Raw genomic sequence first — 552249 nt, forward strand, 5'->3', positions numbered from 1 at the left:
GTGTAGGAGTCCTGGATGAAGCTCCTGGATCCTGGCTTCAGCTTGACACAGTCCTGGCTGTTGCAGCCATCTGGGGAGTGAACCAGCGGTTGGAAGATCCTTACCTCTCTCTCTCTCCCTGTAACTCTGACTTCCAAAATAAACAAATAAAACTTTTAAAAATATGTATTTATTTGAAAGTCAGAGCTACACAGAGAGAGAAGGAGAGACAGAGAGAGAGAGAGAGAGGTCTTCCATTTGCTGGTTCACTCCCCAGTTGGCCACAATGACTGGAGCTGTGCTGATCCAAAACCAGGAGCCAGGAGCTTCTTCTGGGTCTCCCACGCAGGTGCAGGGGCCCAAGGACTTGGGCCATCTTCCACTGCTTTCCCAGGCCATAGCAGAGAGCTGGATTGGAAGTGGAGCAGCTGGGACTTGAACCAGAGCCCATGTGTGATGCTGGCACCACACATGGTGGCTTTACTCAGTACACCACAGCGCTGGCCCCACAAATAAATCTTTAGAAGAAGGGGGGGGATAGGAATGGTAATGGATGTTCTGGAAGTTTCCACAAAGCAGTGTAGGCCTTAAGGGTCCTGGAGTCAAATCAGTTTTTTTCCTAGGAGGCTGATACCAAAAAACACCTATGCTAGGCTATACCTCCTGGGCTGCTGAACGTCATCTATTTCATTGGGTTTCATCCGTTCTCAAATGCCTCACAGTTTTGAGAATATGAAAAACTCACTCATGTACTTGGACAGAGACAGACCTCGGGATTAAGCTTTTAATCTATTCATTACAGGGGGAAAAAAATCCCTTCCATTGCTTCAAATCTTCTTAGGCTTTGTGATTGCTTTTAGAAAAAGATAATCCTATTTGAAGAAATACAGAGTTTATAAAACAATATTGGGTTACATTTGACCTAAAGATAGTCAGAGTTTATTATTGTTAGTCTAAGAACAGGCTATAGGTAATGCACATTTATTTTCAAATGTCTTACATGTATCCTCCCATCTGTGGAAGATAGCTACAATTTTAATAAGACTCTGTAGCTCCTTCATTTCTGCTTTTAATTTTGCATTGAATTATACCACCTTTTAGCATCTCTTATATTCTTGTAGCACTAATTAGCCCTTGAATTATGTACATATATCCTGTCTTCCCAGGAGTCCATAAATTAGTGAAGTCGATGGTTGTGCTTCCTGGTCCTTGGTCCACAGAACAGTTTTACAGGTAGAGGACAGCCAAAGTGTACGAGCCCAGAGTGGTCAGAAAAAGAAACACCGGCCTCAGTTTCCCAATCTGTCCAAGCGCAAGTAAAGAATTTAGCAAGTGCCAGGTGCATGGCGGCAACTTGGGAATTAGTAAACGGGCAATAGTAATAACAACAACAATAGTGGAGCTTCACCACAAGGTTCTTTAGTGGCCTCAAGGGCTGGCTGGCAAGGTTTTCACCCACTATGTGACTTCCCAGTAACTGATGACAAACGCGTCCCAAGTAGAAAGGATCCAAACACTTCTGCACTTTGTCGCTAATCACCACTCAGACCCAGTGCGAGGAGCGCTCTGAAGTCCCTTCTTTCTAGTCCCGTCTCTCCTCTTTCCCTCCTCATTCCCTTTACTCTTTTTTACCTTTTGTGTCTCTAACTCCATAAGACAAGCCAGCCTTTCTCTCCCCAATACTGATTACCCTTTGTAGCAGGACTTCAAGTCCTTATGTGGAACAATCTCCTCCCCACGGGGGGAACCGGTGGAGATGAGAAGACAGAGTTGTCCAAACAACCAAAGGTCACCACTGCCATTCTCATTCTCATTCTCCCTAGAGCCCAAAGGGGGAAGGGGTCAGAGAGGGGGAAGGAAGGAAGAGGAGTAAACTGAGATCCTGTTCCTGGACCAGGGAGAAGGAAGAGGGAAGAAGGAGGAAAGAAGGAGGTAAAAATGAGAAGGAGGGGGCTGGCACTGTGGCTCAGTGGGTTAACGCCCTGGCCTGAAGTGCCAGCATCCCATATGGGCACTGGGTTCTAGTCCCGGTTGCTCCTCTTCCAATCCAGCTCTCTGCTGTGGCCCGGGAGGGCAGTAGAAGATGGCCCAGGTCCTTGAGCCCCTGCACCTGCATGGGAGACCTGGAATAAGCTCCTGGCTCCTGGCTTCGGATCGGTGCAGTTCCCACCATTGTGGTCAATTGGGGAGTGAGCCAGTGGATGGAAGACCTCTCTCTCTGTCTCTCTCTCTCTGCCTCTCTCTCTGTATAACTCTGACTTTCAAATAAACAAATAAATATTATTTTTAAAAATGAGAAGGAGAAGAATGTGGAAGAGGAAGAGACCACAGCCTTGGGTTGGGGCAGGCATTAAGATGTGGGTAGAGGCCGGCGCCGTGGCTCAACAGGCTAATCCTCTGCCTTGCGGCGCCGGCATACCGGGTTCTAGTCCCAGTCGGGGTGCCGGATTCTGTCCCAGTTGCCCCTCTTCCAGGCCAGCTCTCTGCTGTGGCCAGGGAGTGCAGTGGAGGATGGCCCAAGTGCTTGGGCCCTGCACCCGCATGGGAGACCAGGAGGAAGCACCTGGCTCCTGCCATCGGATCGGTGCGGTGCGCCGGCCACAGTGTGCCGGCCGCGGCGGCCATTGGAGGGTGAACCAACTGCAAAGGAAGACCTTTCTCTCTGTCTCTCTCTCTCTCACTGTCCACTCTGCCTATCCAAAAAAAAATATGTGGGTAGAGAAATGCCATTGTAGAAAGCACCAAGACATAGAAACAGAAGATGACCACACGATGTAGTCTGCCAGTCAAATGACTCTTCCGGCGCCATTTAAACTGGACCACCCTGTCCCCAGAAAGAGGAGGAGATGCTAGCTCCCTTCAGTTCCAGAACCTGATTTCAGGCCAGGCACTGTGCTGAGCTGGATGGCAGCAAGGAGGCTGTCTCACTATCAGAACCTCAGCTCCTCGTCTATAAAAGCAAGTGGGCATGGTGCCTACCTCCTAGATTGGTTGTAAGGACTAAGCAGTGGATGCCCGCAAAACAGCACAGTTCCTAGCACAATGAAGCCTTTCAGTAATGCCAGCTCTTGGAATCAAACATGGAGCTGCCTCTTGCAGAAGCTATGGATGGGGCATGCAAAGAAACTTGTGTAGGGGCTAGCATGGTGGCACACTAGGTTAATCCTCTGTCTGCAGCGCCGGCATCCCACGTGGGTGCTGGGTTCTAGTCCCGGTTGCTCCTCTTCCAGTCCTGCTCTCTGCTGTGGCCTGGGAGGGCAGTGGAGGATGACCCAAGTACTTGGGTCCCTGCACTCGCATGGGAGACCAGGAAGAAGCACCTGGCTCCTGGCTTCGGATCAGCATAGCACCGGCCATCATGGCCATCTGTGGGGTGAACCAACGGAAGGAAGACCTTTCTCTCTGTCTCTCTCTCTCACTGTCTAACTCTATCAAATAAAAAAAAAGAAAGAAAGAAAGAAACCTGTGTAGTGTGTGCATCTAGCGGTTTAGGCTCATTAGGGCTGACCTAATGCAAAGAGGGATGTGTTCAACATCTTTCTCCTGATGCTGCCCCTACATCATGTATGAGGCATGGGCTGGGGCAGGGCCATTGCCCACGCTAGTTAAATATCTGCTTCCCAAATATGCATGTTCATTCAAAGCACTCCAGAGTCAGATGGGCTGGGTGGGCCTGAGAGTCTACATTTCCAAGAGGCTTCAAGGACATATCAACACTGCCAACCAACACGCTATGCTTTGAGGAGCCAAGAGCTACAGATAGCTCAGGTGTGACAGAGACAGTCACAACGCCAAAGCAAAGCAGAGGAAGTGAGAGGCAGGACCACCATTTCACTTCCCAGGGCTCAGTCTGTTGATTGTGGGGGCGAGGGCCCATCTGCATGAGCGGGAATCTTAAATAAGGAAACTTAACAACAAAACAAGAACATTGAAGAAGGGGAGAAATGAAGGGAAATGAAATAAAAGAGCCACTTCCAAACCAAATAGAGACTGGCACTACTGAAGCTGCTTGAACAAATATGAAAGGCCTTTTATTTTTTGGACAGGCAGAGTTAGACAGTGAGAGAGAGAGAGACAGAGAGAAAGGTCTTCCTTTTACCATTGGTTCACCCCCCAAGTGGCCACTACGGCTAGTGCACTGTGGCCAGTGCGCTGCACTGAGCCGAAGCCAGGAGCCAGGTGCTTCCTCCTGGTCTCCCATGCGGGTGCAGGGCCCAAGCACCTGGGCCATCCTCCACTGCTCCCTCCACCCCGGGCCACAGCAGAGAGCTGGACTGGAAGAGGAGCAACCGGGACAGAATCCGGCACCCCAACCGGGACTAGAACCCGGTGTGCCGGTGCTGCAGGCGGAGGATTAGCCAAGTGAGCCGCGGCGCCGGCGAAAGGCCTTTTTAAAGGTTCATGGAAGGGGCCAGTGTTGTGGCTCAGCAGGTAAATGTTCATGGAAAATGCGTGCTACATGTGAAAAGGCAACATACACATTTTAAATTATTTGGCACCAAAATAAACTCATCTTTTCATTTCATTCTTCATGAACTTTTAGGAGTACCCTGATACATTTAAGCCATTTGAAATGAGTCAACTGCTCATTAAACAGAGGCTGTGTAAGTGCTTGGAAGATAATTTTTTAAACAGTACTTAAATATCTCTCCACCGGGATCTTGTTTTCATACTAAATTTGCTTAGTATATCCAAAGGCAAGGCTAATCCCAATTAAAATAACTGCATTTCCCCCTAAATGGAACTAACCACATGTGAACAATTCAATTCAACCCATCCAACAGTATCAGAACATCCCGTGCAGTACCAACTACTCTCTTTTTCTTTTTTTACTTCTTTTTTTTTTTTTTTTTTTTTTTGCACAGGCAGAGTGGACAGTGAGAGAGAGAGACAGAGAGAAAGGTCTTCCTTTTCTGTTGGTTCACCCTCCAATGGCCGCCACGGCCGGTGCATCATGCTGATCCGAAGCCAGGAGCCAGGTGCTTCTTCTGGTCTCCCATGCAGGTGCAGGGCCCAAGGACGTGGGCCATCCTCCACTGCACTCCCTGGCCACAGCAGAGAGCTGGCCTGGAAGAGGGGCAACCGGGACAGAATCCGGCACCCCGACTGGGACTAGAACCCAGTGTGCCGGTGCCGCAGGTGGAGGATTAGCCCAGTGAGCTGCGGTGCTGGCCAACCAACTACGCTCTTCAGTGCTGGGGACTAAGAGATTAAAGACACTGGACGCACTCTCTCAGGGGCTCAGGGACTACTGGCAGAAACAGATAATCGAGTGCCCCAATCTGTGATGATGGCAACATTGGCACTGTGGGACACCGGGGAGGGACACTTCTGTCAGCCAGCAGGTACAGCGGAGGTCATGTGGAGTAGGGATCCTTCAGGAAGGCATCCTGGAGGAGGTGTTTTAGTGCCATCTTGCTTCTATGAAAGCAAAGCATCCTGGGAAGATGGGTAGCTTGTGGCCATAAAAGCAGTGTCTGGGGTAGGCGCTGTGGTGCAGTGGGTTAACATCCAGGATTGAAGTTCTGACACCCCATATGGGCACCGGTTCGAGACCCAGCTGCTCCACTTTTGAGCCCGCTCTCTGCTATGGCCTGGGAAAGCAGTAGAAGATGGACCAAGTCCTTGGGCCCCTGCTTCTGTGTGGGAAACCCAGAAGAAGATCCTGGCTTCGGATTGGCCAGCTGGGGAGTGAACCATCAGATGAAAGACCTCTCTCTCTCTCTGCCTCTCCTCTCTCTTATAACTCTGACTTTCAAATAAATAAATAAATCTTAAAAAATTAAAAAGCAGTGTCTGGAGTCCTGTGGCCTCAACAGTCATGAAGAGGAGGAAGTGGCTGAGACGTGTCCACTTCCTCACCTCCCTTGCCCTGGCAGTAAGGGACAGAGGCGATGACCCTATGCACACGAAGTCTCCAGGAATTGCATTGACATTGCACCGATCATGTGTTAGTGCCTCCTTAGCATTCAGTGCCAGCAGAGTGTGTACATAATTCATTAGTTAACTCTAGAATCAGATCAAGCGCCCAGACTCCCCCACAGAAGGTCCCAGCCCCGGAAGCTGGGGGAGGCTGCAGCAAGAACCAGCTCCCAGCCAGGGAAGTCTTCGTTTATGGGCTACAAGGCTGTTCTGGGAACAGAGGACAAAGCAGGCGTCACTTTCCTCGTTTCTCCTATAAAGGAGACCCTCAGAAACAAGGAAACCAACCAGGGTGAGCCACTTTCAAGACGGAATCAAGTTTCAATGTCAAGAAACTCACACTAAGCCAGCACTGCCTTCTCCAAGGCACCAGATGTGCTGCTGAGAGAGAGACCTGGGTTAGGAGAGGTTCTGCAGGTCAAAGACCCTGCAGGAGCATCAACTGACAAAGGCTTCCTTCAAACGTAATTAATCCTGGAAACATTAAAAAAAAAATAGCTGAAGACTTACTAGCATTTCATCAAAAACTAGTGTTCCGTGGAGTTGGCTCTGGGCAATGCTGCCCTAGCTACCAGTATTAGTCAGGCTCTTCCAGAAAAGAGAACCGAGGAGTGGTTGATTTTAAGGAATTGGCTCATACGATCATAGAGGCTTGGTAAGTCCATAGTCCCACAGTTTTCAGAGCAAGCAGGCAAGCCAGAGACCCAAGGAAGAGTTGCAGTTCAAGTTCAAAGGTGGTGTGCAAGAATTCTCTCTTCTTTCACTACTAACGCCTCCAACTGGTCGGGCAAGGCCCATGCATATCATAGAGTTAACTTGTTTTATTTACAGTCCATTGATTTCAATGTGAGTCACAAACAAACAAAAATACCTTGACAGAAACATCCAGAATGATGTTTAGTGCCATCTGGGCACCATGGCCCAGCCAAGTTAACACAGAGTTCCCTACCTTGTGTCCTGTCGCTCCACACATTGCTAGCTAAGAAGCTCAGCTGGCCTGGAGGAGCTGGATCTTGCCAGTGGCTCACTCACATGGCTGGCTAGTTAGTGCTTCGAGGGCTGGGAGCCCCACTGGCCTGTTGGGGTAGAGATAGGGAGCCCAGTTTCTCTGTAGGTGAGATTCTTCATGGGGCTGCCTGGGCTTGATCCAGCAAGGACACTGGACTTCAAAAGCAGTCGTTCTATGACATATTGCAATCCCCTCCCCCTGACTTCAAATGATTTACAGTTCTTCCACATGCAAAATACACTCAACTTCCTCTGCTCCCTCCCCCTCGCTAATGCTCAACCCTTTGTCACATCAGGCTTGGGGACCAGGATCTCCTCATCTAAAAAAGGCCCTGGGGCTGTTGAGGCCACTGAGATGCGTTCAAGGATGGCCACAAAATGTTCCATTGCAAGGTGGGGTCTAGGCCGTGCCCCTTTGGATCTGGGGAGGAACTCTGTTGGCCGTGTTGACACACAGAAGGGAGCAGGCTGACTCTGCCAGCCCCCAGGCCCAGGTGTTAAGAGATCGGTGTCTTTTGGGACGCTTGTCCTGGGCTGGAGACACCATGAAGTCCAACCCTGAGACTACCATGCTGCAGAGGTCACATAGAGAGGTTCCAGACAACAGTCACAGCCGAGCCCAGCCAGTCACACCCAACGAGGCACCAGACCAGCCTGGACACCACCGAATAACCTTGGTCAGCACCATGAGGAGTAGACCTGCCCCAGGGAGCCCTGCCCAAATGCCTAACCCCTAAAGGATAGGATCTATTAAATTGGCTGTTTTGGGCACCATAGCAATAGATAACAGGAACAAACGACATCCCCACATCTTTTAGCTCAGTAGCTTGTCATTCTTCGCTCTCTGTTTAAAGTAAAAACCTCCTTTCCAATAAAATTTCACATGGAACCCCAATATATAAAAAGCTCCAAGGGAGTGATGTTGCCTGCGGTCAGGATGGGGGACCTGAACTCCCCCAAACTTCCTATCTCTGCCCCATGGGGAAGGCACCTCTGAAAAAAATGTAGTTCTCCAAACACAATGGAAGACAACCAATCTAACTCCACTCCTCAATTTTACAAAAAATATACTTGAGGCCCAGGGCTTAAATGACTTGCTTTATGAGTGTGTGTGAGTGTGTGTGAGTGTGTGTGTGTGTGTGGTCCTGAGTGTGGACCAGCAGAATCAATACCTTCTGGAAAGTTGTTAGAAATGCAAATTCTCGGCCGGCGCCGTGGCTCAACAGGCTAATCCTCCGCCTTGCGGCGCCGGCACACCGGGTTCTAGTCCCGGTCGGGGCACCGATCCTGTCCCGGTTGCCCCTCTTCCAGGCCAGCTCTCTGCTGTGGCTAGGGAGTGCAGTGGAGGATGGCCCAAGTCCTTGTGTCCTGCACCCCATGGGAGACCAGGAGAAGCACCTGGCTCCTGCCATCGGAACAGCGCGGTGCGCCGGCCGCAGCGCGCTACCGCGGCGGCCATTGGAGGGTGAACCAACGGCAAAAGGAAGACCTTTCTCTCTGTCTCTCTCTCTTGCTGTCCACTCTGCCTGTCAAAAAAAAAAAAAAAAAAAAAAAAAAAAAAAGAAATGCAAATTCTCCATCCAAACCCCTAAGCTATCCAATCAAAAATTCTGGGTGTGGGGCCCAACAAGCCCCCAAGGGATTCTAAGGCAAGCTAGTTTGAGGACTGCTGCTCTGTCTCAGAGTGAAATCATTCCCCAAAAAATACTTTGAACTGATCAGACCCGGGTTTGAATTCTGACTACTTCTTGGTTTTGTGACCTTAGCCAAGTGACTTAATATCCCATTGGAGGGGCCGGCGTTGTGGCTCAGCGGGTTAACGCCCTGGCCTGAAGCAGCACATCCTATGTGGATGCTGGTTCAAGTCCCGGCTGTTCCACTTCTGATCCAGCTCTCTGTTATGGCCTGGGAAAGCAGTAGAAGATGGCCCACGTCCTTGGGCCCCTGCATCCATGTGGGAGACTCAGAAGAAGCTCCTGGCTCCTGGCTTCGGCACAGCTCCAGCTGTTGCGGCCAGTTGGGGAGTGAACCACTGGATTGAAAACCTCTCTCTCTCTCTCTCTCTCTCTCTCTCTGCCTCTCCTCTCTCTGTGTAACTCTGACTTTCAAATGAATAAATAAATATATATTTTTAAAAAATCCCACGATCTTCCCCTAAGATGAAACAAGCCAGACCATAGCTGGTTCCACCTCCAGTTACTGTTTTCTTCATTTGTCCATTTTTCCTTCTTTCTTGCTACAGTCTCAACACCAGCAAGAGGAGGTTGTCAGGGCAACCAGAGTAGAGGCGGGATATCCATGTTTCACGGAAACCAGAACCCTATTTGGTCAAACACCCACTGGGTTCTCAGCTACCCTCCGTTGCCTGGCAGTGAGAACGTAAAAACTGGACATTTTCTGTTTTTCTTCCTCTACTAGTATCTTCCCACTCCCTGCCTCCCTCTGCAAAGTTAGCCTGGCCTGTGCACCAGTTTCGGGGACTGCTAACTGACCTAACTCCTGTCAGTTCTGCAGCTGTTCCACCCACGCCACCCTCCCCCACGTGGCTCCCGTGGCTGGGAAAGGCCGTGCACAGGAGGTCTGAGAGAATGGGGTCCTGACTTGGAACCAGGGCTGGTGAAAATTTGAGCAACAATTGATGATAGTAATGGATTATAACTCATAGAATAAAACAAATATTCATGAGCTTATAGTGATATAAATACATACTTAAATAAAAATTAGAAGAATCAGCTCTTTTTTACAATAGAATTCCAATTAAAAATTAAATTCAGGGGCTGGTGTTGTGGCACAGCAGGTGAACGCCCTAGCCTGAAGTGCTGGCATCCCATTTGGGCACCGGGTTCTTTCTAGTCCCAGCTGCTCCACTTCCAATCTACCTCTCTGCTATGCCTTGGAAGGCAGTAGCAGATGGCCCAAGCCCATTGGGCCCCTGCACCCACGTGGGAGACCCAGAGGAAGCTCCTGGATCCTGGCTTCAGATCGGCACAGCTCTGGCCGTTGCAGCCATCTGGGGAGTGAACCATCGGATGGAAGACCTTTCTCTCTCTCTCTCTCTCTCTCTCTCTCTCTCTCTCTCTCTGCCTCTCCTCTCTCTGTGTAACTCTTTCAAATAAATAAATATTTAAAAAGAATATTGATCATGATTTTAAAAATTAAATTTAAAACCCAATTTTTAAAAGGTAGGGGGCAGGCATTTAGCCTAGTACCTAAGACAATAGTTAGGATGCTCACATACCATATTCTAGGACCTGGGTTCGATACCTGGCTCTGCTTCCTGATTCCAGTATCCTACTGATATGGATGTTGGGAGGCAGTGGTGATGGCTCAAGTAATTGGGTTCCTGCTACCTACATGGGCGATCTGGATTGAAATCCAGCTCCTAGCTTTGGTCTTGCTGAACCATTGCAGGCATTTGAGGAGTGAGACAGCAGATGGGAGCTCTCTTTGTGTGTCAGTCTCCTAACTAAATATTTTTTTTTTATTTGACAGGTAGAGTTATAGACAGTGAGAAAGAGAGACAGAGAGAAAGGTCTTCCTTCCGTTGGTTCACCCCCCAAATGACCTCCACAGCCAGCGCTGTGCCGATCCGAAGCCAGGAGCCAGGTGCCTCTCCTGGTCTCCCATGTGGGTGCAGGACCCAAGCACTTGGACCATCCTCCACTGCCTTCCCGGGCCACAGCAGAGAGCTGGACTGGAAGAGGAACAACCGGACTAGAAACCGGCGCCCATGTGGGATGCCAGCGCCACAGGTGGAGGATTAACCAAGTGATCCATGGTGCCAGCCCCCATCCTAACTAAATGTTTTTAAAATATAGAGGGCATGATAGAAACAGGAAACCAGTGTTAGGTAAACAGCACAGTAGTGACTATTGTCAGAAAGTATCATCAATGGATGCTGTATTAGTCCCCCCTTTATTTTTAGCTAAAATGAAATATTTGAAGCAGGATACTTTATAAGGAAAGATGTTTCTTTTTTCCTTTTTTTTTTTTTTTTTTTTGACAGGCAGAGTGGACCATGAGAGAGAGACACAGAGAGAAAGGTCTTCCTTTTCTGTTGGTTCACCCTCCAATGGCAGCTGCGGCCGGCTCATCGCACTGATCCGAAGCCAGGAGCCAGGTGCTTCTCCTGGTCTCCCATGCGGGGGCAGGGCCCAAGGACGTGGGCCATCCTCCACTGCACTCCTGGGCCATAGCAGAGAGCTGGCCTGGAAGAGGGGCAACCAGGACAGAATCCAGCACCCCGACTGGGACTAGAACCCAGTGTGCCTGCACCGCAAGGCGGAGGATTAGCCTATTGAGCCGGCACCGGCCAGGAAAGATGTTTCTTTTGGCTCACAGTTATGGAAGCGCAAGGTCCAAGGAGCACTATGCAGGCTCTGGTGAGGGGCATCTTTGGCTGCCTCTCATCATGGTAGAAGCTTGTATATATCCCCATGTGGGCTCTGTCTTTCTCCTTATCAAGCCACCAGGATTCCTATCATGGGGGCTCTAACCTAATGACCTAATATCATCCAGTCACTTTCTTACACCATAGCTGCATTAGGTTTCCACTCTCTCCACACCATTAGGATGAGACTTTATGGATTAAACTACCTGAGTCTGGAGGGACAAATCTTATTCACCCTGTAGCAGATGCCAAAATTAGTGGGCAAAAGAATGCTAAGAAATAGTATATTTTCATAGTCAAAGTATATTCCCGCAAGGTACTTACTAATTAAAAAATGAAAAACAGAAACTGAGCAGATCCCACCTTAGCCAAGTCATTAAAGTCAACCTCACCAGTGGTAAGACAAGCTGACATCACGCTTCCCCGGTATGGCTCACAACGTCACTATGGTTGCATTCTTGTCCAAAATGCATGACTTCGATCTCGTCGTGAGCAGTCTTTTTTGGACGTGACCAGGTCAGAAAAGACAAGGTAAGGCTGAGGAGCTGTCCCAGGATGAAGGAGGCTAAGGAGACATGACAACTAAATGCAGTGAGGACCCCAGAGTGGATCCTGAACTAGTAAAAGGACAATTATAGAAAAACTAAGGATGTTTCCACTGGGATTCTCAGTTCTTAAACAATATTAGCAAATTCTGGCTAAACATTTATGAGAAAAGCATCAGGACTGGGAGCAGGATACAGGATTTGAACATAAGCAGTACAGCTCTGGAGACCCAGTTCCTAACTGTTACATTTTCCTTGCTGTGACAAACAAATAAGCATTCGTGGAGACTTCCTGTATTCTAGGCACTGGAAATCCAAATCTGAGCAAAGACTTGGTTCCTGAGCTCAATTACTCAAAAGTATGTTGGTATTCCCAGTCCCGAGCAGAGTGCCAGGCTCCTGTCAGAAGTTTAATAAATAGCAGTTAAGTAAGTCAGTGAACCAAGATGGCCTCCAAGATGGCCCTTGGTGATCTCTACTTCCTGTATTCACCTCCTTGGCGAATTCCTTCCTATATGGACTCCTGTAGGACTTGTGGAAGTGATGGTGTATGATCGCCGAAGCCAGGTCGTAAGAGATATCATGGCTTCAATCTTCTTCCCGCGGATCACTTGCTCTGGAAGTCAATCTCCATATCACAGGGGCACAAATTACCCATGTCTACAGGGTGAGAAACTCGAGCCTGTTCCTGACAGCCGCATGAGGGGGCCGTTTGGGGAGCAGGACCTGGAGTCCCAGTCGAGCTTTCTGATGGCTGCAGCCCCTGGCTGGTGCTGTGATTCCACATCGTGAGAAGCCCCAAGCCAGAACCACCTCCCCAAAACCCAGTGACACTGTGAGAAATGAGATCCACTGTTTTTACGTAGCTAAGTGTTGGCGTGATTTATTACACAGCAGTAAATAACTAATACAATCGATGAGGGAATATGAAGGTCATGTCCTTTCTGCCCTTCTTCTATCACAGCTCAGTCATGGTCATGTTTGATTGTTCACATGCCTACATCCCCTAAGGTCAGAGATAGTCTTTTATCTCTGGGTTCCCAGAGTCTAGTGCCACGCTCGGCATATGCAAGTACTCAATAACTACTTGTTGAATGCTTGAGTGCAGAGAGAGTAGAGTCCTAATCTGTCTTTATACAGAGTTACCAAAAAATCCTACAAAATGGGGGCAAAGAAAAGGAACGATTTTTATTTATAATCCTGAAATCAGAAAGGCTTTTTTCCCTCCTAACTGCCAATTATCAGTGCTTTCCAAAGGAACCTGAAAGAGGGGAAGAAGTGTGTAGTAAGGAGATCAACAGGCTCTCAGCACCCACTTGGAGAGGGAGTATGGCACTTCCCTCCAAGCCACAGGTCATCTCATGGGCTGACTTGTCGCTGATGTGCAAATAACACAGTATGTACAAATCAGTTGAAACATGCTTCTCTCCATCTACTTAGGAAATGAACAACCAGCCATTAAAAATTATGAGAACTGGGGTTCAGTATTGTGGCACATTTTGTTAAGCAGCTGCTTGCCATGCAAGAATCCCGTATTATAGTGCTGGTTCAAGTTCCGGTACTCTGCTTCCCATCTGGCTTTCTGTTGATATGCCTGGGGAGCCAACAGATGACGGCCCAAGTGCTTGGGGCCCATGGGGAGACCCAGATGGGGTCCTAGGCTCCTGGTTTCAGCCTGGTCCAGACCTGGCTATTGCCACTATTTGGGGAGTGAACCAGAGAAGATCTCTCTCTCTCTCTCTTTCTCTCCATCTCTGTCTTCCTTTCCCTCTTTCCATCACTCTTTCTTTCAAATAAATCTTTTTTTTTTTTTTTTTTTTTTGGACAGGCAGAGTGGACAGTGAGAGAGAGAGAGAGACAGAGAGAAAGGTCTTCCTTTTCTGTTGGTTCACCCTCCAATGGCCGCTGTGGCCGGTGCACCGCGCTGATCCGAAGCCAGGAGCCAGGTGCTTCTCCTGGTCTCCCATGTGGGTGCAGGGCCTAAGCACTTGGGCCATCCTCCACTGCCTTCCCGGGCCACAGCAGAGAGCTGGCCTGGAAGAGGAGCAACCAGGACAGAACCGGTGCCCCAACCGGGACTAGAACCTGGGGTGCTGGCTCCGCAGGTGGAGGATTAACCTATTAAGCCACGGCGCCGGCCTCAAATAAATCTTCAAAAAATTGTGAAAAATATTGATCAATATGAAAGTATATGGTGTTCAATGGGAAAAGTAGGGATAAAATTACACCTCTAAAATGATGACCGTGTTGGACACCTCTTCAGGTCCTCTTGGCCCCCCCGTCCTCTAGTTTAGCCTCCACTGGGTGACCAGTTCTAGATCAGTTCTAGCTCCTGACAGGTGCAATTTGATGTATATACCCCATACTTTTTGCCTCTCATCGGGGGCTTCTCTGTTGACGCCACTGCTGGGGGCATGGAGGAAACCCACCTAGCACCCAGGCAGGGGCAGCAGCTCAGGAGTGTTGGGCGTTAACACCCTGTGGGGAAAGGCTTTGGCCAATGAGGACTGGAAGACAATGGGAAATTGCTTCTTTTTTTCCTCTCCCTACCTATGGAAGGTCTTCAAAGGCCTCCTCTGATGGTTCCAGGTCCAGCGCCAAATTGCACTCAGCTGTGACTGCGTCCATACCACATCCTAGTCTGCTGCTTTCTCTCACCCTTCCTTCCTGCTGAATGGAAACACATTTCCCAGTAAAATGCTTGCCCAGAAACCTCTGTCTCAGTATCTGCTTCCTGGGGACACCAGGCCAAGGCAAACATCATGAGGTTAGCACCAGTCTGTCTGAAGGGGCAGCGTCTGCAGGGCAGGTCCCCACAGGATGACAGCGACTGTGATTGGCTTTTCCTTTTCCCTATTTAAATCTTTTTCTTAAACAAAGCTTTACTTTTTTTTTTTTTTTTAAGATTTATTTATTTATCTGAAAGGTAGAGTTCCAGAGAAAGAGGGAGAGGAAGAGACAAAAAGAGGTCTTCCATTTGCTGATTTACTCTCCAAATGGCTGCAACAGCTGGAGCTGGGCTGATCCAAAGCCAGGAGCCAGGAACTTATTCCGGATCTCCCACGTGGGTGCAGGGGACCAAGCACTTGGGCCATTTTCCACTGCTTTCCTAGGCTATTAGCAGGGAGCTGGATAGGAAGAGGAACAGCCAAGACTCAAGCTGGCAGCCGTACAGGATGCTAGTGCCACAATGGGTAGCCTTACCTGCTATGCCATAGCACCAGCCCCAAAATTTTATATTTTTTTAAAAAGATTTATTTATTTGAAAGTCAAAGTTATGGGGCCGGGGGTGGGGGTGGGGGAGAGATCTTCCATCTACTGGTTCACTCACCTAAAGACTCCAACAAAAGGGGCTGTCGCTGTGGCACGATGGGTTAACACCCTGGCCTGAAGTGCTGGCATCCCATATGGGCGCCGGTTTGAGTCCCAGCTGCTCCACTTCCCATCCAGTTCTCTGCTGTGGCCTGGGAAGGTAGTAGAAGATGGCCCAAGTCCTTGGGCCCCTGCACCCGCATGGGAGACCTGGAAGAAGTTCCTGGCTCCTGTCTTTGGATCGGCGCAGCTCTGGCTGTTGTGGCCAATTGGGGAGTGAACCATCAGATGGAAGACTTCTCTGTCTCTCTCTCTCTCTCTCACTGTCTGTAACTCTACCTGTCAAATAAATAAATAAATAAATAATCTTTTAAAAAAAAAGTCTATTAATAATACAGAGATAGTTGTAGTTAAACATCCCAGGAACCTCTGAGGCCCTTCTTCCAGAGAGGCTCGTCAGCTCCGTTGACATCTCCCTGTCCCACCTAAACCGTGGTCAGGGCTGGGGGAGGAGCTGCACTCCCCTGGAAGACTACCTGTGGGTTTCTCGTAAGAACAATCAACATTACATCATTTGCGTAGGAAAAGAAACCTTGGCGACCAGAGGGGAACTGGGGCCACAGAAGGCAGGTGAGGAGCAGGGTGGGAAGGGGAGGCATGGCTGTCCCCTTTGGGCAGGCCTGGAGTCTCAGCGCCCTCCATGTCCAGACTGGCCTCCATAGGCAGAGCAGGTTTCAAATGCAAGGGACGGGGCGAGTGTTGTGGTGCAGCTGGTTAAGCCGACTTGTGTTGCTGGCAACCCATCTCGGATTGCAGGGTCAAGTTCCTGCTGTTCTGCTTCTGGCCCAGCTTCCTGCTAAGGCACCCGGGAAGCAGCAGGTGATGGTAATTGGGTCCCTGGTACCCTCTTGGGAGACCTGGATGGAGTTTCTGGCTCCTGACTTTAGTCTGGTCCAGCCCTGGCTGTTGTGACTATTTGGGGAGTGAACCTCTTTCTGTGTCTTTCAAATAAATAAATAGATGTCTTTTTCTTTTCCTTTCTTTACAGATAGAGTTAGACAGTGAGACAGATAGACAGAGAGAAAGGTCTTCCTTCTGTTGGTTCACCCCCCAAATGGCCGCCACGGCCGGAGCTACGCTGATCCGAAGCCAGGAGCCAGGTGCTTCTTCCTAGTCTCCAACGCAGGTGCAGGCGCCCAAGGACTTGGGCCATCCTCCACTGCCCTCCCAGGCCACAGCAGAGAGCTGGCCTGGAAGAGGAGCAACAGTGAATAGAACTCAGTGCCCATATGGGATGCCGGCGCCTCAGGCGGAGGATTAACCAAGTGAGCCACGGCACGAGCCCCTAGATAGGTCTTAAATAAAAAAGAAGCAAGGGACACACTCGAGGCTGTCACCTCTAGTAAGAGAAGAGAAGCAGAGATCTGGAAATCCCCTGGATGCCTGCATTTTCTAGCAATGTTCCCAGAGTCCCCGGGAGCTGCTAGTTTTGCCTCTTGTGCATTGATTTGGGAACTGACCATGCAAAACCCCTGGCATTGCAGAAGCCAGATAGCAGGCTTGGTCTAGCACGGACATTTCTGAGGGCCTCTAAAGTGGAAGAGCGTGCTTTGGGAGGAGTGGGCTGCCACAGAACAAAGGCACCAAAGGGAGGTGATGAGGTCCCAGGGAGGGAACAGCAACCAGGCAAACAGCCTCATACAAACGTGTACCAGTTCCGTGGCGTCCAAGACAGTGCACAGCAATCGGCTCTCTGGAAGTGGGGTGGAGGGATACGTGGCTGACTTGGTTGCCAATTTCCAGGATGTAAATGTACTCCCACCACAGCCAATTTCCAGAGACCAAGGGTTTACCACCGATTTGCAAAATCCCTAAATACTGAACAACCGGCTCTCGGGAACGCATGCGAATGGACTCCCACGCTCTGCCTGTGCCAGCCATGCCAGCAGCGCTGATCTGGCCCCTTAGGGAGCCAGCAATGTGCTAACTGAAACAACCACCCTTAGTGGGCTTTTACTCATTGCATGATGCTACGTGCAGACATTAGGGCTCAGAGCAGTCCAGTGATTTTCCTAGGGTCACACTGCTGGAGAGAAAAAGTGAGAACTCAGATTTCAGTCTCTAGACCTGCACTGTCCTGTGCAGAAGTCAAGAGCCACACAGTGAGGGTGACTTGAGGCGTGACTGGTCCAAACTGAGCTGTGGCTCTCCATGTGCTGCACACACGCGACTCCCAAGACTCAGTAAGGAAACAAAAGAATACAAAGCATCTCATTTATGTATTTTCATACTGGTGATATGACGACAGGCTAATATGTTGGCTTAAAACAAAGTACAATTTTGAAATTAATTTTGTGTGTGCACCTATTTCTAATGTAGCTACTAGAACGTTCTATGGCTAGCTCACACTCTATTTCTGGTTGTGGGACTCTCAGCTCTTGGCTAAGGCTGTCTCTCCAAGCTGTCAGGCATTTCCTACATTCAGGGACACACAAATCCCGACAGGCTCCCACACGCAAGGACGCACACACACACACACACACACGGCCACACCTGCACACGGGATCACGCCCATCCTCTGCTCTGTGTCTCTGCACACTTACCCCTCACCACACGGAGACTCAGAGAAAGAGACCCCCCCCACCCCCAGACCTGGCCACAGAGTCCTTCCTGGGGGCCTGGAGCTCTTCCACCATCTTTGAGGGCAAGTCCAGTTTGGGACCACCTGCTAGGGCTGCCTTTACCCACAGCCCAGTGGTGCTCTGTCTGATTGAGGGGTGGGCACGTGACAAGTGGCACCTTTCACATCAGCACAACCCTCTTGGAAGAGTTCTTCTGAGGGAAGGGCGTTTGCCTTGGCGCTGAAATATTACTGCTTGTGAGTTTGAGTTCAACGTCTGGCTCTTAGGGGACAACTGCAGTAGCTCCAATGTCCAAGACAGAAATAGCTTCTATGGGATCCTGTCTCTTCCCAAGACAGCTTCTTTCTGAATTTTCCAGGCTGACCTTTTCCCGACAGCAACCCCTGTGACAGCTGCTGCTGGTTCTCACGAATGCGAACTCCTTTGTGCACGAGTGAGCACGCAGGGAATGCAGGAAAATCCACACATTTTCCTGCAGGCTCCTTCCCACCCCATTGACAAGCACACTTACTGGGAATCTTCTGACCTTGACCATGGGGCCGGGCCCGGCTTCACTATACTGGCTCACTAACTGCTAGCAGGCAGGCTCTGTCCAAGTTCACAGTCACAGGACATCACCAAAGGACTTTTTTCTCCCCTGAAGCTAAAAAGCAACAGCCCTCCTGGCCCAGGTGACATGAATCTGACAGTCACACGAAAGTGATTTATCCAAATGCAGACTCTGCATTCTATAAACAGCGAAAGCCACAGCCCCAATGGGGACCCAGCAGCACCCTGCTCCCAGGGGGCCTGGCAGCCCCCAGCATCTGCCGTAACAACCAGTGAGGTTTTGTAGAGGCTCATCCCACATCACAGGTAGACTCCCGAGGCGCAGCCTTCCTGCTCCTAATTGCTTAATTTGGCAGAACACTGCTTGCTGGATTCAAGTCAGATGAGCGGTAGACAGAGCTGACTACAGAAGGGACAGGGTTGGAGATGCGGGCAAGTTCAATGACCCAGGAGATTCTAGAAGCAGCGATGTGACAGGAGAGCAGAGGCAAGTCTCTTGTCTCACACTGGTGCTAGTTAACTGTGCGACCTGGACAGCCAGAGGTCCCCCTGGGCCGTCGCTCTGTAGATCCTCCCTCAGTGAAATGAGATGGTTGAGTCAGCCTCCCTTAAGTTCCTGTGTTGCCAGGGCTGCAAGCTGCTGAACACTCCAAACCAACTCATCATTTCACAGAACAAGAGACAGAGGAGGCTGCGCCTCAGGCCACTGCGGTCAGCCGAGGCCCAGGTTCCTTCTCTGCTGACCATTCCCCTGGGTGACACCTTCGGTGTTCAGACATCAAGGGGGCCCATCTCACCTGCAGCCTCCTTGTGGGGAGAAGGAAGACTTTCCCAGGGGCTCCGCCCACGGACCTCCCCTCACATCTTATTGGAGGAAGCTGGTCACATGCTTTCTCCTGAGCCAATCACTGGTAAGGGGCATGAGCCCACCGTGATTAGAGCTAATCTGGGTTTAACTCTGAGTCATCGGGTAACAATGGCACCTGCGAAACACTGAGGTTCTGTTAATAAGAGAGAAGGGGGCAGGGTGGCCGTTAAGCGGGCAACCAGCAGTGTCCGTCCTACGTGCCACTTACATTTAAGTAGAAAATAGGACCTGAGTGGTCCTGTTCCCAACCCCCCATTTCTCTCTCCTCTTATTCTTTGTTACCCTTTTGTCCTATAATACTTGCTGGGAAAATAAACAAAATCAAGTAGGCTTAGGAAATTTAAAAAATAAAGGGACTTATTGACTCATGGAACTGAAAAGTTGAGGGGGAGCTTTGGTGCAACGTGATCCAGAGGTCTGACTGCTGTCATCAAGGAGATTGTCTTTCTATTCTCCTCTGCATTGCCAGCTTATTTCTCAGGCCAGCTCTCTCTCGCTCTCTCTCTCTCTCTCTCTCTCTCTCTCTCTCCTTTGGCAAATCAAGGCTTGCACAGTCCTCAGTACCCAAGCTCTGGAAGGAGGATATTCTGGTGATCAGTTGCTGCAAACACAATAGACTGAGTTGCATCCCTCCCCCCGCACACACACACACCTCCACTGACTGCCAAGTTGAAGTTCTACGTTGAAGCCCTAATGCCTCAACGTGATGGTATGTAGCTATGCAGCCTTCGGGAGTTGATTAGGGTTGCATGGGTTCATGAGAGTGGTGTCCTCATGGTAAGATCCGTGGCTTTGTAAGAAGAGGTCCCAGGGAGCTTACTCTGTCCATACGAGCAGAGGAAAGGCCATGGGAGGACATGGGGAGAAGGCGGCAGTCTGCAGGCCAGGAGGAGAGCCCTCACCAGGAATCAAATCAATCCACACCTTAAACTTGGACTTTCAGCCTCCAGACCTGTGAGAAAACAGATTTCTGTACTTTGAGCCACTGTCTGTGTTATTTTACTATAGCAACCTGAGCGAACACAACCAAATTACCCTGAAGCTTAGTAGCACAGAATGTCAGCTGTTTATTCCCCTTGGGGATTCTATGGATCAAGAATTTAGGTAGGGCGTAGTGGGGATGGCTGGTCTTGGCTCCATGATTTTTGGCGCTTCAGCTAGTGTCTTGGTCCATGGAAATTCAAGGTCAGTCAAGGCCTGGCCCCAATTAACCCCTCTGACTGTATCTTCTGGAGCTTCCCCACCTGTGGTCAGGCAGGAGAACTTACCTGGTGGTACCCTGGCTTCACCCGTGTTACCCCTCTCTGTCTTTCTGCTCACCTGTGCCTGAGCCGGCCTTCCAGGTACAGCTCCAGCTCAACCCCACTTCAATACCAGTCCCGATCACCCCGGACTTTGGAAATTTCCTCCGTCCTGAACAAATGTGCTACAAGCATCCCATCTCCAACAGGTCTCACCTACACTCCCCAGAAGGATGCTCCCCCAAAGGGAGGGATTTCAGGAAATCCAAGGATTCAGTATTAAGTTTCTCTGCTGTTCTTTCAGTTCTAAAATGGTTCTTGTGCCCTGTAATAGTAATGGCACCCAGCACTTCCAAGCATACGCACTTTGCATGTAGTATCACATTAAATAATAAAGACAGCACGAGGACTTCTCCCCATGTTACCAGGCATAGAGAAGGTAGGTAACCAGTCCCCCTCCAAGAGGACACAGACTCCACCTGTGCAACCTTTTGGAAGAGCATGGAGGACCAGACATAGCATGGCAGCCATTTTTAGAAAATGCGATCTGTTCCAATATAGGAAAGTTATAAACATGGCACCTTAATTACCTTAACACTAAGGCAGAAATCTGGCCATGAATTAAGGGTGGAAACTTTGATTTTAAGCCAATGAAAGACATCGTGGAGTCAACTTCCTGAGCCGAGGCAGAGCTGGGATCACCTCGCCTATGGCACAGCCCCTCACCCAGCCCTTCTGTCGTTGGCTTCTCACATCACCACAGCGGTCATTACGTCTCCTCAGTGCCCTCCACCCTGTACAGTTTCCAGGCCTTTCCTTATTGGTCAGGGCCATGACTCTGGAGGAAGTCTGGGTCAGGTGTCCACTCTCAGTTTGGTAAGCACACAGATCCCACACTGGCTGTAATAATGTGTTCAATTCAGAAAGCAAGGGAAACTTGGACATCTGCTGCTGCTTTCCCAGGCTCATTAGCAGGGAGCTAGATTGGAAATGGAACAGCCAGGAGTTGAACCAGTGCTCATATGGGATGCTGGTATTGTAGGCAGTGGCTTAACCCACTATACAACACCAGACCGAGGCTTGCTTTCTTTTATGGAAAATCATACATAGGCCAACTTGAGCTTCAGTCTGCACATCTGATGATAAAGGGACCGTGGAGGGGCAGAGTTGTGGTGCAGTGGGTTGGACCACTCACTGCTTGCGACACTGGCATCCCATATTGGAATGATGGTTTGAGCCCTAGGTGCTCTGCTTCTGATCCAGCTCCCTGCTAGTGCACTTGCTTGGGCCCCTGCTACGCATGTGGGAGACCAGGTTGGAGTTCCAGGCTCCTGACTTCAGCACGGCCCAGCCCTGGCTATTGTGATCATTGGGGAGTAAACTGGTGGATGGAAGTACTCTCTCTGTCTGTTGCAGGTAAAGAGATGAAATAAATCTTAGGAGAAAAAAGGAAAGATAAAGGGGCTTTGGGGTGGGTTAGATGATCTCCAAGTTGGGCTTCAGCTCTGGAAGTTGATTCCATAAAGTGTTTCATTGGCTTAAAATCAGATTCTTGATCCTTAATTCTTGGCCAAACTTCCACCTCAATGTTAAGATAACTAAACACTATGGCATCCATGAATTTAAGGTCTGAAACTGAAATTTTCTGTGTCTCTGAGCATCCCTCTCGCTCTCTATTTCACCCCAACAGACTAATGGCTCTGTGAGGGCAGGGATGGCTCCCAGGAGCCTCATCCGCCAGCACTCAGCGGCGAGTTCAGTTTTCCCAAGAATTCAGAACATTTTTGATAAATGAATGAAGTCACTTGCAGACACACGGTCCCATCTCCCTCCATGGTGCTCTGTTCCCATTAACACACATAGCTTCCATGTACATTCACACACATCACATCACATCCCAAATTACAGTCAAGCCCTCCAGGGCAGTGGCCTGGCGTACTGTTTCCTTTGCTTTCCATGTTGTACCTACTGCGGCTGCCTTAGTGAACAGGAGAGGAGTGGCTACAATGATGCCCTCCCTTCCTCAGCATCAGCTCTGCAGTGAAGAGGACCTGTCATTCATTCATTCAACAAGCATTTACTGGACGCCTACTACATGCCTGCTCTGTGCTCCTGGGGACACGCTGGCCTCTCAGAAAAGATATCTGGACCCTGCTCTGAAAGATTCCCGCCAACTGATGACTGAATGTATTGGAAAGATAAACTCAAACATACATGATATTGAAGCGTTGTATGTCTGGGCTTAAACTGCAACAACAGGATGTCTTCGGTTTGTTAGCCTTCTGGGTTTGCCAGTTGGTTGTGGGCTGTCTTGTCTGGGTTTGACTCCAGTGACCTATTCATGAGGAGGAGCCTGGGCCTCAAGGGCAGCCCGGAGGGGTAACAGTAAAACAAGGCGTGAGGGCTTAGATTCCACCTGCTCGTACAGCAAGGCAATTAAGCAAAGGGATGAAAGGCAGGGCTGGGTAGCTCACCCCGGGGCCAGTTTTGATGAACTGCACACAGCGCTGCCTTCCTTGAAACCAAAGGATGTGATTCACAAGTCACTGGGCATTGGGAGACTCCGAGCACTTCTGGAATCCTCACGCGCTCCCAGCCCTGCAGCCCCTGCTCGTGCAACCTGCTAACCCCCTCCTGAGACAGCCCACCCTCTCAGGGTCGGCGTGCATGGGGATGAGCCACCCTTCTGAATTCTTTTTTTTTCAAATCTACATTTGTACTTTTAATTATTTGAAAGGCAGAAGGGAGAAAGGAGGGGAGTTGGGGTGGGGAGAGATTAGCCCTCTCATGCACTGGTTCACTCCCCCAAATGCCTACAATGACCCTGGCCTGGGTCAAACTGAAGCCAGGAGCCAGGAACTCAACCTGGGTCCCCCACGTGGGTGGCAGGGACCCCATTACTTGAGCTGAGCCTTCATTTGCTTCCTCCCAGGATGTGCGTTATCAGGAAGCTGTAATTGGAGGCAGAGCCAGATTCAAACCCAGCACTCTGATGGGGGATGCAGGCGTCCCAAGTGGTGTCTTAACCACTGTGCCAAATACCCGGCCTCCTAAATTCTTCATGCGAGAGGGAGGCTCATTTTACTTGTCTCTGAAACCTCTTCCCTTTCAAATGGGATCCAATGTTTAAGGTGGGGTGGGAGGAAGGGGGATCTATTGAACTTAGACTTGTCATTTGATCCCTTGGTAAGGTGGATTTATCAAACCAAGGGATTTGCTTGTTCAGTAAGATCAGAGATTGATTCTTCTTTCTCCTTCTGTCCTTCTGTAATCCCTAAGAGACACTCATTGCCAAGTGTCATTAGCCCCACCCACTGCCCCAGCAGGGTGCCAGCTCTCCTATGTGCAGACCTCAAGCCAAGTTAACAGAGGGACTGCTGCCCGGGAGTTCATCTTAGAGTGCTGGGTTTCAGCCGCTGTCACACACTGCAGCAGGTGCCATGGACACCATGATCCCCGAAGGCTGTGTTCCACAGGGAAGAGAGGCCCCTCCTTCCATGAGGTCCTGCCTTCAGATTGCTGTGTGACCTGGAGCGGGTCTTGAACCTCTGGGACCTGCATTGCAGTCACAGGGTGCAAGCCGAGCCGGATCAGCCCCTTGTTGGGTAGGAGCGTGCACGGGCTCCTTTGGCTTCCGACTCACCAAGCAGCCCCTGTGCTACGGTCCCATCTTGACCAAACTCCATTGCTTTCCCTCTCACAAGCCCTGGGAAGCAGGAAACTTTCCTTTCTTCTTTCTTTTTTTGTTTTTATGGCAATAGCCACAAAAATGATATTTTTGCATTGAAAACAGAAGGGCTAGCTGAGAACGAATGTCCTGGGGGAGGGACCACAGGAGAAAGATGCATTTGCAAGTGTCCTAAAGGGTGGAGAGGGCTGACACACATACCTGTGCTGTCTGCTCTCACTGTCAGGTTCTCCTTTGGGGAACCCCACCCTTGTCCTCTCGAGATGCAGGGAGAGTGGTCAAGGATCCCCCCAATGCCTTGTGAGACAAGGACCCAGCAAGAGTCCCAGGTGAGGCTGGTCTATCTCTGCTTCCCAGGAAGGGGGACAGTGAACCTGCTGCCAAGCAGGGGAGCAGGCTGGCAGGGCCCCACTTTAGGGCACTGTTGCTCCAACGAGGCTCTTCATGCATTCCTGCTCACGTTCAACCTGAGACCACAATGCTCAGCTTTACCTTCAGTTCTGTGTTAGCCATGTCCCTCAATGACACAGAAAGAGAATGAGAGACCTTCCATTCACTGATTCACTTCCCAAATACCCATTAACAGCTGCAACTGGGCCAAAGCCAGGAGCCAGGCACTCCTGGGTGGCAGGTACCCAACACCAGAGCCATCACCTGGCTCCCAGGAGCAGACCTGCAAAGTCCCAGGCACTCCAACATGAGATACAGGCATCCCAAGTGGCAGCCTAACCTGCCCTGCCACAACACCACCCCTCCACCAGGTCCTAGTTCTCATGGAAGTTACTCAGACCCTGTTGCTTGAAATCCAAGAAGTCTAACTCTAATGGCTGTTTTAATTCGCCAATCCCTCTCTTCCAACCTTTTCTGAAAAAGACAAACGCAGGTTGGAAAGGAAGAAAAGTGGGCAGAAGGAGGCAGAAGGAAGGAAAGGAGACCACAGTGTGTTTAAATTTTACTGTAGCCATGCAGCCATCTCCCCTGTTGTTTGATTGGATGACACGTGCCGGACGAAAGCAGAGCTCCTTGTTGGAAGGGGTGGTCTGGGCCCCTCTGGAGAAAGCCTTCTCCTGCCTGCTCCTTTTCCATTTCCTGCAGGCTGTAACCCACTGCTGCCTATGAGATTCCGACTCATGAAAAGCAATCAGGTATATTAGGCACATTTCCCATGGGGCCTAATGCAGTGATACCCAGGATCTGTCACTCCGCTTGCGTGGAGTTGAGAAAGCTCAGCCACCACTCCTCCATGAATCCTCACTGGGAGAGAGCTACCTTTCCCTTGGGGGGTGGGGTGGGGGAGTCACAGCTGCATTTATGGACCATTGCCGGTCTCTGGGCACAGCTGGAGCTTCATACACGGCTGTTTTCATGCATAGTCATACAACAAACGTGCAAGTGGCTTCCATCGTCGTCTTCATTTGCAGGTCAGGAAGTTCAGAAGTCAAGCAAGCGGCTTCCAGTCACCGCACAGAAATCAGCAGCAGATCCCAGGTCTTTGGTGATGTAACACAGAGAGAAGCTCACCCTTTGGGCTCTGTTCTGGTGTGGGCAATGCGCCTCCCCTGTCCCTGCATGTCCACACCACCAGCAATCCCTGCTCCCTGCCATTGCATTGTCTTTCGTGGATGCTTTGTTTCCTTCACTTCAACCCACATCCTTCTGTTTCCACCAACACAGGCCTTCTCTATAGTGTCGAATGAAAGAACAAGGAACATAAGGAAGTAGCACAGTTCAAAGGTTAAAAGTAGAGGGTCGGGGCCGGCACTGTGGTGCAGTGGGTTAAAGCCTTGGCCTGAAGCGCCGGCATCCCATATGGGTGCTGGTTCAAGACCTGGCTGCTCCACTTCCAATCCAGCTCTCTGCTATGGCCTGGGAAAGCAGTAGAAGATGGCCCAAGTCCTTGGGCTCCTACACCTGCATCGGGGACATGGAGGAAGGTCCTGGCTCCTGGCTTCAGATCGGCACAGCTCCTTCTGTTGCAGCCATCTGGGGAGTGAACCAGAGGATGGAAGACCTCTCTCTCTCTCTCTTTGCCTCTGTGTCTCTCTATAACTCTTTCAACTAAATAAAATAAATCTTAAAAAAAAAAAAGCATAGCGTCTGGCATCAGAATTCCACTGCTCACCTGCTACATGCCCTTGGGCAAGCCACACAACCTTTCTGTGCCTCCTTTGCCTCACTTGGAAAACAGGCAATGATAACATGACCTAGCCCAAAGCCGTGCACGTCTGAATCCCCTACGTCTTGGAATGTGGGGATGTGTTACACCACACGGCAAAGAGGAACCATGGTTGCTTCTCCGCTGGCTTTAAGATAAGAGGACCATCCCGAATTGTTTGGGTGAGCCCAATGTAATCACAAGGGTCCCTCCGTGTTTGTGGAAGAGGAAGGCGGGAGAGTGAGGAAGACTGCCTGGCCTTGGCCTGCAAAGCCATGAGTGAAGCCACGTGGGCAGCCTCTGGGAGCTGGGCAGGGCAAGACGAGGGATTCTCCCCAAGCGTCCCCAGAGGAGCTTCCCTACCGCCTCCCTGACTTGAGCCCACTGAGGCTCCTGGTGGTCCTCTGGTGTTCAAGACACGCAGAAAACCGAAGTGCATTAAGTCACCACGTTTGTGGTGCTGCGCTGCAGCACCCAGGGTTGTGTCGACCCTGCGGCACATGCTGTAGGGGTGCAGTGAGGCTGGCTGTCCTACTCGGCCGGCGTGCAGAGGTGGGAGCTGACAGTGGTGGCCGACCCTGGCCCTGTTTTTCCTGGCCACTCCCACCCACCGCCCACCCCTAGGTACGGAGCCTTTACCTTCCTGCCTTCATTACTCTGGAACACTTCTTTACGATCACGCGCTGGGTGACTCCCTTCATCACCGAACGCTGGACTGCACGTGGAGTGGCTGTGCAAGGCTGGTCCTCTGATTAGTTTCTTTCTGTGCTCCAAAATGAGGCTAATCAGAACAGAGGACAGATCTCACCATGTGCTCGGAGAAAAGAGAGACCAGGGGCTCTCTCCCTTGCAATTGTCTAATACGACTTAAGAACCATTAAAAAAAAAAAAAAAAAAAGCAGGCTCTTCTCCCCCGTCAGGCCGGGGGCCAGCCTCTCTCTCCCAGCCCTGCACAAACTCCAAGCTGTCAGACTGCCACTGCCTTTAGCGTCTCCTTCACCCTGGGCCGCTCCTCCTCGGAGACCATGCCTGGTCTCCGAGATCAGGAGAGGGATCGTAACCCAGCTGTTTGTGGTTGCTCTCCAGCCTGTAGCAGCGAGATAGGTGGAAGTCCAACACCCCTTCCAAAGTTTCTGAAGCTCTCCGGTGGTCCCCTCTGCACAGAGGAAGGTTTCTAGGGAAGCCCACGACGCCTAAACTCCAGGGCTGCTCCCTTAGAGGAAGGCCCCACAGGCGCTCACACGACTGGGTTGCTTCGTACACTTTTGCAAAAGGGAGTGTGAGCTTCCAGTTCCTCAAAATTCAGCTCTGCCCTTGCCTCCAGGCCCCACCTCTACTCCAAAGCACTCACCGGGCATGAGGCTCGGCTCTTGGCGTCAGACCAAAAGCCTGGATGGGATTACTAAGTGTGGTCCCTTCTCTAATGTGGTGTGTGTGTGCACATGTCTGAGTGTGTGTGCATGCACAAGAGTATGTATGTGTGTGTTGGGAGAGTGACGGTGGTGGGGAGGGGAGGAAGTTTCCAACCCACCTGGGCATCTTCATTCTACACACCCCCTTTGGCCACCAGCTTGGTCATTTCTGCCACCTTCATCCCACGGACGCACCCTCTTGGTACCCCCCGCCCCTTCTCTTCCCACTTCTTCCCCTAGTCTTCACCTCCTCCCTACTCCCGTCTTCCTCTCAGGAGCACAACAAAGTCCTTTTGCTGCCTCGTTTTCCACCGTCACCTTTGGGTCATGCTCGTGACCTCTCTGCTCTGCCCTCAAGTGGGTCGTCCTGGTATTTGCCCAGGCCAGCTTCCCCAAGCGGACTTCAGGGACCTGCTGTGAACAGGGCGAGCTTTTACATCGCGATAGCTTGCCCAGGAGGGGCTGAGCTCTGCTTCCCGCAGTTGGGGCGAGAAGATCCGGGGGCCTGGGGTGACACACTAACGGAGGAGGTGGGGCACCTGCAGACGCAGAGGTGGCTGGGAAAGGGGGGGGGGTGGCTGACAGCTTTGGTCAGGAGAAGGGTCTTCAAAAGGGCCGTGGAAAAATGTGCATTGTGAGAAACTGTGCATACTTTTCAGAATTTTTTTTGCATTAAAATAAAATATAAAAAACTTATCTATATATTTTTATTTACTTGAAAGGCAGAGATAGAGAGAGAGAGAGGGAGAGAGAGAGAGGGAGAGAGAGAGAGGGAGAGAGAGTATTTCCACCCATGGTTTACTCCCCGAATGTCTGTAGCACTCAGGGGCTGGGCTAGAGCAAAGCCAGGAGCCATAAACTCCATTTGGGTCTCCCACGTAGGTGGCAGGGGCCCAACTATTTGAGCCATCACCTTTTGCCTTCCAGGGTGAGCATTAGCCAGAAGCTGAAATTAGAAGAGGAGCTGGGACTCAAACCCAGGCCCTCTGATATGGGATGCAGGCCTCCCAAGAAGCATCGTTAACCACTGTGCTTCAAAATAACCCTATACTTAAAATTCCTTGAAATACCTTGTATTTCTCGCCCTCATCTCCTCCCTGCCTCCGCTCCCATCATCTCTCTCCTTGCCAACCTCCTTCTCCTCTCCTTCTCTCATCCTTCGGCTCTTTTTCTTATTATACAGATCACCGTGGCCACCGGCTTCCTCAGTTTCATATATCTATTCACCCTTCATCCAAGTCTAATTTTAGTCTTTCCTGTTTACTCGTTTCCTGGATTCTATAAGGCAAAGCTTTTGCATCCAAAAACCCCAAATCCTCCCTCCTCTGAGAAGGAAGGGGGCCGCCAGCTCTTTCCATGTAAAGTCCTTTCTTTCACACACGCTTGTCAAGGAGGAAGAAGACAGCAGAAAAGAGAGGAATGCTGAGAAGGAGCCCTGGGGAGAAGGCACAGCAGTGAGAGCCGCAGAGGGAGCACCCCCAGTGGAGTCCCAGGACCCCGTGGCAGGGCTAGGCTTGCACCTGCTCCCCCTCCAATGGCTGGAGAGCGTCAGGGCTTTGGGGCCCAGCCTTGGTGGCATAGCACACAGGACGAGGCTGATGGGAAGATGCCAGGGAGGGAAGGCAGATGGAGGGTGACGTTCAGAGGCTTCAGAACAACCCCCGGAGAGTGCACTGCACAGCCACGCCTCGGGCTGCTCTGCGTCCTTTATCTGAGGGCTGATTAGAGTCCTGGCTCCCCTGCTTCCCATGCAGCTTGCAGCGAGTGCGGCCTGGGAAGCAGCAGGTGTCAGTTCCAGTGGTTGGATCCCTGTCAGCCACGAGGGAGACCCAGATAGAGTTCTGAGCCCCTGGCCTCCAACTCCCACTGTTGTGGGCATTTGGAGAGTGAACCAGAGTTTGGAAGATTCTCTCTCTCTTTCTCTCTCTCTCTCTCTCTCTCTCTCTTTCACTCTGCCTTTCAAGTAGATGAAAAAAATAAGTACCTAGTATTTTTTTTTTTACAAAAGAAGAACACCACCCATGAGATTCACAACGTGCAGCAGGTTTGCAGGCTACCTTGAGTTCCGTTGGACATGTGTCGTTGACTTTATGATCAGCTGCAAATGCTGCTCAAATCAAAAAGCCACCTGCAAACCTAGATTTCAGTTGTGGGAAAGAATAAAAAAAGTACTAATGTTTTTGAAAATAACATTTTAAATTAAGAAGGTGATGCATTTCCTCGTTGTTTATGATGAATTCCTTTTGGCTTTAAAAATCCTCACTCTTGAGAATTCCCAAGGGCATAAAGACCCACCTACTGCTCCCGATGACCAACACGTGTCTCCTTCAAGAATGGTTACCCTGCTTATGTTCTAGTACATAAAGAGACTTCCAAAAGTTTATGGAAAATAGAATAAAATGCTAAGTTGATTTTGGTGCAAGAAAGTGTTGAAATTTATGCATTTGCATTACACATTTTCCACAAAGTCTTGGAAGACCCCTGGAAAGAGATGTAGCAGTCTATAAAGCGACAAAGGCCACCTTGGAAAATAGCCACTCACCGGTGTGGACGGTGGAGCTGGCAATGACCTCGAGGGTCACGCAGTCCATCCCTCTGCCTCTGGGAAGAACTCTGCCATGTGACGCTGAGGATTGTTTAATTCCACCTCAGAAAAGCGCTGCAGAATCTGGAGTTCACACTGGCTGGTTTTCAGGACCTAATCATCATTCCCACCAAACGTTCTTTCCAGAGAACTTGATTTTCTCCAGCTGTAACTCCGGAAAGCAGCCAGGAACAATCCGAGCGGTTCTGAAGAGCCCGTGTCCACAGCTTAGCATCTCTGCCCTGCTGATCATTCCCTTCTCTCTCTCCACATCCACTCTCCACCTGCCCTGTTCTCCAGGCCGCCCATCCTGAGATGCACCCCCAGGGTTCCGGGACTCTGCTGGGGTTAGCTCGCTGGGGCCCTGGGGGAAGAGAGACAGCGGGGAGGACAGGGAACTCACAGAGGCCCCCGCTCAGGCCACAGTGATAGCTCCGGGAACACAGCTCCCGGGGATGGCCCCTCCCCTCAGCTCACTCTACCAGGGCCCCAAGGAAACCTTACTCTCCTTTTTGAGCCTTCAGGTCCCGGAGTGTCAAAAGCGCCCTGCTCTGGCAGTCTTTGGGTTTCCATAACCTGTGTACCACGACCGAGGTCTCTTGTACCAGGAGGGCTAGATCCTGTTTCCGGTCAGGACTCCGCCTGATGAGCCAGGGACAGGCTGTCCAGCCTATCACTGTTGTTTTGCAGTGCAGCACTCCATCTGCTAGCACGCCTATCCCATTTCCTCCCTGGATCCGAGGGTCTGGGTTCCTCCCCTGGTTCCCACCCTGGCCAGTGGGACCTCTGTATGTCGTGAACAAGTCATGCTGTGCCCACCATGGAGAAGGTTCTGGAATGGGAGCCTTGTATCAAATGGGCTCTTCCACAGTCTGGGGCCAGCAAGAAACCAGCAAAGTGAAGGGCACTGACCGCCCCCCACCATGCACCCCATGAGGAATGAGGACAGCTACAGCATGAGCTGGGGCAGTGGAGACCACCTCCTACCGCAGCCCCCAGACCCAATCCCTTCTCAGAGCCACGTCCTCCCTCTCCCACTCTGCACGGCCCTTCTTCTGGGCCTCTCCCCCAAAATAAAACAAGACAGCCACAGGGGCCAACGGCATGAGCCTAAAACACACCCCCAAGAATACTCCATATGACCTCCCCACAGCTCTTATCACCCATCAGGTGTGACCTTCCTTCTACCCCCACCCCGGGGGCCTGAGTTTCCCCTCTGTGTTCTCCCCCCAACCCTGCGGGGGGCTCTCAGAGCCTTTAGCACAATACACACGAGGCACTTGGAAAACTGCTTTCGTGCCACTGGGTCTTGTCTGTTTCTCCGACACCCGCATCCAAGTCACCAGGAAATCCTGCAAACTTGACCTTCAACATATCCCTAGCATCCAGCGCTCAGCCAACAACAGCCTCCTGCACTTCGGTCCCTGCCCCTGAGTCTGTTTTCCTCCCAGCCGGCAAAGGAATGCTTTAAAAACATAAAATACATAAAATATATTAAAAACATAAGCCAAATGCCTCCTTCAAAGGCTCCCCAGCTCTGGTGGGCAAAAGCCAAAGTCACGGACAAGGCCCTAGGGATCTGCTCCTCCCCCAGCTGCGGCTCTGGCCTCTCCACCCGATTCTCTCGCTTGGCCACCTGCCCTCCGGTGAGCCTGGTTTGCTGAGCACACTGCCACTCCAGGGCTTTGCCTCCTTCTGCCTGGAGCTCAACAACTGGCTCCCTTGACGCTTTGGGTTTGCGTGCAAATGTCATCTTTGCAGCAAGACCTCCATGCTCCCCACAGCACGCCTCAGCACTCTCAATCCCATCCCCCGACTTTCGTGTTGTTTGGGGGCACCGCCTTCCTAATGCACACTGTGTGCTCACTCGGCCCCTTGCCTCCTCCAGGCTCCCTGTGCAGAGAGAAGAGTTTTTGTCTGAGAACTCCTTACTGAATCCCCACAGCAGTGCCAGAGCACAGTGGAAACTCGGCAGATATCTGGTGAATGAATGCTTGGGGCTGAGTTCTATTGCCAGTGCTTTGGCTGAGGAGCCTTTGTCCCCAGGCAGGGCCTGGGTGCGGTTTTGGAGATCTCTCTAGGAAGGCAGCGTATCATACAGAATGAGCTCATGCCACAGGCTCGGGGAGGGCGCGTATAAAAGTGCAATGGTTAAACGAACGTATACAAATTATGTTCAGAAATGCACAGTCTTACTCAACAGAAGGCACTAGGAATGAAATACGTTTCGTGCTAATTTTATTCAGCAAGCATCATTCCCGAAGTGTAGCATCTTTGTGCCTTCCTACCCTCTGTGACAATACAGTAGCTTGGGTGCCAGTTCTTCATGAGAAAGAAACGGCAGTGATCGCAGGGCAACGTGGCGGGGGGGGGGGGGGGGGGGGAGGATATGCGCGGGGGAGGGGGGACGGGCCCGTCTGGAGGGCGCCCCATACCTCCGACAGGCGTACCAGGAGTCCTGTGGAGGAGAAAGCCACTGCCTGCTGGGAGTTTTGTGCAGGAGGGTGAACCCGGGTTGGACCTTGGGGATGCGGGTAGGAGGTGCGTGGCTGCGGGAAGGACAGCATCAGCAAAGGTGAGGAGGTGGGACGTGGGCAGGTGCAGGCGACTTCACTGGAACAGGGGCTGGGAGCTGAACACGCAGGCTGAGACCTGAGAATGTGCTTTGCTGCAGGATCAGGAGTTCTGCCTGTGCCTGCACTGAGTGCATGCTGATGGGGCCCTGGGCGGGCGGCAGGTGCTGGGCTAGGAACCACAGGTACAGCACGGGCAGGGCAGGGCTCCAGCCCCTGGAGCTCTCCTTGGAGCCACCAGTGAGGATTCAGCGAGAGGGAATGCTGGCACCTGGGCTCTGGGACTGATGGAGACAGAACCACCTGCCACCTCTCCTGCTGCCATTTCCCCAGACCCGGGAATCCCGGGGTCCCAAAGGATCCCAGATGCTTCTAAGTTCCGGTTTGTTTCCAGGCCGAAGGGAGTGCCATACGTCACAGGGACACAGTCACAGAATACAGCCAAGGGGGTGACTTGTGATCAGACAGCTCCTAGTGTGAATCCAGGTTCTGCTACTCAGGACCTGGGCTGGCTCAGAGCCTGTCTTCTCTAAGGCTCATTTCCTGGTCCTCACCAGACTAGAACCAACCTCCTGCTGTGTGGATTCAGTCAGCCACCCACCCCACGGCCTGCCCAGCAGAACAATGGTGCGGGGGATGCTTCCTTGGCACCAACGCTTCCTAACAAGAGCAGGGGACAGCTCTGTCACCAAACTGGAGTGAGGCAGACTCCACTGTCAAGAGCTGTGTGTGGAAGAAAATGCCTATGTGTTCCCAAGGCAAGGTGCACCTGCAGGCACCCATCTCTGCCAGCTGCTGTCAGCTGGCCTCGTGTTTCACATTTCGCACATCCAGACAGCTGCACAGCTTCCGGGGGGGGAGGTGGGATTCCTATTGTTCCCTCATGGGACTGGTGAAAGATGGAGGCACCACAGCGGCCGCCCAGCCTGCCCAGGGCATCCCTTGGCCATGAACCCTGTGCAGCGTGGCTGTGGTCAAGGCTGGCAGTGTGGTAGAGGCTGAAAGCCTGGCATTGCCTGCCCTTAGCATCCTTGTCACCCACACAGAGCTCGGCCTTCCAGAGCCCGCACTGTATGGACTCAGCTGGGGCCAGGAACCCTGTCTCTCCCCTGCTCCTCCTGGGGCTGGAGATGGGCCCTGACTTCTGGCTGGGGCTTGCCCTCCCTGCGTCTGTTTCTTCTGGCTGAGGGGGCGGGAGGAACAGGTGCACTCTCACTCGCTGGTCCCCGCCCACTGTCTGGGTACCATGGTGACAGATGTGCTTCTCAGGACCGTGGTACTTCTGCCATCTGATTTCAAATTCCACTCCTGTCCTGACGAGGATGTCGATCCCACAAGGGACCACAGCAGTTCAGAGCAAGCATCTGTTTCAGACACGGAAAGCCGGGCTGTAGCATCCTTCCTGGTGACACCAACAGCAGGACCCCACTCCCTCTGCTGCCTCTAGGACGCACCCTAGCAGTCCTCCCAGGAATCCCCTGCTATGCTTACCACCAAGAAAGCAAGGCCATACTTTAGGAAAATGACGTCTGTCTCCGTATTACTTTGAGATTCTTGCCATCCGAACCCTGTCTTTTTTTATATTTGCAGCCACAGCCCCTTCCACATAGCAAGCGCTCAGAAAAGGTTCTCACAGGTGCCTTGGTGCCGGGCCTGAACCTGCTGTGATGGGAAAGACCAAGGGCTTACTGTCAGGAGCTCCCTCCTGGGGAGCCAGCCCTGGCAATCAGATGCCAGCTGAGTATGGGTGTGGGGCTGGGCTGCCAGGGTTCGGATCTTGACTCTATGGTGGCGTTAGCTAATGACTCTAAGCAAGTTGTTCAGCAACTCTGTGCCTCAGTTTCCTTATTGTAAAAATGCAAGACACAAAAATGTCTTCCCTGTAGTACTTGGAAGGATTAAATGAAATAAAGCCAGTGGGGTATTAAAAATTCTCCCTGCTACATAGCTAATGTTCTTGTGTAGTCACTGGAATCATTTAACCTAAACCAGGCAACCTAAAGTAAAAAGAGAGTTTAAAAAAAAAAACAGAATATTTGGTGTGAGCCATTAATACATCAACTGAAAGCAGGTGGAAATAGATACTCAGACGTTTCAATAAGGGTTATCTGTGCTTATGAGATTTGGGATGACTTTGGTTTCTTTTATGTATCTTTTCTGTAATTCCCAACTTTTCCACAGTGAGCATGTACAAAATGACTGTTAAAGTGGGACAGAGGGTGCTTCAAAAATTAAGAAAAAAAATGGAATTGAAAGATCAGTGTGTTAATTTCAGGCTCCTGGCTTCAGCCTGGTCCAACCTTGGCCATAGCAACTATTTGGGGAGTGAACCAACAGATGGACGATCTCTTTCTCTCTCTGTCTCTCCCTCTCTTCTATCAGTCTACTTTGAAATAAATACTAAAAAGGGATCCCTGAATAAGGGAATAAGAGAGGGAGGAGATGTACAGTTTGGGACATGCTCAATCGGACTTGCCCCAAATGGTAGAGTTAGAAACGTGCCAGGGGATTCCAATTCAATCCCATCAAGGTGGCATGTACCAATGCCATCTCACTAGTCCAAGTGATCAATTTCAGTTCACAATTGATCATAATGATAGGATTAAGAGTCAAAGGGATCACAAAAACAAGATTAGTGTCTGCTACTACTAACTGATAGAATTAAAAAGGAGAGAACGATCCTACATGGGAAGCGGGATACACAGCAGACCCATAGAATGGCAGATGCCCTAAACAGCACTCTGGCCTCAGAATCAGCCCTTAAGGCATTCGGATCTGGCTGAAGAGCCCATGAGAGTATTTTAGGCATAGAAAGCCAAGTCACTCTGGCAAAAAACAAAACACCGAAATGAAAGATCTCTGCGAGTGAGATTCCAGTGGAAAGAACGGGCCATCAAAGAAGAAGGTACCTTTCTCTGAAGGGAGGAGAGAACTTCCACTTTGACTATGACCTTGTCTAAGTAAGATCGGAGTTGGTGAACTCAAAAGGCTTCCATAGCCTTGGCAACTCATGACAACAGCCTAGGGAGATTACTGACGCCATAAACAACAGTGTTAATTTATTAAGTCAACAGCAGGAGTCACTGTGCACTTACTCCCCTTGTAGGATCTCTGTCCTTAATGTGTTGTACAATGTGAATTAATGCTATAACTAGTACTCAAACAGTACTTTATACTTTGTGTTTCTGTGTGGAGGCAAACTGTTGAAATCTTTACTTAGTATATACTAAATTGATCTGTATATAAAGATAATTGAAAATGAAAAAAAGTGGTATTTTCATCATCTTCACAATTTTTGAAGAACTCTTATTTTTAATCTAACAGAATTTTATTCCCATAATCTTTAAATTATACATATAATATTCTCCAAATTGCATGTGCTCCTCAGCTTTAAGAGATTTTTTTCGCATGTTTAAATGTTTAGTTGCTATTCAAACTCAATTCTATTGAATTCCCAGAATTAACATATATTGTTTTCCTTCCCTTATCATTTAAGCATTATCTTATTCATAAATGGAAAATATATAATATATAATGTAAACGCAGAACACAATATGAAGAAATTTAAGCTCTCGAATAAAGAACAACAGCCTGACCAGAAAAAAAAAAGAAATACTAAAAATAAATCACTTTTTAAAAAGTCCACGTCCATTATTTTCCTAACCATAAACAATATAAAAAAACCCTTCTCAATGCGGCTGTCTTCCATCGCTAAAGCCAACTCCCATCTCCTAAACAAAGAGCCACAATCAGACCAGATAGCGTGAAGAGCTTAGATGCTTCTCGTCAGAGATTGTCTCAACACGCCTACCTTTACTCTTGGCCCCTAGAGATCTATAGCATGCACCAGTTAGCCCTGTGCCTGTTTCCAGATGGAGCCTGCGGCCAACAACGACCCTGTACCCAGTTTCCAAATGCAACAAGCATTGAGGCTGCACTAACCAACGAGGCAAACAGAGGAAAGGCAAAGATCTGTGTTCTGTCAGCTAATTCCAGAAAGAAGTGTAAAAGGCCCTGAGCGAGGAGAGAAGCAGGGACTCCAAACAGACGATGCTCTCGCCCTGGGACCAGGAGGAACAGGTGTGAAAGAAGGGAGTGTGGCAGGATCCTGGGCAGCTGTGACCCCTGGGTCCTACAGTCCGGCGTGAAGGCTGGAGCTAGGAGAGCGGGGCACACTGGGGAGGGCCGGCAGCCCCTTTAGCACTCGGGCCTTCAGAGCTGGCTGCTGCTTTACCTCTGCTTCTCAGATCTCGCGTACGTCAGTGTTGGCCAACTCAGACTCGGAACTACACGGGGAAGCGGATTTTGGACGACGTATGCAGCCCTCAGAGCTCAAAGGGTGGCAACAGAATAATCCAGCGCGGGTGGCAAACCCGGCCGGGGTGAGGCACACCACGGATGTCAGCTCTGCAAGAGCTGGAGGGCGCTGCATCTGGAGGTCAGAGAGAGGCGGACAGCAGGCCAGGCCCCTCTGGAGTCCTCCTCCCTGCAGCTGGGTTTCCACTACAGCTCGCCCTGGTTTCTGTAGGAGAATCTTCTCCTTCTTCAAAAAATTTATTTTACTTATTTGAAGGGCAGAGTGACAAAGACAAATCTTCCATCCACTAGTTCACTCCCCAAATGCCTACAACAGCCCAGGCTGGGCTAGACCAATGCCAGGAACTTAACCCATTGCACTGCAACCCCTGCCCCCCCACCCCACCGGACAAAAGGGACTGACTACAGGGAACCAAGTGCTGGTAAAAGTCCCGGAAAGACTTGGGGAAGTGGAGTATGGGGGCCACCACCAGACCAGAGGCCTCCAGACCCAGGGCCAGGGTGTTACTGGCACACAGCCATGATGGCAGTGGACGCCAAGTTGGCCATTACAACACTGCATACCCCCCAGGGCCCAGCCCTCAGCCACCTCTGCCTCCTACCCACCTCCCTGGACCAGTGGCCTCAAACACACATGGACTGTCTCACGGTTCTGGAGGCCAGAAGTCTGAAATGAAGGTATCAGCAGGACCATGACCCTCGGGGGAGACTCCAGATGGGATCCTCCCAGGCCTCTTCCCAGCTTCTGATGGGGACCACAGGTGCACAACTCCAGACTGCCCCTGTGGCTGTCTTCACCTGCCAGTTTCCTCGTCTTCTAAGGATAGCAGTCATAGTGGACTGGGGGCTAGTCCAGTGACCTCCTCTTAGGTTGACTACATCTGCAAAGAACCCATTTCTAAATGGGGTCACGTTCACAAGTACTCTATATAAGGACTTCACCCTCTTGTTTGGGGGTTGTGTGGGGGAGATACGATTAAGCCCCTAACACTTTCTATCCTTGTGTGGCAGCCTCTTGCTAGCAGACCCTCATTCACAGCCAGATCCCCCGGGAGACCTTCTGGAAAATGCACTGTTAGCTTTCCTATCTCCAAATGCAAAGGCAGATGGGGGTGCAGAGCCTGCCCCCGTGTGCCATGCAGGAGGCTACAGAGCTGGGAGCACAGTGCAGTGGCTGTGTAAGTGTCTTGATTGCAGGGTACACAGAATGAGAGACGGGGCCGCAGAGCCACTGGCAGCGTTGGTCTGCTCCTGCCAGCTGTGAGCCGGGAGCTGGGTCAGTGACTTCTCTGTCACCCTCTGCTCCCGCAGCTGTCGGTGGGGATTGTAACAGAAGGTATGTCTCAGGCTTTATGTGCGGATTAAAATGAAACAATGAACTCAACGTCCCTAGGGCCAAGCACAGAGTAGGCAACCTGCAGATGGCGATTTTCATTCAATCACCAAATGTAGTAGGGTTATGCTGTGTCCCGTCACGGTAGGGAATGAGGTGAGGCAGCGAAGCAGGAACGAAGTGTGTATCAGAGTCCCCTGGAATATTTAGGACCTGATATTAACATGGGAAACTCTGGGAATTCGAGCCAGGTGTAAATTTCCTGGTGTGAAAATGTTCTGACTTTGAGCAATGACTCCCTAGAGTCCCAAGACGCAGAGGGATTTCTCTCTGGGCTTAGATTTCGCCAAGCGATCCGTGAGGACCTAATGTTAGTTGGGATAGGAAGAGAAAAAGCAGTTGCCAGTCTATGGGTGGGTGTTTCCCCACACAAGCATGGTCACAATGTTTATGGCCTTGAAAAGGAGAAGCAGAGGCCATGCTCACCACTTTTGGGGTTCAGATCACAAATAGGCAAAAGTAAAAATGCACAGTTGATCAGACTTGGATGCAGGCAAATTTTGGATTTTATTCTCGCTAAATGTCTGTAAGATAAAGCAGATAAGATGGAAATAGACTGTGTATTCTTTAGATTGAGCCCTAGGGGAAAATTCAACCGACAAAAATTCAGCATTCAATAACAAAAAGACAATGCAACACACGAACAAGCCAAGAGTTGAATAGGTATTTCACTAATGAAGATACACAAATGACAAATACAAACACGCACAGGTGCTCAGCATCACTAGGGAAACGCACAGCCAGGCCACAAGGATGCACCACAACACCACTATGCGAATGGCCAAAGCAAACAAACAAAACCAACTGGCTGACCACAGGCTGACGAGGCTGGGAGCAACTGGGCTCACCTACACTGGGAATGCACAGTCGTTCAGCCACTCTGGAAAACAGCATGGCAGGCTCTTCCAACATTAAACATGAACTCGGTCATTCTGCTCCAACATGATCACTTCCAATGCACGAACACAGGTGTCAGCACCAAGACACAGACGTTGCAAGTCAGAGTGGTTTTATTCCTAGTCATCTGAAACTCAGAGTAACCCAAGTGTCCACCAATATGGTGAATGGCTAAACACCTGGTGGAGCACACACATTCTAGAATACAACGGAACACTATTCATCAAAAAGAGGAACAATGTAACAGCACGTGGAACAACGCAGATGAATCTCGAAAACTATGCCAACACAAAAATATGATAAAGGACGCATTTGTGTGAAATTCTAGAAAGCAAAACTGTAATGTCTGAGGCAGGTGGGGGTGGGGGGGACAATCTGTACCGGGGTGGGGGTAGGGTTTCTCAGGGTGAGGGGCATGGATTGTGATGGTGGGTGAGTTACTGAGCCCTATTCCATTCCCTGGAGGGCTCCCTTGGGGCCGGGAGCGAGAAAAAAGATTGGATGAGGAGTGCCATTGGCTATGTGTTCTCTCTGTCTGCAACAGGTTTCTAATAGCACTGTTTTCTTTTAAAAACGTTTAGTGTAAGGAGCGCTTCAATGATTTAGCACATGCAGGTGGCTGGGGAGAATGAGATTAGAGTGTGTGAACCGTGCCAGCTAATCGGGAGCCCTCTCCAAAGCCCCTCCTTGCCTGCTTCAAATCTCATTTCCTGTCCCTGGTGTCCAGGGAGGCGAGGTGGCCTGCCCAGGCCCAGCCTTCAGTGCAGACTCCTTCCAGCTGTTCCCCTCTCTCCTTCCAAGCTGCAGTGAATCCACGACCAGAGGAGCTGATGCGACTCAGGATGTGGGCGGATGAAAGCCCCAGAGCAGCTGCAGGGAGAGAGAGTCCCTGGGCCTCGTCCTGGGCATCGTGCCACAGCCCACAGATGGGGACCCAGCCATCGGGGGCTGGGCACTGGTGTCCAAAGGGGCCTAAGACGAGCAACCTGTGGGTTCCTTGATCCTCCTTGGAGTTCACCTCTCTACTTCAGCCTTGTACAAGTCCTTCCAGTAACTTCTGTGCACCAGACCCCTCACCGGGCACTGGGGCCCCCAAGTCTCCCTCCCCCAGGCCCTCACAGTCTGGTTGGAGAGGACAGACAAGGGGTGGTGACTGTGATTTGGAAAACTCAGAGGAAGGCTTCAGAGAAGCCACTCTGGGAACATAAAGGAAAAAAGCTCTCTCTGCATGCTATTTTTTTAAAAAGAAAATTACTTTTCATCTACTTCCTGTTACATAACTTTAAAAAAATAGCAACTTGATGGGGCACCAAATAATTGGCCTGCCCAGAACGTCCTCGTGTCCTGGGCCAGCCTGGGCCAGGCTCCCTTTGTACCTGCCCAGCTCCTACCCTCCGCAGCTTCAGAGGCACCACTGACCTCAGCCTGCCCCCTTTACTGGGTTTTCTCTTGATGCGTCCAAGACTCAGAGGCTTCCCATGTGGATTCCTCATTTTCTTCCGGAACCCTTCCCGCCCCGTGTGCTAACAATAGGCTCCGGCCACAAAGCCCTGTTCCTATCTTCTAAAAGTTCCTGTTTTCTTAAAAGCGTGGCTTAGACTCAGTCACATGGATGCTGAGAGAACATAGAGACGGAATCTGCAAGTCAGGCACAGAAGGAAAACACTTCACACAGAACCAAAGGGACCAGAGTGTAACTAGTCTGAGTGCCCGAGCCCTTTGGGAAACAGGGCGGGGGGGGGGGGTCCTCTGAGCATGAAGTTCCAGTGCTGGGGGGGTCCCTCTGATTAAATTTGCCTATAAACCCCCCTGGTTCTCCCCGCCCAGTGCCCCACACTCCTCCAATCAGAACTCGTGTAGCCAGCATTTCCCACTTCCCGACCTAACCCGTGCCACGTGCCACAGAGCTGGGAGACAGATTTGAGCCGCGCCTCCCATCTCCTTACTGTTTGGCCACACATAGCCTTTCTTTTGCCCAAAGACCGGTGGCGCAGGTTGGATTCTGTACACACTGGACAGCAAGCCTACCTCATGGGGTCACCATCCTCGAAGCAGGCATCGAACACTGACCTGGACTCCGGGGTGGGTGGGTCAGGCCAGTGCAGGCTGGGCAGCACATCTGGACAGCGGCTGAGAAACAGCTGGGAGAGAGGAATGAATGCGTGGGAGGCGGAGGCGAGGCCAGCAGTTCTGTGTTTGGTCAGAACTGTGGTTCTGGGGGATACAGGCCCTGAGGGATTACTGACATGGCCTGCAGGGTGGGGGTGGGGGTCACCTGCGCTGAGTACCTCCCAGGAACCATGCACTGTGCCAGGCAGTCCACTCGAAAGCAAATCTGGGATTGCTTCTCACTTTGCAGCATAGCTGAATACAGGATTACTCTTCTTATATAAAGGACTCCACAAGCCATCCAAGAAAAAATGTAAGTTAAATTAAGAATACACCAAATAAACATATGGGAATGTGCTCACCACCTTTAAATAGGTATGAAAACCAAATTAGATATTATTTTATGTTTTCATCTATCAAAAAAAATTTTTTTTTTAATTCTAGGTTGATGAAATTTTGGCAGAATGGGCAGGCTCAGACCACAGCATTTCCTGGACGTATATCAAATGCCTAATGCATAGTGCTGGTCTAGTAATTCTGTTTATGAAGAAATATACAAAGATTTGTGTCCATGGATGTTTGTCATGCATTTAAAGAACAAAAACTGGAATTTACCCTGATGCCTACCAACAGGGACTATGAGCACAGAGTGGATGGGTCGTGAGTGCACACGGACACACACACACACATTACAGAGAGATTTTGTTCTTAAGAGGAATATGTGTATTTTCTCACATTGTCTACTTTTATTTACACACAGACAACAAAAGTCTGGGAAGAAACGTACCAAAATAATTGACCTGGGGATGTAGGATTATGGACTATTTTTTTCCTCTTCATTTTTCTACAATGAACTAAAATGTTACCAGAAAAAAAAAAGATTATTAAAAATTGTAAAATGTTCTTGCCAAAAACAAATGTAATTGTGATCTGGGTCCTAACTTACACTTTGCATGAAAGAGAGGGAAAAACAAGTTGAAAGACACCACGAAGAATGGTCTGACAAAATCCAGGAGGTGGAGCAGCCAGTACAGAAGCTGCCCATGTGTGAAAGCCAACAGAGTAAGGGACAGAAGGTGGAGGACGCGTTCTAGGTTCAAGTAGACCCAAGAGCACGGCAATCCATGCAGTGCCCATACCTCTGCGGGATCCCAATGCAGGACCTGAAAGGCCTGGAGGGCAGCTGGGGAAATTTGACTACGGATTTGTGTCTTGATTTTCCCTTGTCAAGCTGCAGGTGTGCAGTTCAGCTTGCAACTACCTGGGATCCAACCCTGGGATCGTGATCTGTGTGGGACACACCCAGAGAAGCCACCAGGGCCTATTCCTCCATCTCAAAGGTATTCTGCATAGTTTCTAAATAGCACATCTTCCTTCTCTATTTTTCATACATCACCTATCCACTAGTGGAGTTTAGCTCCACTACTTTTCAGTTTCTTGGACCACTGTGTGGGTCCCTCTTCCCATGGTGAGGCTCTGCAGGTGGACCAGGAGAGGACAAAGGAGATGATCCTGGATGAAGCAACACCATCCAAGTCAGTGCTGAACCCAAGGGAAGCTGGGAGTTTGTCTGTTTCTAATTAACAAAAGAAACTCTTGGTTGAGGGCCCAGAATGTCTCTGTTAAGTGGCCAATTTCGCCTCACTAAATTCTGTTATTTGATTCAAAAGCTTCTGTTTGAGGGTGGAGGAACAAAAATATCTAGCTGGTAATGATTGTCCCCAGGGTTTAGGCGGCAGCCTACCATTTACAGGATTATTTTTACAGACATATTGCACTGTAAGAGGCTGCAAAGCTCCCCGGTGGGCAACTGCTCCTTTCAGTCTCAGGCTGTTTCCTGGCCCAAGAGAATTTTCTCTACTGTTGCTTTTTCTCTTTGGTGCAGCTATGGGGATGAAGCGGAGGATCCCACAGATCTGCGGGCTGGGTGACAAAGAAAGTGCATCCCCACTGTATGGACTTTATGAGATGAAACTGTAAAATATTTATATGTAACATATAAAATAGGGAGCATGTATATATATTTCTACAGATATATAAAATAAAAAGACAAAACACGAGAGAACTTCACGAAGTTCGTGGAGAATGGTATTAAAAGATTAGGGGTGGGCCTGTGATCTAGCAGCTAAGATGCCCGCGTCTCCTGTTGGAGGGCCTGGGGTCAAGTCCAGCTGGAGCGCACCCTGGGAGGTGGCAACAATGGCTCAAGTGCTTGGGTCCCTGCCACCCACATGGGAGACCTGGATGGTGCTCCTGACTCCAGGCTTTGGTCTGACCTAGCCCTGGATATTGGGAGAATTTGGGGAGGAAACCAGCAGAAGGGAGCTCTGTCTCTCAGATAATAAAAAATAAAAGATAAGTTCATTTTTGGGCAAGAAACTTTTGAAATGTATACACAGTTTTTTCCATATTAAGCAGTGTGCACAAGCTTTTCGAAGACCCCTCATATAGGAGACTGACACCCTTCAGGGTGTTGATTGACAGGGCCCAGAAAAAATATCTCTTCTGAATCCGGGGAGCCAGCAAAGCTCTGCTCATTGCTTTCTGCTGCATCACAAGAGGTAGCTCAAGGATAAAGCCTGGGGATCTGATTTAAGGCAGGTCTTCAATGGGGCGCTGCTGATTGGGACTGGACTAAGGTCTCAAAGAGAAGACTTTGCATGAACCTTAAGAATAAAGAATCCGGCTGGCGCCGTGGCTCACTTGGCTACTCCTCCGCCTGCAGTGCCGGCACCCCAGGTTCTAGTCCCAGATGGGGCACCAGATTCTGTCCCGGTTGCTCCTCTTCCAGTCCAGCTCTCTGCTGTGGCCCGGGAGTGCAGTGGAGGATGGCCCAAGTGCCTGGGCCCCTGCACCCGCATGGGAGACCAGGAGGAGGCACCTGGCTCCTGGCTTCGGATCAGTGAGATGCGCCGGCCGCAGTGCGCCGGCCGTAGCAGCCATCTGGGGGGTGAACCAAGGGAAGGAAGACCTTTCTCTCTGTCTCTCTCTCTCTCTCTCACTAACTCTGCCTGTCAAAAAAAAAAAAAAAAAAAAAGAATAAAGAATCCTTAGATAAATCCAGCTAAGTGATTTATTGGTCTGAGAAAGGGGCTTTTCCCCCAGATGAAGCCGAGCTGAGTGATAAATCAAAATTCAGATAAATGATTTTCAGGAAGTTTGTGAAACAAATAATAAACCTATTTGTAACTCCAACTTCCTGGACAGGAACTTCCTGCAGAGAAAGCAGGGGTAATTCTAAGCTGGAAAGTCTAACTACCCAATCCCATTAAGGCAGGGGACTGCAGGCAGATTCCTTCCCAGAGGAATCACAGAGGGTCACAACCTGCCCAAGGTCCCTCCATGGGAAGTGAGGGGCACAGGAGCTTCACCCAAGTCTCCAGGATCCAGGTCCCCTCCCCTTCCGTCATCAGCAATGCCAGTCTTCAGTGGTGTGGGGCTAGGCTCACTCTGCCCAGGCCTTGCCGCGAGACCCCTCTGGCAGAGTTCAACCCGGGACCGTGGGGTCTTTGTAGACGTGAATTGTTAAGAGGAAGTCACCCTGGTGGCCCTAAGCTTAATGACAGATGTCCCGCAAAGGCCGTGAGAACACACACACACAGAGACGGCCACATGACGACGGAGCCAGAGGTTGCAAGGATGCAGCCACAAACCAAAGGAGGCCCAGGGGTGCCCGCCACCAGAGGAGAAGCGAGGGAGGATTCTCCCCCAGGGCTTCAGGAGAAGCTTGGCCACCTTGATGTTAGATTTGTAGCCTCCTTCAAACTTCTGCTGTTTGAAGCCCCCAGTTGGGGGTACTCTGTGATGGCAGCCGAGGAAGCTAACCCGGATGCTGAGTGAGCAGCTCTGCCACCTGTAGCACACAGCCTGGTCTCATCGTCCCCCAAGTGGGACCCAGGGTGGGAGGTGCAGCCTCTCAAGGGCTGTGAAGGGGTGGAGCAATCTAACGAAGGCAGACAGACAGTAACTGTGTCCTACCTTTGGCTAGCAGTCTTTTGCAAACATTCCTGAATGGACTCTAAAAAATAAAGTCTCCCAACCAAATCTATTCTGGAAAAGTTGCAAAACGCAGCACGGATCCCTGTGTGCCTCCCAGGTGTCCCCTCCGGAGGGGACAGCCTCATGCCCCATCAGTGCTGCAGGGGACAGGACTAGTGTTGGTGCCGAGGACAGGGCTCACGTCCTCCCCGCTTGCGGGAGGACATGGTCACATGTCCTGGGCTGCTTCTGAAACCTCCCAGCAGGAGGCAGTGGCTGATCCAGAGCCTGCACTGTGCTCCCAGTTAACCCAGAGATACCCCGTCTGGAGAACAGCTTGGTCCTTTTCCTCCTTGAGAAATAAGCTTCAATAAGAACTGGTTTGGCAAACAATAGCCGGGCATTTCCGTGAGAACACGCAGGGACTCCTCTAACCCAATCAAAAGATGAAGGAGAGGAAGTCCCACCCTCCAGGGAGCTGCCATGGATAAACAGATTCGCCAGTGAGTTCCAGAGCTGAGCTTGTGCCCATCCTCTTACCCCTCCCCACCCCCGCCTCCCCTGCTCCCACTGCTGATGAGGGCCTGGGGCTCAGAGAGACTGAGAGACTTCCCCTGGCCCGGAGGCCACAGCAGGTCTCCCAGAGCACAGAGCCAGGGCCCACCATCCTTCCTCCATTCCTACGAGCATTCGGGGAAGGAGGGAAGAGGGACAGGCAGCTGAACTCCAGGGTGAAAGTTCCAAACTGCTCCCTGGGCAGGCAAGAGAGGAGCCCACTGAACGTCTTGCCACAGCAGTAAGGGGTAGATCCGAGGGCACCCAGCACCCGTGCGGGGGGGAGGAGGGCGGACGTGGAAATGGGGAGCAGAGCTGTCTTCTGCCCCCATCTCCAAAAACAGGACCGTGATGATGGCGAGACCCACTTGCCGTCACTTTACAGTCGCCTTTCCACCTGCTACCCCGGGGAGCCCTGGAGGCCAAGTCCCAGCCCCAGAGTCTGACTTCGCTCTGCGTGCAGTGAGGGGCCACAGTGTGGAGCTCCTTCTGGGTTTGGAGATCTCTGTGATTCTAGGCTGGCATGTCTTTCTCCTTCTTGCTTTAGAAAAATCAGGCAAGGAGGCCGGCGCCATGGCTCACTTGGCTAATCCTCCACCTGCGGCATCGGCACCCCGGGATCTAGTCCCGGTTGCTCCTCTTCCAGTCCAGCTCTCTGCTGTGGCCCAGGAGTGCAGTGGAGGATGGCCCAAGTGCTTGGGCGCTCATCTGCATGGGAGACCAGGAGGAAGCACCTGGCTCCTGGCTTCTACGGATCAGCGCAGCGCTCCAGCTGCAGCAGCCATTTGGGGGGTGAACCAACGGAAGGAAGACCTTTCTCTCTGTCTCTCTCTCTCACTGTCTAACTCTATCTGTAAAAAAAAAAAAAAAAGAAGAAAAAAAAGAAAAGAAAAGAGAAAAAAGAAAAGAAAATCAGGCAAGGAACCTGAGGAGCTGTGGCCAGGGTACGGGGTCAACCTCAGACCACAGGGAGGCCTACCAAGCACTGGAGGGGAGGGGAGGTAGAGGGCTTCAAGGACCCTGTGCATGTGTTTTGCGTGTGGTTAAAATGAGGAATCATTTACGTACAAAGCAGTGGGCACCTTGACATTGACAGTGGTGAGGGTTGACAGGTGCAATGGTCACACCATCACGTGACCAGCCCCACAACCAAGAACAGGAACAGTTCCTAATGCAATCCTGGGGTCATGGTTTGGGGTCCATACCACTCCCCACCCCCAACTCCACCCCATCAGACAAGCCGCTGTTGTGCCTATTTCTGGCCCGGGCAGCTTTCCCGAGGTTGGAAGCAACGATTCCCCTGGCCACCCGGGCTCTGGCAGAGCGGCTGCTGAAGGAGCCAGGATGCTGATGCTGCTGTTCTGGCCCCTCCTGAGACCAATTTTCTGGGCCTGAGCAGCACCCACAGTCAATACCTCCTAAGCTCGCTGAAGCGACTTCCATGGGAGGAAAAAAAAATATCACCTGTTTCCCAAACCAATCACAAACGTGAGCTCCACACGGCTGTTCCCAGCTCCTAAGAAATTGCTTAATTGGTTTGGTGGTCACAGGATCCTCTTCCAATTAGGGTCCCATCATAGCAGCTGCCACCTGCACTGGGGACAATCAGCCGAGATTCTGCAGGACACACAGGCCCGCTCTGAGCAGGGACATCAGGCCCGCAGCAAGCCTCCGGAACCTTCCAAGAGGCACTGAACCAACCGTGCCTTCCCTCATCTTCACCTCTGGGTCAGCGCTGGGGGGGGGGGGGGGTTGTCAGAGCAGAGTGGATGGAGCAGGGATTTCTCCGCTCGGCCTCTCTCCCTTTGCCAGAGCAGCCACTGTAAGCCAGAACGGAGCTGGCTGGGCTGGGTGAGGCCTTCCAGGTGTCACCTGTCAGCCTCCGAGAAAGCAGAGCTGCCCACGCCACTTCCCTTCCCCTCGCCTCCCCACGATGTTCATACCTCACTGTTGCTGCCCCCAGATCCGTGGCCAGGAAGGGGACCCGGTGACTGGCTAAGTGGCAGGAACTCCAAGCACAGCCCAGGGAGCGTCGCATGTGCGGGAGTGTATTCAACAGAACAAGTGGGCAAAAATAGGGCCCTGCGTGGGGCGGAGCGGAGGAGTTTGGGCAAGCGGCCAAGTCCGTGAAACCCCTGCCAAGGATTTTTCCTCCATAAATCCCACCTCTGGAATTGCGCCCCCTAGGGGCAGAAGTGATGTCTGCGGGGCCTCCCCACCCTGAGGTTGCCCCCTCAGGGCAACTCCAGTCCTAGCAAAGCCCCAGACTGGTCTCAGCAAGCTGAGCAGCTAACCAGCACCGGACAGGATTGCCAGGACCCCTGCCTGCCCCACTATCGCACTTATCTTCCATCTGGGGACGGTGGGGGAGCCACTGCAGCCCCTTCCCCTGCGGGGACCCGGCCCAGCCCCGGTCAATGGCAGAAACTTGTGGGTATTGCAGCCTGGCGGACCATGCTCCTCACAGACAAAATCTGCAATGTGGGGCGACCCAGCAGACGCCAGGCCAGAGGCCTTCCTGGGGCGTCTGTGGGGAAGGCAAGGCAGCCGGGGAGCGGCCGCTGTGGATGGTTCTGGCTGGCGCTGGGACGTGGGGGCTGTGTCGAGTAGTCTGGAACCTGGTACTGTGTAGATTCAGGGCAGGAGCCCTTTCTTCTCTCTCGGTATTGGCTGTCCTGGGAGGGGCAGTCTCTCCCCGCTCAGTGAGAACAGCGATGCCACAGCCTCAAGAATGCAGGACTAAGGGAGCAGTCAGTGCAGTCGGCCTTGTGCTGGACACATCCCAAAACGTCCAGAAGACACAGTCTCAGCCCAGGTCCCTGTCACTCCCCTCTGCCTCCCCACCTGGGCCCCCACACTCAGGACGCTCCCATGCAGCTCTGGCCCTCCCACCAGAGCCATGGCGTGGGTTAGGCCAGTGCTTTCCCAGCCTCCGATCTGGTCCAGGGCTGGGCTGCTTTCCCTGGGCTGCTGTCCACTCCTGCCGGTCCACCCTGCCAGGGCTCCTGAGCAGCTGAGGGCTCCAACTCCTCGGAAAAGGCTGACCAAGAAGCCGCAGGGACTGCACTCTGCCCAGAGCCCGCTGGGCAGCCCCTGGCGCTGCCTCGTTCTTGCTCCCTGCACCTGGCTCACACCTGGCCTCGATTCACACCCCTTGATGCCATGGCTCATGACAGTCCATCACCTGCATCTCCTCCCAGCTCCATCACAGTAGTCTGCAAGCACCACCCACCAGGGCTGGACCCTGCCCAGAGCTGGTGGTTCTGGGTACACCAGCCCACCCAGCCTTGAGGCCAGGTCTTCCCTGGTAAAAGTCAGCACCACAGCCTGCTCTCCAAAGACCCTCTCCCAAAATCCCCACAGTACAGCAACCTCATCCTATCCACAGATGCACTCGAGTTTCTTTCTTCCCTGTTGGATGCTTTTGGGCAAGACCCTAGTTCTCTCTGGCCCTCTGGCCTCTCATCCGGGAAACAGAGACAACACTATGAATCTCAGAGGCCCGGGCATCTCCACAAGCTGTAGACAAAGTGCTGGATCCGTGCTTCCCCCACTACGCAGAGAAAACTGCCTTCTCCGTCCCCGTGCCCAGCTCCCCACGCAGGGCCACGCTCTGTGGACCCTCAAGGTCCAGAGGGAAAGCCATCCCCCCCTGTAGCCGTCTCAGAGAGCCCAGGCTGGAAGCCATCCCTTCTTCCGCACTGCTTCACTCTTTGGTTTCTGTGCTCGTGGCCGCTGTGTTCCGTGCCATGGCTGTGCTTGGACCCAAGCCCTCAGGGAGGAGGAATATTGGCCTGTATCGCCCTGGCAACGTCTCAAGTACCTAAGATGCAGTGGCCCTGAGGTTCCCACCCTTTAATGAGCAGAAAATCGCTCCCGGAGATCACCAGACTTGTAGCCACCCGGCCCATTGCCAGAGATCCCGATCCATTTATTCTGGGGTGGATCCCAGAGAGAGGATGGTATGGGAGCTACGCCGTGACCTACCCACCCATCTTGCAGCAGGGCGGGGCCTACGGAGCTAACACGGAAGGACTTTGAGACCCCGCAGAGTCAAGTCGCTTGTGCAAGGTCACACAGCTGGAGAGTGCTAAAGCCAGGCTGAGACCCAGTTCCAGACAGCTGTGCGCCTCCCCTGTGCATGTGCTCTGGGTGAGGGAGGACACAGCACCCAGGCACGTGCGCAGGGCCAGGCTCTGCATTCTGTACAGGAGACAAACGGGCTCAAGAGCAAGTGCCCGCGTGCACACACTCAAACAGCTGTCTCCCCGGGAATCCCAGCAGGCAGCCCTCCTGTACCCAGCCTACTTCTCTGCCGCTCCGGGAAAGCGTCGGACTGACTGCCAGATGTTGGCAGCATCCCCTCTGCCGAAGAGCCTGAGACTCGGGGCGAGTCTGTCTTCCTGCTCTACAGGTCCCCAGCAAGCTAGCTTCGACGAGGACCCAGATGGGGGCCAGGTGTGGGAACGAATGAAGCCCTGACCCCCACAACGGAGAAACAGGAGGGCTGTCCCTTCAGAGCTTGCCTCAAAGGCAGGCAGGGGAGTGGCAAAGCTTGTGGGTGGAGAGAGGCAAGGAAGGCTTCCTGTATGCCCCCACTGGAGGCATCGGCGTGGGGGAAAGGCGCGAGCAGGCTGCTTCGAAGCCAGGCATCCCACGTGATTGGTTAGGGGAGTGGGTTTGGGAAGGGGGACACAGAGCAGCGAAGATGGCCGTTATCGATTACACCCCAGCTGTGTGGGGCCCAGAGTGCCAGGGGATGCAGTTTGGCTTTGTCGTCTGTGGGTCCATGTTCGGGCTTCACGTTTAGTCCAGCCGCGTTACCCATATGTCCTTTCGATCTCAAAGCGGACTCCATTCCCAGCACACGTCTCCTTGGCTGTTCAGCCCTGTCCTTGCTGCCTGCAGAACAACCCAATGTCACGGCTGCCATGGAGTGTGAAATGCGCCCTCCACACTGCCCCCAGCTCCCACGCCCGGCGGGAGACAGCTGAGCGGAGCCTGAGCAAAGCTGCCTCTTCTTGGGGACTCTGGGAGGCAGCTCTGTTCAAACTGTCATCAGAGACATCTGTGGACATCTTCTGTGTCCCCGAGACCCCGTGTCACCTGCGCCTCACCCCATTTTCTCCAATACCGTCAGACGCCCCAACAGTCACTGACCTCGCTGTTTCATTCATGGGCATCAGAGCAGGGAGGTTTTGCAGGAAGGGCCTCCCGACACCACCGACAGCAGAATCAACGGGTTCCGATGGCCTTTCTGCCCTCCCAGTTCTTTTCACAGGCTGTGTTGTTCATCTAAAGAACCAGAAATCATCCTTAAACTGCCCACTTCCCGCCCGTGTTCAGTTCCATTTTCCCCTAAGTCCTGTCGATTCTGCCTCTAAGATCTTTGTTGATCCAGTCCAACTCCCAGTTCTTTCTACTCACCACCCCACCCTGATCCCAGCCTGCAGTGTCTCTCACCTGACTGCAAAACCTCCCTGCAGTCTCTCAGTCAGTTTAAATACATCCAAAGCCACCAAAGGTTGCTTAAATAAGAATTACCAGGGGTGCGGTTTTTTCTTTTTTGAAGATTTATTTATTTATTTATTTGAAGGCAGGGGGTGGAGAGAGAGAGAGGAGAGAGAGACCGGTCTTCCATCCACTGGCTCACTCCCCAGATGGCCAAATCGTCTTGTGAGTCACAGCACCTGCCTGGGGGGACCCGTGGCTTGTTGAAGACGCAACCCTTCTGCGGGTGAGGAGGTTCTGCACCTGCCATCCTGGCATCTCCAGCTGACCTTCTTGTCCCTGCCTGCCTGCCATTAACCATGTACAAGCCCCACTGGTCTTCCTTCAGATCCCAGAACCCCCGTGTTCCTTTCTCCTCCTCCACCCATCCCACGGCCCGAAACACCATCTCCCATACCTGGCCTGCTGTTCACCTGTTAGGTTTCATCTTAAACAGTGTTCTCTGAGTACCTAGCCTCAAAAACAAACCCAAAGAACATCTTTCTCTTACACCCTTTCAAAGCACTCTAAACTTTCCTTGTATGCTTTTATTGCTTATCACAATTTATAATACTTATTTTTGCTGCTCCATTTAATAGCTGTGTCCCTTTGAGCAGCACTGATTTTTTTTCAACACTGTATCATCACTTAAGTCACACTTAATAAAAATACTAACAGTTAACATTTACTACATACTTGCAGTGTATAATGAATACTGAATGCTACAAGGTTTTATCATCAACATTTAACAGATATTTACAGAGCAATGAATTCGTGCCAGGAATGACAACAGGTGCTGGGGACAGATCAGTGAACAAAGTCACCACTTCAGTGGACTTGACATTGTCATGAGGGAGACAGACAATGAACAAGATAAAGAAGTAAATTATATGGTACACTGTAAGGTGCTAAGTGCTAAGAAGAAAGATAATACAAGGACAGGGGTAGAGCAGATTTTCCCTATTTTCAGAGATGAGGAAACTAAAATAGAAGAAACTAACCCGTTCCAAACTGGATACCTTGGTCACTTAGTGGCAGCTCCAAGATTTAAACCAGGTTCTGACACCACGTGCCTAACCATTAAGCCATCCTGCTCCCAAGATAAAATAAGATCTGATGGAGCAAGGAATGAAAGAATGAATCCAGGGTGACCTGTTCTATTCAGAGACCTTATCATTCACATTTCAAGGAATCTGAGAGAGAAACAGAGGGACAGAGATATCTTCCATCCATTGGTGTAACAGCTGGGATGGGGCCAGGCCAAAGTCAGAAACCTGGAACTCCATCCAAGTCTCCCACGTGGGTGGCAGAGATTCAAGTACTTGGGCCATCATCTGCTGCCTCCTAGGATGGATTAGCAAGAAACAGAGCAACCAGGACGTGGACTGACACTGTGATAGGGGACATGGCCATGCCAATCAGCAACTTAGCCCACTGTGCCACACGCCTGTCCCAATCACTTAACCACTGTGGTTTAGACAACTGGTTCTCCAAGTCTGCTTCAGAGAAACCTGAGGTCCACAGGGACCCTTTCGGGGTCACCCTAGGAAAGTAGGAGCTGGCAGCCAAGGACACAGGGCTGCCAGTTCTCCTGCCTCCAGCCAGAACAGCTTTCCATCTATCTGTCTAATATTTTAGGATCCTAGGTGATGTGTCTATTTAAGAAAATGTAAATAACTTTGAAAATTTCTGTCCTAGACAAACTACAATAGAGGCAATTAGCATGGCCAGCAATGGCAAACGTAGCTCTTTTGACCCCCTTGTTCCACCGAGGTGGGAACTGAGATTGAACACAGTGACACGACTTACCCAAAGTCACACGGCCAGGGGCAGGCACCCTTTCATCTGCGCCACCACTGCTGACAGTCAATCAGACGAGAAAGTGGAGAGCAGGGCTGGCACTGACTCCATGGGGGCCTCTGTGAAGCTGGCATGGTCAGGGTGGCATTGGTTAATGATCATGGCTTCTACTTCCTCTTCGTCTGGTCATGGGTTGGGCTTTATTTCCCAATGCTCTTGGCATTTATAGTTCCCAGAATCCTTTGAGATTAGGTATGACCTTGTGATTGAGTCCTTTTCTTGTTTTTGTTTTTTTTTTTTTTTCCATTTATTTGAGGCGCAGAGAGAGAAAGAGTTCTCCTCTTCTGATTCATGTCCCAGATGCCCACAATGTCCATGCCTCAGCCAATCCTAAACCAGGAGCCAGAAAGTCAACCCAGGACGCCCACGTGAGTGGAAGGAAGCAAATCACTTGAGCTATCACTGCCGCCTCCCAGGGTGCAGGTTAGTAGGAAGCTGGAATCAGGAGCCGGAGCCAGGAATGAAACCGGGTGCTCCAGGATGGGACACAGGCTTGGCGTCGTAACCACAAGGCCACATACTGCTCTGAGTTCTTGCTGCTAGAATGTGATAGCCGGTGCCGCAGCTCACTAGGCTAATCCTCCGCCTGTGGTGCCGGCACCCCAGGTTCTAGTCCTGGTTGGGGCGCCAGATTCTGTCCCGGTTGCTCCTCTTCCAGGCCAGCTCTCTGCTGTGGCCCGGGAGTGCAGTGGAGGATGGCCCAAGTCCTTGGGCCCTGCACCCGCATGGGAGACCAGGAGGAAGCACCTGGCTCTTGGCTTCGGATCGGCGCAGTGCGCTGGCTGTGGCAGCCATCTGGGGGGTGAACCAATGGAAAGGAAGATCTTTCTCTCTGTCTCTCTCTGAGTGGAGGTGAAGAGCATCTTGTGCAGACCAGAAAGATCTCTTCAAAATGATGGGTTGTGATTGCATCAGAGCCTAGCAGGGGAAAAAAAGAAAAACAGTGAAAATATACTGGCTGAAGGTCAGCCTTTAGAATCAGAACTAAATTTCAGTGCCTGCTTTACCACTCAAAAAAAGTGACTCTGAAAAGTCTTTTAACACATTAATTTTCCTCACACAGACACTAACGAACCCCACAGAGAGGGAATCCGTTATATTAATGAAGACTTGCATACAGACAACAGAATCTATTCTAGCTAAGGAATTCATTACGGAGAACAGAAAACTTACAGAAATTGCATCTGAGCTGGACTTCCTGGAACAACTGCCAAACCCGCCCTGCACAATGGGGCCACCTGGGGAGCTGTTCTTCTGCTCAATCAGGAAACCGCGGGGTCAGGAAGCTGCCACTGCCATTGCCAACTCCAGTCCGCGCCTCCTGCATGCTGTGCCAGGAAAACAAATGCCTTGCACTCAGCCTCTGATAACTCAGTTCCAAATCAAAGTCTCACACGAGGTCATCTGGTGCGTGGAACCTGTATCCCATCTGGGAACCAGCTGTTACGGGTTTGAAAAAATGTGTAGCTTTCCAGTCTTTGCCTTACAGGAAGGTACCTTAGAAAGAGGTTGCGAGGCAAGCTCTTAGCCTAGTGGTTACCACGTCAGAAAACCTGAGTTTGGTTTTGTGGCTCTGGTTCCTGATTCCAGCTTCCTGCTCCTGCACATCCTGGAAAGCAGTGATGACGCTCAAGGAGTCGGGTACCTGCCACCCACGTGAGAGACCTGCACTGAGCTTCTGCCTCTTGGCTCCAGCCCTGGCCTGGCCCCAGCCACTGCAGGCATTTGGAGAATAAACCAGCAGATGGGAGTTCTCCGTCTATCTTTCTGCCTCTCAAAATATAATTAAAAGAGAGAGAGAGAGAGAGATTGGAAAGTGTCAAGTGAGACAATATCTCTATGGAAAACACAGATTTCAGTCTCCAGCACATATGTTTTCACTGGAGTTAGCATAGCTTAGCTTAGCTGTTACTTCCCGAAATTCTAGGTTCAAACTCCTGGTCTACCACTATTAACTGTGTTACCCTAGCAAACTACATTTTAGCCTCCATACCATACAGTGAGACTTGTTTCCGCTTACCTTTCAATCAAAAGGCTGATTACAATAGGTCTTATACCTCAGGGGCTTGCTGGGAGTAAATAAATAATGCCCTCAGAGAAACGCCTGGTGGTGGAACTTCGGTGCTATAGCTGCTTCCAGCCCACTTGTCCTGGCTGCCATGCCTCCAGGCAGTGAGTGCAGCTACTAGGGGCCTCTGTAACAGGTGGGCATGCAAACTGCACGCTCTGCAGTCAGCTCTGTCTCTTGTTGGGCATCCTCCGAGTCAAAGAGCCTGAACACGAGACGTTGCTTTGCCCATGGCATTGCATTAGTTCTCACAATGTCCCTTGGAGATTTTTGTGACTATCCCCAATGTACATGTTAGGAAACCGAGACTTGGGGATGTTAAGCGAATTGCCAAGGGCCATGTGGCTTGTTAATGTCAGCTTTGCGACTTGAAGGCAGCTCTCTGCTCATGACTGTAACTTAACTTGCTGCACCACAGTGCCAGCTCCTGCTCATTTTTCTGGATTCTTTTTTTCCCTCTGATCTTCAGATTGTATAAACTCTATCCATCTATATTTATGAATTCATTATCCTTTCTAGCTGAAATCTACTGCTGATACCTGCTAGTGAATTGTTTCATTTAGATAAGAGTACTTCTCCATTCTAAAGATTCTATCTGATTCCTTTTTAAGTTATTTCTGGGGCCGGCATTGTGTCACAGTGGATTAAAGCACAGCCAGCAATACCAGTATCCCATTTGAGCAGTGGTTCGAGTTCTGGCAGCTCCATTTCCTATCAAGCTCCCTGAAAATTCACCTGGGAAAGCAGCAGAAGATGGCCCAGTACTTGAGCCCCTGCCACCCACATGGAAGACCTGGATGAATCTCTCCTGGCTTCTGGCTTCTACCTGGACCAACTCTGGTTATTGTGACCAATTGGGGAGTGAATCAGTAGATTTAAGATGTGTGTGTGTGTGTGTGAATGTAACTCTGCCTTTCAAACAAATGAATCACTTTTTTAAAAAAAAAAATTATTTCTATCTCATTCTTGACTACTTTTTGAGAAGTCACCATCATCAAACTGCCTCTTAATTTTTTAAACATTATTTCCTTTACATCTAGGCGTGTATTTCTAATAACTACTTAAAAGTCTTTATCTGGCTGGCGCCGCAGCTCACTAGGCTAATCCTCCGCCTTGCGGCGCCGGCACACCAGGTTCTAGTCCCGGTCGGGGCACCGATCCTGTCCCAGTTGCCCCTCTTCCAGGCCAGCTCTCTGCTGTGGCCAGGGAGTGCAGTGGAGGATGGCCCAAGTGCTTGGGCCCTGCACCCCATGGGAGACCAGGAGAAGCACCTGGCTCCTGGCTTCGGATCAGCACAGTGCACCGGCCGCAGCGCGCCTACCGCGGTGGCCACTGGAGGGTGAATCAACGGCAAAAAGGAAAACCTTTCTCTCTGTCTCTCTCTCTCACTATCCACTCTGCCTGTCAAAAAAAATAAATAAATAAAAATTAAAAAATTAAAAAAAAAAGTCTTTATCTGGGCCGGCGCCGTGGCTCAATAGGCTAATCTTCTGCCTTGCGGCACCGGCACACCGGGTTCTAGTCCCGGTCGGGGCACCGGATTCTGTCCTGGTTGCCCCTCTTCCAGGCCAGCTCTCTGCTGTGGCCAGGGAGTGCAATGGAGGATGGCCCAAGTCCTTGGGCCCTGCACCGCATGGGAGACCAGGAGAAGCACCTGGCTCCTGGCTTCGGATCAGCGCGGTGTACCGGCCGCAGCGCGCCTACCGCGGCGGCCACTGGAGGGTGAATCAACGGCAAAAAGGAAGTCCTTTCTCTCTGTCTCTCTGTCTCACTATCCACTCTGCCTGTCAAAAAAAAAAAAAAAAAAAAGTCTTTATCTGCTAAACCCAACATCTAGGCCCCCACAAAGGCGTTCCAGGGCCTACTTTCCAGGGCCTCATATATGGTCACACTTCCCTATTTCTTTGAATGTCTAATAATTGAGCATTTAAAGCTGGACATTTAGGAAAATATGACAATTCAGGGTTCTGATTTCCCTCTCTCCTTCAGGACTTGTTTGCTTATTTACTTGTATTTGATTGTTGAGGTGGTTGGGTTGGTCCAGTGAAGTACAGTCTCTGGTGTTGCTCTTTAAAAAGAACAATCTTAAGAATGCTGCATCTTGGGGCTGGTACTGTGGTGCAGCAGGTCAAAGCCCCAGTCTGCAGCACCAGCACCCCATATGGGCTATTTTGAGTCCTGGCTGCTCCACTTCCATTCCAGCTCCCTGGTAATACAGCTGGGAAAGCAGCAGAGGATAGCCCAAGTCCTTGGGCCCCTGCACCCACATGGGACACCTGGAAGAAGCCCCTGGCTCCTGGCTTTGGATTGGCTCAGCTACAGCTACTGCAGCCATTTGGGTAGTGAACCAGAGGATGGAAGACCTCTCTGTCTCTATCTCTCTCTGTAACTCTTTCAAATAAATTAATTAAATCTTAAAAAAAAAAAAAAGAATGCTACACCTTGATCACCAGAAATAGCTGTGGTTTTATCTGGGCTCTCTCTTTCCCTGACCTCCCTGTTAAACACATGGTTAGTCTGTATCCATTGGTGTCACTCTCAGTTTTTGGCCTCCACAAATTGCTAGCTGATTGTTCTATTCTGAAACATAAAACATTTTAGTATGATTTAATTGAAGTTAAGATTCTTGGCAGGAGCACACCAGGTTCTAGTCCCGGTCGGGGCACCGGATTCTGTCCCGGTTGCCCCTCTTCCAGGCCAGCTCTCTGCTGTGGCCCGGGAGTGCAGTGGAGGATGGCCCAAGTGCTTGGGTCCTGCACCCCATGGGAGACCAGGAGAAGCACCTGGCTCCTGCTATCGGATCAGCACGGTGTGCCAGCCGCAGCACGCCGGCCACAGTGGCCATTGGAGGGTGAACCAACGGCAAAAGGAAGACCTTTCTCTCTGTCTCTCTCTCTCTCACTGTCCACTCAGCCTGTCAAAAATTTAAAAAAAAATTAAAATTAAAAAAAAAAAAGAAAGAATTGCCAGTAATCACCAGAGTCTAGGAGAATGGATTTCTGCCCAGAACTTTTGGAAAGAATCACCTGGTCAATAATTTAATTTGGACTCTGGCCTTTAAAACTATGAAAAATAAATCTTCATTGCTTTTATAAAATAAATAAATAAATGTATATGCACCTAATTACCAGGCACCAGGCTATTTAAAACAAATGTTAAGACATGTAAAAAGAGACACAGACGCCAATACAATAGCAATGAGGGATTTCAATACCCCAGCAATGGGCAGAATAACCATACAGAAAATCAGCAAGGAAACAGCAGAGTTAATCGCTATTATAGACCAAATGAACCTAACAGATATTTGCAAAACTTTTCATCCTACAGTTGTGGAATATACATTCTTCTCACATGTGCATGGAACCTATCTAGAATTGAACAAATGCTAGGCCACAAAATAAGTCTCAGCAAATTCAAAGAAATAGAAATCATACCATGCATCTTTTTGGACCACAATGTAATCACTGTGCTGGAAATCAGCAACTCAGGAATCTCTACAACGTATGCAAACACATGGAGACTGAACAACATGCTCCTGAATGAACAGTGAGTCAATCAAAAGAGAAATAAAAAAATTTATGGAAACAAATGAAGATGACAATACAACATATCAAAACTTATGGGATACAGCAAAAGTAATGTTAGGAGGAAAGCTTATAGCAATTGGTGCTTACATCAAGAAATTGGAAAGGCACCAAATAAATGAGCTCTCAGTGCATCTCAAGGATCTAGAAAAACAACAGCAAACCAAAACAGAAATTAGTAGGATGAAAGATATAATAAAATTAAAGAAGAAATCAACAAAATTGAAATAAAAAACAATATAACAGAGAACCTAAAAGGAAACCTGCAGAAGTGAAACTGACATTATGAGAAGCATTGACTTGATCAGCCCTTGTCCTGACTGTCAAGAAATCAATAGTTTCTTTAGGGGAAAAAGATTAAGAGCAAGAATAGGATTGGCCGGCGCCGTGGCTCAACAGGCTAATCCTCCGCCTTGCGGCGCCGGCACACCAGGTTCTAGTCCCGGTCGGGGCACCGATCCTGTCCCGGTTGCCCCTCTTCCAGGCCAGCTCTCTGCTGTGGCCAGGGAGTGCAGTGGAGGATGGCCCAAGTGCTTGGGCTCTGCACCCCATGGGAGACCAGGGGAAGCACCTGGCTCCTGCCATCGGAACAGCGCGGTGCGCCGGCCGCAGCGCGCTACCGCGGCGGCCATTGGAGGGTGAACCAACGGCAAAAGGAAGACCTTTCTCTCTGTCTCTCTCTCTCTCTCACTGTCCACTCTGCCTGTCCAAAAAAAAAAAAAAAGAATAGGAGAGAGAGAGAGGAGGAAGAAGGTTGGGAGGGAGGGTGGGATGGGAAATATCACTATGTTCATAAATGTGTATATATGAAATACATGAAACTTGTGTACCTAAAGTAAAAATTAAAAAAAAAAAAAAAGACTCTTGGCAGGGGCGAGATGCTGCCAGTCTTTGAAGCTTGCTTCATTCCTCCACTGAGAAGAACCGCTGCCCTACGGAGTTGGGGGTGGAATGGGAGTTAAAGAACTCCGTCTTCACCAGATGCCTCGGCTTGATCCTGCCTGTGGTGCAGCAGTAGTGGGGTACTGCCATCCAGCTGCTGCCCCCACTGAATATGAATCTTCTATGGCTGAGAGCCAGGGAGGGTGAGATGTTCCAGTGTTCACTGGCTTCCAGATCTACTCAGAAGAGAGCTCTGTCTGAGGACGCTGTGTGCGTGTGCGTGTGCGTGTGCGTGTGCGTGTGCGTGTGTGTGTGTGTGTGTTACCACTTGGCTTCTGAGTTGCCCGGAACAACTCTCGTACAGCACAGCTAACGTGATAAAATGGGGAGCAGAGTCTTCACCAGCTGCCCCCCTTAGATCCTTCCCTATGTAGCAGGAGCTGGGGCAATACCCAGCTGCCACTAGTCACTCAACATCAGCGTTCCACAGCCCAGAACTGTGGAAAATGAGATATGTTGATGTGAACCAGCTGCAGAAACCACTTGGAGCAGCTCTTCCATCCCAGGGAGCTAGGAGGGAGGGCAACTGCCAGTTGGATGCAGACCTTGGTGAAAAGGGTCATCTGCAAGACAGAGTTCTCGGGGTATGGATGCAGTCCTAGCTAGAATGTTCTGGACTCCTACCATTCTTATTGAGTTTCAATGCATTTTGTTAAATAAATGTTTCTTAATTTACTGTAAGCTCTATGATCAGTCTCTAAGAATTTTGAGTGATTGTCTTTAGTAATTTTGGCCAGATTAATAGAGATCTCTTGGCCGGCGCCACGGCTCAATAGGCTAATCCTCTGCCTGCGGCATCGGCACACCAGGTTCTAGTTCTGGTCGAGGCACCGGATTCTGTCCCAGTTGCCCCTCTTCCAGGCCAGCTCTCTGCTGTAGCTCGGGAGTGCAATGGAGGATGGCCCAAGTGCTTGGGCCCTGCCCCCGCATGGGAGACCAGGAGGAAGCACCTGGCTCCTGGTTTCGGATCAGTGCGGTGCGCCAGCCACAGCGGCCATTGGCAGGTGAACCAACGGCAAAGGAAGACCTTTCTATCTCTCTCTCTCTCTCACTGTCCACACACACACACATACATACATACATACATAGAGATCTCTTGAGGAGAGAGATTTTCTCAAGCTCTTGATACACCATTATAGAGTGTCCCCTAAAATGTTTTATTATCTGATGGTGCAAACTTCTCACATTTTCTTTTAAACTATGTTCACCTTTATAAATTCCAAAGAATTTTAGGACCACTTTATCAAAAGGGAGAACATTCTATGTGCGAAAACAATGAAAACCCATGAAGCAAAAGACTAATACAGTGGACTGCATTACAATTTTGCCTTTTGGGGCTGGCATTGTACAGTGAGTCAAGAGGCTGCCTACAATGCCAGCATCTCATATGGGCACCAATTCGTGTCCCAGCTGCTCCACTTTCAATACAGCTCTCTGCTAACTGCCTGGGAAGGCAATGGAAGATGGCCCCAGTGCATGGGTCCCTGCCACCCACGTAGGAGACCCAGATGAAGCTCCTGGCTCCTGGATTCAGCCTGGCCCAGTCCTGTTGCAACCATTTGAAGAGTGAACTAGCAGATGGAAGATACCCGCCCCCGTGTGTGTGTGTGTGTGTGTGTCTTTCCCTCTCCCTAACTCTGCCTTTCAAATAAATAAAACTTTAAAATTCTTTTGACTTTTATATGTCAAAGCATGTAAACAAAATTAAAAGGTAAGTGACAAAGTGAGATAGTTATTTGTATGATATTCAAATAAAAATGTGTTTAATATTTACAGTACTTTAAGAAATCAGTAAGAAACACTAATAGTGCAGAAGAATAATGAATGGAATAAATCAAGGTCATGAACAGGCAAGTTGCAACAGAATGATGATGATGGTGAGCATATGAAGACATAAACTGCAATACAAACAAGGAAATACAAATGGAAAAACATGAAGATACCACTTCTGCCTACGACACTGACAAAGATGCCTTTCCAAGTTAATATCCATGCTGGCAATGATGTAGTAAGCTGACCCTATTCTGCTGGGCCAAGTAGACCTCAACAAGTAGGCGGAGTGAGGACACAAGAGGCCCCGGAGTTAGGACACAACCTAGGTGTGACTCCTGCCTCATGTACCTTCGGTCATGCATCTTAACTCCTGAAATACCCAGGCTTGACATCTGTAATAGGGATGGCAAATGCAAAATGGGATAACAGTGTGCACTACTGTGGAGAGTGAGATGGACCTGCGAACCTCATGGCCACATGTCTAGCACACAAACAAGACTCAATGACACCGGGCTACAGGCTGACGGGACTGAAGGAGCCTTCCAACATTCCGAAGGCAGGTGTCTCACAGCAGCTCATCTCCCCGTCTTGAAACTGGCTTTCAAAATTCTGTCGCATCAGTCCACCGCCCCTGGGGCTCTCTCTGTCTGCTCTCTAAGCCCAAGGCTACTTGTTGTTGTCTCTGTTCTCTCTCTCCGTTCTCCCTCTCCCATTAATTCTCCTCTCCAGTTTGTCATTAGGCTTGATGTCAAGAGGAGACATGAGAATCATGAGGATTGTGCTGCTCCAACAGTAGCTGGCAGAGTCCTCCTCAGATGTGTTGACAGCATTTTTATCACCTAGACATCTGCTGAAAGACGAGCACGCCTCGCTTTCCATTGCTTTGTTCACCCACGCAGAAGCTGTTAGTGGCATTAATCGGGGCTGGGTAGTACTTTCTGATCGCAGCTCCTGGCAGAGATGAGGAGGGGAGACTTCAAACTTCTCATTCATCTCTGCTGGGAACTTCTCGTGACAAGCCCCAAAGTGCTCCACCACTCCCAGGTTACAAGAGACGGACCAAGTCCACAAGGAAAAGGTCAAATCCCAAAGACGAGGTCAGAAACAAAGAGCAGAGCGGGCAGAAATTAAGAGAGAGGTGACAGGGCAGGAGGGATAGGTAGCTACTGGTGTCAGTGTCAATGTCGCCTAACCTGCCAGTGTTGAAAGGGACAGGTATGAACCTTGTGCGTCTCTTGTGCATCAACCATTGTGTCAGAATGAACTGGACTCAAGAAGGCTCTAATCCAGGCTGGTAATGCTCAGGACAATTGCAGATACTTTGGCATCTCTTGTAAGGGCAGAAAAAGCCAAATGCTTCTTGCCACAGTTTTATCTGGGGGACACCGGCAGTAAGTCTTTCCTCTTATTGTGGCTGGATTGACCTCTGGGGAAACAAGTCCCATGGTTGCCTTGGTAAAATTGCCTGCTTTGTGGATAGCAGCAACTCTCATGAGTGGGGAGATTGGGATCTGACAGGAGAATCCATCGTCCCTGCTACTCAGGGGACCAGAGAACAGCAGCTCACGTGGAGTCAAAGCCTGACGTTCCCACATTTACAAAACGCAGTGGCTGAAGGCTGCACCGCCTGCTCGCTTCCTGGGTGCGGGCATTTGCACGTGACTCGGCATGGCCATCAGACCTGAGCCAGGCCAGCCACAGAGCCAGCCCCAGGAATGTTGTCAGGACGACTGTGACAGAGCCCTGGTGCAGCTGGCATTTCGTGCTGACAATCATTGCCACCAAAGAGAAGAGCCTAGATGATGCCATTTGAGGTACCCATCCTGTCATGTGAGTTCCTTGCTGTGTGAGCCAGTCAAGAGTCCTCGGCTATGCCTAAGACGGTGTAAGCTGTGTTTCTCCCACCTGCGCCTAAAAGGCTGCCAGGGTAGATGCCAACACCAGGCAATCACTGGTGGCAGCCTAAAGCTCTGTGTTAAGTGCTATGATTAATTAGCGATGTCTGCCTTAGACAGGGGATGGGGAAGTGGGCGCATGTGTGCTGTATATATGCCCTTCCTGCATGAATAATGCTGGTATTTCTGGAATCACTATCAGGAGGTACATCTAGACTCACTTGCAGGGAGCGGGTTATGGCCCCACTCACCATTCATATGTTGAAGCCCTAACCCTAATGAGCTTCTATTTGGGGACTCTAAGAAAGTGAGTAAGGATAAATGAAGTCCTAAGGATCAAGCTCTAATCCGGTAGGGTTAGCATCCTTAAAACAAGAGCCCTACCCACTGCTCACTCCAGTGCGCAAACTAAGCAAAGGTTATGTGGCAACATAGCAGGAAGGTGCCCTCTGTAATCAGTGTCCTGTGATCTGACTTTGTGATGCAAACAGCCAGGACCTGTGCCAAAGGCTGAGCCATTGCAACTGGGACAGCCATGCTAAGAACTGCCTGCCCCTTGGAGTAATCGACCACACAGATCAGGGGACCTGCACCGGAAAGCAGGATCTCCAATGATGTGACCACGACAGCGGGGAGCCTGCCAGCACAAGTCTTTTGAGCAAAAGTTTTAATTCTCTAGTCCTGAAGGTTTTGAGTGTACGAACCTGAGCATCTAGACAGGGTGACACTCTTCCATGTCCTGCACCCCATAGACTGAATAAGGCTCTTCAACGTATCCGAGAAAACTCCTAAGCACAGACACGAGCCACTCTGGAACTTTCTACCTACAGAGACCTTTGGACACCTTCCCAGCTTCCCTCGGTGGCTTCCTTCTTTCTCTCCCTTGGTCCACAGCCCAACCTCCACTGGCACTGGGTTGCTCTGAACATGCAGATTTGGAAGAATCATGGGGTTCCCCTCTACAGAGTGAGATGCTCCATGGCAGAAACAAGGAGGTCAGAAGGAACATCAGATCAGGCTAGAAAAAACCGTAAATGCTGACTGTGGAATAACTAATCTTTCATTAGGAAAAGGAGTTTCTGAAGTGGGACCCTTAGAACCGAAAGTGGTCATAAGTCCCGCGTACAACACTCACAGAACAGTTCCCGAAGCCTCAGGAGCAACGCATGAAGGCACTGTAAAATGTTCATGGAAGATGGAATGAAGAGGTGAGTTATTTTGGCACCAATTTTTTTTTAGATTTCCTTTTTTTTTTTTTTTTTTTTTTGACAGGCAGAGTGGACAGTGAGAGAGAGAGAGACAGAGAGAAAGGTCTTCCTTTTGCCGTTGGTTCACCCTCCAATGGCCGCCGCGGTAGCGCGCTGCGGCTGGTGCACCACGCTGATCCGATGGCAGGAGCCAGGTGCTTCTCCTGGTCTCCCATGGGGTGCAGGGCCCAAGCACTTGGGCCATCCTCCACTGCACTCCCTGGCCATAGCAGAGAGCTGGCCTGGAAGAGGGGCAACCGGGACAGAATCCGGCGCCCCGACCAGGACTAGAACCCGGTGTGCCAGCGCCGCAAGGCAGAGGATTAGCCTAGTGAGCTGCGGCGCCGGCCCAAAATTTTTTATTTAAATGCAAACAAGAGGTCTTCAAAAAGTTCATGAAAAATGTATGTTGGGAAAAAAAATAGGTATACATTTCAAAAATTTTTGCACCAAAATAAACTCACCTTTTAATGCCATTTGCCAAGCACTTTGTGAAGCCTCCTTGTATTTTGATAGTAAACAGCTTATCGTCATCATTTTTAGCTGTGAGCTTGGGGTGTTTCATAAACAGTTTCTATGTCTGTCCTCCGACTGCCCAGTCCCTTCTGAACACCATTATAACTTTGGGAAATCATCAACCGCGTTGATGGGTTAGGAGTCAACTTGGCCGGGTTATAGTAACCCAGGGATTGGGTTGAACACTGCTGTAGGTGTTGCCATGGGGGTATAAGGTAGACATTCACACCTGCAAACAGCTGATGTTAAATAAAAAATAGTACCTCTGATAGCATGAGGGAGTCTCGTCCAATCTGTTAAAAAAAAAAAAAAAAACCTTAAGAGCAAAACTGAAGTTTCCCTGAGAAGAAAAACCTCTGTCTGAAGACTTCTGCTGGAGCCAATGTTCCCACATGAGCGCTGGTTCAGGTCCTGGTTGCTCCACTTCCAAGCCAGCTCCCTACTAATGTGCTTGGGGAATCAGCACAAGAAATCAGGAAATCAGCCAGGTCCTTGGGCCCCTGCACCCATGTGGGAGACCTGGCAGAAGCTCCTGGCTCCTGGCTTTGGTCTGGCCCAGCCCTGACTACTGCAGCCATTTGGGGAGTGAACCAGTGGATTGGAGGATCTCTCTCTCTCTCTCTCTCTCTCTCTCTGGAAAAAAAAGGATTTCAGCTGCTGGAAGGTGTCAACTTGCGGATTGCCTTAATGACTTCCGGCTGCCAGCCCCCACAATTGCATCAGCGATTCCCTGAGATCTATCTCACACACCAGGCCTCTCAATCCCACCTGTCTCAGGCAGAGTCCCCAGAACTCACTGCTCCAGCCTCTTCGCTGCTGGGCTACTGACATACACAAGGGATTTCAAAATATTTGTGGGACATGGAATTAAAAGATAAATTTATTTTTGGTGTGAAAATATTTAAATCCATGCATAGTGTTCCATAATACACATTTTCATGAATTTCTGAAGACCCCTCATAGGCATAGATTATAATTTTTGGTACCAAAATAAGCTTATTTTAAAATTTTTCCATGAACTTACTGATGTACCTTATATGATCTATGTACTGATTCTCAGATTTTTCTCTGAGATTTTAAAAAAATTTTAATTTCCTTATTTTATTAGAGAAAAAGAGAGGACACTCCCACGCACTCATTCACTCTCCAAACACCTTCGACAGCTGGGGTTGGGCCGAGCTGAAGCTGGGAGCTGGGAGCTCAACACGGGTCTCCTATGTGGGTGGCAGGGACCCAATTACTTGAGCCATCACAACTGCCTCCCAGGCTGTGCAGTAACAGGAAGCTGGAATCAGGAGCAGAGTTGGGACTTGAACCCAGGCACCATGAGGGATGCAAGTGTCCCAGTGGAGCTGTAACCCTCAATCAAACACCCAACCTTATCTGAATGAGTGTTCATTTCATGAACAGACAGCTCAGAGGAGGCTGACCCAGAGCCTTCCGAACTGTGCTGGCCAACGCATTGGCATTCTGACTCAGCAGCAGGTGCATGGTCACTTCCTGTGGGAGGGGCAGCCCTGGGGGGGGGGGGCGGGTCTCCCCTAGAACTGGAAGTGGCAGTGTCCTCCTCAGGGTAGCTCTGCAGTGGGATTCTGGAAGCCTTGCCTTAGCCTCCAGCTCTCGTGCACTCCTGTGAGCTTGGGCAACATGCTCCCAGGAGACGCCTTCCCACCTTGTCGGACTCCCGGCATCCAGAAATTGGAACCAGAAATCATTGCCAACCAACCACAGAGCCGTGGGGAGGAATGAGAGATGGTTCTCTGACCCAGCTGGAAGAACAGTATGAAGATCCGGCTAGCGCTAAGCAAGGCCCTGGCAGTGCGGGGTGTGGCCCTGAAGCCTGAATCAGCTATTTCCTAGGGTCACCTGGGGGTGAAGAGCCCCCTGGAGGCAAAGCTCAGGGGCTCTAATGATGATGGTGAGAGAAGGGCGAGGAATTCAAGGCCTGTGGGGGATAAACTGGAAGCCCTGGCTACACTGGGTGGCTTAGCAAGAGGCAGCAAGCCCCACCAATCCACTTCCATCAGAACGGTACCTGCTCCTTCCTTGTCCACAGAGGCTGTGCCTGCCTCGCCTGGGGCCCTGGAAGTACCCCACCCACAGCGGTTACTTTTCTGAGGAAGCCAAATCTCTTTGAGTTCCCCCACCTCCGCTAGCACCATCATTGATCGTCTGGTGTCCTGTAAGGTGAATCGAACACAGCCGTCACAGGGGACCAAGTACAAAGTCAAACCAGAGAGGAAAAGGCATCTGTATGAAAGGGAACGGCAAGAACTTGCTAATTTGTGCCAGACAGAAACACGGAGGTGTGTATGGGAATTGATTGTGGAGACGCTAGACCAAGGAGCAAGGAACGTAATGTAGTTAGGGCTGAATTTATCAATAGAGGAGCTCTGGCCAGACAGGCCATGTCTAATCATCCCTGTGGAGCATGTGGTCGAGGTTGTAATTACTCTTTCTAATTGATTGGTTGACTTAATCCTGGATTCAATGGCAACCAACATAAAACGAAGCTGCAGAAATTCTAGGGCGTAAAGGCAAGTAGAATCACAGCTCTCAAACCAGGCCACGGGTTAGAATCACCCAGGCGTTTCCTCAAACCATTAATGCCAAGGCCCCTACCTGAGGCCCACTGAGTCAGAATATCTGTGGACGGGACCTGGGAGTTGACATTTTTTCAAAATTTCTCCAATGATTATAATGTGTGCATAAGGTTATGAAGGTGATATGAGTGTTGGGTTGGATTAATTGTGACAGCTACTCACTCATTCTATAATCATGTCCCTAGAAAGGACCCTAAAGACACTCTTTGCCAAAATATGGAGAATCATATTGACAGAGAAAGAATCAGAATCTTTGTAGCTCCTACGTATAAGTTGCATGTGCTAGTGCGTGACCCTGCGTTAAAATGAGTTCCCAGGGCCGGTGCTGTGGCCAGTAAAGCCGCCGCCTGCAGTTTCAGCATCCTATATGGGCGCCAGTTTGAGACTCAGCTGTTCTACTTCTGATCCAGCTTTCTCCTATGGCTTGGGAAAGCAGTGGAAGATGGCCCAAGCCTTTGGGAGACCTGGAGGAAACCCCTGGCTCCGGGCTTCTGATCGGCGCAGCTCCGGCCGTTGTGGCCAACTGGGGAGTGAACCAGCAAATGGAAGGCCTCTCTCTCTCTCTCTTTCTGCCTCTCCTTCTTCTCTCTCTCTGTGTAGCTGACTTTCAAATAAATAAATTAAAAAAAAAAAAAAGTTTCCTCATACCAGTGTGTGTGTGCAGGAACACAGACGTGGCTGAAGCCAAGGGGTGGCACCAGCTTCCTGAAGAAGCTTCAGGGCTACAGCAGTCAACAGAGAGGCTGGAGTGGCTCTCACAACAGCCGGACCCACTGAGCATTGTGGAGCCGCCGAATGATCAAGGCGTCCTTAGGACTGCCATAGACAGGCAGCCGACTGTAGTTCTACTTGATCCTTAATAACCAAAGACCTCTAATTTCAGCTGGAGCTGAAATGGAGTCATCTGAGCAATTCCCAGAGCTGAGTTACTTAAAAGAGCCAGGGAGAAGCAGCCAAGCAGCTTATGCGGAAGGACTCAGCCCACTAAGGGCCCTGAGAAACACCCAGGAGGAGGCCCATCACACTCGGTTCCCAAGAGGGAGCTGAGCAGTCTGTTCTCCGAGGTTCCTCCCAGCGAGGCCCCGGGAAGCAGACAAGCGCTCCACTTACCCACCTTCAGCCCCGGGAAGCGGCTGTGAAGGGGAGGTTGGCCCCCAGGGGCTCTGAGCAGTCAGTCACGGAGCTTTCCAATACTGACAGGTGCCCCGTGTTCACAGCGTGGCCTGGTCCCTTCGCAGGTCTTACCCTGTGCTGCTATAGGCACATAATGCTGCACCCACCCAGGCCCACTGGGGTGACCCTGCCACCCGACATGTGTAGAAATAGATGGGTGCTCCACACCACAGGCAGATGCACCACTTAAGAGAGCTGCATCTCAGCCGGCAGCGCAATCCCACAAGAGCTAAAGCCTAGGCCACTAAGTTACCCAGACACGGCCAAGGCTGATGGTAGCTGCAGAAGTTATACAATTGCTACACTAAACTCCCCACCTGGAACCCAATGCCTATAAAATGAACACCCAGGGCACATCACCAGCAGAAGGACTTCTACTATGATAGCTACCCTTAAAACTGGCAGAGAATTGACCCGCTAGGTGCATGAATACTAATTAGGGACACAAGTATGAAAAAGCTAGGTAATGTGATGCTTCCAAAGGAACTCAACTCTCTAGCCACAGACCCAAAGAAAAGGAAATTGACTAATTGCCTGAAAAAGTGTTCATAATAATTATTTTGAGGAAACGTAATGAGATAGAAGAGAATGCAGACAGATAATTCATGAAATTAGAAAGACAATCCATGATATGAATGAGAAATTCAGCAAAGAGAGATTAAAAAGAACAAAACAGGAATCTTGGAACTAAAGAACTCATTAAGCAAAATTTAAAAATACAGTCTAGGGGCAAGTGTTTGGCATGGTAGTTAAGACGCTGGTTAAGACTCCTGAATCCCGTATCAGAATGCCTTGGTTCAAGTCTTGACTCTGCTCTTTTTTATTTTTATTTAAGATCCATTTTATTTATTTGGGAGACAGAGTTACACAGAGAGATAGAGAGAGAGAGGTCTTTCATCCACTGGTTCACTCCCCAGATGGCCGCAATGGCCAGAGCTGTACCTATCCAAAGCCAGGAGCTTCTTCCGATCTCCCACGCGGGTGCAGGGGCCCAGGGACCTGTGCCACCTCCTACTGCTTTCCCAGGCCATAGCAGAGAACTGGATGGGAAGAGGAGCAGCTGGGACTCAAACCGGCACCCATATGGGATGCCGGTACTTCAGGCCAGAGCTTTAACCCGCTGCGCCACAGCGCCGGCCTCAGGACTCTGCTCTTGATTCCAGCTTCCTGCTAACACACACCCTGTGATGCAGCTAGTAATGGCCTAAAGACCTGAGTCCCTGGCCCCAATCGAGTTCCCAGCTCTCAGCTTCAGCCTGGGCCAACCTGGACCACGGCAGGCATCTGGGGAGTAAACCAACAGAAGGGAGCATATTCTCTCTCTCTCTCTCTCTCTCTCTCTCTCTCTCTCTCTCCTCCTCCTCCTCCTCCTCCTCCTCCTTCTCCTCCTTCTCCTCCTTCTCCTCCTTCTCTTCCTCCCCTAAATAAACAAACAAAAAATTTTAAGACAGTTGAGAGCCACAATAGCAGATAGAAGAGAACGTTTCTGAGCTTAAAGACAGATTTTTTTTAAAATAAACCAGACAAAAAAATTCTGGAAAGAATGAAGAAATCCATCTAGACTTATGAGACACCATTAAGCAAGTAAATAGTTGCAGTATGGGTATTACATAAGGAGAAGAGAAGGAAAGGCACAGAAAATGTGTTTAATGAAATAATGGCTGAGAACCTTCCAAGTCTGGGGACATCCGGGTCCAGGAAGCTCAAAGGACCTCCAATAGATTCAACCCAAAGAGATCCTCTCTGGGGAATATTATAGTCCAACTGTTAAAAGTAAAAGAGAATTCTAAAAACAGCAAGAGCAAAGCATCAGGCCACTTGCAGGAGAATCCTCATTAAACTCGCAGCAAACTTTTCAGTGGAGACCTTACAGGGCAGCAGGGCAGGAGAGAATGGTATGGTATATTCAAAGTCTTAAAAGAAAAAAAATGGCCAACCAAGAATACTGTACTCAGAAAAAACTAATCTTTGAAAATGATGCAGAAACAAAGTCTTTTTAAGATAAGCAAAAACGGAGGTCGTTCATCACCACCAGAATGGCACTATAAGAAATGCTTAAGGGATGGGACCAGTACTGTGGCGTAGCAGATAAAGCTACAACCTGCAGTGCCAGCAACCCACATGGATGCTGGTTCAAGTCCCAGCTGCTCCACTTCCAATCCAGCTCTCTGCTGTGGCCTGGGAAAGCAGTGGAAGATGGCCCAAGTCCTTGTGGGAGACCTAGAAGAAGCTTCTGGCTCCTGGCTTCAGATCAGCCCAGCTGAGGCCATTTGGAGAGTGAGCCAGTGGATAGAAGACTTCCCCCCCCCCCAATCCCTGCGCCTCTGCCTTTCTGTAGCTCCGCCATTCAAATAAAGGAATAGATCTTAAAAAAAAAAAAGATCGATAAATAGATAGAAATGCTTCGAGGAGGTCTATACCAGGCATGAAGGAATGATAGTCATTATCACAAAAGCACGTAGCAGTACAAAACTCAACAGCACAGCAGATACACAAAAGAGAAGGAGAATCTGATCCTATCAGTGAGAAAACCCCCAACTACAAATGAACAAGAGAGGAAAAACGGGACAAAGATTACCAACCAACCTGAAAAAAATTACAGAAGAACAGCAATATGTCTTGACTTCCTTGAATGTAAGTGAATTAAATTGCCCAAATAAAAGATATAGACTGGCCAAAATGATTTTTAAAAAACAAAAAGCCATTGTAACCCATAAGCTGTACTTTGGAAATTTATATTCATTAAATAAAAGTTTAATAAATGAAAAAAAAAACAAAACCAAGACCCAGTGATATGCTGCCTGTAAGACCCCTGTCACCAGGTGTCCTACAGAGCGACCCCCAGAAACACAGACTCCACTCCAATCGATGCAAAAAGCAAGAGGGAAGTTTATTTCATTTGCAAATGGGCCGTCTCAGCAGCAGCACCCTCTGGTAAAGTACAGAGGGAGAGAGAGCGGCCACAAACAATAGCTTACAGAGTATTTAAAGCTTAAAACCACAGTATTAGCATACTTAATTGTGTTACAATTCTATTGGGCAAGCTACAGGTTACTAGCATTTTATTGGGTAAGTTAATGGTTGCTAGGTAAGGGGCTTGGGATGGGGGGTCGCGGGCAGTTTCTTCTTATCAGCTAAAGCAAGCAAGGACGAGGATGGCAGTAGAACAGTGAAACCTTAGTATGTCACAAGATAAGGGGTTGGAGACTCTCCGTTCTTTTTTGTTCTCTAAAAATAACACATGTTTTACAAGCTTAGCCATTATACAGAAGCAAACCTTAGTTCCCCCATCTTGTCTCTTGATTAGCCTTTCAGTCACAGAACCTTATTGTAACTCTTTTCCGGACTCCTGCAAGTGTTATCGCGTGAGACCGTTACACAGACACAGAGCAGCTTCACAAGGCAGTTTCCCAAGGTTATTCTGCAGGCAGGTGGAGACACAGTTATCTTAAGGAATGGCTACTGTCAGCAGCCAAACTTTTTAACCCTTGCTAGAATTATTTTAATATTTACTTTCAGCAGGGGTCTTATACTGCCTACAAGAAATTAACTTGTTCAGTAAAGACACACGCAGACCAAAGGTAAAGGGATGGAAAAATATATACTATGCAAATGGAAACCTTAAGCAAGCCATATAAAACATAAAATACACTTTAAGTCATAAACTGTAAAACGGACAAGGAAACTCACCATCTACAACATGTATCTCCTCTGACCACATAGAATAAGATGAAAAATCAACAACAGGAAGTATAAACATTGTACAAATACATGGAAATTAAAGAGCATCCTTGTAATGACCAATGGGTCAGCGAGGAAACCAAGAGGAAAACTTTAAAGTTCTTGAAGCAAATGGAACTTAAAATGAAAACACTACATACCAAAACTATGAGATACAGCAAAAACAGTAGTAAGAGGAGAGTTTGTAGCAATATCAAACACATATCAGAAACACAAAGATTTTAGAAAATCAAGAACAAATCATACCCAAAATTAGTAGAAGGGAAGCAATAACGAAGATCAGAGCTGGAGACAAAACAATTAAGAGAGATGAATGAAACAAAAGTTGGGATAAAGAAAATTGGGTCCGGTGCTGTGGCGTATCTGGTAAAGCCACAGCCTGTGGCACTGGCATCCCATATGAGCACTGGTTCAAGTCCCAGATGCTCCACTTCTGATCCAGCTCTCTGCTATGACCTGGGAAAGTAGTAGAAGATGGCCCAAGTGCTTGGGCCCCTGTACTCATGTGGGAGATCTGTAAGAAGCTCCTGGATCCTGGCTTTGAACTGGCCCATCTCCAGATTGTGGCCATCTGGGGAGTGAACCAGTGGATGCAAAACCTTTCTCTCTGTCTCTCCCTCTCTCTGTAACTCTACTTCTCAAACAAATCATTAAATACACCTTTAAAGAAAAAAATTTTAAGATTCATTTATTTGTTTGAAAGGCAGAGTTACAGAGAGGCAGAGGCAGAGAGACAGAGAGGTCTTCCATCTAATAGTTCACTCCCCAAATGGCCGCAGCTGTGCCGATCCGAAGCCAGGAGCTTCTTCCAGGTCTTCCACGTGGGTCCAGCGGCCCAGGCACTTAGGCCATCTTCTACTGCTTTCCCAGGCCATATCAGAGAGCTGAATTGGAAATGGAGCTTCCAGGACTTGAACTATGGCCAATATGAGATGCCGGCACTTCAGGTGGCAGCTTTACCTGATACACCATAGTGCCAATTCCAAGAAAATTAACAAACCTTTAATGAGGCTAACAAAAAAAAATAAGAGAGGACCCAAATAAATGAAATCAGAAATGAAAATGGATATATTAAAACCAATAGCATAGAAATAAAAAAGATCATTAGAGTGTAGCATAAACAACTATATACCAACAAATTGTAAAACCTAGAGTGAATGTATACATTTCTGAATACATATAATTACCAAAATTAAACATGAAGACGTAGAAAATCTGAAAAGACCAATAACAAGTAGTGAGATTTAATCAGTCATACAAAAATCTCCCAATAAAGAATAGCCTAGAACCGAATGGCTTCACTATTGCATTTTACAAAAACTTTAAAAGAATAAGTAACATCAATTCTTTTCAAACTGTTTCAAAGCATTGAAAGGGACACAGACTTATTCTATCAGGCTAGTATTACCCTGATACAAAAACCAGACAAGTATATAACAAAAAAAGAAAGCTATACACCAATAACCACAAGAAGCACAGATGCAAAAAATGCAACAAAATATTAACAAATGGAATCCAACAGCACATAAAAGAGTATATACCACAAATGGAACTTATCCCAGGAATGCAAGGATGGCTCAACATACACAAGTCAGTAAATGTAATATATCATATCAACAGAATGAAGAATAAAAACCATATGACCATCTCTATAGATGCATAAAAAGCATTCAATAAGAATTCAACATCCCTACATGATTAAAATTTTCAAAAAGCTAGATGTAAAAGGAACATACCTCACATAATACAGGCTCTATAGGAAAATCTCATGGCTGATTATATCATAGCTAATGAAGAAAAGCTGAAATAACTTCCTCTAAGATCAGGAACAAGACAAGGAAGTCCACTTTCACTACTCATACTCAATGTATTATTAGATGAGTTAGCCAGAGCAGTAGGACAAGAGAAACAAATAGGAGAGGAGGCGGTTTAGTGCAGCCTTTCCTGGGCTGCACCGACAACTCGGAAAGACACCAGACAAGTGTGCTGCTTCAGAAAGCGTCCCTCCGCTCTTTCTGAAAGGATTCTTCCTGTTTTGCTTGAGGTCTCCCAGTGATTTCACCCAAAAAGTAACTCGGTTGGGGAAATCCAAACCTCCTCAGGCTCCCCTAGCCACCCGCTGTCGCCACCTTTGCAAAGGGACTTGTGGCCATTCGCAGGGCAACTATGGAGGAAAGGAAAATGCTCAGCTCGCTTGGGGAGAACTGGACATCTACCCTGAGGGACTCCTGGCTCCACAAAGACCCAGTGCACCGCAGTCAGCCCACTGATACCTTAAATGCCGACATCCCGGCACACAGTGGCTCATTTCCCAGTTCCTGAGTATACAGTTGACATGGACACACTCAGTGACCCTCTGACCCATGATTCACAGATATCAAAGGCAGCTAGAGGGGCAAGGGCCATGAGAGAGGCCCTGGAGCTATGCTTCCAAAACTGTAAACCAAACACCGATTCTGCACCCACGAGAGAAGTTCTGAAACTAATTAGCAGTAATGCACAGGAATTAAAAACTCACATTGAAGTCACTCAAGTGTGTGGACGGTGTAGTTGTAGGGGTGTTGAATTCTAGCTTGTTCCCTACTGTCAGCCCATTCAGGCTGCTGTAACAAACCCCATCAGTTGGGTGGCTGACAAACGACAGAGGCTTGCTCTCCACTGCACTGGAGGCTGTGGCCAAGGTGCAGGTAGACCTGGTGTCCGACAAGGGCTTGCATTCCGGCTCATAGACGGTACCTCCTTTCTGCGTCCATCCTGGTGGAAGCGACAAGGCAGCTCTCTGGGGATTCTTTCATAAGGCCACAAAACCCACTCATGATCTAACCACCTGTCAAAGGCCATATCCCCAGTTCCACCCCAGTGACCAGGTTTCCAACATAAGGATTTCGAGTGGACACAAACGTTCAGATGACAGCATTCACTTGGCTCACCGACTTAACCCGTGAAGAATGTTTTTAAGGGGTCTTTGGTAATGACAACAAGACATCTCCTCAACGAGGAGAGGGTTCCAACTGCAGCTACTGTTCAAGCGTGGATCCTTAGCTTCAGCCAGTAAACACAGCCCCTGGAACTTCACCCATCTGGAAAACCATCTCTGTCCTACTATGCACAGACAGACCGGAAGCTCGTTGCTTGGCAGGAACAGCAACATTTTGCCTCGGGGCTTTGTCAGCTCTACCTTGATGACACCAAGCTTCTAGAAGCCAAACGGCAGGAATTTGGGAGCCTCGGTAAGACACACAGATACCAGAGACAAGAAAGGAAACCCATGAAAATACGATGTCCTGACACCTTGATAAAGTTTCTGGGAACACTGTAATCTGGGAAATAATGTACTCACTTCTTTAACGTGGCAGACAAGTAGCTGGCCCCACTACTAAGAAAAGGGTACATAGGCATTCTTTGCACTTAGCAGGAAATACATGCTACAATTTGATGTGCTGCTCTAACTTACCAAGTAAGTTACTCAAAAGGCTACCAGCTTTGAGTAGGGTCCAAGGTTAAGAAGCAACTCTCCTGCTAGCCCAGGTTGTGGTTCTAGAAGTTAAGGACCCAGAAGATCCAATGGTGTTCACGCTCTCACATGGAAGGCTGGGATGCCATGGCAAATACAGAGCAGTCACCAGTGGGAGAATTACGGTGCAAGTCTACTGGCTTAAGAGAAGAACCGAGTCTTCTTTGCAAATCACTGTTTGCCTTTTGAAAAACCATTCTTGGCTTGCTGTGTGCTTTAGTGGAAACTGAAGGCACACCAAATGACACAGCCATCAAATCAGGGAAGCACGAGTGGATGTCGTACCTGTGTGACGAGTGGGAGCTGTCCTGGAGCCGCTGAGTAGGATGCACATACTCTCCAGGGTTCCCTCTCTGCTTGAACTGCCACGCCTTCTTCAACCCACCCCGAGACCTCAGAGGGAGCTCCTGTGGCCCTCGACTGAGGAGAAAGAGGGTCAAGTGCAGCCTGCAGACAGCCTCCGGTTTCTTGAAATCCTACAGACCATTCGCAAGTGGCTTTGAAAGATGGTAAGAAGGGGAAGCCTCAGGGAGCGCCCATATGGGATACTGGCACTGCAGGCGGCAGCTTTACCCACTATGCCCCAGCACCAGCCCCAGCTGCTACGCTTCTGATCCAGCTCCCTGCTAATGCACCTTGGGAAAGCAGTAGAAGACGGCCCAAGTTCTTGGGCCCCTGCAGCCACATGGGAGACCCAGAAGAAGCTCCTGTCTCCTGGCTTCGGATCGGCCCAGTTCTAGCCATTGCCAGCCATTTGTGGAGTGAACCAGCGGATGGAAGATCTTGCTCTCTGATGGCGCCCAGGCCGGGCATACCACACTCCTGGTTTAGAATAAGAATTGCACAAACACCAGCAACGGCGATGTGAGTGTGGTGGGCAGAGAGGAAGGCCGAAGGTGCTCTCTGCATTTTCTACCATGTGTACACTTCGCTTGTTTTATTTCCTTTGCCCTTTTCCCTGCTGTTTTTGTGATTTATTCCATTCATCAGAATGGGACTGTGCAGGGCTCAAAGGAGGAACACCATGAGGGGGACTTTTAAAAAGTTTTTGGAAAAATGCAATTAAAAGGGAAGTTTATTTTGCTGCAAAATTTTTTGAAATTCATGCATAGCTTTTTCATAGCACACACTCCCATGAAATTTATGAAGTCCCTTGTGTTGCCCAGGGGTAACCTGGCTTTGGATCCAATGCAGGGGTTAACAGTAGTTAGAATTGACCGTCTGACTTCCAGAATCCTGGCTGGGCAGAAGATGATTCTCATTTTTTAGGTCACCTGCAGCTCACAGTTACTGACCCCCAGCTGCGTCTGAATGGATGTGCTCCCCCCCGCCCTGTGTGTTCCGCTAAGCAAAGGTGGTAAGGACCACCTAGGACAGGGTTCGCACACGGGCTCTGTCTCAGGTGATCCTTACTGGTGTGAGGTCAGTCTGTGGGGAAGGCAGCAGAGGTTGTGGTGCTCAGACGTCATGGAGGGGACATCCAGGGACGAACCTGGCCAGGGCTAGTGTTCAGCCGGGCCTGGGGAAAGGCCACGCTGATGGGCGGACCTCGGATTACAGCCAAGGCAAGACGAGGGCCAGAGCCCCTGCGTGTGGGACAAGTGAGTGATCCTGAGCACCACCGTGGGGAGAGGGGTGTGGAGAGTGGGAGCCCAGCATGCAGGCGGCAAGCAGTCCATGCTGTCCATGCATTTGCACGGATGGCCCCCTGCGTGCAAACATCAGTGGGAAAGCAAGATGAAGGAGCTGGTTCCATATTTGCTTTGCCCCACCCTTGGGACAGATGCAAAATAACCTTGCTGTGAACAAGTGGCTCGACCTCAGAGGCTCCGGAAGTTCTATAACTCGGGAACCACAGTAAGTACGGTCGCTGTCCCACCCAGCTCCTCCTTCCCCGGCCACGGCACCCACGCCCTGGCTGCGATGAGGCTTGGCCCTAACAGCTCCAAGCTTTTCCTTTCCCGTGGGCTTGCCTTTAGGGAAGGGAGCCACTTCCGGGCCATGCCCTACCCAGGGCAGCCACAGCCAGGGATGACTGACATGGGGGGGGGCTGTCCTCCAGCAGAAAACTGTGCACTCTTAGCCTCCCATGGGGCCTGACCGAGCCTACTTCTTCCCTGCCACAATCGGGTTCCCTCAGCCCCTGCCATGTTCCACCTGGGAGCACCCCCAACCCCTGGTAAATCCTTGCTGCAGGCTGCGAGTCTCTGGGGCTGTCTGCAGGAAGGGGACTCTGCCCCACAGAGCCCTGGGATGGGGCTGACGCCTGCTGCTCCGAGTGCTTTGCCGCACTCCCCCGTGTTTCTGCCTGGCAGGCTCCATGGGAGGCTGGGAAGACATTGGTGACTTTCAGTAGGACATCGAGGCCTGAGGCCCAGCCGGGACTCACCCCCTCACTCCTACAAGCCTCTGAGGGAGCAAGGGAGCTCATTAAACCCATCTGGGCCACCTTCTAGCCCAGCGGGTATTTTTAACTACATGGCACCTCCTAGATCCCTGGGCACCTCAAGTGAGGGTCGATGAGTCACCTGTAAGACAGGCAAGATGTGCCAAAGGGCATGCTTGTTAGAGGTGGCTGCGGCTGTTTTGCAAAGATTTAGGGTTGGAAAGGGAAAAGGTAGGTTTCTTGGTTACAGCTTGAATAGGAAACTGAGCCTAAAACCCGGGGCTGGGGTAGCCCAGATGGGGTTGTTTCAGTTCTCCAGCTGGCTCCCCTGGAGGACCTGGGCCAACACCAGGCACGTGGTGGGGTAAGGCTGAGCAGGTCAGTGGTGAGTCCCAAGGGGCTGTGGTGACTCTCAGAGTGTGGGGAGTTCCCCTAGTGTCATCATAGCACATCGTGGGTGTAAGGGCGGAGGGGGCCGGTGACAATCACTTGGGTTGTTACCCGAGTTACCCTGAGCTGCATACCCTCCCTTTCCACCTGCTGCTCCCTTCCTGTATCTGGAGAAGGCGTTGTGCACTGCTCAAGAGCTGTCAGCGCAGCCGTGGGACTTTCCTTTTGGTGTGGGCAACTTCTTGCTTGTGCAGGATGAGTTGCAAGTGATCTATGTTTTTTGTTTGTTTGTTTTTTAGATTTTATTTATTTATTTGACAGAGTTACAGACAGTGAGAGAGAGACAGAGACAGAGAGAAAGGTCTTCCTTCCGCTGGTTCACCCCCAAAATGGCCACAACGGCCAGAACCGCACCAATCCGAAGCCAGGAGCCAGAAGCCAGGTGCTTCCTCCTGGTCTCCCATGCGGGTGCAGGGCCCAAGCACTTGGGCCATCCTCCACTGTACTCCTGGGCCACAGCAGAGAGCTGGGCTGGAAGAGGAGCAGCCAGGACTAGAACTGGCACCCATATGGGATGCCAGCTCTGCAGGCGGAGAATTAACCTAGTGCGCCATGGCGCTGGCCCTTTTTTTTTTTTTTTTTTTTTTTAAATTACTTCTTTGAGAGGCAGACACACACACACACACACACACACGGGGGGGCGGGGAGCAGGAGCCAGGAGCTGGAATGTAATCCAGTTCTCCCATGGGAGTGACAGGGATGTCTCTCAGGATCTATATTAGCAGGAAGCTGGAGTCTGGAGCCAGAGCTGGGTACTGACCCTTGGCACTCGATGTGAGACACAGGCGTTTAGACCACTAGGGCAATGCTCGCTCCTTGATCTATGTTGCCATCACAGAAGGGATTAACCGTGGGCCTGTTCTGCTGTTGGGATCCCCTTGTGTGACCATAGAGTCACACACACACTGCATCCAGCAGAGTCCGGGTGCTACCCCAGGTCTGCAGCAAAGGAGAGCGGCTGCTCCAGGGCACATACTTCTTAGCTGTGGCCTCTCTATGTTTAAGCGGCAAATGGAAACCCGTTTGCATTTCCCAAGTCCTGTGAGCCATGCTAAGGGAGATAACTCGAGCAACCCTTCCTTTTGCCGAGCTCCCAACGAAAAGGTCTTTGTTTTGGTAGCAAGCACTTGCTCAGCCTCTTCTGGACAGACAACCTCATGCTAGGAACCGCAGGTAGGGGTTAAATAGGTGGCCGCACTCAGTTCATGGCTTACAGTCCACGAGGGCAAAAGCACTGAACTTGGAATGAAAGGACTCTGGCCAAGGGACTTAGCCTGTGTGGGACTCCACTTCTTTCAAAGCGAGGATTCACAAGGATGAAATACACACGAAGGGCACTGCACTGTCAGAGTTTTAAAGCTGGGATGTAGCTTTTTTTTTTTTTTTTTTTTTTTTTTTTTTTTTTTTTTTTTACAGGCAGAGTTGGACAGTGAGAGAGAGACAGAGACGGAGAGAAAGGTCCTCCTTTTCTGTTGGTTCACCCCCTAAATTGCACCAATCCAAAGCAAGGAGCCAGAAGCCAGGTGCTTCTCCTGGTCTCCCATGTAGGTGCAGGCACCAAGCACTTGGGCCATCCTCCACTGCCTTCCCGGGCCAAAGCAGAGAGCTGGCCTGGAAGAGGAGCAACCGGAACAGAATCCGGTGCCCCAAATGGGACTAGAACCCGGAGGGCCCGCGCTACAGGTGGAGGATTAGCCAAGTGAGCCATGGTGCCGGCCAAGCTGGGCTGTAGCTCAGCACTCACTTTGACAATGGACAAGCTGGACTCTGAGCAGATAAGACCGGCACGTTTCTTTGCATCCAGGGCCTGTGATGGTGTGCGGCGCAGAGCAAGCGTGCAGGGAAGCTTTGTTGAATGAGTAAAGTGAATGAATGAATAAACGGATGACCAGAGATCAGGAAACCTGGCTCCAGGCCACAGAGCGGGTGAGCAAGGTTGTTCCCAAGAGAGGACTCTTCTCACGCGTTCCAGAGATTTTTACTAAGACCTTTCGTATCACGAGATGGAAACGTTACTAACGAAGCACAACCTGGGAGCAACCACCAAGCAGAGCATCTTAGCTCCCTGCTCCCTGTGTGCCAGCCTAGTCAATACATCCCGAGGGGCGCATCCTGCTAAGTACTCTAGGAAATGTGATGACTTAAAAGGGGAAAATACTCTTTGCACATCATGTATTTCAGGTTGGATTTGTAGCAGCAAATGACAATTCCCTCCCCATAAAAAAAAGAAAAAAAAAAGAAAAAAGAAAAACCTCCTAGCAACAAAGATGGCTTCTGAGAAATAAGACATGTATCTTGATTTCCTGGTAACCAAAGAAAAGAAGGCATCAGATTAGAGTGACACAGTGACCAGAAGGCAGATTCTCTTAGCCCTAAGAGGGATTTGTCCTGTCTGTATAAGGATACTGGACACCAGCACAGAGGGCTCTTCCAGACAGTGCTGATACGTTTCTCCCATGATCCTCTGATATCTCCACCCTTGAAAAAGCCAACAAGCCTTTGAGTCCAAGTTGGAGACCACGTCCCCACTCCATCCCCCTCACATCTCACGGCAAAGACAGACAAGAGCTGTGTGTGTCTGTGTTGCGTGTTTAAGGAATTAAAGTCTCAAGCGCTGGGAAACAAGACCAGCAGTCTGTGGCAAACAGAAGGCTGGAGAGAATTCTGGAATGACAGAAAACCATGACTCTCGATTGAATTGGCAAAGAGAAATAGGACTGCAGACGCTTCATCCCCCAACTCCTAAGGAAATGACAAAAATAGCAAAAAAATAAATAAACAAAACCGAAAAATCTAGCAGTGGGAGCCAGACTGTGGTGCCATCTGATGACAAGAGAACTCAAGAAGTGGTGGCAGGGGAAAAAATAACTCAGAAGAGTGTGGAGCACGGCACAGGTGCCTCCTACACGTGGCTCTGGGGAGTGAGCAGAATCTACAGAACTTGACCCAGAGCCCCCTTCTGGAGAGAGGTGGGTGGCCTGCTCCTCTCTTTCTGTTTGAGTGGGAAGTGAGAGAGAGACTTAGAGATAGCTGCCCGGTCACCAAGAAGATAAGGGTAAAACTGGGGCGACAGTTCGTCAGATAAATGCAAGAGCCATGGGCTCCCAGGGAGAATCAGAATGGGAGTCCCTGCCCAGGCTGTCGGGTGACAGAGAAGTAGCTGGAACCAGAAACTTGGGTAGAGGAGTGCACCGCCTATCTGTGATTTGGTGGTATTGCGGCATCCACTTTACACTGGACTTTCTCACACCAGAGTGGAGCTCAGCCCCCCTGGACACAGTCCCCGGTTCTACACCTTCCTCTCCATCCCCAGGTCTGCAAGGAGCCCGTCCAGACATCTGCCTCCCGGATCTCCTTCCTGGTGGCCACTTCCCTAGGAAATGACCAGACCCACAATACGTGACTGGCCCCAGTGGCCAACCCCAGCAGGCACGGGCTGTGCCGTCACCGCCTCCCCATCACTGTGTGGCCCTGCATCTCATGTCTGCTGTGCCACACCCACCCGGGAACCCCGCCCCGGGAAACCTCTGCACAACACTCCCATGGGCCTCTCTCCTCACCTGCACTCTGTGTCCTCTGTGTGTGGCCCCCAGCTGTGCTGTGGCCCTCCAGGACCTGTAAGTAATATTTGCAAAGGTCATAAAATACGTCCACATTATATCTTCCTTCCTCCCTGGAAGAGTGCTCTCCGTCCAAATTAAAATGAGAGAGTTCCTCACAGAACATGGATCGAGTAGATTCCGTTATCTACCGTCAACACGGCCCAATCAACAGCCAGCACGGTAACTATGAAAACGTACTATACCACGCAAAAAGAACCATCAGAACAAAACATGCACAAGACAGCAGAGGATCACGGTACAGAAGAGAATCCTCAAAGAACAGAAGAAAACTCCTTGTGGGCGCTGTTTCTCATGAGGCCCTGAATCCAAAGCTGAAAGGTGAGCTGATGAATCAGTAAAGTGAAATTAAAACAGACCTTTCAGAACTAAGGAAGCAAACTGAGAAGCAAAACAATGCCACTAAATAATCAAATTAAAAAACTACAAGCGCTAAGAACACAGAAGGCCCCAAACCAAGCCGCTGTCATAAAAGAAGAGCATAATAACCATGATGACACAAAGGAAAAACAGAAAGATGTTAATGTCAACACAAAGAAGACTCTGTGTGCGAAGAGAAGCCAACAAGAAGAAAGCTAGCAGGCCTGAGAAAAGAAATCAACAGTTTGAACGTCCTGAAAGCATTCAGCTAAAAAAAAAATTTCTTTAATGGCCACAATAATAACCTTGAAGATTATTTAAAATAAAAAATAAAGCATATCCTCCTTAACAAGACTTGTTTGATCAACGGTGGCTTCCTCACACAGCAGGTTACTATGTACACTGGGTAAGGGAAGGCAAGGTCGGTGCTGTGGCATAGTGGGTAGGGCCGCTGCCTGCAGTGCTGGCATCTCATATGGGTGTTGGTTCAATTCCTGGATGCTCCACTTCTGATCCAGCTCTCTGCTATGGTCTGGAAAAGCAGAAGAAGATGGCCTAAGAGCTTGGGCCCCTGCACCTGCATGGGAGAACCTGAAGAAGCTCCTGGCTTTGGATCAGTGCACCTCTAGCCAATTGGGGAGTGAGCCAGTGGATGGAAGATTCTCCCCCGCCCCCCACCTCTCCTTCTCTCTCTGTGTAACTCTGACTTTCAAATAAATAAATCATTATAAAAAAGAAAGAAAGGGAAGGTGATCTGTACAGAAATGGAAAGAGGCCACTGATGCTGCGGAGTGAAAGCATTTTAAAAATCAAGTCAATGACTAGCTCAGATGTTATTGTGCCAATTGTGTTTTTAAATTCTTTCTTTATTTTATTTTAAAAACGGAGAAAGACAAAGGGACCCAGAGATCTCCCACCCATTGCTTCACTCCCCCTGAATGCCTGCAATAGCTAGGGGTGAGCCAGGAGGAACCTAGGAGCCAGGAACTCAACCCAGGTTGCGCAGGCGGGTGGCAGGGACCACACTGTGATTTTTAAATCTCTGTGAAGCGGTACATCATCTGACTCTGATCTGTTTTTTGCAGCAAGTGTCAGAGATTCAGCCTCTAAGCAAAAAGGGGAATGATTGGGCCCCTACAGCTACAAGGGCCGGGGGCAGGTCTGGAGCTTCAGCCACAGCTTGCTTCAAGGACACGAGCTGTTCCAGGCTCAATCCTCTAGCTTAGCCCTGCCAGGACACACAGCATCTCCATCCCCAGAGGACCCCAGCAGGCCTGGGATAGAGAAGATGGCCCAGCTTATGTGTGTGTCAAGGCGGGGAGGATGTGCTGTTATTGGCACTGGCAGGCCTGCGTCACATCCCAGCCCTTGTTCCAGGCAGTAGCCTCAGGCCCCCCTTGACTGAGCATCACATGTGAACTAAAATTGGGAGCTGGGTAGTGGTGGTACCCACCAGAAGTTTGAGCCAGCTTAATCAGCTTCCCCCGCAGACACACATGTGATGGGGTTCTACATGGCCAAAGAAAGATCTGGAAGGAAACATTCATATTTGAGGCCACTGGGGAAGGAGAATTGCCACTTAAAAAAAGAGGGGGCTGGCACTGTGGTGTAGTAGGCTAAGCCTCCACCTGTGGTGGTTGTATCCCATATGGTCTGGTTAAAGTCTTGTCTGCTCAACTTCCAATCAAGCTCTCTACTATGGCCTAGAAACACAGTGGAAGATGGCCCAAGTGGGAGACCTGGAAGAAGCTCCAGGCTCCTGGCTTTGGATCAGCCCAGCTCTGGCCATTGTGGCCACTTGGGGAGTGAACCAGTAGATGGAAGACCTCTCTCTCTGTCTCTTCCTCTCTCTGTATAACTCTGCCTCTAAAGTAAATAAATAAATATTTACTTAAAAATTGATGCATTTATTAATGTGAAAGGCAGAATGATCTTCATCCACTGGTTCACTCCCCAAATGCCTGCAATAGCAGAGGCTGAGCCAAGCCAAAGCCAGGAGCATGGAACTTCACCCAGGTCACCCTCGTGGGTGGCAGGGGCCCAAGGACTCGAGCCATCATCTGCTGCCTCCCAGGTACATCAGCAGGAAGCTGGATTGGAAGTGGAGTAGCCGGGACTTGAACCAGGCACTCTGATTCGGGATGCATCCAAAGCTACAGCTTAATTCACTGCACCACACGCCCACTCCAATTCACTTACACCAACCAGAAATGACTTGTTCCCATGGCCTGGAGGCAGTGTCTCTGCAGGGTCACTTGTCAGACGGGTACAACTCTATGCTAGGCAAACGCGATTGATGCAGGTGGCAAAAATCCACTCAAGTGGGCAGGAGGGAGGAGGAGGTGTGAAAAGAACCCAAGGGTCTCACAAAGTGAGAATGCACCAGTCACACCGACTGAGATGGCTGGCGGAGTCGGTAACCGCTCCCACCCACAACCCTCCGCCATGCTTTCCTGTATTTTTTTCTAAACCACCTCTCGGGAGCCATCGTTTACACACTGTGAAATGCACACATTTTTAGCTTATGGGCTGACCATTCTGAGAGTGTGTCCACTCCTACCATCCCCATCCCTCAACATTCCTGCACGCCCTTTGCTGTCCAACCCTCCCCGCATCTGGCTCCAGGAGGCCACTAGCTCTGGCCAGAAAGGCAGGGCTCAGAGTGGACACAGGAGGTCACAGGACCCACATGTGTGTGTGTGTGTGTGTGTGGAAAGGGGTGTGGGGGTCTCAGAGAGGGTGGGCAGGTTCTAACGGAGTCCTGCACACAGGAAGTTGCATCTTAGGAAGAACCTGGTGGGCAGGCCTCCTCTCCTGCTGGCCGGAAAGGGGATCTGAGGCTGGACTCAGCAAGAGCGTTTGGTGGAGAAGCTGAAGTTAAGAGCCTGAAGCATCTTCCTGGGCAGCACTTGGGCCCCTTTACCAGAAAGCCACCAGCTGCTGGCCAGCGCCTGGCACAGGCTAACTCCTTACGTGTCCTCCCAGGCGGTGAGATAACAATGTTACTTTGCTTATTATGTGCTAAAGAGGGGTCCAGAGCAAGCCCCCTGCTACTCACAGTGATTCTTTGCTAGGGAGCAGGTCATAGGAGCACCCATGAGCAATCTTCAAGCTTCGCTCGAAAAAAAAAAAAAACAAAACAAAACAAAGAAAGGCCTGAATCTGCTCGCGTAAATAAATGGTACTTGAGAGCATCCTGGACCCATGGCTGTGGACAGAGGGCCCAGGGCCGGGAACATTTGGAGGCAGAGATTCTCATCATCTGCCTCTGCAGGGGAAGCCTTCTCCATGGTTGGGTTCACCTTGACCGTGCAGTGGCCCACGGGGACTGTGGGAAGGAACCAGCCAAGGAATGAACCTGTTAACACATTGACTGCTTTCTGTTTCAATCCTCCGACGCCAAGCAGGGTCTGCCGGAAGCCACGAGGGGAGGTGGGCTGAACCGCCACGGGCTGCTGGTGGGCAGCCGACGGAACCGCGTTCCCCTGAGCTCAAGTCCCACGGCTCCCTCTGGAACATGGCTGAACCTTGGTTTGTTCTGCAGGAAGGGACACACTTGCCACGGTGGGACGGCAGGTGTCTAATTCGGCGTCTCTGCTGCCACTCACCCAAAATGAGACACAGAACATCTTCACCATCCAGGAAGTTCCCTAGCATTCCTCCTGGTCACCTTCCCCACCCCCAGCACACCTTACCAGTACATGGACTGCTCTTGGCTTACACAGAATGAATCTGCACTCTCGTATCTGGCTGGTTTCCGGCGGCCTCATGCCTGTGAGAAGCACTCATCCGACTGCATAGACTATTAGTTCGTCCTTTTAAATTGCTGGAAGTAGATTTCATTATGTGGAAATTTTATTCATCCTTTCTCCAGTAGATGGACATCTGGGTTGTTTCCAGCTTGAGGCTATTATGAATTAAGTTGCTGTGAACATCCATACACAAATTGCTTTGTGGGAATGTGTTTTCATTTCTCTTGGGTGAATATCTAAGAATGGAGTTATTGGATCACAGGGTAGATGTACATACGCTTAATTTCATAAGTGCTGTCAAGGGAGCTGGCATTTGGCACAGCAGTTAAAAAGACACTTGGGAGACACGCATCCTGTATCTGAGTGCCTGGGTTCCAGTCCCAGCTCTGCTGCCAATGCCAGCTTCCCTGCGAGGCAGCAGTGGATGGCTCAAGTAACAGGGTCCCTGCCACTCCCTTGGGAGACCCGGATTGAGTTCCTGGCTCCTGGCTTTGGCCTGGCCAGCGTCAGATGTTGCAGGCATTCGGGGAGTGAAACAGCAAAAAGGAGTTCTCTCTCTTGATCTCTTTCAATAAATAATTTGTTTAAATGACAAAGCCAGTGCCCAACAGTGGTGATGCCATTTTTCATCTGCAGCAGCAGTATCTCTTCATCTTCCCCAGCGTGGGTGGGGGTCCTTCTGATTTTAGCATCGCGGTGGCATGAAATGGTATTTCACTGCAGTTTTAATTTTCATTTCCCTCATGACTGAATATGCTGAGACGGGTTTCGAGGTCTCTCGGGCGGCTGCTTTTGTTCTGTGGCCCCGCGTGCTGGCACAGGATATTACAACAGCAGCATCCTTAGGGGACAATGGTTGGGACGTGCCTCTGTGGACCGGGATCTGGCTTCCATAGCAAGCTCAGCTCCTTGTCATTTGGTTGCTGCGGAATCTGTCAGTCCCCACGTCTGCCTGGGACCCGTCCCTCTAGTAACCAAGTGTTCCTTCCTCCTGCAGCCTGGCCCCTGGAGCCCCCAGCCCCAGGACCTCCCTCTTACTCCACCCTGAAGAGCCTCTCTCTGGCGTTCTACTCCACATCCTGCTCCACGCTCCTGGCGGCCCTGCCCCTCACAGCGAGTGCCTGTTGCTTGGTTACCACCTCACAGGCGCAGCTTTGGCTGGTCCAGCCCTGCATCACCCCCCAGCTCCCCTACCTCCAGAGCCAGCATCTGCAAGTGTCTGCTCGTGGGTTCAGTGCTATTGATTCAACACCCACTCATCACAGTTGCTAAAGAGACAGGGTGAGCCAGTGGTCGGCTGTCAGGCGTAGGCTTTTTGGTTTGTTTTTTGGTTTGTGTGTGTGTGTATGTGTGTGTGTGTTTGCCTGAGTTAAGTACTTTGTTGGTACTTTTTTCCTAAAGGGAGAAAAAAAAAGCAAACTATTTGTCACGACTCTAAATGGAAAAGAAAATTCTGGTAACCCCAGCAGACAGAGAGGCGTCTTCTCTTCTCACAGAGACCTGTTTTGTCTTTGCATTCCACTGCCACTTTCCCAACCCTCTCCCTGTGCCTAATTTCTTCATTAAGGTTATTATTTTCATGGTGGAAAGGCCTTAATGATGGGACTGGAGCCTGCATCTTGCTGGCTGTGCCTCACCGTGAGACGTTAATGGCACCATCTCCCACCGGGTGCCTCACAGCAAATGAATAAAAATAGGTCAACGACCAGAGCTCTTCCTGCTGTGGGCTCAGAAGCCTGGCATGTCCAGGCTGGAGACACGGCAGATGTAGCTGCTGGAGAACCAAGGACCGAAGCCAGGAGGTTTGCTGCAAATGTTCTTGGCAACCTATCACGGGGCTGCACGGGGCTTTGCAGCCCAGGCCCTGGGTCAGCCAACTCGCGAGCTCACGACCACCCACGCTGACTCCTACTCAGCCCCACCCTGGTTTTGTCTGATATGGGAAACAAGGGTGCCTACCTTGCCCACGATGGAAGGGGAGATTCACTCTGTATGTAAATGGATTGAGCTCTGTGCCAGCGCTGGGGGTTGCTTTGTTTTTAAGGTTTCGGGAGAATTCAGAGATTTTTTTTTTTTAATTTTTTGACAGGCAGAGTGGACAGTGAGAGAGAGAGACAGAGAGAAAGGTCTTCCTTTGCCGTTGGTTCACCCTCCAATGGCCACCGCGGCTGGCGCACTGCGGCCGGCGCACCGCGCTGATCCGATGGCAGGAGCCAGGTGCTTCTCCTGGTCTCCCATGGGGTGCAGGGCCCAAGCACTTGGGCCATCCTCCACTGCACTCCCTGGCCACAGCAGAGAGCTGGCCTGGAAGAGGGGCAACCGGGACAGAATCCGGAGCCCCGACCGGGACTAGAACCCGGTGTGCCGGCGCCGCAAGGCGGAGGATTAGCCTAGAGATTTTACTTATTTTTTGTTTTAATCTGAGAGGGAAAGATAGAGATCTTCCATCTACTGGTTCACTCCTTGAAGGCCCACAGTAGCTAGGGCTGGGTCAGGTCAAAGCCAAGAACCAGGATCTCAACCTAGGTGTCCCACATGGGTGCCAGGGACCTAAGTGTTTGAGCCTTCATCTGCTGCCTCCTGGGTGCAAATGAGCAGGAAGCTAGATTGCAAGTGGAGGAGCCGGGACTCCAGCCAGGCACTCCAATATGGGACACTGGCATCCCAAGGGGTGACTTAACCTCTGTGCCAAATGCCCGCCCCAGGGGCCACTCCTAAACCATCATTGAGGGTGATGGACTCGGGAGTTCCCCAGGAAGCTGCAAATAAAATCAGAGTCACGTGAGGCAGAAGTAGAAATGGAAACAAAAGCAAGGTCTTGTTAAAGTGGCGGAGGGAAGAAAAGAAAGTCCTATCCTGTGACATATCTGTTAAATAGGGACAAGAGTAGCCCAGAGGTCACAAACAGCACTTGATGATCTATTAGTCTTGCAGAATACAAAAGCTAGGAGATGGGGACCGGCGCCGTGGCTCAGTAGGTTCATCCTCCGCCTGCGGTGCCAGCATCCCATATGGGCGCTGGTTCTAGTCCCGGTTGCTCCTCTTCCAGTCCAGCTCTCTGCTGTGGCCCAGGAGGGCAGTGGAGGATGGCCCAAGTGCTTGGGCCCCTGCACCCACGTGGGAGACCAGGAAGAAGCTCCTGGCTCCTGGCTTCGGATCAGCACAGCTCCATATGTTGTGGCCATTTGGGGAGTGAACCAATGGAAGGAAGACCTTTCTCTCTGTCTCTCTCTCTCTCTCACTGGTAATTCTATCTGTCAAATAAAAAAAAAAATCTAGGAGATGGGAGTATAGTGGCATAGTGGGCTAAGCCTCTACCTGCAGCATCAGCATCCCATATGGGCACCGGTTTGTGTCCCAGCTGCTCCTCTTCCAATTTGGCTCTCTGCTAATGGCCTGGGAAAGCAGTGGAAGATGGCCCAAGTGCTTGGGCCCCTGCACCCATGTGGGAGACCCAGAAGAAGCTCCTGGTTCCTAGCTTTGGATTAGCTCAGCTCTGGCCGTTGTGGCCATTTGGTGAGTTAACCAGCAGATGGAAGACCTCTCTCTCTGTCTCTCCCTCTGTCTGACTCTGCCTCTCAAATAAGTAAATCTTTTCAAAAATTTTAAATTAAATAAAAATATAAAAGCAGATGATGGGGCCAGCACTGTGGCACAGTAGGTCAATGCGCTGGCCTGAAGTGCCAGCATCCCATATGGGCACCGGTTCTAGTCCCGGCTGTTCCTCTTCTGATCCAGCTCTCTGCTATGGCCTGGGAAAGCAGTAGAAGGTGGCCTAAGTCCTTGGGCCCATGCACCCAGGTGGGAGACCCGGAAGAAGCTCCTGGCTCCAGATCGGCGCAGCTCCGGCCTTTGCAGCCAATTGGAGAGTGAACTATCGGATGGAAGACCTCTCTCTCTCTCTGCCTCTCTTCCGCTGTGTAACGCTCTGACTTTTGAATAAGTAAACAAAATCTTTAAAAATAAATAAATAAAAGCTAGATGAACAATGACAGGCTTAAGGAAACTGGGACATCATCCAGCTGATATTGGACAAGCCTGCAATTTGAGTTTAAATTTCCCTTTCACATTACAGCCTGCAATGGGAATGGGCGACACTGGCTCCCCTAGTTGGTACCTCCATCCTTGATCCACCTTACCCAGATCTCATCAAAACCCAAAATTAAAATTAGAGTGCTTGGAGCTGTGCCTATTTTATTTTAAAAATTTATTTATTTGTTATTTGAAAGGAAAGATACAAAAAGAGATCTATTTATTGGTTTACTCCCCAAATATCCACAATCGCCAGGGCTAAGCAGGCTGAAGCCAGGAACCAGGAACACCACCTGGGTCTCCCACATGGATGGCAGGGACCCAAGCACTTGGACCATCTTTCAGTGCTTTCCCAGGCATGGATCAGAAGCAGAGCATCTGGGACTTGAACTGGTCTGCATGTGGGATGCCAGGGCTGCAGGCAGTAGCACTGTTGTACCACAATGCCCTGGAACTACGACTATCGAAATTTTCAACTGGAGGGAAGTTTTTCTTTTTCTTTTCACAGTTCTACAAAAATCCTGGGTTCTGGCTCAGATCCACTGCACTTTTTCATGGTGACGGGCAAGAATTGTTATTTTTCTTTAGAACAATTCCCTCTTCTATCTGCAAGCCTCAGGAAGCTAGCACAGGGTCGTTCGCCACTTTGTCCAGGTGGACCTAGACCTGTCTTGCAGGTAGCCACACCTGGAGGTCCTGTGGGTCCCAAGGATGCATCTTCATGATTGTGGAGCCTGCGGGGTCTGGAGCCATTTCTAGGAATGACAGGCTCGTCTGGTTCCGAGACCGCTGGGTGCTGCTACTTCTCGGGCTGTGCTTAAACCTGCACATTTTAATTGCACATCGTGAAAGTTACAAACCTCCTTCTGTGACAGCTTTTAATGATGGTGATGATAATGATGGTGACATATTACTGTGCACTCACACTGTGCCCATGGGCCATCCCAGATGGCCTGGGTGTTTCACCCATTCAATCTTATTGGCTCGGTATTATTTTTATTCCCATTTTATAGATCAAAAAACCAAGGCTTACAGATATTCAACAGCTTTCCCAGTGCCACACAGTCTTCTTTAGTTGTCCCTCCTCCTCGTCCTCCTCACTCCGGTCATGCACTGGAACAACGCACAAGTGCAGGCAAAGCCCATCTTGGCTGGGTTACCCCGGTGGGGGAGGGGCTGGAAGGAGGCCGGCCGCATTCTGTTCACGTGGCTCCCGCTGTGTGGCTGGCTTGGAGAACGTGAGCTGTAATCCGAAGCTTCAGCACTGCGCCAGCTGTGCAAGTCACAGGGCTCTGTGTCTCCCTCTCGAGCTTGGGGGATGCTCCCTGTCTGCCTCCACGGGGCAGGTGACAAGGGGGAAAGATGCAGGTGCCCCAGCAGGCATCTCGTGGGTCCAGGCCGACTGTGGGCTCAGATGTGCGTCAGAGGCGCCCACCTCCGCCCTGGTGTCCGTTCCTCTTGCCGCAGCCAGGGCAGGCTTCTTCAGGGAAGGTGGAGAGTCCCAAACCCTTGTCAACGCTTCCTGGGGTAGAAAGGCCTAGTGCCTGCGTGATACATGTCACCCAGCTGAGCAGGCAGGAATTCAAACACATGCACAAGCACAGAGACACAGAGACACACATGCAAACAGACACGCAGCACACACATATATGTGTGTGTGTTTCCCACACATGTGCACACACATACATGCATTCCTTCATCCGTGCCTCCTCCCTTGGCCCACACAAGCAGAATATTCTACTCAGCCCGTCCCTCCTTGCTGCACTCCTCACGACTCCAGAACACAGCAAGTGACAAAAACCTCTCCTTTTAACATGGTAAGGGATTGCCACAAGCAGCTTCCCAGCACCGTTTGTTCGACTGCCCTCTCAGGAGCCACTAGCAACAGAAGCGGCGGAACGCAGCCCTCCCTCTCTTGAACTGAGCCAGAGTGAAGGCCAAAGCTGCCTTCCCACGGTCTGGACCCGCCCAGCTTCTCACCAAAGGACACTGACCCCCAACAAACCCAGGGCATGCTCCCCGACCTTGCACCTTGCGCTGCTGGTTTCCAACACAGCCCGGGGCAGCGACCGGAAGGGTGCCCCACCCCCGAGGGCGGCGGTGATGGGTTACGCTCTAGGGATAAGCTTGGGGGTCAGCGTCCTTCTCATCAGCACTGTGTCCTGGGCCAGGTGGCTCTCCACGCCTCTGCTTCCTCACCTATGGACAGGAAAGGAAAACAGCTCCTGTGGCTGTTTGGAACCAGGCAGTTACCCCACAGCTGGGGCGTGCGGGGCATGGTTCTTCGTGGTGAGTGCTCTCTTAATTAACCGGCAGCCGTGAGATGCCTTAAGGCAGAGTGGAAACCCACAGGCCCGGGGCTGCTCTCCAGCTGTGACTGCGATCAGGTGACCAAACCGCTCGGAACTTGGTGAGCTTGCTGGCAAAGCATGGGTGCACCTACGTGGCAGATCCACACCAGGGAAGAGGATAAGCTGAGCTCAGACGCTGCCCAGACACCCTCCTGTGGCTTCCGCTGCTCCTCAGCGCCCCTCCCGCCTTCCACAGGGTTTTGCTTCCGGGGCCTCACCTGCCTCTCCACTGTGGGAGCCCACTCTCAAGCCACAGAGCTTTCGCTGACCTACACTGAGCCTTGCAAGCACCTGCCCCGAGCTTACGGTGGACAGGAGTGGGAGGTGGAATGCTCAGGCTCTGGCCTCCAGGGACTTGCACCCCTGAGCCCTTCCATAAGACTCCGCCTGAGGTGCCGCTCTGCTTGGCTGAACCTCCCAACCCCCAACTCCTTTATAGGTTTCTCCTGGAAGCACTTCCATCATGAAATACTTGCATTTAACGAAAATATTTACTTCTGGACAGCTTGACCCAGGCAGTGCCCAGCACCCGGGGTGCCCCACAGTGCCACACACATCCAAGACAGAGTTGTCCCCCTCTCGCCTGTTTCTGCTGGGACCCCATCAGTCCCCATCCCCCATCCCACTGATCGCACAGGGCCCCTCTCTCATCCTCATCCTCCTCTGTGGGCTCATCGTCAAGTCCTACAGCCACACGGTATTACATAATCTTCCCTTTGACCCCACTTCTTGTCTCGCCCATCACTGGCCAGCCTCAGCCCCCTCACTGGTCCCTGTGCTCCATCTGGACCCGCTCCAGTCTACACCCCATGCTGCAGCCTGAGAACTTCCAGAAACATCTCTTTATCTCATTCCTCTTCCACGTAAGCCCTGACTTTTCCAGATAAAGCTCCACTTTCCTAGCTCGGGGTTGGAAGACTCCCTGATGACCCAGCTCCTGAACCTCACCAGGCCCCGTTCCCTTCGTCCCCCACCCTGCTCTGCGCCTCTCCCTGAACCTTGCTGAGTCAGCCAGGCGGCCTGAAGCACCCCCCACCCCAACCTTGTACTAGGTACCGCCCATCATACTCCAACTGCAGCTGATGCATCACTGCCTCCAGGAAGCCTCCTGGATGCTCTGGTCTGACACTGGTGGCTGGCCCGTGCGTGCCCCCCAGCACCCTAGACGGGTCACTCTCATGGCCTCTGTGAGTTCCAGGAAGGGGCATGCACTGCTTCTCACTTGTCTCACTATTTCCCTTCCTGCGTCAGGCACATGGCCATCACTCAGTAAGTGGCAGGAGAGCAAATGACAGGTGCAAAAACGCCCTGGCATGCACATGAAGGTCAAGAACCCACTGTCCTCCTCTCTGGCCCTGTGGCCCCCACACCCTGCAGGCACTCTACCAGTGATCCGAGAGCCACATGGAAGCGGATGCACTCCAAGGTACTGTCACGCGTGCTACTTGCATACGATTTGCCTGAAGTGTGCGTGTAATTGGATTATGCCTGCAGGAGCCAGTCTCTGCCTACTTGAGTTTAATGCTAAAGCCCCATCATCGAGACATGCGGGAGAGGATGCTCCCTCCCTCCACGGATCTTGGTCCTGCCCCTTCCCACCCAGAAGTCTGGGCACCAGCAGTGTTTCCCCGATGGCCAAGGTCTCGGGGGTCTCTGCGGGGCGAGCAGATGCTGGAGGAGGAGAGGAATGGGCTGTGGGATCTGCATCTGTAGCACAGGAGCAGCGTGAGGGTGTTCTTGTGAGGTCCCACTTCTGCTACCCAAAGCCTTCAGCCAGTGGTACTCGGTGGTAAGAAGAGATCGGGGTGGTGAGACACTGTTGGAGAACACGAGGGGCGCTGAGCAGAGCCTGGGGGTCCAGTGGCAGCAGGGATCGGGGCCAGAGGCAGTCAAGAGGGATGTGAGTGCCCTCAGAGAACCCAGACATACCTGAGGGACATAGGGACACATTCTCAGGTGATTTTATTAAAACCCTAAAGGACAAGCATATTGAAGCTGGAACTGTGAGTTACAGAGAATGCCCCAAGCTATGAATTCCCATGGAGCCCCTTCTTCCTGGTGATCTCCCTTGTGCCCCCTGGGACCACCCAGCACCTCCCTCTCCCACCTTGGTCAGCCTCCAGGGGCCGGGCAGACCACCTGGGGCGAGCGGGCCATTTGGACCAGCCCATCTAGGCCCACACAACTGGAGCTCATGCACAAGAGACAGAGTCGTGTTTGAGCAAGTCACACCCAGACAGCACGATGTCCCAAGGAGTGCTCGCTTCACTCCAAACACGAAATGCCACAAGCGGATTCACACATTGGCTCGCCAGCCAGCATGGTGCCAGACAGATTCTTGCACAACACTAAAGTCGGGCACCTTGTGCCCAAACTTCCCTCTCCTTGGCTTACACTTCCTGTCTGGCGTCTAAGAAAGATGTCTTGCAAACCCTCTTGGAGGCGGCCCTGCAGAGACCTAAGGGGACATCTTGAAACAGCTTTGAATAGGAAAAGAGAAAAGCTCGCAACAAAGTATTTTCGGCTTCCTGCAGTCCCAAACACCTGTACGGATCCCACAGGGATCGCCCTGGCAGCTGTTTAAGAACACAGGTGCCAGAGATCCTGATTCCGTGTGTCTTGCGTGGCTCCTGGCACTCTGTTACTCGGAAGCATTGAAGGTGGTTCTGATAGGCAGCAAGCAGTGAAAGCCAACATCTGCAAGACAGAGACCTGCATTTGTTCAGTCTGCTGAGCTCTGTACGCAGGGTTCCCACAAGGAAAGGGGCCAGTGGGTCCAAGCAGCAGGCAGCTTTGCCCTGATGCACCAACGGCCGCTGGGAAAGCTGCAGTAGCGGTTTCTTGCATTGGGGAGCAAGGGGACATTTGGCCTCTTGTGACACAACCATTTGTTCCCTTCCTTCCCGGATGATTTTAGATGGAAGGAAAGTTCATCCCCCAATCCCGTCTCAGCCCAGCGACTCGGGCATTTGGTTTGCAGCTTTATCAGCTCATTAGCATTTATGAATAAAATTGATAACGAAGTCTGCCGTGCAGAATGATTAATGTTATGTGTGTGTGTGTGTGTGTGATTTGCTTGTTTACTGTTTCCAAAACAGGTACACACTAGACATTTGAAGACCTAGGATTTAGGGAAAAACCCTTATTAAAGTAGAGGGAGGGTGTCTGCACTGTGGAGCAGCAGTTAAAGCTGCCGCCTACGTACCAGCATCCCACATGGGTGCCAGTTCGAGTCCCAGCTGCTTCACTACCTATCTAGCTCCCTGCTGACACACCTGGGAAGACTGCAGAGGGTGGCTCAAGTCCTTGAGTCCTTGCCACCCAGATGGGAAACCAGGATGGAGTTCCAGGACCCCGACTTCAGCCTGGCCAAGCCCTGGCCATGCAGCTATTTGAGGGACAAACCAGCAAATGGAAGACACCTTTCCCTCCCTCCTTTCTTCCCTCCCTCCTTCTCTCTCTCTCTCTCTGTCACTCCCTCTTTGTCACTCTGCCTTTCAAATAGATAAATAAATCATGGGAAAAAAAGTTGAAGAGGAAAAATAAAATCTAGAACTGTCAGGCCCCCCTGGCCATTGCACGCTTGTCACTGTGCTTGATTGGAAGGTGACCTGTGCCGGCTGCTGCTCGGGGTTTAATTAGCAGCTACCCTTTCTTCCCCAGCATCCCTTTAAATGGGCTACTCTCTGCTGGATAAGCTTTTACACCTGTCGCAGCAATTCTGGGAGGGAGCTTTGAAGTGCCTTTTCCAAATCCCCCATTAATGACCTGGTAATTATTGTGGTGACTTTTCAATAAGGTGTGAAGAGCTCAGCTTGCTATCAGCCAAGAGGCTCCCCAGGCACCAGGCAAGAGGGACACAGCCAAGGAGAAAAGAGGGGGGAGATCCTGAGCTGGGGCTTGGAAGGGGTCCTGCCCCAGGCCTGCACAGCCACCAAGAGCCCCTGCTGCTGGCAGATGAGGTCTCTCCAAAGTCCCTGATCTCATCTGATTACAGACCCTGGGGGAGCTGCATAATGACCCCCAAACTCCCACCAGCACCACAGGAGGCCAGGCCAAATCCCATGCTGGCTCAGGGAGGGGCTGCACTCCTGTGCAAAGGACTGCAATGCTGTTCCCAGTCCCCTCCCAATGGAGCCTCTCCCTTTGCCTTCACAGTCCACGGCCCTTCCAGATGGTCAGAGCTGTCACACACAGAGAGGCATGGGCCAGAGCTACTGACGCTCTCCACCCGACACTTTTGCATTTGGAGCCACCACGCTGCCCCTGGGGTCAAAGACAGTCCGCTGTGCCGGGCACCCCTGCTGTCTGGTAGCCAAGTGCACCACCCATCTCCACCCCTGTGCTCCCCAGAACCCTGCTTCCACTTGTTAAACAGAGGCAGCCCCAGGGACAAGCACAGGTGCTGGGTCTCCAACAGTCTGGTCACCCCTTGTCACAAAGGAGGCTGCAGATGCACCTGTACATCATGACTGGCCCGGGTTCCAACAGTGCTTCCGAGGGTCCTCCCTTCCCTGCCCCCAGCCCCAGAACACAATTCTAGAGCATGGGCCATCACCAATGCAGTCCCCATGTGTTAACAATGAGTCACCTCCAGAAAGGTGACACGAGGCGCTCAAGATCAAAGCATCAACAACTAACATCCGGTGTGGGACAGGAACCACCACTTGTGGCTTTTCCACCGGCCCCCAGCACGAGTCCACAGTGTCATCATGTTTGCACGTGCTGCCTTGGCCTGGTCTCCGCGACAGAGAGCAAGGCCCCTGAGAGCAGAGACAGTGAGGCCAGCTGTGCCCTTGGCCACCTGAAGTGCCCTGGTGCACTGGAACCAACTACAGCTGCCATCAAGCTGCCTGCCCTACCTCCCTGACCTGGCTTCTGGGGCTCTGGTCCCCACCTGCTCCAGTCTCTGGCACTCTGTCTGGCTTGGAGACCATAGGCATTGCCCTGCTTGCCTGAAGCAAATTCTCTTTCCAAGCTTGCAGTCCCAGTCTGGTTCTCTGTAATTAAACAAACTCACAAGGTGGGCAGTCTGGGATCCCTGTCTCTGTCTTGAGAAACTGGGAAGCAGACACCCCAGGCACGAGCGTTTCTATGAAGTCATTTCCGCCTGAGAAATTAACGGTAATACTATGTGACAAGGCGGGGAACTCACTGCTCACTGGAGTTCCTCCGGGGGACAGTCTTCTTCATGTTCAGAAGAAGTGCTCCTAGCCAGAGGTCCTCAGAATGCGGTCCCCAGACCAGCGGCAACAGCATCACCCAGAATCCCCTGGGATGGGGTCGTGTTAAAGATGCCAATTCTCAGGCGCTGCCCACCTCGCTGAATCCACAATGACCCCTCCAGGGGGCTCTGGTGCAGTGCAGTCCTCAGGCAGCCCTGCTGAGGGACCTCAAAGGAGGCTCTCGCAGCAAAAACCAGGCTCAGCCGCCTATGGGGACAAAGTGTCCGATTACCTGCACGGCTCTGGTTGGAGAAGTCCCAGGACGAATCAGAAAGTAGCAGCCAGAGAGAAGAGGACTGCTCTTGGTGACAGCAAGGACAGGCAAGGCTTTGGAGATCCCTAGAGCAAATCAGGAGAGGAGGAGAGTGATGGCAGAGAGACTGGGAGATGCGTGGGAAGTGACAAGAGAGACTGAAACCCATCGCAGGGCTCCTGCAGGGCACCTGGACACCCAGAGGGCATATCGAGACACTGTCAGTGCAATCGAATGCTTTGTGCAGTCTGGCTTCTCCCACACTGCAGAAAGTGTTAGTTAAAAAATCACACCAACACTCACACAGGCTCATCGGTTCCCCGGTCCTCCGGGACTCTGCAAGCGACAGGCTCACCGGTCCTCCAGGACTCCGCAAGTGACAGGCTCAGCTCTGCGTGGTGGTTTCAATGCCAGGCTAAACACAAGGGCTCTACAGATGCAGTTGCAATGGCTGCCTGTTGTTTCCTAATGGGAACCCAGGGAGACTGAGCAGGGGGAGGAAGTGCTACCCAGAGCATTTGGGACTATGAACAAGGAGAGAGGAAAGTTTCTTTCTTGAGTTTAAAGAATTATAGGGGTTCTAGGAGTAGATCCAGACAGCCTCGGGGAGTGAAGGGGCCTCCTGGTCAAGGTCAAAGCTGTGCTGGAGCTGAGGGGGTTCTGAGTGACAGCAGAGGGTTGCAGGTGGCTGCTGTTGCACATATTTGGTTGCAGACACAGAAAACCCAGTTCAAGCAAGCTTAGGTGAAACTGCGGGGGTTTTTGTTTGTTTGTTTGTTACAGGTAGAGTTATAGACAGTGAGAGAGAGAAACAGAGAAAGGTCTTCCTTCTGTTGGTTCACTCCCCAAATGGCTGCCACGGCCGGCGCTGCGCCAATCTGAAGCCAGAAGCCAGGAGCTTCTTCCTGGTCTCCCACGCAGGTGCAGGAGCCCAACCACCTGGGCCATCCTCCACTGCCCTCCCGGGCCACAGCAGAGAGCTGGACTGGAAGGGGAGCAACCAGGACCAAAACCCGGCACCCATATGAGATGCTGGCACCGCAGGCAGAGGATTAACCAAGTGAGCCACGGTGCCGACCCCTGAAACTGTGTTTTTAAGCTCACAATCTGATTGCAAGTGGAGAAGCCTTCCTGTTTAGCTGGATCTAGGGTCTCTGGCGACAGTGCCAGGCCCCTCTTCATGTCTCAGCTCTGCTGTTGGCCTATTCTTTCTTCAAACAGGTGGATGGAGGGGTAGACAGAGCTGCAGACAGCTCCGGTCTCACTTCACACAGCTGGTGATTCCAAAGTGAGGAGCAGCCTGCTCTCTTCCAGCTGCACATGGAGGAAGACCTCTGATTGGCTGGCTTGGGTCACATGGATGCTCCCTGGCAAATCATTACAGCTATGTGGTGAGGGCAATATGACTGGCTGGGCCTGAGTCACCTGTCCATCACTGAACCACGGGGCGGGTACTTTCATTGGTAGCCCTGCTAGAACCATATGGAATTAGTAAGAAGCAGGTACCCAAGAGGAAGGAGTATCCTTCCCAGGGAAAGCAGAGAAGGGACAGGGGCAGACGAGGCCACAGATGCTCCCCCGCAGGCTGCATTCCTTGCACCCCAGCATCTGCCATTGATCCACAATACCCTTTTCTTCCTCAGCCCAGACAAAGCCCTGGGATCTGTCTTTGATAGCCTGATTGAGGGGTAACTGTCATACAAATAACTGTGTATTCTTATGTATTTATTTATTTTTATTTTTTATTTTTGACAGGCAGAGTGGACAGAGAGAGAGAGAGACACAGAGAAAGGTCTTCCTTTGCCGCTCGTTCACTCTCCAATGGCCGCTGCGGCCGGTGCGCTGCGGCCGGTGCATCGCGCTGATCCGATGGCAGGAGCCAGGTGCTTCTCCTGGTCTCCCATGGGGTGCAGGACCCAAGCACTTGGGCCATCCTCCACTGCACTCCCTGGCCACAGCAGAGAGCTGGCCTGGAAGAGGGGCAGCCGGGACAGAATCCAGTGCCCCGACCGGGACTAGAACCCGGTGTGCCGGCACTGCTAGGCGGAGGATTAGCCTGTTGAGCCACAGCGCCGGCCAATAACTGTGTATTCTAAGGTACAGTCTGATGAGCATGCATATACCCATGATACCATCACCACAAGCAAGCTAACATCTAGTCCCTCCAAAAGATTCCTTGAGCTCTACCCTCTTAACACATTTCTAAGTGCACGATACAACACTGTCAATGTGTGTGTATGTGTGTGTTTTAAAGATTTCTGTTTGAAAGGAAGAGTTACAGAGAGAGGGAGAGACAAAGAGTGAGAGTGAGAGAGAGAGAAAGAGAGAGAGAGAGAGGTCTTCCACCTGCTGGTTCACTCCCCAGATGGCCACAACAGCCAGGAGCAGGCCAGGCTGAAGCCAGGAGCCTGAAACTCCAGCCAGGTCTCCTACATGGGTGGCACGGACCCAAGGACTTGGGCCATCTTCTGCTGCCTTCCCAGGTACATTAGGGAGCTGGATCAGAAGTAAAGCAGCCAAGACTCAAACCTGCGCCCATGTGGGATGTAGGCATTGTAGGTATCGAAGGCATCACAAGCAATGGCTTAACCTGCTGTGACATGGCGTGGGTCGCCACAATCCCACTTGGCTGCCATAGGCTCTGTGTCACACGGCAGAGCTCTAGGACTTGTCCACCTGACAAACTGCAACTTTACACCCATCCAACACCAGCTCCTCATGCCCCCCCAGCCCCGAGCGACCACCATTCAATTTTCTGCATCTATGAGTTTGGCTATTTTAGAGATCTTGTGTAAGTGAAATCACACAGTGTTCAACCTGCTTGTCATGCCTTCCAAGGTCCGCCCACGCCATCACAGGTGACAAGGGTTCTGTGTGTGTATAAGGCTGCGTAAAGCTCCATTTTATGTATGTAACTTCAGTTTCTTTACCCATTCATCCATTGGTGGACATCTGGCTTCCTCCATCTTTGCTCAACCAGGAACAACGCCTCATCTCTTCACAATCTTGATTTCCATTCCACCAATAATGTACAAGTGTTCTGATTTCTCTGAATAGTTCTTAAAAAAAAAAAAAAAAAAAAAAAAAAGATCCGGCACTGTGGCATAGTGGGTAAAGCCACTGCCTGCAGTGCCAGCATCTCATATGGGTGCTGGATTGAGTCCTGGCTGCTCCACTTCTGTTACAGCTCTCTGCTATGGCCTGAGAAAGGAAAACAAGGTCCAAGTCCTTGGGCCCCCGCACTCACATGGGAGACCCGGAAGAAGCTCCTGGCTCTGCATCAGTCCAACTCTGGCCGTTGTGGTCATTTGGGGAGTGAACCAGTAGATGGAAGATCTCTCTCTCTCTCTCTCTCTCTCTCTCTCTCTCTCTGCCTCTCTAATAAATAGACATTTTTTAAAAAAATATTATTTGAGAAGCAGTTACAGGAGGGGGGGGGTCTTCCATCTACTGGTTCACTCCCCAGGTTGCCGCAACAGCTGGAGCTGTGCCGATCCGAAGCCAGGAGCTTCTTCTGGGTCACCCACATAGGTGCAGGGGCCCAAGGACCTGGGCCATCTTCTACCACTTTCTCAGGCCACAGCACACAGCTAGACTGGAAGAGGAGCAGCTGGGACATGAACCGATACCCACATAGGACGCCAACACCGAATGTGAAGGCTTAGCCTACTATGTATGCCACGGTGCACACCCAGCTCTGAATCCTTAACACAGCACTCGGACAACCGCTGCAGCAGATCCAAATGAGCCTCAAGGTAAAAGCCACTTGCAACTTCGGAGCTGACAGCAGTGTGGAGAGGCGCACGATAAACATCATCCATCTGCAGAGGGCAGAGCAGGCACAGTGGGGATGGAGTCTGCCACCCAGGGGCCCAGCCTGGGAGGCAGAGACAGGGCGCAGCAGGCCCTGGGTGGTCCTGGCCCTCAGCTCCAAGCAGGGGGCCACCTTGCAGACTCTGATGCTGTGAGAGCAACTGCGGGCTGAGCCAGCAGCCCAGGGAGCAGGAAGTGTGGCCCAGATTGCACCAAAGTGATGTCAAGAGCAGGCAGAGGGGGCAGAGAAAAGGGCCCTGAGCCACACCCCTGCTGGGCAGGGTGTGAAACAGGCTCAGTGCCACGGGGGGAGGAGCATGAGCAAGCGGCCAGGGCTTCGTCCAGGTGGCCAGAGGCAGACATCCCCAGCCTGAGATGTCTCTGAGCTACCGGGCACAAGGCTAACTTCTTTACTAAATGCTCTGTGCCTGCTCTGTGTGGGTATAGGTCCATGTTCTTAAAAACTATTAACTCATTCCATCCTCACGACAACCCTGTGAGGCAGGTACCCTGCTACCAACCCCTTTTTACAGACAAGAAAACCAAGGCTCAGCGTGGTAAGCACCGCGCCCAAGGCCACACAGCTTACTAGTGATTTAAACCCTGAGACAACTTGGTATCCTTCCAGACCTGGCCCTGGGTAGGACAGTCGGGAAAAGTACCACCCACAGATAACTTAGAATCTTCTGGAATCTGTAGTTGAAGACCCGTGTAGTTAGAGCTCACTAATTAGCTTAGTAATGGCCCCAAGGGCTACACTTGGACAGGGGCTCCAAGTCCTTACCTATTCCCCCAAGGGCTTCTCTTGTGAACCTGAGGCCAGGACTGGTGCAGCTAGAGCTTCCATTACACATCTGGGTCTGCGGGGGGCTTGACCAGGCCCTCAGCAGAGCTGGAGGGAACAAGGCCTAATTGCATCAGGACCGAAGCCGGCCGAGGGCACCAACACCCTCTGCCCATGCAATCAATCGTCCACCCTGCAAATCGAGTTAGCAGTGTGATTCCAGCAATTGCGGAGCCCAGGGTTTTCCTTCACGCCCCTAAATGAATGAGACAGGCTCTGTGCTCTCACTTTGCAACCGCACCTCATTTTCACAGTGCAGCTGCAAGCGTCCTGCAGAGCGCTGCCCTTGGAGAGGTGCTGGGCCTGCTGCCCAGCTGGCCGGGGGGCTTGGCGTCCAGCCACATATGAGCCTTCGCAAGGTCACTGCCCATCTCTGGGCCTCAGCTTCCATGTGTAGGAGTTTGTTCTCGGGGGCTTCTGGGGTCCCTTCTGGCTCTCACAGCCACCGTATTCCAGGTCCACTTAAGCACCAGAGATGGCTCCATGAGAATGGCATTGATTCTTTTCGGTGAAAATACACCGACCCCCATAGCAGTGGAAGGAACGGAGGAGCCACTTGTCTGCATTCCATAAAAGTGGTTTTTTTTTTTTTTTTTTTTTTGACAGGCAGAGTGGATAGTGAGAGAGAGAGAGAGACAGAGAGAAAGGTCTTCCTTTTTGCCACTGGTTCACCCTCCAATGGCCGCTGCAGCCGGCGCATCTTGCTGATCCGAGGCCAGGAGCCAGGTGCTTCTCCTGGTCTCCCATGCGGGTGCAGGGCCCAAGGACTTGGGCCATCCTCCACTGCCTTCCTGGGCCATAGCAGAGAGCTGGCCTGGAAGAGGGGCAACTGGGATAGAATCCGGTGCCCAAACTGGGACTAGAACCCAGTGTGCCAGCGCCACAAGGCAGAGGATTAGCCTGTTAAGCCACGGCACCGGCCCATAAAAGTGTTTTCTAGAATGAAAAGCATCTCACTTGCTGAGCACTTAACCTGTACAGGCACCGACCTCATTGTTCTACAACCAACACCTTACCGAACATTCACAATACAGCAGCTATTAAGCCCATTGTACAGACAAGAAAACAGAGACACAGCAAGGCAGTACATCCAAGCCAGGTTTGCGGGGCTCCAAAGGCCACGCTCATAGTCACGACTCTCAGATCCCAGAATCCAGGGCCTGCAGGAGAAAGACAGAAAGCACAGAACCAAGAGACAGCCTCAACATGAAGGGAATGCCACGCGGGACAGTTGGTTGGCTGTGCGTGCCCAAGCAGGTCACGCGGACGGCCCACACGCGTGCACGGGCTGCAGGAGGAAGGCATGAAAAGCCTTGATAAACGGGTTCCCATGGCACTGCTCTCTCAAAATGGGTGTCTGCTTCCTCTCTCTCTTCTGCCCCTCTGCAAAGGGAATGCCAATTATTGCATTTGAAGGCAGTGTTGGGGCTGTGTAGCAGCAGCCAGCCTGAACGTGGGTGATGCCCGCTGGGGGCTGATGGGGAACACTCCATTGTCCTGGTTTTGATAACCCAGCCACGCCTCCTGGGTCGTCTGCACTGAAACCCTCAGAATTTAAAATTACACACACCAGATGACAAATCTGTTATAAGGGGGATACAAAACCCACCGACAGAAATGCACATATCATTAAAAAAGCAACCACCGTTAGAGAGAGAGATTCCACTAGGATCCTCTGGTAGACACTGACCCTGGAAGGAAGTGTTACACAGCAGCTGCCTCCCAGAAACCGCGCTCCTGTCCTGAGCAGTGTGGGTTAGCCAACGTCCCAACTCTTCTTTCTCTGTTCAACGCTTCTCCATATGATTTATAAATAAATTATTTTAAAATCCAGCTATGTCACACCTGAAGCTCCCTGAGTAGACTGGGAACCCCAGGCTGGAGCTGGCCGAGCTGAGCATTCTCCACGGAGCCCAGGCTCCCCACCAACACTTAGCATCTTCTCTAACCAGGTGCCAAGTGGACCCTGAAGGCAGAGCCCCGGACAGAGCCCCGGCCCTTCTGGGAAAGGCGGCGCAGTCCACAGCTGCCCCTCAAGCATGCTTCAGACTGCGACATCTCCTGTTGGAATTTAGGACTCAGGGCCGAGTCTGGGGCCTGCAGGCAACGCAGCCCTTGCCCGAGGCCAGCCATCCTGCCCCTGCTTCCTCGTCCTAAAATGGGAGGCAGCTTACAGTGTTATGAGAGATGGTGCAGGCCATTTAGAAGAGCTGCAGTTAAGAACGAGGCTGTCAGACATGCCTGAATCTTGGTCCTCCCCCCAACCGTATGACTTTACAAGAGACCAAACTCCTCTGACCCTCAGTGTACCTCATCTGTAAAATGGCCACAGTCATGAGACTGTGCAGTGAGGATATACTCCAAGCACTCGGCGCAGGGCCTGGTACACAAGTGTTGGGTAAGGGGCAGCTTCCAGTGGTGCAGGCACCACCACCAGGCCACGCCCACAAGAGATGTCTGTTTGGGAGGCATTTTTCTCTCCTCCGTGGTCTCTCCCACACAGGGGCGCCAGACTCCTCCCGCTTCTCTGCAGACATGCCCCATCTCTCCAGACTCACAGATTCTCCTTTCCTCCCACGTCTCTGCTGAAATCCTATCAGCCGTCCCGCAGGAATCTAACAGCCCAGAAACACAAGCAGCGGCCCCTGCCCACCGTGTGCACGGGGCAGCCACAGGCAAAGGCGCGCAGCACCCGACGGCAGGAAGCCTGTGCAACCGCGGACGCCGGCTTCGGGGGCCTCGTCCCAGGGAGGCCTGCGGCTCACTATGGGCAGCCTGTCACGGCTGCCAGCATCCAAGGGGACAATAGTGACGAGGGGTCCCTTGTGACCACAGTGCCCAGGAAGGACGCATGCCCACACTCTGGAGCACTGGTTGGGCCCCTGTAGGGGCCTGCTGGGCTGCGTGGAAGCAGCAATGACCAGAGACCATCAGGGACTGAATCAGCCAAGCCCAACGGCTTCAGACCACCGCCCCAGTGCCGCCGTGCACACGTGCAGCTTCTCAGCTGTCCCCACGGCCAGCCTGCAGGTTGCCCATGTCAGAAACAGAGTTCCCCAGAGAGACAGGTGTGCAAAGCACTCTTCCCTGTCTCCCGGTCCTCCCTCCTAACACACACCCCCTACGAGACCCACAGCCTCTGCCGGGGACTCTGATGTAGCTCAGCCCCTCATTTCTCGCCCCATCTTGTCTCTGTCCTACTTATAAGGCACTCATGGTGCCTGCATGTCTGTCAGCCTGCGCTGTGTGGTAATAATATCTTAATTCCACCCACATCCTAAGAGAACGAAGGAACGGCTGCACCTGCGGCACTCGGAGGTCGACGGATGAAAGGCATTCACATAAACCAGAGAGAGCATTTCTTTAAAAGTCACTACTTCCATGGGCAGCACACGGCAAAATTAAAGAACACCGAGGAGGGACACAGGACACATGGAGCACAAAATGACCGTGCGTGATTAGTAAGCGCTTTCCTGGAAGTCCTCTGGTAGTGGTTTCTAACAATCCCATGTAGAAAAGTTCATGGGCCTTATTTTACGGACAAAACGGAGACTCACCAACATTTTCCAATCATTTTATTAAAACAGAAAGATCTGGGGAAATGGGCGGGGGGGAGGGGGTTTGGGTGCCTTTTTCCCCTACCGCGAAGGGACACCCAGGCGGGTCTGAAGGCTCCACTCCTTGCATCCTGCCTGCTGCCATGGCCCAGTCTGATAGACTCACTCCATTCACTCCGCAACCACTGGTGGAGCCCGCTACTGTGTGCCACGGGCATTTCCACAGAACAATATGTATCACATCCCGCTTTGGGAGAGCCGATCCTCCAATATAGAGGGAAAGGAGAAAAACACACCGGCGGCCTTCAGAAAGTGTGCAGAGGTTGGAGCCAAGAGACAACATTTGGGTGCACAAAGATTTGAAGCCCAGGCAGAGTTTCTCCACAATCAGCATCTTCCAGGAGCTATTTGAACACCACACCCCCGCCCCCGCCAGCGTGTCAGCTGACAGTAACTCCAGGCAGCAGAAGAGCCCCACAGGAGAACGGAACCGAACCGTGGGGACAGCTGCTATTTATAGAGGATCGGCAAAGGCCTCCCTGGGGAGCTGACGCCTGAGCAGAGACAAAAGGACGCTAGAGAGCAAGGCAGGACCACGGTCGCCCCGGGGCCGCAGAAGCAGCACGAGCAAAGGCCTGGAGTCTGCTCCTGGAACAGAGCAGTGTGCCTGGAACAGAGCAGGCGAAGCCGCTGGCCGTGGAACAGGAGGTGGCTGGGAGTCACAGCTTACGAACAGGGCTGAGCCAGGAGTTCCACCTCCAGCCAGCTGAGCTGAAGGGATGATCCCAAAGCGGCCACAGTCAGAAAAGTGATGGGACTTTATTTATTTATTTTTCTTACAGAAGTAACATTTGCACATTGTGCAAATGGAGGGAAAGAACAAGGATGAAGACACGAGGTAGCTGGACTGGAATCCTTACCCCCCCTCCCCTCAATGCTCCAACCTTTATATAATGCTGTTCTGACACAGGCATGGCTCGCACAAGACGCCCAGCTGAAAGTCATCTTCTCCAACTCAGAGGGAATCCCACCTTTTACTCATCGAGCTCACGTGCCGCCAATCCCCCTAAGACGAGATGCTTCTACTTCCCCAAAGAACACACATTTTTGAGGTCTAACAGACGGGCTACTTAACCACCTCAGTTTCTCACGGTGAAACCAGTCCCACACCAACCAGATGTTGTGACGGTCAGAGACGACCTTTGTCAAACAACTGGCTTGACGGCTATGCAGAGAAAAGGGTAATGAGAGCGGGTAACACGTCGGCCATTCGTTACTGAGCCTCCTCCCTGTGCTACATAGTTCTCCTCTTGCTGCTAACAGGAGTAAACCCCACAGCACATATCTTAATTGGTATCTGCCACGCTCAAATTCCAGTGGTCCAAAAAGACAGAAAATCCATCTAAGATTGGGAGTTGTGTCGCTGCCTGGATGACACTGTCGCTGTGAATGAGGACTTGGTAGAGGGTGTCCTTGCACGTGCTGGACAAGGGGCAGCCTGTCACGGCTGCCAGCATCCAAGGGGACAATAGTGACGAGGGGTCACTGCTGGGCTGGCACGGGTCCTGGGGGCACCGCTTTGCAGGAAACTGCCTGTCCGGCCCTTCGCTGTTGCACAGACCAAGCCCATGGAGGCCCAGGACAGCTCCAGCTGGAATCCCAGAGAACGCCACCTGCCGTCCTGGACAGTGGCCTGCCTCAAAACGCACGCCTGGATGACCAGGCCTGGCACGGCCCCGGGGACTCGCCAGCCACTCGGCTCCGAGGAAAGACAGCTCTGCCACATCGGACAGCGGGTTCCTAATGCGCACAGCTGGAAGGAGCTGTCATTTTTACGAAACACAGGAAAATGCCCATCATCCTCCCTGGAGACATACACAAAAGGGGAGTCCCTCTCTGTGGAAACCAAGAAGCATTCCAGAAAGCCAACTTGGGCTGGATGGGCAGTAACCCCATCACAGCGGCCACCACTGGGCACCGGGCAGGACAGATGCAGAGACCCAGGGCAGCAGCACACCTGTGAGGTGACCGCAACCAAGTCCTAAGACAGAGGTGCCTCGCCAGCAAGCCGTGGGGGTGCGTGAGGACCTGCACCTCCCCAGGCTGTATTACAGCCTTCAGTCCCCTTGTTCTTATCGTCAGAAAGCAAGGGACCAGTTTCCAGAAGGGCCTCGTTACTGGCCATTCCCTTAGGGCTCAGCGAAGGTTGCTTCCTTACTAGCAACGTGCTGTTTTTAAATCCAACTCTGATGTCGACGCATCGCCGTCGGCCTCATACCCTCCCCACCACATCCCAGCCGGGCCAGCCCGCGTAGGGATTCTCACCGACCTCCCCCAAACACGCACTCCCCGCACCTGCCAGGGGCCGGCGGTTACCTGGGAGGGGAGCTTCTAGCAGGGCCCCCGGAGCCGCACAGCCTCAAGTCCGTCCCGCCAGGCCCTCTCCACCCCAGACTCCGCAGAGTTCTTGGAATCCGCCTTGGGGTTCGCTGGCTCTGAGAGTAGGACCATGCCAGGGTAGCAGTTCTGAGCGACTGCAGAACTGCAGAGAGAGCTGGTGGCACGGAATTCTGCTTCTGGCCGCTGAAGTGGCCAGTGGAGGCCCGCGTCCTGCCTCAGTATCCCCTTCCGTGAATCGGGCGGGTGGAGGCGACTCTCGGGCCGACGGGACCGAAGCACCATCTGGTGGCCCTCAATCCTGCCCTCTGCGGACGCGGCTCTCCCAACGCGCGGGGGCGCCGGGCCCCGCCTGCGCCCAGCCCGCGACTGCCCCGGGCCCCCGCGCGGCCAGCCCCGCCCGCCGGGCGCGTGGAACCCCGCCCTCCCCCCGCCCGAGTCCCCGCGCCCCGCGCGCGGAGGGCGGGGAGGGGCGGGGCGCACGGGAGGCGGAGCCGAGCCGGGGAATCCTGCTCCGCGCGAGCGCCGGGCCGCTAGAGCAGCGCGGCCGTCCGAGGGCCCCAGCGGCGGGGCCGGCGGGGAAGCCCCGACGCGGCCGAGTCCGGAGGGATCCCCGCGCCCGGCGCGCCGCCTTCCCCGCCTCCGCGCGGGCTGGCAGGTGCCCGGCGCGCCCGCGCTCCACCCGGCCGCCGGCGCCCGCGGCCCCCGCCGTCCGCTCGCCATGCAGCCGCCGCCGGTCCCGCGCGCGTAGGCGCCAGCCGCAGGCCATGCTGCCCCTGCTCGCCGCGCTCCTGGCCGCCGCCTGCCCGCTGCCGCCCGCCCGCGGCGGCGCCACGGACGCGCCGGGCCTCCTCGGGGCGCCCGCCAACGCCTCGACCAACGCGTCGTCCGCCGGGGAGCCCGCCGCCCCGCGCCTTCTTGCCTCGGCGGCCCCCGGGCACCCGGAGCGCGCAGGTCCGGAGGAGGCGCCGGCGGCCGCGCCGTGCAACATCAGCGTACAGCGGCAGATGCTGAGCTCGCTGCTCGTGCGCTGGGGCCGCCCGCGGGGCCTCCAGTGCGACCTGCTGCTCTTCTCCACCAACGCGCACGGCCGCGCCTTCTTCGCCGCCGCCTTCCACCGCGTCGGGCCGCCGCTGCTCATCGAGCACCTGGGGCTGGCGGCCGGCGGCGCGCAGCAGGACCTGCGCCTCTGCGTGGGCTGCGGCTGGGTGCGCGGCCGCCGGCCCGGCCGCCTCCGGCCCGCCGCGCCCGGTCCCGGCCCCAGCGCCGGGACGCCCTCCGCGCTGCCAGCCTACCCCGCGGCCGAGCCGCCGCCGGGGCCGCTGTGGCTGCAGGGCGAGCCGCTGCATTTCTGCTGCCTGGACTTCAGCCTGGAGGAGCTGCAGGGCGAGTCGGGCTGGCGGCTGAACCGCAAGCCCATTGAGTCCACGCTGGTGGCCTGCTTCATGACCCTGGTCATCGTCGTGTGGAGCGTGGCCGCCCTCATCTGGCCGGTGCCCATCATCGCCGGCTTCCTGCCCAACGGCATGGAGCAGCGCCGGACGGCCGCCAGCGCGCCCGCCGCCGCCCCCGCCGCCGTGCCCGCGGGCACCACCGCCGCGGCCGCCGCCGCTGCTGCCGCCGCCGCCGCCGCGGCCGTCACCTCGGGGGCGGCGACCAAGTGACCGCCGCGGCCGCGCGCCGGCCGGGGACTCCGTGCCGTAGTTGTCCTTCGTTCTTCTTCCCGGGAGGGGGCCGCCGGGGAGGCCCCCGCGCGGTGGGAAAGCGCGGATTGTGTGGGGCTGCTCGCTCCTACCGAAAAGCAGGTGCGAGCCGCGAGGCGCGAGGGCGGGATCCGCGACTCCCGGGGCTGAGCGCAGAGAAGCGGGGGCCCTGCCCCCTCCCAGTGTCGCACCCCCTGCCCGCCTCCACGCGCTCCCTGATTCCTGGCAGAAAATGACCAAATCCTGTGTATTTGTTTTATATATTTAATAACTGTTTTAAATGAAAGTTTTAGTAAAAAAAAATCACAAAACAAAAAGATTATATCACTATTGCTGTAGTACAGGAGCTCTTTGTATCCGGACGCGGTTGTATTTGAGGTTTGTTGTTTTCTAATTTATTTTAAGGGGAGGGGGCGGGGCGTGGGAAGGATTTCACGTCGCTGCAAACGGACTCAGAAACCTTCCAAGCCGCTCTCCAGTGACGTGGCCTGCTGGGCGTTTCTTCTTGTACTTCTGTGGATTTTTTGGCTTTTAATACAGACGTTTTCCTCCAGAGATGCCTATCTAGCTGCTTCTTTATTTCATGTAGGAAAAGGAATCCTGCGGGGAGGGGGCCTGGCCGGGAGGCGGAAACCCTGGCCCTCGCCCTACCAGCCCTGGTCTTGTGTCCCACCACCCTGGACCCGGCCTGTCACAGGGGCCAGCAGGGCTCTGGGGGACTGCGCTTTCCGCTCGCTGCGCGGAGCTCTGCCCCACATCCAGTCAAAGTGGTAAAATCAAGAGCCACTCTGAGCGAGCTGTCTTCACCGCGATGACTCTGCTCAAGGCGTGTGCATTTCATTTTCGTCCCAGTAAACTTTACCAGCTGAGCTCCTTTCAAAGGCTGGTTCGGAAACCTGGGGACACACGTGGGCATTAGTGAGGTTTCCCGGAGATGCAGACCCGTGGAGGGGGAACGGTTAACAACCTGCAGGCTGCCTCTCCTCCGGTGTACCCCGCACAATGTCGGCATCACAGCGGGTTGGAACTCGCCAGGGTTTATCAGAAGAGTAAAGTCCTTCATATAAAAACAATTTTTAAAGGACTTTGCAGCGACTGGAAAGGCTGCTGCTCTGTCTTGCTCTGTCCCCTCCCTGCATTTGAGAAATGCTGATGGTTCTGGAGCTGCTGATCTCAGAGTGTGGGCCGGTCCAGCCTGGGAACTTGTTAGCAATGCACATTCCCAGGCCCGCCCCACTCCTGCTCGGTCCTGGAGGAGGAGGGCCCGGGGATCTGTGCCTCCACAAACCCTTCTCGGGGCCACTGGTGTGAGAACCACTGTGTGTGAGATGTTACGGTAGTCTGTGCGAAGGAGAGGCTGCGGCAGCGCCTCAGCTTCAGCTGTCCCTCTGGCTCGAGGCGGGCCAGAGGTGGCCTCCCTCTTTCTCGGCGGAGACGCTGACGGAGTTATCGTAATGCAAGGCTGGGGCCTGGCCAGTTTGCAGATCACGGCACACATCACAGCAAGGGAGGCAGACACCCTGGCTGGTTTCCAAGCCTCGATCAGTCTTCCTGTCATCTCAGCCCCACCCTCGCGGAAGGCACGATAGATGCTCGCAGTCCAACACAAGACGCACAGCCACCTGCCTCGGTTTTGTTTTTGTTTCTGTTTCCTAAGATGGACACTAAGGCAGTCTCACCCACAACCACACAGCAACGCGAGGCAGAGCTGATGCTAACCCCAGGGCTTCTGCCTCCCTGCATGGCATTCCCATCCCTAGGAACTTCCTTCCCAAGGACAATTAGGAGCTAGCCGCTCAAGGTCTGCTTACTGTCAGATTCCATGTGCCTAAAAACCCAGAGGAGCTGGAGAGGGTTCATGCTAAAGGAGACACTCAAGTACTTAACAGAACTTTAAATATCCACCTCTGTCCCTGTCACATGGAGCCTACCCAGGACCTTTTTATGGTGGGTTTGGAGTATCAATGCCTAGTGCTGCTGCAGCTCACCTTCCTGAAGGGAGTGTCCGGAACTGCCAGGAGCCCGTGTGTGTGTGCGTGTGTGTGTGCATGATGGATGGCCTGGGTGGCTCTAGGGAGCAAGGACAGGGTATATAAATCCTTCCCGTCTCTAAGTTAGGATCAGCCACAGGTGAATCAAGTCAGGCCTGGCAAGCTGAGCTGGCGGGGATCCGGGGAGGTCCGTGCCCTCTTGCCAATTTGATTTGCATCATCTCAGTCGTGATGCATGGCCACGTGTGTGTTTGAGGATCAGTGAGCCATTTTTCTTGGCCAGGAGGGGACGTGTGCAGCAGTAGCCTGTGCACACAGCAGCCCCAGATGCCAGCCCATTCATAAAGACTCCTGGGGACAGGTTCAGCTGCAAATAATGTCGCTAACTCCCCGGGATCAGTCACCCTTTTCAGTTACTCTCCTGGGAAGATGCGGGCCAGAGGTAATACTAAATAATATTGAAGTGTACCCCTCTCCAATATTCAGCCACTGCTGCAGGTGGCTCTACTACTGAGCCTTCTACAGGCATCGGGGCGGCCTCCCAGCCCTGACCTGAACACCCTGGTCTCCTCCGGAGCTTGTCTCAGCTACAAAGCCTCCACCTGCTGGGGTGCCACAGCCCGGGACTCATCACCTTGGGACCATCAGACCCCAGGCCTCTGGCCACAGTGCCGCACAGCTCTGCAGGGACTGAGCCCACGGGACAGGCAGAGGCTTCCACGGAGGCAGCCTCTTCTGTAGCTCCTCCCACTCCTTCATTTCCCCGGCCCAAATCCAGGGCTCTCCCTGAGCGGCCAGCGCGCTGATGGATGGCTGCCTCACAGCTGCGGGAAGCCAACCCCCACAGGCAGGTCCCCTAAGGAGAGGCGAGACTTGTTCCAGCCATGAGGTCTCCAGGTGCTGAGCAGGAACACAGGCGGAGACGCTCTGGCTCTGCATTTGCATTCGTTCTGCACGGCTCTCACATCTTCTGTCTTGTTTTTGTTTTCTTTCTCCCATCTGATAGTTCTCTCCTCACTGCAGTCAGTGCTGACATGGGAAAGGCTACCCAGTGGCATTCTCTGTGGACTCATCACTCTCACAGGCATCCGTACCAAAAGGAGGTGGCCTTGTTTCTCCCCCTTCCCGTCACCTGATCAGTCAGGATACGCTGAGGTATGCTGCAGAAAGAGGGAACCCCAACCCCTCAGTGGCTTAGCACAAGGAAGGATGGCTCCGTGCTCATGCCACCCACGCAAAGTTGGCAGGGTTCTGCGCTTTGAATCACTCGGGGACTTCAAGGTGACTTCAACTTGACAATGTGGCCACTGCCATCCAGAAGGAGGTAGGGAACCCTGCAAGGGCTCACATAAGTCAGGTTTTTTTTGTTTTTTTTTTTTTTTTAATTATTTTATTTATTTGAAAGAGAGTTACAGAGAGGTAGAGCCAGAGAGAGAGAGAGAGAGAGAGAGAGAGAGGTGTTTTCCATCTGCTGGTTTGCTCCCCAATTGGCCGCAACAGCCGGAGCTGTGCTGATCTGAAGCCAAGAGCCAGGAGCTTCTTCCAGGCCTCTCACGCAGCAGCAGGGCCCAAGGACTTGGGCCATCTTCTACTGCTTTCCCAGGCCATAGCAGAGAGCTGGATTGGAAGTGGAGCAGTGAGGACTCAAATCAGCACCCATATGGGATGCTGGTGCTGCAGGCCGCAGCTTTACCCGCTGTGCCAGTTTTTCAGTGTTCTAGCTGTGAAGTCAAACCCTTTCTGCTCATTAATCAGAACTCAGCATGCAGAACCACCCAAGGAGTTCATATTACCAGGCACCCAGAGAGGAGACACGTCTTCCCAAGCACATCAGCAGGAAGCTGGATCAGAAGCAGAGGTGGCACTCAATCCCAGGCACTCTGATGTGGGATGCAGGGCTCCCAAGTGGCAACTTAACCGGCAGCGACACAACGCCTGCCTCCTGCTGTGCCTCTTCTGGGCCATCTCTCCCAGTGCAAGTCAGCCGTCAGTTGCTTAGTGAATGGGACAGGCTCTGAAAGCGGCGGCGGCGCACACTTATACAAGCTGAGACAGCTGGGACATCTCCAGGGGAGAGACCCTCCTGGCATCACTGTTGCACTCTCGGTCCACAGCTGACCACAATAGTCCTTACATGGCACACAACAGTACTTGGCTTATTCTGTGCTGAGAGGGCCAAACCCTTTTCCCCTTGTGGGGATGGCTTGGGGAACAAACAGTAAAGCAATTGCTTTAATAATTATTTTTTAAAAGATTGTTTTATTTGAAAGGCAGAATTAAGGACAGAGAGGGAAAGAGAAAACTTCTGTCTGCTGGTTTAGTCCTCAAATGCCTGCAACAGCCAGGGCTGAGCCAGGGTGAAGCCAGGAGCCTGGAACTCCATCGGGGTCTCCCACGTAGGGATAGGGGCCTAAGGACTGCTTTCCCGGGTGCTTTAGCAGGGAGCTGGATGGGAAGTGGAGCAGCTGGGACTGGAGCCAGCACCGTACGGGATGCTGGCATTGCAGGTTGCAGCTTAACCCACTGTGCCACAATGCCAGCCCGTTTTCATACTTCGTTATGGGCAGGCATTTGGCCTAGCAGCTAAGACACCAGCTGGGACACTTGCCCCCACAACAGAGCGTCTGGGTCTGAGTTCTGGCTCTGCTCCTTACTCCCGCTTCCTGCCAACATGCGCCCTGACAGGCAGTGGTGCTGGCTCATGGACTTAGCTCCCTACTACCCACGGGGGAGACCTAGATTGAGTTTTTGGCTTCTGGTTTTGTCAGCCCCAGCAGTTCGAGGCATTTGGGGAGTGAATCAGTGGACGAGAATTCTGCCTCTTTCCCTTGCAAATAACTTTAATTTTAAATAATAACCTCATCTGGAAGAAAGTTCTGGAACACAGGCTTCCTAATGCACTCAGGGTAGACAGGCCACTGCAGAAATCACCTCCCTCTGTGGTTCTTCCTTGCTGGGTCTTTGGATTTAGGACAAAACTGTGCCATGCAGCCTCCTCGCACTGGGCGTCAGTCTTCTGCTGGCCAAGTTGCCATCCTCGGGGCTTCTTGCTCGCTCAGTCTCCTTCTCCTAGGGTTCTCATCCCAGGGGCCGGTAATCCTCCTGGTCGGCAGCTCACAGACATTTGCAAGGCCTACAACCCCTCATGAGCTCCAAGTAGCTCTTTATACTGACAGCCTCTTTCCTGCCTCCACCACCCCCGCCAGCCCTGGGCCACTCTGTCCCTGGACAGCTCCTTCTGTCTTCTCCAAGGCCAAGCAAGGCCTCTGCAGTAGGCAGGCCCTGACCTTGTACAGCCTTCAGTCTTGGCTAGTCGTTCTCACTCCCTAGTTCCATGAGCAAGGTCACACAGGCCCATCCCAGCGCCCTCCCCTCTCCCAGCCCCAGCATCCTCTGACCCTGTGCTGACGTGTGGGTGATTTCTGCCCCCCTCGGGACAGGCCAAGGTCCTCAAGTATTTGGAGGAGATGGCAATTCCTGGGATCCTTCAAGGACTGGTGGCATGGCAGCTTGCTCATGAGCCAAGGCCTCACTGCCCTCACTCCTATCTCGCCCCCAGCATCTTCCTGGTGTTCTCACAGCCAGAGCTGCCCACCTTGGTGCCAGGGCGGGGTGGGGGTGGGATGGTAAGCTCTAGTGTCACCCTAAACCTGTTCTTGTGTGTGCTTTCATTATATTGCTAATAAAAATAATTGGCATCTTGCTACCATCAGCAGCCTCCATCCCACTGCGCACAGCTCACACCTAGCAAGCTCCTCAGGAAATGACCGACCTCCTGGCAGCCAGCCGGGCCCCACTGGGCTCTGGTACTGCAGTCCTCACTGGGCTCCTGGGAAGTCCCCGCAGATTTCCTGAGGGTCCGTGGACCTAGGAGGGTGCTCGCTGACCACATCTCTCTCAGCCCTCCCCAAATCCCACGAGTTTGACCCTGAGGTTGCAGGTTCGAGGAACTGCTCCTGCTTCCTAGCCTCTCCGAGCCGCCACGGCTCAGCGCCTCACAGGGATGCCCTTCTTTGCTGGCCGAGGAGCTGCTGGGATTCCAGCCCGCCTCTAGGGCCTGCTTCTGCGCTGGCTGCTCTGGACTGAAATCATGACTCACGCTGTGTAACGATCCAAAGCTGGGCGTTCGTTACTGCAGTACCCAGGAACCTCAGTGCAGAATACTTTATGATCATCAGTTCCCTGGCTCCAGTTAATGTCGTATACCACCTGCTCAGCTGGCAAGACAGATGCTGACTTCTCACCACAGACTTAAACATTGCCCCTACCTTGCCTCTTCTGTTTCTAGATAATTCTGCAGTAGCTGAGGGAAGGCTAAACCAGAAAATAGCAACAGAAACAATAATAATGATGAGCTATCGTTATAATAAATGTGGTTATTGACCATGCTGTTTTGGACTGGAGGGGCAAAGAGAAGCAGAAGTAGAAGGAAAAATAACAACCAAGAGGAGAGATGAGAAAGTGAATTGAAAACTTCATCTTTAAGAAGGTGAGGGGTCAGCACTGTGGCAAAACAGGTAAAGCTGCTGCCTGCAGTACCAGCACCCCATATGGGTACCAGTTTGAGTCCTGGTTGTTCCATTTCCGATCCAGATTTCTGCTATGGCCTGGGAAAGCAGTAGAAGATGGCCCAAGTGCTTGGGCCCCTGCCCCAACATGAGAGACTGAGAAGAAGCTCCTGGATCCTGGCTTTGGATTGGCTCAGCTCCAGCCATTGTGGCCATCTGGGGAGTAAACCAGAAGATAGAAGATTCTTTCTCTGCTTCTCTGTAACTCTTTCAAATTAATAAATTTTTTTATATAAAAAGGTGACCCCCTATTTCATCCCACCCAGACACACAAAGAAGCAAGGATGCAGAGGCACATGGGGGAAATGGATTAGATGACCTAGAGCCCTGGCCTGAGGCAGGAGATGGAGAGTAGAGGTGCATGGATGACCTTGGGCTGCCGGCAGGTCTGGCTCCCACCCACCCCCAGCACTACCGTGAAGGAACAAATTCCACACCTCTCTTCCACCACCACCAAACAGACCAGTCCTTCAACTCTGGGAGGGTTGGGTCACTGAGTTCCAAAGTACGCCTCCCTCGGCCTGAGACGCATCCACCGGGCCAGCTCAGGGCTGTCACCTCGGCCCAAGTGAACGCTGCAGGCCCCAGAGGCTGAGCGGGGACACCTGGAGCACCTGGGTGAACACTGTTGAGGTATGTCCCCTGTGGAAGCTGTGGAACACCTTGCAAACAAAAAAGAAGGAAAAGAGCACCCACCTTTCTACTGCCCACAGTGAAATGTTGCAAGTATTCTGGTGCCTCTACTTCCAGTCTTGTGTTACGCATGTGTGTCCGTAAGAATGTATATGAAAAAATGGAACTGTGTGGTACACAACTGTTTTCACATTTCTTTATGTTCATTTTATTTCAAAGGCAGAGAGAAAGATGGAGAGAGGTCTTCTATCCATTAGTTTATTCTCTGAATGCCTGCAACATCTGGGGTTAGGCTAGACCAAAACTAAGAGCCAGAGTCAACCCAGGTCTCCCAAATGGGTGGCAGGGACCCAAGTACTTGGGCCTTCATCTGCTGCCTCCCAGGGTAAGCAGGAAGATGGAACTAGAAGTGGTGCAGGAACTCAGACCCAAGCACTCTGATAGGAGACAGAGATGTCCCAAGTGACATCTTTTTTTTTTTTTGACAGGCAGAGTGGATAGTGAGAGAGAGAGAGACAGAGAGAAAGGTCTTCATTCTCCGTTGGTTCACCCCCCTCAATGGCCACTGTGGCCGGCACACTGCACTGATCCGAAGCCAGGAGCCAGGTGCCTCTCCTGGTCTCCCATGTGGGGGCAGGGCCCAAGGACTTGGGCCATCCTCCACTGCACTCCCGGGCCACAGCAGAGAGCTGGCCTGGAAGAGGAGCAACCGGGACAGAATCCGGCGCCCCGACCGAGACTAGAACTTGGTGTGCCGGCGCCGCTAGGCAGAGGATTAGCCTATTGAGCTGCGGCGCAGGCCCAAGTGACATCTTAACCATGGTGCCAAATGCTTGCTCCCTCATATCTGCTTTTAAAACGTTTACTTCTTTATGACACCAGCTGTAACATAAAAAACTTAGAATATACCCTTCATGAAGTAAAGGAATCACTATCATCCACATACCTAAGAGACCATGGCTTATACTGCCGGCTATTCCAGTGCATGTGTTACACAGATATGAACCCCAGGAGGCACCTGCTTCTCAGCGCCCTGCTGTCCCCACTCCCTCTGCAGAAAGCAAGAGAGGACTTCTCATCACTGGCAGGGTACAAAGGCTGTCTTTCCGACCTGTGGGTCAGACATCAGCGGCACAGGATATTGAAACCTATGGAGGGCCAAGACCCCAGTGGAGACGGAGGTAGAGGCTATGCGATCATCATCCTGCGCCCTTCATCTGCAGACACATATCAAAGACAGACCTCACTTCCCACCCGCCTGGCAGAAACATCTCTGCTTTTTTGTCCGAGCTCTCCGACGGGGCTGATAAGAAACAGGACACAATTTTAGAGAGTGAGTGATGTGATTCATCTCCTAAAGCCGTAACCACGGAGCTGCCTGGCATTGTCTGGGTTTATTTGATGTCCTCAGTACAAAAATGAGTTCTGAGACTTGATAAGCAGGAAGGATACTGCTCCTGTGTAACGCTGCCCAAAGAGCTGCCACGGCTCCGCACAGCCCAGGGAAAGCTACCCTCGGGTACCCATGATGCTGAACGTGGGTGCTAAGGATGCTAATATGCATCCAGAGGCTCGCTCCAGACAGGAAGGAGATGGGGCTGGAGGGAAGGGCCAAGGACAGGAACTGTCAGTGAGGTCACAAGTCGTCAGCGCTGCTCAGGGTTAGTGGGCCAGGTCAAGGTGTTCTCATGTGGATCTTGTCTTGGATTGGGTTCCCCAGAAGCACAAGCTGGTATGGACAGCGTCAGACAGTAATGTGCTGAGGGCTGCTCTTGGAGAAGAGGAGGGAGAGAAGCAGGCTGGGTGAGGGAAGGAGCAAAAAAAGGACGTGGGCTCAGCTGGAGCGGGTTTAAGCCTGCCGGGAACCTCTGCAGTGTGAAGGCCTGGCCTTGTGTATTCTCACTTCAGTCAGCACCGAAATTCTGGGCGGAGGGCGCTGCCCAGGCTCCCTGGCAGCTTCCATGTAGCTGGGCCCAGCTCCGCAGAGAACGAGGCAGCTGCCAGAGCGACGTTAGCAGCCTCGACTCACGTAATCAGGACAGGGTGTCCGCGGCACTCACCACACACCTCACTCGCTCCTGAGTCCCTTCTCCAACAGAGGTGGGGTGGGGAATACCCAGACAGCATGATGCTCCCACATGCCCCCGGAAGTTTAAACTTCCTACGCAGCCAGAATGCTGGCCCCTGGGCCTTCGCTGGTCTCAGGTGAGGTCTGGCCGGAAGTCTTAACTCCAGGTGTCCTGCACTGGGGCGCACTGAGATGCAGCTGGCTCCGGCATGGTGGCCCTCCCTGAGGAAGCCACAAGTCCTAGCTTTTTGCCTCTGCAGCAAAGCCCTGGCTCCTCAGTCTGTGCATTATCAGGAAAATGCCACAGTCTTAGGGAACTTGCTGAGGCCACCAGCAAGGCCAGCAAGGACACCTGCTTACAGTACCCGCCTTGCCATCATGGAGCTGTGTGGCCATGGACAGCGCTCTCATCCTGAGCCTGGTTTCCTCACCTGCAGTATGAGGGAGCTGCACCAGGAGAGGCTCCATCCCCCTAGCGACTGCACTTCCATGTTCCAGCTCCCCCTCCTCAGTGTGGCCCAGTGTGGCCCCATCAGACCACACCAACTATGAATAAACACCCTCAAGTGTTTCTCCAGTGGGAAGATAGAAACAAATGCCAAAACCACCTATTTTTCTAGACAATTTGGAGGGAAAATGTACAAAGAGAAGAGGATTTTTAAGACACCAGGATGGGGAGGTTAGCCACTGCCACCTGTAATGCCAGCACCTCATATGGGTGCTGGTTCGAGGCCTGGCTGCTCCACTTCCCATACAGCTCCCTGCTAATGTGCCTGGGAAAGGAGTGGAGGATGGCCCAATTACTTGGGCCCCTGCACCCACGTGGGAGACCCAGAAGCTTCTGGCCATTGCAGCCATTTAGGGAGTGAACCAGTAGGCAGAAGACCTCTCTGTCTAACTCTGCCTTTCAAATAAATAAAACAAATCCATTTTTTTTTAAAAAGATACCAGATGGGTTTTGCCTCTGGACTGTCTAAATTGGCTGCTTGTGTGGTTCAAATAATCTACAAAAGGATTAAGATGTTTGCATCCCTTTGTTCAAATGGCCAGAGCCATGGGATACAGTTGCTTCCAAGCCAACAATGCGAACTAGAAATGAGGAATGTTTCACACTTTAAAAATAACTATCAGGGGCCGGCGCTGTGACGCAGTGAATAAAGCTTCTGCCTGCAGTGCTGGCATCCCAAACGGGCGCTGGCTCGAGACCCAGTTGCTCCACTTCCAATCCAGCTCTCTGCTATGGCCTGGGAAAGCAGTGGAAGATGGCCCAAGTCCTTGGGCCCCTGCATCCGTGTGGGAGACCCGGAAGAAGCTCCTGGCTTCAGATCAGCCAGTTGGGGAGTGAACCAGCGGATGGAAGACCTCTCTCTCACTCTCTCTAATTCTTTCAAATAATTAAATAAATCTTTAAAAAAAAAAAAAACAACTACAGTTACTTCTGGACATGATACCTTAAGGAATGGCCTATGTAAGGTGGGGGAAGAGAAGAGATACAGGTTGTAGACATAGTGTATGTCCAGAAGCTGCCATTTTCCCCACTTCAATGACTGATGACCAGACTTGGGCTCAGAAGGCTGACACAGGCACCCACATTTGCATAGCTCTGTCACAGAGGAGTCGTCAGCAGCCAGTTCCCTGCCTGCGAAGCCGGACTGCCTCACTGAGGTTTACACAGGGCAAGATGCAGGTGAAGCTTACTATAAAAACAGCAAACATGAATTCACGTGACATCCTTTGTCTTTCATTCCATCCTAAGTGAACCAGACCTAGATCTAACTAAGCCTCTTTCACTGAGGGTAACTACGCATGTACATCAAGTGCAGTTAATACACTGGGATAAATTTAATAAAAAGTAAACCACTGTCCAGAGAAACTGTCTCCTTTTTTCTTTTTAATCAGAGTGAACACCCATGTTCCACAGACCTAAGGCCATTCTTGCATGCGCCATGGAAGTTCTCTGAGCTCAGGAGTGTGCTAAGTGCTGACTGCCAAGAATCTGTAGTTCCAGGGAGCAGTGAGGCCCAGTCCGGGCTCCCGGCAAGGCCACGGGGAGTGGATTTTGCCTGGGGAGGAGAGCCTTTCACCCGGACAGCTTGCCTTGGAGACTGCTCCCCAGTCACCCATCTCCCTATGGAGTCCCTGCAGGCTCCAGACAAGGCTCTGCTCTACACCAGGGGTTGGCAGACTCTTTAGGTAAAGGGCCAGGGAGTAAATACTTTCGGTGTGTGGGCCATGTGGTCTCTGTCACACCACTCATCACTGCCGCTGTCCCTCGAAAGCTGCCATAAATAATGCACAAGTGAATGAGTGGGGCTGTGTTCTAGTAAAACTTTATTTATGGTCTTGGAAGTTGGAATTTCATATAAATTTCACAAGTCATGAATTATTCCTCTTTTGTTTCACTCATTAAATATGTGGAAATTATTCTCACCACTCAGGTGGTACCAAAGCAGGCCTATGGGCCACTGGCTGTGGTTTGCTGACCCTTGACCTCCACTGTGTCCAAGGTCTAGATGATGGAAGAGTTATGTCAATAAGCAAGGAGTTGGAAGCCGGGGAGGGGTGGAGGGCTGTTTGCATCCAGCTTTTTGATAAGCAATAAAGGTCATGGGAAAACTCCTTCAGATCCTTTCCCAAAATGTTCATCTCGGGGATATGAAAAGAAGGGGGGGTGTGTGTGTGTGCCGCTGTGGCGCAGTGGGTTAACGCCCTGGCCTGAAGCACCGGCATCCCATATGGGCACTGGTTCTAGTCCTGGCTGCTCCTCTTCCGATCCAGCTCTCTGCTTTGGCCTGGGAAAGCAGTAGAAGATGGCCCAAGGCCTTGGGCCCCTGCACTCACGTGGGAGATCCGGAGGATCTGGCTTCGGATCAGCGCAGCTCCAGCTGTTGCGGCCATCCAGGAAATGAACCAGTAGATGGAAGACCTGTCTCTACATCTCTCTGTAACTCTGTCATTCAAATAAATAAAATAAATCTTTAAAAAAAGTTAAGAATCAGGGATCAGTGCGCATTTGGCCTAGTGGCTAAAACGCTGGTGAAGACACCCTAGTCTCACATCAGAGCCCCTGGATTCGGTTCTGGCTCTGGTTCCTAATTCTAGGTTCCTGCTGATGCAGACCCAGAGAGGCAGTGGTGATGGCTCAAGTAATTGGCTTCCTGCCACCGTCGTGGGAGGCCTGGACTGAGTTCCAGGCTCACCAGCTGGGGGCGTGGTGGTCATTTGGAGAGTGAACCAGCACATGGAAGCTTTCTTGCTGTCTCTCTGCCTGCCAAATTGATTATTTTTTTTAAGATTTTTATTTATTTATTTGACAGATAGAGTTACAGACAGTGACAGAGAGAGACAGAGAGAAAGGTCTTCCTTCCACTGGTTCACTCCCCAAATGGCCACAATGGCCAGCACCACACCAATCCGAAGCCAGGAGCCAGGTGCTTCCTCCTGGTCTCCCATGCGGGTACAGGGGCCCAAGGACCCGGGCCATCCTCCACTGCCTTCCAAGGGCACAGCAGAGAGCTGGACTGGAAGAGGAGCAACTGGGCCTAGAACCCAGCGCCCATTTGGGATGCCGGCACCGAAGGCGGAAGATTAACCAAGTGAGCCACAGCGCCGGCCCCGATTAATTAATTTTTAAAAACAGAATCAGAGCTCTGGTTCTCTGAGCTGTTAGGCCCCACAACATGCTGGGGAAAGTGGTGGAGCTTCCTGCGGCACGTTTAGAAGCCATATGTCCTTTTCTGTCCACCGAGAAGGCAACTACGAGAATGAGGTAGCTGAGCCACAGCCCCCACCACCATCCCAAGGCCAAACACCAGGCCTCTCTAGTGGAGCTGACCCTCAGTATCCAAACAGAGTCTGCTTGCTCCATGCAGACCCAAAGAGGCAAGACCTACAGCCAGACACACTCATGTTTCCCAGTGATTTAAAGGAGAAACAATGCTGTAGACTCACTCTTCCCCTAAATTCTCCCTGGCCACAGTGGAGAAGGGAAGAATGGGCCTGGAGAACTAGAGATTCTTACTTAACTCTGACTCTTACAAAGCAAGTTTAAAAAAAAAAAAAGATTTATGTATTTAAATTCAGAGAGAGAATGAGAGAGAGAGAGAGAAAGAGAGATCTTCCATTTGCTGCTTTACTTCCTCAAATGACTACAACATCAGGGTTGGGCGAGGCCAAAGCCAGGAACCAGGAGCTTCTTCTAGGTCTCCCATGTGGGTGCACAGGCCCAAGCTCTTGGACCATCTTCTGCTGCTTACCCAGATGCATTAGCAGGAGCTGGATTGGAAGCAGAGCAGCCAGGACCCTTATGGGACACAGGCATTGCAGACAGTGGCTTAACCAGCTGCATCATAGCACCAGCCCTGTGATTTATATTTTAATGTAATCTTTCATTTTAAAAATTCAGCCTTGTGGTGCAGTGGGTTCAACAGCAGCCTGAGACCCTGGCATCCCATAGGAGTACTTGTTCAGGTACCGGATGCTCCACTTCCATCCAGCTCCCAGGGGGGCACCTGGGTAAACAGCAGAGGATGGTCCAAGTGCTTGGGCCACTATCACCCACCCAGATGAAGTTCCAGGTTTCTGGCTTCAGCCTGGCCCACCCCAGGACACTGCAACCACTTGGTGTATAGACTAGGAGATGGGAGATTCTCTCTCTTTTTCAAACAAATAAATCTCTTTTTTTTAATTCCTGCAAAATGTGTTCACTACATCATAGCCTATTTGTTTCCATAAACTTTAATTACTTAAATGGATTTCCCAAGAGTGAGAACATCTTGGCACATCCCCTGGCACCTCCTAGTGTACCTGGGAAAGCAGTGGAGGATGTCCCAAATTCTTGGGCCTCTGCACCCATGTGGGAGACCTGGAAGAAGCTCCTGGTTCCTGGCCTCAATCTAGCCCAGCCCTGACCATTTTGGCCATTTGGGGAGTAAACCAGAGGATGGAAGACCTAACTGTGCCTTTCAAATAAATAAAATATCTTTTAAAAAAAAAATCTGCTGGAAAAATTCACATACATGGGGTCTGTGCCGTGGCTCAACAGGCTCATCCTCCACCTGTGGCGCCGGCACACCGGGTTCTAGTCCTGGTCGGGGCGCCGGATTCTGTCCCGGTTGCTCCTCTTCCAGTCCAGCTCTCTGCTGTGGCCCGGGAGTGCAGTGGAGGATGGCCCAAGTGCTTGGGCTTTGCACCCCATGGGAGACCAGGAGAAGCACCTGGCTTCTGCCTTTGTTTTTTTTTTTTTGTTGTTGTTGTTGTTGTTGTTGTTGTTTTTTAATTTTTGACACGCAGAGTGGATAGAGAGAGAGACAGAGAGAAAGGTCTTCCTTTGCCGTTGGTTCACCCTCCAATGGCCGCCACGGCTGGCGCACCGCGCTGATCCAATGGCAGGAGCCAGGGGCTTCTCCTGGTCTCCCATGTGGGTGCAGGGCCCAAAGACTTGGGCCATCCTCCACTGCACTCCCTGGCCACAGCAAAGAGCTGGCCTGGAAGAGGGGCAACCGGGACAGAATCCGGTGCCTAGACAGGGACTAGAACCTGGTGTGCCAGTGCCGCTAGGCGGAGGATTAGCCTATTGAGCCGCGGCACCGGCCCCTGGCTTCTGCCTTTGGATCAGTGCGGTGCACTGGCCACAGCGCGCCAGCCGCGGCAGCCATTGGAGGGTGAACCAACGGTAAAAGGAAGACCTTTCTCTCTGTCTCTCTCTCTCACTGTCCACTCTGCCTGTCAAAAAACAAAAAAAAAAAAGAAAGAACGAAAGAAAGAAAGAAAAATTTCATATACATGGATGTATGTTTTCATTTTTCTTGGGCGAATACCTAGAAGTAGAATTAGAAGTCACAGTGTAGATATATATGTTTCTCTTCATAAGAATACCATTGTTCTCTAATTTTTGCATATCTTTACACTCCCAGCAGCAATGTGCCAGTTTGGGTGGCTATATTTGATGTGATTGGTCTTCTTTTTATAAAAAAAATTATTTATTTGAAAGGCAGAGAGACACAAAGAGAGACAGACAGACAGACAGACTGGGAGAGATCTTCCACCTGCTGGTTCACTGCTCAAATGCCCACAACAGCTGGTGCTGGTCAGGTCAAAACAAGAGCCCAGAACTCCCTTCTGGTCTCTCATGTGGATGGCTACTAAGAGCTCCAGGAGCTTGAGCCATCACTTGCTGTCTCCCAGGGTGTGCTTTAACAGGAGGTTGGAGTGGGCGTGGAGCTGGGACTTGAATTCAGGACCTCCAATACGGGATGTTATCGCAAGCAGCATCTTAACTGCACCAAAGCCCTCCCCTCGTCTTCTTAGTTTTAGCTGTGCTAGGGATGTATAACAGTTTTTTACTAAAGTTTTAACTTACGGTTCCTTGATGACTTACTGAGCACTTTTTCATGAGGTTACAGACGGTTCATACATATTCCTTTTGAAGTCTCTTGTCCACATTCAAAACCTGCTCTGCCTTCTTTTAGCCTTCTGTTCCCAAAATTTATTTATTTTCATTTGTTTGAAAGGCAGAGAGACATAGGGATCTTCCATCCATTGGTTTACTGTCTAAACCCCCACAACAGCGGGAGCTGGACCAGGCTGAAGTTAGGAGCCCAGAACTTAATCTGGGTCTCCAACATGGAAAGCAGGAACCAAAGTATATGAGCCGTTACCTGCTCCCTCTCCCAGGGTGCACATTAGCAGGAAGCTGGAATCAGAAGCAATGCCAGGACCAAAACCCAGGCACTATGATGTGGGATGCAGGATTCCTGGGCAGCATCTTGCCACCAAGTATCTGTCCTTCCTCCTAGTTGTCAAAGCCAGTCCAAGGGTCTGACATTTTCTGAGGACAGAGAACCATGCATAGCCTAGGGCTGACACTGTGGCCATCACACCTGAATATCTCTGCCATACCACTGCTTAAAGTCACCTGAAAGGGTTTTTGGTGACCTTCTGATTGGAATTGATGCCCTCATCAAAACAGAAGATGTTGAGAATATAGGATCTTCTAACAGCATCGACTGTAAGTGTGAGGCACTGAGAAGTGGAACGGTTGGGCAACATCTGGGGGCCAAACAGCTCTGACTGCTTGGGAGAGTCCTGTGACACTGGGTACACTGACCCAGCACCAAAGGGCTGAAGGAGGATCTCTCAGGACCCCCTTGGAGGTAGTGGAGGCCCACACAGAACGGGCATCTAGCAGGAGACGTGAGATGCATGCAATCCTGGCTAGAGCTGGCAGAGAGGATGCAGATGGAGGAGGCGAGTTATTCCTGGCAAGCCAACGACTCCCACAGCCTGAATGTCTGGGGCGGAAACAGACTAGTGCTCACCTAAGAAGGCAGTAAGGGTGAGGCTCTTGAGCCACAAAGTTAAGAACAAGGCAGAGGTAGAGTGAGGAGGGCTTGGGGCTCCTGAGGCACCTCGGGCTGGGACCAGTGAAGTGACACCTTGACTGCAGGGATTCCATTTTAGAGCACCCGAGATGCCATCTATTTTTTTTTTAACTTGTACTTTATTTACTTATTTATTTTTTCAAGATTTATCTGTTTATTTGAAAGGAGAGTTATAAAGAGGCAGAAGAAGAGAGAGAGAAAGAGCTCCTCCATCCGCTAGTTCACTCCCCAAATGGCTGCAATGGCTGGAGCTGGGCTGATCTGAAGCCTGGAGCCAGGAGCCTCCTGGTCTCCCACTGTTTTCCCAGGCCACAGCAGAGAGCTGGATCAGAAGTAGAGTAGCGAGACTCAAACCTTTGCCCATATGGGATACTGGCACTACAGACAGAGGCCACAGCACCAGCCCCAAGGGACTCCATCTTGAGAATGGAACCCCTCCTCCCCCCATATCATGAGACTCTGGTCTGAAACTAACTACGGTCTAATAGTCAAACAATAACATAACACTGAATCCCATTTGGCAAAACACAGAAACTCCCTAGCATGATCGCTCAAGATTAAAATAGACATGCTGTACCTGGATTAATGTTAAGATTGTAATCTATTGTCAAGACTGTAACTGATATTAGTTTCCCCCAGGCCCTAGGTCAGCCTGACCCTAGTAACCACCTATTCCCTCTCCCCTCCTTGTGGTTTTTGCCTTTATAAACACTGTTGCTTTGAGTTTCAGGCTTGAAAGTTCTTCAGGGCATAAGCTCACTCTCCACCACTGGCAATAAAGCACTGTCAAAATTTATGCACGTGTGGTGCCCCTCTGTTTGCACTCAGCGCAGGTACAACACCAGGCATTCAACAACCCACCTGCTGCAATCACTTCCTTCCCAGGACCTGGGCAGTGGCGGCCTCCAAGGCAGGGCCCGGGCACTGCTCACACTCTCTTCCCTGTAGACCAGCTGGCGTGCAACAGCTGGTCTTCCTTCTGACAGCTGAGCCTTCCACACAGCACCTGCTGGGCTCGGCAGCCAAGCAGTGCTAACTACTTTATGCTCATTCAGCTTCACCATAACCCTGTGGGAGAACTACAGTTGTTATCTGGGGGCTGCACACGAGGAAACCGAGGCACAGTGTGCATCTGAGTTTGCCACATTTAGCAAATAAAGATTTGACATCCGACAGAATGTGAATTCCAGACAAGTGTTGGATCATTTCTTAGTATATCCTGCACAATATTGCTTTCAAAGTTCATGAAATCTATAATTAAAAGTTTATCTTAGGCCAGCACCACGGCTCACTAGGCTAATCCTCCGCCTGCGGCACCGGCACCCCTGGTTCTAGTCCTGGTTGGGGCGCCGGATTCTGTCCCGGTGGCACCTCTTCCAGTCCAGCTCTCTGCTGTGGCCTGGGAGCAATGGAGGATGGCTCAAGTGCGTGGGCCCTGCACCCGCATGGGAGTCTAGGAGGAAGCAGCTGGCTCCTGGCTTCGGATTGGTGTGACACACCGGCCGCAGCGCAGCAGCCATAGTGGCCTTTTTGGGGGTGAACCAACGGAAGAAGACCTTTCTCTCTTTCTCTCTCTCACTGTCTAACTCTGCCTGTCAAAAAAAAAAAAAAAAAAAAAGATTATCTTAGTACAAAGAATTTTTAAAATTCATGCATATGACAGGTCTCCAGAAAGTTAGTAGAAAATGTAATTATGGGCCGGCGCCGCAGCTCACTAGGCTAATCCTCCGCCTTGCGGCGCAGGCACACCGGGTTCTAGTCCCGGTCGGGGCGCCGGATTCTGTCCTGGTTGCCCCTCTTCCAGGCCAGCTCTCTGCGGTGGCCCGGGAGTGCAGTGGAGGATGGCCCAAGTGCTTGGGCTCTGCACCCCATGGGAGACCAGGAGAAGCACCTGGCTCCTGCCATCGGATCAGCGTGGTGCGCCGGCCGCGGCGGCCATTGGAGGGTGAACCAACAGCAAAAAGGAAGACCTTTCTCTCTGTCTCTCTCTCTCACTGTCCACTCTGCCTGTCAAAATAAATAAATAAATAAAATATAAATAAATAAATAAATAAATAAATTTAAAAAATAAAGAAAATATGTGAAATCTGCATACCTTAAATTAAATTTAAAAAAAAAAAGAAAATGTAATTATGAAAAATCTATGTATAGATTTTCAAATTTCTTGCTCCAAAATAAACTTATTTAACCCATTAAGTCTCAAGTTTTCAATTCTGTGAATATTTCAATGACATTTATTTCAAAGTTTTAAGTGGTACATTTATTGTTCAATTTAAGTTTTTTATAAAGATTTAATATTTTATTTATTTATTTGAGAGATACAGTTACAGACAGTAAGATGGAGAGACGGAGAGAGGTCTTCCATCCACTGGTTAACTCCCCAAATGGCTGCAACAGCCAGAGCTGCGCCAATCCTAAGCCAGGAGCCAGGAGTTTCTTCCGCATCTCCCACAGAGGTGCATGGGCCACGCATTTGGTCCATCTTTTATTTCTGTCTTTTTTTTTTTTTTTTTTTTAGCATCTGGGTCATCTTATACTGCTTTCCCAAGCCATAGTAGAGAGCAGATTGGAAGAGGGGCAGCCAGGACTAGAATCAGCACCCATATGGGATGTCAGCACCACAGGCAGAGGATTAACCTACAGAGCAACAGCGCCCACAGATTTATTTATTTAATTTGAAAGGCAGAGTAACAGAGAGGTGGGGGAGAGGGTTATCTTCCATTCGCTGGTCCACTCCCCAAATGGCCACAATGGCTGGAGCTGGGCCAACCCAAAACCAGGAACTTGGAGCTTCTTCTGGATCTCCCACATGGGAGCAGGGTCCAAGGACTTGGGCCATCCTCCACTGCACTCCCTGGCCACAGCAGAGAGCTGGCCTGGAAGAGGGGCAACCGGGACAGGATCGGTGCCCCGACCGGGACTAGAACCCGGTGTGCCGGCACCGCAAGGCGGAGGATTAGCCTAGTGAGCTGAGGCGCTGGCCTTGGGCCATCTTCCACTGCTTTCCCAGGCCACAGCAGAGAGCTAGATCGGAAGTGGAGCAGCTGGGACTCAAACTGACACCCATATGGGATGCCAGCACTGCAGGCAGCAGCTTTATCCACTATGCCACATTGTCGGGCCCTCAACTTAAGTCTTTATATAGGACATATATATGACATAATGGATTAGTTCCATTTTTCCACATAATTTTAAAGTATCCTCTTACTTACATTAGAATGTTTATTTGGTATTTTACCTGAAAATCAAACGTAATTGCACCCTAGGGTTAGCCCCACCTCCCCATGCCTTGGTTTCTCATCTGTAGGCCCCAGAAAACAACTGGCGCTCCCTTCTGCCCATCTGACAGGTCAAGAAGGGGAGGCTTTGGGCCAGTGCCGCAGCTCAATAGGCTAATCCTCCACCTAGTGGCGCCGGCACACCGGGTTCTAGTCCCGGTCGGGGCACCGGATTCTGTCCCGGTTGCCCCTCTTCCAGGCCAGCTCTCTGCTATGGCCCGGGAGTGCAGTGGAGGATGGCCCAAGTGCTTGGGCCCTGCACCCCATGGGAGACCAGGAGAAGCACCTGGCTTCTGCCTGGATCAGTGCGGTGCGCTGGCTGCAGCACGCCTACCGCAGCGGCCATTGGAGGGTGAACCAACGGCAAAGGAAGACCTTTCTCTCTGTCTGTCTCTCTCACTGTCCACTCTGCCTGTAAAAATAAATAAATAATAAAATAAATAAAAATAAAAAAAAAAGAAGGGGAGGCTCTGACACTTTACATCCCTGGCTCAAGGCTACTCAGCTGGTGAGAAGCTGATCCAGGATGAAGGCCAGGTGAGTGGCTCGGAAGCCCACAGCAGCGATGGGTACATGAGCTCTCTGGGTGGAGGAAGGACCTGGAACTTTGCCATGGAAGCGGCCCAGAGACAAGCCCTCAGCAGGTACCGAGAACTCTGCTGAGTCGAGTCATGAGCAGGAGTTGTATGTTCCTGTGGTTTGTCTCCAAGCGCCTTTCGTCTTGGGCTGCGGAAATCATTGTTAGAGGCACAGATAGCGTCAGGATTCTCTAAGAGCTCTTGACCACTCTGTGGGAAAGGGCATTCCCATGGTCAACCGATGCCATCCCCCCCAAGTAGGTACGTGCAAGGGAACAGCAGCTGCCCTGGCCATGCTGTGAAGCCTCACCTCAGTTTAGGGCACCGGGGGGCAACACAGGTGTGCCTCCCAGACCAGTTGCCCAAGAGCCAACCCAGACAAGCAGCCGCTCCAGACAGCTGTGGGCAGTGCCCAGAGGAGCCCCTCCCTGCTGCCTGTCACCCATGATGCCACAGAGCCTGCCCCCATCCTGCACATATACCCCCACCGGCACCACCATGCAGGTGGAAACAGCTGTTCTCTGAAACACCTGGCTTTGGCCTGGCCCAGCCCCAGCTGCTGTGGGCATTTGGAGAATCAACCAGCAGACAGCAAACCTCTCTCTGTCCTCAGTCTTTGTCTCTGCCGTTCAGAATAAAGAAAATCAATAAAATTTTGGAAGCATCTAAAGAGCCTTCAGGGCACTCCTTGGCACAAGGGAAGGGCTCAGTGAGTGACACAGGTTGAGTCACTTGGGACCAGAAGTGTCTCAGACTTGGGCGATTTGGGGATATCTGCATATGCTAAGTTATCTTGGGGATGGGACCGCAGCTAACCATGGAATTCACTGTGCTTCACACACTGCTTGTGCACGTACTGTTATAAAGTATTTTTAGATGCCTGCATTTTGACTGATGCTCGTCACATAAGACCAGCTAGAGAATCTTCCACATGTGCTGTGCCCAGCCTATGCTGGTATTTGAAAATACCCAATGGCGGTCACTCTTGGCCTTTGGAAAGAGCCCCTCTCCTACTGCTGGGGCCTGGTTCACCCTGGGGTGCTGGGGACCCACTGAAACGGAGGGTCCCAGCACGGTGGAGGGCTTGGGGGTTGCTGGCTCTGCCACTGTGGTAGGCCAAGTGTCTGCCCTGGTTCTTGCTCTTGCAGTGTGGGAAGGCGGCTCCGTGGTCTCCACGTTCTCAGCCCTTCAAACACCCTCTCTTCCTCCTCACAGCATGGGGTGCTCAGGAGCGGCTTCACCACTCCAGGAATGCCCAGCCCCAATTCCCAGTCCCTGCCTGCTGGCTGGCGTCAACGGCGCCCAGGTCCATGATGACTCACACCTGCCTCACTCTGGGCCCGGACCACACTTAATCAGCCAGACGAGATGGCACCTCCCTGCAGGCTCCCCGCAGCCAGATCACCCGTGGTTGGCATGTGAGCTCACGGAGAGATTCCGGCAGGTTGGAGTGAGAAGTGGGCAGCGTGGTGCCCAGTGAGGCCAGGCTGGATACTGGCCCTAACACCAGCTTTCTAGACCTCAGTTTCCCTGGCTGTAAAATGGGAATTACAACCATGCCTCTGCTCTAAGCATTGCTGTTAAGACATTTAAAGGTGGTGCCCGTGCTGTGGTATAGCAGGTAAGGCCGCCACTGTCTCAAGTAACAGGAAAGTTTTGAAAATGGAGAGCATTGGCCGGCGCTGTGGCTTAACAGGCTAATCCTCCGCCTTGCGGCGCCGGCACACCGGGTTCTGGTCCCGGTTGGGGCGCCGGATTCTATCCCGGATGCCCCTCTTCCAGGCCAGCTCTCTGCTATGGCCCGGGAGTGCAGTGGAGGATGGCCCAAGTGCTTGGGCCCTGCACCCCATGGGAGACCAGGAGAAGCACCTGGCTCCTGCCTTCGGATCAGCGAGATGCGCCGGCCGCAGTGGCCATTGGAGAGTGAACCAACAGCAAAAAAGAAGACCTTTTTCTCTGTCTCTCTCTCTATCCACTCTGCCTGTCAAAAAAAAAAAAAAAAAAAAGAAAATGGAGAGCATTGAGCACCTCAAAATTCAACATGTAAAACAGCCTGAAGTTTAGAACATACAGAATTTTATGGGGACCGGTACTGTGGCCTAGCAGGTTAAGCCGCTGCCTGCAGGGCTGGCATCCCATATTGGTGCCAGTTTGAGACCTGGCTGCTTCACTTCCAATCCAGCTCTCTAATGCTCCTGGGAAGGCAATGGAAGATGGCCCAAGTACTTGGGCCCATGCCACCCACATGGGTGACCTGTATGGAATTTCTGGCTCCTGGATTCAGCCTGGTCCAGCCCCAGCCATCGTGGCCATTTGGGGAGTGAGCCAGTGGATGGAAGATCTCTCTCTCTCTTTCTGTGTGTGTGTGTGTGTGTGTCTCCTCCTCTCTCTGTAACTCTGCCTTTCAAATAAAATAAAAAATTTTTTTAAAAATAGAATTTTATGCATTTATATCTCGTAAAACAGTATTTTTAAATGGTAAGAACAAGAGGAACATATTTTTTTAAGTGTTTTAAAAATGATAATAAGGAGAAGGATGACCTGGCTCCAACCGAGAACTGAGCACAGGCCATCAGATACGGGTTTTGACCTGGTGGAGTGACCCGGAAACAGCTCCTTGCCTGTCACACTCCTGGGCATCTCTCCTGCTCCTGCTGCACCACAGCCTAGGCTGGCATGAAGCAGGGAGCTGGGGCTTCTCTTCAGTCACCAGCACTGACAGGTGCAGCTGTGGCACTCAGGAAAGAATGGGAACTCAGCACACTGCTCTCCTGACCCTGAGGCAGGCAACAGGAAGCAGACCCGGCAGAGGCCTGGAACCTCCTCCAGTTTCTCCTGTTCTCCTGGGTCCGAGCTGCACAGGAAGAGGGATGAAAACATCCCCTCAGTCTCTCCTGCCGCTGAGAATTCTTCCTTTTGTTCCAAGTCTCGGTGGCCCGAGGCAGCTACAGGGCTTGGACGGAGTACAGCACTGGGCACAGACCCAGGGCAGGACATAAAGATTCAGCCTTGACATTTTACAGATGGAAATGTGCTTCTGCACAGTCATGGATGGGCCCGGAGGCAGCACATTTTATTTCAGGCCCTGTTACAGTCCTGGTGCCCGTAGGGGTAACAGCACTGCCCACAGCACCAACGCCACCTGACCTTGGCCTTCCATGCGGCTCTCCCACTGTGGGAGCTTCGGGGAGGCTGAGGTTGCCTAACACTCTGGGACCACACAGCCTATCTGTTCCCACTTCTGCTTTATCAGCTTGTCACACCTGGGTGGGGCAGGGTGGGCTTACCTGCAACACTGTCGTGTGCTCTTGTGGAGACATGGCTAGTGCACCACTGTGCTGTAAGAATTTTAAAGATTTATTTGAAAGGCAGAAAAACAGGCAGAGAGAATTAACCATCCACTGGTTCACTCCCCAGATAGCCACAACAATCAGGGCCAAGGCTGGGCCACGCCAAAGTCAGGAACCTGGAACTCCATCTGGGTCTCTCATACAGGTGCAGGGGCCCAGGCACTTGGGTTATCCTCTGCTGCCTTCCCAGGCTCATTAGCAGGGAGCTGGATAGGAAGTGGAGCAGCTGGCACTCCCACCACTGCTCTTTATGGGATTCTGGCGTTGCAGGGGGCAGCTTAACCTGCTGCACCATGACATCAGCCCCTATTCTGAGGATTTTGAATGATGCACATGGAAGAGTTTGGTGTTGCCCCAGCCCTACTCCCTCCCCACTCACCATTTCTGCATCCTTGGCCCCATTTCCAAATCTATCTGAGGTCCCTCTGGGCTACGATACCCAGGTCCCAAACAAGCCATAGTCCTAAGGAGCTGGGGCACCCCAGAGTGGGCTCCACTCAGTGCCTGATGGGGACTGGTAGATAAACACTCAGGTTTCCCTGCCCCTCAGTCAAGGTGCCACTCAGAGGGACAGGGACAGAGCTCCAGGTGCCCCAGGGACAGCACTCTCACTAGACAACTCGCCCTTGTTTCTCCCCTCTTCCTTTCCCAGATCACATCCCACGTGAACCATGTGGCTCTGAGTCTCTCGGGGTCTGCTTAAAAGGGACGCGATCTCGGTTGACCCCAGAGAACCAGGGAGGGTGGCACTAGGGGCTCTCTTCAGCAGACCGGAAACAGATAGGCTCAGAGATGCTTTATCAACTTCTCCAAGGCTGTATAACACACCCGGAGGAGCACCTGGGAATTCTGACACCGCCCAGCCGCTGTGGTGTCCATGGCAACGGGAAACTGCAGGCATAAGCCCCTCCCTCCCCTCTACGCTCCGCCCCCCACACTTGCCAAGGAATGGGGCTGAGAAGGGGAGCACATGCCGCACCCACAGCCTGCCCACTGCCAGGGTGCGTCCTTGCCAGAGGCACAGGCCGGCTCTGAGACAGGTCGGACGCAGCCACAGGAACCCAGGAGTCGCATCCGGCCTCAGTGCAGAGGTTGGAGCCCCCGCAGGACGACGTCAGCCACGACCTTTCTCAAAGCTTTCAGGTTTCTGAGCTGTTAACGTGGCACACACACACGCACTTCCCCAGATGGTAGCACTGGGAGGCAGGCAGCCACAGCAGGTAGAGGATTATAGAAACCCTCACTGTGTCTACCCAGCCCCCTGCACCCGGGACACAGGGCGCCCTCTCCCTTGGAGCATGGAGCTCACGTGGGGCTGTCATTTCGGGGAAGCTGTGGCCTGTGCCTGGCAGCAGGGAGGAAGCAGAACGGTTCTAGAACCCTGATCTCCCTGGGGGATCCCTTGGGATCCGGCACCAGTGTCCCCAGGACATGTAGGGTGAGCCACGGTCACCTCCTGGCTTCCTGCTGTTCGGGTTCCGACTTTGGACTGTGGTGGGGGTAAGGATTTGGATTTATTTGACTTAACAAGCTGTGAAAACCAGCTCTGGATTCCTGAATACACCCACAGAGCCCTTTCGGGTTTTCAGATTTATCTTAACATTGAAGTATGTGTCTCAGACCGTCTTAGGTCATGCCCCCGGAGCGGGGAGACACGCAGCAAGCAGGAGGGAGGATGCGCTCTCAGGCAGAGTCCCTCCCTGGAGGGTGGCTTCAGTCTAGCATACAGGGACCTGTGGTTTAAGGCGCGTCTCAAGCGTCTCTCTCCCCTTTGCTCCCAGCCAAAACTCATTCAGTTGGTACTTGCTGACAGGACTGCCCCCAGCGATGGAAACTCAACTCAGGCAAGACCATCTCCAGAGGAATGGCAGGGGGATCAGCAAGGGGTCCCAGCAGGGCATCCACCTTATCTTGTAAGCCTGCCCATCCCATTCAGAATTCAGGATGAAAACTATTCAGCATAAAAGGACAAAAATGACTAATTGGACATTCAGGCAATGAGGAAACAGATTAAAAAGCAAATATTCCTGGAAGGAAACTTGGAACACTAAAATGTTTCTAGATAAGGATTATAGTGAGCTTCCCAGCAGCTAAGATAAAGAGACAAAAGGAACTGAATGCAAGAATTATGATGCTGGGGCCGGCACAGTGGCATAGGTTAAGCCTCTGCCTGCTGCCCCAGCATCCCATATGGATTCCAGTCCATGTCCTGGCTGCTCTTCTTCCTATCCAGCTCTCTGCTTATGGCCTGGGGAAAGCAGCAGAGGATGCCCCAACTGCTTGGGCCCCTGCCATCCACATGGGAGACCTGGAAGAAGCTGCTGGCTCCTGGCTTCCGCCTGGCCTACCCCTGGCCATTGCAACCATCTGGGAAGTGACCCAGCAGATGGAAGAGCTCTCTCTCTTTCTCGCCATCTCTCTATGTAACCCTTTCAAATAAATAAATAAATAAATCTTTAATAAATAAAATTGTAATATATTACATTTAACTCCATATATTAAAATATAATATTGAAACATGTGATGAATATAAAATGTTTACTGAGGAAGTAGTTTACATTTTTTCACACTAAGTCTTTTAAATCCAGTATATATGCTGCTTATAGCACATCTCAGTTGGTATGAAAAATTTCCACCACAAATACTGATCTGTATTTTTCATAAAACTAGAAAAAACTAATTTGCATATGTGTTCCAGCTACAGATTTCCTTTTTTTTTTTTTCTTTCTTTCTTTCTTTTTTTTTTTTTTTCTTGACAAGTAGAGTGGACAGTGAGAGAGACAGAGAGAAAGGTCTTCCTTTGCCGTTGGTTCACCCTCCAATGGCTGCCGCGGCTGGCGTGCTGCGGCTGGCGCACCACGCTGATCCGAAGGCAGGAGCCAGGTGCTTCTCCTGGTCTCCCATGGGGTGCAGGGCCCAAGCACTTGGGCCATCCTCCACTGCACTCCCGGGCCATAGCAGAGAGCTGGCCTGGAAGAGGGGCAACCAGGACAGAATCCGGCGCCCCAACCGGGACCAGAACCCGGTGTGCCGGCGCCGCAAGGCGGAGGATTCGTCTCCAGCTACAGATTTCCAATAACTGATATTTTCAAACATAAATTTTATAAATTTAAATAAAACACCTTACTCCTCAGCCACATTAGCTCCACTGTCCCATGAGGCAGGTGCCTGCCATAAAGGCCTATCTGAGCATGAAGAGCTCATGGTGGCAGCTGCCTGCCATTTAGGACATGTGGGAGTGAACAGTGAATCCCAGGTTCCAGCTTCTTTGGAGCAGTCTCGGTTCTTGGAATCATCTCGTTCTTTCTCACTGTGCCTGAAGTGTGCCTGGACTTGTCAAGCTAGGTCTGAATTGTTGCTTTGAAAACCACTCCCAGCAAATATTCAGTGGCCCAGGCTGTGTGGAGAATCCCAGCACAGCCCCTCCTCCACCAGAGCCTCTCCCCTGGTAATCCTGAGAGAGTAATGCCTTTCCCCCCTCAGTGTGACCACACAGATGGTGATGCCAAGAGAACTGCCTTACAAGGCAATTTGTTGTTGTGTGTGTGAAGCCTCAAATATCTTCACAACCCATGACCTAAGCAAATCCCTTCTCTGAGTTAACTCCAGAAATTGGAAAGGCACGTTGAGATTCACGAACAAGTGGCATTCGAACAGAGACCGGTACAGTGGAAAACAAACTGGACATAACATAAATACCCAATGCTTAAACAAATAGCAGGGCATTCCCTCCTAGCAAACGTCATGCAGCCCTAAAAATAATGGTGAAGAAAATGCAAACATTCACAAAATTCCCATGAGGTATTATTAAGAAGGAAATAGAGTGATACCATTTTTTTAAAAGATTTATTAATTTATTTGAAAGGCAGAGTTACTGATAGGCAGAGGTAGAGAGAGTGACAGCGAGAGAGGTCTTCCATCTGCTGGTTCACTCCCTAGATGGCTGCAATGGCTGGAGCTGCACCAATTCGAAACCAGGAGCCAGGAGCTTCCTCCAGGTCTCCCATGTGGGTGCAGGGTCCCAAGAACTTGGGCTATCTTCTACTGGCTTCCTAGGCCGCAGCAGAGAGCTGGATCAGAAGTAGAACAGCCGGGACTCAACCCAGTGCCCATATGGAATGCCGGCACCACAGGTGGCAGCTTTACCCACTCTGCCACAGCGCCCGCCCCTAGAGTGGTAACATTTTATAGGCTGACACAGTCATGAGAAACAAAGGCTGTGGTTCAGTGTGAATTTTTTTCTACATCATAACAGCCCTCCTTCCCCTAGGACAACTAAGAAGCAAGACCATAGCAGATTGGGCTACAGTGTGGAAAACATCTAGAACAAGTGTCAATTAGGAAGAGAGGAGGACAAAAAATCAACTCGTATCTGAGTAGGCAAAGCCAGTGTCATCTGAGCAATGGACTGTCAGTGGAGCTCTCCAGGCTAAGAAGCCAGGCCCCTGGGCAGCAAGACAACAACAGAAGGAGATGATGGGGCAGGCACTTGGCCCAGCAGTTAAGATGCCCACGTCCCATACTCGAGTGTCTGCGTTCCCATCCAGCTCTGCTGCCGATTCCAGCTTCCTGCTAATGTGGATCTTGGGAAGCAGCAGGTGATGGCTCAACTAACTGGTTTCCTGCCACTCACATGGGAGAGCTGAGTTTCCAGCTCCTGGCTCCTGACACTGGTGGCATAAGAAGAGTGAACCAGTAGATGGGAGCTGTCTCTCTGCTTCATAAATAAATAAATGAATAAATAAATAAATGTCTTTAAAAGATAAATAAGAAGAAGGAGATGATGAAGACATGATGTCAATCCAAGGTCTTAGCACCTTTGTGACTGTGTTAGTGTAAGAGCTGCTCAGTTTAGAAATCATTGTGGGGCTGGTGCTGTGGCATAGCGGGTAAAACCACCACCCACAGCACTGGCATCCCATATGGGTGCCAGTTCAAGTCCTGGCTGTGTTGTGTTCCGTATCACCCAGATAGAAAGAACCAGCAAGACTCACCGTAATGCAAAGAACAAAGGGACTTTACTACGGGTCCAGCATGCTGGAGCCTGGCCTCCCGTAAAGCACAGTGCTGAAAGACCAAGACCCCCTTTCTTTGTTCCTGGGGTTTTTATAGTTCCCGGGCAAACAAGTATTACATCCGTATTCCTTCTTTCCCATATGGCCATACATGGAGGCCCCCTACCTTGGTTGCCCCCACCTGGCCCTGCCGGACCAAGGAGAGCCCACCTCATTGGTTGCCCCAAACTGGCCCTGCTGGACCAAGGACGGCCCAGTGTCAGGTTTCGTCTTCCCCCAACAGGTGCATCCTGGGCCTAGTCAGTTTCTTTGTCTTGTGAGAAGCCTGTCATAGCGTGGCTCTGGCCTCTCACAGCTGCTCCACTTCCAATCTAGCTCTCCGTTATGGCCTGGGAAAGCAGTAGAAGATGGCCCAACTCCTTGGGCCCATGTACCTACGTGGGAGACAAGAAGGAAGCTTCCTGGCTTTTGGCTTCAAATTAGCCAGCTCAGCTCTGGCCATTGCAGCCATTTGGGGAATGAACCAGCAAGTGCAAGGCCTCTCTCTCTCTCTCTCTCTCTGTAACTATGCCTCTCAAATGGAAGGGAGGGAGGGAGGGAGGGAGGGAGGGAGGGAGGGAGGGAGGAAGGAAGGAAGGAAGGAAGGAAGGAAGGAAATGTCCTCTTCTGGGCACCTCTGTCTCCATTCTCAGGCATTTGAAGCACATGAGAGAATCTAAAACATTAGAGAATTTTAAAAGAATATTTAGGGAAGTTTAATTAATCACACTTCATTCAGTGTTTAAACATTTGGAGAAATATAATCAGTTAACTTATTTTAGTTTTAATTTAATAACTAAGCATATTTTGGGTTGCTATTTAAAGAACAAAGGATACAGGGATGGTACTGTGGTGCAGTGGGTTAAGCTGCACTTGCCATGCTAGCATCCCATACCGGAACATGGCTTCTAGTCACCACGTTGCTTCCAATCCAGATCCTTGTTAATGCATCTGGAAAGGCAGTGGCTGATGGCCCAAGAACTTGGGCCCTTGACACCCACATGGGAAATCAGGATGGAGTTCCTGGCTCCTGGTTTTCCCGTGGCCCAACCCTGGCTGTTGTGGCCACTTGGGGAGTGAACAAGAGGACTGGTCAAAACTCTCTCTCTCTGCCTGGGTTACCAAATAAATAAATAAGTAAATTTTAAGAAAAAAAGAACAAAGTATACAAAGTGGTGAGCATTCACACATAAATATGCTCCCCACACATATGTGCCTTAATAAATCTTGTCAACAAACAAGATGCAGAAACCATCATAATAATACTCCCACTTACATAGAAAAAAGATTGGAAGAAAGTAAACCAAGATATTAACAGTGGTTACCTATGGTTTGTGAAACAGCAGAGTCATTATTATTTTTTTCTTCATAGTACTTCCCCTCAACTTTTCTACCAGAACATCATGTCACCATCATGATGGGAAAGAATACACTGCACTACCAGAGAAGTCAGGAGTCCTGAGGCTAGAGCTGCTCGGCCGTGCACATCCTACCGCCGGCACAACCCCAGGCAGCTCTGGAGGCCCCACATCCACTGAAGGCAAGAGAAGGCATCATCTTGCCATTACAGCACCTCCGTCTTTTTCTGCTTTTAAATCACCTTATTTCGGATGACACTGTCTGGGGGGTCTCCCCACCACAGCAAGGGTTTTCCTTCCCTTCCTCTTTCCAAGATGGCAGTTGGGTGCAGGGGCAGCTTCCAAAGCTTCACATCTGGACTTTATGGGACAATGACATGTTGAATGTGAGGCTGGAGACTCTACCATGCTGCCTTGGCATCCCCTGGTTCTCACGAAGGCTCCTGATCCCCAAGGCCTGTATGAGGGGGTGAGGGGGTGAGGCAGGGGAGAGGATGAGGGGGTGGGGGTGTTGGGGAGTGGGAAGCCCTTTGACTCCTGGCTTGAAACATTCACCCTATGGTTCTCTGTTGCTAATTCCTTTGCCTTCTGCCATGTTGACGTCCTGGTGAACTCACCAGCAAGCCCCTTGGCTACCTTTCAGGGACCCCAGTGGCACAGAGGAACTTCTGAAGCCCTTTCATGTAATGTAATGGATGCAGTCCACCCATTACAAATCAGGGGTGTGATCCCAAACCCAGCCCATGGGAGCCCCTCCATGGCTTGGTTGCCATGTTGGATGTCATGTCCAGCGCACCCAAAGGCTCCTCTGAAAGATGTGAGAATTCCTGGGCTCTACCCAGAGAAGGGGGCACCAGCCCTGAAGCTCTTGGGAGTCCTTGAAACTGCCTGGGTTTCTAGCCTCCCAACATCTGGGGCTTTGCTCCTGATGGGTAGGATAGGAAGAACTAGCACACTCACCACTGACCCTGGCCTGCCTTTTCCTGTCCTGTCTCAGCTCCTTCCCCAAGTCTCAAAAATAGCTGCTCTCCTTCCTGTAGGGCAGAAATTCCCTGGGGTCATATCTGCCACCTTCCCTCCTCTATGATTCACTGGAGAATCACTCATTTTCTCTGGGCTTGGAGTTTTTTGATATGCAAAATCTCTAGCCTTGGGAATTTTAAAGAAAGCTCTTTCTCTGGGCAGTCTCCATTTGAAGACCATTGTCTTGCTATGAGATTTCAAACTCCAAGCAGGGCAATGGCACCTTTGATTCAGGCTGTAGCCGCCTGCTCTTCCTTGGAGAGCTTTGCCTCTGCTTCCTGGTCTGGGCTTAATGGCACAGGGGCTATAAGGGGTTGGAATTCCCCTTTAAAGGAAGTCTTGTTTGAGGAACCGGCTCTGATGGGCATGTTTCCCTTGTTGAGGGCGTTAACCCCTAGGAACCTGCATGGGCCACCTGGCGAATTTGCTGAATAAAGTTAACAGAAGCACAGGAAGTAGGGGCCGGCAGTTGGGTCCCCAGGGAAACAAGAGCTAAGGCTCACTCAGGACTCTTCTCCTACTCCCCTTTTGTCTCCGGCTCCCAGTGTCACCCTGCTTCCTCACACCTGCCTCTTCCATAAGGAATCCAGAGAATGCCAGTCTCTGTGAGGCATAGAGAAGGGTGAGGAAGTGCTAATGACAGTAGCTGAGGGGTGGGGAATGGACAGGGGGTGCATGTAGGTCTCACAGGCTCCACAGATGCTTGGGAGCTCAGATGAAGATCAGGGCTGCCATGGACTGTTGTGTACGTTATGTACTGCACAACCCTAGGGGTACCATATGCTGGTGAGGGCTGAACCAATCTCTCCATAAAAAATTACAGTGCATTGCCCATGCTGAGACAACTGACCACAGGTGACACAAGCCACAGAGAGGGGTAGTGAACACAACGAGAACAGCCAATACCCAGACATGGGTCAGACAAGCAATGGGAGCCTGAAGAGGCTGTATATCCTTCCTGGAGGCCTCCCCAGCTGTTCAAAACATCTTCAAGAGAATAAAGAGTCCCATTAGGGAATGTGTATCTAAATCAGCTGAAGGGCGAAGCTATGTAAAGGTTTGTTTTGTAAACTTTATCAGAGGATCAGAAAAGTACACAAATCACCAGTGTCTGATTTGTTGCCTTTTCACAATAGATTACACACAGCCATCAGGCCAACAGGCAGATCCCAACCTCCCCAGCAGCATTGCCTCTGCTCAACTGTTTGCTTTCCTGTATGCGTGATGTGCCTCAATAAAAGCTCCAAGTGGCATGGACTGTTTTTGAACTTTATGCCACAATACCACACACTTGGTATTCTCCCGTGGCTGGTGCCGTCACTCCCTACTATGGCTGTGAAATGTGCCTGTGCTGTGGTGCTCCATCACGGTTCCAGAATCCTCTCTGCCATGTGGCATCTCCGAGAGAGTGGGGCTGTTGTCCTATGGGTGAGGTACATGGGTGGTTTCTATTCTGCAGCAATTACAAATAGGGCTACACTACATGTTCTACTGTGTACTACTTCTGGCGCGCATGTGTGCGCGCACACACACACACAGGTTTTGTGTGTTCCTGGGAGTGCATGTCTGAGTCACAGTGCATTTGTTCATAGCAGACAAAGCCAGGTACTCTTTTACTTTACTCTCCTATCAACCATGGAGGAGGGCTAGGCTTGTTCCACATCCCCTCCCTTTTTTTTTTTTTTTTTTTTTTTTTTTTTTTTTTTTTTTTTTTTTTTGATAGGCAGAGTGGACAGTGAGAGAGAGAGACAGAGAGAAAGGTCTTCCTTTGCCATTGGTTCACCCTCCAATGGCCGCCATGGCCGGCATGCTGCGGTCGGCGCACCGCGCTGATCCAAACGCAGGAGCCAGATGCTTCTCCTGGTCTCCCATGGGGTGCAGGGCCCAAGCACTTGGGCCATCCTCCACTGCCTTCCCGGGCCATAGCAGAGAGCTGGCCTGGAAGAGGGGCAACCGGACAGAATCCAGCGCCCCGACTGCGACTAGAACCCGGTGTGCTGGTGCCACAAGGCGGAGGATTAGCCTGTTGAGCCACGGCACCGGCCTACATCCCCTCCAACACCTGCAATTGTCAGTCTTTTAACTTTAGCCATCCTAGTAGATATACAGTGATATTTCACTGCAGTTTTCAGTTGAGCCTCTTTTCATATTTTTACTGACCTTTTAAATGGTCCTCTGTGAAGTGCCAGTTCAAGTCACTTACCTAATTCTCTGTCAAGCTATCGGCATTACCTATCCATATTCAAGAATTCTTGGGGCTGACACTGTGGTGTAGCAGGTAAAGCTGCAGCCTGCAGTGCTGGTATCCCATATAGGCACTGGTTCAAGTCCTGGCTGCTCCACTTCCAATCCAGCTCCCTGCTGATGGCCTGGGAAAGCAGAGATGGCCAAAGTCCTAGGCCCTTGCACCAACGTAGAAGACTCAGAAGAAGCTCCTGGCTCCAGGCTTTGGATCAGCACAGCTTCACCAGTCGCTGCCATGTGGGGAGTGAACCAGCAGATAGAAGACCTCTCTCTCTCTCTCTGTGCTTCTCTATAACTCTTTCAAGTAAATAACTAAATATTTTCTTTAAAAAAAGTGCTTTATGTATTTCGAATCCTCTATGGGATATATTTACCACAAATATCCTCTCTTAGGCTGCGACTTTGTTTTCACAATCTTGTCTTCTGATGATCAGAAGTTCTTAATTTTAATGTAACCTAATTTATCAAAATTTCCTCTTATAGTTAGTGCTTTTGTGTTATACTCAAGAATTCTTTGCCTGCTCCAGATCCATTTTTAAAGCAATTTCAAGTTGAAAGAAATGAAAGTTCAAAGTAGGATGAATCACTTAAGAGAAAAAATTTTAGGCAATATTTTTATGTAGGTCTGAGTTGTAATGTAAAAATTTCAGCTCCAAACATGTATTTTAGATTTAACTGGATTCTGAAAATAAAGTTTAGTGAATAGGCTTTTTAAAAAACTAATCATTGGGGCCAGCGTTGTGGCGTAGCAAGTAAAGCCCCTGAAGCCATGTGGGAGACCCAGAATAAACTCCTGACTCCTGGCTTTCGCCTGGCCCAGCCATGGCCATTGTAGCCATTTGGGGAGTGAACCAACAGAGGGAGGATCTCTCTATCTCTTCTTCTATCTGTGTAACTTTTTCAAATAAGTAAATAAATATTTTAAAAAATTAACCATGGAATATCAGGGTTGCAAGAGTCTGAAAAGTCTCACCTTTGATCGGACAGATTCAGGCCAAGAAATACTCACTTAGTACCTCCTGTGCCACTCTCTCTCCCGGGAATCAGTCACATGAAGACAATGAGAACTGACCCCATAGCCTGGGGCCTCGTGAAGAAGAGAGTGGTGTGCTCTGGCTCCCTCCCGACCAAAGCTGAGGGCAAGGTGCTGGGAGGGAGGTGGGCCCCAGGTGCTGAATGGTCCCAAGGGAGAAGGGTATACCTGTTTGAGAGGGAAGGGCAGTAACAGAAGACAGATCCCTCAAAACTGGGTCTGAAATTGCTACAGGTGAGTCTCCAAGGTGGACAAGGTGTGTGTTTCACTCAGGGAGAGGAAGGAGGTGACCTGTGTGTGTTAAGAAGGGGCTGGCCTTGAAGCAGAACTCTCAGAGCCTGCTCTACAAGGTTTCCATGGGCTTCATGGGCCCAGACCCCATAGCAAAACCCTCAAGCATCCTCTTTTCAAACCTGGGGTGGCAGCAGGTGGCCAGGTGGGAAATTCTGGAGTCAAGGACCAGCACCAGGATGTGGGTGAGCCGTGTCCCCCTCACTCAGCAGCATATTGGTACCTGTACCTGCTCTTGCGGGAGCTAGTGGTTTCTGAACTCCCTAGGAAAACATTTCCTTACAAGAAAATTGATTGGAAGGGCCATGACAGGATAAGGAAGCTGTGAGAAGGATGTCTTCCGTGGCTGAATCCCCAAGGGTGACAATTACCGTGCACTGTCACCCCCTCTGACAACCCTGTTTTGATTTTAAATGCCTTGCTTTCTGAGATGATGCATGCCTGGCCAAGACACAAATCTGAGACTGGCTGCAGAAGAGAAAAAGGTGCTCAGTGGATGGTTAAGCCGGGATGGAAGAGAGCAGCCCTGATTAAGCTCTAGCGGTGTCTGAGGAAGGGCTAATCGTTTTACTCACAGCACCTCATTTTATCCAGACACAAGGGTAGAGAATAACAATCCCCACTTCAGTTTTCCTGAGCCAGCCAAGCTGCAGAAAGTTTGAGTGACTTGCCCAAAGCTGTGCAGCACAAGTGGCTGCTGCTAAGAGTTCGGGTTCACGCTTGGCCTAGAGGCCAAAACCTTTTGGTCAGGACACCTGCACCAAGAATCCGGTGTGCATGACAGACATGGGGCTCTGTAGCTGCCTGCCACACACAAAAGGACAAACAGCCCAGGCTGGAGGGGTTGTATGCCAATGAGATGACGAGATGCCCCGGAGGGCTGCAAACAATGCAGCAGCCACACCTGCAAGTCTCTCCTGGATGGAACCCCTGGGCTCCCCGACCAACCTCCCCTAGCCAGCAGGTATACCCCTTCCCCCATCTCTGCTCTCCTGCCTTGAAATGTTCCCATCCTGCCTTTCCTCAGATCATTCTCCAGGCTTCTAAATAGATGCTCTTTTCTGTTGACTTTTTTTTAATGTTAAGGTTTGAGTTTAAGCCCGTTGCATACAGTTTTCCTTAACCAGGCAGCATGACGACAGGTGATGATTCACTTACTGAGGATTTGGGAATGTCCTTCCACGCCCTCAGGCAGGGAAAATACTCCCAGAGAGCCTTTCCTTGTCTTAATGTCCATTGATCTTCCTGCATTCACCCCCAACCTTCCACTCCCTAATCCTCCGGGTCAGCCCAACCTCCATGTACTTAAGGATCTCACTGGGTACACAGAGAGCCCTGGGGTGTTGCAGCAGTCAGCCGCCCTGCGTGGGCCTCGGGGCCCCAGCAGGCTTCCACACTCCCTGACCCTGAGCTCAGGGTCTCTTTAGGGAAGGACCGCCTTGCAGGAGAGGCTCTGAGCATAATAAACAGCCTTCAGGAAGAGTGTAGCGCTGGGGTGGGGCAGGGTGGAAATCGAAGCTAGCAGCAAAGGAGGCTGAAGGCCGAACAGGAGGAAACAGAGGCACCGAGTGAGGCCACCTCAGGAGAAGTCAGCCTTGGAAGGAGGCTTGGGAGAAATGATTTTGTCCTGCATGGAAGAGGCAGCTGTGGTTGTACAAGGGAGTTTCAAAAAGTCCATGGGAAGTGGAACTAAAAGATAAGCTGTTTTTGGGGTCAGCACTGTGGCATAGCTGGTAACTCCACCACTTGTGATGCCGACATCCCATATGGGCACCAGCTGGTGTCCTGGCTGCTCCATTTCCCATTTGGCTAGCCCTGATAATGGTTTTGGAAAAGCAGCAGATGGCCCAAGTGTTTGTGCCCCTGCTATCCAGGTGGGAGACCTGGTTGAAGCTCCTGGCTTCTGGTTTTGGCCTGGCCCAGTCCTGGCCATTGGGGCCATCTGGGGAGTGAACCAGTGGATTGAAGATTCCTTCCCTCCCTCCCTCCCTCCCTCTCTCTCGCTCCAACTCTTTCAACATCAATAAATTTTTTTATATTACTTATTTTAAAAGTGGACTTATAGAGAGAGGGAGGGAGGGAGGGAAGGAGGGAGAGAGGGAGAGAGGGAGAGAGGGAGAGAGGGACAAAGAGAGCTTCCATTTGCTGGTTCACTTCCTAAAGGGCTACAATGCCCAGAGCTGGACTGATCCGAAGACAGGAGCCTGGAGCTTCTTCCAGTACTCCCACGTGGGTGCAGGTGCCCAAGAACTTGGGTCATCTTCTACTGCTTTCCCAGGCCATCAGCAGAGAGCTGGATCGTGGGTGATCTTGTACCTGGTGGACAGTCTGCTGAACCCCCTGCATGGGCTAGGCAGGCAAATTGCCTGCCAGGAACAAGATCGCCCACACTGGATCAGAAGTGGAGCAGCGAGGACTCAAAACAGCACCCAAATGGGATGCCAGCACTGCAGGCGGCATCTTCACCTGCTATACCACAGCAATAGCCCCTAAATCTTTTTTTTTTAAAATAAGATGTTATTTTTACTGGGAAAAAAATGAAAATCCAAGCAGATTGGGGGGCAGGAGTCATTAAAATGTTGGTAGAAAAATGATTATTAAAAAAAAACTATGCATGATGCCAAAAGATGTTTGCACCAAAATAAATTTATCTTTAAATTCCATTTTTCAATGAGTTTTTTTGAAGCACCCTCATATTTTCCAAAGATGGATGTGACACCACTTCCCACTTCATTCTCTTATACAACCTAACCACTTCCTCAAGCAGAGGTGAAGTCTACGCCCCACCCCTGAACAGTGGGCAGGCTTTTGTGACTTTCTCTTAATAGAGTGCATCGCAGTGAGGCTACTTAAGGTGATCCATGTTCCAGCTTGCTCCCTGCACCCTTCCTCTTGAAGCCTTGGCCCCCATGTGAAATGTCTGATGGCCCTGAGGCCACCAGTCCGTGACAAAGCCTAAACCAAGGCCTCACATAAAAGCCCTGAAACCAAAGGGAAGACAAGATGACTGCCTCACCTGTTTTAAGAAAGGATAATGAATTAGAATGTGTAGGCTGGCGCTGAGGCTCGCTAGGCTAATCCTCCGCCTGTGGCGCCGGCACTCCGGGTTCTAGTCCCGGCTGGGATGCCAGATTCTGTCCCAGTTGCACCTCTTCCAGCCCAGCTCTCTGCTGTGGCCCGGGAAGGCCGTGGAGGATGGCCCAAGTCCTTGGGCCCTGCATCCACATGGAAGACCAAGAAGAAGCACCTGGCTCCTGGCTTCTGATCAGCTCAGTGTGCCAGCCGTGGTGGCCATTTGGGGGGGTGATCCAATGGAAGGAATACCTTTCTGTCTTTCTCTCTCACTGACTCTGCCTGTCTGAAAAAAAAAAAAAAAAAAAAAAAAAGAAGAACCTGAGCCATCTGGGGCCAGTGCTGTGGTGCAGTGGGTTAACGCCCTGGCCTGAATGGGCACTGGTTCTAGTCCTGGCTGCTCCACTTCCGATCCAGCTCTCTGCTATGGCCTGGGAAAGCAGTAGAAGATGGCCCAAGTCCTTGGGCCCCTGCATCCGCATGGGAGACCCGGAAGAGGCTCCTGGCTTCGGAATGGCACAGATCCAGCCGTTGCGGCCATCTGGGGAGTGAACCAGCAGATGGAAGACCTCTCTCTCTGAGTCTCTACCTCTCTCTATAACTCTGTCTTTCAAATAAATAAAATAAATCCTTAAAAAAAAAAAGAAAGAAAGAAAGAAAGAAAAAAAGAATCTGCACCATCACCTGCTGCCTCCTGGAATGGGGTAGCAAAACCAGGACTCAAACCACACACTGGGATATGGGATAAGGGTGTCCCAAATGGCAGCAAACCAACCCCCGCACCCCTCCCTAGTTGAAAAGCCCTTGATAAAGTTCTATCGGGCTACGCTGCTACCTGTCTAAGCTCCACGTTGCTGGGGAGAGGAAGGAAGACCCACGTGCAGATGCCTGCATGGCACAGCAGAGAGCAGGAGGAGGCACTAAGGAGATACAGGCTGTGCTCCAGCGCTCAGAAGAGGAGATTTCCAACCTGGAGGATCTGGGAAGACTCCATGGAGGAAGGAAGGGCCCAGAGAGACTTCAGAGCTAGAGTGGGGCTTTCATGCACAGAGGAAGAACAAAGGGTATTTGTTCCAGATGGGTTTTTTTTTTTTTTTTTTTTTGGTAGCAAAAGGGGGGAAAAATCAACTCAAGACTACTTGATCGGAAGGTTTTCTGACTGGGAAATACATGGATTAAACTAAAAACCAGAGACAGAACCTGAGACAATGCCAGGGGCCTTCCCTGCCCTCCACAAATGCACCCTTCTCTTTGCAGGGTTTTCTCTACTCTCCTCCCTATTGACTCCATCACTGAGCTCCACCTCTCTCCTTTAATGTAGAATGCAGACCACAGACCATGTCTCAGGTCCTGTTCTAAGGGCCCTAAACAGTACTGACAAGCCTTGAGGTAGATGGTCATTGTCAATCCCCACTTTATAAATGGGAAATGGATAGCAGGAAGGAGATGGAGCCTGCCGGGGATGAGGCCAGGATCCAACACCAGGCAATCGCATTCCACACCTCCTGGATTCCACTGCCATGGTCCAATGATATCATGGTCCAATGATAGCCAATGGCCAGGCTGCACAACAGCCCAGTCTATGGTCTGATGGAAAATCTCTTCTCAGCACCAACAGTGATCAGTTGGGTTGACCAGATTTCCCAGATTCCTCACACGAACAGGCAAGTCCAGTTGATGGAGAGAGGGGAGGAGGGCAGGCCTAAAGCAAGTACTCAGCTGTAGAGTGTCTCCAGCTCCTAGAGGTACTTTATACTGATTCTGGCCTTGGTGCACCAGGTCCTGTGGTTTTTCCAGAAATGGGCCTTCCAAAGGCTTCTGTGGCTTCCTAGATTGTGGATCTTTGCAATAACTGGATGCAAGCAAATAACTTTTATTTGAGATAGTTTGACAGAGTTTATGTTTCTTGGAATCCAGACAGCCCCACTGCCCCTCCCTACACAATAAGGCCCAGAGAAGCACCATCAGCCCTGGCCTGGTTATCAGCCACTAGGTAAATGAGGTGAGTCACTTCCTCTTTCTGTCTGCCTGGTTCACTGCAGCTATACAAACACAAAGGCGGCCATGTGTGGTGACCTGGAGAGGGACACAGGTGGGAAGGGACAGCCTGGCTGTCTCTGGCATGTGAAGATCACAAGGGGAGACAGGGTAACGTAACGACCGTGGACTGTGGGATACGGGGGCTGCTGCTGACAGCCATTCATGCTTCAGAGAGAGAAAGTAACAGGCTGAGGGCAAGGCACCATCAATTCAAAATGGGAGAGCCAGAGCGCCTCCTTGGCAGTGTGGCAGTGTTAATTCAAGAAACCCTCGTCTCTTTAGCCGACCAGCAAACTGAGTTGAGAAGAGATTCAGGATCTAAATCCCAGAGTAGCAGACCTTGGAGAACGGGTTTCTCAGCTCAGTCAGAATTCCAGCAGTGTCAGAATTCCATCCGAGGCCTGGGATGGGAAGGAACATGAGGACAGATGCACTGGGGAAACTTCACACCTGGGTCCCCTGAAGGAGCAGCTCACGACCCCTCATCAGAGGAAGCACCATCTCCTTGCCTAATGACAAAGCAAAGCCTTGGCTGAGCCAGCAAAGACCTAGCCCGTGCTAGGCACTCTTCAGCCATCACACACAGTGTCTACGACACTGATAGCATCAGACGAATTGGACCAGAGGTACAAGTGGCAGGTACCCTGCATCCTCAGGACTTCAAAGCTTGGGCCTTAAACACTACAAAGATTCAGCAGCCCATGATTCGGAGACATATGGAGATAACCCATTCAAAGTACAACACACGTTTGGCCCTTGGCTTGTCCACCTCTATGACAGGAGCACAACACTACGTGTGCCTCTTTGTGTTTTGCAAGTAGCAACACAAAATGCTTCTCCAAACCATTGTGTTCTGGGGCAACACAAAAGGCCACAGAGCAAGGAAAGGAAGCCTAGGGACTTCAGAAAGGTTGTAGAAAGTGGAATTCAAAGTTAATTTCACTCTGGTACAAAAAATTTTGAAATCCAAAACTCTGCGGGAGAGGAAGAGGAGCTATGGAGGGGCAGGAGCAGACGCTGCCTGCACAGCATCGCCATGTGAGTCACTGGCATGACCTCTTGGAAACGCCCAACTTCCCCACCGACCGCCTGCATCTACTCCCACCTGGCACCAACTCTGCTCAGACCCCGCACTGACCTCCCAGCCCCCACTCCCGCCCAGTTCCAGTCCTACTGGCCCACCAATCCGCCAGAAGACACAGTGAAGAAGTGAACAGGTCCTGGCACATTTAACCAAAAGGTGACAGTGGATACCAAAGCTACCCAGCATCTTTGGGCAGCCACTGAGATTAGAAGGAACCAGGGTGCCAACACTGGCCGTATTACAAAGCATGCGTCTTGCAACCACAGTATACATCCAGGAAGAGACCACCTGTCAGCTGAGCTTAGCTGCAAAACATGGTCTGATGCAAGCCATGTTAGGGGAACAACCTTCATTTACTACTGTCTTACACTGAAGTAATATAGCTATACTCTTTTTCTCTGACTGAAGGGATTAAGAAACTTGGGGGGCTGGCGCAGTGGCATAACGGGTAAAGCTGCCACCTGCAGTGCCAGCATCCCATATGGGCGCCGGCTGCCCCCCTTCTGATCCAGCTCTTTGCTATAGCCTGGGAAAGCAGCAGAAGATGGCCCAAGTGCTTGGGCTCCTGCACCCACATGGGAGATCCAGATGAAGCTCCTGGCTCCTGGGTTTGGATCAGCGCAACTTTGGCCATTGCGGCCATCTGGGAAGCGAACCAGCGGTTGGAAGAACTCTCTCTCTGTCTCTCTGTAACTATGTCTTTCAAAATAAATAAATAAAATAAACAAACAAATAAATATTTTTTAAAAAGAAACTTATGGCCGGTGCCGTGGCTCAACAGGCTAATCCTCCGCCTTGCAGCGCCGGCACACCGGGTTCTAGTCCCGGTCGGGGCACCGATCCTGTCCCGGTTGCCCCTCTTCCAGGCCAGCTCTCTGCTGTGGCCAGGGAGTGCAGTGGAGGATGGCCCAAGTGTTTGGGCTCTGCACCCCATGGGAGACCAGGAGAAGCACCTGGCTCCTGCCATCGGAACAGCGCGGTGCGCCGGCCGCAGCGCGCTACCGCGGCGGCCATTGGAGGGTGAATCAACGGCAAAAGGAAGACCTTTCTCTCTGTCTCTCTCTCACTGTCCACTCTGCCTGTCAAAAATAAAAAAAAAAAAAAAAAAGAAAAGAAACTTATAAAATGATTCAAAATTGAGCCGGCGCCATGGCTTAACAGGCGAATCCTCCGCCTTGCGGCACCGGCACACCGGGTTCTAGTCCCGGTTGGGGCACCAGATTCTATCCCGGTTGCCCCTCTTCCAGGCCAGCTCTCTGCTATGGCCTAGGAAGGCAGTGGAGGATGGCCCAAGTCCTTGGGCCCTGCACCTGCATGGGAGACCAGGAGAAGCACCTGGCTTCTGGCTTCGGATCAGCACAGTGCGCCGTCTGCAGCGGCCATTGGAGGGTGAACCAACGGAAAAAGGAAGACCTTTCTCTCTGTCTCTCTCTCTCACTATCCACTCTGCCTGTCAAAAAAAAAAAAAAAAAGATTCAAAATTGTTCTTAATTTCCCCGTAGGCTCTTTTAGCCCACCAAAACATTTTATATTTTTCTACATGACATATAATATACAAAATCAGTAATGCAGCAAAATGACCAGAAACATGGTCTACTGGGTTTTGTTGTAATTTGTAGTAGTATGTTAGCAAACTGATTAACAACTCTCTGTAATGGTAAAGACAATTAAGAAGTAGAGGCTGGCATTGTGATGTAGTGGGTGATGGCTTAGTGAGTGATGGCTCCAGACCCAGCTGCTCCACTTCTGATTCAGTTCCCTGCTAATGTGCCAGGGAAACCAGCAGAAGATGGTTGAGTGCTTGGGCCCCTGCCACCCACACAGGAGGCCAGGATGAAGCGGCTGGTTTCAGCCCGGCCCAGCCGTTGCATCCATTTGGGGAGCGAACCAGTGGATGGAATATCTGTCTATCTCCTCTCTGTAACTCTGCCTTTTAATAAATAAATTTTTAAAAAAACTTTAAAAATCTGAAATCCATGCATACTTTTTTCATAACACATTTTCCGTTATGTTTTCTATGAACACGCTTTTGAAGACTCCCTGTATACATAGAATTTATTTTGCACCAAAATAAGCACCTTTTAATTTCATTTTCCACAAACATTTTGAAGTACCTCTGTATGTCCATATTATATTTTTAAATGAATTTATTTGAGAGACAGAGAACCCCCATCTGCTGGTTCATTCCCCCAAATACCCACAATGGCGGAGCTGGGGACTCAATCCAGGGTAGGTGACAGGACCTGTCACTTGGCCATCCCTGCTCGCTCTCGGGGTCTGCCTTGCAAGCAGCTTAAGTCAAGAGTCCAGCCCGGGTCTCCTGCGCTCCCAGGAAAACCAAGCGCACACCAGTGAGAGGTCAGAGCCCCAGGGACCCGTCCTCACCCCGCAGGCCCCGAGAAGCCCCTTCCCACTTCCGCCCACGCCCGCCCCTGCGCGGGCAACATGGCGCCAGGCCCCGGCGTTACCTGTGGCGCTGCCCGCAGACCACAGCGCGCCTGCTACCGGGGCTCTCGCCGCCTCCACTTTCTGCGTGAGGACAGGAAACGACTGCACCCCGGGGGTGGGCCGGGTCCGGACGAAGGCCACCACTGCGGAGCCAGGGGTCCTTTCATCCCTCAGTGTCCGGAAATGGCCGCTTCTGAAGAACGCTCCGCGTCGCCACGACTCGCTTTCCCAAGATGCACCGCGCAGACCCACAGCGCCTCAGCCGCTGCTCCCCGGCTCGTGGCAGTTCTGAGATGCCGGTCCTCGTTCTGCGGCAAGGCGCCGGGGAGCTGCCGGGAGCGGCAGCCGCGGTGTCCAGGGCCGGCATGCTCACCCCGGTGTCCCCGGACCTCAGAACGACTCCAGGGCGGCCCCAACAAGCCCCGTCACGGAAGGCTCCAAGATGGCGCGCGGCCTGTCCACTAGCCGCCTGGTGGCCCTGCCACGTGTGCCCAGGGAGCCGCGGGCCCAGGTTCTGTCAGCCGTGCCTTCTGGGCCCCAGCCCTGGCAGCGGCTTTGTTCCTCGTGGGCCTCCTGTTCCCTGGGTTGGGGGTGTCTTTGTTTTTCTGTGGGTGAATCCCCACCTGGGCCCCTGCCTTCCCAGCCCCAAGCTTTAGAACTGGAGCTCTGCTTAGCAGGAAAACTACTCATCCACGGGGCTGATGGGAAAACGGGGTTAGGTGTTCCTGTGAGGAGGGGTGGGAGCGTGGTGCACAACAGGTAATCCAGGGCAGGTGGGGGTCTCGCCTGCCCCGCACCTGGGGAGTTAACCCATTCTGGAGGCTGCTGCAAGCCAGCAGCCCCAGGCTGGGCACGTGGAGACCCTCCCCACTCCCAACCGGGCTTCGACCCCTACAGGGTCGATGGGCCTGTCCGGGGGAGAAGAACTGACACCAACACCCCGGAGGGAAGTTCCAGGATTCAGAGCCCCACCCTCCACCCCAACCCCATTGGCCCTGGTGCAGATGGAGTAGCTGAGGCGACACAGCTGCGGCTTGAAGCCCCTGGGAGAACAGCAGGAGGGAAGCCCAAATGAAGGATTTGGCAGCTTGAATCGGGTGATGGGTACCTTGACGGCTCTGAATCCCATTAGTGATTTGTGGTTGGTGGTGGAACGCAGGGATGAGAGAGGCCTTGACCTTCCGGGACTGGGGCTCCGGTTCTCACAGGCTTGTTATTCAAGCTCCGTTGTCTTTTCCTTTCCAGATTAGCCAGCCCTGGAGGGTAGCCCACTACCAGGGGCCAGTCAGCACATTCCTTCCCTGCCGAGTCACCCCAGCACCTGGGGATCAGGATCAGCCAACACCCATTCCAAAGACACTGGCTGCACTGCCCCACCCCTACCCAGCTCCGGTTTGCAGGGCAGCTCTTGGCCTGCGGTCTGCAGGGTCCCCGCCTAATTTCACACAGACTAAGGAGGCAGGGGAGGGCTGATCTGTGCTCTGTGTCCTACAAAGAATCAGAGAGACAGGCCAGCCTCAGAGCCTGGAATGAAAGAATCACAAAAATGTACCAAAGTCCATGTGCTTTGCTTGGTACCTGGCAGGTGTTAGCAATCTGTATTTAATAAACACTCCTGAAATTTCTGAAATTTATGCAAAAGTTTTGCACTGGGCTTCTAGCAGGAGAGGGGGGGGAAAGTGACTTATTCTGCCCCATTATCAAATAAAACAAGGCGTAGAGCATGGAACTCCATCTAGGTCTTCGACGTGGGTGGTAGGGGCCTGGGCACCTGGTCTTTCTTCTGCTTCTTTCCCAGACACAATAGCAGGGAGCGGGACCACAAGTGGAACAGCCATGACTCAAAGCAGTGCTCCTATATAGGCTGCTGGCATCCCAGGCAGTGGCTTAACCCACTCTGCCACAATGCCAGCCTCTGTTGATTAGATTAATTTTAAGGGTGTTTCTGGAAATGGAGAAGGAATGTGTTGATAAAGAAAGGAATGTTCAAGGTTGTGCCAGGTGGCTATAAGGGCACACCACCCAAGTCAGATAAACCTATGGATGAGATGAACAGCTTGTCTGGATGCTCCTCAGACAGGACTCAGCAGGTGTTTCTGGAATGTTTTGCAGGCATTTTGGGGGCAGTTTGTTCTCAGTGTGGAAGGGACGAAGGAAAACAAACTCTTTCCTACTAAGCTCTAAGGATTATCCAGAGGCAGCACCAGATAAACCCAGGCAGTGACATTCATGGAAAGTTTTACAAACCATGCAGAGTTGTTTTCCCTAAGAGTTTCACAATCATCTATGGAGCCTGCAGAAATGCAAATTGCCGATCCCATCCACAGACCTGTGGAAATAGGAGCAGGGGGGACACCCAGGAATCTGCATTTCCCTTTGTATCGCCCATGGACTTCCTGGGAACCCTAAATTGGAGAACCAGAATGAGAACTTTCTTACTCTTGGAGCTGCATTCCAGGTTGGAACCTCAGATGTGGGTCTCTTTTGCTTCCCTGCCCTGCCACTGGGACTCTGAGCAGCACTGGAGGCCATGACCCTACCAGCTCTAAAGACCCTAGAGGTTTGCAAGCCCGACCTGCTCACATCACACTCCCCCACCTCCTGCTGTGCTTGTCCAGGTTCTCTGAGAAGTATGAGGGTACTTCAAAAAGGTCACTGGAAATGTAATTAAAAGATACATTTATTGGGGTCACTGTTGTGGCTCTGTCTGTGGGTTAAGCTGCCACTTGAGATACTAGCATCCCATATCAGAATGCTGATTAGAGTATGACTGCTCCACTTCCAGTTCAGCTCTGTTAAGGAATCTGGAAGAGCAGCAGATGATGGCTAGAGTACTTGGGTACCTGCCATCTATGTGTGAGACCCAGCCTAGATGGAGTTCTGGGCTCCTGGCTTCAGCCTGGCCCAGCCCTGGCTGTTGTAGCCATTTGATAAGTAAACCAGCATATAGATCTTTCTCCTTCTCTAACTTTGCCTTCAGATAAATCATTTTTTTTTAAAAGATAAGTTTATTTTGGTGCAAAAAGCACTTCAAAATCCATGTGTAGTTTTTTCATAATGTGCATTTTTCATGAATTTTTTTTTTTTGACAGGCAGAGTGGATAGTGAGAGAGACAGAGAGAAAGGTCTTCCTTTATGCCTTTGGTTCACCCTCCAATGGCCACTGCGGCCGGCGCATCGCGCTGATCCGAAGCCAGGAGCCAGGTGCTTCTCCTGGTCTCCCATGCAGGTGCAGGGCCCAAGCACTTGGGCCATCCTCCACTGCCTTCCCGGGCCATACCAGAGAGCTGGCCTGGAAGAGGGGCAACCGGGATAGAATACGGCGCCCCGACCGGGACTAGAACCGGTGTGCCGGCGCCGCTAGGTGGAGGATTAGCCTGTTAAGCCATGGCGCTGGCCTCATGAACTTTTTTTTAAAAGTTAAAGATTCAGGCCGGCACCGCAGCTCACTAGGCTAATCCTCCGCCTGCGGCACCAGTACCCCAGGTTCTAGTCCCGGTTGGGGCACCGGATTCTGTCCTGGTTGCTCCTCTTCCAGTCCAGCTCTCTGCTGTGGCCTGGGAGGACAGTGGAAGATGGCCCAAGTGCTTGGGCCCTGCACCCGCATGGGAGACCAGGAGGAAGCACCTGGCTCCTGGCTTCAGATGCAACCATTTGGGGGTGAACCAACAGAAAAGGAAGACCGTTCTCTCTGTCTCTCTCTCTCTCACTGTCTAACTCTGCCTTTCAAAAAAAAAAAAAAAAAAAGATTCATTTACTTGAGAGGCAGAGTTACAGATAGAGGGAGAGACAAGAAAGGGCAGTCTTCCACCCACTGATTTACTCATAAATGGCTGCAACAGCCGGAGCTGGGCCAATCCAGAGCCAGGAGCCTCCTCCAGGTCTCCATGTGGGTGCAGGGCCCAAGCACTTAGGCCATCCTCTGCTGCCTTCCCAGGCTACCAGCAGGAAGCAGGATTGGCAGTGGAGCAGCTGGGACTCAAACCGGTATCCATATGGGATGCTGGCGCCACAGGTGGAGGCCTAACCTACAAAGCCACAGTGCTGGTCCCTTTTTGTGAACTTTTTAAAGACCCTCTGAATGCACAGATTTCAAAGTTCATTTGCACCAAACTAATCTTTTACTTCTACTTTCCATGAACATTTCGGAGTCTCCTCACAGATGCTGAGAAGAAATTAAACATGCAAAATTTACATTAGAGGAAAAGGAGAGACAGAGCAGAGCGGGCTGTGAGGTGAGTCTGGGTCCAGATAGGATTGCCAGACTTTGAAAAATAAACAGCCATGGCACCCAGGTGAACAGGAATTTCAGATATGCAACAAATACTTTTTTATTATGTTCCATGCAGTATTTGGGATATACTTGTACAAGAATTGTTTGTTTTCTATCTGGTATCTTGGGTTTAATCCTCACTGTATCTCCAGGAGAGGGAGAAAGGTAGGTGCAGTGTTGTCAGGGGGTACTCAGCAAGGCCCCCAAGGAGTCCTTGAACCAAAGGTGGGAGACATCCAAGGATCCCCTGTCTCCCAGGAGTGGGCTGGCCTTATAATTCCCCCTGGACTGGGGCTGGTGCTGTGATGCAGCAGGTGAAGCTGCTACCTACAGAGCTGCCATCCCATGTAGTTCAAGTCCCAGCTGCTCTACTTCCCATCCAGCTCTCTTTTATGGCCTAGGAAAGCAGTAAAAGATGGTCAAAGTCTTTGGGCATCTGCACCCACATGGGAGACCCAAAAGAAGCACCTGGCTCCTGGTTTCAAGTCAGCACAGCTCTAGGCAGTGCGGCCATCTGGGCAGTGAACCAGTGGCTGGAAGACTTTCTCTTTCTCTCTGGTTTTGCCTCTCTGTAAGTCTGCCTTTCAAACAAATAAATAAATCTTAAAAAAAAAAAAGATGCTGCTATGACACCCACATCCCACACTGGAGTGCCTAGGTTCAAGTCCCTGCTCTGCTCCTGACTCCAGCTTCCTGCCAGTGTGCATCCTGGGAGGCATCAGCTGATGGCTCAAGTAGTTTGCTCCCTGACACCATGTGGGAGACCTGGAATGATTTTCTGACTCCTGGCTTCATCCTGGTCCAGCTTCGGCTATTGTGGGTGTTTAGGAAGTGAACCAGTGGGCAGGAGATCACACTCTTCCCCTTTCAAATAAATTAGATACATAATTTTCTTTAAAGATAAGTTTAGGGGCCAGCGCTGTGGCTCACTTGGTTAATCCTCTGCCTGTGGCTCCGGCATCCCATATGAGTATCGGGTTCTAGTCCCAGTTGCTCCTCTTCCAGTCTAGCTCTCTGCCGTGGCCCAGGAGGGCAGTGGAGGATGGCCCAGGTGCTTGGGCCCCTGAACCCATGTGGGAGACCTGGAAGAAGCTCCTGGCTCCTGGCTTCGGATCGGCACAGCTCCGGCTGTTGCGGCCATTTGGGGAGTGAACCAATGGAAGGAAGATCTTTCTCTCTGTCTCTCTCACTGTCTATAACTCTGTCAAATAAATTTTAAAAAATAAAAAATATGTTTATTTTGGTATTTTAAAAAATGGAACTCATACACAGTTTTTCAGAAAACACATTCCGTGAACTTTTTGAAGATGCTCCTATACTCATGGATTTTAATTTTTGGGGTGCAAAGCAAATATATCTTCATTTTCCCATGAACTTATTGAAGTACCCCCATCCTCCAACGGGTCACACCAAGAGGTACCTGATGGGCCCCAGATCACGTGTAGGGCTTTGCCCTCTGCCTCCAGAGCCAGCTGTCATTGGGGTCTTGTGTGCACGGCCACAGCTGGAGAACCTGTGTAGTGGAGGCTGAGACACCAGCCCGAGCCCACAGCAGAGGGAACCTGGCACAGAGGGCCTGTCTTTGCCCCACCTCACCCCAGGGGCGCAGTGTGCTTCACCACTTCCTGGATCCAGCCTAGCTGAGAGATGTCTCCACTTGTTTGTTTTTTTAACCTAGAAACACAGAGCCACAGATCTGGTCACCCTGCAACCAGATCCATTTTGAAAAAGAGGCAGGCACGCTGCAGCCACGCCCACTGTTTTGGCTGATGGATGGTGTCAGCCTGAACGGAGGCCGGCAGGCTGGAGAGGCACATGTTCCAACAAAGCTGCAGTAGTAGCTTGCACACTCTCCAGGAAGCGGCCCTGAGCCAGAGGCGGCACCCAGAGAGGCACTGGGAATGGCAGAGAGCTGGGGGAGCTGAACCCTCCCGCCTTCCCTGGCTCCGCTCAGGTAGGCTTGCTCCGCATGTTCTCACCTCCACCACTGCCAGTGCAACCTGTGCTCCAGCCACCCTGACGGTACAGCGGCTTTGCCCATCCAGGCCTCTGCTGGGGCTGTCCCCATGCCCACGGTGCCCTCCCCGTGCATCAGCGTGTACACATTTCTGGAACCATTTCTATGTGCCTGAGCATGCTGTCTAGTGCTCTGAGGCCTGGGGTCAGGCTGTGAACTCCTGGCTCCAACCCAGGCTCTACTGCCAAACAAATGTGTGAGCGTGGCCAAGTTATTCAAGCTCTCCTTGTTGTTTTTGTCTGTGAAATGGAGCCAGGACACCTCAGAAAGCTGTTAGGAAGATTAAATCACATATATCTTATGTCAAGCATTTAGCAGACAGAATGAACAATTTATTTGCCTGCCTATCTGCCTATCTATCATCATCTTGGCTCTCATCATACAAGTCTAGGGGCCAGGCACCACTCTGGGCTCTGGAGACTCTGGGGTAGATATGACACAGCTAGGCCACTAGACATACAGTGTAGAATCTTGAAGGTTTACTTATTTTATTTATTTTTAATTTCTCTATCAGAGAGACAGATAGAGAGATCTCCCATTTTCTGGTTCATTCCTCCAAATGCCCGCTGGACCAAGTCAAATCCCATAATGGGAATTTTAATCCAGATCTCACATCTAGGTGGCAAGGACCCAACTACTTGAGCCATCGCCTGCTGCCTCCGAGGGTACACATGAGCAAGAAGCTGGAGTCAGGAGCCAAAGCCAGGAATCCATCCCAGGCAGTCCAGTGAGGGATGCAGGTGACCCAATCCGCATCCTAACCACCAGGCCAAAAGCCTGCCTGATGTTTTAGTCTACATTGATGAGGTCTGACTTGCTAGTACCTCATTAGAGGCAGTAAAATGTGGTTTTCAAGACTGCGTAGCGGTGTCTGGGTTAAGAACTCGGACTACCTCTAGCTAAGAGCTCCTCCACAGGGCATGTTGGGTTCCACTCCCAACTTTTTCCTTTCCAGCTAAGTGGTTCTGCAGCAGATCTCCAGTTTACTTCCCAAGCTTGCTGGCAAGAGCAAAAAGTGCTTTGGACAAGACAAAGTAAGTGCCGTATCAACAGACACTGGTGACAAACAGGGACTTTCTGGAGATGAAAAAGATACAAAGGAATGACTTTCTAATGGCAGCATTTCAAGTCCACACAGAACCAACGAAGAGCAGCATTGGGAGGTAGGGGATCCACCCAGAGAGCTGGAAAATCAAGTCCCAGAGAACCCACCTTTGACAGTCTCAAATAAAGCTGATTCTGGGCACGGCCAAAGCACCACCTGTCCCAATGACAAAGAAGCCTTCAGAGGAAGCCAGTGAGGGGTTCTGGCTAAAATAAAGCTTCCCTTCAAGAAAAGCTGTGTCTGGAATGCTGCCAGGTGTGTGTCCGATGGCAGCTTATTTACACCTGTGACAACTCTGCAGAGCAGGGGTCATTCACCTGCTTTATGGACGGGGAAGCTCCAGCTCAGAGGCACGCTAACCTGACTGGGACACACACAGCTTGGTAATGGCAGTGCCAGGATTCCAGCCCAGACTCACCAGCTCCAAAGTCCGGGGCCTCCCTCTGCGGGGCATTCTCCTTCCCTGGGATCTCCTGGACAACATTTCTTTTTTTCCACCACAGCCTAGAGCAGCAGGAAGAGTGGTCACAAAGGTGTCTGTGCTGAGTCTTCGGGCTGCCTCTGTGCCTGTGTTCCTTCTTGGCTTGAGCTATGGCTCTTTCAGGCATAGTTCCTGTCTACAGAGCTGCTCGTCCTCAGTCCACGGTCACTAAGCTCTCACCCCACAGGAATCGCGATCCTGAGAACACCCCAGCCTCTCGTCTGGCACCCGGCATGAAGCAGGTGCTCCATCAATGATTGTTGAATGAGCAAGTAAGAAATCAAAGCTGCCACACACGGCAGGTGACAAATCTTCCGCCCCTGAATTATCTTATTGGACCTGGAGAACAACCTCTGGCAGGGAACAAACGGATCCCTGCCCCAGGTCCAGCTCACAATGGGCCCATGTGCGAAACAGATGGGTGGTCTCTTCCCCAGGCCCCAAATGTGCAATGAAAATGGATGCACCTGGGGACAAAATCTTCGGTGGTTCCTTGGCTTGAAGGGGCCAAGTGGAAGTCCATGAGGCTACCCTTGACCCCTGTACATGTCACACCCCTGAGAGAAGGACAGATACCAGTGCCACTCTGACATCCTAAAAGGTGCAAGGATAGTGGTCCCTTACAAAATCCAGAGCCAAGGGCCGGCGCCGCGGCTCAATAGGCTAATCCTCCGCCTTGTGGCGCCGGAACACCGGGTTCTAGTCCCGGTCGGGGCACCGATCCTGTCCCGGTTGCCCCTCTTCCAGGCCAGCTCTCTGCTATGGCCCGGGAAGGCAGTGGAGGATGGCCCAAGTGCTTGGGCTCTGCACTCCATGGGAGACCAGGAGAAGCACCTGGCTCCTGGCTTCGGATCAGCGCAGTGTGCCAACCGCGGCGGCCATTGGAGGGTGAACCAACAGCAAAAAGGAAGACCTTTCTCTCTGTTTCTCTCTCTCACTGTCCACTCTGCCTGTCAAAAAAAAAAAAAAAAATCCAGAGCCTGGAAAAATGACAGTAAACTACTACAAGATGAACCAAGCTGGTCTGCTGCCATACCCCAGCAAACAAATCTTCTTTGTTTCCATCCTCATCAAAAAGAGGGAGCAGAGACCGTTCCCTTGTACTTGGTACCAGCAACAGTACACACTGATGGGCCTGCTTCAGGGCTGGGCTAGCTCCCCTGCCTGTGCCTGGCAAGCTCCTGGGTCCTGGCAGAGATGCAGTGCCTGCCCATGGGACTTAGACTGACTTCACAGCTGACTGGCCACTTTTAGCTAAAGACACTTGAAGAATAACAGGTGCAGGAAGATTACTGTGACCTTGATTTTGTTTCTTCTGAGCAGGAAATGAAATTCCCCCATGAAAGAGAAGGCAAGTAAGAGGCTGGCCATCCAGGAGGGAAGCTGAGACCAAGAGGAATCTATAGAGACCATAAAACAGCTGATCTTCCTCCAGCCTCCCTGGGAAATCTACGCCTTTTTCTGTGTTCACTGTAGCATGTGGATGTGTGATTCTGAATTTGCTTTGGGTCTTCATTTCCTTATGAAGCCCATGCCCCATAAAATGTATATGAAATAAGTCTGTGTGCTTTTCTCCTGTTGATCTGGCTTAGGTCAGTGTAATTCTCAGGCCCGGCCAAGAAGCCCTGGGAGGGCAGAGGTAGAATTCTGCGGCCCCTACATAGCCAAAGCTGTCACTGGGAGCTGGTTCTGTCACAGCTGCCAAGGCCTAAGGTGAGGCCCAGCAGGAAGCCATCCAAGGTAGAAGAGCCTCTCCAAGATGGCCCGAACAGGGCCAGGGGGCACCAGCAGATGGCCCAGACCCCATGTCCCCTGCCCACTCTGGCACCAGGACCCCTCCCCCATCTCACATGAACAGCCTCAGTGAGACAAAAAGGCTGCAGTGGGCTCACAGATGGCGCAGCCTAGTTTGTGGGTGGGAGCCAAAAAATGACCATAGCCCCATGCAGGGGCAACTCTGAAAAGCAGTAGTGATGGAAAACTGCCCTTAAAAAGAGGACTGGCACTGTGGTGTAGTAGATAAAGCAGCCGACTGAGATACTGGCATCCCATTTGGACGTTTGTGTACTGGCTGCTCCAATTTCAGATCCAGCTCCCTGCTAATGGCCTGGGAAAGCAGTAGAAGATGGCCCAAGTGCTTGGGCCCCTGTACCCACAATGGAGACCCAGATGAAGCTCCTGGCTCCTGGCTCCTGGCTTTGGCCAAGCCCGTCCCGGCTCTTATGGACACTTGGGGAATGAACCAACAGATAGATCTGTCTCTCTGTCTCTGTCTCTGTCTTTCTCTCTCTCCTCTCTTTGTAATTCTTTCAAGTTAAAAAACAAAGAATACATGCAGACTCTCGGTGTGAGTGGTGAACTGCTTCTTCAAGGGCCCAGGAGAGAGACACTGGATGGAGAAGGGTGTGGTGAAGGTGAGAGGGAGGCCCTGTGAGCTGGGTGTTGAAGACGGGACAGCAATTGGGAAGGGGAAAAGCCAGAAAGCTAGGCAGGGAAGCCTTCTGAGCAAAGGCCCCAGGCAGGACTGGACCATCCCTGCTGGGAACCAACGAGGGCATCTGCCTGCTAGCCTGTAGGGCTGAGGCTAAGGAGCAGCGGGGCAAGTCCGGGTAGGGAAACCAGGGATGTAATAAGGCCAGCAGTCCTGAGATGCCCCAATGCCAAGGGTAGGGGGAGGGTGACTGGAGGCAGTGGTTGAGTGACATTCAATGGAAGGGAGCAGGCTTCTGCCAAACCCATCCTCTGCACCCAGACCTGCTCCAATCCAGAAGGCGATCAACTGCCCCCAACCAGCACTATTGCCTCCTATTTCCTGAAGGCTCTTTGTTAGGCACAAGGAGGAGGGGACACAACAAAGGCCAACGACGGTGGTTGCAAAACAGTGCTGCAGCTTCCCTGACATACTGCAGTCAACTGGGAGAGTCCAATTCCCCTCTCCTGGAATACAGAGCCCCTTTAGTGGTTCCATCCTAACCGGTAAGACACAGTTGGAATGACACTGTGTGACCTGAAGCACATTCACAGAAGGCAATAAAAGCTCCCTCCCCTCACCCTCTCTCTGCAGTGATAACGAGTAAGCCCAGACCATAGATGGAAGAGCACATAGGTTCCAGCCAACCAGAGTCCCAGCTAACATCCCTGGCACCAGTTGTGCGGGAGACCCAGTCTTCAGGTGCTTCTGCCCCAGCCTTCTGACACCCTTGAGGAGAACAAAACAAGGGTGTCAGTGTTCCAGCCCCTATGTTTTGGGATGTTTCTTGTGCAGCAATAGGTCCCTGGGATGTGGGATGGGTAGGCATCTAGTTAAGTCTATGGAGAGGGAAGCCCCAACCCCTACCTGTCAGTCAAGGCATCCCATATTGTACCTGTTACATCCTGACCTGAGCGCAGAGATGAAAGGAGGGGGAAGGTGGAGGGTGGGAGGGGGCTCTCTTAGCAGGTGCTGCACTGGCTTCTTGGGCGCTCATTGGCTGTTTCCCTTGTCTTTCAGCCTGTATGAGAATATAACATTTTCCCTTGGCTGCCCCCCTCTGTGCACAGATCCTCCCTCTTGCAGGCACTGCTCTGTTTCCCTTCCTCCCTAGTCTCTGGGTTGTTCCTTGGCCCCCTCAGCTGGATTTCTGTGTGTTGGGCGGCCCACACTCACGGCCGAACACATGTTTGTTCCTGCACTGACAAATAAACCGTTCTGGTTTGCACACAACCCCTCTCTCCACTTAGTATTTCCACCTCCGCAGGAAATGAGAACCTGGGTGAAAAATGGATCACTTCCCTGAACATAACAGCTAAGCATTTTCCATTTTATTTTAAGCATCCCAGATATCAAATCTAAGGAATGCAAAATTTGCCGTTGAGTAGCTATGTTCTCATTACTTACTCATTATCCTATTAGGGGACACTTACAGTGATCCCAAATTTTTGCTTTAAAAAGATTTGCCGTGAATAAATTTCCAAATTATGACTTAAAATGCAATTTGTAAGTTGGGTAAATAGAGAAATTATGAAAATTCATAAAAGAAGAGTTGACTAATTGGTCTTGATTGTGGGAAAGGCTAAGTTAGAAACTGTCCTAGACTCGCAAATGGAATCTATATCACCAAGCATCCGCTGTGCTGTTTCAAGTTTTGACCATCAACACAAATGCCATAAAAGAATACTGGCCTGGTGCCCCAGCTCCCTGGAGGCTTTGCAGCCTGCTCTGTGACCTAGGGGGCCTGGATAAGCCCTTGGACTGCACGGTGCTGGCCCTGGTGCTGCAGGCTCCCTGGCTGTTTCCTCTCACCGCCCACTTGGCTGTGAACTGTGCCTTCACTGTGGGTGTGGTTTGGTGGCCGCCTTTCGGTCGCCACCTGCTTTCTGCCCCACCCTGACCCACACAGTCCTGCAGTCTGCGGGCCTGAGCCAGCTAGCAATGCACAGCAGGCCAGCCAGGGTGTTCCATGCACACAACCTGAAAACTGGCAATGTTGTTTTCTGTGTGCACACACGGAAAGGTCATCAAGAAGCTCAGTAGGACGGAAAACAAGACAACGGAAAAGCCAACCCTGGGGCAGAACCAGGGTGTACTATGCTATCCTCTGTGTAAACATGCAACGCAGGGGCTGGCATGGTGGCAGAGTCGGTTAAACCACTGCCTAGAATGCCCACAGCCCATATCATAGTGCCTGGGTTCGAGTCCCACCCCAGCTTCCAATCCAGCTCCCAGCTAATGCACACTCTGGGAGGTAGCAGATTATGGCCCAAGTACTTGGGTCCCTGTCATCCATGTGAGAGACCCCGATGGAGTTTCTGGCTCCTGACACTGGCCTGGCCCAACCCTGGCTATTTCAGTCATTTGGAGGGGGGGGGGTGAACCAGTGAATAGAAGATCGATCTCTCTCTCTGCCTTCAAAATAAATAAAAATACATAATCATTTTAAAAATTAAAAAAATAAAATAAAATAGCCAGACAGTCACATATCTAGATAGATAGATGCAGAGACAAATGAAGAACTCAGGACTCCAAAAGCAACAAATGCTCCCAGCTACCCCTGCGGTCACCAAGTATCCACAACTTATTGTTCCCCAGGAAGTGCTCTATTTTACGCATGGGTAGCAATTTTGTTCCCTGCAGAGATCAGCTGGAAAATGGCACATACGGGGGTGCAAGGAGTAAAGCCATTTCCCCAAATGCTTTCTTAGTCCCCAGGCTGACCTGCAGCTGAGACATCCATTGCTGTGGACTGGCGCTGAGCAGGACAGGTCCTGAGACCCCGAGTTGTCCTGGCCTCCGGTCTCCGGTCAACACAGAGCAAGTGACCACAGCTCATGACTGTGGCTGGGACCAGCCAGCTCAGGCAGGGCCTCGGCACAGGAGCTCCCAGGAGCTCACTCAGCAAAGTGGAGCTCTGCAGCTCCTTGCCCAGGCCGTGCAGCAGAGCCACCGAAACCCCAGAGGCCCTGGAGGGAAGGTGAAAAGTGACAGAGTGGAGATTTTCCAGATGTCTCCTTTGTACCTGTCAGGATTCAGCTTTGATGACAGAGCCATTAAGCTAGACAGAACACGTGTCCTGACTATTAAAGAGAGGCAGTGAAAATTGTGGGGAGGACACAGAGTGGACAGAAAGCCCTGCCCGAGGGCCACACTGGACAGGAGGCAGGGGGGACTTGAAGGCAAGCCCATCTCTGGAGGCCGGACCGCCACTTGCTCTGGATCTGCCAGACACCTGCTCCCCACCGGTCACCAGGCTGCTGGAAGGGCACCCTTCTGCTTTCTCCTCCCTGCCTTCCAGCTGGGGTTTGTAACCATTAGGGAGTGAGCTGGGCAGGGTCTCCATGAAATTACCTTAGGACACAGGACACCGAGACAAAACGAGCCTTTGCTACCAACAGCTGGCGCCTCAGAGCCGTCACCAGGAGCCAGTCACCGGGCTCCATGCGTTACGCGCCACAGCCCCTTCCAGCTGGCGGCCATCACCAAGCCTGTTTCCAGGTGACACTGAGGCGCAGTGAGGCTGAGGCTGACGCAGCAGGCCGGGTCTGAAGCCGCACAGTCTGTGCGTGCTCCCAGGACAGCAACGCGGCCCAGTATTTCCTTGCAGCCATGCTGCCAGTGGGCAGGGAGCAGGGCCCTGAGCACTCTTTACCCAGGAGAGACACCTGCACCCCAGGGGAGCACAGCCGGGGGGGAGGGGTCTCCCCCTGCCTTGGTGTTGGGGTCACTAAGGGACGTTTTATATCCTTCTAGTGCCCAGATCCCTAACCCTCCCCCGACCCCAGCTCCTGGCTCCTGGCTCCTGGCTTCAGATCAGCTCAGCTCTGGCTGCTGCGGCCATTTGGGGAGCGAACCAGCGGATGGAAGACCTCTCTTTCTCTGGCTGTACCTCTCTCTGTAACTCTGTCTTTCAAATAAATAAAATAAATCTTAATAAAAAAAAAAAGATGACTGCAGCTTAAAAAAAAAAGTCACACAGGGGACTGAGCCAAAACCCAGGCCATACTTCACCTGCAAGAGAAAACCACTAAACACGCATGGGAAGAAAGACCTCAGGGAGCCGGCTTTTGGAGAAAACAGACGAGAGGGCCAGGGCAGGGAGAAGAGATGGAGAGGAACACAGGCAGCTAATCCTTACAGGGCAACCTAGCTACCTGCAGTGAAGTCTGGTGGGCCAGCCCAGTGCGGGCCCCTCCCAGTTCTGAACCAGCCCTGGCCCTGGCAAAGGCAGGCAGGCGAGAAGTCCCCCAGTCTCAGTCCTTGGTCACCTTCTATCCCATCCGTCCTTTTCCTGAGGCCATCTTCCTGTCACCGGCCTCTACACCGGGGTGAGCAAGGGACAGGGCTTGGGCCATTCTGGGGAGAAAAGCTTCAGCAGTGTTGCGGTGAAAGCCACAGAGGCCGGGGTGGTGGGGGGTGTGGGTAGGATGGCAGAAGGCGGGAGAGGGTGTGGGGGTGCTGGCCAGCCCAATGCACTGGCAGAGATGGGACCTGGCTATCTCAGGAATGGGAGCACGTGGACTACTGGATGGACATTGTGCTTGTCGTCCGAAGGTCCTCTGCTATGACACCTGACTTTGTCACCTTCCCCAGGCCTGCATCCATCAGGAAAGTAACAACCAGATGAGCCCCAAGGCCCCCAGCTCAAACATGGTTCAATGCTCTCTCTAGAGTGAGAAAATCCCGAAAGGCACTGCAAAAGCTGCTTTCCTCCCAAACCACAGGGAAAAACAGAAAAGTGAGAAGCAAGGCTGGCAGGCAGGGGCTGCAGTGGCCATGGGTCATAGCCGGAGGCGGGGCAGTATGCAGGATGGCAACTAAGGCTCTGGACTCTGCAGCCAGGGCCTTACAGACAGCTGGATGTACAAGCCCGAGAAAGGCGTAGAAGGCCGGCGCCATGGCTCACTTGGCTAATCCTCCGCCTGTGGCGCAAGCACCCCAGGTTCCAGTCCCGGTTGGGGTGCCGGGTACTAGTCCAGGTTGCTCCTTTTCCAGGCCAGCTCTCTGCTGTGGCCCAGAAAGGCAGTGGAGGATTGCCCAGGTCCTTGGGCCCTGCACCCACATGGGAGACCAGGAAGAAGTACCCGGCTCCTGGCTTTGGATTGGCCCAGCGCCAGCCGTAGCGGCCATTAGGGGAGTGAACCAAAGGAAGGAAGACCTTTCTCTCTGTCTCTCTCTCTCACTATCTAACTCTGCCTGGCAAAAAATAAAAAATAAAAAAAAAAAGAGAGAGAGAGAGAGAGAAAGGCGTAGAGACAGCTTTGTCTCCAGCGCTGCTTTTTGTCCCCCTGACACTTTCCCTTGGCCTCTCACGTGGTGCAATTTGGGGAGGTGATGCAGCGCGGATCCCCCGGGGTTCAGGTCACTTTGGGGTGACCCCAGGACGTTCTCCACCTCCTGTTCCCGAGGTCCTGAGTCATGCAGAACTCTGTCCCCTCAGCCCCCAGGCCAGGGCAACATGGCTAGCTGCTGTACGAGAATGTTCCTTAGTGATTAACTCATCAAAACCCAGGGCTACCCCTCAGACAACTGACTTGGCAAAGTCAGTCATTCCCAAGACACACTTGTCTCATCCTAAACCAGGGCAAACTCCTGTTTCAAGGCTCACAAGCCACGACTGGGCGCTTTTCTCCCTCTACCAGTGCTTGGCATTTGTGTGACATAAAATGCTAATTTGTGCACTGAAATAATCTCAATTTTGTTAGCTTGCCTAATCACCTGGAAAGTAAAGCCTCCAAGCAGCTGTCTGATGCCAACAGATGTTCTTTTTTTTTTTTTTTTTTAAACAGGCAGAGTTACACAGTGAGAGAGAGAGAGACAGAGAGAAAGGTCTTCCTTTTTCCATTGGTTCACCCCCCAAATGGTCACCACGGCTGGCGTGCCGTGCCAATCTGAAGCCAGGAGCCAGGTGCTTCTTCCTGGTCTCCCATGCAGGTGCAGGGGCCCAAGCACTTGGGCCATCCTCCACTGCCTTCCCGAGCCACAGCAGAGAGCTGGACTGGAAGAGGAGCAACCGGGACAGAATCCGGCGCCCCAACCAGGACTAGAACCCGGTGTGCGGGCGCCGCCGGTGGAGGATTAACCTAGTGAGCCACGACACTGGCCCCAACAGATGTTCTTTCTACTCTTTGTTCAAACTGGACAAAGCCCTGGTCCAGCCAACTAAGATCAATCCCACAAGACCAGGGTCACTATCTGGAGTGGGCCACTCTGGGCTCGTTCTGGAAGCCAAAGACCCTACCTTTAAAAAGTGAACTGTGGGGGCCATCATTGAAGTGCAGTGGGTTAAGTTGCTGCCTGCAATGCCCACATCCCTTGAGCATGGGTTTGAGTCCCAGCTGTTCCACTTCTGATCTAGTTCCCTGCTAATGCGCCTGGGAAAGCAATAGAAGATGGTCCAAGTACTTGGGCCCCTGCCACCCACACAGGAGACTTGGACAGAGTTCTAGGCTTCTGCCTGGCCCAGACCTAGCTGCTGCAGCCACTTGGGAAGTGAACCAGTGGGTGAAAGATCTCTCTTTCTGGCTCTCCTTCTAATTCTGCCTTCCAAGTAAAATAAAGTGAACCACGTATGCATGCTCCCAGGGTCACGTGTTTCAGAGAGCTCCGCGGGCTCCGCGGGCTCCACAGGCCCAGTTAGCAGCCCATGCACTGCTCGGCTGGGTGAGCTCCTTCACTCTCCAGCTCTCTGTTGTGCACTGACTGCATACCAAGCCCCGTGCTCAGAAATGTCAAGATGAGGAAAACAGAGACGACTGCCCACTTCGGGGAGCTGAATGAGACCGCAAAGGAGTTTATCTCCAGACTTTCTTTCCAGAACTCTCCCCTCTACCTCCCTGCCTTCCATCCCTTCCATGCTGACCCCCACGCAAAGGCAATCGGCAATCGGCAATCGGCTAACCGTAATGTGCATTTACTCTGTGGCAAGCACCAGCTAAAGATGCCGCGTGGCCCATGAACCTTCAGACCGGTCTATGAAGCATAGCCTCTCACAGCCCCAGTTCCTGGGTCAGGAGAGTGTGGCACAGACAGGGGATGGTGGCTGCACAAGCCGGGAAGGCACAGAGAAAATAAAAGTGAGTCCAGGACCTCCGACAGCAGAATCCACACCTGCAGCTGCTGACCGGCTCCACCTTGTCCATTTAGGTCTCGTTCCTTTTCTGCAGAGAACCGCTGGGGTTCTGCTCCCCCTCCCACACCACACAACACCAACAGCCTTTTCCGTGCTTGCCCGAGGGTGGGGTTTGGCTCCCTCCAAAAATTAAATAGAAGCCAGGGCTGCACTGTAGACTGATGCTGTGGCTTGAGCTTTGGACCACATCCCAGGCCTTCCAGGCTGTTCCAGGCGACCCTGGCCCAGCCTCCAACTACCCATAGCTACAGGTAGCCTCAGGGGCTATGGAGTAATTTTGGCAGATCTCTGGTCTGCTAGCTAAGAGCTACCGAACCATCGGCCACCTCTCGCTGTGGCTCTGTGACCCTGAACTTGGCCTGTGGCCTACAGGGTGGGAGGAGAAGCCACAGGCAGGTGACACACAGGTGACACACATTCCACTTGGGTGCCCCACACCCACAGACACGTGCGGCCCACTCACTACAGGGAGGGCCCGTAGGACCCCATTCACAACGCAATGAAGGGGCCCTGCCAGGAGGCAGGCCTGTTTCGGCTTCTTCTCTTAGCCCTTTCCAGTCTCGCATTAAGCTCACATGAACTCCCGCATTCATTCCTCAATCAACAAAGCAACTCTGTGGAAAACCTACCCTGCGCTGTCAGGTCCTGCCTCTCTCTCCGTCACTAACTGGCCGGGCCACTTGCGCCAGGTTGCGTAACTCAGCAGTCTCAGCCCTACTTGGAAGGGTTGTGGCGCGCAACAGAAATCCTGCAGGTACCGGCTTTGGCTCACGGGCGCCAGACACAGGTGAGGCAGCCGGGGCTGGGGTGACCCACAAGTAAGAATCCCCTCCCAAAAGGGGTGCACCGTGACCTCTACAAGCTAGAGAAGGCGGGAGGCTTCTCCCAAGGGCGACCTAGGCGCCTCTGGGCTAAGCCCAGGGAGACAGGGATGAGCCAGTCCCATAGTCTCAATAGACGGCCCAGGGAAGTCAGCCACAGGGCCCCGGGCACTCAGGCCCCTGGGCGGGAGAGGCGGTCGCTGAGGTAGGAAGGGGAGGAGAAGAGGGAGGAGGGAAGGACCAGGTCAGCCCAACTCCGACTGCGCAGGGCGGAGCCTGGGCGCGTCCACCCGCGCGCAGGTGAACCAGCCGGGGCGGAGCGCAGCGCAGCCGGTGCCAGGGCTCGGGCGCCCCGGGCCGCCGCTCCGAGCCGCGGGCCTCGACGCTTTTCCCCCACCGAGGCCGAGGCGCCCCGGAGCCATGGCCGGCCTGAACTTCGGGGTCGCAGGCGCACTGCTGGGCTTCCTGCTGCTGGGCGCGGCGCGCCTGCCGCCCGGAGCCGGTGAGTGCGGGGAGCGGGGCGCGGGAGGGAGGCTTTGGGTGTGGGGAGGGCCCGGCCACGCGCGCCTGCCGACCACCGTGCCGGGGGCTCCGGCAGTTCCCGCGTCGGGCGCGGCGGCCGGTGCGCTCCCGGTTTCGGGCGACCTCGCCGCGGGCAGGGGCTGCCGCACGTGGAAGAGTCCCGGCGCCGGGATCTCGCGGTCCAGGGAAGCAGGGAGAAGCAGTGCGCGCAGCCCGAGCCTGGGACGGGGCCGCCGCGCTCGCCTCGCGCCCGCGGGCCGGGGCTTTGCCGGGATTCCTGGGACACCCCCGGCGGGACGTGCGGAGAGGGCGCTCCTGTCCACACCCACCCCCCACTTCCTCAGAACTGCGGTGGGAGGTCCCGGCGCTCACGTCCACGCGGCCCACTTGCCCGCTCCGTTCCGAGTTGGAAGCGGCGGGAGGCGGCGGCGTGGCTTGGGGGCCTCGCGCCATGGCCTGGTGGACTTTGACCGCTGGCCCCGGGGTGGTTCCGGCTGGGGGAGGGGCCGCTCGTCGCTGCCCCGCGCCGGCACAGAGGGGAAGGGGGAAGGGGTGTGGGGGTCCTGGAGGGTTAGGATGCCGGGGATGACCTGCCTGGACACGCAGGACCTTGGGAGCCGGCCTTTGCACGGGTCTGTGTTTGTCACGAGTTATCCAGGAGTCTCGGGCCTTGGCTGCCCCTCGGGGCGGGGGCTGTGCGTTTGTGTTAAGCGGTTGGGTAAAAGAAGGAGGGAAATTCAGCGGGTGAAGCTGAGCTTGGGTGTCGTGGTGACAGCGTGTGACATTGCAGGTATGACGCGGGCCGGCTTCCAGGCGCGTTTGTATACTGTGGGGTACAGTGTGACTTTTGCTGTGCAATGCATATATTTTGAGGCCTCACTTAAGAGTACACTTGTTTGCTGTTCCTTCCTCAGGAGTGAATTTTCGGGATGCCCCAGGTGGGAGGAGGAGGCCGGTTGAAGAACAAGAAAGTGGTGTTGTAGGGGGTGCACGCATGTGTGTAGGTGTGTGAGAGAAAAATGGCTGCCTGCCACTCCTGGGGCACCGTGGTGACTCTCGGATGGCCGGCGCTGTTTCTGGTTTTCCGCGCTAAGGGTCAGGAGCTTTTCCAGTAAGAACGTGGTGAAGACCAAGGCATCCTACTGAGAAAAATGACAGCCTGGCCACACCTGGCTCCCTGCCTGTGTCCCCTCTGTCTGGGCAGGTCCCATGGAGTAGCTTCCTTACAGGAAGTTGTTGGCTGGCTGGTCCTGCCTCACGGTATAGTGTATAAATACCAGGAAGCCTAGGTGTTTCCCATTTCACTTTCTTTTTTTAAAGATTTTATTGATTTATTTATTTGAGAGGTAGAGTTACAGACAGAGAGAGAGAGACAGAGAGAGAGGTCCTCCATCTGCTGGTTCACTCCCCAGATGGCTGCCACGGCCGGATCTGGGCTGATCCGAAGCCAGGACCATTTTACTTTCTTAAGTTTAAGGAACTGGCCCTGGGCAGCCCTGGGGGCCCGGTGGAGGGAGCGCTTGGGGTTGGTGCAGTTTGCTGAGGGCAGCTGGTGGGCCTGGAGTCTTGGGGTGGATCTACCTGGTGGACCTCTTTGTGTCTGGCCCAGTGACTTTATTTGATAAATCTGTGAACCTGTTTAGTGAACGTGGGGTCTCCGCGGAGCTGAAGAGGGAGGGAAAGTCTGTGTGGTGGTGTGTATTGGCCCCCACATTTCCAGCAGGGAAGCACTGGTGAAGTTGGAACCATAGCCTTCTTAAAACCTCACCCGCGTTGCTTTCCAAGAACCGCTGGGATACTTGCCGATAGCGTGTTTTCCAGAAACGTGAGCGGACGGATTAAGTCATGTGTGTGCTCACCCCGTGAGTGTGTGTGTGTGCATCCTTCTTCAGAGTGAAATGGGACTGGCAGGACTGGTGGCTCCCCTGCCCCCTCTTTTGCACCCCCGCCCCCTCCTCTGCACTCCCACACAGTAGTCCTCTGGGGACCCTCCCTGGCTATCAGTATGGGAGAGGAAGTCAAAAACAACACTTAAAGTGTTTTTGTTTTTTTTGATAGGCAAAGTGGACAGTGAGAGAGAGAGACAGAGAGAAAGGTCTTCCTTTTTCCGTTGGTTCAACCCCCAATGGCCGCTGCGGCTGGCGCACCGCGCTGATCCGAAGCCAGGAGCCAGGTGCTTCTCCTGGTCTCCCATGCGGGTGCAGGGCCTAAGGATTTGGGCCATCCTCCACTGCACTCCCGGGCCACAGCAGAGAGCTGGACAGGAAGAGGAGCGACCGGGACAGAATCCGGCACCCCGACCGGGACTAGAACCCGGTGTGCTGACGCCGCAGGCGGAGGATTAGCCTAGTGAGCCACGGCGCCAGCCCAACACTTAAAGTGTTTTGAGTAGCATCGCATTATTCGAAAAATCGGTGATACCCATAACCAGTATAGGGAAAAGAAATTGATGAATAGACCGGCCTTGTTCTTTCTGGTCCCTGGTCCCATGTGTGAGTGTGTAAACCAAAACTGAGACCATCTCATTGTACGGCTTTAACTCATCCCCTGTGGTTGGATGTGTAGGTTGCTTACAGTTTTTCCAGTGTCAAATAGAACCTGGCCAATAGCAGGGGAGAGCTTATATTGATTTCCACAGGGAAAAGGCGAGGGTGGGCACTGGGGGATAACAAGACCCTGGCGTGGAGACCCTTGTCTGAGGCCCTCTGCCTCGGTGACCAGTACCCTTTCGTTACAAATTCTGCCACAAGATGGTGTGATGAGGTGAGCCAGTGCTGTCCTGTTGTCGAGGTTCTAAGGTCGTGTCATGGGCTCATCCCGTCTCTACAGATCCGAGCGTACGTTCTCCTGGTTGTGCTGCTCTGCGCCTTCCTGACTGTTTCATGCGCCTGAGATTCTCCAAGGAGTTCTGGGATGCACAGGAGAGAGGGGCCTGCGGCCTCCGGTGTGTCATTTCCCTGCTGCCTGTGCAGACCGGGCACTGCCGTCCCGGTGCACGTTGCAGCCTGTGCCGCACACTCTCCAGGCGCTCATGGCCATTGTGTCACCAGCATCCATGCAGGAAGCCTTTTCCTCCCTCTAGGTCAGTCTACGAGTCAGACGGCGCTGGTGGATGCCCCGCCCGGCAGCCACCCTCGCTGGATGCTGCCTGTAGCCCAGGGGTGTTTTTTCATCAAGAGAAAGCAGAACTCAGTCCCTTGGCTTATAACACAAACCCCATTGTGTGTGAGCCCAGCAGTGCAGACTTGGGTTTGGATGGCAGAGGGCGAGAAGAGGGTGGGGGTTAGGGCTGGGGAGAGCGGCATTCACTGGTCAGGGTGGGGCACTGGGGCATAACAACACCCCTGGTACAGCAACCCCATGTCTGAGGCTCTCTGCCTCGGTTTTTAAGAAAAGTTAATACCCTTTAATTATCCTCCTAAATTGTAAAAATTATCCTGCAATCAAATTATTTCAAACCACTTCCCACAACCTTGTAATTAGCCCATCACCTTCTCTGGGGCAGCTGGCAGCGTTCTAGACAACCAGGGAAGAAGAACCAAGTGCTCACCTCTTGTTAACCTTGGACTTGTGTTTGGTCCATCTGTTTTTAAAATGACTAATTACTGGCCGGCGCCGCGGCTCAATAGGCTAATCCTCCGCCTGCGGCGTCGGCACACCGGGTTCTAGTCCCGGTCGGGGTGCCGGATTCTGTCCCGGTTGCCCCTCTTCCAGGCCAGCTCTCTGCTATGGCCCGGGAATGCAGTGGAGGATGGCCCAAGTGCTTGGGCCCTGCACCCCATGGGAGACCAGGATAAGCACCTGGCTCCTGCCTTCGGATCAGCACAGTGTGCCGGCCGCAGCACGCCAGCCGCGGCGGCCATTGGAGGGTGAACCAACGGCAAAGGAAGACCTTTCTCTGTCTTTCTCTCTCTCTGTCCACTCTGCCTGTCAAAAATAAAAAAATAAAATCAAATGACTAATTACTACTGCCCCTGTAGAAGCCAGTGCACGCTGGACATTCAACACGCCAGCCATTCTGCTGGGAATTTTGTACGTAGGCATCTCCCGCTTACCCTCAGTCACCCACTCCTGAAAACCAGACACGGTGCAGGAAAACACTGATGCTGTACACCTCATTATTTTCTGGAGCAGAAATTATAATAACCCATTGCAAAGGAATGCAAAACCCTGAGTGGTTTCTCAATGCATAGGGAAACACGGAAGCATACCCATATACAGCTAACAGCAGTCCTGCTCGATGCCAAATGCCTAAGACATCACTCAAAGAATGCCACAGCAGCCTTCCACTTTGCTGTGTGTGCGGTGACTCATTGCGCCTCCCTTTCTGACACTCAGGATATCCCCACTTGATTCCGATGTTCTTATTGGAGTTGGGAGTGTAAGTGCAGGCTCCCTGCACGACATGGTGCTTACAGTGTTGTGTTGTATTTGGAGATGTGTGTGTGTGTGTGTGTGTGGCTTCCAAAATAGACATTGGCCACAAATGCCCTTTGGTGGATAAAATAGAGATTCCACATGTTTGAGTAACACAAGTGAAGCTGTTGGGAGCAGGTGTTTAGCCTAGTGGTTAAGATACCCGTATGCTGCGTCAGAGCGCCCAGGTTGCATTCCTGGCTCTGGCCCCTGACTCCACCAGTGCAGACCCTGGGAGGCCGTGGTGATGACTCAAGTAACTGAGTCCCTGCTACCCACATGGGAGACCTGGATTTGAGTTCCAAGCTCCTGGCTTTGGCGTGGCTCAGCCACAGCCTTTGCAGGCATTCGGGCAGTAAACCAGCAGATGGGATCTCTGGCTCTTGCTATCTGTCTCTGCCTCTCAAATAAATAAATAGGAGAAGTTCTTTAGAAACAAGAAGCCTCTTCCTGCGGAGGAAATAGAAGCGAGTCGGTGTTCTTGAGTAGACCTGCGCGTCAGCTAGCTCTGTCCTCAACAGATACCTACTCTGACTCATTGCCCTGAAGTTGGCACAGAGAGGTCAAGTGAGTTTCCCAGGGCCCCTCAGCTGGTGTGGGGTGCCGCTGAGACGGCAGCCCAGAACCCAGCTCCCAGCACCTGTATGCTGTGCGCCCACGCGTGGTGCAACTCCAGATGGCATTGCTGTGTCTTCTTAAAGATCATGTCTGTGCTCCTGACTTGGTTTCTTTCCTTGGAGAAAAAAAAAAAAATCAACCAACACTTAGTGCTGTGCTCATGTGTGTTTTAGATATAGGTGTGTGTGTGTGTGTGTGTGTGTGTTGATAGGCAGAGTTAGTGAGAGAGACAGAGAGAAAGGTCTTCCTTTACCATTGGTTCACCCTCCAGTGGCCGCTGCAGCTGGCACGCTGCGGCTGGTGCACCACGCCGATCCGAAGCCAGGAGCCAGGTGTTTCTCCTGGTCTCCCATGGGGTGCAGGGCCCAAGCACTTGGGCCATCCTCCACTGCACTCCCGGGCCACAGCAGAGAGCTGGCCTGGAAGAGGGGCAACCAGGACAGAACCCGGGGTGCCGGCGCCGCAGGTGGAGGATTAGCCAAGTGAGCCGCGGCGCGGGCTGCTGTGTCTTCTTTAAGATCACGTCTGTGCTCCTGACTTGGTTTCTCTCCTTGGAGAAAAAAAAAATCAACCAACACTTAGTGCTGTGCTCATATGTGTTCTAGATATAGGTGTGTGTTTTTAATATTCAAACAATTTAGCAACTGTGTTTAGAAAAAGAATTAACGTATAAATGGGCACCACATAACAGCATCTAACGATGGGCCACATAGTCACTGGTGGTCCTGTTAGATTGTAGTGGAGCTCAAACATCCCTCCTGCCAGTGACCGCGCCCCGGCACTTCGAGCCGTGCATTCTTCGTGTGTTTGTGGTGATGCTGGTTGTATACAAGGCCCCGGTGCTGCTTGTCACATAATAGTGTAGCACATCCATTATGTACATACAGTACATAATCCCTGATAGTGGTACTACGTGACAGTGATCCTGGCTGTGTGCTTGCTATACTGGACTCTGTCATTTCAGAGGGTACTCCTTCTACTTTTTTAAAAACCCAGTGTTGGCTGGGAAACAGTGTCTCATGTGACACCAGCAGCCACGTCCTGTGTTTTGTGTTTATTCTACCCCTTGATTCCATCCAGACGCTGCACTGAAAACAAAGGAGGCCACATTGAATGATTGATCTGTAACCATCGAGGTTTACATGCCTGGTGACACGTACACTGTACGCACTGTACACACTGGTGACTTGTACAGTGTACCGGACTCGCTAACAGAACGCGTCTCCGTTGTTAGCTGATGCATAGCACCGAGTGGTGTGCTAGGGGAAGCCGAGAGCATGTTCCCTTCTACCTCTGATTTCAGACTTCTTCCCAAAGGGAGCCATGGTTTCTTGCACATTGTTTCAGAACTGTTTGTATGTAGGTACACAATTGCTGGTAGACGTACCTGCCCTTTGCATTCAAACAGGAGCGTACTGTAGCATAGAGCGTAGGAGGTGCACTATGTACACCTTTGTCTTTCTACCAAGCGGTCTGGTTTTTTTTTTTTTTTGGTGTCTGTTCCATATCAGAACATGGAAAAGTGCCCTTGCTTTTTACAGCTGCGTAATACTCCTTCACACAGGCACGCCTCTTGGTGTGATGGATTGTACCAGGTTTTTGTTACCATACACAGAGCCTGAGTCCCAGTCATCCTTGCCGTCAACACCGTTGGGTGTATGGACAAGTTTATCTATAGGCAGAGTTCCCAGGGGAGCAATGAGTGGATCCAAGAGTTTGTACAGGTTGTCTCCAAGGACAAATGGAGGATGGCAAACAACAAAGACGTGCAGCCACTGCCACGGTCACGGCCAAGCACATGTGCCCTCTTGCGTCCGGTCAGCCTCCTTCCAGAAGCCTCTTCACCACTCCATGGTGCTGTCCATTACTTCCTTTCTTCTTTCCAGTTAAAACCACAAACGTGAGGGGAGGCAATGATTTGAATTGCCTTTCAGATGTTTCACCTCTGCCCTGAATCTCTGTCTGTCCCCCCCTTTCTTGGGATGTCGACGCCTCTCTCTAGATGCTGCTCAAATGATGTTCCCTGCCTGACTGTTTGGCTTTCCCCAATAAATTTCCCCCTTTCATGAAAAACATGTGTGGACCCGGGACCAGCACTGTGGCGTAGCAGGTAAAGCCACCGCCTGCAGTACCGGTGTCCCATATGGGCACCAGTTCTAGTCCCGGCTGCTCCACTTCAGATCCAGCTCTCTGCTATGGCCTGAGAAAGCAGTAGAAGATGGCCCAAGTGCTTGGGGCCCTGCATCTGTGTGGGAGTCCTGGAAGAAGCTCCTGGGCCCTGGCTTCAGATCGGCACAGCTCCAGCCGTTGCAGTCAACTGGGGAGTGAACCAGCAGATGGAAGATCTCTCTTTCTGCCTCTCATTCTCTCTCTGTGTAACTCTTTCAAGTAAAATAAATAAATCTTAAAAAAAAAAAAAAAAAAAAAAAGACGTGTGGGCTCCATGGCTCTGTGTGTTTACCCCTATATCTCCCTCCTGTGACAGCATCCAGGGAGGGCCATGCTGGCTTGCGGTCATCACTCGTTCACTTCCTCTGCTTTGTCCTTCGCCGGGGCTGTGGGGAATGACCTCTTGTAAAATCCCAGGACCATTTCTTGGTCCTTGTCTTCCTGGCCCACTTCTGGAGGCCCTGAATGCTGTACCAAGAAGACTGGACAGGCCTGGGCTCTGATGGCTCTCCCTGTTGACCCTGGTGATCGATAGCTCCTACCCACTGCTTGCCGTTGAGTCCAGCAGTTAATGTGTCACCTGTCTTAGGCTGTGCTGACACACAAACCTGGAGGTGTATAATGCCTCACTCAGCATCAGTGTTGATTTCTTGCTTTTCTAAGATCCAGAACAGGGGGCTTCCTCCAGGCAGGGGTGGGGGAGCCAGACTCCTTCCACTTTGTAGCTCCAGCATCTTCAACACTGGGCTCTGTGTTCATCTGCATCAGACTGATAGAAGGGAAAAGCAAGAGACTTAACGTGGGCGGTTTTCACGGGCCAGCAGTGGGAGTTGCATGCTGCTGAGGTGTCACTGCTGCGGCCATCCCATTGGCTGCCACCCTGGGGCATGGCCTTGCCCAACCAGAAGGGAGGCTGCAGTGTGTCGGGTGGTTCTGGACCCAGCAGGAGGCTGACAGTGTCCAGGTCACAAGGTGGGCGGAGTGGTCAGACCTGGCGGTCAGGCTGCCTGGTTCTAACCTCAGGTGTTGTCAGCGTGGGGCTTGATGACCAGGAAGAGTTGCTTCATGTCTCTGGGCCTCTGTTTTCCCGACTTTGAGTTGAGGGCTTCGACCATGCAGAGGAACCTGCAGCCCTAATGTTTTCTGAGCTGATTTAAATCAGAGCCTGTCTGTGCACATCAGGTCTGATGGGCCAGCTCTGGTGGCTTCAGATCCCACTGCTGAGAGTTAAGAGGGTAGAACTATGCCCAGGACACGGCAAGCACTTTATCTGCAGAATAAACAAATGGGTACCCAGATCACCCCTCATAGTAGCCTTTCTAGGGGCAGCAATGAGCTTAGAGAAGTTAGCTGACTTCTTCAGGTCACACTGGTAGCAGGTGACAAGGGCGGGAAGTTCTAAGACAGCCTGGCTCCTCTTTTCGCCAAATCTGATGAAAACCAGACAGAAGAGGAGGAGCTGGGAGAGCAGACCGTGTGGAAGCAGCAGTGTGAAAGCAGCAGGTGTCCAGTGGGACTCCGGTCGTGTTCTTTGCTGTCTTCCTGGTGAACTTAGGGAAAAGACTGGGGGAAGCAGCAAAACCAAAAGCGTTGTGGGGCCTTGCGATGGGGCTCAGCAGCACCCTGGTGTGTGAAGACAGGCTATGGGTGGCGGTGACAACAAGGAGGACTTTGTGTGGCCCTGCCTGTCCCCTCCTCTGAACGGCACTGCGGCTCCATGCCCCACCTCTGTTGCTCTGATTTTCTCTATGGAGTGGAGCCGAATGTGACAGCGTACAGTAGAAAATCAGAATTTGACCAGTGTACAGTCACGGGACAAATTTTATGAAAGTGAAAGTTCTTTCTTCGGTGGCTATGTCTGAAAAATAGTCTGCACTTTCCAGTTCTCTCCCAAGTGGCCCCGATCCAAGGGGGGACCTCTGGCGGCCTCACTCCTCTGGCTGTGTAGAGTGGACAGGCATGGGAGACGGCCGTCCCCCCTGTGACAACCCTGCGTTCTACCAGACCAGGGCTGGGGGACCCATTTTCTGCCAAGGGACATGTGGCTATCTATATCGTCATTCAAAACACAAAATTATTGACTTAAAAAGTAGCCTGCTCCCGATGGATTGAATTTTGGGATCCGCCTGTAGTTACCTTGGCAGGGCCAGACAAGATGATTTCGTGGGGCTTATGGAGCCCCAGGCCGCCTGTGCCCCACCCCTGTGCTGGACAGAAGCCCAGGTCAGCGATATGATGGAAGGGCCAGTAAACAACTCAGCTTGGCGTGTGAACAGCCTTAAATCATCCTTGTGGGGGTGTCTCGGGAAAGCAGACCAGAGCCGCTCCACAAGCACGGGTGGTGTAACTTGCTTTAAGTTGTTCATGCATTGCAAGCACTCCCACCCTCGTTCTGGGTGAAATGGGCGCTTTCTGCAGAAATGTCCCAGGTGACAGCCTGGGATGATGAACGCAGCCTCCAGGAAAAATGAAGTTTTGCCGACTTTCTGAGTCCAAAGATTGACGGAGGGCAAGTCGGCTGTGGCCCTTGTCTCTGGGCGTGCCTGCAAGGCTGGTCAGCTGCCATGGCGCAGACCACGTGGCACTAGGGGAAGGCTTCCGCATGGTCCAGGGCGGGGCTGAGCTGGGACAGGTACATGCAGGCTCCTGCTGTACTGTGTGTGCATCCATTCAGATGCCTATCTTCTGCTGCAGACCTGGAGGCGGGAACAGCAGGCTACTGTTTGACTAGCAGATCTTGGGCCATCACAGAGGACGGACGGGTGGGGAGAGGAACCCCTGCTGAGTCTGAAGGTCTCAGGCCATCTCCTGGACTGCTGTGCAGCTGGCCAGCCACAGTTGAGGGGTTCAGGCCAGGGGAGAGCAGCGGGGAGGGGCGAGCCGGTGGGGAAGGGCTGTGCTCACTGGCACCTGCACCTGCCCTGCCAACAGAGCTTGCTGGAGTTAGGCCTGAACACATCTCCAGGGACGCAAACACTCAGCCTCTCTCCGTCACTTTGCTAATCTGGATTCTTGCCCATTGCTGCCTTTCCCGTGTCCTCAGACCATGCATCCCAAAGCACCCAGATTCCCGACTGGAAGAGGGTAGAGGGAGAGGAAGCTGAGAAATGGGAGGATGGGGCCCCAAGACCTCACTGGAATCAGCGTTCCTCAGACGAGCTTTGTGGGCAAAGCTTTGTTCTCATCCTGACTCCACTGCTTATAAACCGGCTGAGTGGGGCGAGTGACTTAACCTGCCCGAGATTCAGCGTCCCGAGTCACAGAGTAGGAACTGGCCGGGCCACATCTGGCCTGGGGCACACTCCTTGGTTACTAGAATTGTTACGACTTTTCATTATTTGAGATGGGCCCAAGAAGAACATTAAGATTTTTAAAATTAGTTATTTTATTTGCACAGCAGGATTAGAGAGAGAGAGACAGAGAGACCTTCCATCCACTGGTTCATTCTCAAAATGGTCGTGATAGTTTGTGCTGGGCCAGGCTAAAGCCACGAGCCAGGAACTGTATCCGGTCTCTCATGTGGGTATGGGGTCCCAGGTACTTGAGCCATCTTCTGCTGCTTTCCTGGGCTTGTTCGCAGGGAGCTGGATCATAGGTGGAGCAGGTGGGATTTGATTTGGTGGTAGAATCTCAAGTGGTTGGGTCCCTGCCAGCCCCCTGGCAGACTTGGATTTGAGTTCCTATTCCTGGCTTCAGCCCTGCTCAGCCTGGCCTTTGTGGGCATTTGGGGAGTGGACCAGCAGATGGGAACTAGCTCTGCCTCTCTCTCTCTCTCTCTCTCTCTCTCTCAAATTTAAAAAAAAAAAAAAAAAAAAACTTTAAAAAGCTGCAAGAAACTGTTTGCAGTGACACTAGAACAAGTGCGAGCAAGCGCCTGCATGCATGGATTTCCTGCTTGCTGGGGACTGACCAGACCGGTTCTGTACAAGTGGAACACCGTGCCCAGCTGCACGCGAGGCCTGCAGGCAGACAGCCAGCAGGCTTCCGAGAATTGCAGCTGCCCTTGTGACCAAGTGTCAGAAACCCAGACCAGGCCGCAGGGTGTCGGCGCAGGGATCGCCCGCGGCGGGGAGCCAGGCAGGGCCCTGGCCTCTGATCCCTGCTGAGAGATGGACACTGGCTCCAGACTGGCCTGGCAGCTGCTGGCAGTCTTCCCTGGCGCTTCAGCCTGCAGCTAACTCCGTCCCGGGTAAGATTTTCTTTTTGGCAGAATGTAGAAGACCTTCTCTAGATGGTGAACAGTGCTTGGGGTGGTGTTGCACAAGCAGTACCCCAGTGTAGCAGCCTGCCCCACAGAGAACACCTCCTAGCCTTTCTGGCCTCTGCCTCTGTGGGGAGCCTGGGACTCTGGGGCAGGTGTGTCCCGCTGGCACCTTCCCACACTGGGTAAACTCAGATTCCACCTTGCCCTGCCCTGGTCACTAGGGACTGGAAACAGGCCAGATGTCCATCTTTGGAAACTAGTAACATAAATTACGCAACGTCCAAACAATGAACTGCTAGGCAGCCGGTTGAAAGAATGAGCTATTTCTCTGTAAACTGGTGAGGAGCCACCCCCAAGATCCACAAGGGGAATTCCAGGAGTTCATGGACAACGAAATGAAAGAGAAATTGATTTTGGTGCAACACGTTTAGAAATCCTTCACCAGTTTTGGCAGGGTGGTGGCGAGCAACCTTTTGGCAAAATAAAATGAAATAAGGTAAAGTGAGTGTTGTGTGTAGAAACACACTTTCATTCATAGGTTACCTCTGAAAGAACATGGGGAATTGGTGACAGTGGTTGCGTGTGGGAGCAGAACCAAGTTCTAGGGTAAGAGAAAGACTCTTTTACTGTTCCAGTCTTACTTTGTGCTTTATGTATTTGTGTGTGTGAATGGACAGTCTTCCATTGTGGTGAGGTATAATGTAATTCTGTCGTCTTCCCCAGGGCAGGGTATAGCTCGGTGATGTAACATTTGCATCACCTCTCAAAGTTCTTCCAATCACCTGTAGCCAACCCCTACCCCTGGCAATCACTGATTTACCTTCTGTCACTTTTGCCTTTAGGATATTTTTAAGATAAATTCAAAGTCTCTTTATGATTTAGCAGTTAGTAATTCTGTTGCCTTAAAACAAATTCCTGAAGTATAAAGAAAGAAAGCCTCTCTAAAGAAGAATTGGAATCGCAGTGTGAAATCACTAGAAGAGGAGCTGATGGCAAAGCTGCCTTCTCCATTTTGTTTTATTTTTCTTCATTTTGTTTTGTTTTTCCTGTATATGCTTTTTTGGGGGCCTAGCACGGAGCAGGCCTAGAGAATTCGGTTTCATCTAGAATGTCCTGAAAAGATCTACCCTAATCTTAGATCATTGAGGTTAAAAAAAAAAAAAAGGAAGAAATTCCTATTCATCCCACATATGTTGGATACCTCTTGTGCATCTAGCTTCAAGAACTCACTGGCTACACGGATTTCACACGTGTGGCCTTGGAATGAATTGGTGGCCTTTGGTACCTGGTTTAGTTCTGTTTCATGTGTTTTTAGAAAAGCTAAATTAAAAAGTTCTTGGAAGGGCATGCACCTTGTGATTCAGCAAGGACCCGTTTCCCTAGGTTGCCTCTTCTGTTTGAATTGTGACACTGTCCAGTGTGATAAATACAGCAGATCTACGTAGAGGAATTGCAGTGGACGTCACAATGAAGCTTCTGTAGGCAGAAAAAGAGAAGGGGAAAGATAAGAGGTTCTTCATGTGTGAGGTCTTTGGGACATCATAACAGTGAGACTGGCCCTGGATCAGAAGTGTGGCTCTGTTATTAATGACCAATAATCCCACGGTATCGTTTTGATATTTAAAAAGGTGCCTTGGAGCCAGTGTTGTGGCTAAGGGGTTAAGCTACCACTTCAAACACCAGAATCCCATATCAGAGCAGCGTTTGCGTTCCGGCTGCTCCGCTTCTGATCCAGCTCCCTGCTCATGTGCCTGGGGAAGCAGTGGCTGATAACGCCAGTCCATGGGCTCCTGCTACCCTTGGGGGAGACCTGGATGGAAGGCCAGGCTCCTGGCTTCAGCCTGGCCAAGCCCTGCCTGCTGTTGGCGGCCATTTGTAGAGTGAACCCGTGGATGGGAGATTTCTTTCTCTGTCTCTTCCTCTCTCTAACGCTGCCTTTTAAATAAATAAATAAACCTTACAAAAATAAATAAAAAGGCATTTGCTGCCATATCTGAGCTGACAACATGCTAAATAATCTACCTTATGGGAAAATGTAATTTGGGGTGACTCCTTCCCTGTCTGATGTATCACTGGAGACCAGCTAGCTGTAAGGGCAAAGCGGAAGGCGGCTGGCTGAGGATTCGGCGGCCGCATTTTGTTCCCGTCCTCCTCTTCCTTCCTCGACAGTAGCACCTAGCATAGGACAAGCTGCTTCTGCACAGAAGGAATATGATGTTTGAAAGGAAAGTGCCCCGACCCATAGTCCCTCTCCCTCTCAGCAGTAACCACCTGCTGTTTCTCCTCCACCCTCCCCCTCCCCCATGAAACAGTGCGTTTTGGAATCAGTTTTCTCCATTCAGCATCCTTGGTCCCTCGACTTACGTTTTTACCTCCCTGAATTTTTGGCGTAATCTTCTTAAGCGCACGGCCTGGTCCCGGCACTGTCACTGGCCCCATGCCTGTAATGGACATGTTAGTTGATACATGTTAACGACTACCCTTGTTGATAACTTCTTTCATGATGACTGAACACCTTGCAAAATAACTCTCCTCACTGACTTAACAACTTTCACGCCAACACCTTCTGCAACAGCTGTTGTCGTGTATGTGTCTTCCTTAATGACTACCCTTGTTGAGATAGTTATCTACCATAATGGCCTTGCTTGTGGACTTAACTCTGTCCATAATAACCAGCTTTGAAGAAACAGGTGCCGTTGTGGCCATCCCCGCTGGCACACCGCCTCCTGGGACTGCCCATCTCCTCTAGGTGAGCACAGTGTGTGCCTGCCTGGCCCAGAAGATCTCGTGGATGGCACCGCCCTCCTTTGCCCACCTCCTCCCCCTGAGCTCATTGATTTGCCTGAGGACTCATGTGATTGACCTGGCCCATGCTCATTGCAGGGGCATCATTTGAAAATTCCTTCCTCATCCCAGGCTGTGTGGGTTGCTTTCCTCCCACCCCTACGTTAGGATTTCTGGACACAACAATGGAAAGGTGGTGTCCCTGGTTCCTAAAGCAGGAGGTGTAAACTGGAGGATGTATTCCTGGGTGGCTGTCCTGGCCCCTGGGATGGGGACACCCCATGCTTCCCGGCTGTGTCTCCCTGAGTGATTAAGACACTGAGCCTCTGCAGCTGACAAACAGACCTAAGGTCCCCAAAGGGTGTTTCAGCCCCCTGCACACCCTGCCACTTGCATCCTTCAGCCTCAATGGTGTTCTGACCAATGGGGCCTATCTGATCTTGGACTGTGCACCTCCACAACTGTGGAACAAAATAAATCTCCTTCCTTTGTAAATAACCTTCTCTCAGGTTGTAGGGACAGAAAGCTGCCTAATACACGCCCCAGCACCTTCCAGCATACAGACATCCAAGTTCTACAGTGAGTAGAGGGTTTTAGATATCCTTGTTGATGTCGCACTTCTGAAAAGGCTGTCTCCATTTATGTAACAGCAGCCCAGCTCAGAAGGGGAGGCTCAGCATCCCAAATCATACTTGGCGCTTGTCCAAACTTCTCTCCATGGGCAGCTCTGCAGGTCTTAGAAAAGCTTCCCTGTCTTCCCTGAACCCTGTCTGGCTGTGAGTCCTGTGTCGATTTCCCACTGCTGCACACATAGAGGTTTCCAGCATCACCCATTTCTTAGCTCACGGTCTGTTGGTCAGATGAGTATGCACCGTGTGGGTGGGCTCCCTGCTCAGGGTCTCACAAAGGGTCAACATGAACATGCTGGCCACGTTCTGATCTGCAGCTGGTGGCTCTCTAAGCACAGCGGTTATGGCAGCGTCAGTCCCTCGGGCTGCAGGTCGGTGGGCCGCATTTCCTCCTGGGCTTCCACCACGGCCATGTTCAGCTCCCAGAGGCCACTGGCATCCCTTGGCATGTGGGCTGCTCCATCTTCAGAACCAGCTGCAGAGACTCTCCATCACACCGGATCCCTTTCTCTTTCTCTCTTTTTTTTTTTAAGATTTATTTATTTATTTGAAAGAGAGAGAAGGAGAGGCAGAGAGAGAGAAAGGTCTTCCATCTGCTGGTTCATTCCCCAGTTGGCCTGAATGGCTACAGCTGTGCTGATCCGAAGCCAGGAGCTTCTTCTGGGTCTCCCACGTGGGTGCAGGGGCCCAAAGACTTGGGCCATCTTCTACTGCTTTCCGAGGCCTTAGCAGAGAGCTGGATCGGAAGTGGAGCAGCCAGGACTCGAACCAGTGCCTATATGGGATGCCGGCGCTGCAGGCGGCGGCTTTACCCGCTATGCCACAGTGTCAGCCTCCCCTTTTATTTTCTTTCTCCAGGAAAAGCCCAAGTCTTATGACAAATTTGGCTGATGAGGCCACACTCACCCAGAAAGTCAGCTGTGCCTCGGAGCATCAGCTGTCAGGTGAGGGACAGTGCTTCCTATCCTGTGTCCCTCCCACACAAGGGAGGGTCTGCCAGGGGAGTTCTGTCCTCCAGGGTGTGGTGGCTTTGGGGGCTTTGTCCTCTGTAAGGCTTGATGATAGTGACCTTTAGTAGTCGGGAACCTGCCACGTGCCCAGCCCACTTTGCAAAGATGGTCTCATTCAAATACCCGAAAAAGCCCTGCACGGGTGGCCCAATGTTACAGAGGGAAACCTGCAGTCCACAGCAGTGTCTTGTCCAAAGTTGCCCAGCCGGGCATGGGCCCAGCCAGGGACTGGAATAGCTGGCGAAGGAGGCGGGGAGTGTGACACATCCGCTGAGGGACAGGGGCCCCAGAACTTTATCTCCTTCCCCTCCTCCCTCGTGAGAAGGTTTCCCAAGCTGTGTGCTGAACGAAAACCAAAAGTGGATGTTTTGGTCATGAAGCGTCTCCCTGGCACCGCCCCCACCCCGTCTCGAGCATTAGCCTTTGATGGATGACGAATAAGGTAGGCAGGGGTTGATAGAACCTTCTGGAAAAGCCCATTTTAGACGGGGCTTGTTTTGAGTGTAACCAGCTCAGGATTGTGTTCAGGGAAGTAAGTAAGGGGTTTTCTTGTTTTTATTTTTGACAGGCAGAGTGGACAGTAAGAGAGAGACAGAGAGAAAGGTCTTCCTTATGCCGTTGGTTCACCCTCCAATGGCTGCCATGGTAGCACGCTGCGGCCGGCGCACCGCGCTGATCCAATGGCAGGAGCCAGGTGCTTCTCCTGGTCTCCCATGGGGTGCAGGGCCCAAGCACTTGGGCTATCCTCCACTGCACTCCCTGGCCACAGCAGAGAGCTGGCCTGGAAGAGAGGCAACCGGGACAGGATCGGTGGGTGCCCTGACCAGGACTAGAACCCAGTGTGCCGGCGCCGCAAGGCAGAGGATTAGCCTAGTGAGCCGCGGCGCTGGCCGGTTTTCTTGTTTTGTTAATTTTCCTGATTGCTGGCCGGCGCCGTGGCTCAACAGGCTAATCCTCCGCCTTGCGGCGCCGGCACACCGGGTTCTAGTCCCGGTCGGGGCACCGATCCTGTCCCGGTTGCCCCTCTTCCAGGCCAGCTCTCTGCTGTGGCCAGGGAGTGCAGTGGAGGATAGCCCAAGTGTTTGGGCTCTGCACCCCATGGGAGACCAGGATAAGCACCTGGCGCCTGCCATCGGAACAGCGCGGTGCGCCGGCCGCAGCGCGCTACCGCGGCGGCCATTGGAGGGTGAACCAACGGCAAAAGGAAGACCTTTCTCTCTGTCTCTCTCTCTCTCACTGTCCACTCTGCCTGTCAAAAATAAAAAAAAAAAAAATAATAATTTTCCTGATTGCTGAAGAATGCAGACCCATCAGACCATTGCTCACAGGCTGGCCCCCAGCGTGATCCCTTGTGCAGTCTGTACAGAGACAGCAGGGAAGGTCTCTGAGGGCAGGTAACTTAACAGTGCAGACACGTGGCCAGGTGGCCACTTACCTGGGAAATGCTCCCTGTTGTTTTGCAAAAACTTCACCATCCTTTCAGTTTTCTAGTTATTAACAGTTGGTTTTTGGGTTTTTTGGTTTTTTAAACGATTGATTTATTTATTTGAAAGGCAAAATTACAGAGATGGGAAGGGAGAAAGAGACAGAGAGGCTTTGTCTGCAATAGCCAGGGCTGAGCCAGGCTGAAACCAGGAGTTGCTTCTGGGTCTCCCACGTGGGTGCAGGAGCCCAGACACTTGGGCCATCTTCTACTGCTTTCCCAGGCCTTTAGCAAGGAGCTGAAGTGGAGCAGCCGGGAACTTAAACGGCGCCTGGTGGGTAAGACATGCCTCCCCCCAGGCTTCTCTTCTCAGGGACAGCCCCCGTGAGCCTCCCCGCCCCCCAGAACCCACTCCCTGCACCCAGAGCTCAGACCACCAGGAAAGATCGCTTCATCAGAAGCCAGCAGGTTTTTCTCCTCCGTCTTCAGAGTTGTATAGGAATCAGTTCAGTGTGGCAGGAGCTGTGAGGCTCTGAGAACCTAGAAGCCTGAGGGCAGAGACCCCTGATTTGTGGAGGGAGGGGACCCCACACCAGCACAGAGGGAGCTCAGAAGGGCCTGGGGTGTGCCGGGAGGACGGGGGCAGAGTTGAGCTTCTCAGTCACTGGAGAAAGCTTCAGGTGGTCGTGGTTTAGATCTTTTTCCAAAGTAGATAGATGACACAGAACTATCCAAACCCTCTGCTGCTCTCTTTCCTTGTAGGTTCAAAGACACGTGGCACGTGAGAAATGATTTTTCTGCATCTTTTATTGAGCGCACAGCTTGATAATGTGGTCCCTAACAACAGGGACATAGTCTGAGAACCGTGTTGCTGGGTGATTTTGTCACTGGGCAAACATCATAGACCGTGCTCACACAGACTAGGATGGCTGCAACATCGCTGGCAACATCCATGATCGTATGGGGCCGCCATTGTGTATGTGATCATTCTCCACAACATTGTTATGCAGCTTAGGACTCTTTGTATGTGTATATGGTATATTGTGTGTGGTATGTGCATGGTATCGGGTATGTGTGTGTGTGTGCATGGTATCGGGTATGTGTGTGTGCATGGTATCGGGTATGTGTGTGTGTGTGCATGGTATTGGGTATGTGTGTGTGTGGTGTGTGTTTGGTGTGTGCATGGTATCCGGTAAGTGTGTGTGTGTGGTGTGTGCATGGTATTGGGTATGTATGTGTGTGTGTGGTATGTGTGTAGTGTGTGGATGGTATCGGATATGTATGTGTGTGTGTGGTATGTGTGTGGTGTGTGCATGGTATCGGGTATGTGTGTGTGTGTAGTGTGTAGGTGTGTGCATGGTATCGGGTAAGTGTGTGTGTGTGGTATGTGTGTGTGTGTGGTATGTGTGTAGTGTGTGTGGTGTGTGCATGGTATCGGGTAAGTATGTGTGTGTGTGTAGTGTGTGTGGTGTGTGCATGGTATTGGGTATGTATGTGTGTGTAGTGTGTGTGGTGTGTGCATGGTATCGGGTATGTATGTGTGTGTGGGGGGGTGTGTACATGGTATTGGGTATGTATGTGTGTGTGTGTAGTGTGTGGGTGTGTGCATGGTATTGGGTATGTATGTGTGTTTGTGTGTGTGGTATGTGTGTGGTGTGTGCATGGTATCGGGTAAGTGTGTGTGTGTGTGTGGTATGTGTGTGTGTGTGTGGTATGTGTGTAGTGTGTGTGGTTTGTGCATAGTATTGGATATGTATGTGTGTGTGTAATGGTGTGTGTATGTGTTGTGTGTGTGTACTGTGTGTGTTTCCTGTAACCATCACCCAGGTCAAGATTTGGAACTTTCCAGTGCTGCAGAAGTGTTTCTCTTTCTTTTTTTTAAAGATTTATTTTATTTATTTGAAAGACGGAGTTACAGAGAGAGGTAGAGCCAGAGAGAGAGAGACAGAGAGAGAGAGAGAGGGAGAGAAGTCTTCCATCTGCTGATTTACTCCCCAAATGGCCACAACGGCCAGAGCTGAGCTGATCCATAGCCAGGAACTTCTTCGGGGTCTCCTACACAGGTTCAGGGGCCCAAGGACTTGGGCCACCTTCTACTGCTTTCCCAGGCCATAGCAGAGAGCTGGATTGGAAGTGGAGCAGCCGGGACTTGAACCGGTGCTCATATGGGATGCCAGCACTGCAGGCCGGGGCTTTAACCCACTGCACCATGGCGCCGGCCCCAGAAGTCTTTCTCTTGACGATTCCCAGCCTACCCCTGCCTCCCAGAGGTTCCCTCTGCTGATTTATGCAAGCATGGATTCAACTTCTGGAATTTTATGCAAATGGACTCATACTACGTTGACTTAACCATCCCCCTGCTGGCTTTTTATCAGAAGTTCTTGAACAACTGGTTAAGAAGGACTCTGGGACTCTGCGGTGAGGGGAGCATTGAAGAAGCCAGAAACTGCGTAACTGCTAACCTTGGAGCAGGGGATGAAGGGGGCTGTGGAGCGTCCGCGTGAGTCCCAGGCGCGGGGACAGATGGGCTGTTCAGTGCACCCCCGCAGTCCTCCCCCACTCCTCGTGATCCTCGGCGACTGTGGTTGTCATGGCTCATGCGTCAAGGGTGGACAAAGCGCATCTTTTAACATTTCACCAACTGTTGCTGGATTTAAGGTGGCCCTGTGCGAGCTAGCGTATCGTCATGAGTCATTTGCAGTGCTCATACTCGGAGTTAGGTTTGTTCAGTCTGCGGTTCCTGTGTCCAGCGTCTGTGGTCGCTATCTTGGAAGCCCTTTCTCCACCCAGTGTGGTCTCACTGCCAGGAGTTACAAGTCCAAGTCCTCATCCTGGGGTGGTCAGGAGTTTTAAAACGGCCATGATCCCAGCCAAGTTCCCCCATGGCCGTGTCCGTGCTGCAGAGTGTTACCCGGTGGCTGGGGAGGTGGGTTCTCTAACATTCCTCCCTAACATGGCTTGGGGTTTTGACTGAACAGGGGCAGATACAACAGGAGGGTGTCAGTGGCCCCATGCAGATCCTTCACCGCTTTGGAAGGTGACTGAGACCACAGACGCTGCAGACAGGTGGCCACGGGCACTCCTTTGGGAGGATGGTTCTGTTACTCTAAGGACAAATGACTTGCATTGTTGCATACAATCTTCCTTCCTCACAAGTTTGGAACTTGAGTGTGGATGATGCACCCACAGCCTCTTGTCTCGATTAAACTCTTCCAACAAGGTGGGCTGAGCGTGAGAGCGTGGAGTTCCTTTGAATTTGCCATCAGAACTTGGTTTTTCACTGTCTGCTGTGATTGCTCTGAGAGATCTGGAAATAGCCAGCATTTTAAGAGCACTGAGGGTCCCTGGATGGGACTCTGAAAGTCGGACTGGCCTTGCTCATCTTTGTATGTTGGTAGTCAGCCTGGCTGGCAGCTTCAGCAGAATGACCTTGAGTGATGCGGGTGGGCAGCCTTCATGAGCTTTTCCACACCAGGCTGTCTCTGGGTTTTGCACTGTGCACGTCCTTGTCCGGTTCCTTTGGGCCGTTTCCACTGCCCTGACTGCCCACTGCAGTGCTGTGTCCAGCCCCACCCCCAGTGGGAGGTCCCACAAGATCACTCCCCAGGCCCTGTATGCAGAAGTGAGGGCAATGCCCAGTCCTTCCTGGATGTGCGCTGCGCATTGCAGTGTTTTGTCTGGAGATTGAAAAAGTGGCCCTTTCCTTTGGAGAGCTCTGGGGCTGCAGGTGTGGGATGGCTTCCGCTGGGAAGTGCTCCTGCTATGGGTGTTGGGGAATAGATGGTCACCTCCCTTGCCATCCTCCCCTTCCTGCAGACCTCAGTGGAAGCCCCAAGCTTACCTTGGCTTGGCCCAGCTGCCATACTGCACCCCATCCCTCCTGGTGGGTGGCCATCAGCCCACAACCCTGTACTTCTGAGGTGGGCGATGAGAGATTTGCCATGTTGGTGTCCCAGCAGGCCTCCTTGCTCCAAGCCAGCCTGGGAATCGGGCTGCTGGAGTGGGAGCCAGGGTGATTGGCAGGTCTTGTTGGATCCTGGCTGACCTCCAAACGGATGAACGCGTGGCTTCCCAGCTAAGGCACCTAGAAGGACAGGTGGGGGACTGTCACCCTTGGGTCCGTGTCAGCCCTCAAGTCTCACTGGAGAGGTGATGCTTTGCTGCCGAGACCCAGCACCAGGCTTTTGTCCCCTGTGCTTTGTTCTGGAATCCTTCCTGCTTTGCTTTTGCAACCAACTCAGCCCCCTTAGCCTCTGTTGCGCCACCACCCCTCAGGCAGACCTCACGAAACTGTGGTACCATCAGCCACTGAACCATTCCCACTTCCCTTCCTAGAACCTTATAACTGGACACTGCCCAACACAGCCATGGCCCCAACACTTCACATCTGAAGTTTAAGTTCAAACCACGCTCCCATTGATTGTGAGATGGAGAGGTTTGCCTTGACGCCGCATGCCCACTGGGCCACTCTGAGCAAACATCTTGCCCTTCTGATGACCTGGGGAGCCAGCAGCGTGGCGATGTTTCACTCAGTCTTATCGGACTGCATTGGTGAGAACAGACCATGCTGGCTGTGTGTGGGGATCCAGGGGCAGGATTTGCTCAGTGAAATGGTCATTTCCTGGGCCCCGGGGCTCCAGTCCTGCATCTCAGGCTAATTCACCTGCCTGGGCCCCACTCTGTGTGGTGGTGGTGGGACCTAGCAGTGCGGGTCAGGTGCAAGTGTGCAGAGCACACAGCAAGCACTCGTGCAGTGTCCGTTGTTGTCCAGGCAGGCCTGGGGTCTGGACTCCAAAGGCTGCCCCTCCCATGGAGACGAACTAGGCTCTAAAACTAGTGTTCCAGTTGTTTCTTTCATGACCGTGGAGGTGAACTATTTCCACATAGGCAGAGCTGTGTCTTCCTTTCATTGGTGAGACTTACACCTTAGTTTATGGTCTCTAAGAGATGTGGCCCTGGGGCCGGCACTGTGGTGCAGTAGGTTAATGCTCTGGCCTTAAGCACTGGCATCCCATATGGGTGCCAGTTTGAGATCCAGCTCTCTGCTATGGCCTGGGAAAGCAGTAGAAGATGGCCCAAGGCCGGCGCTGCAGCTCACTAGGCTAATCCTCCGCCTTGCGGCGCCGGCACACCGGGTTCTAGTCCCGGTTGGGGCACCGATTCTGTCCCGGTTGCCCCTCTTCCAGGCCAGCTCTCTGCTGTGGCCAGGGAGTGCAGTGGAGGATGGCCCAAGTCCTTGGGCCCTGCACCCCATGGGAGTCCAGGATAAAGCACCTGGCTCCTGCCATCGGATCAGCGCGGCACGCCGGCCGCAGCGTGCCAGCCGTGGCGGCCATTGGAGGATGAACCAACGGCAAAGGAAGACCTTTCTCTCTGTCTCTCTCTCTCACTGTCCACTCTGCCTGTCAAAAAATAAAATAAAATAAAAATAAAAAAAAGAAGATGGCCCAAGTCTTTGGGGCCCTGCACCTGCGTGGGAGACCTAGAATAAGCTCCTAGCTCCTGGCTTCAGATCGGCACAGCTCTGGCCATTACAGCCAATTGCGGAGAGAACCATCGGATGGAAGTCCTTTATCTCTCTATATATATGCCTCTCCTTCTCTGTGTAATTCTGACTTTCAAATAAATAAATAAATCTTAAAAAGAAAAGAAAAGAAAAAGAGATGTGGCCCAAGTCCCTTACAGATGGATGTACACTGTGTAAACCAGGTATCCCTGGCCTGCCTTTGCCTTACTGGATTAGGAAGACTCCCAAGTTTGGGGAGGGGACAGCACTCCCTCTCCCCAGCAGGCCCTGTGACCTCGGCTCTGGTAGGGCATTTCACGTGAGAGGAGCAGCACTGTTGCATCTCTTGCACGGTGTCAGGACCAGGCTTGGCAGCTTCCCTGAAGCTCCCAAGGGAGTTGGAAAGGTTGAGGGGAGGTGGGGCCAGAACGTCCCTGCTGCCTCCTGGGCTCGGCGGACTTGGGGAAGTGAGGTCACCTCACTGGGCCTCCCTGGGGTGCTGGAGTTGCATGAGTCAGCAGGTGTAGAAACATGAGTCAGCAGGTGTAGAAGCATGAGTCAGCAAGTGTAGAAGGGCCTTGGTAGTGAGCGAACGGGGCAGGGCCAGGGCTGGGGTGGGGCAGGTAAGGGCGCAGACCTGAAGGAGGCCTGTGAACCCTTGCACAACCCCGGTGTGGCAGGAAGGGGAGGCAGGGAGAGGGTGCCTCCTTACAGCCGGCCCTGCAGGTGCCTTACCTGCCTCGCTTGCTTTCTGCACTCCCCATCCAACCAGCTGGGACTCAGGACTTTCGACTCAGAGCCATGCTGGTGCTAGACCTCCATCAGTGGTGCCCATCACGGGCACTCGTAGCTGTGATGTGCTAACATTAACCGTGTCAGCAGTAATAACAGCTACTATTAACTGCCTGGCGCCATTCTCAGTGTTTTATAGGGAGTCACTCATTTCGGCCTGACAAGCATCCGTTGTTAGCCCAGCACGCAATTGAGGACAGTGAGGCATGGAGGAGCTAGGGAGTTGTCCCCAGGAGGCACAGCTGGTGGGTAGTAGAACCAGGAATAGACCTTAGCCAGCCTGATTCTGTTTTTTTCTTTTTCTTCTTTTTTTTTTTAGTTTGAGAGAGACAGAACTGTCATTCGCTAATGGCAGCAACAGCCGGGGCCAGACCAGGCTGAAACCAGGAGCCCAGAACCCAATCCAGGTTTCCCATGTGGGGAGCAGGGAGCCACCAACTTGAGCCATCTGGACTGCTTTCCTGGGTCTGCATTAGCAGTGGGGATCAGGAGCCACAGCTGGGACTCTAACCTAAGCACTCCGATATAAGATGTAGCATCCCCACTGGCACCTTAACCACTGGGCCAGACACCAGCCCTGACAGCCTGGTTCTAGAATCTGCACGCTAAACTGTTATATGAAGCTGTTAACATGTGCTGGTCTCAATGAGTAGAGCTCACCATCTGTGGCCAGCAACCAAGTCCTTGTCCACTTCTCCAGCCCCTTCCTTCCCCACCCCCCACCAGACTCCGTGAAGTGGCTCCAAAGCAGCCCTAATCTTCACACTCCTGTGTCTCTGCACCTGCCGTCCCTACCACCCATCCTGCCTGACGCCCATCCCACTGTTCTCAGCTCACAAACTCCTATTCATTCTTCAAGACCCATTTTAAGTTGTGCCTCCTCTGTGAAGCCTTCCTTAACCGCCATGCCCTGAGGGTTGCTGGCTTCCTCACACCTCACCCGAGTCTTCAGAGTACCTTGAACTTCCTGGGTACCCTCAAGTTGCTGACTGTTGGGTGAGATGTGGTAGCAGACAGACTGGCAAATGTACATCCATCTTAGGTGAATTCAGCCATTGCTCTCTGCAAGGCACAAAGTGGGGAGAAGTCATGTACATGGAATAGGTCCCCCCACCCCGGGGTGAGTCGCTGCCACTTCTGGCAGGTTCTCGTGCTGTGAGCATCCCTGCTTCGAGCACCCACCATGACTTCAGGAAGTGCCTCTTGAAGCTGGCTCCTGCGGGCAAGTCAAGTTCAGCTGTGCTCATGCCGAGGAGCGGGGATCCACTCTGCAGCCCAGGAATCCCCAGCCTCCGGGCTTGTTGAAACAGGAGGGAGGCCCGTCAGTGATGTGACATCCTCCTGGGGGAGGACAGGACTGTTTTGGCCCCACGCGATTTGCCTCCTATGCGCTGGCCTTGGACTCTGGCACCCACACAGGCTGTGACCCACGCGCCTCGCTGATTCACCATGTTCTGGGTTTCTGAGTCTGCCTGTGTCTCCCTCCACCCCGGGCTCTCTTCCAGGGCTGCCTGCCACTTAGTGGGTGCCTGCTGGGAGCAGCTTGCTGCATCCCACAGGGCAGAGGGAGTGAATGAGATGCGAGCCCCACCCCACCCCAAAACCACGCCCAGAATGGAGACAACTGGTTCTGATGCATCTAAAAATTTTTAATTTACACCTGCCAGTCTCTTAAATGGAATTTGACCTATCCGGGGTGGGGGTTGGGGGTGGGGAACCATCTCCCTGGTGTTCATCTCCCAGGATCCTCTTTCTTGGCATTTGTTTCCTTTGCCGTAATGCAGACTTGCGCAGAAGTAGGCCAGTGGGGAGAAGTTGCAGGGACCGTGTCCTGTGCTGCGGTGATTAATGAACGGTGAATAATGAATGGTGATTAAAACCGTTGGAAGTCCCTGCCTGAGAAGGTGCTGGCGGGGCGGAAGCGAGCACAGGCGGCCTAATAAGGCCAGGTCAGGAGGCAGCAGGCCGTGAGTCATGAGCCCCCCACTGGGTGCTGTGGAGCCTTTGTGAAAGCCCTAAGCTGGGAGCCCACGCGCTGCCACAGCGCGTCAGACCTGGAGTTTCTGTCCATAGGGTAATAGATCTTCAGGATTAGGCTGACGAAGCCGCAGATGCCTGCCCGCAGAGTCCAAAGACGGCGGTGTTGAAGACGACACCACCCGTCACTGTCTGCTTTCTTGAAATTGTAGTGCATTTAGCATGAAGTGCTCAGCTGGGGCAGGCTAGGGCGGAGCCCGGCTGTCATGTTTCCTATTGCAAGGAGTGATTAATGGCGGGGGTGGGGTGTTGGTGGTGGATTCTGCGAGCTGAGAGTTCTACAGCCCTGAGCCTTTGTGATCAAGTGAGCTTACAAGCCACTCCGCTCCAGCACTGGGGGTCCCGGGGTCATTTCTGTGGCGGGGTGCAGTTACTGTCTTACTTCCTTCTCGCCCCCTCCCACTGACTTATCATTGTGCAGGGTTGGGAGCTTTAAAAATGGCGCTTGGGCGAGCCCTACCCTGAGTCACCCCCTTCCTGACTTGCTGCAGTGAGGGGTGGGAGTGGGTGATGCTGAGCGCTGGAGCTTGGCGTTTTCTCGAGACCCTGAGCTGGAGCCAGCTGGGGATTGGTCACGGCCCAGCTCTGCGGTGTGGGTCACTGGAGGAGGGGTATAGTCCACGCTGGGCAGTAGAACGTGCTAGGCTGGTCCCCTCGGAGTCAGCGCCGAGAAGTATGGCGAGGTGGTGAGAGTGCACAGGACTGAGTCCCTGAACCCCCCACCCTCCACACACACACACACACACACACACAGCTTCCTCCTACTCCCCTGCAGAATGGATCAGCATGAACATCTCTTCTCCCTGACTCCAGCCCCGGGCAGCTGCACCTGGAAAATGATCCATTTGGTGCCTGCCACGTCATTAAAGTAATAATAGTAACGGAACAGTCAGCAACTGGTAAGGACTGCTCCGACCCTAGAGGAGAAGAGCAGCCAGAAGGAGAAGCGAGAATGAGAAAGAAATTGGTGACAGAGCTAAGGCAGGCTGCAGCCCCAAGACTGGACGCAGCTCCCCGTGGCGGGGAAGAGGCCGGCTTGGAGAGCCAGGGGGCGGAGGCCGTGGAGAAGCGGCCACGCCCTCAGAGACAGGGCTCCAAGCATTTCCTACACAGAACGTGCTGATGTGGCGCTTACAGGAAAGCACAAGGGATTAGAACCCCAGCCTGGACAGTTGGGTTTCTGACTGTGGATCTTTTAATCCACTGTCTTAAAAAGCCCCTCAGCCTTCAGCTCTGTCTCGGAAGGTTCTGCACCACTTGAGGATGAAGGCTTTGAGTACGGGAACTTGTGCCTCCGCGGGCGCCTCGCTGTCGAGCCGTTCCTCCCAAGGTTCAGGCATGGCTGCTCCCACCACGGCTCACCTGCCCCGGCGGCAGCGCAGCAGCACTGGCGTTCCGAGTGCACTGCCGACAAGGACGTGGTGACTGTGGTTTTCTACAAAGCTCTTTCGGAATTGGGTCGGCTTCCACGTGGGCACCGGGCACTGTCGGGTCTGAAGCCACCGCTGAGAAAGATGGACAGGTTCCTGCTGCCCTGCTGTAGGGAGCCTGCAGCCCGATCGTGGGAGGTGGCTGCAGGCAGACAAATAGCAGTGTCCTCATTCGGAGACGAGAGGGGTGAACACAGAACAGAGGACTGGGTGACTGGGCGATCTGGCCAGAGGAGGCCACTCTCAGGAGGTCACTGTTGACCTGACAGGGAAGACAGAGAAGGACCCAGCTTTAGAGAAAAGCGCATTTCCAGGGGCTGGCACTGTGGCTCAGCAGGTTAAAGCCACAGCCTGCAGTGCCTGCATCTCATATAGGTGCCGGTTCGAGTCCCAGCTGCACTGCTTCCGATCTAGCTCTCTGCTAATGTACCTGAGAAAGCAGCGGATGATGGCTCAAGTGCTTGGGCCCCTGCACCCACGTGGGAGAACTTGAAGAAGCTCCTGGCTCCTGGCTTCAGCCTGGCCCAGCCCTGGCTTTTGTGGCCATTTTGGGAGTGAACCAACAGATGGAAGATCTTTCTCTCTGTCTCTCCCTGCCCCTGCCCCCAACTCTGCCTTTCAAATAAATAAATAAATTTTTTAAAGTGTATTTCAGGAATCAAGACCAGCACGTGCAAAGACCCTGGGGAGGGACCAATGTTGATTTGTGCAAGAATGAAGGCTGGGGGAGTCCGAGCACAGTGGCGGAGTGGGGGAGGGGTACAAGCAGAGATGGGGGAGATACGTTTGGCTCTCAAAATGAAAACCTAAGCCCTCAACAGAGTCATGAAGTCAGCTGTGCTGGTTCCCAGGTGCTCAGAGGGGCCATTGCCAACAGCAGCTGGGGGTGCTTACAGTACCTGTGGCGCTCCCCACTGACTCAGGTGCTGATCCCAGGATCAAAGCTGGCAGAGCAGGCAGAGTTGTTCTAACCCGTCTCCCTCCTTTCACAAATGAAGGAACAGAGGCTCCAAGAAGCTAAGTTCTCATCTGGGGAAAAAAAAAAATCTGAAGTGAGGTCAGAAGGCAAATGAGAAGAAGGGGAAATATTTGCAGTTTGCAGCCTCAGGTCGGGGGATTAGCTTCCTTACCTTATAAAGCTGCTGGCCAGTGGAGCTGGAACAGAATGTACAAGGGCAGGGAGACTCAAACCTTGGACAGAAATCCAGGCGTCTGACCACACACACAGCTGCTCTGAGCAATGGGGATCCAGTGCGCCCTGTGGCTGGAGCCCCGTGTCAGCTCTCAGGCAGGCTGGCGTGCTGGTGCAATGAAGGCACGCGGCCAGCCAGGAGCTGGAGAGAAGGCAGGTGTCACTCAGCGTGGACTCGTAAGCGGTGGCCACAAGGAAGGAAAAGCAGAGGTTGGGAGGCGAACCTGACCGAGGCGAGCGTCAGCAGCCGGGCACTACAGAGACTGTGCTGCAGGGTGCCCTGGGCTCGAAGGGCTGGAGCCGGCTCCATACAATTATCTGGGATCAGGACTGCAGCTTGACTGAACAGGCCACCAAGGAGCTTTGGGGAGCAATGAAAATGTCTCTCTGTAGCTTGACTGTGGTGGTGGTGCTGGGCAATTGGGTATGCAGCTTTGTCAGAACTCTTTGGGGCTGGCGCTGTGGCGAAGCGGGTAAAGCTGCCGCCTGCAGTGCTGGCATCCCATATGGGCACCGGTTCAAGTCCTGGCTCTCTGCTGTGACCTGGGAAAGCAGTCGAGGATGGCCCAAGTCCTTGGGCCTCTGCACCTGCATGGGAGACCCAGAGGAAGCTCCTGGCTCCTGGCTTCAGATCGGCGCAGCTCCGGCCATTGTGGCCATTTGGGGAGTGAACCAGTGGACAGAAGACTCTCTCTCTCTCTCTCTCTCTCTCTCTCTCTCTCTCTTTCTTTCAGCCTCTCCTCTGTGTAACTCTGACTTTCAAATAAATAAATCTTAAAAAAAAAAAAAGAGCTCTTAAAATGGGTGGGTCTTTTTTAATGAATATAAATTATTCCTCAGTAAGGTTAACTTAAAGAATAAATTTCAAAAGGAAACAAAGACAAGCTTTTGGTTAACTTGCCATGCACTTGTGCATTCTTTGTGGAGTACCTGCTGTTCCAGGGGCCATAAGAGGCCCTGACCCATCTGTGTCTGTCTGCGCCAGAGCACAGTCCCACGGTGGCACCCACTCTGGCCCCGTGCGTCTCTGCAAGCCCTGGGTTCCCTCCCCAGGACCCGCCTGCACACGCCTGTCCCATCATCTGCCAGGACACCCACTGCGAAGAACCAGGCTGGCAGGGGCAGGGCAGGGCAGGGGCAGGGGCTGCTCAGAAAGAACATGGCCCTTTCTGTCTGAGAGCACTCCAAAACCTGTAGGGAGAGCGGAGGGGCTGGGAAGGCTGTCAGGTTGTTCCTGAACCGGCCCGCTGTGCACACCACTGCCTTTAACCAACCCTTCTCGCTCACTGGGAGGTGTTGGCCTAGCTGTTTCTGCTGTAGGGTTGTTCTGTAACTTTCCAAGCTCACTGACACCATGTTTAACATCTGCAAACCATTGATTAACCCCTACTTTTTTATGGTAGATTGATTTGAAAATCAGAGTTATAGAGAGAGGTCTTCCATCCACTGGTTCACTCCCCAAGTAGCCGCAACGGCCAGGGCTGAGCCAGGCCAAACTCCTGAGCCAGGAGCTTCAGCTAAGTCTCCCACGTGGGTGCAGGGGCCCGAGCACTTGGGGTCATCTGCTGCTGCTTCCCCAGGCACCTTAGCTGGGACCTGGATTGGAAATGGAGCATCCAGGACACAGACTGGCGCTCATATGGACCGCTGACGTAACAGGCAGAGGCTTTACCTGCTATGCCACAGTGCCAGCCCCACCTAGCCCCCACTTCTGTATGAATATGTGTGTGGTATCTAATTGTGTGTCTGTGTGTGTGTGTGTGTATGCGTATCGGCAGGTACTGGGCATACATTTCTGCACGTTCACATGTCTCTCTACACATGGTGGTTTCCATGCATGGACTTTTCTGCTACACACTTTGAGAAGAGATGTGACAGTTTCTCTGATTGTTACTGTCTGCGTTGCTATAGCAAAGTGCCTGAGAATGAGTAATTTACAAAGAATAGACATTTCTTGTCCAGGACGCAGTGGGGTGAAGGTGACCGGCTCTGGCTTTCCACTGAACAGCCGCGTGACTCTAGTGTGCTGTAAAGGAAATGGAAAGACTGTTGCCCAGGTGCGCTTGGTTTTTGCTGTGTGTATCTGTTGAAATGTTGCCCTGCACCCCTAAAGTGTGCGGGTATTTCCCGTTAAACCAAAACTTGAAAAATTAAAAAAAATACAAAGGGGGCTGGTGTTGTGGCGCAGCTGGTTCAGCCACTGCTTGCAACATCAGCGTCCACATAGGAGTGCTGGTTCGAGTCCCAGCTGCTCTGCTTCCAGTCCAGCTCCCTGCTGATGCGCCTGGGAAAGCAGCAGAGGATGGCTTCAGTACTCGGACCCCTGGCATTCATGTAGGAGACCCGGATGGAGTTCCTGGCTTCCAGCTTCAGCCTGGCCCAGCCCTGACTGTTGGGAGCAACCAGTAGATCTGTCTCTCTCTGTCGCCTGCCTGGAGGTGCCACCCTCAGCTCCTCATCCAACCCTACTTACCTCCCAAAGGCCCTGCCTCCCAGTGCCATTAACGCAGGGATTTGGGGGTAAGATGCCCACCGGTGACCTCTCGGAGGACACAGCCAGTCCATCCAGTGCTGCACAGGAGGCTCTTTGCTCAGGGCCAGCAGAGTGCTTTTGAGGTTAGAAAAGTGAACGACCCACGCGAGAGACAGGTGTTGGGCAGCTTCCTCCTGTGGCTCACAGCTGATGAAGTCAGCACACCTGCTTCAGGCCCAGAGGGAGGGGAGAAAGGGCTCAGAGGGGCCTCCCAGGACCCGCGAGGCTCACTTCCTGTTCCTTGCTACTTTTCAGGTGCCTCTGAGATCGCACTGCGCCCAGGCAGCGGCATCACACTGGTCATCCAGCCGAGGACCCCCGCCCTGCCCGGGAAGTCCTGTTACATCTTGACTTCCAGAAGACGTGACACCACACTGACCATCAGGTCTGGGGAAAGAGTAGCGTTTACCTTCAGCTGCCAGAACCCGGAGAGCCACTTTGTCATGGAGATCCGGAAGAGTGTGGGTGAGTCCCTGCACCTGCCTGCCCCTGCTCCCACGCCAAACCAAGGAAATGGAATTCAAAGATGAATGTATTTGGGCATAGAAAACGATTTTTTAAATCCGTGCGGAGTTTTTTCATTCTGGACGCTTTCTGTGAGCCTTGGGAAGACCCCTCCTGCCCTGAGACCGCGCCCTGATGTGGGCGGTCCCGCTGATTCCCAGTTGGTTGTTGGATTTCAGCTTCAGAAGAGCCCTCGGAGAACCCCACAGAGAGGGGAGCTTGCTGTGGGTGGCACCGCCCAGGAGAGGAACCCAGGTGCCCCAGCTCCAGGGCCGGCGCCAGAGACACCTGGGAGCCGTAGATCCTCAGGTGTGGGCGGCCGCGCCCCTGTGCTAGAAACACCTGGCAGATGTAGACCGAAAGTCCAGGGCGTGGGAAGACAAAAGAACCGGAAGGTTGAGGAGATAAACTGGAAATAAGGCTGGGGCCAGGGGAAAGCAGCAACTTCCGAGCCTGATTCGAGGCTGCTGATCATGTGACCTGACCACGTGACTTCGGGGTGGGTGGGTGACTTAGCTGTGTGGCCCCTTAGGTTTCTGGTTGGTCATCTTACCAAACAACAGAGTTGTTCCAGATAGAATAGAATAATGAATTGAAGATGTATGACATCTAAGAATTCAGCAGCCTCTAAACATTTTGCAGTTTTATTATTTATAACTTGATTTGGGGGTAGGAGATTGATGATGGAGATAATAATCACGCATTTATTTATATTTTCTCAGTCTTTTTTTTTTTTTTTTTTTTTTTTTTTTACAGGCAGAGTGGACAGTGAGAGAGAGAGACAGAGAGAAAGGTCTTCCTTTGCCGTTGGTTCACCCTCCAATGGCCGCCGCGGCCAGTGTGCTGCGACCGGCGCACCAGGCTGTTCCGATGGCAGGAGCCAGGTGCTTCTCCTGGTCTCTCATGGGGTGCAGAGCCCAAGCACTTGGGCCATCCTCCACTGCACTCCCTGGCCACAGCAGAGAGCTGGCCTGGAAGAGGGGCAACTGGGACAGAATCGGTGCCCCGACCGGGACTAGAACCCGGTGTGATTAGCCTATTGAGCCACGGCGCCGGCTCAGTCATTTTTAATTGGGACTATTTTAACCATTTTAGTGCCAAAGTAGGAATTCATAGATACATTAACAACGGGAACACTGTTTCTGGTCCGATCAAAGCAGTACTTTAGAAAGGAGGGGGTCATAAGGATAGGGGAAAATTAAAATACTAAAAAGCTATTTTAAAAACTACACGTGGGGCCGGTGCTGTGGTGTAGCAAGTAAAGCCACCGCCTGCAGTGCAGGCATCCCATATGGGCGCTGGTTCAAGTCCCACTCTTCCACTTCCAATCCAGCTCTCTGCTATGGCCTGGGAAAGCAGAGGAAGATGGCCCAAGTGCTTGGGCCCCTGCACCCACATGGGAGACCTGGAAGAAGCTCCTGGCTCCTGACTTCAGACTGTTGCAACTCCGACTGTTGTACCCAACTGGGGAGTGAACCAGTGAATGGAAGACCTCTCTCTCTCTCTCTCTCTCTCTCTCTCTCTCTCTCTGCCTTTCCTTCTCTCTCTGTGTAACTCTGACTTTCAAATAAATAAGCAAATATTTAAAAAAAAAAAAAACAAAACAAAAAACTACACGTGAGAGGGCAGGTGTTTGGCCAGCAGGTTAAGATGCCACTTTGGTGGGTGCCAGAGTGCCTGTGCTCAAGTCCCAGCTCTGCTCCTAATTCCAGCTTCCGGCTAACATGCATTGTGGGAGGCTGCAGGTGTTGGCTCATGTACTTGGGTCCCTGCCACCCACATACGGGATCTGGACTGAGTTCCTGGCTCCCAGCTTTGGCCAATCCTATCCCAGATGTTGTGGGCACTGGGGGAAGTGAACCAATGGGTAGGTGCTCTCTATCTCTGTTTCTAGCTTTCTCTGTCTCTCTGTTTCTGTGATTCTCCTCTCAAATAAATTATTTTTAATTATTTGAAATAAGTTTGAAAAAATTTTAAGTTACATTTTACTGAAGTCAAGATCTGGTTTTCTACAAAGACTGAAAAATCTCTTGACTATTGTTATGGAAAAAAAGGATTAAAAATAAACAGCATTAGAAAAAGGTGGGGTGGGTGTAGTAGAGATGCTGCTCAGGACACCTGCATCTCATACCAGGGAGCCTGGCTCTGAGTCCTGGTTTCACTTCCCATTCCGGCTTCCTGCTAGGGCATCAAGTCCTTGGACCACTGCTACCTGCCTGGCTCCTGGCTGTTGCAGCCATTTGCAGAGTGAACCAGTGGATGGAAGAGTCTCTCTCTGTCTCTCTGCCTTGCAAATAAATAAATAAATATTAAAAAAAAAAAAAAAAGTCTTGCAGGTTATTCTGTTGTGGAGCCAGTGCCTAATAGGGTTAAGTAATCCGGCAGAGTACAGAAACCCAGCCCTGGGCACAGTGGAGGTGTGGGGAGACAGCTATTCGAGGCCAGAGTTTGAAGGAACGATGTAGTCTGGTGTAGGTAATGCAGTTTCCCTGTGTTCTGAAAACAGGTACTATCTTTACTCACACTCGGTGTCTAATTTTAGCCGCGTTAGTCACCGCGTTATCTTACCCTGTTTTATGGGTTCAGCAGCACAGTTCATTGGCAGGAACGCAGGTTTGACCAAACACAGCCTGGGTTCCTGGCCTAGCCCTGCTGGGTATGGCAAGAGCCTGGAGCCTAGCACCGCTGTGCACAGGCGGCAGGTTTGGCCTCAAGTCCTGAAATTCTCCCATGAGGCCACTTCCAGGACATGTTCCTTTCAGAGATCCCGAGAGGGCAGGAGTAAAGAGGTCCAGATCAGGACTGGGGGAGGCTGTCACACCTTTTAGGTCCCCTGTGCTCAAGACGAGAGAGACCTTACTGTCCCCCCTCCGGCTCGCTGTCATTTCTCCCGCACGCTCTCCTCTTCTTCCTCCTTGGGAGAGATGGTTTCACTTGGTCTTGAAAGGCTTAGGCAACAGCGGGCGTCCAGGGGTTTGCCTTAAAATTGGTGCAACTGCAGTGGGGATAAAACATCAGCCTTAAAGCCACGGGGCTGGAAGACGGCTCTGCATCCGGGTTCCAGCCCTCCAGGGAGCTGTGCCTTCAGGGTGTACTCACCATGATGATGACCGTGTTGATGGACCAGTTGTAAAAGGTGGACCTTGGCACTGTACCCTAAAAGTTGGAAAACTGACTCCTCAGAACAGGAGGAGTAGGGGATCGCAAAGTGAACACAGATGGCCTCCATCTTGGCTTCCCCTAAGGCTTGCGCGGCAGCCACCAGCTGGACCCAGGAACGCAGCCTAGAAACATGGTAGGCAGAGGGTGTGCTGGGGTCTGCTGCCCTGGAAACAGAGCCTGAGACCAGGATTTTTTTTTTTTAAGATTATTTATTTATCTGTTTATTTGAAAGGCAGAGTTACAGAGAGAGGGAGAGAGACAGAGATCTTTCAGCTGGTTCACTCCCCAAGTGGCTGCGATGGCCAGGGCTGGGCCAGGCCAAAACCAGGAACCTAGAACTCCATCTGGGTCTCCCATGTGGGTGGCAGGGGCCCAGGTACTTAGGCCTTCTGCTGCTGCTTTCCCACGCACGTTAGCTAGATCAGAAGTGGAGCAGCTGGAACTTGAACCAACGCTCCTATGGGGTGCCAGCATTGTAGCTGGCGGCTTAACTCAGCACACCACGGTGCTGGTCCCCTGGCACAGGGATTTTTCTGAAGTCATTTATCAACAAATTGTCCTGGGAAGAAACCTGTGAACAAGGAAAGACGTTGGGGAGAGGTTAAGCACAGAGGTAGATGTCGTGTTACCTGCAGTCCAGCCTTGTCCTACCTATCCCACACCCCCTCACCAGGACTCTGGAACATGGCTGCATCCCCAGGTGGTGTCGCTTGAAGCAAGGAAGTCAGGCATTTTGAACTCCTGAATGCAGCGGTTAGTGGCTGATTACCCTGGGTGACTGTCACTCCCCTTTGGGTCAGAGCCAGCAGAATGTCTTAGACTGTTTTGGTCTGAGGTGGCTCCCCCAAGCTCAGGTGCATCCCCGAAGCAGGTGCCTCAATGAGCCTTTGGCCACTAAGACTGACAGCAGCTGGGGATGGGTGCGCCCACCTGGGCAGCATCCCAGAGAGTCTGCGATGGTGGGGGCCGCGGCAGGTGGCCTTGTAGCACCTGTGATGAGCATTGCTTTCCTGCCTGTTTCAGACTGCGTGTCAGGCCCGTGTCCCTTTGGGGAGGTGCAGCTGGAGCCTTCGACGTCGGTGTTGCCCGCCCTCAACAGAACTTTCATCTGGGACATCAAGGCCCACAAGAGCATCGGGCTGGAGCTGCACTTCTCTCGTCCCCGCCTGAGGCAGATCGGCCCCGGCGAAGCTTGCCCGGACGGCGTCACTCACTCTATCAGCGGCCTCATCAACACCGCTGAGGTCAAGATCGGAACTTTCTGCAGCAATGGCACCGTGTCCCGGATCAAGATGCAAGAGGGGGTGAAGGTGGCCTTGCACCTGCCGTGGTTCCACCCCAGAAACTTCTCGGGCTTCAGCTTTGCAAACCACACGGCTATAAAACGTGAGTGCACCGTCCCCTCCCGACCGTTCCCATCAGCCTCAGTGTCCGCAGGGAGCTCCCGCTGTTCTGCTGGGGACGTGGGGCCCTCGTTCTTGGTGTGGGTGCTGTCTTCCCTGTCACACACACACGTGGTGCAGTGACCCCTTCCTTTGTGTTGTTTACGTGTGCTATTTGTTTTCAGAAAGTGGTGTGGGATTGGTTCTATCGACCCACGTAGCAGCTCTGTTTCTAGCTTCATTATCTTCTTTCTCACTCACACTTTGTGTAACTGCATCGGTTGTGTGCTTTGAGCCGCCTTGCACTGGCTCAGGAGACAACGGATTGCTAAATGTTCAGGAATTTGGTGAGCCGTTATTAAAAATAAGATTACGGAGCAGGCTTCTTGCCCAGTGATTCAGCCATCACTGGAATGCCTGCCTCCTCTCTCCGTGCCTGTGTTCAAGTCCTGACTCTTGAGTCCTGACTCCAGCTTCCTGCTAATGCAGACCCTGGGAGGCTGCCGTGATGGTTCAAGTGGTTGGGTTTCTGACACCCACATGGGAGGCCAGAATTGAGTTCCTGGCTCCCAGCTTTGGCTCCCAGCTACTGGGGAGTGGGCCCGTGGATAGGGGCACTCTCCCTGCCTCTCAAATAAAGAAAAAAGTGTTTTTCTTTTTTTAAGATTCATTTACTTATTTGAAAGGCAGAGTTAGAGATCTTCCCATCCACTGGTTCACTCCCTAAATGCTGAGGCTGGGCCAGGCCGAAGCTAGGAGCCAGGAGCCCCATCCAGGTCTCCCATGTGAGTGCAGGGACACATGTACTTGGGCCATCTTCTGCTGCTTTCCTAGGTGCATCAGCAGGGCGCTGGATCGGAAATGGAGCAGCCAGGACTTGAACCGGCGACCAGATGGGATGCCAGTGTCATAGGCGGCAGCTTACCCACCGTGCCACAACGCCAGCCTCTGTTTTAGAATTGGAGGTCACACTCAGAACTCCTCCCTCCTAATTCTCTTAGTGCATTTCGCTGTCCTCTGTGCCCCCAAGGCCACGCACGGTGTCTGTGTGGTGGAACGCCAGTGTGTGCCGAGCCACCGCCCAGCACCACTTCTCATCCCTTGCATGTCCTCGCTCTCGCACCTGGGGCCTCCTCCTCCATGCTGACTCGGTTCCTCCCGGTAGGTCTGTGCATCATCGAGTGCGTGTTCGAGGGTGAGGGCACGGCCACCCTGATGTCGGCCAACTACCCAGAAGGCTTCCCCGAGGACGAGCTCATGACGTGGCAGTTCCTGGTCCCCCCGCACTTGCGGTCCAGTGTCTCCTTCCTCAGCTTCAACGTCTCCAACTGTGCGAAGAAGGAGGAGCGGGTGGAGTACTACATCCCGGGCTCCACCACCAACCCCGAGGTGTTCAAGCTGGGGGACCAGCAGCCCGGGAACATGGCCGGGACCTTCAACCTCTCCCTGCAGGGCTGCGACCAAGATGCCCAAAGTCCAGGGATCCTGCGGCTACGGTTCCAGGTCCTGGTCCAGCATCCACAGACCGAGAGCAGTAAGTGTGCCCCCTCCTCCTGCGGGAGCGCCTTTGCTGGTGCTGGTTTGGTTTGGTGCGGAATCCTAGGTTGCAAACAGAATTCCTGCAGCATTTTGGAGGCCTTGTTCCGTTGCTTTCTAACATCCAGTGAGACCTGCAGTTGCTCAGAAGCGCGTGTGTGTTTCCCAGGAGGCTGCAGGAGACTGGAATCCACCTGAAAAATAAAGTGCAAACTGGGGCAGGTGTTTGATGCAGCAGTTAGGTCATTTAGGGTGCCACATCCTGTATCAGGGTGCCTGGGTTCAAGTTCTGCCACCGCTCCTGGTTCCAGCTTCTTGCTAGTGCAGACCCTGGGAGGCTGCAGTGATGGCTCAGGTGGCTGGGTCCTTGTCACCCAAGTGGGAGACCTGGATTCAGTTCCTGGCTCCTGGCTTTGTCTAGGCTAAGCCCCAGCTTTTGCAAGCATTTGGTAAAAGAGACTGCCAAAAGTGGAGAGTTGCTGTTGGTCATAAACTGGCTGTGAGCTGTTTGATTCTTTAAACCAGGGATTGTCAACCAGGAGCAGTTGGGCTCCCCAGGAGACATTGGACTCTATGTGGTGGCATTGTCACCGTGATGGCCCAGGGGGTGATGCTGGCACCCAGTGGGCAGAGGCCGGGGCTCCTGGGGTGCACCACACAGCCTCCATGACAGAGAATTTTCTGCCAGTGCCCTAAAGTACATGTGTGTGTGTGGCGTTAGTGCTGTACAAATGAGGGAAGAGCCAGCGCCGAGGGTGCTGCCCCTGGGGGACTGCACCTCGGCAGCAGTGAGCGGGGACCGCAGAAGCAGGGCCTGCAGGTGGCCACGGAGATGAGTTTTGGAGGAGTAAGAAATGAGCTGGGGGCTGGTGCTGTGGCGCAGTGGGCTAAGCCTCTGCCTACAGTGCTGGCATCCCATGTGGCCGCCAATTCTTATCCCGGCTGCTCCACTTCCAATCCAGTTCTCTGTGGCCTGGGAAAGCAGCGGAGGATGGCCCAAGTCCTTGGGCCCCTGCCAACCACGTGGTAGCCCCGCAAGAAGTTCCTGGCTCCTGGCTTTGGATTGGCTCAGCTCCAACTGATGTGGCCATTTGGGGAGTGAACCAGTGGATGGAAGACCTTTCTCTTTGTTTCTCTCTGTAACTCTCCCTCCCCAATAAGTAAATAAAAAAAATTCTCTCTGTTTCAACTCTCCCTCCCCAATAAGTAAATTAAAAATAAAAATAAAAATAAATAAAAAATAAAGAAATGAGCTCCATGTGGAAATGCGCAAAGAGATGGAAAAAACAAGCATTTCGTGAATCAAATATTTAAGGTAGCAGCCTTAGAATCTATACTCTGGCTGTAGACATGACATCGCTCATTAAAGCATTCGTGGGCACAATGGTGAAACTTACATGGGAACAGGCAGGAGTTGAGAGATAGAACAGCCCGTCAGACATCTCCGTTATGCATCTGATTTGACACTGAGCTCTCTGGCAGTCGGTGCAGAAGGAGCAATTAATATCAACGTGGTTCTGGTTACCGGGAAGGAGGAAGCAGAGCACCACTGGCTGGGCTTGCGCGTTTCGCCACGGGCAGGGAGATGGCGGGACCTGCTGGGCGGCAGGGTTAGCACTCTTGATGCAGACAGCACCACCCTGCACAGGCAGCATCTTAATTTGATTCCTTCCTGTAAAAGCAGAATGACTAGAAAGGAAAAGCTATTCGGTGAACAGTGATCTCCCAGGATTTGCAGTATAGAACCCTCTGGGAGTGACTTTCCAGAGGGAAATGGCGCTTTCGTATGTCGCCGTGTATGTGGTCATAGAGCGGACATAAAGTAGCCCCGTTGGCTCACCTGGCCGTGGTCGTTCTGGGACGTCACCCTGCGAACTGACTCGTAAGTCAGGCCTGCCTCTCTGCACCGTGTATTTCTAATGGTGACATCATGGAAACCGCTTCTGTGACCCATCAGCAGGCATCCCCCGAATTATGCAAGAAATGTGTCTTTTCTTGCTAAAATTCAAGCATCACAGGCAAAGCTAAGATGCCCCTTGGCTACTCGCGCTGTCCCATCTTTCAGGGCCCTCTCCTGGGGTGTGTTGTTGGTCTTTTGTCTCTCCGCCTGTGCAGCCAGCCACGTCTGTGTGGAAAAGCTGTTTTCTTTCACACGGATCCTGTCATCGGCACGGCATCGTGGTCCATGCCCTGCTCTGCAGCCTGCTGTCTGCCTGGTGCTACATCTGGGGTCTGTAGACCTGCATGTTTAGATCTCCCGCATTCCTCTTACCTGCTGCATAATACTCCACTCACTCGTGAGTGTCCCAGAGCTGACTGAACTGTCCCGTGCTAGGTGGCTCCCAGTTTTCCATAAGTGGGTCGATGGGTGATGGTGCTTGGAGTAGAACTGAGTCCCCGTGCTGAAGTGAAATGCAGGCACGCGCTGCCAGGCCTGCTGCCGGGGTCACGGCGGGTGCGAGGCTCATCTTTCCACTCATTCCCGAGCTGCTGTATCAGGCTGCTGCAGGCTTCCACCGCCCACGGCCTGCCAGCACTCTGCGTGCCAGAGGTTTCCATTGTTCCAGCATCTGAGTAGGGCAATGGTACTGCAATAAAAATGCACGTGACCTTTCCTTTTCTTGCTTTTCTTATACGTGTTTAAGCCACGTTTGTGATGAAGTTGCCTTGTTCTTATCAGGATTAAGTCCGCTTATTTTTCTCTCTCTTTTTTTTTTTTAAAGATGTTATTTATTTATTTGATGGCAAATTACAAAGACAGAGAGAGGTCTTCTGTCTCCTGGTTCACTCTCCAAATAGCTGCAATGGCTGGGGCTGGGCCAAGCTGACACCAGGAGCCAGGAGCTTCATCCAGGTCTCCCATGTAGGTGCAGGGGCCCAAGCACGTAGGCCATTGTCCACTGCTTTCCCAGGCAATTAGCAGAGAACTGGATAGGAAGTGGAGCAGCCAGGATTTGAACCGGTGCCCATATGGGATGCTGATGTCGCAAACAGTGGCTCTACCTGCGTCGCTAGAGTGCCAGCTCCTGGAGAGATTTTCTATGAACTTTTGCCATTTCGTGTGGTTGCTGCTGATCCCTGCTCCATGTCTGCTTTCTATTTGTGGTTTCAGATAAGACCTACGTGGTTGACTTGAGTAACGAGCAGACCATGTCATTGACCATCGAGCCACGGCCTGTCAAACATGGCCGCAAGTTTGTCCCCGGCTGCTTCGTGTGCCTGGAGTCGCGGACCTGCAGTGCCAACGTCACCCTGACGTCTGGCTCCAAACACAGGATCTCCTTCCTGTGTGACAACCTGACCCGCCTGTGGATGAATGCCGAGAAAACCCTAAGTACGCCCCGGAGTGCCTTCACCCTGGGCTGCTTCCTGCCCTGTCTTCTGGGTGGGGGCCCTGAGGGGGTCACAGAGGGAATGAGATGTTCACCCAAGTGCAGGTGAGCAAGGGCAACAGTGGGATGACAGTGCGCCCCCTGCAGGAGCAGCCTGGCTGGCACAGGCATCCCCCGCACTGCTCTGCCCGTGCCCGTGCACGTGTGTCTGTGCCCAGGCCACAGCCTCCCTCCTGTGCTTGGCCTTGCCCTGCCTGCCCTGTCCCTGTACCCCCAACTTGTCTTCTGCATGAGACTGACAACCTCGCGGCTGTCAGTTTGTTCCACTGTGCATCTGTGTAGTCCCTGGCAGTGCTGGGTGAGTGCTGGTCACTTGAAAATGAGTGATGAGTGGGGGGCGGCGAAACCAGCAGTCACCCCCCTGCTGGCCCACCACCATCTCTGCCATGGCTGCTCTGACAGGCTGTGCAGCATGGGAGCCGAGGCCGCATAGCCTGCCCAAGGTCACCTGGTTAGGAGGTGGCAGAGGGGGACCTGTGCTGAGAGCTTCCCAGGCCACTCACAGCACTCACCACTCCACAGAGCTGCCGCCCTGCCTCTGGGGATGCTGGGCAGCCCGTGTGTGGCAAGGGAATCGAGCCTGAGCTGTGCCCGTGTGACACTTAACCGTGTGAGACCCAGGACAACCTGCATAAAAGGAAGATCCAAAGTGGATCCTGGCCAGTGCCGCAGCTGACTTGGCTAATCCTCCGTCTGCGGCGCCGGTACTCTGGGTTCTAGTCCTGGTTGGGACACCGGTTCTGTTCCGGTTGTTCCTCTTCCAGTCCAGCTCTCTGCTGTGGTGTGGCAGTGCAGTGGAGGATGGCCCAAGTGCTTGGGCCCTGCACCCGCATGGGAGACCAGGAGGAAGCACCTGGCTCCTGGCTGCAGATCGGCACAGCGTGCCGGCCATAGCAACCATCTGGGGTGTGAACCAACGGAAGGAAGACCTTTCTCTCTGTCTCTGTCTCTCTCTCACTGTCCACTCTGCCTGTCAAAAAAATAAATAAAAAATAAATAATTTTTTTAAAAAAGTGGATCCTGAGCGCCCCCCAGAAGTCTGTCTGTCATAGGGGTCACAGGACAAGAGAGAGGGAGGAAAAGCTGGCGAAGGAGGCAGCAGCGAGGGGCAGCCTAGGAGCTGAGACCCCCAAGAGCAGAGCAGGGCTGCTCACAGGTGTCCAGCCCCAGGCCAGCTTCTGCATTCATCCACAGATGCAGGTAGTGCGTGAGCACTGGGACGGGTGCCCTCCTGGCCTCCTGCGGGCGTGGGTCCCACGAGCCCCTCTCTTCCAGGCTGCCTGGACCCCCGCTACTGCCAGAGGAAGTCCTACCACCTGCAGGTGCCCAGCAACATCCTCCAGCTGCCCGTGCAGCTGCACGACTTCTCCTGGAAGCTGCTGGTGCCCAAGGACAGGCTTAGTCTGGCGCTGGTGCCGGCGCAGAAGCTGCAGCAGCACACGCACGAGAGGGCCTGCAGCAGCAGCTTCAGCTACCTGCTGGCCAGCGCTGTGCCGGGCCAGGACCTGTACTTCGGCTCCTTCTGCCCCGGAGGCGCCATCCAGCAGATCCAGGTGAAGCAGAACGTGTCGGTGACCCTGCGCACCTTCTCGCCCGGCTTCCAGCAGAACGCCTCCAGGCAGGTGCTGAACGTGTCCTTCATCCCCTTCTTCAAAGGTAAGCCGTCTGTCCCCGCCACCCTGCTGCCTTAGCCCTGTGGGTTCGGGGCTCGCTCTGCGGGCCCCTTCATTAAGCTGCAGAGAAAGGGTGGCATGTCGCATTGGTCCTCCCACCAGGAATTTGAAAGATGGCGAGACCTGCTCCCGGCGTTACCCTTAATGTAGCGTAGAAAATTGCAGAGGTTAGAAATAAGAAAAATTGGGAGTTAAGCCGCCACCTGCGATGCTGGCTTCCCACATGAGCGCTGGTTGGAGTCCTGGCTGGTCCACTTCCAGTCCAGCTCCTTTTAATGGAAAAGCAGCAGAGGTGGCCCAGGTACTTGGTCCCCTGCCACGCATGTGGGAGACTCGAGAGGTTCAGGATCCTGGATCTGGCCTGGCCCGGCCCCCGCTGTTGCAGCCATTTGGGGAGTGGACCAGTGAGTAGAAGATTCCACCACCCCCCATTCTTCTATCATTCTGCCTTTCAAATAAATAGAAAAAAAAATCTGGCAGTGGGAGGCAATGGTTGGTAGGTGGCAAGACAAACCAAAAAAAGGATGTTATTGTTTCTTGGGAGCAGGGAGAGAAACAACCAGCTATGCCCAATCCTGGCTTTTTAAGGTGGTGCTGACATTTCTGTGATTCTGCGTTTACAATTCCGAGTGCAGTGTGCAGCACGCCGAGCAAAGGCCATGGGAGACAGGTGCATCCCCGTCTCCAGTGGGGTGCAGCAGGCCCTCCTGGGACACCAGACCAAGGCGTTCGGCGTCCTCACTCACTCACTCCCCACACGGAACTCTCCGGGGTTGATTTTAAAAGCCGTAGTCTCCACTGTACACATGCTCCAGCAGTTACGAGAGTTAGAGGCCGTTTCAACCTTGACCAAGACCTTTATCTGAGGGCTGCTTTGTACTTCTGTGCTTGGAGGCGGGAGTGGGAGGAGAAGCCTCTTTGGCCATGAGATTAGATTCCATGCAGGCTCCCTGACATCTCCAAGGTGACCAGAGGAACTCCTTCTGGGGAGTCTCTGGCCACAAGACGCATTCTCATCTGCCTGTAGCATTGGGCTTTTATCTCGCCTGCGGGTAAGGGCTGGATTCACTGACCTGTCAGGGCCTCTTTCAGCTCGCAGTTCTAGAATTCTTCCCAGAATTCCAGGTTGTCAGTTTTTTTGTTTTTTAAGGTCTACTGATTTATTTGAGAGGTTAGAGTTACAAACAGAGAAAAAGAAAAAGGTCTTCTGTCCACTGGTTGACTCCCTAAATAACCACAATGGTTAGAGCTGGGCCAATCCCAAGCCAGGAGCCAGGAGCTTCTTCCAGGTCTCCCACATGGGTTCAGGGGCCCAGGCACTTAGGCCATCTCCTACTGCTTTCCCAGGCCATTAGCATGGAGCTAGATGGGAAGTGGAGCAGCTGGGACTCACACCTGTGCCCATATGGGATGCTGGCACCACAGGCAGAGGCTTAGCCTGCTATACCACAGCATCAACCCCTCCAAGTTGTTTTCATGCTGAAGATGGAAATTGGGATGTGTCATTCCCACGTGGGGCCGGGCAGCAGATAAGAGTTCACTGGGTTGAGAGCATTTCTAGAAGGAAGCCAACATAACCACTAGTTTGGCAAACTGGTCTGGTTTTGAGGTTTGCTGATTGATTGATTGATTCATTGGAAGACCTGATATGTGCCTAATAGGACTGTAACTGTGCAGCCTGCCACACTGACCTGTCCCGTAGCCATCAGCCACCATCTGTGGCCAGTGAATTAAAATTAACCATGCAATTCTTGTGGCACTCACTCCAGGTGCTCAGCGGGCACACGCGGCCAGAGGTTGCTCTGTGGGGTGGTGCGGGTGCAGCACACGTCCAGCCCTGTGGACAGCGGTGTGGGGTGGCGCCCATCCAGCCAGTTCAGCATCATCCCCTGGCCGCTCCGGTTCTCTGTGTCTTGGCTGAGTGAAACAACAGCTTCCTGTCCCGCAGAGGAAAGCATTTTCACCGTGACCCCAGACGCGAAAAGCAAGGTCTACCTGAGGACCCCTAACTGGGACCAGGGCCTGCCATCCCTCTCCTCGGTGTCCTGGAACATCAGCGTGCCCAGCAACCAGGTGGCCTGCCTGACCTTCGTCAAGGAGCGGATGGGCGTGGTGTGCCAGACGGGCCGCGCGTTCATGATCATCCAGGAGCAGCAGACCCGGGCCGAGGAGGTCTTCAGCCTGGAGGAGGCGCTGCCCGAGCCACGCGTCCGCCGTCGCAGCTTCTGGGTCAACGTCTCCAACTGCAGCCCCGCCAGCGGCAAGCAGCTGGACCTGCTCTTCTGGGTCACGCTCACCCCGAGGACTATGGGTAATGACCTCTGGGGTCTTTGGGGGATGGGCACCTAAGGGATAAGGAGCCAGTGGGAGCGCCAGGTCGGAAGACACAGACGGATTCACAGCTGTCTACACGTATGTGGGCTGATGCGGCAGCTGTGTGACCTCAAAGCCACCCCAGAACGTAGTGGCTTAAAAAACAGCTGTTTGTTACCAATCCCACGTGGGCTGGGCAGTTCTGGCTCGAGCTGGGCTCGTGGGCCTCACTCCCTCGTGCACCTGTGGACAGCCGCAGGTTGGCTAGAGGGCTTTGCCAGTCCTTGCCCAGGCAGTGTGCTGTCTGGGGCCCAGCCAAGATCGTCCAGGACAGCTGGACTTGGCTGGCCTCCGTGCAGTCTCCTGTCCGGGTCTCACAACAGGTGCAGAGCGGTTTGTGGCATGCTGCGTGCGAGGTCTCTCTTGTGGGGTTGGGAACGTGCACACTGCCTCTTCTGCCCCTTCCTGGTGGCTAGCCTTGGTGCTCTCGGTCAGTCTGCCCCCCCCATTCTTTCCTTTTAATAGCTCTCTGGCCTAGGGCACGTCTCCTCCCTCCCCCACCGTCTCCCTTATCTGTAGAGAGTACACGCTAGCAACCACATCCTGAAGGGATCGTAGGGGTTCAGTGTTGGGCACGAACATGATGGGGACCAGGGGTGGACCTCTCACCCAGCAGTTGAGTTGTGGCCAGGAATGCCCACGTCTGCCGTCAGCGTGTCCTGGTTCAGGCTCTGGCTCCTCTCCCAATTCCAGCTTCCTGCTAATGCAGACCCTGGGTGGTAGGGGATGGCTTAAGTAGTTGGGTCTCAGGCCGCTGCTGTGGCTCCCTTGGCTAATCCTCCACCTGCGGTGCTGGCACCCCAGGTTCTAGTCCCGGTTGGGGCGCCAGGTACTAGTCCTGGTTGTTCCTCTCCCAGTCCAGCTCTCTGCTGTGGCCCGGGAGGGCAGTGGAGGATGGCCCAAGTGCTTGGGTTCCTGCACCCGAATGGGAGACCAGGAGGAAGTACCCGGCTCTTGGCTTCGGATCTGCGCAGCACCGGCCGTGGCGGCCATTAGGGGAGTGAACCAACTGAAGGAAGACTTTTTTTTCTGTCTCTCTCTCTCACTGTCTAACTCTGCCTGGCAAAAAATAAAATTAAAAAAAAAAAAAAAGTAGTTGGGTCTCTGCCACCCATGTGGGAGACCTGGATTGCTGGGTCTTAGTCCACCCGTACAAGGATGGACTGGGTCCGAGGAAAGGTAAGTGCGCCGCTCGGCCGTTCCCCAGCCTCCCGATCCCGGAGACAGTCAGACACAGTGGGGAGCCAAGTCTAGTAGCAAAGACTCATTTACTTCCTGAGAAACAGAACCTTTTATAGCACAAAACTGCAGAGTCATTGGGGCAGGGCTAAGGACCAACCAATCACTTAAAAAATCACCTTACGGGGGGATTTCTATAGGACTAGCCCTATGTTTATACACTTGTTACTAGTTTTGTTACCTCCCCTGATGTTGCACAGCCAATCAGTTTTAGTGGTAAACAACTTTGGATTCCGCCCACCTTACTTCCCCTGGGCTCCATCATGTAACTAACTTCCCCACACTGGATGGAATTCTGGGCTCCCCATTTCAGCCCACTCCAGCCTGGCCATTGTGGGCATTTAGGGAGTGAACCAGTGGATGGAAGATCTCTCACTGTCTGACTCACTGTCCCTCTCTCTCTCTCTCTCACTGCCTCTCAAATTAATATAGTAATTAATTTAAAAATAAAAATAAAGCAAACGTGGGGAGGTGGAAAGTGGGGTGGGTTTTTATCCACTCCCGTGAAACACTGGGATGGAGAAGTGCCCTCGGTGTCAGACTGAGGAGCCAGACTGGGAGTTGCCTGCCAAGTTACCAGATGCGCAGGTGAGCTCTGGCCAAGAGATGCCCGAGAAGCTGCGCCCCCAGGGGCCTTGTCTGCTCTTGCTTTCGGTGATGGCTGCGGAGCACAGGGTGTTGGAACCACAGGGGTGGAGGCTGTGTTCTCCCGGCCCCTTCCCCTTCCTATAGATAGAGAAACTGAGTGTCCCACTGGGCCCGCACACCAGCTAGCGGCAGAGGGGCTGAGAGGGGGCCAAAGCCACGGGTGGGAAGCTCCCTGCCTCCTCTCTCATATTCGTTTCCTGCCGTTGCTTCCTCTTCCTGTTTCCTTGGAATCACGCTTTGCGTTTTCTCAGTGCACAGCCAAGAAGTTCTGAATGCCTGTCTGGTGCGGGTTCCCGCTCTGCTCTATTTCTGTTCCCTGTGTAGAGCTGTAGGAGGCTGGCACCAAGCAAGACAGCGCTCGCCGCAACTGCTTTGCGTCTGCCTTTGGGCGCCCAGCTTTCTGCTGTTCTCTCTGCTCTGCTCTCCCCAGGGACACCCCCATGCAGCCAGCAGTAGCCTTGGAGGACCTTGGTAGATCCCCCAGTTTGTCTCGGTTTGCATGCAAACTACCCCGAAGATTTAGTGATTGAGACGTTTTGTGTTTGCTCAGAGTTTGTGGGTCAGGACTTGGGACAGGGCACAGCAGGGTGGTTCATCTGTGCACTGGGTGTCCTGGGGCCCCAGCCAGATGCCTTGAACCAGCTGGAGGAGGCTGGGGTGGTACAGGGGAGACCTACGACAGAGACCTTGGTTCTCCCTCTCAGCTGGGCTGGGTTCTCTCCCCAGGAAGCCTCCACGTCGCTAGCTTGGGCTTCCTCGCAGCATGGTGGTCTCAGCACAGACTTCTTACACCGAAGAAGGAAGTGCAGGCTGACAGTCCTCTAAGACCCTGGGCCCGGAACTTCCTTGGCTGCTTTCTCGCGGCTAGCAGATTCCAGGGGAGGGGACTGGAGTGGCTGGGGGCTGTCTCTGGAGACGACTCCGGTTCACCGTCGGGCTGACCACCTGTCCTGTGTTCTGCTCACAGACCTCACGACCGTTATCAGCGCGGCGGTGGTAGGTGGCGCCTTCCTGCTGTTGGCCCTTGGACTCATCATCTGCTTTGTGAAAAGGAAGTAGGTGACACTCTCAGCCGGCTCTGGCTGGCGGGACGCCCCCTCCGGCCACACAGCCCCGGGGCATTGTGGGTCACTGTGGGTCACTGTGAGATGACACTGTCAGCGTGAGCCCAGGAGGGGAAGGACACAGATGGTGATACCGTCACCCTGTGAGTCACACTTTCTGTAAGTTGATGCTCACAGGGGGATGGTGGCAGGGGGGGCTCATGACGGCCCCCCCCCCCTGGGGCCAGGCCCCCGAAGCCGCTCCCTCCATCACTTTGAGGCAAGAACAGCATGACGCCAAGGCTTGTTCTGCAGCTTCTGCCATGTGCCTGCTCATTGAGCCCCAGGCAGGCGCCGACGGCCAGCACTCTCCGGAGGTGGAGGCGTGGAGGCCAGGTCTCCCCAGCCCACTTGGGATGGCAGCTGCTGTCCCACGAAAGGAAGGGGCCTTCCGCAGGCAGAGTCCAAGCCACCACTTGATTTTCTAAGTTCTCCTGTTTCATGGAGGAAGGGTGAAATCTGTGTTCTTTCATGTGATGGCTTGATCTACCAGGAAGGCAATGAGAATTTTTTTTTTTTAAATTAACCATGACTCTGAGCAGACAACTGAACTTCCTGGTGGGCAGTGAAGCATTCTAGAAACGTCTGCCCTCACAGAGGGCCTAGCTCACAGCAGACCCAGGGAGCGGCTTCTTCCCCCTGCAGTGGTCGCTCACGTACCGCGTGGGGAACGACCTCACAAGGTGAAGCATCATCTTGCCACCTGGCCCAGGAAACATGCTGGTCTGGGGTGCATGGGATGCCCAGTGCAGTGGGGAGAGCATGGTGTGAACCCCAGGCCCCTACTTCCCCCGCAGGAGGGCACTGGGCTAGGCAAGGGGCGTCTCCACCTGCTCCACTCTGGGCTTGAGGATCCCCGACTCCACCTTGTGGTGGGCCTTTCCCCTGGCTGGCAGGTTGGCGGAAAGGCCCGTCCATGCCTAAGTTGGTGTAGAAGGATGGATGGGGGTCTGCAGTGAGAACGAGGGGACACGATGCCTTTGACACTGCACTTGTTCACTACGCAAGTGTCTCCTGGGCGCTGGGACCCACATGAGGTGCCGCGGATGACAGTGAGCAAGACAGTCTCTTCTGCCACCCGTGGGGCAGAGGGACAGAGGGCGGGCAAATAAACAGGCAGTTTCGGGGCCAGGTGAGAAGTACATTGGTGGGGACAGGCAAGGCACTGTGAGAGCACCAAGAGTGGACACCTGTTCCAAGGCTTCAGGCACCCGTCATCCTTGCCGGCTGGGGACAAGGAATTACAAGCTAAAGGCACTAGGTTTATTTTATTTATTTATTTATTTTTTTAAAGTTGAATCTTGAGTGGTGATACCTTCCTTCTTTCTTAAGAATTTTTTTTTTTTTTTATTTGAAAGGCAGAGGCGGGGGAGTGGTGTCTTCCATCTGCCTGTTCACCCCCCAGAATGGCCGCAATGGCCAGAGCTGGGCTGATCCGAAGCCAGGAGCCAGGAGCTTCTTCCAGGTCTCCCACGTGGATGTATAGGCCCAAGGACTTGGGCCATCTTCTACTGTTTTCCCATGCCATAGCTGGGAGCTGCATCAGAAGTGGAGCATCCGGGACTTGAACCGGCACCCGTATGGGATGGCGGCTCCGCAGGTAGCAGCTTTACCTGCTACACCACAGTGCCAGATCGCTAGGTTTATTTTTTATCTCGCACAAATGCAGGGAGCCTGTCCACAGTGAGAGAACTGTCAGCCCGGGCATCACGGGGCCCATTCTGCTCACTGGGCTGATGCAGCGTCAGCCTGCCTGGCTGCTTGGCTGGTGGAGACAGTCAGACTCGGTTTCCCATGGCAGGAAGTGCTAAAGCCCATCGGTGCCCAAGTGCCCGAGAGCGTCAGGAAGCAGACCTCGGCGTGGCACTGAGGAGCCGGGCCGCGCAGCCTGAGCTGCGTCCTAGGCTCCTCCAGTGCTGCCGAGGAGGCTGGGCTCCTCTGCTCACGCTGAGTCCTGCTGTCCCCAGCTCCCGCCGAAAACCAAGAGACGAGGAAACCGCACAAAGTCCGTGGAAAAGGGAGTCAAGGATACTATTATTGTTTTTGCAAAAGAAATCGAAATCTCTGTGTAATTTTTTCATCGTAAGCATTTTCCCGTGAGCTTTCTCATATCACCACTTAGAATCGAGGTGGGCAGAACTTTTATCCACGGACAAGAGGGATGGAGCATTCGCTGCAGGAAGTACTGAGAGTTCTAGAAGGTTGGCCTGCGCATAGCGGTGCTGTTCAGAAGGGCTGGGACACTCGCGTATTTAACAGGAGAGGGGGAGGGGAAGGTCAGTTGCCTTTTGAAAATGCTGAGCGGCTTGAGGGGCTTGGGGGAGACACAGTCTGCCAAGGCTGTTCTCTTTCTGACCTCTGTTCTTCCCGCAAACAGGAAGAGGAGAAACAAGGGCCCTGCCGTGGGCATCTACAACGGCAACGCTAACACCCAGATGCCAAGGCTGCCCAAGTTGTTTCAGGAGCGGAAGGACGACGACGCGCACGTGTACGCCGTCATCGACGACACCATGGTGTACGGACATCTGCTGCAGGATGCTAGCGGGTCCTTCCTGCAGCCCGAGGTGGACACCTACCGGCCCTTCCAGGGGCTCATGGGGGACTGCCCTCCCTCCACACCCGCTGTGTGCTCCAGGACCCCGACCTCAAAGTTGGCCTCGGACTACTCACCTCCTCCCGTGCCTTCTGAGTCTGAAGGGGAGCCCTACACCTTCTCCCAGCCCACGAAGGAGGCTGCGGGCAGTGGGCACCCAGACATTCCCTTGCTGCACACCCAGGGGCCAACAGAGCCGATGGAGTGATTCAGACCCATCCAGCGGCTTCCCTGGACACCACCCCCTTCTGCAGTGACGAGACGCTGCCAACGGTGAATTCCAGTCTGTCTGGGTGTCATGAGACACATCCTCAACTCAGGCTGGGCTGTAAACCAGCCAGCAGAGAGGAGAGAGGCGCGGGCCGTCGGCACAGGGTTGCCCGGAGCCCTGGACTTGGCAGTGGTGGACAGGGGCAGCAGACCTGCTACTACGAGCCCACTCAGTCCCTTTGTGTGATGATTTATCCGGTGGTCCTGTGTGTTAAGAGGTCAACTATACGACCAGGCAGCTGTTTTTTTTTTTACTTGACTTAGCCACAACTTATGCTGATTTGAATGGCTGGGTTTTGACTGTGGCTGACCACTGGGAGGGGGGGATAATCTGCATTCTCTCCAACCAGAAAAGGGTGTGTGTGCGCGTGTGTCCTGTGTGTGGAAGGTGGCTCTGCGGTGTGCATGTGTGCAGTACTGAAGCATGTCTACTTTGATCAGAGCCTCCTCCTCACACTGCGCAGGTGGTCGTCCCCTATTGCAAAAACCAGACTCATTTTGCTCCCCATTTTCCTTTCATCCTAGAAATAAGAGAAATTTCCTTGAGTTGCCGTGTGTGGCTGTCCCAGCTGTAGCAGTACTTTGTGACTTGAGTATTTCCATGCTCTGCAAATGTTAACTCTACCCCCAGGGAGTGGCCACCTGCGCACCACAGCACGTGACTTGATGGCATCACAACAAGACTATTACTGTCGCGCAGTTCTGGGGAGCAGCATCCCAACAGGGGTCTGAGCTGAGCTGCCCGGAAGGCCCCGTCAGGTTGGGATCTTTGGGGTGTCACGGTTCTGCCCACTACACCTTCCTGCCACTGGTGCCTGCTGCAGACTGCAACATGATCCAGCCCACATGGCTGTTTTGGTTCGCCCAGAGCATCCTTTCTTTACATCAAATTTTAAGATTGTAAAAATTTTACATAAAAATGGAGATGAGGGATCTGGGTGTGTTGGGGCTCACGTGGAACTGAGCAGCAGCTTTGCCCTTGGAGGGGGCATCCAGTGCACCACAGTCCCCACTGCTCCCTGTTGCCTCCCACCGTGAGGCTGAGTGTTTGCTGTCACAGCCCAGTGTCCTGCAGGGTTGCTTTTCTCGCAGTGAGAAGGAAGGGCTGGGACCCCTATCTCAGGTGAGCAGACAGACCTCGAGGCCGGCATGTAGTGTCCTACAGTCCCTCACTATGTTACCAGCCAGCTCCTGTGTGGACAGTGGCCTTGTGGTCCCTGATGTCTTCTGGGACGAGAGGGGGTGGTGGTGGCTTCTTAGCACCGTCCAAGGTTCAGTCTGTCAGGCAAAAACCTCCTTCCAAAAAAATGCATTTGGTGTCTGTGGCTTGGAAATGCAGCGCCTCGTTCCCACAGCCTTGGCAGAGGAGCTCGTGTCCTGTGAGGTCTCCCGAGCTCTGTGCAGGTGGAGCGGGGGTGGAGCGCCCTCAGTGCTACCTGGGGCCCCCTCCCTCCGGAAAGGCTGGCTCCTGCCCACTTACCCTTGGCCCCTTGACCCGGGGTGCTGGGTAGCCCCTTCCATGAAGGGCCAGAGGACGGTGGCCTCCTCCTGTCAGCTGAAGGAACCTTGTCTGGAGGCATGCACTGAGCCCTGGCTCTCCACCGTCTGCCTTCCCTTGCCTCCTGGCCTCTCGGAGCACCTCTCTGCGCTTTGTGTCGCTCCCAGGGCACAGTTGGCCACCTGGGGGCTCGCTGCCCATCACACACCTCCCTGCCGCTTGCACGTGGCTGCGAGGTTGACTCCCCGAAACCTCAGGTGGGCTTCACATTCTGAGAAGCTGTGTGCCAGCACAGTGCCTTCGCACACCAAGCCAGCGGGTGCCCAGGCAGCCCTCATGCCCGTGTGCCCCGCCCGTGAGGACGGCCAGCTCCTCCGGGTCTCACTGCAGGGGCTCTGCCTTGAGTCCGCAGGGACAAGCCCATGTCCATCAGACAGAACCTTGGTAAAGGTTCAGAGACTCGTGTGTGCAGATCTGTAATGCTTAACTGGAAATAATTTATTCATTGTAGATAATTTTAGCATTTTATTCATTTCCTGTACTTTTTAAAATAAAGATTTACAAAAAAAGAGAAGAAAAAGTCTCAGGTTCTTTAAATGCTCTGGCTGTTTCCCCCCTGGTTGAGCAGAGGCCGTGTCCCAGGTGTCTGCTACGCCGGGCTAACCACATGTGCTCGGTGGCCACGCTCTGTTGGACAGCACAGGTAATAGAACATTTTCACCATTACAGAAAAATGCTATTGGGATTACTCATACATATTAAATACCACCCCCTACATACTGTTTACTGTATACCAAGACCTCTTCCAAAATGTTTAGATGGGCACTTTGATTAAATCCTGTGTTTTGAATATGATATTCGTCCCCACCAAAACTCAGGTTGAAGCTGAATTCCTCAATGAGACAGGGTTGGGAGCTGGGCCCCAGGGGGAGGTGCCTGGGTCATGGGGGTAGCACCCTCACTGACAGATGCATACCGTGGTGAGACTGTGCTTGGATTCATCCCTCAAGAGCAGGCCGCTGCGAGGCCAGTGCAGCTTCCCCAGCCCCTCCGCTTCCTCTCCCTCGTGCACCTGCTTCCCCTTCACAAGGCCCTCACTGGAAGCCCAGCAGGTACAGAAGCCATGCACTTGGACTTCATACTGTATGAATTACTCAGTGTCATTCCTCAGGCCTTCTGTTGCAGCAACGTGAAATGGAAAGACAATACGCAGACTTAACTTTGAACGTCACCGCTCATTCTCTCCAGGAGGTAATTTCCTTCTCTTGGCTACCATGGCCTCTGACTTGCTGGTTTTCTGACTTCTCCCTTGGCTTTTTTCTCCTGACATCAATATTAGATTTGTTGTTTGTTATAGTAACGAATAGTTGTTACAGTAAGAGCTACACACATATACAGAATTATGTTTACATGCCTATAGAGGGGGCTGAGCTGTGGCATAACAGGTAGAGCCGCCACCTGCAGTGCCAGCATCCCATATGGGCGCCTGTGAGTCCTGGCTGCTCCACTTCCAATCCAGCTCTCTGCTGTTGTCCAGGAAAGCAGTAGAAGAGGCCCCTGAACCCACAGGCCTGGAAGAAGCTCCTGGCTCCTGGCTTCGGATTGGCCCAGCTCCAGCCGTGGCAGGCACCTGGGGAGTGTATCAGCAGATAGAAGACCTCTCGCTGCCTCTGCCTCCCTATAACTCTGCCTTTCAAATAAATAATTAAATCTTTAAAAAAAAGAACAATATTTATGTTTTAAGTTTTGAAATTAGAAGTGAAGAACAGCTTAAGTTTTACAACAAAGAAAAATACACAAGACAAAAATAGGGTAAACAGTAAAAACACAACTATTCATTCTTGATGTAACGATGTGGAAACTTTGTCAAAGAGTTACATCTTCTTAATTTGAGTGTCCAAATCATCAAAATACAGATGATTTAGTGCTATTTTACCAGAATTCTGCTTGGCAGTATCCTAAACGCATTTTTGAGAGCAAATGCAAGCCACTGTCATCCAAATTTTTGACATGGAATGCCAAGTTTCCTGGTTTCCACTTAAGAAATATATTCTTATAGTCCTGTAAAGATTCTACTTCTGGGGGCTGGCGCCATGGCGAAGTAGGTTAATCCTCTGCCTAAGGTGCCGGCATCCCATATGGGTGCCGGTTCAAGTCCCGGCTGCTACACTTCCAATCCAGCTCTCTGCTATGGCCTGGGAAAGTAGTGGAAGATGGCTCAAGTCCTTGGTCCCCTGTGCCCGTGTGGGAGACCTGGAAGAAGCTCTTAGCTCCTGGCTCCTGATCAGTGCAGCTCCGGCTACTGTAGCTACTTGGGGAGTGAACCAGTGGACGGAAGACCTTCCTCTCTGTCCCTCTCACTGCCTGTAACTCTACCCCCAAATAGATAAATAAAATCTTTAAAAAAAAAAAAAAAAGATTCCACTTCTGGCCACATTTTGTTATTGGGAGTGCCCAAGGCTCTGAAAATCCTGAAGAGTGGATCAGTTTCTAAATCTCCATGGGAAAGTGGTTTCTTGGTTGCTAATTCTGCAAATATGGTGCCTAAACTCCAAATGTCAACTGGAGTCCAGTAATGCACTGAGCCCAGCAATATTTCTGGAATCTATTCCAGTGTTCCTGCCTCGTGTGTATACTCTGATAGGTATTCCAAAAGCTCGGGCAAGGCCAAAATCAGCCAGTTTTAATGGTTCCTTTGTCCTTAATCAACAGATTGTGAAGAGATTTAAACACAGTCCCCTGTAGGATCTCGTATAAATAACTTAACAAGCGAAGAATCCATGAACTGACCAGGAGGGACTGAATCCAAGCATTTCTTGAGATCCATGGGAAGGCATTCAAAGATGAGATTCAACCTGGAATCCTGCATAAGCAAATCTTGAAGATGGACTATATTTGGATGATGAACTTCTTTTAATAAAGAAGTTTCCCGAATTGCCGTACTAGGAACCCCTCTCTCTTCACTTTCCAGTCTGAGTTTCATCATAGCTATCACCTGACCTATAGTTTTGTGTCTACCCTTTACACAGCTCCATAGGTACTTTCTCTGATGCTCTCGATTTTGCTATAATCCTCCATAGCTAATCAGTAAGTGTGGCAGATCCGGGTTCTTATTTCCATGGCAGCGGCAGCGCCAGATAACCACGTCCACAAAGTTCCTCAGTCAACTTGCCAGAGCCAGCTTTGAAACTAAGTGCCTCCCTCAGCTTCTTCTTTTTTTTTTTTTTTTTTAAGATTTTATTTATTTGAAAGACAGAGTTACAAAGCAAGGTAGAGCCAGAGAGAGAGAGAGAGGGGTCTTCCATCCGCTGATTTACACCCTAGATGGCTGCAATGGCTGGAGCTGTGCTGATCCAAAGCCAGGAGCTTCTTCCGGTCTCCCACGCAGGAGCAGGGGCCCAAGGACCTGGGCCATCCTCTGCTTTCCCAGGCCATAGCAGAGAGCTGGATCGGAAGAGGAGCAGGCGAGACTCGACCCAGCACCCATATGGATGCCGGCGCTTCAGGTCAGGGCTTTAACCCACTGTGCTACAGCGCCGGCCCCCCTTGGCTTCTTTAACCAAGCCAGTAGCAAGCACCAGTGTGGCTTCAAAGAGAGGCCTATGTTTTCAAGGCTGTGTCATTTAGGGAGTGGGACCAAGGCCCCTGCCTTTCTCCTTCATAGTCCTGTCTGTGGCTTCTACCATCAAGGTTGCCTCGTGGTTCCATTATGACTACCAGAGCTCCAACCATCATCACACATAAATCCCACATAGGAAGACACAGGACAAAAGAAGACCTGCCTCTCAGCTGAGACTGTTTCCACGGAAGAGCTTCCCTGGAAGCCCCCTGCTACACCTCACGTCTATCTTCAGGAAAGCCTGGAACACAAGCTGGGCTCTGGTGACCCCGACAATGCAGAGGCCTAGTACAGGGGTGGGGTTGGAGGGGGTGGGTCACAAAATGGATCCCGGGCAGGGAATCTGACATCTCAGCTTCCATCCTGGTTCCTCGTGTGTTTGTTTGTTGATTTATATTTAAATGTGACTATAAAGTCCTCCAAAAGCATTTGTTTCCAGTAAAATAGAGCAGTCAGGTTTGCATTCACCGTATTTCTTAGCTGCCTGTCATCAGTTTAAGAGCCTCCGAAGAGATTCCCCCCAGCCCGCCACGTCGTCACTTACCTAGGCTGATTAGGTAAAATCTAGAAGCTGCTGTTTTCTGTAGTTTTGTCCTGTCTTCGTGTACATGTGCAGTGTCTCCATCAACAAGTATTGTGTCCCTTGGCAATTAACATTTTTTTCAAACCGGAAAATGAGCATGTTTTCAGCAACCTTGAAATGCAGGCCACGATGTACGACAAACACAGCTCATTACAACACCATAAAAAGATCTCCATCCTCGCTGGAAATGTGATGCTTTGTGCTGTTACGTTATGAGCATTAATTACCCCCAAAGTACAATTTGTCACCTAAAGTCTGTGGATGCCACAAAGGCAGTGGTCGCCAAGGAGGCCCGAGCGAGCTCATGTGGACCATGGACCAGCTAATTGGCGCTGTTTGCCCACAGGGGAGCCTTCATCGTGCCACTGAGTTCATCTTTATTTTCGCTGATTTTGTGCAGGGCCTGGGGCTGCAGAGACTCAGCAAATCTTTAAGCATCGCTCAGTGCGGCGTTTGCTCTTCTGACGTTAACAGAAAACAGCTTCGGGATCTTTCTGTCCTGCACCAGCAGCTGCCCCCCTTCCACAGTCCAAAATCCCTGGTTTCCGGGACCTGTGTCCCAGTTCCTTGGGCTCCTTACATAAAATTCAGGTTCCTGGTGTCCAGGACATGGGAGTCAGGATCTGTGGGCTGGAGGCCCCATGTCGCCAGCAAGCCAAGGCCTTTCTTCAGAAATGGATTCTCGGTGTGCCTGGGTAAGGCCCTGCCGGGGTCTTCTTCAGCAATGCTGGTGGCTGGGGCTCGGAGGCCAAGACTGAAGCACACAAAGACTAACAGACCCAGGGCCACCTGGGGACTCTGCAGGGGCTTGGTGTCAATCACAGGTGATGATACAAAGAAGTGTATAGGGCTGGCATCGTGGTCCAGTGGGTAAGCCCCCACTGGGAATGCTGGCGTCTCAGAGTGGAGCTACAGTTTCAGTCCCAGCTGTTCTGATCCACCAGCCCTGTTCATGTGTGGGGAAAGCAGTAGATGATAGCCCAAGTCCTTGGTCTCCTGTCACCCACGTGGGAGACCCAGATGCAGTTCTAGGCTCCTGGCTTCCACCTGGCCCAACACCAGCCATTGTGGCCATTTGGGGAGTGAACACTCTTTCTGTCTGCCTTTCAAATTAATAAAGCTTTAACCAATGGAAAAAGAAAGAAATGTGTATTTGACCTGCGCCCCTAGTTCTGAAAACAGAGCTCCTAAAAGCTTTACAGCCTCCAAAGACATCTTCCCATATTCAAATGAGATGACTGATGGCCTGGCGCTCCTCAGGATGGGGCTGGTTGCCAGGGGAACCAACCATGTGATTAGAGAGAGACCTGGAACTTTCAGCCCCAACCTCTGGGGAAGGGAGAGAAGCTGCAGTCAGGTTGATCGTCGATGGCCAATGATTTCACCATTGGTGCCTGTGTAATCAATCCTCCATAGAAACCCATGTCAGGATTCCAGGGGAAGGAGGTCAAGTTCCCACGCTGAGCCTACAGCGGCTGTGGGCCCCAGGGGTGGGACTCCCCAGAGCAGGACGGCCTTGGGACAGGAGGGCCGTCCACGAGAAGTGCTGCTGCTCAGGGTGCAGTGGGGCTGCAAGCATGATGCTGCAGCACCCCGGGGTCCAGACGGAATTTGAGTTAAGGTGTTTTTTTAAGTGACTTTTTGGGAAATGTTTACTTATTTATTTGACTTGAAAGGCAGAGTGGGAGTGAGAGTGAGAGAGACAGTGAGCGATGAGAGACCTAGAGATGAGATCACCCATCTATTGATTCACTTCTCAAATGCCCACAAGAACCAAGGCAGGGCCAAGCCAAAGCCAGGAGCCAAGGACGGCATTCGGGTATCCCACGTGGGTGGCAGGGGCCCAAACACTCTGGGCTTTCAGCTGCTGCCTTCCCAGGCATATTGGCAGGAAGCTGGACGGGAAGCAGAGGAGCCAGGACTCAAACCGGCACTCCGACGTGGGATGTGGGTGTCCCAAGCAGTGGCTAAACTCATTGTGCCACAATGCCAGTGCCTGTGCGGTATTCATAACATGCAAAAAAAAAAAAAAAAGTTTCATTTCTAGTTCTCCACAGTTTCCACGTAGCCCCCGGAAGCAAGTCTCTGAGGCTCAGGAAAGGAGCTTTGCTTTCTCTCTGGCCGCTCTGCTGTTCTGATGGTTATCCGAATACAGAGCTCGGCAGCCGCTGCCTCCCCGGGACCTCAGGAAAATGAGAACACGAAGAACAACAGGTTTCCACGGCCTTGGGAGCAGTTACGCACCTGCCGATGGCGGCCAGCTTTGTGCATTCGAGTTGCACAGCAACGGGACATTCTGTGACACAGGTTAACACTCACTCACGGTGCACAGCCCTCCTGGCTGCCTCTGCCTCTCGTCACCATGACAACCAACACCCTGTAAGAAGCACCCAGGTATCGAGAGACAAGGGAAAACAACAGAACATGTGGTCTTCGATTATGAAGCCTTGGATTCCCCGGGGTCTCAGAGAGCAATCCCACCTCTCTCTTAGGGGTTCTTAGTCTTGCACAACCCCGACCCCCAAGCACAGAGCAATCCCCAGACAGGTTCAGGTGACACTGACTCCCTGCAACAAAGATATTACTCAGCCCTATGTGGCAGCAACAGAAGAGCAAGGAAGCGTCACACAATTACCTAAATCTTCAATCTTGAGTGGAAGGAGAAAGGTTAAGAAATCTCAGCTCCATAAACACTTGGGATTCTGCACACGTTAGAAATCAGGAAATAACCTTTGGTTTTATTAGCCTGGAGAATATTAACTAACTGTCATGTGCAACTTTTTTCTTTTTTTGACAGAGTGGCCAATGAGAGAGAGAGACAGAAAGGTCTTCCTTTTCCGTTGGTTCACCCCTCAGTGGCCACTGCGGCTGGTGCGCTGTGGCCACGCTGATCTGAAGGCAGGAGCCAGGTGCTTCTCCCGGTCTCCCATGCGGGTGCAGGGCCCAAAGACTTGGGTCATCTTCCACTGCACTCCCGGGCCACAGCAGAGAGCTGGCCTGGAAGAGGGGCAACCGGGACAGAATCCGGCACCCCGACCGGGACTAAAACCCGGTGTGCCAGTGCCGCAGGTGGAGGATTAGCCTATTGAGCCGTGGCGCCGGCCTCGTGTGCAACTTTAAAAAAATGCATTTTGGTATGTCTGTCCCAGTTCTAAACACATTCCTACAGTCAGCTCAGCATGTGTGGTAGTTAACAAGGAGCTGAGGCCGGCGCCGTGGCTTAACAGGCTAATCCTCCGCCTTGCGGCGCCGGCACACCGGGTTCTAGTCCCGGTTGGGGCGCCAGATTCTATCCCGGTTGCCCCTCTTCCAGGCCAGCTCTCTGCTGTGGCCCGGGAAGGCAGTGGAGGATGGCCCAAGTGCTTGGGCCCTGCACCCGCATGGGAGACCAGGAGAAGCACCTGGCTCCTGGCTTCGGATCAGCGCGATGCGCCAGCCGCAGCGGCCATTGGAGGGTGAACCAACGGCAAAAAGGAAGACCTTTCTCTCTGTCTCTCTCTCTCACTATCCACTCTGCCTGTCAAAAAAACAAAAACAAAAACAAAAACAAAAAACAAGGAGCTGAGTGCAACCTGTGGCTCACAGTCATTCCACTTTGTTTGGCAGTCACGTTTCTAACCCGACACTTGGGTGCAAATGCTGTCCGCTGAGCCGCCTGTCACAGTGATGAATAGACTTGGATGCCAACCCGCATGCTGCAGAGCCCAAATCCCACAGGAGATGCCTCCCTGGTAGAATCCAACCCACAAGGCCCACCCCGGCTTGCCCCAGGCTGGGGAAAGGAAAGCCCCAATTCCTTTAGCACCCACGAAGGGAGGCAGGTGCCCAATAAATGTCCATGCCCCTCTCCAGCAAACCAGAACTGGGAGATGGGAGTGGATACTGGGCAACCCAAGGTGACGTCAGCTGGCACTCCCTTGCCAAGCGGCTACAGCCCAGTGCCACACTCTGGGTGACAGAGGACGGTGCTCAGAGTTAACTTCCCGGTGCAGCTGTGTCACACTGCTGCCAGGCTGCTGCTCCCGGAGGCCTCAGAGGACCAGAGGAGGCAGGGGCTGGTCTTTGAGGGAATCATGGCTGCTGAGTGGCTTGGACCCACAGCAGAAGTGACGGGATGCCGCTGGGTGTGCCAGAGGTGGACGGTGGAAGTGGGGAAGGTGGCTGTAAGATTTGTGCGCACGGCCAGTGCCGCAGCTCACTAGGCTAATCCTCCGCCTACGGCGCCAGCACACCGGGTTCTAGTCCCGGTCGGGGCTCCGGATTCTGTCCTGGTTGCCCCTCTTCCAGGCCAGCTCTCTGCTGTGGCCTGGGAGTGCAGTGGAGGATGGCCCAAGTGCTTGGGCCCTGCACCCGCATGGGAGACCAGGAGAAGCACCTGGCTCCTGCCATCGGATCAGCGCAGTGTGCCGGCTGCAGCGCGCTGGCCATGGCGGCCATTGGAGGGTGAACCAACGGCAAAGGAAGACCTTTCTCTCTGTCTCTCTCTCTCACTGTCCACTCTGCCTGTCAAAAAAAAAAAAAAAGCTCTACATAAAAAGATGTGCACACAGGTGTTCCTGTGGTTTGAACACGGCTGTCCCCCACCCTCAAAAGTCACGTGGAAATTCCACTGATACTGGGGAGGTGCTGGGAGACGGGGCCTTAAAGAGGCAAATAGGTCATAAGAGGGATTCACGTGTCTCTGGCAGGAGCGATCCAGTTCTCAAAACAATGATCATTATAACAAGTCTGCGCCCAGTGTTTTTTCTCCTTTGTACAGTCACTCTTTTTTTTTTTTTCTTTCTATGTTTGTTTATTTATTTGAAAGAGGTACAGAGAGACAGGGAGAGAGAGAGAGAGAGATCTTCTATCTGCTGGTTCACTTCCCAAATGGCTGTGGCCGCTGGGCCAGGCTGAAGCCAGAAGGTTCTTCCGGGTCTTCCACTACATAGGTAGCAGGGGCCCAAACACTTGGGCCATCTTCTGCTGCTTTTCCCAGGCCATTAGCAGGAAGCCATTGGAAGTGGAGCAGCGGGGACACTAACTGGGGCCCATACGGCCAGTTGGGGAGTGAACCAGCGGATGGAAGAAATCTCTCTCTCTCTGCCTCTGCCTCTCTGTAACTCTTTCAAATAAATTAAAAAATCTTAAAAAAAAAAAAAAAAGCCAACTTGAGGGATGACCAGTACCATCTAGGCTCACGCAGTGATGAAATCCCCCAAGATGCATTTCTCAGGACACAGCGCCTCGTTCCGTGCTGCATGGCTATATATTAAACCCAGCCCATCCTTGTCTTTAGGAAATACGTGTGCCCAGACTGGAGAGGAGCTGGGCATTGCTCGGAGGCAGCTGTGGTGCTCCAGCAATACGACCCAGTCAAGCAACCCAAGTTTTCTGGACCAAAACTTCCTCCCCACCTTAGAAAGTGACGGCTGAGGAGGTGGTGCGAGGGCGGGGAGAGAACGCTCATGGATCTGACAATGCCTGCTTTAGCAGCCACGCCCAGTCAAATCCACAGTGGAAGACACAAAGCGTCACCAAGGGTGTGCTTTCTGGGGCTGGGTCTCCTGGTCTTCACAAGGTAGCTGTGTTTCCCCGTGAGCTGACAGTGCTCGAGCCAATGGAGTCAACGTGCAAGGCTGCTCTCCTCCTCCTCTCCAAACTCATTTGGCTGTCAGCTCCTTGGCGCAACCCTCCATGTTCCCGGGAGCAGCCAGGGAACAGGGAAGGGCAGGGCCACCCCTCGTGCTGAGAAGACGCTTGGCGGCTTGCATTCAAGGTGGCCCTGGGCATTAGGGCCTTCTGTCCAGGGCGGCCAAATCAGAGACGATCTGATCCAGCCCGGGATGGGGATGGGGCTGGGCCCCTGTGGACAGAGGGACCTTGCAGCTGAGGACAGCAAAGGGAGGTAACAGTCACAGTCCAGGGGCTTGAGGTAGCCATAGCAACCCCACAATCTCTTCTCCTTGCTCCACCCCCCTTCCTCCTCCAAAGCCAGGGACAGACAGCAACCAGTCCAAGCATCTCAGAACCACATCACTTCCTCACCCTACAGCCAAGTCAGCACCTTGAAATAGCCCAGAAGCATCTGGAATGTTTTTAAAAAAAGTTTAGAAACCAATCTTGTTAACTCGGAACTGCGAACAATATTTACCCTCCGGGAAGGAAACCGTATGTATGGCTGGCAGACTTCTCACCTCTATAGACCCTTCTGTAACTTTGCAAACTTGGGCCTTGAGAAGGTGTCTCGGGTTTTAAAGAAAAATAAAAACTTCTTTCTTCAACGTGCCACGGCTCAAGCTTGTGTGGCGACTCAACGTCCCCTGCAATGTTTCCAGCCTGGGGCCTCGGTTCTCTGCGCCTCCCCACCCGACCTCCGGATGACACTACGACCCCCATCCTGTACCCCCAGCACGTCCGTACCCCCGGCCCCGTGTCCTCGGTGGCTAACCGGCGCTGACTCCCCGCTGCTGCCCCTCCGCGAGACCGAGCCCTGGAGAGCACCAGAACGCAAAGCCCGGTGCCCACTGGCTTTCTCACCATCAAGTCGGAAAACCGGAAGCGGAAGTGCCCCCTGGACCGGAAGTGGAGCAGCCGGAAGTGGAACCTGCGTCCATATGGATTACCCGGCCCCACCCCGGGTCTTTAGGATGGGAAGTTGTACTCGCTACTTAACAGTGGCTGCCGTAGATTTCTTGCGCGAATATATCAAAGCATCTGTACTCATCTTTGGATGCTTGCCCGGGGCTGAGCAGTGACCCGGCACCGCCTCAGCTTTGGTCAGCGTAGAGAGTGTTAATGATGGCGGCGCTAATTCCTGTGCTAGTTGTTCTGCTGGCTACCCAGGTGGTTCCAGTTCGCTCTTATTAAACCTCTACTGCTGCAAGGCGCAGTGCTGTTGGCTGATGGGGGCGCCGGAAATCACCAGTCTCATGCCGTAACATGCGCTCAGCCATTCAACCAAGGTTGAACCCGTGCTAGCGGCCGGATGGATGTCTCTACTCGGATTGATGCTTTCCTGAGCTAAGTCAGCCCTAAAATAGGAGAGGAATGAGGGTGGGGCAGTGACCGGAGAGGCAGTCATACAATGGGGTGAGGATTCATTCCACTTGCCCAACCCCAAGCTTTAGTTTCTAGCTCTGTCCCAAAGCAATGGACCACAGTGCAAGCCGCTCACATGGGCAGACTACAGCCCATTAATCTAGAAATTAATTAGAAGCATATTACAATGATTTTCCAGCCGCAGTCTTTAACAGCTTTCAGTTTGGATGCTGACAAGGGAAAACACTCACTGGGTCCTGGCCCTCAGGTGTGCTGAGCGCCCAACAGCTCAAAGGTCCTGGTTTGCATCTGCAAGGGGCAGGCTCACCCTCCGGTCAGCTCGCACCTCTGTATGGAGAACCAGGCGGATACGCTCCCATCCAACAGGGACAGGGAAATAAAGAGAATGGGATAGGAAGGAGGACAGCAGACTGGGGAGTTCCTGACCCCTCCCATCCCGGCCACAGTTTGGGGCAGGGAGAGGCAGCATTTCTGAGACATCTTGGTGCCACCCCTCGTCTCTGCACTGAGCTTTCCCAGGGCGCCCTTCCCAAGTTATCTGAGGACCCAGAGAGTCCAGAGGTGGCCGCTGGGCTAGGGAGGAGCTGCTTCGAGGCCAGCACTGTCCTCTGTGCCCAGCGGTTTCTGAATACAATGAGGAGGCGAGCAAAGGGTCAGGACTGGGGGAGCTTGGTAGATTCTCCCCCTCGCAGGCTCCTTCGGAAGGGCTCTGGCCAGCAGAGCACCCAGATAAAGGACCACTGGTCTGCAGGGGAGGTCTCTTCCTGCACATGGCTAAAGGCTACCCCTAAGGGACAGGAGGGTGCAGGGGTGGGCGGGGCCAGGGGCAGCTGGTGGCCCATCAGGAGATCCCGAGGGGCTCCCCATGATGGGAATGTGCAGCGGAGACTCGCATGTCTGTGGCTTCTTCTGGGGCCCATTCTCAGAGGTGGACCCCCGAGGATAGATGTCCCTGCACGCAGCCTCCCTGGCTGGCTGCTTGCAGAAAAGCTCTGTAGGGAAGCTTCCTTTTACTAGGAGAAGCCTCCCCCCACCCCCAGCGCTTCCTCCAGCAAGCTGTGTGGCCTTAGCAGGCCACTTGCCCTCCCTGGGCCTCAGGAGTTCTCATCTGAAGGTTGCATCTCTCTCTCTTTTTTAAAATGTATGTGTATTTTAGAGGCCAAGAGGAAACGCTCTCCCCAGCTGCTGGTTCACTCCCCATATCCCCCCTCCCACCTGCCACCGCCTCCAAGACTGGGGCTGAGCTAGGCTGAAGCCACATGCTGGGAACTCCATCCAGGTTTCCCACGAGGGTGGCAGGGAGCCAACTACTTGAGCCCTCACCTCCTGTCTCCTAGGCTGTGCGTTAGCAGGAAGCTGGAATTGGGAGCAGAGCCAGGGCTCAACCCCATGCACCCCATAGAGGATATGGATGTCCCAGGTAGGGTCTTAACCTGCACACCTAACACCCACTGGTCTGCGCTGATCTCCCAGGCGCTGGTAGCACTCCTGGCTGTATGCTCACCTTGTGTGTGGAGCAACAGTGCCCTCTAGTGGAAGAAAGGGTTAGCTGTGTGGTCGGTTGTGCTGCGCCTACCAGCTTGAAAGAAAATTCACAAACCACTCCGGCACAGGAGCCGGCCGCAGGGAGCCAGTGAGGTGGACCTCAGCAAGGGCCTCAGAAAACCAGGGGACAGGGACAGGGGACTGTGTCCTTACAGGATTCTGCACCATCCATCACAGGCGCACACTGACACTGTTCAGATGGGTCAGCTGGTGAGGCTGAAAGTTTTGTTATGGTGCTGTCCCGGACACTGGAGTTTCTAAGGCACAGCTGGGAGTTCTGTGTGATCAGCTGACTCTGCGTTCTAGAGCCGCCCTGGGTTACTGAGGACGAAGAATGGGAAACCACTGGATTTGCAAGTGGATTTTTTTTGCCCAGATTTTACTTGCTTGACACCTGTAGCAGTATTGCAAGCTGTCCCTTTGTTTGGTGTCCCCAAAGCAGGGCCACACACCCGTCAGTTCAGGGTAAGTGGAGGAGTCTGCTGCTCTTTCGAGCTGGGAGGGTGGGACTGGTGGTGACAGAGGAAAGGAGGTGTCCACGCAGGCCGGTGGCCAGGCTGCCCAGTTCTAGGACAGAGTAACGCAGAGGTGGGAGCCAAAGAGCCCCTGAAATCTCTCATTATCGCTATAGTCCCTAGAGGGTTCTCCCCAGTACCAGCCTCTGAGAGGGGTGGGGCCCAGCAAGGTGAGAGGCGGACACCCCAAAACTCAGCTAAGCCACATAAATAACATTCAAATGAAATATTTAAAACAAAAAACTCAAGAGTGTCCCCAAGATCCACGATGAATAAAACGTCAACGTTACAGATCACAAGGTGGCAGGACTGGTATGCCTGCTCTGAAGTGCGAGGGTCACACCATGGCCAACCCCCAAACTACGAACAAAGCATTGCTAGCACCCCAAGAGTTCTCACTACTCATTTCCTTTTTTAACATGGGAAATCAGAAGATACTGGGGCCTGGTGCTGTGGAGCAGCTGGTCAAGCCGCGTCCTGCGACACTGGCATCCTATATGGGTATGGATTCAAGTCCCGGCTGCTCCACTTCTGATCCAGCTCTCTGCTATGGCCTGGGAAAGCAGTTGGAAGATGGCCCAAGTGCTTGGGCCCCTGCACTCACGTGGGAGACCTGGCTCCTAGCTTTGGCCTGGCCCAGCCCCAGCCATTTCAGCCATTTGGAGAGTGAACCAGTGGGTGGCAAATGTATCTGTATGTTTGTGTGTGTGTCTCTCAAATTTTTTTGAAAAAAAAAAATTCATTGAAGCACTATTTTCAGCTATAAACCAAATGCTGTGAGATTCATGTAACTTTTACACTCTGTATACTGACTACCACAGACAAAAGAACACATCTATTTGTCCTTTTGAGGCTGGCTTATTCCATTCAGCAAAATGATCTCCAGTTGAGTGTGACCAGAGGACCAACAACTCGCTTATCTGCACACTTATGTGCCTTTCTTGGTATGTGTACTGTACGTCAACACCATGTTTTTAGTAAGTAAACAAGAAATGTGCAAGTCCCGGTCGCCCCAGTCTAAGCGCACCTGCGGCGGAGAGAGGCTCGGGAGGCTGCGCTTGCCCACACTGCCACCTGCTGCTGGAAGCGGGTAATGCTGGCTGCTTGCCCAAGCCGGCCACCGCAGCTGCCCACAGAGGCACGAGCCCCCGTCCGCCCGCAGCCATTGACTTCGGGAGCTGTGAAGCCCCCTGGCCACCTCGATCCTGCCAGCAGGCCGAGTAGGGGGTGGAAAGAGCCCGGGACTCCGCGGGCTCATCACCTCCCTCTCCCAGTGGCCGGATCCCAGGAGATGCTTCTGTGACAGCGGGGAGCAGGTAGGGACCCAGGGCCCTGAGGGCTGCCTCCCCCGACCCCCCCAGGCCCCATCCAGCAAACCGAACCGTCATGATCGCCTTATCACTGAGGGCCAGACACGCGCCAGGACCAGCAGGGAGAGGCGCTCACTCGCGTCCACGTGGTGGACTAGGAAGCCCCGAGCCGGGAGGCGACCCGAGGGCCGGGGCGCCCCGGAGCCGGCCCACTGGGATCACGGGCCCCCTTGGCTGGGGCTTTATTTCCGGTCACACGGAGTCAGCGTGCTGGGGAGGCCGAGGGAAGTCCGGGCTCTGCGGCCAGCACAAGTCCCTGGACTTCCTGTTCTGGAAAAGCGAGACGGCGCGGTGTCCAGTGCTGGGCGCTGGGTGGCTGAGATCCAAGAAGACAGCTTGTCTACAGCTCGTGCGTGGGGGAGGGGCTTAGTGAGTGGCAGGGGTGACCGCAGCAAGCCACACCCACTCACCCCCCCCCCCCACTCCCTTTCTCACGGGGCTCCTGGACCAGCTCCCTGGCCGCCGGTCGTGCTGGGAAAGGGTGGGGTGCACATCTCCCCGCGCCCCACTCCCTGCCCAGGCAGCTTTCCCTTAGGAGCCCCTCCCACTCCTACCCCTCCCCCATGTGCAGGGCCCCACCCTCCCCCTCCTGGTTAGCACCCCTTTCCCGGTGCACGGGACACCCTGCGTCCGCCCTCCCCCCCGCGCCCGGGCACAGAGCCGAGGCCGCGCCAGGCTGCACGGATTTTATTGGCCCGCGGGCGCTACACGATGGCGAACTGGCACACGTAGGGCAGCGCGGTGCGGCAGCGCTGGTCGAACCACTTGCCGTTGGCCGCGCCCGCCAGCGTGGCGCAGTTCTCGGCCTTGCCGCCGTCCGGCTGCGCCGTGATCTCCGTCTCCCAGTTCTTGTAGGCCGCGCTGGCGCCGGTCATGTCCACCCAGGCGCCCTCGGCCGCCATGTCGTTGAGGCCCAGCCAGATCTCGGCCTCGGGGCCCAGGCTCTGGCGCAGGTAGTCGTGGAGCGCGTCGTTCTCGGAGCCCGACTGCGGCGTGCCCAGCGTGCCGCCGCGCGAGATGCAGTCCTCGCTTGCCTCGTGGAACGTCTTGGCCTGCGAGAAGGCCAGGAAGCACTTCCGGTGCGCCTTGGTGCCCTTCAGGCAGACTGGGGGAGGGGAGACGGGGTGGGGGGCTGTCACCCAAGCTGCCCGGGGCAGGCCCGCCCACCCCTAGCCCCAGGCCAGAGAGACCTGAGCAGGGCGCCCCGGGCAGCAGCCAGGCCACACCCCTCCCTTGCGGAGCCTGGCACCTGCCAGCTCAGAGCAAGGCCACACTCCTAGTGGCTGAAACCCAACACACATGGCCTCAGTGGAGTCCCCACGTCCCCGTGGGCACCCGACCCTGCCTCCCGTGGCTCTCAGCACCGCCTGAAGCCCACAGTGGTGTCCGTTCATGGGCTCCGGCCCAGGGAGCTGCCTGCCTCCTGTGTGCCACAGCTTAGCATTGTCCTGTGCCTCGCCTGCCTGCTGGGGACACCGTGACGCCCCATGCCGGGCCCGAGTTGGCACCCGCGTCCAGGGAGTGGCCACTGAGCCCTCCTGCCCTAGCTCAGGACAGCACTGCCGGGTCACCCCATGCTCCCAGCTCCCTCGGCAGCCAGCGGACGCGTTCACAGGCCCTGGTGCCTCTCGACTCTGCCCCTGCCCGTGCCTTCTTCCTCCTGTGCCTGCCCGCCGTGGGTGCTGAGCCTGGTCCCCGGGGGATGTTGGTGCTCAGGGTGTGACTGCAGCCACTGGCCCTTGGCGGCTCGGGCCAGGGCACGAGCCTGCCAGCCTCCACCGCACTCGGCCCCCGCTGTGCCCTGTGCCGCAGTCAGTCCCACGGTGTGCTTTCATGGCTCCGGTGGTTCCGTGAGTACACCGTCTCCCCCCTCCCCCCCTCCCCAAGAGCAGGGCCTGGGCGGGCCTGCCCCCTTGTGCCTGTCAGGGACCTCCCTGGCCCCTGCATGGGCAGGTGTGTGAGCCAGGTTGTGGAGGGAAAGGTCAGCAGGGTGACAGGGCCTGGGTGTGTCCCCACCTTGCCCCTGCCCTCAGGCGCACGTGGCGTCCGGGTTCTGCCGACTTTGTGCAAGCGCACCAATCAGACAGGCGGGAGCTGAGAGCTCACCCTGCAAGGGGACAAGGGGACCCCCCCATTCCACAGATGAGGCCACTGAGGCCCGCAGAGGCAGGGTGTGCGTTCTGAACCTGCGCTCCGGGCCACCTGCTTTCCGTGTCCTGTCGCCCTTGTCTGCCCAGATTTGGCGGCCGGAAGGGCTACACGCTCCCTTTCTCAGACCCTCTTCAAGCCGCGTGGTAGAGTTTTGGTTCGCAGGTGTGGCTGGGCCACGCGCCTCCTGCTTCTTGCCTTGAGTGCATGGATGGTGCCTGGAGTTGGGGACCACACGGCGATGGAGCTTCTGCACAGAACCTGATGCTACCTCCTTCCAGGCTGGCTTTCTGCGGGGGCCACTGTGGGGTTTTCTGGAACCTTAGTTCCCCCCACAGAAGAAAAGCAGCTATAGAAGAACGAAGGAGGCTGCCCTGACAGACTGCAGTAACTGGTACGGGAAGAGCTCATAACCGAGGAGCCTGCTGGAGAGGAGGGGCTGCAGACTCCTAGAAGGTAATGCACAAGGGACTTAGGTGGACCCCGGGGAATGATTAGGCTGCCAGGACAGCATGTGCAAAGGCCCTGTGGTAGGAAGGACATGGTGGCTGATGTAGATGGTGGACTCAATGGTCTGCGTCGGGGTGGGCGGGAAAGTGGCTCTGGGAGGGATGGGGAGGAGAGAGGGGTGAAGAGGTGGAGGTGAGGTGGGAGGGGTGAAGAGGCCCTGGGAGGGATGGGGAGGTGGGAGGGGTGAGGAGGTAGAGGTGAGGTGGGAGGGGTGAGGAGGCCCTGGGTGGGATGAGGAGGTGGGAGAGGTGAGGAGGTGGAGGTGAGGTGGGAGGGGTGAGGAGGCCCTGGGTGGGGTGAGGAGGTGGGAGGAGTGAGGCAGCCCTGGGAGAGGTGAAGAGGTGGAAGGTGTGGAGGTGGGAGGGGTGAGGCAGCCCTGGGAGGGGTGAAGAGGCTCTGGGGGAGGTGAGGAGGCCCTGGGAGGGGTGAAGAGGCTCTGCGTGGGGTGAGGAGGCCCTGGGAGGGGTAGGGAGGTACGTGGGGTGAGGAGGGCCTGGGGTCCAGAGAGGGCTGGAGCCGATTCTTTGCAGAGCCCCTGGTCCTCTGGGACCTTCCGTCTTGCACACACACTCAGCTGTGGCCGGAGGCTGGGCCGCATGGCCGCACATCAGAGCAGCCCCCCTCACCAGGAGAGGAGGTGGCTGGGGAGGGGCGAGGCCCCTGCACCTGGCGGCCTGACGCAGGGGAGGGGTGGCCGCCAGCCGCCTGGCCGCCCGCACTCACCGGTCTGCAGGGCCTGCTGCTCCTTGAGGAGGGCCACCTCCTGCGCCAGGCTGTCCAGCCGGCTCCGCAGCTCCTCAAACATCTTCGGGCTCACAACATCTAGGATGAGGTTCAGAGGAAACGGGGGCAGGGGCAAAGGTCAGGAAGGCAGGGGAAATGGGGGGGGGGCTGGGGACTGGACAGGGCGGGCCCTGTCTCCTCCTAGCACGAGGGGACGGGGTGGGGGGTGACTCCCCACACCCTGTGGTCTTGGCCCGCGTCCTCTCTGTGCAGTAGCAGCGTCTTCTTCATGGCTCCTGGTTTGCCTGGCGCTCCTGTTACTGCCTTTGCACGGAATGGCTGCTGGTCCCCAGGGGCAGGGCTGGGTGCCCAGCTGCCCTCTCCACTCCAGGCAGGGCAGAGCTCAGGAAGCAAGGCCAGGGGCCCTCGAGCCATGCGGGGTTCTCTTCCCCCAGCCACAGCCAGCAAGGCTGGGGCTCCAGCCTGGGGCCCCTAAGGTAAGCCTGCACACCCCACGTGACCTGCAACAAACCGCTCAGCCTCTCCAAACTCAGTTTCCCCATCTCAGAGGACAGTGGGAGAAGGACACACGTCACAGCTCGCCCACTCTCGCGAGAGCAGAGGGAACCCAGCGTCTGCGCTTTGAGGAGGCTGGGGCTGGGGGCCAGGCTTGGGGCTAACCCTTCCCTCTGCCACCTTCTGCCACGCTCAGATCAGCCTGTGACATGGGCCGCGTGGTGGTCTGGGCTGCCCCCCGCCCCCCCGCCACCCCACCACAGGCAAGGAAACCGAGGCCAGGCTGGAGCGACTCACCCAGGATCAGAGCCTGTGGTTCACAGGACTGGCCTGGACCCCAGGTCCCCACGCCCCCAAGGCCACGGCCAACTCCGGCCCCACCCCGCTGGGGCTCTCAGGAGCAGGTGGGGAACGCCCGCTGGGCGTACCATGGGCAGGCTGCTGTCTTTCTGAAGCTCCAGTGGCTTCCAGCAAAGCTGCTTCCAGCATGGGGTGGGGAGTGGGGAGCTGCGCTCCTGGTCCTTTGGGCTGGGTCTGCGTAAGGGCCACGGTTGCAAGGGCTGAGGTCAGAGCAGGGCACGAACTAGTGCATTCCATAATTAATGACGCAATTTATCAGACCCGGGAAGACGGCAAGGCACGGAGCGGGGAGAGGTTGGGACTGAGCGACCCCTGCGGTTGCGTGTGCCTCACCCTGGGCCCTGGCTCCCAGCAGCTCTGTGCCCGGGGAATGGGATGTGTTAGCAGGGGTGCCACATGAGGTTGTGCGAGATGCACACTGCACAAGGGCGGTCAGCACAGGGTATGGGGGAAGAGCCTCGCCATGACCAGGCACGGTCAGACAGAAGGAGGGTGACCTCCTACGGGGTCAGCTCAGAGGGCGTGCCTCATGCCTTTTGTAATTAGCACCAGAGTACAAAGCATCCTCCAGGGCCTCTAAGCAGCAAGGAGCCGGCAGCATTAGGCTCAGTGGAGGGGGGTGTGGGAGCAGGGGCGTCTCTACAGCCATGGGTGGGCTTGGAGTGGGAGGGGGGCTTGGTGGGGGCGGCCCTTGAGCTGCCCTGTGTCTCTGAGCCTCAGACTGCTGATGTGTTAGGGGACTGGACACCCTCCAGGTCCCCGTGCCTGGCCCAGTCCCTGTTCTAAGGGCTGGTGGCCCCTCTGAAGCCATCCTGTCCCCTGCACCCCTCTGTGGTGTGGCCGTGTGGCCTCTGCAATGCCAGCCTTCTGAACCCTTCGTGCGCGCCCCTGGCTGGCTCAGCACACAGCGCACAGGGGCTCCCAGAAGCACCCTGGGCTCCTGCTTCTCACCCACCCTGGGGGCTGGAGTGGAGACTAAGCACAGGCCTTGCCCCCCCTCCCCCCATTCCTGCCCACCTGCTCTCTGAGTGGCCTCCTCTGGGATGAACCCCCCTCCTCCACATTTGTGTGCCAGCCCTACAACAGGACTTCCCCCCCACCCCAATCCCTGCTGCTCCCAGGAATCGCTGGCCACGCATGGGAAAGGCAGGCGCTGGGGCCCACTCTTGACCCCAGAACCAGCGTCTGCAGAGGCAGGGCCTGGGCACCTGGGTTTTGACAACCTCTCCGCCCCTCCCCCAGCTCAGCTGCTAATGCACCGAGTGCCAGCCACCACAGCAGGGGCTGTGTTTCCCTGTGTCTGTGCCCAGCACCTATTTGAAGCTACTTCAGAAAGTGCCTAGGAAAATGGAATTAAAAGGTGTTTACTGCGGTGCAACACGTTTTGAAATCCATGGAGGATGCACGTTGTGAAAAACCCATGCACAGATTGCAACATGTGTTGCATCGAGATCAACTTAATTTTTCATTTCCCACAAGCCCTGGTGTTGGTCCCTGCAGGGAGAAAGCTCTGGCAGGCTTGCTGTGCGGTGGCAGGTGCGCACTGAGTCAGAACACGGAAGTGAGCTTCAGCCAGAGGCTCTGGCCGCTGACCAAAGGGTTCCAGGGCCCTGGGCCTCCAAAGGGGCCCCCGGGGACACCACTCCAGGCAGGTGTCACGTGCCCCCGGCAGCACTGAGCCCTCCGTGCCTTGCCCACATTCTGTGCGTGGTCACGCATGCATGCAGTCTGAAAACCCAGCTGGCTCGCGGAGTGAAAGCCCCCCTCCCCGCCACAACGGAGGCTGCCCTCGCCCCACAGCATTTCTGCCCAGAGGTGGTCACTGTTGCCAGCTCTTGGATCTTTCCAGAAAAGTCTTGTGCAGATCCGTGCCAGCACAGTCCCCATCCTGTCTTGAGCTTCTTCTCTTGGTTCCCTTGTGGACCGAGTCCCGGAGAGTCTTCTCCCATCCCATGGGGCTCCGTGGTCCTGAGGGACCTTCGTGGACGGCACTGTCCATTCACAGAGGAGATGCAGAGAGGGCCCCGGGCAGCCCCACAGCCCCTTTCCTTCCTTCCCAGGCTCCTGGCCGCAGCTACCTGTTTCTCTGCCCAAATTCCCGCCCCACCTCCAGGGACTGTTCCCCGCCAGGAGCACTCTCAGGGTGACAGCCCAGCTTGTTGCCATGGCAATGTTGTCTCCACACAGCCTGGGGTGACCTCACTGCAGGCGGGGCTGCAGGCGCAGGTCTAGCAGCGGCCAAGACAACCCCAGGACACCCCACGTGGGGAGGTAGCCGAGGAGAGCTGGGCAGCTTCTGGGCCACGAGCCTGGGTGGGAACAGGCTGTGGCACCCCAGGACAGGGAGAAGCCTCTGGCTCTTTTTCCTCCCTATGCATCAAGCATATCCCGTGCCAGGCACTGGGCTATGCACCTGCACATAATTTGCATTATCAAATCTGCATTACAAGCTTTGGGCCAATGCCACCATCCCCATTTTACAGGTGAGAAAACTGAGGCTTGGAGCTTGCAAAGTGCAACCTGTGTGGTACATCCTCGTGAAAGCCAAGCCTCTCCACACTGCCAGGCCAAACGTGTGGTTTCTTTGAAAGTGTTGTGGGTGTGTTGGGGAGAAGAGGGGCAGCTATCAACTTAGCTGATCTGGAAAGTTCCTGATTCTGAGGGCCAGGGGTCGTTCTGGTGCCAACACCACCCCGGGTCTTGAGGGGGCTTTGCTCAAGTGCCCTGGTTGACTCGTCGTGGGGGAATGAAGGGAGGGTCCTGGGAAGATGGGGGGCCCTGCCCCCTCCTTACCTTTCTTGACATTTGCAGCCTTCTTGATTTTGAGGGACGGCTTGGACGTTGGCGGCTCGGCGGGGACCTGGGTCAGGAGGGAGAAGAGGCAGAGGAGCAGGGAGGTCCCCCGGAGCTCCATGCTGAAGCCTGCAGAGCGCCTGGGTCGGGACGCAGTGGCAGCCGCGCCCTGCCGGGCTTCGGTCTTAAAGCAGCAGCTGCAAGGCCCTCTGTCCAGGAAACCCTCCCAGACTCGGTGGCTGGCGTGCCAAAAGGAAAAAAACAAAAATTAAGGCCTGCAGAAGGAGGAAGGCCTGGGAGGCCAAGGAACACCCAGCCGGCAGCCCGGCCCTGCTTTTCTAGAAACTGAGACAGTCAGAGCCTGCCTCTGCGGAACAGACCCCTGGGCGGGGGCTGGGCCGCGCCACTGCCTGGCACCAGCCCCTCACAGCTGGGGAAACTGAGGCTGGGTGCCGTGCAGGGATTCGAGAGCAACCAGGGGCCTTCCAGGTGGGTCTGGGCTGGCTGTCTTAAGGATTTAGAATGCTTGCTGTGATCATTTCGGGGTTCTGTGTACGTAATGCACTTTTTGTTTAAAAGAAAAAAAAAACGGCCAGCGCCATGGCTCAACAGGCTAATCCTCCACCTGCGGCGCCGGCACCCCAGGTTCTAGTCCCGGTCATGGCGCCGGATTCTGTCCTGGTTGCCCCTCTTCCAGGCCAGCTCTCTGCTATGGCCCGGGAGTGCAGTGGAGGATGGCCCAAGTCCTTGGGCCCTGCACCCGCATGGGAGACCAGGAGAAGCACCTGGCTCCTGGCTTCGGATCAGCGTGCTGCGCTGGCTGCAGCGCACCAGCCGCAGCGGCCATTGGAGGGTGAACCAACAGCAAAAGAAGACCTTTCTGTCTCTCTCTCTCTCACTGTCCACTCTGCCTGACAAAAAAGAAAAGAAAAACAACACCACACAAGGGGTGGGTGTTCAGTATAGTGGTTAGACACGGCCTGGGAAGCTGCATCCCGCATCCCAGGGACCAAGTTTCAGTCCCAGCTGTTTCCAGCTGACTCACAGTCTGGATGGTAGGAGGCCGTGGCTCAAGTCCTGTGTCTCTGCACCCACACGGGAGACCCACGTTGAATTCTAGGCTCGTGGGGTCAGCCTGGCCTAGCCCCAGCGGGTGTGAGCAGCTGGGGAGCGAACCAGTGGGTGGAAGATCTTTCTCTGCTTTTCAAATAAGAAAAAAAAATGAAAATACAAGAAAAAAGCCCTTCCCTTCTTCGCAGCCCCTTTCTCAGCCATCCTGTCCTAAAGTCGGTGGGATGGGGGCGGGGGGGGGGGGGAGGGAGCAACCACAGGTGACCCAGTGTGGGAGGGGTCAGAGAGGGAGCAGGGAGAAGGTCTGAGCCCAGCAGGGTAGGGGGAGGCATCGGGGACAGCAGAGGCCCGTGGGGAGTGGGCGATCAGCACAGGGGGGAACAGCTGGGACGAGGCAGTGGGCACACATGGGGGCACAGGGCGGGGGTGACTGTGTAAGACAGAGGGAGCCGGGTTTCTCAGACAAGGGAGTTACACGTGTGGAGAGGAGACTTCCAAGGCTAAAATCAGAGTGACCGGCGAGCTGCTGCAGATTTGAACATATTAAGCTCAGTCTGTTGCACCAGGTGGAAACGTGTGGGGCCACTCCCCCGGCTTCTAGCTGCACCCCCTGCACAGCCTTGGTCCTCGGGGCCCCCGTGTCCTGGCTTCTAAACACAACTTTCCCCTCAAGGGCCTGGAGCCTCTGGAGAAATGGCTGGCTCTGCATGGGCTGGAGAAAGCAGAACACAGCGCCATCTTGAAGGAGGTGCCGGGACCAAAACCAGGGACGACGTGTGAGCACCAAAACAGTGATTGCAACAGAACAGAAGGCAGAGCACAGGGACCAGAAGGCACAGCACAGGGACCAGAAGGCATGGCTCACACGATGTGAATGAGGAATACACCCCGGGGAGCTCACTCGGCTCCCAGGACCTGCAGCCGGCAGCCTTACTCACTACAGAGAGAAAACCAAGCCAACAGTGAACCAAGTTAACGTCATTAACAGCTTGCTGCACCTGCCGGGCGGCAGCGGGAACGAAGCCTCCCTCTCTGAAATTCCTACCCAAACCATCGGACACCCCACAACGACTGTGGTCGCCCTGGAAGCTGGCAGCTGCCAGCTGGGGGATGGAGGACAATGGATGAGCAGGGTGGAATCCTGGACAAGGACACGAGGGGGACACTGGAGCACAGGGCAGTGACAGCCCCTCGCTGCCATCCAGTGTGGTGGGGGCGGGGGTGCTATGAGACGCACGCTAAAGTGCTGGGCCAGGGACGAGGTGGCAGGTGACAGCTGACTCACCCGTGGGGGCGAGGGGCAAGGGGGTTCTTCTACTTGCAGATTTTTGACTTGAGATTGTTCAGGAAAAGAAACGAGAGTCCTTAAGGAAATCAGATTTTTCTCTGCCTCCCAGGGATCCGCTCTGCCCCATCTGGCTAAGGGAGTAGTCGGCTCTGCCGGCACGAGGGGTAGGAGCCTTGCCTACACACTTCCAGGAATGAGTAGCTCATTACTTGAAAAGCAACTGGCTCCACCAGCGGACCCTTGGCTTGTTACAAGCCCCCCGCCCGGGGTGGGGGTGAACCATGACCCAGGGGGTCCTGGTGCTGGCCAGGAATTGGCTGTCCTGCCCTTCGTCCCTTCTCCGTGTTCCCCGCCCCCTCTCCTCCTTGCACATCCTGAGGTCAGACTGGACCCTCTATTCAGGAAGCCACAGATGTCCAAGCTTTTGGTGGCTACTGTGTTTTATTTGTTCCCAGTGTCAAACCCGTGGCGTGGACCACCATGGATCCCATCCCTGCCGTGAGAATCTCCTGCCGGCACAGTGCACGGGACAGTGGGGGAGGGTGCTGCCCTCAAGGCCCCGTGTCTCCACATCCATTTCCCCTGCACACACAACAAGAACAAGGCCCAGGGGCAGGAAAATGAGAGGAAGCACGCCCGGAAGACACCCCTCGGTTCTCAAGTGCTTTGTTTTTCCCTCTGGCGCAGTGGGAAGGCTCAGCGCTCCAAAACAAACTGGGGCCCTCCACCCAATCAGCCTGAACCACACGGAAACTTCTGGCCCAGCGCGGCTCCACCCCCACCACGCCCGGCACAGATGTTTCCTTTTAGCTCTCCTGGCCCCCGGTCAGCAGAACTGCGGCCCAGCCCACGCAGCCGAGAACTTTCCAAAGGGCAGGCATGCAGAGCGCCAGTCTCCAAGAACACCGTGGCGGCAGGCTCAGCCCTTGGTCAACACCAGACAGGAGGGGCCTGGAACCTTGGCCTCCAAGATGGCTGCCTGCAAAGGCATCCAAACGGCAGCGGCTGGGCTGTCACCTGCTCCGCTCGGTGTCAGCTCTGCCCCTGGCTCTCACGGGGCTCCGCTTGGTTGGTCTGTCCTTCAAGGTGGGCCGGTGGCAGGGGAAGCAGACCTGGGAGTGCGGAGTTGCACATCCGGCTGAGACGCACTGTGACGGCCTTGAGCCTTGCTGTCCATCATGAAAATGATACTGAGTCTGCCTCGGACGGCTAGGAGCTGGCATCTGTCCTCTGCTCTTCTCAAACCCCAGCTGAAGCCAGGAGCCGGGAACTCCATCTGGGTCTCCAGTGTGGGTGGCAGGGGCCCAGGTACTTGGGACATCTGTGGCTTTTCAAGGCGCACTAGCCGGCAGTGGGATCAGAGGTAGAACAACCAAGACCTGACTGGCACTCCAGTAGGGGACGCCAGCATCCCAAGTGGCGGCTAACGCTGCTGCGCCACCATGCCAGCCCCAGCCTTTTGGTTTTGAAGGCGTGCTGACAAGTTGGCTGATGAGCCTGCCAGTTTTGGGGGGACTTTCCATGGCAGTTCTCATCGTTACCGCCGACCCTGCACCATCGTGTGGTCGAGATTTCTCACAACCCAACACTCCCTGTCCTCCTGTGCCTCCTGCCACAGGCGACTCTTGGTCACACCAACGCGAACCCAGCCACCACCACTCACAGGCCACGACTCATCCACCTGCAGGGCCTGCTGCCTAGGGAGACCACGGGTACCAACAGCTTTAGTCTGGGTTTCCCCCGGAAAGCAGAGCCTGGGGCAAGGACTCCTGTTCTGCTGGCTTGTTTGGGAGGGGGTCCCACATAGCGCAGAAGGGAAGGGGAGGGGGAGTAAAACGGAAGGAGAGAGAATCCAGGGCCTGATCCCACGGCACAATCTGATGGGGGCATCCCGCGCCTCTCCAACTGGCTCCCCTCCTGGTGCCGTAGGTCACCTCAGGAGGCCCTGAGTCCCCAGACCCCGAGTGCTGCTCCGTGGGATCAGGGAAGCCTAAGAACCCAAACCCGAAGGTGTCTGGGAAGCAGTGGGAATGAGGATGCTGACAGTCTGAGAGCTGGGACACAGCCCCAGGGCACCGAACACGTGGGACACCAAGAACTGCTTCCGCCTCACCGCCCGACCCTACAGCGGTGACTCAGGAGCTGCCAACGACACCGGGCTGCAAGTCTCTGTACCTGGTGTTCTCCCTCCCCAGCATCTTGGGGTGCTTTGGGAAAGCACCTGGAAGTGGAATTACTAGGTCCAGGGGCATGAGCATTTTTAAGGCTTTTCACATAGACTACCCAGCTGTCTCCAGAGCCAGGGACAGCAAAGTCAGGCTCTCCTGGCGGCTCACAGGAGACCACCGTCTTTACGGAGGGAAATGCAAGCTCCTCTGAACGCCCTCATGCATGTGCTTTGCAGGTCTGCATTCCTAGGGCTTGGGAAGCCAGGGATGACAAACAGTAGAGGCTACTTTAGTATCACATAAACTTGCAGTCCCACACCCCCGCCTGCACTTGGGCCGCCTTGGCTGTTCCCTCCCTTAAGGCCACTAAAGATGCCTATGGTCCCGCTGGCTGTGACAGCTGGCCTCTCTCAGGACACTTGTCCAAGTCCCCGCCAGTCTCCGCCTTCCTTTCTCTCTTCATTCTCTGAGACCTGCAACCATCAGCCCTTGGCAGCACACGCCTCTCCTGGAGACCTCAGCCACCGGTTGCTTCACTTGTGCCAGACACATCGTACGTGCAGGCTGCTTCCAGGGATGCTAACTCGAGTTCTCTCCCCTTCCTCTGTTCTCACCACAAGTGCTTGGCCGGCCAGCCCCCACCTGTCCTGGCAGAACCTCCCGCCCTTCTGAAGGGCAGCACAGCCGAGCTGGACCAGGCCAACACGCACAGCTCACGGCCGAGGGCCTGGAAGCTGTGCAGCGCCAGGTGGCACCAACCCGGAGCAGGGAGGAGGGGCAAGGCTGACCCCTGCCTTGTCATGACGCCTGAGGGACAGTTACTGGGAAAAGATCTGAAAAGATGGAAACCCAGGCCGTGTTCTCCACGGGGCAGCAGCGTCTCAGCACGGGGCAGCCGGCCGGGCTGGGAGGGGGCCACACCGGCACTCCTGGGAGGGCTGTGAGGGCTCTGGCTGTCATTCTGTGCCTTCCATTAGGCAAGAAGTTCCTGCTGCCTCGCCTGTGTCTAGCCGACACGCAGGGCACAAACGCGCCTTCATCAGTCACCCCCTTCTCAGGGCTCCTTAACCCTGAGGGAGGACCAAAGGCCGCCCTGCCGTGAGCTGCCCGAGTGGCAGCACGCTGCCTGGGAGCAGAGCGCCAGCTTAGGGGAGCAAAGGCCTTGCCTTCTACCCCAGGGCACGAAGGCCGGCTGGGAATGAAATGACAACATCTCTCAGGCAGGCTTCGAGGCGGTGAGCAAACTCCGGAATCTTAGGAAACGACGGGGAGTGGTTACAAAACACCAAGCAATTTCCAAACAAGACCGGTAAGAAAGGTTGGCGGGGGAAATGTGGCCGCTCAGCCCCTGACCCGCTTTCTGCCTGGCTGTCCCGATGGTGGGCAGCCAGAGCTGGGCTTCCTCAGACCCTGGCAGACTCGCCAGCCGGACACGGCCCTGGGTCTGCACCTGTGCAGAGCACCTCCTTTTTCTCCCCGCCCCCACTCCAGAATCACCCAGACACAGGCCTATGCAAGGGCCTCTGGGCCATCAGGAACGCCTCCCCTCTAACCCAAAGCATACACACCAATCACACAAAATGAACTTTACTCAGTGATTCTTATTTTGAAAGCTCTGCAGAGAATGAAAAAAAATAATAATGATCCCAAGATGCCTACCATAGTGTTTCCTGGAACCCACTGCTGCCCTGGGCCCTTCTCCCAGCGCGCCAGTGTGTGTGCCGTGGCTGCCGTGGGCTCCCGCGGCGAGTCTTCCTGGGGCGCTCGTGGCCGGGGGTGGCAGCTCTCTGAGCTGAATGGACCTCCTGGCTTACAGCTGAAGAACTCGAGCCACAGCAGGCCGCATCAGAAAAGAGACTTTAATTTTACAAGTGCAAATGTTGCCTGGCATGCGTGACACGTAACAAACATAGATACAGACCACAGTGCAGGAGGAAACGGGCAGACCGACCTCGCAGTGGAGGCGGAGGCGTGCCAGTCATCCCAGGAACCCGACTTTCTGCCTCTTGGGCCCCAGGCTCTCCTCCTTGTGTAGAAGGCTCTGCAGGGAGCTGTGCAGCGCCTTGCCCACGCGCTCGCCGGTCTGCAGGGAGACAGCATACACCCACGAGTGAGGCCCAGTAGTACCAGGGCTCGCCTGTGCTATACCCATCCCGTCTGCCTTAGAGGATTCTCATTTAATTAAAACCAACCAGAAACCCCAACAACATAATAGCTGTGTCTTGGGAAAACCTCCCTATTGGAAAAAAAGCAAAACCAAAAAAACCCAACCGAGACAGCAAGCCCTGAAGCCAAGCCTCCTGGGCCACAGGCGCACGCTTGGCACTCAGCCCAGCCACACCGTGCTGCTGTGGGAAGGCACAGGGACACCGTGCAGATGCCCCGGTCCACAGGAGCAGGAGCAGGCGAGGACATCTTAGCAACTGGTTTCTAACCCCCCTCGCCCCAGCCTCTGAGCAGAGGGGCTCAAGCGCACCCAGCGTCAAAAACCGGCTGTTGCGGCCATTTGGGGAGTGAACCAGCGCATGGAAGACCTTCCCCTCTGTCTCTCCCTCTCTCTGTCAGTAACGCCACCTCTCAAATAAATAAATACCTTAAAAAAATCATCTGGATGGGGTCTTCCGGTGCTACTGCCGTGCAGAGAGACGCTAAAGGCAGTGGCGGGGGTGGGGGTGGGGGATGCCGCCCCTACACCACAGCACATTCCACATACGGAAAACTCCTCTAAGAGACTCGCATTCTCCCCTGCTCTAGGCTCACCATTCACTTAGGAACACTGGAGCAAGTGGATGACAGCAACTGGAGAGGGCCCCTGATGGTGCTGCCCGGGGCCAGGGGGGTCCCCAGGGCATAGCCCACCCCCAACCCTGGACTGGCCTCCTGCCTGTCTCCAAACACTTTGAGCCCTGTGAAGAATTGAGGAGGCAGCCACCTTCCAGCCCCTGGTTCCACTTTTACTAACTTCCTCCAAGGGACAGGAAACAGCGGGCCGGGAATTCAATTCCCTCCGCAAAGCACAACAGCTCGAAATTCTGGAGTTGTGAGTGCCTCTACGTACCAAAGCCCATACTCTCATGTAGCAACAGAAGACCCTGGGATCAGAGGGGAAGAGACTTGCTGAGGACAAGCAATGGCGAATGGCAGGTGCATCCCCTCCCAGGGCAGAGCCCACACTTGGACCCGCTTGCCTAGGTCAGCAGACACCCAGCCCACACCATACCAGCTGCCCTCTAAGCTCTGAGCCTGATATGGCCAAGGGAGCACGAAGCAGAAAGCACTCGCAGCCAGGTGCCAGCCCCCAGCCCCAGCCCCCGCCTTACCTCCATCATCTCGAAGATGCTCTCGGGGTCCAGGCTGCCCTTGCCCACTTTCCGCATGCATGTCACGACTCCCTTGTTGGTCACGGACACCAGCAGGCTGGCCAAGGAGCAGGCCTCCTCCTGCAGAGTGGCATCCACCACGTGCCGGTAGCCGATCTGCAACGTGCGGGCAGCGCAGCACCGTGAGGGCAATGCACACGCCAGGGCCCCGCCACAACGACCTGGGGGTGGGGAGAGCTACACCGGGAGCGGGACTCGCACTGCCCATTCAGGCTTGTTTCAGACAGGGCTCACATGGGACGCATTTGAAGAAGTGTTCAACAGTTTTACAGCCGCTACTGTGTTATTAACAAAACCATGAAGTGGAAATACAGGGTGTGGAGGGGCCAGAGGCCACCGGGCCCTCTAACACAGGACACGGGGAAGAAATCGCATATGAGGCCATGTGTGTGTTTCATGGGTGGCAGAGGTGCACCAAGAGGGTCCACGCTGAAGGAAAAGCTCAAGAAGGAGTCAAGTGCAAGTGGCTTTGGTCCCAACACTGGTCCGTCCAAAGGTTTCACCAAACCCGGGTTCATGAAGTGATTGTAATGGAATTAAACCCGAGTCATGCAGCCCCTGGCTTTTTGAGTCCCATTTAAAACCCGCCAGTCCCAGGTAACATAAGCCTCCTGGCATAGCCTGGGGCAGCCCCCGTCACACAGCAGCCTCAGCCAAAGGCCAGCTGTGCTCACTCTGCTCTCGGAGAACCACACCTGCCACAAGACCCCCATGTCCTACCACAGAGGGGTCAATGTTGGCTACTCTGTCACTGCTCAACCACCAAAGACCCCACAGTGTTGAGGAAATTGAAGGAAATACGTGTGTAGGGAGCGTCTCTGAAGTGCAGAGAGCGAAAGGCATTAACAAACCCGGCTGCTGTTACTGCGAAGCCACCCATGCTCCCAGGACTCCATCCTACCTTCTGACTACAGAGAGAAGAAACAGCTACTCCTGCCAGCGGTTTCTAATATAACCGAATCACTGGATTTGGGCTAAAGCTACTCCTGTATGGTTTCTGACACGGTAACTTCTCAGCCTATTCGACAGGTCAGGGCTGGAGGAGACCCACATGCGCTTAAAACAAAACTCACACCTTGCACAGGGTGACGATGCACGGAACATTCTCCACGCTTAGCTGGATACAGTCATAGGGGTCATCAGACAGCTCAATTTCTTTCGACCCCTCTTCATCCTCTAGGACGTGAACTCTTGGTATCCTGGAGGGAGAAGCAGATTCTTATTTACTGGGAGGAGGAAAAATAACTTCCTTTACTTGGGATCTAGAATAGGAGTTGAAATCCCTGTGTCTGACAAGAGATAGTTATGTTACACCTATATTTTATCGAACTCATTCCTGTCAAAAGCAGAGGCAACAGTGTAGGGAGGAAAAGGATTCCTGCAGAAAATTATTTATTATTATTTTTTTGACAGGCAGAGTTACAGTGAGAGAGAGACAGAGAGAAAGGTCTTCCTTCCGTTGGTTCGCCCCCCAAATGGTCGCCACGGCTGGCACTGTGCTGATCCAAAGCCAGGAGCCAGGTGCTTCCTTCTGGTCTCCCATGTGGGTGCAGGGCCCAAGGACCTGGGCCATCCTCCACTGCCTTCCTGGGCCACAGCAGAGAGCTGCACTGGAAGAGGAGCAACCAGGACAGAATCCGGCGCCCCAACAGGGACTAGAACCCGGGGTGCCGGTGCCACAGGCGGATCAGCCTAGTGAGCCGCGGCGTCGGCCCCTTCAGAAAATTATACTGGGACAGTAAGATAGTCATACAGTGGAAAATAAATCTCAGTTCCCATTTCACACTATACACAAAAATCCATACCAAATAGACTTTGGATGTAAAGGTGAAAATAAAACAGCAAGACTCACAGGTGAAAAGCTCAGAACTTCTTCATGATCTTGGAGTAGACAAAGACTTTAGGAAGGATCCAGAAGGTGTTTACTACTTTCTACTCTAGACTCAATTATATTAAGGTTATGAATTTCTGTTTGTCAGAGACATCATTTAAAAATTAAAAGGACAGGGGCTGGCACTGTGGCATAGCAGGTAAAGCCCGCGTCTGCAGTGCCAGTATCCCATATGGGTGAGGGTTTGAGTCCCAGCTGTTCCACTTCTGATCCAATTCTCTGCTATGACCTGCCTGGGAAAGTCGTAGAGGATGGCCCAAGTCCTTGGGCCCCTGCACCCACATGGGTGACCCAGAAGAAGCTCCTGGCTCCTGGCTTCTGATCAGTGCAGCTCTGGCCGTTGCGGCTATCTAGGGAGTGAACTAACGGATGGAAGACCTCTCTCTCTGCCTCTGCCTCTGCCTCTCTGTAACTCTGCCTTTCAAAAAGATAAAGAAATCTTTAAAAAAAAAAAAAAAGGATAATCCAGAGTGAAGAAAATATTTACAAATATGTTATCTGGTATATTACATAAAACATAACATAAAATATAACAATATAATAATATTACACATAATAAAAAGCAACCCAACAAAAATTAGGCAAAGACTTAACCGGGACTTCCTAAGAGGCTAGCCAAGAACACATGAAACGGGCATTCCACTTAAACACATATCAGGGAAATGCAAATAAAAGCTACAGAGTAACACCAAGACACACTCACCAGAACGGCTACTATTAAAAACAAACCAGCCAGGCCGGCACCGCGGCTCACTAGGCTAATCCTCCGCCTTGCGGCGCTGGCACACCGGGTTCTAGTACCGGTCGGGGCACCAATTCTGTCCCGGTTGCCCCTCTTCCAGGCCAGCTCTCTGCTGTGGCCAGGGAGTGCAGTGGAGGATGGCCCAAGTCCTTGGGCCCTGCACCCCATGGGAGACCAGGAGAAGCACCTGGCTCCTGCCATCAGCGCGGTGCGCCGGCCGCAGCGCGCCTACCGCGGCGGCCATTGGAGGGTGAACCAACGGCAAAAGGAAGACCTTTCTCTCTGTCTCTCTCTCACTGTCCACTCTGCCTGTCAAAAAAAATTAAAAAAATAAAAAATAAATAAATAAAAAAACAAACCAGCCAAAGGTCCAAGGATTGGCAAAGATGGGGAGCAACTCAGAACTCACCCGCTGCTGGAGGGAATATCAACTGGTAAGAGCACTCGGAAACTGTTTTCCTTTATCTATCAGAACTAAACACAACCAGATGCTATAAACTAGACATTTTACTCCCCCCCAACAGAAATGGACAGATACGTCCTCTAAAAGACATGTACAGAAATGTTCATGTCCAGCACGATTTGTAACAGCCAAAACGAGGAGCCGCCTGGATGTCCATCGGCTGTAGGATGGAAGAACTCTGGCACGGTCACACAACAGAACATTACACCGCAAAAAGGGAGCTATGGCCACAGCCAACAACGTAGAGAGATCCAAACACAATGCTCAGTGAACTAGGCCGACACCAAAGAAGACCATACTGCGTGATTCCATTGGTATCAAACCCAAAACTCATCTGCGGTTTTAGAATAGCAGCCATCAATGACAGCGAGGACTGCGAGGAGGCCAGGGCATGTGGTCAATTCCTCCAGCCTGTGGTGGAGGAGCCAGGGAGGAAGAGGAGGTCCACCCGGCTACTGCACAGAGTGGTGGTGCTTTTCCAGTGCCTCCAACAAAAGCCCCCTGGCAGACCCTACCCAGGCAGCACCCAGAGCAGAAGGGCTGCAGGAAGAAGACGTCCATGAGGGCCAGGGAGTCCTGCTAGGGTCTGCCCTGGCTGGAGCCCCCACAGAAGGAGCCCCTTGGCAGAAGTAGTAAGTGCTATCCTATTTGAGCAAGTCAGGTGGCCTGCTTTTGGTTGGTATGCGGGGACACATACATGTGTGTAGAATGTACACTTGATTCCTAATGCTTTGGCCATGGCATGGTGGGGCAGAAGGGTTAAGAATGCGCTCAGATGGGCGCACCCCTTCTAACAGACCCTGCCTATGTAGAGGTCTCTCCTCATTTAGGGGAATCAGGGCCCCAGAGTCCCCACTCCCCACTGCCTGCAGGGCTGCTCCTGCGGTGGGAATGAGATTTCTGGCTGTGCCAGTGACGGTGTCCTGCCAACCTGAGCAGCTGGGTTTTACCATCCTGACGCACAGTTTGCCCAACACCTCCCCCACAGGCAAACAGCTCGTCTGGCTCCCAATCTCTCACTCCACCCTGGCGCCCATGGCAACCAGCTGGCAGACGGGCAGTCATTCCTGAGGCCTGAGGAACATCAGCCGCAATTTCCTCTCCTCCTCCCGCAGGGCCCGAGACAGGCTGCAGCTGCTGCTGGGAGCTGACACACAGGCTCCCACTGTGGCCACGAGGCCAGGCCCACACCTCAAACGGTCACAGCAAGGGATCTAGTGGCACAGCGAAGGGCACGCGGATTCCAGTTTTCTCAGCAAATATTGCAACCTGCAATTTCTGACTTAAACTTAGCCGCTTTTGTTGTAAATTACACAAGCAGAGGCGGGCGCCGTGGTGTAGTGGGTAAAGCTGCTGCCTGGGGCGCAGGCATCCCCGTCGGCACCTGTGCAAGGCCCAGCTGCTCCCCTTCCGCTCCAGCTCCCTGCTAATGTGCCTGGGAAAGCAGCAGAGGATGGCCCTAGTCCTTGGGCCCCCACACCCACAAAGGCAACCCAGAAGAAGCTCCTGGCTCCTGGCTTCAGACCAACCCGGCTCCAGCCATTCCAGCCATTTGGGCCAGCGGATAGAAGATTTGTCTCTCCGTTCTCTGCATATCTGACTTTCACATAAATCTTAAAAAAAAACAAAAAAACAAAAAACAAATACTATACACATAGTCTAAATTCACCACAGAAAAGCTACAGTATAAATGTTGAACTGACCATCAGATGAGCATTTAAAAAAATAATTACAATGACTATTTCGGGACAACTATATACATCTCTCAATATAAATAATATATGAAATCTAAGAATTCTGAAATTTTAAGTGAAATATAAGAACTGCCGCAAGTCAAATGAACAGAGAACAGGAGGACAGGGTCGCAGTCAGCGAGGGGTTCTGCACAGCCAGTGCTGTGTGCTCTGCACCCCAGTGTTGGGCCGCTGGGGCTGTTTCCAATTTCTCAGCATCACACAGAAGCTCTGGTGGACATCCTGGGATAAGTGTCTGCTCACTCATTTCCTTAAGCTGTATCCCTGAGTGTTTCTAATCTTCATGTTTAAATGACCAGGATCTCTGGTTACCTTACTCTAAGCCCTCACGGAATGAAGTGCCCCACCCACATATTTCCTGTGAAAGGCTGCAAAGTGCCTGGTGCAGAGGAGGGGGAAGACTTCCTAATCCAACAGAAGAAATGTCAGCTTCAGCAAAGGCCCTCCGGCGCAGCTCAGCACCTTGCCCCTTCTACAGCCTGTCTGGAAGCTAAACCACAGCCGCCCCAACACAGCCTGCTCGTATCTTCATCCCAACGGCAGGCTGCTACCCTGCTTTTAAAACACCCAAGCGTACAACCAAGAACCATGTGGGCCCACAGCCCGTGCCAGGCACTGCGCTGCAGGCGCCCGGCCCTTCCCCATGGAGTTCACCCAGTAACTGCATTTTGGAACAGTTGCCCTGTAGTGGGTGTCTTTTTTGCTTTTTGGTAGTTCTGATACTTTTCTACGTGGTACGTGTTTGCTCATGAAAATAACAAGAAGTGCACAAGTATCTGCATATATTTGCTTTAATTTAGGAAATCCCTCTTTTCTGCAGCTTAACGTGAGACAGCGCCACTTTTAAGACCAAAAAGCCCTGTCACCTTCACTGAGCCACAGGAGCAACGTCTTCAGTGTTTTGCATCCTAAGTGTCCATCCAGGTTGTCTGCAGGCCCTGGGCAGTTTCCAGGAAGACTTACCTTGTATTGAAGAGAGCAGCCTTTACAGCTATGGAAATGGCATCAAACAAATTTCCACCGCATTCCAACAGCTAAAGGAGACAGGGATTGAGGAGGGAAGAAGAAATGGGCATCACTCGTTAGTTTCAGCGTTAGCCTGGATGGAGGACTCTGGATGTGTGTCTACCCAGTGAAGACGAGAACATGTGGCTGCGGTGCACTGACACGTGTACAGTGACATGTTCGCTCACCTCATTTCAAGTGTGGCCTGGCCGTGGGCTGTGCTTACGTGGGCCACGCATACAAGGTCTCTGCTGGCCCGTGCTGTGGAACCACCCAGGGCTGCGGCAGGCTTGCCGCTCCTCTCAGGGGCACTGTGGTCAGTGGGGCCTGCACTGATGCAGGACAGATTGCCTTTCTTTTGCCCCAAGTAGCTCCCAGTTGCATCACAAGTGTCACTCTTGTGATGCGGACCTCTAAGCGGTCTCTACACTAGTTGGAAATAGCAGCCACTTATGCTACCGCTGCTATCAAGTTCACGTTTACTAGCTAAACATCTTGTATGTGATCATCGAGGAATACCTCTGTTCAAAATGGAATGCTGCAGGTTCTACATTAATTACAGTAAAGACTAAGGTCTCTCCCACAGGCTTCTGCCCATGAACAAAAGTGCTGGCTGCACCTAGGCAGCCGTACCCGGCCAGGAAGGCTAGACACGTACCTAGGAGGAAGGAGGTCCTTCAGTCCTCCCCTAGAGAAGCTGTGGCCAGCCCTCATGGAATAAGGCCAACTGAGCAGCTCCAAGTCCTAAGGCAGAAAGGCACGCAAGCATTTCTGTGTTTTGTTGAGCCTGCTTCCTCTTCATCTGGACTGTGAATTCCTAAAGGTGGGGCCCTTTGTGGTTTTGCACACTCCCTTCTCCCCAGAGTCCCACAGACTACAGTTAAGGGAAGAGGCCGGGCTTATTTGGGGAAGCCTTTTTTTTTTTTTTTTTGACAGGCAGAGTGGACAGTGAGAGAGAGACAGAGAGAAAGGTCTTCCTTTGCCGTTGGTTCACCCTCCAATGGCCGCTGCGGCCGGCGTGCCATGCTGATCCGAAGCCAGGAGCCAGGTGCTTCTCCTGGTCTCCCATGTGGGTGCGGGGCCCAAGCACTTGGGCCATCCTCCACTGCACTCCCAGGCCACAGCAGAGAGCTGGACTGGAAGAGATGCATCCAGAACAGAATCCGGCACCCCGACCGGGACTAGAACCGGTGTGCCAGTGCCGCAGGCAGAGGATTAGCCTATTGAGCCGCGGCGCTGGCTGCCTTTTTTTTTCTTTAAAGATGTATTTTATTTATTTTAAAGACAGAATTACAGGCGGGCGCCGCGGCTTAACAGGCTAATCCTCCACCTGCAGCGCCGGCACACCAGGTTCTAGTCCTGGTCGGGGCGCCGGATTCTATCCCGGTTGCCCCTCTTCCAGGCCAGCTCTGTGCTATGGCCCTGGAAGGCAGCTGGAGGATGGCCCAAGTCCTTGGGCCCTGCACCTGCATGGGAGACCAGGAGAAGCACCTGGCTCCTGCCTTCGGATCAGCGAGATGCACCGGCCGCAGCAGCCATTGGAGGGTGAACCCATGGCAAAAAGGAAGACCTTTCTCTCTGTCTCTCTCTCTCACTATCCACTCTGCCTGTCAAAAAAAAAAAAAAAAAAAAAAGAATTACAGAAGAGAGGCAGAGCCAGAGAGAGAGAAACAGGTCTTCCATCTGCTTATTCACTCCCCAAATGGCTGCAACCACCAGAGCTGTGCTGCTCCAAAGCCAGGAGCCAGGAGCCAGGAGCCAGGAACTTCTTCCGGGTCTCCAATGCGGGTACAGGGGCCTCAGCACTTGGGCCATCTTCTACTGCCTTCCCAGGCCATAGTAGAGAACTGAATCGGAAGTGGAGCAATCGGACTTGAACCGATGCCCATATAGGATGCTGGTGCTGTAGGCTGGGGCTTTAACCTGCTGTCCCACAGCGCCGGCCCCTTGTGCGAGCCTTTCAAACTCACCTCAGACATTCCAGGTGACATCCGGAATGTCTCCTCATGAACTGCACTTGTGCCCAGTGCCAATCTCTGCTTCCCACCTGGGCTCCCAGTTGCTCCACTCCTGATCCAGCTCCCTGCTAATACGCCTGGGAAAACAGCAGAGAATGCCCGAAATACTTGGACCCTGCTACCTACTTGGAAGGACTCACAATCCAGGATAGGTGCAGCCCATCTATCAGAGATGAGAAAAAGCGAATGGATCCCTAGTTTCACTGCACCCAGGAGTGTCAGTAGTCAGGCGTCCTAACCCACTGGACAACGGTCACCAGCGCTATCTTCTGACCAAGCTCCACTCATTACCCAGGTCACTTAAAATACCCAGAAGGCTAGCCGGCGCCGCGGCTCACTAGGCTAATCCTCCGCCTTGCGGTGCCGGCACACCGGGTTCTAGTCCCAGTCGGGGCACCAGATTCTGTCCCGGTTGCCCCTCTTCCAGGCCAGCTCTCTGCTGTGGCCAGGGAGTGCAATGGAGGATGGCCCAAGTGCTTGGGCCCTGCACCCCATGGGAGACCAGGAGAAGCACCTGGCTCCTGCCATCGGATCAGCACGGTACGCAGGCCGCAGCGCGCCTACCGCGGCGGCCATTGGAGGGTGAACCAACGGCAAAAGGAAGACCTTTCTCTCTGTCTCTCTCTCACTGTCCACTCTGCCTGCCCAAAAAAAAAAAAAAAAAAAAAACAACCCAGAAGGCTGAGTCTCATGGACGGCCAACACTGCGACACAGCCAAGCACTCTCTCTTCATGAAGTTCTCTATCAGCCCACAACAGCTCTTTCATCTACACATTCAATAAAGGTCCATGGCTGAGCTTTGTGTCCTCATTCTGAGGTGGAAGATGTAGTTGCTAACCTCTAGGTTCATAAAATTTAGTGAAAAGGAATGAAACAGCCCCAACAAGAACCTGGCCAGAAACAAGCGACCAGCGGCTACATTACCCAACAAAGCCAAAACTCATTACCGCTCCGTGTTAGACAGAAGTCACTGTCAAGTGCCAGAACCGGGTAGGAGTGTCCTGGAAGCAGAGTACAGGGGGCGGAGACAAAAGACCCTGCAGTAGCACAGAGGGCTGGGGCTGCCGGGCCTCGCTGGGAAACAAGGGGCTCGGAGCAGGTGAGCTGAGCGGTGTCTTCTGGGGAGGAGGCATCACATGGCACTGGCCCGCAGACCCAACAGCCCGCACTGTTCACAAGCTGAGACCTCCTGGGCTGGTCACTGACTCTTAGTTTCCTCACTGATGAATGAGGACTACAGCTGTGTCCAAAAAGTGCCCAAGGTTTAAATGAAAATGCATGTAAGGGCTCGTCCTCATTCTGTACAAAGCATGCCACCACGCCTGAGTTCTGCCCAACAACTCTGGAACCAGCCAGAGAGCACTTCTTGCTTTTTTTTCCCCTCCCAACTCCTGTGGATAATTTTAGAGGTTCTGATAGGAGTATAATTTTATTATAGAATGGTACTACACATGTTACTTAAATATGTGCTGCAGTTACAAGATTAGGAGAGCGGATCTCCTTATCTAATCTCATCCTGGAGGTTGGAAGCTTCCGCCTGAACAGGGGAAAAGCTGAGGGCGGAGAGGAGCCCACCCACCTCCATCAACACCAGGGAGAGTGTGGCCGGCACGTCCAGTGATACTCACCAGCACATCCACGTAGAGAACCCAACAGTGCTCCCGAGGGCTAATGCACAGGGACTTCAGGTCCAGGCTGCCTTTGTTAAATATCCGGGTGAGGGTATTGGCGATCTCGATGCCAAGGTCATCACCTCCTCGACCTTCAAACTCTGGCGTAGCATTGGCTGAACTACACAGAATGGCACAAGAAAAGCAGGGTGAGCCTTTGCAAACAAAGAGGCAGCTGCAGCCGGCTGTGTGCGCCTTTCCTGGTGGAATGCTGATGAAGAACGCATGGCACCGGCCACCCTGCTGGCCTCCAGACATGCACAATGAACCGGCCAGCGCTGTGCCTGGGTTGTCAGGTATGCGCTGGGACTTGCCATGACTTCTAACAGAAGCCCTGTTTGGCCAAAGAGAAACAGGAGAGCGATGGTAATGTGAACCTTGGCTGGTAATAATTAACTCTCATCTTCAGAGCACAGTAAATACTCCTCTGTGACAGGCCCAGGACGCTGGAGGCCTAAGCAATCAGACACTCTGGGCTCACACAGGGGCTACCCGACAGATACCTCATCTGTTTCCAAGGCCTACTCTCAACACAAAACCCACAACATAAGTGCAGTAGCCTTTCTGGGGAGCTTTAGGAGACACAGAGTATGTTAGAGTTACAGCACGAACTTTAGATCATTAAACTAGAAAGAAGGAAAAATGAATGGAACCAAGAAGAAGACTACTGGCTGATTAAACATTAGGCGGAAACCTCTGATTTGCTATTTGGGGCCTCCTGATACTTGTGCTCAGCTACCCCAACATGGGACAGAGCACTCAGGGCGCCCTCTCCAGTGCTGCACCGGGCATTTTTGAGACAAGCTTTCTGTGAGTTAGGAAACACCACAGAAACCATTTTCCGGTCAACAGAGGAGGCTGGAGAGATGAGCACCAGCTGCTCCCGCGTGGACTACACAAGCACATTCTGCAGCTCGCCAGCTCCTCCACCCAGAGAGGACCCAGCCCTGTGCTGGCCAGGGGCGACCTGGGCGGTGCAGATCCCAAAGCCGGCAGTCCCACTGCACGAAGCGGGGTTACAAGATGGGAGCAAACAGTGAGGGCTGGAGGAGACCTCAGATCTGAAGGTCAGCCAAAGAGAGGTAGGGGGATTCCAGGAAAATAGAACCTGTGTGAAGGTTCAAGACTGTGTCCACCCCATTTGCACAATGCTAAAAAACAAAAATAAAAAAATTCCTACTGGGTAAGACTCACACCATCAGCCAGCAGGAGCCTAATTTAAAGTCCCAAGAGGAAGTTCATTACTGCCACGGCAACCTCACCATTCCCTCACTAGGAACTCCCTCTGCCAGACTCGGGCACCGGGCCGTGAAGAGCAGCTCATCTCGGTGAAATCATCAACACACCAGCGACGAAGCTTTCATTTCACACAGCCGACAAAACACAGCCTGCTTCTAATGTAAACGCTAAGGAATCAATACTAACTTCCACGTTTTAAATGTTTAAAAAACACAGCCAAATCCAGTCCAAGACGTTTACCTTCTCCTGAATGCGGCAGGCACATCCTCCCCAGGGTGACTAACGTCCTGGGGATTAATAATGCCTGAACTCATCCCCAGGGGTTGGTATACACAACTTCCCAGGTCTATGTCCCTGTCTACCTACAAAACCATACCCTGCTGGTTTTCTGACACTGGGCATATATATATATATATATATATATATATATGTATATATATATAAAATATACTACATATATATTTTAAGATTCATTTTATTATTTGAAAGGCAGAGTTATAGAGAGGTAGACAGAGATCTTCCATCCACTGGTTCACTTCCCAAATGGCCGCAACAGCCAGAGCTATGCCAATCTGAAGATAGGAGCCAGGAGCTTCTTCCAGTCTCCCACGTGGGTGCAGGGGCCTGTGGACTTCGGTCATCCTCCACTGCCCTCCCAGGCCACAGCAGAGAGCTGGATGGAAACTGGGGCAGCCAGGACTCAAACTGGCACCCACATGGGATGCCAGCACCGCAGGTGGCAGCCTTACCCACTATGCCACAATGCCAGCCCCTACGTATATATATATATTTTTAAGAATGGCAGGGGCCCAGCTCTCTGCTATGTCCTGGGAAGGCAGTGGAGGGAGAAACAGAGGGGTCTCCCCATCTGCTGGTTCACTCCCAAAGCTGGGGGCTAGGAATTCAACTCATGGGTAACAGCGACCCAACCACTTGAGCCGTTGGTCACCTGCTGCCCCGCAGGGTGTATACTGGTCAGAAGCTGGAAATGGGAGCACAGCCAGGACATGAAAGCAGGCACTTGAGCTTTCTGATATAAGACTTGGGATATGAGATGTGGGAGTCCCAAGGGTGTCTAAACTGCTAAGCCAAACACCCGCCCCTGGGCTAATCTAAAGCGGAAATTTTACTGGTTTGAACACCACTTTGTGGTGGTTACTTTTTTAAGGCCATGGAGCAAGCAGGCGGAGAGCAGGGTTCAGACTCAAGAGCGCACAGGCAGTGCTCTGGTTTGGGGTACTGTAGGGAGGAGGCTGGGCAGCAGGAGGCCCATGTTCTCCGTGGGGATGGGGTACACAGCTGACGGATGGAGAGGGAATGGGACAGAGAAATGAGGGTTCTGCCTCACAGCACGAGGACCCTGTCTGTGAAAGCTGGACAGCAATGTGGGTGGAGAGAGGGCCTCAGAGACCTCATCCGGTGACTATACACACCGCAGCAAAGGGCCACAGTCACTGGGGGGAGCGCTGGAGACGGTGGCAAACTTCCTAGCCCTGTCTACAGGTTGTTCAATTTCCTTAAAACGAAAATCCTCCCGGTGGGGATCTGATCTGCGGGATGACACCATGAGACCCCAGATGGTTCTACTCGCTCATCTTACAGGGAGGGAAACTCGAACAACACCATTGTCTGCTCTGTGTTAGACAGCACTCCCAGTACTTGGATGTATGAACTCACTTCAGTCTCACAGCAACCCTAAGAGGTACCAACCCCATCTGGGAGATAGGAAGCTGAGTCACAGAGAGCTGGTGGAATTTGTCCAAGGTCACAGTGCAGTGCCTGGAGAGCTGACCTTGGCCCTTACCTGCCAGGTGTGCCTGTACTCCTACTCAATGTGTAATGCCACTCACTTGGCTTGTCGTCTGACATCAGGTTAACTTTCCCTTGGGTTTATCTTTTGCCCTAAGTTCTCTGGTCTTGGGATCACAAATGAGCCCAAGAACGCAGAGCCAGAGAGCCTTAAGGAGGAAGCTTCTCTGTCATATACAAAGCAGGGAGGGCGTTGTATATGTGGGGTAGGAAATATAGACTGGTAATCCCAGCCCCCCGCTCATGCGCATCACAGCTCTTCTCAGTAGGGGAGGGCACACTTGTGGGGTGTTTGGCATAAAACCAAATGCTTTCTACACTTACAGTGACCAGAATCAACCCAGACCCTTCGTAAGCACAGCCCTGACCCTCTTCCAGAGCTGAGGTGGACAAACTAAGAAAGCCTGCAAACACCCACCCCTCCACCTTCTCCACTCCTCCTGCCTCATCACCTCCACCCTGCTCCTCCTCCGTGGCACATCTCTGCTTCAACTGAGACGGGTTGAGATCAAGACCATGACAAGCGGGAATGGGACCCCAGGCTCAAGGCCCGCTGTAGTTTCCCTTGCAATCAAGCTAGCTTGCAGACCCACGGAAAACTAAGGCAGGTCCGGCCAGGCCCTCAACAGGACAAGTGGGTTAGCAGGCACTCAGGGCAGGCCAGCAGCCGCCAGCCCCACTGCACTGTGTTCACCTGCTCATTTCTGTACCTACTCTGACGACCATGAGAAGAGCAGCACATTCTGAGCTCTGCATTGGGAGCTCCTACCAGAAGTTTCTGGGAAAATTATTCCCCGAGTTTGGGAGACTTTGAACACAACAGCCTCAAATGGCTCCTACAGGTCGCCTCTCTGCTTTGCCCTCAGCCCAGGCTCTTCAGGCAGCGCTATGCAGGTCAGGAATGGAGGTATGGTGGTCACACCCACCAACGTGGGGTTCCAAAGAGAGTCTGGTTCAGTGTTAGTGAAAAAGACAAGTGATTGTATAGAAACCAGTTAAGATCCCAAGGGGAAGCACCCAGTACCGGGCACACTGCAACAACTATGAATGAAGCCCGTTCTCAACTCCTCCTCCAAGCCAGATTCCACAGTCCTGACCGCACCATCACCATGATTAGAGTATTTGGTGGTCTGCCACCTGGTGGTAGCCCAGAGTCATGGAATTCTTTCCTTCTGGGTTTCAGAGGGAAACCTTGTTTTCCTAAGGCTTCAGAGTTCTCATTTAAATTTAATGGCTTATTCTCAGGCTACAACTAGCAAACCAAAGACATGAGAGAGGAGTTGGGAGACAAGGTTTTGCCCTCAGCTTCGTGAAAGTGCTGCCCGGAGCAGGGCTTGGCAGCAGGACACCCAGGGACCCTTTCCAAAGGGCTGTGAGGTCTCCACCCAGAGTTTCTATCATTCCCAGGGAACAGGGTAAATTCTGGGGGGTGGGGAGTGGTGGCTACCTTGTCTCCTGATACTGTCATTCCAAGTGGGTCAAACTAAGGTGAGCTAGCAGAAAAGCAATTAGTGTTCAGAGACCTCTCTCTCACTGGGGATGTAAATAATTAAAACCGGGAGGCTGCTGATAACGACTTAAACCAAGCTCCCCTCACCACCATCAATTACTTCCCTCCCACAGGGCAGCAACGAAGCCTCAGCCATGGATGAGTGAGTGCCTGGGGCGCCAGGTGCCAAGTGCAGGTGGGGGTGGGGCACATCCACAGGTGCCAAGAAGCCACTCTAGAAAGATCCTCTTCAGGCCAGCTGCAGCTTACATGGAAGGACCCTGCGCAGGTGCTACTGAGCACGGCTAGCTCAGTGAAATAGGATGAAACTGCAGCCTCTTAAGTCTTCACAGGTGAACTCCAAAGACACGCCTGATTATTCCCGTAAGCCAATCAGAGGTCTTAAGTATCTCTTCAAAAGCAAAAAGGATAAGCAAAGCATTTGCTTTCTAGCATCAAGACTGCTGCATCTTAAGACAGACATGCTGTACCTGCCTCTTTTGATTCTGGGAACTGTTATTGATAATAAAACTCCTAATGGGTCTCATTATAGTTCTCTATGCTCAAGCTAAATGCGTTTATAATCGACATAAGGGGAGCCCATCTCCACCCACTATCTGGGAGTCTGTAAGCTACCTTTTTTTTTTTTTTTTTCTTTTTTGACAGGCAGAGTGGATAGTGAGAGAGAGAGACAAAGGTCTTCCTTTTTGCCGTTGGTTCACCCTCCAATGGCCACCGCGGCCGGCGCATCGCGCTGATCCAAAGCCAGGAGCCAGGTGCTTCTCCTGGTCTCCCATGCGGATGCAGGGCCCAAGCACTTGGGCCATCCTCCACTGCCTTCCCGGGCCACAGCAGAGAGCTGGCCTGGAAGAGGGGCAACCGGGACAGAATCCGGCGCCCCGACCGGGACTAGAACCTGGTGTGCCGGCACCACAAGGTGGAGGATTAGCCTATTGAGCCACGGTGCCGGCCAAGATACCATCTTTTCATCTTAAGGGGCACTCCACTTACAACTGGTTTTGTTCGTTTTGCTTATGCTAATTAACAAACTTATGTTTCAGAACATGACTTCGGAGAGTAATGACAACCATGCAGGGGACACAGACATTAGTGGTGACCGAGACTGCTCCAGCTCACAAAATAAATTTGTTAGATGAGATAGGCAGAGACTTCCAGACCCAGGACAGCAAGGGCCTGCACATGCCCCTCATAAGCAGGAAGAGGCTATAGAAGATATGATTCTATGGCCTTCAACATCCCTTAGGATTAAGGGAATGGAGTCTCTGAGGGGGGAATGTTGTAGGCAGGCATACAGGGCAAAATTGATTAGGTTTGTGAGCTAAAAGACCATGCCTTCAGCACGCCCCCTGCGTGACGTCATGCCCCTACCTGGCCCCATCTGTGTGCCCACCTGCCAAAGGGCCCAGCCCTTTTTGAGCCTTTGCCTCTTTGGCCACTGTGGGCGTTTGCTGCCCTTCAGGCCACCCGGCCCATGCTTCCTGACCTACACGCTCCTCCACATGGCTGGCTCCTGGTACTTGTTGTGAATCCAGATTTCCCTCACTATTCTACACATTTCTCCCACTGAATAAAAAACTTAAAAACTTACCATGCTGCCCCACTCATTTGTGCCAGTATTCAGCAAGAACCCACGATGCTTATTAATATTGTGAATTTATTAATAAGCACATGGTAATGTAAATGGCACCCCATAGTCCTATAGCATAGTCACTGGGCCACAATAAAAGCCTTTCTGGTTTATGAAAAAAAGAGTCACTCTTGACTCAAGTGACATTCTAATGCGGGTGCAGCCATCCGTGCCTGGTAATCTGGCCCATCTCCACTGTCTACCTGCCGCTCTGACCGCAGAGCTGAGCACTTACAGGAGCCACTGTGTGCCACCTGGAAAGACGGATTCAGGAAAACCACCTGGGAACTGGAACTCCCGGCCTGTTGGGGTCCTTCTGAGACTTACAGTGGAGGACAAGAGTCCAGCAGGCAGGCACTCTCGCCAACGAAGTGAGGCTTCTTCCAGAAACCAGTTAAGGGGGAGGGCAGCTCAGAGGCTCAAGCTGGAGTCAGCCTCCCTCTCCAGCTGGGATAAGAAAGGGACATGACAATAGCAGGCTCAGCAGGAGGCGTGTTCAGCCAGTCACAATGAAATGTATCCCAGTACCAAGCCTGAGGGCAGAGCCCTCCTGGTGTGATGGAGCTGTCTTTGGTCTGCCTAAGACAAATGGGGGAAAGACAACAAGGGGGAGGAAAAGGAAAGCACACCACAGTTCCTCACCCATGCTGTCTGCTCCTCGGAACCATTTACTGCTCTCAATCGGGCAGATCACAGCCAGGAGAGGCAGTCTGCTTCCTCCAAGAGCATCCACAGGAACCTCGAGAATGGACCATCTGCAGTTCAGACTGTAAGAACAGCTGGGAAGAACCAGAAGCCAGTTGACATGGTAGCAACGGGCTGGAAGGATAACTGAGCAGAAAGGTGACCGTGGATAGCTCTTGACGTCCAGTGCAATGTCCCTGAGAGCTGGCCTCTGCAGGCCGCATGCGAATGGACAGACCTGAGCCGGCATTTTTAGCTATGTGATACTAGGGAAGTCTCTTACTCTCTGAACTCCATTTGTCATCTCGAGAGAGATGACAGCAGGAGTGCTGTGAGGACCACCTTCTGTGTAACTCACCACACGAACATGGGGTAGTAACTGGTGCAAAGCACAGACACGGTGGCAAGGGGAAATTGAGAAGAGCCTGTTTGTGGGCTGGCCCTTGGCTGGCATCTGGGAACTTGGCTCTCAGAGTGTTCCCAGTCAACAGCAAACTGATGGAGCAGTCCGCTGTCCTAGACCATGCAGTGCGGGTCATGCTAAACACCTGCTCTCCCAGGATCAGGAATCTTGGGTTGCATTAAGCAGAAGGTGTCTATGTGACCAGCACCCAGCAAAAACCTTGGGTGCTCAGTCTAACGGGGTTTCCTAGGCACAAATGTCACAAGTAGCTGTTGTACAAGGGTTCTTCGAAAAGGCTATAGAAAAATGATATTAAAAGATTCTGAGGGGCTGACACTGTGGCACAGTGGGTTAAGCTGCCACCTGTAACACTGGCAGCCCATGTGAGTGCTGATTCAAGACTCTGCTGCTCCACTTCCTATCCAGCTCCCTACTAATGCTCTTAAGAAAGCAGTGCAAGATGGGCAAAATGCTTGGGCCCCCACCACCCACAAGGGACACCTGGATGGAGTTCCAGGCTCCTGGCTTTGGCCTGGCCCAACCCCTGCTGTTGCAATCACTTAGAGAGTGAACCAATAGATAGATCTCTGCCTCTCCCTCTCCGTAACTCTTTCAAATAAACAAATCTTTTTTAAAAATTCTAAAATCCATGCAGTGTGTCATAATATGTATTTTCCACGCACATTCTGAAGACTGCTCCTATTTTCATTGCTATCATAAATTGTAGCCAGGAGTGCAACTATGTGCTAAGTCCTGGCAGCCAGTCTCCAAACACGGAAGTGGTCCTGGGGACGCCCAGTGGAGCATCAACACCATACACCCACATGGAGCAGGAGCTTACCTGCTTCAGGAAGGCCTGCTTTTACAACCACCTGCTTCTAGAAACATGGTTATAGACAGAAGATGGGACCAGGCCAGCAATCCAAAAACACTCCCAACCCCTAGAGGGGGAGATAACAAGAGGGAGAGAAATAACTTTTAAAAAGATTTATTGAAGAGGCAGAGAGAAAGAGAGAAGCACACTATCCCATTAGCTAGCTGATTCTTCAAATGCCTACAATAGCCTGGGGTAGGCCAAGGGTGAAGCTGGGAGCCAGGAATGCAATCCAGGTCTCCCATGTGGGTGGAAGGAACCTCATTACTTGAGCCATCACCACAACTTCCCAGGGTCTGCACGGGTGGGAAGTTGGAGTCACCAGATGATTAAAACAAGGGCAAGGCTCTGAGAACCCGGCACGTAAGACGAGGCGAGTGAATGCCTGCCAGATGGCCGAACGACAACTGAATGCAAACCAAGAGCATGCGCAACAGGAAACCAGGGGTTCACATTCTCAATCTGTACCTGTTAAATCATTGCCCTTGAAAGCATTGCAGTAGTACTGACCAGTCAACAAAGAACTCCACGTAGCCTTCATCTGGCTTCTCCAGCTTCGGCGTCCCCATTTCCGCTTTCACTCCCACCAAGATGTCTGTGTGACCCTGCAGACACAAACAAGTAGGGTCCTCACTGGAGGCAGGCAGCCAGGCACCCACCACCACTCTCCTCTTCCGGACATGGAGCCTTGAAGGACTTGGCAGGCGACTTCCGAGGAGGGGAAGGGTCTTTCTGAATGGACCCCCCTCCCTGAGCTGGGCTTGGACCTTGGATGTCCCCAGGAGCAAGCTGCATTCCAAAAGCCACAAGGGCTCCTCTGCACTGGCTCCCTGGGGCCTATCCATGTTTCCACCTGGGCACGAACTATGGCCCCAGTACTCACCAGCTTGACCCTGGCAGACCCACTGGTGTTGGACACCACATCGGTTTCCACTTCGACACATCGGTAGTCCTCACAGCCACGGCCATCCACGCGGAGGTCTTCCTGAGAGCAACCACCACAGTGCTAAAGCTGTGACCCCAAAATGACCGGACTCCTTGACCCATCGCTGCTGTCTTTCCGCTCGAGAAATATGCAGCGCTTCTCCCTTCCTCTCAGTGGGACATCCAGAATTCCGTCCTCCGAGCTATTACCATAAGGGAATGGAGATGTGGGGCACTAAGAGTCTCACCCCAGGTCCTTCAGCTGGTGTGTCTGACACTGCAATTCACAGTACGAACCACCACCAGAATACGGACCCAAAAGTCAACAAAACCCAAACAGGAGGAATGGAAGCCACCTCTCTCCAAATCTGCAATGCTGAAAATCACACTGCGTCGTGTTGTGGGAATACAGGGTAGCACCGTCTCCTCTGCAGCCCTCCTCCCCTGAACCTAACAAGGTCCACTCTTACTCTTCTCCAACAGGACCACAGGCCACGCCCACTGTGTCAGCTCTCTCCCATCAGCTGTGTGCCACCTGTATGACCTGCAGGGCCCTGAAGCTTTATCATGGAGCCTTCTGTGGGAAAAGCTAGCTGACTCCCGTCGAAGATGACCTTCAAGGTGGTCTATGTGCTACTTGTTCCTTCTGGCCATTTGCTGGCCTCTTCAGCTGCAGTGTTTGTATAACATACATATTTTATGCTGTGGCCATCATCCAATACTATAATCCAGTATCATTTATTTTGTTGCTCAAAGCATTCCAGATTTGGCCACGGGAACTCCTTGGGGTGCGTTCTTGGCCCTTTCAACACAACTCCACTTTATCTTTCGAGCACGTTATTCACTGACAACGCAAGATGTTCCAACCTCTTATATTTTCCTTGCCACGATCCTGTGGATTAGCCCTTTCCTCAAGGAGCCTTGGTTCCCTTTATTAAAAATCAGATACTGGGGTATCAATGCTGCTAGACTTCAGCAGACAGCTAGAAAATACATGTATGGATACTAACTCAGACACACACATCTACACTCAGTTCTGTATCTATGTACACATCCATTCATCCCAACTTAGCTTTTCTGATCTGTAACTTCTTTCTTAGGGAGAAAGTTGGCTCACATCAACAACATATTTACTATTGGCTGAAGCTTCAGACATATAGTTTCAGAATTGCTAACCCATGCCTATGCAAGGAACAAATTTACTAACAGTATCTGTATAGAGTTCTTATCACCTATAGCCTTACTGTACCTAATCAAACTATTTCCCAGTAACTTATGTTCTTTTCTTCCTCATGCCCTGAATCCAATGTGGTTACAGCATTCATTTGTAACACCCTCATCTGTAACTTTGTATTCTAGTTTGGGTTGCCCACATCCTGGTTACCTTGAATTACCTTTTGGCTATGTGGAGTAATCACTATGGTTTTGAGTCAAAGCTACAGAAAAGGTATACTCAGAGCAATGTGACTCTCCTTATCTGTCCTATGCTATTTTTGTTTAGTTTTATTTCATTTTTAATTGACAATAATTGCAATATGCTAGTTCCATGCCCCTCTTCTTTTTTTTTTTGACAGGCAGAGAGAGAGAGAGAGAGAGAGAGAGAGAGAGAGGGGAATGGCCCCTGTGGCCGGCACATCGCGCTGATCCGAAGCCAGGAGCCAGGTGCTTCGCCTGGTCTCCCATGCGGGTGCAGGGCCCAAGGACTTGGGCCATCCTCCACTGCCTTCCCGGGCCATAGCAGAGAGCTGGCCTGGAAGAGGGGCAACCGGGATAGAATCCGGCGCCCCAACCGGGACTAGAACCCGGTATGCCGGCGCCGCAAGGTGGAGGATTAGCCTGTTGAGCCATGGCGCTGGCCCATGCCCCTCTTCTTTTCCACCTCCTTCCTACCCACCCCAGGTAGGTTACCAGGCTGGTCCATTTCTGCTTTGTTTCTTGTATTTCTGCTGCACAATTGAACAAATGCATAAATATTTTTTTATGTGTCTTTTAAAATTTTTTGAAGTATTATTTATTTGAAAGAGTTACAGAGAGACAGAGAGATCTTCCATCTGCTGGTTTACTTCCCAGATGGGCACAGCAGTCAGGGCTGGGCCAGGCTAGAGCTAGAAGCTTCTTGCAGGTCTCCCACAGATTTCCCAGGCCATTGGCAGGGAGCCAGACCGGAAGTGGAGCAGACAGGACATGAACTGGAACCTATATGGGACACTGGTGTTAAAGGCGGCAGCTTTACCTGCTATGCCACAGCACCCCTCCCCTCTTTTTCTTCTGTGAAGACTGGCACACTACTCACCCTCTTTCACACTTATTTAAGATTTACTTCACATGTAGGAAATTGCTTCACATCACCTGATGGAGATCCTCATGTCTTCATAAATATTTTGAAAGCTTTTTTCTTTTTTTCAGAAAAAGAATCATTAGTTTATAAGTTATTCAAAGGAGCTGATGCACTGCTAAAACATAACAAACAAACAAAAAACCTCCCCACCTGCCCAAGGCCAGCATTGTGACATAGCAGGTAAAGCCACCACCTGCAACACCAGCATCCCATAGGGCACTGATTCTAGCCCCAGCTGCTCCACTTCTGATCCAGCTCCCTGCTAATGCACCTGTGAAGACAATGGAATATGGCCTAAGTGTCTGGGTTCCTGCCACCCACGTGGGAGACCTGGATAAAGCTCCTGGTTCTGGGCTTTGGCCTGACCAGGCCTGGGCATAGTGGCTTCTGGGGGAGTGAACCAGTGGGTGTAACATCTCCCTCTCTAACTCTCCCTCTAATTATGACTTTGAAAATAATAAATCTTGGGGCTGGTGCTGTGGTGCAGAGGGTTAAAGCCCTGGCCTGAAGCACCGGCATCCCATATGGGCACTGGTTCTAGTCCTGGCTGTTTCTCTTCCAATCTAGCTCTCTGCTATGGCCTGGGAAAGCAGTAGAAGATGGCCCAAGTCCTTGGGGCCCTGTACCCACGTGGGAGACCCGGAAGACGCTCCTGGCTCCTGGCTTCAGATTGGCCCAGCTCCAGCCATTGCAGCCATCTGGGGAGTGAACCAGCAGATGGAAGACCCCTCTCTATCTCTACCTCTCTGTAACTGTCTTGCAAATAAATAAATCTTTAAAAAAAAAAAAATCAATCTTTCAAAAATACCCCCCAAGACCCCAAAAAAATCCAAAACCTGCTGTTCTAAAGTATGCGACTGTCAGAAATTTATCTTAAAATCTGCCTGGCTACCTGCACATGGAAACTGACTTTTGAGAAATTATAAAAAGAAAAGCAAAATATTGCTGGAGGCCCCCCTAAATGCCAGCAACCACCACCTCCGTCGCAGGGGCTTCAGCTCTTGCCCCTCGAGCCAACAGCGTCAGGCAGGTGGAAGCAGAAGCACGCAGATGGATGCTCAAAGGTGACAGGCGAGCAGGCCTTTGGGCAGAGTCCATCAAGGGCTCCCGTAACCAGGACGACACAACCAGGTATCTCCACAGCCCCCCCACAGGCCCGGAAGGCTTTCTAGGTCTATCGCTGACACCCCACTCTTCCCACCATATGCCCCATTCCCTAGATGTGCCCAGCTGGGAGAGTGAAAGTCCAGCCGGGAAATATAATTTCCGAGGAATCCTTTGTGGGTTGCAGGGATGGTACGAGTGTGAGCAACCACTAGGAGCACTCGTCATGGCTGCCAGGCCTGGTCTTGCCTCCAACCGGATGCTTGACCTGGAACCCACCCCTTCGCCGTCTGGACTAGCTTCCTCACTTGTCAAAGATGACATGGAGTGAGCGAGTCTCCAAGGTGATTCTCCAATTCTACAGATCTTTAAATGGAAATGGCTATAGCGACTTCCCATCAATAACAGCAGCTACTACTCACTGGGCAGTCACCATACGCCAGATCAAAGTGCCAGGACCACCACACAGTGACTGCACTGTATTAACCCTGTAAGGTGGTACTCTTCACCCCATTTACAAAGGGGAAGGAAACAGGCCAGCAGATGCCAGATGAGGGGCCCTAGGCCACGTAGCCAGTAAGTGGCATCTGCACTCTGGACAGGGCTCTTTACTGCCACTCCGCACAGCCTGCTATCTTCTAGAAGGTTCTTCTCAAAAGCTGTCAGCTCAGAAAGCCTCCTACGCGCACCTGACCACACGCCAGGTGCCTAACATCTCGTCTCTCATCATCCCATTCTGTCCCCAGGTGAATGTGTCCTTATTTTACCACGGAGAGCAAGCTGTTATTCAGGTGGAATCAATTCTTGTGAAGGGCGAAGCTGCGCAGAGAAATCTGCTCATTCCGACTCCCAAATCCTCGGAAGGATCTGGAGACCTCGGGACCTCAGGCAGCTGGGAGCAGAGCTGGCTGCCTCAGGTGCTAAGGGTGTGGGGGCACCATCTCCAACTTTGCCAAGTGGCAAAGCAGGCACATCTGGCTTGCCTGTTCTCTGGGCCCTGGTGCCACTTTCAGAAATGGAATGTAAGAGAAAATTGGCTACAAGACAGAATCAATAGTTCATGGCTGTGGCAAGAGAGAAAACCAAAGTTTTTAGAGACAAAACATCATCCTTAATGCCTCCCCAAGGACTATCTTTTGTATTCCTGATCCTTAAGTTTAAAGACCTCACGGAACTGTGACGTCCGACTTACATTATCCACGTTTAATATGCAACCTGCCGACCAAATATTGATGTTTGTCTATAAGGGGCACAGAAAATAGCAGGACACAATTTTTTAAAAAAGCTCTCTAGGAGCCGGTGCTGTGGCCTACCAGGTAAAGCCGCTGCCTACAGTGCCGGCATCCCATCTGGGCGCCGGTTTGAGTCCCAGATGCTCCACTTCCGATCGGGTTCCCTGCTATGGTCTGAGAAAGCAGTGGAAGATGGCCTAGGTCCTTGGGTCCCTGTACCCGCGTGGGAGACCAGGAGGAAGCTCCTGGCTCTGGATCAGTGCAGCTCTGGCCATTGCGGCCATCTGGGGTGTGAACCAGCGGATGAAAGACCTCTCTCTCTGCCTCTCAAATAAATAAATAAATAAATAAATAAATATCTATATATTTTTTTAAAAAGCTGTCCCATCGTGGAGCTTTAATGATAGCTGGCCTCCTTCACTGGACGGCTGCATCACGGGCCCTGCCGCTGCAGATAGTGCGTGAAGACACGGGGGAGAGGCTGCGCCCACAACTCCGCCGGGCTGGGCTCTCTGGGAGGGGAGGCGTGTTGCCATGTGGGTTACTTAGTGGGGCCAGAGACACGGGGAGGCTCTTTACCGACAAAACCAGGGGCTGAAGACCACACCATCTGCGGTGAGCGCTGCCTAGGGGGCTTCGCTCGCCACCGGCAGGCCGCTGAGCCGACTTCCAGAAACACGCCTCCGCCTCCACGGGCAAGATGCACACCTGCAGAGCGCTAACGGCTCGCGGGCATTCCCAACCGCGAGGGCGGGGAAGCAGGCCACGAGCCCACTCAGCTCTCATTCCCCGCGCAGCCGAGGCTCAGCCCAGCCAAACGCGCCAAGGCCGCGTCCGGGGGCGGCCCGGAGGATCGGTGCGCCGATCGGGGCCTGTCCTCTCTTCGGCCCAAGGTGCAGATCTCAGTCGCTCGGGAAGCAGCAAGGGCGCTAACAACTCCTAAGGGGATGCTGGCCTCCCAGCCCGAAAAACACCCACAGCGGGGTTCAATCGCGGTCAATCCGGACCCGCAGCATCTGGGGGAACCCGGGAGCCACGCCGCCGCCGATGCTGTTGCTACCTGGACACCATGCACGATGTACACCTTCTCCGCCTCGCTCAGCGCCACGGACGCCATGCTGCAGAGCCGGCCGCGCGGTCACGTCATCTACCCGCGACGCCCCCGCCGACCGCGCCCCCCGCGTGCGCGCGTCATCAGCTTGCGCGGCGGCCGTGAAGCCGCGGCCGCCGCCACCGCCGCTGCCGCCGCCGGGAGCTCCATGGGCTTCTCCTGCGCGCCGCCCGGTGTCTGGCCGACTCCAGGAAGCCGCGGCGCCTGGTGCCGGGGAGCCATCGCCGCAGCCCGAGGCCGGGTCCCGGGTCGCGGACTGCAGAAGGAGGCGACGGCGACGGCGGCGGGAACCCTGCCGGGGGCCTGGGACTGGGGAACTGCCTCCGGCTTCACGGTCAGTTGGGAGTGGAAACAGGGCTTGGCTTGCTTGAAGACGCTGGGGTGAGGCAAGGGGCATGGACCGGGGCCCGGGGACTCGGGGCGGGCGAAGCGCGCCGCGCGGCTTTCTCGGAGTGGAGTTGAAGTAGAGAGCGCGCCGCGAGTGAGGGGAGCGAGCGGGTGTCGTGATTGGCGGTGGGGGGTGGGAGGCTGTCTCCTCGCTCCCCCTCCCACTTCCCCGATCCTAGGGCGGCTGGAGGCGAGGCGGCGATGCAGCTCTTTCGGGGTCGTTCTCAGTCGGAAGGGTCTGGGCCGGGAGTAGGGAGCACTCGCACCCCAGGAGGGTTCTCTCGCTCGCTCTCCACCTCGCGCCGACCGGACGCTGACCCAGGACCTTGCCAGGGTCCCCTGGCCTGGGGTGGCTGCCGGACCATTGCCCCAGAGACAGTGTTGGGGGAGGGTGCTTGGTAAGCTGTGCTTCGTAGCGGGAACTGGAACCCCTGCTTAATGGCGGTGGTCGCTGGGAGCTGTGGACGCCTGCCGGGTGGGGGTGGAGGGTGGGCGTGGGGTAGTAGGGGGAGCCGGCCCAGCGCGGGGGCTGAGCGGGAGTATTGGCTTTGGCTTTCCCGAGACGGTACCTGCAAGGTGAAGTTGGGGTCACGAAGGAACCTATCAAGGCGGGCAGACAGGGTACCCTGCGGTTTTAAAGGAGCCATGCGAATAAACGGGGGAAAGTGAACCCAAACCGACTGGAGTAAGGCAGGCACCTGGTGCCTTTTGCTGATGCCCCATTTTTGAGGAACCTCCCTGTTTTCAAAAGTGAAAGTAACTTTTGATCATCCGAAATAGGGTTAATGCTTTTCAGACAATAGCTCCAAATGGTGACTCAGAGATAACTATTGGGTACCTACTACACTCAGTGAAACACAACTGCAGCCCAGGGAAGCTCCCCGGGAGGGAGGGGAAGGCCCCAAGGCCAACATAACAGGGAGCCTGGTGGTTAGAGCTCTCCCGGTAGCATCAGTTGGTGCAGGGGGTTGGAAGTAGTCCGAGAGGCGTATTGAGAGGAAGTCCCTGTCCGCCCGCCCTGATTCTCCTTCCTTTGCTGTTCGTGCCCGCGTTCTCAAGATACATTCCGAGATAGATGCTCGCTGCCACTCCTCAGTCGACTGGGCATGCGCCGTCTCTTGTGCGTCCACACGGTTCTCTACACACGCTCCTCAAGGGAGGACTTCTTGCAGGGGTTGGACTTTGCCTTCCAGGTAAACTGGGAGAAGTGAGGCCGGAAGGGTTTCTTCCCTGATGAAGGCACAGGAGCCCCACCTGTGGTGGCGCCGCGACAGCGTGTGGTTGCGTGTGGTTTGGCAGCTGGATTTTGTTAGGAACTCTGGTGAGATAACAAGGAAGCACAGGTGTTAGAAGTAGAGATTGTTCTGGAAGGAGAGACTCTGGAAATGGGATTGTAGTAGTTGGCACATCGAAAGGGATTGAGGATTTAAAACAGGCATGGGGAACTTCAGCCTGCTGCCATGTAAGGCCTGTGAAATCGTTAGGTCTGGCCCTGCCAAGGCTATGGCAGGTGGGACTAGAGATTGAATAAATCTACAGCAGGCTTATTTTTAAGGTGATAATTCTGTAGAGCCCACGAATAGTAATCAATATCCAAATGGCCCTGGGCAGAAGAAAACCTCTTCACCCCTAATTTTAAAGGTGGCAGCAAATTGGCACCTCAGACAGGATATAGGGAGAAAAGTCCGAGTTTGGATACTGTGGAGTCATCTTTATGGACATTTCTCGACGCCTTTTAAAATAAAGGACATGTGTTTCAATTGTCCCCTTGACAATTGGCAAAGGTTCCTTGCTGGAGAAGGATCAGTAGAATTTTCTTAGAGTAATGTCTGATGCACTGGGCTAAGTGGTAGAAGTGTAAATAGTGGGATGTTTTGAATTCTGAGAAGGATGCCTTTGTTAAGCGTTGTATTTAAAGGCTGACAGACCATTTTTATCACCTGGATTGCGGTAGGGCACTAAGATATTTTTAAAATCAAGACACCAAGGATGGTCCATTATTCCATTACACCAGCTGATTGTCCGGTCGGAGTCTTCGGGAGCATGCTGTTTTGTAGCTCTGTGCTGTTGATTTTATCTTAGGAAGTGCTTACTATGTGCCAGGCAGTGTTCTAAGCACTTAAAAAGACAGATTCAGGCCGGCGCCGTGGCTCAACAGGCTAATCCTCCGCCTTGCGGCGCCGGCACACCGGGTTCTAGTCCCGGTCGGGGCACCGATCCTGTCCCGGTTGCCCCTCTTCCAGGCCAGCTCTCTGCTGTGGCCAGGGAGTGCAGTGGAGGATGGCCCAAGTTCTTGGGCTCTGCACCCCATGGGAGACCAGGATAAGCACCTGGCTCCTGCCATCGGATCAGCGCGGTGCGCCGGCTGCAGCGCGCTACCGCGGTGGCCATTGGAGGGTGAACCAACGGCAAAAGGAAGACCTTTCTCTCTGTCTCTCTCACTGTCCACTCTGCCTGTCAAAAATAAAAAAAAAAAAAAATAAAAAAAACAGATTCAGCCATCAGAACAACCCTATGAGACAGGTTCTGTTAGCCCTATTTTACAGATAGAGAAACTGAGGCACAGAGATTAAGTGCCTTGAACAAAGTCACAGGTCACATCATCCTAAATGGCAGAGGCAGAACCAGAGTGGGCTTTGCAGCTCCTGGGGCAGTACAGCTTACACAGCTTCCTCGCAGGCTCCATTGCATCACCAGAGTATTTGAGAAAGAAGGCCCTTGTTACGGATTGACAGCTGCACTAGGAGCTGTAGTTTTAACTCCAAAGGCAAGGAGTCAGTTTAAACATAGACCTGCGTCCCCTGAATCCTTTATTTAGAGGAACACCGGATGTGATGCTGGTAGAAGATCCTGTGTCGAAGCAGGCTACAGGTCAACTCCAGGTGGCTACAGACTCGTCCCTAGATGGCAGAGAAGCCCACGGGATCTAGTACGTGTGGTTGGCTGGCCGTGTGTGGAAAGCCAGGTTCCAGCCGTGGGCCATGCTCCCAGAACTGCCATCTAGAAGCTCTTCAAACAGTCTGGGAGGGTTAGGGTTAAAAAAAAAAAAAAAAAAAAAAACCCGGCCGGCGCCGCGGCTCAGTAGGCTAATCCTCCGCCTTGCACCGCCGGCATACCCGGGTTCTAGTCCCAGTCGGGGCACCGATCCTGTCCCGGTTGCCCCTCTTCCAGGCCAGCTCTCTGCTGTGGCCAGGGAGTGCAGTGGAGGATGGCCCAAGTGCTTGGGCCCTGCACCCCATGGGAGACCAGGAGAAGCACCTGGCTCCTGCCATCGGATCAGCGCGGTGCGCCGGCCGCAGCGCGCCTACCGCGGCGACCATTGGAGGGTGAACCAACGGCAAAAGGAAGACCTTTCTCTCTGTCTCTCTCTCTCTCTGTCCACTCTGCCTGTCAAAAAATAAAAAATAAAAATTAAAAATTTAAAAAAAAAAAAAAACCTAGAACACAGTACCTGCCTAAAAGTAGTTGAGGATTTATTATAGTTGAGGGATCCCAAGCCCTTGACCTAATGCGTGGACAAGACAATAAAAAATAAAGTGCTTAATTGAGTCGTGTGGCAATTAGAAGAGAGGCCAGCCTATAATAAGATGCTAATTGTACAGGCCTGCTATCAAGAGCTGTCCTTAGCCTTGAGCTGGCAACAGTAGCGCTATGGAGATGGAGTAAATCTGTCTCACCTCGCCTTGGTTAATCAAAGCAGTGAGAGCCCCTTACAGAAGCGCTTCTGGGCGGTGCCGAGTCTGCGTTGCTGGAGTTGCAGACAGGTCTGAGAAGTCCAGCAGGGGTGTTGTACTCCCCGTCTAAAGCAGGCATGGCCGAGTTTGGGCTCGTCTTGTTTGCGTTTTTACCATTGCCCCAGCACCTTAGAAAAGCACAAAATGAGCTGTTATTTTCTTTGTGGATCTGTCTCTCTTAAGTACTTTTCCTGTACCTTGTCTTAAAGAACACTAGATAAAAATAACTGGCCGTGGCTTGTCCATAGATCTGTCTTGTCCTAGACACTCTAACTTGAGATTATAGTGGCACAACCATGGATAAAGTGTACTCCCAATCACACGAAAGGTCTTTCTGGGTGTTTCGTTGTGAGAGGGTGCTTCCTACATCTAATTCGGCCATGTGTGAGACAAAAGGGGTCACACAGCCTGATTACCAAATCTGAAAATACCTAAACACATATTCAGGCTGGTAACTGTGAAAAGCAACATAGTCTGAATTAGAAGTGGAAGGGTGACGTCTCAATATTGACCTATTGGGAGGGAAAGGCGCTAACGCTGTGCTGCCTCGGGTTCCTGTCTTGACACATCGAAATCGCTAGCTTTCCTGTTCTGATTCAGATTTCCAGAGACAAATGGCCAGGCCATTCCCAGCTGTCAGTTGTGAAGATGAGAGGGCTACATGCACATGTCTTACCTGATTCAATTATTCATCCCAGCATGATGAAATGCTGGCATAACTCCATTTTTCTGTCGTCTCTTCGGATCTGCAGCCTTCGTGGTGTGTAGAGACTTGGCAGTTAGGCTCTGGGTTTTCTGTGCTACTGGAGGCCTGAATATCCTATTCAGGGTCAGTGGGGATGGAATGCCTTTGGGTGAGATCGATTTCTTACTTCAGCCAAGTGAGCCTAGTGGGATGAGTAAGCTGCCGACCACAGTCTGTTGCAACATGTCTTGATTTTGATTTGTAAAGTGTGTGTTTCTAGATCAAGAAATAATGCAGAAAATCCAGAAAGACAGGTTGGTTAGGAAGATAATGATCTATGGTGTATAAACAACTGGGCACCACTAACTTTGCCCAGGCTTTACCACTAACTTACTTTGTGACCTAGCAAGTCAGTTAACCTCTCCAGGCCTCATAATCTGCAAGACCAAGTGTCTTTCTCAGGTTGTAGAACTCACACTAGATCTTTGCTGTGCAAATATTTAGATATTGAGAAATAGCCACGTTTAACTCTGGGTTTTTAAAGATTGTTCTCATTCAACACTTCGTAATGTTTGATGTGTTTTGACAGTGCTTTTTGTACTCTGGAAAAAAAAAGACTGAAAAAAAAAAAAGAAATGGCAACTACATGCCATCCTTGATTTGGAAAAAAAATGGATGTGTTAAAATAAAAAAAATTAAAAAAAAAAAAAAAAAAAAAGGCCAGCACCGTGGCTCAATAGGCTAATCCTCCGCCTTGCGGCGCCGGCACACCGGGTTCTAGTCCTGGTCGGGGCGCCAGATTCTGTCCCAGTTGCCCCTCTTCCAGGCCAGCCCTCTGCTATGGCCCAGGAGTGCAGTGGAGGATGGCCCAAGTCCTTGGGCCCTGCACCCCATGGGAGACCAGGAGAAGCACCTGGCTCCTGACTTTGGATCTGCGCGATGTGCCAGCCGCAGCGCGCCAGCCCGGGCGGCCATTGGAGGGTGAACCAATGGCAAAAAGGAAGACCTTTCTCTGTGTCTCTCTCTCTCACTGTCCACTCTGCCTGTCAAAAATAATAATAATAAAACATTTTTAAAAAATGGATGTGTTTAGGAAGATGGCTAACAAAGGCAGCTACCGATAGTTCATTTTTAAGTTTTGGCAGAGGCGGGGGCAGGGAAGTTAAGAGCTTTCAGTAGACATATAAAATCTGAGATTATCCGTGTTAAGTTAGCAAGGGAGTTAGCAATCAGCTTGATCTTTGTGCTTGTTTTCTAGAAGGAAGAAATGAGGCCCAGGAAGGGTAATCTTGTCGCTCACCAGGAAGGTGAGGTTAGTGAGCTGCAGGACCAAGCTGTAGCCTTTTGGTTCTGGGCCAAGTTTTCTTCCATTTAGCATTAGCTTCTCATCTATCGCCAGAGCCCTCCAGTAGGTGCCAGACACCCGTCACCTGGTAGGGAGAGGCTGTGTTCTTAGCACACTACCTCCTAATGTGTACCAGCCCGGCTTCTTCCCTGTGCTCTACTCTTGGGTTGTGCTCTCCGGAACAAGGAGGGTCAGCAGAGACCTGACAGCACATGGCTCCCTGTCTTGGTGCCTAATATAGTTCTCTCTCCCTCTCTGTTCTTTCTGACCCTCCAAGCACTTTGGCTGTTAGCCCCTAAAAAAGCCAGGCTCTTGGCTGGATGATGTCACAGTGGCTGCAGGTCTGCCCATGGCACAGTGTGGGGCAAATGCCATTCTCAGCACCCGCAGGTGGGAACCTCTGCTGATAGGTCTCTGCCTAGCATGGGTGGGCTTTCTCTCAGGAAAAGCAGTGCCTTGCAGCTCAGGACCTGGCCCCACAGGAAGTCTTTCACAGCAGATTTTAGGAATCCAATCTTAAGGGGACTCTGGCTGAGGCTTCATAGTCCTCCTGCCACCTCGGTTAGGAGGATCAGTCTTCTAAATGTTAGCTGGTAATTCAGCCAGGGCTCTGCCTTAGAGTCCAAAATGCTTATGTTCGGGCCTGTGGCCTCTGAACACCACTGCGTGCAGCCCACCCAGTAGCACCATCTCTGCGTAACCATGTGTGAGCTAAACTGTAAGTAACCCAGGGTCACTGGTGGAAACCTCAGCACCCTCTCTGTCTTATTTGTCGGTTATTAGGCAAAATTTAATGACTTTAGTAAGTAGTTAAAAGTAGGTTCTAGGCTGGCGTTGCGGCTCACTAGGCTAATCCTCCGCCTGTGGCGTCGGCACCCGGGTTCTAGTCCCGGTTGGAGTCGCCGGTTCTGTCCCGGTTGCTCCTCTTCCAGTCCAGCTCTCTGCTGTGGCCCGGGAGTGCAGTGGAGGATGGCCCAAGTGCTTGGGCCCTGCACCCACATGGGAGACCGGGAGGAAGCACCTGGCTCCTGACTTCAGATCGGTGCAGTGCGCCGGCCGTAGCTGCCATTTGGGGGGTGAACCAATGGAAGGAAGACCTTTCTGTTTCTCTTTGTCTCACTGTCTAACTCTGCCTGTCAAAAAAAAAAAAAAAAAAAAAAGTAGGCTCTAGAGAAAGAGCAGGCTTTGGGGATGTATCCTGGCTCCTGCTTCCTGGAAGGATGCATTGAGGCAAATCCCTGCATGATGCAGTCTCCTCGTTTCTCAGGGGGGGATTATACCTACAAGAGAGAGTAGGTGGGCAGATTGCCTAGCGGATGGCGGACACTCAGCAAGAGGCAGGGCCCCGCGCGGCACTGAGTGTGCAGCGGTCGAGCAGTGTCTAGCTGGGGGCCACCCTGACAGAGGCCAGAAGGCAGGCAGCTCAGTGTCACATGAGATCATGTCCTTGGTTACATAGGGTTTCACGAGCCCTGAGAGTGTCACTCTCTTGACAAGTATTCAGTGCGTAGCTGAAACAGTAATCTATTGTTGGCTTAATGAAGAGTTTGCTACTGGGTTATAAACTTCCTGCAAGGAGTGAGTGCTGGGAGGCGGCAGCAGTCCAGCTCATTAAACCCTGCAGAAGGTGTCAAGCACTTGACTCCGAGAGCAAGCTGACTTCCTCTCTAAATATTTGTGGAAAACCCCCTGACTCCTTAAGCTTCATTTCTTCACTTGCCTGTCAAACTGGCTGAACCAGAGTTTGGAAGAGGCCTGATAGTCCTCACTGTCCCTTTCCTAAGGCTGCGGTTTGCATGTGTAAGGCAGCCAGTGGGTGTTGTGCTCCATTAAAGAGAAGGGTACCAGAAGTGAAGTGGCTCCTGGAAGAAGGAATGCTCTTTTTTTCCCCCTCAAACAATGGATGTCATAGGCTCCCAGGAGCTAGTGGAAGGAAAAATCTGCTTAGTATGGAGTTCTAAAAAAGTCAGATTAGAGACCTAGTCCACCCCTCTCTGACTTTGGACGAGAAAGCACTAAAGCTAATTTGAAGTGACTTCTGCTCAAATGCAGGTGAGGGAAGAGGAAGTAGAACTTGCGTTTCCTGTTTGGTCACTCCTCCCGGCCTCTCAGAGAAAGGAGCAGTGTGGTCAGAGGGCGGCTGGAGCCCTGGCTCTGTGACCTTAGGACTCTGAGCCCAGGTCTGCAAGCAGGCCTCTTCTGTGCTGGGTTGGTACAAGTCAAAACGGGGTGCTGGGAGTGACTCCTCACGCATGATGGGGGTCCCAGTAATGTTGGTGCCCAGCTCCAGCTGTACTACTGTCTCGTTGAAAACATTGGTTTCTTAATCTGTAAAGCAGGAGAATTTGACTAAAATTGAATAGATAACCTTTAGTGTCCCTTCCAGCTCTAATGTGCAGATTCAGATAGTGATTTTTTAGACAGCTAATCTTTTTTTTTTTTTTTTGAGAGGCAGAGTGGACAGTGAGAGAGAGAGAGAGAAAGGTCTTCCTTTTGCCGTTGGTTCACCCTCCAATGGCCGCCGCGGCTGGCTTGCTGCGGCTAGCGCACCGCGCTGATCCGATGGCAGGAGCCAGGTGCCAATCCTGGTCTCCCATGGGGTGCAGGGCCCAAGCACTTGGGCCATCCTCCACTGCACTCCCAGGCCACAGCAGAGAGCTGGCTAGACAGCTAATCTTATATGTGATCTTATTAAATGATCCCAGTTTTTCTCATTGTTGTAACATATATAAACCATGCCAGTAAAAAAGTAGGGCATGTTACCCAAGTGTGTGGTACTTTATACTGATGTCCCAACCTTTTCAACATGTGTATGTAGGTTGGTGTGTGTTTATTTTTATTTAAAGACGTATTTTTTTATTTGAAAGAGATAGAGTGAGCGATCTGCTGGTTTACTCCCCAGATGGCCACAATGGCTGGGACAGGGCTAGGCCGAAGAGAGGAGCCAGGAGCTTCATCTGCATCTGCCATGTGGGTGCAGGAGCCCAAGAACTAGGGCTGTCTTCCACTGCTTTTCCTGGGTCATTAGCAGGGAGCTGGATTGGAAGTGGAGTCAAGCCAGGACTTGAACTGGTGCCGAGGTGCTGGCCTTGCAGGTGACGCCCCAGCGTTGGCCCCAACTGGATGTGTGTTGTTGTTTTTAAAGATTTATTTATTTGAAAGAGTTACAGAGAGATGTGGAGGTGGGTGTGTTTTTAGGTAGATTTGTAATGCCACAAGAGTGTAAGATAGCCAGTTGTAATGAAATCTTTTGTAGTAAGTGGAGGAGCTGTTTGTCTCCATGGCCTGTCAGAATCCCAGATTTTGTTTCTGAAAGAAAGGTCAGCGTTGGGAGTGTGAGTGTGTCCCTGAATGGGTTTTATGAGAACCTCACTGGTAAGGAGGCAAGAAAGAAAATGCAGCTTCCTGACTACTCATGTCCTCAGTGGGTTTGAATCCGTATGGGGTTTGGTTTAGGGGCTCCATCCATAGTTTGCTTCTTTTTCCTCTACATCTTTTGCTGAAGCTTGAGTGCTACAGAAAGCAGCAGTTAGGGCAGCCTTGCTGGGAAAGCCCTTACAAAGCAGGCGGGCTCTGCCTGTCTCAACGCCTCCCGGCTGGCAAGTGTGACTCAAGATAAGGGCCTTGCCTATGGGGCTTCCTACCACACCCTTACCTTTTTGAAAAGTTGGGTGACTCACTCAAACATGGTGATTCATGGTTCTTTCTTTGTTTCTGAAACGCCTCTAAAAGTGGGCTTTTTTTTTTTTTAACAGTGGACAGTGAGAGAGACAGAGACAAAGGTCTTCCTTTGCCGTTGGTTCACCCTCCAATGGCCACCGCGGCCGGCGCACCGCGCTGATCCGAAGCCAGGAGCCAGGTGCTTCCTCCTGGTCTCCCATGGGATGCAGGGCCCAAGCACTTGGACCATCCTCCACTGCACTCCCGGGCCACAGCAGAGAGCTGGCCTGGAAGAGGAGCAACTGGGACAGAACCGGCACCCTAACCGGGACTAGAACCCAGTGTGCTGGCGCTGCAAGGCGGAGGATTAGCCTATTGAGCCGTGGCGCCGGCCAGAAGTGGGCATAAATTTTATAATCCTTTTGGCTCTTTACACGAGTTAAGATCATTGTAGCACAGAGAAATGGATTTATCTGCTTGACCGGATTCATTTCTAATGCTTCTATGGAATGAACCATTTATTTATCTTTGAAAGTGCAGGATGGCTTGTACATACTTGTGTGTTTTGAGCCTGTCACTCTCCAATGTAAGAAGTCCTTGAGCTGGGGCCAGTGCTGTGGCGTGGCAGGTTACAGCCCTGGCCTGAAGTGCCAGCATCCCATATAGGCACCGGTTCTAGACCTGGCTGCTCCACTTCGAATCCAGCTCTCTGCTGTGGCCTGGGAAAGCAGTAGAGGATGGCCCAAGTCCTTGGGCCCCTGGACCCATGTGGGAGACCCGGAAGAAGCTCCTGGCTTCAGATCAGTCACTTTCGCCTTTGCAGCTATCTGGGGACTGAACGAGTGGATGGAAGACCTCTATCTGTCTCGACCTCTCTCTGTAACTCTTTCAAAGGAATAAAATAAATCTTAAAGTATATATATATCTTAAAAAAAAAAGAAGTCCTAAAATCAGCAAACACCATGCACCGTAATTGTAAATCAGACAGGTAAATTTTTGAGTAATAATTATAAAATATTGACGTGTCATGGTTTTTTTTAAAAGATTATTTATTTAAGAGGTACAGTTACAGAAAGTGAGACAGAAAGAAAGGTCTTCTGTCTGCTGATTCACTCCCAAAATGGCCTCAATGGCCGGAGCTGCACCGATCTGAAGCCAGGAGCTGCTCCTGGGTCTCCCACATGGGTGCAGGGACCCAAGGACTTGGGCCATCTTGTACTGCTTTCCCAGGCCAAAGCAGAGAGCTGGATGGGAAGAGGAGCAGCCAGGATTCAAACCAGCGCCCATATGGGGTAATGGCACCACAGGCGGAGGATTAACCTACTGCGCCACAACACCGGCCCCTATATTTTTTCTTTTAAACCAAATGTTGCAATGACCTCATCAAATAGTGGGCCATTCTTTTTTAATATTTTATTTTTTATTTATTTGACAGAGTTACAGTGAGAGGAAGAGACAGAAAAGTCTTCTATGAGCTGGTTTACTCCCTAAATGGTGGTGATGGCCAGAGCTGGGATGATCCAAAGCCAGGAGCCAGGAGCTTCCTCCAGGTCTCCCACAAGGGTACAGGGGCCCATAGAATTCGGCCATCTTTTACTGCTTTCCCAGGCCATAAGCAGAGTTTGGTTTGGAAGTGGAGCAGCCTGGACTAGAATGGCACCCATATGGGATGCCGGCGCTGCAGGCGGAGTGTTAACCTGCGCCACAGCTCTGGCCCTCACCATATTCTTAAGATAGTACAGTTTCAGTCATGGATGGCTCATGATGCACTCATTGTGGAGTGAACTTTAATTAAGAGTTACGATGGAAGTATCAATTTGTTACCCTCTTGTGAGTTGATATTTTAATTTTTTAAAAATTTACTTATTTGGAAGAGTCACAGAAAGAGACAGAGTAAGCGATAGCTTCCATCTGCCAGTTCACTCTCCAAATGGTCGTAGTGACCAGGGCTGAGCCAGGCGTACGGCAGGAGCTGGGAGCTTTTTCCTGGTTTCCCATGTGGGTGCAGGTACCCAAGGATTTGGGCCATCTGCTGCTGCTTTCCCAGGCAGCTGGATCACAAATGGAGCAGCTAGGAAATAGAGCAACCAAGACGTGAACTGGCACCCATATGGGATGCCAGCATCTCGGGCAGAGGCTTTACCAGCGATGCCACGATGCTAGCCCTTAAGTTCATATTTTAAATTATTGTTTAAGGGTAGACTGAGTTATTTAATGACAGTAATTAGTTTAGGTGGGATTTGCTGTTGAGTGCACATTTAAGAGGATACCTGACCAGTTCCCAGCAGCAGTCCGATGTAGTACTAAATTTGTAAAATTCACATATGCACCTGAAACAGATTATGACTTAAGCCAAAAGCCTTTATGAATTTCCACCAGCTTGCTGATGTTCCTGACATCTGGTAAGGAGCTGATGAAATTGAATTTTTTCAAAAGATTTATTTTATTTATTTGAAAGACAGTTATAGAGAGGGAGACAGAAAGAGAGGTCTTCCATCCGCTGGTTCACTCCCCAGATGGCCACAACAGGGAGCTGGACCAATCCAGAGCCAGGAGCTTCTTCCGGGTCTCCCACATGGGTGCAGGGGCCCAAGGACTTGGGCCATCCTCTACTGCTTTCCCAGGCCATGGCAGAGAGCTGGATTGGAAGCAGAGCAGCCAGGTCTAGAACCGGTGCCCATACGGGATGCCGGCGCTTCAGGCCAGGGCTTTAAACCCACCGCGCCACAGACTGGCCCCAGAATTTTGGGAGCCGTTGTAAGCCGCCACATGTGAATCCAGCATCCTACCTACAGCAGAGTGCTGGTTTGAGTCTGGGCGGCTTCACTTCTGATCAAGTCCCTGCTTATGCTCTTGGGAAAGCAGCAGATGATGGCCCAAGTGCTTGGGCCTCTGCCATCACATGGGAGACCTAGATGGAGTTCCATGCTCCTGGCTTGAGCCTGGCCTAGCCCCAGCAATTGCAGTCAGTAGGGGAGTGAACCAACTAGTGGAAACTCTGTTACTTCCCTTTTTTTTTATTTTATTTTATTTTATTTATATAAAAGCCAGTTATAGAGAGAAACAGATCTTAAACCTGCTATTTCATTCACCAAATGTCTACAATGGCCAAGGCTGGGCCAGGCCAAAACCAGGAGCCTGGAACTCCATCGAGGTTTTCCACATAGGTTCAGAAGTCCATTAGCAAGGAGCTGGATCGGAAGTGGAGCAGCCAGGACTTCAACTGGTGCACATATGGGATGCCAGCATTGCAGGTGGCAGCTTAACCCATTCTCCCTTCTTTTCAAATCAGTGAATAAATATTTTTAAAAAGCCTTTGAATTTGAACTTTGTAGTACCTACTTGTAGGAACCCTGAAAATTTAACCTCTAAATTTTTGTTGAAGTGTTTGAGTGATCCTTATCTCTAAACAGAGAAATAATTGCTAAACCGGTCTGTGTACACATATTTCAGTAGGCCTTAATGGTTGGGTTCTTTGCCCTTTTAAAAATGCTCCTTTAATCTGTTGCAGCCCCAAGATCGACTTGTATGCTGTTCATGAATGCACACATGGGTGTAAATGATGCTGTAGAAAAGCGGTCCTCACAGGATGCTTTGAGATGCTTCTACGGATATGGTGTTAGAACTGCCTAAACTATTCCATGTCTTCAGTATTGGATCTTGTCTCATGAAAGCAGATGAAGTAGGATGTGAGAGGATCGGGGGTCCTTGGCACACTTGCTGGATTGAAAACAGTGGACTCTGATGGTTCTAACACAGAACTTTTGTGCGACAGTCATGCCTTTGACTCCTGTCCACAAGGCACAGCCTAAGGGTTGAGTTTTTAGACCATGATAGATTTTTAGGAATTCACCCTCATTCACCAAGTGGTGCTTAACTACAGGCACTGTAGTTGGAGTCTGTCTTTCACTGATGGTCAGCGGTCAGCTAGGTGTCCATCCTGGCCATCTTGATGGGCCATGGTGGGATGAGACCTCTGAGCTTGGCCCAAGTACCATTGAATTCAAACCCTTTGAACTGCCCAGCCATGGACAGGGAGCTTGGGAGTTGAGTGAGAAGTGATAGGCCTACGGCTGACTCAGCAGCCCAGTCCCTGGGGCTCACTGAAGACATTGGTGTCTGTTTTGTCTGGATTAGTGAAGGACATAATTATGGTTAGATGTGATGTAACAGATGTATTTTACATGGATCTGGAGGCAATGCTGTGGACCAGAAGCAAGGTTATTTTTTTTTTTTAAAGATTTTATTTATTTGAAGGAGAGACAGAAAGGTCTTCCATTCTTTGGTTCACTCCCCAAGCAGCCACAATGGCTGGAGCTGGGCCAATCTGAAGCCAGGAACCAGGAGATTCTTCCAGGTCTCCTATGCAGGTGCAGGAGCCCAAAAGATGGGATCATCTGCTGCTGCTTTCCCAGGCCACAGCAGAGAGCAGGATTGGAGGAGGAGCTAGTTTTAGAAAACTAGCACTAATGGAGTCATTTCTTTTTCTTTTTTTTTTTTTTTTGTTTTTTGTTTTTTGTTTTTTTTTTGGGGGGGTGGGGGTTGTGCTTCTGAAACTCCAGCAAGGAAGACTTGCAGACTTCCGTAGACTTAGCATACTGCCTCCACTAAGCTCAGGTCATCACTCTGACCCTGCATCTTAGCAGGGTGGCTACCTCTAGGAAACTCCAGAATACCTGTGATTCTGGGAATCCTTGTCCCCTGTGGCTTCCTTAACACTCCAGGCTCGGTCCCCTTGCCTCTCTGAGCCTCTCTTGTCAGGTGAGAATAAGAATTTGAACATGGGTTGCTGACATGGAGGAACTAACTTTTTTAGTGCTATAAACCCTTAGCCAAAAGTACAGTGCAGATTACCATAATGAATGATAAAATGATCGTTGTTCTGGGTCTTTGGAAAGCGGGTAACCCCTGCAGTGGCCTGTAGTCTCATAAGGCCCAGCAAATCATGGGGTCTGGCCCTGCCAAGGTAACCACAGGCAGGACTCAAAACTCAATAAATCTGTAGCAGGCTGATTTTTCAGTTGATAACTTTGTGTGACCCATAAGTAATGTGAGAAATAGCTAAGTGGCCCTTGGCATAGAAAAGATTGCCCACTCCTGCCTTAGAGGGACAGAAAACCTAGGACCACCCCCTGGGCTTGGGACCTCTGAGCTGAGCCCTCACCTGTCTTGTGTCACCCCAGTGTGGCTTCTTTACAGTGTGGTGTTGGTCTCTGCACATCTGGCCCCAGAAAGTGGCGACTTGGCAGCTCCTCCAGGGTGAAATCCCAACTCTGGGAAGTGTAGATTCTAAAACATAACCGCTTACCCCTAAATTTCGTTTCCACTCCCTTCCCACTTCCCAGTAAAGCCCTGCACCTAGCCCTGGACGTGCAGCCCATCCACGCCAAGCACCACTTAGTTGGTGCCTTGCTTTCAGCTGAGCTGCTCAGCCCCCACTGCTTCAGAAGTCCTCACTGTGAATAAGTCTCTGGCACTTGCTGCTGGTGGTTTCGGCACTGGCCGCCCCTTTGATGGCTGTTCTGCCAGTCACTAACTCTGAGCGTTGTTGTGGGTGTGTCTTCCTGGCCAGACACCAGGCTACAGAGCTTCAGTGAACAGGTGAGACTTGCAGGTTGGTGGAGAAAAGCAAATAAGACTAGACTTGACTGGATTGGGAGCCAGAGCGGGGCAGCGCACACACATTATTGTCCTCCTCATCACTCAGGCGTGAGCCCCTGCACACTTGGTCACATTTAGTGGCAGCTCAGTGAATGTTTTTGAGTTGAGGTCAGTAAAGGAGCCTTTAGCGATCAAATAGGGTGAGGTGATGGAGTTTAGGGATTGGAGGCGGCCCCCTGAAGGCAAGAGCTAGTTGGCGGTAGGAGTACTGGGGGCTTGGGACCTGCCCCGGAGACCCGAGCAGCTCATTCTGCCCAGCCCCTGAGAAGCAAGGACTCACGTGGGGAGGTGAGTTCTTAACAGAGAGCCTCTGTTCGACCTCAAGGGACTGCAGTGTCCCCAGATGAAAACAGAAAGGAAAAGGGGTCTGGCTTTGCTCTGTTAGGGGAAGGGTGAAGGGAACATGCAGAGTTTGTTTCAAGGAGAGTTTTCCCCCTTAATTCTCAGATTTTCAGTTGACTAATATAAGGAACAGATACTTACTGGAAAAGTACTTGGGTGGTTTTGGGAGGCCTGATTTAATTGTGAGATTGTGAAGCTTGTGAGTTGGGATGCTCCGTTCTGTTCAGCTCTTGGTGTCTAGCACTGCGTCCTCTCCCAGATCACAGAACCTCGCTCGCTAGGGAGCGTGATGGGAAAACACAGCTCCTCTGTACACTCCTTGGTCCCACATTGTTCAAGGATGGGGCACTCTGCTTACTTGAGTAAGGGTTAGTCCACCAACTTGGTGTACCTACTTGGTGTACCCTCTTCCAACCAGGTTTTGGCATAACCATGAAAGTAAGCAGACACGGTGGGCGCTGTGGTGTAGCCGGTAAAGCCGCCACCTGCAGTGCCGGCATCCCATATGGGCACTGGTTCGAGTCCCGGCTGCTCCACTTTACGTGCAGCTCTCTATTGTGGGCTGGGAATGATGTGCTAGATGGTCCAGGTCCTTGGGCCCCTGCACCTGCGTGGGAAGACCTTGGAGGAAGCTCCTGGCTCCTGGGTTCAGATTGGCATAGCTCCAATGGCAGCCAATTGGGGAGTGAACCAGTGGATGGAAAGCCTGTTGTTCTCTGCCTCTCCTCTCTCTGTGTATAACTGACTTTCAAATAAATAAATCTAAAGGAAAGAAGGAAGGAAAGAGTAAGCAGACACGGCCTTCTAGAGATATTGCTGGGATCCCAAGGCTCATGCATTTGTTTCATGAATGTATACATTAAGTGGCTGTTATGTGCCAGGCAGCAGGCTAATGATAAGGTACGGGCTTCCAGCCCTTAGGATCAGTGTGGTGGGAGAGCAACAGGCTTTTCCTGCAAGCTTCTTAGCCAGAACAACTACCTGCTTCATAAACAGCCCACAGCCAATTAGCAGTAGTAAATGGAGGCTATGTTGGGAGGATTGGTGACTATAGACAGAAATGACAGTATCCAGGAGTGGAGGAGGAAGACAAAGAACTGCACAAAGGAGATGCCAGGGCTATAATTATAATCGGAACTGCCACTTGGTGGAAGGCTGAGGCCCAGTGAATGTGGGTAACCCCTGAGGACATCATTACCTAACACATGCCAGTAATTGATGTTCCTGGTAATGACTACACATCATTCCAAAAGAAATGGACGGCTGTTGTAGTTCAGACAGGAACAGCTGTAAAATCTTCTGTCTCCCCCTACACCTTTTTTTTTGGCTTCATTTTTAGGATTCATCTCAACCATCCAAAAAGCCCTCATGGGGCAGGTGTAGCCTAGCAGCTAACATGCCTGTGCCAGTTACTGGGGGGAGAAGCCGCTATGATTCAAAAGTTGTACTTTGGAAATTTATATTTATTAAATAAAAGTTTTTTAAAAAAAGATGCCTATACCCCATAGAGAGTACTTCTGTTCAATACTGGGCTCTGGCTCCTTACTCCAGTTTCCTGCTGATAGAGGTCTTGGGAGGCAGCAGGTGAGGACTCAAGTAATTGGGTTCCTGCCACCCACAAGGGAGACCTGGACTGAGTTCTCCGCTTCAGCCATTGCAGGTGTTTGGGAAGTGAACCAGCAGATGGGAACTCGGTCATGCTTTCGTGTGCACTTGCTCTTTCACGCTCTCTCACTTCGTGTCTTTGCCTCTCAAAAAAGGATAATACTTTTTAAAAAAGATTCATTTATTTGAAAGGTAAAGTCACAGACAGAGGCAGAGAGAGGTCTTCCATCTGCTGGTTCACTCCCCAAATGTGACTGCAACAGCCGGAGCTGTGTGGATCCAAAGCCAGGAGCTGCTTCTGGGTGTCCCACACAGGTGCAGGGGCCCAAGAACTTGGGCCATCTTCACTGCTTTCCCAAGCCATAGCAGAGAGCGGGACCAGAAGAGGAGAAGCTGGACTCCAACTGGCACGCATATGGGATGCCAGTACTGCAGGGGCGGGTTTACCAGCTATGCCACAGTGCAGGCCCCATAATAATACATGTTTAAAATGGTCCTCAGGGTGCAAATGCTGGGAGGAGGCAGGTGAGTTGTCACTGACCATGCTGATCACACCACGCTGTTCTGCAGGGAAAGCAGGAGCCATGATGAGTGTATTGTTTATTTGGTGGGTCAACACTGCTTGCAAACAAACATCAGCAAACTTTTCTAGAAACTTTTCTAGAGTAAATACCTGTGGCTTGTGGGTCATTGGGTCTCCTTCAGAGCTACTCACTTCTTGCCAGCCAGTGTAAGCAGGCAAAGATGGTATATAATCCAGTGGTGTGGCTGTGGGCCAATAACACTTTAGTGGTTTAGAGCTTAAATAGTAATTGTGGGAACATAGGTGACATACTTAGGAATCTGTGGTAGCAGGAAAAAAAAAAAAAATCCTGCATCTGCAGAAGTAGTTAAAATGTTGCGCTTTGGAGTCAGTGTGGAATGCTGGCCTTTGTCTTGCCTTGGCTGAACAGAAGTTAGGCTCTTTGCTTGCCCAGGTCAGGTCCCAGACATCCCTGATCTGCCATCTCCTGCTGTCCTGTTTGGTACTGCAGAGAGTGGGCCCACTCTTTGAATGCCCTTAGGTTGTCCCTGGCTGCACTACATTGTCCCTGTCTTCTGGAGAGCACAGGTTGCTTTGTTTGTAAGTTCTGGTGGGTGTGGTAGGCATTTTGCCTAGGGATTAAGACTTCTGAGGATAACCATTTCCCTGTAGGAGTGCCTGGGTTTGAGTCTCCACTCGGCTTCTGAGCCCAGCTTGCTACTGAATCCTTGCTGCTCACATGGGAGACCCAGCTTGAGTTCCTGGCCCCTGATTTTGGCCCAGCCGCCCTCTGTTGCAGGCACTGAAGCCTGCCCTTGCCCTTCAGAGCCAAAGTCTTGAGGAAAGTGCATGTAGCCAGTGCTGCTTCTGAGTGATTGCCTCTGCTGAGTTGTCACTTTGCTGTGCCATAGCCTGTGCCACAGGTGACTTGTCCATGGCACTTAGATCTGATGGTGAACTGAAGCCATCTCATTTTCTGAGAAACTTGGTGGCTGGTGATGCAGCAAGCCAGAGAGGTTACCATGAAGACAGAGCAGGGACATCTGTGCTCGCTGTGTCTGCGGCACATGCCACAGAACAGGTTTCAGACATTGCTTCTTAGTTGTGTCACTGCTGTCCCCAGAGACTTGGGTGAAGCTGTCAGGAAGGAGGAGTGCTTTGTCCCTCTGCGCTTGTTTCTGCAGGAGTGGGAGCCTTTCCTGGATAGTGGGTGTGCACAGTCGGTGAGGTGTGCAGTGTGCGACAGTACATCACTCACACAAGCCCCTCTACCGGCGCTCTTGGCGTTGACACCAACAGCCCTGGGAGGAGGTGGCCAGGGCTGGAATATGGGTGTTCCCACAGGAGAGGAAACGAAGGTTCATGAAAACACATGGCCAGGTGGTGGGAGAGCATTGTAGAACTCACTGTCTAGCACGTTCTACCCTTGCTCCATCACCCACAGTGTCAGCAGAACTAAAAGTGTCTTACTCCAGAAAATAACCTTACTGGCCATTTGGGCTAACAGTTGCTTGGTTTCCAGAACTTCACCTGTCCTAGTGACTGTTGTGCCTTTATCATTTACTAGTGCAGTGACCTTGAATGTCCTAATGGTTACAGCTTAACACTAGTCCTAGGTCACCACTGTTTTTCTCCTACTCATCCCTGTTACCCTGAGCAACCTCAGCAGTGTCTGGGTTTGCCCTTGTGTAGAGGCAAGGGTGTTGGTGCTGAGGGGAGTTTGCCCTAAGCAGTTGGTGTACCTCGTTGTCCCCGTTGCCCCTCTTCCTCTGCTTTAAGTCAAAACTTGAACACTGAAGCGCGGTCTGCACAGAAGATCTCCAGCAGCCGAGAGGCCTAGGTTCCCCTTCTGCCTCTAAGTGGCGTGCTGTGTCTGCTGCTGCTGCTGCAGCCGGCTCCGGCCGAGCGTGCGGCCTTCTCATTCTCATCACGGGAAGTTTGGGGGCAAGATGGCCCCGTTGCTCTAAGGCTAAGTAAGCTCTCAGGAACAGAGAAGACAACTGGTATTTTAAATGAAAAGCGATCCAGGGAACCTTCAGCCAGGGGTTTGCACATGGATACTCGGGGCTCGCTTTGCAAAGTTGGTTTTGTCCGTCCCCTAACTGAAAAGACAACATCGAGCTCCTGGATGCTTTGCTCTCTTTCAGATGCCAGTATGGACAGAATAGCTTATGATGCTCATCCCCACCCACCACTTCCGAGACATTGAGCGGAAACCAGAATACCTCCAGCCAGAGAAGTGCACCCCACCTCCCTACCCTGGTCCTGTGGGAACCATGTGGTTTATCCGCGACGGCTGTGGCATTGCCTGTGCGATTGTCACCTGGTTTCTGGTCCTCTATGCGGAGTTCGTGGTCCTCTTCGTCATGCTGCTTCCATCCCGAGACTACGTGTACAGCATCATCAATGGAGTCATCTTCAACGTGCTGGCCTTCTTGGCCCTGGCTTCCCACTGCCGGGCCATGCTGACGGACCCCGTGAGTATGTCTGGGCTCGTTTTGACCAGCCCACACTCTCCTCCTTGGCCCTGGCATGGCCTCAGCCTGCATGCACCCCCTGGACCTTGAGAATGTGGAGAACGGGGCCAGGACTGGGTGGGGGAGTGTACCCTCCCCCTTATTCAGAATTCTCTGGAACTCCAACTAGGGAAGAGACCAATGTCTGTACCACAGCTGTCTGTCTTGGCTGAATGATAACGTCCGTGCATTGATAAATACGTTGATGGAGCCTTCTGTGGGAGGGGTTTGACCCAACAGACCTGGCTAGAAAGACACACTCAGATGACCTTGGACTCGGGGACCAGGTGATTGGGAACTGAGCCATGCTGAAGGGCTCGTTCAAGATGAGGCTTCCAGTACACGTGGGACTGGAGCTAGGCAGATTTGAAAGGAAAGCTACAGGCCGACGCCACGGCTCAACAGGCTAATCCTCCGTCTGCGGCACCGGCACCCCGGGTTCTAGTCCCGGTCAGGGCACCGGATTCTGACCCGGTTGCCCCTCTTGCTGGCCAGCTCTCTGCTGTGGCCCGGGAGTGCAGTGGAGGATGGCCCAAGTGCTTGGGCCCTGCACCCACGTGGGAGACCAGGAGAAGCACCTGGCTCCTGGCTACGGATCAGCGCAGTGCGCTGGCCGCAGCGGCCATTGGGGGTGAACCAATGGAAAAAGGAAGACCTTTTTCTCTCTCTCTCTCTCTCACTGTCCACTCTGCCTGTCAAAAAAATAAAAAAATAAAGTAAGAAAGGAAAGCTACAAACAGGTCCAGGAACTTACACAGAAATGACCTTCACTTTGCTTAAGTGTGGTTTATCTTTTCCTGAACAACTGGAACAGCATGTATGGACCATGGCAGACGCCTCTTGGTGAATATCTATATCTATGGCAAAGCAGTGGTGTTCTGTGTGATGACTTAGCTAAATATATCAAGCCACACAAGTGGCTATTGGAGGTTTTTGCAGCCTGGTATTAAAACACCCATTCCTATTCATTATCTTGTGTGCCAAAAGCAAGAGGCTGCAGTATTGATAAAGACCTCCTGTGGCTTCATGTTTCAGTTCCTGGGATGTGTGTGTTTAAATCAGGAAAGGGAAAGCGCCGCCGATGGCAGTGGGCCTGGCTGCACAGTGAGGAGGATGGGGTCCTCCCTTATCAAAGGGCTCCATGTCCTGCTGGCTCAGGTGGTAGATTGGGAGTCTGTCCCAAGGGAGGCAGCTTGCCGCAGCCCATGACGCGTCAGGGACTGGTCCAGCCAGTGCCTGTTCACAAGCGAGTGTCTCGGTGAGGCGGCACGTGCTGGCAGGCAGGGGCCTGCTGGCCCGGTGTGAGTGCTGCTGACAGGCTCACACAGCTGCCATCGCCTGAGGGAGGTGTGTGGACTCAAAGTGCCCCTGAACACAAGGGGCCAGGAGAGTTTTCCCGCAGCACCAACTTGGTCGTACTGAAAACAAGTTAAGGATTTATTCAGAAGTTTTTAGATGCCCTTGCTACTGGGATACAGTAATAAAAGATATTGTTTTGCTCAGCTTGTACTTGTGGTCCAGTGTCTTCTAAGCCCAGGTGTTGAGGGAACCTCTGTGTAGAGAAGAGATGGGAGGGGAGCCCCATATGATGGCAGGAGGAAGCGTGGGTTTCTGTGGGAGAGCAAAGAAGTGGGTGTTTGTCTAACTGAGGGTGTTGGAGGAGGTGTTGTCCAAGCCAGTTCGTGTCAGAGCAGTGGACGCGATTAGGGGAGGTGGAAGATAGGGCAGGAAGACATGCACAAAGACACTGGAGAGCAGCTGGGTGGCTCCTGTGCACAGCGAGGAGTTGGGGACAGTGGGACCTTAGGAGGAATAGGGGTCTGGGTTGCTGGTGCGGGTGCGCTGCCAGAGCAAGGGAGTACGGGTTACTGGTGAGAGGCAGTTTAGAACCCCTGAGGATTTTAGACAGAAGGGTGGCAGCCTCGGGCTGTCATTCTTCACGGATCACCGTGGAGCAGTGAGGAGTGGCACTGATGGGGAAGTGACACGAATGTGTGTTTATTGACTGCCTATTCTGTGAGAGGTTCCTTCCTGAGCCAAGTTCCTGCCTTCCTAAAGCTCATGTTCTGGATGGATCAAGAGACTGCAGAAAGTGTCGGGTGCTTTAAGGATGATAAAATAGTGTGACTGCACGTTGCAAGGTGTTACTTTAGATCAGGTGGTCAGAGAACACCTCTCGGAGGCGGTCCCATTGAGCTGACCTGAATGACACGAAGCTGTTAGCTAGGCATTGACGATCCAAGCACAGGGTCTGCCAGACAGTGGAGAAAGGAGGTACAAAGGCCCAGGGGCAGGATTGAGCCTAGCATGTTCTGGAAATAAGGACTAAGACCAGGCTGACCAAAGCACGGTGAGTGTAGCCGAGAGGGGTTATAAGAGGTGGAGGGAGCCGCGGAAGCCAGGTTGTGCGGGACCTCGCAGGTCTGGTGAGAGCTTTGGTTTTATTATAAGTGTGGTGGGAAGCCCACAGAAGCAGGATGTGATCTGATTTGCTGTGTGCTTGGTGCATGCTGGCAAGAGTAGAAGCAGGAACTGGAGGTTGAGACGAGACCTTGCGGTGGCTGAGACCAGGGCAGGAACAGTGATGCAGGAGAGGAGCAGTTGGATTTGCCGTGTGTGGGTTTTTTTTTTTTTTTTTAAATACCTGAGAGAGGAGCTACTTAGGAAGCTCTCAGTCCTTTTTTTTTTTTTTTTTTTTTTTTTTAGGTTTATTTTATTCAAAAGGCAGAATTAGGGAGAAACAGAGATTGAGAGATCTTCATCTGCTGGTTCACTCCCTAAATGGCCACATCAGCTGGGGCTGGGCCAGGCTGAAACCAGGAGCTTCTTCTGGGTCTCCCACATGGGTGCAGGGGCCCAAGGACTTGGCCATCTGCTGCTGCTTTCCTAGGCACGTTAGCAGGGAGCTGGAGCGGAAGTGGAGCAGCGTGGACTCGTACTGGCACCCATATGGGATGCTGGTGATACAGACAGTGGTTTAACCCACTGCACCACAGTGCCGGCCCCGCTGTGTATTTTAAGCCACCGATTCTCAAGGCTGGCTGCATTGCAGAATCCCTTGGAGAGCTTTGAAAAAGTATGGATGCCTGGGCCCCACCCCCGGAGATTCTGCTGTTACTGGTCTGGAGGCAGACCCTAGGTGTTGGGATCTTGAAAGCTTCCACGTGTCTCATGGTCCGTCAGGCCTATGGACTGTGGTTAAGGGGAGAATGGAGAGAAGGGTGGGCGGAGCAGCTTGGGTATAGCTGGTGCTGTTTATTGAATGAGAAAGTGTGGAGAGGAATGGATTTAGGTAGAGATATTCAGGCTTCTGTTCTGGCCAAACTGTCCCCATGCTGCCTGTAAGCAGAGATGCTGGGTGGGCATAGATAGGCAGTCTGGAACTGGAGAACGGTCAGGGTTGCAGAGGGATGTTTCTGGAAGGCACATACTGACCGGAAGCTGGATTGTGAGAGAGGCGGCTTTCACCGTGCTGTTCCTGTTGCCCATGTGTGTATGCGTATGCACACGCAGGTGCACATACACAGACGTGTTCTTTATGCTGCATGGAAGCATGCAGCCTCTGCAGAGACCTCCTTAAGTTGGCCCTTACAGCTGGGTGTAGGGCAGCATGATTCTCACTATGATATGTTGCTCGGCTTCCGATCCCAAAAGGCTGAGAACCACAACTGTATCTCCGACCTCGGTCAGCTTCTCACAGATGTGTTTTGCTATAACCTCAAATAAAACTGGGCCAAAAGGTGAAGAACCCGTCACGTGTTTACCAATAGTAAGAGAAGCAACTCAACACTTGTTCTGCAAATCTGCCCCATCTCAGGGTCTTGTGCCACCACCTGCTCTCCCCCTGCTCAGCACCCAGCATCTTACGCAGAACCCGGTGTGTAAAACACGGCAGTGGTGCTGTCGAGGGCTCCCTGAGGTCCCACTGCAGCACCAGGCTTCCGATGAACAGAGTTGAGAGCTCTACCTCCAGCTGCAAGTGGACCTATTAGGGATTCCTTATTAACGCTGTAGGAGCGAGGGCAGTCTGTTTATAGACAAGAGTTGCTGCAAGGTTCTACTAAGGAGTTCCCTGGTGGATTATAAATGTTTATATCTCAAGAATCCCTGTTGCCCACAGTTTTTCAAAACATCCATAGGCGTATGCAGCAGTGTATGCATTGTATATCATTTTGGTTTGTTACTGATTTAGAAAACACAAAATACTCTAATGTTCTTCCACTAGAGCAGTAACTATACCACTTGCAGCTTTGTAGTTCTTACTCCAAATGTAACATCAGAACCATCTCAACCCCCACAGCCTTCTGGACTACAGCAGTCACTGACTCCAACGCAGCAGTATTTGGGCCCGCATAGAGCTGGTGCAGAAAAGGAAAGAGGGAAATGACTCATCAGTGTGTCTGCAGCCCCCTTAGAGGTGATGCTGCCGCTGGAGAAGCAGGGTCACGGGGTTAGGCCTGTAAACAGAGGGAAGAGGCTAGATGGACAGAGGAGCACAAGCCAGGCTGGTGCTGGGCTCTTGACGGCCGCTCCCTGCGCACCCTGAGGTTGTGTAATGGCATCCAGGGAACTTCCGGCTCCTGAAGCACTCCAGGTGTTAGAAGTCTCGCATGACTCCACTTGCCCCGAGGAGTCGGCCTGGCTCCCTGGACGCAGGCACCTTATCGTGGCACCTCTCTGTTTCCCCCTTTGCCGATTTCACTATTTTTTCTTTTGATTCCTCATCCTGTGGAATCCTAGAGACTCCCTTTCAAAGTTAGATGGAGGACAGTGTCTGTCTCTCAGATGTTTAAAGCTGGGAGACTGTTTTCGTATGGGCTACTAGGAAGCTCACAGACAAGCGCTGTGTAATCACAGCAGTTGTAAAAACTCCCACCAGCGTATCTTTGCTCTACATTCCCTTGGATCTAATTGTTAACCTCATTATAAATTATTTCACATCTGAGATTGGAGAAAAGGAGGAATATAAAGCCATTAAATTTCACTGCCTTGCTGAGGAAAAGAAACGTCACCTGTCTACCACAGCCCCCTTTCCATGTGGCCCACCTGTGACCACCTCACGACAAAAAGACGTCTGTGCGCATTCCACACCGCTGTGGGCATTCACTGTAGTTTCGGCTGCCCAAAGTCATCCTTGGAAATGCTGGGGCTCACGTCAGATATGCGCTTTGAGTTCCCTTCTGGAGTCTCTTGGCAACCTGAGCATGCACTGTAAACAACTGGAAGGCGGGTATTTCCTGGGGAGGTGTGGCAATATAGGTCCTCCCAGAGCAGCCGATGCTCAGTACAGCTAGAGGGCCTTGGCCTACTTGCCTTAGGCCGGGTCTGGGGCAGGTGGGAGCAGGTAGCCTCGTTCTCCCTTGGGCCAGGCACCTTCTCACACCTGCTGCTGACCCACTTCAGACACCAAAGGGAATCTTTTTCTGGCTCCAGAGAGAAGGAAGTGACTGAATTTGAGCTTGCCTACCTCCTGCCTTTTCTTGGAGGAGACCAGGGGTCTATGGCACAGGCCTGGGCTGTTCACCATGTCCTTGGGAGAGCTGTTAGAGGGAGAGTTACTGCCCGACCTGCAGGAGTGTGCAGGTGTCCTCCACGACCCTGGAACTGTTTCAGCATGTTTGATTGTTATTGTCTGAAATGGCTAGAAATTTTGAAGTCCTTTGAAGTGGTCCTAGAAAATCATTAGTGTTAGTTTAGTGGTTTTTTTTTTTTTTTTTTTTTTTTGACAGGTAGTTTTTGACAGTGAGAGAGAAAGAGAGGCAGAGAGAAAGGTCTTCCTTCCGTTGGTTCACCCACCCAATTGGCTGCCACAGCCGCCGCTGCACCGATCTGAAACCAGGTGCCAGGTGCCCCTTCCTGGTCTCCAACACGGGTGCAGGAGCCCAAGCAGTCAGGCCATCTTCCACTGCCCTCCCTGGCCACAGCAGAGAGCTGGACTGGAAGAGGAACAACCAGGACAGAATCTGGCGCCCATATGAGATGCCCGCGCCACAGGCAGAGGATTAGCCAAGTGAGCCACGATGTCAGGCCCCCCCACTGTTTTCTTATTAAGATTTATTTATTTGAAAGGCAGAGTTGCAGAGAGGCAGAGGCAGAGAGAGAGGTCTTCTATCTGCTGGTTCATTCCCCAGATAGCCTCCACGGCCAGAGCTGAGCTGATCAGGAGCCAGGAGCTGCTTCTGGGCCCCCCATGCCGGGCTCCAAGGACTTGGGCCATCTTCTGCTGCTTTCCCAGGCCATAGCAGAGAGCTGGATCATAAGTGGAGCAGCCGGGTCTTGAACTGGCACCCATATGGGATGCTGGCACTGCAGGCGGATGCTTTTACCCACCATGCCACAGCACCACCACCCCTTCCCCATTTTCCTTGGTGTCCTTTTCACATTGTTGTGGTATCCTAGGTATTTACTGGAGTAGGCTTTGTGATCCTAGGCCTGTTTCAGTCTTTAATGTATTTTATTTATTTTAAAGACAGAGTTACAGAAAGAGGTAGACACAGAGAAAGAGAGGTCTTTCATCTATCTGCTAGTTCATTCCCCAAATGGCTGCAACTACCAGAGCCAAGCTGATCAGGAGCCAGAAGCTTCTTCGAGGTCTCCCACACAGGTGCAAGGTCCCAAGGACTTGGGCCATCCTCCGCTGCTTTCCCAGGAGCATTAGCAGGGAGTTGCATTGGAAATGGAGCAGCCAGGACTCAGACCAGCGCCATATGGGATGCTGGTGCTGCAGGCCGGGGCTTTAACCTGCTGCACCAAAGCACTGGCCCCCTGTGTCAGTCTTAATGTTAGGAGTGACAGTGTCATCAACAGAAGATTGGTGTGGCATGAAGGCGATTTTTTTTTTTTTTTTAAAGATGGTTTTGATCTTCTTAGTGATACAATAGCTTTGTTTTGGCTTGTTGTCTGCTTTACTACAGCTTCTGTGTTTTTAGTGATGATTTGAAAAGGTTTGTATTTTTTTAAAAGATTTATTTATTTATTTGAAATTAAGAGAGAGAGAGAGGTCTTCCATCTGCTGGTTCACTCCCCAGTTGGCTGCAACAGCCAGAGCTGCGCTGATCTGAAGCCAGGAGCCAGAAGCTTCTTCCGGGTCTCCAATGCAGGTGCAGGGGCCCAAGGACTTGGGCCATCCTCCACTGCTATCCCAGGCCACAGCAAAGAGCTGGTTTGAAAATGGAGCAGCTGGGACTTGAACTGGCGCCCATATGGAATGCCGACACTGTCAGCAGCAGCTTTAACTGCTACGCCACAATGCCGGCCCCTGAAGACAATTTTTAAAGAAGCCTTTTCCAAGACAAATCAGAAAGCCCTGATAATTGTGTTCTGTCTTCGGGTAGAGGTGCAGGTTTTTGACTTGGGTCACTGAGATGTGAACGTGGTTCTGCCGCCTCTGGTGGGTCTTATGTGCCTGTGAGGAACAGAGTGGTCTCTGCCTCACGGGTTCCTTGTTAGAATTAGCTGGCAAAATAAGGTTTTGTCAGAGAGCATTTGGAATTGTGCCTGTCACGGAAGTCCTCCGTAAACGTGTGTCACGTCATGGTTCTGCAGCTTGGATTTATTAGACACAGGCCGCCTCGCAGGCCCTGGGCAGTTTGCTGGGTAGGAGCTGAGAGATTCTGTCTTGGCTGCCGAGTCTGCAGTCTCGCAGGGGTGGGGTGCGGTTGAGTTAGTGCTGTTTGTGTATTGCCACGCGGTACCAGCAAGGCTGAACCAGGGGTTCTGCCTGGGTTGGCTTGGAGCTGTGAGGAAGAGGGCAGAGAAGGTGATCCTTGGCTGAGGGGTTTGGCTTTGGTGCAAGAAGCAAGGAGGCGGGCGGCACTGTGGCCTAGTGGGCAAAGCCACTACCTGCAGCTCCAGCATCCCATATGAATGCCAGTTCAAGTCCTGGCTCCTCCTCTTCCAATCTAACTCTTCGCTTATGACCTGGGAAGGCAGTGCAAGATGACCCAAGTGCTTGGGCTCCTGCACCTGCATGAGAGACTCGAAAGAAACTCCTGGCTCCTGGCTCCGGATCGGCCTAGCTCCTGCTGTTGTGGCCATCTGTGGCATGAACCAGCAGATGGAAGACCTTTCTGTCTCTCCCACTCTATGTCTGTAACTATCTTTGCAATAAATAAATAAAAATCTTAAAAAGGGGTGGGGCAAGGAGGTGCCTGGCCTGCTAGAGGGCTGGAGTTTGTGGAGATGGGTCCGAAAGAACACATTCTTTAAAAACACAAACAGAAAATGGAGGGAGGGAAGGAATGGAAGAAAAAAATGTCACTAGAAGCAGAGCCTGGAAAGTGCAGCTGTACCAACTGCTGTGTCTCTGGGGCTGGCCCAGCTGGCATCTCGCTCTGAGAGATGGGCTCAGGTGGCTGGGCAGGTGCAGTCTTGCCTAGATGGGATGAGGTGTCTATACATGGAGGCGTGCTGTTAGAGGGCCACTATTAGAAAGCCCAAGCTCTGCTGCATGACGTCTCTAGGCTCGGGCTACAAGAAAGGCAAGGGGTCTGTATTGTGGCATACTGGGTTAAGTTGCTGCCTGCCATCCTGGCATCCCATGTGAGAACACCAGTTGTAGTCCCAGCTGCTCTGTTTCTGATCCAGCTCTCTGCTAATGAGCCTGGGAAGGCAGTGGAAGATGGCCTAAGTACTATTTATTTGAAAGAATTACAGAGAGAGATCTTCCATCTGCTGGTTCACTCCCCAGATGGTCACAACAGCCCAGGCTGGGCCAGGCCAGAGCCAGCAACTTCATACAGGCCTCTCTCAGCTTTTCCTAGGCCATTTTCAGGGAACTGAATCAAAAGTGGAACAGTGGGGCTGGCTCTGTGGCACGGTAGGCTAAACCTCTGCTTATGGCAGACCCAGATGATGTTCCTGACTCCTGGCTTCAGGCTAGCTCAACCCCACCCAGGTTCTGGCCATTTAGGGAGTGAACCAGTGGATAAAAGTTCTTTAAATGTCTCTCCCTCCTCCTCCCCCCACCTCTGCCTTTGAAATAAGTAAAAATAAAACCTAAACAACAACAAAAAAGACAATAGTGAGACCATTGAACAAGAGCTCTGACTGTTTTTTCCTCCTGCTGCCTTTCACATAGGATCAACTGAATTTCACAGCAAATTCTGGGGGCGGGGACCTGCTTAAAAACTGGGCCTGAAAAATAAATCGTAACCCAAATTAATAATAACCCAAATAAAACGAAGCACCTGGGTCTTGGCTTGGAAAATTTAGCCCCTTTACTTCATCTGTTTGGAGAAATGATGTGCCTTTGCACTTTTCCTCTTGTACATGTGACAGTGGATCCACAAAAGATATCAGTTCCAGAAACTCAGTTGCTTTTTACAAGAAAGAAAATGGCAGCTAAGACCCTCTGGCCTTTGTGGGACCCTCTTCCCCTGGATGAGACAGTCCTAACTTGGTTACAGACTTCAGTAGAGGAGGTCTTACTCCTACTTTGGGTTGTTCTTCCTTGCAGTTTGTTTTTGCTTGTGTGTTTTAATAAGTGTTTTCCATATTACAAAAGCTACATGTTCATAATAGAACATTTCAGAAGGTCAAGAAAATAAGTACCTGCAGTCCTACTACGTGAGATAACTATGAATGCTTTTTGCAGGTAGCCTGTCTTTTCCCCTGTGTCCGTGTCTGTGTGTATAATTGGTAATGTTTCTCGTATCGCCATGTATTTTTGTGGTATATTTAATGTCAAAACAATATTCTCAGTGGCATTGTACATACCATGTGATCCTTGCCCACAAAAGTTTATTTGCTTTTTAAAGTTTCTTTCATATGCTTTTGTGATAGCTGAATGCAAGTTATAGAATCATTTTTTCCTATTTTTGAAAATTTTTTTAGATTTGTTAAGATTTATGTATTTAAAGATTTTTTCACCTTAAGATTTATTTATTTATTTATCCTCCGGCTCAGTCCCCAAATAGCCGCAGTGGCAGGACTGGGCCAGGAGCCAGGAACTTCATCCTAGTCTCCCACATGGGCAACAGGGGCTCAAGTACTTGAGCCATCTTCTGCCTTCCCAGGCACATTAACAAGAAGCTAGGTTGGTAGCGGAGCATCTGGGATTCAGATTAGCACTCTGAGATGGGATGCTGGAGTTATAAGCTGCAATTTAACCTGCTGTGCCACAACAACAGGTCCTAAAAAAAAAAAAAAACAAAAAAAAAAAAAACAAAAACTTAATGAGCCCCTTGAGTGAGTTGAAAGGTCATCAGGGCCCGCTCCTGAGATGAGCATGCGTGTCAACAGTGAGCCTTAGTGTTTCCTCAGGCTCTGCTTGTCTCCAGCCCCTTCAGGACACAGCTGTGGGAAACTGACTGCTCCAAATGACATGTCAGCCTGGTGGCATCTCAGGAGTCCTCACCTAGGCAAAAGGAGGCTCAGCAGGGAGAAGTTGGGGCCTAACAAAGAGAGGTGGAGAGGCCAAGATCCCCGCTCTGGATCTGTGCTGGAACTGATTCCCACCCCTCCCCTGCCAGGTACCCCTACCAGCTCAGCCTCCAACAAGATCCTCCTGGCATTCCCAGGACCCCCGCCCTCAGTCCTCCTTCCTCTTGCTTAGCTCCTGATGGACTGGTGACCAAGCCGTTCTTGAGGTGCTCGGCCTTGGCCACTCCACCAGCTGTTGGGAGCCCCGAGTTCCCGTCACTTTGTGCTTCCACAGTGCTTGGCATGGTATAGACTTTCAGGAGAGAGCTGTTTGTTGATCTGTCTCTGCAGTTGCCTTAGCTGTGATCTTGAACCCCTGCGAGTCATTTTCTTAGCAAAAAAACAAAACCACAGCTTCCTTGCATTCTGGGCCTTTAAAGGTTTTTCTGTTTCTTAGTGGTTCTTCCCTTTCCAGGATTCCTCTTTCGTAGAAAAAGTTCTGATACCCCATCCTCATTCCTTCTGCCCTAGGAGGCCCTCTGGCCTGTTACACTATGTTCTCACTCACTGTGGGCCCTCTCAGGACTTGGAGGAAGTCCCAGGCTCTGCTGTGCTAATGTAGATTTAACTTCCTTGATCATGGTAGCTTGTGGATGCCCACTGAGGAGTGGAGTCTGGTGTCACACAGACCTGACATGGGGGCTGCAGGGACTGGGGGGGGATGTCGGTCCCATCCGACAGCCACAGCTTGACCTGGTGTCAGATAGTATTTGGGAGCTAAGTGGAGCAAGAGGAGTTACCGGGATGGCATGATTGTTCTTGGCCCTGCTACGGTGTACGTACAGGGTCTGGGACCTGGACAGTTGTATACAGCAGTGCTGTGTCAGAGGCCGGGCATCTGTGGTTTCTTGAAAACTTGAGCACTGGGGCTGGTGGTGTGGTCAGCAGGTTCAGCCACCACTTGCTGCACTGGCATCCCATATCAGCGTGCTGATCCAAGTCCTGGTTGCTGTCTTTCAGTCCAACCTCCTGCCAATTTGCCTGGGAAAACAGTGGAGGATGGCCAGGTACTTGGGCCCATGCCCATAGGTGGGAGATTGGAGTTCCTGTTTCCAGGCTTCAGCCTGGCCCAGAACTGGCTGTTGCAGTCTTTTGGAAAGTGAACCAGCAGATAGAAGATCTCTTTATCGCTGTCTCTCCCTCTGTCATTGTCACTTGGCCTTTCAGATAAATAAAATAAATTTTAAAAGTAGGGTTTTTTGTTTTGTTTTGTTTTTCATTTATCAGCAATTAACACAGAGACTGTACTGGTGCTCATCTGTTCTGTTTGTCACTCTCTCTATCATAGGTCTCTGAGATTTTAATCTCTCCTATCTGATCCAAATAGCACAAGCTACTAAGGGTTCTTCTGGAAGCCCCAATGTCACCTCATGGTTCTGGGCAGCCTGTACAGAAAAATCCGTTCCTTCCTTTAGGTTGGTGGCCACTCTACACAGCTAGGCCCCGACTGTCAGCCCAGCCTCCCTGCTCACACCGCGTTTCCCTGGCTTCACTCTCACTGCTTTGCCTTGTCCCCGTCCCCCCGCGCCCCCTAGCTGGAACCACTTTTCTCCCATAGCTCTGCTTCACAAGCCCCTGCATGTTCCTGAAACCTCACTCTGGGAGAATGTCTCCGATTCCTCTGGTCTGTTGGCTGCTGCCTCCTCCGTGCCGCCTTCAGGTCTTCTACAGTGTGTACTGCCCTTCACTGGAAGTGTTTGTCAGCTTCCAAGAGGCCACGTGCCTCCTGAAAAGCAGACGGCGAGTTTTATTCCTGAGCCCATAACACGGAGTGTGGGAGCACAGGGCTCGGTGCCAAGCAGTGAGTGGTGAAGGCTGGCCGTTGAAGCCCTGCTCAATTCTGAATGCTGCCTGTGTTGGGGAAGGGTGCACAGCCAGAGCAGATGCTGGTGGCATTCTCTGCCATCTTTAGAACAAGAGCACCCCGCATTCGCCAGCGTATTCATGGGTGAAACAGCACATTGGGGTGGTCTGGCCAGATAGCAAGTCAGATGCCCAAGCGCAGCAGCTCACAGTTGCAGTGCATTCACTGAGAATAAATAGAGAGTGCCAGTCCTTCCTAGCAGAAGGGGGGGTCGAGAATGAAGGAAGGAAAGAAGGGGAAAAAAGCAAACTCTAGGGGCCGGTGCTGTGGCACAGTGGGTTGAAGCTGCGGCCTGCAGTGCCGCCGTCCCGTATGGGTGCTGGTTTGTGTCCCAGCTGCTCCTCTTCTGATCCAGCTCTCTGCTATGGCCTGGGAAAGCAGTAGAAGATGGGCCAAGTCCTTGGGCCCCTGCACCCATGTGGGAGACCCGGAAGTGGCTCCTGGCTTCGGATCAGCTCAGTTCCATCCGTTGCAGCCATTTGGGGAGTGAACCAGCAGATAGGAGACCCCTCTCTTTCTCTACCTCCCTCTGTAACTCTTTCAAATAAATAAATCTTAAAGAAAACTCTAGCACTCTAGCTATTTTTCTTTACTTTTTTGAAATTTATTTGAAAAGCAGAGTAACGGGGCTGGAGCAGGGATCTTCCATCTGCTTCACTCCAAATGGCCGCAGTAGCTGGCGCTGAGCCAGACTCCATCTGGGTCTCCCACATGGGTGGCAGGGACTCAAATACTTGAGAGCCATCATCCGCTGTTGCCCAGGCATATCAACAGAGAGCTGAATTAGAGGACCTGGGACTCGAATTGGCACTCCAATATGAGATGCAGGTATCCCAAGCAACAGCTTAGGCTGCTGTGGCACAGTACCACCCCTTGGTTGCAATTTTAACAGAACCCATTAAAATGTAGAGCTGCAAATTTGGATCTGGGAAAACTGAACTGTTAGATTTGACACTCAACAATGACAAGTTGCAAAGGCCAGTGCTGTTACCAGGAAGTTTAATGTAAACCAAAAGAAGTCAGTGAGTCAGATCATCACTAATATTTACAGAAGAAAGAAGTTCCAGGGCCAGCACTGTGACTTAGCAGGTGAAGCTATGCCTGCAGTGCCAGCATCTCATGTGGCTGTCAGTTCGAATCCCAGCTGCTCCACTTCCTATCCATCTCCTTGCTAATACACCTGGGAAACTAGTGGGAAGGTGGCCCAAATCCTTGGGCCCCTGCACCCACATGGGAGACCTGGAAGAAACTCCTGGCTTCAGATCAGCCGAGCTCCTGCCATTGTGGCCATTTAAGGAGTGAACCGGTGGATAGAATATTGTTCTTTATCTTCCTCTCTCTGTAACTCCGCCTTTCAAATAAATGAATCTTAAAAAAAATGAAGTTCAATGAAAATGACTGTAACAGAATGAAAATAGAGAACAGTCAGAGCCAATGTTCAATATAAAAATTTAGCCAAGGGATTAATGTGGCTTAACGGCATTTACTCAGGACAGTTCTTTGTTGATAACTATTTCTGGCTGTTGACATAATTCTGAACATTGAGTCCACACGTATGTGCAGTTGCTCCTTGGAAGTGATAATCTCCACTGCATCGTGTTGGAATGGACAGAACCACCAGTCTGACCCTGACGCCTTTCCTCTTTCTTCCAGGGGGCAGTGCCCAAAGGAAATGCTACTAAAGAATTTATCGAGAGTTTGCAGTTGAAGCCCGGGCAGGTGGTGTACAAGTGTCCCAAATGCTGCAGCATCAAACCTGACCGAGCCCACCACTGCAGGTACACGCCCTGTCTCCCTTCTGCTACCCTGCCTCCCGCCACACACACACATTCCCATAGGTGCCAGTTCAGCATCAGGACTGTCAGCTGCCAGCTGTTGTCCTGCTGTAGGTACGAGTGACCGATCGCAGGACCTGGCCGGCCTCTGCCTATCCACACCTTTGTTTAGGTGTATGTCACAGTGAGGGGAGTCCTGATTTGCCCACTTTGCAGCTCTGTCTCAAGGGTGCCATGAGACTAAGCTTCAGAAAATCGTTCTGGCAACGTCTAGTTCTTGAAGGCGCTGCCTTTGAGTGAAGGCCTTGCTCTGAAACAGAACCAGAGGTTATGACAAATGTAGAACTCAACCACAAAAGCCACTTTCCCTCTTTCTTGGTGACGATTTTCCCCCTTTTGTTTTTTTGGTTTCTTTGTTGTTTTGGGTCATAGTGTAATAAGACGTTCAGGTAAAAATTGTGCTTTGTTGATTGAAGGCAACGTTAAGTGCTGAGGTATGGAAGTAGAAAAGTGTTACTGGGTCTCCCTTTGAGACTGCTGTGCGTGTTTGGAGTGGGGAGGGTGTGGAGGAATGAATTTGCTTCCTCCCTGTGTTGGGAGGTTGTCCTTTCAGCCTAAGGCTGCCAAGGCCTTTGGGCTGTATGAGATCTGAGTGAGGCGGGCAGTGTTTGTGAATGGGCCTCACTGTCACCTCTTGGACTGGCTGTGTCCCAGGCATGTCAGTGCGCCGGTCTTGGCATCAGTCTTGTTTTTGTCTTGATGGTCACCTCCTGAGGTAGGGTTACTACAGGGACGACTCTGCCTAGGTGCAGAAATGCAGGCTGTGGTGGGGAAGTGACGGCTCAAAGTTGCACCTGCAGAGGGTAGTAGACAGGCTTGGCTCACAGTGGCTCTGGCTCCAAGTCCAGGCAGGGCTCTGCACTGCAACTCTCACCTGGGATGGCTTGTGTACCTTCATGTGATCACGTGTATGCTTTTTCCCTCTCTCTAAGAGGTCCGCGTGTCTCCCCAGCTAGCTGCTTTGTGCTTGATGGTGATAGCTCGGGAGCCTGGGCAGAGGCCTCTGGTGATGGCTGCCACCTGCGGAGTTTGTCTGCATCACTGGCTTCTGCGATCTGGTTCAAGGCTCACTTCTAGTCCACAAGATGGAGTTGTCAATCTAGCTTTTCCTGCCACCGGGGGGGCTCAGGAAGCAGCTGTTTCTAGGCATCTCTTGGTTGAAAAGGCCCAGCTTGTTAATGCGATCCCTCGTGGTAGCCTTGGCCTTGGAGAGGTCAGAGTTGGAAGTCCAGTGCTGCTTCTGCCACACTGTGGAACCTTCAGCCAGGCACTGCATGTCTTTTAGCCTCAGCTCTTTGCTCTGTACGAAAGGGCCTTGGCTAGCTTGCTGCGAGGATTAAGTAGGACGGGTGTGTGAGTCCCCTGGCTCTCCAGGTCGAAGCTGCTTGTTAGTGGAAGCAGTTAGGGATGTGCTGGTTCATAAGAGCTGGACCAGAAACAGGGAGGCACCCAGTCTGGAGAAAGTAACTTCTGGACAACCGCGATGGCGCTTCACTCTTCTTTCCCTGAGCTCTCAGCTGTCTGCACTGCTTGGCATTTTCCTTTCCGCCTCTCCCCAGCGTGATCCAAGGAAGGGACTCGAGTGCTAGTGAACAAGTCAGCTTACCAAAACAAGAGCTGCCGATTCAGGTAGGCTTCCCTGAGGGTGCCTGTGAGTTGCCTGTTCCTACCACCGGCAGTGTGTGCTCACAGCTGCTGCTTCATGATGGCGCACCCTGGCCCAGGCCGCCTGGGGACTCAGGGCTTCGGATAAGCAGACACCGTAACACTCTAGACAGACTGGGTTTGTGTGTGGTCGGTTGAGCCCAGAGTCCACCTTGCCCACTCGGGCAGAGGTGTGTGCACTTGTACTTGTGTTTGCACTGTTTTGCTTCCTCTCCTCTCAAGGAGTCCACAGAATTTGAGATTGTCTCCATCCCCCAAGCTCCTATGGGTACCACAGGTACTTCCAGAGCTTGCAGCCTTAGGATGTATATAACTGGGCCTTTGCTCACTAGCGGAGATGCTGTGGAAGCCCAGGCTGCGTGGCTGCCAGCATGGAGTCTCCTGTCTGAGGACATGGAAGCACATGGAAATCCTGTGGGAGGAGCCGCTTCTGCCCACAAGGTGGCCAAGGCATTAGGCTTATGTGATCGGGTTTTTTTCCCCCCAAAGATTTTTATTCATTTGTTTGAGAGGTAGAGTTACAGACAGGGAAAGACAGAGAAAGGTCTTCCAGCTGCTGATTCAGTCCCCAGATGGCTGCAGCGGTTGAAGCTGAGCCGATGGGAAGCCAGGAGCTTCTTCCAGGTCTCCCATGTGGGTGCAAGGGTCCAAGGCCTTGGGCCATCTTCTTCTGCTTTCCCAGGCCATAGCAGAGAGCTGGATTGGAAGTGGAGCAGCCAGGTCTCGAACCATATGGGATGCTGGCACCTTAGGCCATCGTGTTAACCCGCTGTGCCACAGCGCCGGCCCCAAAGCTAAGTTTTCTCTTCCTGGAGCCCAAAGTAAAGTAAAGATTTGCCTCAGAACCCTGTTATTTGCTTTTTTTAAGTGTGTGTGTGTGTGTTTTTTTTTTTTTTTTTTTTTTTTTTTTTTTTAACAGAGTTATAGACAGTGAGGACAGTGAGAAAGAGACCGAGATAAAGGTCTTCCCTCCATTGGTTCACTCCCCAAATGGCCGCCATGGCCGGTGCTGCACCGATCTGAAGCCAGGAGCCAGGTGCTCCCTCCTGGTCTCCTATGTGGGTGCAGGGGCCCAAACATCTGGAGCATCCTCCACTGCCCTCCCGGGCCACAGCAGAGAGCTGGACCGGAAGAAGAGCAACCAGGACTAGAACCCGTGGCCCACATGAGATGCCGGCACCGCAGGCAGAGGATTAACCAAATGAGCCACGGTGCCAGCCCCCTTTTTATAAGTTTTGTTTTGGAGATAGCACTGTGGCTCAATGGATTAAGCTGTTGTCTGCAGTGCCAGCATCCCATATGAAAGCCAGTTCGTGTCCCGGCTGCTCCACTTCTGATCCAGCTCTTTGCCACGGCCCGGGAAAGCAGCAGAAGATGGCCCAAGACCTTGGGCCAGCACCCACATGGGAGACCTGGGAGAAGCTCCTGGCTTCATACTGGCCCAACTCCAGCTGTTGTGGCCATTTGGAGAATGAACTAGCAGGTGGAAGATCTCTCTCTCTCCCCTGCTCCATACTTTCTCTCTGTATCTGTGCCTTTCAAATGAATTTTTTTAAAAAAAATATTTATTTGAAAGGCTGAGTTAGAGAAAGAGAGAGCTCTTGTATCTGCTGGTTCATTCCTCAAGTGGCTGCAACAGCCAGGGCTGGGCCTGACCAAAGCCAAGAGCTGCTTCTCGGTCTCCCACATGGGTACAGGGGCCTAGGGACTTTGGGCTTCTTCTGCTGCTTTCCCAGGTACATTAGCAAGAACCTACATGGGCAGTGGAACATCCTGGGCTCCAACCGGTGCCCATATGGAATGCCAGCATCGCAGGTGGTGGCGTTACCCTCTATACCGCAGCACCGATCCCAGAACCCTGTTCTTTTCTTGTGCTGCACTACCTTTCCCAAAATTGTTTCTGACCTGGGCCAGGCTGTGGCGTAGACATCCTTTTTGCTTCTAATTTTAGTCGTAGCCAGTGAGGTGTGAGGTGAAAACCTCAGCGCAAGCCGTGACCAACTTGATGCCTTCTTGCTATGTTTTCACTTTCCCTGGAGCCAGTGGGATTGAGTTCATTTTCCAGGCCTGCTCTCCCTGTCTACTGTCAGGGCCTTCATTGAGCAGATCTTTGCCCAGCAGAGCCCAGGGCTTGGCTCTGGGCTTACAGCCTTTGACCCCAGCGGCCTCCCCAGCAGGGCAGGAGCACTGGTTCAGCAGGACACTGTTCAGCAGGTGCTGCTATAGAGAGACACACAGTCCCCATGTCTGCTGTCACCCAGGATGAGCAAGAGTGTCAGCCAGCCCCTGTGCTTCCCTGGTGAGGGGACATAGAAGCCCAAGAGAACCTGAATGCTTTGGACCAATGAGCTTGTTGGGTTCTGCTATGCTTTGGGGCCTGAAAAAGGGATAGGGAACCTGAGGGAAGAAGGGGGAAGTATTCTAAAAACACTGATTTGGGGACAGAGAAGGGACCTGGAAATCTTACAGGCACTCCATTTCAGACATTTGGTCTCCTCGTCAACTTACTTCATCCTTGCTCCCGAGTGCTCATCAGCCCCCAGCTCCCAGCCCCAAGACACTGGAGCTGGTGCTAGAGAGGCGTGCAAGGAGAGGGCTGTTGGACACAGTAAGGATCCCACGAAAGGATCGAGTGGATCCCTGTGGTGTGGGGAGGCCTCCTGGTCTGTGTGAACTGGGAGTCTTCCCTGGCCACTGTGTCTGGGGAGGGTGCTCATTGTGCCCCCTGCCTGCCTTCTGGGAAGGGCTTGGCTCTGAGCTCAGAGTCCATGAGGCGGGTGGAGGTGGAAGGCCCATTTTTGCTTTTTCTCAAGGAGTGGCACCTGGCGTGAAACAGCAGGACAGGTGTGTTCCTTCACCGTGCCCTCCAGGCCCCACCTCTAGGCCTGGTGCTTGACTTGCTCCAGCCCCAGAGCCTTCGTGTGCAGCACAACTCGGCCTCCGAGCAGTGCCTCCAGCCACAGTGTGAGAGGCGGTGCCTCCCACCTTGCCTCCCACCACCTCCTGGGGGCCAGGATTGTGGGGTAAACTGCAGTCCGCGACACCACTGTCCCATGCCGGTTCGAATTCCACTTCCAGTCTAGCTCCCTGCTGATTGTCCCAGGAAAGCAGAAGGTGGCCCAAATGCTTGGGCCCCTGGGCCCACATGGGAGATCTGAGTGGAGTTTAAGGCTCCTGGTTTGGGTCTGGTTCAGCCTTGGCTGTTGGAGCTATTTGGAGAGAGAACCACTAGATGGACAATCTCTCTATACATGTATATCTCCCCTCTTCTCTCTGTAACTGCCTTTCAAATAAATACTTTCTTTTTTTTTTTTTTAAGAAGGGCTGCCTTGGCTTTTCATGTCTTTGAAAACGGGAAACGCAGGGTGAGCATTTCAGAGCAGCTCTTGCAGTCCTGGGCAGCTGTGTTTTCTGAGTGGCAGCCCATTGTGAAACCGAACTTCCTGGTGCCTGCGCCTTGTCTCTTCCAAGAGCCTGGAGGAGGGTGCAGGCTGGCATTTGCTGTGAGAGCTTTGTTTAAACTCTCGGGCAGCTTTCAGGATGTTTGGCCACCTGGCACCTCTCTGCCACAGAGCCAACACTGTCTCAAGAGCACCCACTTAAAACCCTTTTAAGTTGAAGTGGGCTTGGAAAAGCAACTGCTTGGGAGCCTGGAGCCGGAAGGCAGCTACCCTCAGGAGCTTGCTCCCCGGACACAGGGGATTAGGAGCTCAGGGAGAACATGTAAGGAGTGGACTACCATGGCAGCCCCTAGAGTGACGGGGGGTGGCCTGGGGCTGAGGCCTGGCGTGCAGGGGACACCTTACTCTTGATTGTCTGCTTGTCTGTACTTTCTCTGTGCTGGCAAAAACTGGCCAGTGACAGCCTCTGTGTGATCTATACATATTCATACGTATTTTTAAAAATTGACTTATTTGAAAGGCAGAGAACTCTTCTATTCATTGGTTCACTCCCCAAATGTGAACAACAGATGAGGCTGGCCTAGGTCAAAGCCAGGAACCCAGAATTCCACTCAGGTCTTCTGCATGCGTGGCAGGGACCCATGTACCTGAGCTAACACTGTTGCCTCCCAGGGTCTGCATTAACAAGCAGAGTCAGGCCTCGAACCCGGCACTCAGATAGGGGTATGCGTGTCGCGAGTGGCATCTTAACTGCTGTGCCAGATTCCCCGCTCAGATGTATCTTTAAGATTGCTAACAGAAGGAAACAGAGACAGGGATGGGATGGTGGTGTTGCTGGTCCCTGGCTCTCTACTTCCCTCGGTGTCCATGTCAGACGTCCTTTTTTTCACCTTGCACTCCTGGGCACAGAGATTCTAGAGCCAGGCCTGTAGCTCCGAGACGTGTCCATTCCCAGCACGCTGCTGTCACTGAGGCCCTTGGAAGTGGTGGCGAAGAGCAATGTGGAGAGCACTGTGAACCCACCACTGTGCTGAGCCAGGCCCAGTGTCTGCCCTCGTGTTCCTTATAATAGCAGCTTCATACGTGGGAAGCCTGAGTGGCCGAGGTGGCTCAGACCCTGGTCTGCCTCTCTCCATAATTCATGCTGGGCTGAAGAAAACACACACCTGCTCCTAGAATGCAGAGCCCAAGGGAATAGGTCACTTCCTCGGCTGGAAGAGCTGCTCCTGGGCCTTCCCTGCCCTTCCAGCCCGTCAGCAAGATCCTTCCCAGTGCCAGGGTGTGAATGTGACACAGCGGGCCATAAACCCACTTGATCAAGACATCTGAATTAAAGTCAGTTACGGCAATGACTGGCGAGAAAAGCTGGTGTGAACCAAGGAGCTTCTTGTACAAACGAAATCTAATTGAACTTGCTGAGTATTCCTTATGCCAAATGCTGGGGACCAGGAGTGTTTCAGATTTGGGAGTTTTTCAGATTTGGGAGCATCGTATGGAGTTTGCTGATCAAGCTTCCCTAATCTGAAATCTGAAATGCCCCACATCTGAAACTGAGCATCGAGTCAGCACTCTAAATGTTTCAGGTTTTAGATTTTCAAGTTAGGAATGCCCAACCTGTGTTATTTCTAAGCTTGTATTTATGGAATCGTAAGCTGCTTTGAACAAATAATACCCACAAGATAAATGTTAGGGAACCGATTTTGTTGTTGTTGTTGTTGTTGGGAACTTATTTTAATGAAATGAAAACAAACCATCCCACCAGTTTTTGGAGTGGGCGTTTGGCACAGTAGTTAAGATACTGCTTGGGACACCCACAGCACATGTTAGAGTCTCTGGATTTAAGACCTGGCTGTGTTGCTTGCTTTCTGACATCTGTGGTTCACTCCCTAAATGGCCACAATAGCCAGGACTGGGCCAGGCTGAAGCCAGGACTTTAGAACTCCATCCAAGTCTCCTGCATTGGTGGCAACAGCCCAAGTACTTGGGCCATCTTTGACTGGCTGGCTGGATGCATTAACAGGGAGCTGGGTTGGAAGCAGAGCAGCCAGGACTCAAACTCATGCTGTTATCAGGATGTCCACCTCACAGGCAGCAGCTTAATACTCTGTGCCACGGTACCAGCCCCCTGGCTCTGCTTCTGATCTAGTTTCCTGCTAATGTGCACCTTGAGAGGCAGCAGGTGAGGGCTCAGGTACTTGGGTCCCTGCTGTGCATGCAGGAGACCCAGAGTGAGTTCCAGGCTTGTTTCTGACCTGGGCCAGCCTGGCCTGTTGTGGGCATCTGAGGAGCAAACCAGCAGATAAGTAGATAGATGGATGGAAGGAAGGAAAGAAAGAAGATTGGAAAATCGGAAGGAAAGTCGAGCTCTGCCTTTGAGAAGTTTTTGATGAGCACATCTATGGCAGGTGACTCTACTGCAGCTTGGGGAAGCTGTTATTTTCAAGCTCTGTGAGTCCCGTGTTTCTGTTTGATTGTACTACTTTGTATTGTGCAAAGCCAAGGAGAGGTGGTGTTTGTTATCAAATAAGGTTGAAACAATCTGAAAAATGACCCCAATAACAAGTCCATAATATGCAAATTTATGAGATTATCTCATCAACAGGTAAGCTTTCCTGGGTTTTCCAGTGGTGCTTTAGAACTGGGCTTCCTTGTTTTCTTGACCCTGCTCTGAGACGGCCCTCTCTTGCTCCTTTGTCCCTCCTCGGTGGAGGCTGTGCTGCCCTCGGTAGCACATGGCAGTGCTTCTGGAACTTCTGCCTGACCCTTGGTTTTTTGGTCTTTTGTGGAAATAAGGAGCAACCATTATCTGTATTCCATCCTGCTCTGCCGAGTTTGCGAAACGACTACTTCTGTACAACCCTGCTGGTTCCTTCTTGTTGATAGTTTAAACAAGATGAGAGGCCTTGGAGGTGAATGACTGACCCTGGGAGTCCTGAGCTAGCCTTGCAGGCCCCCGTGACACACACACAGCAAGAACCCCTGGCAGTGCTGTTGATGAGATAATCTCGTTAATTACACAGCTGAGGGCGCTGAGTTCGGAGTTCCCCTCGAGGCCCCCAACACCGTCTGGGTGCCCCTAACAGTCTGACCTGTGGGCTGTTTCAGTGTCTGTAAGCGGTGCATTCGCAAGATGGACCACCACTGTCCCTGGGTCAATAACTGTGTCGGCGAGAACAACCAGAAGTACTTCGTCCTGTTTACAGTAAGTCAGCTTGCGACCTGGGGCCCACCCGCCACAGAGCCGGGGAGCCCCTTGTTCCTTTAAAATGCTCGGCGACCTCCGTGTTCTTTGCTGCTGTTCAGGAAGCTGCCTAACCATGTAGATGGCCCTCTTGCCAAAGATCTCCCTGGGTCAACAAGGGCCTGTTCCCAAGACAGGCACATTTTTTATTATTTATTTATTTACAGATAGAGTTAGTGAGAGAGAGAGAAAGGTCTTCCCTCCGTTGGTTCACCCTCCAAATGGCCACCATGGCCGGAGCTATGCCGATCTGAAGCCAGAAGCCAGGTGCCTCTTCCTGGTCTCCCGTGCGGGTACAGGTGCCCAAGAACTTGGGCCATCCTCCTCTGCCCTCCCGGGCCACAGCAGAGAGCTGGACCGGAAGAGGAGCAACCGGGACTAGAACCTGGCATCCATATTGGATGCCGGCGCCGCAGGCGGAGGATTAACCAAGTGAGCCACGGCACTGGCCTCCCAAGACAGGCATTTGAGCATTTAGAAAATGGATTCAAGTCAATAGCGATAATAAGGACTCGCATCTCCAGTGTTTAAAGAAGCTGGTATTGGCACGGATCTCGGATCCTGAGCTGCTGGTAGGTATTTAGACTGCATTTAGTATGGGGCCTGGAAGGGCCTGGGCGTTCGGCATCCTGACTTTTATCGGGCAGAGTGGCAGCAGGCTGGGAGTGCCTCCGGTAGCCCAGTTCATGCCCCGTGCTCACACTTTGCTTCTCTCTGGTTCCATGCACCCCCAGGGGATGGCTGCTCACCTCAGACCCAGGGCAGGAGACTGGGGCACCTGCTAGGAATCACTGGATGCCAGTCAGGCCTCGGCCTAGCTAAGTGTGTTCTTGAGTGACAGATTCTGAGGCCCCTGTCCCTGGACCCTGCATGCTCAGAAGGTTCTCATGACAACGGTGTCTGCACTGCTTCCCGTTTCAGATGTACATAGCTCTCATTTCCTTGCACGCCCTCATCATGGTGGGATTTCACTTCCTGCATTGCTTTGAAGATGACTGGACAAGTGAGTATGTGCCAGGGCTCCCCTCCCTGCCCTAGGGTTAGGGTGTGGCCTCAGGGGAGCCCCCCCCCCCCCCCGCTTCATTCTATTCCGTGTCCTGCAAGCCCATGCAGTAAGCAGGGAAGGAAGGGTCAAGGCCCTTTGAAGTCCCTCGTCAGCTGGACAGGGAAGTAGTGAGACAGGTCCCCTGGCTGAGTGTGCCCGGGGAGGACGCAGGCCCTGGGTGAGCACAGAACCCCCTTCCAGCGAGTGGGGCCATGGCAGCAGAGTGCTTAGGGTTCTGTCATCACATGGGACACTTGAACCCGTGCTCTACCTTCTGGCTAAGACATGAGGGGTTTGTTTTCTGTGGTAGTTGTTGTTCAGTTGCTGGTATTGATAATGTGACCTTAAGATTGTAGACAAATGCTTTTTGCTTTAAAAGTACCGCATTGAAGTGTGCAAATGCTGAGGGAGAAATCCCAGCCTGAAGATTGCAAAATCTTAAAGGGAGAAGAGATGCTGCAGGGGCCAGGCTAGGTCTTCCCCAGAGCCCACAGGCTGTGTGCAGACAGCTTGAGCAAGGAACACCCAGCCCCACTGTTGTGCCCTCCACGGTCTCCTTATCCACCGCCTGCAGTGCTTTTGTTCTTTCTGTACATGACGTACGCATTTCCTTTCCACAGCGTGGGCATGAGCCAGACATGGCTTAGGTGGTTCATGGCCTCCTGGGCGCTGGAGTTCCTCTCGTCCATCATCTTTAACTTGTCTTGAGGGGAGAACCATTTAGGCTTAGGAAGCCATTTCCTGTGTAAAAGGAAAGAAGTGGGGAGTAAGGAGCAGAGAGGAGGGTGGGGCTGGAGGGTGTCTGCGGATCGCAGCGTGAGTCACTAGCAAGGCGCTGGCTGTGTGGGGATCTGGAGATGCACTCGTTCTGCTGGGCCCTGGGGATCCAGATCAGCTCCAGGTGCAGGCCCCGATGACCTGACTAGTCAATCACAGATACCACCCACCCGTCAGGTTAGCAGACTGCCTGCCCGCCCATGAGGCCAGATGCCTCTGGCTTTGGAATGATGCTGGCAGGGTCTCTGTTGGTAATGCCTACCGGGAGCCAGGCACGGCTCAGAGGGCTGAGTAGTGCCTTGTTTCAGGCGCTCCGCGAGCATGCAGGCAAATAGTGAAGCGCCGCTCACTGTGAGATGACTAGAGCTGCTGTCAGAGGTCGAGCAGGTTCCCAAGGTTGTCAGCTGGGGAGAGATCTTGCAGTTCAAGCCTGGGCCTGAAGCTAAGTTTTGCACCCCTGTCTGCCTGACTCTAGTGCCCGGGGTCCTCCTAGCCCCGGTCTTGACAACTGTTGTTGGTTCAGATCCTTGATAGAGTGGAAGGCACAGGACAGTCCTCAAAGTGAAGCCTGAGAGTGGACAGGGTGACAGTTAATGCCCTTGCTGCTCAGCCTTGGTGGAGCTTTTGGGACATACTTGCACATAGAAACAGGCATTTCCGTAGTGCAAGGGAATATAGTGCAATGTCTTTCCTAGACGCAGGCCAAAATGAGAATATTCACGGGCATCCCAGTGGAGCTTGTGATCAGGGCTTGGTGCCAGGATTCTCAGCCCTAGTTCTGCCCAATACTCAGCCCAGCCCAGCCAGGCAACAGCTATACTTGTAGCCACCCAGAGCCAGTCCAGCCCAGCAAGGAACCAAGAGGAAAGATTGTCTCAGGGCATTAAGCTCCCAGGAGAGGAGACGGGCATTTAGTTGAGATGTTCCTTGCCCTCCACTCAGATGGCGCTTGGTAACTTCTCAAGCTCTGGTACTTGGTCCCTCCCTTGCCCCTCCCACCATAACTGTGAGGGAGCCAGCCTGGTGGCAGAGGGGGCATTTAATCTCTGAGTCCCCAAAGCCAGGGGGCCCAGCTCAGCCCTTAGGATCCGATCCCTGCAGCCAGGGAACAGGCCTGAGCAGGGAGCAACCCTGGCTCTACCATGTGGGCAGCGGCCTTCAAGGGGCAGAGATTACTGGGTAATGAGTGCCAACCAAAGGGCCTACACTGCACTGGACCAGGCACCTCCCAGTTTCCATCCGGTCTCCCCCCGGGTGTCTGAAACTCTAGCCTGGAGTGTGGAGCACCTCTTTCCCTTCTGTCTGTTGGGCTTCTGATCCAGTGTAGCTTAAAACCAAGCCATCCTATAGTCAAATCTTGCTTTCCAGTGGAGGGGAAGGGGTCTGCATAGGGCAGGCCAGGGTGGGCTCAGTGAGGGCCAGGACAGTGAGCCTACTCTGGGCAGCGTCTTCAGCTGACTTCCCAGCTTTGGGGACTGATGGCCTAAGCGACACAGCTGTGCCTAAGTGGGGGCATTAGCTCAGCTCAGCCTGGTTGGGACTGAGCCGCACAGTTGGCTGCTCTCTGCCAAGCTGTGAATGCAGAAGCCCTTTGCTTTCACCTGTGAGCTGCTGAAGGCCCAGAGAAGGGCGACGCCTGCTGCAGGGTTGCCCAGAACCCCTGGCCAAACCAGGCCTGGACAGGCCTCTCGACCTGCATCCTTGTGTTACGCTCAGAGAGGAAGGATGCTGGGTGCCATCAGGCCTTCATGCTGGAGTTCCTGGGTCCTTCGGGTGCCAGGCAGGGTGCTTGGCACCGGGGCCAACGAGTGAGGAATGTCCGTTTTAGGGCCTAGAGCCAGGCTTCTCTGGGGGAGTGAGATATAGCCAAGGGTGGGGCAGGATGGTCCCCACTTAGCCCAGGAAACAGTGGGAGCCTGGTGGGGTGCTGAACTAGTCCTGGGTGGCAGCCCAAGCTCACAAGTGCCTTCTCTTCCAGAGTGCAGCTCCTTCTCGCCGCCTACCACCGTGATCCTCCTCATCCTCCTGTGCTTTGAGGCTCTGCTTTTCCTCATTTTCACGTCAGTCATGTTTGGGACCCAGGTGCACTCCATCTGCACGGATGAGACGGTAAGTGCCAGCCCCGGCTGCCACCTCCACACCTGCTGAGAGCCCAGTAGCTAGGCTGTGCAGGGCACAGTTCCTTGGTTTGCAGGGATACTTACTTGGCTCTTGTTGTCCCTACCCTGGGGCTCAGGGCTTATGTGTGCAGCACATCACCCCAAAGTGCCCTCACTGGCTTCAGCTGCAAGGCAGCCTGTGCTGGCACTCGTTGAGTCCCCCATAATACCCCTGTGCTGGGCCAGGCACTCTGCTAGGCAGCAGGGGTACCCTTGCCACCCGGAGGCCACAGGCGTGGAGATGGCATTGTTGCTGGGACAGGTACTGTCCACTGTCCAGAGAGCAGGATCAGAAGGCAGATCTGCCTTGAGCCCCCAAGACGGCAAGCTCTGGCCCGGCCTCCTGGTCATCTGTGCTTGGCCCAGGTATGGTCTTTGTCCACTTACCTCTCTCCACCTGTACCCTCACCTCCTGTCCTACTCACAGACCCCTTTAGGGAGTTTGGAAGCTGCTGGGTAAGCCAGACTGGAGCTCTATTCCCCGGTGCCTCTGCTGCCACCTCTTGACCTTTCTAAGGTTTCCAGAAACCTTGAGGTGGTTGATTGACAGCTGTGAAGGCTTTGGGCTCAACTAAGGGGCTCTGGAAGGTGGTGCAGCATTCAGCTGGGACGGAAGGAGCAGAACCCTGAACTTGTGGGTGCAGCCTTGTACACCCCTGGCTTCCTTGGATTCCCCAGGTGCAGCTCTTGGCACTGGTCTGGGGGCTCTGGGTGGGAGCTTTGGGTCTGGGGGCTGTGCGCGGTCACTGGAGGCTCAGAGGAGGACGAAGGCCTTCCTGGCTGTAGGCGTAGCACAGTGGTGCAGAGAGGAGACAGGCTCAGCGCGCGGCCTTCCGCTGAAGCACCCTGCTGTGGTGGGCTCAGGGGTGTAGTGCCGAGAGCCGGCAGCTCTTGGCAACTTCTCTGTAAGAAATAACGTCGCTGCAAAAGAGTTTCTGTATCTGGTAGCCAGTGGCAGGGACCCAGCCACGGATCCAGCCCGTCACTGGGCCAGCCTGTCTGTCCACCTGCAGGGAACGCAGAGGTGACTCCTGCCCACCCGCAGCGTTCTGCCAGGCCACACAGACCTAGCCCTGGGGGCCAGGAGGAAAATTTTGGGCCCTAGGTCCACTTGTTCTTTTTGTCCAGGCCGTTCCTAAAGCGCATCGTGTATGAAGGGACAGGAAGGAGCAAGGGGGCATCTCACCCTTGGCCTGGGTCCCTGGGCTGGGAAGAAAGACTTGGACCATGCTGTGCCCCAGGTCCCCTCTCCAGAGACCACAGTAGATGGCCAGGTTTCTGCCAGGCTGCCTCCCTCTGGGCTGGGGCCCTGTTGCCAGGTCCCGTGCTGTGACCAGCTCCACTGAAGAAGGGCACAGGGGAGGAAGCCGCTTTGTCCTCAGCTCCCAGTGTCCCTGGGAGGCTCAGCAGGAGAAGTGGTGCAGTCTGTGTGACAGTGACAGGAGCGGCACTGCCCTCCGCCATGCTGAAGACCTGTGTCCCGACTGCGGCTGCCTGGGCCGCCCGTGCCCCCCTCCAAGCTGTACTAACCCCCTCTCCTTCCTCCTCTGGTGACTCTGCTGCCCTCCCCCCCAGTCTCTCCTGCTGTCAGCCTTCTCAATTTGTGTCTCGCCAGTCCCAGAGCAGTCATTTTATTCTTTTTTTTTTTTTTGTCTGCAAAGTGGTCATAGGAACTTCAGACTTCCTGTGTGAACCTGCTCCAAATTCACAGCCACCTTTGGGTCTCATGATTGCCATCCCCCCACCAGTTTTGGGGCTCTTCCCGCCCAAGCCTCCCCAGTACTCCCACATGTAGCATGGCTCGAGGCGCCTTAGAAGCAGCTCTGGAGAGCCCCATCAGCATCCAGTTGTCATAGACTTGGCCAAAATGTCAGGACCCCACCATAGCCCGGTCCGGAGATGAGGCCTGCCGACTGCATGTGCTCTTCCCTCCCTCCCTGGAGGGTCTTGGGAGCGCGTGCCCCGCCAGGCAAGCGTGGTGCGTTTCAGTGATGCTCCTTAGAGAGAGGGGAGACCGGCGTGCTCTGTAGCTAGCGTTGGGCTGTGGAAAGCAGCATTGCCTGCAGTCGCCCCAAGCTGGGGGAGCGCCCTCCCCAGAGGCCACAGCAGTAAAGCGTGTGACTGAAAGTCTGACTGTTCTTGTTTTCAGGGAATAGAACAATTGAAAAAGGAAGAGAGAAGATGGGCTAAAAAAACAAAGTGGATGAACATGAAAGCCGTTTTTGGCCACCCCTTCTCCCTAGGCTGGGCCAGCCCCTTTGCCACGCCAGACCACGGGAAGGCAGACCCGTACCAGTATGTGGTCTGAAGGACCCCGGGCAGCCCTGCCACCCAGCCAGCCACATCACAGCAGTACCGTCCGACCCGCTCTCATGAAAAGCAAAACAGCTACTCTTACAAACTTTTCTTATGTCTCGAAATGGCTGAGCATTGCAGAGAAAAAAAAAAAAGCCCATATTTTATTTTTGAAAACATCCTTTTAATATTTTTTTTCCGGTGACTGAAGCTGCTCTTTTTCCTTTTAAAATCACTTCTCTGGGCTCTGGTTTCCTCTCTGCTGTCTGTCTGGCGTGACTAACGTGGAGGGTGCTGTCTCCCGGCCAAGCCCACTTCTGCTAATTGCGCGATCTGTGATGCTGTGCGTGGATGGACCAGTTCTGTAGGAGAGCCAGGAGGGCGCTGACCTCCCGCTGCCCAGGAGGCATGGGCAGGCGCCCCCGTGGGACTTGGAACCTCAGTGAAGATGGATGCTCATCCTCAGAGGCCTGAGAGGGGCAGGTTCAGGGCCCTGGTGCGGCGGCCTCCTCCCCTCCCCATGGACGTGACCCGCCTCCGACTTGGCGAAGCCACTTGCCTGCCTGTACTCTGTGAGCTCGGGGTGGGAAGGGGGATTTTGGGGAGGGTAAGGAGAGAAATGCAAGGGGTCTTATTTGTATCCTGCATCAGCAGTTAGGTTCGCTCTGATGTTTGGAAAGAGGGTGAAGGCAAGAAGTTTTTCCGGTTCAAAATGCCTTATACAATCTAGAGAGAAAAGTTAGCCCAGTTTCAGGCAAGGTATGTCTTCCTTTGTGGCACTTACTTCCTCTTACCACCCCTCCTCTCCCTACCTAGCAAGATACCAATTAAGCAGTGTTACTTCCTGGTGAAACACACAGAAATCCTACTGTCAGCTCCTTCTTGCTTTGTGAATCTCTAAAGTGGGTTCACGCTTGGATATTTCAGGCCCTTAAATGTGCACATAGCCATGTCTTTTCTGTATCCTGACCTGGCTCTGGGCTGGTCGGGATGCTGGGCAGACATCACAACCCCCAGCCTCTTTAAAGAGGACGGGGGGCCCATCCCGGCACCTGGAGTCGGCATGTACACCTAACCCTGCGGTGCTGAGGCTGGCTAGCTTTCTCACGTGGGGAGCACTGGGTGTGTGAAGTCTCACGTGAAAGGGGTGGTGAGAACTGGACAGAGATCTGGAGTCAGTGTGGGGAGAGAGGAGGCCAGGAGGACCTGCAGCTCAGACGTAACGTCCGAACGCGGCCCTCTGTGACTCGGACGCACTGATTGGGTTCTTCCAGCAGTTGCCACAAATGGCCCTTTGTAGCTCTTGCTTGGAGTGAGAGTAGGGGAAGGTTTATTCAATCCAGCCCTGGGTAGGGAAACTCCATCCAACCATGTGATTTTTCAGAAACGTCAGTGGAACATGCTGCCTCTTTTCAACTGTCAGTGCTTCCACATGGACACAAAATGCAATAAAATTTTTCCAAAACCTGTTCTGATTTGGCCCTCCTGTCTCTCGGTGTTGGACTTAAGAGTCGTTTCCTGTGTGCTGGGAGCATGTTTGTTGCTGTCTCTTTGGAGTGAGGATTTTGTTGTTGAAAGTGTGTTTCTAGCCCCTCCCACCAACCCCCCCTCCCCAACCCCCCGGCTTCTGCAGCTGGAATCGGAACCTCTCAGTGCCTGCGGAAACAGTCAGATTTGTTACTGGAGTCAGGTAGAGAGAAACCCATCTTCCTCTGCCCACTGAGCAGGAAGCAAAGTCTAACCCAAGACAGCTGAACGGCACCCCCACCCGAGCAGAGCCATGACCCCCCGGTGTTAAGTGCCGAGCAAGCGCCAAGAGAGCTCACCCTCGGGTGTTGGGCCGGAGAACTGGAGGCTTGTGGGGGACGCTGGCTGCCTGTGCTGCTGCCGACGTGGCGGAGAGGCCAAGGTGCTCTGTCGGCTGGTTTCTAGTGCCGGCTTTAGGTCTGCTTTGTAGAACTGTTCGCGTGCCCGCCCCACTCTGCCGCCGTGTGCACTGCGTTCCCAGTTCCCTTAGATGCAGGGACAAAGTGCGGTGGTGGTAAAGCACTCCAGAGCAGCTGAGGAGGGGCTGGCCCGGTGTCCACCCCCACGCGGCGGTGCTGTAGCGGAGCCGGGACTCTGGAGATCATCTTTTTAGGTATTTGGATGCCCTACAGCCTGCATCCTCAAGGGCCCTTTTTCAAGTGGCCGGGGTTGCTGCTTTGCCCCGGTGGAGTTTGAGGAATGCAGTAGGTGGTGCTGAGGATGCACTGTGGAATTTTCTCTGTTCCGGAGTCCTGAAAACAAACTCACTTCAAACGGAGCACACTTTGGATAGCTTTCACAGAGAGGGGTCCTTCAAGGAGCCCAGGTGATTGTCCCCTGGGTGTGTGCAGGTCTCTGGAGAAAAAGGATGTCCCCCGGCTCTCAAGCCAGGGGGCATTGTTGCCCTCAGAAGGGAGTCCTGCCCCCCTCACCACCACGGCTGCCTGGTTTTCCCTGGAACATTTTGCCAAGAGCACTGTGACTGAGGAATGCTGCCCTCGTGGGGAGCACCGAGAGGTGCCCAGCCTGGCATCCGCATGGGAAGAGAGAGTACCCTGAGCTCGCCCCAGTATTTCCAGATGGGCTGAAAGAGGGCATCTGTGTCCCCAAATACAGCTGTTTTGCTTGGGTGCGAGAGTTCTGATGGCACTAGACGGTGCACTCATCGGGAAATGAAGCAGCAGGAGCTTTCAGAACATGGTCCCTGGCAGATGTCGGTGAGAAAGATGTGGGTTCGGTGATCCTGGGGTTGCTTGCCCTCTGTCCACTTCAGATTTGTGTACCTAGCCATCAGACTGAACCTACAAAAAGGCTTAGGTCCAAACAAATGGTGCGTATTTGCATGGGTTTGGTGACAGCAGGTACACAGAGAACATTCGGGAAGAAATGCATGTGCTACATCTCCATCTGGTGAGCTTTCGAAGACTTGCTTCTTGGGTCAGCCCAGAGTCTTAACAGCTTTTGTTCATTCAGGCCAGGCTGCTTGATGGTTTTTTTATCAGGATGCTGGATTTGAATGTTTTTCAAAAATGTCCAGCATGGTGGCGTAGTGGGTGAAGCTGCTGCCTGTGGTGCCAGCATCCCATATGGGTGCTGGTTCGTGTCCTGGCTGCTCCATTTCCAATCCAGCTCTCCTTTGCGGCCTGCGAAAACAGAAGAAGATACCCAAGTGCTTGGGCCCCTGCACCTGTGTGGGAGATCTGGAAGAAGCTCCTGGCTTCAAATTGGCCCAGCTCTAGCCGGTGCAGCCATTTGTAGAGTGGATCAGATGGAAGATAACTCTCTTTGCCTCTGCCTCTCTTGAACTCTGCCTTTCAAATAAAGAAATATTTTAAAAATTCCCTCTTAAAAAATATTTCACCTATTCAAAAGGCAGAGCAACAAAGCGAGAGAGACTCTTCCATGTGCTGGTTCATTCCCCCAGATGCCTGCAACAGCCAGGGTTGGGCCCTACCAAAGCCAGGAGCCAGAAACTCCATCTGGGTTTCTCACAGTGGTGGCAGGGGCCCAAGCACTTGAGTCATCATCTGCTGCCTTCCCAGGAAGCATGAGTAGGAAGCTGGATAGGAAGTGAAGGAGCTGGGGCTCAAACTGGCAGTCTGATACTGGATATGGGCATCTCAAAGTGGCTCCTTGACTCGTTGCGCTACAACGTGCACCCGCCAAACATGCGCTTATTAAACACATGTGAGGTTGGAGTCACAGAGACACGCCTCTCCTAGAGTCTGGACTGCACTTTGCTGTCGGACTAATGGGGTTTGAGTTGGGATTTCCAGACTTGCAGTGCACCAGCTTGCAGGGTCAACTAGCAGTAGAGGCGAGGAGCAAGTAGAGGCGAGCTAGAGAGGGCCCTTAGAGATCAAGCAGGAAGAGAGGAGGACTTTGCTGAAGGATCTTGTGAGCCCTAGACCGGCAGCAGAGCAGCACCCTCCGGGAGTGGTGGGCAAATACATCCACCACTGAACCAGACACTTGAGTGGGGCCCGGCAGTCCATACTTTCTCAGTGTTCAAGTTTGAGAATCCATGCGGGCTGCAGGGGTGGCCTTCAGGTGATCGCTGATGACCTGGGCACCGTGTGGCGCAGAGTGAGGGGGGCTGACCGTGAGCCTGAGCAGCCACCGAGCCCTCTTGCCTTGGAACAAAGAAGGTACGCTTGAAGCAGAGCCCAGCTCTGGACCAAGGGCCCCTGGAGGCGAAGAGGCAGCCCAGAGAGGAGGGAGGCACTTGCGGAATCAGAACACCTCCAGATGGCGGGGCGATCGGTGAGTCCTTCACAGCCAGGGCATTTTGCCCTCAGCAGCCACACCCTAGCGACCGGAGAAGAACCTGCGAGAAGGCCAAGGGTTCACAGCAAGACAAACTGACCCATCTGCCCTCAAACCGGAGCCTTCATTTCCTCCCCCTCCGTCTGCATCGCTGACGATCAGCAGCACGGTCGGGTAGCAGAGCTGAGTGCCCCTGGGGCTCATGTGCACGCGCACGCACACGCACACAGGAAGAGCTGGAGAAGCTGGCCCCAGGAGTGTGCTGAGCTCTGCGGGGGGAGAGTTGCTGAGAAGCTTCTGGGGCAAGGCACGTGCTCGGACATGGATCTGAAAGATGCCCCGAAGGCCTGCAGCCAAGGTGATGTGGTCTCCGAATTCGGTTCAAACCCCCTGCTTGGCTACCTCCTACTTGAGCTTGCTGCCACGGGGTGTGACCCTAGACGACCGCTTCGGTAAGCCTCTCTTTGTCCTCTGTGAAATGGGAGCCATCATCCTGATGCCGATGTTGGTAGGTACGGTGGTGGCTGGCACGCGGTGCGGCGGCCAGTGTGAGCTGTACTAGAGGTGCTTTGCTGTGGACACGGCTGTTGACGATTTGTGACGTGGATTGAGGGGTTTGCAACCAGCTCGAAAGATTTTTTATGAAATGCATTACACAGTGTAGGGTTCATTTCAGGAAACTTTAGGGGCCATGCACGTGTTCTGGGTTGCAGTAGCAAAATATTTCCTGTTGGGGATGACAGTAAAAGCCATGTGGAACCAGTGACGGAGGGAAGCTGTCATCAGGCCAGCTGTGAAGAGGTGCACTTGCCCGGGCTGCTCTGTGAGGCTCTGCCTTTTTCATCTGATGGCGGCAGCAGGGAGTGGGCCTGCTCTTGTGTGTGGGCCCAGCAGGGCCTGTGCAGAGTGCCTGGGTGAGACTTGGTGCCGGGCTGTTGATCTGGGGACGTGGCCGTGTTTGCTCACAGATCTCATAGCTCATGGGTCACCTTCTGGTTCCAGTGCGAATGGGTCAAGGCCTCTAAGAGGTGCTGCGGTTGGCCGCTGCCCCCGATGAGGAATGTACCCTCCTTGTTGTCAGCCTATAGTGGATGTGCTGCTCCTCTTCAAGCTTCAGAACTCTGCTTCGGGCCAGCTTGAGACCCACACAGCACTCAGAATTGAGTCCTAGCAGGGAGAAGTCCTTGGGTCTTTTCATGCATCAGTCATTTGAAATTTCTTTCCAAACTCAAGGTCGACACCCTGCAGGCGTTTGCTCAGCTAACTTGGTGGACAGGCCAGCTTCTGTCCGGAAGTCTTTGCGGAGGTTGTTGTCGAGGTCGCGTGTGATCCAGGTGCTCACAGGAGCACGTCCCACGCGTGGAACCAGTGATCCTGTGGCTCTCGGCTCTTCTCCCCCCTGGAGGTCGGCGCAGGCAGAGCAGGGCCTTGTGGTGTTGGAGCGTGCTGGGCAGAAAGGAGACAGTAGTCCTGAGGCAGAACCCGCGGATGGTGAGCTTTGGGCCCTGCCATGGCCTCTGGGAACCTCAATTTCCCCACCCGCTAAGGGGCAGTACCACTGCCGCTGCCTCCTAGGGTGGCTTACGGACCCATCGTCATGGCCTTGAACGGGTCCAAGCTTGCTGGACACAGCCAGTTGGTTGTTTGTGAGTGTCTGCTGTGTAACCAAGTTAAAGTATCTGTTGACAGGATCCCAAAGCTAGCCACCTCCGTTGGCCGCTGCCGCTGGCACCGCCACTGGCAGGAAGCAGCTCGGCCCCGTGCTCTTGTCCCCCTTGGAGACGTGTGTCAACAGTGTCCCTTTGCTGAGATGACCTTGGCTTGTTCTAATGAAGTAACAACTCGTTGGTGAAAACGTGGCGCATAGGGGGAATTCACAGAAATAAATGGAAAATCCCATGGCCAAAGGTAAACTCAAGGTTCCAAGATGACATCGCATACACCTTTGTGTCCTTGACACCAGACAGGTGTTCCAATGTCACTAAAACCGTTAAGACCAGTTTGTGTAGCTGCATAGTGTTCTGCCTCTTAGAATTGCCTACTTAGCCATCATTATGGGATATTCTACTTGTTTCCTGCTCGTATTATTATAATTGTGGTAAAGCTTATATTGCATGAATCTTGGGGTCTCAGATCATTGTTTTTCAACTTTTCATTGTGAAATGTAATTTCAGAATTACAAAAAAGTGGCAAAAATAGGACAGAGTACCCACAAGCCCTTCTATCAGCCTCGCCAAAGGTAAACCTTTTGTACAACTGTACTGCTGCGATACCACTCGTAACCCGTCTGATTCCACGCCTCCAGCTGTCCTTCTCTCTTCCAGGTTCGGCCCTGCGACTCTTCAGTCTCCTTGGTCTCCTCTGATTTCTGACACTTCCTCAGTCTTTGTCTTTGACCTTGTCTTGTCTTTAAAAATGAGGTGAAACTCATAAAATTCACATTCCAAAGCGTACGACTGGGTGGCATTTACCGCATTCCCAGGGTTGTGGCCCCGCACTCCTATCGGATTCCGGAGCATGGCTTTTATCTGAGTCGGACGATTTTGGTGACAAGAGGCCAGAGACTGTGCAGAAAGGCCTGGAGTGAGTGTTTGTCGGAAATTTGGTGCTGGTTGGATTGGGCACGAGTGTAGGGCAAGAGCGCCACAGATGCAGGCGGCCAATGTGCCTCCTTGTGGCCGTGCTCACTGCGCTGTTGGGCCAAGTTGGGGCTTCTAAACTTCCCTTCCACCGCGTTACCATTTTCCAAAGTCCAGACACGTATACCTCGGGGGTGGCATGGGAAGAATGGTGAAGAACAGGGCAGGGTGCTGGGGGCTGACTGCATGCGTGTCTTCCTTTCTCTGCATCACAGGAAGTCTTAGACCAGTGATGTCCAGAAGACGAAACCTAGAGCTCAGACTGACTTGATTTTTTAAAGGTTGATTTATTTCAAAAGTAGAGTTACACAGACAGAAGGAGATAGTCTTGAATTCACAGTTAACTTCCCCAGATGGCCACAGCTCGGCCAAACCAGGAGCTGCATTTGGGTCTCTCACATGGCTGCAGGGGCCCAAGACCCTGGCCCCTCTTCCACTAGTTTCTCAGGCCCAGGAGCTGCAAGCTGGATCACAAGTGGCGCTGTGGGGTCTTGAACCTGTGCCCACATGGGATGCTGGTGTTACAGGCAGCAAGCTAACCTGCTGTGCCACAGCACCAACCCCTAAGACACATCTGTACACCCTGGTCTTGAATCATGTGGCTGCGGCACTCCTGTCCAGCGAAGCCACAGCAAACTCTGCTGGCAGAAGAGATAAGAGAAAGCAGGGGCCCCACAGACGGAGGGGGTGAATCTCAGTGGTAGGGGCCGAGAGAGCTGGCCTAGTTGCGTCATTAACTCCTTTGGGCTTCCCTACCCAATCCCCTCTTTCCGGGGCCTGGTGGCCGTGCTGCAGCCGACAGCAGAGGCAGGTGAGTGGGCAGCCCAGTGAGGCCGCAGGGGCATTGCACCGCGGCCCTCGGTGGCCACTGCATGTTAGCACTAGAGGGTGCTGCACCTGCTTCTTCCCCTTGCATGTCGTATCCTGCTCACCTCTCAACCTGCTATCCCTCATGCTTGGCTTGCTGTTCCTCCCAAGGGGGAGCGGACACCTTTGGGAGTACCTGCAGTGCCCTAGCAGCCCATGCCTGGACAGTCCTAGGATGTGACTGCCAGTTTGCCCACCCACGTAGCAGACCCACCGCTGCCCTGCAAGCCAGATCTGTGCCTGGGGCAGGAGAGGAGAGGGCTGGGAGGGGAGTGGGAGCCAGGCCAGTGCCCCGTGCAGGCCCTGCTTGCTGCCCTCCATGCTGCTCCCCCTGGCCCCAGCCATGCACAACCCGGGGACTCGCTGACGGCTGCTTCCCCTCCTGCCTCCAGGGCATCGAGCGCCTGAAACGGAAGGGTCAGCCCCGGGAGCACAGGCGCAGCTGGAAGGCCGTCAAGGAGACCTTCGGTGGGGACTTCTCCCTGAACTGGTTCAACCCCTTCTCCACGCCGTGCCAGCCCGAGACCCCCAGCGACAAGGACTTGGTGCGGCAGGGGCCGTCCCTGTCGGACATCGACATCACTGACACAACCACGACGACGGAGGAGCCCTCGGAGGAGACCAAAGACGAGGACTCCGTGGAGGTGATAGACGAATAGAGGTGGCCACGGAGTGCCCGACACTGCCTGGCCCTGGCCTTCATTCGTGGGCGTGCTGCCTCCCTCCGACTGCGCATGTACCTTCCCCCCTCCCTGTCCGTGTTGATGCAGCTGGGGGGGTGCTGTCCCCAGGCGGGGGGCTGCCTGTCCTCTTGGGGGGAGGCTGGCGTCTGGGCTCCTTGCTTTAGAGAGCTCAGGCCATGATGTCACCATAGCTTTAGGGGCCTGGTGGTGGGAGAGGCCAACAGAAATCCCAGCTCATCCCGAGAATGGGCTTAGCGGAAAAAGGCCCAGCTGTTGAGGCAGGATCCCTGGGTACACGCGGACCCAAGCCTGTGTGTGTGACCATCCCTTAGATGCTAGAATCCGCCCCGAACAGACAAGCTTGGAGCGAGCCTGCCTGACAACCAGGGCTGGGCCAGGGACCAAGTACTTGCGCCCTGGCCTGCTGCCTCCCAGCAGGCAGCTCAGCCTCTAACAGAAACCTCTCCCCCTCGTCTTTCTGCCACGGCGGATGAGAGCCGTGACGCGCAGCTTCGTCACACAGGGAGACCTTGTCACCCTGAGTGAGGCCTGAGGCACACCTCAAAGTCTGAACTGGGGTTCTGGTGCTGTGACCGCAGTCCCGTGGTCACTGCAGCAGTACAGAGGCCACAAAATGCAGTCCCTGTGCCCCTCGCGGGGCCACTGCCCTAGCTGGCACCGACCCACAGCGAGGGCCGAGTCCCACCCTGAGGGGCCTGAGGTCAGCATTGGGAGGTCGGCCCGAGGGCACCAAGAAAGGGAAGCCACCGAGTGTACCTCGTGGATGGCACCCTGGGGTGCTCCATGAAGGGAGTGATCCGTTGGAGACTCCAAGTCTAATGCAGACCCGGCTGCTGGCTGCCGTCAGCTTCAGTCCTCAGGAGTCCGCCCCCTGCCGTGGAACAGAGCCGGGCTCCGGCCGGGGGGGCCAGCAGTTGTCCCTCTGGAGGCTTGTGGACCAAAGAGATCCCAGGCCAAGGAGGAGGACAGCCGGGCAGCGGCAGGGAGGCCTGGAGCAAGGACACGCCTTTTCTGCCAGAGTCTGGCCCCACCCTCCCCTCCGTGCTGACCCCGGCCACTTGGAGCCTGCTTGGGAGCTGCTCGCCAGAGCCACCCCTGGCTTAGGCAACGCAGTAGCCTTTTCTCCAGGGTGTGCTTGTGCTTAGCCCCAAACACAGAGCAGTGCAGCTCATGTCACAATGTGCCCGGGTCTTACAGGGAGGACGGAGGTGCCAACCTGGCCTCTTTCTTTGAATAAAAGGCTCTGTTCCGTGACTATGGCTGTACTTTACACCCAAGTCACCTTCTACTTACATGTGAGCTTTGCCGCCGGCTGCATGCAGTGGGAGGTGGGGCCTTTGAGAGGGGGCCATTGTGCTGAGGAAAGAACACGACCCCTCCCTGGCGCGCTCAGAGGATGCGACGTGAAGACTGCACAGTTGGCCGGTATAGAGAAGAGCACTTCGGGACTGCGCTGGCCTCGGGACATCGCCGTTCAGTTGAAAGCAGGTGTGTCCCTGGGCAATGCTGAAGAGGGCAGGACGGGCAGAAGGGCCTGCCCCAGCTCTAACCATGCCTACTGTCCAGAAGGTGATGTAGGCAGTGGAGTCCTCCCCCACCCCCATCCCCACGCACACCCAGGTCAGCCGGAGGTGTCCAAGGACAGGCCCCTGCGCGAGCTGGGCAGGCTGCGGCAGTCCTCAGCGCGAGTCTCTCTCCCAGTTTGTCAGCGCGTGTGCCTTCAGCTCCTTTCCTCACTGAGTGGGAGCTGGATGTGCTGCGTCCTGGGGAGTTCAAAGCCACACGGTCCCACAGTCACCCCAGGGTACCCGGGGGAGACTGCCCTGTGGCCGCAGGATGCCTGAGCCCAGACCCTCCTGGGAGTCCCGGCCCGGCTGACAGCTGGTGTTGGGTCATCCATGTTAGCGACTGCTTTCTGGTGAAACCACACTGCAGGGCTGGCCCAGCCCCTCCCTGCCCACAGTGGGCAGCTTGTTGGAAACATGGGAGATGAGGCTCCACCCCCGGGAACTGGCATGGAAGGTAAGGGTGCAGAAAGGAATTAAAAGTGCACTGGCCATTTCCACAGGACACTGCGAGCCCTGGGAGCCCGCCCTGAGCACAGCGTTAGTTCTGGACGGGACAGCCGAGTCAGAGCAAGCATCTGCCTGCAGACCAGCCAACAGGTAGAAACCCCAGGAAGGAAAAATACAAATCCAGAGTTGTACTATGGCTTGGAACTTAGCCAACTAGGGATGTGTGAGGCCGGTGTGTAGAAGGGCACAAAGATGGCCCGAGCCACTGGGAAATGGCCCTCATGCCTCCCCGGGACCCCATTTTCCCACAGACGAATTCAGTGCAGTGCCAACCTAAATTCCAACTTTATAAGATTATTTAAAAGGCACAGTTACCCTCCATCTCCTGGTTCACTCCTCAAATGGCCACAAGCTCAGGCTGGGTCAGGCTGAAGCCAGGAGCTTCTTCCAGGTCTCCCACATGGGTGCAGGGGCCCAAGCACTTGGGCCATCTTCCGCCGCTTTCCCAGGCCACAGCAGAGCGCTGGTTCTAAAGGGGAGCCCGTCAGGGATGCTGGCGCTGCAGGCGCCACCCTAACAGTTTTTAAATGACAGGACAATAGACTTGTACAAGGTGTATGCGCGCTGGGTTAAATCACACAGTACCACTTCAAGGCCTAACTATCCTTCCAAATCTAATTCCTGTTACTGTTCCCAGGAAGGCAGCAGCTGATGGCCCAAGTGCTTGATCCCCTGCTATCCATGTAATTGAGTAGGGTGGAGCTCCCAGTTCCTGACTTTGGCCTGGCCCAGCCTTGGCTGATGCAGCCACTTAGGGAGTAAACAAGTAGTTGGAAGATCTCTCTCCCCCTCTGGCACTCTGAGCTTCCACCCAAAGTTTTGGTTTTTTGTTTTGTTTTGTTTTTTGACAGGCAGAGTGGACAGTGAGAGAGAGAGAGAGAGAGAGAGAGAAAGGTCTTCCTTTTTGCCGTTGGTTCACCCTCCAATGGCCGCTGCGGCCGGCTCATCGTGCTGATCCGATGGCAGGAGCCAGGTGCTTCTCCTGGTCTCCAATGCAGGTGCAGGGCCCAAGGACTTGGGCCATCCTCCACTGCCTTCCCGGGCTACAGCAGAGAGCTGGACTGGAAGAGGAGTAACCGGGTCTAGAACCTGGTGTCCATATGGGATGCCAGTGCCGCAGGCGGAGGATTAGCCAAGTGAGCCACGGTGCCGGCCCCAAGTAATAGCTTTTTGTAACCAACCATCCTTCTAAAGAGATTATAGCTCTTGGAATGAAATGACAGGAAATCTTGCGACAATTCAGAAGAAAGCTCAAGGCCAAGTCGAGTGGATGCTACCTTCAATCACGTGCAGAGAGGCTTTTGTGACCCAGTGGCCCGTGGGCCAGCCAACCTACAGGTACATTTGGTTCACAGTGGTGTTTTTTGTTTTTTGCTTTTTGGTTTGACAGGCAGAGTGGACAGCAAGAGAGACACAGGGAGAAAGGTCTTCCTTTTCCGTTGGTTCACCCCTCAATGGCCGCTGCGGCTGGCACACCGCGCTGATCCGAAGCCAGGAGCTTCTCCTGGTCTCCCATGGGGTGCAGGGCCCAAGGACTTGGGCCATCCTCCACTGCACTCCCGGGCCACAGCAGAGAGCTGGCCTGAAAGAGGAGCGACTGGGACTAGAACCCCGTGTGCTGGCGCCGCAGGTGGAGGATGAGCCTATTGAGCGGGGAGGGGGAGAGACAGCTCTGCCCTCTGGTGGTTGACTGTGCAAACAGCTACAGTAGCCAAGGCTGGAACAGGCCAAAGCCAGGAGCCCGGAACTCCATCCACATCACCCGTATCTTCTGCTTTCCCAGGTGCATTAGCAGGGAGCTGGATCAGAAGTGGGACAGGTAGGACTGGAACTGGCATTCACGGGAGATACTGCATCGGAGGCAGCAGCTTAACCTGCTGTACCACACGCCAAGAAATACTCTAAAAAATGTAAAGGTCTGGACAAGGAAAGTGAGAACGGAGGGACAGGAACCTACTGCATGTCAGTGTGTCCTACAGAACTCCACTTAAACATCGTCATTGCAGTAGAAGACAAGTAGCCAATTAGAGTCTGAAGACTCAGAGGGAAATTAACAATACAATAAGGGAGAACGGCACAGTGGCTCAGATGCCGTTTGGAGGACTGCTGGGGCACGGTGGGTTGAGCCCGTGTGTGGGATGCCTACAGCGCCCATCAGAGTGCCGAGTTCCAGCTGCTGCTTCTGATGCAGCTCCTGCTAGTGCACCTGGGAGGCAACAGGTAACGGTCCCAATCCTTGGGTGCCTGACCTCCTGGTGGGAGGCCTAGATGGATGGAGTTCCAGTCAGCCCTGGCAGTTGAGGACTGCACCAGCAGGTGGAAGAGGTCTGTCCCTCTGCTCGTCAAATCTTATGCAGATGGCACTCGGGATGGCTGCATGTCGTTACCATTCTCCCTGGGTTTGAGTCCTTCATTCTGCCTCTGGTTAAGGCCCCAGGAGGCAGCAGATGACGACTCAAGTATCTGGGTCTCTGCCACCCACCTGGGAGGCCGTGAGTGAATTCCCAGCTCCTCGTTTGGGCGATGCCCAGCCCCAGCTGCCGCAGGTCTTTGGGTTGTGAACCAACAGATCTTGAATCTCAGTTGAAAGGCAGAGGAACCTAAGCTATTAAAACAGTCATCGGGGTGGTACTGTGGCACAGAAGTAAGCCACGGTGTGGTTCACCTGCACCCCATCTCAGAGTGCACGGGATAGAGTCCTACCTCTGCTTCCAGTCCCACTTCCTGCTACTACACGCAGGAGGCAGCAGGGGATGGCCCCAGTGCTTAGGTTTCTGCCATCCACTCGGCCAACTGAGGAGTTCCTGGCTCCAGTCTTCAGCCTGTTTTTTGTGAATATTTGGGGAGTTCATCAGTGTGGATGAACAATTCCCCTCCAATCCCTGTCTCTCTACTTTTTAGATAAAAATAAACATACAGGACCCGGGTGGTGGCTCAGTGGGTTAAAGCCCCAGGCTGCAATGCTGGCATCTCCGAAGGACGCCGGTTCGAGTCCTAGCTGTTCCACTTCCGATCCAGCTCTCTGCTATGGCCTGGGAAAGCAGTAGAAGATGGCCCAAGTCCTTGGGCCCCTTACACCCCTGTGGGAAACCCAGAGGAAGCTTGTGGCTCCAGAGCAGCCGAGCTGTGGCCATTACCCAGCAGATGGAAGACCTTGCTCTCAAATCTTAAACAGTTCACATACAATGCTCACTGAAATACGTATGTGCTGTAAAAACTACAAAGTAATAGGTTGGCACAGTTGGAATTCTGTGTCTATACCCCATATTTCATTCCAGATAAATACCAGTTGTATAAGTAAGGCCAGGAATTCTAGAAAAAGCAGACTATGTCTGAATCCTTGGGGTGACCTGAACCTCAGTACCTACAAAGGAAAACTTGTAAATAAACTGGACATTAAAATTTAAACATTCTAATGGTAAAAGATGCTTTAGTATTTAAAATACGGACTGTGATGCCCAGTTTAGAGGTTGCAAACAAAAATGAGTAGAGGCTACTGTTGTGGTGCAGATTTTTTTTTAATTGTTATTATTTGACAGAGTTACAGACAGTGAGAGAGAGAAAGGTCTTCCTTCTGCTGGTTCACCCCCCAGATGGCCACTACGGCCAGCATGCTGCGCCGATCCGAAGCCAGGTGCTTCTCCTGGTCTCCCATGGGGTGCAGGGCCCAAGGACTTGGGCCATCCTCCACTGCACTCCCTGGCCACAGCAGAGAGCTGGCCTGGAAGAGGGGCAACCAGGACAGAAACCAGTGCCCATAGGGGATGCCGGCACCACGGATGGAGGATTAACCAAGTGAACCATGACACCGGCCTGTGCTGCAGATTTTAATGCCTTGCTTTGCAAGGCCTGCATCCCCTATGGGCGCCGGTTCGAGTCCCGGCTGCTCCACTTTCAATGCTGCTCTCCTCTATCAAGGGGAAAGCAGAAGACGGCCCAACTCGGCACAGCTGTTAAAGCTTGGCCCTGCAGTGCCGGCATCCGCTATGGGCGCCGGTTCGAGTCCCGGCTACTCCACTTTCAATGCTGCTCTCCTCTATCAAGGGGAAAGCAGAAGACGGCCCAACTCGGCACAGCTGTTAAAGCTTGGCCCTGCAGTGCCGGCATCCGCCATGGGCGCCGGTTCGAGTCCCGGCTACTCCACTTTCAATGCTGCTCTCCTCTATCAAGGGGAAAGCAGGGGCCCACATTGTGGCGCAGAGGGTTAACGCCACAGTCTGAAGCGCCGGCATCCCCTATGGGCACTGGTTCGAGTCCCAGCTGCTCCACTTTTAATCCAGCTCTCTGCTATAAATAGGAAAGCAGTAAAAGATGGCCCTGCAGTGCCGGCATCCGCTATGGGCGCCGGTTCGAGTCCCGGCTACTCCACTTTCAATGCTGCTCTCCTCTATCAAGGGGAAAGCAGGGGCCCACATTGTGGCGCAGAGGGTTAACGCCACAGTCTGAAGCGCCGGCATCCCCTATGGGCACTGGTTCGAGTCCCAGCTGCTCCACTTTTAATCCAGCTCTCTGCTATAAATAGGAAAGCAGTAAAAGATGGCCCTGCAGTGCTGCCATCCCCTATGGGCGCCGGTTCGAGTCCTGACTGCTCCACTTCCAGTCCTGTTCTCTGACATAAAGGGGAAAGCAGCAGAAGATAGCCCAAGTCCTTAAGCCCTGGCCCCTGTGCTGGAACCTGGAGGAGACTCCGGACTCTGGATCAGCTCAGCTCTAACGCTTGCAGCTACTTGCGGAGTCAAACAGTGGATGGAGACCTCTGACTCTACCTCTCTCAGTAACTGTCTTTTAAATAAATTTTTAAAAGACTCAGTAGAAAAGCAAAAGCTAGCATTTTGCAGTTTCCAGAAAAATACTCAGCCTCACAAAGGATCAGAGATGCACATTAAAACAAGATTATGGGGGAAAAGCCACCACCTGCAGTACCAGCAGCCCATATGGGTGCCGGTTCACATCCCGACTTCTCTGCTACTGATCCAGCTCCCTGCTGGTGGCCTGGGAAAGCACTGCAAGATGGCCCAAACCTGTGGACCCCTGTACCCAAGTGGGAGACCTGGAAGAAGCTCCTGGCTTCGGATCAGCACAGCTCTGGCTGTTGTGGCCATTTGGGGAGTCAATCAGCAGATGGAAAACCTCTTTCTGTCTGCCTCTCTGTAACTGCCTTCAAATAAATAAATCTGTTAAAAAAAGACATCATTCCGTTGACAATCCATGCGGTCCTGGCAGCAGTGGGGCACAAGCACACTGTCCCTGCAGTCACTGTATCCACAGAGCGGCAGTTCTGGTCTGACCGGGCAGGCAGTGGAGTCCTGCTGCTAACAGCCCGGGTAGACTCACCTTGCCCATGGGTCTGCAGCGGGAACACCCCCCGAACTTTCCAGAGACCGTGACCTTCGTCAGAAAGGACTCGCCGGCTGTTCTCCACAGGCAGGCAGGCAGCTGTAGGAGGGGATGAGAGAGGGAGGAAACTGTTCGGGCAGGGAAGACAGAACCCGGGAGGCCCCAAGGCACCGTCGCCTAGCCTGCTGCCTGCTCTTGCACGGCTTCTTACGGCCTCACGTTCTGTGCTGTACCAGACATTTTTGACCAAAATGAGACCCTTCCTGCGCTCCCCCGACCCAGCCAGTGGCTCAGAGACCCACCCTCTAGCAGGAAGCTCAGGTGCAAGCAGCCCTTCCCAAGCTCCAGGGTTTAAGACCTGCATGTGCTCCCCACTGCGCAAGACCCAAAACACCACATCACTGCACGGGGCGCCCGAGTGACCCCATTCCGCACCTGTTGAGAGCCCCAGCATGGGCCCTGAGCCAGGCTGCACCTCTGCCACAGCCCTCGCTCCCCCCGCCTCCCCTCACACAGTCCCCCTCCCAGAGCTCACGTTGTCTACACCACAGTTCAGGTCTCAGCTCAGGTCCCAACTGCTGCCCTAATTCGTTGCTCCCCCAACACGGTCCCCACGGGCACCACCGACGGATCAGCTAATTCAGACACAGGGACTCCCAAAGGGCTCAGGGATCAAGGCCCACCCTAGTCCAAGGCCAAGCTCCAGCCAGAGGCCATTCCTGCCCTGCAGAGAGCTCAGGGTAGTGGGGACCCAGGGGCACATCACAATTTTCTCCTTGGATTCCCCAGTTTCCCCAAGGGAGAAACCTCAGGCGCCCGGCGCGTGGTGGAATAAAGCCGGGCCGGGGCTGTGGTTAAGGGAATGGCAGGTCGGACATCCCGGAGACTGCCCGGGAGCGTTCAGGAAGCACGTTGTTAGATGCACTCGGATGGGCTGAGCTGGGCAAGAACGGCCCACCCGACCGTTAGAAAAACACAAGTCCGGCTCGAGCTGGACGGGGGACGGGGCCAAACCCTCCCGGTCCATGATGCCTGTGCATCCTCAGCTCTGCCCCGTGCACACGTGGCCCCTTCACAGGCCGGGACATCAGAGAAAATCTGACGTCACGAAATGCTCCTAACAGCCCTCCCAGCCCCTGTCCTCTGCGACTCTGGCAGCCCCCAGGCTCTCGGTCCAGCGTGCTTGTTGGCCACGTTTCTCTCCTACCTGGATTTCTTGGGACCACCGAAAGGCAGGCGCTCAGTAAAAGTTCACATGTGACAGGAGGTGACAGGGAGGAGAAAGGCTCTGCTGGCAGGGACGCTGGTCTCTCCTGGTGCCCAAGGCCTCGCCCGCACCCGATTCAGGTGCCGCCTTGGCCGTGGAGATGCCGATGTCCTGTGGGGCACTGGTCTTCCTTGGAAGTTAGGGGCACTCCAGCAGGCCTTCCCCACAGCACAGGGTCTGCATGCGTGGACACCAGAAGAGAGTTCTTTCACCGGCGCTCAGCACTTTTCTCCCTAGAGCAGAGCGAGACAGAGGCCGTCTGTGTAGGGTGCTCCTGGCAGGACCACGTGTCCCAGCCCACCCGGGGCAGAGCGCACCTGCCGGGGACTGCAGAGGCCACCTAGCTGCCCGAGGGCTGTGGATTCCCAGGAGGGGGGAGGACATTCCCCATTCTACACAGCACAGGCAAAACAACAGAGACCCGAAAGAGGGGAGGGGGCTGCACCGCCTGCAGTGCCAGCATCCCACATGGGCACCAGTTCAAGACCCGGCTGCTTCTCTCGTGTTCCAGCTCCCTGCGAAGGAGCCTGGGGAAGCAGCAGAAGGCTCGAGTACTTGGGCCCTTGTACCTAACGTGGGAGACCCGAAAGAAGCCCCTGGCCTGGCCCAGAACTGGATGGAAGATAGGTCTCTCTGCCTTTTAAAATAAAAATCAGGGCAGCACCGCGGCTCAATAGGCTAATCCTCTGCCTGCGGCGCCGGCACACCGGGTTCTAGTCCCGGTCGGGGCACCGGATTCTGTCCCGGTTGCCCCTCTTCCAGGCCAGCTCTCTGCTATGGCCCAGGAAGGCAGTGAAGGATGGCCCAAGTGCTTGGGCCCTGCACCCCATGGGAGACCAGGAGAAGCGCCTGGCTCCTGCCATCGGATCAACGCGGTGCGCTGGCCACAGCGCGCCAGCCACGGCGGCCATTGGAGGGTGAACCAACGGCAAAAGGAAGACCTTTCTCTCTGTCTCTCTCTCTCACTGTGCACTCTGCCTGTCAAAAAAATAAATAAAAATCAAACCACTCTTGGAAAATCCTAGACGTTGGACTTAGGAGGCACTGACTTTACATTATTTCCTTTAAATACATTAAAGGAGTACATGAGAACAGTGGCTCAGAAAATAGAGTACCAATTAACAGAATACAAATCATTTCTTGGGGCTGGCACTTTGGCATAGTGGGTAAAGCCACCACCTACAGTGCTGGCATACCACATGGGCTTTGGTTGGAGTCCTGGCTTCTCAACTTCCTATCCAGCTCTCTGCTATAGCTTGGGAAAGCAGTGGAGGAGGGCCCAAGTCCTGGGGCCCCTGCACCCACATGGGAGATCTGAAAGAAGCTCTTGGCTTCAGATTGGCACAGCTTTGGCTGTTGTGGCCATCTGGAGAGTGGACCAGCAGATCAAAGACCTCTCTCTGCCTCTCAAATCTTTAGGGAAAAAAATCCATTTCTTAAGAGAACCTAATGGAAATTTTGGAGTTTAAAGCAAAATAGAGGAGAGCTTGCAAAAAGAAAAAAAAAAAAATCGGCCAACTTAAAGACAGGTTCAGTTGAGGTTATCCAGTCTGAGAAAGAAAGGGAAGAGAACGAGGGAAAGTGAACAGCCTCAGAGACCCGTGGGACACCAGCAAGTGCACCATTTCGCAGGTACCAGCCCCCACTCTATTCTGTTTTTTTAAAAATTATTTTTTTTGAAAGGCTGAAATACAGAGAGAGGTAGAACCAGATAGAGGTCTTCCATTCCACTGGTTTTCTCCCCCAAATGACCACAACAGCCAGAGCTGAGCTGATCTGAAGCCAGGAGCCTCTTCCAGGTCTCCCACGTGGGTGCAGGGGCCCAAGGACTTGGACCATCTTTCGCTGCTTTCTCAGGCCATAGCAGAGAGCTGGATCGGAAGTAGAGCAGCCAGGACTCGAACCGGCACCCATATGGGATGCCAGCGCTGCAGGCTGGGGCTTTAACCCGCTGCGCCACAGCGCCAGTCATTCTGCCTTTTTTCCAAGGGCTCCTTCTAACCTGATCCTCTGTAGTCAGGTTTGTTCAGCTTCCAGACAGACTTGAGAAGAATTTGTCATTCTAGACCCTGGGGTTTTCGACCTTGATCACTAAGCTTTCCATCTCCTCCTGCTCTGAACAGGAAGACAGCCCAGAGTGCGGAGCTCAGGTTTTGTCCCGAGAGCCTGGGTAGTTAGTGTTCAGCTCACTTCAGCTGCTTCCTGAGGCCTCCACCTTGCAAAGTTCTACGCCAGCTCCCTGTGGGCTCAGCAGTCCAAGCTGGCCTGCTTGGCACTGCAGTGGAGCATGAGAGAACCCCCAGCATCCGGGATAGCGTGCCATTCGCACAGCAGCCAGTACCCCAGGAGCCCTGCGCAGGTCCCGCCTCCCTCGGACTCTCAGTGGGCATTCTGTCCGCCTGCAGCAACTGAGCCTTCCTGAGCCCTGCAGGGGGCCGCGTGCGGCTGCCTGCGCTTCCGCGGCACCTGCTAAGGGAAGCCACAGCCATGGGGTCGCAGAGCAAAGGGCTCCCTTCAGACTGGGGAACGTTAAGAACAAAGCCAATGCAGGAGCAGAGGGATTGTAGTTTTTTGCAAGGAAGTTCCAAAAGGGGGAGCAGAGCAGAGAGGAGGAGAGGGGAGAGCCGCCCAGCCAGCCATTTCAGGGACCCGTGAGCAGCATGGTTGGCAGAGGGCAAGGGGACCAGCATCTCCTGTGGTGGACACTGGGGAACCCAGAGGGGCGGGGCCAAGCGAGCCAGCAGGTGGAGTGCAGCGCCTCCACCAGGACATTCTGAAGAGAAGCACACTCGTGCCTGCCCCCACCCCCCCAGTCTCAGAAGCCCACCGGAGGGAAGAGGCAGCAAAACCAACCACAACTCGGGGACGGGCAGCCAGGCGGGGGCCTGGGGCTCAGGCAACAAGGGCGAGCCCCGGGGACAGTCATGCTGGCTACAGACAGGGAGCAGACCCCAGCCAGCCACTGCAGGACGAGCACCCGACGCAGGTGAGGAGTGGTCAGCGGGCAGGGCCAGGGGCCATCTTGGGACCAAGTAAATGCATGGGCAGTACTTGTGGGCCCACTTCTTCACCTTCTGCCCACTGCACCCCAGATGCCCAGGGCTCACCTGCAGGGTGGCGCCTCTCCCTTTTGGGATTGACTACCCTGCCCACTTGGGTGTGCCCAGGTCCAGCAGACAGCGACTCACTGCAACCAAAAGCCAAGGAGGGGGGCACCGGATTCTATCCTGGTTGCCCCTCTTCCAGGCCAGCTCTCTGCTATGGCCCGGGAAGGCAGTGAAGGATGGCCCAAGTCCTTGGGCCCTGCACCTGCATGGGAGACCAGGAGAAGCACCTGGCTCCTGGCTTCGGATCAGCGAGATGCGCCAGCCGCAGCAGCCATTGGAGGGTGAACCAACGGCAAAAAGGAAGACCTTTCTCTCTCTCTCACTATCCACTCTGTCATAAATAAATAAATAAATAAGAAGGTCACTAACATTGCCAAACTTTCCAAAGTTTTAAAAAAAAAAAAGCCAAGGAGGGCACCTGCTGCGGACCCCAGGTCCCCCACGCCCCCCACCACGCCAGACCTGCCTGCGGAGGAGCCCCCGGCTCAGACTGGACCTACAAGACTGTTCTGCAACAGGACACCACGGGACTCAGGACTTCGCCGTGTGAGTCGGGGCACATAGCTCAACACCTCCAAGCCCCGATTCTGCCTCCCTAAAATCAGATTTGAGTACAAGCCTCACGGACAGTGAGGAAGGTAACACGTTTAGCAGGGACATTGGCCCGTGTGGTGTTCAAGCAAAAGGAGGGAGCTTCAAAAAAAATTGTGGAAAATGGAATTACGAAATGGTTCTTCTGGTGCAGAAGTGTTTGAGATCTGTGTGCAGTTTTCCCCCACAGTGCTGCGCCCACAGCTGTTGTAACACCTGCGTAGCAAACTTTTGTTACGTCAGGGGTTCACGCTGCAGGGACGAGGCGAGAACCCTGTGGGGTGTGGCCTCGGTGGCTTCTGTGTAGCCCAGGGTTGTAAAGACTTTTGGCTACGTAACAAGAAGTGGAAGACCTAATTACTGCTGGTTAATAAAGCAATGTGTCTCAACATTAATAGTGATTTTGTATTTAGTAGTTATGCCACGTAGTGCGTTAGGACAAGTGCACCATGATTAGAAACAAAGGAGTCAAGTAGTGCCAATAAGCATTTCACAAAAATCAACAAAAAGCACTTTAGACTTTGGCCCACCAGTCATTAGGGCAATTTACGAGGAGGCATTAAACACTGACAAAAAACAGCACACCCTAAACAAGATAAAACAAAGGGAGCTGAGGTGTTAGCTTTAGAGAGCTGAGGTGTGATTTAGGTTCTGGGTTATCAAGTTTAGGCAGCATGGGGATGAGAAAGCTACATTCAATCTTACATAGGTGATATATGGACTTAGGCTAACAAGCACCACCATCTGATAACTCCCCTGTCCCAGGTTCTCCTAATGAGAGGTTAACTAGTAACCTGACCTTTACCTTTTCTTAAAAGTAGGACTGCGAATCATCACCACAACGTCTCCCTGTGTCTCTTGTAAAGTTAATCATGTAACCCCATTAGCCTTAACAAGTTTTTGTAATCTTGGAATTTCTTTTGTCTTCAGCAATGTAAGCTTCCCTATATAAACTCTGGTTTTCCCGCCAATAAACTGCAGACAGACAACTGCAGGCAGACAACTGCAGCTACAGCATACTCAAAAAGTGTGTGTCTGTCTGTCATTCCCCTCGCCGATTTCTGTTCCTCCTGTGCTTTCGCCCCTCGTTCTCCCTCGGGTCTGGTGACTCCGCGAGAGCCGGTCCGCGGCACCACAGTACACATTTTTCATGAGCTTTTTGAAGGCTTCTCATGTGCACAGATTTCAAATTTCTGCACCAAAGTAAACTTTTAATTCATTTTCCCCAAATTTTGAGGTGTCCTCATATTAGCTGGTCCTACAACTACTAACTCAAATTATTCTGGTTAATAATAACAGTAGCAGGGGCTGTGGGGCATGAGGTAGAGGCACCACCTGGATGCCAGCATCCCACATGGATGCCGGTTCAAGTCCCGGCTGCTCCCCTTCTGATCCAGCTCTTTGTTAATGCACCTGGGAAAGCAGCAGAGCACAAACCTAGTCCTTGGGCCCGTGCACCCACGTGGGAGGCCTGGAGGAGGCTTCTGGCTCCTGGCTTCACACCAGCTCAGCACTGGCCATTACAGATATCAGAATCTGCAGATGGAAGGCCTCTAACTCTTTCAAATAAGTAAGTCTTTTCTAAAAAACACTAATAACAGTAGCAGCTATCGGTGATGGACGACAGCTACTAACAAAACCCACCTAGTCATTCTCAGTGTTTTCGTCGTCACCATCAAGGACTTGACCAGGAATCAGCCGACTGTGGCCCAGGACTCAGCCTGAGCCCACCCCGTTTTTGCACACTCCCGGCAGCGCAGTCAGCCCTGTCACTGGCGTGGAGTCTGACTGCGCTCAGCCGTACAGCCCACGGAGCCTAAAACCAAGTCATTCACAGAAGAGGTATTCTGACCCCGGCCCCGCCCATCATGGCCTGCTGACCCAGGGAGCCGGCCCCATGGGTACCTGCGCTGGTGGGTGACATCACTCGTTAGTCGTGGGCTTGGCCCCCTCCGCCGGCTGATGTCTGTCCCAACACGCGCGGTCTCCACTGAGACAAGCCGAGCCCTCCTGCCCGTTGACCGTCTGCACCAGCAGGTGAGCTTGTAGGCATTCGCTTCAAAGAGGATCCTGGCGGCACGGCCCACGGAGGTGTCCCATCTGTGGGTGTCATCAGGGCGATGACCCCCAGCAGAAGACGCCCAGGTGAGCTGCCGAGGGTGCACTCAGTGGGCTGCCCCGCCTACCCTGCCTAGGCCATGCTGCGTCTCCCTTGGTGTCCCTCTCTGTCTCGACCTCTCTCTTAACTCTGTCTTTCAAATAAATTCTGTAAAAATTATAAATCAATAAAATAAAGTAACATTATTCATAACTTTTAAAAAAGAATTGAGTGGCCGGCGCCATGGCTCAACAGGCTAATCCTCCGCCTTGCGGCACCAGCACACCGTGTTCTAGTCCCAGTCGGGGCACCGATCCTGTCCCAGTTGCCCCTCTTCCAGGCCAGTTCTCTGCTATGGCCAGGGAGTGCAGTGGAGGATGGCCCAGGTTCTTGGGTCCTGCACCCCATGGGAGACCAGGATAAGCACCTGGCTCCTGCCATCGGATCGGCGCCGTGCACCAGCCGCAGTGCGCCTACCGCGGCGGCCATTGGAGGGTGAACCAACAGCAAAAAGGAAGACCTTTCTGTCTCCCTCTACTGTCCACTCTGCCTGTCCAAAAAAAAAAAAAAAAAAAAAGAGAAGAAACTGTCAGCCCAGAATACCACGCCCTGCACAGCTCTCTTTTATGAAGAAGGTGAACTGAAGACCTTCCGTGACCATTTGTCACCATCCATGCCGCCTAAGCCTTTGATGCTTACGGATGTGCTCCACACAAATAGTCACGGCCATCACTACGGAAGAAGGTAAAGAAGACAATCTCCCAGGAAGAGTACAAAGGAAATCCAAAGTCAGCAATAGGAATATGTATGGGAAAATGGCAGGGCGAAGTGACCAATTGTCACCTTGAATGTAAATGGCCTCCGCTCTGCTGTTAAAAGGCAGACTGGCTCAATGGATTAAGAAGAAACAAACACATCTCTTTGCTGCCTTCAAGAAACACATTTCACCAACAAAGATGCACACAGGCTGAAAGTGAAAGGATAGGAAAAGATATTCCATGCTAGCAGAAACCAAGAAAGAGCTGGTATAGCCAACCTAGCATCAGACAACATAGACTTTAACAGAAAAAAATGTTAAGAGACAAGGTCACTATGTAATGATTCAGGGATCAATTCAACAGGAAGATATGACTATTATAAACATATATGTACCTAATTACAGGGCACCTGGCTATTTAAGAACTTACTTATTTGAAAGTCAGAGCTACACAGAGAAGGAGAGGTGGAGAAATACAGATAGAGTGAAAAGGGGGGGTCTTCCATCTGCAGGTTCACTCCCAAATTGGCCACAATGGCTGGAGTTGTGCCAGTCTGAAGCCAGGAGCTTCTTCCGGGTCTCTCAAGCAGGTACAGGGGCCCTAGGACTTGGGCCAGCTTCTACTGCTTTGCCAGGCCATAACAGAGCTGCATCCGAAGTGGTGCAGCCAGGATTTAAACCGGCACCCATACGGGATGCTGGCACCGTAGGCGGTGGCTTCTGCCACTACACCACAGTGCCTGCCACAGCACCAGGCTACTTAAATGGAATGTTAAGGGATCTCAAGAGAGACACAGACTCCAATACAATAGTAATGGGGGACTTCAGTGCCCCACTCTCAGCAATGGACAGATCAACCCAACAGAAAATCAGCAAGCAGAGAACAGTTAATAGACACTCTGGACCAAATGGACCTAACACATCTACAGAACTTTCCATCCTACAGCTGCAGAATACACATTCTTCGCACCAGTGCATGGAACTCTCTCTAGGACTGACCACATGCCGGGCCATAAAGCAAGTCTCAGCAAATTCAAAAACATCGACATCATACCATGCGTCTCTTGGCCACAAGGCGATGAAGCTGGAAATCAGCAACTCGGGAATCTCTAGAGTAAATGCAAACACATGGAGGCCGAACAATATGCTTCTGAATGAACAATGGGTCATAAAAGAAGTCAAAAGAGAAATAAAATTTCTGCAAACAAATGAAGATGACAATACAACATCAAAACTTATGGGATACAGCAAAAGCAGCGTTAAGAGCAAAGTTGAACGCAATTGGTGCCTACATCAAGAAATTAGAAAGGCACCAGATAAATGAGCTATCAATGCATCTTTATATTTTAGGATCGCATTCGTGTGAGTTATAATGTGAATGTGGTTTATCATTTTTCTTTTTACACAACGAGCATCAGGTAAGAATATCATAAAACTTCAAATTTCTGAAAACATTAGTTCGCGACAACTGTGGTTTACATGTGGTTACCTGACAGAGACCTGACTCTGCAAGTGCTGGGTACTCATCCCCACGGGAGAGCACTGCCCACGACGTCTGTCCCACCCAGCTCACTCCAAATACACGCCAGAGCGGAAAGCCAGCTCTTCCTTCCTCCGTCCCCACGAGCTAGCTGCCCGTGTAAGAGCTGATCCCCGGGACCACCCGCAGCGACACTGCAGCACGTCAGACTGTAAGCAGACAGGCGAGCACGCGTGTGCACCGCACTCTACCTCGTCAGTTCCTTGAATTCTTCGTATTCTTGCTTCGAAGTATTCAGCTCTGTCTGGACTTGCAGGAGCTGCGACTTTAACTTCTCAGTGTTTGCAAATGGTGCTTTCTGAGCTTTAGGAGACAATCCCGGCTGACCTGATACACAGGAAGCAATCTCAGTTGTTGAAGATTAAAGTAACAAAACACTTTAAGTACTCTGAGAGGTACCAATTTTGAGACACAAGGAGGATAAACAGAAAATGGGTCAGCAGGTGGCTCCTAAAACACAGGAACCTGCAACTTAGCAGCAGACACAGTTGCCAAAGAGAAGTAGAAGTTGTGCCCAGGGGCCAGTGCTGTGGCATAGCGGGTTAGGCTAACACCTGTGACGCCAACATCCCATATTGGCACCGGCTCCAGTCCTGGGTGCTCTGCTTCCAATCCAGCTTTCTGGTAATGTGTCTGGGAAGGCAACAGAGAATGGCCCAAGTCCTTAGGGCCCTGCCACCCATGTGGGAGACCCAGATGAAGTTCCTGGCTCCTGGCTTCAGCCTGTCCCAGTCCTGGCTGCTCAGACCATTTGGGGGGTGAACCAACAAATCAAAGACCTTCCTCTCTGTGTTTCTTTGCCTCTGCCTCTCTGTAGCTCCTCCTTTCAGGTAAGTATATAAATGAACCTTTTAACAAATCGACAGCCTTTGTATACACAGACACTACACAGGAGACCTTGAATAGCTAAAGCAATTTAAAAAAAAAAAAAGATCTGAAAGAGTTACATAGTGAGAGAAGGAGAGGCAGAGAGAGGTCTTCCATCCGCTGGTTCATTCCCCAAATGGCCGCAATGGCTGGAGCTGCACCAATCCAAAGCCAGGAGCCAGGAGCTCCCTCTGGGTTTTCCCATGTGGGTGCTGGGGCCCAAGGACTTGGGCCATCTTCTACTGCTTTCCTAGGCCACAGCAGAGAGCTGGATCGTAAGTGGAGCAGCCGGGTCTCAAACCGGTGCCATATGGTACGCCAGCACTGCAGGCAGCGGCTATACCCGCTATGCCACAGCACTGGCCCCAGCTAAAGCAATCTTCTACAACAAAAACAAAGCTGGAGGCATCACAATACCAGATTTCAAGACATACTGCAGGGAAGTTATAATCAAAACAGCCTGGTACTGGTACAAAAACAGATGGATTAAGCCATTGGAACAGAATAGAAATAAGAAAGCAATCTAAGCCATCTACAACCAACTCATCTTTGACAAAGGAGCTAAAACCAATCCCTGGAGCAAGGACAGACTCTTCAACAAACGGTGCTGGGAAGACTGGATCTCCACATGCAGAACTATGAAAGAAACCCCTACCTTACACAAAAATCCACTCAATCGATTAAAGACTTAAAACTATGACCTGATACCATCAAATTATTAGAGAACATTGGGAAAACCCTGCAAGATATTGGCACAGGCAAAAAGTTCTTAGAGAAGACCTCAGAGGCACAAGCTATCAAAGCCAAAATTGACAAATAGGATTACATCGAACTGAGAAGCTTCTGTATTGCAAAAGAAACACTCAGGAAAGTGAAGAGACGACCGACAGAATGGGAAAAGATATTTGCAAACTATGCAACTGATAAAGGATTAATAATCAGAACATTTAAAGAGATCAAAAAACTCCACAGCACTAAAACAACCCAGTTAAGAAACAGGCAAAGGGCCGGCGCCGTGGCTTAACAGGCTAATCCTCCGCCTTGCGGCGCCGGCACACCGGGTTCTAGTCCCGGTCGGGGCACCGATCCTGTCCCCGTTGCCCCTCTTCCAGGCCAGCTCTCTGCTGTGGCCAGGGAGTGCAGTGGAGGATGGCCCAAGTCCTTGGGCCCTGCACCCCATGGGAGACCAGGAGAAGCACCTGGCTCCTGCCATCGGAACAGCGCGGTGCGCCCGCAGCGCGCCTACCGCGGCGGCCATTGGAGGGTGAAGCAACGGCAAAAAGGAAGACCTTTCTCTCTGTCTCCCTCTACTGTCCACTCTGCCTTTCAAAAAAAAAAAAAAAAAAAAAAAAAAAAAAAAAAAAAAAAAAAACGGGCAAAGGACTTAAACAGGCATTTTTCAGAAGAGGAAATCCAAATGGCCGACACATGAAAAAATACTCAGGCTCAGTAGCCATCAGAGAAATGCAAATCAGAACCACAGTGAGGTTTCTCCTCACTCCCCTTAGAATGGCTTTTATACAGAAATCAACAAGTGCTGGCGAGGATAGGGGGGGAAAGGTGCCCTAATCCACTGTTCACAGGAATGTAAACTGGTGCAGCCACTATGGAAGACAATACGGAGATGCCTTAGAAATCTGAATATAGCCCTACCATGTGATCCAGCCAACCCACTCTTGGGAATTTACCCATGGGAAGTGAAATCAGCCCATGTGAGTTACCTGCACCCCCATGTTTACCGCAGGTCAATTCACAATAGCTGAGACACGGAACTAACCCAAATGCCAGTCAACTGAAGACTGGATAAAGTTACGGGGTATGTGCACCATGGAATACTACACAGTGAAAAACACACCGTGAAATCTGGTCATTTTCAACAAGATGGATAAAACTGGAAAACACCATACTTAGTGAAATACGCCAGTCCCAAAGGGACAAACACCGCATGTTCTCCCTGACCTGTGATAACTCATAGGGTACGCAAAGGGCAATCTGTAGAAGTGAAATTGACACTGAGAAGCAATGGCTTTGAACAGCCTTTGTCTCAACTGTTGAACAGTGGCTTTTTCCCCCATACTATTTGTTGAACTCTTAACATAGTTAATCGTATGTGTATAAAGTTAATTGAAAATACATCGTAATGAAAAAATAAGAGTGGGAATAAGAGAGGGGGAGGGAAGGAGGTGAGAGGGTGGCTACAGCAGGCAGAATCTCCGTGTTCCTCGAGTTGTAATTATGAAATGTATGAGGTTTGTATTCTGGAGAACAAAAATAAAACCACCTGTGCGCTCAAGATCAGATTGCAGACCCAAGTACTAGCTAGCACCCTGCTGCCAATGGATACCAGGTAAGGAAAGGCTGCTAGGGTGGACCCCATCTCCTGAGCCGGGTACAAACAGGAAAGCAGATCCTAGCCCTCACCTCTCAGCCCAGGAACCCGAAATTTTGCCCCCAAGATTTATTCAAAAGTTAGAGTTGCACAGGAAAAACAAAAAACAGAGGTCGTCCATCCACTGGTTCACTCACTAAATGGCTGTCCCAGCCAGGGCTTGGCCAGGCTGAAGCAGAGCTTTATCCAGGTCTCCCACACTGGTGCAGGGGCCCAAGCACTTGGGCCATCTGCTGCTGCTTTCCCAGGCACATTAGCGGAGAACTGGATTGGAAGTGGAGCAGCCAGGACTTGAACCAGTGCCCATATGGGATGGGGGCAACCCAGGCTGTGGCTTTACCCCTTACACCATAATGCCAGCTTGATGAATCTGAATTTCTGACACTGCAGGTTGTTTAAGGCCAAGTTTAAAAAGTTACTGAATTTCTGGAGTGGTGCCTACCACACACACCAGTCTCTGAGACAGCCTCAGGACAGTGAACTCTGCAGGTGCGGGGGCAGGGTCTGGAGATGGGGGCCTGGGCTAAGAAATGCCTGGGAGAGGAGGAAGGAGGAGGGAGGAGAGAGGAGAGAGGGTGAGGGGAGAGGGAAGGGAGGAGGAAGGGGGAGAGGAAGGCAAGGCAGGGCGAGAAGGAAGGACTACCAGACAGTTTGCATCTACCATAAGGTCCATTTCCAATGCTGGGGACACAATCACACTGCACTGAACCACCAAGTCGCTCAGCACTGAAATGACCTGTGGGAAGGTCGACTGGCAACCACGAGGGCCGGAAGCCCCTCCCCAGCACCTCGCCTCACCCCTGGCCTCCCACTTACCTGTGGCCAGGGTCCCTGAGAACACCCAGCACTGGCAGAGGACACAGGCTGCCCTGTGGTGTTGTACTGCTGCTGGGTGGGAGGCCACTGGTCCACAGGAGTCCCACAGCAGGCTGCGCCACCCTTGTAGTTCCCTCGATTCCCAAGGAGCATGCCGTGGCCATTCTCAGCCTGCATCTGACACGCACATGGGGCCAGCAGAGGTGCTGGGGAACGAGGGGTCGCCAGCTCAGTCTGGCTGCCCAGCCCCCAGCACGGATGTCCTAGAGCATCTCGGAGTGCATGGAGGACACGCTTAGTGCAGGACAGGAGGCGTCCGGAAGGGCCCAGCAGCACGGGTGCATAGGGGAGCCTGGGGCAGATGCTCGTGTTCTGTGCCTCCACTTCCTCCCGCCACATGATGGTCATTGCAACACTGCCCTTCCGTCATTTAGACAATGAGCCTAGGTCTGTCTTGGTGCCTTCTACCGATACACCCATCAGTCAACAGTGGCCTGCATCTCTCTCCTCCTCCAAGGAGCCCTGGCTGGACAATCACTTTTTTTTTTTTTTGACAGGCAGAGTGGACAGTGAGAGAGAGAGACAGAGAAAGGTCTTCCTTTGCCGTTGGTTCACCCTCCAATGGCCGCTGCGGCCAGCGCACCGCGCTGATCCGAAGCCAGGAGCTTCTCCTGGTCTCCCATGGGGTGCAGGGCCCAAGCACTTGGGTCATGCTTCGCTGCACTCCCGGGCCACAGCAGAGAGCTGGCCTGGAAGAGGGGCAACAGGGAAAGGATTCGGTTCCCCTACCGGGACTAGAACCCGGGGTGCCGGTTCCGCAGGCAGAGGATTAGCCTAGTGAGCTGTGGCGCCGGCCAGACACTTGCATTTCGTTCAAGCCAGAGATGAGCAGGTGTGTGGCACAGCAGTGGACACCCATGTCACATGTCAGAGCACTTGGGTTCGAGTCCCAGCCCCACTTCTGGTTCCAGCCTCCTGTTCATGTGCTCCCTGGGAGGCATCAGGTGCTGGCTTGAATACTTGGGTCCCTGCCACCCACGTAGGAGACCCAGATGGAGTTCCCAGCTCTCAGCTTCAGCCTGGCCCAGCCCTGACTTCTACAGCTAGTTGGAGAGTCAGTCAGTCAATGGAAATATCTCACATAATTAACTAAAAATCTGAAGAAAAACATCACAGATGAAAATTTCTTTGTCCAAGTTTTAATAAATAAAACCAGAGGGAAGGCAGAGTCATCCAAGTTCGTCTTTGCAAACACTCACGGGAGAGTCTTGGCACAGCAAATGCTGTAGAAATAATGAAAACCAGCAAGTGAGCCAAAGGTCCTGGTGCAGATTTTCCATGGCATTTTCCCCTACTATTTATCTGAAGGAGTGACATCAAGGGAGGGAGCAGGGTGGGGGAGAGAAAGAGAAAGAAGATCTTCCAACCACTGGTTTACTCCCCAAATGGTTCTAACGGCCAGGGCTGGGCCAGGCTGAAGCTAGGAGCCAGGAGCTTCATCCTTGGGCCATCTCCTGCTGCTTTTCCCAGCCCCTTGGCAGGGAGCTGGGTCAGAAGTGGAGCAGCTGGGACTTGAACCGGCACCAGCACTGCAGGCAGCAGCTTCACCCGCCCCTTCACCCGGCTGCTCCACTTATCCAGCTCTCTGCTGTGGTCTGGGAAAGCAGTACAGGATGGCCCAAGTCCTTGGGCCCCTGCACCCGCGTGGGAGACTTGGAAGAAGCTCATGGCTTCGGATCGGCACAGCTCCAGCCTTTGTAGCCATTTGGGGAGTGAACCAGTGGATAGAAGACCTCTCTCTCTCTCTGTTTCTCCTCTAACTCTGACTTTCAAATAAATGACTCAGAGTCACAGAGCTTGGAAGGAGAGCAACAGCCGGGTGCTCCATGTGCACCTGCCGTGAGAGCTGAGGCCTGCCGACCCAGGCTGCCCCTGCCAGCCACTTGGCCTCTGTCCGCATTCTGTCCCAGGGCCGCAGCATGAATGTGCCAGTGTGGACACAGCACAGAGAGGAAGGGCTTCAGCCAGAGGGCTCCACGTGGTCCCAACAGCCACAGGCAGGTCCGGGATGGGCCAGGGCCAGTCCTCCAGGGAGCCCCCTGCACAGAGCAACGCCCCCATAAACACAGCTCTTCAAAGGCTGCTGGCGGAAGGACTTCCCGCTCCCAGGCTCAAATACAGGGCAGCCCGAGCCTGAGCACCTCCCAGAGGCTGACGGCTTGTAAAGAAATGAACAAGCACTGGTCAAAGCCGAAGGAAAAAGCTTGACTCAAGGCTAAGTAAGTAAGATCCAATCGGTCTGTACAACCTTGGGTGACCGCGGCAGAGGCTGTTTGGGGAATAGAGAGCGCCCTCTGTTCTTCCAAACAATGTTCTAATCAGTTTGGGTGGGAATACGGCTCTGGCCAGGCCAGTTCACAATTTTAAAAACATCTGCCTCTGGCCGATTGGCAAGCACGACCAAGGTTAAGGTCAAATGCTGCACGTGTTGCCTGTGAGGCCTTATTCCAGTGCTGTGGTTTTCAGTTTCTAAACGGACAAGAGTCTCAGTAATAAATCTTATCTTTCCACTTTCATGGGTATTTGCATGCTTACTCCTGAATCGAGCCTCTAACATTAAAGTCTGCACACAGCTCTTGGCCGTATCATTATCTGGTCAACATGGGGCTCTTCGGGCCTGGGCAGGGCACCTCTCCAGCATGCTGGGAGACCCAGGTCTGTGATCAAAACTATCTGCATAAAAACCCCAAGGCGAGATTAGCCCTCCCCCCACCACCCACTCAAAGCAGAGCAGCTCCCCTTCACAGAAAAAGCAGTTGCGACAGGTCTGCCTCCCCACCGTGCACCCACAGGAGGGCAGGTGCACCCGGTTTCCTCCACCACAAGGCATCTCAGCAGATCCTGCACAGAAGCTGATGAGCACAGTTGGCATCTGTTTAACTGCGCATTAGAGCAATTATGCCCAAATGTCAAACAATGCTGCTCCTTCTCCCTACAAGTCTCACCATTTGACAAGCTTTCCCTCACTGAATAGTGGCTGTATTATTCTGTTTGAATACATTAGCATTTCTTCAACCTCTCCAGCTGTGAATTCACTGAGCATCTGCAGACAAACTCAGCACAAATGTTATGAAAGGGGCCTTCGGGAGTTTTAAGGGTGGAAGATGGTCCCAGGCCCACAGCGTTCGACAACCATTGCTCTGGATCGCAAATGGCTGAGCGGATGTCGGGGACCGAGCTCCTGCAGGTGCAGGACCAAGGGGCTCCTGGGGCATGGCAGGCTCAGAGCTATGGCCAGGGCAGCCCTGCGTAAGCTGGAACTACTGCCCACCCTAGGTTGAGTACCGTTCACCTGTCAGAAGACGACCCTCGGTGAGGCTCGGGGGGCGGAACGGCTTCCCCGAGACCAAGCTGTAAGCGGCAGCGTGGCCGGGGGTTCCCAACTCAGGTCCCACCTGAACACCTGCGCACAGAGCAGAACTCGGCTCATGTGCGTCCTTGGCCGATAGCGCAGGCTGACCGTCCACGGTGCAGAGTCCGACTCAGCAGCTGGCGGACAGCATGGGACAGCACCAGAGCAGGAGCCGCATCGTTCTGCAGACTCCCCGGCCTCCCGCACGCACTACGGCGGCCAACGGTCTGCGAGCCGGAGGAGGGGGGTCCCCCACCCATCTGTGACCTCCAGGGGCTCTGGCTCCTTGAGGCGGGAGATGCATTTTTCTCCTCAAAGCTTTCTGAGAAATGAGCAGACAGGCACTTAAGGGTTCACCCCGAGTCGAAACTCAGAACCCGCCACCTGCTCTGCAGTTAGCAGCCACACTCCAGGGTAACCCATCCCCCCCAGCCAGAACAGCCGCCGCCCAGAGTCCACTAAATCAGCAGCGAGAGCAAGAAACATTCAAGTGCCAGCCACCCAGCGACAGTTAAGTCAATCCAGAGCCACAGGATGCAGCCACCACAAGGCACCATCAGAGGTTTCAGGATTGTGGGGCGTAAGTTGGTCCTAATCAGGTGAGGGAAGCACGCTACAAAGTTGTGTCCTGGTAACAGTGTTTCAACTACAGGACCACTGAGTAGCAACGCCCAAAAAAATGGGAAGTCCTTATCAACGAGGGAAGAGACTTTGAAAAACACTGTTTAGGGGCTGGCGCTGTGAGCACTGGCATCCCAGATGGGCGCAGGTTCTAGTCCTGGCTGCTCTACTTCCGATCCAGCTCTCTGCTTACGGCCTGGGAAAATAGTGCAAGATGGCCCAAGTGCTTGGGCCCCTGCACCCCTGTGGGTGACCGAAAAGCAGCTTCTGGCTTTGGATTGGCCATTTGGGGAGTGAAGCAGTGGATAGAAGATTTTTCTCTCTGTTGTTCTACCTCTCAAGTAAATAAACTTTTTTTTTTTTTTAAAAATCCCATTTTAAACTATTTTGCTGGGATACATCATACATCCTATAAAACCTAGCCCTTACACCTGACAGTTACAGGTTTGGGCACACTCACATTTACCAAGCTCAAGTTCACGTGATTCATTTATAGTCTTAAGGGGCGATGGCTACCAAACTAGACAATGACGTCCTCCTCCAGCTCGGGACCTGTGGGCCTATGTCTTCCGGACTTCCTAAGACGGGCAGCTGCCTAGGATCCGGCCGGTGTTCCCCTGCCCCCACTCCCAGATCTTCATCCTGGCTGTTTTCTTCTCTCAGCCTCTGACCCCCACCCATTCTGCCTGTCAACCACTGCTTCCCTCTCCCCTCATCTGTGCGGTGGCGACGGGGACTCAGCCTCACAGGGATGGTGAGGGCACAGGAGAGGCTGTGTGATGCCCCTGCACCAGGCTCATGGCAGCCCCGCTAAGCAGGGGCCCTCCTCTGCTGCCCCCATGGCCATGTCCTCCTGGCAGAGGGCCCAGGCAAAGCAGGGGGAGGACATCTAGGTGTGTGCAACTTGGCTTTCCCAACCTGCAGGCGACGGGGAAGGTCTAAGTTTCTGGTGCTGGGAACGGTGACGCCGGGGAACACAGAGTCATGGAGCCCTACACCTTGCTGTGTTGTCGCTCTGCCTCGGGGCTGCCCAGTCAGCTGTCACTCAGCAGAGGACTCCACACCCACGGCTTCTATAAACACCTCCCTCCCAACTTAGCCTAGTCTGCACCAACAGTTACTGCATTACAACTGTGATGCAAGTGTCAAGTGGGTGGTTCTTTGACACATGCACTGGGAGGTGGCAGAGGGGCATGCCTGCGGTGACCTGGTTGGTCAGGTCTAGAGGGCAGGGGCCGGTGTGACCCGCAGGTTCCCCGAGCCCGGGACGACCTGTGGCAGGCAGCAGTTCAGCGAGTGTCTGCTGAGTGAGACAGGGTTGCATAGTGGTCCTTGAGCATCCACGGGGGATGGGTTCCAGGACTCCGGTGGATGCTCTCATCCTGCCGTTCCAGTTCCTTCTGCACAATGGCACAGTGTCTGCTCACACCCTTAGTGTGTCCTCCTGGACACTCTGGTCACCTCTGCATTCCTTGTGACACCCATCGCGCCGCACAGGCTCTTGGGGAACAATGCCAACAACACCTCTTCAAGGCTGACACACGCGCCAGGCCTGACCACGCAGAACACGGCATCATCGACCTACCTTTCCCCTAGGATTTTCTCCCCAGGGTTGGCGAGTCTACAGACAGGGACAGCACAGACACTCAGGGCCAGCTAGATACACTGAGCTTGCTTGGCTCCCTGGGTAAACACGGCGGGGAGGGCACGTGTGTGCAGGGGGACAACAGTCCCTGGGGCTGGCGACATGGAGGCCCTGACCCACCCACCCACTGAGCAAGCGGCTCAGGGCATGGCCTGGAGAGGGCGCTCAGCTCATCTCGGCTGGGGGGCACGGGAGCTGTTCTGGTGGGGACCCCTGCCAGCACCTGGGGGAACCCCAACGCCCGTTCTTCAGAGAGGTACAAATGCACACCCTCGTGTAAGGCTGACTGACTCCAGTGTTATTACAGCTCAAAACAACCTCAAAGAGGCTGGCACAGTGGCTTGGTGCATTAAGCCGCCTCTTTGCTTGCAACACCAGCATCCCAGATGAGAGCACTGGCTCAAGTCCCAGCAACTCCACTTCCAAGTCCAGCTTCCTGCTCACGTGCCTGGGCAAGACCTGGACAGTTTCCCAGCTTGTGGCTTCAGCCTGGCCCAGCCCGGGGTTTTACAGGCATTTGGGGAGTGAACCAGCAGATCGACGTTGGCTCTTGCCCGGTCACTGTTTCAAAGCAAGACTTTCTACACCTTGCCCATTACTCCACCTCGTGGAGCAAAAACCAATACATTCTCTGCCGCCCTAAGGGTGCCTACACGCGTGCATTTACCTAGCTGTGAACACTGGAGGAACCATGTTCCATTATCTTTGCAGGCAAAATGTGATACTTTAAAAACACCACTGCAGGCTTGCTTCCAGCCCACACAGCTGGTGTCAGCAAGAGTCAACCCTATGACTCATCCATCGAGAATGTTCCAGACCCTTCTTAGGGCCGCTGCCTGGCTGAGCCACCTCCCCTCTCTGCTCCAGCCCCTCCTCAGTCACCTCCACTCAGTGGCCAAGAAATGAGATCATCTGTGGATGGAGCACTCACTATGGGCCAGGCCCCGACTCAGCCTCCCAATCTATCCTATTAATTCCACTCTACAAATGGGGAAACGGAGGCTGGGGGAAGCACAGGCAGTCTAGGCTGAGGGCAATCAGACAGAGCCTCCCAGGGAACAGAATCCACGTGGGCCTGCATGAAAACCTGTGTGGAACGGCAGGTGTAAGTGGCCCTGGGATTGCAGGGGCTCGGTCAGCACCGGCACAGGGGAAACACCTGTCCTTGCTTGGACACGGGCTTGCCTCTGGAGCTCCGGCACGCGCAGGTTTCAAGATGCCAGCGAGGAGAATCTGCAACGTGGCTCCTGGGCAAAGAAAGCCAACGTTCACTCCCAAATTACCTCCTTCCAACTTTAAAATCCGATGGTGCCGTGCAGTGCAGCGTCACTGCTCCCTCCTTCTCTGGCCCAGGACTCAGCGTCCCCACCTGGAGTACAGGTGTGCACATGGCTGCTTTGCAGGATGGGGCAGGGAAGCGCAGAGCCAGACATCAAGCGCTCAGCCAGGCACCTGGTGGGAGCTGTTGGGTGGGGTCCCCACCAGCCCCCTTTGTGGCAGGGACAGCGCTGGAGTCAAAGAGCTTGGGGGCAAACCAAGGAAGGAACAGGGAACCCCGGGACTGCTCCCCCTCCCTGAGCGGCCCAGGCCATGTTGGGGTAGGAACTTACACTTTGCAGAGAAAACAGAAGGTGGGAAGCAGCTGGGGTTAAGCTTTTTCACCGGCACAGCGGGCATGTCACAGCTGCACCAGCCCGAAGGCCAGGAGGCGTCCTACGTGACATCCAGTGACCGTTAGTCCAGCTGGGAGGTGCAGGGACCCTCATGGCAGTGGCCAAGCCATCCGCAGTAACTTACGCACAAGGCCCCGCCCCGCGCGCTGCGTTAAATAGCACAGGCGCAAACAAGCAGCAGCAGTCCCTGGCCGGAGCAGCCGGCGTCCCCTCCACAAGCTGCAGCTGCGTTAGCGCACCGGGCCCTCCCGACCTGGTCCTAGCTGGGGAGGCCTGTCCTGAGGCCACCGCCAGGGCCTAGAATGTTCTTTCGCACGGGGCAAGGGCAGTATGGTGAGCCTTCCCTAGAGAGGAGGTCCCAGGCGCTCCCGTGGTCCATGGCCACCTGTGCTATCCGAGAAGCCACCCCTGCTGCATGCGCCCACGTCCCCTTTGTACTTCTCTAACGCCGCCTCTTGGTGTGGCCTCAGCATGAGAATCGGCCTCCGTCTGTCCGTCCAGACTCTCAGCTCCCCGCCAGCCTCCAGTGGCGAAAGGGAGTGGACCGGGGCCAGCGCTGTGGTCTAGCGAGCAAAGCTACAACCTGCAGTGCTGGCATCCCATATGTGAGCCGGTCTGAGTCCCGGCTGCTCCACTTCCCATCCAGCTCTCTGCTGTGGCCTGGGGAAGCAGTAGAAGGTGGCCCAAGTGCTTGGGCCCCTGCACCCACCTGGGAGACCTGGAAGAAGCTCCTGGCTCCTGATTATCCCCGCCCTGGCTGTTGTGGCCATTTGGGGAGTGAACCGGGGCATGGAAGACCTCTCTCCCTCTGCCTCTCTGTAACTATGCCTTTCAAATGATAAATGAATAAATATTGGGAAAAAAAGCAGGGGAGGACCCCAGTAAAATGCTCCCTGGAACCAGCTGCTGGCACTGGGCAGTAACCCACCAGCAGCCCCAGCTGAGGGTCTCTGTCTCGGCTGCACGTCGGGCTCACCTGCTGATGCCGACACCTGTTCTGATCGACCCGGATATAACTCCGCTGTTGCCACTAAGGTTGAAACCACTGGCTCCGGTTACACAGCAGGGAACCGTATTGCAAGGGCTCCCGAATCACGCATTAAAACAGATTCCTGGGTGCACCCCGCACCCAGAGAGTATGATCTGTAGGTCTGCGGGGGGCCCAGCAAGCTGAGCGAGCTGAGCTGCAGGCTCCCCCCACCCCCAAGTTCACGGCTCACCTACCAGGTGAAACTCGTCTTCTGCAGCCGGCAGTGAGGCCCTGGGAACACAGCGGGTCCGCAGACGGCTGGGGCGGCTCCCCAGGTGAGGCTAAGAAGGACTGGGCCGCACCGAGGGACACCCCGAAGTGCTGACCTCACGGAGCCCGAGAACAATCCCAGACATGTTTTGGCTGAAGGAGGCAGAGGGCCACGACAGCAGGATGTGAAGCGGGCCCTGCATTTTCTTCCGCCAGTAAGGACAGGACTGCGACCCCTGGCAAAACCGGAGTAAGACCTGTGGGCTTCGCAGCCGGGCAGGTGCAGGGTTCCCTGCCCGTTCTTGGCACTTACACCAGTTCCTAGGGGGAACTGTCGGGGAAGACATGGGCCCGCAGCCCATGGGAACTGCTCTCCGGTTTCTGTGTCTCACCGCTGAGACGGTGCAGTGACTGTGATCCTTATTTAAGGAGTCCAGCTGAAGGGCATGTGGGGATCCTTGTTCTTGGAATCTTTCTGAGAATCTCAAAGTATTGCCTAAGTGAAAAGATTGATAAAATTGGGAAAGGGAGCTGAGCGCACTCTGTCCCCCCATCGCCAGCCCCCCTCCCTTGCTGAGGTCTGTGCCCCGCACATGACAGCCCGAGGGAAGGCTCTCTTCCTGTCTTTAACTGACATGTGATGGTGACACAGCAGGCAGCGCAGGTGCCACACACCCACGGGTCAGGCCCCGGCCCCTAGCTCCCACCCCGGCCCAGTGGTCAGGCCACGGGCTCCATAGAGATGTCACCCACTCGCCGCTTGACCCCTCTGCGAGCCCCATGGCTGGTGCTTCCCCAGGGTCTGTCCTGAGAGGAGGGTACGGCCCCTTTACAGACCATCCTGGGTTAGATAGGACTCTGCTGTGGCTGCCCAGGGGCAGGACTGGGAGCCGATCTTAGTGAGAAATTACAAAACCAAAGTGAGCGCTGCGGTGTACCGGGTAAAGCCACCCCCTGCGATGCCAGTGTCCCATATGGGCGCTGGTTCAACTCCCAGCTGCTCTGCTTCCGATCCAGCTCCCTGCTAATGCACCTGGGAAAGCAGTGGACGATGGCCCAAGTGCTTGGGCCCCTGCACCCAGGGAGATCCGGATGGAATTCCAGGCTCCTGGCTTAGCCTGACCCAGCTTTGGCTGTTTCTGGCCATTTGGGGAGTGAACCAGTGGATGGAAGACCTTTCTCTCTCTCTCTCTCTGACTCTGATTTTTAAATAAATAAATATATCTTTAAAAATAATGATAAAGAAACCATGAAACCACGGCACCTCCCATATCAGACCCAGGAAACCAGAAGTCAAGACGAGCTGATTTTAAGGGAAAGAAGGCGGAGAATGCCGCCTCCTTGTCTCTTCTGTGTTCCCACAGGGAGTTAACCACGGCAGCACCCTGCCGTCTCAGCCACGCACGGCCCGGCGTTCTGCTTCCCATCTCGGTCAACTGGAGCAGAGCTGCGCTCATCTTTGCTGTCTTCATTGTCTTCTTATTTTCTTCAACTTAAAACAGGAAGCCATGCTTCTGGCTTTGACTTTTATTTTATATTTTGAATATATCGTATATCCATTTGGTTCAACATTTAAAAAGTGCGCCCCAGCCATCCAGATGCATCCCAGCTTGTTTGTTTGCTTCAAGACTTTTGTTAAAAAACTGATTTGAAAGGCAGAGAGAAAGGGAGAGGGGGAGAAAGAGAGGGGGAGGGGGAAGGGAGAGAGGGCGAGGGAGAGGAAGAGGGAGAGGGAGAGGGAGTCTTCCATCTGCTGGTTCACTCCCCAGATGGCTGCAGCAGCCAGGGCTGGGCCAGGATCCAGGAACAGTATTCAGGTTTACCACATGGGTGCAGGGGCCCAAGCACTTGGGCCATCCTCTGCTGCTTTCTCAGGTGCATTAGCAGGGAGCTGGCTAGAAGTGGAGCAGCTGGGACTGGAACCAGCGCCCATACGGGATGCCGGCGTCGCTACGCCATGGTGCCGGCCCCATTGTGTAGTATTCTATGTGCAGCTCATCCATCACTTACTTAACTGTCCTCCTATCCGCAGGCATCCGGGCACCTTTCAGTCTCTCGTTATTAAACTCGGTGCTGTACAGAATGAGCTTATGCACAGACCTTTTGGCTCCATGTGGTGTGGGTCCTGGGAGAACCGTAGCCAGGTGGAAATGCTGGGTCCGAAGCATACACATTTTCATTTTGATACACACCACGTTTTGCTCTTCCTGGGGACACTTGTCATTTTTGTCTCTCTAATGACATTAATGCTACTGAAAGGAGCCAGCCTGGGACTGCAGCCATAGTCCCAGAGCAGGAGGGGGGTCAGAGGCCGAGCCCCAGCAGAATCTGCTGTGTGTCACTGGGGGCTTCCTTTGGTTCCTAATCCAAAAAGCAGGGGACTGAACAGTGAGGCTGAAGGTCCCTTCCAGACTCAACAGCCCAGGAACCGGCGGTGCTTCGGCTGCTGGGGCTGCTCTGACGACAGGAGCGCGGCCAGCAGCTGCCTGCCACTCCAAGGGCGCCTCAGTGCTGCGTGCCCGGATGAAGACGAACCAGGCCCTGAAGTGCGCTGGCCCCTGGCCGGGCTCTGTCTGCCGGGAGGCCACGGCCCCAGCTACTGGGGGCTCAGGATGGGAAGAGGGTGCTTGCTTTCTCCGCGTTCCTCTGTAGCATCCGAGTTTAGCACCAAGTGCATGACTTACCGATTTAAGAGTTAAATCTGGGGTCTGCGTGGTAGCATGCTGGGTAAAGCTGCCTGTGACACTGGCATCCGTGTGGGTGCTGGTTCGAGTCCTGGCTGCTCCACTTCTGATTCAGCTCCCTGCTAATGTGCCTGGGAAAGCAGTGGAGAATGGCCCAAGTCCGTGGGCCCCTGCACCGACATGGGAAACTGGAAGAAGCTCCTGGCTCCTGGTTTTGGCCTGGCCCAGCCCTGGCCGTTGCGGCCATCTGAAGAGTGAACCAGCAGGTGGAAGATCTCTTTCTGCCTCTCTTTGTCTGTAACTCTGATTTTCAAAAAAAAAAAAAAAAAATAAATAAATGAAGCTTAAAAAAAGAATTCAATTCACAACTGAAACCAGAGGAAGTGAAGCCTCTGGAGGGTCACGGCCTGAGGGCAGAGGGCCCGGTGCCCCTCTGGGCCTCCCCTGTTTTGACAAATGAGGAGCTTGAACAAGATGAGCTTCCTCTGGTGCCTTCCAGACCAGGAAATCACGGGTACCAGAGTGAGTATTGAAACGTTAAGAGGCAATGGACAGGGGCCGCCGCTGTGGCGCAGTGGGTTAACGCCCTGGCCTGAAGCACCAGCATCTCATATGGGCACCAGTTCTAGTCCTGGCTGCTCCTCTTCTGATCCAGCTCTCTGCTATGGCCTAGAAAAGCAGTAGAGAATGGCCCAAGTGCTTGGGCCCCAGCACCTGCATGGGAGACCTGGAAGAATCTGCTGGCTCCTGGCTTCGGATCAGAGCAGCTCCGGCTGTTGCGGCCACCTGGGGTGTGAACCAACAGAAGGAAGACCTTTCTCTCTGTCTCTCTCTGTCTGTAACTCTACCTCTCAAATAAATAAAGAATCTTTAAAAAAAAAAAAAAAAAGAGGCAGTGGACAGCAGTGAAAAATTAACAGCCCGGTTTTAAAGTGGGCAAAAGCTCTAGGCAGGTATTTCTGCCCAGACGACACACACGCGACCACGGAGCACAGAGAAGACGCCCACAGCACGGGTCACTGTGGCAAGGCAATGCCACACCACAGCCAGACAGCACTCGGCGGGGACAGCAGCGGCGTCGGCGAGGGTCTGCAGAAGCTGGGACACTCACATTTTGATGGTTGGTAAATGACGTGGTGTGGCTGCTGTGGGACAAGTCTGGTAGTTCTTGGGTTCGAGTCTCAGCTGCTCCACTTCTGATCCAGCTCCCCGCTAAAGCACCTGGGAAAGCAGTGGATGATGGCCCAAGGGCTTGGGCCCCTGCTACCCACATGGGAGACCCAGAAGAAACTCCTGGCTTTGGCTTGGCCTAGCCCTGGCCATTGTGGCCATCTGGGGAGTGAACCAGTGGATGGACGATCTCTTTCTGTCACTCTTTCAAATAAATAAATCTTTTAAAAAAGACAATTTAAAAAAAAATAGAATTATCATATAACCCAGTGATGCCATTTCTAGATACATACCCAATGAACTGAAAACACACATCCATGCTATTTGTCTATAAATGTTCACAAAGGAATACTATGCAGCCAAGAAAAGGAAGGAGTGACAGACGGAGGCAGTTCCTACTCTTCTGCTTAGGGCTTATGGGGATGCTACTTCTATTTCTTCTTACTGTGTCTGTTCTTGCTGTCTGAAGTTGGTTCTCAACACAAAGGTGAATGCCACAGCAGGAAGGAGTCTTGAAAACACGATGCCAAGTAGAAAAATCAGACACCTCAGGCCACAGAGCGAGCGAGTGCATTTACACGAAATGTCCAGAACTGGCCAGTGCACAGGGAACGTACATCAGTGATGGCCAGGAGCTGCCAGGAGGGTGGGGGAACTGTGAGCAACGGGAATGTTCTGGAATTCAAAGTGGGAAAGAAAACCTGGTGAAAATACCAAAAATAAGAAAAAAATTCTAAGATCCAATTTCACATTTCCTATCTGGGCTCCTGAGCACACCCCTCCCCGCCCTTGTTGTTGGCCGCCCAGGAGGGCTGAGCCCCGGCCCTCAGCAGCCGTCATCGCTGGCCTTGGCAGGGTGTCTGACCCGTGTGGGAACACCCCTACCGGGCCTTCCTCTTCCTCGCTGGTAGAACGTGGGGGCAGACCAGAGCAGGGAGATGCAGCACCAGGCACCCACAGAGAAGGCAGGGGTGGCGGGTGGGTTTTGGGACTGGGGACACAGCGTTGCTGTGGGCAGCAGGTGCTCTGGTCCAGGACACGTTAGGAGTCAGGCGCCGAGCCCGGGACACACCCAGCACGGGCTGACGCTGTGGTTCTGGCACTCACACAGTGCCACAACTCCAGCCTCTCCCCCACCCACCACCACTCCTCCAAGCCTGTTTCCTCCCAAGATGGGAATCACAAGAGCGCCTCCCTCACGGGGTGGCTGGGAGGCTCCGTGTGTCGAAGTACGGCTCATCGGGAACGGTCCAGGGCCACAGCTCTGCCTTGGTCCTCACGGGAGCTCAGTCAAAGGGATTTTGAAGTAGAAGCAGGAGTTTGCCGGGGAGAGGTGCGAGGGAAGGGGATCCGCGGCAAAGGAGAGCCCACGTGGCAGGTGCGGCACAGAGGTCAGGATGCACCCCGCGCTGAGTGCCGGGGGTTCAAGCCCCGCTCTGCTCCTGATTCCTGCTTCCTGGGAACGTGGACCTGAAAGGCAGCAGGGAGTTCAAGTTCCAGGGCCTGGGCTTCGGCCGGACCCAGCCCCAGTGTCGTGGGCATCTCAGCAGTGAACCAGGGACAGGAGGTCTCTGTCTGCATGTCTATGTCTTTCTGCCTTATTTTAAGAAAGCACAATGTGGTCGGCGCTATGGCGTAGTGGGTAAAGCCACTGTCTGTGATGCTGGCATCCCGTATGGTCACCGGTTCGAGTCTCAGCTGCTCCACTTCCCATCCAACTCCCTGATAATTTGGGAAAGCAGCAGAGTGCTTGAGCCCCTGCTACTCACGGAGGAGACCTGGAACAAGTTCCCTGTTCCTGGCTTTGACCGGGCCCGGCTCTGGCTGTTGCGGCCACCTGGGGGATGAACCAGCAGATGGACAATCTCTGTCTCTCACTCTCTGCGACTCTTTCAAAGAAATAAAATAAATCTTAAAAATACCAAACCATGGGGCCGGAGCTGTGGCGCAGTGGGTTAACGCCCTGGCCCAAAGCACCGGCATCCCATACAGGCGCCGGTTCACGTCCTGGCTGCTCCATTTCCAATCCAGCTCTCTGCTGTGACCTGGGAAAGCAGTAGAAGATGGCCCAAGTCCTTGGGCCCCTGCACCCACAAGGGAGACCCGGAAGAAGCTCCTGGCTTCAGATCGGCACAGCTCCGGCTGTTGTAGCCAATTGGGGAGTGAACCAGTGGATGGAAGACCCCCACCCCCACCCTGCCTCTCCTCTCTCTGTGTAACTCTTTCAAATAAATAAATAAATCTTAAAAAAAAAAAAAATACCAAACCAAACCAAAAAAAACAGCACAATGGCAGGTCTGGGCGAGGTGGATTTGGGAACTGAGTCCAGCATGTGCGGCTAGGGCGCGGGTGGGGATGAAGCTCTCTAGAGCAAGAACTTGAGTAGTGAGCTTGTTCTGTCTCATGCGAACGGGTGAGGAAGAGAGCAGTGCGGGCCCAGGTGGGCCCAGCCCTTTCTCCTTTCCAGCCTCCTGGCCACCAGGGCCCTCTCCCCTGTAGGGGATGGAGGGTGATCTGGAGTGGAGACCAGGAGCCCCCTAGTCTGGGTGACTGCAGGCCCCTGCAGGCAGAGCAGCTGGGGACCAGCCTGTGAGGGCAGCTACTGGGCAGCACCCCTGGGCCTGCCCCTCTGCCTGCCTCCTCCAGCCCCAACTCTGGCTGCCCCTTCTGCCTCCCCATGGGAGAAAAGAATTAAGACTCCACACGTGGGAGCTTTAGCTTACAAAAAGTATTTATTAACCATTTCCCTCCTCTTGCTGTAACACAACAGCATGACACAGAACGGCCTGGGCCGTCAGCCCCACGGGCGTGGACTCTGCTGTGTGACCGGCCCTGGTTAGGCACCGGGACTCAGAATACGTGTGGTTTCCGGTGCCATACATGAAGCAAACCACGCCCAGGGCCTCCAGAGTCGGCCAGGCCTGGGCACGGCTGGGTTTGTGTGGATGGAAAGGGTGACACAGACAATGGGCAGCATCTGGGGCACAATGCCAATGCGGCCGCACCTCCTCCTGCAGGGGCTGGGGCTGGGCACCCTCCGAGCTGCAGGGTCCCAGGCCTGGCCTGAACGCCCAGCATCCCCCACAGCTGGCGGTTGGAGGGCTGCGCGGTGCGGCTGCCCTGGGCGCTGCTGTCCCCGTCCTGGCTGGTGCGTGGGGCCCGAGTGGCGCTACTGCTGCTTGTGTGGTGGTGCCTTCCAGGTGGGCGGCAGCCTCCTGTGGATGAGTGTGAGCCCGCATAGGATGAGGAAGACTCCTCCCCACCAGAGGACCTCCTGGCACTCTCCGTACAGCACGTAGCCCAGGAAGGCCTGCGGGCCAGAGACAGCTGTGAGGGCCTCAGGTGCACACAGCCTCGCTCCCCTGGGGCCGCCTCCCTCCCTACAGGGGGCCAGCAGCCTCGGGCTGGGGACACCGTGAAGTCACCCCATCCACTTGTCTGTGACACAGACGTGGCTGGCCTCCTTCCCTCACGGCATCAGCCTCAGCAAAGTACCCAAGAGGGACCCAGCAGATGCCAGCAGGTGCACCTGGCACACAGCTGCCACCTCCACGTTCCCTGACCCAGCCTGGGCTCCCAAGTCCTTCCTCGCCCCCTTCAAGGCTCTGTCTGGCCGACCTGACCAGCAAGGCCCCCGCCACCTCCATGCTCCAGGGCTCACGCCGGACCCCAGAGTCTCCCTGAGTCACAGGCAGGCTGCACAGGACCTCAGAACGAGGGCCCCTCCCCGCAGGCCCAGCCAGCAGTGGGCTTCTCACCTACGTCTGGGGGTCAAAGCCGGAGCCCCCTGGGCCAACTCACCCAGCACCACTCCCTCCAGCTACTCACTGAGCTGACGATGTTTGCGAAAGTCACGGTGACAGACGCGATGGCTGAGGACATGGAGAAGCTGAGACCCCGGCTGAAGAAGGTCCACATCAGGGAATTGGTGGTCGCCATCACCACGATGCCCACCACGCACGTGAGCATGTGCACCTGCGGGACAAAGTGCCACTGCAGCCATGCCCAGCCCAGACAGCGCCCCGGGACCCCCGGCACGGCACCACGGTGGTTACGGTCACGGCTGCCTGGAGCCAGAGAGCTCCTGGGATCTCACCACCGCCCGCGGGACGCATCTTACAGAGCAAACACTCAGGAGACACTCTTCAGGCTGCGTGACCTTGGGCACAAGCCAAATGCTAATCCAGAACCAGCGTTTTCTATTGAAAATAGCAGTTATTGGCCGGCGCTTTGGCTAATCCTCCGCCTTGCAGCGCCGGCACACCGGGTTCTAGTCCCGGTCGGGGCACCGGATTCAATCCTGGTTGCCCCTCTTCCAGGCCAGCTCTCTGCTATAGCCCGGGAAGGCAGTGGAGGATGGCCCAAGTCCCTGGGCCCTGCACCTGCATGGGAGACCAAGAGAAGCACCTGGCTCCTGGCTTTGGATCAGCGAGATGCGCTGGCCGCAGCGGCCATTGGAGGGTGAACCAACGGCAACAAAGACCTTTCTCTCTGTCTCTCTCTCTATCCACTCTGTCAAAAAATAAAATAAAATAGCAGTTATTGTTCTTTTGTTTTTTTTGGATCCCACAGGGACCAAGGCTTTCAGACCAGTCCCAGAGGGCCAAGAAACTGCTCCACACAGTGGATAAAGAGAGCAGGACTGGAGCACTCACTTCCCCGGCTCAGGCTGAACTCACCCTGTCTGCCTCCCCCAGGCCCTGGACCCTGTGCAAGCCATGCCCCAGCCAGCCCAGTCTGGGGGCTTTACTCATCTCTCCCCGCGCACTAGCCCTGGGGGTTTTCGGTGCCTTCTTGGTTCCTCATCTCCATTTTACAGACAGGCAACCAGAGGCACTAAAGCCACCTGCCTAAGGGTGACAGAGGTGACAGCGGCTGGGGCTCAAACCTGGGCAGGGTCACTCCTTGCTCTCCACCAGGACACAGCCCTTGACTCTGCGACTGGCGAGGCCAAGCCTCACTCGGAGAACGTGCACAGATACATACATGTAGGTATGTATGTCTGTGTACATATTAATATATAAAAATCTTTTTTTAAAGACGAAAGCCTCTGTGTACATTGCAAACATCATCCTTCCCCGAGGCAGCAGCTGTTGAGCTGAAGTGTGGGTCTGGGAGACCCAGGCTTCCTATGCAGATCCAAGACACCACCCCGTTTCCCTGCGGAGGAAGAGGAGGCTTCTAACAACACAGCCCCAGTGCGCAGATGCGCTGATGTGCGCTGGGCTAGCGCGGGTTCTAGGGGGCCAGATACGCAGCTGACAGCACCAAACCCGTCCCGGGCCCCGAGCGCCCCCAAGAATGACAGGCAGCGGATCCAATCCGCACCCACTGCGTGAGCGCGCTCTAAGCAAGCCCTGTGCCCCTGCGTCCAGGCCGGGAGCGGCCCAGGACTCCACGCGGGGCGGCGCTCAGCCTTCCCCTCCGGGCCCTTCGTCCTGGCAGCGGGGGCCAGCGGCCGCGGGGTCGGGAGATGGACAACAGGCTTCTCACCTTGCCAGTCCCGCGGAGAGAAACGCTCGGGCCCAGGGGCTTTTACCACGAGTTAGAGGGCGGGCGCAGGAGTGGAGGGCCTGCCCGAGCGGAACCAGTGACTGAGTCCGGCCACAGGGAAGGTCCGCGTGCCCCGCCAAGCAAGAGGCCGCAAGTCCCCAAGGTGTCTGCCGGCCACGCGGGCCGAGGGGGTGGCGTGACTGGGGACCAAAGGATGCGCTCCCGGCCCGGCCCCGCGCCCCCCGGCGCCCCTCCTCCTCCTCCGCCCGCCGCCCGCCCCGCAGCAGCGCGCCCCGGGCTCGACCTCGCTGCCGAAGGCCAGCTTGGCGGAGGCGGCGGCCAGGGCCCCGAACGCGCCGGCGCACAGGCAGTTGAACACGCCCCAGAAGCGGCGCCGCATCGCGCCCGCCTGGAGGTGCGGGGGGAACTCGGCGGGGGCGTCAGGGTAGGCGGCGGCCGACACGGCGCCGCCCGGGAGCCGCGGCTTCTCGGCCATGGTGCGGGCCGCCGCTGCTCGGCGCCCACCGGCGGCGTCACGTGATGCGGCGCTCACGTGAGCGGGGCGACCAACCCGAGACGGGAGCGCTGGGCGTGCCTGGGCTCCAGCCCCGCCCCGGCCTAGGGCGGGCTCGCTGCCTGCCCGGCGGTGCCCCCGGTGGCCAAGCGCTACAACGGCAGACAGCCCGACAGTAGCCCGCGCCGGGAAGGGAGTGGGGCACCTGGAGCGCGCTGCTGGCCTCAGCGGAGGCACGGCCGCACGGCGCACCGTCCTGAACTCTCACCACGTGCACTGCACAAGTCGGTGTCTGCTCGGAGACGGGAGGCACCACGTGCGCACCGTCTGACACGTGAGTCCTCATGGCCGCACTGTTCCCAGCACAGCCCAATGGTCCGGTACCCGGCGAATGCATAAAGCTAAATGAAACGAGGCGTATCCACACAACGGAGGATCGCTCTCAGTAAGTCGGTGAGGTTAGGACGCACAGGCGTTCTTTCTCACCCGCGGAGGTCACGGGTGACCAGCACCCGACACACGGCAGGTGTGCACTGAGCACGTGCTGAGTGAACGGTGAAACCACTCCAGGCAACTGTGTTTTCCTTTTTCACGATTTTATTTGAAAAAAGTCCATATTTACAGTCATAGAAAATGCTCATGAAAATACTTAAAAGAATATAAAAATAATCTCTGTTAACAAGTTCTGCTTCTCATTCATGCTACAAAATCAGTCCTCGAACTCACGGTAAGTTCTACCCCACACTGTTAGAACTCCGGCAGCAGTCACGAGGTTATTGATTAGCTAAGAAGGAAATGACCTCACCAGCGTCCACGGCAAGCCCCAGCTACAGGACTTTATTTTACAAATCCCAAAAGGTCTTCCCAGTGAGTGCTTAGGGTTGAATTAAACCTTGAAAGGGGCCGTGGCTAACACACTGCTGGCTTCAACAGGGAACAGAAGCAGAATCGTCACTAGCAACTTGAGCCAGCTCCCACCGCCACAGCACAGTAGATAATTAAGGTTTTTAAACTCGGCTCTACCAAGAGGGCAGGAGTAGGTCTTACTGTTAGAAGAGAAAAAAAAAAAAAAAAAAAATCGCGAAATATCGTGATGCCTAGAGATGAGATCAGGATCCTTAGGATTCGTTCTTTTTCTTCTCCTTTAAAAATACATTTTCAGCACGCAATTTTTCTATGTCCTGGCAAGTAATTAAAAAAGAAAGAAAGAACATTACGCCTCCAATTCTTAAAGGGAGAGTTACTTGGCATTCACGGTGTTTATTTCAAATTAAGACTCGGATTTTCAGCTCGTGAACCACTTAGCATGTGTGACCCACGAGAATCTGATTGAATTGCAACGACCAAAAATCTGCTGTGGGATTCAGGGCCCGCTGGCCCCCGGTCCCGTTCCGCTGCCCCTCCCCGCGGCCGGCGGTTACCTCGAGCAGCCTCACGTTCTCCTTCTTGAGCCGCACCACGTACTGAATCTTCTGATGGAGGTTCTGGTGGCCGAGCAGCCTCCCGTTCTCCTCCGCCAGACACTGCACCTGCTTCCTCAGGAGCCCCATCTCCTGCGGGCGGGGCGGGCGAGGCAGCCTCAGCCTCTGTTGGCATCACGTCCCTTGCAGCCTTGCGGGGCACTGAGGGGAGCCAGCGAGGGAGCCCCACGCCCCGCCCTCGGCCCGCGGGGGCACCGCTGTCCTGCTCCCCAAGGGCGGCTTGCAGACGAGCAGCCCGGGCACGCACGCACCTGCAGCGCCCTCTCCCGTTCTTCGTACATCTCCTCCAGCTTGGAGCGTAGCTCCTCCTTCTCCTGGAACGCCCTGGCCTCCAGCGTCCTGGTGCGCTCCACCTCGGCAGTCATCCTGAGGCAGTCCGACTCGCTGCTGTGAAGGGCTCTCTGAACCTCCGCGAGGCTGCAGGAACACACACCCTCACGGTCTCCCAGGGAACGCGGGCACAGAGCGGCACCCGCGAGGCAGGTGCCCCAGGCCCAGAATGCTTCCTTCAAGTCTCACTCGTCTCCGGTGACCCCACTGTGAGCAGAGGAAGACCGCACTGCCACGGACAGAACAGGCTCGCCGCTCTCTTTTTAACCCAAGGCATTTGAGGAAAATGCTTCAAACCTTGTTTTTAAAATAACACATTCAGAATGAAATTATTTGCTCCATTTGGAGCAAATGTACTTTAAGTATCACCCAGTCTGCACGGCTATCCTATAGCACCTATCTTGATCACTTCTGACTTCAGAAACGGTTCGCGGATGGCGGGACACCGGTCATTTCAAGGATGTGCTACGTAGGACATGCACACTTAATACCCGTGGCCATGTGAAGTGTGACAGGAGCAGCAAAGTTACTGTGGCTGTCAGCTGTAAAGAAACCTACGGAACAAGATGACGACAGCCGTGTCGACTGTCACCGGCTTTCCACCATCGTCTGAACCCTGCGAGGCTCCCACCAGCAACAGATGCTGTTGGATTTCCAGTGTGAGTGGAGCAGAATGCCGACTGCTGGGCGGAGGCAGCGCACACCACTTAACAGGCTTTCCTTACAATGTCACCTTTTGACCATGCCAGACGCCAAGCTTTTGCAGCCCTCGTTATGATTCACCTATTTCTTCACGAAACCGGCTCTAATCTAGTGCTTGAAGAGTCTCTTAAGAGGTGTAGAAAGTGAAAATGATAAGGAAACCCTATCCAGAAAGTCCAGTACCTTCCTGATGCTGCCTCGACGTTGAGGGGCGGGGATAACCGAGCAGTTCACCGATTCTGAACCAGACAGAACAGGCTCTATGCTTGATTCACTGAAGAGCGAGACACTTTGTAAGGCCGCGTACATCAGCATGAAAACTGCATGAGTCAGTTCAAACCCTGGCTTCAGGAACCACGGTATGAGAGCCACGTGGGGACCAGGAGGAGCCAGTGCTGATCCCAGAGCTCCAGGCCAGCTCAAGGTGCCATCAGAGGGAACTGGAGCCCCCCACTCCTGCTGGGGCGCTCATTACCCGGATTTTTCTAGGGGTGGCGTTACACAAAGAACCCCTTTACTAAGTGGTATTAGGAAAAGCATTTTGTAAACATCTCTTCTGTTCCCCTCTTAGTGCAGGAGCCAGACAGGCACTTACTGTGTAGATTTCTTCTCTTTTGAGAATAAAAATGATCAAGAATCAGAAAGACAAAACAGTACACTTACTCTGCTTTCATTTTCAGCATCTCTTCAACTAGTTTACTCTAGAATAAGATAAAAACAAAAGCAAAACATGGCTTAGGCTCTTCAGCAACCTTGCTGAGAAAAGACCCAAAGGAACCAGTCCACTCTCCCTCGCGCTAATAACCAGTGTCCTTTCCCACAGTCCCGCCTGCACACACGCCCTGTGCCCTGAGGGCTCTGGGAGGTCCTGCCGATTCTTGTAAGCGGACAGCTGTGAGGATCCTGAGCAGTAAGGCTTATTATCCAGGCACGAAGACAAATTCACTCCTAACTCTCAGCTACATCTAAATGTGGATGGTAAATATCATGCTAACCGGGGGGAATGCAGAAAAGAAACAAGATGGCTTCTGAACTATATACCCATACATGCTAACTATAAAGGCATTTCTCAGACAAGCAGCATGTAAAAAAAACAAACCCATACTTTAGCAAGTCTTTCTTTGATGATTTCCTCTTCTTGTTCATTCTTCAGCTGCTGATGGTCTGGATGCTGATCACTGTATAGATTGGGTGGGGATAGGCAAACACTGTCAAGCACATTCAAGGTTCAATTTCCAATCAATCACGTGCACCAGTGCTGAGCTGTGCAAAGGAAAGCTGACGCTAAGGCCATGAGGTCAAGTTAGCACAGTTGATAAACATGACTGAGACATGTGGAAGAAATGGGGCACCTCCCCAGAACACAGGACTTCTCCCAGCCCAAAAGCAAGATGAGCAGAAGGGGAAATTCAGCCGAGGCTTGCTGGAAAGTCACACAAACTGCAAACTTTAGTTAAAAGTGGTAATGCTGGCAGATCAAATTTGAACAAAAGGGGGCGGAGGGAAAGGCAGGAAGGCAGGCAGTGTGGTACGAATGGGATCAGCTGGGGAGGGCCGCCGGGCCTCAGGCTGGCCCGGCCCATGGAGCGCCCAGGCTGCCTTTGTTTCGTTGCCACAGCAGCTGGCATTTTCTGATGATCACTGTGTGTGCAGACGCAGGGAAGGGATTCCCTGAGCACCAGACTCCCATAGCGCAGGTAAGACTGATCCATCTCTGGGAGCACGGTCAGGTCAGCATGACACGTGGGGCATTTCCGTGGGCAGCCTGGACCAGGGAGGCCCCCCCGGGAGCACCTGCCTAGGGCTTCCCTAGGAGCAGCTCTCTCACTGGTGAGTAACAGACCATTTCTTGAAGGAAAACAGAAGCTACAGTGAAGTTTCTTTCCCTTAAGGGATCTGGCAGACAAAAATGGTAACAAGAACACAGTGAGGAAAACCCTCTAAATCATCGGGGAATATATTTCTGGACACTAATCCAGGGGCGGGCAAGCTTTCTATTAGGAAGCACACGGTGCATACCTTAGGCTTTGGGAACTATGTGACCCCTGCCACAGCAATTCAGCTGGGCTGCTGGAGGGCAAATGCAGCCACATGACCCCCAAGCGAGTCTACAAAACAGGCTGTGAGCTGGATTTGGGGCTAGGACTACAGTTCACTCCTGTACTAATGTTTCACCAAGAAGGTTCTGCACTGCTCCTCCTATGAGGGACGTGAGGCTATGAAGTAGGTATTTAATCATGGTTTAAAATTAACATTCCAGGGGCCGGTGCTGTGGCATAGTAGGCTAAGTCTCTGCCTATGGCACAGGCATCCTATATGAGTACAGGTTTGAGTCCTGGCTGCTTCTCTTCTGATCCAGCTCCCTGCTAATGTGCCTTGGAAAGTAGTGGAAAATGGCCGAGGTGCTTGGGCCCCGGCAGCCACGCTGGAGACCCCGAAGCAGCTCTTGTCTCCTGACTTCGGATCTGCTCAACTCTGGCTGTTATGAACCAGTGGATGGAAGACCTCTCTCACTGCCTCTCCTTCTGTCTGTAACTTTGCCTCTCAAATAAAACTAAATCTTAAAAAAAAATTAACATTCCAGAGACGTTTGACGGTCCATAGTCATAATAACTTAAACAAACTTATTTATTTATTTATTTGAAAGGCAGAGTTACAGAGTGAGAGAGGGAGAGAGATATCTTCTACCAACCGGTTCCCCAAATAGCTGCAACGGACAGGACTGGGACCAACCAAAGCCAGGAGCCACAAGCTTCTTTTGGGTCTCCCACATGGGCGTAGGACCTGAACACCTGATCCATCTTCTGCTGCTTTCCCCGGCACATTAGCAAGGAGCTGGATGGAAGTGGAGCAACCAGGACTTGAACTGGTGCCCAGAGGCATGCCAGTGCTGCAGGAGGCCTAACTCACTGTGCCACAGCACCAGCCCCTCAGAATACTCTTGGAAGGCCAGTATGCCAACTCCTAGGCTTTTCCCTAGTGTGACGGAGCATGCGGGTGCAGCTCAGAAACCAGACGCGCAGGCTGTGCACCACCTGCATCAGAGGCGCCTGCCACGGGAGAGCAGCTGTTTACGAAAATGCAGATTTCTGGCTTCACTCCAGCCCTACCAGATCAGACCTCAGAATCTCACTAAACGTGAAGAGAGCCACTTCGGATGGGATTGTTAGCACAGCCACCACTACCGTCCTTGTGTCTCTGTGGCCATGTTTAGGTTTGGACAGTGCATCTCTGCTGCTCTGGGAAGGGCTGGGGAGCAGCGGGGTGGCAAGCTTCTGTCCGAGACTTTGTGGCAGTAGCAAGGACAGCAAACACCCCTCATAGAGGGCCCTTCCACTCTGTTCTATCTCCTGCGTAATTTTAGAGGCCACATCCATCTCAAAATCCTCACCTGACAGTTAGCAATGGGCCACATCCTGATTCTCCCTTGTGCACTTAAAAACTTCGTAGAATGGAGTGACACACGTCTGCCGGGCACGGTCACCAGCACTTTGTCTGCTTCCTTTCATCAATGAAACACCTGTGAGGAGGGTGTCATTCTGCTCACGCTCCTGCTAAGGAACCTGAGGCACTAAGATGGTGAAAAATGCGTCCAAAATCACATGACTTTTAAGTGTCAGAGACAGAAGTCCCAATGTGGCTGCCCCCAACACTGTGCTGTGCCATCAGCAAACGCAAACACAAGACTGCCTTGGCTGAAGCCGACACAGACAGACAGACACACACAAGTCTGAACTCAGGAACTGCTCCCCTATAAAGTGTTAAGGAGCTTCCCCTAGAACTCGAGTCACAAAGCGAAGCCAAGTCGTAAGGAATTCTCCCTTTTTCTGCAGGGCTTCTTGAACTCTTTCTTCTTGAACTTCTTGAACTTTCTTCTTTAAACTTTGGGAAGCAATGGACTGCTGTTTGGCACAGTGGGCTGGGCTGCTGCCTACAATGACGGCATCCCATAATGGCACTGGTTCTACTCCTAGTTGCTTCACTTCCAACCCAGCTCCCTGCTGTGGCCTGGGAGGGCAGCGGAGGATGGTCCAAGTGCTTGGTCTCTGCCACCCACGTGGGAGACTCCAATGGACTTCCTGGCTTCTGGCTTCAGCCTGGCCCAGCCCCAGGGAGTGAATCAGTGGATGGAAAATTTTCCTCTCTCCTCTCTCTGTAACTCTTCCTTTTAAATAAATAAATCTTAAAAAACTATGTAAATAAAAATTAAAAAACAAACCCCCTAGTAGAAGATTGGATCAAGTATTTGTTTTAAATTCATTTCTATTTTTTAAGATTTTATTTATTTATTTGAGAGGTAGAGTTACAGGGGGTGAGAGGGAGAGACAGAGAGAAAGGTCTTCCATCTGCTGGTTCACTCCCCAAATGGCCACAATGGACAGAGCTGTACTGATACAAAGCACGGAACCAAGACTCCCATGCAGGGGCCCAAGGACTTGGGCCATCTTCTGCTGCTTTCCAGGCCATAGCAGAGAGCTAGATTGGAAGAAAAGCAGCTGGGACTCAAACTGGCACCCATATGGGATGCCAGCACCGCACGCGGGGGATTAATCTACTAAGCCACAGTGCTGGCCCTTAAAGTCATTTCAATGACTTGATAACAGTGCAAAAGTTAACAGAGTGGGTGAGCTCATGGAGGCCTGATCTTCCCACTCTGGAAAAGGCCGATCTTCCTCAGACCTGATTCAAAACCAACCAGTGGGGCCTCTCCTGAATCACTGGGAACACGGGGCCCATGTGAACTCAATTCCAACCTCTCTCTCCGAGCTGTGCGCAGGCTGGCCAAGATGGAGGGCAGAGTTCTGGGGGCGCCATCTCACCTGCTGTCCTGCCTTTTCATGGCATCCAGCTGACCTTGCAGGAGCCAGGTGTTCTCTCGTAACTGCTGAGACTCCAGGCGCAGGTTTTCCATTTCACACAGCTGCTCCTGGAACATACAAATCACATCTCTTCAGAAAACACAGTGTAACAGGCATTACTTCGCTCCCCAAGGCCAGCAGAGACTGACATTCTTCTGCTAAGCTCCTCCTATAGGCACACACCGCCCTGGGGACACTGCACAAACAGGCCAGGATAAGCACTGGGAGCCTGGACCTGTGGTTCATGACCAAGTCCACAGTGTCCTGACACAGTTTCCCAGGACTCATCAAAATTCCGTCATGAGAAAAGATGGCCAAACGTCTCTACTCTGGGAAAGATTCTATTTAATAGACTGCAATGAAAGCAAACACACTGATGCCATGGCACACCTCTCAAAAATGCTTACTCGGATCCTGACTTGAAAATCATGGATCCAAGAAACAAATACTGGTTGGCAAGGGGTGTCCGTAGCCATTTCTGTCTTCTTATGTCTGATTTCTTGTAACGTGACCCAGTTTCTTCTAAGTTCCAAGATCACTCCAATCTGGAGAGCAGCCGTGTTCCTGAGACAACACTGACAACTGTCCTCATTACAAAGGCCATCTCCTCCGAGGCGTGACACTGTTCCACCCACTTGCAGCCCATGGTTAAAGTGAGCTATGTACGTTTCTACACAGGAAGTCGCTCAGAGTGATGAGCACTGCCACCTTTGGGGGGCGTCACGTCCTCCTACCCCCTCTGCACTCCCACGCACCCTCGCCCTAACCGTCACATGCCCTCCACTCGCAAACACTAGGCTCCCGAGTGACTGGGCCAACAATGCTACCTCGAAGCTAACAGGAATGGAAACGAGAAAGCTTTAAATTTACAACAGATAAAAGCAAACCTCACTAACAGATAAAGAATGGAAGTAAGTCAGTAAGAAAAAGCTCAGTGACAGAAGAATGAGCGGAGGATATCAGTGGGAGAAAAACAAAAGCTGCTCAACTTTTGAGCAACTGCCCGGAGGTAACGTGCCAGCCGACCGGCCGAGAGCCGGAAGGTGGTCAGCACCATGCGGCGAGGCGTGCGCAGCCGGCTCTCCCCTGCCCGCACAGTGCAGTGTGCTGCCGCGAGCTGACAAGACCCCATGGGTGTACAGATGCACTGACAGGCTCTGAAGACCCCAACCATCAAAACTGGCTGCCCCAGGAGCTCTAGGACAGCAGGCTAGGGAGCTTGGGGCCTGCGCGGGGGGAGGAGGTGGGCTTTTTTGCCTACGTTCAGTTCTGTGCCTCTTGCAATCCGCACCCTCAGGAACCACAAGGATGCTGCTTCTTTTAAAACTTCAGTGGGCTGAAAAAAGCCCCCGTTACCTTCATTCTGAGGATCTCCGCATTTTTGACTTCCCTGTCTTCTGTGAGCTTCGACACGAGGTGCTGCAAGGAAGTCTTAGAGGCCCTTTCGTCTTCCATCTCTTGCTCCTGTGTTTCCAGAAGTTTTGTCAGATGCGTTGGAAAGTGCGGCGGTGTTTTCGGACTCTAAAATAAAATGACATCATGTTCGGATAGCTGACGAAGTGCTGCTAGGAAGATCTCATTTTAAGTATATATGCCAAGCACACAGAAAATACGCAGGCTATGACGCTCATAATTCCAGCTGTGTCCCAGCGGAACAAAGACTGGTGCCTTCATCACGTAAAAAGCGGGCAGGGTAATCTCTGTCTTTCAGAAAGACAAAGCTCTGGCCTTAGTAACTCCCAAAGTCTTATCGTTCACAAAGCTGTCTATTCCTCCGGCGCGCACTGGTTTTCCAGCAAGTACCTGGGGATACTCGGCAGCAGAATCCATCACGTGCTCCAGCTGTCTCATCTTGAAGTTATATTCGTTCTTCTTCTGCTCCACTTCCTCTTTCTTTTGGTTGAGCTGGGGGGATTGAGCAGATGAAAGGTTACAGGTCAGAAAACAATGTGGGGCCCGTGGCCCGGGGAAAAGGGCGAGCTCCACCGTACCAGTCCCAGGGCCATGGAAATTAAAGCCACAGCGAGGCAGCACCTCACATGTGCTGGAACAGCTGTGGAAAAGGTCAAAGGTCAGGGCAGGCACTGATGGGGAGAAAGGGGAACGCTTGAACACTCCTGGTGGGCATGTCAGTTACTATCTACAGAGTGTAAGTTATGATGAAAAACAGTATAGAGGTTCTTTAAAAAACTAAAAATAGGGGGCCCGTGTCTTGGGGCAGCAGATTACGCCACTGTCTGTGACTTTAGCAGTCCACATGAGTCCATATGAGCCAGTCTTGGCTGCTCCACTTCTGATCCTCCTCTCTGCTTAGGGCCTGGGAAAGCAGTAGAAGATGGCCCAAATGCTTGGGCCCCTGCACCCACATGGGAGACCCAGAAGACACTCCTGGCTCCTGGCTCTGGCCTGGCTCAGGCTCGGCTGTTGCGGCCATTTAGGGAGTAAATCAGCAGATGGAAGATTTCTGTCTCTCCCTCTCTTTGTAACTCTGCCTTTCAAATACATTAAAAAACAAAACAAAAAAAGAAATGGCTTGGCATGCAGTTTTCTACATTTAGCTACTCTGACAAAAAAACAGGGGCCCATACCCCATCTGTCTGCTTACCTATATCCCTTGCTCTGTTTCTTCTCTTAATATTTCTGCCTGTCCCTCTCTCTCTGTCACTCTGCCTTTCAAATAAATAAAATAAATCTTAGAAAAAGGGGCTGACGTGGCGGGGTAGTAGGCTAAGTCTCCATCTGTGGTGCCAGCATCCCATATGGGTGCTGGTTCACTTCCTGGCCACTCCTCTTCTGATCCAGCTCCCTGATATGGCCTGGGAAAGCAGTGGAGGATGGCCAAAGTGTTTGGGCCCTGAACCTTCGTAGGAGACCCAGAGAGTATCCTGGCTCCTGGTTTCAGATCTGCCAAGCTCCAGCTGTTGTGGCCATTTGAGGAGTGAACTGGCAGATGGAAGACCTCTCTGCCTTGCAAATAAATAAAGTCTTAAAAAACAAACAAAAAAACTACACTCAAATAGTACTATCCCATGGCCCAGCAACCCTGGCTCTGGGTGCACATCCACAGGAACTGAAATAATATGACGAAGAGACATCTGCACTCCTACGTTTACTGCAGCACAAGTCACAACAGCCCAGATATGCAATCAATTTTAGTGTCCAACAGCTAACAAAGGCGCAAAGGAAATACAGTACATACACGTAACAGAACACTACTCAGCCTGAAAAAAGCAAATGTTGTCATCTGCAACAATGCGGATGAGCCTGGAGGACATCATGCTCAGTGGAATAAGCCAGACCAAGAGACTCCCAACTCACAGAAGTAGGGAGACGGTCACCAGAGGCTGGACTGGGTGGGGTGATGTTGGTTAAAGGTTACAACGTTTCCGGTAGAACGAACAAATAAGTTTTTTAGATTTATTACATGGCAACTGAATACATTGGTAATATATATTTCAAATTTGCTGAGATTTCAAATGTTTGCACATAAACCAAACAGCACCATGCAAGGTGATGGACATGTCGATTTAATCATCCCATAATGTATACACATATCAAAATGTCACACTGTACTCCATAAATATACAACCATCTTCAGTTTTTTTTTAAAGGTGTTTCTTAGGATTCTACTCAAATTGGGGCTTCCCGGATGTCTGTGGAAAATGCATATTGTGAAATACTATGGGTTTAAAAAAAGTTTGCCCCCAAATTAATTCCATTTTCCATCAACTTTCAGAAGTATCTGTATATACAAAAAGACAACTTTCCTAAGGTATGCAGAAATATTCCTTTGACATTTTTTCAGGACTCAACTAACAATTTGAAAAGCAGTAAGATGAAATTATAAAAGTGGAACATTTTTTAAAGCAATACATTGCAAAATCTGGAGTGGTTTCTTGTACCTACTTTTGCCATTACTATAATCTATTCAGTACCCTTTCTCTCACAGAATTTTTTTTTTTTTTTTTTGGACAGGCAGAGTGGACAGTAGAGGGAGACAGAGAGAAAGGTCTTCCTTTTTGCTGTTGCTTCACCCTCTAATGGCCACCGCGGTAGGCGCGCTGCGGCCGGCGCACCACGCTGTTCCGATGGCAGGAGCCAGGTGCTTCTCCTGGTCTCCCATGGGGTGCAGGGCCCAAGCACTTGGGCCATCCTCCACTGCACTCCCTGGCCACAGCAGAGAGCTGGCCTGGAAGAGGGGCAACCGGGACAGGATCGGTGCCCCAACCGGGACTAGAACCTGGTGTGCCGGCGGTGCAAGGCGGAGGATTAGCCTAGTGAGCCGCGGCGCCGGCTTCCCTCACAGAATTTATTTATACTTTTTAAAGATTACATTTGACAAGCAATAAAAGAGTCATTTTAGAAAAACGCAAGACATAAAACAAGAGCTGCAGCCAACAGCTGACAGAAGCCATCGGCCGTGCCTACACCGCCGGGGCAGAACTCGTGCCATGAGGCAAGAGCCCAGGGCAGGAGCAGAGGCACCAAGCACGTCTCCACTCCCGGAGCAAGCCCACATTGTTTTGCGTAGGCTCCAGGTTCAGGATCCCCGACGAGTCTGCTGGTGACTGACACACCCCGTCAGCTCACCTCTGGAACACGGGAAAGTCAGCCAAGGCAAGCACGTCCTGACAACCTGGGCCGTGGATGCCCCCGGCCGCCCCCAGCCTGGAGGAACACCTCTGCATCTCACCTCGTGCTGCAGCTCCTGGATCAGGGCCTCTTTCCTGGTCAGTTCTTCCTGGGCAGACTGCAGCAGCCCCGAGTGTTTCTTTGAAGCCTCTGTGAGCATGTTCAGTTGCTCAGTGGCGTGAGCCAGGTCTTCACAAAGCATATCCCTCTGTTAGGAGACAACCACACAAAGGAAAAATTTAATGGGGCTATTCCAATAGAGATTTGCAAACCATTACTATGTACAATTCTTTAAAATAATTTTGTGTGTTTCTTTTTTATATTAAAGATTTATCTAGATTTATCTATTTATTTGAAAGGCAGAACTACAGAGAGGCAGAGAGAGAGAGAGAGATCCTATATCTGCTGGTTCACTACCCAAATGGCTGTGACAGCTGGAGTTGGGCTGATCTGAAGGCAGGAGCCAGGAGCTTCCTCCAGGTCTCCCACACAGGTGCAGGGGCCCAAACACCTTGTCAATCTTCTACTACTTTTCTAGGCCATTAGCAGGGAGCTGGATCAGAAGTGAAGCAGCCAGGACTCAAAATGGTGGCCAGATGGGATGTTGGTGCCACACGAGGAGGCTTAACCTACTACGCTACATGCTGGGTTTCTTTATACTTAATTTTTCTCCCATCCCTAAGGAATAATGCCTTTAAGAGTTGTTACAGGGGCCAGCGCTGTGGCACAGTGGGTTAAAGCCCTGGCCTGAAATGCTGGCATCCCCTATGGGCACCAGTTCTAGTCCCAGCTGCTCCCCTTCTGATCCAGCTCTCTGCTATGGCCTGGGAAAGCAGTAGAAGATGGCCCAACTTTCTTGGGCCCCTATGCCCACATGGGAGATCCAGAAGAAGCTCCTGGCTCCTGATTTCGGATCAGCTCAGCTCCAGCCGTTTCTGTGGCCTCTATTCTCTCCATCTTAGATGTGCTCAAGTTAGCAAGCCTGGGGCCCACTCTGCCTGCCTGCGTCCCCTCTGTGCAGCCCACAGGCAGCCGGATGACAACACCTGAGCTCTGCGGTTCTCAAACGCTTGCCAGTCCTCTCCCCACCCCAGCTCGGTGTCCACTTCTCTTTTTGGCTCAAACCTCACCTTCTGCATGGGTGCAAAGTCTATGCACTGGGTTCCTAAAAGTCACAGCGAAGCTCCCTGAGACACTTTCCACAGGCCCCATCTGCCCCCAGCTTCTGAGCTCCATGCTGCTCGCCCTGGTTCCCACTGTGCTGGGCACTCCCCATATCCCATTGCCCAGCCTCCCTCCCTGGCAAAGCCTGCTCTGAGGGGCTCCTGGAAGCTTCCTCGGGCACAATCTCCCTCTCTTCTGTGCTCCTGCACTGTTGACTTTATCATAATACACATCTCTGAAGCTGGAGTGCACACTTGGATGTAAGCGGTCACTCCTCCATTCCCAAATGCCAGGCCGGGGACAGGCTCAGAGTAGGTGCATTCAGTACCTATCTGCTGAATGTGCTTTGTGGGTAGCATAGTTTAGCAAGAAAACCCTACTTAACATATTATTGACTTAGTTATTTGAAGGGCAGACAAACACAGACAGACAGATCTTCAACTGTTGGTTTGCTCCTAAAGTGCATACAATAGCAGGGGCTGGGCCAGGTCTAAGCCAAACATAAGAACTCAATCTGGGGGTCCCACATGGTTGGCCGGGACCCCAGTACTGGAACGATCACCTGCTGCCTCCCAGCAGAAAGCTGGAATCAGATAGGTGATGTGGGCGTCCCAAGCGTCTCCCTCTCTCTCTTTCCTATTCAAATAAATAAATCTTTTTTTTTTTTTTAAAGATCATGACATGTTAACACTTACTTCTATGTCCTCAGAGAGTATTCTCAGCCTCAGGGTTTCTTTCAGATCCATGATATCCACTTCCTGTCGCTTGATCAACGCTTTGCTCTCTTCTCTGTCAGCCAAGGCAGAGTTGTATTTGCACTGCAGATTAGAGTCATGATACAAGCTGTCTACTGTATTCCCTGCTTATTTGTAGATTGAAATACCTTAAAGATGAGCTTGAGTTTCAGGGTAATGACCAGATTAACACAGGTGAATTCAAGAAATACTTGTGGAAGAACAAATGAATGGCAAAGAGAAATGGAAAAAAATCCCATAGGTATCAGTGGAAAACTGTCTGGTGCTGTCAGCAGCCTGCAGCTGCAGCCGCCACCAAGGTTAACTGGCTTCCCCAGACCGCTGTGACCCTAGTATCTTCTTCCGACTAGAACACCGCGAGGAGTCTGTGATGTGCATCTCGTGCGCCAGCGTGGCATCGTGCTGCCGCCTGAACTTACGTTGATGTCCTGCAGCTCCTGTCTCAGGGTATCTATGGTTTCCGTCTTCTCACAGACAGATGTTCTCAGCTCCTGGATCTGGTTCATGAGGTCAGCTACAACTTCCTAAGAAGGACACAAACAGTATCTTCATTCTCCATGACATTACGGAGGTCAATTTAAGTGATGGCATTTTTTTTTTTTCTAAGAGCAACAACAATAAACGGTTGAGAAGCAAGGAGACGGTGAGAGAAAGGGAAGGGAGGGGGAGAGGGAAAGGGAGAAGGAGGGGCGGGGGGAGAGGGTGGGAGGAGAGGGAGAGAGCTGGAAATGAAGACAGAGTGCAGTTACAAGAAGAAATAAATAAAAAAAAATGGGGCCGGCACTGGCGCACAGCGGGTAGACCTGCAGTGCCTGCATCCCACATGGTCACTGGTTCAACTCCCGGCTGCTCCACTTCCAATCCAGCGCTCTGCTATGGCCTGGGAAAGCAGTAAAAGATGGCTCAAGTCCTTGGGCCCCTGCAGCAGTGTAGGAGATCCAGAGGAAGTTCCTGGCTCCAGATCAGCGCAGCTCTGGCCTTTTCAGCCATCTGGGGAGTGAACCATCGGTTGGAAGACCTCTCTCTCTCTCTCTCTACCTCTGCCTCTCAAATAAATAAGTAAATCTTAAAAAAAAAAAAAAAAAGAGTGCACAAGTGTATTCTCATCGCTGGTTTGCTCCCTAAAAGCCTGCAATAGCTGCAGCTGGCCTGGGGCTGAAGCCAGGGCAGGGGTCCCATCACTGAAGCATCACTGCTGCCTCTCAAGGTTGTGTTGGGAAGCCAGGGACGGGAGCAGAGCCGGGAACTGAGCCCAGGTACTCCGAGAGGGAGGCTTAACTGCGAGGCCAAACACTTGGCTCCAGGAGTCTTTATTTCAGCAGAAACAGTACATGTCTCACAACCCGTTAATGTTATCAATGTATATTTTAACGGCTTTGCACTATTTTATGTAATTATTTGCTTTGGTTTCATGAATAAATAAAAGCTAAACGTAGAAAGGATTTTATATTTAATCTTATGCTTGGGGATACATTTTTTAAAAGATTTATTTATTTATTTGAAAGGCAGGTTTACAAGAGAGGGAGAGACAGAAAGGTCTTCCATCCACCGTTTCATTCCCCAAATAGCCGCAACAGCCAGGACTGGGCCAGGCTGAAGCCGGAAGCCAGGAGCTTCTTCTGCGACTCAAACGTAGGTGCAGAGGCCCAAGCACTTGGGCCATCCTCTGCTCCTTTCCCAGGTGCATTAGCAGGGAGCTAGGTTGGAAGTGGAGCACCTAGGACTCAAAGTGGCGCTCATATGGGAGGCTGGCGCTGCAGGCCGCACTTTAGCCCACTATGCCACAGCGCCGGCCCCAGTATTTTTTTTGTTAGTCTAGTTAAAGTCAACACGAGAGTTGAGAGTTTGTATCATGGTACTTAACAGTCAACAAGAATGGGCAACACTACTACCAGCACCCTGGTGTACAGGGAAAGATGTTTTAGAAACATTGTTGTGCAAGGTGACAGGGTGGTTTGTGCTTTCTGGCACCCTTGCAGGACGAACAAGGCTGAGCTGCACACAGACGTGCTGGCCACCGGAAACTCCGGAGCAGTCAGGTGCGGCAGAAGACAGAGCGGTAAGCACGCATTTATAAGGAAAATGCGCAGAGGGATGACGCTTCAAACTGCACTCACCTTGTCTGCATCTCTAGACTTCTCCAGAGAACTGATCACTTTCTCAGTAGTAAGCAAGCTCTCTTCTAGTTTCTGTATTTTTGTCATCTATGGGAAAACCACATATTTTTAGAAAAAGAAATAAATTACAAAGTCAATCACACATAGGGAAAAAATGTGGAAATCTGCTTTTGATATGATAGAGTCCATACTAGGAATAATACTTGAAAATGATGAACGAAGCTGAAAGAAAATACTTTTTAGGATCTCTGTCAACAAATTATGACTACAGTAATTTGAGAGTTAAGAGATATAAGTGAGGAAAAATAATAGAATCAGTCAAAAAGTCTACCTTTTTATCACTGATTTTTAAAAAAATTTTGTTTATTTGAGAGGTAGAGTTACAGACAGTGAGAGGGAGAGAGAGAGAGAGGTCTTCCATCCACTGATTCACTCCCCAAATGGCTACACTGGAGGGAGCTGAGCTGATCTGAAGCCAGGAGCCTCTTCCAGGTCTGCCACGCGGATTCAGGGGCCCAAGTACTGCTTTCTACTGCTTTCCCAGGCCATAGAAGAGAGCTGGATCGGAAGAGGAGCAGCCGGGACTAGAACCGGCGCCCATATGAGATGCCAGTGCTGCAGCTGGAAGCTCAGCCCACTATGCCAACAACACTGGCTCAGATTTTTTTTTTTAAAGATTTATTTTATTTATGTGAAAGGCAGAGTTCCAGAGAATGAAAGAGAAAGAGCGATTGTCCATCTGCTGACTGACTGCAAGGCCAGGGCTGGACCATCCCGAAGCCAGGAGCCAGCTTCTTCCAGGTCTCCCACGTGGGGACAGGGCCCAAGGACGTGGGCCATCCCCAGTGCTTTCCCAGGTGCATTAGTAGGGAGCTGGACTGGAAGTGGAATAGCTGGGACTCACTTACAGCCGTACGGATGCTGGGTCTGCAGGTGGAGGTTAAACTTTCTATGCTGCAAGGCCAGCACTAGCAGCTTCATTTTTATGCTGGCAGGCCACTGCCTTATAACCCGATAACAAACAACTCTGCTTTTCCTTTATGTATTTGGTTACACAGTTTTTTTTTTTAGTATCACTATCCTGTTTCAAGCTTCTTTTTTTTTTTTTTTTTTTTTAAGATTTATTTATTTATTTGAAAGGCAGAATTTCAGAGAGAGAGGAGAGGCAGAGATAGAAAGACAGGTCTCCCATCTGCTGGTTCGCTCTCCAATTGGCCACATTGGCTGCAATGGCTGGAGCTGAGCTGATCCAATGCCAGGTCTCCCAAGTGAGTGCAGGGGCCCAAGGACTTAGGCCATCTTCCACTGCTTTCCCAGGCCATAGCAGAGAGCTGGATCGGAAGTGGAGCAGCCGGGACTCTAACCAGCACCCACATGGGATGCCGGCACTGCAGGCGGCGGTTTTACCCGCTATGCCACAGCGCCGGCCCCAGTTACACAAATCTGGATTGTATATTTTAGAGCTGTAGCACTGCTTACGTAACTGTTACAAGGCTGCATATGCGTTTATTAAAAATGCTCAAGTTGCAAGGTGGCTTTTCTCAGGAAGTCCCCTTCACCTTCTTGTTCCCAGAAGGCCCTTTCTGGAATGGAAAGGAATGCCTCTGCTGCATCTACCTAGCCAATCCCCCTTGACAACTCAACCTCTCATTTTCATCCGTTTATGGGAGGGGTCCCTGCCATGTTACGGATGTCGGTGTTGTTGGAGATGGCTGTTCTGAGGAACACTCACCACTTTACTACCAGTTTCCAATATTTGAAAGCTTATAATAAAGCTCTTGAGGCATCAGGAATAAAAGTTACAAATGCCGGGGCCGGAGCTGTGGCGCAGTGGGTTAAAGCCCAGGCCTGAAGCGCTGGCATCCCATATGGGGTGGTGGTTCCAGACCTGGCTGCTTCACTTCAAATCCAGCTCTCTGCTGTGGCCTGGGAAAGCATAGGAAGATGGCCCCCAAGTCCTTGGGCCCCCGCACCCACATGGGAGACCCAGAGGAAGCTCCTGGCTTCTGATCAGCACAGCTCTGGCTGTTGTGGCCATCTGGGGAGTGAACCAGCAGATGGAAGACCTTCTCTCTATCTCTACCTCTTTCTGTAACTCTGTCTTTCAAACAAATAAAAATAAATCTTAAAAAAAAAAGTTACAAATGCCAAATCCTACAGTTGTAGGAGACTCACCTGCTGCTCACACTTGGTCATCTCTTTCTGTTTCTCCTGACGCACAGCCTCAAGAACTTTCAGGATTTCTCTGGAAGAGAAGAATTCTCTTTTAGCCCTGATCTCATTCAATGGAAAGGGTTACTGAATCTGTTAGTACAGAAGATACAGAACACCCCACCCTGTTTCTCTCTTCAGTGTTTAATGCTCCCTGACATATCGGCTAACAGGCAGTAGTTATTTATCAGCTGCCTCTATGCTGGCGTGTAAGACCCATGAGGACAGGGCAATCTTGTTTGATGTCTTATCTGTCCATGTTCTGGCATTTCCCAGAACAGTGTCAGCATGTTGGACATCACAAAGTGTTTGAGTGGCTAAGTGTTAACTGTCTGCCTCCCAACTAGTGACCTGCTCCGTGTTCACCAGGTAAGCCAGGGCCCAGGAGAGAATCTGACACCTTGTAAGAGCTCTGGAAGCATCTACTGAACAGCATGTTCTTCTCACTGACGGATAATCAGCTAGTGGCTGAGGCCAAGAGACGGACTGATGTTACCAAGACAAAGGACTTGGAGAGAGAGGGAACAAAGACGACAGCATTCATACCGAGGAGCCAGGAAACACAGAACAGCCAGAAAAACAAGAAAAGGAACAGATAGAAGTATTCTCTATCCTGAGACCAGCTTCTGAGCTTGATCACCACCAGCTGCTGTTCACTTAAAAGGACACTAGCTAGCATCGAATGCCTGGAAAACGTTAGTGTCTCCACACAGCCAGTTATACAAAAGATTCTGATGTCCACTATGGAACACTTTACAAGACATCAGCAATAAAACCCACACAGGATAAGGAACGTGGCAGTGACCACTGTGACACGTAACTCATAGAGACTCACAGCACTCACTTAGAACTGTTTTCTTTATCTTCTTCAAACTTTAACGATAACTTGTTATTGCGCTCTTTTTCTGCTTCCAAAAGTTCCATCAAATTCTACAAGACAGCACAGTGTCAGATGTGACGTAACTGTCCCCGGCAACATGTAATCAACAAACAGGTCCGGCACCTTGTCTGTGGCAGGCCCGGGGGCCCGCAGCGGAACTGGGGCGGGGCAGAGGGGAGGCCAGGATGGTCTCTGCCCTGTACACAGGGGGACAGCTGCAGAGCTGGCACCAGGGACTCAACTACCAACACCTCTTACAACTCACGTGCAGATCAGACTTCAGAGTTTCATTCTCTTTTTTGCAGTTTTGGAGGTTTTTCGACAGTTGGTCAATTTCAAATTTCATCACCTCTTGTAAGTTTTCGTAGGAGTCCTGCAGGCAGGCTTGGTTTTCGAGCAGCTTTTCCTTTTCTAATCTTTATCAGGAAAACACAGACAACATGAGTGTAACACTGCATACATCTCTGCCAGTTGGATCACCTGTAGTTCTATTTCTGCCATCCACAGGCCATGCCCAATTTACATGGCCCTGACCAATGCCAAGGCCCCACGCTGACCTGTGTGAAATGTCTGCCGTAAGTGACCGTGTGAGGCCCGCTGCACCACTGTGTGGGGAGTGAGCCTAAGGGCATCTCTTCTATTATCTCCTCCGTGGTTTCAATCAGACATGCTTACCTGGCGGCAAGTTAGGGAGATCAGTCTCATTTAGGGGTTTCTAGACTCAGCCATAAGCTAGGCTACTGGCTAGCTTAATGGGCTATTAATTTCCAAGTTTTTTTGACAGCTCAACTCCAGCCATTTATCGCATACTTTCTCAGTTCTAGAAAGGTTTTTTTTTTTTTTTTTTTTTTTAAGATGGCCAACGTGACTTTAATCTGAGCAAGACAGAATTGAAAAATTCTCTTGGCAAAGAATGGTTTACTGCTGTTTTTGATTTTCATACTCTCATTCTCCTCCCTAGCATGCTGCTGCCCACCCAAACATTCAGAGCTCAGGCAAGAACTAGCAAACAACCACCTCAAACCTTCGGTAAGGAAACGGTGTGAAGGCTGGCGGGTGGCTCAAGCAGAATCGGCTCCAATTGTTCGAGAATAACATCTGGCTAATAGGAGAGAACATTTCTTGGCAATTGTTAGGGCAAAAGCCAAAATCTAGAGCTATCTGTCTGAGGCATACTGCTCCTTGTCACCTCGAGGCTGGTCCTCAGTGCAGCAGAAAACAAGAACAACCCACAGAGGGAAGCGGAGCTGAGACAGAGAGAGACTGACGATCCTGAGCTGCAGGCTAGTTTATCCCTGAAACCGAAATCCCCTCTGCAGCTCCCCAGAAAAGGACCCTTTCTGTCCAACCAGAGTGAGCTGGACGTACAACACGTGCATTTCCAGCAGCCAACCAACAGCCTGGAGCCGCAAAGGAAGCTGGGTACCTGACGCTGTCGAGCTGCAGCTGGACGTGCACATGCCTTTCGGAAAGCTGGCTGAGCTCTTTCTCCTGGCTCTCTCTGAACGCACTGTACTCCAGTTTCACAGAAGACAGCTCCTTGTCAGCAGAGTGAAGAACTACCCGCAGGTCATGCACCTCGCTCTTCAGAACTAAACAGCAAACAAAACAAATGCTCAACCGCTATCTTCACAAGTAGTTTTTATAAAGTAGGCAAATAGATTCAAGAGGTCCTCTTGCCAAATCAGCACATCCAAGGTAAGGAGACCTCTTTCAGTGAAGGGCTTGGGTGTCTAGGGGCATAAGACTTGTTTTCTTCTTCCTTGCTTATGCTTTTTGAAACATTTCTATCAAAAAGGAAGAGTCAACTCACAGGTAACTAGACTTTTGTAGATTTCTCCCATAGAATGTGCATCAAAAATTTTTTTTAAAGACTTATTTATTAGAAAGGCAGAGTTAGAGAGAAAGAGAGAAAGGTTTCTCATCTGCTGGTTTACTCCCCAAATGGCTGCAACAACGGGACTGGGCCAGGCCAAAGCCAGGAGCCAGGAGCTTCTTTTGGGTCTCCCACATGGGTGCAGGGGCCCAAGCACTTGGGCCATCTTCCACTGCTTTCCCAGGCCACAGCAGAGAGCTAGATCGGAAGAGGAGCAGCCGGGACTAGAACCGGTGCCCATATGGGATGCTGGCACTTCAGGCCAGGGCATTAACCCGCTGCGCCATAGTGCCGGTCCCAAGCCCCGATATAATCTTATGAATTGCAAATCCCTTGGAAATGTATCAGAACGAACTTCACAATACGGTTAAGCATTTCTGGTGTTCTAATGAGACTCCAATTGGAAATATAATTGGGTAATTAAAAAAAAATGGGGCTGGCACCCTGGTGTAGTGTTACGTCGCTGCCTGCGACAGCAGCATTCCACATGGGCTGCTGATGTATGTCCTAGCTGTTTCACTTCTGATCCAGCTCCCTGATAACGCACCTGGGAAAGCAGCAGAGGATGGCCCAAGTGCTCAGGTCCCTGCCACCCACGTGGGAGATCAGGATGGAGTTTAGGCTCTTCCTGGCTTTGGCCTGGCCCAGCCCTATCCATTGTGACCACCTGGGGAGTCCCAGTGGATAGAAGATCTCTGCTTCTCCTTCTTCCTCTCTAACTCTACCTTTCAAATAAATAAATAACTCTAAAGGAAACAGATTGGCTTTCATTTTAGCTGTATTACAAACTACTTGCACATACTCTGATGAAGGGAGAAATAAAAAACGAGTCATCAAATAAGATTCTCACATCTACAAATATCTACAAGTATCTAATTTATGTGTTGTTGTCAATAGTAAAATATTCATCTTATGAATTCAAGAGACTTCATTCTCAAAGCAGTTTACTTAAAACTTTAAGCAAACAATTGAATCATTTATGTCTTGACAATGCTGAAGGAAATTACTACCTTTTATGATATACTACTCAGCTACCACGCACATAGCTTACGTCTGGTCATCTCACGACAAGTAACAGAGAATCAGAACCAAGTAAAAGCCGGGGGCAGCATTACGTAAATGAACAGAGCCACAAAGCCCGTCGGCGCTCTCACTTACAGTCATTCTTGGTTTGAGTGTCTCGCAGCTGCTTGTCAAGGATGTTCAACTGTGAGAGATGCTCCTGCTGCTGTTTGGCCCAATCCGTTCTTTCTGATGAGAAAAGCTTTGGGGAAAACATGTATTTATTGGAAAAGGAACACTGGTGAGCTAAGACACGCTGCAGATCCTTAACCTGTTTTGTGCTCTCTGTCTCCTTCTCAGGCAGAACGTGCAGCTGACAGTCATGGCCTCCCACAGGCTCTGTCTCTGAGGCCATGGGGCACACAGCGCCTGTCTCACCTCCTGCATCTGTGTGGAGTGATGCTCCAGTCTGTCGACATGCTGCTGCAGCTTCAGGTTTTTGTGCTCCTCTTCGTCCAACTTGACTTGAAGAGAACTCATTTGTTCCTGCAACACAGAAACTTCAGTCACCAAAGTTCTCCCAAGGGAATTCTCAACCATCCCACCTTTCCTTCCGCTTTAGAGACCACACACAAAGCAAACTCAAAGCTTCACTGAAAAAACGTATCTAAGGCCTGACTGGGGGTGGAAAACCATCTCACAAGGCTATACGGTGTCTCATGCTTCAGAACACCCTCCATCAAAGGTAACAAGTGAAACAGGACAGAGAGATTAACACTGACATCCTGGGGTGGGCATCTGGGCTGCAGTTCACATGCCACCTGAGATTCCCACATCCCATACTGAAGTGGCTGGGGTCACGTACTGGGGTCCTTGCCACCCATGTGGGACACCTAGACTGAGTTCCAGGCTCCTCCCTTTGGCCTGGCCCAGACCCAGCTGTTACGGGCATTTGAGTGTATAAGCAGGTAAGAGCTCTATCTATCTTTCAATTAAATAAAATAAATAAGTAAAAACTTTAAAACAATTTTATATCCTGGGTTAAACCAAATGCCACTTGAGACTTCTAAGAAGCTTCCTCAGGTTGTAAGAGATGACCTCATCCAAGGACGTCCATGGCCTGAGAGGGGCAGACTTGGGATGTGGAGCAGTCTGGCCCATTTCAAGTTTTATTGGACAGCTTTGTGAAAAAATCGCCAAATAACTAGAATTCTGAGATAATCAAATTTCACATGTCATTTCAAATACTCTAAAAGCTGTCAAACATCTCACGTCTAACAGCTTTTCAAATTATTTTAACTTTCTGTACAAGATTCAGCATCGTGCCACACACGTCAGTTCTGGAACTGGTTTGCTTGTGGCAATCTGGTCATTTTATGCATGAAGGAACTACATCCACAGAGGTTGGAAATGACTTGCTAAAGACTGCAAAGTGAATTAAAAGAGAAGGGCAGGCTAATTTCCTAGCCAGGGACCTTTACATACCCAGACTTAGCAAGACAGAACTACAGCACTGAGCAGGTTTGAACAGCACACATTACAGGGAGTTAAAATGGCAGATAAAGCATCTTAGTTAGATAAATGTTCAATTATTTACTATTTCTAAAACTAAGCCTTACCTGCACTGTTCTCAGCTCTTCTGAAATGGCCTCAAATGCTTGCTCGCTCATCTCAGGGGGAATGGGCTCATTGGCGATGTCATTATCCACTTTGCTGGACTCCTCAGTGTGCGCAGGAGCAAAGCTCCCTATCTCAGGGCTCATTCTTGGCACCAGCAGAGAACGAAGCTGATAAGCCTTGGTTGGTGTAGTTATAATCTGCAGCAGAAAATGATTATGGAAAACAACATTAGCACACATGAAAAAAAAAAACAAAACACTAAAACCCAGCATACTCAGTAGTTTTATCATAGAGAGGATAAAATTAAAATTCTGTTCATCAAAAGAAAGGAATAAATATCCTTGTGAAACAGCACAGAAATACCCATGTGGAAATGAATCTAGCAGTTCAACACAGTCCAAGCAAAATTCTAATATAATTAAAAAGAAGTAAAGCCTGAAAAGCTGACCTCTAACTTCCTACAGTGAATAAATGTACAATAAAAAACACTTCCATAAAAGTGCATTATAAGCAACTAGTCATTAAAACAGGCACCATGGGTAAGTCGCTACTTGGGACGCCTGCATCCCCTAACAGTGTGGCTGGTCCGAGCCCTGGCTTCCTGCCAAGCTGCACCTTGGGAAGCAGCAGTACATGTCCATGCCCATCATGTGGGAGACCCAAAATGAGGTAGCAGCTCCTGGATTTGGCCCAGAAAAGCTGTCGAGGCAATTTGGGCAATGAACCAGCAGAAGGAAGATCCTTCTCTATTTGCGTCTTTTAAAAAAATAAAAAATAAATAAAAAAAGAAATTAAAAAACACAAACAGTATCTTATATACACATTTATAGTCACATAGAACATTGGGGAAAAATACAAAGTCCAGGAATAGAATTGATGAGAAAAACATGAATTACTAAAAAAATTCCTTTTCTATATCATTCAAAAATAAAATAGCACAAGCACCTCAATATAAAGATGAAGTTAAAGGCATAAAAGTCACAAAGCTAAAAGATCAAGAAACCCAGCAATATCACAGTTATAAAACTTCTGTATAACAAAACTACCACATGCAAAGATGAAGGAGAAGCAACACGGTGTCAGTGTATGTAAGAAACATACAACATCAATTCATGAATCCTCCTATAGACCAGAAGAAAAAGACAACCAACGGGAAAATGGGTCTTTCCATGGAAAAGGATATGGGAGGGATCTTCAAAAAGTTCATCGAAAACTCAGATTTTTCTTTTTGTTTTAAATATTTAATTATTTATTCGAAAGTCAGAGCCACAGAGAGAGAGCACACACACAGAGTTCTTCCATCTGTTGGTTCACTTCCCACAGTGGCCAGGAGCCAGGAGCTTCATTCAGGTCTCCCAAATGGTTGTAGGGGTCCAAGGACTTGGACCATCTTCCACTGCCTTTTCAGGCACATTGGCAGGGAACTGGATAGGAAATGGAGCAGCCGGGATTTGAACCCGGTGCCCACATGGGATGCTGGCACCACCGACAGCTGTTTTACTCACTGTGCCACAGTGCCAGCCCCTACATCATCTTTTAATTTCATGTTTTCCACTAACTTTTTGAAACTCTCTTATACAAATGGATATGAACATAGGAAAAGATATTCAAACACACTGGAAACTGAGTGTGAGTTTCGTTTTTTCCTATATAGTCAGAGCAGGTTAAATACATCATGATACACTGCTGTGGTCTGCAAACAGTCTGGGTGTCCCCCAGGGCTTCACGTGTTGAAATTTACTGCCCATTGTGAGGTACTGAGAGGGTGGAAACTTTATCTTTTGGCAGGCGATGAGGAATAGATAACCTCATTAGGGTGGGGCCCTTGACTGACTCCCAGTGGCTTCATAGCAGAGACACAGGCAGTCTCCTGCCATGTAACGCTCTGCCAGAGAGAAGATCAACGTCAGATGGGGCTTCTAGACCTTGCACCTCCAGAACCATGAGCCCAGCAAACCTCTTCTCTACAGAGCAGACTGCCTCACTGATTCCTCGATATGATGAAAAGCTGGCCAATCCATTTAACGGATTCTTGTGCAGTTGCAAAGCAAAAACAAAACAGGAGAGGTTTTTCCCTTTCTGGCATGGGATAAACTCTAAAATATTACTTTCAACAACACCACACTAAGCAGAATGACAGTGCCGCACGCTATCAATTTCTGCAAAATCAAGAAAACAGGTGACACTGATTGACTGAGTGACATCAGCTGCCTCCAGAGCCGGTGCTGGTCTGCTGGAAAGCCACAGGGTGAGAGACTTGCCACTGCCACGTGCATTACTTCCACAAAGGAAAAGCAGTCGTCCATTAAGAGACACAAAACTAATCATTACAGATGCTGACTTACCGATGTTTTAACCTTATGATGGGTAAGGAAAGCTAAGGCTCCCATACCAGGAAACCCTGCCTAGGGACATAGGTATATTAGAATGTGGGTCCCATCTTGTCCTGGGGTAAACATCCAACACTAGGGCCAGTGGGATCCGGGGCTGACCTGTCCGCGAGGGGTTCCATCTTGCACGCACATAAGCCATCAGACTCTACTACGAATAAAAAGAGCTAGCACGGACCTAAGAGCGAGCACTGTTTCAGATTACCCACCTTCAGCGTTTCAGCGTGGATTTTATTCAGCTGGGAAACTTCTTGCCGCTTGCAGGCTTTTGTCGCTTCCAAAAGGTTTTCAAGATTGAGGTTGGCTTTCTGCAAAGCCTGAAGCTCTGACTCCATTTCTAGCTGCCGCTTCCTAACAGATGTTGTAAACGGAGTTATTTCAGGTGGTCAAGTATTGCAGAATGTTTTATAGCTTGAACTCTCACATAACTACAGTCTTCTCATTTAGAGATGTTTTCTCAGATAAATACTCTCATGTTGCTACTGGGGAAAACACAGCTCAGCGATGGATGGCTGTTTACGGTACACAAGTAGTAAATGGTAGAGATCAAGTTCAAAAGCCCAAGTTGTCCATGATACCCTGCATGGTGTTATTTCTAAAATGAACCCATTTTTATATTTTAGGATCGGATTCATGTGAGTTATAATGTGAATGTGGTTTATCATTTTTCTTTTTACACAATGAACATCAGGTAAGAATATCATAAAACTTCAAATTTCTAAAAACATTAGTTCGCGACAACTGTGGTTTACGTGTGGTTACCTGACAGAGACCTGACTCTGCAAGTGCTGGGTACTCATCCCCACGGGAGAGCACTGCCCACGACGTCTGTCCCACCCAGCTCACTCCAAATACATGCCAGAGCGGAAAGCCAGCTCTTCCTCCGTCCCCACGAGCTAGCTGCCCGTGTGAGAGCTGATCCCCGGGACCACCCGCAGCGACACTGCATCACGTCAGACTGTAAGCAGACAGGCGAGCATGCGTGTGCACCGCACTCTACCTCGTCAGTTCCTTGAATTCTTCGTATTCTTGCTTCGAAGTATTCAGCTCTGTCTGGACTTGCAGGAGCTGCGACTTTAACTTCTCAGTGTTTGCAAATGGCGCTTTCTGAGCTTTAGGAGACAATCCCGGCTGACCTGATACACAGGAAGCAATCTCAGTTGTTGAAGATTAAAGTAACAAAGCACTTTAAGTACCCTGAGAGGTACCAATTTTGAGGCACAAGGAGGATAAACAGAAAATGGGTCAGGAGGTGGCTCCTAAAACACAGGAACCTGCAACTTAGCAGCAGACACAGTTGCCAAAGAGAAGTAGAAGTTGTGCCCAGGGGCCAGTGCTGTGGCACAGCGGGTTAGGCTAACACCTGTGACGCCAACATCCCATATTGGCACTGGTTCAAGTCTTGAGTGCTCTGCTTCCAATCCAGCTTTCTGGTAATGTGTCTGGGAAGGCAACAGAGGATGGCCCAAGTCTTTGGGGCCCTGCACCCATGTGGGAGACCTGGAAGAAGCTCCTAGCTCCTGGCTCCTGGCTTTGGATAGGTGCAGCTCCAGCCGTTGTGGCCAACTGGGGAGTGACCCAGCGGATGGAAGACCTCTCTCTGCCTCTCTCTTTCTCTATCTCTCTCTCTGCCTCTCCTTCTCTCTCTGTTTAACTTTGACTTTCAAATAAATAAATAGATCTTTTAAAAAAATGAATTGCTTAGAAATAAATTATTCAGGAAGCAAACTGCAGGACAGCAAATGGCAAGAACCTGGCATCATGCACCAGGCAGAAAATCTGAACGTTCAGGGATGAATTTGGGGGAAAGAATGGACGGAGATCGGTGTGGAAAATGTCATGTGGAAGTCGTTCAGGATGCAAGGATGTTGCAGAACTGGTCGGGACCAGAAACTGCCATGACTATCTTGTAAGGGTATTAAGAGTATTGTTAAGGCCAAAATATCCGACAAAACACATAGCATTATAGAGAAAAATCACGAAAATAAAACAGGACTGATTTGAACTTTGCATCTAAAGTCTGAGTCTCTCCACAATCCCAGTGCTGCGGCTCTTACACGCTTCAGCTGGGACACAACAGAAGGCTGAGCACAGGCAAAGTTTAAAAGCCAAGGGACAGTGTCTTTAAGAACGCAGGATACAAAAGGCACATTCAACTCAGAAAGAAACACAGGTGGACGCTGAGTGCGACCCCAGGGTGTGTACACTGGGAGCCACATCACCAGGACCACAGGCTGCCCCTCTGGCATCTCTTACACGCCACAGACCTCCTCCAGGCTGATAAACACTCACACTCCTATGTATTCATGTTTGATTAGTCAGCACTTTCTGTCTCAAATATTCTAAACAGGAATATTCTATTTATTAAAACAAGAATATCTGAATACATCTATCAATAAAAGAGAAATATAATGTATTTCCTCGCTATATCTGTTAACCTATATAATTTATTAATTTTTTATTTTTTTAGAGGTTTATTTATTTTTTTGAGAGGCAGAGTTACAGATAGAGCAAGACAAAGAAAGGTTTCCATCTGCTGGTTCACTCCCCAAATGACCACAATGGCTGGAACTGGACTGATACAAAGCCAGGAGCTTCTTCCAGGTCTCCCACATGGGTGCAGGGGCCCAAGCATTTGGGCCATCCTCTGTTGCTTTCCCACGCCACCAGCAGGGAGCTGGATTGGAAGAGGAGCAGCCAGGACTTAAACTGGTGCCGATATGGGATGCTGACATTGCAAGCGGAGGCTTAGACTACCACACCACAGTGCCAGCCCCTAATTTTTGATTTTTGAGAGGAAAAGTTAGTAAATGCCTTTCTATAACACGGATGAATAAGTGTGAATCACTTCTTGGCCTTCTGGCTAAGATCAAGTGAATATGTTTAGGGAAAAAAAACAAAGACTGTGCGTTGCCGTTGAATTCTCTACAATGTTGCAGTGGGTTCCTTTCTGAGAAGAGCAGCGTGGTGGGGGCAAGAGGCGCGGAGTCAACACACAGACCCCGGGAGTCCAGTGAGAGCAGGCTTGAGGCGAGCAGCCTGCAGACTCGTTTATTACAGTTGATACAAAGCTTATATAGCCAAGACCAGCCAATCTGGTCAAGGGGCGGTCTATACCCCAACCAATCACAGCCTGTTGCCAGGCAGTTTCCACAGCCATCCAATCACAGCCTGATGCCAGGCAGTTTCAAATCCATCCAATCACAGCCTGTCGCCAGGCAGTTTCAAAGCCATTCCTGACTAACTGACGCTCGCTTGCCAGTGGCCACCTTGGCATGGCCTTCTCATTCCACTACATTTGTGCAGAGCAATGAGTAGGCAGGGCTCGGGGCTCAAAGACCCTAAGGACAAGGCCCTGTGCACGCTCCTTGCAACAGTCCCCTTCCCAGGCAGTCACAAGCACACCCTACCTTTGTTGTTCTCTGCGCCACATACTTCAGAGAACACTTTTTCTAGTTTTGCAATGGTCTGAGCATCCATTTCCTGGGCTCTTTTCACGGGCTCTGACAGTCTGAGTCTTCTGTTCTCTTCCCTGAGGGAGTGATTTTCCATGGCATACTTGGCAACTCTCGGGTGGTGCTCGATCTGCGACAGAAGAATCACACAGGTATGTGGACAGCCATTAGACAACGTTCGGGACGCCCAGGGCAACCACCGTGCAGGACGCCCTGGCCTTTGGGATCACCCTGAAAACATGCACATCCTGCAGCTCTGTGACTCTGCACTGGGGTCTGTCCCCTGGGAACACAGACAGGCACAAGGGGGACACCGTGTCAGACTGTGTGCACACAAGGAGACTGGTTAGGCCCAGGCTGGAAAGAACGAGGAAGCCTCTGTCCAACAAGACTGAACTTCCCTCCAAGATACGTCAACAGGCAAGTGCAAAACAGTGTACAGAATAAAAGTAAAAGTATCTATTCAAATGTTTGAAGATGTATTAAAAACTCTGGAAGGATACACAAAAAGCTGATCACTAATTATTCTGTTTTTTAAATTTATTTTTTATTTTATTTTTTGACAGGTAGAGTGGACAGAGAGAGAGAGAGAGAGAGAGAGAGACAGAGAGAAAGGTCTTCCTTTTTGCCGTTGGTTCACCCTCCAATGGCCGCTGCGGCCGGCACGCTGCTGCTGGCACACCGCGCTGATCCGAAGGCAGGAGCCAGGTGCTTCTCCTGGTCTCCCATGGGGTGCAGGGCCCAAGCACTTGGGCCATCCTCCACTGCACTCCCTGGCCACAGCAGAGAGCTGGCCTGGAAGAGGGGCAACCGGGACAGAATCCGGTGCCCCGACCGGGACTAGAACCTGGTGTGCCGGTGCCACAGGCAAAGGATTAGCCTATTGAGCCGTGGCGCCGGCCTGAATTATTCTGTTTGTTTAATGATACGGCTCTATCACCTAGCCACGCTCCCTAAGGTCCACGCGAAGCAGATCAGTGGGCAAAGTCCTGCGTGACCTGCTGCAGCTGACACTAGGTAGTGGCACCGACACAGCTTCCCCCCTTGTCCAGGTTAAAGCACTTGGGAAAAGGCACTGTGCCACCAGGCTGTCAGCTGAACTCATTTAAAAACCATTTCCACTGTATTAAAGAATGTGTCCTTGGTGACCATCGCTATTTGCTTGGAACGTCTGGCATTTTTACAAAGAGTAGAAGCCCGTGGACTCACCTGATCGCGCAGAGTCTGGATCTCATCCCTTAGCTCCGAGAGCAAACAGTCCTGCTCCTCGGGGAGAAAGCAGCCCCGGGACTCCTTGTGCAGCTTCTCCAGGCGCGTGATTTGGTCCTCCCGGAACTTAACAATCATTTTGTTCGACTGAATAAATTTTTCCTTCTTCAGGGTGAGGTCTTCTAACTGGGTAATTTTTTCTACCAGGGACTTAAGAAATTTATGATTTGATAAAACATGAATAGTTCAAAAAGTTCACAGAAAAACTGAATTAAAAGACAATGTACATTTCCCACAAACTCTCTGAAGCACTCTTGCAATTCAGCTTCTCTAAATTTTCATGAACCCATCAACAAAAACTAAGTTGATCAACAAATTCAACGTTGATCTTACAGGCAAAAATAAGACTCTTCCCAGCCTTCCTTTACTCTCCTCTCTCACTCTCCGGAGAAAGTTTGCTGGAGTTCCCTTTCTAGAAATTCGGATTCCTACCTTCTTTTCCTGTTCAGATTTCTTAAAGAATAACATCGCTTCCTGGAAGTACTTCATGTAATCCGTCTGCTCTTTGTCTGCAGTTGAACCAGCAAGAAGGAAAGAGAAAGAAAAAAAAAAAAAAAGTCTACTGTTTGATTTTACAACCAAAAGATGAGGTAAAAGAGCGGGGGCTGACAGCTCTCGGCTAACCTGAAACAGCCATGCTGCCATCCTCAGACCACAGGTTCAAATAAGCCCACCCACATTGGTTCCTCTGGTGAAAAATAAGTTAATCCTTATTCAGTTCACATATATTATAGAAGTGATCTTTATTTAGTTAACATATATAGATCATACATAGGACAGGAGCAGAAGTGGATCTAAAAGTAAAAATAAAATAAAATGGAAAAAATATCAGTGCTGGGCATCTCTTGAGATCTTAGTCACCCCCTTAGTTTTACGGATTTCAAAGTCATTCATTCTCCATCGGCTATTCTTTGAAGAAAAATAAGTCTTTCACTAAGTCGGTTTAGTGAACATAGACACTACATGTGCTAGGATAAAACCTTGGAAGCGGATCTAAATGAAATTCATTAGGTTCTCTTTTTAGCACTTCCTAGGGGTGAATTATTCAAAGTCGTCCTGACTTCCCCTTCCCACGGAATCTCCGGAACTCAGTCCCCACACTAGTGGGAAGCGCTGGGCAGCCTCGTCTGTGGCACCGCGCCTCGCTGCGTACTGTGCTCGAGAGCTCTCACAGCAGTGTTCAGAGGTCCTGCCCAGGGAGAGACGCTGTGAGCAGCCTACCTCGGCTCAGAAGGCTTCCTGGTGGCAGGTGCCCTGACGTGAGCTGGGCCAGCTGTTCTTTGAGCCTCTTCACTTCAGCTTGGAGCTGGCTCACATTTCCTTGTGTGTCTTCATTAACCACTGCCTATTTAAGAATTAAAAAAAAAACAATTAAAACAACGTTTTTTGAGTCGAATACTCCTATCTACATTTGCTTAATATGACTTGGAGTGATGAACCTCAAACAAAACTGCATTTCCATCTCATGAACAGTCGAATGGCCACCAGGATCCAGGTGTACAGAGGGAGTTCCCTCTATCTGTGCCTTCATATTGAGCCAGAGAGATGGCTGCCAGCCAGCCTCCCTTCTCTTCACCACTCTGTCCGAGGCTCCCTCTTATGGCCCTGCTCCGCAGCCTAGCTCTGTGCTGCCAGGCTAGGCCACCTTAGGATCTCGTGTGTTCACCTAACACCTTCCTTCAAGGAGGACGGCCTGACCCCACCCACTCAATGGAGAAGAGCACAGCTGAGCGGTGCCCTCCTTGCTCTGGGGAAGGAGCCCAGCCTGGATGGCTGGGACGTGTTGCAGGGCTGGCCTGCGCTCTATCAGCCTGGCAGCGACAACCCTCTTTGGAGGAATCTAATCTTTTTAAAATTATTTTCACTTTGCAAATGCCTATCACAGCTGGGGCCAATGCCAAGAACCTGGAGCTCAATCTGGTTCCCTCTGTGAGTGGCAGGGACCCAAGGACGTCAGTCCTCACCTGCTGCCTGCCAGGGTGTGCATAGGCAGCAAACTGGAATCAGAAGCAGAGGTGGGACATGAACCCAGACACTGCAATACAGGATGCACTCATCCCAAGTGGTGTCTTAACTGTTGCACAAAATGCCTTTCTCAAGGGGCTGATCGTGGTGCAGCGGGTTAACCCTCCCTCTGAGACACAAGCATTCCACCAACGCCAGTTCAAGTCCTGGCTGCTCCACTTCCCATCTAGCTCCCTGCTAACACACTTGGAAAGCAGTGCAAGATGGCCCAAATGCCCCTATACCCATGGGAGACCTGGGTAGAGTTCTAGAAGCAAGCTGCTGGCTTTGCCCTGGCCAAGCTCTGGCCATTGTGGCCACTGAGGGAATGAACCAGCAGATGGAAGATCTCTCCCTGCTTCCTGTAACTCCGCCTTTCAGATATATATTTTAAAGCCTGCCCCCAGTCCTTTTTTAGCTACATGACCTCCTGGTAGAAGGGCTTGGTTTGACAGCTCCATTTCTGTTTTCTTACCACACTAAATGGCATCTTCATTTTCTTAAAGAAATATCATTTTAAGGTGACTTCTAAAATGTTGAAAAGGCCCACAAATGAATACAACTCTGGTGTATTCAGGTTCAGTAGCAGGGGAGGGGTTACACAAGAACTCTCTGTACTTTCCATTCCATTTTGCTGTGAACCTAAAAGTGCTCTAAAAATACTTTATTAATTAAAAACATTAAAATTTAAGAAGACCCACAAAACCCACAGGGCAATACCAAGTGCAAACCAGAGCAAACCAGAGCAAAGAGACCCACAGTTGGGAAACAGTCAATCCCTCAGTGAGGAAAAAACATCCTCCCACATGCCAAGATCCCCTGGACTCTGTCCTAGGCCCAGCGCCTCCAGAGGGAAAGCTCTAAATAGTCTCAGCGAGCCTAGCGCAGGCAGGCTGGGGCAGGGACTCACCATCGGTAGTGACCAGTATAAAGCTCCTGGCTTTGTTGTTCTGTGTGGTGAGAAACCATGGCCAGCTGCTGATTCTTATGATGTGCCTCACTAATAAATTCTTCTGACATCACTGTCACCCTGGTGACATCATAATTCTCATTATCAGTACAGCTGTACACTCTCCAAAGATGTCTGGTAAGTCCCAAGAGACAGGTCAGGCAGCTCTAGTCTTTTCTTCCTCATGTTACCCACACCCCAAGGAAATGAAGTGAGTGAACAGGCTGATACCCTTGATTCACCTAGGACAAAGGGTGACCAGAGTCTACTTGGGGGAAAGAATGACCAAATTCCTCCTTGAAAGAGAGGAGAGATGAACCTACTAATTTAAAGCACAACCTCCTATCTAAAACCAAAGTGGTCTCCAACCTCTCCAAATAGGTGAGGGATTCCTTGGTCTTTTAACAGTCTGTACCAGGGCCTGGCAAAGTACAGTTCACAGGCCAAATACAAGTTCAGGCTACTGCCTGTTTTTACAGATAAGCTGTATTGGAGCACAGCACATTGACTGTCTACAGCAGTCTTCTCACCACAAAGGTGGAGCTAAGTAGCTGGGACAGAGGGCATGTGGCCCAGTAAGCACAAAATATTCATCATTATTTATTTGAAAGAGTTAGAGAGACAGATCTTCTGTCTGCTGGTTCACTCCCCAGATAGCCACAATGGCCAGCCCTGGGCTAAGCTGAAGCCAGGAGCCAAGAGCCAGAAGCCTCACCCAGAACTCCCACATATCATCTATCACTTCACAAGAAAAGCCTGTGGTCCCTGGTACACATCAATATCAAAGGGGTTTGTTGTGTAGAAGCAAAATGGGCAATCTCTAGAGAAGATGGCTTAAAAGGTAGAGCGTGCACTGTTATCAAATTCCTTTTACGGGACAGCCTCCCCTACCACGCACTTGAACACATGCACTGATAAAATAAAAGCCAAAATGGCTGCAGAGTGGTGGAAGAAAAAAAGCAAAACCCCTTTGTGATCCTTTGAGACTTACTCATGGACAAGCTGCAGCACTGACATCACACTGAGAACTGAAAATAAAACAATTTTCTGCAGCCTATCAATTTATCAATATTCTGCAAGGCTTGTGGCCTGGGTGTGACAATGGATTTGCACAACTTATAGCCACCCTGATTTCCATGAGCTTCTACCACAGGACTCAGTTGCTCATCTCCCAAGAATGCTGAGCTCTGAATTCCCCACACATCTTTTCTTGTTATAGAAGTCCCAGGCCTGCCTCCCCTTAGCGGAATGCTGGTTTGGTCTCTATTTCAACCTGTATCTCCTGACTGGATTCTGCCCCTGAACAAAACAGTCTTTATTTTTAACCTCTTGTGATTTCTGGTTCATAACACACACAGCTCTGTTCTAGCACTGTTCAGCAAATAAATGTATTCTTCAACCCAATGATAAAAGAAAATCTTTGCCACCCCTTAAAAAACATTAACCAAATGGGGCCAGTGCAGTGGCACAGTGAGTAAAGCCGCCGCCTGCAGTGCTGGCATCCCTTATGGGCGCCAGTTCGACTCCCGGCTGCTCTACTTCCTATCCAGCGCTCTGCTACGGCCTGGGAAAGCAGAAGATGGTCCAAGTCCTTGGGCCCCTGCACTCATGTGGGAGAATTAGAAAAAGCTCCTGCCTCCTGGCTTCAGACTGGCCCAGTTCTGGCCATTGTGGCCATCTGGGGAATGAACCAGCAGATGGAGGACCTCTCTCTCTCTCTCTTCCTCTGTAACTCTGCCTTTCAGATAAATAAATAAAACTTTAAAAAAATTAATTAATAACCACAAGGGGCCAGCACTGTGGTGCAGCGGGTTAAGCCACCATCTGCAGCGCCAGCGTCCCATACAGGCACTGGTTAGAGTCCTGGCTGCTCCACTTCCAATCCATCTCCCTGCTAATGTGTCTGGGAAAGCAGTGGAAGATGGCCCAAATGCTTGGGCCCCTGTAGCCACATGGGAGACCTCAAAGAAGCTCCTGGCTCCTTTGGGGGCTGTTGGGGAGTGAACCAGCCAATAGAAGATCTCTGTTCTTCTTCCTCTTTAATTCTGACTTTCAAATAAGTAAATAAATAAATCTTGGGGAAAAAAAAGCCACCACAAGACCTAGCCTAGGTCTCTCTGTATGAGACAGAAGGTTAGAAAAGATGAAACAAATTTTGCATACAGTTAAGATAAGCTTCCACAAAGAAGTAAAGAAAAGTTAATGTTAAATTCACAAAAACCGCATTCTTTGGCTTCAGTATTTTTCTAATTTACTTAGTAAAGTATTTTACCTTATTTTTAATCAGCTTGGCTCTTTGAGCAAAATTAAGTGTTGACAGAGTTTCCCCAAAACACCTGGATCCAGGATGAACATTTGCAATGATGGCAGTTTTGGCATTACCCCCAAGGGAATCCTGTTAAAGAAACAAATGGTATACATTTTCAGGTGAGAAATCACAAGATCTTTTTTAAACAAAGATATCCCCTTGCCACCAACTCTGTAATACTGTCCCACTATCAACCGTAGTGAACATGACCACAAAGCAGCCAGGGCCCAACCACCTACTGTACCCGCAGTAAGAAGGTAAGCTTGGAGTCTCTGTAGCAAACATGTCTCTGCTTTCCATTACCCACGTCCACAAGCGCTGTAATGACTTGGCCCAGGCAGCTCAACGATCGATTTATGTTCCCTGCTTCCTGCGGCATTAGGGAAAAAAAACACAAATTCAGTTGCCCTTGTTACTCTTTTGGTGTCTTGAATTAAAAAATGTCTAGGGGCCGGCACTGTGGCATAGTGGGTAAAGCTGCCACCTGCAAAGCCAGCATCCCATATGGGCGTCAGTTTGCAGCCTACTGTTTCACTTCTGATCCAGCTCCCTGCTAATGTGCCTGGGAAAGTAGTGAAGGATGGCCCAAGCGCTTGGGCCCCTGCACCCACATGGGATACCTGGAAGAAGCTCCTGGTTCCTGGCTTTGGCCTAGCCCAGCTCCAGCCATTGTGGCCATTTGAGGAGTGAACCAGCTGATGGAAGACCTCTTTCTGTCTCTCCTACTCTCTCTCTGTAACTCTGCCTTTCAAATAAATAAAATAAATCTTTTTAAAAAATATCTAATATGGTGACAATTCTGGATGGAAAGGAAAATCAAGGGCAAAATTAGTTAAGCACAAATAACTGTATTTATTTATTTATTTATTTTTAAAATATTTATTTGGGGCCGGCGCCGCGGCTCACTAGGCTAATCCTCCACCTTGCGGCGCCGGCACACCGGGTTCTAGTCCCGGTCGGGGCACCGATCCTGTCCCGGTTGCCCCTCTTCCAGGCCAGCTCTCTGCTGTGGCCTGGGAGTGCAGTGGAGGATGGCCCAAGTGCTTGGGCCCTGCACCCACATGGGAGACCAGGAGAAGCACCTGGTTCCTGCCATCGGATCAGCGCGGTGCGCCGGTCGCAGCGCGCCTACCGCGGCGGCCATTGGAGGGTGAACCAACGGCAAAAGGAAGACCTTTCTCTCTGTCTCTCTCTCACTGTCCACTCTGCCTGTCAAAAAAAAAAAAAAAAAATTTATTTGGGATTGGCGCTGTGGTGTAGCCGGTAAAGGGGCCCCCTGCAGTGCCAGCATCCCAAATGGGCACCGATTCAAGTCCCGGCTGCTCCACTTCCTACCCAGCTCTGTTATGGCTTGGAAAATAAATCTTTGAAAAAAATATATTTATTTATTTGAAAGGCAGAGTTACAGAGAGGCAGAGGCAGAGAGAGAGAGAGGTCTTCCATCCACTGGTTCACTCCCCAAATGGTCACAACAGCCAGAGCTGAGCTGATCCGAAGTCAGGAGCCAGGAGCTTCTTTCAGCTCTCCCACGCAGGTGTAGGAGCCCAAGGACTTGGACCATCTTCTACTGTGTTCCCAGGCCATAGCAAAGAGCTGGGTCAGAAGTGGAGTAGCCAGGACTCGAACCAGCACCCATATGGGATGCCAGCACTGCAGGCAGCGTCTTTATCTGCCATGCCACAGCACTGGCCCCACAACTAAATTTAGAAAATAAAATGTTTTCAACCATCCTTTGGTCTTTTCCTATTTGATGTGCACTATAATTTTAGTGTGGTGCAAAGACAACACACATTCAGTAGAAACGGTACTGTGAACTTTGAATTTTTCCCATGTTAGTGATACATGGTACTTCAAAAAGTTTGTGGAAATGCAATACTCCAATGGAAGTTTATTTGATGCAATGCATTATGAAATCCATGCATAGGTCTTCGTAATGCCCACTGTCCATGAGCTTTAAGACCCCTCATATTCCTCTCTTCCGGGGATCCTCTCTCAGGATGCCGGGCAGGGGCTCCCAGGCAGTCAGGAATCACAGCGGGAAAAGAACTGATCTCTACAGGGTACTTTCACACTCATCTGTGATTTCTGGTGGTAAAGTGTCTTAAACGCATTTTTTTTTTTTTTTTTTGGACAGGCAGAGATAGACAGTGAGAGTGAGAGAGAGATAGACAGTGAGAGACAGAGAGAGAAAGGTCTTCCTTCCATTGGTTCACTCCCCTAATGGCCGCCATGGCTGGTGCTGCGCCGATCCAAAGCCAGGAGCCAGGTGCTTCCTCCTGGTCTCCCATGCGGGTGCAGGGCCCAAGCACTTGAGCCATCCTCCACTGCCCTCCCGGGCCACAGCAGAGAGCTGGACTGGAAGAGGAGCAACCGGAACTAGAACCCGGTGCCCCAACCGGGACTAGAACCTGGGGTGCCAGTGCCGCAGGTGGAGGATTAGCCAAGTGAGCCACGGCACCAGCCTTAAATGCATTTTTAATTGAAGATTATTTTCAACTTAAGATGAGTTTATAGGGATGTAACTTAAATGTAAGTAGAGAAGTGTCTGTTTAAATGAACTATTTTATTATGCTTCTCATCTCAATGAAAACACAAACCTTGGATTGCCTAAAACTGCTTGTGAGCTCAGCAGGCTCAAATCCTCACTTTTAATGCCAGAGTTTGACCTCTATTTGTAACTCCTCCTCCCCAGCCTCTGGTTCCACTGCTGATACCTTAGCCTAGGAGTTGGTCCTTCACCCTTCACACTTGAACTATTAAACAGTGTAGCTGGTCTCTTCTCTCTGTAGGCTCTCTCCTCTTGATTCTGCAGTAGTGGGTCAGATGACCAAGATTTCATAAAACAGGCTTTCTTCACTGGCTCAAAACCTTTGACTGTTTCCCAGTGTCTGGAAAATGAGCACCAACTTGGCCTGGCATTCGTGGTCCTCAGTGGTCTGAGACTGCCTGCCTGTCTGATCAACGAATCCCTCAACTCAGCTGAAATGCCACATGCCACTCTCACTCCGCCTCTGCAATGACCCTGAGGGTGCCCACTGGGCAGCGGTCCCTGTGCCTGCTGTGAGACAACTCAAGACTTCCTTCTCATACTTCCACAGCAGTTTGTGTCTCACCCTTCTTCCTCTGACCACTATCTCCCCAGCAGGAGTTCAACCGTCCTTGCTACTGACGGACTTGACCTATCCATTACGCTTACTGCCCAACCCCACAACAAAGATCTCTGTTCCTTTCAGATAGGAGCAATTTCTTATTTCCACGCAGTCCTCACAATACTGAGTATGGTACTGATGTCCAGTAAGAGTTCACATGCAAGTTCCAGACCACAGGTTCATTCTTACCTTCAGCCTCACCCCCTCTGCATGGGTATCTTTTTGCCTCTCAGATCCTGCTAAGTCCACCAGGTTGAGCAGGGAGGTCCGTATATTCACGGTCTCATTGCTCTTCTCCATCGACTCAACTGTGATTGTAAAGACTGCATGAGACCTCGAGGATTCTCTATTCATTGACGTTGATGCCACACGTCTGTTTCGCCACCCTCCAGACAACACCTGTGCAAAAAGAAAAGTGTATTAAAAACAACAGTGGGGGCCAGAGCTGTGGCGCAGTAGGTTGATCCACCGCCTGCGGCACTGGCGTCCCATATGGGTGCCAGTTCTAGTCCTGGCTGCTCCTCCGACCCAGCTCTCTGCTATGGCCTGGGAAAGCAGTGGTAGATGGCCCAACAGAAAGATCCTCTTTCTCTCTCTCTCTCTGCCTCTGCCCTTCAAATAAATAAATACATCTTTTAAAAAAAATTTTTTTCTAAAAGAAATCACATTATCCCAAGTTCCAGGTGGTATACAACAGTCACCAAAATCAGCAGGAAATCTGCACAGGGTGGTGAGTAGGACTGCCGGTCCATCAAGGTCACACTTGCTTCCCTTTGTTCCCTTACTACATTCTGGAAAGAGGACAAACAGGAAATCTGAAGGCACAGACCTAGAACTGGCTTCATCATCCTCTGTGCTGATGCAAATCATAAAATCTCTCTGACACTCTGTGAAAATGATGGACAAGAAAAAAAAACAAAACACAGGGGCTGGTGCCGTGGCTCACTTGGTTAATCCTCCACCTGCAGCGCCGGCATCCCATATGGGCACCGGGTTCTAGTCCCGGTTGCTCCTGTTCCAGGCCAGCTCTCTGCTGTGGCCCAGGAGGGCAGTGGAGGATGGCCCAAGTGTTTGGGCCCTGCCCCCACATGGGAGACCAGGAGGAAGCACCTGGCTCCTGGCTTCGGATCAGCGCAGTTCCGGCTGTAGCAGCCATTTGGGGGGGTGAACCAATGGAAGGAAGACCTTTCTCTCTGTCTCTCTATCTCACTGTCTATATCTCTACCTGTCAAATAAATTTAAAAAAATTAAAAAAAACAAAAAACAAAAAACACAACAACTCTAAGTTACCATCAAGCCCAAAGTTTTATCAGTTCTTCTGGTCTACACAGTCTTTATTTCCCTCTCCATTCTCATGGCAAGCAGTATAAGCAAAGGTTCAGACGGAAGGCTCTGGAATCAAGGGACGTGAGCTCAAGCCTTGTGATCAAGCCCAGCCGAAACTTTTCAAGGCATGGCCTCCATATTTTTAAAATGAGACTGGGGTATCTACCCCATAGTGCAGAAATCTGAATCTAATGTGCATAGTAATCACCTGGGGATCTTGCTAAAATTCAGACTGATTCAATGTGAGGCTCAGCCCGAGAGTCTGCATTTCTGAGCAGCTCTCTGGTGATGCTGAGTGTCAGAGGACTACACTTGGGAGCTGCAAGGTTATAATACATGTAACTATAGGGCAAAATGGGAATTAGTAACTTTACCTAAAAGGAGGTCGCACAGTACTGGCATATACTAAATGCTAGTTGTTACAACTCCTTCCACTAACCAGACACAGTGTAAAAATGAGATTTGTACTTTCCATATTTCCTGGATGCTTCTTTTATATAGCATTAAGTAGCATATATTAAATATTAAATAAATTATGAGTTATATATTTACATACTTCAAAACAGCAAAAGACAGTTCCTCAAACATGGGAAAATTTACATACAATATCATCAATAAAAGCAAAGTGTAAAAGTAGTACTATATCTATCACTGCAACCAGAGCAACAAGGGAGAAGCAAATACAAGCGTGTCGCTTGGATATCATAAAAATACCAAGAATAATAAACAAAAATGCTTGGCAAATGCTCCTGGATCAGAAGGCCTGATATTGCTAAGATGTCAATTTTCCACCAAAACAATCATTAGGTTCAATATAATATAAATATAATAATATAATTTTATAAATATAATAATATTATAGTAATATAATAATTCAATATAATAGAAATAAGTAAGCTGGTTCTAAGTAAATGACAATGCACCAAGAAAAACCAATATAACTGTTTAAAAGGAACAAAATGGAAGAGTTACCCTACCCTATCACAAGACCTATTATTCAGCAACAATCCATAGTAATCAACAGTTTTGTATTGGGTAAAAAAGGCCAATGAAACTGAATATTGTTAGATATAAGCTCATACATGTTTAGTTAATTGATTTTTCCACAAAGGTGCAAAAACAATTAAAGAGTCCTTTTTCCCTAGCAAGTTGGACTGCATTCTGGAGCAACAACAAAAAGGCTAGAAAAGAGAAAGAGGTATTGAATAAAACCAATAAGAACACTTAGATGGTAGAATGACCAGTCCAATAATATCAACAGTCACATCAATGCAAATATTTGTAAATTAAGAAAGGTAAAACTGTCAGAAGTAATTTAAAAAAGACAAAACTTTGTAGCGATGTGGTTTACAAGAAATAACTAAAGCATTAAGAGGCACAAGGACTGAGGGTAAACATGCACTGGGCAAACACTGATCTAAAGAGTGCGGAGTGATAGGTGAACATCAGATGTAACAGATTTGTAAGGCAACTATGTGACAGGAAGCACTGATTATAGATCAAAATCAAAGGATAAAGTAATTCTATACTTGTACATGCACATAATAAAAGTCTATTCCATATGTATACATATGTATTAAAACAGACAAGAATCTATCTATAATAATCAACATAGGCAGCAAAACATAAAATAACTAAGGTGGGTACTTGGCACAGTGGTAAAGATGCTGTCTGAGACGCCCACATGCCACGCTTGTATGACTGGGTGTGAGGCACTGTTCCGCTTTCTGGTCCAGCTTCTCTCTAATGTGTACCTTGGGAAGCAACAAACTGATGGCTGAAGTACTTGGGTCCTTGCCACCACATGGGAGACCCAGACTGAGTTCTGAGCTCCTGTCCAACCCTAGCTGTTGTGAGCATTTGGGTAAATAGCTGATGGAGGATCTCTCTGTCTGCCTTTCAAATAAAAATAAATAATTTTGAAAACTAAAGGAAATAAACAAACCTAACCCTACAGTGGAAGACCAATATATCTCTTTGAAGCACCATGCATTGTACCTTCTTCTCAAGCACACACTGTTCATCCATTGCTCACTGTATTAAACCATGAATTCTATCTCAAAGAATCCTAGAGTGAGGCATTACACAAACCACGTTCTCTGGCCCCAGTGAAGTTAAGGAATCAACATGAAAAATAAATTAGAAATCTCCATATATTTGAGAATGGAAAAATAACATTTATAAGTAATTCATGAGTAATAGAAAGAGAATCGATATCTATACAAGGATTATATTAAATACTTTTATCACAACAGAAAGGCCCAAATGAGCTGAGGGTCCAACATATGCAGCGGGAGAGGAACAGGATGATAAATCCACAGAAGAAAAAGCAAAGAAAATGCTAAAGAGCCAGGACGTGTCAACAACATCAACTACATAAAACCCAGCAAAACAGCAGTTACAGCAAAGGCATTCAACTTTATGCCAACACATTTGAAAACTGAGAACTAAAATTTTTCTAGAAATACATAACTCTCCTAAAACTAACCCAAGAAGGAATAAGATGCTTGCATAGCTCTATTTTCTATGTAGGTAAAACTCTCACAAAATACAAGGCCCAGGTGGTTCTGCAGATGTGTTCTACCGGACTTTCTAAGAACAGCTTATTCTAAACACACAAAGTTCTGCAAAATAGATGAAGGTAAAGATCAAAAAAATTAAGAAGAGTAGGACAAAGGCAAAGTATAGATTGATCCCAGTCTTTAACATTGGTGAAAAATACCCAAAAAAACATTAAATCTAATCTAGTACTTTATCATGTTAGGATGGCAAAGGAGATAAGCCATGTAACCATGTCAACATGCGCTAATCCGAAGCCAGGAGCCAGGTGCTTCTGGTCTCCCATGCGGGTGCAGAGCCCAAAGAACTTGGGCCATCCTCCACTGCACTCCCGGGCCACAGCAGAGAGCTGGCCTGGAAGAGGGGCAATCGGGACAGAATCTGGTGCCCCAACCGGGACTAGAACCTGTGGTGCTGGCGTCGCAGGTGGAGGATTAGCCTAGTGAGTCATGGCACCGGCCCAGACTGAATGTTTTATAAAGACATAGCCCTCTCCAAACTCGACGGTACCTGAGAAATGATAGGATTCATTATATCAGCCTCTCTTGACTGGATGGGTATCCATTTCCAGCTCCCAACCGATCAAAAGTAAGCAGTGTCCAGATAACAATAGCAGAAGACACCTTACTGTGCCATCAGGGGCTGCCCCCACCTGCCAGAATGCCCAGAACCGCTCAAGACAAAGGACATATGCACTTCCCGGGGCGGTGGTGGTGGTGAGCAACTCTGGCATTGTGCCCAAAAGGAACAAGTGTGCCTATGCAGAACACTGTGCAGGGTGCTACCCAAAGTGCTGTGTGGAGTGCGAGGCCTCCCTACTCCACAGAACCACTTCCTGCCAGGCTGTCGTCTTGTGTTGGAGCATAACCTCCCTCCGACTGCCCCCAGACCTTACCTGGGCTGCACATAGGCTTATGCAGAAGGTTAAATTGGGAGACTTGTTGAAGATGGGAGAATAAATCAATGGAATGTTATAAAGCCGTGAAACTAAACACAATGTGGACTTATTCCGTAAAACACGTTAAAGTAAAAAAGTCATAGAATGATAAAAAAACATCGTTTTAAACTCAAAACAGGCAAAACCAGTCTGTGTCTGCATACATAAATCTGTGACTGGGAAGTAAAAGAAAACGGTGACATTCAGCATACTGCTGAAGCAGAGACACGGGCTAGGGAGGAGGGCCCAGGTAAACAGGACAGCACTCATGATGATAAACTGTCTAATGGGCTCCTGCGAGTCCACATTAATATCATGCTTAAAGTTTATTTATTTTCATTTTATCTGAAAGGCAGAGAAACACAGAGAGAGAGAGATCTTCCATCTGCTGGTTCACTCCTCAAATGTCCACACAACAGTGGGATGGGACAGCTAAAGCCAAGAGCCCAGAACTCAATCCAGGTCTCCATGTCTGTGGTAGGAACCCAAGCACTTGAGCCATCATCCAGTGCTTCCCAGGCAATGTGTAAGCAGGAATCTGGATCAGAAGCAGAGAAGCCAGGACTTCAACCAGCCACTCCAATATGAGATCGGAGTGCTCCCAGGGCCAAATACCCGCACTCCACCATACCACACCCACATCATGCTTAGTAACTCACATGCAATGTGTCAATATTTCGTATAGATCAAATATGATATATTAAAACACTGCTTTAATCAACTGGCCAAGATCAGATTCCTTAAAAATGTGAGAATAACAGCTCCAAAGAAGCTGGCTTTTGATCCCTACTAAACAAGCAAAGGTGCAAAGTAGGAACAGTCAGATTAAAGCCAGAGTTCCTAAGGGCTCCGCAAATAGGCAGCTCCCAGGAGGAGCCACTAAAGTAATATAAATAATTACCTGCAGGGTGGCCTTTAGAATTACCTGATTAGAATGAACAGCACCAAAATAATTCAAAAGCAAGCAGTTCAAGGCTCTTTTTTAACTAAGGAGAGATCTACTAAATACTGCCATTTTTTTTTGCTTTACTTCTCATGAACACTTTTGTATTATGCCTTTATGGAATGTTTTTGGCAGCTCAGTTCCCTTTTTGTGACTGGGATGTTTGCACAGCATGTCTGTTGCCCATGCATCCAACAAACGTTTCTGGCAGTGCACCTGATAGGCCTCGGCAGCCGACGTTACCACCTGCTCCACTGCACCAACGACGAAGACTCCCTTCTTGATGTGCTCCCTTAAGTACAGGCCAGCAGATGCAGAGTCCAGCAGGTCATAGATCTGCTCATTGTAGATTTCAATAAAGGAACATTTGCAGAGGAAACTCTTCCCAGCTCCAGCCTGTAAAAGAAATTCTTCATTCAGATGCATTACCTTCACATCTTTATCCTTAGCTTGCACAGCTAAAGTATACATTTTGTATACTATTATCCCTTGACACAATATAAGATAGCCAGAAGTTAAAATCCAGGGAACTATTTTCAAGATATCACATTTTAAAGCAAACTGTGGTCCCAAGAGCCCTCAAGGTTTCCGGAGATCCCTCAGAGCCAACACAGGGAGATGGGAATTGAAAAGTCTTATATATTGTATTTCTTTATAAAGTTTTATTTGAAAGAAATGTTTTGCTCTTTAAAAGACTAAAAATAATTTATTTCAAAAGACTGTAGGGTTTTTTTTTTAAAAAGGGGAATTCCAATTTTTATTTATTTTCATTTGAAAGGCAGAGAGAGAAAGAGACAAGAATCTTCCATTTACTGGTTCACACCCCAAAAGCCTCCAACAGCCAGAGCTGGGCAGGCTGAAGCTAGGAGCCTGGAACTCAATCCGGGTCTCCCACTTGTGTGGCAGGGATCAAGTACTGAGCCATCATCTGCTGCCTCGTAGGGAACACATCAGCAGGAAGCTGGGTCGGAAGTGGAGGAGCCACGCACTCTGACGGGGATGCAGGGAGTCCTGAGCAGTGTCTTAACCACCGGGCCTCACATTCACCCCTTACAGGATTTTTAACCACAGAAATGCATGGCACTAAATTTAACTATTTCTCTGGCATGCAACCTTTGTGTCTAACTGCAACGTCAGAGACAATTTCAGCAAATGACTGTTAGAAAGAAAATTCCTTAGTCCAACTGAACTTAGTGGAGTTTATCTGAGTAAAGCAAAACATAAGAGATTTGTGAATCAGGTGGCTCCCAGAATCAAAGCAGGTCTGAGAGCTCCAACCAACATCATGATCAAACAGAAGCAAGGCAAAGACGGGCTGCAACTGTACATTTTGAGAATGGCCTGACCTGGGAGTCAACAAAAGAAAAGACCACATCCCAGAATGATAGTCATACCTCCTGTGGAGCCAGGAGACCATGGTAAGGTGGTAGCAGGTGCGACAAAGGCAGTAAGGACAGGCCCATCACTACTAGACATCATGAGCTTAGTGCAGATAGATGACAGGCTTGGTATTAGTACAGCTGTTTTCTTAGACTGAGACTTTCTTATGCTTTCTCTGCTATGAAATCTTTGGAGAGCCTGAGAAGTGATACCTCCCTTCCTTATAAACCCATAATCTAGGTCCAAGCATGATACATGCTTATAAACTAAAAACTCAGAATCCTTAATTTCACCATAAGAATTAAATGTGTCTTTGTACCACACCAGCCCATCCACACTGGAGAATCTCATCCATGGCCCTCCATGTATCATGAACTAATTATTAATAGCTAAGCACTTAAAACCAGGCACTTCATAGAAGTACTTTAATTTTATAGTACATTTTACCTTCTCTTTTTCACGATCAATTAAGGAAAACAAATATTCAAAACTTCGTGGGATTACTCCTCTCAGGTTATGAGAAAAATTATCAGATTCAGATGGCCCTAAAAAAAAAAAAACACAAAAACCCGCTGATTTTCATTCTGCCCCAAGAGTACTTGAAAATGGCAAAAATGCAAGGCAATTTACACAGAAATAAGGTGACATATCGAATAATCAGTTTCTTTTTTAAAAAAGATCTATTTTATTATTTTGGAAGAGTTACAGAGAAAGGTAGAGACAGAGACAGAGACAGAGAGAGAGAGACAGAGAGAGGTCTTCTATCCATTGGTTCACTCCCCAAATAGCCACAATGGTCAGAGCTGAGCTGATCTGAAGCCAGGAGCCAGGAGTCAGGAGCCAGGAGCCAGGAGCTTCTTCCAGGTCTCCCATGTGGGTGCAGGGACCCAAGGACTTGGGCCATGCTCCACTGCTTTCCCAGGTGAATTAGCAGGGAGCTGGATGGAAAGTGGAGCAGCCAGTACTCAAATTGGAGCCCATAGGGCATGCCAGCGCTGCAGGCCATGGTTTTAACCAGCTGCACCACAGTGCTGGCCCCAAATAATCAGTTTTTTACTTGTCCTGCAAACAAGTTAAATTCAGTCTGTTAGAGACAGATTAATAGAACCTAGCCATCAATGGAACTGAAGGAAAGACCCAGAGTTGCCACCAACCGATTGTAAAAAGTAGCTGTTGTCTGTTAAGTAACAACAAAGATCCATCTAGGTACTAAGCTTGAAATTCTTTCAACTGCCAAGTGCCAAAATCAGCAGAAAAACCAAATAATTATGTTTTTATTTATTACATGTGACATTATTTCTCATATACTGAGCTGAGCTCCATGCCATGGCCCTACGCTGTGTAACATAGGCTAATTACTCAATCTTTCTTAAGTTTCAGAGTTCTTAACAACTATAAAATGGAGTTAATAATGTTAATAACTACTGCACAGGGTTGTTGGGAAGAGCTAACGAAGTATTAACGTAAAGCACTTAGGGCACATTTTTAAAAGCATTAAGTACCAAAAATTAAGATTAAGTAGTACTTTTAAAATTGAGAAGTAAAAGCAGAGCTGGTAAGAAAGATACCATTGGGAATATTTTACAAGATTTCCATGTAGATGGAAAAATGCAGAATACTCCTGTCTTTATTTTGTTACACAGGGGGAAGGAAACGAGTTGATGCGTAAGTAACAGGATTTTAAGGAACAGCATTTCAAGCTGTAGCAATATTTACCAGAAAACAAAAAAATAAAAACACATGGCTAGAAAAGACCTGAAAAGTACTACAAACATTGGCTAAATATGCTAGAGAGACCAAATGCTGGTCTGTAAAAGAAAAGGTACAGAGAATAAATTTTAAAATATTATAGTTGTCTTAAACACCTTGTTGCACTATACCTGGAGTATTTAAAACTATCTTTGTAAAAACTGTAATTGAAGAAATATTTAACAGAGGGAGAAAAATCCATGTAAACAAATGAAGAAGACAAATAATATTGGAGTGTGCAAATAACGTTATATCATTTTTCTGCTGAGTAACACACAAAGATATTTAACTTTAGTTTCTATCATCTCTTGCTTAGGCTACTGCAGTAGCTCTTAATCTGGCTTCCACTATAAGCCCTTCTAATCTTTTTCCATTCAGCTGAGTAATCATTTTAATTATATGTCAGATCATGGAAGTCCTTTTTAAAAAAACCTTTCAATGACTTCCTATTACATTCAAAGCAAAATCCAAACTCCTCACCCGTGCCTACCTGATGCGGCCGCAAGCTGCAGCTCTAACTTCTCTTCCTCCTGACCCCACGGGGAAAACTTCACTCCAGCCACCTGAGGGCCCGTGCAGCCGAGGTCCCTCCACTGGGAAGGTCCTTTTCCCACAGTCTTCCACACTGTATTCAGTAACTCTTCAGCTGCCACCTCCTCAGGGGCCTTTCCTGGCCTACCACCTACAACGGCAACCCCCTGCTCCTCTCTATTCTGTTCTTCTTCATGGCACTTCTGACCTCGGGAAGTTACTTACTGCTACTTCTTTAAAAGATTTATTTGAAAGGTGCAGCAACAGAGAGTGAGATATCTTCCATTCACTGGCTCACTCTCCAAATACCCATAACATCTGAGGCCAGGCCAGGCTGAAGCTAGGAGCCAAAAACTCCATCTGGGTCTCCCATGTGGATGGGCAGAACTGAAGCACTTGGGCCATCACATGCTGCTTCCCATGTGCATCAGCTCGATCAGCAATGTGGAGCAGCCAGGACTTGAACCAGGCACTCTGATAGGGCATGTGGGCTCCTACGTAGTGCCTGAACTGGCTGCACCACAACACCCAGCCCTGTTTGCTTCTAATTGTCCATCCCTATTACCTGAGATGCTCAGCTACACAAGGCAGTCCTGGACAATGCTTTGTATCTGAACAGACCAAAACACCCTGAAGAGTATCTGGCACATTCAGAAGCCGTTTATTAAAAAAACAAAACACCAGAAAAACAAAAAAATGTAATTTCATCACAGGAAAATAAAAACTGTCAGCTCAGAAAAAATCTCAAGTCAAAAAACAATGAAGGGGCTGGTGCTGTGGCACAGCAGGTTAACGCCCTGGCCTGAAGCATCGGCATCCCATTTGGGCACTGGTTCAAGACCCGACTGCTCCACTTCTGGTCCAGCTCTCTGCTATGGCCTGGGAAAGCAGTAGAAGATGGCTTAAGTCCTTGGGCCCCTGCACCCATGTGGGAGACCCGGAGGAGGCTCCTGGCTCCTGGCTTTGGATCAGCACAGTCCTGGCCGTTGCAGCCAATTGGAGAGTGAACCATTGGATGGAAGACCTCTCTCTCTCTGCGTAACTCTGACTTTCACATAAATAATCTTAAAAAAAAAAAAAAAAGACAATGAAGGGGCAGGTGCAGTGAGGCAGCAAGTTAAGCCACCACCTGTGACATCAGCATCCCCTACCAGAGCACCAGTTTGCGTCCTGGTTACCCTGCTTCCGACCCAGCTTCTTGATTGGGAAAGCAGTGGAAGATGGCCCAAGTACTTGGGTCTCTGCCACCCAAGTGGGAGACCAAGATGGAGCTCTGGCTCCTGGCCTTGGCCTGGTCAAGCCTTGGCTACTGTGGCCATCTGGGAATGAACCAGTAGATGGTAGATGTCTCTATGTCTCTCCCCTTCTTTCTGTCACTCTGTTAAATAATACATCTTTAAAAAAGAAAAAAAAAAGTGAAGTGAAAAATCTGCACTCTACATCATAGACAAAAGGCTAATCTCTCCATTCTATAAAGAATCCCCATCAGTGAAGGGATTTTTATGTTAAAACTGCTTATTTATTTTCATTTTATCTGAAAGGCAGAGACAGCAGGATCTTCCACCTGCTAGTTCACTCCCCAAATGCCTGCAACACCCAGGGCTGGGCCAGGCCAAATCCAAGAACCAGGAATTCCATCTCACATGGGTGGCAGGGAACCAAGTACCCGAGTCCTCACTGCAGCCTCTCAGGGCGTGCATTAGCAGGAAGCAGGATCAGAAGTGGAGGAGCCAGGACTGGAACCAGGCACCACGGCATGGGATGTGCAGGGCCCATGCAGCACTTCACTGCCATCTGAAATGCCGACCCTGTGGGATGTTTTAAATGGCAAAAAGGCTGCAAACAGCATCTCAACAGAGAGGCTATTTTAATACCCAGTAAACACAAGAAAGGTGCTCAGTTACCAAGACAGTAGAGAAGTATGTTTAAACAAACAATACTATGCATGGCTACAGTTTTTTTTTTTTTTTTAATTTTTTTTGGACAGGCAGAGAAGACAGTGAGAGAGAGAGAGAGAGAGAGAGAGAGAGAGAGAGAGAGAGAAAGGTCTTCCTTTCCGTTGGTTCATCCCCCAAATGGCTGCTACGCCGGTGCACTGTGCTGATCCAAAGTCAGGAGCCAGGTGCTTCTTCCTGGTCTCCCATGCGGGTGCAGGGCCCAAGCACTTGGGCCATCCTCTACTGCCTTCCTGGCCACAGCAGAGAGCTGGACTGGAAGAGGAGCAACCAGGACAGAATCCGGCGCCCCGACCGGGACTAGAACCCGGTGTGCCAGCGCTGCAGGGAGAGGATTAGCCAAGTGAGCCGTGGTGCTGGCTGGCTAGAGTTTTAAAAGCTGACATTATAAGGTATAAACAAAGATGTGCAGTAAATGGAACTTGAACATGCCGCTGAAGCATGACAATTTTGTAAAACTGGCAGTATCTACTAAAGCTTATATCCTAGGGTCCAGCAATTCTACTCCTGGATACAGATCCAAGAGAAATGATGTCAAAAGACACATACAAGAAAAAATGATCACAGCAGCATTATTCACATGACCCTAGACTAGAAATAATCCAAATGTCATCAACAGTAGAATGGAATGCTCACTGACTCATTACACTGTGATGGAAATCAACTAGTACTGATATGGTGTAAACTAGGTAGCTATTTAGTCTAGGTGAGCTAGAATTTTTACAATCCTGCAATATAATGTTATCTCTTTAACTGTTGGCTGGATATATCCACCTTGCCAGGAAGCACCTGTGTCTCATCTGAGAATAGGGCACATGCTGAGACCCCATCCTGTTGTATATTCCATTACAGTACCACCCTCTACTTCATAAAAACAGACTGAGAATGGGGGGAGAGGTCTCTGCCACGGAGCAGGCTCTCTTCTTCCCTCTTTCATGGGCAACCCACTTGTCCACCCGTGGTGGCATTTCTCCGTATGAGCTGTCAACACTGGCGTGTGAATCTATGTTTATTCCCTCACTGTTCAGTCAGTCCTGTTCCTTCCTGTACATGTTATGAGTCTCTGCTTGGAATTTTTATCTTTGTGTGAGGCAAGGACTTGGAGCAGAAATGAAGACACTCACGCCTACATCCATTACCAGACATAACAACACAAATACATCTTAGAAACTCAGTGCTGAAAGAAAAGACAGAAACAAAATAATACAAACTATAAAATATCATTTGTATAAGTTCAAAACCAAGCAAAGCTAATAATAATAGAAGTCACAGTAACAGGTACATTAGGAGACACAGGTGGGGCAGCTACTGAATCTTAATCTGCCTAATGCTTATACAGATATAGAAGTTGATTGAAAATGGAATAAAAAGACAAGTTATGTATTCATTTTTTTTTTTTTTTTGACAGGCAGAGTGGACAGTGAGAGAGAGAGACAGAGAGAAAGGTCTTCCTTTTGCCGTTGGTTCACCCTCCAATGGCCGCCGCGGTAGCGCGCTGCGGCCGGCGCACCGCGCTGATGCGATGGCAGGAGCCAGGTGCTTCTCCTGGTCTCCCATGGGGTGCAGGACCCAAGGACTTGGGCCATCCTCCACTGCACTCCCTAGCCACAGCAGAGAGCTGGCCTGGAAGAGGGGCAACCGGGACAGGATCAGTGCCCCGACCGGGACTAGAACCCGGTGTGCCGGCGCCGCAAGGCGGAGGATTAGCCTGTTGAGCCACGGCGCCGGCCTATGTATTCATTTTTTAAAAGATTTATTTGAAAGTCAGAGTTAGAGAGAGAGAGAGAGAAAGAGAGAGACAGACAAACAGAAATCTTCCATCCACTGGTTCACTCCCCAGATAGGCCAGGCCGAAGCCAGGAGCTTCATTAGGGTCTCCCACATGGGTGGCAGGAGCCTAGGTACTTGGGGCATCTTCCACAGCTTTCCCCAGGCCATTAGCAGGGAGCTGGATTGAAAGCGGAGCAGCCAGGACACAAACTGGGAACCAGATGGGATTGCAGGTAGCAGCTCTACCACTACACCAACACCACCCCTGATAAGTTTATTTTGATGCCCCATAATCTGAAATTCATGAAGTTTTTTGATAATACACATTTTTTTTCATGAACTTTTTGAAAATTCTACATATATAAAAATTCATTCAACTCTATTGAAAATCTGTTTCTTGGGCTAGGGCACACAGCTGCACACATGATTAACACATGGACATTGCTATCAAGGGACTCACAGCCTGGCAGAAGCCCAGGGACCTTCCTGATTTCATAACAGCCACATCACATATAGAAAACTACCAGGTGCTATCATCATGGAGTGTTGATTAGGGCCAGCAAATGTTAAGTCTTGATTTACTTACCCATCATAGTAAATGTCTTCCCTGAGCCAGTCTGCCCACTGCAAAAAGGAATTTTTATATATTATTTTTATACATAAAATTTAGAAAACTACTGTCCAATTCTAATACAGTCTGCTAATACATAAAATCGTTTTTTATTTTTCAACTATATTAGGTAAAAATTCATCTTATTTTTCTCCAATCTCACTACAAAGAGCTAACCATTATTAAATGTTAGTAAATGCTTCTATATTATATAAAGCTGGCCCTTAAATTTTCATTTAATTTTTATTTATAAAAATTGGGTTGATACTTTGCATATTGCTCTATAATCTGTCTTCCCTTTAATTTTATCTCAGATATCTTTCTATTTCAGTAAATAAGAGGTCATTATTTTTCACAACTACATAGTATTCCTTGAATATGGAATCTTGTGGTATCATAATTTATTAAACTAGAGTCAATTACACTTTTGTTACCAATTTTTGCTATTGGAAACACTGCAGTAATCCCTTTCCTAAATTCTTTTCTTTTCTTTTTTTAAAAGACTTATTTATTTTTTGAAAGAGTTACAGAGAGGGAATGAATGAAAGAGAGATAAAGATCTTCCATCCACGAGTTCACTTTCCAAGTGGCCACAATGGCAGGGCCAGGCCAAAGTCAGGAGCCAGAAGCTTCCTGCAGGTCTCCCACATGGGTGCAGGGGCCCAAGCACTTGGGCCATCCTCTGCTGCTTTCCCAGGCCATAGCACGGAGCTGGATTGGAAGTGGAGCAGCCAAGACACGAATTGTTTGTTGCCCTTATGGGATGCAAGCATCACAGGTGGTGGCTTTACCTGCTATCCCGAATATCCAGTCACGGGTTACAACGAGCTGGTGCAGAAGGCCAAACTGGCTGAGCAAGGAGCTTAATTACCTAAGAGCAGAGGAATCTTCTCTCAGATGCCTAGAAAAATGTTGTAGGAGCCTGTAGGTCATCTTTGAGACTTGTCTCAAGTATTGAGAAAAAGACCAGAGGTCCTGAGAAAAAAACAGCAGATGGCTCAGGAACACAGAGAGAAAACTGAGAGTTAAGAGGTATCTGCCATGATGTACTTTCTCTTTTGGACAAAGTTCTTTTTTTAAAAAAGATTTATTTATTTATTTATTTGAAAGGCAGTATTACAGGGCCCGGCGTCATGGCTCACTTGGTTAATCCTCCGCCTGTGGCACTGGCATCCCATCTGGGCGCTGGGTTCTAGTCCCAGTTGCTCCTCTTCTAGTCTAGCTCTCTGCTGTGGCCCAGGAGGGCAGTGGAGGATGGCCCAGGTGCTTGGGCCCCTGCACCCGCATGGGAGACCAGGAAGAAGCACCTGGCTCCTGGCTTCGGATCGGCACAGCCGTAGCGGCCATTTGGGAGGTGAACCAATGGAAGGAAGACCTGTCTCTCTCTTTCTGTAATTCTACCTGTCAAATAAATTTAAAAAAAAAAAAAAAAACACAAAACTTTTAAGTAGATAAGTACAATAAACTATTATACTAATGTTAAAAAAAAAAAAAAAAAAAAAGGCAGTATTACAGAGAGACAGAGACAGAGAGAAAAAGAGATCTGGTTCACTGGTTCACTCCCCAAATGGTCACAATGGCCAGAGCAGGGCTGATCTGAAGCCAGGAGCCAGGAACTTCTGGGTCTCCCACTCAAGTGCAGGTGCCCAAGGACTTGGGCCATCTTCCACTGCTCTCCCAGACCACAGCACAGAGCTCGATCAGAAGTGGAGCAGCTGAGACTCAAACTGACACCCATGTGGGATGCTGTGGCCCGGGAGTGCAGTGGAGGATGGCCCAAGGGCTTGGGCCCTGCAGCCCATGGGAGACCAGGAGAAGCACCTGGCTCCTGCCTTTGGATCAGCACGGTGCGCCGGCCGCAGCACGCCGGCCGCAGCACGCCGGCCGAGGCCATTGGAGGGTGAACCAACGGCAAAGGAAGACCTTTCTCTCTCTCTCTCTCTCTCACTGTCCACTCTGCCTGTCAAAAAAAAAATAATAATAAAAAAAATTAAGAAAAAAAAAGGAAGGTAGAGATAAAGAGAAAGGAAGGCTAGGAATCCCCCGCAGTCCTGGAGCACCACAGGCATCAGCAGGAACGCCCGTTTACTTCATCTGTACACAAATGCACATGCATAGAAGCAACGGTAGCTGTGCCTCTATACATGACTGGGGACAGATACACATACATTACCCAGCTCTGCCGAGAAGGCCTAGGAGCAGTGATACGCCAACAGCAACAGACAACCCAGTTGCCCAGATTTTGGTTTTTAAAAACTGTTCTCTAACAAAAGGAACCAAGATGCTTTGTAAATGGTTGATTCTAGGCCTAGAGCAGAGGAAATACAAGATGATCCAGGAGCATCCGTAAACCTTGAAGTGAGAAGTGCACAAGCACTGAAGGACGTGATATGTCAAAGGGACACAGAAACCATCCCATCTGACTGCTGATTCTCCAGGTGGGGCGGCCTCACCCACAGAGCCCTTACCATCAGAGAACCCTTCCCGCTGCAGTCAGGGTAATCTGAGAGAGCCAGAGGAGCCAGAGAGATGTTGTTGGCTCTGAAGACAGAGAAAGGGGGTTGTAAGCCCAGTAAGGCGGGTCACCTCTAGACCCTAAAAAAGGCAAGGAAACAGCTCTTCCAGCAGAGATTCCAGAAAAAAAGCACAGCCAGACTGAGGCTGGGATTTCAGCCCAGTGAGAGCCATGGTGAATTGTGCACTTATAGAACAGGAGGGTAGTACATCTGCGCTGTTTTTAGCCACTAAGTTTGCAGTAATTTGTTACAACAGCAATAGGAAGGGGCCAGCGCTGTGGCACAGCACATAAAGCTGCTGCCTGTGGTGCTAGCATCCCACATGGTGTCGGTTTGAGTCCTGGCTGCTCCACTTTAGATCCAGCTCCCTACTAATGTGTCTGGGAAAGCAGTGGAGGATGGCCCAAGTATTTGGGCCCCTGCATGCATGTGGGAGACCTGGGAGGAGTGAACCAGTGGATGAAGTTTCTCTGTCTCTCCCTATCCTTTTCTCACTATAACTCTGCCTTTCAAAGAAATAAACAAATCTTTTAACAAAAACCAGCAACAGGGAACTAATATAAGCACTTACTATGCAAAGATGGTCCCATTATAACCACTCATGCAGGACTCCACAATGCTTTTAGCCACAGCTGAGAATACAGATTCCTATAAACACAAGCACCAAACTTGTTAGCATTTCATTAAAACACACACATACATTTGTCCTATATTTTACAAACAACAAAAACTGAGTGCTTGGATTTTTTTCTACAGTTGTGATAACATGAAGATTATATCCTTTATGGAAAAATGGCAAAAAGTCTAAGACAATAAGACTTTAAACACAATTAGGTTGATTAATTTCCTATACAATCACTGACCTAAAATACACATCTTAAGCGTTATACAGAATTTTGAATAGAATATTACATGGAAATATTCTGTTATGAGCATAAAATGCATAGCCCTACATTTCTTCAGTAATTTTCCCATGAATTTGTACTAAATAGTCAACCTCTGATTTTTATGTTACATGGAGGTAGATGCAGCCTACGAACAATGCAAGAACTACCAAACCTACCTGCTTCAATACAGTAGTCATGAGCCACATGTGCCTACTGAGTACCTGGAATATTGCCGTCCAAATTGAGACATGCAGTTAAGTATGAAATACACACATATTTGGAAGGCAGAGTTTGACAAAGAGAATGAGAGGTTTCTCATTCTCAGAAAGTTGTGCTGGCTAGCACTGACTGGATCGTCACCAAATTTCCCTCAACTAGAGAAGCCACGGGGGACGGCATAATAAGCCGGACTCCTTGAACCAGGCAGTTCAGCTCCATGTGTCCATCATCTGAGCAGCTCCGCACAGCACGACTGCACCATCACCGAGTACAAAGGGACAGCAAAGTGGCCTTGTGTCACTCGGGTACACAGTTTGATGAAGAAAGAAGGAAACTAATTTTTAATACAATTACGATTTAAAAAATAATTATGGAATATTTGAACAGCCTTAACTGACATCTGCCAAACTAAAGAGACTAGAAATAAAATCCGTGCACACCAAGTGTACTGCCGCACGGGAGGAGGGGCTCACTACCTGAGTGGTGTCCACGTCGGCGACGTGGTCAAACGTGAAGGTCTTGGGCTCGGGGTTGGAGTGCAGCCGCAGCGTCGTGGCGGACAGCACAGACAGGCACAGGCTCTGTTCTCCCTCGGCCGCCCGCGGGCCCTCTGCAGGGGGACGCAGGCGCACGAACACTTTGATGGCATCACCTTCATTACTAAGACAAAAGTGGCAGAACAGCTAAGCTTATGAGATAAAAGCAAACAGAAGAGAGGATCCTGGTCTCATAGGGCCTCTGCTTCTATAAGTGGCCCCAACGAAGCCCAAGCCTGACCCCTGTAAACGCACCTCACTAGGGTGTCCCGTGCCCCCGCACCTGTACCACTACGCTGCATAGTCAGCACCTTCCCCAGAAATCAATCAAAGGGAACTCCTCTCCAGGGGCGCCCAGCACTGCTCGGCTCTCACCTCCCTCTTCCTTGCAATGATAAAGTACGTTGCTCCAGGGGAAAGTTATGCCACGGATCCTACATGTCTGCCTGGAAGGCCAGGGAGCAGGGGAGGTGTGGTTTTTCCTTACTGCCAGCTGTGGGGACCAAGCTACATTTTGAAAGCAGTACCCCGGCCGGCACCGTGGCTTAACAGGCTAATCCTCCGCCTTGCGGCGCCGGCACACCGGGTTCTAGTCCCGGTTGGGGCACCGGACTCTATCCCGGTTGCCCCCCTTCCAGGCCAGCTCTCTGCTATGGCCCGGGAGTGCAGTGGAGGATGGCCCAAGTGCTTGGGCCCTGCACCCGCAAGGGAGACCAGGAGAAGCACCTGGCTCCTGGCTTCGGATCAGCGAGATGCGCCGGCAGCAGCGGCCATTGGAGGGTGAACCAACGGCAAAAAGGAAGACCTTCCTCTCTGTCTCTCTCACTATCCACTCTGCCTGTCAAAAAAAAAAAAAAAAAAAAAAAAAAGAAAGAAGTACCCCTTTTTATGCTAAATGGTTGCTTTAAAAATACAACATCCCTAACTCTTTGGGGCTCATCAGCAAAATTTTCTTACCTTGGCTGGTTAGACTGACAATTTGTCACACTGCGCAACTCAGCTAGAAAAAAGATAACGAAGTCATTAGAGGTGGCCCCGGCTGCACTACAGAAGCCCATCCCGTCCCCCTCAGTTGCTGACGCGCCCTCTCAGTCCCCCCGATCCCTGACACAGCCGGTGGGGAGCACGCCTTCCACGCTGCACCCTAGCCCCTTACATCGGCGATGATGTCAACCCTCACGGTTTCAGATGCTAGGGATATTGGGGACTTCCAAATCGAAACCTCCCAGGCTGTTCTTCTGAGCCCCGGGCTTGGCCAGCTGATCACCTACTTGATATCCGCAGCGGGCAAAGTCTCAGATTTAATGCGTCCAAGCCTGAGAGCCTCATCACCCTTCCCCCTCCAGCTCAGTGAACGGCAACGCCAGCTTTCCAGTTGCTCAGACCCTGTTCTTTTCCGAGCTCATATCCAATCTGTCAGCAATCTTCAACACACAGGCAAGAGATAACAAGTGTTGGAGAGGATGTAGAGAAAAGAGGACCTCTGCACACCGCTGTGTGTGCAGCCACTATGGAAAACAGCCTCGGGGATCCTCAAAAAGCACTACAGCTTCCATAGGATCCAGCAACCCCACTTCTGGGAATACGTCCTGGGAAATGAAAGCGCTCCACTGATGAGAGGAGATGAGATGGCCGCATTTCACGTTTACTGCAGCACTGTTCCCAGTAGCTAAGAGAGGGCAACCACTGAAGTGTTCATCCCCTGACAAATGGATAAGAAAATGTGGTGCATACACACAATGGAATACCATGCAGCTACCAAGAAAGCAAGAAGCCTTGTCATTCGCAGCAGCACAGCTGGAGCTAGAGGTTATTACATTAAGTGAAATAAGCCAAGTACGTAAGGACAGGTATCACGTGATCTCACTCCTACGTGGAATGTGAAATTAAAAAAAGTGATCTCATAGAAGCTAAAAGTCTGATACAGGTGGGCAAGGATGTGAAGAAATCAGAACTCTCAGGTGCTCCTGGTGGGAAGCTAAGATGATGCAGCCGTTTTTAAAGAGAGCTTGTGGGCCGACACTGTGGCATAGCAGGTAAAGCCGCCACCTGCAGTGCTGGCATCCAATACAGATGCCGGTTCAAGTCCCAGCTGCTCCACTTCCGACTGTGCTCTCTGCAGTGGAAGATGGCCCAAGTCCTTGGGCCCCAGCACCCTTGTGGGAGACCTGGAAGAAGCTCCTGGCTCCTGGCTTTGGATCAGTGTGGCTCTGGCCATTGCAGCAGCCATTTGGGGAGTCAACCAGCGGAGGGAAGACTTCTCTTTCTTTGCCTCTGCCTCTCTGTAACTCTGCCTTTCAAATAAATTTAAAGAAAAAAAAAAAAAAAAAAAAGAGCCTGGCTATTCCCTAAATGATTAACTACAGTTATCCAAGACCCTGAAACATACTGTAATAAAAGAAATATATATATATATATATATATATATATCTGATCTTCAGCTCCTCTCCCTGGTACACAAGTATTAGCTGACTAACGGCTGCCAGCCCCTAAGGTAGCTTCAGGATAGGCCCGGCCACCTGAAAGCAAACGGCAAGATTAGAAAGGTCAGGGGCCCAAGGGTTAAGCTGATGGACAGCGACAGCCCTGTAATGCAGCTTCCACAGAAACCCAGGCCAGGGCTGGAAGAGCTTCCAGATAGCCAAACACGTGGAGGTTCCTGGAGGCTGGCAGATCCAGACAGCGCATGGAGGCTCCACCCCCTCTCCCTCATGCCCTGCCTCTTCATCTTCTATAAGGTTCTTAGAGCAAACAGGAAGTAAATGCCTACTCACTTCTGCGCTCTGCTCCAGAGAATTAATCAAAACCCGTAATGCAGCACTGGACAACAGACAGCACAGCAGAGTGGCCTCAGAGACAGGAAAGAGGCCATGAGCCTCAGACTTCTTCCAATTTACTACCTGCGGTTTCTAGATGTAGTGCAGGCGGAGCAGTGCTCAACAGCCTGGTAATAAGGGTGATGTGAGGAAAAACAGTCCGGAGTTGGCAGCTAGAGTTTGTAGAGTAAAAAACTAGATGAGAGGTTCACAAAAAGAGGAAGCTCTTTGTCTCCACAGAAATCTCTGTAATAGGATGGATACTTATCTACATACGTGTATAACTTTCCTGCAATTCCAGCATTCCAAATAAAATGTTTACTTAAAAAAGAAGCGAAGCTAATTAGGTAATAGTGACATAAAGTGAGTTTAAAAATTACATAAGGGCGGGTGTTGGCACAGCGGTTAAGACACCACTTGGGACTCCTGCATCCCTTCTCAAAGTGCCTGGTTGGAGTCCTGGTTCTGCTTCTGTCCCAGCTTCCTGCTGGTGCACACCCTGGAACGGTACAGGTGATGGCTCCAGTATTTGGGTCTCTGACACCTACATGGAGTTCCTGGCTCTTGGTTTTGGCCTGGCCCAGCTCTGGCTACTATACACATTTGGGGAGTGAACCAGCAGAACTTTTTTTCTCTCTTTCCCTGTCATTCAAATAACAAATGAAAATAAATTTAAAAATTTTAAATTACATAGAGGTGGACAGTTTTTTAATTTTTTTTTTAAGATTTTATTTATTTGAAAGACAGAGTTACAGAGAGGTCTTCCATCCGCTGGTTCACTCCCCAGATGGCCGCAAAGGCCGGAGCTGTGCCGATCTGAAGCCAGGAGCCAGGAACTTCTTCTGGGTCTCCCACATGCGTGCAGGGGCCCAAGGACTTGGGTCATCTTCTACTGCTATCCTAGGCCATAGCAGAGAGCTGGATTGGAAGAGGAACAGCTGGGACTAGAATCAGTGCCCATATGGGATGTCAGCGCTTCAGGCCAGGGCGTTAACCTGCTGCGCCACAGCACCGGCTCCTGGATAGGTTTATCGTGATTCTAATTGGGATCTGAGGGAACATCATGAAGTGCCAAGATGCACACACACAGACATGCTAGAAGCATCTTCTACCCTTCACCGCCCCATTGTGCCACCTCCTGATCGAAAGTTAAAGGGAGCACAGAAGTCCATCATGTGGCTACCTCAAGATTCTGACATTAAAAGGGAGTCCTCTGTAGACATTCACGGAAAGCCTTTAAACTTTGATGTCCCCTGTGTGTCTGCCTAAAAATACGTGGAGACTATTTTCAGCAGCTTTATTCATGATGGTTCCATCTAGAAACCCAAACGTCCACCACATGAGACTAAACAAACTGAGGTATGCTCACATTCTGGGACACTTCACGGCAACGAGAAAGAATTCACCACGGCTATGTTCGACAGCGCTCACATACCCAGTAAAAGCAGCCAGGGTGAAAGAACACATCCTGTACCGTCTGTAAGAGGTTCAAGAACAGACAAATCAGTGGTGGTAAAGTCAGGGCAGTGGTTGGAGTGTGTGTGTGTGTGTGTGTGTGTGGCAGTAGAGCAGGAGGTGCACAGGGGACTTTGTGGGTACAGGAACAGCTCCACTTCTTGATCTAGTAGTGGTTACAGGAGTGTACTCACACAAAAATCTCTTGAACAGTACTCTTGAGGTTCCTGCCCTTGACTACGTGTAAGTTATGTCTCAACAAACGAGAACTTTTCTTAAGTTTCCCCCACTTTAAAATGGCCCTATGACGCTTGACTTTGCAGCATAAATATTTACTCATCAATCATTTGACCAAATATGATTAAGTTTAGAAAAAGAATCTTAAACTCAGTTTCTTAAGGGTTATATTGCACGTTCTCACTTCTGAGTTGACAGCAACCCGTGGTGCCAGTGGTGTCACTAGAGACGGCCTGCGGGCACACAGAGCACACCGCTCTCTCCCTCCATGGGCTCCCACTTCATGCTGAAGGCTTCTGGACCGCAGGGAAGGTGACTTAACCTAGACTGTTGTCAACCTCAGTTCTGCTAACAAATTCCAGGGAATGGCCAAGTTCCCTAGGGCATCCCCACTGTCCCATCACTTTCAGAAAGCTGCTCAAGTTCAGCTCATAGGCAGGACAGGTAACAGACTGTCACGAACACCACGTTCCATTAAATAAGCTCGTGCTCTAACTATGGCACCGGTAGTAATTCTCTTGCTTGAGTCCACATGCACTGAACTTACGGCAGAGGGTGGAAAGAACAAATACTACAAAGTACAGAAAGCAGAATAAATATGTCTGTCCAGCGATGTTCCAATCTGAATACTGAAAATGGGCAAAAGGAGTATTTTAGATGGACAAAGAGAGTACCACCAGGTATTTGGATAACATCATGATTGACCTGAAAAGTTAATAAAGCAACAGACTCGTCAGAAAACAAAGGCAACTAACCGAGTTACAAGCAGTAAGGACGCTGGGAAGTTCAAATGCTGAAAGCTCACAATTTCTTCAGAATCCTTGAACACGGGCCTCTCTCTCCATTGCTAGCACGAGATCAGTTCACCACCACCTTGACTCCCTAAGCGTCCTTGAGGAGCCAGACAAGGGAAGAGTTGCACCCATTCAGAGATGGCAAATGACTCCAAAGCTAGTGAAGAGACTATCAAAGGCAAAAACGACAGTGCTCTCCTCTATGGAAAAAAGGGAAGAAATCCGATGGATTTTTCTTGCAGGGAAAACAGAGACTGTGAGAATATACAGCAGAGTCCTCTTAGCCGACTTCTGCTTTCCGAGACAATAAATAGGAAATTTCAGACACACACAATTCCCAAGGTTCAGAGAGCTCTGTTCTGAGCAGCACGTCAGTCTCCCAGGGACCTGCCTGGGGTGGGGGCCACCCGGCCGGCGCATCAGCGCTGTGTGCTCTCTGCACCTGAGTCACGAGTAGCCACCCTGGGGACCAGATCACTGTGCAGAGACCCCCGCGCTGTGTGCAAACAACGCTTCCTTGACCTCATACTGATCCCAAAGCCCAGGAGCAGCGATAATAGCAATCGGATTGCAGCGAATTGTGATACCTCTTCTCCTTTATTGTTGTTCTTAACCTCTCACTGTGCGTGACTTACAAGTTAAACTGTACCCCAGGTTATGGGCACAGAGAAAACACCGTATTACCACGGGATGCGGTGCTGTGTGCACAGTGACCTGGCCCCCAGGATGGCTTCTAAGCCATCAAGTGCAGAAGCACACACAGTGCTGATACGAGGGCCAGTGGCTCTCCTGCAGCGGGCCTGGCGCGCCCTGGGTGGAGGGACACTGAAGACAGCGCCGCAATCTGCGGAGGCAAGCCACCGGCGAAGAAGCGGCAGGGACACACACACAAACGCTGTCCCGCCCGAAGTCTGCGAAGAGCACAAGGCGTGAGAGCAAGGGCCCGCCCCAGGCCAGGCCGCCCGGCGGGGACGTGCAGAAAGCGGCCAGAACGAGCGCGACACCGGGCGCCGGCTCCGGGTTCTGCTCGCGGCCGGCCCGAGCGCATGAGACCGCGCCCGCTCCCAGCGTGCGCCCCGCACACAGAAGGAGAAGACGAGGGCGGCTCCATTGTCTTTGAGGGCCACCGATTCCACAGGCCCGCGCGAGCTTGGGCAGTTCCTACCCTTCGCCCCTCCGAGGAACCCCTGACGGCGGGTTCGGGATCACGAAGCCAGGGCTCCAGACTTACTTTTGCAGCCCGGCGCCATAGCACCCTCAGCCCTCGATCCCGAGGCCGCGGCCCAGGACCCCACCTCCCAGTCGCGCAGCGCGCCGGGATACCGACCGCTCAAGATGGCCGCGGATTTGAATTTGGCGCTTGGGCGGGACGTTGACGTCAGCTCGGCAGCCGCCCTCTGGGCCGGACTCCGCCCCGGGGGCGTGGCCTGCGGGACGTCAAATGTACGCGCCGTCGCCTCCGCCCCGTCGCGCGTCGGCCCTGGGGACTGGTGTTTCCCTACAGCTACCATGAGCAAGCGGAACCAGGTGTCCTACGTGAAGCCGGCCGAGCCGGCGTTCCTGTCCCGCTTCAAGCAGCGGATCGGCTACCAGGAAGGACCTACGGTAGAGACCAAGGTGAGCCCCGGCCGCGCGCCCGCCCCGGCCGGCCTCTGCCTTACCTGGGAGGCCGGGCCCACAGCTCGCTCCTCTCCTCCGCCCCCGGCCCCCTATTCGGGTGGACGTCCGACCCCAGGCTGGGCCTCTTCAAACAGCTACATCCTCGTGCCCCAGGAAGCACTGTTCTTAAGAATGACCTGACGTAGGTAAAGCGCTTCGTCTTCGAGAGATGGCTGAGAAAGATCACTTTCCTGTCTCTTCTTTCTCACTTGCGGATCTCAAAACCTGTGAGCTTAGACGGGTGCGAGATAGCGCCGCCCTGTTTCCCAGATGAACGGAGGCCACTTGATCAAATGCCCCCACGTCCTAAGACGGGACTCTGGGACCCCTTTGGAGGACGGTCCTGGATCTTTTTTGGAATGTTTTGTTGTCACGCACAAAAAAGTGTTAAAAAATAAGAGTAGGTAGAAGCCTTAAATATCCTGGCCTGAATAGGAGAAACTTCAGAAAGAACCGCAACTGACTAGGTTAGGATTGATGGGATGGGAACCCAGTGGAAATCAAGTTCTGGGCCTCCACAGGCTTCCACTGGAACTGGTTCACACCAAGACCTGCCCTCTCATTAGGAACAGACTAGTATGTTTAGAGGATGTGTGGAGGAGCGGTTAGTACTTGCTAAAGATCGGCTGCCTTCAGTTCAGTTTGAACTCACTGACAGAGACAAGACTGACCTGAAATTATGCAGTACAATGAGCCTGTGCCAGACCTTGAGAAGAAAGAGATGGATCCTCAAAATGTCTTTCCTGCCTCATCTCTGCTTTCACAGGCCACTGCCTCTCCGCAGCCCTTCAAAGCTCCTGAAACAGTGACTCCTCCTCTTTGGCTTACCCATATCTCATATATAATGCTCATTTTTTTATTGCAGCTGCTTGTTCTTCTTTTGTACGTATCCACCGCTAGACCCAACTCTCTAAGCATCTGTTGTATTTTTAAAGATCTACCGCGGCGGCCATTGGAGGGTGAACCAACGGCAAAAGGAAGACCTTTCTCTCTGTCTCTCTCTCTCACTGTCCACTCTGCCTGTAAAAAAAAAAATAAAATAAAAAAATTAAAAAAAATAAAAAAAAAATAAAGATTTACTTATGTGAAAGCCAGAGTTACAGAGAGAAGGAGTGGCAGAGAGATCTGTTGGTTTACTCCCCACATGGCTGTAACTAAGTTTGGAGCCTGGAACTCCATCCAGGGTCTCCCACATGGCTGGTAGGAGCCCAAGCACTTGGGATACCTTCCACTGCTTTCCCAGGCACATTAGCAGGGAGCTGGATTGAAGGTCAAGAAGCCAGGACTCAAACCACTCTTATGGGATACCAGCATTATAGACAGTGGCTTACTCCACTGTGCCACGGTGCCTGCCGTCTCTAAGCATCTTAGTCTGTGTTCCCAGGACCCTAACAACACAAGATGTGGGCACTGAGCAGCTGTGTTGGGTGGGATGACTGTGCTTGTCATCAGATGAAGCCTCACGGAAGGGTCATTAGGTTGAGTCTTGAACACAGGTCAGCAGGTAGAGCTGGAGATGAATCATGGGCTCTGTAGAAATGACAGAGGAGGGCTGGCACCGTGGTGTAAGTGGGTAAGGCCACTGCCTCAGTGCCAGCATCCCATATGGGTGGTGGTTCGAGTTCCAGCTCCACTTCCGATCCAGTGCTCTGCTATGGCCTGGGAAAGCAGTGGAAGATGGCCCATGCTTGGGCCCCTGCACCCACATGGGAGACCCAGAAGAAGCTCCTGGCTCCTGGCTTCGGATGGGCGCAGCTCTGGCCATTGCAGCCAACTGGGGAGTGAACCAGCAGATGGAAGACCTCTCTCTCTGTCTCTGCCTCTCCTTTTCTGTGTAACTCTGACTTTCAAATAAACAAATAAATCTTTTAAAAAAATCAGAATGAACCAAATCAAGACTAAAGTGAATGCCCTTTGTTGATAGGAGGAATAAGGAGCATTGTAGCAGAGGACATTTTAAGGAAGCTTTCCTGTGTGTTTTTTCTATTAAAGCTTTCACTTTCTCAAAACATTCTTACAATATGCAGATATTATCACTTTTTGACCTTCCAGGAAGTCAACAAGCAGAAATCCTTGAGCATCCAAACACCTGTTGCCTTCACTTTGAATACAGCCGTTTTTGGCACCCATTGAGCAGAAAAGTTGGCTCCACTTTTATTTATTTAAGTCTTGAAATGTCCATAGCATTGGTTACTCTGCTCTTAACCATGCTCCTTTCCAGTAAGGCACAAACAAGGTCATTTTTTCCCTGCAGACTGATGTGGGTGGTCTGCCACTGTGGGCTTCGTTTTCCACATCATCTTGTCACTTTCTGCAAACAACGTACCCGTTTGTCAGCTGCTGATTTCTTGGGGGTTTTATTCCTATAAACTTTTTGTAAAGCATCAGTGATTTCAGCACTCTTCTATCCAAGCTCCAACACAGACTGGATGTTTGTTCTTGCTTCACTTTTGGTGGAACTCATATTGCTGACAGGTGTCTTTTCAAATAGATGGCTTGTCCCTAGTGCCTCAGACTGGATCCTGTTCAGACATGCTGTAACAACTTAGCACACATTTAGTTTCGTGCAAAAATCTTTAAATTCCATGCATACTTTTTTTCAGAAGACATATTTTCCATGAACTCTTTGAAGATGCCCCTTCCACACACCTGGAACACAGCGGAAGGAGATCTCCCAGCTAAAACTGGCAGGAGGGAGAAGGGAGGAAGGTTATCTTTCACCTGCTGCTTTTTGTATTCTGGTGATGGTTTACATTTTCTGTCTAACTTTCAAATAGAGGGAGGTGAAAAGTGATGAGGAGCGAACAGAACCAACGTGGCTTGGTGCTGCCCTGAGTAAGCGAGGAAAGACCACAGTGCCCAAAGCGGAGGTCCTGACACTAGTGAGGACACACAGGGGCCCTGCTCAGATGAAATGATTCTGCACAGGCTCCCCAGAGTGCTGCCAAGTAGACCTGTTCCCAGTGTGGTTAAGTCAGGCTTTGGCGTTCCTTCCTGCACACTGTCTCTGTTTTCCCCCAGAGAATCCAGCCACAGCTCCCTGAGGAAGATGGTGAGCACAGTGACAAAGAAGATGAACAGCCCCAAGTGGTGGTTTTAAAAAAGGGACACCTGTCAGCTGAAGAAGTCATGAAGATTAAAGCGGAAATAAAGGCTGCCAAAGCAGGTTTGTCTGAAAGCAATCTTTTTTCTTTTGTTAAACAAGTTCAGAAACCAGGAATGTGAAATTGCTGTAGTTGATCTAATAGTGTGGGACATTTGAGAGAGACGGTCTGTGATTCAAGGCTTGGCTTTTTAAGTCACCAGACGTGTAAATTTGAACAAGTTATTTCCTCTCTCATCAGAGAAAGGGGGACAATAACTGTACTTACCTTATTAGGTTATGAAGATTAAGTGAATTTAGGTAAAATCCTATTTTTATTTTAGTATTTTTTAAACTTTATTTGAAAGGTTGACACATGCGCACACAGAGATCTTCCATCTGCTAGTTCACTCCCCTAGTGCCTGCACCAGCCAGCGCTGAGCCAGACTGGAAGCAGCAGCTGACTGAGTCTCCCACATGGGTCGTTACTCGCTGCCTCCTGCGGTGTACATTAGCATGTAGCCGGAACCAGAAGCAGAGCCAGTACGCATACCCAAGTACTTGGATATGGGATGTGGCTATCCCAAGCAGCATCTTAACTACTGTGCCAAACACCTGCCCCAGCATCCTGTTTCTAAAAAATGGTAGTGAGGTTTATGAATCAGTCAACAAAAGTCTATTTAATTTGTGCTTAAAGTGTGGTATGCTATATGGTATATTTTTCATTATTCCTAAACATTTATTATACTGCATCAGGGGAAAATGCTGTCATTAGAACCCGTTTGTACAGAGCTGGCAGTGTTATGGAATACTTCAGGGAGTTTGTGTTGAGTGACTGCGTGTCTGGGCAGGTAGCTAGAGGCAGACAAAATCAGCCTGAACGGACTCAAGGACATCTTTCCGTACAGTAGGAGATTTTATTGCTATTTGACTCTGAAACAGAGACGAGAAGTTTTTTTACTTTGTTTTTTGCTCAGATGAAGAACCACCTCCAGCCGATGGGAAAATTATGTATCGAAAACCAGTTAAGCGTCCCTCAGATGAAAAATATTCAGGTTTAACAGCAAGCTCCAAAAAGAAGAAGACAAATGAAGATGAAGTCAATAAGCAGGACTCAGTTAAAAAGAACTCACAGAAGCAAATAAAAAACAGTAGCCTCCTTTCTTTTGGCAATGAAGATGAAGATGAGTAAACATTTTGAGCTCAGACTCCTTTGAAAGTATGAGGTGCTTTTCAGATAACTTTCTCCTATTACAAAGATACTATATGTTCATTCTAGAAAATACAGGAAAAACTAGTAAAATGAAAACTAAGTCCATCCATTAATACACCTCTGCCTTGAAATGCCAGCTCTGCGGAAGTTAACTCCTGTTAATGTTTTGTTATTCCCCATATGTGGGTGTCTTTATATGTAAATTATATTTTTGAAACATATTTGATGTTGTATTATGAACATTCTCCTACTTCTCATTTAACATTACATTGTGAGCATTTTCAAAATGTAAATTCAAGGGGCTGGCATTGTGGCATAGCAGGTAAAGTGGTGCACCACCTGTGACGCCAGCATCCCAGATGGGTGCGGGATCCTGTTCCAGCTGCTCCACGCTGATCTAGCTCTCTGCTGAAGGCCTGGAAAAAGCAGCAGAAGATGGCCTGAGTGTTTGGGCCCCTGCCACCTTGTAGAAGACGTGGATAAAGCTCCTGGCTCCTGGCTTCGGCCTGGCCTTGTCCTGGTCGTTATGGCCAACTGGGGAGTGAACCAGTGGATGGAAGATCTCTGTATCTCCCTCTCTCTTTGTAACTCTTTCAAATAAGTACATCTTTAAAAATGTATATTATGGCCGGTGCCGTGGCTCAACAGGCTAATCCTCTGCCTTGCGGCACCGGCACACCAGGTTCTAGTCCCAGTCGGGGCGCCGGATTCTGTCCCCGTTGCCCCTCTTCCAAGTCAACTCTCTGCTGTGGCCCAGGAGTGCAGTGGAGGGCGGCCATTGGAGGGTGAACCAACGGCAAAGGAAGACCTTTCTCTCTGTCTCTCTCTCTCTCACTATCCACTCTGCCTGTCAAAAATTAAAAATAAAAAAAAAGTATATTAAAAATTACATTTTGTCATGTCAGTAAATTTCAAAACCCTGACATTAATAGTTAGAGAATTTCATAAACAGCTTCCCTATTGTATGCTCCTCATTAGTGGAGCTCCACTGTGGGTTGGGGAGATGATTTTATGTGCCTGGTTAAGAAGACCTCCCCCAGCTCCTACCAAGTGCGCTGTGTGCCTCTGCTTCATAAAGCTCCTGGGGGTGTACACACAGGACTGGCCTGGCAAGCATGAGCCTTTCCCTCGGCCTCTATCCTGTCTGGAGTACAGACATGGGTATGTCTGATGATTTCCTTAGAGTGAACTGCTAGAAGTTAAACTACTGGGTCAAATTTAAATATTTGTATAGCTGTTGATATTTATTCCCATATTGCTTTCAGAGAATTTTGCTGTTACTCTCTTATGCACTATCTGTAAGAGCCCACTTCGTATCCATGTTAGTAGTGCACTAGTCTTGTTGGTGCCAGGCTTTCAAGTTTGGTGAATTGGATAAACTGAGAGTAGCATTTCACATAGTTAAACTGCTCTACCAGGAGAGACTGAACTCTTTCCTACATTAATACACCATTTTATGTTTCTTTCTTTTTTTTTTTTTTTAAGATACTCTTTCCTACATTAATGAAAGAGAGAGAGGTCTTCCATCTACTGGTTCACTCCCCAAATGGCTGCAGTGACTGGACTGGGACAGGCCAAAACCAGGAGCCAGGAGCCTCTTCTGGGTCTCCCAGGAGTTTGTAGGGGCCCAAGGGCTTGGGCCATCTTCCACTGCTTTCCCAGGCCATGGCAGAGAGCTGGATCAGAAGTGGAGCAGCCAGGACTCAAACCAGCACCCATATGGGATGCCAGCACTGTAGGTGGCAGCTTTACCTGCTATGCCACAGCACCAGCTCCATTATATTTCTTTTTTTAATTAACTTCTTGGTCATTTTCTACCATCATAGTCCTTATTTTCTTACTAATTTGTAACTTATGTAATCTATCAATCTTTCGTTCTGGCTCTCAGCCACTTTGTCAAATAAAGAATACTTTTTTTTTTACATTTTAAACTTTATTCCACTTAGAATTATTTTTCCTCAAATCATCAATTGTCCTAGAACCATATCTATTCCTCATTTATTTGAAAGACATTAGAATGCAGGATTGGGGTTTTGGGGTAAAGAAGGGAGGGAAGCCTTATAAAGCCTGAGCCATTCCTTATGATTCCTCAAGACCCTGATTAATCCTAACAATTCTCATTAATAATCAACCGAAACTGGAGGCTTGTTACGATCCCATCCTTCACTGGCTACATCCATCTGAAGTTAAGAGTCTCAGAGCATCCTATCATGAATTTAGTGCCCCCATCTCTACTTTAGGTACCTGATGTAAAGAATACCCAAAAGTGGTACACGTCAGGACAGCGCCATGGTGTAGTAGGCTAAACCTCCACCTGCAGCGCCAGCATCCCATATGGCCACTGGTTCGAGTCCCAGCTGCTCCTCTTCTGATCCAGCTCTCTGCTATGGCCTTGGAAAGCAGCAGAAGATGGCCCAAGTCCTTGAGCCCCTGCATCCACATGGGAGACCTGGAAGAAGCTCCTAGCTCCTGGCTTCAGATTGGCCCACCTCCGGCCGTTGGGGCCATTTGGGGAGTGAACCAGCAGATGGAAGACCCTTCTGTCTCTCCTTCTTTCTCTCTGTAACTCTACCTCTCAAATAAATAAAAGCTTAAAAAATGTGCTGCATGTGGGTCCAGAGTCCATCTACATCACACCATCCTGAATTCATGCTGCAATACTGTCTTTAATGTATGCTCACTTGTTATGTAAGCCAGAGGTCCTCCTTGCCCCATCTGGTCATTGCTACATCCATTCTTGTCAAATTATACTGCTTTAATTACTGTAAATTGTTATGTCTCTGTCTGGAGATGGCAATCTTGAAGGCATGGACATTGTCTCATTCATCACCATGTCCACCTTCAGGACCCACAACAGTAGCTGGTATATTAAACATAATAAATACACTTAGAATGGATGAGAGTGTGTTCTCTAAATTCCCTTTTACAGACCAGCAGTTCTCAACGTGTGCACTCTGGACCGGCAGCTTCAGAACCCTCTGGGAACCTCAAACACATATTCATGAACCTTGCCTACTGAGGATTGGGCCCAGCTCAGCAATTTCTAGCAAGTCTGCAGGTGGTTATGATGTTTGTTCAAGTTTGAGACCCTTTAGTAAAGACTACTGGAACTGCAATAAAATGAAAAATTCAGACATTATGAAAAACATTGTATTCAAAACTTACATCTTGAAATACATCGTACTGATGAAGCCTTTCCTGCAGGCGCTATTTCTAACAATGTAACTATAAGAGCTATCCATCAGGAAACAAGTCTTACAATGAAAGGCCAACACCACAATACGGTGGGATGTGAGATGTGCTGAGCATCATTTAGGAAACTGCTCTCCAAGAACAGTCCTGGTGGCTGCAGAATCTGTTTTGCTGAGTGAGGTGAGTTTCGTACGAGAGAGAGTGGACAGGCCTCTGGGCTCACATTACTTTTAAGCAAAGGAATAGGTACTTGAAGCAGGTGGGTTGCAAGGATGCTACATTATTGGCTTGCCTATTAGTTAGCTTTTCATTACCATAGCAAATCCCTCAGAAGCTACTTATGAAAACAGTTTATTTTGGTTCATGGCTGGGAGGGTCACATTCCAAGATGAGATAGCTGCCATCTGTCTGGTCTGATGACAGGGTTAGACAGCAATGGTAGAATGCATGCAGAGGAAGGATCAGGAAGCAGAGAGCAGCTGGGCCTGGCTCAGGCTTATATGATCAACTCTCTGAGGGCACACCCCCAGTGACCTAAAGACTTCCCACTGGGCCCACTTCCTGGACACCAATAATTGGATCAAGTCCACACCCTTAGTCCATTAACAGAAGACTAGGGGAATCACGCTTTCAATGTGTAGGCCTTTGGGAGACACCCACACGAATATTCAAGCTATTGCACCTGCCTAGCCTAGGCCTGGGTCAGCTCTGTTCAGATCCACTCCTGACAAACATGGGGACCATGGAGCCCATGGGATATAAGGTTTGTTTCTTCTTCCAGTTTCCAGGATTCTAGGAGAGGAGTGTTGGAACTGAGCTAGGCAGCTAGAACTCCCCTGGAGATACAAGAACAATGCAGGAGTAGAGCCCAGCACGTCCACAGCTGCTCAGCTACCTGAATCCTGGGGCGGAGTGTTCTTGTGTTCACCACTGTCCTCCTTCTCATACCCCCAAACCTGAAGAAAAATATGCATGATAAAATAAACTGCACAACTATCCCATAATACTCCTAGGGCTAAGAGGCACAGCCAAACTCTGAAACTCCAGACGATGCTGCCGCCTTGAACACTATACATGATTTCATATTACCTTTTCCCCCAAACACACAAAAATGGGTTTTGTGTTCATTTAGGTGCTGTTTCTACTGTTACTTCTTTCAGATGCCTCACCATCCTGGTCCCTTTAGCTTATACCACATGCCAGCCTCCCAGGTGAACTATCAGCAGGGAGTTGTGGGATGCCCCAGCAGGGCTAAGAACAGTATCTGTCCCCTAGGATCTTAAGAGTTCTTAGGAGCTAACCTGACTTATGATCAGTCACTGGAATCCCAGGATGAAGTGACTCACCTCCTTTCTCAATGAACGAGTCTTTGCTATGATTTGGATATTAGTTTGGGTGTCCACCAAAGGCCTATGTGTTAAAGGCTGGATTCTCAAAGTCTTACAGTAATGGTACTAAGAGGCTAGAAACATCCAATTATATTGTTGACGAGGTGGGGGCGGGCTTTGGTAAATGATTAGACTGTTGGGACAGGGGCCGATGGTTGAATCATGATAGCTATGTAGGGGAGGGACACAGCACACACACACACACTCACTCCCTTTTACTTGGTAATGTTCTACACTGTCTAGGGAATATCCCAGTAAGAGCTATCACCAGACAGATACCCAACTGATGGGACCTGCCTGAACTTGGACCGCTCCCAGCGAAGGAAATGTTGAGACTCACTTGTCGGAGGGAGATGAAAGCAGCAGACAGGCTCCTGCGCATACGTCAGAGGGTCTGTGAGCTTAGGAGAGCTCCAAGAGGACACAGGCATCCATACCACCCATGGAAAGGCTGCAGCAATGGACTGGCTCCTATCTTCTGATTTTATAAACTTAAAGTGGTTAAGACCAGCTAAGTGGACATTGAAGCCACGTCTTGCTGATATAGGATGACCAACCATCTGGCTCTTCCAGAACTAACTTGGAAGTCAGACTTTGACTGCCAAACTAAGAAAGTCTGAGGAAATCCTACACTGACTTTTCTTGCAGGTTTCTAGGCTGCCAGTCCCTCTCCCAGCTGATTCTCCCTAAATATGCCCTTACAGAGAGCACACACTGAGCACCTGCTCATCTCAGCTCTGGCTCTGGCGCTATACTGACCCAGAGCTCATAGACTACTGCAGAAAGCCAACCTTCTACTCTCTGGATTGGATGCTACAGTAGAGCTGTGGAAGAGCTTCTGGCACCCCACATTTTTGCCACCTCTTCTGATTTTGGATGGAAATCCAGTAAAGAAGAGACCTTACCTATTTCTCATATTAAGGTTGAATGTAATATTCTGGTAAAGGACGTTTTATGTTTTTTTGTTTGTTTGTTTGTTTGTTTTTGACAGGCAGAGTGGACAGTGAGAGAGACAGAGAGAAAGGTCTTCCTTTGCCGTTGGTTCACCCTCCAATGGCTGCCGCGGCCGGTGCGCTGTGGCCGGCGCACCGCGCTGATCCAATGGCAGGAGCCAGGTGCTTCTCCTGGTCTCCCATGGGGTGCAGGGCCCAAGGACTTGGGCCATCCTCCACTGCACTCCCTGGCCACAGCAGAGAGCTGGCCTGGAAGAGGGGCAACCGGGACAGAATCCGGCACCCCGACCGGGACTAGAACCTGGTGTGCCGGCGCCACTAGGCGGAGGATTAGCCTATTGAGCTGCGGCGCCGGCCGTTTTATGTTTTTTAAACTATCAGTGCTCAACTTCCACCTAAAACCTGAAAGAACCAGGTATGCTTTAAAATTCACCTACAGATAGTACAGATGTATTTTTAAAGATGTCTTTGTGTTAGACTTTAGAATATCTATAAACCACTAATAGCAATGAAGTGTCAAACCCAACCCATTTATTCTCAGCATAACCCCAAGAAGGGTCTTCATTATCCTTCATTAGGGAAATGAGGCGCAGACAGGACACAGTCACTCCCAGTAAGAGGAAGAGAGGGCATGAAACTGGACCAACTGGTTCTAAACATGTGGGCACAGTGCTGTTTGTTTAAAATACAATGTCTGCATCCCAGCTGCAGGCTGAGTCTTACCCCCCGAGGCTGCAGCAGGGAGTATGTCTCCTACAGACCTTCCCATGCTAGGTACCCTGGCAGCATGGAGCCTCTGCTGCCACACAGGGCTGAACGGTGCCCAGGGGCTTTGCCACACTCGGCACACTCATAGGGTTTCTCTGCAGTGTGACTCCTGCAATGCTCACTAAGGTGAGCCTGCTTGTGGAAGTCTGTCCACATTGACTACACTGCCACAGATTCTCACCAGTGTGAGTTCGCTCATGTTCAACAAGGCGAGTTCTGAGCGAAGGCTCTCCCACATTCAGTGCACAGGTCGGGCTTCTCTCCTGAATGGATTCCCTGGTGCTGTGAGGGGCAGGCGCTCTGATTTAAGCTTTCCCACACTCGTTGCACCCATGAGGTCCATCTCCAGAGTGACTTCTCTGATGGCGAGGGAGGCATATGCCTTGACGGAAGGCTTTGTCACCTTTCGTGCATTTGTACGGCTTCTCCCCAGTACGAGTTCGCTGGTGTTTGGTAAGGGATGGGCTCTGACAGAAGGCCTCGCCACATGCCTTGCATTTATGAGGCTTTTCTCCAGTATGAAGTCTCAGATGCTGGCTGAGGACTGCTTTGGTTTGAGAGGCTTCCCACACTCATGACACTTGTCAGGTTTCTCTCCCGGGTGAATTCTCCGATGCCGAGTGAGACCTACTGTTTACAGAACCAAGCTGCACAGTGAGCACACATGAGGCTCTCTCCATGTGGGTCCTCTGACACTGAGTAAGAGATGGCCTCTGAGTGAAGATCTTCCGCATGCACTGCCCTCGGGAGGCTGCTTCTGCATGTTAACTCGCGGGTGTTTGATTCGCAGTGCCACCAGTGGAACTCACACTGCCTGTCACACACTTCTGTGACTTAGATGAGACCTCTCCAATTCATACGCACACCCAATTTCCCTAGACATGATCATCCCTGGAGTAACACTGTCCTCCGGGGAACACAGTGCCTGTGCCTGTGCACTTCACGTGCTGTCTTGTCAGCCATCCCGCAGGACTGCCCCTCCTCTTCCTTCTTCAGCAGGTACCTTCACCTCCAAAAGTGAGCCCCTGGGGAACAGTCTCTGAAGAACGATTTGGTGATGACAGGTGTTAGGAATTCTATAAAATCCCTCATTACAGCTGATTCTGGAACAACCAGTGCTGACGGCTAACCCAGGTAATTTGGGATCATCCAGACTTGCATCTCTAGTGATAAACAGTACGAACTGTAAAAGAAGTAAGTGTCCTGGATTTGAGTAAGTTAAGTTTCAGGGGAAGTTTAGTGTTCCTCTGCTCCTCTAAAAGTAACTGAATAGTAATTCTATTTTCTTAGGCTGCGTGTTAGCAGTATTTCGGCAGACTAGTGGTAACTAAAGGGTTTCCATCCTAAGACCCCAAAGGTGATTCAGTTTCATCTCCCATAGGCCCATCTCAAAAGTTCTCCCTTACTCGTTGGCCTTGATGGGGGAGCTCTGTGCACCTGTTTTTCTCCAAAACTTTCAGCATCTATAGCTCCCTCCAGCCCCCACTCCCAAGATCTAATCTACAGGGACATATGTAGTTTTGAAAACTAGAGTCCTGTTTACTCAAAGAAATGGAGCTATCACTGCTTTGTTTCAGAAGAGCGAGAGGAAGGTGTTCTTTAGGGCAGCATCCATTGGCAGTAACCTGAGTAGCACCAGGGTCCAGGACTGGGCCCTGCCCTTTGCAGCTGAACATATGCTGCGGAATCTGAAGGATCTAATCAAGCTTAGGAGGGGAATGAAGTAGAAAACAAAGTCACTTTAATCTGTAATGAAAAAATGTATGCTCAGTGTCCAGCTGATTAACACAGTCTCCACTATAGAAAAACTGTATGGGTACCAAATCACTGTCATCAGGACACTCCAACTGGAGAAAAAAAAAATAAAAAACACTTAGATGATTATAATAGCATCAAAATTTGAAGCTCATGTCTTGGCTAAGATGGTGCATGGCATCAGAGAATGGATATTCAGGTGCCTGCTCAGGGGAAGGTCTTCACTGAAGGGTGCGGGAGATCCTGACCCATTGAATTCTCTGAGCCCCGTTTCTTGCAGGGAGAGACAGAGAGAGCCTCATCTGCTGATTCACACTCCAAATGCTGCACAGCTGGGGCTAGGCCAGACTGCAGCCAGGATCCAGGAACTCCATGTGGTCCTCCCATCCGAGCAGCAGGAACCAGGTACTCTGACCATCTTTCGTTGCCTTCCAGGCACATGAGCAAGGAGCAGGAGCTAGACTGGAAGCTTGGGGTCTGGGGACTTAAACCAGGCACGCTAACAAGGGACGCACAAGTGGTGGCCCGACCGACTTACCCACTGAACCCCAACACCCATCCTTGGAGCCAGTTTTTATCTTAGCTTTCTAATCACATAAGTTACACCTGAATATATCCTCATTCTTAAGTACTTAGACAATGTAGAAGTATACAGGATTAAATGCTTCACTTTTATACCCATCATCATGTCACTCTAATAAACCCATTCCTTTCCTCAGATGTTATTACATTTAGAATAATTCTTTCATCCTTTTTCCCACATATTCTTCTAACACATTTAGCCTTTAGTTGTAAATGTAAATAAAAATAAAACTAAAACTGTTTCTAGGTTCTGCTCTGCAGTTTGCTTTTTTCTCCACTAAAGAACATATCTTAGAGATCATTTCACGTCGTCACGTGTGGGTTTATGGGGGCTGAGGGTCAGCTGGTTCGCACTGGTTCACACTGGTGTACCTGCACAAACGGTTTACTGCCAGAGACTGATCTGACTGGGCAGTGCCGACGCTACACTGGTTGTTAGAGAAACTGAGTGTCTTGCCTGAACCTTTGTATCTCTGTCTGCATAGTTCACTCCCAATATGGATATAATGTATATTGGAACAAACTCCAGATGGTTTAAACAACTAAATGTAAAACCAAAACTCTAACCAGTTTTCTCTTCTCTTACCCTCCACAAATAAAACAATTTTAAAAATCATACAGAGAACGCGTGTTCCTTCTATTAGTCAATCTGAAAAGAAAGTCCCATGAAACCCTACCACTCACAGAAAAGACCTCTGGTATTTTGCTGAACATCCTTCCGGGCATCTCCCAATGCACACACACGCACACGGACACATGGTGCTCCGAGACCACATGTTCTAACGGATATCAGACGGTACCAAATTCATCAGAGCACAGTCATGATGTGTTCACACAGCACCCATAACCTAAGAGCCCAGTTCACCTGGGACTATTTTTACTGAGTTTGACAGAAACCTGGGTTCTATGTTGCCAAACACAACGGCAGTTTCAAAATGACTTTCACTCTTGCTCCAAATGTGGAGCTCCAAGGAAATAAAAGTGTTCCTTGCTCCAAGGAGACAATCACCTTTGCAATGGGTGATTTCCCATCAGTTTCACTTATTAAATTTCTCTGACTTTTCTCAGGTCTGAGCACTACATCATTAGGTTATCACACTTAGTTCAGGAAGTGGTCTCAAGATGTGCCACTAGGTGACTACAGGGGTGACAACTACTCTTGCTACTTAAGAGTCGTAAGACATGGGTGTACTCTGATCTGTCCTAAAGCCAGGCACCCACAGCCCTCTTCCACAGTGGGCTACTGTCACTGGTTTGAGTACAATGGTCCCTATGTACAGTGGCTCTGTGTTTTCAGTTTGCTGGGTCCAGGGGTAGCAGCCATTGGTAGGTCCTACTGTATCTGCTTTCACTTTTGAATGACAACCCATTCCGAGCTGTCTAGCTGGAGTCCACTTACCCAGAAATAAGGTGTTAGGATCACAAGCGACACCGCTTTGTCTCCTGGGGCTCTTCAGAGGAAAGGCAGGAGTCGGAGGCACTGAGGAAGGAAGCAGAGCCACTGATCAATTAAACAGTCTGCTTCCCTCACAGTCTGGACTCAGGAACCCAAGTACCGCCCTTCCCTAGCCAAGCAGCTATTTTACGTCTAGATGAGAGTTTCGTTATTATCCTCCAAAGCACCACCAGTCACAGAGGTCGGCGAGCGGGCAGAATTCAGAGATGTGACAGTGCACAAGGAGCAAACGTGCCTAAGGACTCAATATCCCGGGGCAACAATGGCTCCCCAAGCCTGCTGAGCAAGCCACGGACTCCAAACTCAGAGTGTGCGCTACAACACGGGGCGGAGGGGCAGCAACAGGCTGAGCCAAGTCCGCATTCCAGCCTCAGCGCCACCGCTAACTGGCTCAGTGGCCTGAGGCAGGTTGCTCAATCTCATCTGCAATTTGTTTTCTGAGCTGCGAGATAAAAGTGAAAAGACAGACAGTATCTACTTTTTTTTTTTTTTTGGACAGGCAGGGTTAGACAGTGAGAGAGAGAGAGAAAGGTCTTCCTTCTGTTGACTCACTCCCCAAATGGCCGCTACAGCCGGAGCGCTGTGCTGATCCGAAGCCAGGAGCCAGGTACTTCCTCCTGGTCTCCCATGCGGGTGCAGGGCCCAAGCGCATGGGCCATCCTCCACTGCACTCCCGGGCCACAGCAGAGAGCTGACCTGGAAGAGGAGCAACCGGGACAGAATCCAGTGCCCATATGGGATGCCGGCACCACAGGTGGAGGATTAACCAAGTGAGCCGCGGCGCCGGCCCTACAGCTTCTTCTGTACCAACATTCTATCAGCCCTGGATTCAAAAAAACAGACTGGAAAAGGGCAGACAGCTCAAATCAAGCCCTTCCGGTGCAGCTGTTTACTCGGTCATTTGAAAAGTACTCACTGACCACGCGGTGGTGAGAAGTGCTGGTTCAGAATGGGCTTCCCCCATCAGTTTTCCTCCCACAGACCAGAGACAGAAAAACGTCTAGGAAACAGTGTGAGGACGACCAGTGTGTGCTGCAGAATGTGTACAAAGGAGCCTGCCAGACTACCCCCAAAGTCCCTCCTGGAGAGCAGTGGACCCCCAGCAGAGAGCTGGCTTCCTGGCGGATGGATGCCAGGCCCCCAGCCCCTCTTATCTGACACTCTGGTCACACTTGAATACTCAGCTCTAACGCGAACCGCGTGCCTTCTCCACACCACACGACTGCTCCGAGGCACTTCCGCTCTGCGTTCCCAAAGCACAGCACCTGCTGCTCTAAGACTCGTTACAGCCTTCCTTCTCAACTAGCAGGCAAGTGGGACATGGGCTATGGGGCGGGGTCCCGGGGTCTGAGCGCCCGCGCCACCGTTCTCCCATGTCGGGCAAATCATCTGACCGCTCTGTGCTCGCGGGTTCTAGCTGTTCAGTGGAGATGAGGACACCAGTGACTGCTTCACAGTAGTGGTGCCGAACAGATGAGTTAGTCAATGGTGCGGACTCACAGCGTGCCGGCGGGTAAATGACAACAGTATCTGCTGGTAAATGACCAGCTCTAGACTAGAGTACTCAATGAAGGGAAGGCGGGAACCTGCACATCTCTGCGAGTTGGGAAGAGAAGGACCAGTGTTTGCCTCTGGAAACAGAAACCCGGGGCGCTCTCAAGCTGGCGACTCGCTTGGGCACAGACGGGACCCAAGGCTCCGGACGCCCGGCCGGGCTCTCCCGGAGGGAAGCTGTGCTGCGACCGGCGGCGCCCGGGTCCCGCCGAGGCCAGGACTGCCCCGGACGACCGAAACCGCTCACCAGCAGCTCCCGAGGCGCCGCCCTCCCCGCACTCCGCCGCCCGGGCCCCCGCAGGCCGCCGGGAGCGAGCCGCCGGCGCGCCGGTGTCGTCACCAACTCGCGCCGCAGCGGTAGCGCCGGGGTCTCCTCTAGGAAGGCGGGAGCGGGTTCATCTCGATGCCTCCGCCCGAAGGTGCTTCGTGGTCCGCCGCCGAGACCGTGTTCCTCCACAGGCGGCCAACCCGCCCGTCCTCCCTGGAGAAGGGGGCTGCAAAAGGCATATTGCCTCCCTTCTAACTGGGGCCCTTGGTGCGGAACCAGGCGCCACCCCCCTAGACTCCCAGCAAAAACGGCTAGGAAAATCGATGAGCCGCACAGGGCAGCTTCTGAAACACGGACGGGAAAAACCGCCGGGGAGCGTTACAAAGGGCCCTTACTCCCTACTTTCCACCAGCTGCAAAGCCTCTTCCCAGCGGCAAACGCCCTCCTTCACCAGGGGAAACCTCAGCCCTAACTGTGCTTTGCTGGCCGTGTCTTCGGAGACTGTCGCCAACCTCTTTGCTTCAACAAAGCAACCTCTCTCTGTTGAGGTTGGTCTCCGTCAACCTTTTCCCATCTCTCCTTTCTGGGGGTACGAAAGGCCAGAATCCTGAGCTGTTCCAAACCTAACAGGCTGCATGGGCGTGAGGATGGGCTTGGCCCAAGGACGGCTGTGTGCCACACTGTGTTGGGACACGCCGCATTTACCTTATCCCTTGGGGAAGCTGGCTTCCGTCGTCCCCACACGCGTCCCCAGGAGGTTAGCAGCTTCTCAGAAGCCCCAGACACCTCACTGACCCCGGGCCTGCGGGCAACAGAGTGAGTGCTCAGCGCAGGCTTCACTCCCAGGGTCTCCCACGTGCACCTGAGGTTACTCCACCTCTCTGTGCTTGCTTTCTCACTTACAAAACAGAGTTAGGAAGGAGTTAAACTCAGTCATGTTGAAAATTGACATCTTATAGTAACAAGCCTCCCCTTACCATTTTCTCCAAATCCCAGAACTGGTTCAAAAGACTGGATGGCCCTGCTGTAAGACCCCTGCTAAAAGTAAATATTAAAATAATATTATAGTAAAGGGTTAAAAAGTTTAGCTGCTGGCGGTAGACATCCCTTAAGATAACTGTGTCTCCACCCGCCTGCAGAATAACCTTGGGAAACTGCCTTGTGTAACTGCTCTGTGTAACCGTCTCACCAGATAATGCTTGCAGATGTCCGGAAAAGAGCTACAATAAGTTTCTGTAACTTAGTGACCATTGTATAAACTTACCCCTCCCAACACGGGCGCCAAATGTACCCTAGATTAGTGAGCAATTGCTTCAAGAGTTTGCATGCCTGTTGCCCTTCAAAATAGCTAATCACCAAACGCTCCACATACATATGTTAATCAGGTGGCTACTGTCTTTAAAAACTGCCTGTAACCCCTGCTGGGGGCTCTCTCGACCACCTGTGGTGCTGGAGAGCCTGTTTGCGCAAACGTTCAATAAACCGCCTCGTGTTCTTTGCATCCTCTGGCCTGAGGTCTGGGTCTCTGGGGTCGCCATCCTGACGACCACGGAATTGGGGTCGTTCACTGCCAACAAGATAAAGACCAGGTGGCAAGGCCTATGGGATGCTTGTGTAAAACCCTGACCCTATGCTGAAATCACTGGCTTAATGCTTGCCAGGAAGAACAGACCCTATGCTGAACTTAAAAGAGAAAGAAAACAAAAAACTTGCTTACTCGCTCGAATAGTAGCCGATTGTAGGACAAGTATGAATTTAGAACAGGAGCCTATCAGATACTGTATAGCCAAACTTGTACGTTCAACTGCAATAAAAACCCTAACGCCCTTACTGTAGGGGCTGCCGGTCCAGCCCAGCTGTGCCTGGTGCGGACGTCAGACCAGCCTCAAGCTTGAAATAAAACTCTTGCGTTTGCATCAGCCTCAGCTCCTGGCGGTCTTAACTGGTGGGAATCGGACGTTTCGGGTACGACACTAGCAAGGGCAGTTGTGAGGATTAAGGGAAGTCAGTGCGTGTGAGCTACCAAGGCCATGGGCGGGGACTAGCACGTGCTCCTCAGACCCCAGCCACAGGGCGATGGCGCTGCCCTGGCCCCATGACAAAGATGATGCACACGTGTGAAAGGCGGCCCTGTGGGGCAAGAGTCCAGAAGAGTACTGGGAAAAAAACTGGGAAATACACTGACAAGCTGAGCTAAAGCGACGGCAGCGGAGACAGTTTCCAGCTTTAGGAAATACTACAACAGGAGACAGCAGGTGCACAGATATTGTGGAGTTAAGTTTTAAGTGATTAATCCAAACTGTAAGTTAATTTAGGTTAAGTACCGTTGGAGTTAAGACTTAATAATGTATAATATATTAAGATTAAATGAAATAAAATAGGGGGCAACATATTAAAGTCAAGCTAAATGTTTGTCTCAGGAGTTTTTAGGAGCTGTGAGAGAACTGCCATTCCTCCATGACAGGCTGCATTTTGAGCCAGAAAAAGGCCCAAGGTTACAGGCGTGCAACTATTCCTGGAATTTAGATTCTTCCGCCTTCCTATGTGACACCTAGCCCCTGAGTTGCTCAAATGCACCAATGAAATACATAAATTTAGGTAGCTGCCATATAAAGAATAAGGAACTCACCTCCGTGTGTAGTGACGTATGTACTTGTTTACTCAAGTGCATAAAAATGCTGGGAGGTCAATCGGACTCGCCCCAAATGGTGGAGTTAGAAAAGTGCCAGGGGCTTCCAATACAATCCCATCAAGGTGGCATGTACCAATGCCATCTCACTAGTCCAAGTGATCAATTTCAGTTCACAACTGATCACACTGAAAGGTCTAAGAGTCAAAGGGAATCACACAGGCCGGCGCCGTGGCTCAACAGGCTAATCCTCCGCCTAGCAGCGCCGGCACACCGGGTTCTAGTCCCGGTCGGGGCTCCTCATTCTGTCCCGGTTGCCCCCCTTCCAGGCCAGCTCTCTGCTATGGCCCAGGAGTGCAGAGGAGGATGCCCAAGTGCTTGGGTCCTGCACCAGCATGGGAGACCAGGAGAAGCACCTGGCTCCTGCCTTCAGAACAGCGCGGTGCGCCGGCCGTGGCGGCCATTGGAGGGTGAACCAACGGCAAAGGAAGACCTTTCTCTCTGTCTCTACCTTTCTCACTGTCCACTCTGTCAAAAAAAAAAAAAAAAAAAAAAAAAAAAAAAAAGGATCACACAAACAAGACTAGTGTCTGCTAATACTAACCAATAGAATCAAAAAAGGAGAGAACGATCCAACATGGGAAGCGGGATACACAGCAGACTCATAGAATGGCAGATGTCCTAAATAGCATTCTGCCTCAGAATCAGCCCATAAGGCATTTGGATCTGGCTAAAGAGCCCATGAGAGTATTTTAGGCATGGAAAGCCAAGACACTCTGGGGAAAAAAAAGAAGACCTAAATGAAAGATCTCACTCCCAGTGGAAAGAACAGGGCCATCAAAGAAGGAGGTACCTTTCTCTGAAGGGAAGAGAGAACTTCCACTTTGACTATGACCCTGTCGGAATAAGATCGAAGTTGGCGAACTCAAAAGGCTTCCATAGCCTTGGCAACTCATGACTAGAGCCTAGGGAGATTACTGACGCCATAAACAAGAGTGTCAAATTGTTAAGTCAACAACAGGAGTCACTGTGTACTTACTCCTCATGTGGGATCTGTCCTTAGTGTGTTGTCCAATGTGAAGTAATGCTATAACTAGTACGGAAACAGTATTTTACACTTTGTGTTTCTGTGTGGGTGCAAACTGATGAAATCTTTACTTAATATATACTAAATCGATCTTCTGTATATAAAGATAATTGAAAATGAATCTTGATGTGAATGGAATGGGAGAGGGAGCGGGAGATGAGAGGGATGTGAGTGGGAGGGAAATTATGGGGGGAAGGGAAGCCACTGTAATCCATAAACTGTACTTTAGAAATTTATATGTACTAAATAAAAAAACAAAGGGAGAGAACGATCCAACATGGGAAGCAGGACACACAGCAGACTCCCTGCTCATGCGCCTAGGAAAGCAGTAGAGGATGGCCTAAGTCCTTGGGCCCCTGTACCCACGTGGGAGACCTGGAAGAAGCTCCTGGCTCCTGGCTTCGGGTTAGTCCAACTGGGTCATTACAGCCATTTGAGGGAGTGAGCCAGTGGATGGAAGAGCTCTCTCTGTAATTCTTTCAATCAAATAAATAAATCTTAAAAAGAAAAGATTCCAAAGATAGTAATACATAAATATTACCCCAAACAACTACATATCAGTAATTTTCTAAAAAGACTTTGGATGGCCAAAGGTTGATTAAAATCCATGAAAAACTCACTGAACAAATGTTTACTGAATATACACTATTATCAGCAATTAAGTATATTTTTATAATTTTTTTTAATTGTGATTTTTAATTTAGGAAGCATAAAGACATTGACACTTGCTTCTGGGAGAAGATATATTTTCATGACTATAAAATATTTAGTTTTATATTCATTTTTGCCCATAGGGTATTCCTTTTCTAAATTATGAATTTCTGTGGGATAGGCATTGAGAACACAACCTTCGTGGCTATGGAGGAAAAGTGACAGTTCTACCACATTCCCATTAGTGGTAAACAGCAGCCCAGATCAATGCTTACAAGACACTTGGCTCTGCAAACAGCCATGCAGAGTTCCAAAGGACAAAGCGTCCCATAACCAACGTACTTCCGTGGCTTTTTAGCAGTCACAATTTAATACCTATATAGCCTTCAGAGCTTAGAAGCTATTTCAAACACCAATCAAAGGTTTCATTAATTCTCTGAAGCTCAATTTTTGGGTAGCAATTAAGAACACGACAGGCACTGGGGAAATAAAGAGAAACTTATGGGACTTTCTCAGAATAAAACACCACTCAGCTAGGGGCAACACGGACACCAGGTAACTCTGCAGAGCTCTTTCCAATGTCAAAGGCAGGACAAGGTTATGCGGCAGCAAGGTTATGTCCGAGGCCTCTAACTGCCAGCCGCCCAGCACAGACCAACTCCTTCCTGGGCAAGCCAGCACCCCTCCGGGACCCCTCTGGGACCGAAGCTGGGCCTCCCTCTCCCTAGTCCTCTCAGATCTGCCTCCCTTCACACAAATTGGCCTCACAGAGTCTCTCTGGTCCTCCTATTTCCTTCAGAGCACCCCTGTCGCCCTCAAGCTTGAAAATAAGGAAAGATCTTCCTCACCCTCTTAAAACCTTCTTCACCAGCATGTCTGTAGGAATCAGCCCAGGTCTTGCCACACTGCCCTCTGCTCAGCGCATGAATACTGGAGGGACCAGCACTGTGGTGCAGTGGTAAAACTGCTGCCTGTGATATACACGCACCCTCTATGGGAGCACTGGTTCAAATCCTGGCTATCCTGCTTCCAATCCAGCTGGGCCTAAGCCCCTGCCATCCATGTGGGAGAGCAGGACAGAGTTCCTGGCTCCTGGCTTCAGCGTGGCCTAGACCTAGCTGCTGTGGCTATTTGGAGATTGAACCAGCAGATGGAAGGTCTTTGGCTCTTCCTTCCTGTCACTTTGCCCTTTAAATGAATGAATACATAAATCTTGCCAAAAAGGAATGAATATGGACTCTTTATTTTTGTCTGTCTCCCCTTCAGAGGAACACTCCCACTGGTTGGGGAGCCTCCCCGACAGCAGCAGGGTCAGAGTCACCGCAAACATCTGGAGACCTTTACAACTGGACGTGACCCCAGACCCGACACCACTCCCAGGCTGACACGCAGTGTTTGGAAAAGCACCCCAATTTACCAGCTGGTGAACACAAGACAGGTGGGAGGGGGCAGGAATGGGGTAACAGAAACCCCCGTGCCTACCTAACAAATGCCTCCCCCGGGTGTAAGAGGCACACGCGGAGGGTGTGATGGTGTCCAGTAGGCTTCATCTGAAGAGCAGGAACTTCCTTTTCCACCCTGTATTCCCGTATGCCCACCTGGCGCGGACTCCACTCTCCAAGCCCCCAGTTCCACTTCCGGAGCATTCTTCCAGAGCACAGTCACCATGGCTCCTTCTTCCTTCAGTGCAGGCACGCCACCTGCCTCTCTCGTCCCGGCCACCCTCTCCATGGGCGCCGTCATGACCTAGCTAACAGCATCATTCACTGCTGTGAAGCTTCTGATGCCGGAAAAGGACTGAACTGTGTCTGAAGAATTTCCCACACTCGATGCATTCGTACGGCTTCTCCCCAGTGTGGATCCTGTAATGCTCACTGAGGTGGGCGTACTTGCGGAAGGTTTTCTCACACTCGCTGCATTTGTACAGCTTCTCGCCAGTGTGGGTCCTGTGATGCTCAGTGAGAGAGGAGCTGTGAGCGAAAGCCTTCCCGCACTCCTGACATCTGTAGGGCTTCTCTCCAGTATGAATCCTCATGTGCTGAGTGAGGCAGGTGTTCTGGTTAAAGCCCTTTCCGCATTCGTTGCATTTATAGGGTTTCTCTCCGGTGTGACTTCTCTGATGCCGAATCAGGCAAATGCTTTGAATGAAGGCTTTGCCGCACTCGCTGCATTTGTAGGGGCGCTCCCCTGTGTGAATTCTCTGGTGTTTAGTCAGTGGAGTGCTCTGGGTAAAAGCTTTCCCACACTCTTTGCATTTATAGGGTTTCTCTCCAGTATGAATTCGCTGGTGCTTAATGAGAGATGGGCTCTGGCAGAAGGCTTTGCCACAGTCCTTACACTTGTAGGGTTTCTCTCCAGTGTGGATTCTCTGATGCTGTGAGAGGTTTGCCTTGGTTTGGAAAGTTTTCCCACATTCCTCACACTTATGGGGCTTCTCCCCGGTGTGGATTCTCTGATGCTGTATAAGGTTGGAGTGTTTGCGAAAAGAAGATCCACAATCACTGCAGAAGTAAGGCTTCTCTCCAGTGTGGATCCTCTGATGATGCACAAGGTGTGTGTTCTGACTGAACGCCTTCCCACACCTCGGACACGTGTAAGGCTTCTCTCCAGTGTGGACCCTCTGGTGCTCAGTGAGGTGAGACTGACTGCGGAAGGAATGCCCACACTCGTTACACCTGTGAGGTTTCTCCCCAGTGTGGATTCTCTGATGCTGAGTAAGAAGTGACCGGCACCGAAATGCTTTTCCACACTGCTCACATACATACGGCTTCACTCCAGTGTGAATTCTTTCATGTTGAACGAGGAATGAGCTACGGCTGAAGGCCCTCCCACACTGCTCGCACGCATATGGTCTCTCCCCAGTATGAGATCTCTGATGCTGGGCGAGGGATGCACTCTGAGTAAAGGTTTTTCCGCATTCATCGCATTTCCAAGATTTCTTTTGTGTGGACAGAGCCGGGCATCGACTCTGCTCCAAAATCTCGTTGGTGTGAATGTTATTTGTTTCCCGTTGATGCTGTTCTTCTTCCGTAGAAACCCTGAGGTGTGTTACAAGGCTTGAGGCCAAAAGCAAGTTTTTCTCCAAATTGTATTCTTGGCTAATCATTTCAGGGGGTGCTTCCTTGTGGATGAAAGCTATTCCTCCAAAAGCTCCATTCTGGAAAAGGCACGGCCCAGGAACCTTTCCAGGGGAGCGTTCCCTCACGCCCTCACAGGTGTATCTCTCTTCAGATGTGGAATCTGGGTAATTTCCTTGGCATCTCCTTGCTACTATCCCTGGTGAGTCAGTTTCAGAGGCATCTTGCTCTGGGGCAGGTTTTTTCACCCAACCTGAAAGAAGCCAGCAGAGTGAATGTGTCTGGTACAGGGCAGAGTGAACCCCAGCTATGACAGGTCTCGGGACAGCCTAGGAGTAAGGGCCAGCGAAAGCAAGAGTACTAGGTGTAAGTGCTGGGAAGAGCCCCATCAGGGTAATGTGATCACCCCAGTGAGGAACCCCCACAGAAAGGGCACTGCAGACACCCAGGGAGTGCGAGCACCCGGACACTGGGGATAAATAGAGAGCTAGGAGCAGCACAGGCTCAGCTTAGGCAGGACAGGCAGCACGGGTGGTTTGTAGTCAGAGTGAACACTGGGAGAATCTACAGGGGACAACGCTGGAGACGAAGGGATAAAATGAGTACTTGGGAAAATGGACCCACACCTGCCCCCGACATCCCTCTAAGACAGGAATTTGCTCTTCTAAGCTTCATTCAGCCTCCCTCCTAAAATATCTACAATCTTCCAACTGCCAGCCTGTGTCTCCCATTGGTTGCTCCTTGTTCACTCACCTGGCCAAGCCTCTTCTCCAATCTCTCTCTCTTCAGCCCCTTGCATATTCAACATCCACGAATCTTCTCTGTGCTTTGACTGGAAAACACTTCCAGGTTTAAACACTGGGAGCCCTGCTCATAGCGGGGAAAGGTAGGAGAGATATCACCGTCCCAGTAAGCAGAAAACTCAGAGAGAGAGATGTTGCCTAGGGTTGGCTGCCATCGGATAACTGCCACCATGCCTCTTAGGACGGCAGTAAATGACCAAATCGGATAACTGCCACCATGCCTCTTAGGATGGCAGTAAGTGACCAAATCGGCAAACGTCAGAGCTGGCCTGCAGCCCTTGAGGTTCACACACCCCAGCTGCCAGCTGTCTCAAGGAGACGGACACACTGCTGGACACTTAGGGTACTTGATAAACAGGTCAGAATGTTCCTTATCACTTCATAATGATAAAGATAAAATGGACAGGGACATTCGTGTCAATTAGGGTGTTCAGTCAGTTATACTCAAAAGTTGCCCAAAGGGGTGGCCTCTCAGCAAGGCTAATGCACTAAGTCTGAGTCACCCACTATACCCTTGTCGCGGAACGTGGAGGCGGCTTAGGGACCCCTTCTATTGGATATAAGATAGAGCTGCAAGGATGTCCTTTCTGCTATGTGTCACTTCAGTTACCCAGTTTTCCTTCATGTACAACCCACACAAGCACAGGCTTCAGTTAAAAAAAAAAACAACTTTCCTTATGAAATAATTTTTGACTTTCAAAATAGTACAGGAGAGTTTCCTTATACTCTGCTGTCTGAAACGTCAAAACCACAAGTGTGCATCCAACATTCTGTCTCCATGCCACTCTGAGGAGACGCAGAACTGACGGCATTATGTCAAGGAGGAGGGGAAGACAGGAATGGTTTTACCGGGGTCAACAGCTCTGATGAATGAACGTAGAACGAGCCGACCAATGTACATAAGGTGGGTCTCACGGGCTTCTCATTGTGTCTGGGCCTCTGCGCTGACTTTTTTTTTTTTTTTTTTTGGACAGGCAGAGTTAGACAGTGAGAGAGACAGACAGAGAGAAAGGTCTTCCTTTTACCATTGGTTCACCCTCCAATGGCCAGCGCACCACACTGATCCGATGCAGAGGCCAGGTACTTCTCCTGGTCTCCCATGGGGTGCAGGGCCCAAGGACTTGGGCCATCCTCCACTGCGCTCCCAGGCCACAGCAGAGAGCTGGCCTGGAAGAGGGGCAACCGGGACAGAATCCGGAGCCCCGATCGGGACTAGAACCCGGTGTGCCGGTGCCGCAGGTGGAGGATTAGCCTAGTGAGCCGCAGCGCCGGCCATCTGCACTGACTTTCAAAGGCTCAGGAAGACACTGTCTGAGCTTCCCTTTCTAAAGGAGCCTCTTCAGGGAGAGCAGCAGAGTGAGGGTCGGTGTAACCAGTGTCAGACACTGAGGAAAAGTCAGTCGATGCCTCCACCTGCCTGCTGCTTAGGTCTCAGCTCGACAGACATTAAACCTGTTATTTCCACTGTGGCAGTTACAAATGTGGGAATGTGGGGTGCTACGGAATGTAGAGCAGAGGAGACCTTAATCTAGCCCCCAACTTCTGGGAAATCTAACCCCTCTGAAGAACAAACGGCAGCTGGACAGGCCAAACGGGAGCAGAACACACCGGTGGCAGGGAACAGCACACAAACTAAGATCTGCAGGAATGGAGGCGAACCGACAAGGCCCAAGCACCAGGCACCAGAAACAAAGCCTGAGGCAAGCAAAGAGCACATCGCAAACCATTTTAGCGACGTTACCCTGAAGCGAGCAGAAAGCCAGGAAAGGATGTGACGAGGTCTGATAAGCTGAGGCGACCTGATCGGATCTCTGTCCAGGTGCAGAGAACGGGGGTGCGTGAGGGGTCGGGGCCGCGGGTTCAGGCGAAGGCTGGACGGCCCTGGAGAAGCAGTTTCCATCACCTCGTGCAGGGACTGGATGGACACTGGGGGAGGGGAAGGGAGAAGGGCGAGTCACATGGACCTCTACCGAGAGCGGCAGCTCTGGGCCCGGCAGGGAGAGGATGCATCAGTGCTGTCCTATCCAAGCGGAAAGCACCTCACACAGACCTGGCACAGAGCAGAGAGATGTGCGCAGAAGACACATCACTTAGTTTTTAACACAAAAAGAGCAACTGAAGTCACAGGAATATCAGATAAGCATCATGAGAGGAGCAGGGCCAGGAGTCTGTCAGGAAGCCTGACCCTGGCTGTTGATTTGAGACTCCTAAGCGCTCAGGAGGTACAGCTATCTGGTAAGAACATCTCTAAGCATCAACACAAACACAGCACTCAACAATTACACTGTGACTGCTGCCACTGCTTGGGGAAAAAAAGCGAGATTCCTGCATCACATCACACACCAAAATAAACCTCAACTTCCCGAAGTGTTAAATACACTTACAAAAGATGAAACCACAAAATAACAAAATACTGATGAATTTCTGATTTTAGGCTTAGAATAAATAATTCTAAGCAAAATACATAAAAGTACGGGCCCCAGAAGACAAAAATGGATAAATCTAGCCACAGAATATCCAAAATACAAATAAAATTAAAAGACAAGTTAGGAAAAGTATTTTTGACTTAAATATCAAGGAGTAGATAGACCTGCTATATAAAGATTTCTTAGACACGAATAAGGGAAAAAAGATGAAGAGAAAAATGGAAAATATTACAAATACACCAAGAATTACAAGAGGCAAATAAACATATTAAAACCAAATTCCATTTCTGTGGTAATCAAAGAAATGGAGGCTGAAATCAACCATTACACAAAACTCGAAACCTGGAGCTGGCCTTGTGGTGTAGCAGGTAAAGCCACGTTCCACATCCTGTATGGGTGCTGGTTCCTGTCCTGGCTGCTCCACTTCTGATCCAGTTCCCTGCTAATGTCCTGGGAAAAGCTGCAGAAGATGGCCTAAGTGCTTGGGCCCCTGCCACCCGGTGGGTAACCCGGATGAAGCTCCTGGCTCCCAGCTTTGGCCTGGTCTAGCCCCAGCCGTTACAGTGGGCATCTGGAGAGTGAACCAGCAGATGGAAGATATCTGTCTCTCTGTGCTTTGCAATATAAAAGATCTATTTAAAAATATATTTGTCTTTACTTATTCGAGAGACAGAAAAGCAAAGAGAAAGAATGCTCCTATCTGTTGACCCACTTCTCAAATGCACCTGATGGCTGGAACTGGGCCAGGCCAAAGCCCAGAACTCAATCCAGGTCTCCCACTTGAGTGGGAAGAACCCAATCATTTGAGCCATCATCACTGCCTGCCAGGGTCTGTTATAGCAGGAATCTGGAGTCAAAAGCCAGAGGCAGGCATTGAACCTAGGTACTCTAACATGTGTGGGCATTTGAACCAGTGGCTTAATTGTTAAGGCTAAATGCTCACCCCTGCAAAACCTATTTTTAATGTTGAACTCAAGACTGATTGGGAGAGTCTCACACACTGGTGGGGATATAAATTGGCACCGTCTTACTGGGGGGCAATTTGGCTATATATATATATATATATATATATATATATGACTAGCCTTAAAAGCTGTACCTTGAATTGTAGCTGGGGTATTACTATCACCATTCTGTGGGTACAGGGACTCAGAACAGAATATTCATTCTGAATCCTGCAGTGTTATAGTAACTCCTCAAAGATAGCATATAAATGTCTACTTTCTTTGACCTAGTAATTCAAGATTTTTCCTAAAAAAGTAACGTCCCAGAGATGACGAAAACAGAATTCTTTTGTTACTTGTGAAACAATAACTGGAAATAACAACTTTTCTGTTGTTGGACGCTGAGACTTACAACTTATGGGTTATGGTACTTCCACTTGGTGGGAATTAGACATAAAGATAATTAAAAATGGAATTAACTATTTGGAAAAATATGTATGCCAACGTATTAGTGGGAAAAAGCCCCAAGATATTAAAAATTTAAATACAACATAACATCATAAACATCTGTTGAAATATGCACCTGAATAAGAAGGAAAAATAAGCATCTTCATTGCTATGGCAAATGCTCACCCTGACAGGTGTTACTTTTATAGTTAGAAAAACGGTTATTTCGAGAAGTGACAGAACTCACTTATGGATTTTGGCTCCAAAAGCAAAGCCTACCAGACCCCCTAGGTAGGCTAGGGGCCTCCCACTCAGAGGGAGATGAGAGTGGGCTGGACTGGGGTCAGGGACTTTGCTCAGGGCACCCTGTTTACCTGAAGAGGTGACAAACTGGATCACCTCCAGGAGTCCTTGACTCCTGCAAAGCACTCACAAAGCCCACGGCAGGCCCTCTGCAGGGGATAGATGGTATTCTGATACTAGACCCTGTGGCGAGGAAAGACGTCTCAGTCATGACCACTGTCCTCCAGTTGGGGGTCACCCGGGCGGTAGGTGGTCTGTTGACACCCAAGGTCAGCACGCTTTTTCTGTAAAGGGCCAGAAAGTATCTCAGCCTTCATGGGCTACGGCACCTGCTGCAACCTGTTCAACTCTGCCTTCACAGGATGAAAACAAAAATAGACAGTAGGTAAATGAATGAGCCTGACTGTGTTTCAACCCAACGGTTTTACAGGAATTAGATAGTAGGACAAATCTGGCCTATGGGTCAGAGTATTCTATGGTCTGCAAGTTGCCTGGAACGATGGGCCTGGTGCCGCGGCACAGCGGGTAAAGCTGCCGCCCGTGATGCCAGCATCCGATACAGGTGCCAGTTCATGTCTCAGCTGCTTCACTTCCGATCTGCCTCCCTGCTAATGGCCTGAGAAACGTAGTGAAAGATGGCCCAAGTGTTTGGGCCAATGGCACACATGTGGGAGACTCAGATGCAGTTCCTGGCTTCAGCCTGGCCGAGCCCTGGCCATTGTGGCCATCTGGGGATTGAACCAGTGGAAGGAAAATCTCCCTGTTGTCTCTCCTGCTCTCTGTAACTCTTTCAAATGAATAAATCAATCTCAAAAAAAAAAAAAAAGGGGGGGGGGAGGAATGTACAGGGGCTTTCACAAATGCCTACTGTGGAATAAACTGATTATTAGTGATTTTAAGATGATAAATGGATCTGTCTGCAGATCTGGGTCGGGGGAGATGGGTATTACGGTGAAGGGTGAAAGGGAAGAGGCTCTGAACAGCCTCACCCTGCCAACCTAACAGGCAGTGGCCTTGTAAACTTTCTCTGCATTGCCACCTCCTTATCTCTCAGATTGGCTTAAGGATGGGGCCGGCACTGTGGCGTAGCAGGTAAAGCCGCCGCCTCTAGTGCCAGCATCCCACATGGGCTCCAGTTCAAGTCCTGACTGCTCCACTTCCAATCCAGCTCTCTGCTATGGCCTGGCCTGGGAAAGCAGTACAAGAAGGCCCAAGTCCTTGGGCCCCTGCACCCTCATGGGAGACTCAGAAGAGGCTCTTGGCTCCTGGTTTTGGCCTGCCCCAGTCCAGTCATTGCGGCCATTTGGGGAATGAACCAGCAGATGGAAGATTCTCTCTCCTCTCTCTCTCTCTCTACACACACACATCCCGCTCTCTCTTCTGCAGCCTCGGGCCACTTGGTAGCACTGTGCTTGCCCTTGGACAAGCTGTTCTCCCTGTACCCCACTTTACTGGGAAATGCCACAACAGGCTGTCTCCACAAACAGCCGCAAACAGCCTGGCTGGCTCCACAAACGCGGTTTCACACAGCATCACGCACATGCGCTTCTGAGCAGCTGCACCCTCACTCGTCCTGTGGCCTCGCTCCTGGATTCCCACCCCCCAGAATAGCAACCCAGGTCTCCGGGGCCCGTGCGCAGTACACTACTCGCTGCAGCCTCCTGGGAAGACCCTAAGTTTCTGAGCCGCAGGGTAGGCAGGCGGCAGCCGCTAGGGCAGGGGCCGCGAATTCTGAGCCTCGCGGTTTCCTTTCCGCACACGGGTCCTCGCTCTCCATCACCCATCATTTACTCGCTCATCCATTCACTCTGCCATCTCTGAAGCGTCCCCCTCGTGCGGGGCTCCGGGCTGCGCCCTGCAATCCGCGGTGCCGACGCCGTGAGCTGAGCCGGGAGTGCCCCCCGGCTCGGGAAGGCAGTCCTGGGGGCGACCGAGGCCAGGACACACTGCCCCCCAAAGCCTCCGGCCGCCGCCCCAGCCGAGGCACTGCTCCTCTCCCCTCCCGGGGGCCCGCGCCGCTCACCGTGAGACGCGGGAGCTCCCCGCAGGGCGGAGACTGCGGTCCCGGAGAGGCGCAGGCGCAGGCGCAGACGCGCACGGCCCAGGGCCCACCCCGCGGCGCCGGAAGCGCGTCACGGCGGCCTCGCGCGGCCCTCGCCGCCTCTCTAGGCAGCGGGAGGAGCGTCTCTATGGGGCCTGACGTCTGGTGGAACAGCCCGGGGCACCACTCCCTCAGCAAAGCTGTGGAGGCGGCGCGTAGGAGTGGAACGCGCCATCCCGGCCTCGGACTTGCGTTCCAGCGGGCCTCACATGCACCGAGTGACCGGCCCCGTTGCAGTAGACAAGTTCTGAGGCGAGGCCCCCAAAACTGACCTCAACAGCTACAGCTCACACCTTCTGTTCAAACACTGCTGATTCCCCATTGGCCCCAGAAATCCTTTGCCTCCTCCCGACACCAGGTCTTTTTCCCAGAAAATACTTTCTAGAATATTCTACCCCCCCAACCCCTCCACCTACCGTCCCTTAAGTTGGCCATCCAAATTCTACTGTTTATTCAAAACTCAGTGCCAACCCCGACTCTTGCTTTCACTCCATTGTCTCTTCTTCCGGGGTAATTCCAGTCCTGGCCAACTTCCTGTTTAGTGGGCCGCTGAACACACACACACACACACACGCACCCCTTTCATGGGTCCATTATTAGTGAGACAGATACCGCTATTTCCCACCCAAGGGTGATTGTGAGGGACCCAGTGCATCTCTGTGCCACTTTGCCCAGCTGTATGGGCCTACTTTAATTCTCACTTTATCCCAGTGTTCTGCTGTCTCTAGCAGAGATGGTACTCAATGAATACGTGTTGATTCCCCTAACCACATGCAAAGCTAAATTTTAGATGACTTGCATTTGTGATAGATTAAATCCAGAAACAGCTCCCTGCACCCCAGGCAGGAGTCCTCCTGTCTCCTGGGCTCTCTCCACAGGCGGCTGTCTCCCTGGTACGATGTAAGCTTTCTGAGGGCAGGCGCCGCCTCTACGGTGTTCCCACCGTACCCCCAGGGACCCTGGAGCACCAGCTGACACAGACTAGGCGCGCAGTAGATATCTGGAACCAGACTTCTTCTCTACAGCTGAGAAACTTCTTTCATCACTGACACGATTTCAATGAAAGTCTCAGAGATCTCTAAGCACTAAAGAGCGTGAAACTTTCCAAGAACACCAACAACCATAGAGAAAATGTGGGGGTTGGGTGCTGGAGGGACAGAGGGAGACTTCTTTTTTTTTTTTAAAGATTTTATTTGAAACGTAGATTTACAGCGAGAGGGAGAGACAGGGAGAGAGATCGTCCATCCACTGGTTCTCTGCCTGAATGGCTACAACAGCAGCAGCTGGGCCAGGCTGAAGCCAGAAGCCAGCAGCAGCTTCATCCGGGTCTCCCAGATGGGTGGCAGGCGCTCAAGTGCTTGGGCCATCCTTTGCTGCCTTCCCAGGCACATCGGCAGGGAGTTGGATGGGAAGTGGAGCAGCCAGGGCTCAAACCATCGCCCACATGGGATGCAGGCATCACAGACAGCAGCTTAACCCTCTGAGCTACAACACTGGGTCCAAGGGAGACACTTGAATTCGGCATCCTCAGGGTCACAGTAGATATGATAGGTGACAACAGTTTGTTTCCACAGGTTACATGAAGTAACTGCACAGATGCATATTGCTTATATATGGAGTTAAAACCGCCTGAAAGTTGTCTTTGTTCCCCAGATCGTCTAAAGCATACACTCCAGAAATGCACACTGCTCCCGCTGGAGATGAAACTCCTAGTCAGTCACACTTACCCAGCACCATCCCCTGCAAGAGACCACATGAAGACCAGGCCAAAACCAAGTCTGTTGCTTTTCTATGCAACATGCAGGGGTTAGTAGCATTTGCAGCTGCTTACCCATATCCATTTCTTCATTTCTTTTTTTTTTTCTAATTTATTTATTTTAAAGACAGTTAGAGATAGAGGTGGAAAGAGAAAGAGCTTCCACCCACTGGTTTACTTCCCAGATGGCTGCAATGGCCAGAGCTGCGTTTATCCAAAGCCAGGAGCCAGGAGCTTCCTCTGGGTCTCCCATGTGGAGACTTGGGCCATCCTTCACTGCTTTCCCAGGCCATAGCAGAGGGCAGGCTTGAAGTGGAGCAGCCAGGACTTGAACCTGGTCCACCTCCCTCTTTGTAGCAGTGGCTTTGTTGGATCTGAGGCTCTCAGGGCTAGCCACAGCCAGATCAAAGTCTATCATCGACCTAAGCAAAAAGCTTTCGGGGTCCTTTCTATTTAAGTGGAAAGGGTCTGGGGAAAACCAGCGTGGAGTATCGCCAGCTGTGACTGGTCCATTTCTTCCTCTCGCATCAATGTCATTGCTACCTTTAGCATGCTGCCCCTTCCCCTCCTCCTTTGTGTTGAGACCCTTGGTTGCAGGAACCAAGCTCAACTCCCCCAGACTCCTTGCAAAGCAGCTGGAAAAACAGAAAAGCTGCACAGGGCAGCTTGTGAAGCAGCTAAGAGGAAGGTTCTCAGCGGCCTCCAAGAGCCCTCTACTCCCTACTTCCCACCAGCTGCAGGCAAAACCCCCTCAGCCCGCCCCCAGCGGCAGATTCCCTCCTCAGATAAAACCCTGCCCGACACACAACCCTGCACCGTCTCCTCGCAAGAACGGACTGTCGCCCCTCTTTGCTGCAATAAAGCCCCCTGTCTCTGTTGAGATCGGCTCCATCTCCTTTTTCCATCTCTCTTTTCTGGGGGTACAAGAGGCCAGAACCCCAAGCTGTTCCAAACCTAACAATTGCAACTGCCTGTATGAGTCCCTGGCTCAGCTGAGGTTTTTTGTTGTGTACAGGAAGCTTTTTGATGGTGACCTATAGGACTTAGACAAAGCTACCTGTTTTCCCTATTCAGTCTGCTCAGTTTGTTCTCTTTAATATTTTATTTTTTCTCTATTTTGTTAACTTTCTTCTCTCTCCATTCATTTTTTACTTATTTGTCATTTTTTGTATTTATTTTCTGTTTTCATTTTCTAATGTGTTTCTCCCATTTCCCCCACATTTTTAATCCTTTAGATAAGACCATTAGACTTATTGATTAGCATTGTTAGTTTAGGTAATGTTAGTTGGTGTTTCCTTGATGATTTTCCTCATTTTTTGTGCCTTCTCATATTTAATGAGATAGAATTAGCGATTAGTGTAATTCATATATAGTGTTACCTGTAACACTGGCACTAACAGTGTTGTTTCTTTTCCGTTTCCCAGTTGTCAGAGTTATCATGGGTGCTACCAGCATCAGAGAGGCTTGGAGGTGGGTGCCCCCTTGCAGCCTCCCACACTGACGAGGAGGTCCTCAATGGATACCCGGTCCTCAGAACCACTGTCCAGAGCAACTTGGCCAAGTGAAGCTGACCTAGCATCTGCAAAGCGAGACCCAGGCGGCCATGAAAACTGCCGGAGACGACCAGGCCTCCTCCAGTTTCCGGCAAGTGTGGGTGGAAGCAGACATTATGAATGAGATGCATTTCCCAAACATTTCAGGCTGTTATACATACGCACACAGCAGGCAGAGCATACATTTCCACGGCCTATGCAAGCAGGGGGGACCTTGACCAGGACGTGGCAGAGTGTGGCCACTTGTGTGAGGAAGAGGCACGTCAGATGTTTAACCAGACATGATCAGCAGTGTTCTACTGCCATAAGAAGGGCACTGAAACTTAAAATTAGAAAACCTCCTTGTGGATGCCGGCCTGAATATTAACTGAATTTAGCTGCAGACTGACTTAAGCGATAACGTCTGGACACATTTCGTGGGGTGCCGGAGAACCCTGCCCTCGAAGGTTACTAGGTGAGGAACTCAGTGGCTATAAGGCAGACGTCTGGAGCCTGGGTGTGGTCCTGTATGCCATGGTGACAGGGTCCCTGCCTTTTGTTGGGAAGAACTGGATGCAGCTGGAGGATAACATCCTGTCTGAACATTACCAGGTCCCATCTGATATGAGCCTAGAGCTGGAGCACTTGTTAGGAGAGTGAATGACCTATGACCCCAGGGAGAGCCCACAGAGGCAGACGTAATGGGCCACCAGTGGCTCAGCACTGGACAGAAAGAATAGGAAACAAGTCAAGGAACCCCAGAGGAGCCTTGGGATTCTTCCCAGGAACAGGAATACGCAAACAGCTGCAGGCCTGGGCTTTCAGCCACTTCTCCCCCAGGCCGTGCTGGGAGAAATCCCACACGAAGGTCGACCCCAGAGTGGAAACAAGCGAACTAACTGATGTGGTTCCTCCAGGTTCTGGTCAGGATCCTGAAGCTCAAAACTGCCTGGCAGGCACGGGCTCTCAGCTGGGCCGTAAAGAAGACTCCCCGACTCGCAGAGGACAGAAGGGCCACACAGGGGCTGGGGGTACAGGGAGGCTGCGGGGGTCGCCCCTACCTCAGGCCGCCCCCTCCCTTCAAAGCGATCACGTTCTCCAACACCTCCCTGATGGGTGGGACCACAGGAGCAGTGCCTGTGGACGTGTGCCTCCCATCCCCCCACCACTGCTGCCCAGAGGCCCAGCTGTCAGGGCTCAATGTCATGATGGCTATCTTGAATAAAAAAAAAAAAGACCCCAGACACACACAGTGTTTATAAAATCCTTCAGGTACTTCCCACAATGCTGTGTGAACTAAACATAAACTGCCTCTTCTTGTCAATTAACTTTAACCATGTCTAGTTAATGTCTGTCATCCAGTTTTCTTTTCTCTAAAAAAATTTGCATTCTAAGAAATATTCTTAAATACAGCTTTTCTGACAGCTTTGGAAATAATGGACTAGACAAGAAGTTCTGAAACTGAAAATTGAAAAAAAAATCTGCTTATGGAAATTAATAAAAAATTAGTTGCATAAACCAGATAAATAAAAAGCGTGCATTTTTATGTCTTTTGTCTAAAACACTGCTGGTTCTGTATTTAAAAATGTTTCCTCTTCTAGATTCCAAAGGATCTTTTTTTTTTTTTCTGTGACTTCTATTGTACTCAGTGCTTTGGGACAGCTTTGTAAACCGATAAAAATGTTTCCCTTTCCTTCTGCCTAATTCCTCTAAATTCAAAAGTTTTCTGAGGCATTTGAGATTCTCAGGGCAATGTGACTGTGAAAATCTGTTCTCAGAGAACACACTGGCCCCGCTATGATACACTGACTGCCGTCACCATACTTACACACCTAGTCCACCCACAGACCGGCACTGTGACCCAGACTGGGCTGCCGTCTGTGGAGCTGGCCTCTCATGTGGCCTCTGGGCTGAGTCCTGGGTGCTCCACGTCTGATCCAGCTCCTGCTAATCTGCCGGGAAAAGCAGAAGCTGGCCCAAGTGTCACACCGACAGGAAAGGTCAAGTTCAGTTCAACAATGGAGCCCACTTCTTCTGAGACCTCTTTGTCACTTACAAGTGGCCAGATGGGAGACTGACATTGACTCCTGGTCATCAAATACTTCTCCCTCCAAAGTGAGACTGGATCAGCAACCAGGTCTAATCTGACCTGCCAACGAGGGCCACGTAAAAGCCAGCCACAAGATGACTGATCAGCGATGTGCTCAAAAGAGGATTTCGATCACAAGGAGAGAATAAAAATCAAGGTGAATTCACTTCAGTCAGCCCTCGACACAACAAAAGCCGAGGTTGCAGAGCAAGGATTCTTACACACGGCTGAATGACAACTGCGCTTACACAGTTTCTTAAAGTACTCGAAATGCCTTTACAATGGCCCAAAAACAAACTTAAAGGGGTCATTACAAATTGGCTAACAGAAAAGCTCTACCAATTATCCTTACAAGTCGCGAGACAGCCAGAATGCCGCCCATCTCGCTTCTCCTTGTTCTGTTTACAGCCCTTACCTTCGGCTTCATGTGCACCCAGGCCCCCGAGTCCCTGTCCCAATACTGCATGTCCTTTCCACCGTGAGTGCCTTGGTGACTGTCTTACCTGCCTCCCTCATACCTCTGATACGTGTCACTTCTAGAAATCCTGGCCTTCAGACCCTGTATATTTAACCCTCTTGTCAAGTTTGTCTCTGCTCATCTAGGGGCTGCCAAGCTACAGAGGGTGATGCAACTGGAGCCCCAGCTGGAACCCTCGTTCTACCAGGGACCTGCAGACCTGGCCTCAGGGGAATGCGCTGTTGCCGATCCAGCTCTATGCCCCTGATCACAGAGCTGAGCAGTCACGGCCCCAGATCGCCTCGCAGCACTCAGGGCTCCCTTCCTGATGGGGGAATGTGAGTAGTTACAAGTGCTGATAGGCAGTCAGGGATTCCTGTCTGGGAGGAGGTAATGTGAGAAGGCAGTAAGAAAAATAACAGGCAGAGACGGGAACAGAACGGGTCCACAGGAGGAACGAGGCTCTGACACCAGACCAGACCAGACCAGACCAGGAAGCAGCATGTCTCAAGTGCTTAGCAACCGATCAGACTGCCATAACCTTCCTTAACTGCTCAGGTCGGTGACATTTCTGTGACATTTCTCAAGTGATGAGTTAGGTAACATTTCTTCTTAGTTGGCAAGCATGAACATTGCCTGGGAGACACAGGAGAAACAAAGCAGACCCCTGGAGTAGCAAAGCCTACTTTTCCTTCCGCTCACCCACCCTGTCAGCACCATCACTTGTCATCATTGTAAGACAAAGCCAACTCTTGAAATTCCTGTAACACTGGCAGCACCCTGACCTTCCAAAGCCTCCTGCTCATAGCATGGGGTGAGCTGAAAGAGGGCTGGAGGCGGCCTGGAGAGGAGGGCACCCTGGCCCCACCTGGACGAGCTGCAGGAATGAGGCCCTTCCCCTCCGCTTGCACTCCTCAGTGTCCTCTTCCCTGTTTCTGGGGAGGGGAGAGGGGTCTTAGTGATGGCCCCGTCTTCCAAATCTGATGGTGAAACAGATGCTCCCCTGAGCCGGTCACGGCTCTCGCTGCTCCGCCTCCTCCTGACACTGGACTGAGCCTGCGCCGGCTGCAGCCCGAGTTGGGGCTCGGTACTTAGTTGGAGTGTGTCTGAAAAGTTGCATGGAAAAGCGACTTCAGAGAATTAGCAAGGTCACGCCTACCAGCACAGGAATGATTCACGGCTTTCCCAAAGGGGACAAGGCCCTGAGTCATATGCCGGGCAGAGATGGAGACTCTGTGGGTGACCTCCCGACACGCTCGCCACCTGGCGCCATTTTCAGAAAGTCCCACAGGAACAGCAGCTCCTGCTGGGTGTGTGCTTATGTGGTCCTGAGGTCCATGACACAATGACAAAGTGCTGTGACCCACACGGCATTGGGCACCCACGAGGCTCAGGGGTCGCTTGTCTGTGCTGTTTCTTGACTGTGTCATGTGGATCTAGGGCCTGTTGTTTTTTCCTTCTGGGAGCTGTGGCGTGGAGCAGTCCCTCTGGGAGGCCTGGCCCAGGTCTAGGTCCTTCAGCCTGTCCACATGTCCAAGGGGTGCTCGGCAGTGGGTCAGAGGTCCTAAGGGTCAGAAGGAGGATTAATGGGAAGGAGCATCCCACAGGGATAGCGGGCAGGGGGCCTTGGCTAAGGCAGGTTCCAGGGTCCCAGTTACCGTTATTTCCATGTGAGCGTGAATGTGTGGAGGGGAAGCCCCTCGGGTCTTCCTCCGGGATCCACAGGAGCCCAGAGAGCACCCAGGAAGGCCCCCGGCCCTTGGGCATGGCCTGGACCTGCCCTGTGCACAGCCTCTAATGTGCCGTGACAGCCAGTGATCGCAGCCAGGGATGGCCCTGGAGCCTCCCCGCTCAGGTCAGCTTGTCCTTCAGCCTGAGAGCAGGGCCAGGGGAAGCCAGCAGGCTGGGCACGGGGTGGCAGCTTGTCGCTCCCCTCTGTCCCCAGTGTGGGTTTTTGTTCTGCCCAGCAGCCCAATGTTGGTCCCCGGTGTTGCTGTGCTTCCCACCATGCCTGGCTCCACCCCCTTCAGTGCAGGAAGCAGTCCCCTCCGACTTTTGGGACCTCCCTCACCTGTCCCCTGCAGACCCTTGCAAACCCCCTCCCCACCCCACCCCACCCCCGCTGTTCCCTCTGCACACACTGAGCCGTCCACCTTGCTGCAGATACTGGGCCACCCCCGGGCCTTTGCATGTGGTTTCCTCTCCGGGGAGCCCACAGGACAGGCATGGGCCTGAGCTCACTTGGGCTCCTTGAGAGCAGTCAGTCACAGACTCCATGTGAAGGCCTCCACGTCCAGCTGGGAAGATGAGACAGGGCTGTGTGTACAGGATGGAGGCGTCCAGGCAGCAGGAGGCCCATGTGACAGGAGGCCCAGCCCCCTGGTTTCTAGAACAACCTCCTGTTGCTCCCTGTGGCTCTGGGTCTCACCTACGTCTTCCCCCAGTGCAGCTGGGCAGTACCAGTTCACGAGCTTCCTCCACGTCCTCTAGCGTCTTTCAAACACCTCCCCCCACCTTGTCACCAGCTCCTCCCAGGACCCTACACCCTTCATCCCCTGTGCCCTGCCCCTCGCAGATGTGTCTGCCTGGGTGTGCTGAGCTTGTCAAGGTCAGCAAATCCCAAGCTGAGCGGGGCCCCTCCAGAGTTCCATGGTGCGCAAGTGGTGGAGGCCAGATCGGGGCAGCCCAGGCACGGCCTCTCCCCACCCACCTCTGATGAGAGCTCCCAGAACTCCAGCCCGGGCGTCCCCTCCTTCCTCTCCGCCCCTCACCCGGCCCTTGGGAGCACACTCACCTCCCTCTCTGCCACACCTCTAGCGGGACTGCACGGTCAGCGTCTCAGCAGAGGCAGACGAGGGCCCGCTGAGCAGCCAGGACTCGGGCTGTGGGGTCAGCAGTGGGCCACACGCGTGGTGAGGCCGGCCTGGGGCTGTCACTCCTGTCACCTGGGAGAGGGTGGAGAGTCAGCCCGCTGCTGTGCTCCAAGGGAGTACCCGGGGCTGAGATGCAGCCCTCAAACACATCGTTTCTAGATGGTACAGGGGTAGCAGAGAAGGGCCAGGTAGGCGAGCCCGGGGACCCAGAGGCTGCGAGCCTGAAAAGCACAGCTGGGCAGTGTCCCCAAGGCAGGGTGAGTCCCCACCCCTGCCCTGCCCTCTCCTCGTGTCCCCTGCACACAGCCAGCAACCCAGATCCACAGGGACAGCGGCAGCATCAAACAGTGACCGAGGGCCAGCACCTGCCCAATGGCCATGTCAGGTGTCAGCTCACCTAACCCAGCACGTCTGTGAGGCGCCCACATTATACCATTTCTGGAGGAAGTCGAGGCTCCAAAGAGACAGGAACTTCCCAAGGTCCCCCTGAGGCCTTAGAGCCAGGGCTGCTGGCCTCAAAGATTCTCCCCAAAGAGCACGACTCTCGGGCATTCTGTTCAGCTGAGGGGAGCCCTCAGCAGGCTGCGGGGTCAGGGTGACTGTGCAGTGGACAGGCAGAGCCAGCACATTCCCCAGGGAAGCACAGTATGGACGGGGCAGGGGCACCGCTAGCTGACGAGGAGGGAAGAGGGGGTTCTTGGCGTCAGACACCCCAGTACAAACGCCCAGGTGTGTGACGCAGCCTGGCCACGTGGCTCCGTGTGGAGGCAGGAGGGCAGGATGTGACAAGGTAAGAATGGAAGCCCCAGACTCGCCTCCTCCTACCTGACCCAGGTGTTCATGGGATCCATGTGACCAGGGTGAGCCAAGGTCACTTGGGTCTTGGGAAGGGACTTCAGGAAGCAGGGAAGGAGGAGTCTCACTTTGAACTTGACCTCCACATGGCTGGGCTGGATCATTTCATGACTCAGTCACTTATCCATCTGCGTGTTTTGTGAGCCCCCTTTTATGTCTTACCCAGTGTGTTCACACAGCTCACGGGCTGTGACCCAAGTGTGATCCCAGTACTTGAGAGGGTCCCAGCTGAAGCCAGAATGCTGGCGATCCAGCAGGGCTTCTTGGAGGAGGGGACCTCTCGCTGGGTCTCCCAGGGAGACGCACACCTAGCCAGGCCCTGGCAGGAACCAAGCATGTGATGAATGCATGGTGAGTTCCCAAGTGAACGAGTGTCTGCACACAATGACCCCTAAAGGTTTGCTGCCGGAGCCCCATCTTCCCAGGGGCTCCATCCGCCTCCTTCCCAGTGCTGTGGACCCGAGGCAGGGTCTGCTGCTCAGAGGCTTCCGTAGTGTCTCAGCCTCAGTTTCCCCTTTTCTAAGGACAATGAAGGCGCCGCCTCACTGAGTGCCGAGGACCAGGTGACTGAATGCAGTAGTCCCTGGGCTGACAGGCACTCTCTGGCCCAGGCAGAGCTGTGATGGCCATGCCCCTCAGAGTCCCTGGGTGAAGGACCAGATTGAGAGCCCTGCCTAAGGACTGGGGGAGTGAGGCGCGGGGTCTCCGTCTGGTGAGATGGTTCACTTCTTGCGGTCTGTTTGTGCCCTGGACCTCTAGAATAAGGGAGCAGTATCTGGGATGCCACGCAAGATAAAAACATTGCAAGATGAAAACGGACAGCGGCGGGGTGCGGGCTGCTGCCGCGGGGACAGGGGCACCTGCCGGCGGGGAGGGGCACTGCCTGCTCTGCTCAGGGCATCGTGTTCACAGTGCCTGCGAGGCGGTGGTGGTTCTTCTGGCATTTTTGGTTTTAAAATCATTATTTGTTTCACTGTAGCACAGAGATTCAGAAAACCGCGCAGCTCATATGTCTGTGAGATGCACCTGTGTAGCCCCTGCCAAGAGCACTCTCAGCCCCCAGCAGGCTCCTCCCCGCCCCACCCAGTCTCAACCACTGCTCTGACTTTAATCTGATCGCTGCTCATGGCTGCTCTTTCATGTCGCTTACGTCCGATGGAGACCCCAGGCCTCTGTCAGGCAGGTGTCTCCGACCCTTCTGCTCAGCCGCACTGCCTGGCAGCAGAGGGACTCGGGCTGTGGCAGCCCGGTGAGGACGGGCCCTGTGAGGCAGCGCCACGCTGCAGCCCAGCTGGTCCTGCCACGAGTCACCAGGTCTCCGCATTCACAAGACTCGGCCAACCTGGAAACCTGTGGCTCATTTGCATTGCCACCGTGGACAACATTCCCACATTGTGGAGGAGCATTTGCAGTTTGGCCTGACCAGTGGCCCTCGGACATGGCTCAGCCCTGGTCTTCCCAGCTCCTGAGGGCCAGCGGCAGAGGGGACTTGCTGATCAACGGCATTAAAACTTCCCCAGCCTCATCACTGCTTCCTTTACGGCCATGTCAGAAATGGCCTAGGCTCGCTTGTTCACTTCCTGGGTGAGGAGGGATTTGCTGAGGGCCCTGTTCAGATGTTTCCAGAGAGCGGCCAGCTGGCATGACCAGCTTTACCTCCTTCCTTCTCTCCCAGCACTGGCCTGGGCGTATGGAGGGTAAAGACCTACTGGAGTTGCTGCTGCCCGTGTTGGCCTGAAGGGGCACCTAGAAATGACGCTGGCCTCATGACACGACGCTTATAAGTTGACCCCTGCACATCTGTGTCACCCACAGCCCAGGGGCGAATGCGTTCCCATCCACACTCTCCTCTGGGGGGGGGGGGGGCAGCAGTCGGGCGGCTCTCTTGGAAAAGACAAGGGTGCCAGCACTGGTCTCCTTCCTCACTCTTCCTCCTGTTTGTCCCCCACCGGCCAGGACACAGGCGGGGAGACAAACCCAGCACCAGGTGCCGTAGCTTCTGCCTTCTTTGAGCGACAGCTGACAGTGCGTGCCCTGTACAGTGCCCTGGCCTCTGCCTGCTGCCCTGCTCCCCCCAGCCTGCTGCGCCCTGGCCCAGCTCCACAGGCTCACACAGCAGCCTCGGTCAGCGATGTGGGCCTCAGGGAGGGCTTCATGGAGGAGCTGCGCAGTTTCAATGCCCCCCGTAGTCATCTCTGTGAGCAGATCTCTTCCCCAGGTGGCTCCCTTGTGTCCTGTCCCTGCGGTGTCCTTACCGGGCTCATCACCAGCACAGTTCCTGGTGCTGCCACGGAAAGACCAGTACTGGACGCAGCCCTTCACATGCAAGGGTAGATAACCTCCATCTGAACACCGCAGTGACTACCAGGGCCGGGAGGCCTGGGGCCGACAGAGGAGGGAGGACGCTGGGCACCAAGTCAGAGATGCGACAGCAGAGTGGGAAGACGATCGTTCACAACAACCCAGCATGCGTTTTATGAGCAGGAGGAAGACAGGAGCTCCAATCACAAGGTAATGTCAAAGAAGGGGAACTGCTGGTTACCCCGTTTGACCAGCGCCCAGTATATGCATTAGAGTTCAGAAATATGCACAATTATTAATAAATAAAAACGTCATAAAAATAATGTAAATCAGGGACTTAGCAACCTTTGGCAAAAACAGTTTACAAAAGTGGCAGCCATTGTTGTCACACAATGGAGGACACACAGAAGAACCGCAGAATTCTTTTTTCCACCTAGTGAGGGCTTCCATACAGATGGAACATGCGGTTAGAAATAATATTTTACCTGAAAACAAACTTTGTGATTGGAAAACTCAGAATTACTGCGGGAAGGGATCAAGGTCTGAAAGTCTTAAAAATCACCACGCAGCACGGAACTTTGCCCCGGCTGCATACAAGCGCACTTCAAAGCGTCCATGGAAACGTCAAATTAAAACACAAGCACTTCTTGACATCCAGGCATAGTTTTCGCATAGTGTGAATTTTTCCCCACAAACCTTGGAAGACCCTTTGTTTTGTGCTTTGGGAATTGCCTTTGTAGGAATTAACATTGATGCGTCTTAAGACAGTGTTTTCTGGGGCACAGAGGAGCAAAGAGAGAGTATGACTTCTCCTTTCCCAAATTCTCTCCCTTCTCTCACGATGGTGGCCGAGTCCTAGTTCTATATGAAAATGCCCACATACCTACAAATGACGTTCAGTTAACATCCTTCAACGAGTTTTTTGAGTATTTCCCACAAGCTTCCCATTAAGAGTGGGCAGGGCCCAGCCTGCCTCACCTCCAGGAGGCTCTGTTTGAACCATGCAGGCACTGAGTGGCAGACTGGCACAGCCAGGACAGGACAGGTCAGCAGCCAAGAAGGCAGCCCTTCAGAGCCAAACGGGTTGTCCCTGCTCAGAGAATGAGCGTGTGGCACAGAGGTTCAGAGCACAGGGTGGAAGGCAGGCATTTGCCACAGGGACAGCTGTACCCCACACTGCAGTGAGTGCCTGGTACGAGTTCTGGCTCCTCAGCTTCGGATCCAGCTTTCTGCTGATGTGCACCTGGAGGTAGCAGGTGCGGCCTCAAGTACTTGGATCCCTGCCACCCATGTGGGAGACCTGGATGGGTTCTGGGCTCCTGGCTTTGACTTGGCTAAGACGTGGCTGTTGCAGGCAAATGGTGAGTGAACCAGCGGATAGATGATCTGTTTTTCAAATAAATGAAATAAATAAAAATTAAAAGAAAAAAAAAAAAAAGACCACGACGGCTATAAGCTTTGACTTTGCTTTGCCCCAGCTGGCAACCAGGGCCAGCCCCAGCCTTGTGTTCTCTGCAGAGTATGACTGCTGCGCCTGGTGGGGAGCCCGGCCCGGCACCTGGCGCTCAGTAATGGCCGGAGCCTGCGCTGTGGAAGACGGCAGACACTCGTACACTGGAAAGCCCATGCCCACGCAGCGATTGGGGGCAGGCAAAGGCAGTCATAAGAGAGGTAGGTGCTGTGGCCCAGCAGGTTGGGCTACTGCCTGTGATGCCACCACCCCATATCTGAGTGCTGGCTGAGTCCTGGCTGCTCTGCTTTTATTCCAGCACCCTGCTAATGGGACTGGGAAAGCAGCAGAAGAGCCCCAGGTGCGTGGTTCTTGCCGCCCACATGGAAGACCAGAATAGAGCTCCTGGCTCCTGGCACCGGCTTGGCTCAGCCCCAGCCATTGCGGACACTTAGGAATGAGTGGATGGAAGATCTCTCTGTCTCTCCATATTACTCTGATTTTCAAATAAATGAATCTTTAAAAAAGAAAAAGAAATCATCAGACATGTGATAGAAGCCCCAGTAGCACTTCTGGATGACAGGTCTGTTTTAAAATTCCCTTTTGGGGAGCTGGTGCTGTGGCGCAGTGGGGTAAGTTGCCGCCAGTGACGCTGGCATCCCACATCAGTACTGGCTTTGAGTCCCAGCTACTCGCTAATGCATCTGAGACAGCATCAGCAGATGGCCCAGTTACTTGGGCCCCTGCCATTCAGGTGGGAGACCCAGGTGGAATTCCTGGCTCCTGGCTTTGGCCTAGTCCAGGCTCAGCTGGTGTGTGGCTACCGGACTTCTCGGGTGGCTCTGATCTTGGGTTAGTTCTCAACTTTGCAAGAACCCAACTTAGAGGCCAGTGTCATGGCACAGTGGATTAAGCCACTTCCAAGTATGCACGCATCCCATATGGGTACCAGTTCAAGTCCTGGCTGCTCCACTTCAGATAGCTCCCTGCTAATGCACCTGGGAAGACAGTGGAAAATGGCCCAAGTGCTTGGGCCTCTGCCACTCATGTGGAAAACCTGGATGGAGTTCTGGTTCCTGGCTTCAGCCTGGCCTAGTCCCGGTCATTGCAACCATTTGGGGAGTAAATCAGCAGATGGAAGATCCCCTGCCCCCCTCTCCCACCATAACTCTTTTAAGCAAATAAATAAATCTCAAAAAAACAACTTTATCACAGGAACAAGCAGGCTCTGCAAAAGCTCAATTAGAAGGGGCATGGCTGGCTGATTACAGAATGCCAACTTTTTAATTTAATTCAGAAATATAACTGCTACAAAGACTAGAAGATTTGGATCCAACTTTCTTCCTCTTACAGGACTAGCCAGACAGAAACTCAAATCATATCAGCAGACTGAAGACGCTGCTTCAGAGCGGAGTGAGCTCGTATGTTAGTGACACCAACTTCAAAAGCCTGGCGCATGGGGCCACAGTGGTGCGCAGCAGGTTAATCCTTTGCCTGTGGTGCCGGCATCTCATGAGGATGCTGGTTCTAGTCCTGGCTGCTCCTCTTCCGATCCAGCTCTCTACCATGGCCTGGGAAAGCAGTGGAAGATGGCCCAAGCACTTGGGCCCCTGGACCCTCACGGGAGACCCTGAAGAGGCACCTGGCTCCGGGCTTATGGATCGGCACAGCTCTAGCCGTCGAAGTCATTTGGGGAGTGAACAAGTGGAGGGACGACTTCTCTCTGTTACTCCCTCTCACTGTCTGTAACTCTACCTCTCAAAAAAAAAAAAAAAAAATTCTTACACGAGTGGCTCCTGTGCTTTTCCCACTGGCCCACTGGCCCACATGATGGAACGTTACCATGTAACTACGGAGGCTGCACTGGCTTACCCGGAAAGGCTCACCAGGCCCTAACTCACCACTCATCAGGAGGTGTTTATGGAACACTCGTGTGCCAGGTCCTGTCTAAAGCACCAGGAACAGAAAAATATTAATTCCACACACAAACAAGACAAGTATCTGCTAATACTAACTGATAGAATCAAAAAGGGAGAGAAAGATCCAACATGGGAAGTGGGATACACAGCAGACTCATAGGATGGCAGATGTCCTAAACAACACTCTGGCCTCAGAATCAGCCCTCAAGGCATTCAGATCTGGCTGAAGAGCCCATGAGAGTATAGCAGGCATGGAAAGCCAAGATATCATGGAAAAAAAAAAAAAAGACCTAAATGAATGATCTCTGTGAGTGAGATCCCAGTGGAAAGAGCGGGGCCATCAAAGAAGGAGGTACCCTTCTCCGAAGGGAGGAGAGAACCTCCACTTTGACTATGACCCTATCGGAATAAGATCAAAGTCAGCGAACTCTAAAGGCTTCCATAGCCCTGGCAACTCATGACTAGAGCCTAGGGAGATTACTGACGCCATGAACAGGAGTGTCAAATTGTTAAATCAGCAACAGGAGTCACTGTGTACTTACACCCCATGTGGGATCTGTCCCTAATGTGTCGTCTAAAGCCAAGTGATGCTATGACTGGTACTGAAACGGTATTTTTATACTTTGCGTTTCTGTGTGGGCGCAGACTGATGAGGTCTTTGCTAATTATATACTGAAGTGATCTTCTGTATATAAAGAGAATTGGAAATGAAAAAAAAAAACAACCTGGTGTTAAAATGGAAATGGCATAGAAAATTAATTAATTTGAAAAAAAAAATTATGTAGGATCTCTGTCTTTAATGTGCTGTACATTGCTATTTAATGCTATAATTAGTAATCCAATGGTAGTTTTTTCACTTGATGTTGCTATATGGGCAAAAAGTTGAAATCTTTACCTAATATATACTAAACTGATCTTCTGTATACAAAGAGAATTGAAAATGAATCTTTACATGAATGGAAGGGGAAAGAGAGCGGGAAAGGGGAGGGTAGCGGGCGGGAGGGAAGTTATGGGAGGGGGGAAGCCATTGTAACCCATAAGCTATACTTTGGAAATTTATATTCATTAAATAAAAGTTTAATTAAAAAAAAAAATATAAAAAAAAAAAAAAAAAAAAAAAAAAAAGAAAAATATTAATTCCAGCCCTCGGAAAACTTACAGCCTAGCAGAGAGGGAAGGAGAAGTGGGAAAGAGACACAGAGGATGATTATAAAACAATGGCACAAATGCAGCGATACAGACATGCACAGGGTATCATGGGAAACTCCCAGATGCTCACCTAGAATGGGGGGTAGGGGTGGGAAGGATGCTCTGGAAAGAGGACAGAAGATCTTCAGGGAAGGGTGCAATTCTTTTTTTTTTTTTTTTAAGATTTATTTATTTGAAAGGCAGAGTTACAGAGAGGCAGAGGCACAGAGAGAGAGAGAGAGAGAGAGAGAGAGAGAGACAAAGAGAGAGAGAAAGAGAGAAAGGTCCTCCATTTGCTGGTTCACTTCCCAGATGGCCACAATGGACGGAGCTGGGCCAATCCGAAGCCAGGAGCCAGGAGTTTCTTCCAGGTCTCCCATGTGGGTGCAGGGGCCCAAGGACTTGGGCCATCTTCTAGTGCTTTCCCAGGCCATAGCAGAGAGCTGGATCAGAAGTAGAACAACCAGGACATGAACTGGCACCCATATGGAATGCTGGCACTGCAGGGGGTGGCTTTACCAGCTACGTCACAATGCCAGCCCCAGGATCCAATTCTTTTACAAGTCACTGGTAACTGATATGGTATAACCAGGCAGGCAGATGGCTTCAGGACAGCGGGAATTCTTGCAACCTTTTTCTTCAACCTTTCTTTTGCTTCAGTTCAACACATCTAGCTTCTGGGGATGCACCAGTGTCTCATCAGGGACCAGGATGCCTGCCAAGACCCCACACAAGTGCTTATCTGATTAAGGTACTGCCCCCACCTCATTAAAGAGGCTGCGAAGGGAAAAGTCTCTTCACCACGGACAATGCTTGGAGGAGCTGCTCTTTCTCCTTCCTGGGCAACCCTCTGGCCACTCATGATGTGAGGCGGCCCACACTCACACATGAATGTATGTTCATTCTCTTGTGCGCAATCTATGCCTCTGCTTTGGATTCTTACCTCTGTGAGGGCAAGGACTTGGGTGAGGTTTTTCAAAGTTTGCACCGGGTGGTGTTGTGGCCTAGTAGGTAGAGACAATGCCTGCAGGTCTAGCATCCCATATGGGCGCTGGACGGAGTCCCGGCTGCTCCGCTGCTGAGCCACTCCCTGCTGATGGCCTAGGAGAGGTAGTGGAAGTGCTCCAGCCTCTGCACCCAAGTGGAAGGCCCTGATGAAGCTCCTGGCTTCAGCCTGGCCCAGCCCTGGCCCGTTGTGGCCATCTGGGGAGTGAACCAGCAGATGGAAATCTGTCTTGCCCTCTCTGTATAACTCTTTCAAATAAAGAATTCAGTCTTTAAAATAAAGTAAGTCTTTAAAAAAAGGGAAACAGGAAGGTTTGCATTGTAAAGAGCAGGCAACTTTTCGTTGCTTTTTAGTTGGATATTTTTTAGGGTAGGAAAAAGGAGCAAAGGCAGGAAAGCCAATTAGATGAGCGGACATGACCTTGGGGCTTCCTTGTTCTGAAACCTCTCGTTCTGAACCCCCCTTCTCCCTTCAAGACAGCCCGGGCACTGCGCTGGAGCTCCCACCTCTTGCGCCTGGCAGCTCTGGCAAGGGTCTGGGCCAGGGCACCGTCCACCTGTCCCACCGACCCGCTCGCCCAGCCGGGAACCCCAGGGACCCCCAGGTCGCAGGTGAGCCCGCACAGGGGGCGGGCCGCAGCCGTGCCGGCTCTTCCACGTAGTCCGAGGCATGGGTCCAACGGCTCCCGCCTCCGCCCACCCGGCCCTGGCCCCTCTGCCCCTTACCCTGAGGGGCTCCGGGGGAGGCCTTCGGGGAAGCGGGGAAGCGCACCCGGAGAAGAGGGAGGGAGCGGGAATAACCGCTGACCGTGAGTGGGCGCCGCCCGACTCCAGGGTCGCGCGGCGAGGGCCGGGGACACTGGCCGGACAGCCGAGCGCGCGCATGCGCCGCCGTCCCCGCGGTCCTCGCTGGCCTGCGCCCGGCGGGTCTCTCTCCCCAGGCACCCGCTCTCCTGCAGGCGTGCCCCCCAGCATTTAAGCTCTCGCCGGTCTCCGTGACCGCTTGGAGGGGGAACTAGCGTCACAGCCCTCAGCTCGCCCGGGCGCGCGTTCCGATCACGGCGGTTACGGGTGCCCGGTGCTTGGTGCCCCGTGCTCGGTGCTCGGTGCCCCGTGCTCGGTGCTCAGTGGCCCGTGCTCGGTGCCCGGTGCCCGGTGCGTTCGCACCCGGGGCCCCCGCGAGCCGCTCAGGAAGCCCCGCAGTGCAGCCGTGGGCGCGGGCACGCAGCCGTCCGGGTCTGAGGAGACCGGCACAAGTGCCGTTGCCGTATTTTGGCAACGCCTCTAAGTTCTGGTTGAAGAATCCAGGGTGGGGATTTCTACCTTGGAGAATGTGGACTGTGCGGGGGACTTCAGAAAAGGAGTTTGGCTTGCTAAAGTGGTCTGCAAGGAATCCTCCGTGTACACAAAGCCCACCCTCTAGAGTCTGTGTGTATACACACATATATACTGTCTAATACAGAACCACATAAAAACTGCCATCTGGAATTTATATACACACATATAATATATAACCATACGAAATCTGTCTTCTAGAAGCTTGCATTTAAAAGTGTTTTCTTTACTCAAACCCAAACGCAACAATACATAATCGACACACTTCCAAAAATAGTGTTCTAAGAAATACTAAAAGAAAACCGGTCAGAAGGTAATTTACAATTTTGACATAATTCAGAAGCTACTCTAGAATTCTGGTGTCTGAGTCATTCTTCGGTGCTATTTTACTGTTCTTGATTGTGGATGGAGAGCACCTTCGGAGACTGGACTGAGACTACATTGTTACACGCCCCCTGAGAGTTTTCTGGAAACACCAGTTACCTGTCTGCATGGCTTCCCTCTTACTGAGAGCTGCCCAGTGTTCAGTTTGTGATGCTCATTGGCTTTGTATTTCAGAATGGATATTTACTATACTTAAGTATTAAGTTAAATGAAAAAAAGTCAAGATTTGAAAAATCGCTGTTCAGTGGGGATGAAATCATTACTTATCACATATATCAATAACAATTCTCAGGGTTTGAAAACCTATTAGCTTACTTTATATGAATGAAGAGCAAAAGCTGAATATAGTAAAACTGTCTTTACTTTTATTGCCTTTTATTTTTTTTCTTAAAGATTTACTTATTCATTTGAGAGGCAGAGTTATAGACAGAGAGAGGGAGAGACACAGAGAGGTCTTCCATCCACTGGTTCACTTCCCAAATGGCTGCAACAGCTGGAGCTAAGCTGATCCAAAGCCAGGAGCTTCTTCTGGGTCTTCCACACAGGTGCAGGAGCCATCTTCCACTGCTTTCCCAGGTCATTAGCAGGGAGCTGGGTCAGAAGAGGAGCAGCTGGGACACAAACTGGTGCCCATATGGGATGCTGGCACTGCAGGCAGCAGCTTTAACCACTATGCCACAGTGCCGGCCCCATTGCATTTTATTTTCCAACAATGATTCCTTGAATTTAAAAGAAGCTCCTGGCTCCTGGCTTTGGATTGGCGCAGCTCTGGCCGTTGTGGCCAATTGGGGAGTGAACCAGCAGATGGAAGACCTTTCTCTTTCTCTCTCTCTCTGCCTCTCCTGCTCTCTGTATGTAACTCTGACTTTCAAATAAATAATAGTAATAATAATAAAAAGCCTAGTGGTTACTGAAAAGCCAGACTTTCCCAGCTCACTTCCTATTCTCTTGCAACTGTTCCAGGCTGCAGATCACTCCTTGCTTTGGGTCCGAGAGGCAAGCAGCCAAAACCAACCTTTCCACAGCACCTGGCAGTCGTCCTTGCCCCAGGGTTTGCTTTCTTCACACCTACGAAGTGAACACCTCACAGCCAGAAGTGCTGCAGAGAAGCTGCGTGGTTTCTTCAGAGATGTGAACTCCGACCAGTCCTCTCGCTGCATCATTTCAAAGGGAGCCTCAAACCCTTTGGCCTTAACCCACCATAAGAAAGGCATTTTATGTAATGGTCCAGGACACCTTCCTCCACAGAATGAGACCCTGATGACACTGTACTCTCTGTCATCTCTCATTTTTTAATAATCCTTGTCCCACCCTGAATTGATTTCATCACCTAAATGAGCAGTAATGCACACTTTGAAATACACTGATCTAAAACACAGCTAAGGACCTGTATCTTTGTATTTTCAAAACTAATAAATTCATTCATTGCACCGCGTACAAGGATATTGAATGCAATCCAGTTTGGGATCAACAGTGACATGGTAGTTTTACTTTGATGCTGGTTATCTCTAGCTGTAAGTAAATATGTAGCTAACATTTGCTAACAGGAATTGTGCTGCTATGTACCTTTGTTAAATTTCTGGTTCTTCAATACTGACTTAAGCTACTGACCTAAGTGTTAGAATTTCATTTTTCTTTTCTTTTTTTTTTTTAAAAAAGATATTATTTGTTTACTTGAAAGTCAGAGTTACAGAGAGGCAGTGGCAGAGAGAGCGAGAGCGAGAGAAAAAGAGAGAGAGAGAGAGAGAGAGAGAGAGAGAAAGAGAAAGAGAGATCTTCCATCCACTGGTTCACTCCCCAGATGGGCTCAACAGCCAGAGCTGCGCCGATCTGAATCCAGGAGCCAGGAGCTTCTTCCGGGTCTCCCATGTGGGTGCAGGGGCCCAAGGACTTGGGCCATCTTCTACTGTTTTCCCAGGCCATAGCAGAGAGCTGGATCAGAAGTGGAGCAGCCAGGACTCAAACCAGCGCCGACATGGGATGCCGGCACTGCAGGCGGCAGCTTTACCTGCTACACCACAGAACCAGCCCTAGAATTTCATTTTCTAATAACTTTTCTATCTCCTCCATCTGTCATCAATTATGATTGTATTTGCTTGCACAACATTCATACCCTAAGTGTGGGTAAGGTGACCGTATCCCACGCTGGCATCCCGGGGTTTCATTCCCAGCTCTGGCTCCTGACTCCAGCTTCCTGCCAATGCACACCCTGAGAGGTAGGAATGATAGCTCAAGTAATTGGGTACCTGCCGCTCTCATGGGAGACCTGAATTGTGTTCTTGGTTCTGGGCTTCAGCCCTGGCCCAGCCCCAACTGTTGGGGACATTTGGGGAACGAAGCAGCAACTGGGAATGCACTAATAAAAATATTTTTAGAAATTCATGCCTTGTAGCAGTTTTTCCTCTGGGTAGGAAGGGAAAAATTATTTAAAACAGACACTTGACTGTTAAATTAGACATCACTTTTTCTTGTGTTCACTGTTTCCTATTTTTAGTACTGACAGGGTCCAGCAGTAGGTTCTTCAGATGAGCCTATGTGCATTTTTTGGTGAATTTACTTTAAAGGCAGAGAGAGAGAGAGAGAGAGAGAGAGAGAGAGAGAGAGAGAGAGAGAGAGAGAAAGGTGTCTTCCATTTGTCGGTTCACTCCCCAGATGTTTGCAATGGCCAGAGCTGCACCAATCCAAAGCCAGGATCCAGGAGGTTCTTCCAGGTCTCCCATGCGGGTGCAGGGGCCCAAGGACTTGGGTCATCTTCTACTGCTTTCCCAGGCCACACCGGAGAGCTAGATCAGAATAGGAGCAGCTGGGTCTCGAACCAGTGCCCATATGGGATGCCGGCATCGCAGGCAGCAGCTTTACCCGCTACACCACGGTGCCAGCCCTGAGCCTGTGTGCATTACCACCACAGTGTGGCAGGGTGGACATGAAGACTTGCTCTTGAAATAGGAACCACTGGTCACAGAGGAAAGCCTCTCCAGGGATTTCTACTACATTCCAGCTTAGAAAGAGCTGCCAGGGAATCTGGCAGATTGGGCAAATGCTAGCTAAGCACGCTTTTTGAAAGTCAAAAGATGAATGAAATTCCCTCACACGGGTTACTGTAAGAAGCCAGGCTCAGGCCGAGAGAGAAAGCACACTGGCATAGACTGAAGCAGCCATCTAGGCGGGTCTCCAGTTAGGCCTGAGGGTCACAAATGTCCCCAAGTTCAATAAGCAATAGAGAGACTGCAGAGGCATGGGGGTAGAAAGCTAATGGAGGAGAGGTGCTGTGGTGTAGCAGGTAAAGCCACTGCCTGCAGTGCTGGCATCTCATATGGCGCCGGTTTGAGTCCTGGCTGCTCCACTTCCGATCCAGCTCCCTGCTAATGTGCCTGGGAGAACAGCAGAGGACGGTTCAAGTCCCTGGGCCGCTGCACCCATGTGGGAGACTCAGACAAAGCTTCTGGTTCCTGGCTTTGGCCTGGCCCAGCTCCATCTGTTGCAGACATCTGGGGAGTGAACCAGTGGATGGGCAACTTCTCTCTCTTTCAAATAGATGAATAAATAATAATAGTAATAAAACATAGTTCCTCATTAGGATGAGAGGGAGCCCAGATGCCCCAAACTGTGTCCGTACCCCATGGTGCACGAGGAAGCCCTTAGGAACGAGGCTGCCCTAAGGAAAAGGACTAAAGGGAGCGGGTTTTTGAACTGGGGAGAACTGAAATTATTTCTCATTTGCTTCCTTTAGCGCAGACTGGACTAAGCGACTCAACTGGCAGGAGCAGGAGTGAGCGAAGGACGAGGCACCACCCGGGTACGAGCTCGCTGTGGCCGACTCTCCGTGCTCTCTGACTTCCGGAGCTTGGGGAGCAACGCTGACTCGCTGCAGATGGCAAGGATGTTCACGCGGCACATAACCCCAAGAGGCAGACAGCTTTTCCTTTTGAAGCAAAGGGCAGGCTTGCTCCCAGCCCCAGCACATGGAGACAGCGAGTTCGTGCGCCTGACAGAGTAGGCATGGTAATTACCTTACACCCGTGTGGGAGACCTGGAAGAAGCTCCTGGCTCCTGGCTTTGGGTTGACCCAACCCCGGCCATTGTGGCCATTTGGGGAGTGAACTCGCGGGTGGAAGACCTCTCTATCTCCCCCTCTCTTTCACTCTACCTCTCAAATCAATAAAAAAAAGTCTTTAAAAAAGAGAAATATTTCTTTTCTAATGTGGATGATGATGGCTAAGCTTTGAAGACCTACTATGTGCCAGGCACCTGTGCTGTTTAGCACAGGTTTTATCTCATTTTAACCTGACTTTTATTACCTATGAAGTTCAGTCCAGTTACTCCCACGCTATAGAGGAGGGGATAAGCACTCAGCTCCCCAAGCTGCCTTGGATTCCTAAGCAGCAGGTGTTCCCATCTCCTTAGGTCACCGCCAAGAGCAACACGCTGTTGGCTCACTGACCTTTCTAGTTATCAGTAGGTGTAACTGCATGTATTTGTTTCACTTTTCTGATCAGAGGAGGAAAATTTAAGAGCCACAAATTAAGTAGAATTGTACTCATATTTTTCCCTCTAAAATAAAACAAGAGAAGAATAGCCCGTTTGATATTGGGACGGGGCAATAAGGGAGAGACAGAATGACAGCATCCTGTGCCCTGTTCAGCTCCAAGAAGCAATGTCATGTTTTCAGGGCTCCGGAGAACGAGTCTCAGCAGCAGCGGAGGGAGGTGGCTCTCCGGGGGCACAGCCTTCCCATCAGCCTGGGAACAAAAGGAGGCAAGGGCGACACAGAACGGACACAGTGTCTGCACTGTGCACGCAGACTGTCTATACCATGTCAATGTATGTATCTACACCTTTTTACAACTCAACACCGAAAAACCCTGGTCAGAAAAGGACAAAGGATTTCACAGCAGATATGAAAACCACAGTGAGGGATCAGTTAACACCCAGGAGGAAGGTTGAGATACAAACACAGGAAGATACAGGACATTGCATACGTGCAGGGCTGGTGGGAGTACTAACATAACAGGGTACAGACTCCTGTGCAAAATGGTCGGGCTGTTCCCCCAAAAGCTGACTATCCATCCACTATGAGCCAGCAGGCCTTCCCCCAAGAGCAGTGAAAGCTTAGGTGCGCACAGCTTGTACATGAATGTTCAAGGTAACATTAACTCGCATAGCCAAAAAATGGAAATGTTCAAGTGTTTATCAACTGAGAAGACCAACTTCTGTCATTATTGCCTTTGCTCGCCCTCTAGTGGATGCACTGATGTACAACAAGATAAAAGTACAGTAACTGGAAACAAATAACAGGTTTCTTTTTAAAATTTTTTAAATTCTTTATATTTTTCTTCAATCCTCCCCCACCACTCCCATCCCACCTCCCATTCCCTCTCCCATCTCCTTCTTCCTTATGGATCATTTTTAGTATGACTTTATATACAGTGGACCAATTCTATGCTGATCATAGATTTCAACAATTTGCTCCCACGCCCACACAAAACATATAGAGTAGAGTTTGGGGAGAGAATTTTCAGTTGATTCTCATATTACAATTCAATAGGGACAGAGGTCCTACCTGGGGAGCAAGTGCACAGTGACTACTGTTTTTCCTATAACAATTAACACTCTTTTTTATGACGTCAGTGATCATCCAAGGCTCTTGTCATGGGCGGCCAAGGCTATGGAAGTCTTTTGTGACCATAGACTCTGTCGGTATTTGGATACGGCCATAAGCAAAGTGGATGCTCTCTTCTCCCTTCAGAGAAGGGTGTCTCCTTCTTTGATGACCCTTTTTTCCCTCTGAGGTCTCACAGAGATCCTCTGTGTAGGATTTATTTTTTATTTATTTATTTATTTTTTGTCACAGAGTCTTGTCTTTCTGTGCCTGAAATACTCTCTCAGGCCTTTCAGCCCGACCAGGAAGCCTTATGGGTTGATTCTGAGGTCAGAGTGCTACTTACTGTGAAAGTCATTCTAGCAGTCTGCTGTGTGGACTGCTTCCCATGTTGGTCCTTCCTTCCTTTTTAAATCTATTATTTTTACTGGGTACTTGATAAAATAACAGGTTTCAAAGAAAGCACAGATCAGCTCAGACCACTGCCTTTGCATGTGCATTGACCGCTCTTTGGACGTACTTCAGTAACTAAGTTTTAAATACTGCAGATGGATCCTGGGTTAGAGAATAGAATTCAAACCCAGTGCATCAAATGAACAAATTTTAAATGGAGCCGACTTTTGTAGTGGGCTCTGGATCTGAGCCATAAGCAACTCCTTCCTAAAGAAGTAATTAGTCTTAGAGGAAAGGAAAATCAATAAGGATGCTCTCTGAAATCGTGAATTCTGCTTCAGAGTATGACACGGCAAGTCTCTTTCTTTCTATATAGGCATCTGGGAGTTTATTAAAAAAACTAGGCTATACTGCAAGACCTCCACAGTTCTGAAATGACAGAACCGTGTACATTACAAACACTTGTATTTCCCATGTCTAAAAATAAGCAAACATCCTCCTGATAAATATTGACTCTCAAATTTGAAACAAGCACTGCAGTGGGCGCTCCCCTAGCTTGTCCTCATTCTCAGAAGGGTTCCGCCCCCACCCACCCCAGGGGGCGGCTCTTTTACCCCCTATTTTCAGGCAGTTGGGTTTTTGACTCAGACTCCAGGTCTTCATCATTTTAGGGCCTTTTTGTGCTCCTGGTCTTTAAGAGGTTTCTTCCTTAACATCCCCTTTGCGGGGTGGGGGTGGGGGGGTGTTCCTAAGGCTCAAATGCATTACATCATTCCCCGGCCCCAGAACTGAGCCCCTACTGCCCATGTACATCTGTGCCGCGTCACAGGCATCAGCTTCATCCGCTGGACCACAATGCCGGCCCCGGATGAGGGGCTTCAGGGAAGGGCTTCAAGGCCTCAGTTCACTGCTTCTGCTGTGTGAGGACCCCTCAAGAAGGCACCATCTTGTTCGTAGATGACCTTGTGGATTTGGGATTAAGATGCAACACCAGTGTGCATCTGTAAGAGGTACAACGTGCATTCCAACACTTACACATAGGTGAAGTTGACCGTAGCCGGCCACCAGCCTTTCCGTGTCCCGTCACTGTTTTGGAGGAGGTAGCAAAGGATGGTTTGGCCCCTTGTGTGCAGGCCCCCTGGCCTCTCTCTCCGCCCTCTGCACAGGTGCTGCTCCCAGGGAGCAGCAGAGAAGTCCAGTGAAGGAACCGGAGAGGGAGCCAGGGCACCAGGGGGTCTGCGCCTCTCTCCTGCAGGGGTGTGGTGTCCAGCCGGCTCCAGAGGCAGGCCCTGGAGTTTGGAGAAGGTGGCCCTCCTGTAGCCTCACTCAGGGCTAAGAGGAGGGGCCCTCGCACTAGTCCTGAATCATATTGCATCTTATTTAGCCTCCTGTTCACCAGTCTCACGAACAAAAATCATAATTGTCTACACAGATGGGGGCCAGCGTGATGTTTGGATCCCTGGGTGCACCATGCAATGGTTTGATGGAGTTGCTACAGGTGGATCATCATGGAAAGATCAATGCTGCCCCAGGTCACTTCTGTGGGGATTCCAAAAAGGTTGACCCCATAGAGAAGAGAATGGCAGTGGTCAGGGAGGGGTCAGGCCGTGAGCCACATCGAGGGCAGAAATGCAGACCCTGTGGGTGACCTCCTGGGGCAGACGGTCACTGGGAGGCTCTGGGCGCCCTGGGAGTGGCACGGTCCATCCCTGTGCAGCTCTCCCGGCACTCTCCACACCAGACTGCTCACCGTTCACCATGGCAGGCAGATAAACTTCTCCCACACAGCTGCCAAAAGGAGCCTTGGGGGCTTTGACTGCTAGCATTTTTTTTTTTTTTTAGATTTATTTATTTAGTTAGTTATTTGAAAGGCAGAGTTATAGAGAGGTAGAGAGAGAAAAGTCTTCCATCTGCTGGTTCCCTCCTCCAAATGGCCACAAAGGCTGGAGCGAGGCCCATCCAGAGCCAAGAGCTTCTTCTGGGTCTCCCGTGGGGGTGCAGGGGCCCAAGCAACTGCTTTCCCAGGCCATAGCAGAGAGCTGGGTCAGAAGTGGAGCAGCCAGGACTCGAACTAGCACCCATATGGGATGCTGGCGCTATAGGTGGCAGCCAACTCACTAGCCTCAATGCTGGTCTCATGCTAGCATTTTTTTTTTTTTTTTGCCTTTTCCTTTTGCAAATTCCTACTTGAGTTGAATTCCAAACTTACTGAAAATCATGAATTGTGTCATGAGCACTGCACCCAAACTATTGTTTTCATCTTGCCTCACTGGCTTGCTTTCTCCTCTCTTCTCACACACACACACACACACACACCCCTCAGAAAGTTCTTGGAAACATGGATTTAAAGGTGCAGTTTTGAAAAATCTATGGCATGCTGCTGTGTGGAGCAGTCGCTCATTCCTCATGTCTCTGTGCAGGCAGCCAGAGAATACTCATCCGTCCCCCGCTTGCCGGCCTCTCGGGCTGCTTCCAGGGTTTGGCTGTCACCAACGAAGCTGCCATTCGTACTCATGCACCCGTCTTTGTGGGCCATGAGCTCACATAAGTGAATACTTAGGGGAGGTACGGTTAACTCACACGATAAGCGAGCAACTGCCAACCTGGTTTCCAAAGTGGCTATACAGCACGTTATATGTTGAAAACCACTGAACTTTCAAAAGAGTGGGGAGGCTCGTGACGTCATGGAAACACAGCCAGCAGGTGAGGGGTGGGTTTTTGAAGGAGCACATTTTTTTTTAGAGTCTGGAGGTGTGGCCCTGGCCATGCTTCTTCTAAATCTCCCAGCTCAGGGTGTAAAAGGAAGCACCCAGGCACAGCTGCCTTCCTTAAAGGGAGTCAAACTGTGGTTTTTTTTGGATTCTATAGGGGGTGTTTCTTATCACCTGGTTACCCAGGGCCCTGCACATTGCAGAGCCTAGAATGTTCTCCAAGGGGCTGCTGTCAGTGGTCTTACGTCAACGCCACCGGAGGCTTCCTGTGTATAACCTTTCTAGCGGTCACCTGCCCCCCCATGCTCCTCTTCACTGCTACAGTCCTTCAAAGAGAAGCTTCCCTTGACGTGCGTTCCTCCCCCCAGGTTTGCTCTGCATTCTGGCTTCCTTCTCCCATGGGAACCGACGTCTCCAAAGCCATCGTGTGCTCTCCCCGCCAGCAAATCCAAGTCCTTATGTTGCTCCGCTTTGCAGCACCGTGCACCGTAGGCCACTCCCCTCGGTTCCTCCCCCCTTTCTCTTCTTCCTTGTTGTCTGTGGTGGGCTCCTCACCCCTGAAAACTGGCTTATCTAGGCAGAGTTTCTAGGGCTACTCTGTCTCATCCCTGCGCCTCCTTGTCTGCGTGACTTCGCTCATCCCCAAGGTTTCCTCTGTGTTCTTGACCCTCAAGTCTGCCTCTCCTGCTTCTGCTTCTCCTTTGCCTGCCTAGTGCGTGTTGGGAGGAGCTTACAGGTCTTCTCTACCCGAGTATTTCAAAGAGCCAAAGAGCTCACAAGCCACCCGTGTGCTGGTCTCAGTCCACCAACCATCACAGCCGCCGGAGAGCTGATCCAGAGTCACCTGTGCAAGTTCTCTTGGCTCTCCTGCTGCTTCCGGTGGGTCCTGGAATTATTTCTACTGAAAAGACTAAAAACCATCACAGCCCTTCCTCATCTGAACACCCACTCCCCGAGTTTCACTGCTCCTAACTGAAACCATGCACTAAAAAGGCAGTGTCAACGCAACCAAGACGTAATTCCGATTTGTCTGAAGCACAGCAAGTTCCCCTGCTGGGACTTAGATCAGCTTCATGGAGAAGTGGCTGAAAGCGGGGTGGGGTGGGGAAGGGTGAGCTGCCGGAGGGGTGGGCTACACGATGATGGTGTCCTCTGCCTTCCCTACAACCCACAGTTCAAATTAGAAACTAAGTGGTGTCTTGGACAACCAGAGATGGTTCTCTCACATCTGACTGTGTGCCACAATCTAGAAGTGCCTCGTGTGAACAGAACTGACCAGTGAGCTAAAACTCACAATATTTAAAGTAAAAAAAAAAAATTGCTAAAAACCCACAAACCCACTAGAGATGTTATTCGTTGAGCAGATAGATGTTACGTTTTAGTACAGGTTTAAATTCACAACAAAACGGGGAGGCAGGCACACAGGTTCAGGATATCCTGTGTGTCCACACACCCGCCCCCCAAAACCTACACTGCCCCCCACCAGAATGGTCCATCTGAGACAACTGACGGCTGACACTAGCACGTTGTTCCAACGCCAAGACCACATTTTGCCTCGCTGTTTGTTTTTAACCTTTCACTTCTGATGCATAAAGAAAAAAGTTTTCTGATTTTTCGTTTGTTAGTAATACTGATCATTTTATAAAGAAATACTGTTCATTTCAATACCTACTCATTTTGCATTTTTCTTGAGAAATGGATTAAATAAATGTACCATAGGTTTTTTTTTTTAAAATTAAAGCTTTTCCAGCGATGTCACACTTCTACACACTCAATTTTCAAGAAGAAAATACTGGCTAATCTATAGCTGTTTCTGAGAAGACTAAGCAAGAACCTGAATAGCAGATTAAAAAACGCAACTCTACTTGGCTCTGTTTGGACAACTCTCAGGGTGGATTGCCAAGAAAAACACCTCATAGTTCACTGCAAAATTCTTTTTTGTGGCCCTTTTGTGCTCTGAAACATCCTATGGGGCTTGTACTTTGTAAGCGTCACAGCCGAAATGACCATCAGCCCTTCGGTGTGACCTGCACGTTCAGGGGACGCCTTGGTGGACTCTGGCGTACGCAGCTGCCGGGGGCTCATGGTAACAGGGCAACATTCCAAGTGACAGGGAGAGAACCGAACCTGCAAATAAAATATTAATCCCCCCAATCTCTTCTCTCTTTGTGAAAGTTCAAAACACCTGCCCAACTTGTAAACTGTACTATATCCTAAGTACTATATACTAAGACAAAAACTAGAACCTCTGTTCTAGGAAGGTGCAAGTCTCAAAGGAATGAGAAAGCTACAGACACAACTGCTTTTGTAAGCGCTTCTGTTTAGATTAAAAAAAAAAATAATGCAAACGTTGCTAAATCTGAACTCACATCGTGTCTTATTACCAAAACGTCCAGTATGTTTACTAAAAAGAGCATAGAGTTTTCCTGTAATGTCATCATTAAAAAAGATATTCTAAGAATTGTTGACTTGAACCTTGAGGTCACAAATGTTTTTTATGGGATGTTTGCCTCAGAGATTGGTGTTTGTTCACTGAAAGTTATAAATTGTGGTTTTCAGAGGAGGTTAATTTACCAATCTGGTTATTAACCCACTAATGGTGGACTCCCTGGCCTCTAAGAGGCTGTCCAAGAAATGGGGACATAGCTGGAGATACTGTTTCTTGTAAAAATTATTTTATAGGTGAAAGTAAGAAAGATTCTAATGGTTGAGTTTAAAAAAGAAGTGTAGGGTCTCCACTGTCCCAGGCAGTGCTCGCTGATGGCACAACACATGGAGCAGAAATGGAAACGAGTCTCCTCTTGGGTTTTACAAGTGTTGCCGTACAGAGATAATTTTTCATTTTATACTAAAGCTAAAAGCCTGAACTAAAAGTGCTGTGATGTGGGGGTTAAGCCCCCACTTGGGAGACCGGCATCTAGTATTGGAGTACTGGCTAGAGTTCCAGAAACTGGCTCAAGAAACTGCCTGCCGCCCCGATGAGAGCCCTGGATGAAGCTCCTGGCTCCTGGCTTTGGCCTGGCCCAGACCTGATTGGTGTGGACATTTGGGGAATGAACCAGAGGATGGAAGATCTCCCTCTGTATCTTTCTCTCTGTCTGTAATTCTGTCTTTCAAACAAACAAAAAATAAATCTTTAAAAAATGTGAAAAAAATGCATCTGTAGTAAACACGCACACACTTTTTTTGGGTCATTATTCTGTCAATAATATAGCAACAATTTATACCGAGTGCTTACATTACATAGGTAATCTAGAGGTGATTCGAAGAATTCAGGAGATATGTGTAGGGTAAGTGCAAATACTGTGCCATTTTATAGGATAAGGGACTCGAGCAGCCTTGAGTTGGGATATCCTGGGGAAGAGGTTCCTTGAACCCAACTCCTTGGATACCCATAAATGGTTATCCACCCATGGCTGTGTATGTGTTAGTGGGGAAAAGCAGGATTGAAACGACTTTGGAATACTAGGGTAATTTGAATGGTGGCTGGGTATTTATCACTCTCTATCATTTTTTTTTCTTAAAGATTTATTTATTTTTCACTTGAGAGGCAGAGTTACAGAGAGGTCTTCTGTCTGCTGGTTCACTCCCCAAATGGCAATAATGACTGGAGTTGGGCTTATCTGAAGCCAGGAGCCAGGAGCTTCTTTCAGGTCTCCCACGTGGATGCAGGGGCCCAAGGACTTGAACCATCCTCCACTGCTTTCCCTGGCCATCAGCAGGGAGCTGGATCAGAAGGCCAGTAGCGGGATTGGAACAGGCCCCCATGTGGGATGCTGGCACCCGAGGCGGATGCTTAACCACAACACCGGTCCCTAACACACACCATCTTAATAGGTGCTTTTTTGTCAGTGATCAAAAGAGTGATACCAGCAAATGTGAAAGACCTGCTTTTCTTGCGATTTGGTTATGGGGTTCTCGTTGGAAGGCAAAGTTTTTCTTTGCCTGAGAATGATCTTTAATATTCTAGATTTTGTCGAAATAGTTAGGCCAGGCTCATGTGCTTCAAAGGCCACGGTGCGACTCTCAGAGCACCTGCCACTTGCAACATCATCTTGGAGACGGGCTGCAGGAAGACGGCATTGAGACCAAGGCTTACAGAGGGCTAGCACCACTATGAAATTGAGCTGCAGGGGTTTGGGAACCAATGTGGTGTGGCTGAGTTACCATGTGGAGCTAATTTCACCTTTTCCTGACTTGCTGTGAAAAAAAAAAAACAAACAAACAAACAAAAAAACCTCACTTTTTTTCCCCCTGCTGATAGAAGCGATTTTTCTGACACTGACTCCTGGTTCAGTCCCTTGCCAACATGTGCCTGCTTGGCTCTCATATGGGCGTATTTCCTAACTGGGATTTTTTGGAGAGAAAAAAACAAAACCAACTCTCGTCAGCTCTGGGTCCAAGGACAGTGACTTCCAGCGGCACTCCAGAGAGGGAGCGGCCTGTAGTATCCGTGGAGAGGTTGCTTGTGGGTTGTAGAGTTATTTTGAAATAATGCGAAACAGAAGGAAGACAGAAACCAAAACCCTTCCGAGATCAAAACTTCGGAGGACAAAAGTGCAAGAAAGAGTTTATTTTTAATGTTGAAAGAGAAGATGCATTGTGAGTAAAATCGAGAACGGTGATAAGATGCAAAAACCCAGGGCACCCAGAAGTGCTGTTTGGTTCGCTGAATGTTTATGTTTTCTGGGCCAGAAGTCAGCCAAGTAAACTTGCCTTATTCCTCAAAGGTGTTTCTAACTGGTTGCCCGCCTAAGCGGGAAACCACCTGCTCCAACTTCACATATGTGCAGGAGTGGGGATTGGCTTAGATCAATGTCCTCTGAGTAGGCTGACATTGCCTGTGAGCGCGCAGCCTCTGTAAAGGTGCGTGTGCAAGGGCTCATGCCTGCTTCTTTGCAGATCCAGGTGTGCAAATCACAAGCACAGCCACAGGTGAGGCCATAAACCAGTGTCATCGGCATTTCACTGCAAAGGTAAAACATGCAACTGATTTGAGATCTACCACTTTCTTTGGCTTCACCAAGCACATCCCTCGGAGGAACCAACTGGAAGACTTTACTCAGCCCTTACTTATATCAAGAAATCCGTTTATAGCAGCTGCAAGCCCTGAAGGATGTTCCTATAACTTACTGTAAAACTGTCTAGTGGAGAAGCAAGACCCCGAGGAGTCACATGGTTTGTGTAAGGTACCACGCCACTGTCCAAACATCTGGTTTCTCCCTTGAGGGCGATTGTCATTGTCATCAGTGTTGGGCTCATTTTTCCTGAGCAAATGGAAGTCCCAGGGCAGGGCCGGCCATGGATGTTGGTAATCAAGTTCATTCTCTTGTTCCTGAAGCCCCTGATGTGGGTATGGGATGCCACCAACGGCTCCAGTATCACAGTGAGTCATCAAGTTGTGCGAATTGGAAATTATATATTTTGTTCTAGCTTTGAAGAAATTTCCAAATTAGTTTTAGCCTCCACATCTTCCTTTTGTAACAGCCAGGAATGCGTGGAAGCATGCTTCAGCCTGCACTGGTCACCGACAAGGCGAGCAGCTGGAGTGCAGGGGCTTCTGAGGGGAGGGGACCAGGGGGGGACCAGGAGGGATGCAGGACAAGATGGAAGTGCAGCCTGTGGGATGGTGCGGGAGGTGGAGGAGGCTGGATCAGCACACACGCACTCTCAGGACTTATTTTAACAACAAGAACATGCGCTCTCTTAGGCGTTCATCCCGCAAACTGTGGTAGGGAGACAATGACCTACTGAGGGCACCGTTTGTGGTGGACTCTGATTCTCTTGTTTCTACAATCTGTTATGTGGGGAAGAGAGGAAGGGAGAGAGGGAAGAAGGAAGGAAGGAAGGGCGGGAGGGAGGAAGGGAGGAAGGAATGAGAGATTGGGTTCATATTGCATGTTATGATAAAACAAAAAACAAAAAAACAAAAAAAAAAAAAAAACAAAAAACAGCAGCTTCTGTGTTTTCTAGCACTTTCAACGATGGGCCAGTTGACCAGACTGTAACTTTGGATGTGTGGCCCTCACCCATCCGGGAGGGCAGCCTGCACAGGCGTGCAGCCTTGCTTAGATGCACACCTGGAACTCTCCTGGACCTTGAAGATGAGGACAGAGCACAAGCGTCCACAGTCTGTTCTCTTAGGAAGCCCGGATGTTATTATTTGGATCCACTCTTGTCTCAAAACTTTTTTGCTATAAATTAAATTTGGTGTTGGCTGTCTGGTGAGAGTAGCATTATTATGAGACCCAAGAACAAATCAAGGAAAACCACTCCTTGTCTGGACACTCCTGAGTCTGTAGTACCAGGAGAAAGCCAGAAGAAAGTCTTTGGAAGCAGAGAGCACCGCCGGCATGGGCATTCCGCCATCCGAGGGCAGAACACTCAGAGCCTCTCGAGTAGGAACGGCAGGGAGGGTAGCCATCTACAGTGACAAGGTGAGCTCTGTCCTACACAGGGCTGCTGGCTGGAGGCAGCCGGATGCGAAGCTTACAGAGTCACAACCCCTGGCTCCCAACGAGCATGTAGATCCTGCAAGGACGGTCAGCTGACATTGGAGGCTTTGGGTGACACGGTTGAGAGGACCTGGACATCCATATGGTGGCATGGGAACACCACAGTAATATGGAGCTGGTTCTCAGGAGGCAAGTGGGAATTACGATGGGTGGATCAGATCCCCATCACCCTGATCGAACGGCTGACCTTGGCGTCGGGAGTGGTGGAACCACTGGACAGGTCTCTCAAACCTCCCCTTGGTCTCAAACTGCCCTCTCCCAAACGTTCAAATAAATACATCTAAAAAAATGCTATTAATTTCAGATATTAGGACAGAGTTGCTTTTTGCTAAGCAGGAATGTGAATTTTCGGTTTAGAATTGCACGTTGAGTCGCTAGGGAGTGACGTCATGATACCTCTTCATGTGTGACACACAGCTGGACAGTGTGTGTGGGACAGACGGTGATGTCCAGGTGCCCTGTGAAAAATTCAGCCTTGCTCATCAGAGACTACCGAGGAAATGTGTCACTGTAAATTCCTGCCCAATTATGAGTAAGCAAAATTTTGGCAACATTTTCTGGAGATTGAATCTCCGAGGAGGGGACCAAGAGTAGCAGCAGGTACCACCACCTTCAGAATCACGCAGGCTGTACCGTTGTAGGAAGAAAATTAAAAAAAAATAAAATAAAGATGTGACAGGTGACATGGTTACGGCATTGCGTCTGAAATGGGACCTCCATTTCTCATAGGGAACGGTTTTTAGAAATTTTGCTCACTTAATTTAACACAAAATTGTTATCTACTGGTAACAATCTTGAGCCACGGAGCAACAGTCAGACAAATCATGCTACATCAGTGACAATTCAGATCTGGATCAGTTTCACATTTGGGGTGATATGTATTCACAGGAACACGTGTTTGGGATGGCTGTCTGGTGTGGTGTGTGGGACTGTATTAACCTGCATTTTATCTAAATGTAAGGACTGAGTGCCCACAGCACCGCCGACAGGGCCAGAGGGAGCGGTCAGGGGTCTGGGTAGCCGCGTTCCAAGACAGCAGGAGAAAAGCGTACGTGAGGATGTGCCCTGTACGGCTCCTGCTCGCGCCTGCTTTCAGCAACACAGCCAGAGCTCTCACCGCATGCGGTCAATTTTCTGTCATGATAAAATGAAATTCCTGCCTTCGCTCATCCCCAGAGCCGAAAGTTGAAGAAGAGTTGAAGCCCTTTTGCCCTTCTCGGGATGAGTCAGCCAAGGTGCACCGCCTCCCGACCCAGAGCAAGGCAGGCGCAGGCCTGCTAAACCCTGGCCATCCCTTCAACATGGCCGGGCCACGCTCCCAGCTCCCTGGGGAGGCTGGCTCTCCCCAAGCTGCTCCCGGGAGACCCCCACCCCACCCTCGAGCGACCCCAACCAAAAGAAACCCAGTCCTCCTGCACAGGCTGTTTTTCCCAGGGTCACCTGGATTTTACAGATCGGGGGTGGGTTTGTGGCACAGCAGGTAAAGCTGCTGCTGGCTCCCCGGCCATCTCTTATCAGTGTGCTGAGTCCGACTCCACCTGCTCTGCCTCGGATCCAGCTCCCTGCTGGGAAGGCAGTGGAGGATGCTCCAAGAGGATGATGGCCTCCGTCACCCACGTGGGAGACCAGGATGGAGTTCCTGGCTCCTGACGGCAGCCTGGCCCAACCCAGGCTGGTGTAGACATTTGTGAACCAGTGAATGGAAAACCTGTTGTTCTCATTTGTTCTCTCTCTCTCTCTCTCTCTCTCCCTGGCTCTTCCTTTCAAAGAAATAAACTTTTTAGTAAAAAAAAAAAAAAAAAAAAAGTGACAAGCCCTGCTTCTCTGAGGATGGGCAAATAAAATAAAAAAAATAAGTAAAATAATAGCCACATTGGAAACACCTTTCCCTCTGCTCGCTGAGGGGGATTCTGAGCAGGAAGTCCAGGGATGGAGGCAGAGCTGTGCACAGACAAGGCCGGACCTCCTGGCCTCGCAGTGCAGGGAGTGAGCATGAGATGGGTGGAACCCCATCGGCACACGCGTGCCCAGACAAGCTGAACGTGTACCCACTTTTAATCATAGATGTATGGGGAGCTAGGAGAAGGATGGACATAAACTTACACTTTTCTCACCCTGAAGTTTTGGGGTTTATGACAGCAGATATTCATTTCTTACGTGGTTTTAAAGAATTGTTTTTAAAAATGTGCAAAAGGTGAACAAATTTCACATATACAAGTTTTGGAGCAGAGTGATACCCCCCACCCTACCCTTCCTCCCACCTACCTCCCCTCTCCCTTCCTCCTTCCTTTCTTATTCTTTCTTTTCTTTCTTATGTGATTTGTAAGAAGGGAGGATGAACTCGCCCACTCGTACTAGAAATGTAAAGTGCTACAGTCATTTGAAAACAGCCTGGCAGTTCCTCAAAACGTTAAACACAGAGTGACCATGTGACCCAGCCATTCCAGTCCAAGGTCTTTACCCAAGTCAGAAAGCAACGTATGCCCAAAGACTTGACCATGAACTTCGACAGCAGCATTGTCTGTAATAAACAAAAACTGGAAGCTACCACAATACCTAGCGACCGGAGAGTGAATGACAGGGGGATCTAAGCCGTACGATGAAATACCCTCCCGAAAAAGTGCATGCTGTATATTCCAATTTATGTAGAATTCTAGGGGCCAGCATTGTGGCACAGCAGGTCAAGCCACTACCTGCGACTCTGGCACCCCTCATAGCACTGGTTCAACTCTCGGCTGCTCTGTTTCCAATCCAGCTCCACGCTGATGCACCTGGGAAAGCGGTAGCAGATGGCCCAAGTGCTTGGGCCCCGACCCACATGAGAGACCTGGAAGAAGCTCCTGGCTTCAGCCTGGTAGGGCCCTGGCTGCTGCAGCCACTTGGGGAGTGAACCAGCAGATGGAAAATCTCTCTCTTCCTCTTCCTCTCTCTCTGTCTCTCTCTTTCTCTCTCTCTCTCTCTCTGGAATTCTGCCTTTGAAAAAAACAGAAAATAAATCTTTAAAAAAAAAAAAAAAACAGGCACATTTTCGACGTACTCGCTGAAGCCCTCGACATCAGTCAGTTCCAGGGCAGTGGATTCCAAGGCTGACGTAGGGGCGTGGGAGGGGAGGGTTCAAGGGCAACCCTGCTCAGAAGGCTCCCAGAGGCAGGCCTTCTCCCCACACCCCCTAGACATGGAGGTGTCTCTGTCCCTGATGTCCCACTTTTCAAAGTGTACTTCTGGCCACAGCCTGGATCCCGTTATGAACATAGACGCTCAGGGGCTGGTGCTGTGGTGCAGCGGGTTAATGCCCTGGCCTGAGGTGCTGGCGTCCCATATGGGCACCGGTTCTAGTCCTGGCTGCTCCATTTCCAATCCAGCTCTCTGCTGTGGCCTGGAAAGCAGAAGATGGCCCAAGTCCTTGGGCCCCTGCACCCATGTGGGAGACCCGGAAGAAGCTCCTGGCTCCTGGCTTCGGATCAGCGTAGCTCTGTCTGTTGCGGCCATTTGGGGAGTGAACCAGCGGATGGAAGACCTCTCTCTCTCTGCCTCTCCTCTCTGAGTAACTCTTTCAAGTAAATAATACATAAATCTTTAAAAAAAAAAAAAACATAGACGCTCAGGCTGACCCTAGACTCTGACTCAAAATCTGCATTTCCGTAAGATCCCCATGCTCAAGTGTGAAAGGCACTGCCCACAAGCCAGCCAGCCGTGGAGCAGAGGAATATGGGCACCAAGGAGAGACACCAGGTCCCCCAGGGCCAACAGTTCTCCTGATTGAAGAGCAGTGCAGCTGCGACTCCATCTAGCGTGCATATGGGCTGCCGGCACTGCAGGCTGGGAGCCTCCCTCGCTACATCACAGCGCCAGCCCCGCAACGTTGACGTTGTAAGCAAATGCAGCCTCCTGCAGCCTAGGATGGCCGGTGCAGCTGCTCTGCACCAGGAAGCAATGTGGGGGGATATTGGGGGTGTCTTGGCATGGCCTTGAGAGGGGAGGATTAGTCTCTGTCTAGCTGGAGCCCTACAGCTCTCATCTACACAGAACGAGATTCAGGTGGGTGTAATCAGGGAGGGGAGGTGGCCCTGAAGGCCAGGAGAGCTGGGGATGAGATGCACATCACTTCCTCATCTCTGCTAAAGCCATCTCCAGGGCCGGAATCTGGGTTCTTCAGGGGGTCGGCCCATGGAGAGAGAGACAGACAGAGTTATGGCAACAACAGCACTCCAATCCTTGTGACATCTGGTGCTGCCTCTTCTGTCCAATCTCTGTGTCTTCCATATACAAGATTACCTCACTAAATGGTACCCTAATAGGGGCTGATGCTGTGGCATAGCGGGTAAAGCTGCTGCCTGCAGGGCTGGGATCCCAAACGGGTGCCGGTTCGAGTCCCTGCTGTTCCATTTCTGATCCAGCTCTCTGCAATGGCCTGGGAAAGCAGAAGAGGGTGGCCCAAGTGCTTGGGACCCTGGACTCACGTGGAAGACCCAGAAGAAGCTCCTGGTTTCGGATCAGCTCAGCACTAGCTGTTGTGGCCATTTGGGGAGTGAACCAGCAGATGGAAGACACCTCTCTCTCTCTCTCTCTCTCTCTCTGCTTCTGCCTCTGTAACTCCACCTTTCAAACAAATAAATAAATCTTTTAAAAAATGTTACCCTAATTTGCAGCAAAGATGTTCCTTTAGATGACTTCTGCCACACACAGCCTTCTAGGCACCTGGTCCCCCCCAACCCCATGCCTGCTTGCAGCTCAGCCTGCTGGGAGGGACAGGGCAGCGAGTAACAAGGACGCTTGGTGGCCACACGGGAAATCGTGTGGTTTGGGGTCAGGAAACCAGGTGCCTGGCTGTGAGACTACACCCACAGGTCCCGGGCACCTCCAGAGTCACGTGTCTCTTGGTTTTGGCAGCTCTGAAATTATGAGTTGACAATCAGATGGCACGGAAGCCTGGAAACTGAGTTATCAGCTCATCAGAGGGGCCTGCTTGGATGTGGTTTAGACATCCTGGGGTGGCGGGGTGGGCACAGGGTGGCAGAAGTGGAAACTGCTGTCCGCAGGAAAAGTTACGGTGTGAGTGTGCACACGTGCGCGTGCACGTACACATGTGTTTGTAGCTGAACACAGAGAACCCACTTTTGTTCTTAATGATCACATGAGCCACAAGAGGTTTTGACAAAAGGGATGAGTTTTTTTTTTTTTTTTTTTTTTTTTTTTTTTTTTTTTTGACAGGCAGAGTGGACAGAGAGAGAGAGAGAGAAAGAGAGAAAGGTCTTCCTTTGCCGTTGGTTCACCCCCCAATGGCTGCTGTGGCTGGTGTGTTGTGGCCGGCGCGTCGCGCCGATCTGAAGCCAGGAGCCAGGTGCTTCTCCAGGTCTCCCATGTGGTGCAGGGCCCAAGGACCTGGGCCATCCTCCACTGCACTCCAGGGCCACAGCAGAGAGCCTGCCTGGAAGAGGGGCAACCAGGACAGAATCCGGTGCCCCGACAGGGACTAGCACCCGGGGTGCCAGCACTGCAGGCGGAGGATTAGCCTAGTGAGCCATGGCGCCGGCCCAAAAACCATTTCTTAGCCATTGTAAGCCTGAACGTGCCCCCAGACGAACAGATAATGTCATCTTGCTGTTTGTTTTCTATTAGATTTGCCGCTCCTTTGAACATGTCACTTACAAGTTGCTTTGTTTCTTCAGAAAGGCGCCCAGATCTTTCTGTGTTAGGATGGGTAGGTCTGCTATTTTATTTTATTTTTTTTTAAGATTTACTTATCTATTTGAAAGGCAGAGTTACAGAGAGAGAGAGAGAGAGAGAGAGAGAGAGAGATATCTTTCATTCACTGGTACACTCCCCAAATGGCCAAAATTGCCAAAGCTGTGCCAATTCAAAGCCAGGAGCCTCCTCCGGGTCTCCCACATGGGTGCAGGGGCCCAAGCACTTGGGCCATCTTCTGCTGCTTTCCCAGGTGCAGGGAGCTGGCTTGGAAGTGGCGCAGCTGGAACTGGAATTGGCTCCCACAGAGGGTGCCGGTATGGCAGGCTGCAGCTCATCTGCCGTGCCACAACACTGGCCCCCACTCGTTCTTTTTAACTGCTGCATAGTATTCCACGGAATAAATGTGCAGCCTTTATGTGGTAGTCACCGTCTTCTTGATGGACAGGGAGGTGCTTGTCCATCATCATTAATGTAGGCAAGGCTGCTGTGATCGTGGGAGGGACGCCTCCTTGAGGAAACGCACACGCAACAGAGGAGATACACGGGATGCCCAAGGTCTGTTTTACCATAGTTGCCATCATCTCCACTCAGTGTGGCCGAGCTACTTTCCACACCCTCAGGACTGGGTCCCAGTGCTCGATTCCCCACCCCAGTGCTTGGTACTAAACTCATAATGATTTGCCCACTTAGAAACATTTATTTGTTTGAGAGAGGGGTATCTTGCACCTGTTGGTTAGCTCCCCAAATGCCTGCAACAATTGGTGGCTGGGTCAAACTGAAGCCAGGACCCCGGAACGCCAGCCAAGTCTCGCAGGTGAGTTGCAGGGACCCAAGTACAGGAGGCGTTGCCTGCTGCCTCCCAGGGTGTGCATTGGCAGGAAGCTGGTGTGGGAGGCACACATCCCAAGGGACGACTCCATTGCTGCCCAAATGCCCACCCCCGATTCGCCTGTTTGAAGGGTGGAGCTTCTGTTCTTGCTTCGCAGGCATTGCCCTGATTACTACTTTCCAGATATTTTTCTTTCCTCATCTGGGAACTGCCTCCTCCTTCTTCGGCACTATAAGATTTGAGCTGCTTTCTCTTTTTTGTTTCTAGAACTTCTAAAAGCAACGGCACAAGGCAAATCGTACATAGGATACTAGAAATTTTTTTTTTTTTCTTCAGAAAGGCACAAAAACCCTCTGCTCGCACAGAATGGAGCAGAGAGGCTGTGGCGTGTGTGTCTGTGCATGGTTTTTGTTTTTTTCCATAGCGTGACTAACACCCACACACCTTTAGCAAATGGAGAGAAGCCCCCCAAGACTGCAACGGCAAAGATGAAAGACCAAGCAAGGGCAGGTAGCTCTGTAAGATGTCTAAGAGCCAGAGGAGCAGCTGCCAACCATGCCTGGAACCAGGCGTCCACACGGTGCCAGAGGCTTTGCTGGCAGCCCTGGGGGTGATGCTGTCCCATGGAAATCTCTCCACGGGGAGTTTGGGGTCTTATCAATCAGCCATCTCAGGAAGCCATGTCAGCCTGTGCCCTCGCCTGGGGTTATCTGAGGGGCTCATCGCTCAGTGGTGCTCACAGAGACCCAGCAGCCACCAGGTGGGAGCAAAGGCGAGGGGGGCCCACGCTCACCGCACCGCCTTCAACCGCAGCAGGACTTATCTCCACCACTCATCTCCAGGGGGGAGGAGGACGGCTGGGGGCTTGAGAGGGTAGGGGTATTTACGGGGTGCAGAGGGGCTGTGGGGGGAAGGGACAGGAGACGCAGCCTCTCTGGAGTTGATGCTGTTGCACATGCATAGGGCCAGGGAGCAATTATGAGGGGTCGTCCAAAGTTCACGGCCAAGGGTGTCTTATCAACAATGATGCAGTTTTTGTGTGCCCATGTAAACTTGTCTTTGAATTCCATGCTTCCATGAGCTTTGTGTTAGTAGCCTGGTATAAGGTCAACTCCAATGTCGTCTGTGGTATGGATCAAAGATCTGCATGCGTGGGACTCAGCCCCTCAAAACCTCTGTTTTGAGTCCAGGCTGCTCTACTTCCAATCCAGCTCCCTGTGAATGCATATGGGAAAGCAGTGGAAGATGGCTCAAGTCCTTGGACCCCTGCCCCGATGTGGGAGACCCGGATGGAGTTCCAGGCTCCTGGCTTCAGTCTGGCTCACTCCTGGCTGTTGCTGCTATTTAGGGAGTGAACCATCAGATGGAGCATCTCTCCTCCCCACCCCCCACCCCCGCTCTGTCACTGTGCCTTTTGGATAAAGGAATAAACCTGCAAACTTCCATTTGACAATATCCTTTGGCTAGGGAGAGGCTCTAGCTAGTTCTGGAAAAGCACACGGTGGCAGGCAGAATTTCCATCTTTTCTGAAAATGGCCAGCAGCTGACATTGTCACTGGGCAGACATTGGTTTGTGAGCCCAGGTGAGATTTGCAACCAACCAACCCAGCCCCAGGACGGAGAATGGGTTGCCAAGCATCAGGACCTCCTGGAGGGCTTATGACAACACCCATCCCTGGGCCCCCTCCCCAGAGGGCCTCATTCCATGGGTCTGAGGTGCCCCACAAGCTTCCAGGGGGTGCTGATACTGCCGGTCTGGGGAACACATTTCGAGAAACTGCTGGACTATAGAGAACTTGCCAGAGGAACCCTTAGCAGGGGAGCTGGTCTGGGATGCTGGGGGCTTTTGCTGATGGTTTGTGGCTGTGGTCTCTTCTCTGGCTTCTGGGGGAAGGGACTGCACAGAGTCGGCGCTATTCTCTTATGGCCAGGTCTGCAGATGGCAGATGAGGAAGGGGAAGCTTAGAAAAACAACGAGGCTGAAGTGGGGCGGGGATGTCTCCGGCAGATCACTCGAAGCCAGGGGCCAGAGCAAGGCTAAGCTGCACCAGAGAACCAGGTGTTACTGAGAAAGGGGCCGCCCAGGCATTTATTTTTAAACTGCTAGGAACTTGCAAAATCAAAGCAATGAATGATGTGCCTGAGGCTAACCAGTGGCCGAAGTCTCCTGCTCTCCTTCCCCTTTCTCCCCAGCCCAGTCCTGCTGCCAGAGCCATGACAATGAGAGTCCCCAGGGATCTCTGAAGTGCAGCTTTGGCCCCTGGAGCTTGGGGGCAGGAGCTGGGACTCTGAACTCTGGTCAGTTTCTAGGTGTCGCTGGTGCTGGACTTCGGCTCACGCACTGTATGATCTTGGCTTGACCTTGTCCTCTCAGCCGTGGATTTTGGTCACTGGTTTTAGATATTACTTCCTGCAGAGAGCTGATGGGGGTGAGGGGGAGTGGATTTGAAAAGCCTCAGATTCCAAACGTCTGCACCAAAGTTCCGTCCCTGAATTCTGTTTTTCCAGAAACTCTGAGGAGGACCCCTGGAGATGAAGATGTTGTTCCTACACCAGCTTACCTACCATCCCACCATTACAAGAGGCTTGTTGACTTTTCTTGTTTATCGACATTAATAAAATTTTTAGAACATTTATTTATTTATTTGAAAGTTAGAGTTGCAGAGAGTGGGAGAGAGTAATAGAGGTCTTCCACCTGCTGGTTCACTCCCCAGACAGCTGCAGTGCCAGAGCTGGGCCAATCCGAAGCTAGGAGCCAGGAGCTTCTTCCGGGTCTCCCACATGGGTGCAGGGGCCCAAGCACTTGGGCCATCCTCCACTACTTTCCCAGGTCATCAGCAAGGAGCTGATGGGAAGTGGTGCAGCTGGGACTTGAACCTCTGCACCTAGGGGATGCTGACACTGCAGACGGCGGCTTTTACCGGCTACGTCATAGCGCCGACCCCACATCGTTGATAAACTATTATAGTGATTATAAAATTATTCCCTGCAGAGTCAAGCAAGTTCATTTCCCACACAGCCTTTGTCTTCCCTGCACTCCTAATTGTCTTTCTTTTCTTCTTAGCAGGTCTTGCTCATAACGCTTCTTACCATTCGAGCTTGTGTGTCTTAACTTTATTCCTGGTTCACGCTCTGCAAGGACATAGTGATGTGCACATGTGAGGACAGGATTGACTTAAAAGTGAGAGAGTGAACACACATTCACATGAGGCCGTGGGCCCATGGCGGCTGGGGCGATTACTACCTCCAAGCCTGGCACAGAGACCTCCCACCTGCACCCAACCTTTTGAATGAGGCAGGGGGTGGTGCCTTCATTGGGTAGACAAACAGGGTGGAGTTCTGGCAGGTGCCAAAGCTTCTGGGATTTTTTCATCCCTCCACTTGGAATTTAATTTCATGGGGTCATTGTGGTGTCTCCTCCTTCGGGTCCTAAATGAGATGCAAGTGCATCCTGGGAAGGTGGTCCATGGAGGTCACAGTTAACGAGGTAAGATTACATTGCAAGGCTGGTGAGCAGCCCCGTCACCCAGGCCTGCCCCGCTGCTGCCTGGTTGGCCCACGTCCCCGTGGCCCCTATCTGCCAAGAGCTTGCCATAGCAGACGTTCTACAAAGCACCCTTTTCTCTGGCAGAGTTGCCCTCCTTCCACTGCAATTTATTCTTCAAGTAAAAAAGTATTTTTTAAAAAATGTATTTGAAAGACACACACACACAGATAGAGAGAGAGAGAGAGAGAGAGAGAGAGCGAGAGCGAGCGAGACAGAGAGATCTTCTGGATGTTGGTCTATTCCCCAAATGCCACTAATGGCAGGGCTGGGCCAGGCTGAAGCCAGCAGTCCAGAACCCAGTTTGGGTCTCCCACATGGGTGGTAGGGGCCCAAGTACTCAAGCCTCTAGGGTGCATGTTAGCAGGATCTGGTTATAGTGCATGCTAAATCGGTTTTGAGCAAATGAATGAATGAATGAACAAACAAACATGTCATTTGCAAATGCTTCACATGTTGCTGTGTATTTTGGGGAAAAAAACTAACTGAAGTCAAGGAAGAGGACAATTTCAAATTAGGCCTGGGTTCCAATTCTGCCTTCACATGCTGCGTGACCTTAGGCGCATCCCTCTGCCTCTCTGAGCCTTAATTTTATTGATCATAAAACATGAATATATAAAAAAAAAACCTATCACTCATGGTTACTGCAAAGAGTAAACATGTGGAAACTATTGTGAAATATGGTACTTACTGAGAAATAGGCTACTTCGTGGTTTAACCCAGGGCGAGCAGCTTTTTTTTTTTTTTAAAGATTTATTTATTTATTTGAAAGAGTTATATAGAGAGAGGAGAGGCAGAGAGAGGAGAGGCAGAGAGAGAGAGACAGAGAGAGAGAGAGGACTTCCATCTGCTGGTTCACTCCCCAGAAAGCCGCAAAGGCTGGAGCTTCGCTGATCTGAAGCCAGGAGTCAGGAGCTTCTTCTGGGTCTCCCACATGGGAACAAGGGCCCAAGGACTTGGGCCATCTTCCACTGCTTTCCCAGGCCACAGCAGAGCTGGATCAGAAGTGGAGCAGCCGAGACTCAAACTGGCGCCCATGTGGGATGCCAGCACTGCAGGTGGCAGCTTTATCTGCTCTGCCACAGCACCAACCCCATCGAGTGGCTTTTTAGTTGTCTACTTTTTGGTTGTTTGGGTGCAGAATTCTCTAATGTGCAGCATCAAATTTGTGGAACAAATGTTTCCTCCAAAGATGCGGGTTACAGGCAGAAAAAAAGGCAGCAGGATTATGGCTGTTGGCATTCACTATAACAGATTTTGAACCTTAGCTGAGTGAGTCTAGGAAATCCAGCCACCAGCTCCAAGACTCAGCACTTCACAGAGTTGGCACGGGAATCACAGCCAACCAGATCTGACAAGCTCCTGGCGGGAACCAGGTCTTCAACACGGGCACTCTCTCTCTTTCCCTGGAGAAGGGGTTGGGGCAACAGTCGTGGGGAAGCTAGGGGCTCCTCATGCCCAGGGGCGCAGGAGAGAAAGCCCTCGGAGGTGCCGGGACCTCTAGAAGTGCTGCGGCAAAGGGGAACCCAGGGCTAGACGGCAACATGGGCCGTTAGCTCGGGGCAGGGGCTCAGCCGGATGGCCCGGCGGCCATCTTGGCCGTGGCGGCCATCTTGGCCGTGGCGGCCATCTTGGCCGTGGCGGCCATCTTGGCCGTGGCGGCCATCTTGGCCGCGGGTGATCCGGAGGTGACAGGAAGTCCTGTCACAGGAGGCCCCGCCCCTTTCCCCTGCCGCTCTCCTTGATGCCCAGAGTGTCTCCTTTGAACATCAGGGTTTCTCAAGGGAGTCCAGGTGCATTCAGATGAGCCCTGGGCCACATTTGTCTAAAAACCCTCTCCACCTGTCTCACGGGCACTGGAGACCATGCTAATGTCTGCACGTCCTCAAGGAAGTGACCTTCTAAGTCAGCTGGCACCTGGCCTCTAGCGTCAGTCTCTCCACTCCTCTCACCTTCGGCAGCTGGTTCTCCTACAATGGGTTTTCCCAAAACATTTGGTTGAATTTTGGGGTTGTCTGTGCATTGGGCATTTGTCGCATTCTGTGTTTCTCAGGACCAGTATTAGTGCGTCGGCCCTTTGTGAGTGCCACTCTCTCAGACGGCAGCCCCAGAGCCTAGCCATAGTGTCTCTGTTTTACAAAAGAGGAAACAGGTCCTGAGACCAGGCCGCCTGGAGATGAGGGCAGAGCTGGGTGCACCACAGATGGCGGCGTCACCTCCCGGTGACCCACTTCTGTAGGAAGCGCGCCTCTCCGGGCAGCTGCCAGGTGCCAGGCACTGGCCTGGCTCTTTCCTCTCCCAGCACCACTTTCAGGGGGCTGCTGTCACCCTATGTCCCCGATCTGGAAGGCTCTGGCCCAGGGCCCAAGTTAACAGCAAAGCCCGCGATCCTAGCAGCGTTGACCCTTGGCCCTTCCTAGGGGCGGGGAGTGGGGAGAGGTTCAAGAATTGCGCAGAGGGAAGGAACCTTAAAATAGAAAGAGAAGTGGGATAAAGCCCTGAGGCCAGTGGAGAGGAGGCATGGGTCATGTGGGGGTGGGCACAGGCCTGAGGGGTAGAAGGGGAGCCATCCGCCCATCTTCCCCAGGCTCTCTTCAAAGCCCCAGGACACCAGGCCACATGAAGCCATGCCAGCAGTGGTCTCTCGGTCTCTCTCTCTCTCTCTCTCGGTCTCAAGTGCAGGAGGGGAGAGGCATCATCACTGCATGGCAGAGAGAGGGAAACACGTGGGAGCTGTGGTCCTGCAGGCTGAGCTGTGTTGAATCAAGTCCACAGCACTCCTGGAAAAGCAGCTGCAGGTTCCAAAGGGTCAGGGCACCTTCTTTCCTGCAGTCCTTCTCAGAGCCTTTGACCCACGCTTTGCTTTCTCCCCAAAGACTCTCCTTTTGCTGGATTCCCACCACATCCTGGGCTGCATGGCTCGGTTTGGAAAGGCTGCTGGATGCTGTTGGCGTTGAGGATGTTGCCCCAAATGTGGTTAACATCGAAAGCTCTGGGCTGTTATTTCTAAGATGGGACTCCTGTGCCAGCTGAAACCTAGGATGGGGGGGGGTGTCTTTATTTTTTATTTATTTTCATGGGGGGGAGGGCTGGTGCTGTGGCGTAGTAGGTAAAGCCGCCTCCTGCAGTGCCAGCATTCCATATGGGGCTGGTTGGAGTCCCAGCTGCTCCACTTCTGACCCAGCTCTCTGCTATGGTCTGGGAAAGCAGTAGAAGATGGCCCAAGTCCTTGGGCTCCTGTATTTGCATGTGAGTCCAAGAGGAAGCTCTAGGCTCTTGGCTTTGGATCGGCGCAGCTCTGGCCATTGTGGCCATCTGGGGAGTGAACCATCAGATGGAAGCCCTCTCTCTCTCTCTCTGCCTCTGCCTCTCTGTAATTCTGCCTTTCAAGCAAATAAATAAATCTTTTAAAAAATACACACAAACACATACACACACAATTCTCCATCCGCTCGTTCACTCTCCAAAATGCTCACAACAGCCAGGGCTGGGTCAGGCGAAAAGCCAGCAACCAGAAACTCCATCCAGGTCTCCCATGTGGGTGACAGGGATCCACGTTTTTGAGCCATCACCTGCTGCATGATGCTGATTGGAAATTGAGGAGTTGAAACTCAAACCCAGGTACTCCGATAAGGCATGCCAGGTTCTCAGGTAGCAACTTAGTCACAGCACCAAAGTCTACCCCAAGGAGTCTTTATTTTTAAAGCAGAAAATATCCTTGGCAAATAATTATTCATATTTATGGGGTACAATGTGATGTGTTATAATACATACAAACACACATATTGCGGAAAGATTAATTCAAGCTAACGAACATATCTGTCACCTCATATCCTTATTTGTTTGTGGTGAGAACATTTAAAATCGACTTCTTCAGCAATTTTGAAAGATACAAAACATTAACAAGGGTCACTGCACAGTGCAAAAAATCACTCAAACTGATGGAGGTTTCATTTCTTTCTACCCCTCCTCCTTCCCAGCAAGTGCAAGGGGTTTTCAAAGACATCATGAAAAATGCACATTATGAGAAAGCTATGTGGGGGCCAGTGTTGCAGCACAGGGGCTAAAACTGTCTTCTATGATGCCAGCATTGCCCATATGGGAGACCCAGATGGAGTTCTTGGCTCCTGACTTCAGCCTGGTCCAGCCCCAGCTATTGTGGCTTTTTGGGGAGTAATCCAGCAGATGGAATATCCCTCTCTCCCTCTCCCTCTTTCTCTAACACCAACTTTCAAATGCATAAATACATCTTTTTAGAAGGGAAAAATATGCATGGATCTCAAAAGTTTTTTGCATCAAAATATCTTTTTTTTTTTTAAAGATCTATTTATTTGAAAGTCAGAGTTACACAGAAAGAAGGAGAGGCAGAAAGAGAGAGAGAGAGAGAGAGAGAGAGAGAGAGAGAGAGAGGTCTTCCATCCGCTGGTTCACTCCCCAGATGGCTGCAATGGCCAGAGCTGTGCCGATCTGAAGCCAGGAGCCAGGAGCCAGGTGCAGGGACCCAAGGACTTAGGCCATCTTCTACTGGTTTCCCAGGCCACAGCAGAGAGCTGGATCAGAAGAGGTGCAGCCAGGACTTGAACTGGTGCCCATATGGGATGCCAGCGCTGCAGGCTGTGGTTTAACCCGCTGTGCCGCAGTGCTGGCCCCTCAAAATATCTTTCAAATTTTTTTTTTTACCATGAGCTTTTTGAAGTGCCCTGGTGGAAGCTCCCTCAGTGCCTGTGGACCTGAGCAGGCGTGTGACAGAGGAGGAAGCACCAGCCGAGGGCCTGCGGCAACTGCTCTATCACCAACAACTTCTACTCTGGGCCTTGGTCTCACAGATCTGAGCTTCTCATGTGGTTGTTTTCATGTGGCCATTTTGAACTGGGGACATGTTCACACAGCTATTTTGATGCTATGGACATTTTCTGACTTTTTCAAAATACCAGTCATTCAGCTTTTGAAAACGTAGCCAGTGTCACGCGCTGCAGGGGCAGCGGCAGCACCCTGAGAAAGTCTGGGGTCCGTTTTGTATTTAGATTTATTCCAGGAAAAAGACAGACTCACATGGTTAATAGTGTGATTTGTTTCAGGGTCACAAGAAGTCCCAAATTTAAAAATCAGTGAATACATAAAGCCTGCCAGTAGCCAAGATGGTTAAGTACGGTTTTGGCCAAAGAATGGACACTGAGATCAACGGAATGGAACAGAGAGCCGAGACAAGGATGCTCACCACGACATTACCTGGTCTCTGACACGGACAACAAAAGGGAGAAAAGGTCGTCTCCAACAATCTTTTTAAAACGTTAGCCACAGCATCCACTGGGCATCCATTGCAGAAGCTCCTGGGCATCCAAGAAAGAGAATGCCCACAGTTCGAAATGCAAAATGGAAAGCTCTAAAAACTCCTAAAAGATAATGTGGGAGAAACAATCTAGATGAACTTGGACTTGGCAGTGACGTTTTAGATACAACACCAAAGGCGTGCTCCAGGAAAGAAGGCTGGACTTCATTAAAATTAAAAACTTCGCTCTGAGAATGACACCCAAGAGAAGGAGAAGACAAGCCAGAGACTGGGAGGAAATATTTGCCGGGGACACGCCTGAGGAAACACTGTCACCCACATAATACCAAGAAGTCCTAACACTCAACAATAAGAAAAGCAACAACCCAACTTAAAACAAAGGAAAAAATGGTCATAAGACCTGAACAGACACCTCCCTGAAGAGGATGTCCAGGTGGCAAGTGACCATATGAAAAGATGCGGGACATCGGAGATCATCAGGCAAGTGCACATGACAACAACATGGAGATGCTACTGCCCACTGATGAGAGCGGCCCAAATGCAGACACAGAGGCCCAAATGCCGATGGACACGGAGCAACAGGAACTCCTGCTCATTGCTAGTGAGAATACAAAATGGCTCAGCCACTATGGGAGACAGTTTGGAAAGCTTCTTACAAAACTGAACCTCCTCTTACCATGGGATCCAGCGATCCTTCCTGGTATTTACCCAAATGAGTTGGAAACGGATGTCCATCCCTGATAGCAGTTTCACTCCTAGTTGTTCACACTTGGAAGCAACCAGGGTGTCCTGCAGCAGGTGAATGGATAAGCAAACCGTGGCCTACCCAGACAGAATATTATTCAGCGCAAAAAATGCAATGAGCTACCAAGCCACGAAAAGGGAGAGGTTTTGAATGCGTATTAGGAAGAAGGCAATCTGAGAAGGCCACCTGCTGTGTGACTGCAACCATGGGAAGTTTTCCAGCCATAGAGCATTCTGGAAGAGAGAAAACCGGGGAGCCGGGGAGCCGATCAAAGGGTGAAGGGATGCTAAGGGTTAAGGGGAAGGGGCCGGTGAGTGGGTAGCGCACGGGCGATTTTTAGGGCAGTGAAACCACCCTGCGTGATCCTGTGATGGTGGCTATGTGTGGTGGAAACAACATGGAGATACTACCGCCCACCGATGAGGCTATAACCCACAGGCCACTGAACAGCAAGAGTGAACACAGGGCTTTGGGTGCTATGGACATGTCAGCTACTGGGGAAAGCCGTGTGAGAACTCTCTGTACTTTCCCTAATTGTGCTGTAAAACATGAAACAGCTCTAAAAAAAAAATAAATAAAAGTCTATTTAAAAAACCCAAGCCGTCAGTACTTTTCAAGCGTCATTACTGTCGTCAGTGCAGACACCCCCTGGGTGGTCAGTGCGAGTGTCCTCCTGCCCTTGAGGGTGGTAGGGGGGAGGGAGGGCCGGAAGGGCCCTGAGCCAACCCTGAGGCCTCCCGCCAGGAGGCACAGAGCGCAGAGCCCAGGGTGGCTCCTGCAGCAGCCTTGCCTCCGGGCAGCACAGCTAAGGGGAAGTTCTCATCCACATGCTTGGTTCTGGCGCCTGCAGAGAAACCCAAACCTTGAGGTTTTGCTGTTTTCTGGTAACTGTTCCACAAGGCAACCAGGAAGCTGTTAAAATGGAAACTGGATCCTGTTGCTGCCTACAGAAATGTGTGTGGCGGGTGTGGGCATTCGGCGTAGAGGTTAAGACTTGGGACACTGACAGTCCCATCTTAGAGTGCCCATGATTCTAGCTTCCTGCTAATGCACACCCTGGGAGGCAGCAGGTGACGGCTCAAGCACGTGGGTCCCTGCCACCCAGGAGGGAGACCTGGATGGAGTTCCTGGCTCCCAGCGGCCTCCCCAGTCAGCGTGGGCATTTGGGAAGTGACTCAGCAGATGGGAGCACTCCCCATCCCCCCTTCTCTCCTCTCTGCTCTCAACTACATGAAAACCGAAAAACAAGCAAAACCTTCAGTGGCTTTCCACACACCTGATAACAGATCAATGTCACTTAGGGGGCCGCAAACCCTGACACACGGTCAGGCCCCTCCTACTTCATTGGCCGCCTCCTCACCTGTCTGTACCCAGCCATGTCTCCTCCCGGAGGGGCCAACCTCTTCCCCGTGCTGAGAATGGCTGCCCCGGTCGTCACATGAGAGGGAACTTCCAGTTCCTCAGGTCTTAAATGTCACCTCTTTCATGGATGGGTCCATTCCTGAGCGCCCAGTGGGAGGGCGCCCACCCTGCCGCCAACCCCAATCTCTCCAGCCTCTCTCTCTCTCCCCGGTCCAATGCTCTACAGAGCATCACCACTATTTAACGTCCTGTCTGGTCCACTGCTACACCCCTACCTCTTAGACCGGTGCCGGCAACAGCAGGAACTTGACCACACTGTGCTAAATGAAGAACTCCAATGGGAGCTTCCGGCGGGAGATGCATGGGGGCAGAAGGGGTGATGCTCGCCATCAGCAGAGGGGCAAACCTAACTGCGGATGCTGCCCGGCCTCAGGAGTCCTGCGCTTTGGGTGTGCACAGAGCCTCAGGGGTTGAGGGCAACATTCATCTCCCTTATGATAACACGCACTGTGCAACAGCTCAGCAGCCCCGGGAGTGAACCTTTGACCTCCCCGCTGAGCCCCAGTGGAGGACATCTAAGGGCTTGCTACGCTCCCTCGTTCTAGCACCTCAGCCGGACGGCACGCAGGACTCACACGTCACTGTGCTAAACCCACATTTCCTCTCACATCCCCTCTCTAGTAAAGGCACCCAAGTCCTTCCAGAACCTTCCGTGGCTGCTGCTCCTCCTCTCCGGCCAGCTCCAGTGGGTTGCTGGCTGTGGCTCTCCTACCCCTTCCATCCCTGCGGTCACATGGTGGGGACCCTGTCCCTCCCCCTACTTCCCACCCTTCTCATTCTTTCTCCAACAACTATCTCCTCACCGGCATCCAAACCTTCTATGGTTAAATGACCCCTTTCTCCTCACTCTTGTTCTTTTAGGTGTTTATTCCTGACCACAAAACATGAGAAGGTTAAAGAATCTGGCGGGTATTCTAGGACACGGGGGTAGTTAACACCTGCTCCGTGTTTAATCCCACTGGGGAAGCAGGAACTCAGCTCACCCGCATCACCCCCACCCAGGAGACAGCAGCTCTGCCCCAGGCCAGCTGCCCCTGGCTCAGGTCACCAAGTGAACCTCGGAGGCTCTTGCTGGCAGAAACACTACCTACTGAGAGGCGGGCCAGTCTGGATCTGTGCAGGCCACGTACGCGTAGGGGGCCATTCTGGCCACTGATGTTTACGTTTAAGCCAACTGCAGCAGCATACCATGCAGCGTTCAAAAGATCAGAGTCTCCCACGAATCACAGCTGGCCAGCTGTGGCTGCACATGGGACAGTGCAGGTCTGGAATGCTCTCCCCCTCCCCCCAAGGAAGCCCCGTTGGAGAACACTCCTCTAGATGGCCAAGCTGTGTGCCAGGTTCATTCCTTTCATTGATGCACTCAGCAGGTGCCTAATAAGCTCCTAGAATGCACAGCCAGGCTACAACCACGGTCAAGAGCCACGCGCGCCCCATCCTCATGGATTCATGGGGAAAGAAGACTTTTTTTTTTTTATTTGACAGATAGAGTTACAGGCAGTGGGAGAGAGAGACAGAGAGAAAGGTCTTCCTTCTAGTGGTTCGCTCCCCATGGCTGCTACGGCTGGCGCTGCGCCGATCCAAAGCCAAGAGCCAGGTGCTTCTTCCTGGTTTCCCATACGGGTGCAGGGCCCAAGCACTTGGGCCATCCTCCACTGCCCTCCTGGGTCACAGCAGAGAGCTGGACTGGAAGAGGAGCAGCCTGGACTAGAACCCGGTGCCCATATGGGATGCCGGCGCCGCAGGTGGAGGATTAACCAAGTGCCAAATGAGCCACAGTGCCGGCCCCGGGAAAGAAGACTCTTGCAGGAGTTACTCCTTGGGAGTTTGCACCTTAGACTCCTGGGACCTGCACCGGTCTGAACTCGACTTCCAAACCTCCCCAACTTCGGCTTCAACACGTCAGGGTACGGCCTTCGTCAAGGCAGAGGAGGACAGCACGTTCCTCTTCCGAGGATCCCACCACGCTTTGGAAATGCGACTTTCCCAATGTGTACTGAAGACCACGGGACGAGGAGAACAGATTACACATCCAGTTTGCCATGTGCAGAACCCGACAAGGAGCAGGTTGAAGCACAGTTATTTTTCTCTACCAGTGGCTGCGCTGGACCCTCACCATCTGGGAATGAGCAAGAGGGAACCCAGCTCTGGGAGTCCCACTGGTCGCCATGAAAGGGAACTTCTGGTCTTAAATGTCACCTCTTTCATGGGTCCATTCCTGAGCGCCCAGTGTGAGGGTGCCCACCCTGCCCTCAACCCCAGTCTCTTGAGTCTTCTCTGTTACAGATTCGGGAGGGTGTGGACTGCAGCTTCTACTCCACCTCTGATCTCTAGGACTTAGCACCTGGCCCAGCACCCAGAAGGAGGCTCATAACGCCCCGCCCTGAGGCACTCGAGAGAAACGCCCTGTATAAAAAGGGTCTTGCAGCCTGTAATAGTCACGCCACTCTGCACGCTCGCTGCACAGTTACAGCCCAGAGAGAGCCAAAGCCTGGGCTTTCCCTCCAAGAAATGGACCTACACTGGACAGCAACAAAAGGAATCCCGTTGTCATCAGGTCTCCTTTGGGAGCCAGAATCACTTCCTCACATCTCCCCTCCTCACCAGCCTCGTGACTTCTCTCTGCACCCCAGGAGAGGGAACTGGGGAGCGAGGCAGCAGCTCGCCCAAGCCTTGATGTTACCTAAACTTCCCTCCCTCTCCTGGACCCTGGGGCCCACAGGATGGGAGACTCTTTCCACAACAGGGCACTGACTGCTCCTCTCCCCTGAGCGCCTCCCTGGCCGGCTGTGGGGGGGCTGTGTCACCAAGGATGCTCTCACCTGGTGCAGACACAGCCCGGGGCCGAGGGAAGGCAGAGAGCACAGCAACTTCTCCCCCCCACCAGGCACCTGCAGTCCGCCTGTCCCAGGCTCACCAAGGCTTTCCAAGGGCACAGGGGGAGAAGCAGAGTTGCAGCAGGGGACATTCTCTTCCCACTGCTGTCCCCTCCTTTTCTGTCCTCATTGCCAAGCGGAGTGTTTGACCGAGTTTTCGCTGAGTGCCGTGAGAGCCGCTATTTAAGCTACCACTGCTACCCCCCTTCCCCCAAACCAAGGCTGATGATTCAGCCCCTCCTTTCGTTCTTACTGCCCTGGCCCCCACCTCCCATGTGGCCTGAGTGCTGGCCACTTCCCACTGAGACGGTAAATCCAGCTGCACTCCCACATTGCGCTGTTCTGTGTGACCTGGCGGCGATGGGTGGACACACGTCTGGGAGGACCACCACGTGGCAGGAGAGCCTCGTGATCAACAGACTCCAAAGAGCAGCTCAGTCCCCCACCCCCACCCCAGAATACAAAAAAGGAGGTCTCGGTCATGAGGGGAATCTCTGATCGCATTGGAGTTGAAGGCCCCACCAGAGCTGTGGACGGAGAGAGTTCAATGTGAGCTGTTAAAAACCAGAACATCTCGTATGCTTAGACTTGTTTCAAACTTCCCTCAAAACACCCATGATGAATAAGCAGAAAGCTATTAGCAGCTTTTAATGCAGCGGATGTGTTAATCTCACTCTAGTCGCCCCCAGGGCTCAGCCATCTGTGGCGTGTGTTCTCAGCATCCCAGGCATCGTCAGAAAGTTCTGGAAAAAGTATTCTGAAAAAAGCATGCATTGATTTTGAAATGTTTGTACCAGAAGAGATTTCTTTTGAACTCCACCATCCACACACTTTAAAGTCCTCTTGTGCATGACTTTGTCAAGTGTCACCAACCAATTGAGCTGGCAGCCGTGGTGGCATCATGAAAGCCACCAGTTGTGTGTGGCTAGTGTGGCTGAGAACCTGGGTCCCGTTTTATTCACGTAAAATGATACAGGCACCTGTGGCTGGTGGCTCCTGGGCTGGACAACACAGCTCTCTTTTCCTCTGGGATTCTGGTCTACCACTGAGGCCAGAAAGGACACATTATAAGGATGGTGTTAGGGGTGACAATCTCATACCTGGGAACTTTACAACGTTCATTGAAAAACAGAGCAAAACGCACATCAATCCTGGTACAAAAATCACGTGAAAGCCATGCGTAGTGTTATCACGGAATGCATTTCCCAAGAGCTTTTTGAAAACCTTTTCTATGAAGCAACATCCAAAAATGTTGCACCAGAATCAACTGATCCTTTAATTCCATTTTTTTTTTTTTGCCATGAGCTCTCTGAGCTGACTGCGTACAGGGGTTATTCAAATGACATGACCCAAAAATAAGTGCAGCCCTCCGGCCAGCCCTGTGAGCCGACTTCTCTCCATGGGCCGCCCCCCACTTCCCCTTTCCCCGTGTGCAGCAGCGCCCCGGCTCGGAGGCACCAGTCGGCTTGCGAGTCTTCAGAGGCTATGCATTCTCCCTATCCCAGCAGTTCTCACCCTCTCCTTTCTGACTGCTGACTGCTGCAGGCGGCAGCAGGTGACTCCCCACCCCCCTGGGCTACCTCAGTGGTGACAAGCCGGGTTTCCTTTCTGGGGTTTCTACCCCTTAGCTGCTGGCTCGCAGCGCTCAGGAGGCCTGGCTCAGCCGGGGCCCTACCCCAGACAGCAAGCGCTGGTGGGACCCGCCTTGCTCTGGAGCCTCTGGCACTGCCCTCCCCGGTGAGTCTTACCCTTCCTCTTCTTCCTCCTCCCCTGCCCCAGTGTCACCTGTGCCCTCCCGTTGCAGGCTACCATGATGGCTTCTAAGACTCAGGCTTGCACTTCATTTTTTTCAGTGATTACAGGCACCAGGCATCTTGCTAGAAACTTCCAGCAAGGCAAAGGTGAATCGGTGGGGCCCGGATCGAGCTCTTGTAGGGTGAGTAATAAGATGCCGTCCCCACCCACACATGTCAAGTTTAGGTTCAAAGCAGTTTGTGATCCCTACCTTAAAGGAAGGAAGAAGAGCAGGTACTGGGGACAGGTGACAAGGAGGTGGCCAGGGGCTGTGAAAAGGAAAGCCCCAGGAGGGCTTCGGGTCTGAGCATCTGTCTCACAGAAGGGATTCTTTGGAGCAGTGACATTGGAAGCCAGCAAATTTGGCAGCAAGAGGTGAAGGGAGGGTTGTGGCAAACACAGACCACGGCTTCTTGGTGGCCGTTCGATCCAGTGCCATGGCCTCTGGTTGCAGTGGCATGGCGAGTGGTCGGTGGAGAGCATTGGTTAGGAAGCAAGATGGAAAGTCCCCTTGTGGTCCGATTCTCGCTCCGTAACGGTGTGTGCGTGCGCGTGGCTGTGGTGAGGTTACGTTGCAAAGTCTGAAAGGATGCATTTCGGAAATTGAACAGTGGCTACGGGGGGAAAGGGTGCTTGGCGGGTTTCTAAGTTCTGTGTTCTATTTGAGAGATGCCTGCAATTTGGGAATTTGTTTGTGCATTGGGAAAAGACTCCTCACAGTCAGCAAAGTAAAGTGATTTTCAATGACTCATCGTGGGTACTGGCTGTCCTTCCTGCTTGGACACCCAGCCTCTTCTGTTCTTAGCCTACTCCATAGACAGCAGGTCCCACAGGTGAGCCTGGCGGAGGCAGGTACCGGCCTGGGCCAAGCTGCCTCCACACTGCCTTTGCTGCAGGAGCCAAAGTGAACCTGCCTGCCGTTTCGGGTTAGTTAACCTGGGGCTCCACAGCCCCTTTCTCCCAGCCCCTCTCTCGATCTGTTCTGAAGCCCCCTTGGGTTCAGCGCACCTACAGGCTGGCACTGGGAAGCCCTGGGCCTGGCACAGCCCCTGTCATACACGTGGTGGTGCTGACCCCAGGAGCAGTAAGTGAATAACTGGGTACACAGCTCGCAGCCCCCACCCCCGAGGGGGCGAGAACAGAGCAAAACAACCAAAAAAAAGCAGGAGATGATTCAGCCGGCGTGCAGCAAACTGGACAGAGATCCTGCCTCAGGGTAGCGTCCCTTCCCGGGGTAGGGGGTTGCCCGAGAGCTTCTTAAGGACAGCAGGGCGAACGGCGGCCGGGCAGTGCTGGCCCGGGCTCCAGGCTTTCTGCACACTTTTCACTTGTGCACCATCGGCGCTGGTCCCCTCTCCTCCCCTCCCCCGCTCCACGCAGCCTGGCTTTTGGGGTCCTTCTGGGTGTGTTTGTCCCAACCTGGAGCAGTGGCCCTCTCCTCCCTGCAGTCTTCTGTCTTCCAGGGCCAGCAAAACATGTCACTTCCTCAACGAAGGTTTTCTGGATTTTTCCAGGACTAGGGACGCGACTCCCTGCTCCCAGTTATGACCTGGTCTCATTGCCCTTTCTGTGGCTGGTATCTCACCCAATGCACTTGAATGTGAGCTCCCCAAGTTCATGGGTTAAGCCTAAGTCGCTGGTGCATCAGGTGCTCAAGGTACACTGAGTAGGCGGGCTGTGGGGTGAGGCTCGCTGCATTCCACAGAGCATTCGCACACAGCACTGCACTTGGCCCTGGCCAGCAAGCCCTGGGACAAACTGGGCTGTCTCCCCTCCATCCCCTCACGCTACAGAAAAGCCAGGCTTGGGGAGGGCAGGTCGCTTCTTGCCAAGGTCACTTGGGCACAAAGACACGGATGGAGGGGTAGATGAGGACTTTGACCTTGGGTCCAGTGTGCTTTTCCCTACCACACACCCCCACGTAGCACAAACGCAGGCAGCCTTTAAGAACTTGGGCTACTGCTGTGCCCATTACAAAGCCACCCCCAAAAGTGGGGGCAGAGATGGGCTGCTGATTAGGACACCGGTCACTCCCAGCGGGGGCTGGGGCTCCTGGCTCTCCCTGTGCTGTGGCCTGTGTGCGGTTTCTTCCCTCTGCTCTCCTTCCTGCTCAGGGGCAGGAGGGAAATGAACGCAAGTTGGCACCTTTGCCGCTGGCGGACGGCACGGTCAGCAAGCCTCCGAGAGGACGGAGACATAGCTGCAAGGCCACCTGCGGGTCCGCGCGCCCACATCCAGAGCAGCCAGGCCCAGGGCAGCATCGCACGATGTCCAGAGGAGCCTTGGGGGCTCTAACTGCTAGCCTGGTGCTTGGTGTGGGACTGGCTTGTGTCGCAGCTGGGGCAGGCTGCAGGGGGCCCCTTCAAGTTTTGTAAACAGGTGGGCTGCGTGGAAGGGCCCTGGGCTGCTTTTTCGACAAAAAGCTGATGCTAGTCTTACGATAGCCCTGAAGATAAAATTTCACACATTTGGTAAAATATGTAAATCATCTACAAAACCTAGATCAAAATCTCACTTTCCACCACTCTTCAAAATGGTTCAGTCTCTTTCCAAGAAACATCGCCACACCAAGCAGGGGAAGAAGCAAGTTCATGTGTGCATTTACATATCATGCAGCCGTCTCCTGCACCTTGCGTGTCAACCTGAAAACCTTGTTCTTTTCTATCAGCCCTGAGGTCTATTTTTAGTTTGTTTTTCTGTCCACCTATGGTTTAGGGAATGCCTGTATCCTAACGTTGCTAACTGCTGGCTATTAAGGTTGGTTTTTCGTTTTTTTGTTTTTTTTTTTGTTCTCGAAGAAAATCTTGCATAACATGTAAGGAAAGTTCATGGAACATGGATTTAAAAGATAAAGGTGTTTTGGTGCAGAAAGAAATTTTGAGAGCCATGCCTTGGTTTTCCATCACACACGTTTCCCATGAAAATTTTGGAAACCCATCTTAACGTCTCTTTATGCACATCTTTGTGGTTTTTTTTTTCCCCTGTGAGATCATCAGCAGGTGAGGTGCTGGGTCAGACTCACCGCTTCATCAATTTCACCAGCCTCAGCTCTCACCTCCAAAGAGGCCGTGGTAAACTCTCACTCCCCACGGCAGTGCAGAGGGTTGACCCCAAAGTCTTAGCAATGTCATTGTCACCTGTTGCTGCCTCCATCTGTTGCTACCTCCATCACTGCCTAGCACCAGGGCCTTTTCCCCACCCTCCTTTGGTGGCTTCTTTGGGAAGTTTTCTCAGGTGTTCTCTGATTCATTCAAGTTATTCAGTCAGTAAACAGGAGGTGACATAAGCCGGGCACACTAGGAGAACATGAAATGTCTCCTAACCCCTGTCTCCAAAGCCAACCTTCCAGTTCTCTAAGCAGTAATGAGATGACGTGTGATCACTGGCCGTTTGTCATCAGGCAAAAAACAACAAAGTAAACCCCGGTTCCCAGCCCCAGGGTGGCGGCTAGTGGGATCGCCAAGCAGGCTGATGGGGTTTTTAACGGCACCTGCGGCAATGCTGTGTGGAAACCACTCCAGAGCGCCCAGGAACCCCAACGCAGAAACACCTGGGGAGAGGCACAGAGCTCGGCTTCCCAGAGGAAATGCGTTTCCCCTTCGCCGGGAACTATTTGAAAATAGCCAGAAGAGAAGTGGCCAGCAGCTCCGTGCCCCACGGGGAGAGCGCTCCAAGGGATGGGGGCGCAGCCGCTGCGGGAGCAGCTGAGGGCCGGGCAGCTGAGACCTCACCTGCGGAGTGCTCCCCCGTGTCAGGCGAAACGAGAAGCGTGTGAATGCCTGGCGCCGAGACTGGGATGCAAACAAGGGGCAGGCGAGAGCGGTCACCGTGGGCGCTGGGATCACAGGTGGCTTTATTCTCTCAGCTGTCACGTGTTTGTCAGATTTCATACAAAAATGGGGTGCTTTTATAATACCTCATTGGAAAACTTACTATTTTTAAAAGATACATGCCGGAATCTTCCCGACACTCAGAGCGCTGCCGTGGCATTTGGCTCATGCCCGGGTGCTGCTGGGAGGTCGTGGCCGGTGGCTGATGCTGCCCGCGTTTGTTTCAGCTCAGGCCTGCTCCAGGCTTCCTGAGGTCTTGGAATCCATTTCCAAGGCATTTTTCTCCTTTTCCTTTTGGTAACTCTTATTTGAATCTAATTCCAACTTAGTGAAAAGCATGAATTGTATAGAGTGTTCACAGACACTTTACTATAACCATTGTCTTCATTTTGCCTCATTGGCATTCTCTTTCCTTACACACACACACACTCACGAATACCTCAAGGTGTTTGAAAACATGGATTTAAAAGAGAAGCCTATCTTGGTGCAGTGTTTTCCATCTATAGTTTTTTCCATAATATGCATTTTCATGAACTTTTTGAACACGCCTCATATGCATGGATTTTGAGATTAATATTATACCAAACTACTACTTTTTTTTTTTTTTTTTTTTTTGAGAGAGAGAGAGAGATCTCCTACCCACTGGCTCAGTCCCCAAATGCCCACAACAGTCCGGGCTGGGCCAGGCAGAAACCGGGAGCTGGGAACTCCATCCCCCACGGGTGGCAGGGACCCAGCTACCTGATCCACAATCCACTTTCCCCCAGGGTCTGCGTTAGCAGGAAGCTGGAATCAGGAGTGGAGCTGGGTTCAAACCCAGGAACTTGAGTTTGGGATGCACCAGCATCTTAACCACCAGACCAAATGCCCACCCCAAGCTGACCTTATAATCCCATTTCCCATGGACTTTTTGGAAGTACCCTCAGACATCATAATTCTCTGAGTCATTGGGACTAAGCTGAAGATGCTGTGAATCTACCCCCGATCCCTCTAGCAGGTACTTCCGATGAGCAAGACGTTTTCCCATAGGACCACAGCACGGTCAGAAAATCGGGACATTTAACGCCAACACTGTAGTTATCCAATGTACAGCTCACGTTAAAATGCCCTTGGTTTCCTAGTAATGCCTTTAGAATTATTCCCCACCCCCCCCACTCCAGAGCTAAACCCAGGATCTTTAAAAAAAAATTATTTGAAAGGGGAAGAGAGAGAGAGAGAGAGAGAGAGAGAGAGAGAGAGAATCTTCACCCCACCCCCACTCCAAATGGGCCACGCTGAAGCCAGGAGCCAGGAACTCTGTCCCAGTCTGGCTAAGGCAGAATGATCAGGCCCTTACTGCTGCACAGCCAATTAATTCCACAGCGATGGGAGCTGGGGAGAGCTTATTCCAAGAAGCGGTGTTTTGGGGAACGTGCCCTGTCCCTCCCAACAAGCCCACACCCGCACGCAGGGTTTGAGAGGGGAGGGGTGGCGCAGGTGGAGGTGCGGGGAGCAGTGGGGCCCGACACGGATTTCACAGGTGTTCAGCTCTGTGTGCCGGTGGCCTTTCCGAGCCTCGCAGGCCAACACTGTTGTTCACAGATCATCTACAGCACCAGCAGCCGGCCCTTGTCAGCCAGGATGTGAAAAGGGAAGACCTTCGTTATGGGTACAGTCTCCCACGTGGGTGCGGGGGCCCAAGCACGTGGGCCATCTGCTGCTGCTTTCCCAGGGGCATAAGCAGGGAGCTGGATCAGAAATGGAGCAGCCAGGGCTCCAACTGGCTCTCCGGTATGGGATGGCAGCATCGCAGGCGGCGGCCCCCTGGTTCCGCGGTTGCATCTCCATGTCCTATCCAACTCTGGGACTGCGGCCCAGGCTGTCTTTGCATCATTGACCCTGCTGTCTTGGGACTTTCTACAAAGCCGGCTGCTTTGTAGAAAGTCGCTGGGCGGGGGTGGGCAGGTGCTTCCTCTCCTTGGGATGTTTTGTGTCAGGAAGGAAGGTGCCGAGCCCGCCTCCTCCGTGTGCTTTTTTAGGGCGATGGTGCCGTCAGTTAGAGCCTGGCTGAAGCTGCTGGCCTCTGTCTTCCTCTGTCTTTGATTTGCTGTGTGTTGGGGCTGGCATTGGGGCGGCGGGCGGAGCTTTGAGGCAGGGTCGACAGCCGAGAACTCCTAAGGTTCCCTGGCTGAGTCAGTTTCCACCCGTGCTCTTCCGCCTTCATCCCCTCTTCGGGACTTCCTGTTGGCACCCTCAGAAGACCTTTCTCTTCTCCCCCACTCCCTCGCCAGGATTTTTGCCACTACAGGCGTCCTCTGGGTTAAATGTGCTCCCAGGAGTCAGCAGGAGCCCTGTTAAGTCGACCTCTGCACATCCTTCTGCCAGGTCCTCAAGGTCCTTGCTTTCTGGGGCAAAAGCCTTGTCCCTGGCTCATCTTGTAGTCTCCTTGTCCTAGCTCCGGAACCCGACAGTTCTCCAAGGAGCCCCTGTTCTTTTAGGACGGACAGGTATTGAGAAACCAAGAGCAGGCCACTAGTGCTCATGCTACAGTGCGTCAGTGCTATTAGGCCTACTCAGCAGAGGGGAAACACACATACACACACTTTCGCTGTCCGTCTGTCCGTCCTTCTCTACCGCCTGTGCATCCATCTTCATCCATCCATCCATCATCTAGTCTACCACCTGTCACTACCTCTCAGTCATCTGTTCTACCTATTAATCCCCTATTATCTCTCTCCATCCATCACCTATTCTCTATCATAATCTTAAAGACACGAGTTCATACCAATCCCTGAATTCCACTGTAAGAGCGCAAGGCACCTTCCAGAAGCGGCTGGCAGAGAAGCTGGAAAGGAGGAAGCTCCCGCTGCCTCCCCCTGGGCTCCTGACAGCCAGGCATGGCTCTAATGAAGAAAATCCAAGCCTCCATCATACCGAGTGTCCTTCCCCCATCACGGTAACAGCTGGATTGAGGTCCCATTACAATCAGCTGCCAAGTACTTAAAACTCGGGCTGTGTGTTCTGCCATCTGGGTGCACCTGCGGCTTCTTCCCACTCGGGACGCACTGAACCGTTCGGCCACCCTGAAGCTCCCCCTGCGCCCTGCACTCCACCTGCCCTCGGGCCCTCCTTTGCCAACTCCTCACTTCCCAGGAAACTTCCTCATCCTGTCACTGCAGTTTGCATCACGTGCTTTTATCCAGGTGGGTCCCTCTGCCTGTACTATTTGTGGTCTGGCTTCTTGTGAAAGTTGCCGTGTTGCTGTGTGAAGCAGTCACTCGTTCTTTACGTCTCTGTGTGGATAGCCACAGAATATTCATCCATTCGTGGCTTGCTGGCCACTCAGGCTGCTTCTGGGGTTTGGCTGTTACCAATGAAGCTGCCATTTGCACTCGTGCACCAGTCTCTGTGGGACATGAGCTCGCATTTTTCTTAGCCTAATACTTAGGGGAGGTATGGTTAACTCACATGGGAAGCGAGCAATTGCCAGCCTGTTTTCCAAAGTGGTTGTACCGCACCTTACGTATTGAAAACCACCGTACTTTCAGACAGAGGGTGGGTCACGACGTCGTCATGGAAACGGAGCCAGCAGGTGAGGGGTGGGTTTTCAAAGGAGCAACTTTTCTTCCAGAATCTGGAGGTGTGGCCCTGGCCATGCTTCTTCGAAATCTCCTGGCTCAGGGTATAAAAGGAAGTGCCCCGGCCCCGGGCACAGATGAAGACTTGGTCAAGCTATTGTTTCTTGGGTTATTTAGGGGTGTTTTCTTTTCATCACCTGCTTACCCAGAGGTCCCTGGGCCCAGAACATTTTCAAAGCAACATCTGTCTTGTGAGCACCTGCCAGTCCCTTAGCTGATGGAAGGGGGTGGGGGAGGAGAGCCACGGAGCCACCCAGGACTTGAGGGAGGGGTGGGGTCCAGGGAAGATGAACTGATGCAAACAGGCTGGGCCGGGGGGGGGGGGGCACTTGGGAGCCCCGCCTTGCTCCCCACCCCTGGGTGGGAGATGCGGGGCCAACTGCCATCAAACTAGCAGAGAAAAGCTGAAATCAGGGGACAGAAATCAGAGTCAAAGGTCCAGGATGACTTCAAACGAGAGGTCCCTGTCATTTCTGTGTCTAGACTGTGGCATGATGTCAGCAGAACACGGGCTCTAACTCCTGCCGGGGCTTCTCCCCTCAATGGGTACAAAAAACATTATATATATATATATATATATATATATATATATATATATATATATATATATATATATGTTTTGACAGGCAGAGTGGACAGTGAGAGAGAGACAGAGAGAAAGGTCTTCCTTTTTGCCGTTGGTTCACCCTCCAATGGCCGCCGCGGTAGGCGCGCTGCGGCCGGCGCACTGCGCCGATCCGTTGGCAGGAGCCAGGTGCTTCTCCTGGTCTCCCATGCAGGTGCAGGGCCCAAGGACCTGGGCCATCCTCCACTGCACTCCCTGGCCACAGCAGAGAGCTGGCCTGGAAGAGGGGCAACCGGGACAGGATCGGTGCCCCGACCGGGACTAGAACCCGGTGTGCCGGCGCCGCAAGGCGGAGGATTAGCCTAGTGAGCCGCGGCGCCGGCCCAAAAAACATTTAATATTTAATCTCTGACCTTCTGGTGTTTGGTTGTTACCTGGACAGCTGCAAGCCAGGTCCCTGTTGATTTCCACCCTCTCTTTCTAGAAGCAGGCTTGCGGCTGACCGCCATGACCCCCACGGAATTCGCAGTGAGTATAGCTGCGCCCTTGGGTGCTTAGAACACACTCTCCTCTTCCCCTTTCTGGGGGCGTGGGAAGGAACCTGTGGTGGGGACGCACTTCTCGCTGTGGTCGGCTGTGGGCCAGCATGGTGGGCCTGGCAGATGCAGAGTCCCAGGGCTTGGGCAGGGGCGGTTTGTGAAGACGTGGGAAAGTGTGCCTTTCGTGTTATTGATCGTGAACGGTTGTTAGGCTCTTTCACTAGGCCTGGCTGATTGCATTTTCTCAAAGTCAAGCAAAAGAGGGTGAGAGAGAAGCCATTGAAATTGCTTCTGTGTTTTGAAATGCAGAGACCGATCTCCTGTGGACTTGTTCACTTCCCAAATGCCTGCAATGGCCAGGGCTGGGTCAGGCTGAAGCCAGGTGATGGGAACTCAAACCACGTCACCCCCATGGGTGGCAGGGACCCTGTTACCTCCCGGAGTGCACATTAGTAAGAAGCTGGAATCCTAAGGCAGCCAGGACTAGAACCCGGACACCCTGATATGGAACACATATGTCCCAAGTGGGGTCTAAATTGGCAGGCAAAATGCCCACCCCTGAATTGTTTGTAAAAAAACAGGGCTGGCATTGTGGTGCAGTGAGTTAAGCTGCCACTTGCATCCTGGGCATCCCATACCAGCGTGCAGGGTCCCAGCCACTCCACTTCCAGTCCAGCTCCCTGTCAGGCACCTGCGAAGGCAGTAGAAGATGGCCCACATGCTTGGACCCCTGCCACTCATGTGCAAAACCCAGATGGAGTTCCAGGATTCTGGCTTCAGCCTGGCCCCGCTCTGGCCAATGTGGTGGCCATTTGGGGAGTGAATCAGTAGATGGAAGATCTCTCTCCCTCCCTCTCTATGTCACTCTGCCTTTCAACTAACTAACTAAATCTTTGAATTGCTTTTAAAAGACCCAAGGTGGGTGCTCTCTCTCTCTTGTACAATATTCTGCAGGCCTTATGTCATGGTATATATTTCTCTGGACAAACACAGGTGAACCAAATCATTATCCAGAGAATTATTTTTTCTTTTACAGCCAAATGCAATGAACTATAGGATCAACTCAAATCCCAGTGCTTTTATTGTATATATAAATGCCTTACAAATGTGCCTAAGGGTTTCTCAAAGTCTGAGTCTGACCCATCGATCATGGAAACACAGCCTTCCTAGAGGGCCCAGAGCTGCCCCTCACATCCACTACAGGTTTCCATCAACTCTGCACAGTCATGGTTGAAATAGTTTAAAATAACCGAATTCTTTACAACTGGCTCATGATTCGTGAGCATGACATGTTCCCGGCTGGGTCACTGCACACACAGCCGTAGCAACAGGGCAGGTAGTTGCTTTGGTCCTGGTGAGGGGACGAGGCCTCTGGTCTTTGTGACAAGAGTTAGACCCTCCATGACTAAGGGCAATTTCGTGACAGGGGAAGCCATGTCTACTGGATTTTCCACTGCATCTTAGGCACCCTGTAGTATAGTGAACCTGTACCCGGTGGATGAGCAGGAAATACTTACTGAATAAAGACTGCCATAACCTGTGTCTGGCCATCGAAAGCTGCCCAAAGCTGGGCGTCGAACAAGGAAAACAGGTTTGTTTAGCTCAGAGTCTTGGACGCTGAAAGGCTAAGACCTGCTGGCCCCACTGGCTCAGCCTCTGACGAGCGCCTCCTGGCTACGTCACCACGCGGTAGACAGCGGCATGGAAAAAGCATGTGTGAGAGGGAGACAGCGGTCCCGTGGCGGGACAGGAAGCAAGAGGGATTTGGCGGCCATGTTCGCTCTAACAGCCGCTCTCTCAGGACCTAGTGGGGTCTCAAGGGAACCGCACGCACCCCTCAGTGAGCTGCCTACCTCTTGCAGGTCCCACACCTAAACACCACCATGCTGGGGACCAGGCGCCCGACACAGGAACATTGTGGAGGCGCACTCAAACCTTACCCAAACCGCAGCACAGCCTCATACATGACCTCACAATTCCTACTCCCTACACACATGGGTCCTCTGCCTTCTCACAGAATCCGGGGTAGGAAGAGCCAAGTGGCCCATGCATCTGCCACCAGACAGGATCTCCAAAAGATTGCCCTTGACCTCATGCTGCCTTGTGTCCCCTTGCAGAACCTTATTCCCAATATGTCTGATGACTACAGCTATGACGCCACCTCGTCCATGGACGAGTACATGGCCTTCAACTTCACCGACCTCTTCTGTAAGAAAAGCAACGTCAGGCAGTTCGCGAGCTATTTCCTGCCGCCCTTGTACTGGCTGGTCTTTATCGCGGGCACCGTGGGTAACAGTCTGGTCGTTCTTGTCTACTGGTACTGCACGAGGGTCAAGACCATGACCGACATGTTCCTTCTGAACCTGGCGATTGCCGACCTGCTCTTTCTGGCCACGCTCCCCTTCTGGGCCATCGCTGCCGCTGACCAGTGGCGATTCCAGACCTTCCTGTGCAAAGTGGTCAACAGCATGTACAAGATGAACTTCTACAGCTGCGTGCTGCTCATCACGTGCGTCAGCGTAGACAGGTACATCGCCATTGCGCAGGCCATGCGAGCCCAGATCTGGAGGCAGAAACGGCTTCTCTACAGCAAGCTGGTTTGCTTTGCGGTCTGGGTCATGGCAGCTGCACTGTGCATCCCAGAGCTCCTGTACAGCCAGATCCGGAAGGAATCGGGCATCAGCATGTGCACCATGGTTTACCCCCGGGATGAGAGCACCAAACTCAAGTCCCTTGTCTTGACCCTGAAGGTCATCCTGGGGTTCTTCCTCCCCTTTGTGGTCATGGCTTGCTGCTACACCATTATCATCCGCACCCTGACCCAAGCCAAGAAGTCCTCCAAACACAAGGCCCTGAAGGTGACCATCGCGGTCCTGACCGTCTTCGTCTTGTCTCAGTTCCCGTACAACTGCGTCCTGCTGCTGCAGACCATCGACGCCTACGTCATGTTCATCTCCAGCTGTGCCTTTTCCATCAACATTGACATCTGCTTCCAGGTCACTCAGACGGTTGCCTTCTTCCACAGTTGCCTCAATCCCGTTCTCTACGTTTTTGTGGGCGAGAGGTTCCGCCGAGATCTCGTGAAAACCCTGAAGAACCTGGGCTGCATCAGCCACGCCCAGTGGGTTTCATTCACAAGGAGAGAGGGGAGCTTGAAGCTGTCGTCGATGTTGCTGGAGACAACCTCTGGAGCCCTCTCCCTCTGAGGGGCACATGGTGCTTTTGAGAACAGTTTCCCCGCTGATGGGACCCGAGAGAAACCAAGGGGGAACGAAGGGCATAGAAAAGGAAACAAACACAACTCAGGAAGAGAAGAATGGGAACAACATGCCCACTCATAGTGAGAAGTTGGGAAATCCGAGTTCTCAAAATCGGCTACTCTAGGAGGCTGTCAATGAGCTCTTGGCAGCAATAACCATTTCCCAAGGAAGACTAAGGCACCATCTCACAGAACACGCCCTGGCTTTGCCACCTGTCTTAGCACTGACGCAGCTGCTCTGGGGAGGAGCACTGTGAATTCCCGTGTCCCCACAAAGGGACAGAAGCACCGGCCGCTACCAGAGTCCCTAAGAACGGACGCTTTTCTGAAAACTTCCATCTTCAGGAAATTGCCTCCCTGGTTTTGCTCCTGACACCTGTGCCAGTTCTTACAGATCCTTAATCTAGAATCCCCCCGGAACAATCTCAGGTCGGATTCCCCTCGGGACTGCTTGGTCTGTTCTGGACCAGTGAGGGTCCCTGTTCTTGTCTTGGAGCTACCTGCAGGACTGGGCAGTGAGCTCCTGGTCAGCCGACCACACCAACAGGTCATGCAGAGTCTGTCGGCTTCCAAGCCATTTCCGTGTCCGGCTGGTGGTTCCTGGATTGCACACCTGGCCGCCGTGTTGATCTGGGCGAGGATGTGTCGCTGGTCTCTGGTCCACCCTGGGTGCTCCCAACGAGATGGGTTGCTTCTGTAGATCTTCTGCTTTCCAAAGCTGCTGGGGGCTATTTACCCCGTGCTTCTTTCTAGTGCCAACATTTCCAAAGCTTGAAATCCAGAGAGGAGGCCGGAAAAATCGACCATAATTCACTTTTGCTTTGTGCTTTGAACTATTTTGCAAATTTGTCACATGTGAAAACATTCCACATATTGGCAAGTTGCTTTTTAATGTGCATTTAAAATACTCATGGCTCGCTGCTGCTTTTACCCTCCTGCTATGTGAAACAAACGTGTGCAGTAGAGATCAGACAGACATGAGGGGTGTGGAGCGGTCAGAGACCGGACGAAGGAAATAAAATCTCCAAATGCCTTAAAACCATCTTGGCTGAGCAGTTTTCCTCTCTCCCCTGACCAAACGTATCCCCAGGTCTTCCCCAGTTGATCCAACGGGACTTCCAGGGAGGACTCTGGCCGCCCCAGGACTCGTTCCTTTCTCTGGAGGAAGCATTTGATTTCCCCAGGGCACAGAGCATTGCTGTGGTTTCAGTTTCAACACCGTCCTTTCTCCAAGGGGACACAAAAGCACTGGATTTTGCCCTTTTTTTTTTTTTTTTAAAAAAAAGATTATTTATTTTGAAAGGCAGACTTCCTCTCTCCCTCTTTCATATATGTATGTATATGTGAGAGAGAGACAGAGACAGAGACTATTGGGGCTAGCATTGTGGCATAGCGGGTTAAGCTGCCACCTGCAGTGCTGGCATCTCATATGGGTGCCAGTTGGAGTCCTGGGTGCTCCACTTCCCATCCAGTTCTCTGCTATGGCCTGGGAAAGCAGTGGAAAATGGCCCAAGAGCTTGGGTCCCTGCACTGTGTGAGAGACCTGGAAGAAGCTCCTGGCTCCAGAATGGCCCAGCTGTGGCCATTATGGCCAGTGGGGAGTGAACTAGCAGATGGAAGACCTTTCTCTCTCTCCCTCTTTCTCCCCCTCTGCCTCTCTGTAGCACTTTCAAATACATACATACATACATAAGTCTTTAAAAAAAAAAAAAAAGACTATCCTCCATCTGCTGGTTCACTCCCCAAATGGCCGCAACAGCCAGGACTGAACCCAGGAGCTTCTTCTGGGTCTCCCACGTGGGCGCAGGGGCCCAGGCACTTGGGCCATCTTTCATGCTTTCCTAGGTACATTAGCAGGGAGCTGGATAGGAAGTGGAGCGGCCGGGACTCAAACTGGCTCCCAGATGGGATGCTGGCACTGCAGGTGGAGGCTTCCCCTTCTACACTACAGCACCGGCTCCATGGACTTCGCCTTATTAATTAGGGAGAAGCACATGAGAGGAAGAAACTGCATGAGTGTAACATGGAAAGCTCCAGGGAGCATAAGTAATGCAGAGGATTTGCCCATCCAGTGCTGCACCTGCGCATGGGCAGCCGGAGGCAAGAAAGCATTAAAGCATTGGCCTGGGGCCAGCACATGAACACCAAGCGCGGCCGCCACAGTCAAGGGCAGGTGAAACCCCTTGGATGACAATCACTTGTGACAGCCTTGCTAGAATGAATACAGAGCTTTCCCTGATGAGCTCTTAGGGCGCTTCATGTGTGTACCTGTTCTGGCGCTGTGTTAGTACCCTCTGCTCGCCACTTACACATAATGTGTGTCTAATAGGCACAATACATTGGATTAATACATTTATTAAGATCTGATATTAGCCAGGAGCCAGCATTGTGGCATATAAAGCTGTCTCCTGCAATGCTGGCATCCTATATGGGTGATGGTTCGTGTTCTAGTTGTTCCACTTCCAATCCAACTCCCTGCTAATGTGCCTGGGAAAGCTGCAGAGAATGGCCCAAGTGCTTGGGCCCTGCACCCACGTGGGAAACCTGGAGGAAGCTCCTGGCTCCTGGCTTCAGCCCAGCCCAGGCCTGGTCATTGCAGCCATTTGCAGAGTGAACCAGCGGATGGCAGATTTTTCTCTGCAAGTCTGTCTTTCAAATAAATAAATTTTATAAAAAAATAAAATTGACCATTTCTGAAATATGTAGTTCAAGTATCAGAGTTAAGTTGCCAGAAAACTTGTCAAAAGCAGAGGCTGCAATGGTGAGTGACGGCACAGTCCCTCCCCTGGGCAGTGATGTGGCCTGGGGAACCGGCAGTCGAGGGCGAGACTGGTGAGACCCGGACACGACACCTGTGTTTTGCCCAGTGTTCCCGCGGCCCTGCGGGTTGCCCGGTGAGATGTGCAGTTATGGTCTCTTCCGTGTGCCGGTCGTAGTTGTCCTGAGCAAGGCAGGGGCCGGCCCACAGCGAGCCCCTTCCACTCTGGTCTGGTTGACCGGCACCACCGTGGTGTGGCTATGGGTAGTGTTTCCATGATGGGGTCGGCTTAAATACGAAGCCAAGGCCGCCACGGAGCATTCAGGAGGCGACGCCCCTGGGCACCCCCACCAGCTTTCTGCCTCAGGGAGTGACAGGCTACCTGCCCCCTGCTTCCACGCTCTTTAACGTTTGTCAGTTCGCGAGCTTCCATTCAAGTTTGCCTTCTGAGGACCAGAGCGCCCCCTGGGCTTCAGATGGGAGCATGGCGGGACAGGCTCCCAGCCCCAGCCAGGCCCTCGTGTCCAGAGAGCTCCCCGAGCCGGCCCCTCCTCCACGCTCTGGTCAGCTTGTCTCAAGGTGAGGTCTGGCCGGGGAGCTCTAAGGTGACTTGGAAAATGGAGAAGCAATTGTAGCCTCACCTTACACCTACACCTTACGCACTGCAGATGCACAGATAAAACTTTCTCTCCATTCAATGAGTTCCAATACCAAACTGTTTGCTGTGTGTGGTTCAGAAATACCACAGCCCTAGGAGCCCAAGGTCACCCCCAGGATGCTCCGGGGCTTCTGCAGAACACCGTTTCTGCCCCATCCCGGGCGCCCTCCCCTGGCCGTGGAGGCCTGTGCCAGGCATCCACTTGGGCCGGTGAGATGTTACCATCATCATTTCTACGTCGTTGCTCCAGAGAGCCAGTGACCCCACCAACGACCCAGCCAACGGCATGGACAGGAAAGGGTCTGTCCACCAAGCGACTGGGTGCGTGTCTCTCTACTCTAAACATACTTGTTTGTGCACGCGCGATTTTGGTACCACAAGCTAAGTAGAAAATCTCTGTGGTCAGATGGATCTGCTCATAGAGGACGTGTGGGGAGTGTGGTCGGCACACGCCCTCCGCAGGCCAGGCCTCTGCTGCAGAGCCGCCCTGCCCAAGGCCAGGGCCACCTGCTCCCAGGGCTCAAGAGGCAGCCGGCTCAGCACGGCCAGGGCGCTCGGGTAGGGCGCTCCGCCCAGAGCCCTCCGCCAGCTGGTGGAGCCTTAGTCTGGCCTTGGTTGCAGTTGGAGCTCTCCCTCTGCCTGGTCCAGCTTCCCCTCATGGGTGTCGACTCTGAATAAACACATGGCACCCAAACTACATGTCAACACCTGGGTGGAGCCTCCCCAGGTGCTGCTGGTGCCAGGAAGCCGCCGCGGGTGAGGCGCACTGGGCGTGCAGGCCGATGGAGCAGGTGGCACGAGACTGGGAGCTCCTCCGAGAAGCCTGGACACCCACTCCCTCTCACCTCAGCCCAGCCCCTGGGCCAACACCCTCGGGCATCAGCTGCACACCAGAGGCCGCACGGGGAATGGGACAGACCCGCGCTCCTTGTGGGGTTGACACAGTACCGACCCCACAGCTGTCTTCTCAGCCAGGCTCTGAGTCAGGAGGACAGGGTGGGCCTACACCAGCCAAGCCCCTAGGCTGGGGAGCAGGGACTGTGGCCAGCTTGTGGCTTCCTCCCAGGCCTGCCCTCCATGGCGTCATGCTACCGAGCCAGCTGTTAAGTAGGTGATCCCTTTGGAGACGGTAAAGCCACGTGTCTTATGTTCAAGTCTCCAATCCACTGTGAGCTGATTGCTGCATGTGATGAAAGACAGGGGTCCAGTCTGATTCTTGGCCGTTTGTTGAAGAGACCGCCCTCTCCCCAGCATGCATTCTTGGCTGTAGATGTGTCGATTTCTTTCTGGAATCCCTGTTGCTTTCCATCAGTCTTCGTGTCTGCTTTTATGCAGGTACCATGTTGTTTTGGGTATCATGGCTTTGTAGTATATTCTGAAGTCATGTAGTGTGATGCCTTCAGCTTTGTTCTTTTTGCTCAAGATTGCTTGGGCTATTCAGGGTTTTTTGGGGGGGCACCACATGAATGGTAGGATTGTTTTTTCTAGTTCTGTGAAGAAAGTTGCTGGCATTTTGATAGGAATTCCACTGAGTCACTTTGGGTGGCATAGACACTTGGGTGGTATAGACATTTGAACACTACAGGCACTGTTCCACACACTGCTCTTTGGGACACAGGAAACGTTCCACTTATTTGGGCCCTCTTCAATTTTTTTTAAATCAATATTTCGTGTTTTCACTGTAGAAATCTTTTACTCCTTTGGTTAAATTTAGTCCTAATTTTTAAAAAGCTGCTACAAATGGGATTTTTTTTTAAAAAAAAACTTATTTATTTGAAAGACAGAGTTACAAAGAAGAAGAGAGAGAGAGGGGGGTGGTCTTCCATCTGCTGGTTCACTCCCCAAATGGCTGCAACAGACAGAGCTGGGCTGATCTGAAGCCAGCAGCCAGGAGCTTCTTCCAGGTGCCACATGGATGCAGGGACCCGAGCACTTGGGGCATCTTTTGCTGCTTTCTCCGGCCACAGCAGAGAGCTGGATCGGAAGAGGAGCAGCTTCGCCACAGCACCGGCCCCTGGGGCTGGTTTTTAAATATTTCTTTTGCAGATAGTTAGCTGCTGCATCTAGAAAGAGTACTGATTTTTGCATGCTGGTTTTGTATCCTGCAAGTACACCGAGTCTGCTTATTAGCTCTAATAACCTAGCTACCTATATAGAAAGGAAACGAAATCATTCGTCCAGGGGAGATCAGCACGCCCATGTCTACTGCAGCACTGCCAGCAGCCACGATACGGAATCAGCCTAACTGTCCACGGACGGAGGGAGGGACAGCAAGGGCGACCTGATTATTTCCAAGATGGAATCCGACTCAGCCATTAGAACACGTGATACCTTGTCATTTGCAGCAACCCTGGAGGGGCTGGGAGGACGCCATGGCTGTGTTCAGTGAACTAAACCAGGCACATGAAGACAACACTGCGTGATCTTACTCATACGTGGAATCCAAAGAGGCCGCCTTACGGAAGACAAGCGAGGCCTAGTGGTTAGCACAGGTCAGGACGGGTAGGGGGTGGGGGATGGGAGAGGGGGGTCAGGGGGTGCAGAGCTACAGTGGGTGGGGAGGAATCAGCTCGCATCAACAGACTGTAGGTTTCCAAACAGCTCGAAGAAAAGATCCTGAATGCTCTCAGGATCTAATTACCCTGACTCCATCAGTCAACATTGTCCATAAAAATGGACCATTAGTGAAATCGGACATGACCCCCTAAAATTTACACTAAAATGTGGCCCCTTAAATTTCCCTGGAAATGCTATCTGGGGTGCCACATGTGCTACCGGAATTTGGGGTGCGATACGATTTCACCACGGGCTTATTACTAAGTCCCCGATATTAATAAGCCCAAGAGGGTTCTTGCCTAATATTTAGAGAAGAATTCTAAATACCGGCACAGATAAATGAGGCAGCATGGTACATTTGAAGCTTTTATTTAGTGAGAAAGATGCATAGCAGAGTGAGAGCTTTATTTAAGAGAGAGAGGTAAATAGGGGTTCATACCGAGCCATGTGGAAGAGCATCTAGGCCTGTATCTGGGCCAGGAAGCCTGGAGCACATGGCCTGAAGGCCATGCGCCCTGGAGGCATGGGGCTACAGCAAGCCCCTTCCTGACAAGAGGCCAGGGAAGAAGAGCAGCTGGGCCACAACGTATCCTGGCTTTTAACCCACTTCCAAAGGGGAGTGTTTAATTAACCTGATTGGCGGGTAGGCACCCAGGTGTGGCCAGGTAGGGGAATAAGGGCACACAGGGGGCGTGGTGAAGGCGTGGTCTTCCAGTTCACAAATCTAATCAATTTTAGCCTGTATGGCTGCCCACTTCATTTAAAATAAAACTTTTACAAAACTGTTACGATGTCAGATTGTGGGGGTTGGACACTTGGTTATTTATACATTGGGAAACTGAGATATGCTTAAATTGATGTGAATTTCTTTTTAGGAACTGGTTTTCAAATTTAAAAGCTAAATTGGCTCTATTAAAAATTTAATTTCAAACGGCACAGAGGGAATAAAGGAAAAGGATCAGAATCTTTCCCCTGCCCAAAGCCCCGCACGCCCCCAGCCCCAATTCCAGAGGCAGCCTCGGGGTTTCTGGTGTGTTTGTCCAGGACGGTGGCGTGCGCCTGACCGGTGTCCACTGCGGTCTTGCAGGGCACTCACGCGCAGCTTCCATCCGTCCCCCCTTTAACAAACCCTTTCCTGTGTTTTCTTTGGCTGCACGGGCACTGAGGCCACCCGGAGCGTCGTGGGTGTGTCTGTCACGCACCAGTGTTTTTCTGCAGGCGGTGAGGCCGAGCCAGGAGGCCACGACAGAGGAGGTGACCTGCATACGGCAGAACGATTGCTTCAAAGCACAAAGTCCCAATCCTGCCCTCACTGTGCCTGCACATTCATGGTTCCTCCTCTCAAGGGGAGCCCCTTGGGGCTGGCACTGTGGTGGAGCAGGTAAAGCCGCCACCTGCAGTGCCAGCATCCCACATGGGCACTGGTTCAAGTCCCAGCTGCTCCACTTCCAATCCAGCTCTCTGTTATGGCCTAGGAAAGCAGTAGAAGATGGCCCACGTCCTTGGGCCCTTGCACCTGCATGGGAGACCTGAAAGAAGCTCCTGGCTCAGGCCTCGGATCAGTGCAACTCTGGCCATTGAGGCCACCTGGGGAGTGAACGGTGGATGGAAGATCTCTCTCTCTCTCTCTGCCTCTCCTTCTTTCTCTGTGTAATGCTGAGTGTCAAATAAATAAATAAATCTTTAAAAAAAATTACCTGTAGGTGTATGTGACTATAACTTGCACACAGAAGTATAAACAAACAAGCAAACAAAAAACCAGGGCTGGACCAGGTCGAAGCCAGGAACCAGGGACTGAATCCAGATCTCCTACATGAGCGACAGGAGCCATGGCCACTGCCTCCCCGGGTCTGCCCTGGCAGGAATGGAACGGGAGCGGTGAGCCACACCCTGTGACTCTCGCTGGCGCCGGGCATCGGGACTGCTCGGCTCACCGTGTGCTTCCTGTTTGTGTTGTTAACAAACCAGCACAGCCATGAGTTAACCTTTCTCTTCCCTTTTTTCCATTAACACCTGTCAGAACCCAGAGATCCTTATTTTTAGCATAATTCTTTTGTGTCATTCACTCCTTTTGGTAATCCGAAAAAGCCAACAGTCCCTTTAAAATGCACGCAATAAGATCACAGGATTACATCGAAACGAGATTCTCTATGTACTAAACGAACAAACAAACCCGTAAGAACTAATCGAACGCCGCCTGTTCACTTACACCGTCCATGAAATCCATCAGCAGATCCGACAGCCACCTTCCTCTGAGAGTGGGGAGGAGCACAGACGCCCCGAGAATCTGTAACTACGGTCACGTCGCTCCAAGTACCAAGTCACAGCACGGCAGAGACGGGCGGCATCGTAGCAGGCTTCGGGGACCGAGACCAGACACCGAGGCCTCCTAACAGCAAGTCGGCTTTTAGTACGCCGGCAGAGGGCCCAGGTGGAATTGCACATCCAACATCCTGAGCCCCGCACAAGGAAGGGGTCTCCCTCCTACGTGGTTGTAGCCTCTCTGTCTCCCTTACACGGTTACCTGCGTACACGGGATTGGATATTCTAGTTACAAGGCGGCCACAGGACTGATCCAACACTGCGCATGCCAACGGAGTGACCCAAGATGTTTTTAAAGCACACACCGAGCCCTAGCCGTCCGCCAAGGGTTAACATCCTTGCTCTGTACCGACAAGCAGGACCTGCAGTGCTTACACAACCACAGACAGGGACCACAGCTGAACCTCCTTAGGCGAGCAGGCAGCCACCACATTGCATTCCCAGGACGCCGCCGCCTCCGCCTTTTTCTTTTGCTGACCTTGGGGAGGCCTCTGCCACAGCTGTCCCCGTGTCAGTTAGAAACAAGTTTCGTTAAAAGACGGAGGCCTCAGCCCAGCACTGTCCAACGATAACGCACGGAAGAGCTACACTTTAGCTAGAGGTGAGGTGAAGGATGCGGTCCTCACCCCCACCCCCTCACCGCCCCGGGCCAGCTCAGGAGCTCCCGCGTACCCTGACCTCCACAGCTCACGCCCACCAGTCCCAACTCTTATTTCTCTAGTTCTGAAGATTCGGACACCCGTGGGGCTGCTCTGATTTGGGGAGAAGCGCATTTTTCCAATCACAGATCGCCTGCCAGTTAGCAATAGGCCCCTTGAATGCAAGTCTAAAAGATCCAACAACTGCGGCTGGGAGAAGGTTTTACTCATGGACCGGCTCCATTCCAGGGAACGCTCCGAGAAACATCTCCCCGCCCAGGAGGAAGCTCCCACCACGGCGTCCCCGTGCTCGGGCCAGTGGGAGGCCGAGGAGGCCTGAGCCCAAGATTCAGGGGCTGGCAGGGGAGCTGAATCGGGAGACAGCCCACCTGGCTCGTGGTCCCCATTTCTCCAAGTTTTGCCCAAATCAGGGGAGCTGCAGCAATGGCCACCCACAGCCCCCAGACCACCTCCCCTGCGTCAGCCAGAGCCGCGGGAAAGACCAGAGCTGGTGGACCGGGGAGGGGTGGGGCGCGGCTGGGGCCCACGGGGAGCTCGGAGAGCCGCCTTCTAGAAAGTGCTGCCACCTGCTCCACGTAGGGGGGCCTGGCTGAGTCCTGGGGTCTCCTCAGGGCCCGGGTCTGGCATCCCAGTGCCTCCCCACAGGTCGGCCCCAGAGCGTGGCTACAGTTGGTGGTGGTGGGGTCCCGGGTGCCAGGGAAGAGACTTTGGGTCCACACGCGCACCCCGCCCCTCCTGGGCAGAGGCCTCTGGGGAGGAGGGGGCCGCGACCCCTCCCCGCTGCTCCTGTGACAGCTTCAGAGATGGGTGCCCTGGATCGGCCCCCCGTGCCCGCAGCCCCTGCCCTTGGTATCTCTATAGCCAGTGGCCTGGGTGCCGCCAACATGAAAAGGCAGGGCCACACCGGTGTTGCCACTTCCCCTCCACTCCGTTCTTCCAATAAGAGACGCGGCCTCGGCCCAGCTGGCCCGGGGTCCTGCCCTCCACGAGGCCTGCGGCAAGGCCCTTGCTGTAGGTGCCTCCCCGCCCCCCACTCCTGTCTTTGTCCCCTTGTCGTCCTGTCCCCTGCCTCCCTTCTCGAGCCGCCCCCACTGACCTGCAGGACCGGGCTGAGCTGTCCGGGAGCGGCCTCCTCGCCTGTCCTCGTGGCTCAGCTGGGGCGGGGACCCCCAGGCCTCCTGGCGCGGCCAGGCCTCTCCTCCGAGGCTCACTTTTCAGCTCCGAAGACTTCATTCATTCCTGGCTTCAGGAGCGGGTGCAGGGTGCATGGCAGCCACGCGGGCAGCGCAGGGAGCACGGGGTGGGAGGGGGAGGGAGAAGGGGACACACATCAAAGGCCCCCGCACGGCTGCCACAGCGGGGACAGTGGAAGGCTCACCTTCCTGTCACCCCGAACCCACCGAGCGCCTTTCGTAACAGCTCTGCTTTCCCCATGCTTTTGATGGCTTTGGCTTCAACTGCCGTCTCAAAAAAAAAAAAAAAAAAAGTCCAGCATTAGTTCAGCCTGGCTAACACGTTTCACTGTCTCTTTGCTTTTCAGATGTGTGTAGGCGGTGAGATTTTTTTTCCCACGCATCTTCAAACCGAAAGGGCTGACCTTGTAGCCGGTGTCCTTCTGAGTCACCCGGGGAATCCCTGCTCCTCCACACGGGCCGGGTGGATGTGGCTGCCCGAGCCCGGGGCCCTTGTCCGCCACAGAGCCTGCAGATACCAAGCCAGGCCGCGAGGCCCTGGGAGGGAACGCTGGGCTTGGGATTGCCGGAGCAGAGGCTTTGATGCACTGCCGCTCTGAAGTGAGTCAGCAGGGATGGGCCCCCAGCCTGAGGCAGCACCCACACCTGTGCGTGTCTCGGCTCAGTCCAGCCCAGAGGTAGCACCTACACCTGTGTCTCAGCTCATCCCAGCCCCTACCCCCAGAGGCAGCACCCACACCTGTGTCTCGGCTCAGTCCAGCCCCTACCCCCAGAGGCAGCACCCACACCTGTGTCTCGGCTCAGTCCAGCCCCTACCCCCAGAGGCAGCACCCACACCTGTGTGTCTCGGCTCAGTCCAGCCCCTACCCCCAGAGGCAGCACCCACAGCTGTGTGTGTCTCAGCTCATCCCAGCCCCTACCCCTAGAGGCAGCACCCACACCTGTGTGCATCTTGGCTCATCCCAGCCCCAAACTCATGTGGCCATGGAGCCTCGGAGGGACTGCTGTGACAACAAAAGAAACTGCTGTTGTTTGGGGCACTTGGTGAAACCACTCTCCTGTATCCTTAACCAAGTTGGTAGCCAGAGGCTGATCTGAGGACATCTTTAACTCACCAGGAGGGCAGGGCTGGTAGGGCCAGGACCCCAGCTGGGAGTCTGCCTCCCCAGTCCAGGCCGGCCCTGTGCCCTTCTCTGCCACAGCAGTTTCAGGGTTGTTTGGCCAGTGGATCTGTCGGCAGCCTTTTGGCTGACTTGAGACGCTGGAAGCCACAGGCAGGGCCTTCATCGATAATGCTGTGTGTCCTGAGTCCTTTGGTAGCTGGGGCGTTGCTGGTGGGGACAGGAGAGTGGAGATGCAGAACAAGGAGACCTGGCTCTGACTCACACAGTTACAGAAAAATGGGACCTCCTCCGGGTAACTCGCTCAAGGGGCCACGAGGGGAAGGGTGTCGTGGCGCAGTGGGTTCAGCAGCTGCCTGTGACACTGCCGTCTCATGGTTGAAGCCTGGCCCTGCTAATGTGCCTGGGAAAGTGGCAGATGGCTGAATGCTGGGGTCTTTGCGACCCAAGTGGGAGACCCGGATGGAGTTCCAGGCTCCTGGCTTTGGCCTGGCCCTGTCCTGGCCATCGCAGCCATTTGGGGGAGTGAACCAGCGGAACGAAGAGCCCTCTGTCTGTCTCTCCCATTCTCTAACTCTACCTTTCTTTCTTTCTTTTTCTTTTTTTTTGACAGGCAGAGACAGAGAGAAAGGTCTTCCTTTGCTGTTGGTTCACCCTCCAATGGCCGCCACGGCTGGCGCACCGCATTGATCCGAAGCCAGGAGCCAGGTGCTTCTCCTGGTCTCCCATGGGGTGCAGGGCCTGGCCTGGAAGAGGGGCAACCGAGACAGAATCCGGCGCCCCAACCAGGACTAGAACCCGGTGTGCTGGCGCTGCAGGTGGAGGATTAACCTATTGAGCCGCAGCACCGGCACCTTTCAAATACGTAAAATAAATCTTTAAAACAATAAAGAAGGAGCCGGAGAAAACCCTGGGCAGGGGTGGATTGGAGGAAGTGGGGGTGCTGGCAGGCATGCCCCGAAGCCTGTGGCATGGAAGGAACCAGCCCCAGTCAGCCCGGATGTGGGGCTGTGAGGTGAGTGTGTGTGGGGGGCCCAGGGGTGACTGGGGTAGTGAGCCCTGTGCCAGCAGCCATGGTGGCCTGTTCATGAACTCCAGCGTTGAGCCATGCATGGCCTTCCCCCTACACCCCCTAGTCTGGCAAATTAGGAGTCTGTGCTCTGCTCACCGCGCCCCGTGAGAGCTGAGGGCGTGAGCTCACCTGGCAGAGGGGCTGGCCT

The 552249-nt window shown here is 51.9% G+C and overlaps 10 protein-coding genes, 1 long non-coding RNA gene and 1 pseudogene across 26 annotated transcripts; 5 read left to right on the plus strand and 7 right to left on the minus strand.

Annotated features, from left to right (window-relative positions):
• Positions 1-110330: 110330 nt before the first annotated feature.
• TMEM158 (transmembrane protein 158) lies at positions 110331-111816 on the plus strand. The gene has a single exon (XM_062200135.1). The coding sequence runs from the start codon at positions 110331-110333 to the stop codon at positions 111225-111227; it is 897 nt and encodes a 298-aa protein (XP_062056119.1). The 3' UTR covers positions 111228-111816.
• Positions 111817-173402: 61586 nt separating this feature from the next.
• Positions 173403-226260, plus strand: CDCP1 (CUB domain containing protein 1). Its single transcript, XM_062200686.1, has 9 exons — positions 173403-173565; positions 204584-204793; positions 209018-209380; positions 210542-210910; positions 214025-214246; positions 215580-215960; positions 217926-218288; positions 221205-221292; positions 223718-226260. The coding sequence occupies exons 1-9, from the start codon at positions 173484-173486 to the stop codon at positions 224139-224141; spliced, it is 2502 nt and encodes an 833-aa protein (XP_062056670.1). The 5' UTR covers positions 173403-173483; the 3' UTR covers positions 224142-226260.
• A 1315-nt stretch (positions 226261-227575) lies between these two features.
• LOC133766462 (cyclin-dependent kinase 1-like) lies at positions 227576-228779 on the minus strand (annotated as a pseudogene).
• A 12266-nt stretch (positions 228780-241045) lies between these two features.
• Positions 241046-253678, minus strand: CLEC3B (C-type lectin domain family 3 member B). Its single transcript, XM_062200688.1, has 4 exons — positions 253611-253678; positions 247425-247663; positions 243756-243854; positions 241046-241479 (listed from the first exon to the last, which is right to left on the minus strand). Exons 2-4 carry the CDS (start codon positions 247543-247545, stop codon positions 241079-241081), a joined length of 621 nt encoding a protein of 206 aa, XP_062056672.1. The 5' UTR covers positions 247546-247663; positions 253611-253678; the 3' UTR covers positions 241046-241078.
• Positions 253679-253801: 123 nt separating this feature from the next.
• EXOSC7 (exosome component 7) lies at positions 253802-279768 on the minus strand. Its single transcript, XM_062200687.1, has 8 exons — positions 279680-279768; positions 273905-274006; positions 273532-273626; positions 264834-264996; positions 261145-261215; positions 256407-256530; positions 255272-255427; positions 253802-254034 (listed from the first exon to the last, which is right to left on the minus strand). Exons 1-8 carry the CDS (start codon positions 279734-279736, stop codon positions 253930-253932), a joined length of 873 nt encoding a protein of 290 aa, XP_062056671.1. The 5' UTR covers positions 279737-279768; the 3' UTR covers positions 253802-253929.
• Positions 279769-279873: 105 nt separating this feature from the next.
• ZDHHC3 (zinc finger DHHC-type palmitoyltransferase 3) lies at positions 279874-340065 on the plus strand. Of its 4 annotated transcripts, XM_062200689.1 has the most exons (9): positions 279874-280064; positions 299820-300149; positions 314128-314252; positions 322481-322577; positions 323538-323619; positions 326417-326547; positions 335360-335424; positions 336620-336635; positions 337084-340065. In XM_062200689.1, exons 2-9 carry the CDS (start codon positions 299844-299846, stop codon positions 337348-337350), a joined length of 1089 nt encoding a protein of 362 aa, XP_062056673.1. In that variant the 5' UTR covers positions 279874-280064; positions 299820-299843; the 3' UTR covers positions 337351-340065. The 4 variants fall into 4 exon arrangements, with proteins under 4 accessions (XP_062056673.1, XP_062056674.1, XP_062056675.1 ...); XM_062200691.1 differs by lacking the exon at positions 337084-340065 and having other exon boundaries at positions 279880-280064; positions 335510-336635; XM_062200690.1 differs by lacking the exons at positions 335360-335424; positions 336620-336635 and having other exon boundaries at positions 279879-280064; positions 337084-338975.
• On the minus strand, positions 339018-351764 carry LOC133766881 (uncharacterized). The gene is made up of 4 exons (XR_009866783.1): positions 351678-351764; positions 346015-346307; positions 344805-344906; positions 339018-339158 (listed from the first exon to the last, which is right to left on the minus strand). It is a non-coding gene; the product is annotated as an uncharacterized LOC133766881 (long non-coding RNA).
• Positions 351765-353680: 1916 nt separating this feature from the next.
• Positions 353681-376691, minus strand: TMEM42 (transmembrane protein 42). Of its 9 annotated transcripts, none has more exons than XR_009866781.1 (5): positions 376482-376691; positions 374513-374659; positions 370626-371359; positions 354359-354494; positions 353681-353736 (listed from the first exon to the last, which is right to left on the minus strand). XR_009866781.1 is itself a non-coding variant. In XM_062200698.1 (3 exons), the coding sequence occupies exons 1-3, from the start codon at positions 376671-376673 to the stop codon at positions 371303-371305; spliced, it is 396 nt and encodes a 131-aa protein (XP_062056682.1). In that variant the 5' UTR covers positions 376674-376691; the 3' UTR covers positions 370423-371302. The 9 variants fall into 9 exon arrangements, 4 of the variants coding, with proteins under 4 accessions (XP_062056682.1, XP_062056679.1, XP_062056677.1 ...); XR_009866780.1 differs by lacking the exons at positions 353681-353736; positions 354359-354494 and adding exons at positions 366547-367326; positions 368841-369817; XR_009866779.1 differs by lacking the exons at positions 353681-353736; positions 354359-354494 and adding an exon at positions 368208-369817.
• A 1049-nt stretch (positions 376692-377740) lies between these two features.
• KIF15 (kinesin family member 15) lies at positions 377741-440410 on the minus strand. Its single transcript, XM_062200699.1, has 35 exons — positions 440296-440410; positions 434720-434762; positions 433703-433886; positions 432692-432768; positions 429581-429618; positions 423437-423534; positions 421826-422005; positions 416034-416243; positions 412940-413065; positions 412660-412782; positions 408656-408779; positions 407867-407943; positions 407375-407584; positions 406121-406295; positions 403711-403846; positions 402920-403061; positions 400320-400517; positions 399139-399246; positions 398857-398962; positions 397249-397414; positions 396088-396238; positions 395787-395872; positions 394907-394976; positions 392732-392818; positions 391034-391138; positions 390555-390677; positions 388757-388903; positions 385867-385968; positions 385420-385584; positions 384025-384131; positions 380310-380382; positions 379868-379905; positions 378424-378589; positions 378113-378244; positions 377741-377872 (listed from the first exon to the last, which is right to left on the minus strand). Exons 1-35 carry the CDS (start codon positions 440312-440314, stop codon positions 377810-377812), a joined length of 4155 nt encoding a protein of 1384 aa, XP_062056683.1. The 5' UTR covers positions 440315-440410; the 3' UTR covers positions 377741-377809.
• A 96-nt stretch (positions 440411-440506) lies between these two features.
• On the plus strand, positions 440507-448482 carry KIAA1143 (KIAA1143 ortholog). 2 transcript variants are annotated; one of them, XM_062200703.1, is made up of 3 exons: positions 440507-440681; positions 443745-443889; positions 447948-448482. In XM_062200703.1, exons 1-3 carry the CDS (start codon positions 440574-440576, stop codon positions 448241-448243), a joined length of 549 nt encoding a protein of 182 aa, XP_062056687.1. In that variant the 5' UTR covers positions 440507-440573; the 3' UTR covers positions 448244-448482. The 2 variants fall into 2 exon arrangements, with proteins under 2 accessions (XP_062056687.1, XP_062056688.1); XM_062200704.1 differs by lacking the exon at positions 447948-448482 and adding an exon at positions 444783-447924 and having other exon boundaries at positions 440508-440681.
• Positions 448483-450888: 2406 nt separating this feature from the next.
• On the minus strand, positions 450889-471842 carry ZNF502 (zinc finger protein 502). 4 transcript variants are annotated; one of them, XR_009866784.1, is made up of 5 exons: positions 471819-471842; positions 465132-465245; positions 462784-464631; positions 455056-455136; positions 450889-452502 (listed from the first exon to the last, which is right to left on the minus strand). XR_009866784.1 is itself a non-coding variant. In XM_062200700.1 (3 exons), the coding sequence occupies exons 1-3, from the start codon at positions 471835-471837 to the stop codon at positions 463061-463063; spliced, it is 1704 nt and encodes a 567-aa protein (XP_062056684.1). In that variant the 5' UTR covers positions 471838-471842; the 3' UTR covers positions 461445-463060. The 4 variants fall into 4 exon arrangements, 3 of the variants coding, with proteins under 3 accessions (XP_062056684.1, XP_062056685.1, XP_062056686.1); XM_062200700.1 differs by lacking the exons at positions 450889-452502; positions 455056-455136 and having other exon boundaries at positions 461445-464631; XM_062200701.1 differs by lacking the exons at positions 450889-452502; positions 455056-455136; positions 471819-471842 and adding an exon at positions 471325-471374 and having other exon boundaries at positions 461445-464631.
• Positions 471843-536471: 64629 nt separating this feature from the next.
• CCR9 (C-C motif chemokine receptor 9) lies at positions 536472-539709 on the plus strand. The gene is made up of 2 exons (XM_062200137.1): positions 536472-536492; positions 538621-539709. Exons 1-2 carry the CDS (start codon positions 536472-536474, stop codon positions 539707-539709), a joined length of 1110 nt encoding a protein of 369 aa, XP_062056121.1.
• The last annotated feature ends 12540 nt before the right edge of the window (positions 539710-552249 follow it).

Source organism: Lepus europaeus, chromosome 9 (assembly GCF_033115175.1).
Source record: "Lepus europaeus isolate LE1 chromosome 9, mLepTim1.pri, whole genome shotgun sequence".
Lineage (NCBI taxonomy): Eukaryota > Metazoa > Chordata > Mammalia > Lagomorpha > Leporidae > Lepus > Lepus europaeus.

What these genes read in the sequence shown, in the direction of transcription:
- KIAA1143 (XM_062200703.1), top strand. Translation starts at nt 440,574, where the DNA reads ATGAGCAAGCGGAACCAGGTGTCCTACGTGAAGCCGGCCGAGCCGGCG. An exon ending in GACCTACGGTAGAGACCAAG is followed by an intron (nt 440,682 to 443,744) that starts GTGAGCCCCGGC and finishes GTTTTCCCCCAG; the next exon opens with AGAATCCAGCCACAGCTCCC. An exon ending in AATAAAGGCTGCCAAAGCAG is followed by an intron (nt 443,890 to 447,947) that starts GTTTGTCTGAAA and finishes TCCCTTTTACAG; the next exon opens with ACCAGCAGTTCTCAACGTGT.
- CCR9 (XM_062200137.1), top strand. Translation starts at nt 536,472, where the DNA reads ATGACCCCCACGGAATTCGCA. An exon ending in TGACCCCCACGGAATTCGCA is followed by an intron (nt 536,493 to 538,620) that starts GTGAGTATAGCT and finishes GTCCCCTTGCAG; the next exon opens with AACCTTATTCCCAATATGTC.
- ZNF502 (XM_062200700.1), bottom strand. An exon ending in TGGAGAAGAGGCTTGGCCAG is followed by an intron (nt 464,632 to 465,131) that starts GTGAGTGAACAA and finishes GGCTTCTTTCAG; the next exon opens with GTTGGGTGAAAAAACCTGCC.
- TMEM158 (XM_062200135.1), top strand. Translation starts at nt 110,331, where the DNA reads ATGCTGCCCCTGCTCGCCGCGCTCCTGGCCGCCGCCTGCCCGCTGCCG.
- CLEC3B (XM_062200688.1), bottom strand. Translation starts at nt 247,545, where the DNA reads ATGGAGCTCCGGGGGACCTCCCTGCTCCTCTGCCTCTTCTCCCTCCTG. An exon ending in GGCTGCAAATGTCAAGAAAG is followed by an intron (nt 243,855 to 247,424) that starts GTAAGGAGGGGG and finishes ACCTCATCCTAG; the next exon opens with ATGTTGTGAGCCCGAAGATG. An exon ending in GCAGCAGGCCCTGCAGACCG is followed by an intron (nt 241,480 to 243,755) that starts GTGAGTGCGGGC and finishes CCCCTCCCCCAG; the next exon opens with TCTGCCTGAAGGGCACCAAG.
- TMEM42 (XM_062200693.1), bottom strand. Translation starts at nt 376,673, where the DNA reads ATGGCCGAGAAGCCGCGGCTCCCGGGCGGCGCCGTGTCGGCCGCCGCC. An exon ending in AGCTGGCCTTCGGCAGCGAG is followed by an intron (nt 374,660 to 376,481) that starts GTCGAGCCCGGG and finishes TTTGTCCCGCAG; the next exon opens with GTGCACATGCTCACGTGCGT. An exon ending in TCGCAAACATCGTCAGCTCA is followed by an intron (nt 373,900 to 374,512) that starts GTGAGTAGCTGG and finishes ACTCATCCACAG; the next exon opens with GAGGCTGCCGCCCACCTGGA.
- KIF15 (XM_062200699.1), bottom strand. An exon ending in TGACCAAGTGTGAGCAGCAG is followed by an intron (nt 392,819 to 394,906) that starts GTGAGTCTCCTA and finishes GTTTTCCCATAG; the next exon opens with ATGACAAAAATACAGAAACT. An exon ending in AGTCTAGAGATGCAGACAAG is followed by an intron (nt 391,139 to 392,731) that starts GTGAGTGCAGTT and finishes TGTCCTTCTTAG; the next exon opens with GAAGTTGTAGCTGACCTCAT.
- ZDHHC3 (XM_062200689.1), top strand. Translation starts at nt 299,844, where the DNA reads ATGATGCTCATCCCCACCCACCACTTCCGAGACATTGAGCGGAAACCA. An exon ending in GACCGAGCCCACCACTGCAG is followed by an intron (nt 314,253 to 322,480) that starts GTACACGCCCTG and finishes GGGCTGTTTCAG; the next exon opens with TGTCTGTAAGCGGTGCATTC. An exon ending in CTTTGAAGATGACTGGACAA is followed by an intron (nt 323,620 to 326,416) that starts GTGAGTATGTGC and finishes CTTCTCTTCCAG; the next exon opens with AGTGCAGCTCCTTCTCGCCG.
- CDCP1 (XM_062200686.1), top strand. Translation starts at nt 173,484, where the DNA reads ATGGCCGGCCTGAACTTCGGGGTCGCAGGCGCACTGCTGGGCTTCCTG. An exon ending in GCATCCACAGACCGAGAGCA is followed by an intron (nt 210,911 to 214,024) that starts GTAAGTGTGCCC and finishes TTGTGGTTTCAG; the next exon opens with ATAAGACCTACGTGGTTGAC. An exon ending in GCTCACCCCGAGGACTATGG is followed by an intron (nt 218,289 to 221,204) that starts GTAATGACCTCT and finishes TTCTGCTCACAG; the next exon opens with ACCTCACGACCGTTATCAGC.
- EXOSC7 (XM_062200687.1), bottom strand. Translation starts at nt 279,736, where the DNA reads ATGGCGTCCGTGGCGCTGAGCGAGGCGGAGAAGGTGTACATCGTGCAT. An exon ending in ACATCGTGCATGGTGTCCAG is followed by an intron (nt 274,007 to 279,679) that starts GTAGCAACAGCA and finishes GGTTGCTCTCAG; the next exon opens with GAAGACCTCCGCGTGGATGG. An exon ending in GTGGAGTTCTTTGTTGACTG is followed by an intron (nt 264,997 to 273,531) that starts GTCAGTACTACT and finishes CATTCTGTGTAG; the next exon opens with TTCAGCCAATGCTACGCCAG.